A 576716-nucleotide genomic window follows, 5' to 3' on the forward strand; every position below is an offset into this window, starting at 1 on the left:
CAAGACAAAGGAACAAGACCACCTGTGTAAAATAATACAGAAAACATCCCACAACTCCAATAAGCAGCTTTCAAACCCCTGCCTAGGAAGAAAACAAGATTTGTCCCCAGGGAAAACTCACTTGATTTGACTTGCAGGTGTGGAATGGTCCAATGAAGCCCCTTTCATTAAATCATGGCAGCTCCATTTGAAAGGATAGCATCAGTTTCAGGGTGGATAATAAGATGGTAATCTATGAACAGGTCTCAGTGCACCTGCCCATTTCTTTGCTGTCCATCTTCAGACAGATTTGATAGGAAAGAGAAAAATCTGGGTTTCCCCCCCAAGCAATATCCAGAGTATCTTTCTGTGTCATTGAAGAAGGTTGCCAGGCCACATAATAAGGCCAAAATTGCATTTGTATGCTAGTGAAGCCATTTTGAAGGATGTTAACCCAGACCCTGCCATTTGGTTAGGGTCTGCTTCAAAGCAGTGCCTGCAATCGTCTTTCCCAACTTGCTTAATGCTAGTGAAAGTCTCACAAGCTGTTCCTCCTCAGCTAGCAGCAGCTCCAGGCTTTGGAAGGATGGAGGATGGAGAAGGAGTGAGCAGATACAGAAGCCAAGAAGCCTTCAGTTGATGCTGACGAAGTAGCCACCTTTATTGCATTAGTTAGGGAAGAAATCACCTGAAGAGAGATTGTGTTTCCGCGTGATGTATATGTATACATGTATTTTTAAGGGGTCAAAGCAGCATGTTAATCCTTATTACTCCCAAATTATCTATGACCATTCAGAGATTATGGTACTTTTCATATGATAAACTAGTACTCTTTAGGCTGGAATAATGACTCTTCTGTAAAACAATGAATAAGAAGGTAACAGGCAGCAGATAAGCACATAAGGAAATTAATTCAAACCAGAAGTTTAAAAAAATTACCCAAAGTAAGTTTTTACAGAACAAAATTAACTTGTGAAGCCCACTGATAACAAGGTGTTACAGAGGACAACAGATCAATCAAAAGGAAACAAAATAAGCCTGTAGAAAATAGACCAATCCTATCTATTAAGACTGAAGCAACCTTTGTCCCTGCAAGTACCTAAACATCAAAATACCAGAACTAAGGACAACCACTGGTGACAGATCAGCTGTCCATCCATCCATTTCACATACCATTTCCCTATGCTTGAGCAACCTCAAGACAATAAGCATTACAAGAAATAGGACATTAGGCAAATATGAGTCTCAGGAAGCCTTCTGTCAAGTTGGCCTTGGGTATAAAAATGCAGAAACAATGGCTGTTAAAATTAATTCATTCCAGATTATTCTATTCACATTTTATGTACAAAACCAAGCATTTGAATTATATGAATCACAACAGCCCATCCTGGGTTAAAAACCGAGGAAAAAGGACAAGTTAATCTATCCTGATTTTTCATTTGTTGTTTTTAGTTAAGGTATTTCAACTTGCTTCATTTGCAATGTCTTGTTAGGACAGAGCATTCAGCTTCTACTGATCAGCTTGAGCCCACTCAACATGAGACAAGGCAAAATAAAAAATAAAGTAACATTTCTGGTGCTGAAAGGCAGTATGGTGTAGTAAAAAAACATGTAGCATCACATGTCAACACCTTTATCATTAAGTTCTTTTTTTTTTAAGCCTACAATCTTTTTCTTACTTAAGAGACTACTGTAACATATACACCTCTGCAAGCGTTGAACTAGCACTGTCATCACGCTGTTATTTTTAAGCAAAGAAAAAAGTCACGTTTATTTTGTAGTAGCAATAGTTTCTTTTTTATTTTTAATATACTTTAGGAAACAATATACAAAGCTGAGCTTTGCCACCATCTTCAAACGGTGGGTTGCTCCAATTACACAAATTCAGCGTTTTGTGATGGTTAAGAACAGCAGTCAGCACCAGACTTAAACAGTTAGCTACAACACAAACATCCTTTGAAATGAAATGTCATAATATCAAGACAGGTAAACCAGGAGTCAACATATGACAACTGTTTGGGAGGTGTCTTAAATCATTCTTGTTGAATTTTATATTTCATTAAATATTTTATACACATTTTCCTGTTTACAAGTTTTAAACAAAACCTTCCTTGAGGAATTATTTAAGTACAAAAATGTTCAACAAGAACAGTTCTAATAAAGAATCCCCAAACAGACCAAATTTTAATGTGTGTTGACCAAAGGAAATGAAAACCAGTGTTTCTTTGTTTTAACATGTTTATTACAACAGATACAATTCACATCTGACTAGCTTTTTTTTTTCCTCTTTCCCCTCCCACAACCATGTTAACATGTTCATTGGGCTATTTCCTTATATTTGAGCAAGTAATGTACTTTCAGCACACATGCCCAGCAGTACTATAAGTCCATTCTTACAGGGTGCAAATGGAAATATGTTTCAATAATTTATACAAACAAGTGGGTTATGCTCAATCACTGCAATTTTAAGCTACTGTACACAGGAATGAAAAGATTATAGAAAAAGTGCCATAGCAACAGTGCCTTAAGAGAAAATCAGAAGCATTAAAAAACTGATAAAATCAGATTTAGGATTTCACGGGGAAATGGAACACAGAAAATGAAAAACATTTCTCTGTAAAACAGAAATGGAGAAGCACTGCTCTCGATTCGGTGCAAGTGTGGAAACAGTTGTTTCACGATATTTTGTACATTACCCAAGTTGTTGCAGCCTTAGACACAGATCGCCTGGCGCTTGCATTGAATTTTAGGAAATGCAAAATTTCTGAATGATAAATTAACTAAAAAAAACCCCAAACAAACAAAACAAAAAAAAAAGAAAAAAAAAAGAAAAAAAGAAAAGAAAAGAAAAAAAAAAAGGAAAGCTAATTTTGCAGACAGGTTTACATGTAAAAGGCTAGGTATTTAGCCACCTCAGCATTGATTAGTTTTGGATGTCTAAGCTCTGATACACATGGCTTCCCATGGCTTCACTCTACAAAACATATTTACAACGTGAAGAATACATCTACAAGAAATCTACATTTCAAGGGTTTTACAAATCATCCTTGTATCTTTCCCCTGAATTTGACTCCCTCCTGTCCCCTTCCCCATGTCAACTTTTTTCTGCCCAGCTCAACGGTCCAAAGTCTACACAAATGCAGCTCAAAAGTGTTAAGACTGGACAACAGTTTAATAGTTCCTGTACTCAAAATCATGTGCAATTGTTCACAACTTTTCACACCATGAAGGAATTCTGATTCTTTAGCTTTTCAAGTTCTTTAATTTGTTGCCTCAAAAATAGTATCCTACAAGAAAACAGAAATAGATCAGTATAAACATTTTCATTTCATTATACACAGATATTAAGTATCTACATACATAGTTCTATAATTTCAGGATAGATACCATGCTCCTTAGTTCTATTAATCAATTTCAGATATTTTTAAATTACCAGATCTGTTCAATCACCTACAAGCACTGTATGCAGATGCAGAGACCTGCTGTGCTTGATATCTTAGTTCAGAAAATTAAGTTGCTATATTTCATCATGACTGATATGCAGTTATGTTTAAGCCTGCTCTTCATTTGATTTAACTCCCCCAAAAAGCAGGACACTGCAAGAATATACTGAGCAACTGAATATTCTGAAGTATGGTATTGTGCCTATGTCATGCAGTTTTCCAGACTGTACAAGAACCCAAGGCACTCATAAATATTTTCTAAAGAAGCAAGTTTTATTTCAGGTGCAACACTTTTTATTTTCCCTAGTATTTGTCTCTGTGGGTAGTGGTAGTCTCTAGCTATGGTAAGCTCAAATCTCAAAATACCTAATCATTAAAAGGCACCTAAGAAAAGAAGTTGTAACTACACCTGGCTTAGAAATTCCCTTATGCATTTTTCCTCCTTCTACTGACATAAACAATTATTGTGATTAATGAATGTTTGGTTTACATAACTATTTCCCATAATTTTTAATGAATCTTGCCAAACATCTTTTCATGATGCTGAAGTGTAATGCAGGCATGTGGAATTAAGAAAATATTCAAGAAAAGTTGAAGTTTCATATAAGTAATCTGTGACATCTGAAGCAACTTCAGCTGATGCAGAAAAAGCATCTACTATCAGCTTTGATAACCCCATCCTTTGCAAAAGCCTCCCCCCACCAACTTGTTACTTATGCCATATATTCCACATATTTGGGATTGCAGTAAAAATAAAAGAAACATGTTATAGACTCAAATTCATAATATCCACTGATATCCATTACCCACTGATAGCTTAAGAATATGCAGTATACAAGAAGCAAGGTGCTATTTAGTGACCTGAACAATGATATTTGACAAGTTATTTCAGCTCAAATATGCACCCAGAGCCAAAAATGAAACCTTAGGAAATAAAACCTGTAGGAAACCAAGCAGTTCATTAAATACACTACAGAAATTTTAATCTATATAATAAAGATATGAATAGACTTTCAGAAATAATGGATATTTGTCGTTCTTTATTAGAAAAGATTTGCAAATATATTATAACTTGCTTTTGACTAAAGGATTGTTTTACTAACTGCCAAAAAGCAAGAACTTCTAGGATAAAGACAGCTATTTAAACAGCATGCATCACTACTAAAGCAGCTTAAAAGAGTAATTCATATTCACTGTATTCAAACTGTAGTGTGACTTAATAGGTGGAATAACATCATTCAAAAAGGAAACAATATGAAAGTAGATTTAGGATCATAGCTACTAGTGAAAAGTTTCAGCATATATTTTAAGTCTAAACGTTTCAACCTTGCACAACAGTCTTCAACATGTCTGTATTGCTCCAGTGATATAGAGAAGACCTGTTGTTAATGACTTCAGAAGCAGAAGTCTACTTCGCTATAGCTGTCTCCCTGAAGAACCCCAAGATCTTCTCAGATGCCTCCTAAGTAAAAACATTAATTCTCCCTTAGTTTGTGATACCCACCACACCCGTTCATACTTGCTTTGGCTTTAGGTCTACCAAATGCCTCGTACAAACTGTAGTCTTTAAGACGTATAAACTATGCAGGCATGCACCGATGTGATCTGTGCATCATGCACAAATATTTTACAAGGAGGAGTTATTCAGTTTTTCATAATGAACTAATGTATCTGGAAAGGTACTATTTACTATGCGAAAATACATACAGAAGATGTGTATCCGGTTCTATTCACTGAAAACTAAGAGGTATCTGTGTCAGAAACAAGTAAAATGTACCAAGAGAAGACAGCTTGCAAACCTGGCAAGTATTAGCATACTTACAAAGTCATAAGCAAATATAGCTCATGCAAAACAATGCCAGAATGGGAATCTAATACCACTCTGAAAGTTACCATTTTAAAAATAAACACACAGCACACACTTACCTTTGCTCACGCAAAGTTGCTTGAATTTCACATACTCGAACTAAAGACCTTAAATTCTTTAATTCAGTACAAATTTCTGACATATGGACGCTTCCCATGTTATGGGCTTCCTCACGTAATCTTGATGCCTGCAATGGTTACAAATAAAGGTTAGGATTTTGAATCATGCATTGGAAACAAGTGGCTGTAGCCAGAGAACTGCTGGATAAGCGTCTTGAAACAGCAAAGCACTCTAACTTCAAAAGGGAGTATTAGATCAGAAGTATATTAAATTCTCTACAAAAGCCCATTTAGAATCAGAAATGAACAAAACTGGCTGCCAAGAAAATGTCTAACCCAGGCCCATGCTACAGCAGGGGTAGTTTGGATTTTCCTGATCCTAGCAAACATTTACCCAACCATCTTGAAAGACAGTACATGACAGAGCTCCAAGCTTCCAGAGTAACTTGTTCAGGTATTTAAGTCTCCATCCACTATTTCAACAGCAGATTTAAATTTCCCATCTAAATTAAGCCTTAGTGACAAAACCCCCAACTGAATGCTATCTTGTTTCCAGCTACCTTATACAGGAAAAAATCCACAACTTTGCAGCCCTCTTCAGGTGTTCTCTTCCATTATTTTAATATCCCCACTTAGTCAGGTGGAGACAAGCAGAAATATAAGTTTGGAAGGTATGACCTATCAAAAACTTGTGCTTTTCTTAAAAGTCTTGTCACTGAACTGGGTAAACGATTCCACAGAACTTCTCAACAGCACCAAAGGGACTAGTATAATTACTCTGAGGTCCTGTGTATCACACTGCAATAAGGAAAGTGTGTTTCTTGCAAGTGGCACACAGAAAGAAAAAAAACAAGCCAAAACAAAAACATACAATCATAGGATCAAACTGTTTCAAATAAAGCTTTCCCTGCAGTCTTACTGTTTAGCAATGTTATTCTCTGCTGTACTAGGTCTGGCTGGAATGGAGTTAATTTTCTTCCTAGCAGTCCATGTGGTGAAATGTTTTGGATTTGTGACCAAAACAGTGTTGATAACACACCAATATTTTAGCTATTTCTGAGCAGTGCTTACACAACATCAGGATTTCTCCCTTTCTCTCTCTGCCTCTCCCCCAGTAAACAGGTTGTGGATAGACAAAAGGCAGGGAAGGAACAAGCCTGGGACAGCTGACCTCAACTGACCAAAAAATATTCCCTACCATAAAATAGCATTCTCAGCAGTAAAACTGGGGGGCAGTTTTCCAGCGGTTGCCACTGCTCAGGGACTGGCTGGAGGTAAGCAGACTACTCTTGCATCACTCCCCACCTCACCCTTTACTTATTAAGCTGCCTTTTACTCTACCCATGAGTTTTCTTACTTTTGCCCTTGCAATTCTCTCCCCCATCCTACTGGAGGGACAGTGAGCAAACAGCTACTTCGCAGCCTGCTGGGGTTAATCCACAACACCTGCTGAAGTACAGGTACACTCGATCTTTCCTCCCCCAAAATAACAGTATTTAGTCCAGGTTTTCATCAATTCTGGCATTTGTCCAGCTCAAAGAAGCATGTTGTGTTCTAATTCCCTACATTAAAAGTTTCCTTTCGTGGAGTGTACCGACATCCAGGAATACCTTGGTCTCCAGTAGGCCATCATTTTGCGTTTCCTCCCTGCACACCTCTACCTACAATTCTGTTTCTCACATTCCTTAGTTATGTTGATTCTTTTTTAATTAATCACATTACTGGATTATTTTCCAGTTTTCCATATTAAGTGCTAAGATTGAAAGATAACTGCTAGTGGCTCAAGAATTGTTTTAGCTACTAAGTTCTGCACAGCACGTTTCAAGTCTGACTGCTTCTACATATACCCGTCCCAAATCACCTTACTTACTTATTTTTCAGTTTACTTTTATGCTCTAATTCCAATTAGGAATCTAGTTAGAAAACTGGAGAAACCACAGCACTGCACAGTTCAGTCTCTTTGCTTTCATCTAGCTTACCTTTTTCACTATGTATTGCTCTTACAGTTTCATTCACTTTTTCTTTTATAGCAAGTATCTGATCTGACTTAAGTCCCTCAACTGTTAGTATTCAAAACTATCAACAACACTGTCAAGTGAAATCATGTGAAAGAGCAGACAGGACAATACAGCATGTAACACTTGGCACAAAAGTGAAAGTATCCAACTGAGTACACAACTACCTAGCGTTAGCTGGTTTTTAGAAAAATCTCTTTATTACTGATAGCGGGACAAAAATATAAGCTATCAACTGTAAAAAACTGTATTTTTTGCATTAAAATATATGCCAATTCAGTACACAGTGAAAAATAACACTATCAAAACTATGGATCACAGCCATTGAGAGAAGCGGCTGTGCTGCACCATTTCCTTAAATGCACATTCCACAGCAATAGCTCAGTCATCTGCCCCAGTACAGGTGGTAATGTCTTAAAATTGGGTTTAAAAATCATTGAAAAGAAACAAAACAAGTACCCTAGTGTCCAAATACAGTATCAGTCTAGACTACGCTTCTAAGAGTCATCTTGCAGTTACTACCCAAAAGCCTCCAGTGTAGGCTTGAACCAGCATGCAACCACTCTTCAAAAGACCAAAGTAAACTGGGCTAGGTAAGATTAATATCCCACACTGACTGTGTCAGACAGGGCTGCCTCTGAAAGGACTTGAACTAGACTCAATAACCAATACGGTTCCTTTGAGTAATACATTCCAAGCAGCTGACATGCATCCAGTTTCCCTGTATTACCACAACAGGATAGGTTTCATGCAGTGAAGTCATAAAATATGCATGGCACCTCTACTGGATTTCCCATTATGTAAAAATAGCCCAAATTCAGTCTCAGCCCTCTACATCATCTTAAAAACTGGGTACAACAAACAAGGCAGAGCTCCTTTTTCACTGCGTAGAACTAAAAACTCAGTGACTCACACTGTGGGGTAGTCTCAAAGAGTTTAACTCTGTCACCTAACCGTAACATTTTCCACATAACAGAAATATCATTATTATAAAAAAATCTGTTGAAATATATGTCCTTTGTAAATTTAAAGAGAACTATGGCAGTAAGAAATAGTTACAAGGACTGCTATTCATCTGAGAGAATTTCAAAAGCTCTGGTATTTTAGGCAAGACTAAAAATACTCAACTGCTAAATGGAAATCACATGTAATACCTGCAGGTCTGGCCTAATCTCTCTTCCCCTCTCCTCTTTTCTGGCTAAGGCCAAGCATCAGGGGCGTTTTGAATACCTGTAATTCCTAGAAAAAGCAACCTCCCTAAGAAAACCGGATTTTTAAGCTACACATTTTGTACTGTCACAGGGAACAAAGCACAAGTGCACCCACCTGCTTTTCTGCATGGTCTGCAGGCCAGCCTTGAACATGCTTTATAAGGTTTTCATTGAAGTGTGCTGCTAGCGTAGGTGTTAATGAACAAGTGGGTCGTACAGATGTATTCTGCGGTGCAGGTGCTGAATTTGATGCACTGGTGCTAGAGGTATGATTTGGACCTGGTGATGGGCTTCTCTGAGTACTAGAAGAATTAAAAAAAAAAAAAGTGAGCATTAAAAATACATATGTAAACCTATAAACACTTAAAATTCATTGCTTCCAGCCACAAAAACACATACAGCATTTAAACCACAAGTAAGTATTTCTGGTAGCCCAAACCTGTGTTAGTCTTCCACAAACAACCTACCTGCATGGGAAGTGTTTGAGTGCTACAATACAACAGGGGCTGTTTGCTTGTACAGGGGTTGCCTTCTTAAGAATCCCATCTCTTTGTATGACTCACTAATCTACAAGAACTCTCGTACTCCTAATTTGCAAATACTCATCCTCCAACTTACACTTGGATGGTAAACTCTCTTGGTGAAGTATGGGTTTTTTGTTTCACTTTATCACTTCTCTCAATAAAGCTATGATGTACAACTGAACAGCTAGCATTAAGCCAAATAAGCTACAGAAGTTCCCCCAAAATATGCAAAAAATCACTGATACTTAATTTTACTTTCCCTGTGTCCAGAAACCCACATATCAGGGCCAGCAGTAACATCACATTTTCACACTGCATGCACCCAACCACATCCGACACAACTGTCAGAGCTGTAGCTGCACAATTCTGCTACATGTCAAGAATTCATAGCTGTTCTCAAACTTCTATACTATCAGCAATAGAAAACTCCACAGTTAACTTTCCCCAGCATCAAAAGAGCTATTTGGTGTATCACTGTCTTCAAAGGATAAGAATGTGGGGGTTTCTCTCCTCCTTGTAAACACTGCCATCTAGATGATATGATCTTCTAGGAAACTGGAACTGCACTGGGAGGAATATATAACCCATAGTGGGGAAGCTTAGAAACTGATGTTTCAGCACATGACCTTTGCTGCTTTTCCATCCCTTGCAAATCAGGGCCTCTACGCTCCTACTTCCTTTTTTCAGCACTTGTCCAATCACACCCCCTTCCCCCCCCCCTCCCCCCGAAAGGGGCTCTATTTTTCTAACTCGCTAAGAAGGGGTAGAAGCAGCACTGATTATCCATGTGAACAAAGACAGGTCAGGATGAAAATTATGCCCTCCCCTCTCCACCCATGTAAGGGAAGACAAAGGAAGCAATAATCTTGAACAGGAGACAAGAACATCACTAGTATCCTGTGATGGTACCTCACAGTTAGGATGCTCTTTGACACTACATAGACTGAGAAATAGTAATATTACCTAAGTATGTAGCATTTACTTGTAAGATTATGTTTACAATCACTCTTCCACTGGGAGCAGCTTTTTAACACAGGCCATAATTTCAGTCTATTTCTTAGAACTTTCTTACTACTTGCTTACAAGTGATACAAAGTAATACGAACTAAAAACAAATTTGAGAGGAATCTTAATTCAGCACCTAACCTACCCCCTTGAGGACTGAAAACATCCTAGCATAATGCAACTATCTTTATAGTCCAATGCCGAGCCATTTATCCTCATCACTCACAGCTACAAAATATTACAGCAGGTTTCAAAACAAACAGCCAACAAATTAGGTACAGCACACTGCTCTGCAGCAAAGACTTTAATCCCATTCCTTTCAGTATCCCTAAACTTGTTTAAAGCCTTATAATATTTAAAAAAAATACACAATTTTTTTAGCAGGCAGCTTTATTAGAGCTGTATACATAATTTTCCCTTGATTTCAGGCAGAACTTTCAAAAGGAATATATGATGTAATGAGGAGTAGGGAAGGAAAGCATTCTTTGGTTTTTGGTTTTGTGCTCCAAGTTCTCTTTGTTAATTGGCCCAACTACTTCAAAACCACTTACAAGAGCAAACACTTCACTGTAAAAACGTTTCGCTGATTAAGAAAAAAAAGGCATTTAGATTTTGTCAATATGCTAGAAGGTAGGCTGCTTTCCTAAGGACCTGAACGGACACACAGAAGCCAAGTTCAAGAAAGGCAAACAGCACAGGCTGAGCAGGTAGAAAGCAGCTTTGCACAAAAGGACCTGAAGATCCTGGCAGACGAGTTAATGCAAGTCAGCAATGTATCCCCATGGCAAAGCAGGCCAAGCACATGCTGGGCTGTACTAGCAAGAGTGTGGTTGAAGAAAACACTTTCTCTCTTCCCTTCAGAGCTTGAGATCCACAGTACCTGAAGCACTGTGCAGTGGGGAGCCCAAAACCATACTAGAATTAAACTGCTACACCAGTGGAATCCAGGAGAGGACCACACAGATAACTATCAGGCTGAAGAATATGCTGTATCAGGAGAAGCTAAAAGTTTATTCAGCCTGGATAAAAGAAGGCTGAGGGAAGGGCACTGAAGGATCTTCTTATTTTTTTAACAACCTATGGGGCAAGCAGACAGCCAGGTTATTTTCAGAGAAGCACAGTGACGGGACAACACGTAGAGACACCAGCTGCAACACAGGAAACTCTTAATTACATGGAAGGAAAAAAACATTTCAGCATAAGGGTAGCCAAACAGAAGAAGCTGCTCACAGATATTAAAAAAAAAAAGTCACCTGAACAATGCCCTTAGCAATTCAAACCTTGAGTCCTACTTTGAGTTGGGACTCGGACTAGATCACAACTAAGAGTCCCTTTCAACCTAAATTATTCTCTATGTATTCATGCAGGATCAGCATACTGATGGTGCAGAGAAAGCCTAAATTAATATTAACTAAGCAGAACTGAGGCATCACCTTCAATGTTTATTTACCCCTTAGCTCTAATAGGATCAAAGTTCCCCTATGACTTGCCTCCGCTCTCTTTATCAACCTGGCTTTTCAGACTCCACCAGTAAAAATCACTCTTAACACATCAGAAACATTTCAGGAAAATAAAATCTGTGGCTTTCATAAAAAAAAAAAAAAGGTTGTATCTTAATTATGAATAAAATGCACTGTCACAAAATATCCTAGCACCTCTGTGTCAGCAGCAGGGGGAGCTACGAATGCAGCAATGATAGGAACTATTCCTACGGGTTTTTTTAAATGGTTCAATAAAGCTGAACTGCTGGGTAAGTTAAAAATTGACTATGCCACAGGCCTCAAAAACTTCCAGAGAGGCAAACACCATCTGTACAAGAGTATGAGAGCAGGATGGCTCTGAAATACACTACTACAAACTACAAAATCTTACAGCCTACAAAAAACACCCACACACCTCCTCCCTCCAGAAGTTTAGCATTTTCTAAGGTAGAGGAAAAAATATCCCCAGTCTTTTCTGGAAATAAAGAGAACTATCAACCTGATGAAAGTATTAATTATGGAAGCACTCATTTAATTCAATTTTAAAGCAGCCATAACACATTGCATGTCTTTGCAATCATCTCTTACAAAAAGACTTACTGTATTGCCTACGCTGTATTCATTTCCTAATTCACATGACCAAAATGTTTACAACTTTAAAGTTTATCAATAGCTATTGATATATTTCTTAGACAATGCTTCCTCCCAAACAAGTTAAAGTTTATTTTAGCTCCATTCACTTAAAGTTTTTAATAACAGTAAAAGCAAAGGAAATCTAGTTGTGATTAACTCTGTATATAAGCTGTAGAAAAATGCAACTTTAATTCATAAAGCCTCTATTTGGACCCTCTGTCCATAGTTCAGGTTACCAAGTTGTTCATTTCTACAAAAAAGTAAAGGGAGTTAGCCCCAAGAGCAGTCCCTCATCCAACTGACTGCTTTCACCTACAAAGGAGTAACCTGTTTTCTATCAATTCAGAAATACCATCCAGACTCAGGAAATCTTTTGCAGATAAGTAAATCTACATCTGATCTGGCCCATTTTCATTCAACTCCACTACACTGAACAGACCAAAATACCAGTTGCACAGGTTATTCCAAACCACCTGTTTCCTCATCTTCTATTTTTTTTTCAAATAAGACACTTCCAAAAGAGAGAGAAATGCATGAACTAGTGATGCACAACATGCCACAGTTACAAACATGGAACTATTTGAAAGATACAGGATACTAAACAATATGGCCACAGTGTCTTTGATACTGGCCTTCACACTCTTTATTTGTGCACTACCTCTTCCTCAAATATGTGGTACCTGCATGACCCCTCTACTTCAGCAGTATAGATGCTGGGACAAACGCAGCTTCCCTTCTCCAGCAAAATGCTGATGCCATGGGGAGCAATGGCTTGCAAGAGGGCCAGTGGATCCCTAAGGCAACTCAATGTGGATAATGGTTATGACAGAGTAGGAAGCCCTGTAACCTGAAGTGAGGGTTGAGTATGGATCAGCAAGTCAAATGTCCACCAGCATCACTTCACACAGACTCCAGGCTATACCGAACATTTCCAAGAATCAGACTACCTTCCTTAGCAAGATTTCCTATGGGGAAAAGGTGATCAGTAAAGGACAAAAAGGTCTGTGACCGAGAGCTGTTCCCCAAAACCTCACTGTTCCTTATAAAAGTCTAATGCCCTTATTAGAAATGTTTACACGCTTCTGTTAAGCTGAACATCACAGTGTCTCCATGAACCCAGGACATGGAGTAAATCAGAGTTAAAGCATTTAATGCTTTATAAAATGCTTTTCATAACTGCATAGAAAGTAACAAAACCTCTAAACTCAGAAATCACAATACACTGAATCACTTGCAAAACTGACCAGAACAGCAGGCAGAAACAGGAATTCTGTTTTGATTCTGTGAACGGAACTTTAATGGTGGTCCTCCAACAGCAGATTAGCTCTGGCAGATACCACATTAGCTCTGTTAACAAAGGTACTTAGCTGCATCATCTAAATCATATGTTTAATAGGCCAAAGAACCCACAAATTGCAATGAATATAACACACACTGGATCCAGAGGAAAAAAGGAGTATTTCAATATACCTTGAGCGCTGAAGACTTCGTGGAGAAGCAGGCTCATGACCTGCCTGCTTGTCAGCTATTACCGGCTGCTGAGGTGCTACCTGTGAAGCTGGTCCTTGTTTAACACCTGGAGTAGCAACCTGGAAAGTTCAGAAATTCATTAGATTATCTCCACAATAAACACCAAGTGTAAGAGCCAAAGGAAAACACAGAAATCACAAGTTACAAGTCCAATGGGGCTTTTGCTATGAGGTCTTCTGTTGACAGAATTTTTATACTCTTCATACAGTGGTTGTTTTTTTTTAATACATCTCCTCTAGTTCACAGCTGTGATAGCTTTTCTTACAACAACAGAAAGAGTCCTTAACAGACATAACAGAAGCAAATTTAGATCCATCTGACTTGTCAAAATATTGCAAACTTACTAGGTAAAATAGTTAAATTCAACTTCATTTTTAACCATATCTTCCATGTAAGCACTAAGCTCATTTTCAACCTCAGAAGAACTGTCATTATCCAAAGAAAAATTTTCACTTAAAAAGTTTAAAGTTCCCTGCTTGAAAACATATTACATAATGCCAAGAGCAGAATCACTGAACCATAGAATAGTTAGGGTTGGAAAGGACCTTCAGATCATGTACTGCCAACCCCCCTGCCATGGGCAGGAACACCTCACACTAAACCATGTTGGGTCCTAACTGTATTCTAACATCTCTATCAGAAAAGGAGAAAAACCTAAAGCATACTTACCAGTTTGCTATTCTCCCTTTTCAACTGTTCTGCCAGTTCTGAACTAATGCATGACTAATAAAATAAAAAGTAGCCTTTTCACCAAGGGAAAAGGCACCAGTAGCTTTTTTTTTTCCTTTGGTAGGACACATTCACATTGAAGACACTGATTCACCAGCAGCAAGATATGGTCTTTTTAATGTGATTCTTGAACTACAATAGGATGAAAAGTGTGGAATACAATAGCGTCTAAATTACTGTAAGTGGAGTTCAAGAGATACTTTTTGCTCTCCATAATCTGCTTACCTCTGTCCCTTCTTAAGTACACACAAAAGAGGAAGCAGCTCCAATATTTATCCCTCACTCTGGAAAAATCAAGTGATTAATTTTAAGAAAGAGGGAGAGAAACAAAACGGGCTCTAGAGATCCATAAGGAGAACAACAATTATCAGGCACCCTGCCTGGCATTTGTTGACATAAAGCTGGTGTAGGTTACTAACCAGTGGCCATTTGAACCTCCAGAAATTCTCTCATTTTCAGAAAAAGACTCCTGTAAAACAAATCCCAACAGGCAAGCCAGACAGTATCCGCTAAAGCAAACTCAAGACACAACTTTGCTTATTTAAATATACAGAAAAATCTTGAACCTAAGAGGAAAAGCCACCTTTTAAAATCTTCCCCAAAAGCAAAAAAAGAAAAAAAAAGGCAAGAGAAAATAAAATAAGACCACTTACTGTGTTGAAATCTAAAGGATTATACAGTTGGGGGCAGGGCAAAATAGTAATTCATAAATTAATTTATGAAAAAAAAACCACAAAGCAAAAAAACCCACCCAAAGTATCTTTATGAAATGTATGACATGAACTTTTCTATTAAATGCCACAATTTTGCTCACCCTGTTAACAGACATAACTATGGAGGCTGTACAAACAGAAGAAACAATTTCAAAAGCAAAGTCCATCATAGATAACACATCCAAACTGGAAAACTAACTAGCCCCCTGGCTGGTAAAAATAAAACCAAACACAGATTATAAAGAAAAACTGGGATTTGCAAGATAAATGATCCACAAAACCTCTGAACTATTCCCTAATTTCCAAGTGTTTCAAAAAGGTTAAGCGAGTGTACAAAGAACCAAAAAATAGGAAGGGCAAAATAAAAATAATTCCACAAGCTATGTTCTCACCAAGTTTGACAGGTGTGCGTAACGTGCTTTACACGGTTACAGTGCAGAAATTCAGAACAGTTTCTAACCACACAACACAGGCACAGCTGAACAGCAAAATGTGAAGCCTAGGATCCTGAAGCCTGTGATACCTGAGCTGCCATGTGCACACAGCACACCTCTACACAGACATACCAGCTTCAGTTCAGAAACATTAGAGGCATGTTCATGCAACCCTAAGTAAGAGGTCCTGCTGTGCAAATGGTACTACACTGCTCCCAGAGTTAGCCCAGGTATCCGTGTATCTGGCACTGGGCTCTGCTTGCATGATGCCAGTTCAGCTTTGTCTACACCTGCTGCATAGAAGCACCATAAGTCAATGACCTTGTGCTCTGAGACCAATTGTGTTCTGGCACAGCACCACTTCTTGATTATGCATAATTTACCTCAGACTCTTAGAACTGGATAATATAGCCTGACTGACATATCCAAAGCAACACTAAACCAGGCATGCTCACATCCAAGCTAGCACCACCTGAATTCTCATCTCAATCGCATTTTACAGAATTGGATTATGTGAATACTGGACGTACCCAGAAAATAGAAAGCTTTTATGGTTATATTCTAGTGTAGTAAGAGTTAACTTCCTGACAGAGCGATAAGAATACAAAACTTGCCAGTACATGTAACAACGCACAATAGTTCCTCACGATTAATAGCATTCTGAAGCAAAGGCATTATAGTTTAGAATGAGTAACTCAGAAATTTACTACACTTAACACTTTGATTGCAAGCACACTGTAAGTGCTTCAAAAATGAACCAGATGTGCAATCTTACCCCACTGTGGTACAATCTTAAGGAAGGATGGATTAAAATACAGTAATTTCAGAAGGTGTCACAGTAAGCTCATCAAAATATAGATGTCACCACTTTCAGAAGAACTTCTATATAGGTATCAATAAAGCATACAATACCCTACTTTGAAAAGGCTGGAGGTGAAATCCTGCATGCCAAGTCACTAACTACAGGCGATCACAGAACCCTGCATGTAAGTGGAGATTCTCTTATCAGGCAGATCAAAAAAATAACCAATACGCTTTTTTGTTCATTTTTTAGGAGTGTCAGCATTGCTGCACTTACGACCTGCATTAAATTCAGATCAACTCTTTTCTAAGCCATATTTAGCCCTCAAGTTTTTTGCTTCGACTGAAAACCTGAGGGAAGATACATTCAATGACAGTCAGCCTACCAAGACAGACTGGCCCCACTTAAAGGCTTGGCTTGCCATCGCTTTCTCTTATGGCACAGCTTACTACCATGACACCTACTTCATAGGAATAACACCAGCCTTTATACTGGGTGAAAGGCAGTGCGTTCAAGTCTGTTTGCACACTTGTAGGAAGACATCTGTAGCAAGCTGATAAATACTAAAGCAGTTAAGTTTGTAAAACAAGGATAAATGTTTTTGCCATGATTGTAATGTAGTTGACAATCACAACTTTATTTTCAAAGCGGAAATAGATCTCTGGGCTGTAGAGACCAAAACAAATCAACTTCCAGTTACTAACAGTAAAAAACTTAGTAAGATTTCTCCCATCTTTGTTTCAAGTCTATTGATTCTACTCATCAACCTATTTGATAATTTCATTCCTTGTCACCTAGCTATGGGATGTGATTCAGGATGCGCTCCAAGGTCAGAAACAAAAGACAACTAGCAGGATTAATACACACATGAGGCTTTCACAGTTCACCATACTATTGCCAGTCACAACAAACTGATATCAGAGGTATCAAGCAGAAAATTTATAGAGAGATGCCTGAGCTAAGCAGAGAGGGGTGCTGGTATGCGTGTGTGGAGTGCAGAACAGGAACTTGAACGAAGAGACAGACAGGCTCTCATTGCATGCAAGCAGCAGACCTCTAGGAGAGGTCCAAATGGAACTCCCTAATGAATCTCTATTTTTCACAGCCAGAACAACACTGTAACTGCTAAATTTTTGTTTCTTACCTAAAAGGCACAGGAGTCTTATGCCTGGCAGCTCTACCCATCACAACAAAACTATCTTGAACATGAAAGGTTGCTTTCCACCAGAGGGTGCAAACCCATAGCTCTGCCTTCAGTCCTCTTTAGTAAGAAAATACTCCTTCCTAACAGGTCCTTGAACCCAGAATCTCTTACCACCCTTACTCTACAATATGAACCACAAGCCTTCAACTAAAAAGAAAACCTTTAAGGGGAAGACCATCTTGAGTGCCTCTAATTACATCTATTTTCCCCATCTGTGCACAGCAAAACAGAATCTCTGATCTGCTGGACAGACAAAATCAATCTGTCTCAGCTTCAACTCTATTTATTACTCAATTTCACCATTTATAGGATATGAAATACTGAGCTCAGATTCTACAGAAGACAGTCTACCTCTGAAGAGTGACCTGCTAGAGGGATCACCCCAAACACAAACACAAACACACATGAGTAAAAAAAAAAAAAAGACAACATTTTCTACTTTATGTTTTCTACTTCATCCTTAGGAAGAACCTTATGAGCTTATTTGTTAGTTTCAATTAATGTTTCCTTGTCACTGATCCCATTACGTAATTCTGAATGAATAGAGGTGAAGGGGCAGGAAGGGAAAGGGACATAATATTACTGAGCTTGTGAACACCTAGAACATTTCCAAAACAAATTTGAGACTACATCAAGTCAACTTCTCTAAGAATTTCTCTCCCATTCTAAAAACCTTTTATTGGCTAATGTCTAGGGTACTGCATCAGCTGTTGCCTTTGGAGTTTTTGTTTTCATTCAAGTATGTTAAAATATTGATCTTTTGGTAGTATTTCCAGACAGCATCTGAAGCAAGCACAGTATTTTTAAGAACAGATGAGTGAACTAAAATTGCATACTAGAACCGTATGGCAAAAATACAGCCTAGTAGTTGTTTCCAGTTGTTTCTGGTTATACTGGGAAAGATAGCATGCGTATTATATCATCCTATATATAACTGCCAGCACATGGATATATAGCAGCAATACTTATTACTTATAATGGTTTCTTACTACAGTATGATATGAAAGGAGCTTACCTTCTGCTGTGATGATACCGGTGGCGTAGTCATCAAAGGTTTAAGTGGAACAGTGTTAGTCTGAGGGGTGCTTATTCTTGGAGATACGTATGATCTTGGTGATGAGGCATCAGACGTTAAAGACATTGGAGACTGATTAGATGGCTGAGCTGCAAAGAAAAAAAGAAAGATTCTTTTTAATAAAGCCATATCCTATCTTAAATGTGAATTAGATTTTCTTTTGGTACTTTGGAGTATGCTGCATTACATAATACACAAACATATTCACCTTGAGACTGCTGGGGGGTGAACGATTGGAACTATCAAATGTTCATCAACAATCCTAACTTAAGAATTGTATTTTCCCCAAATGCTCCCCTTATAAAACTTGAGGGGAGGGAGGAAGAGAAAAAGCTATTATGAGATACTTTTTTTACACAGGAAAAGCCTGAATTAGTTTAATTTGTGATTCCTATTTTAGAGTGTTCAACCCAATTTAACCAAAAGAATGCATGAATAGTTTATCTAGAAACCTACTCCTCCATTCTAGTCACTACCAACAATCCCCTGCCCATGTTTTAATTACTGGTTAAAATGAGCATAATACTGCTTACCTACTCAATAGCATGACTGCATTTGTTGTTTTGGTTTAAGTTTCTAGCTTTATTATGTTACAAACTGGAATTTATTGAAGACACTTGAAGGAATAATCTTGCATGGAAGCTGAAAAATACTATTTACATAAGACTGCACAAAACTCCCCACCAGAGAGAATAAACTTTCTTTTACAAACTTATGGCCTCCCGCAAGAGTCACAGTTGCACAGTATTACAAGTAGGGTGTTGAACCAAGGAAAAGTTGTGGTTCATACTGGACATTAATTAAGGTCCAAAATAAGTTGAGAGGGTCTCACGCACATTTCACATTACTCACATAGTTAGGTAACATATAAAGAAAATCACAGAATCATAGAACAGCTAGGGTTGGAAAGGACCTTAAGATCATCTCGTTCCAACCCCCCTGGCATGGGCAGGGACACCTCACACTAAACCATATCACCCAAAGCCTCGTCCAAACTGGTCGTGAACACTGCCAGGAAAAATGCCAAAAGGCGAGACAGAGAAGCACAATTATGTAGTGGCACGTCAGATTCCTGCTCCCCAAGTAACAATTTCTTATCCTATCTTTGGAAAAAGAAGTCATTTGACATCTCCCACACCAGGTGGCCACAGATAACAGGGGACAGCTTTTCCAAGTTTCAGCTGTACTGGCCTTTAAAAAATGCAATGCAACAATTATACATAAGTGAAAAGAAGACTGAATACCTTGCGTAGACAGTTGTGCAGCTTGAGAAATTAGGGAAGTGATATTGAAAGCGGATGGTCCAGCAGTAAGAATTTTATGGAGTATAGACTGCAGAGAGGCTTGTGTCACAGCTGCTGTTAGAACTAAAAACAAACATTCTGTTTTACTGACAATTCTATAACATCACTTTAAACTGTTCAAACTGGCTAAATACACATTATGCCTCATTTTCTTCCCGATTTTGTTACAGCAATCCACAAGAGACCAAAAAGCCACCTGAACTATTTTTCAATTACTTGAATTTAACCCACAAATGCTTGGCATGTCTAACCAAGTCCTTTATTTAGTAGTTATATCTTTGAGACATACACTAAAAGAATTATTTTAGAAAAGAACTTTAACTGTTCAGCTTGACTTTATGGACCAATAGTAATTTTTGTAAACATGAACATTTGTGTAATTTGTTATTGCAGTAAGTAGAATGTGTGGAGTTTTTTATTTTAAACTGCAACGATAAATAAATTTTAAAAAGGAAAAAAAGCAGTAACACATTAACTCACTATAAGGGATGGGGGGGGGGGAATGACAGGGAAGAAGACTTCCTGTTCAAGGAAAAAGACCTTTCAAGTTCAAAATCCAGACACTAGGTGTTTCTTCTTAAAAAAGAAACAAACGCAAAAAAAACCCACCCAAACTCAAACTTATTTGTTCCGGGTTCAGCTGTCCCATCATTATCTGTCCATCTTGTTCTACCGCTACCCTCCTTCTCCTTTTCCCCCAGTAAAAAATCAGTAATTTTCAACCGTTTTAAAACTGCACTACACAGGAGGACCATCTTCCAGTACGAGCTGATGAGACCCAGTTTCTGAACTAATCTTCTCAAAAAGAAGATAAAGGCTCTGTGAGATACTTCCTGAACACACACTACCCAAGCACAAGTCTGAAAAAACTGACTCACCAGGCACAAACACAGAGTAACTCTGTATCACGTGCACAGCAAGGGCTTTTCTGCTGCCCAAGGTAAAGTCACTCTGCTCACATGGACCTGCCAGCCAGGCCCTCAAGCCATCAGAACAATACCAAACGCTCTTACTCAGAGACAGATGCAGCTGCTGTTCAGTTATGCCAATGATACTCTTACTTTTTTTACACCAACCTTGTGCACTACAGTTTTAAAAGGTTTGCCCTGCACAGGAAGAAACAATAACCTACTCACCTACTAGTACTGAATAAAGCCATAATATTTGCTGATTAAAAGGAAGACAAATAGCAGTTTTTCCTTGCAAATAATCATAACATACATAATAGTTAGATTTTACTACTTCGACTTTCATGGTTTACACTTTTAAGAAGTTAATAACTCTGGGCACTCCATGTAAATGTTTTGCTTCCTATTTAAATCTGTGATCAAAGAGTACACAAGTTCCAAGAAGCAAACATAAAAATCCCACGCCAGTTTCTTCATCAGTAACCCGCCACATCCAGACACATTTAGATAAAACTACATTCCAAATGCATCAGCTCTTGCCTGTTCTTGCAATGAAAGGCACTATAACTAGTTATAAACTTTCTTGCAAAAAACTAGGCCAATGTGACAAAAATCTAAGGGATACACCAATCACATACACAAAATCTAACTTGCTAGCAAACTTACTGATGTGCTACCTTTACTCAGAGAGGCTAAAATGTACTAAAGAAAAAAAGTTGATAGGCAACAAGATTTAAGAACCCCTAAAAATTTCAGCATTCGCACACAAGCATTATTAGAATAGCAGCATAAACTACAGGAGACAAAGAACACTGCATGGAACAAAAGAACAAAAAACTCTAACTAAATTTTGTGCAACAGATGAATGCTGATACAGCAATTAAGTTACCAGTCTCAGACTGCTCCCATACATCAGCACTTACGGCTTAATACCCTTAAATGTTACTGGGCTCATTTAAAAAGGTTTAACAGAACAAAAACCAGTGACAATCCCCAATTTATCTACGGATTCATTTTTCACTTTTCATTTAAAGTAAAGCTTGCATTTACTACAGTTTAGTATCCAGTAATACACTTGTGTATAAGGGCCAACATCAGCTTTAAAGATTCCTTACCTTCATTGATTTTGGATATATCTACGCTAGAATTATTAAGCTGCAATGTGGCTTGAAGAGCAGGCAGCAGCTGTCGAAGGAGATTTGGGTCCTGAAGTAACGGAGGAATTGGAGATTGCGGGACAGGTGAGACAGGAACTGTAGGAGCAGATGAAGCAGGCGCAGAAGTTGGATTCAGTCCAGAAGCAGAAGATGTAGAAGGAGTTGTGCAAGAATGGGATACAGACTTGTCCACAGATGCAGACTCTGAACAGAAGACAGACAGTAATTTTCATTTTCCCCAATATAAGCTGGCAACTTCTCACTAGTATAATATTCGTATTAAATTCAGAAGATCAAATACTTCACTATTATTACAAGGAAAAAAAAAAACCAAGCCCACATTAATATAACAAAAATCGAAGATATTCTGTACCTAGTGTAATTTACACTATTGAACCTAACATTTATTAGGAACACACACACAATTTTCCACTTTAAGATACTGGACTGAAAACTGCCAGTGTAAGAAATCGAATTCGCCCCCCCAAATTTAGAACAAATGTGGGACAAAAATTCTATAAACATAAACCAAGAGCTGTTAACATCCCCACAGCAGAGTGGAAAAACATCTAAAAATGTATCTGCCCATAATTAATTTCAAACCTGTCAGTTTCTCCTGAAGCAGCAAGACTTACATCATTTATTCATTAATTTTATTTTAGCAAATATCAAGACTTCTTATCTAAAGAAATGTTAAGTACTTAAATTCAATTATACCGTATGGCAATTTGTTCTAATTAATGAGTTATTTAATTAAATTTTACTTTCAGTTAACATAAAAGTTGCTCCTCCATTTCAGTACTGTGAGAAATTCCTGCACTGAAAAGTATTTCCACTTACTATAGGAGTACCATCAGTTACTTCAAACATCCTTCCTTCAAGAAGCCTGGACCACTGTGTTTCAATTTTAGCTTCTCCTTCTCTCCCCAACAAACCTTTCAGAGGCCTCTGCCCTGAATTCAGTGAACACTAAGAGCTCTACAGCACCAAACAGGTTGGATGAAGAGTGGAAAGATGGATACAGATCCAAGATCTTACCCTGGATACAAAAATCCAAATGAAAGCTAAAATAACTGGCTGGGAAAGTCTTTTTACTTTAAAGGCATATTTCACACCTTTTGAGTGGTGATAAGGTAAAAAGAGGGTAACTTAGTAAAGAAAAAATGAAAAGTTCTTGTTCTGTTTTACTATGTAAGAATAAAATGCTACAAAATTTCTAAAAGTTTGTTGTCTGAAAGTCTCAACAGCAATTTTTGAGACTAATTTGGAGAAGAACCCTAAAAAAATAAAATAAATTACTCAAGGAAGTATCAATATGTAAATCAAATGAGATTGGAAATCTCAGTGAAAAGAAAGGGGACTTCAGCTTTCATGCAGTTAAAATAGTAACAGCTCATAACAGGTCACAAATACTGGGTAAAAAAGCCTTTTCTAGTCATGTAGCTGAGAAATCTAAACCAAAGAAAAACAATGAAGAATTCAAATTTGACAGCTTGCAAGGATGCATCAGCCAGAACACACAAATATATTTTGATGCATCAGGTAAATTTCTAAAATGCAGTTTTATCTAGTTACAAGCTCCTTGGGACAAGCTATAAAGCAACTTGGTGGTCTGGCCAGAAGCCTTGAAAAGAACTTACGAAGGGACAAGAAATGGTCATCAGTAACATGTGACTAGAACAGATGATTAGGTATTAGCTCCCCCTTAAAAATGTCATTAGTAGTGGTCTTTGTTATAGAAGTATTACATACTGTGGGTTTTAAAGCAAACTTAACACAACTGCAACTCAAGACACATAAAGCAAAGAAGAATCTTATCATACCAAACATGGTAAGTTTAAACTTGGTCCGAATAAAGCCGAGGCATAGAAGAGCAAAGGAACTGGGCACAATGGAGCATGTTAGTACTTACATATACAAGTCGCCTAGCCTACAGTTTTGAGAATCTTAGCACAAAAAAAAAAAAAAAATTCCAAACAGAACCAAAGCCCCCTAATTTCAAAACAAACAAAGCAGAAAACAAAACCAAAACAAAACCAAAACCCAAGCAACTGCCAGCTTAAAAATGGTTAAAAACATATTTAATGCAGTTAGGATTGTCTTTGGAGTTAGACTGAGTTATCTTAAGTAGAGAAGCAACTTAACTACTGTATTATTAATCTACATAAGCAATACCTGATCTTCACACCACCATACCAAACAGCTGGAAGTATTTTTCACCCATGCTGCAGTTTTGAACAGAAAACGAACTTAATCAAACTCAAGCTAACAATGCAGTGAAGAGAAACCTTAAGACCAGTTCAGTTCTGGGTTTTTACTCATTTCTTGAATAAAAGAAATCAAAATATGTCATACAAAACCAGTGAATTCCAAGAGGTCTGTGAAACTACTTCAGCTTGGTTAAGTTTCCCTGCTATAAACATACAAACTGAATTATGTAACAAAACACAGTCCAGATTTCTTTTACACAATATGGAGACACTATTCTGCAGCTGTATTACTGCAGACAAAATCACAGAATCATAGAATAGTTAGGGTTGGGAAGGACCTTAAGATCATCTAGTTCCAACCCCCCTGCCATGGGCAGGCACACCTCACACTAAACCATGCAACCTGCCCTTGAACACTGCCAGGGATGGAGCATTCACAACTTCTTTGGGCAACCCATTTCAGTGCCTCACCACCCTCACAGGAAAGAATTTCTTCCTTATATCCAATCTAAACTTCCCCATCTAAGCTTTAACCCATTACTCCTTGTCCTATCGCTACAGTCCCTAATGAAGAGTCCCTCCCCAGCAGCCTTAGAGGCTCTCTTCAGATACTGGAAGGCTGCTATGAGGTCTCCATGCAGCCTCCTCCAGGCTGAACAGCCCCAACTTTCTCAGCTTGTCTTCATACGGGAGGTGCTCCAGTCCCCTCATCATTCTCGTGGCCCTCCTCTGGACTTGTTCCAACAGTTCCATGTCCTTTTGATGTTGAGGACACCAGAACTGCACACAATACCCCAGGTGAGGTCGCATGAGAGCAGAGGGGCAGGATCACCTCCTCCGACCTGCTGGTCACACTCCTTTTGATGCAGCCCAGGATACGGTTGCCTTTCTGGGCTGCGAGCGCACACTGAAGCCAGCTCATGTTCAGTTTCTCATCGACCAGCACCCCCAAGTCCTTCTCTGCAGGGCTGCTCTGAATCTCTTCTCTGCCCAACCTGTAGCTGTGCCTGGCATTGCTCTGACCCAGGTGCAGGACCTTGCACTTGGCATGGTTAAACTTCATGAGGTTGGCATCAGCCCACCTCACAAGCATGTCAAGGTCCCTCTGGATGCCATTCCTTCCCTCCAGCGTATCAACCGAACCACACAGCTTGGTGTCATCGGCAAACTTGCTGCAGGTGCACTCAATCCCACTGTCCATGTCACTGACAAAGATGTTGAACAAGACCAGTCCCAACACTGATCCCTGAGGGACACCACTCGTTACTGGTCTCCAGCTGGATACTGAGCCATTGAACACAACTCTTTGCGTGCGGCCATCCAGCCAGTTCTTTATCCACCGAGTGGTCCCTCTGTCAAACTGATGTCTCTCTAATTTAGAGACAAGGATGTCGTGTGGGACAGTGTTGAATGCTTTGCACAAGTCCAGGTAGATAACATCAACTGCTCTATCCCTGTCCATCAGTTCCCTAGCTCCATCACAGAAGGCCACCAAATTGGTCAGGCAGGATTTCCCCTTAGTGAAGCCATGTTTTGGCTGTAACCAAGCACCCTGTTGTTTTTCACGTGCCTTCCAGGAGAATCTGCTCTATTTTAAGTATGTGTTAAAATATACCACATTTTCTGTATGATCACCCAGATTAAACACCTAGAGAAAATTACGTGAAAAAAGAACAGTGTTTAATGCTAACATTTCAATCTTTTGAGATGGTTAACATTACAAAACCAACTGTCCAAATGTTGAACACATCTCTATGATCATGACTCTACTACCATCATGACCATCTGTACGCACATCGTATTTTAATTCTTATTTAACATCATAGAAGATACAGAGTACAATGAATGCTCAAGAGCACCACTGCACTTCACAAATTAAATTATTCATAGTAAAATAAAGGGTATAAACCTGTTTCTGACAAAAAAAAAAAGTAAAAAAATATTTGTGGAAATAAAAAAGTATTTCTTGTTTGTATTACGTAGCCTGAATGGGTATTTTCTTCTCTACATGGGAAACTTCTCTGTGATGAAAACAAACATGTTAAAAAACCAGAGACTACAAATTAGTTCTATATAATTACAACTTTCATTACACCTTAATTTAAAACACCCTATCTTACTCCATGGCTCCCAGACTGGACACTGGATTTCACAGAAATAAATCCAAGAAATACTGCCTATAAATCAAAGCTTCTAAATATTTACACATCCATTTTTTTGTATAATACAATTACAAATGTTTAAAACTGGTTTAATTTATGACCCTAGACAGAACTTGCAAGTTTCATCTTTAAAGTTAACACTAGTCAAAACTCAAGATGAATTGCTGTCTCTTAAAAATCCTCAGTTATCACTCACCAGGATGTAAGCATTTCCCCTGCTTTTTCAACAAACAGAAATAGAAACTTCTAATTCCCTTGTCTTCCCTAACTCTCCTTTTCTGATCTGCTTTGAGAGACTATTTCATTGTATGTTTTGCCACACAATTAAATTTACTTTTCAAAATTTAAATACTATTTCCTAGTTTCTAAAAACATTTACTAGGATATTAAAAAGCTGAGAATTATACAGTCCTGTACTTCTTAAACACCTTTGAAGCCTCAGCCATCATGAAACAGTCAAAATGAACACAGTATACTGAGAAAAGTTACATATATTTACAAATCTAAGTCCTTTAGCTTTATAACTCCGACACACTGGTCTGTACGCCTTTGCCAACACAAATTCATGTTCCTTAACAAGCTAGCTACAGTATTACTACAAAATAAAGCTTTGGATTACACAGCAGTCGTTCATAAACCTAATCTGAACCATTAATACATCAAGCATGGGTGATTTTTGAACCTACAACTGGAATCTTACAAAAAGAAAATGAAAATTACAGGGCAACTCTGCAGCCTCCTCACTGCCAACACCAGTTTCCATACAGATGTTATGCAAGTGACTCTTAAACCTCACATAAAATTTCAGTTATTATCATGAAAGTCCCACGGAAAGCTTTTGTAATAATTTTTAAAAATAATATTAAAAGCAAAAGCATAACAGCCCACTGCGATATTCTGAACTGCTGAAAACTTTGTTCATTAAAATTTATGTTTTAGTTTTTCCTCAAAAAAAAGATAATTGAAAATTTGCTATTTTTTAGACTATTTTTTGTGATTTTGAAAATTACTTTGCACCATAAGCTAAGCACACCGAAGTTTCAAATTCTGGAGTTTTTAAGAAAACTTCTAAAAAAATTCCGTTCACTTTGTTGTAACAATAAGCAAATACTGTATATTTCCTGACAAGCATGTAAACAAGCTACATATAAAGCTACAATATAGAACTAAACAAGTTTCTGGACTGCCAACTTTAATCATATGGGAAAAAAAAAAAATGAGCAAGAAAAAACCATCCAAAAAGTAATTAGATGGCAAACAAAACAACTAGACGTGGAGATTAATTTAATGAGGGGGTTTGGAACTGGATGATCTTAAGGTCCTTTCCAACCCTAGCCCATTCTCTGATTCTGTCAGTCTGTAACTATTAATTGGTTTCACATTAAAACAGAGCAGGAAAAAAACTTTTTATAATGAAAATAATTTTTGAAGACCACAATGATTAGGAAAGGGCTTTCTATTCATTACCTGCTCTGCTGGAGTATGACCTGCAATCACATCTTTCAGACAAAAAAGAAGTCCGAGTTATCAGTCAGTATTCTATGACCAGAACCTTTATGACAAAGACGTGTCTTCGCTGAAGGTTTTGCAAAGAGGTATCAGAACTGAAACAAACTGAAGGCTAGTGGTTGCCCCAGAAACATCATGTTAAGTCACAATAATAATGTTACATTCTGTATTTCCTAGCAGTGTGGAATTTTTAATTATAAGGCCAAGTAATCCTTTCAGAAAAAAAAACACAGATCATTTTCTGCAGTCGTGCCACAATGTTCTTCAATTACAACCTAGTAGAAGGCAGCAAACGCTTAGTTTCTCAGAGTTTGAGGCAGTATATTAAAGTGCTGCTGAATCTTCCCATCACCAGTCTCTGCCCCTTATGACAAGAACCTTTGCATCTAAGCTGGTCCACTAATGAACGTCATTCGGAGCAGCAATTCTCAGCCTAGAATGTTACAGTGAAAATGAAGTTATTCAGACTAGGTTTAATGCAGAGGGGTGAAAAAACAAGTTTTTTGACTGTTCAGCTTCTCTGTTTCAACAATGAGCTGTTGACACCAACACTCCTGCACCTCTTGTGCCTCAGTCACCCTGTTCTACCTGCTGGAGTCTTTTCCATACCTGTTCCTACTGCTCCCTTCTCACCCATGGTGTGCCGAATTATTTGGACATGTCAGCGTGACAGAGAAGGCAGGGAGAGGGGAAGAACAAAAAGAGGAAATGCATTTTTTGTGCACTAGCTTCCTTCACAGTCCTTCTGACAACTAAAATACTAGTACTCCCTATGCAATGAGTAGCTTCAAAATGCTGCTATATATACAGCCTGCTCTTATTTTTTCACATAGACGGACAGCTGAGTTAGAAAAGAAAAACCTTTGTTGGAATAATGACATGGAAATTACCCATTACTGTTGACTGGATTATTCTAAATTATCAGTGTGACCCTTTGAGTATTCCAACAGCTATTACTACTGATGGATTTTTTTATGCCATCTAAAACAAAACCAACACATTCAAAGTTCTTCAGAATCAACAATATATTACTCAATCACTTGGATTGTGAGCTTGAGCTGTATCTTTGCTAGCAAGTCATGCATGTGTACTCTCACTGGGTGCTCTCTGTGGGAGGAAAACTGCATTACAAAATTTTCAGAAATTCAATGCCTTATTGCCCCATAACCTTCAACTCTGCTAGCTATGCTGATTGAACAACCACTACCTACAACAGCTAACTGAACTGCCTTACTGTTAAGAATCTCAACACATTAATCTGTGCCTAAGTACCTTAAGTGTACAGTCACCAAGTAAATTCTCTGAGCAGTGACAATCAGATTTACCTTTTTTACATAGTTCAGTTCTGACCTACTATGGACCTTAAGCCAAACTAAAACAGATAAATATTTAAAAGCAGTGCATTTTGCAAACATATTTGGCCAAATGAAACTATGGCAACAACAGTAACTGGGCTCTCAAATATGCTAAATTTATCTATAATAAAGAAAAAAAAAATCCGTATTTTTCTCATTTGGATTACTCCAGTCTTAAACTAAATTTTCATTTTTTCTCTGCTGCCAAAATAAATGTAACAGCAATGCTGAGCAAATAAGTATGAAGTACTGGAAGAAACCTCTAACAGCATCACTAGCACTGGTTTTTCTAACCGCTGTATGACTTGAGTAATATACTTAAAATTGCAAAACTCTGCCAAAGAAGATGCAACTATACAAAGAACAATGTTAATAACTGACTGCAAAAGACTAGCAAGTGTTACAAGAAAACCATATGGGTGAGAAACAGATGACGAAGAAGCTCAGCTGTCACTGACCAACTGTGTCAGCATCGGGGTCACAACCCACCCAGAACTGCACCGGCCAGCTTGCTTTAGAATACTGGTGTACTAGCAAAAGAACTCCTGCCTGATGGGACTTGGGAGGAAATATGTGAGAAGTATCCTACAGACAGTTAGGACAATACAACATTTCTTTCAGTAACTGAATTTGAAATAGGAAAATGTGATGTGCCCTACAGATAAAGCAGCCAAAAGTAGAAAAAGCAACCCCACACTTTACCTGCATAAAGCACTCACAGGGAGCACAAACAGAAGCAGCAGATTCTGACTGGAACATTCAAACCAAAGAGTAGAGGTCAAATAGTTCCCCAGGAACTCTCCACTACTGCCAGCCATTGAGGGCAGAGGACTACTGCTAACAGCTGAGCTATAGTTCAGCCAGGGATTTTATTCAATCTCCTTGTGGGACTACAACATACTCCTGCAGCAAAAGAGATTGAGCTGAAAAAACTGTTGTTGTTTTTTGTGCTTTTTTTTTTGTTGGTTTGTAGTTCATAACTATTACTACATTAAAAAATACACGCTAACAACAGAATTATTAAAACAGTGGTAAATACATGCTGGCATTAAGGCTGCCAGCAATACATTGACAAAAAGCAAGAACTCATTTAGGCAAGGACTACTGCATGTATCAGTCATCTGCACCAAACTATAAGCAAAAACCACAGCTTTACATCTTTTCATAAAGTGAGAGGGATGTCACAGCTAGTGAACAGGAAAAAAAAAAAAGGCCGTTTGCTTTACTATGGAAAAAAAATCCCTTCTCAAACTATTTTCCAATTCTATAAAGATTCCTTTAGAAAACTGTTTGAACCAAATGTCCCACAATGTTTTTTTTTTCTTTTTCATTCTGTATTACAGCTGCAAACAAATACTTGAAAAACTGTGAGCCTATGGTACTACAGGTTCACAGTCACCTCTGGCGAATGAGTAACAGAAGCAAACTGAACCAGCCCAGTATACAGCACTGCTTGTTTCCCTCTTTCAAATTTAGATATGTAAAATGCTACAGAAATTTTACTGGTCGAATTTCTTTACAAAATAAAAAAAAGAAAGTCCAGCATTCACAAAAAAAGAAAGCCAACACAACTGAATATACTCTTTGAATGATCTCTATGATACAAGCTGCACTGGATTTTTCTGGTTCTCTGAGAGTCAAATTCAAGTGAAAACTCACATTTTCTGGAATATTTTAAGCCTAACATTCCCCTATTCTGAGTCTTCAATTACTTACTAGCTTCCTGTAATCTACCCTGTATGAAGCTCAATATCACATTTGCTCACAATGAAGCGGCATGAAACACATCAATGAAGTGTATCACAGGGAATCTATCCATTTAACCCATTTCTACATATGAATACAGAAATTAAGTGATTATTTAATATGGAACCATCCACAGTAACATGGATTCCAAAGTAAGATTTATAGCATCAAGACCACCCTGTGTTATCATTTTCACACAGGGTGTAAAAATGTGTTTATAACCCAAACATATGTTCTCAAATGAATGTCATATGTAAGAAATACTACAGCTCCCTACCAACATTTGCAGCAGTTGTCACAATGAAAAATTCCTTCACTTGCAATAAGATGCAGTTTGCTCAATTTAAGTGGACACAACTAGCAAACATATGTTGTAAAACAAGGAAAGAATATCCAGTTTGAAGTCTAATCACACACTAAACAAGAATCAAGTATGTAACAGAGTTGAGTAATACCAGTTTTCTTTTGAGTATATCTTGAAGATAGTAATGAAAATTGAGGATAAACAAAGGAGAGAACATCTGATGTGCATGTTTTGCACTGTTGTGTTTAAAAACTCCTCAAACTGCATCAAAAAGTAGAAGCTAAACAGAAGCAAGTGACTATGGTATTCAGTACAAGAACCATGCATCAATTAATACTTCTTGCCTTACTGTTCTGAACAGAAAAAGGCTTGCTGAAAGTCTTCTGTTTCTCTGTAGTTTATAGTCAACATTCATGTACAAGGCGATGTAAAATATGCACACAATCTCAAGAAAAACATACAAGGTTTCTTTACATGCACAATTTTCTTACATTTTAGTATTTGTCAATGTATAATATTGTTTGACTATTTTGGATGGCCATGTACACTTATCTCTGGGTAAAAGCTGAACTTCCTTAATAAAGAAAACTGGAAAGCAGAGAAACAAACACAGAGTATAAGACCAGTGTCAGACCAGCGTATTTTCTTGGTTTTAGCACTGTATTACTCTTCTGTAACTAGACAGACTTGCAAATCTCAACAGGTCAAGAATCCCACTTCCAAAAAAAACCCCAAGAACCCACAAAGAAAAAAAACCTAAAAAACAAACCCCAAAACCAAAACAGACAAGTTTATCAAGAATTACTTTCCCCCATTCCAAAGCCTCCATATCAGAATTCTCTTACACTCCAAGAACTCAGCTGTACTAAGATACCATACTACCACTAGTAACAGACATCTCCATTCTGACAACTGTCTTGAGCTCTTCTTCCCTAAAAATGAAGTAAATCCAACTAAAATATGGGCTTTTGAAGGGTCACAAACAATGCACATACAGTCCTGGTCTTCTCTTGATGACTAAATGTTTCTGGTATGTATTATGAAAGAACACAAACTTTCAGCAGCTTTAGAACTCAAGATCCAGTATGTTACAAGAAAAGTAGCTGTTACAAACGTGGAAAACTGTGCTGCTTTCTGGAAGAACTGCACTTGCATTTATTGAAAAGTCTGATAACCCTGACATTCTAAACAGTTCATAAAACATAATGGTCATGTGAAATGACTTTCACATGGTGCAACTACATCTATGTTAAGAACTCAAACGTCAAAGGTTCAAAACAACTTGAGGGAGGACAAAAACGAAAGTGTCCTACTAAAATGTCTCATAATTATAATTTGAAATTATAATTTGCTGAATAAGCCAGTAAAAAGCAAAGACTGCAGTGTTAATCTGAATACATGTAAGATACAGCAAATGTGGCTTAAGGGGAAATAAACACATCAAAACAATAACTGGCTCTAAGCACAAAAAATCAACAGGGAAAAAAATCTTTGAAGTTTAGAACTAACACATTTCGAATAAGCAATGCAAATGCAATGCATCATCTTAAATAACAGAAGGAATTTCATTATACATACCTTTTCTCTCTGTTTTCTGTGCAGGGATGGAAGATGTGGATGTAGGCAGTTTTGATAAAGTAGATGCTCCATTAGCATCAAAGGATTTCTTTGGCTGGTGATCAGATTGTAGAGAAAATGGACTAGGAGGAACAGTGCTTGGGGTAGCAGTTGGATGAACCACGGGTTTGATGGGATGCTGTACTGGAGTAGAACTACTGTGAGTCTCTGCTCTTGGCAGTCTGTAGTCTCTGTCATTGTGTCTGCTTGTTTGAGATAAAATATTCTGTGGCAGCATACTACTGGCGTCGCTGGAATGCTTGTCTTCCACTTTTGTCAGGATTCCCCAAGTAATGTTACAAAAAGAAAAAAAAGATTAAATTAGAAACTTGTCTAAGACTGCAGTGACTTTTATTAATATTACTGCACATCAACAACTAGAGCTGATTAAACTGCTTATGATTAAAAAAAGTCCCAAGTAGATCAGCATCAAAAAAGGCAAAACTGGATCCTACTTGCTGATGAAATGCATTTTCTGTGACCTTTCCTTGATTTAGAGTTCCGGTTAAACCACTGTGTTTTGATGGAAGGCTTTATAACCACTGTTACAGTCAAGTTAACTTTTGAAGTCTCCTAAAAAAACTAAATCAAAATCTATTACTTCCCTCTTACATTTAGCATGAAAAGATAATTTGTGCCATTTTTCTTTTGTTCACTGAAAATCCTAAATATTGAGTATAATTTAAGTTTCAAATTCTAGCCTTCAAAGAATTCCACTTCAAGTCACTTGAGCACTACTACAAAGAATTCCCTTTCAGCTGAATTAATTCAAGAAGACTATATATTAAATAAGTGACTCATCTGCATCTGTCACATGATTACAGACTTTAAAATACGCTACACAGGGAACATACCAAGCAAACACAGACTGATTCTTTTTATTGATCCTAGATTTTCACCTGTTACAAAACAAGCAGTTACTGCAATATGCATTTCTGCTTTCTGTAGCATGAAGTATGTTTAGCATATGCAGTACATTTCAGCATACAGAAAGACAGCCCTTTATAAGTCTCTGTCTTGTCAAGTTCCAAGCAAAGGTGAGGGATGGGGGGAGGGAAATATTAATACTTCGGCTTCTTTGCAAACATCCTAATAACTATGCTACAAATTCACCCAAACTACAGCAGCATACAGAAACAATCTCAGTACAAGTATTTCCCCAGAAAAGAAATTGACAAAGATTAAAGGTGGGTATGAGAAAAAAAATAAAAAAATCCAATAACAGAAATTCATAGTCTAGGCAAGGTTTTGTTAAGAGTATTGGCATGGTAAATATATGTTTTTAATAATGTACAAAAGCTTCTGAAAACCTTGGTATCATAGTCCATTAAATTAGTTTGTTATTTTCAGATGTGAAATCAAGGTTTTGGAAAAGACTTCCGCATCTCTATTTTTAAGTTCAGACTATGACACTGACAGGTCTCAGTGATCATGACAGTCCAACTATACCATAAACTGTGCAAGTTGTTTCACTACCTACCTATAAAGGTAACTAGATTAGACAGTAAAAGCTGCAAAAAAGAGGGCCACCACTAAAAGCATTAAGCAAGTGGTGTACTAGTGAAAGCTCAAAGATATGATAAAAAACAACATTTGCAAGAGCTGTCTGTGCTACCCACTTTGGCCTTTTTAGATAAAAGAAGTGATAAAAACAGCTAAAGAAAGGCCTTTTTTTTAAGTTTGGAAAAGGAAACAGTAATGGAAACAAGGAAGAATATATTACTGCAAAAAAAGACACATACTTCCACTGGCAAACCCACTGGCAGCTGTCGCCTGCATCACCTCTCTTCTGTAATCCCTATCTTTTGGAAAACTGTTAACTGACATTTTGCTTGCTTCTTTTTGTCTCTGCTCTCTGGAGAAAAGAAAGCACATGTTAAGAAAGAACTTACAACACTTTGCACAGGTGAAATTACATGAGATGAATTAAACTATCCTAAGAGCCTACACAGATGGATGTAGGCAAATTCCAGCAGCTGCTTCCTTCACCAGTGCTTGTTGAAGCCCCAGTATAACACTTCAGCTCAATAACAAAGAAACCCCCCTCACCAAAACAACAAGCAACCACCCACTCCACCAAAAAAATAAACCAACCATACTACCCCTCCCACTCTAGATCATCAAGGGATAAAATAGGTGCCAGAGGTTCTGATAAGGGTAGGAACACAGTAGACTTGGACCAAAATCTTTCATAGCAGTAATCTATTAGATAAGCTCAACTGCTCTTAAATGATCTTAAGAGTATTTGTTATTTATACAATGAAAACAGACACACACATATACCTTTCCAGCCACTCTTTTGGTTTTTCCCATTGTGAAACTTCTGTTCGGCAGTTATAGTAGTACTTTTTGCCTGAAGAGCTGATGTGTTCAGACCAATCATCCGCAGAATCATAAGCCTTTAAAATACAAAAGGTGTTGGATAAAAGACTACTGGAAAGTTTTAATATACAAATTTAAAAGCTTTCACTATTTTAAAAACTACATGGCATGCTCACATACACCCATATCACTGATTTCTATTTACAACATCTCTAAATGCCCACTTCATTTTGGTAGGTAAAGATGTGACCACTACCACTCCTGCTTCATTCTGCAAAATCATATTGTCTTCTCTAGATTTACCAGCAAAGTTCACGGAAAATATTTCTCTCTGTATCTACTTCACTTAAATAAACTAGTGTTTTAAAATTAAAGACAGCTACCTCAAAGCTCTAATGATTCTAAATTAGAATAGTTTTACACAACATAGAAAAACTGCAGCTTGGGTTTACAGAGCGTTTAAAATACAGATTGATCCTGGAAAACTTAAAGCTGGAAATGTACATGCTGCCTGTTTTAGACAAAATAATGGAAATATAGCATATACGAATGGTGCAACACAGGGATGAATACCAATCACAAATACTCACTGCATCAGAAGTTTTGCTTGGATTATTGCTGGGATTAGAAGAATGTGAATTTGAACTATGAAGAGCACTGTGGTTATGTGAATTTTCTTGTGGAGAGTAACTGGTCCCTAAAGGAAAAAAGAAACACCATTCACCATGTATGTTTCCAAAGAAATCAGCCACTGCATTCTAAGGAGATAGAAGGGGAAAGGATAGGGGAGTAGAAAAGGCAAGTTGCCCACAACATGGAACACAGCATAGTTCAGATGCAGAAGTATTTCAGGAGACCATATGCATATTTCCTTTTTTCACACAGCATAAAGCTCACTTTGCCTTTCTAGTTACAATAATGCAGTATGTCCCTCCACAAGTCTTACTTTCAAACCTCATCCTGCTACAAATCAACAGATAGCCTTTTTATTTGTTGATGGTTGGAGAAGTCCTACAGTATCAATTCAGAAATTAAGATTTTCTCCTCAAGTCAGAAAGTTTAAATAGGTTTATCAACAGCCTACAGAGTTAGACACACAAAATCAGGTTTTACATTCACTGAAGCAATGCTGTTTTCCTAACCCTTTTGACACTACCTGTAACTGGTTCTAGGTACCTATTTCTGTTTGTGCATGTAGATTAATTTTCCTGCACCTCAGTCTCTGCAACACAGATATCAACACCTGAATACCAAAAGCAGCATTTCCCAGGCCACCACCTGCTTCTGGCCTCCCTTAAAACTGCTTCTCAAGGTAACCCAGTTTTCCTCCTACATCATGACAATCCTTGAACAGAAAAGAACAGCTGGGAAATGAGAAGGGAAAATTCTCAGTACCTATTACATTTGTGCCTAAGCTCATCACCATGTACGCCTTAACAGTTTAATTACAATTAAGCAAGGCCATCCATTAAACCCTTTACAACCTCATTTTAAATTTCCTGCTTTTAAGACCTTTCATTCCTCAAAAATTTCTAAGCAAGTAAAAAGTCTTCTATTATTCTTCATATGATTTCCTCTTTCTAAGTTTTGAATAAATCACACCAAACTAAGAAAAATCATTTTTTTCATCATGGAAAAACCTAGATATTCCAAATACAACACTCTCTCTGCCTACTGAGAATTTTCTAAATACCATGGCATAGTACATTAGATACCATTAACTTCACATACCATAGAATGATCTAAATATGAAGTCAAAGTGCTTTGCAGATGGCAAAGACTGTATCTTATGGGCAACTACAACAAAGAACAGGATCTTTGATAATGGACTGATAGGTGGGAATGAATGAAGACATTTTGAATATATATATATTATTTTTTTTAATGTCTTCTGAGAGCCACATATGCAGAAGATGATTACTAAATGATACAGCATGGTGCAGAATGGAAGAGAGAACACAGAGCCTTCTGACTAGACAAGAGCTGGCAAAACTACCAGCTCAAACTTCTTCCTCCACACCTCTAACCCTGCAAGTTAGAAAAACAGTCCATCACAAAAGTGAAGAGATATACCATGACTGATCTGTCTGGTACCCTACAAAGGCTGAAGGCCGATTTGCACACACAGGAGTTACTGCAACCTGAACCATTAGTAGCTGTGAACCTCTTGCTACACTACTGTGGGTAAAGCCATGTCATTCTCTTTAAAGATCTGGGGAGGATGGGATCTAAAAGGGTCTTGTCCTCAAATACATCCTGCAAGACAATTAGTCCTACACCAAAAGTACCCTGGCATGCTCAGAGCCAGATGAAATGACCATGGGGGTAACTTAAGCTTGTCAAAAGCAATACTCACATCACATGCTTGTGATACAAATAAGTAACAACAAGATGACATGACTTTACATGTTATGTTAGTAAATTCCAGAATTTAGACTATGATACATATTTTAAAAAACCCACACATTTAGTTTCCCATAGTGTATGCAAGAAGTATATCATAACTACAGGCCTGTACTCCTCAATCAGACACATGAGTCTTGGTTGTTTGTCTTTATTTACTATACCCTCCCAAACTCTACTGAGATCATAAATTTTTTTTTCATGCATTCCTGCTTAATGAACACATATTAGCTCATTTCTCATTCTGTAAGGTAAAATCATCTCCCTTTTTAAAGGAAAAAACAAGATGAAAATCTACCAGATGACCTGTTCGAACAGTTTTGTTATTAGTCACTTCAAAACTTCACAACACCGATGTAGTCAATTTACTGCATACCCATACCATGGATGCAGTAAAATTATACTTTGTTAAGAGTACTCAAGACACAGTTGGGTTTTTTTAAATACCACGGTGGTCTAAATACACTGTCACAGTAAGTCTGCCACGCATTTTACAAGCATGAATAACAGCCAACACCACAAGCATTAAGTCAACAAAATTCTTTAAAGCAAATTCTATCCATACCATAAGCAAACCCCTCACTAAGCAGACTTTACCCCCCCCCCCCCCGCAGTCTAACAGCTCAGCAGCATCCCCCCACTATTTCACACTTCCCTGCCGTGCTGGTTCCCAGCCCCATCGCTGAGTCACAAAGCACCTCAGAGGAGTGAGTACAGAGTGGCTGCAGCAGTCACACCCACCTACAGCTGGCCCCAGTAGTAGAAACGCCTACTTATGCAGCAGCTTCTTCATAAGGAACACTGGGCCTCTCCACAAGGAGCTGCAGTCCTCCTTAGCAGAATTCCCAGGCTGCATGTTCATGGGCTTGACCTCAGTCAGGGATCCTGCCCTACCTGAGCTCGCCTCAGCTGCATAAAAACTGCTCACGGCTGCTCCAGCAATACCAATTGCCTTGGATTGCCAGGGTAAGCCATGTAGGCTTTCACAAGGGCCAACCAGAAATACATACCCAGTGGTGTCTAGGACAATTACACAGAGTAATTACAGGTGCAGGTTCACCCCCACACCTCCATTTTATGCATAATACCACTTTATGTTTGGATAAATATCCAAACTCTAAGGGAATGAGCATACAAAAGGACTGCCAAGCTGATGTCTGCTGTTGGGAAACTTCCAAGACTGAAGCAGATGATCCTCTGGAGAACAAGATTTTTAGCCACTTCATACAAGTTAAGTGCTTAAAGATCATATGCAAACATCAAAACCATATCACCAAATTAACCATACTAAAACCTTCAGTACAAGGTGGGACATACTTGCACAGCAGTCACCTAGGAATTCTGACAACCCAGCCAAGCAAGCACTGCCAGCTCAGGCTGTCAGGGGAAGTTGCTGGAGATCTTTAAAAGGCCACCAAGTTAAAATGGTATGCAGAGAGCAATCCACAAGTGAAGGTCTATTCTAAAAGGAGAGAGTTTCTCTTATTTGTAGGCTAGCTTTCACCATTAGCAATACCTAACCCTGAGTCATTTTAATGTGGCTGTGACTTGCTATCAGCTCTGTGTCTCCCAGCTGCATGTCTGGCAAAACAGATCATGAGAACAGGATCACTAAGATTAGTCCATATCCCAGAAAAAGGCCTGATAAGGTAGACAGCACACTACTGTCCCTTGAGGCACTTCTCAAGGTTTCCTTTCACAGTTAGACATTCCTTACTAGTCCCACTTTATTCAAGAAAGAGGGACAAAGACTTGTTTTAAAAATGCTTATTAGCATACCTTAAGACTTAGCAATTACAAATACACATCTTTGATGCACCACAGGGAAATTCATACTGTGTTATAAATCCTCCAACTCAGTTACAGAACTCCTCATGGAAATGTTTACTGCATCATCATTGTGCATGACTTTCCTCAGCTTAATCATTATTTTGGAAGCAGCTCTATCTGTATAGAGCTACCCCTAACTGGAAGGTGGCCAAGGAGGGCATTGACACTATGATTCTATAAAAATAGAGTGGTACAATCATGTAAGCAAGCCTTCACTAACACTATCTCTAGTGAGGAACACGTCATAGGACAAGGTTCAATTATCATGACTATCTTCAAGTCTTTCAAATGAAAATTTTATCTTCCTCACTAAAGAATGAAAACCAGCAGAAAGCACAAGAAGCATGAATCTGGGAACCAATTCAAAAAGAGGCTGTGACTTTATACCTACCACAGATTTGAGATTCTGCCACACCAAGACTCACTTCAATGTTTTTGTAAGTAGTTTCCAGATTCAAAGTCCTGAGTCCAAGACAGTTTGAACTGCAACAAGGGTTCAACACTACGCTGGACTTCGAAAACAAGATACAACACTGGGTGAAAGAAGAATATTCATTTTTCAACATAGTCAACTTTCTCTAGTAATCATCACATTTAATTAACCTCTCCATTAACACTTCAACTCTGTAAAATTAAGAAAATTTGAAATTCTGTTTTGGCTAAGGATCAGATTGACCTAATAAAGCAACTGTTTTCTCTCCCTTCTCCCCTGCTGTCTTTCAAGAACAAGCTGAAACTCTTTCCTTTCCAACACCTAAGCAAGTAACTACAGCATCCACGGGTACCCAGCTAAACCAGATCTCTTTGCTACTTGATTAGAAGGGTCAAATACATTCCACACCATCCTCCGGCATCCAAGTGTCTTAGCCTAAATAAAACTTTTTGGTGCATGACATTATACAATATTATAAATTCAAACTCAGATCTTCAAAAGGTAACTCTAAATCCAGATATATCTACAAAAGATCTACAACCCAGATTAGCAACCAGTAAACAACAAGAAAAAAGCTATTTTTCATCCTCTTCAAATATACACTTGAGAAACTAGACAGCAAATTCATATACTCCCACTTACACTCAAGATTCAAGCTAGACACAAACAGTAAAATTATAGTATTTGCCATATTAGTGTTACACCATACAATAGTTAACTTCAGACAGTCCAACACAGAACATTCATGTTTCCTTTTCAGTCATATACCTTATTAATATCCTCACTCTCCCTTAGTCCATAATAAAAAGTGTCAGCGCAGATAATACAAATGTGAGTTCACAAACGCTTACCAGCTGGACCAGAAGCACGAAAAGTGCTCCCTAACAGTAATGAGTGCTGCAGCTGGTACTTGAAGGCAGTCACCCCATTCAATCCCTCCAGAAAGATAAGGAATTTGGGAAGAGCTCTAGGAGAGTCATGTTTTCTGTGCCCAGAAACCATGTACACAAAAAGCAAGGAAGTCCATTCCACCTGTTTCAACTCCATACACACTTTTCTATGACTCCACATTCCACCTCTCAGCTAATATGCAACAAATTCAGTAAACCAGACAGTACTAGAACCTGAACTTTCTCAAAAGAACAAATACTGACCAACTGAGATACATTAATTATTTGTTGACAGAGCGTCCTGAGTTCAGCTGTAGCAGTTATTCTTCTTTGTAGCTTGTGCAGTGCTGTGTTTTTGACTTTAGCCTGAGAACAGCGCTGATAACACTGATGTTTCTTAGTTATTACTCAGTAATGCTTACCCTAATCAAGGACTTTTCAGTTTCATGCTCTACCAGTGAGAAGAGGCATCAGAAGCCAGGAGGAAGCAGAGGCAGGACACCTGATCCAAACTAGCCAAAGGGGTATTCCATACCACAGCACATCATGGCCAGTATATAAACCGAGAGGAGTTACCTGGAAGGCCCATATCGCTACTCAGGTCAGGCTGGGTACCAGTCAGCAGGTGGTGAGGAGTTGTATTCTCTCCCCTTGTTATTTCCCTTATCATTATTATTATTGGTGGTAGTAGTAGTAGTTTTGTATTGTACCTTAGTTACTGGACTGTTCGTATCTCAACCCGTGGGAGTTACATTCTTCCAATCCTCCTCCCACACCCCCTGGAGGTGGGGTGGGGGTGGAGAAGAAGGGGAGGAGTGAGCAAGCAGCTGCAGGGTTCCGAGTTACCAGTTGGCCTTAAAACACGACACGGAGGAAACAGCAAGATAGTTTTTGGTATTGAAATGTCATGGTGATAACTATTTAAGAGTTGTTTAAAGGGAAGATTACAGAAACTTAACCTAAGATAAGCCTAAATTGAAACCTCTAACATGTCTTCCAACTAACATCTTTGTTACTTCAGTGCAAATCTTTCGGCAGAACAATTTCTAAAGTTCTACATATGAGAGGAGAAAGAGTAACATAATCGGAAAACACAATACCCAATGTCTCAGCAGTAACTGACCAGCCTATCATGGCCATTTTTATTTGCCACACGTAAAAGTAATACGACAAAGCAGTTTTTCTTCAGTGCATTTTTATGTGGCCCGCTGTATTGAAATAAAAACTTGCAATTTTTCTAGCAGAGCAACGGCCTCAGAGAACACACCAACTGAGCAGTAACATTTTCCAGAAATTCATAACAAAGTTGAATACACAGTGTTATGCTAAAAAAAAAGAAAATCTAACCTCATCACTGTACTGCCCAACCACCCAATTACATATTCATTATGCCCCGCAAAATAAATGTTTTCTACCGGTTAACAAGTACCTCTATTGAGCAAAAAAGCCTCATTTCCTCCCCTGCTCTCCTATCATATTGTGTATCCAGGACAGCAAAGCTGATGCTGTTTTGTAATGTTTGATTCACAGCATAATTGGCTCAACATAAAGAAGTTTTCATCTTTATCTCGAAGTTATCATTCACACAAAATTTCATGGAAATTAGTCCAAAATGTTCGTATAAATAGACCAAGAGTTGTACATACATGGAGAAGGATAAACAACCATATAGAACTCTTCTTCTAAAGTCACAGTAAGAAAATGACACCTCAAGAAGGAAAAGACAGGAGCAGTAAACCAGTGAAAGTCAAGGACACATCATTTTATTAATTCAATACTCAAAGAATACCAAGGTACTATTAAAATGAAAACGATTAGCTTCAAATTTTATCTTACAAATTGCATAATGCAACAATATTTTGCTATTTTGCTGTCTTCTGCTTACATTTTTGAGATTTGCTCAATTTATTTAAAAAACTAAAGTTTAATTTTATGGCAAACAGTACAAACTGCTCTAGAAAGAAAACCAGTTATCTGCCCATCAAAAAGGAAAGCAAGAGGCAGTAATAAAATGGCTCAAATTAAATTCAAACTTCTGGGCTCTCAAAAGCCCAGCAGCTAACAGGCAGACAGTTTTCCCAGAGCTGTACATCAGCATGAATGGACATAACAGCTTGAGTTGTCCTCACTGGAAGAACAGATACAAACTTTTATTTGCCCAACCATCCCGTTTCTTTTTTTCTCCCTTCCCTGTTACAGCTGCAGCAAAATTGTCCCCATAATTCTTGGGCTGTCTTCAGCCCACATCCCAGTAGCTCTGAGAAATCACTTTTCAACTTATAAGGTTCACTGAACAACGTCTACTGAATCCACTGAGTTTCTGTAAGATCCAATGCTCAAATTTCCCAAGTCGTATCCTACAAAAAAGCCTAAAGGGATGAAATACGCACACTCTAGACAAATCCCTACCAACTTTCTTCTTCAAAGAAAATCCGTATATTGGCAAATTTCTTGATATCTCAACCATTAAAACAAAAATAAGCAAAAGACTGGACAAGTAATTTTACCATTACCCATAGAAATGTTTATTTCTGAAGATCAGTAAGCAATACCATTTGACAGAATTGGCCTGTTTCTCCTGAATTAAGGCAAGTTCCAACCAGCTTGTAAATATTTCTGGTAAGTCTCAAAGGTTACTGAAGTAGATACCTTTAATCAAATTGAAATCTGTAAGTTAAATTAAGGCGAAATTCAGAACTATAGGTAGAGAACAAATCCTTCAGGTTTACATTTACTATTTACTCCCTTTGGGTTCAGGTCGCCTAAATAAAAATAAATGCTAGCAACCTCCTCAACATTGCTTCACATCTCTATTGTACCTATATCATTTGAGATCAATTGATTTGAAAGAGCACCTTAAGCAATTTAACCCATGAAAAATAAGAAGTACCACCACGAACTTCAGCAACAGTCATATTCCTACCTCTCTAGATCATGGCCCAAGAAGATCTCTCAATGTGTTACCTAAAAAACTCACTGCTAAAGCATTTTCTTTTTAATCTTGCAATACTTAATGCATTGTCACATTTGTACCGAATGGGACACTCCTCTAAAAAGAAACTACAGGTAGCTGAGAAACAAACCAAACTATGCTTTCATTCTCAACTCTAGCTCAGAAAACATTAACATATTTAACACAGCATAACTTTTTAATTATGACAGACGAGAAGTGTTAAACTGACAGCCAGAATCCTTATCACAAACTAATAACCTTTATCACAAACTACTGATGTTTTAATTCCAGAATGGATCAGCACAGCATATGGGTAATAGAATAGACTAAATTTCCTCCCTTCCAAATCCTCCCCAGCAATACAGCATGAAACCAAATGAATAGCTCTCCCATGAACATAGAGTAATACAGAAGATTCAAGTTTGGCAAAGGAAGTCTAACAGCATTGCAGCTATGCACTAACCTATCTCAGGCAACAACACTCTACAATCCAGATAAACTCAGACTAAGCAGAAGATTGTCTGGCAGTTTCATGCCTCAGATTGGTCTAATACCTCCTCAAAAGATAACTTCACTACATAAATACAGCAAGAAAAGTGCGAACAGGATTTCAGGTTATGTCAGATAAAGAAACTGTTTGCTTTAATAGAAAACTGTGTGTGTAAAACTATATTCAGCGCACGTCGCAAAAAAGAAAAAACAAACCCAAAACACCTCATTTGTCAGATCCCCTGAATCACTATTTCTACGATCACTGATACACATTAAATGTCAGTAGATGGTTTCAATTTTACAAAGTTTTTTCCTCTCAAAATCCAAGAAAAACTAGAGAGCTCAAGACACTTCTAAACAATGTTATCTTTAAATTATTACCATTAGGCACATGTTCAAACGCTTTCTGAAAGCGAGGCTTACAGGTTACTAAAACTGAATAAACAAATCCCTTTACCTTAGCGGGGGAAAGTGTGCCAATTTTACTTTTCATTCAAGGAGCTTCCTAAAGAACATAAACCAAATACATTGGAAGACACACTGATGTTTAACAACATACACATCAGTGAGGTAAGACAGAAATTGCTTGAGTGCAGACATTTTCCAAAAACTGGGTATTCCAATGTTTTAAGATTGCAAGCAGCACAGTAATACTATAGAAGAGTGATAGACCATAAACTGGTCATCACTGACAGAAGTCTGTATAAAGTCAGAGGTCATGCAAAACAATTTCTGCTTACAAAGGACAAAACACAGTGGCCAGAACACAGCTCAGACTACTACTTTTTTTTCTATGCACAAACAGCACCAAATTAGTACTCCCATTCAGCAGCTCCAACCAATTAAGCAAGGTATGACAACTTAATCTCCCTGACAAAATCCTCTGAGCAAAAAATAAGATTAAAGAAGAACAAAGGCATGTTGTTCAGTAACTCTCAATTTTCATGTTTTGGGGGTAGTTTCTTGGGGACAAAGAACTTTCAGCTAAGGATTCTGTGAATACAGTATTACTTACAAATTAACTTCCAGTTTAAATTAAGGCAGATGAAGATGCAGCTTTTTCTGAACATAGGTAGGGCTATGCAGTGACAAACGCTTGCAACCTTAATCCAATCCTAGAAGTTTCCCTCATTTCAATTATCATTCAGAATCAACAACTCTACAAGCATGTTGTGTTGTAAGTTGCAGTAAAGCTGCAAAAAAGTTAGTCACAGACATGATTAATATACTTACATTCTTAATAAAAAGGCTGTAGCAGAATCAATACCTAACTATATTAAAAAACAGGCAAGAGCAAAAAAGACACTGTATCTCATTTCTTAAATGTATCTTAAAAATATTAACTGAAAACTAGTATCTCTCAAATTTGAAGATACATCAAATTCGACTACTAAGCATGTTCAATTCTAGTTTTGTTTTGTAAACTAGCACAAGAAACTCTTATTCATTCTCCAATTACATAATAACCATATCTAACAAGAACCAAACTCCACGTCAATATAAGATCACTGCTTAAATGCTACTAATATTTGCAAGTTGAAGAGAACTTTGCTTCTCTTCTAAGACTGTAACAATGACCACGAAATTTTTAGTAACCCATCACAAATGAGCAAGCTAAATTGAAAATATTTATTATTAGAAGCAGCAATTGCTCAATAAACTTTTACATGATAGCTTGTGAAATGATTAGGCTTAGACAAACTACTCCTTCAGTTCAGGACATACTATGACACATATATATTCATTACAGCATAGAGATGCAATAAATGTAAGGATTTTAATTTTATGCTTATTTACTCAACTGGGAATCATTTTTGAAAAGATGAGATGCTAATAGCATCCTGATAAAAAGTAGTGAAAGCCATTTATGCGACATAGTTCTTCATTAAAAAAATCAAACACTGGCCCAGGGTTAGCGCATGAGGGGGTGCAGCAAGTAAAGACTGAGCTACAGATTAATATATATATAGTGTTGTGGTTTTAATATGACTGATTCACAGCCTTAGTTTCAGGCTGGATGATTAGCCTGGCTTAATAAAGATACTGCGCAACAAAATTTTCAAGTATGTACAGCACAGTAGGTGACAATTCTTCCCCCTCCCCATTAAGTAATTTTCAAAAATATTCTTAAAATTCAACTGGTCTTTCCTGGAGTTTCCTTATTAGAGTAAACGATGGCTCTCCACAAAATCTAAGCTTATGTTTACAAACTGAAAATCTATTGCAGATTTGCCTGGTTGCCCAAGTGTCTCATTTTATTTCACTAGTTAAGTAAACACCCTCAAAAGAACTATACAGAGACTGCAATCATTAGCGTAGGCAATGTTTTGCCAGTAAGAGGTGAACTTTACTTGAATTTCAGGAGGATCATGTTATTTCTTCTATTAAATCAAGTAGAAATAGTGTTCTTTCAAAAGAAATGAGTGGTTTTGAAAATGAAGTCTTTGTTCACCTGTCAGTGGCAGCTGTCTAAATGAGCAAAATTCTCAAACTAGAAGAGATCTGAACTCCCACTGATGATAGTCAGGGGGACACCTGGCCTGAACATCATCCAGAACTTAATTACGTGAAATAAATACAACAGGAAAAAAATAGATAAAGCACACTACCTAATTTGTACAGAAGAGTTTATGCACAAACGTACATTACTTATATATGCTTTAATAAAGAAGTGTTCTTTGCTTTTTTCCCCCACACTTGGGAGTGAACAGGTATGTTTGAGTGAGCACCATTTCCTTTCCCCATTTTTGCTACTGACAGTTATGAATAATTTATAACTCTGTTACTCTAACAAGCTCAGAAACAAATCTATCTAGTAAAACACTTAGGAAGACTGTTGCTTTGGAGGATGTAAACCAGCATGATATTTAAGAGATCTAGGAAACCAAGGGAGAGGAAATAATCTATGTAACTGGGGTGGAGCTGTAAGTATTCCTTCTTAAAAATATTTTCAGAAAGCACGACATGCCTAAATATAGCAGATTTCTGTGATAATATGGTGAAATACAGAATGTTTCTCTTAAAAAAAAAAGCTTAAGAAAAATTAATCTTAGAGGGATACTGAAATTCTTACAGCAATAGATGTAACAGGAGGGCTTTTTGAAAAGTTTAACTACGTTGAGATCTTTTCCGTGAGCAAGTGTCAATACTAGCAATTTAATACAACAACCTAGTTTGAATCTAATGAAGTCTAATAGTAACATGATCATTACTACGGGTATTTTTTCAAATTATGTTTTCTTTTAACAAAAAGGCTGTTCTTCAGATTTCTTCGAATAAGCAGACAGATTAAAGAACACTGCTCTCAAAACCAAAATCTTCTCAAGTCCTTACGAAAAGTTAGAGTAAACCTGAAGCTCCCACTCCACTAGAACAGGTCAGAAATTATTCAAGTTTTTAGTCAAAAAGTGTATTTTAGCAAATCATTTTAAGTATTAGCTGACTGCATTTTTTTTTCTGCAGAAATTAATGCGCATTTTCACAGCTTATCTTTTCACAAGCTTTTTTCTGGTAGGCAGCTTCTCAAACAATACTGTACAGAGCAATGACAGTGCCAGTTTTGAAATACACTTCAATGCAAAAAAAGCAAGCGGTAGCAAATTCAACATGCATGGTATTTGGGATTAAGAAACATATACAAGCAGGACACATTTATTTTCTCCCTCTTAATTTATCAAAGCAATTCAACATCACTCCCCTTTCAGGACCCAATAGGAGGGAACTTCCATTCTAGTAGCTGAGCTCTATAAACATGTGAAAAGAGGCATGCCTCCAAGCTCTAGTCCTTCCCACAGAAACACAGCTGCATGTGGAATTTTAATCACCTGCCCATGAGGAGGCACAGATGAGCCATTTTCATTTACACTTTGAGTAGTTATGTCAACTCTCTGGAAGTAAGAAAATGGTAAGAAGGAATTTCATGTTAGCAAATAAACTGTACCCACAAAACAAAAAACACTAGCACAACTGCCAACCTGCACTAACTTGACAGTAGGAATTTCCTGAGCCACAAAATCATACTCCTTCAACCACTGCCTCCTAAAAACAGAGAAGGTATGAACTAATCAAACACTTGCAGCTAACATTTTCTAGCGAAATATATAAACACATGAAATAACGCGTCTTCATAACATACAGCATTTTCTGCATTTTTAAAAACATATCACAAATATTTTTAAAATGGCAAAATGCAATTTTACAAATTTTTTTAAATTCTTTTATATTTTCTCCCTACTAAGAAACTGTATTAGATCAGCCATGATCAGGCTTTACTATTATTATTACTGGTTTTGTTATTATTATTAAAAATATTAGAATTCCTGCAAAAAGGATCTATGACTTATTTCCATTCAATATTGGCTTATTTATGATTTAAACTGGTTTAATCTTTATATAAGCAGAAGTAACCTAGTTTATCCTGCTTCTTATCTCATTCTGTAACCACCTTGGTCTACAAGCTCAGATCTGTTTGTTACATTCATAGCCAAAGTTAAAGCCAAGGACAAGGAATCAGAAATATGGATAGCAAGAAACTGAATACTACCGTCAAGCCCTTGTCCTATGCCCAATTAGCCTCTCTGCTTCCTCAGTGGTCCTAACAATTTACAAGAAAAATATCCAGACAGGTCAGCAGACTTCATATGGAGGCAAGAGAAAAAAAAAATAAACAAAAGCTGACTACAGTTTCATTTGGTTAATTGTGTAGCTTGACTTCATTATCTTTTTGAAAGTGGTCCTGTCAAAAACCGTTGACTATTTAAAGGAAAGCTTTATTTTATATGTTACGAGTTCTTTATGCCTATAGCATGACTCTTCAACAAGTTCTGCAAGACAATTTGAGTGAAAACTTCTTTATCAGAATACAGAAGATTCTAAATGTTTTAAATCTTAGTATGCTTAAGCTAAAACCTTAACTGTAGTAAAAAAGAAGAAAAGATGTGGAAACAGAAATAACAGAATTTGATAAATTTAATGCAGCTTTTAAATGTAATCCCATGCTTTAGTGGGAGAAAAACCCCAAGGTCTATAGTTTCATCATTCTCTAAATTCACTTCACATTATCCTGTATAAGCATGATCTACAGACAACAAGTTTAAGGAGTACAGCATTTCTCTATCACAAAAAGACATACTTATCTACATAAGCTATCAGTTACTCTCCAACTTTCATATTCACAAATTTAACTTTGAAATCAAATGTATGCTGGGATGTAGGGGAAATGGGAGCAGGGAAGAGAAAGGCCTTATTAATCAGTCTAAAACAAGCATGTGAAACAAGCATGTCAGCCTTTCTGTAACAAGTTCTTCTGTCAAAGAAACCAAGAAATTTAAGACATTTACATTCTGCAAGTTCTGGAAATCTAAAGCAGCAAAGCAATTCCAGGATACTCAAGACAGATACTGTTTACCTAGATGAAGCTGTGGTCAACAAACTACAACCCAATCTGGTAAATTTACAGACCAATAGAAAACATCAAAAGGCTGCATTAAAGTGGAAGTGTGCAGTCATCTTTGAATACACTCTACATTCTAAGTCTGGTATAAGTTGTACTGAACTGCAGAAAAATTTTGAACAGTTGAGATGGTGAGAAATGTCAGAGATCAGATCACCTAGATTATATTCAATCCTAAAAAGTTTAAGGTAGCTACTCCTAAAAATAAAAGTAAGAACTGATAAAGCAAGCAAGACTTAGAATTGTACCAGTGCAGCAGGGCACCTGGGAATACTGAATTCTACTGCCAATAAATCATAGTGCCACCTGATCCTACAACAGCGACTGAAAATCCTACAATGCAATATGAAACATGCTCACACAGGTTTATCACAGGAGTACTAACAAAGTTAATTTTAACACCTTTCAGTCTGAAGTCCACTAATCTACAATATTTAAACTAGAAATACTAATATTACTGTTTTATCTGTCAGTGTGACCTCTGATCATCAAGTTCAACTTTCTGCATGAAACAAACCTTAGAAAGTTGTCTTTAGTCATCCAGTTTCAAAACCTCCACCCCTTCAAAAATCATCACAATAAGTCACTCCAATTCTTACCAACAACCTAAAACCATGCTAAATTTCTATTATCTGAATATTTAGATTAAGTGGATTTTGCACCTTTGCTACATTCAAGAACTTTTAAGTATGCCACTTGTTTTTCCTGTAATTATTAATCAAATAAACCCTTGCTGTTTTCTCTGTAACTATACCAAGAGCTCTTCAAATCTTTCTTAATGCACAAATTTCAGTTGAAGTCATTTTCTTGCATCTTCTCTGAACTTTGAGAAGTTGAGCTCTTGCAACTTTATGAACAGTGAGAATCAAGACAGAGACTCTACTACAGTAGCTGACACATTAGCACTAGGAGGCAAACAGTCCTATTTGATATTCCCCTGATCATATATCCTTTCTGGCTAACAGTGCTCTCAATATTTGTATGAATGCTTTTAACTGTGTATGAATTTCATGCTTGTTTTAAGAGCCACTGCTTTGCACAGTATCTACTTTCAGTAAAAGTAAAGTCTTGCACTCTTTCCTGTAACTTTTTACACAGTGGACTACTTTCACATGCCCTGTAAATGAATTAGCATTTTCACTTCTGTGTAACTTGGCTAGCTCTCTACTAGTGAACAGCTGTTATTATTTGCCATTCAGTCTCACATTACTCATGGTGTATGAATGATCCTACAATTTCTTCCGTGTAGACAAAAAATATTATTACTTAGGTCCGAGAGCAAACCTACACACATTCAAGCTCATTTGATGATCACAAGGGTTATACTTTGGGGATCTATCTGTTACCAGTTTTTGATCTATAGAACATACCGTGTAAGCAATGTTGTCTCAGTTAAAGATCTCAGAATATTTTATTCAGTGGCTAGGAATCACCTATTTCATGTCTATCCAAAATAGCAGGTCATAGAAGTTAGTCAACATGTATCAGAAAATGAATGGCAAAAGTTCAGACAGAAAAAAGATCTCCTGAATATTTCTGCCCCTCAGACACTGCTAATTCAGCTCTAGAAACTAACTGTTCATATTTCTGACAAACTTGCCCATGTCATGAAGCCCTATAATAGGGCATTATGTCTCTTTGGTTTCTTCGTTTTGTTTGGATATTAACACTCGGATATTAACATTTGGATATTAACATACCTCTGCTGTAGAAACAAAGTAAGTTGTATTTTAAAACTAGGGCAGAAAAAAATTATTTGACATTGACAGACTGCTCCTTTGCAACTCTTCTCATTACAGCAGTCATGCTAAGGAACAGAATTATTATCCCAAAGTGCCATGGGGCCTAACCAACAAAGGTCTTTAGGCCTCTTGTTTTCCATTCATTTCAAACAACTGCATGCTGCATACACAGAAACATTAGTCAAGGCCACAAAAGCTTACCGGACATCTCTTACCCCATCTGATAAAAACAGTGAATAATGGAGTCTCTTGTCAGTCACCTGCTCAAAAATGTACCTCCCCTTCCAGTAACTTGGAGGGCAGACTCTCCAAGTGGACAGTATTCTTGAGTACTGCTTCAGGATTCTACTTCTGATAAGTAGGCAAGTATGATCTGTGGCTTAAAACACACATCCCACTTCACAAGCTTGAAAGTTGGCAGAAAAATTGGATACTGCCAAGAGGTAAAAGGAAGGATTCAAAAGTGCGTATAGGAGAATTCCAGCCTATTTTACCATCTGGTTTTGTTTTGGGTTTCTTTTATTTTCTGCTGTTGAAGGTCTGAGAAAAAACTTCTGCAGCAGGAAAACAGGTGAATATCTGATTCAAGAGATGTCTGAATAATTTAGAAAGTGTTTAAAATCTACAGGATCAGCAATCTAATTCAGAAGCTTTCTCCAGAAAATTATGCAATTTTGTACCCTATATATTCATTACCATAGACTTTCCACTTATGACAGAAGAATGAATTTCAAAATACTGTTTCACAAAGCAACACTTCCAACAAAAATTTCAATAAATAAAAGTTTTAGCATATGATATATTTCTAAGATTACTCCCTGTGCCTACAACTGCAAGCAGAAAGCTGTCATTTCAGAACAGGGATAAAATCTGGTAAACCATAATTGCTCCAGTTAGTATTTTTTTAGTAGGCAAATGTACTGGAGGGACAGATTCATGTCAAAATCTAGACATCAACACACTGTATGATTAGGCTAGTGCTTTCCCATGGAAAACCACACTATTTTAACAAAAAAAAAAAAAAAAACAAAAAACCAAAACTGCACAAAATGTGTAAAGCAAGCAAAAGAAGCCCACAACTAAACAGCATTCTTTTACTATTAGCAAAATATTACTGAAATGAAGGAACGGCTAACAGACTTATATGCGTTTTCCAGGGTAGTTTTATTGTTAAAAACTGGGAAGTCTGTTAAAGGCCTTCAAGAAAGGAAACAATCTTCTAACACTGAAGTTACAGCAGGGAACACCTGAAGTCAAGTTTGAAAACAAAGTTCGGCTATCCCTTCAAAATTCAAGAGAAAACATTAAGAGGACAACAATCTTACTCACTGTAACGAAATGCTGCTCTCTTTTCAAGCATTATATTTAAGTCCAGAAAGGATTCATTTTTACACTACAACAAACTACTGACAAAGGATAAGCCTAGAAGCATCAGTGCTGACAACAGCCTTTCATTGCCAGTACAATTTCTTCTCTGTAATTGAGAGGTTTTTGCCTGGAAGTGCCTATGCACTTGCATAAAAACCTGACTTCATAAACAAATGTAGTTAACAGTGGAAGGTGGGTGCCATTAAATTACTATTTTCAACAGCAAAGTTATCACAGTGTCACCGCTCAGCCAAAACAGACAGAGCTTTCTTTTACAAGTTCTGCATAGTTTTAACAGTATTTGGCTTACACAATACTTTATATAGAATAAGTAGATACAGCAAGGAAACCAAATGTAAACTGTCAATAAACTGTATTTCTTTTCTTAGAAAGCAGCCATGTCCCAGACAGTATTAAGGAAGTACCTTTAATGAGGGACAATTAGAGAATAATCACAGTAAAAGAAGCTATGTAATTTACAAACTGCCGTCTTTACTATGGCCTAGCAGCAGGCAGCTCATCAGAAGAAAACAGATTTCATTGTTGCTTTTTGCTTCAGAAAAGCAACCCAAAAGTACAAATTTAATAGGCTGTATATTCCATTTCAGATGCTAGAAGCGTACGTTAAGAAAGTGTGACACTAAGTAAAAATCATTCCCTTATGACTTGCTTACATGCCAAAGACAAGCAAATTTAACAGATCTTTTATATATTGGCATTATTTTCCCACTTAAAAATCATAAAATAAGCTTACATAAAAATGTTTACCAGGTCTAGCTATTAGACTGACTTGAACCTACTACACTTACAATCCAAAAGCTAAGCTTTTGAGTTTTTTAAATACTTGAACAGATCAGCCTTAATAGGAAACCTCCAGAGGACCTATTTACAGATCTGTATTTTATATACTAAACCCCAAAACTACTAGGGGTTTAAATCCAGAAAAAAGCTTCTAAGACATAAATGCTAACGGAAGCAATTGTATTTATCTTGAACAAAACAAAAAAACACACACACCCCCCCCCCCAAACAAAACAAAACTAAATCACAACTAAATCCCACCTTCCTTAGAACAATCCACAGCCAACATTCAAGGAAGTCAGTCACCTCTTTTACACGTCAGTGTTGGGGGGATGGTGTTCAAAGCATGTTTCATGGACAGCCTACTATCACAGAGTTCTCTCATCCCAGCTTTGACCATACAGTTACAGTGAGGAAACTGTTTTCACAGTAATGAATAATTACTTTTACATCAACAGCAGTTAATATTAACTAAATATGTAAAATCTATTTCAGTGTCATCCTCGACCTTTCTTCCTCAACGCATTGCTATGCTTCATTACTCTCAGACTTCCCTCTTTCCACCTACCCTGCAATTTCCTCTTTCCAATGCCTGGTGCCCAGGCAGCTTCCGCTCTCTTGTACTTGCCCTCACATCCCATTTATTTCTGACCACTGGTCAATAATGATGCTAATTTAATCATCAGTAAGCCTCTTGTCCTCTACTGCCAGGATCACTGAGACAGGAAAGAAAAGCTAGCATTCTGTTTCCAGCTGTTTGTCGTCCTTTGCTAGGAGGACTGAACTCCGTCAAGAACCAGTGGAAACAAAGCAAGCCAACACTTCATGACACGACAGGAGGTCCCACCGCTACTCCAATAAAACTACGAACTCATGATTTAAAATATTCCATTCAGTCTTTAACAGCAGTAGGATTTTTAACCTTAGAACTGCAATACAGTCCATAACAGTGGCCACCGACAGTATTTTTGTCAATTAAAACAAGCAAAAAACGCAAAAGAAACATTCGCAAAAGTTAGTTATATTTTGAAATTTAAGTATCACAAGTTATAATCAAATTTCATTAAAGTAGCCTACATAGCACACAACCCAGAAAAAGATTCCATGGTACGTAAATTTATGTTCTCCATTTGTTATTTTAAACAATTCAGGGAGATTATGGCATGAAGCAAACATCTTTTCAAAGTCTCTTAAGCATAAATGTAGCAAAACACTCTGTATTTTCTTCACAGTAAGAAAAACTGAGTACACCTGGCTTAACTGATTAGTTTTGCACAAAGTTCTACTAACTTAGTTATTCCACTCCATACATTCAAGTATAAATAGCCTTTTCCTTTTTTTACCAAGAGTTGCATCTTGCAATTTTTACTCCTAAGTAATATATGTATCTCACTTAACAGCATTCCCAAAGGTACCCTACTTACCTGGCCTCTTTGGTTTTACTCCTGTATGCCAGTATCTCCCCTTTTATGCATGTAAAGAGACCTACAAGGAACATCTATGTGCTCAGTCTGCCCATCCTCTAGCATGAAAGCTCTCAAACCTTTGAACTTCCTTTTTTTCTTTAATGGAAACAGTTTTCCACATCTACCAAGGCTCTTCATAGTTCTATTCCCTATAAACAATGCTAACGTTAAGTCCCTATTTGTTACTGTTAAGGAACTTCACACTTGAGTTGGTCCCATAAGACCCCCTAATCTCTTCAAACTCCACACTTGCCTACAGCAGCTGACCTATAAACACAAGATGCACTGAGGGGGGTTAGCTGTTCATTATGTTTTAAACACTTGAATACAGAGACAACATCCTCATGTGCAAGGACCTGAAAGCAGGAACAAAGTTACTGCAGTTTTTTGATATGGTACTCTTTGCAAACCAGGGATGTGACAAAAACTTGCAAGTACTCTTCTGTGTTTAGTCCAAGGTAAACTTGGAAGTCTCTCTCCAGAGAAACAACTGTCTCTGTACGTAGTCTCTTTCCACAGAAACCATGCAGTAAGCAACTTTGAAAAATGCTTTGTTTGCACTGCATCAGTATGGAGGGCTTAGCCATAACACATGTTTTAAAACCTTAATTGAATTTCTTACCATGGACTACAGTTCTACAAACACAAAAGACTCTCCCATGTGTATTACAAAAAATAAGCTGCAACAACAAACACCTTTATACAGGCACCAAGGGTATTCAGAGGGGAAGGTTCTACAATTTTTTGAGTTATTAATTTTCAATCAATGTAATTATAGCTCTTACATTTTATAGATGTACACTTATATCTTTAAATTACATTTAGCCAGTCATCTTTACCCCAAAAAAGTGAGCCAGTCATGACTAAAGGAGTCCCAAGTATCAGCATGCTACACCAGTAATCTTCCTATTTCACTTCAGAGAAAAAAAATCACTAAGCGATATACAGAGGAGACTTTTTAAACATTGACTTGAAAAGGAGAGATTAGGTTAATTCAGCTTTGCATTCAGTAGTAATACTGCAGATTTTTGTTCAGTTTTGTTTTGTAAGGGATGAGAGAAAAAGAGATTGCTTGTTTAAGACTTTAATGCAGTTTGGTGAAATAAATACTTGAGATTTTTCAAGAAGTTTGCTTTGTTAGGTCTAGCTAGATCACAGGACAGCACTAGCACCTTTGCATTAGTTCCAAATCAAGCACCACTGATTTTAAACTAATGAAATGCACAACAATTACAAAAAAAAACCCAAAACAACCAAACCCAAATGCTAGCTCTTTAACTCTCTCAAAAGAGTATAAAAAGAAAACAAGACAGAAAATTACAGTAGTATCAACACCAATTAATAACTCTTCAGTCATATTAGGACTACAGTGAAAAACAATGGCGATTTTTTTTTTTTTTTTTCCACTGTATGTGTGTAGGCGCAAAACTAAGAGAACACTGTATCAATAACAGTACTGTGGTGTAAGTCAGTAGACAGAAAACACAGTATATTATGATGTCTTCTGCATACTAGCAATAAGGAAATGTCTACCAAACTCCGTATTTCTCCTATATTCTAACACCTACCTTCAATTGCCAGAAAGATTCAGTGAATCAAAGACAATGCAGATATCCTTCTCCTCATGGCTGCTTAGCTTTGGTTTACTACATAAAATACACAGGACTTGATGCAGCTTTAGTTGTTTTGAATATATGTTTTAAAAGCTGAAACTGGGGCCCAAACTAACCTTACCACCACCACACACACAAAATCACTTTCCATTAAAAATTGCAAATGTTCATCTTTCAAAAATTAGTAATCTTCCTCAGACTGTTGAAGACTGCTTCCTTCTCCCAGTCTATTAACATATGATGTGCAAAGGACCACTTTTGGATCAGAATAAATGAAATTTTCCACTGTGTTAACAGTCTGAGGAAGAAAGTACAGTGGCACAGTGCTCCTTTCACTTACAAACCACATAATTAATATTCCTTTATTGTAATTGTACATATCCATGCTTCAGGTCATTTCCCAACTATTGCATCCAGCTGGGCTCAGTGAGAACTTCAGAATGTCTTTCCTATCTTAAAAACGATTCCAGTACACAAATAAGCAAATACTCTCCCGATGTAGAGCCTCATTCTCCAGATGTTTTCATATATGCATAACTCCACTAAATGCAGCTCCACTGAAGCAGAAAAAAAATACTGACTGTAGCAAAACTAAGCAGAATTGCAAGAGTATATAGGACAAGTATCTTTGGACTTACGAACAGGAAATGACAGGACACCTCTGTGTCCTGAAAAGTAGCACAGAATAGCAGCCTACTAGCCTTGCACACACATTTAATTCTAAGATTACTATACTTTCAAGTATGATCAGATATCATAGCAAGGTTTGGGTTGAAAGGAACCTGTAATAACATCTAGTTCCAACCCCCTTGCCATGGGCAGGGACACTGTCCACTAGACCAGATCCAATCTGGCCCTGAACACTTCCAGGGATGGGGCACCCACAGCTTCCTTGGGCAACTTGTTCCAGGGTCACAGCCCATTACAAGTAAAAAACTTCTTTCTTCTATCTAATCTCAACTTACCCTCTGTCAGTTTAAAGCCATTACCCCTTGTCCTATCACTACATATAATGAAAATCAGTGTACCAATAAAAGATGCATGTTTTCATAGTCCACCTACACAATTATATGACATTAGCAGTGGTCTACAGAGCCTCTGTATTAATCCAAAGAAGGAAAAACAAACAGGAATTGTAAGAACACTTCAATCCCATAAATACATTTGCAGTTTGGAACTAGTATTTCCTAAACCATACTTACAGATATTTTAGCTATTATAACAAGTGAAAAACAGTGTAGCCATAAATGTATCTGTAGATTAAAGCTGTTAACTTTATAGAGAAGAAGCACTGATTTAAAGCTTTAAGCTCTCCCCTTGCACACTTAATTTTAAAATTCAATATGAAAACCAAATACAGTATTTATAAAATGGCAAACATGCTTCAAATTCAGTCAGTAACTGGAATTTTCTAAACTGCAACTGTTACCACTTTTTATTAGATGTAAAACCCCACACTTTCCTTTCTCTAGGAAGTGGGGATAGAAAATAACATCAATTAAAAAACACTGATGATATTACTACTCTATATAATATCCTGTAAAAACACAAGAGACTGCCTTGACTGCAAACACTCCTGCCAAGAAAGGCTCTAGTAAGTGCTACCTTTGATTACCGTCTTCTGATTGCCGAGTTCTACAAAACAACTAAATATGAAGAAACTATTTTTCATTTCTTATGAGGGTTAGTCTATAAAGCATGTAACTACACAGTATAACACCACAATATAGTTATTAAAAAAGGCTCTAAACCAGCCAATATTTATTGTTAGTGAAAAATACAGAATACTAATTCAGGTTATTAAATGTTGCAGTATGCCTAAATTCAGACATATCATTCAAAAAAATAAGAAGAGAGAAAAGTTTATTTAGTCTTTGTGGTTATAAGTGAAACTACTGTATCTGTAAAAATAAAAAAAAATAGGTATTACAATGCCTAATATTTCCAATAAAATCTGAACTTTGGCTGCACTGAGCCTTCCAAGAATGTTACAAGGCAGATACAGCAAAACACTCTCATCACCTAAGTGATAATGGCTAAATTTTATTATTTATGAGAAATCAGTAATTGGTTAAATAAAGGTTTATTAAAGATAACTCACCACCATCCCTCTCTCTAACTCTGTGAGTATGCACACTTTTTGCTTTACTGTGCCCTGTGTTGTCACCATATTTGTTTTCAGGGCTGTCAGAGCGCCGCAACATTTTATTTGGTGGCGAAGGGTCTGTGGTGTCTCGCATCTTGTCATGACGGTGATCACCACCACTGGGGTGACTCTTGGATGAGTATTTAAGAGCCTGTAACAGATCACAAGAGAATAGACATTTACATTAGATAAGAGGTTACAAAGCTGATGTTAAAATGTCATTTCTAAATCTTAGATCTTTCCAAAACCCTGTTTAAAGTTAACTTTCATTTTCTATTTAAAAAAATCAGCATTAGTTTTTTAGTAATTTTAATTACCTCCATTAAAGCAACAAGTTCTGTAATTAGAACTCAAACCATTTTTTCCCACTATTACATCCTACATAAACACTTGGCATTAAGAAAAAAGTTACTTCTCAGCTTTTCACTGCTGGACTACAGACTTTCAGAGTACATGGGCCACAGCACTTCTGCAGTTCTGGGAGAAGCACAAGTCCCTACCTGCTATCAAGAATACAAACAGAAAGCTGCACTGCATCAGTGAAAATTTTGAGTATGTTCTCTATACTGTAGTCAAGGCCATTCGGTTTAACTACTACCATGAACTTCAGTGACATTTTCTTCAGTCCTAGCAACCCTGTAGCAGATGTAACAGAAAAAAAAATAGAATTCTGGGGGCACACAACATGTAAAGTGACAATTCATTCTGAAGTATTTACCAAAATTACACGTTCTGCCTCACTTTAACTAGCTTGATTTTTGCAGTGTGAGTTTCTGAGAGGCAAGTGTTTACATTTGCACAAACCGTCACTGTCAGCTGCCTTGGACTGTCAGATTACACTTCACAGTAGTAGGAATAAAGCAAAATGTAATAAAACAGTTCAATTCTGTGCCCTGAGGAAAGCAATATCATAGTATACGGCATTCCTCACATTCACACTCTGAGACCTGCTGGATTTTTTTTCAGTAGACACAGCAGAGAAGTACAGTAGTCATCTCACAGGAACTGAGGTTATTGTCAGTAACTTAAGGATTTGACAGATTCTGAACATACCTAGCAGCTGGCAACTTCAGAAATTAAGCCTTACTAGCAACCCCAGTTATTCAGGATCTAAAACCATGCCCTGCTCAGGTTACAACGCACAGCAGCAGTTTTGGGGAGAAAAAAGGACTTGGGGAAGGGGGGTGGGGGAAGAACAAGATGCCTTTTGTTTTTGAAAGGAAAACACTCACCTCCCCCTGGGTCTCCACTCCACTGCAAGTGACCCCGGCTCGCTCTCCCGCCCCTCGTACCGTATCCTCTCCTACTCTTAGGCCCAAGCTCTACACCGGTCGCACTAGGCCTCTCCTCCTCGCCCCGGCGCCGCAGGCTTCAGAAAAGCGCCGGAGCCCCGTTCCCTCCGCGCGCTGCTGCCACCGCCCCCCGCTTTTGCTCCCCCCGGGCTCGAAACGGCGTCGAGGGACGGGACCGAGGCGTCTGTGGCACCGCGGCCTGCAGCGGCGGCCTAAGCCTCCGCTGGAGTAGCTCCCCCCCCCCCTTCTCCTCCCCTGCTCCTCCTCCTGGGCCTAGCGGCCGGCGCTTGAGGTACCTGGTAGGGCTGCGAGTCCCCCCTGCGGTCGTGACAGCTAAAGAGAAAGCGAGAGAAAGAGACGTTAGCGAACAACCGTTACCGGCCGCCGGGAAAGGGGGCCCAAACATGGCGGAGGGGAGGGGGGAGACCCCGCGGGGCCAGGGGCCAGAGAAGGAGGAAGAAGGGATTTACCCATCACTGAGTCTCTGCTGTTTCCTCGCATACATTACCATCAATGCCCGGCCTGTGTGTGTGAGTGTGAGGGGACCAGGAGGGGACGGCCGCGGCCGGGCCACAGGCGCCGAGGGGGGAGGAGGGGGACGCAGCGCTCCGCCTCGCCGCCGACCGGGGGCAGGGAAGGGGGAAGGGAGGGAGGGGGCGGCTCAGGCAGCTCGGCTGGGAGCAGCGCTCACGGGCCCATCTCCTCCGCGCACAACAAGAGGGGAGACGCCAGCAACTCGGCCCCGCGCGCGCTGAGACACTCCGGGAGCACGGACTCCAACGCCGCCGTCGTCTCCACCACCGGTGCCGCTGCTGCCGCCGCGGCTGCCTCCTCCCCCCGCTGCGCCCGCCGCCGCCGCCGCTGCTGCTCCTCCAACTACATCCGGGAAACTCGGGCGACGCCGCGCTCGGTTAACGTCGGCTCTTTTCGGCTCTTTCCGACACGCTCCGTCCCCTCTGTCCCCTTTGCTCTCGGGCGACTCTGCCTTCGGAAAACATCGGCTACCTCCGCCGAGCCCAACGCCCTTCAATCTCTCCGTTCGGCAAACATCGTCTCGTTCCGTAACTCTCCTCCCTCCCTCCTCCTCCCCCCGGGCGGCCCGCCTCGTCGTCCTCTCCCGAACACTACCTGTCTTCGGAAAACATCGGTTATTTCCGTAGAGATGTTTTCACGCTCCCGTCAGGGTGGCGCTCTATTCGGAAACGCTCGGGTATTTCCGTGACCCCTCACCCAGCGCCTCCGAGGCACTGCCGGTCGGAGCAGCCGTTGGCCGGGCGCGCCGGGCTGATTGGCTGAAGGAGCCCGGGGTCGCGCTGTCGGCAGGGCCGTGCCTCGCCGCCCGCCGCTTTCCCGCACGGGCTGGCCAAGAGGGAGGAGGGCTACGCTGGGCGAGCCAGCTTTCTCGGTGGGAGCCAGCAGGGCGGGAACGCCAGGCAGGTGGGGGCAATAGGGAGAATTGCGAGAGAAGCAGCGAGGGCGGGGAGAGCGGCGTCCGGGTGTGAGATAAGAACGTGGAACGTCTCCTCTTACCTACCTCATCCTCCCTTTCCGCCCAGGCGCTTGATGTATAGGCAGGAACCATTTTGTGTGCTGCTCGTCTTCTGCGAGGAAGCGCTTAGCGGTGAGGAGGTTGTAAAAATGTCCCTGGGGTGGTGGCCGGGCGGATCAGGCCCAGCCGCCAGGCCCCTGTGGCGCTGGCGCCGTCTTCTCCAGATCCGTGATGGCGGGGCCCCGTTCCCGGCCCTTGCGGAATCGACGTCGGGCTGCCGCAGCCCTCTGAGGGAGCGAGACGCCGGCGGTAGAGTGGTTCGGGCCCAGGCGCGGGAGGGAGCGGGGAAACGGTGGGTGAGGGGCGCTAAGGGCTGCCTCCGGTGAGCAGGCAGCTCGTACGTGCCTCGGGGCGCGGGAAACTGCCGTTTCGGTGCTCGTGAGGAGGCACCAGCGGCAGATCGGTGTGGTCCGGGTGGCCCCGGCTCTTTTGAGGCAAGCGGTGGCTGGCTCTCAGTGTGCGAGGAAGATCCCCTTCATCAGAGGTCGAGGGGATGGTGGTGGTGGCTGCTGAGGCGTCTTTGGGGAAAGGGTCGTTTAATTATCTCTGACTGAATCCTTGAAGTATGAGGTATCATTCTGTTCAGTATGGTATTAAGGTTTGACAAAACAGAAGTATTTTGATATTGCCGTTAAGGTATCATAGGAGAGACCAGCTTTCGGTAAAGGTGTAGATACCCCATTTTGTCTGGTCCCCTTCCTGGAAAAGGAAGACATACGTGGCATGTTAACCTCCATCTGTGATAGCGTAGCATTGTTCATGGTAACTGTCTTACAGAATTTTTCTTCTTTTTATTTGTTGTGTGGTTTTTGGTTTGGCTTTTTAGAGTGCAGAAAGCTGTTGCAGAGCGGGGACTTCGGGGAGCAGTGGAAGAGTTTTGGGAGGATGACTCAGCAGGGAGCTGTTCTTCAGGGTTACAATAATGAGCTAGTGAAATGCATTGAAGACTTGTGTATGCAAAAAGAAGAACTGAACAAGCAAATCCAGCAAGCAGAAGAGGAAAAAAATAGACTCCAGCATGAAATCCAGATCCTGAGTGAACAGCTGGAGTGTGTATGTGAAAACCTGGCCCAAAAAGTAGCTTCACGGAATGAGCTTGATGCAATTCTTGCTGAAACTGAAGCTGCTTACATGAAGATTTTGGATAGTTCTAGAACTTTACTCAATGTCCTGAAGAAAGAGGTGGGAAGCTTAAAGCATACACCAGAAGTGAAAACCAATGTAACATGAAACAGTCAAAAGTTTGGACTCCACAGTGCTAGAATTCTGCTAGGTGAGAAATGTGGTTAGCCACAGAACTTTACATCAACAGTATAAACAGAGAGGGATTTTTCTTCCAACCTTTCTGTATGTTTTGTTACTGTTTTTAAATGCGTTAGAAAATAGATGAAATAAAGTCGCCTTTTTGCTGTTAAAAAAGACCAATTATTTAAACACTACAAATCTTTAGTGCAAATAGGTAGTTGAGGCAGATGTGATACTATTGATTTTGAAATGTCAGTTTTGAGGCTGTTCTGAAGAAAAGGGAAAAGTACCATTTTTTTTTTATTGGTCATTTTTGGATGGCTGCCAGTGAATTCCCATTTGCTTGAAAACTGATGGGTGCAAGTAGATCAGGTACCTTCCTCTAGGGGTTTGGAGTTTGGTCTGATGCATGCATAAAGATAAGTTCTGTTTGCAATCATCTCTTAATTACCTGGATTAATGGAAGGGTAAGGTGAGAAAACATGATTAATGCAAGGTATGGAGGCTGAACATGTTAAGAGTGTATATGGTTCCTGCATCTTCTAAAGCTATGTTCAAAAGCCTTTAGAAAGGAGGCACACTGTAGTGAAAGACAGGGTTTGCGCTGTCATGCGGGAGACAGCAATGCAGGCAGCCACACCATGTAAACTCCAATTAACTAATCTACTTATGGGTAAGGAAAAGGCGACTGTCTTTAAATAGTGCCTATAAGTCCTGAAGAAAATGCTGGGGTTCAGTCAAAATAGTAAGAGACAAAACAACACCCAAGAAGATAATCTTCACTAAAAACAAATAGTAGAACTTATGGAAACCTGATTTTTAATGGCCTTTAGCTGTATACTGATCTGTCAAATGTACTAAGATTGTGGAGAATAGTGAATAACCTGGAATGGTGAGAAATAAAAATGAAATTATATTAGAAATAGTTTGCAGCTGTCAGACACTTACAGATGAGGTTAAAATAGAACCTAGTTTAGAGATCAGGGAGGAGCAACAGCATGGCAGAAATTTCAGTATAATCCTGTTTTCTATTTCTGGTAGTTACTAAACCTCTCTGTGTTTGTATGTATGTACATACATGTGTATTTTGTCCTGCTTATTCATGTTGCAGTCAAATCTTCATTCTATACCAAGGAACTAAACTGAAAGAAGTGCAATTAACCTCCTTCCTTGATAACTGTCTCTCAGGTGCAAGTACAAGGGGTATGTAGATATGAATAGTTTCAGTAATATCTTTTCACCAACAGTATGGAGCAAATTTTGTGTTCTTCCAGTTGCATGCTACATCAGGGATTAGTGTGAATGAGCTAATCAGCAATTTACTTGTATGGTGTTTCCGCTGGCTTTCCTTGAGTAATGCTGAGGTGATAAATAATCTCAGAAGTTCTGCTGTTGTTGTAGCACTACAGTATTCAGGACTACCTTGTCTATATTGAAATGAAACACAAAAATGTTGATATTTTTTAGTAGCAAAGAAGTGATTTATTGGACTGGATGTTTCTTGACATACTCTCTTCCCTTAGCCTGATAGTAGTAACTAATTTACATCGAAAAAGTAAAACTCAGGAAAAGGCATTAACTAAAGAGCAAGGACTTTTTTTTTAAGGAATTATGTATATATAAACTGCTGCTTCTTATTACCTGGAAGGGAACTTGAAAATGTCTATGTGGAAAAAAGATGTAGGAAGCTCATTTAGAAGACTCATTTATACAGAACAGCACAGTTAATGTCTTATTAGTCTCAGACAATAATTACAGGTTTGTTTGCCTTTAGAATATTTGTAGATTAGGAATAATGCCTCTTCTTGTTGGTTTAGGCTGTTAAAAGAGTTTTAAGAGAAGCCTTGTAAGTTTTTAAGGAAATCTACTTTGTGATCATTATTACATCGAAGTGTAGCTAGTACAATGTTAAAACTGAAATACTGAAGATGGATTGTTTTGGGTCTTTTTTTTTATGTTACAAAACTAAGGGAAAAAAATGTAACTGTTAGCTTTACACAAACCAGGGCCTTCCAACTTTCAAATAAAAAGTTGGAATGCTGTTAGAATTCCATTTAGTGATGCCCATTTGTAAAATTTCTGTTTAAATTGAGATCACAAGTGGAGAGCAATAATATCAAATGTCTGAGGTTTCCCTATTTGTAGAACTCTCAAGTGTGGCAGCTATTGTGCTGTAAGTGCACCTGCAGAGTTGTTACTCTTATCATTCTATTTTGTATTAACCTGGATGAACTTACTGTGTCTTTTTATTGAGGTGGTAAACCTTTTTCAGGTAGTATAAGTCTTGTCATAAATAGCTTTTCTTAAGCAGCTTCAGTTTGTTTAGAATAGAACACATGCAAAGTAAATTAATACACAATATTGTTAGAACAGAAATGATAATTTGCAGATTACAGCAGCTCCATAGGGCTAGCCTGCAAGGGAAAGTTTGCCTGAAATAAGTCGTATGATAAAGTATCATACTTACTCCCGACTTATTTTTTTATATTGATTTTATATGGCACTCTGTGTTAGATCAAGAAATTTATTTGGGTGCTTGAACTCTGGGAGCCTTAATGACAGAAGTTCAGGTTACCTAACTGTAGTGCCTGATCTAAAGTGCTGTGTTGGGTGTCTTGTAGCTTGTCTGGTATGTGAGGAGACAGTTCTTGAAACTCTGACCTGTGCTTGATTCTAAGCTCTAGTGAAATGTATCTAGAGCACTGGATTCAAATTCCTGAATTTGTATAGTGATGCCTCCACTTTGTTTCCAAATAACAACACATAACTGGAGGAGAGATGGTTATTACCAGCTTCTATAGCAATACTTGTTAATACGTACGTACCTAGCACATACAACTCTGGTGATCAACAGATTTTTCAAAACATCCAAGTGTTGACTCTTGCCAAATAAACTAAGTTTGTTATGTATGATAGTTTGGTGGTTACCAAAGAAACTGCTTATGGGTGGTATGCTGAAGTAATTTTCTGTATAGAGGTGATTATACAAACCACAAGGTGAAATCCCATGTATAAGCAGTTGCTCACAATCTGTAACTGTCTCTGCAGAGGCAGTTAGCGTTCAGTTCAGTACAGGTACCTCCCGCACGCAGTTTCTGCTAATCACCTTACCAGGAATGGAGGTGAGTGGACTAGGGTGGGACCTAATTTCTGGGGTGGAGACTAAAGAGAAGTATGGGTATGGCATCTTGGTTTGGGAAGACGAGCATTAAGGGATGTGAGCTATGGTTCCAGCTACCAAATAAATGAAATTTTAGAAATAACCTGAGGTTCACCTAAAGTGTGGACTTTTACCCCTCCTTTACATCCATTGACAAGTAAGCTACAGAGGCAACCTACATTTTGCTTCCTCTGTCTGCTTTTTTTTTGCTTCTTCCTGGCCACACAAGCTCGCATGCTCAGATGTGCTGTGGCTGGTTCCAGCCAGAGGGTGTGGAATCTGAGCCTCCTGTTTGCTAGGTAAGTGTAATGCCAGGTTCACACAGAATACATTACTAGTGTTTCTTATCCTGGTAGATCTCCTGTGAAGGGTAATTGGTGAATGACCTGGGCCTTACAAAGTATCTTAAGTTTTGTCAGTGTATTAGATGCACCCCATGTGAGATTTTAGAAGCCTTGAAGATTTTAGGCAGAAGGGCAGCAATTTGTTGGTAAATGCAAAAGATGTGTTTCCTTGGACTAGGAAGCCTTCAGACTAGGAACACCAGACATCTTCAAACAGCCAAAGAACTGTCCATTCAGACAATGAAGCAGGCTGTAATCTAAATACAGATGATTGGGTCTTGAATTGCAATTTCAGAATTGAGTATCAATTCCATCTAGCTCTTGTGGTATCACTGTGTCTCACTCCAAATGGATTAAGTGGATTAAGATAAATTGGAACAAGGTACTCTTAATTCTGCAACAAGAACATCCAGAGGATTGTTAGCAGGAGGATCCAATGTCTACAGTTAATTCATTGTGTAGAGTCCTGCACAAAAGACCAGTATCTATTACTCCTTGGATGATTTTGCTTGTTAAGAGAAATTGGAGTTAGTAGGTGTAGTTAGTGGCAGTTGGTAAAATTATCCTTAACTTGGAGATGCAGCCTGTGGCAATTGCTAAAATTACCTTTGAGTAGATCCTCAGCTTTTGGGGTTTTATGCAAGAAGTAAATAAAACAGTTCATCTAGGGTTTTTCCTCTTCCCCACCCCTTTTCCTTTTCAATAGTGAACAGAGAAGTATCAATAGATGCTTTAATATTGATTTGTTTGTGTAGGTTGTTATTTTAACAGATAGACAAGTTTTCCTAAAATCAGAGTGTTCATTTAGCTTTGTTTTTGATGGATGTATGTGTTTTTAATATAGATACTTTTATCATTTTATATTTTTTTTTCCTCTGGAGGAAGGACAGATTAGCTTTTGGGTTAGTTTGATTGCTTTGTCAGTGTCTGTTGTGTAACAGGGGAGATAGGGGGTGTGTCCGGCACAGTATCTGCTTCTCCAGCAACTGTTCAAAGACTTTTTTGAACTGGGAATATTTTGAGTTTTTTTTTGGTTTTTGCCCCTTAACTGCTTTATAAATATCTTTGATTTCAGTTGCCCCAGAGTGGTCCTTGACTGTTGTCTTCCTCAGTTGGTTTTCAGATGAAGTTTCATTCAATATCTAGCTGTGAAAGCTAGATGTGTGCAGGTCACAACTTGCTTGCATGTTAGCTGTAAATAAAACATGACGGAGAGGTTCAGACGTGCAGAAAACAGAGCTATATATTATTTGGTCACTCATAGCTTTATCTTACAAGATTTGTGTGAAAGTAGTTCAGTGTTGTAGTGTAATTTTACAGTAACATGATGTTAGAAGAAGTGGGGCTAATAAAACACTTGTAGTCTTTTCAAAAGTAGATTTGCAAGATCTGGTGGGGTAGAACAATTGGAATTTTATTATTTTGTCTATTTGTGCATGACCTGACTATCAATACGCTGCAGTAACCACTACGGTAAGTTAGTAAGTTTTAGTAAAACCTTGGATATCTTAGCAGTGGCATTAAAAATAACGTCAGATCTTTGCATTTTGATTGCAGCAAGCCTGTTCCTTGTTACATCATTGAAAGCTGGTAATATTTTAAAGTATACTTAATTTGAACATCGTAAATGGGAAAATATTACTCTTGGAATAGGGTTCATATGCATTGGTGGAAAATAGGCACGTATAGACACAGATCATGTTCAGGGAGAGGCTTTTGAGAAAAGTCATACTGCACTCTGGAGGTAGGATTGATCGTGGTTCCACTTCCTGTGATGAGAGCTTCAGTTTTGCTTGCACCTTACTTAAGGCATATGAAGTTATGTAGGATGACTTCTCTCTTTTCTTACCACCACTTGTGTTTTATAGAATATGGGTACTTGGCTCTGAGGGATTTATAGCAGTGCTGAGTTTTCTCATTATTTTTTTAGAGGTAGACGCACAGCTTCCTGCAGTGGCCAGCCTAATTCAAGGTGACAGGAGCGTTAGGAAGAGACTATAAAACAAAGTAAGAGCCTGAACAATTTTTAACACTTAAACATTTTTAAAAGTATGATATTGAATATACTGGTCATGGAGCATTTTAAAGTTAAATCTTCATAGGTGTTATTTTTTGAGTTTCATATGCATAGGTTCTCATGCTCCAGTGAGAGCTCTTGAGGTTTTTCCATTTATATGTGGTTTATTGAGAACACTTTAAAAAAATTATTTCCATCATAGTCCATGACAGATCTGTAACTTACCTTTTTTTTTTTAAGCCACTTCATATAGTTGATTTAGTTGAGCGTAGTAAAAAAAAAAAAAGTAAATGTTTTCAAATCTCCCTATTTGTGTTCAGAATCATATGAAATTATTATTTGTAGTAGTATTTTTGTTGTTACAGGGTTATTAACAAGTCAGTTCAGCTTAGAGACCCATTCTGATTGGGCTTGTCTTTATTCAAGGCAGAACTCTATATTCTGAAGCTTTAATTTTTTTAAAGCCTCTTTTTTTCTTGTACAGTAAAAACACTTTGAGTTGAAAATCAGCATGACAGACTCCTGTGATGAGTTTTTTCAATATAGTTAGTATTCAGGGCTGAATCATATTCTGTCAGGTGTTTGGAAGCAAAAACTAGCAATAATTCTTCATATGCTTATGCAGTTGTTCATTCAGTAACAAATCGTGCTAGAAATTTGTGCTGCTTGCTGTGTGTTTGCTTGCTTTATTTGCTTCATGAACCCAAGGTCTTTCCTCAACAACTGCTGCTAGCAAAAAGATAATCGGTATTTCATCCTTTGGGGTGTGGGGCAAAAGAGGAGCTGCTGTTCTAGTAGAGACTGCCCATCTGTGGTGAGAGAGGAGCATCTTTGTTAGCTGGGCTCATGGTAGTGTTGTGAGATTCAAACCAAGGGTTATAATGGTCATAGTTTACTGTTGCACTGAAGCAAGCTGAAAAGAAAACCCTCTCCATGGTGTCAGTCACGAGGAATGTGATAACCTGACTGGAACCAGGTTATTTTAAAGTGCAGGAGCTCAGGTACATCCATAAGCAGTGTAACTGCTGCAATGCTGGGCTCAGCAAGGGTTAATTTGCCTGGCCAAAAAGCAGTCAACCACGTGGACACACTTGTGAAATTTTGTGCACTCAGGAGTCACTGAACTTGCTAGAAAAGTGTAACCTGTTTCTGTTCTTGAAACTCAAGGTTCTTTTAGTGGCATGCAGCATTAGATATGACTCCAAGAAGGGTATTTATTTAAAATCCTGTTCCTTTTAGGGCTTTTCTGTGAAGCCTAGCTATTTTTGCTTCAGATTCATGTTGTTCAACTTCAGAAACCCGTGGCCAAGGGGAAAAAGAGAGAGGCCCAAGTTCCACTGAAGCCCTTAAGTGGTTTGTATTCACTGTGTAGTACACAAAGTTCCTGCTTAGATGCTGTCTTATCCTTTAGTCAAGTTGCAAGTCTTGTGGTGCCCGTTAGTAGTTTAAATGGTTTGCAACAAGTGTTGCTTGTTCAGTTTGGAATGTACTTTGTTTTTTGTTTTTTAATGAAGTATTTCATTGAGGCCTCCCATGGCACTCTGCCATACACAGTCATGTTGTACATCTGAATATATGGGTTTTCTTTGGGAATCTCAGAAAGAAACCTGTACTGCAACAGGTTAACTGAAACAAGATTTGGGCTTATGCCGTTTCTGGTTTTATTTTTAAAAGTGTTTTAAAATGCTGAATATATATATATATGTTATATAAACAAGCGCTTTCAATCAACAAATCACCATGTATCTGACAGAGAATGTTAGTATCTTCATCTCCCTTGATAAACAGTGACACTTGGTAGTGAACTGCCTCAGATGAGGGGCAGATCTAAGAATGGAGGCTTTGGTTTTTCAGTCTCAGCCGAATACTGTGACTTGGACTGCTTCCCAGGTATTCGTGTCCTGTTTGGTGTTTGATATAAATCAACTGGATTATGCTTCCTCAACCTGTGTGTTGGGTGAAGCAATAGATATAAATGACTAGTTGCATACTTTTTTGCTGTTGCTCACTTCACATCATATGCAGCATCAGGATAATATTTAAAACTGTTACTTAGCTCTCCATGGGTACACCTCTCATAACAATGTATTCCAGTTCCAGAGCAGCTACTATCACTTCCCAGACCTGCTCTCTCCAAGCCCCTACACACAGGTGTTTGGGAACTGACTGCAGGAGATGGGTCTGAGTAACACAAAGAACTTTTAATGATAGTTGCTAATTACCTTTCACAAGCCTAAAGTTGTTCAGATAGCTTGTCTTTACAGACCTGCTGTTTGGTCTGTAAAGCATATCAACATTTTAACAGACTTTTTATTCCTTTTATGCTAGTCTATGTAAGACCAACAGGTATTTATACCAACACCTTTTAAGGGTTTTTCTAGACATCAAGGCTCCTTGGTGTTTTAATACAGTAGAGGATCTGAACTCTATCTATAATGGCATACAGAATCATAGAATAGTTAAGTTTGGAAACAACCTTAATATCATCAAGCTCCAAACCCCTGCCATGGGCAGGGACACCACACACTAAACCATGTCACTGTGGGCAATTTAAGTAGGCTGATAATTAACAACTTCCATTAGGTTGTGCACCCTCTGCTTTTAGTAGCCCCCACAGGCTTGCTAGAGTGTAAAACCTCACTTGTTACCCCTATCCTACTCTTCCTGCTACCCAGCTTTTGTTTCCCCCGTTTCCTAGGTCACTGCTCACAGTGTTGTTAGTCACCCCAAGCTGCTGCTCTTGCGTGTGCTGGGTGAGAGATCCTTTCAGTATCTTCATATTGTCCAAACCTGTTCTTGCACACTTAGAAAAAAATGTTTGCAAAGTTAAACAGATTTCATTCAGTTTGATAGTGCCAGAAAAGTTATGGTTGGATGAGGTAAGAATATTGTATGGTAGAGAAACAGCAGACACATGATCTGAGAGGAGTTTCATCCTATGAAAACTCCACCTAAAAGCCTTGTAGCTTGAAGTGATGGATGGAATGTGATGTTCCTGATACACTGCAGAGATTAAAGAACAGAAGTGTATTATGTTTGTCAATGAGAATGTCCTTGTCTTTGCAAATGCTGACTTTGTTATAGTCTTCTGCGAATAAAGATGATCTATATGGGATGTTCTAATTTAATTAGTGTTAAGGCTGTGTGCAGAGTGACATGAGTTTCTTCCAGAAATGATTGCACTCTGATAAAAGACTATAACTCAAATAACTTCATTGGTGAAGCTGTTAGAGGTTGGCTGTGTAGTTCTTGAAAGCTCTGAATGCAACCTATATTGCAAAGTGATAAACGTGTCCTAAGATAGAGTGGAGTATGCTCACAGTAAGGCTACTTGTAAAAAGTTTTGTCAAGACATTGTATATATTCAGCAATTTTGTTTGTAATCCTGCTCTATTTTAAAAACCAATATATTCCACAGTAAGGTGTGCTAGAGAGAAACATTCCAGATGCCTTCGTCTGCAGAGAAAGGAGAGGCAATTAAAAGTCTGCATGCTGTGAAATCTCTGGGTACCAACAGTGTCTGCACAGACTTCTATAATGTTTTTAGCAGCAATTGGTTTTCCTGTTGTCTGAGGTGACTGAATGCAAACGTAGTTTTTGAAAGAGGACAGTAGCTCAGTTAGCTTCACCCCGGCTAAAATCCTGCTGGTTTGCGTAAAGGTTTCTGGTTTTATTTGCTGATAGCAAAGTCTTGGTGACCAGCTGGCTCCTCCAGACCAGACAAACTGTTTTCTTTTATTAGCACACATGGTTTCATCTCTGACAAAGATGACAAAGAAAGGGCAGACTTCTGATAATGTAGTGAAGGAACCTGGGGCAGAGCAGTGTCTGGTACTGACCTCCCTCCAAGAGGAGGAAAAGCACTAAGGGACAGAATTGCTGCCCTTGGTCTGAATTGAGCAGAGTTGCCAGTGAGAGGGCTTCTTTTCTTTTCTTTTTTTTTTCTTAAATTCACTCCCTCCTACATCATTACTGTGCAGAGTAGGGGAAGAACTTTTCGAAGGTATGAATAATAATAAATGGGATAATTTCCTCCAAGGAAAGCCAGATCTGTTGAAGGGGAAGGTGAAACAATGAAATGCTGAGTTTGCTTGTCATTGTGAAGCAATTATTCTTCCAGTAGTTACACTCCTGTGTGCAGTTTCTTGGTTGCAAGTCTTGCCTAAAACATGGGGTTTTTTTTTGGTGTTTTTTTGTTGTTGTCCCTCAGACCTGTCCAGTTTGTTGGTTTTGTGTGTTTTGGTTTTTTTTTTTGTTTGTTTGTTTTTTTTTCTTTTATTTGATCTTAATAAGGTAGTGCATATTGAAATTTGTCTGTAACTGTTTGTTAAAAGTCCTTTTTACTGCTTTACTATGCCATGTATTATTACACTGATGTAGCTAGAGCAAAGCTTGGTTCTCAGGCATTAAGATGAGCCTTTTGACTTAGATTACATTGGTATGTATTTTATAGCTTTAGGTGTTAGTGAAGTCAGCAATGACCATATGCAACAAGGTGTAATTTGATTTCTGTGAACTTAAATTAAAACTTTCCATGTCACCTTGCATGAACATTTTTAAGTAACTTCTGCATTTGGGTGTTTGGTGGGAAAGCATTGACAAATGTTTTAAAGATGCATCAAAAATAATTTGTTTGGCTACCAGTACATTTCCTGGATAATCTCATCCAGGAGAGATTTTAAGTGCAGTACCTGTTCAGAGCCTGGATGTTCAGGGCACAGCACAGCCTCCATTTCCCAAGCCAGTCATTCCCACCATGAGTGAGCCAGTTGGTTTTGCAAGGACCATGGGACAAGGGGCCATGTGGGTGCTTGGACAGCACAGGTGATTAAATGAATGCAGGTAAAGCATGCCTTACAGAAACACCCCAGGCAAGCTAGCGGTGAGGCAGTCAGAAGGACTTGGGAGTCTCTTCTCTGTTCTTTATTCTGCAGATGCATCTGCTGCCCAACCTGTTTGATGCCCTACCTCTGCTATATTGGGATTCTGTTAAACTGTGAAATTATGATTCAATTTGTGGCTAAAATAATCTCATTAGCATGAACAAAGCTCCTAAAACCAACCAGAGTAGCTGTGCAGTGTAACATGAATTTGAAGTGTTGAATTTCTACATCTGTAAGTTCTCATGCTAGTGCTATGTCCTGTACGGTAGCAAAGAAGGTAACAAAACTGATCTTAAAATTTTGCAATGAGTTTTGAGATAATTCTAAGAATTGAATTAAGTGCCCAAGAGGGTTTTACACCACAAGGCTTACTGAAAGTTAGAGGGTCTTGTTCTCTGCTTGCTAATGCTCTGGGCTTTAAGATTCAAAATTCTTGGTGCATTTTTCAGAGGCCTGGCTCCTGAAATCAAGGCATTTTCTTTCTTTGTTTCCCCCTTTTAATTTATGTTTCTGTTTCTTGTAAAGAAAATACAAAAAAGCTTTGAAATACAAAAGCTAGTAAACATGAAAGGCCCAAAAATGCAAATATGAACAATTCTAGATCTTTTCCATGACTTAACAACAGTCACACTTTGTGCTTGGCCTGATACATCTTTTTGAATGTTAAGATGCTGGTTACGTTTGAAGTCCTATAGAAAATTTCACCCCATGTTATACTTCAATCAAATGAGAGGCAGTTATGATGGCTTTAAGAAAGGCATTCTTGTAATCCATGGTTGTAGGTGCTGTAGCACACAACTTGTTTCCTTTACACAAATATTTAAATTAATCTTTTACTGTACTTGGCAACTTCACCCAGCTTTCTCCAGTCACAAAGTCTTACTCGCATGTGTCGGGAAGCTCCTTCCAAACCAGCCCAAACATGCTCTGCCAGTGTCATGGAGCAAAGTATGGTTTAGAGACTGAGCTATGGAGCTTTCAGGCCAGCAGAAGCTGGAAGCCCTGCGGGATGGCAAGGGAAGGGAAGGCTGCCGATTCCTGGGAGAGAGCACATCTGCTACATGGCCTCTCTTCTGCCAGAAGAAATATCAGCCTGGCATGATGCTACCCAGAACTGGGAATGTTAGAGGAACAAGCAATTTCAGGGCTGGAAGAGGGTCTAAGGGACCTCCTAACATCACAATATATTTAACTCATGGAGATGAGTACAAGAAAGGTAAATGGAAGATGATGGAAGAGAAGGGTTTTCTAATACTTAACAGAGCTTTCTTTGGAGTCTGAAAGGCCAAAAATATCACATCATCTAGCTGGAGACTTGACGATGGGATTTAGAAATGAAATAATTTATCAAACTGGTGCTAATGATAGAAGTAAGTACACTGTATAAAGGGCAGGTGGGAGATGATTTCAGTAAAACTGACACTGAAAAAGAGGGGCTAAGCTGCTGAGAGCATCCCAGATGAATTTTCCTGAGTGTCACAAGAACTGGCAAGTTGTCCAAGTTTTCAAGTGTTTTTTATTAAAAAAAAATAAATTTAGTATCTACCATGAATAATAATTTATTGCAATAGAAATAATTAAATCCTCAGCAAATGAAGATGAATTTTTATACCATTGCACAATTATTCTCAACAAATGATTTTAGTTTGGCCCAAACAGTATAAAGGAGGCTTTGTGTATATCATAATATGCAATCTAGACCTGAATGATTTGTTTCAGTCATCACAGAGGGGACAATAAGAGGGAACATGACAAAAATAAAACAGTGAGTAGGGCTGCACCTAAGTTTGACTTTCATATTTTTTATAATAAATCTCATGGTAGTTTGTGGTTTCCTTCAGCCACCCCCAATTCATGTAGTAAATAAGAATCTAATATTTCATAACAGAAAATCTTCTATTTTTCATGCTTACAAGAAGACTTTAATACAGACCAAGAAAAGGAACCAAAATACGTCTTTTAAGAGACAAATTTGTAAAGTTTTAACTTAAAAAACTAAAATCTGCCTTTTTACTTCTAAAAAAGTGCAAAAGCATAAATAATAAAGCTTGATCCTGCTATTAGAGCTCAGATCAGTGTTTATAGTGTGTTGGTTACTCAGATTGCAAAGCCTTGTATCCCATTGTTTTCTTTCCTTAGCAACTCTCTTAGAGCCTTGAAAACAACTTGCCTCTGCCCTCTATTTTGCTTGCTTTTTCCTTCAGCAGATGCTGATGAGCCCAGCGTCTGATTTTAGTTTTGATCTGGAATAACTCCAGGGGTGTGCACAAAGCCATCCTGCTGCTTCTCTCCTAACAGGGTGGTGGCAGGGAGGGGAGTCAGGACTATTGTTCTCCCTCCTTGTGTCCCTCCTGCAGCAGCAGCCAGCATTGTTCCTTTTTATTTACTTCCCCTTTCTGTAAAGCAGCAAGGCATGCAGCAGAGGGATGTGGCTCTCCTTGTTAGAATAATGAGCTGGATTTATGAGAGAAGGACACAGTGAAGGAGAGGTCTCCTTGTGCAGTGTTTGCTACTCAAGGTTGGGTCCCCAGCTAACTCTTCAACCTTCGCACCTCAGTGAAAATGTACAGACATACGCAATAAACACTTTTTCCCTTCATGTGGTGTACTTCACAAGTTGTACATTCCACGTTAATACTCAAAGTTTGATTCAAGTAATAAAGGAAAGGGGAAAATCTCACCTTGGACCCTTCCTTACCAGTAGCTAAGTGGAAATTTTGGCTTATAAAACACTCCTCGAGCAAGTTTGCTGTGTCACTGGAATAGTGAAATCCGGCACAGCTTTGTTCCACTCCTGCACTGTGGAAGTTCTGCATTACTTTTAGGAAAGGCTTATGAATGAGGAGTGAGGAAACTTTTTTCTTCCAGGGAAAATGTTATAAGTACCCTTCATTTATCTCATTTCCTTGGTATCTTCATGGCAAAACAGTGTGTGTACCTGGGGAGTTTCTGTTAAGGCCCATTTAAAATGCATGTAGACATATTTAAAAATACATTTAAGCTTTTAAAATGCCTTATACAAGCAAACGAAAGATCACTGTCAATTCTGCTAGTTGTGTTTCTGCCAGGCACCACAATCAAACACCAAACTTCCACAAGTTGCAGCTGCCTGCACTTTCCAGTGCAATGTTTGTGGTTGCCTTTGTACCCATCGCTGGTCTTTGCTAACAGGATGGCATTTGTAGTGCCTTGAATGCAGTTAAATCTTTCTTTAAATCACTCCCCAAATCTGTAAGTATTTTTTGTTTGGGAGCAGATTAGTTTCAAGAATTCGTATTTAGTACCCTTCCACATTGCAAACTTCATCAAAAGCCTCAATGAACCCAAGGAGCTCATGGTGTAACAAAGCCAGTGAAGTGAAAGCAATAAAAGAATGAAGTTACATATTACAAACTGACATGAAAATGGCCTATAACAAAATGCCTCATACCACCCACAGGAAAAAGCAAATCATCATCCAACGTTTTCTACCATTTTCACATTTTCTCAAATGCTCTCAACATACTCTCAGCTGGAACATTTGCCTCTGTCTTTTGCATACACAGAAAAGCAGTGCAGGACCCAGTTTCACCCACCCCATTCCCTCATTGCAAAGCCTCAGTGTATTTTTGGCTTAGCAGATTAGCAATTCTGACAGGCGCAAAGTTGATCCATGTGGAAATCTACCCTCCTTTTACAAAGTTGCATTCCAGAAACCGAGCAAGAACATTCCCCTTCATTTTGTAAGGTGGGAGAGAGGTGGGGAGGACAACCCATGAGCCCTAGCCGCTGTGCTTTGCAGCCAGAAGAAAAAATTTGGTGCTTATTGGTACCTGATTTCTCCATGTTCACCTGGAAACAGAAAGCTTCTAAAAACCTATCCAAACCACAGATTTATCCTTCATAACTCAGTGTTTCAATATGCAAATATACAACCTGCTTTTTTCGGCCTCCAGAGTGATCTCGCTGATGGACATGGGACATTCCCATGGGAATTGCTCAGTGCTAGTGCTGCTGTGTGCAAGGGTGATTCATGGGGAAGAGATTCAGCTGTAAAATGGAGAAATGGTTAAAACACTGTGCAGTGTGCCTCTCTCCTAAACGATCATACTATACTTGCTTTCCCTCTCCTCAAAATTGCTGCCTTGGGGAGGTAAAGAATTACCATTGCCATAAACCGTAATCAAGATCAGATGTGCAAAGAGAAAGGCCTTGCTCAGATATCAAAGGGGACTTAAACTGCCAAAACAGAGCAAGAGAGAGAAATCCTGAGGGAATCAGAGATGTAATTTATGACTGACCTTCATTTAACTGGGAAATGTGTGCTCTTGAATGGCAACACTCCCGTGAATCCGTGTTTGGTTTTGTTTCAGCTCATTGGGAATCTTTGCTGTAGTGGTATTGAGCTAAGGTCCCGAACAATGAGCCGGGGATGAGGAATCCCGTATGCATTCCAGAAACATTTTTTTGTACTAAACTCGTCTCAGCAGTGACAGTGCCTGGCTTTGTCATCCCCTCTGCCACAGCACTGCATTCCGGGGCTTGCTGCTTTGTGTTTGCATCATTGCTTGCCTAAACGACTCCACATTTTCGGCATTCCCATAACCCAGTTGTCTGGATCTGGGAGAAAAATGAGGTAACAACTTCAAGGGGATTTTTGCTGCCGCAGGAACAGTTGATATCTGGATGACCTCTCCGTTGTCTAAGGACCAAGCATTACGAGAAAAAACATACATACTAAATCTTTGCAGTCAAATACAAACCCACAGCATCGCGGTGTCTCAGCCTCCCATGTGCTGCCTCCCTTTTTATGTTTCACAGGGTAAATATTTGACTTGGGACCCTCCACATCAAAATAGTTTTAATTAAAATCTAGTTCCAAACTTACCTTTGTCATGGACCCAAAGTGCACACTGAACTTTGAGGAAATTCAGATCCAGGTTTTCATCTGTATTTCATGGCTCCATTCCAGCTATAGTTTAAAACAAAGATGCTTAGCTGCTGTCAGCTGAAGTAAAGTACTGTGTTGCCCTGGATTCCTGTCAGATACGCTGTATTAAAGCAAATTCTCTTTATCTCAGAGTTATGTTCTGAAATCTTTTTAAATTCCTATTGAACACTGATGAAAAAGTTTATTTTCTAAATTCCACTTTGCCTTTAACATGAACTGGAAGGAACGGCAGGTACAGTGAAAAGAGCAGATTGTCAGGGAAGCCTGTAGAGTTGCCCATTCTGAAGAAAACTCTCATCAAGACGGTAGCTATTAATAAAATACACTTCTTGTCTCATAACCAGAAACAGATAATCTGTCATAGAAGTCACAACTTCTTCACAGTTTCCCCTCTCAGCTTCCTCTCTGAACAGCTGTCAATATGTGTATGCATGTAACTTAAAAAAAGCCCCAACAAACACATAGGTTTGATGTGTGATGCAAACCAAACGGGTCTTTTAAATGGAGCTTTTCCAGGTAGAAAACCCTTTGGATTTAATTAGATGGGAGTGTTCAGGTTATTTTTCATCATTGCAACATGTTGTTTTGCAACACAAAATATGTCCATTTACAGTAAATACAGCAATGTCTGCAACAAATTAACTTAAGAGTTTTGGAAACACAGATGGTATTTCTTGCACTTTCCCAAAGGGCTACATTTGCTTGAGAGAAAGCAGAAACTTTAGCTATTCTGTTATTTTTAGGAGTTTCTTCATCCCCGTCGTTTCTACTCCACTAAGAAAGGTAAAATCTGATTTGCAGTTTATCAGCTATCAAGCAAGATTAAACAATATCTTTTGTCACTTCCAGTATGTTCGTGCTGCCTCCAGCATTTAATTTTGAAAACCAGTACATTTGTGAAAGAAGTTATGTACACCGAAAGGGAAGTCTCAGCATCCAACACCTTTTGTAGAGGAAAAAACAAGCATCCATGGTGTGACATAAGAGCTAACATCATAGCTACAGCTTGTCCCTAGAGCCCCATCATTCCTCTGGACTCCCTTCTCCGCGGAAGCCGCAGCGGCTTTCCGCCAGGAGGTGGCACGATGCTCCCAATCTCCCGATGCTCCGGATGCTCCCGCCGCCCTTTCCCGCTGCCTCCCGCCGGGGCTCCAGCGGCCGGGACTCAGCGCCGCCGCCGGCTGCTGCTCATGGTGGTCCCTAGCTTGCTTCCAAATAATGAGGCCCTCAGAGACCGGATTGTCACAAGCTGCAGGTCGTTCCTCTCTTGCACCTTTTCCCTTTCCTTTCTTTTCCCTCCTTTTTTTTTTTTTTGAGATTTCCCATTTAAAATAACTGAGACGGGTCTTACCCTCTGAAAGTGCTAAAGAGAGCATGAAAAATAGAGTGGGACCAGTCTTTTTTTTACACATTGAACACACATATAAATAAGCATGTGTAACATTTCACAGCAACCTATGCTTATGTTCATGATGTCTTAAACTTTTTTGGAGTTTCCACCCCTCCTTATGGTGCAATGCATTTGGTTCAGAACACTCCGGGGAGGGCAGAATTGCTGCGTTCTCTCAACAGAAGGGATGATTGAAGCATACAGCTTGCAGTAGGGCCTGCATTTGTCCTGCCTTTTCACAGGCATCTAAGTGAGAGGGCTAACTTAGAAGCCAGCTTGTCTTTGCTTCCCTCTAGAGTCGATGGATAGATCTGGCACCTCCAAAGAGTGATTCAGCGCACACAGCAATCAAAAACCCCATGCAGTTAACCACACACAGAGGGGAAAGAAAGAAAAATCCAGACTTTGGGGACAATAAAATACAACATTATTTTTTTTTTGTACAGCCATAATTGTGTGCTTAACTCAGCACTGTAAAGTAAAAATTATTACTTTTTCATTTATCATGTTAAAACACACACAGGATGGCTTAAAGATGTAACTTGGCCGTGACCACCCATTTGGAAGTGAGAGAAATATTCTTGTGACAGAAATACCATTGATTGACTGGTAAAACCTGCAAATGAACCCAGGGAGGAATTCAGAAACCTCCCATGCTACACATTCCAGCTGAAAGCAGATGAAGTTCTGTGCTCCTGAATTACACATTTCACTTAACAATGTTTATAATAAGCAATTGGTGACTTTGAGTCAAATACAAGGGCAGAGTGGCAGTCTGTGCAAACTGCTCCTGCCTGGCACATCAGTGGCACTTCCTCTGCAGATTCCTTTCTCTGGGATTCCTCTGGCCCTCTGGATTTGAAGTTTTCCTTGCTGCTCAGGGATCAGAGCAAACACATTTTAAATGTTCACATTTTACAACACAGTTCCTGTAGTACTGCATATGCCTTTAGGATCACTCATGGCAGCTCCACAAAATTGGTCCCCACTTCATGGGAGCTTTTACAAGTCCTGATGGATGCCCACCTGCATGTGCAGGCACCTGAAGTCTTTCCACCACCTGGTCCTTGCTGTGGCCACTTGCTGCTTCATTCCTCCAGCTCATTGATGATAGTCAGGCAGCAGGATTCAAATCAGGTTTTAAATCTACAGGCAGCCTGACTTGTGTATGTTGCTCACAGGACTCTTTTTCCCTGGGTCCATCATTTTTTTGCATTTAAGATTTTTTTATACTTGGTATTTCTCACACTGAACAAATAAAAGGAACAACTTGGCTAACTTAGCATTATGCTCAGCAACGCATTCTCTGGCTTCCTCAAGAAGCCGTGTGGCACCTACAAATTGTTATCGACACCAAGTTAGGGGATGCAATGCAGTGATCTGGGTGAATAGGAGAGAAAAGAACCTGTCAGCAGGGCTGGTCCAACAAACCAGCAGCATCTCCCAGTTCCATCCCTGATGTGGGAAGCCACACAGCACCGACTGTGAGAACGGCTGCAAGAACACAACCTACAGCTTCCCATCAGCAAGGACAGGGGCAGATCATCAGGAAATAAACACAGTGCTCATCATGTTCGGAGATACTAGCAAAGCCTACACTGCAGGTTTGGCTACAAGCACCACGGGGGGATCACACCAGAGAAGAGGAAATCATGGGCAAACGGCCACTGCACAGACCCTGTCAGTCTGGACTCACATGTGAGTCCAAGATGCCCAGAATATGCCAGACTTGCTGTGACTGTCCAGCACAGCCTCTCGCTAATGGGATGGTGAGTTCAGCCACTACACGTGCTCTCAAGGCTTGCTGAGGGTTTGTATGTTTGCCTTCTTGCAGGTTCAGGTTTGCCCTTCTTCCCACAGGCAGAACAGCTCTAGGGGGAAGGGGGGCTTCCAAGACGTTCTGGTGCACTGCTGATTCCTTAGTGCCACAGCCTGTTTGGAACATGCTCATGCAAAACTGAACACTGCTGTCCTTGGTGGAGATGTAAATTGGAAGACACCATTCTCTTGACAGAGACCTGTTCCTTCATATTTCATGTTTTCCACAGTAGCACATACAGACATAAATTTTCTTCCCAAGGTAACTGCCAAGCAGTCCTATGCCCTTGTCCTGTTGTCACAGACCTGTCCAGTTGTATCCCATGTGCATGAAACTCCCCCTTTACAGACTTCTGCAGCTATGCCACAAAATTCCACCTCTGCTCTATCTCTCTTGCAAAACTGGATGGATCTTCTGATGTGTTGATCAGCAACATGTGGTATGTCAAGTAACACAGAAAACTGCCCAGTAAGAAGGGAGTGTACTCCCCAGGTACCTTGCATACCTCCCAGCTGTTGCACAGAACTTTCTTGCCGTGGGACCAAATGCATCCCACATTGCCAAGACCTCATTTCTTGCAGTGTTAGATCTCACTTTGTCCCACCACAGAATAAATGTAAAGCACTGTTGGTGCAGATGTGAACCTTGAGGTGGGAAGTCTCTTGTCTGGTATTTCCCTTCTGGTTAAGATAAGCATGATAAGCATGTTGTATGCCACCCTAAGCAGTCACGAGAAAAGGGAAGCAGCACATGGGAAAAATGGCAACAGGAATTCAAAATGGAAGTGGTCAGTATTTGCTCATTACATTTGCAGAGCTTATTTTCTCTTTGCTCCCTGTGTCAGGAAAAACTATTACAGTAGCTAGGAAAGGGAAATATTTCTTTCTGTTTCTAAGCATGTGAAGCAGGCTCCCACTGGCAAAAGCTGCCCAACACATTTTGTCCAGTGGTGTGTAAAGCCTGCAACTGTGTATTGCACCAGGAGCACATAGTAGCTAAGTTCCATTTAGCTCCTGTTTTGTGTAAGCCCTTGTTTGTTTGGGGGGTTTCGTTTTGGCCTTTGTGTTTGTGGTTTGTTTTTTTTTAAGATAAATTGCACTAGTATTTCATTTCTGTTTTTACAAATGAGAAGTTTGGTGTTTTGAGGACGTGGCTGACTTCTAATGAAGAACCTTTTTATGTTAAATGTGACCATTAGGGAAATTACAAAGGCGAACAGAGAGAGGGGGCTCTCTCTACCAGTGGCAGGTATGGTGTCATGACCTGCACCTCACCAGGGGAGCAGGGAGCAAGGGGCTGAATACTTGCCAGAAATCAGCTTCAGTGACCTGCCAGGACTGCACGTATAGAACATATCTAGGGAAACCTGAGGGCACAGGGAATGCCAAATCAATTTTGTATTTCACACTAAAATTTGCCTTTAGCTCTTGCTTGCAAATGTTTTACAGCTACACGCCTGCAAGTCTCCACACTGTAAGAATCTCATCATATACCCTTATGAATACTTTTGCCTACTGACCATAAGATAAAATCTTCCCTATGTGAATCTTGGTATGCTTTGTCACAGCCCTAGAAAGGACAAAAATTGTCACAAATTCTCAACTGAAATTAATTTCCTGCTTGTCTGCAAAGATCAAGGACACAAAGGCATAAGAGCCCCATCTCCAGCATTCACCCAGGGAAGCTTCTGATGCCAGGACTCCCACGCAGAGGTGGAGCTAGTATGTTCACAATTACTTTCCATTCCCATAAGGTACATTCAAGTTTCTCCTTTTAGAGACAAGATGCAGCTCTGGGTCCTTCTTCCTAGAGACTTTCCAGGGGAAATGAATGTTTCCATCTGTTTCAGAAAAGTCTCTAAGTCTTGTGATGCTACCTGAAGCACTACCAAGTGGTCACACCTGACCAGGCATCCAGCCTTGAGCTTTCGCATGCAGTAGAGGATAACAGAGGAAAGTTGCAGAGAAAAGCCTTGTTATGGTTGAGGCAGAACTGCTCAGTTTTGTTTTGTGGTGGCAGAGAGGACTCTCAGGCTTGCTATCTGGAAAGCAGGACAATCTCGGAGGGAGAGGTCCAAGAAAAAGCTCCATATGCCTGAAGAAAACCCTGGGAGAATTTGAGATGCCTCAGCCCAAGAGAACAATCACAAAAAGCCCCAAACACACCAGGGAGAACCTTCTACTGCTTGCATAACAGCCTAGAGGTCAGGGTTCTTGCTCTGGAAATAAGAGCACTTTAATGCCCTTCTCAGCTGAAAAGAAATAAATCAGTGATTTCAATGCAAGTTAGTAGGCTACAGAACTGTGTGGAAAAGGAACAAAGTCCATCTCTCTTTTTGAAACTAGGTCAGTACAAGTCCAAGAGTGACATGACTAGAAGATGAAACATAGGGGAGCTAGAGTCTGTAGTCCTGAAGTTAGGCACTTAGCTGGGAGTGTAATCTCAAAGCAAAAGAGGCACAGGAACTAGTCCCATAAAAATATATAAGGTCTTTGGTGGCCAGAGTTCAGAACTCCCTGATATAACAGTTCATTTTTCACTGTCCCCATCCTGTTCACTGTGGGCTCTGCATCTGCAGTGCTGCAGCATGTGACATCTTTGCAGCCCATCATAACTCAGTGTCAAGAACAGTTAATCAAAATTTTCAGGTTACTAAAGCCAAGGCTGAGGACAGATGTAAAACAAGCAAATGGAGTTTCTAGGTCACGTTGGTCTTCATTTGCAACTCCCAAATCTGAAAAATAAAGGGCCTGAGAACTTATGTCCACGAAGACTGCAATTAAGGATGAAAAATGAAAATGGCTTGTTACAGGAAAAACACTTATAACCTCCTTCATGGATCACTGTTGCATATCCAGAGTTTGGATGGTGTATTTCTCGTAAAAAAACATACTTTCTCAATGAGAAATCCTCTCCCAACCTGTACCTTTGCAGCAGTAGCATTTTTGAGCTGCTCTGCTAGTTCTCGACCATGTGTTACTGATGAGTACAGAAAAGAGAAAAGGAGGCCATGATGAGCTTTCATCTTTTTTTAGTCCCTGCTTGACTTCATAAAGCTATTGCCCTGTCAGACCTTATCCTTCCCGAGAGCCTCAGGGCACTTCTGAAAGATTATACAGTCCTCTCTTTGAACTTGTGCAATCATCTATGCTTTATTTTCCTTTAAAAATGGCAAGTGGGAAATCAGTTGTCCTCCTGTTCCGATTTCCTCCTGCCTGTTGTTTCTGAGGGAGGAGGCCCCTTTTAAGAGAGATGCAAAGTGCTAGCTCCAGAACTCCCATTGCCTATAATGGAATGGAAGGGCTGAGATCCAGGCAACCCTTTGAACATGCAGGATGCTTCTCTGTAATGCAACATTCAGTACTCATACTGCGCAGAACACCAGGTCTGCTTTTCAAACACAGGCTTCTGAAGTATGAGATATTCAGGTAACGTAGTAGTAACACTGCCTGCCTGTTATTTGCTCTGAAATTCTCAATTGCAGTTAGCATGTGTCTTGAAAAATTCATTCTAGTTGAGTCTGCAGTGTCAGATAAGGGACATGTTGCTCTGACTGTGAGTCAGAGGCTCATTATCTGTGGCACTGCGCACAGACAATGAAAGTTGTATGTATGACAGCTCCCTTACTGACGTGCCAGGGTTATTGTACTGCGTGTAAAGTAACACGAAAGAAACTCTCCAGGTTCCTTTTTCTTGCAAGTTTTTTTTTTTAAGTAAAGACATGTTTGAACCAAGACATTCCTGCTTCTTGTAGCTGCCAGTTCCTGTGCACAAGATTCAATGTTTTTCTTGTACTTGCTATAAAATGCCTCATCAAAGCCTTCCGTGCTCTGTTATAGCTGTTTCATTATTTATTATGGTAAAAATATGAATTACTGAACTTCAGCCTTGGCAGATAAGTGAAATGGGAATGAACTTTCAGCTCTTTGGTTTCAGAAGGTAAATCTCTGGTGGAGCTTGCACACACGGTTGGAACAGTTCCCCACGTTTACACTGGCACAGCTCCACCGACTGCCGCCGCACTGCCCCGATTCACACTCCAGCAGCAGGGAGTTATAAACTGAGGGGCCTGAGATAGCTGTAACATTTTCATATTGCATGTCCAATTTTAAAACAGCAAATTTCCTTCCATAGGTGAAGGTAAAAAAAGGATTTTTCTCTTTTGGGTTATTAAGGGGGAGTTGACCAGAGAGAGAGGAGGGAGCTGCAAGCGATGCACTGAGGCTGACCCTGGAAGAAAGAGAGGTTAAATAACAGTATAAATACCCATTGGCTCTTGAACTAAGTCACACACACTGCTTCTCATATGGAATTCTTTTACATAATGCCCTGGCAAGAAGGAGCTCCTTTTTAACCTGGTTTCCCCAGGAAATGTAACGTGTACGTTCACACAATCTGCCTGTCACATCTCCTCCCAAGCCTTCCTCCTGCCACCTGCCATTTGTCCACTTACTGACATGTGACAGAGCAAGTTCAGAAGTGAAACCTGGTAGTTGTATACAGGAGAGATGACTGCTTGGCCTCCCCAATGGACAAAGACAACAGTGTCCGCTGGAGGGGGGGCTCTTGCCACTGGAGCTGCACAAGGGCAGGAGCCTCCACTCTGCTGGAGGAGACCCCAGGCACCCAGGGATGCCACAGGAAGGAACAACAGCACTGGGATGCAGGAAGGAGCTGGGAGGGGTAAGCGGGCCGTGGGAGAGAAATTCATAGGAAACCAGCCTCCGTGAGCTTCACCGCACATAGGAGTTGAGCCTGACACGAGGCAGGCGCTGAACTAAAGAAAGTCCTTTAAAGAAGCAGATGTGTTCTTTCCAAAGTATCTGCTAGTAAAATAAATTAAACCAGTTAAATTAAGTTAGCATCCAGCAGTACAGCTCAGCCTGATTTACCAGTCTGCTTAACAGCAGTAGGCAATGTAAAACTAGCATTTTCTAATTTAAGATGGTTGATTTTAGGGTCAATTGACATAGTGTATGCTGAACTCTGCTTTTAAAAAGCAGAGAATGTGAAGGTGTCTGCTTGCCTTTGGAAAAGGAAATAAATATTAACTTATCCACACAATGTGTAAGCAGATCTAGCCCTGTTGCAGGAAACTCATTAATCTCACATGGAAAATAAATAAACCAGGAGAGAAAAGGATGGGTGGGATTTTAACTTCCTCTATTTCCGCTAATCGTTATTTTATATGAACAAGTGCATGCCAAGGTTTTTAAGAGGAAAATTACTGCAAAGGACAAATAATTTTGTTGAGTCTTTTAAAAGCTTTTTGGTGGAGGGATAATTTAGGGTGGTGTTGGGGAAACTCACCTGTTAAATGCTGCCTGGTAATTCCCACTATTAGACCACATTTTCCATTGCTGATGCCACTGTCAGCCTTGAGACATCGGGACTCACATTTTCCATGGCAGGTGTCTGCCTAAGGCTGGATACATGTGATGCATGTGTGTGTCTATCAAGGACTGCCTCAGGCTAAGTGTGTATAATAATTTCAGCCAAAATGTTTTTGCTCTTCAGCAACTATAAGAAAAAATGTGCTGTTTCCCCTGTTTGCCTCACACTATAAAGAATGGCAGCCTCTTCTTTAGGCAGTCCCAAAGGCCCTGTACGTTGGAGGAAAAGCATGAAATTTGGCAGGAATGCTTTAACCACACTGGAAATCCACCTCAGCTCAGTTGAATTATGAACCTGAGCAAGACCAGTTTGGTCTTGATAGAGCTTCACAGCTTGGTGTTTCAAAGAGCCTGTGCTAGTGTAGGGCTGACCAAGGTTTTCTTCAGCTAGTTTCTCCTTTGCCCCTTTGGACCCTGCTCCTCATCTGGGGCAATCCAGAAGAAATGGTCACCCAAGGAAAGGACAGGCTGGATAGGGAGAGGTGAGAAAAGAGAAGAAACAAGAGCACTCTAGACAGAGACCATGGGACAAGGGAGAAAAGTTGAGACAAAAAGTCCACTGCACCCACAGTCAGTGACCACACCTGTGCCACAAGATAAGATACCAGCAGTTTTGTTTGCTGATGGGGAAATGTAGGTGGTCACTGACACAGCATTCAGAATTACACAGCTTTGAGAGTGGCAGAAAGTATAGTTCAAGCTCATTTTCAGCCATGGAAAGGTTGGAATTTCAAGTCATAGCCATATTTAAAAAAAATGAGCATTGGGAAATTGGCAGTCGGCCCTTATCTTCCATAAAAATATGACTCTACCTGAAAACAGCCATTGTTTCTTGCTCTTCCTTTACAGGTGGGAGATAGAGTTGATTAATGCCTCAAAAATTCAAATACTCACTGAAGTGCATTTATATGGCTTTAGATGTTGGCCTTTCCCACAGACGTCTGTGACCAGGATAACCAGCACTTTTACAGTCATCCATGTATTAGTCAATAACTTTCCAGCATTCTAGATCTGCTCTCACATCATTTGCAAAATCAGAAACGGAGGATAAACACAGTGCGCACTAAGTGACTACCAGTTCTCCCTTGGAGCCCAGCGGTTTATTCTCTGATCGCTAAAGCAGCTTATAGCAGAGTAATTTTCATGGTGATCACCAAGCATACCCTGCCAGAATGTGGCTCTTTCTTCAGATTAATCCATAATCTTTGGCAGTCTGGAATTATTAATAGTAGCGATTTCTAACAGCAAAATATTGCTATAACTATTCTTTCAGGTTTTATGACATCCATACCATTATGTCCTAAGGACCCCGAAAGCCACTTTTCACAATCCAGAGTTATATTTCTATACAGATGTAAAGCTTTAGAATATTTGTGAGAAACAGAGAACTTTAAATTTAAGGTAAAAATTACTGAGAATGGCAATTTATGATCATAGAATGGGTGCAGCACTAATTTGGACAAATGTGTTCCTGATAAGAATAGGGGCTGGAAAAGCAAATGAGAGGCAGTGTGAAAGAGACACAGCAATCAAATTAAAATAGCAAAAGCATATGACCACAGGATAGCTTTTTTGCAGTATATATTTAGGAGAGCAGGCATGGGGTAGCTGAATTGCTCATTTGGATGGCGAATACTTGCAATCCAAATCTCCATAAAATTCTGGCATCAGGATTCAAAGTTGGGAGGCAGGAAGGAACTTTCAGGGGTGCAGCTTGGGGAATGAACACTGGGACAGCACAAGACAAAAAAGGACGGCAAGCATGTCATATTTATTGGTCCGTTTCTGCTTTCATATTGGACAAAGAAATGGCCACAATACAACTCTGTACACCAAGGATGTGTAACTGTGATTCCCCCCATTTTCCACCCATGCAAAACTCTGATGGAAGCTTTTATGATGGTTTGGGTGCTGACAGACATTGCTCCTCAGAACAGATTCCCTGACATCTAATAACAGCTGAGCTTTTGTAGCTTTTTGGTGTGCGGCTGCCAATTTTGATTTCTTTATCAGCCACCCGCTTTCACAAAATTGAACTCACCTCTGAGTAAATTCAGACTTACCTTTGAGACCTGTATCAACCCTGACTGAAACTTGCTAACAAATCCAAGAATTATTTGGAACAGCCAGGTATCTAAGCCTTGATTCTTTAGAAACTAAATAAAAAAAAGAAAGAAACTGGAAAGGGAAAAAGAAAGAAACTAGACATTAGAAAATCTTACAATATTTTGTATGTACTGAGAAACTGAATTGGGTTAACCCAAGCACATCAAAGGGTAAAAGTCATTAGGATACCTTCAGAAGTCTGCAAAAGCCTCCTCCTCCACTCAGCTATTTCAAAAGCTTCAGCACAGGGGAGGTTCTGCAGCTGTGGAGTGCAGCTATTACACAGTCCTGTGCTCTGCAGTAATTTTCTGCATGCTGATGGGAATGGAACAGCAAGAGGTTTGAAGTCCAAAGTAATGCAACCAGTGAATCCTGGCTGCAATGGATCTTCCATCTGAAAATCCTATGTCTCAGCAGTTTGTAACTGGTTTTGACACCAATGGATCATTACTAAATTCTACTTTGATGAAAGCTACCTAACCAAAACACCACACTAACAGTCACTCTAAAGTCACATACTTAGATTTTGCAAAACTGTTTGCAAAAAGGACTCTTCTCCGTAATGCCTGAATGTACAAAATGAGCATGTAATATTATCTGGATGCAGTTTAAACTAACATATATGTATTTATTGTTCCAGCTATTTTGGGGTAGGGAAAGGAGTCGAAAAAAGTTACCTAGCGAGCTGGATATGACTACATTGGAATTAAGTTTTCTGTCTTTAATTTATAATTTAAACAATGAACTGAAATGAACTATAAGTTTTTGATCTCCGTCTTGAGGATCTCTGTGAACAGTATGTGATAATATACAGTGCTGAGACCACAACAGAGGAACTGGAACTTTTACTCAGGGGTGCATATCTCTTTGATTCAAGCATAAATGTTTCTTTATTTATTAAAAGTTGGCCTGGGGAAATAAAGAATTCTGGAGAAGAAATTATACATATTTCTGATCATGTTGTTATCTGTCTGAAGAAGAAACTACTATTCCCAAAACAAAATCAGGTAATTAAAAGTTATGCTTTGTGACTCCAGGATTTGAAAAGGAAAAATCACATGGCAACTAGTTAATGTCTACATGATTACTTTCATGTATTTTCTCAGGGTTAAAGTATTTATAGCCACAAACATATACATAACCACATAGCCACATATATATACAAAACCAAGAAAACAGCCTAAGGGAACACAAACAAAACCCCACCGCCCAGCACCTTAACTGCAGCATCTGCAAGCCAGCAATCATGGAATACTTGATGAAGTGCTTAAGGCTAGGAAGGCTGATAATGAGATTTCTTTTAAGTTCATAGTGCTGTACATTAAAGAGACACTGCCAACCTGATTCTGAAAGGAAAAACATTACATTGCACACACACGCTGTTTTTGTTTTTATAGAAGAGTCTTCATCAGCCTTTGCTGGTGTCTAGAAAAACAGGTTTAGTAAGCAGCATACTTGGTCCACAAGTTTTCCCTCAATATTTTTGCATTTTATTTGTCTTTCGTAACACTTCAGTTCTGATGCTGTGTCTGGTGAGTGCCCCAGAGAAGAGAGTGGTTCTGAGCTCCCACCCAGTCAGTGCAAAAAGCAGGAGCTCCCCAAGATAGTACCCTAAGCAGAATATACTAAAGGCCATCTGCACAGTGACAGTGACTGCTGCAAAGTACAGCATAAATAACCTGGAGCCAGATGATAGTTCCACCTCTCCTCTCCCTCTGGTCTGTTCAGTGATAGAAACCACCCCATTATTTGCTGCAAGATTAGATATGGTGTTTCCAGAATTACACATGAAATACCAACCTGAAGAAAAGTCTAGTTGACTTTCTTTATGTCTACCTTTAAATCCTTTTATATAAACCCAAATAATATTTTACTGGTGCAGAAGCCTTATACAGAGGGACTATAACCTTTCTTAAAAAACAGCATACGTGTAGTCTTAATGCTTATCCCAACATAGCTGCTTCCAGGAGCTTCTTTGCAAAACTGTCCTTCAGCCCTTTCTGTCAATCTTTCCTATTCTTAATGGGAGTGAAATGGTAATGCTGGCATATTCCAGCTGCCTGCATGGACTAGTCTGAATTAACTTGCCTGTTTTTAATATCTCCTGTAATTTTTTCTCAACACCCCCTGGGATGAGAAAGAACTTGAGCTGACAAACAGGTAGAGCATATACACAAATCTGTATTCAGGAAAAAAATACAGTCAAACAATATTAATGTTGCACAGTCAGTAATTAAAACTTGGCAAAGCTAATTTTGTAATTTTAGCTTTTAACATAGTTTTTACTTACAACATCACATATTTGTTTTTCAATCCTGATGTGGGTGATGAATCAGTTTCTGAACCAAAAGTGTCTGTTGTCTGCCAGACCCTTGTTCCCATTGCTGCTGAAACTGGAAAATGAACAGTGAATGACACAGGCGACTGCATGAAGAAACAGGACTGCTTCACAATTAAAACAGCAGAATGTTGTCCGGGAGGACTGGGGTCTGTTCTGCTTCTGCTAGAGAATTCCAGCAGAGGAGTTCTTATTGTGTTAGTCTTTAATTTCATACCCATCATTTTGGGTGGTGACTTGACAACCTAGAATTTGATTTGGAGACACACTCAAACAGCTGTAGCCCAGGAAGCAGGAACTGCTTTGAACATACAGAATGATACATAGCACTAGGTACTACCAGGAAAAAAAGAGATCTTAAGAATCACAAACGGAAATTAAGGGATACTTTTAATCTAGCTTAATATGCAGGTTTGACAATGTAATGCTGTAATTGCTACAGAAACTGGAAAAGAAGTGTTAAGCACTGTCTGTCCCTCTCCACATCTGTATGATGCTGAAGGGCTGCAGATGCCCGTGTCATGGCAAAAAGCTACTGAAGACAAAGGTGCTACTTCAACAGCATTTCCTGGCTCTCTCCTGAGCTGCAGACACCCATGCCTGGAGCTGGCAGGACAGGCACCATCCCTGGCATCCCCTGGTAGGGTCTCGTGAATGGTGTTTTGTCAGATTTCCTGCTGGAATGAAACATCAACACCACCACAATCGCCAAATATGTTAAAAAAGACTGTCAAAAGAATGAGAAAAGTGTTGCTGACTTCAGCTCACAGTAACCCCAGTACCATCTGACACACCAATCCACTGACAAAACCTTCAGTCATCCTTCCTCAAGGAGTATCAGTGGCAACTGAGCTGTTACTCTGCTAGTCATTTTCATCGCACTACAGGCCACAAACCCACCCCTGGACTTCAGAAGAGTGATTTCTACAACAATCTGTAATAGCCTTAGTGAAGGTTTGTGTCTAAAAAACACCATACATAAGAGATTCTTGAATGCTGATAGTACCTGGCTGACATGTCGTTGCAGAGAGAAATGAAGACTGGCGTCAGGTATGCCAAAGGCTGTGTGGCATACAACCTTCTGCACAAAGAAAACCTGGAGACAGCTGGAGTTTTTGTTAAACAAAATCCAGAGTAAGAGGATCAGCCTAGCTTTTGCACTCAGAGTCATGATCAGAGAAGGAAGGTCAGGAACTATTTCCAAAATAAACACAAGAGTCCATCCAAGAAAGCAGCACTAAGTATAATAATAATAATAATCTGCTACTTGTTTGATGAGTGCTGTGGCCTGTAACACATTTGGATTTCACCATTTAATCTTGTCATTATTATTATCATTGGTATATTAAAATCAGTAAAAGCCTTATCACTACCTGAGATAGTCAAAACGCATCTGCCTAATATCTGGCATCAGAATGCAGCCAACAGCCTGACCACCAAGTTGTGGCAAACAGAGAGCAAGTAAAAATCACACTAAAAGATCTAGAGGATCCACCCTGGAAAAGATGCACATGCAGCGGGTGACTTCAACTCACCATGCCGGTGACACAATGCCACTTCCAGGTACTCCCACTTCCAGCAACCCTTTCCCCCGTGGGTTCCCATGTACATCCTGCCAGAGCCGGTCGAGTGGGCACAGCTCGGTGTCCCTGGCAGTTTGACATCACCAAGGGGAGCTGCACCAGCCAGCCGGGAGAGTGAGTGCTACAAGCGTGAATCCTGTGTTCAGGCCTGACAGCTGCTCCTGTCCTGGGCTCCCTCTTGCCTTTTCAGAGTGTACAATTAGAGGCCTTTGATGGAAAGATTATATTTTGGCTGCTTTTTGTTTTGTTGCAACTGTTGCCTTATTTGTTTTATTCACCAACATTCACTAAAAAGAACCCCTCGTATTCAAACTCCCAGCTGAGCCTGCACTCCACGTCTCCTTGCCTAGGTAATCTGAACTCCCTCTGGACTTTTCTGCTTGGCTCTCTCCCATTTGAGACTGCTCCCTCATCCACTTGCCAGCACTAGCCACCTCTGCTGGTTTCTACTGCCAGTCTCTTTCCTGGAACTGCATTCTCAGTTCACCTTCCCTCTCCATCCCAGCTTCTCTATCAGTTTCTTTTGCTTGTGCCTCAGTTTCTTGGGCAGTTTGTCTCCTGCATCCTGTAGTCACCTCCATCATTCTTTTAGCCTACAACCCTAATATCCTTGTTCTGGATCCTTAGTCTCTGTCAGTAGTCATTTCCTTTGGTAGCTTCAAAACAGTATTCCTGACCTGCCAGTCCTGAATACCTGCCTTCTCTGCAAGTCCTGGTTTTCATCCCACATGCTCCTATTTCCAGTACAGCCTGCTGGTTCTCCACAGCAAGGCCTTAGACCTGGCTCTGAATCAGATAGCCTCTTCCTTCACATTGCCTAGATGCCAACAGAAAGGTCACTGAAAACACAGAAAAGTGTCCCTGCTCTCCCTTCGTTGCTTATCTCCGGCTCAGTGTGCAGCAGCAGGAAACAGCCATTATTCAGAAACTCTGTTTCCATCATGTCATCCCGGGCTGCAGCACATGCAGTGGCTTTGTATAGAGAGCACATGCCCAGGCTAGGAGCTGAGAGGGGCTGGAGTGCCTTAGTTGAACTGTGGGAATGATGCATGAACAACAGGACTGTAACTGTGAGAGGCATAAGCTTGCTCTGGGACAAGAGCTTGCTCTTAACCCTTAAGCAGTAGCAAGTGCTGAGATTTAAAATACCATAAAATTTGGCCAAATAAGAGTAGATTTTCTTGGGTGCAGTGAAAAGTACCTAACAAAAGCATTCCTTACTCAATTTCAAAGAAAACTTTCTCCATAAAAAGTTTGATTTTCTTTTTTCCTATTTAAAACCAACGTAGCTTTCCTACATTTAATTTCAGAAAATATTAAACACTTTGATATTTTCTCAGGTCAAGAAAAACATGATGCAGACCATCAGTATTGACTTCTCCAGTCTGAATCAGCGTAGCCTGGCACAAACAGCTGAAAGCTAGATCTTGTGTCAGAAATGTCAAAACCTGTGTAATAGGCTGTATGGGCTCTTTAAAAACTCAGCAGAGCTTCTCACCCTACCTTGTGCATGTGTTGGGAATCAGCTGAAGGGCTGATTCCCAGCAAGCAGATTTAAATAGGTTTCCAGCTTAGGGAGAGAAATGGATGTTTGTCTCTTAGAGGAGCTGTTCCCTCCCTCTCATCCCCCTCCCTTATATGTGCACGTACACTCACACAAAAAGAGCAAAATAGGAATAAAGGTACTCTCCAGGCAAAAAGACCATCCCTCTATACAGACAGAAGAGCACTTTTGGCAGACCTGAACGGCACTAGAGTTTAAGTGAGTTGAAAATAAAAGACTGATAATGAGATTTTGCTCTAGATCGGCTGGCTTGTGCTGGCAGGCAGCAAGCAGAGCCAGCCTGCTTACAATTTGCCCTAGATGAGCTAACCAAAAATAGAAACCAAGAATCACAGTGCCTTATCCATTCTAGAGAGGTAAAAATATTGACTTGGAAAGACCACCACTCAGGGACAAAATGACAGTTCTGAGTTGCATCACATGCCTTTCTCTCAGTCATGTTAAGAAGGTATTCATCTTTCAGTTGCAGAAAGAGCAGAGCTCCTAACTCAGCCTTCTGAAGAGCTGGCACATGAGGGGTCTATGGAAGGAAGAGTATGGCATTCACCAGCTCTGGTCAGACTTATGGTCCCTATTTTTCCTGATCTTGAGTGGCTCATAATCTTGTTGGGTCTAAATCACCTTTCACAGGTAGGCAGAGAGAAGGAGCCCTGGGAAGTGTGAGAAATAACTGCTTCACTCCAGAAGGAAGAACAGGTTTGCCAGTGGGTTTGTGCAGAAGACACTCATGATCCATTTCTTCTGGGTGCGAGCTTTGCTGCAGCCTGAGCTCAAAGCACCTCTGCTTGTACTCTGGAAGAAGTAAACCTGAGACTATCACACTACTTCCCACAAGGCATTTGCCTGTGCTTGAATCATCCAGAGACAATGACAGATGCTAAGGCACCTGGCACATATTAGGAAGCTGTAAACCTTGTGCTGTTGTGGCTGCCTGGTAAAGACTAAGTGCAACACAGCTGGGTGCAATCTTGATATTAAGGGTAAGCTTGACCATACCTTGCTAGGTGTAAGAGGAAGGTGTTGCTTTTGCTAAGTCCTGGAGGAAACTGTATATTATTTTCTGGAGTCTTTCTTGATATCTGGAGGAGTACATGGTTCTTAGTTTTTGTTCAGCAAACCAGGTAAACATTATTTTAACAATCTGATACAGAGTAAGTATGATTAATAATGACTGATAGCAGCTGGATTGATAATGAGTAATAAGCACTAATTTTTCAGCCTAGAAAGATGCCTCTCTACTACTCACTAAATGCACAAGTGCTAGAGTTTGGGTGTTAATGGCTCCTGCAACTTTGTTTAATTACAGAGACACCCACAGGGTTGGTAACTTTTGCCTGTTCTGAACTACCATCTCCCCAGTTCTGATATTCCCTAATTTGCAGCCACATACATAGCAACATTTGTGAACTGGGAGGGCAAAGTTAACTCCAAAGCAAATCTCTTTCCTTTGGAACAGACCGTGTGCCAAAGGCACTCAGTGTCAGCCACCCCATTTTCCTGTCAGCATAATATCACTGATTTATTAGAGAAATTTTAAACTCAGAATATGCCACAAATGTATGCCAGATTGTGAAAAAACATACACGTCTCCCTCTTCATTACTAGGTGCTGTGCTTTTGTGAGATTATAGATGTATATTTAGTGTTAATCTTGGTGTCGTGTCTGTACCTCAGCAGTTGGCTCTTTTCTAATGCATTTTGTAAAGGTTAAACTCTGTAGTGCAAACTGTACACGATAATTTATGATAATACTGGAGGGCAATCTGTTTTCCACTCTATAGCTGCACACTGCCCAAGGGGAAAGGAGCAGCGGGCTGTGCTTGTTGCCTTAGCTCTGGTTTGCACAGGTGTTCAGCACTCTGCCTTCTGGCTGCAAAAGGGGATTAGACAGGGTTTAGGGGAGAAAATGTAGGGAAATGAGAGCAGGCAATCAGATGGCAAATTAAAATGAAGCTATAGCTGCTTATTGAACCAAATTCTATTCTTCTTCAAACTTCTCCTGTCTGCCATTCAAAACCACATCTGAGACTGATGGATCTCATTCCCTAGCTTCTGACTTTGATCTCCCAGCATGAGAGTTCTCCTTAGTGTGTGAGTGGAAGACTAAGACACACATGCAGGATCACACTTACAAAACAGCACATTCTTGGCTTTCAGCCACATTCAAATTCGCTAATAGCACTAGTTTTCTGTAACTGCCAGGAGAGATAAAGCAAGCAGTGACATTTTAACTGTCTTGTGCTGCAAACAGTTCACGCTCCCAGAAGTTCAGCAGAATTCAGTGGAAGCCTAATTAGGGATGATACATCCTAAACTTCACTTTCATTATGTTTTTAATTCTTTCATAGTTCTTCCACAAATCCTGAAGTTGTTTTAAGAGAAACTTTAACATCAGCATTTAGCTCATGTGCAAGTTTCTTCAGAAGGATTGCAGACACCAGTTTTTTGTTCTTAGTTTCAACTGTAAGCGTATTTCTCCTCTCCAAACACTATTAACATATAATATTAATATTAAGTAGTATGAAGGATATGTCTGCTTTTGGTTCAGTGCAGTTTGATGGTAGTAGGTGCCTTGGTTAAGCAAATCCAAACCATTAAACAAGATTAAATAATATATCACTAGGTGTGCCCAGGATCAGGAGATGGCAGCAAAACCCTGAAGAGATGTTTGATTCTTCATGTCAGTAATAGAAATGTTTTAACTGCAAGCCAGAATTAATAAATCATTAACATGTGAGATTCTAGTAAGAAAAACAAGGGATTGTCTGACACTGATCATACAACAAGGAATTGTATGAAAAACGGTTGAATTACATGGACTGGAGAATTGACACCATTAAAACCTGAAACGGCATTCATAATTAATATAATTAACTTTCCAGAACAGGAACACTCCAAGTCAGAGAAGGCTCCAGCAGAACTTCTCAAGTTGGATGGAATAGTATCAATGGATGCATTGCAAGGTTCAGCAAATTGGACTGTAGCCTGATAATTAGACAAGTTTATATATAATGCTATATATATATATATATAATGCTATATATATATATATCAATGATATTGGATGCAGAATAGCTTATCAGATATGGTTTGGAAACATGATCATGAGGAAGACATCCAGGAAAGAATTCAAAGTAAAACAAAATTTGAAATGTCAATATAACGGGTAAATTGTTGTCAGGCGAATTGTTGTATTTCTGCTCAATGAACTTTATTCAGTTTCTGCTTCATAACTGAGAAATCGGTGGTATGAATGGCAGAAGGGATATCAGTGTGGTCTGCAGTAAGGAAAACTGAGACTGAGCAAGAAGAACAAGAGATATTTGGTGGACAAAATTGAGCTTTGTTATTTATCAAAGCTCTATGAATATTCAAAATAGCTTATGCGCAGCAAAACCAGCCATGGCAAGCTCAGTGAGCATGTAGGAGAATAAAAAGCTCAGACCTGAAGATGTCTGTCTACATCATGTATGTACCTTTATGATGGGGGGTTGGAAACAGATGATCTTGAAGGACTTTTCCAACCCAAACCAGTCTAAGATTCTGTGAGAGCTGGATCCTGAGGGGAAATGCTCATATACCAGAAAATCGTAAAGGTGGCTTCACAGAAAAATACCGAGAACTCTACAGACAGCAAAAGTTTACAAGTTGAAGGGAAAAAGCTGATGTATTTTTTAGATTTTTATAAATGTAATGAAAGAAGAGTTAAAATCACATGAAGTGCAGCTAAAAAAAATCAGAAGCTGCTAAGGGGACTCACAAGCAGATTGCTCATGAAGCTCAAAATATTGTAAGTCCTATTTCCTCAGGAAAATAACAACAAAATATGTTTAACATATTTTAATATTTATTCATGTTAATGTATTCAAGCTCCATGTGCCCTACATGAACATGACAGATTTCTACCGTATCAGTCAGAATTATGGAGTCTCCAGAGCTCTTCTTTGCTTTAACAAACTAGAATTCTATTACAGGTTGCATCTGTAATAGGAAGAACAGTCAAATACTGTGTACACATGAACGTGCATGTTCTTTCAATAAAATCATTTGCATAACTCATTTACTGTACCTAGATATATTTCAGAGTTTTGCTGAACAAGAAATTTCAGAGGGTTTTGCAATTATAATAGGAAAAAGTGAGAAAATAAAATAAATATGCTTTTAATAAATTAATCTGGTTTTACACATTTTCCAGTATCCTCAATTTGCAATGACTGAAACATTATATTTTCCAGTGTCCTCAGTCTGCAATGACTGAAACAGACTTTTTGCTGGTTCCAGTTCCATTCAGCCGGTCCTTCGTGCTAGCCACAAGCCTGTCTGCCAGAATTCTATAAAGATGAAACAGTAACACAAAAATCTAGCAAGCATTTACAATGCCTCTGGAAAATAAAAGATGCCTACAACTATTTATTTCACTTGCACCAACAATGCTGGAATTTGAGACAGAAAAAAATTGATAATATTGATTGTACTCTTATCAGACTAAAATCAAGGAAATAAAAAACTTCACTGGAGGCAGCTGTGTAAGTATTTTGGAACCCATTCAAATATATTAAAAAAAAAAATCCCTATTCGCTAGGAAATTTTCTAAATAAGTGTCTGGTAAACTCTTTTGTAAATGTAACGTGATCCAAGCTGCGTGCCAAAATCCGGAGAACACAGCTCAATGCTCTGAACAGAGTGGAAGACACCTGAGATTGCTCTGTTATTATGCAAGAATCTCAGGTATGCACAACAAAAGCAGCAGTGTCAGGAGGTGAAGCACACCAAAGCAGCTTCTGCACACGCACTGCAAAACATATTTAAACAGGAATTCTCAGATTGTCCCGTAGGGCTGGACACATTTTGAAGAGAAACTGGCTCAGTTGAACTTCCCATTAATGATCATGTAACATCTTTGTGCCAGATACAGCAATTGCCTGCATGGAAAAATAATTTTAGGAAAGTATTTAATATGTTTTAGCTGCCTTGTAACAACAACTTAGCAACCGAAGAGAGATGTGCCAACACCTTGTGATCAGCTAGATCTTTAGAGGCAACCAGGAAGATACTGTGCGTCCACAGTGCTCCACAGATGTGGTACCACCCGAGATGTCTTTCTACTGCTGCATTCCCCTGAAAGTGATATGGGATGCAGTTTTTGCAGATTTCCAACCATGTCAGCAAAGCAGAAGGCATTCTCTCAGCCATATCAGTCAAGTCTACAGTGTTTTGGGGACTAGTGTGTCTTATTTATTCCTGCCCTTTTCCACCAGAGAAACTCGTGGGAGAAAATTAAAGGGAGAAGGGCATTTAACCTGCCTAAATTTAAACCCATAGCCATCTTTTGCTAGTCTGTCTCTTAGATTTTCAGACTTGAGCTGATTTAATGATTTTGGGATGCTTAGCTCTTAACCAAAGTCATGCTGGAGAATGTCTTCTGGATATGGTTGTCTCCCTTGGGTTTAGAAAAAGCAGTGACCCGTGAAAGCTCTTCATTCTCTCCTTAGTTTCATCTCATTTGCTACCACGTGGGAGTGTTCAGTTTACAGGAGTTACTTCATTCTGGGTTTGTGGAGAATAAGCTCTTTTTCAAAACCAATGTAGGGCTCAACATACTCTTGCCAGACCCTACAATAGGAAAAATAAGGGTAATATGTGGATGGGTACAATGGCAATTCAATTTTCTGGCTGGAAGCCTTGTTTTGGAGTTTTGTTGCTTAGTGTCTGTCAGCACTTTCATCCTGAGGAATTTAAGTTTCTGCTACAACAGCCCAGACACAGATGAAAGTTTGCATATAAAGTATCAGAACTCAGAGCTGGTTTATTTTTATTAATTTTCCAAATGAGGTTAAGTCTTAAGATATGAAAAAGTCCTTGGGTGGTACTCAGCATAAAAAGAAGAAAATTATTGGCTTGGCGTTTGTTTAATCTTGTGAAAGATTTATTTAAAAGGAAAGTGAGATAAATACTTGAAATATGATCTCAAATGAAGCCCACAAAAATATGTATTCATCCAGAAACTGGGCTACATTTTGAGGTGTCTAGCACCTCTAGGCATTGTAATCACTCTACTGCCTTTGAGATAATTTATCCTAAAAAACCCCATATATGTTCAACCAGTTTCCTTTCAGGAATGCTTTAGCTGCTGATGGATCACAAAAGGAAGGATCACATCCCAAGTCTTTGAAGATATGGGTAAAAAGGAAGTAATTGTTAATGATTTGCTGATCTAAACCAAAATTATTGACAACATAATAAAACCATGTAATCCTGTAGTGTGCCAAAAACCCACAATTCTAAATTGAATAGGAACAAATGTCAGAGGTCAAACGAGATTAGCTGCATCATACACTACACAGCTACATATGCCTAGTAATAAATGACCTGCCCCAAGAAATGAGAGAAAAATTGCAAGAAACTGATAGTCCTTTAGAACTGCTTATGTGTCTCAATGAACTTTTGGCACTGTCAAACACTTCTCTTGAAATGTTACTTGAAGACGATGCAGAACATCCCCACAAAGTACGGGAAGATGAAAGCTGTCCAAAGCCACCTGTAAAGATGTATTTTGAGATTAGCCAACAACTGTATGAGTACAGCCTGGTATAGACGAGGGCTGCACTCTTGCAAGCTGACTGCCCTCTGCACTAAATGTTGGTTTCTGTGGACATTAGACAGCACTGCTGTTGCAAACATATGTATTTATAATACCAGTGTATTCCCCTTCTTGGAAAAGACTGGAAGAATCCTCGGCATGTTTCGTTATATGAAAAATAAACCTGTTAAGCATAGATTCACTGAATGAGTCAAGTCTCTTCATTTCACACCCAGGTAGGACTGCAGACTTCTGGGGAAGCCACCGCTGCGTTTGATAGCCCCCAAGCCCTGTTCATCTCTCAGCCCTACCTTACAGCGTTACTCGTCCTGCGCCCTCCTGAGCTCACCCTCTGCAGACTTCACAGATTCACTGTCTCGGTGTGTGGCTCCGGAGCTCCCCAAAGCCAAACCAAGGCCAAACCCAAACTCAGGGTCACACGTTTCGTGAAGGCCGCCGCTATTCCCCGGCCACTGCAGGGCAGCGCCGTATCTGTACCTGGGCCACATGCACCCCCCCCAACCCCGGACCCCATCCGCCCCCTCCCGCCGGTCCCCCCGTCACAGGGCGTCACGCGACCCCTGCGGGGCGGGCAGCCGCCTTCCCCCGCGGCCAATCAGTGTTCGCCTTTGCGCGGTCCTCCCTGCTCTAGCCAATAGACCGCGAGCTTTCCCGTCGCGTGTGTGTGTGTGTACGGGCATTGGGGTGTTGGTGTCGGGGTCGGGCCTGGCGAGCAGCCGTTGGGCTCCACGAGCCGCGGAGCTCCGCCCCGGTGGGAGGGGCCCGGTTGCGCCCGGCCCGGCCCGGCCCGGCCCAGCGCGGCAGCGGTGATGGGGAGAGCGGCTCGGCGGTTAGAGTGAGGTTGTGGCGTGCTCGTCGCCACCACCCGGGAGTCCTGGCCGCAGGTAGGAGCCGCAGTGCCGTGGGGTGGTGCCACGAGCGGGGGTCCCAGAGTTGGCGGGGGTGTACCACGTTCCCCCAGAGCCAGGGCGGGGGGCTCTGAGAGGTGCGATGGGGCTGCGCTGTGCCGGTGGGACCGCGCTGGCGGTGTGGAGGGAAGGGGGCTGGCTGGCGACTGAGGGGATGAGGCAGGTGGTGGGCTATGGGCGCTCGGCCCCAGGGTTGTGTGTGTGTGTGTGAGGAGGGTCTGTGCCCCCCGCGCGGGGCGCCGGTTTCAAGATGGCCCCCTCCCCCTGACCGCCCGCCGCCGCCCTCAGGGGGAGCCCCCTGGGCACGTGCGAGGCGCCGACGGGTGGGTACCGCCGGGCGGGGGCTGCCCTCGGGCTGAGGAGGCGGCGGCGGAACCGTGAGGGGGGTTTCGACCCTCGCCCGCGGGGGCAGGCCTGGAACGGAGACACCCCCCCGCTCAGCGGGCGCCGCGGTGACATCCACCTCGGTGCGGAGAGGTTGCGGGGAGAGGAGAGCTCGGTCACGGATGGTTCTCGGCTGTGCCTCGCTTTTAAACCCTGCCGGGCTGTCGGGAGGAGGTGAGCAGAGCTCTTTAATAGCGAGTAATGGATGTGACTGGAGCAGTCAATGACATCAGAGTACGCGGTCGGACTCGGGAGACCTGTAAACTTTAATTTATAGGTTATCAGTACCGTGAGGTGTTTCTATGAATTGGCTGAGAATAACTTAATTCATCTCTGAAAACAGCTTCCTACTGATATCGTTAATGCCTGCGTTGAGCAATAAACAGCACTATTAATTTGGCGAGTTGGAGGCGAGGAACGTAAATGATGATATTTTATGTAAGAGCTTGCAAGAGCAGTAGGTGCCTTTGCATGCTACTTCTGTGCTTTCACATCTGCATCCCGGGCTTTGCTTTATTTAATGCGCATTTATAACAAACCACCTTTCTGCATTTCCAGAGGTTTTTTCTGACTTGATTTCTCGAACAGCTTGGCACATCTTTGCCTTTTAGTTGCTCTAAATAGACTGGAATAACTTCAGGGGCAATAGTTTCCAGTGATTTTCAGAGTTCTTCCTTTTGAAGGAGGCTGTGTAGTCTGGACAGTGGTGATTAGCATCTTTAGACCTCATGATTATCTTCAGTATTTGAATTCAGCATTTGTTTTTTACAGTTAAGTTTTTTGGATGAGGTTTAGAGTTCTTATTTTAAGTTTACTTAGGTCAAGAGCCTCATTGTAACGAGGCATGTTTTTTCTGTCAAACCTGTCTTTTGTAGGTGTTCATTTTATAATATAGCAATTAAAATTTTGGTATAAGGTATTGTCATCATCCTTCAGGTCCCTCTTGCAGAGGAATGTTTACATCTTGGCTATATTTACAAAAAGATCTTTACAGCTAGCTTATTCACTTACTGAAAGTATTGTTTGCTCTACTTCATGTGGATGTTCAAATCTTTAATCTCACTTAGAATTAACATTCGAATTTTGCTAGATATCAGTGTTTGGATTGAATAAGGAGTTTTTTTCTTTATTCAGAATGGGTGATTGCATCTAGCTTCTAAAAGCTGTTTTAAAACGGCAGTTAATTTAGGTTTTGGGATTTAATCTCTTCGAGCACTGGGATGAATGAATGAAACTCATCAGTTTCAAGAGTGCCTGTTTGTTCATTGAAATGGAAAGGATTAAAGTGGTAACCGAAACAGTGAAAAGTTGATTTAAATTATGTCAGACTCAGAATAGCTTTGGGCCTTAAATGTGAATGTGTTTTTATGTGTACACTTAAGAGAAGACATAGGAAATCCCAGAGCTGCAGATTGCTGTCAACTGGCAAAGTGCATCAAGGAAAGACTGCGGTATGTTTACTCTGTTCTTGTTCTCTTCTTCAGGCACCTATTAGCAGTCCTTATGAGACATGGGATATTGTGTTAGATGGATCTGGGACCTGAGCTAGTACGGCATTTTTGTCTGTTTTAAAGTGTTTTCTGTGTAGTAGGATGCCGTTTTGAATTTAGATTTTAAGTTAGGCAGGAGACAGAGCTGCAAGTTACTAAGAGTATAGTATAAAAGTCAATACCAGGTATGGATAAAGCAGGCTGATGAATGTACAATTACTTTGGATGCTTATTTACATTTTTGTTAACATTCATAGGACATCCCAACTCCTGATAGGAAATGGTCACAAGTATGTTTTGTAAGTGGCAACTTCCCGTGCTTCCCCGAGTGCCCTGTTGGGAGTACTGTGCTTCTCACGAAAACGTTGTTGGAATCTGCTGCAACTCCCAAATGTTCTTATGATGTTGTAATGTTTTTTTTTTTCACTGAAACCCCAACCTTAGTTCTCCTTTTCTGTGCCAAATATCCCCTTTTTATGTGGCAAGTCCCTGGGCATCTGTGAGCCTTTCATTTATCTCTAGCGTATGAAAAGGAGCGAGGGGTTCTACATAAAATAGTTCAGTAGCATGTTCCTTCTAAACTGTTTCTTCTGTGTTAAGGTTTACTGTCGAACTTGCTATGATAATAAGTAAAAGCAGGGAGAAAATCCAGTCTTACTGCTTGCAGAGTGTCTGTTAGTTGTCTTCTAGAGTATATTTTGGAAAATTGTTGTGGTGAATTAGCAAGTTTCACTGTCTAGAGCTACGTGAATAATGTGTGGGAGTCACAAAAGCTTCCCACATAGTTGTGGTAATTCAGTTTAACCCCAACCTGTGGTGTATATACTCTTCCTTCAAGTGACCCCATCTCTTGAAAAGTTTTGATCCTGATTGCCCCTGTTTTCTTTTTCATTCAGGAAAAGAGACAGGTCTATTAACAAAGTTCATTTATACCTTTGAGCAGATCATGGGTGTTTATATCGCACAGTGATATCCAATACAGTGCTTTCCCCTGTAGTACGAAAGTGGAGACAAGGAGCAAGCACTTTACAGTGCAATACCCCTAGCATCCTGTGACAGTTCAGTTCACTAGCTCTGCCCCAGTTCATGCTGACTGCATGGCAGGATTGAGACAGAGAACAGCTCTGACTCCACATCTGCATATTTTACAGAACCATTTTGAGCTTTACCATGAGGTATTTGGTAAATTCTTTGACAACTGAGTTTTTGAAGACGGAGATAATTGATAGCAGTACATTGACATGGTCTTTATTTCAGCTAGCAGCCTTGCACTTAGAGGAAAACCAGCAGAAAACAAAACTAGTGCATGTCTGAAGATGCACAAAACTTTGGTGTTTTTGAATACCTATGCTTGTTATGCTTAGCTACCAAAGAAAACAACTTGAATTTTCCTCCCACTTTGGAAGGCTAACAGATTCCATGTGTTCTCAAGCAACAGCATTAAGCAGACTAGTTTCCAGGAGTTCACGTTTTGTCCTGAAAATGGTTTATTAACCTACATTATGAATCATGGGTAGAACCAACCTTATTCTCCCAGTTGTTAGCTCTGGAGAAAAGATGGGTTGCAAATAATGAAAGGGTTTAAGTATATTTAATCTCTTGGGATCACATCTTGTTACTGTGACCCATATCTTGGGTTTTGTCACTTTTCTATTCAGCCATGAAGGCTAATGTGATCTCACTATTGCTGTTCTTATGTTACATACGTGAAATAACAGATCAAGTTAAAATCCAGAGTAGCCCCTTGAAGTATCTAATATTTTAATAGAAGAAAACAAACAAAACCTAAATAACCCTAAAAACCCAGGGTTTCGCTAGTTTCAAAGAACAAAAATACAAGCTTACTTAGTTCTTAACCTGTGTGAAGTATAGCCAGTGATGTAAACAGCCTGCAACCAAAAGCTCCTGAAATGAATTCATTGTATACATCTTCAATGACACCAGTATTTAATCATTGAAGCAATCAATAAACTTGAACTACAAACTGTGCTATAGAACTATGAAACTGGAGATGTGAATGTAGTATTTTGCAGGTGCAGAAGAGAAGGTGACATACAAACATAGAAAGACTAGGCCATATTGATGTTTTCAACTGTGTTTTGGCTTTCTGTTGGGTGCTTGCCACGCATGTAACGGGGCTGCCGTGTTTCTATTCCCTGCATGCATTCTGTGGTCTGCTGCACCATTTGTGCTCCTGCAGTTTATTGTCAAGAGGAGACATGAGGTGTTTCCAGTTTATACAAGGAGCAGGCAATGCACAGTGCCAGGTGGAGTGTTGAAAGAGACATTTGCTGAGTGGAAATGCATACAGCTAGTAATGGTTTTATGGTTATTGCTGACTTTGCAAAGCAGAGTGATTAGCTACCATGAAGCAAAGAAATGAGAATCTTTACTACAAGCATGAAATCATAAGTGCTTAAAAGGTTTTTCAGAGTGGACCCATTAAGTACAATGGGAGAAAGCTTACACCTAATGCTTTGTACCAGAACTTGCATGTTGTTTGCATATAAAATGTGATTATATTTCTGTGAAGTCTTATGGATATTTCTACTTTAGATAAATGCTATCTGTAACCATTTTGAAATAATAATTTTGCTTAATTACTGCTTTAAGACCAATTTGTCTAGGACCAGCATGGAGGCAGAACCAAGTGTGTAACTTGAAATCCCCTCTCCCCCTGGCTTAAATCTCTTCTGACTTTTTTTTTTTTATTTATGCAGAGCTTCATAGCAGAGCAGTGGTTGGGAAGTTAACTACTTAAACCACACTCCTAACATTTAGAATATAAACATGAAAGTACATAATATTTCTGACGCTGACTAGCACTGGCAGCACGCTATTATTAGCCTTTCTTCTTGCAGGCTTCATAGATTCTCAGCTCCACAGTCTGAAAACTGCATCCTGCGTGCCTGTTGAAGTAAACGTGGTCATTCAGGTATGGTTTCCTTATGATTACTCTTTTGCCCACTGGACTAGGCTGTTGCTTTTTTTCAGCAGTCCCAAATAATGTGTGGGTTAGTATGAAAGACCAAAACCAATTTTTTATAACGTTTAGTATTGTTAAATGAAGCTGTGAAACACCCTTGTATTGCTATATGGTCTAATTATTCTTAATTGTGTGTTGCTTTATTGTCTTGTAAAGGCAGTCTCTGTTTTTTTGAGTCAGGAATGACTATTTTCTTATGCTATTTCATTATGTATGATGGTATAAGTTTTGAAAAAGAAAGTGGGTATTGGTAATACAGCCAACAGCTGATGATTGACTACAAAACACACTGCACTATTAGTTGTATAACAAGTTGAAGTTAAAAGTAAAGTAGAGTAAAACTGGTTCAGAACTAATAATTAAGTCTCAGAACTTGGAAATCTACACATCCATTTATGTAAAGAGCATAGGAAATCTTTATTACATTTGTAATATATTGTGTGGTGGACTGAGCTTGGCTCCAGCAAATGAAGTTGTTTCAAAAGGAGCAATGTCATTTCAGATATGAAGTGCAGAGCTGCTGTTGTGCACATAATGCGCTATGAATGCTGTCTTAAGAAACGGACTTGATGTTGCTGATTATAGAGTGGAATATAATGATTTCACACATTACATGTTGTCAAATCAGAAGCTTCAACTGGCAGATGGAGAGGGGTTTTTGTGTTAAACACCTTGCAAGTTCAGCTCATAGAAAGCCTTGCTGCTTTTTTTTTTTGTTTGTTTGTTTTTTTGTTTTTTTTTTTTTGTTTTTTATTTTGTTTAATCCACTGTCCAGAACAGTTGCAAAAAGAGAACTGATCTAAGGAAACAGTTTTAAATTTCTTTTCAGAGGTTTGACAGATACAGTAATGAAGGTTTTCAATAGCTTAATGGATTCTGGGATAGAGATTTTCAATGAATGGCTGTTCATGAGCAGTTAATTATCTCATTGCAATCTGGGTCATTGGGAAGATGTGAACACAGTTAACTTTTGTGTTAGTATTGCATTGTAAAAAGGGGAAAGTTGAAGCTGCATCATTTTTAGACTAGCAGTACTGGGGAAGTGACTAAAACCAACTTCTGAGGGAGCAGCTTGCTCCCTTGCTAAAGTCTAATGAGGATATGAAATCGCTATTCTCTAAGTCATATCTAAAAATCCTTGCTCCTCCCCTAATGCTCTTCCTCCCACCAGCCCCAGGCACAGTTACTGCTGCTCCCATCGGGACAAACAGCAGCTCTTTGTTAGCTTCCTTGCCCAGGGCACACCCTGTCCTAGCTTCCCTGTTGCTCCCTTTGCCATCTGTGGATCCTAGAGACCCTGAAAGCTGCCTGATCTCCGAGGTTAATTGATTCAGCCTGTTATCTCCAGTACATATGTGGGTAACCTGTAACTTCAGTCCTGCCAACTTAAGTTCTAACATTTAATTTTGTATGGGGAAAGGAACATCCAGTCTCTACCACAGAGCTGTTGTAGGTTTCTTATTAAGAGACTAGTTACTTCTCCAAAGATCCGATCTGTTCTTCAGCATCAAAATTATACATGCTAGAAATTTTGTCTTGGTATTAGGAAGACACTACAAGTACTATGAGCCAGCAAGTCATAAACTGCCCTGACAGAGCTGCAGTGTGCCACTCCTTGCTTCAGAAGCTTGTAGTGTGTTTGAAATACGATACAGTTACTTGGACCACCTTCCAGCTGCCGCAACCAATCTGAGCAAGGGTATCAAAATGGCAAACGAACCTCAGGGGATAAAACTGTGAATGGCATGCTTTGAGGTAAGTGCTGAGTGGTGCCTTTGGTTCCTCATCTGACTGCTGTAGAAGTCATGTGCCTGGGTCGCAAGACCTGGAGCAGGTCAGGTGAGACACCCTGGGTGCTTCTCAGGGAAGACTATCCAGCTTCAAGAAATCTTGATAGTTAAAGCGAGAGTGAAAATCATGTGCAGCAGCTGAGTATTAAGGCAAGATAGAAGTCATCCAGCAAAGATATTTTTGGAAGGAATGTAGAAAAGATGGATGTTGTCCTTTGTTTAGAACCAATGGCTACAGCTAGCAAATGTGGATGGTTGAATACTGTCATACTTTCCCTCTGTTCATTCCTCCTGTAAGATAACTACTAGTGGATGGTGGGCATGCTAACACCCAGACTGAAGGAGAAATTGCGACTGAAAATAGCAGATTTCAGGACTGCAAGAGTGGTGAAAAATATCTTCTTGGGCAGTTAGATTTGGAAAGTTCTGCTGCAAGTGCCACAAAGGGAAGGATTTGCAAGGCAGTGACTGGAGGAAATGGGGTCATAGGAACAGTTTGACAATTGGAAAAAAGTTGAACTTTATTGTGCCAGCTGTAAATGCCTTTTGTTTTCTAGAAGCTATGAAAAATGTTTTCTAACACTATGTGCTGTATGCAATATTAACTCCTGATTTCATGATAAATACGCGCTTATTACTTAAGATAATTAACATTCCTTCTAGTTAGGGCTTTTTATTGAACTTGTTTACAGTGATAAATGAAGACTGTTAAATACCTTAATTTCAAAAGGAAAAAAGGCTCGGGTAGGAGAGAAGGGTGTTAGAAACTGTTATAGAAATATGGCTAAAAGGAAGAATCTGTAGCTGCCATGGCTGTAGAGGAAGAGTTTAAATATTTAATGTACAGAAGCATGTTATAGCACAGTTGTAACACATTCTTACCCTCCTCTCCTACATACCTGATTTAGAATGTAATCTACAGACATGAATATGACAAATATTAGAATTCTGGAAAGAAACAGACCCACACCTTCCATGCAGCACAGGAGTCTTAGGTGGTATCTTTTAGGAAAGGTCTGCAAACTCAATAACCTTTTCTCACTGTAGGACCTGGCTGATTTGTTAATTATGTTTAGTAAATCATCGAATACCAAGGAAACTTCAGAAACTTTGCAAAATGCTATCTTTCATATTTGGAGAAGAGATGGGGAGTGGAGTGTGAGTGAACCAAATCATTACTGGTTGATTATCATCACCTTAAGTGAGAAAAGTAGATGCTGGTTGTTATGTTCTCTGTGTAACAGGAAAATGGGTAGTCTCAACCCATCAACGGAGTTAACTCTTTACCAGTGGTTCACTTCTGGCTCAGCAGACCAAAGACTGTATTAGTTGGTTTTGTTTGTTTGTTTGTTTTTTTCATTTTAATCAGAATCAAAGCATCCAGTAGGGAAGTAGGTTTTAGTTAAATACTGTTTTTACTGCTCTATGAATAGAGATAGACAGTAGCTGTAACAGAGTGCTTAATTCAGTAACTTTGTTGTGTAGGTGGACAAGGTAATCGATGACAGTTGAGTAAATGCTATTTCATTAGTGTCAAATTTCCATTTTACTCCCCAGACTTTCAGCTATTTAATGAGTTCTGAGTAGTGGTTTCCTCTTCACATGGGTGATAGCAATTAAATTTGCCAGAAAATGGGAGGCATTCTGGCTGTTTTATCCAAGGACTGAACCCACCTTTTTACATGCTGCTAACTTATATGAGGGAATTTTATGTCCCATCTTATTAAATCACTTATTCTGTCTTCTCCAGTGCTTTCATCTAGCTTGGATATAGCATTAATATTTAAATATCAGTTCAATAGACACATGCATTACTCATCAAAACACTGCAGTTTATTAAAGTAAACCTGCTGTCATTCCAAGTAAAAGTCTTGGGAACGACATGTAGTGCCAGCAGGTGCATTGTTCATTTTCACAGTCAAGTTGAGCTGGTGGTGATACTTCAGGAAGTAAAAACACTTTCTTGATTATATGAATTGAGTATCTTCAGATTCCTGAAAATAAAACATGGCCTGCGTATTAATATGGTCTGAGACCACCAGGCTGTAGGGGTAGCAAAGTGTTCATTTAAGTAATTGGCCCTTCTATGGCTGTTCACTGTGTTTGTATTAACTGTTTCTAGTGTGTCAGGGCACCTACGTGTGTTAATTGAGATGTCTTTTATTTGCCCACATTGTGAAGATCTAAATAATAAGTTATCCTTGGTTGTCCAAAAGCAAATCTCATCTTGTATTTGTGGTACTTAAGGCTAAATGTTTGTATAACTGCTAGTTACCAGCTCATAAGGTCCCTCATCATTAGGATAAAAATGAAGAGTGTGTGCTTCACCCGGTGCATGCAGAGGATGTGGTCAGAGCTGCTGCACTTTGCAGGATTCCAGCACTCTACTGAGGCTCCTGCCTCCCAGTCTGCAAGACCAGTGCCCTTACTGTGGAAGCCAGATGTCTTCATCCCTTTTCTTGCAGTGGGCTGCTGCTTTTTCACTGGCTGGTCAAATTCAAAGTTTTATTTTCCTTTTATTTAGGTGTACATTTGAGAGGACAGTAAGCAAAGGGCTAAACTTTCCTCTGGTGCCCTCCAGTTACTGGTGGCCTTAAAACTTATGTGTTAGCCATCCAACATGAATTAAAAACATACCATTACCCTTTTCTTCTTTCTAGCAGGGCTTTTCATTCCACCTTGCTGCTATTGCTGCTTTATATCTTCTGGGTAGTGGAAATTGTGTTCTCTTCCTCTGTATCTCTTTTACTGCCTCCAGTATAAATGGATTTCTCTGTAAGTCTTGGAACACTTTTTAGAGACCTTACATGTAATCTACTGTTCTGTATTAGTAATTGTAGGACCTTTTTTTCTCCAAAACTTGTTCTTGAGTACTCAAAAATGTTATCTCCCCACTTGAATGTCTGACTACACCAATGAGTTTTGATGTAGGCATATGTGACAGGACACATAGCTTGCTTCCCTGGTGGAGAACTAAGAATATGCCACAGCCCAATGGAAGGGCTCATGTCTGGTCATCTTTTATCAGATGTTGTGATGTTTTTTACTATGTTGTATTTTCTTTGCTGGATGTAGACTGCAATACGAAAGGTAATCCAAAACCCAGTGTTTACGTTATTGCAAAGCCACTTCCAGATTTAGCAAGTAGAAATTACATACACATGGGAACCTACGAATTTCTTCTTCTTTGTAATGTTTTGTTTTGGATTGTTTTGTTTTGTTTTTTTTTCCCTGGAGGTTGGATGTTTTTATGCATAAAGTAATATGCACATTTAATATATATAAAAATTATTTCATAGTGTATGTACTCAAGTGCAAGACAGCCCTCACTGATGGGAGATTGAATGTGTTTGTGGATGTGTCTACAGCTGTTACCAAGAGAAACATTTGAGTTGTAGGTAATTGTTGCAGCAAACCTCTCTCAGTAATGAGGTTTCCACCTCCTTTGGCAGTGAACCTTTCTTGTGCTAAGGAGAGAAAAAAGCAAAAAGAATAATGAGGTGAAGAAAGGAAAATGTCAGGTACTTGCTATTCTTTTAGTAGAGTCAGCACCTTTTAGGAAAAGTTCTTCCTGAACTTCTGTTGGAAGGGAATATAGTAAATATAGTAGTTCTGTACCCCTGGAAAAAGTAAAGCTAAAGGAAAAGCTCATCTGTTCTTCTGGATCCTATAGGAATCTTGTAACTAAGAGAGGGATCTTAACAACTGAACAGCTCTCATCTCCAAGTAAGAAACTGGTTCCAGCTTTAGTGTATGTATTAATGTCTCAGTATACCACTGTCTAGGTCAGTAAGTTGCATTGTCATGGGGCATAGCGTGTGTTCTGCTTTTTCTTTTCTTTATTAGACAATACTGAAAAGAGAATAGTATGGTCAGGCTGGCTTAGACTTCTTGTCATAGTTCCTGACTGGATGCTGAGACCTTGCTCCATGTAGCTCAACCAGGCTGTGTTCTGGCAGTCCAGATGAGGCCAATTTCTTTCTCTGTTGCTGGTATCTCATTATAGGGTTGCTAATTTGACATTTTGTCATGGGAGTCTTTGGCTTATGACTTGCCTTGTGATTGTACCAGCTGCCAGAATGTCCCATGTATTTCTAAAACATGGAACTAAATGAAAACGAAGCAAAAAAAAAAATCTAGTGAAACCTGTAAGCTTGTGTGACTTTATGAGCCTAACACTTGGCATAAGCAGCTACACTTGTGATCCAGACTGTGTACAGCAATTGCCCCCATTATATTTCCAGGACAGTATTTTAAAAAGTATTGTTTCAAAATAATATACTAAAAAAAAAACCAACAAACCCAGCCCTGTGCTACTTGGGACCAAGGATTCCTTTGCTGTCATTGCAGTGGCATAGCAAAATTATTCAGGCTGCTTGGAAACCAGCCAGGGGTGAGCGTAGGAGAGTAATTGGAATATCTAATAGGGAATTCTGTAAATTGTCTGTGGGTGCAGCTTGGAAGAAGTAGAAGACAGAAAGCAAGTGTATTTTGAGATGGGTGCAATTCTTAAGGTCTGCATGTTTTCTGATCACTCAAAGTCAGTTTTGTATAGACAACTTTTGTTTGCTTTGCAGTGTTTACAGTGTTTCTGAAGAATGCAATTTGCCTTTTTTAATGCTTATGTTAAAGACCATTTGTGATATACTTTCTAGCTTTATTCCAGTTTAAGTTTGTGCAAAAGTTAATTAAACTTCAAGCAGTTTGTGTGTTTACAATTTTGTAGTTAGAGGAATTAAAACCAGTTCAAGTAGACGTCATCCTATGGTTTAGTTACTTTTGTGTCAGACTGCTGAATGTCACAATTTGAATGTTAATGCATGTATTCTTGTGGTTTTGTAATTTGATATGTAATACTATAGCCAAATAATCTGTCTGTAAGCAGTTAAAATAACCAAAATTTATCTCTTTAGTATCCAATATATCCCTTTCTGTATGTGATGGGGAGAAAAGCAGGTAAAGGTGAGATGAGTAATCCCGCTTCCTGGTACTAGAGAGATCAGCTGGTGGATTATGAGGAGGCTGTTACATAGGCTGAGGAGCAGAAATCCATTTGTCACCTCCAGATGAAAAATGATCAAAGGCTGGAGGTGGGGTTGCAACAAGGGTTTGAAAGTGGTCATTTGAGCTTTGCATCTGTTGCTAAGGACCAACTTGCTGAGATTAGTAGGGTAGGTCAAGTAAAATCTGTCCTCTTGCACTTAGCAGGGCTAGCGGGAAGTATCTCCTTTCAGCATACTTTTTTTAAACTTGTCTGAATTATGCAGTCATATGTCTGGAATATGCTATAAATCAGATCTGCAGGCTCTCACAGAGAATAAAAGTGCATGCTATTTTGATGACAAGTTTAAAAAAGCATTGGTATTCTAGTATAAGCAGATGAGCTAAAATAGTAGGAAAGTATAGTATGATAGAAACTGACTGAAAATGGATTGTAATACTTTCTTGCAGCTACCATGCTCTGTGCTTTGCTAAGAGAATAAAGCTAAGAAAACGCAGGTTGAGATTAAGTTACATGAATTTTACTGCTCAGACACAGGTTTTATTCTTGTGCAGAACTTTTCTATGTGTTTAACATTGTTTTGTAAGGGTTAGGAAGAGGGGAAATCAACTGAAAAAAGGAAATGCCTTTGAATTCTAAATTTACAGTGAAGTTGTATGTTAATTGAGGAAAAATTATATGCAGTAGGTCTGCTGATGAGAATGTAAAAGCTGTTATACTTTCTTCAGCTGTGACAACGTGAGGATGTGTTGGAAAAGGGAATAACAGCTGCAAAGCAGCCTTTGTTTAGCAGTCTAGCTGTTGACAAAGATCAGTATCAACTTTTGTCTTTGACAGACTGTGTCTGGTCTATTTGTTTGAGAGCAGCCAAAGAACCTGTTCTCAAAATATGCTTTAAGTACTTATTTGAATAATTGTATTTTGGCTATTACAACTTAACCAGGTATTGGATAGGTAAAAAAAAAAATTCCTATAGTTTGCTCTGTCACACTGCCAGGTAATTTCCTTGAGTGGCCTGAGCTTGTGTTATGAGAAGTAGCAAATGGTTTTGTTTGGCTTGCCTTTGATGTACAATTCCTGATCAGAGTTCATACTTTCCCCTCTTTTACAGTTCACTCAGCTGTGGCATTTCCATATGAACCTTTAAAAGGGAACAGTAGAATGCTTGGTGTGATTAGGGACTTTGCATATAAGCAGGGGGAGTCTGTCAGCCAAAAATATTTTTCAGCTTGCCTTCAATTTCAGATACATTGCAATAGTAAAACAAAGATATAAAGATCCCCCCTAGCCAGGCCTGTACCTGTTAAACAGTCTCCTAGCCTGAAAGACTTGTAGGGGCAGGTAATAGTCTTTATTAGACAAGCTTGCATATTTTGGTATATATATCTTTAGATGTCAAGCAAGTTGAAGGGCTGGTGTGCCTGTCTGCTCTTTCAAACTGTAAAGCTTACTCTAATAGAACATGTTATTTCTGTGGGCTGATTGTGCCTAACCAATTGTCTTACACCATCATGGTTGCTGCAGTTTTTCTGGTTAATGATGATACATGGGTAAAAGTGGCAATTTGAACCTTTCAGTAGCAAAGCGGTTGACAGCCAGTTTTGAATCATCCTGCCAGAGCAGGATGTAGTAACGACTGTAGCAAATAAAAAGCCTGTTGAGCATGTTAGATGTAATACTGTTTCAGGTAAGATGATCTGCTACCTGTGTGCAGAATGCTAGGGGTGCAGATGATAGTATGCCTAGTTGTATGGAAGCCAAATAAGATGAGATCTTTCAGATTAAGGAGTGAATACAGTATCAGAGGTGTGCTTTCTGCAGGTCTTGCAGAGGGACAACATTTTTAGTATGATATTATGAGAAGTGAGGTTACGGATCTAAGATGTTTTGTGAAGAGATATTCTGTGAAGTTTATTCTTGGCAAAGTTTGTCCTGCTGTGATATTAATACCTGGTTTTGCTTTCTGTGGTATAATTCTTGAGTATTGCTTGACAGATGGTTGTATCTTAGCGTTGTATCAGAATGATGTTATTTGCTTGACAGTTATTGTTCTCTTAGGAATGCAGGATGGGAAAGGACCTCCCTATTCATCAAGTTTATTTTCATGCTCTTGCAGGCTTTATGTCATACAGTCATAGACATATGGAGTGCTGTCTTAAAAGCAGCTGGGCCTTTTCTCCTCACTGTAATGAAAAGCCTGCTCCAAAGCTAAATCGCCCTAAATATGAGGAAGCTGCTTTTAATGTTCAACCTAAGTTTATTCACCATCAGTTGGTAATAACCAGTTCTTGTGCCAAGATTGCTCTTTTAGTTTTATTATTATTATTTTAGTTATCTCTGTGTGTTTATGCACAGTCCTTGCTTTTCTGCTCAGCTTTACTTTTGCTAGGCTAAGACCAAGTCCTTGCAGTCCTTGCTGCCTTCAGATCTTTGGTTGAAAGGTAGAGCAAACTGGAGGTTTGGGTACTTGGAGACTTCTGCTTTCACACAGCAGGTTTTTCCAGTTCCCTGAGAAGGGTGTGTCTTATTCTTTGTACTACTGCTGATAAAAGAAGTGAATAGTAGCTTCCTTGTTATTGTAGTACACCAACAGAAACATGAAGATAGAAAACTTTGTGGTTTAAACGCTGAGCACTGTGCAAATTTGTTCAAAGAGTAGGGAGTTGCAGTATAGCCTCTAAGTCATGAATACAGGCAGTCCTATGAAAGTGGTGTTGAAAGGCAGGCAGGTGTTTGATTGCTTTAAGTGTGTGTGTTCCACTTTGTGTTCTTTTTGTTAGTTCCCCCCCGCCCCCAGGCTGTTAAGTGTTCACATCAGTATTTTGTGGCTGATCTGTGCACAGACAAATTCTTTGTGCATTTTTAATAAGATACTGCAAAAATCCGTGATCAAAGATAAGTCAGGCCTATTACAAGGAATAAAAAAAATTGAGTTATGTGTAAATATTTTTCTGACTAATATTGATAGATACTCTCTACTTCTAAGGCTCTTGATAAATCAAAGTACTCTTCAAAGGTGTATCCAGTTATTAATGAAATGTAAAAGGTGGGTACATTTTGCAGAATTTAACTACAAAATTAAAAAAAAAAAAGTTTGAAAAAGCTTCAGTGGGAAGACCAGACCTACTTTCTTCACAGTTAAAATCCTAAAGGCAGTTGTGTTGGGGAAAAAATAGAACAAACACTTGACACTGTTTAAAATGCAGTGAAAGGTTTTATATCCCAGGTTTAAGAAAGAACTTAAGCCTTCTAATGTTCAACAGCACAGCTCATGAAGACTAGGCTCCTGGCTAAGAAAGTATAGAGGCAGGCACTGAAGGACTGTATGCTGGTGAGGTTCTGTTTTCCTGGCTGGAATTCGAAATCCGTAATGTGGAGCGCAGGTGCAATGAAACTGGTCAGTAGGAAATCAGGGTGTACCTTAGACATTTATAGAACCCTGATATTAATCAGAAAATAAATTCCGTACCACTTTCTGCAGTTTTCTCTTATGAAGATGCTTTTTATACCTATCTTGCACATAGCAGACTAGCAGCTAATTAGCTTATTAGTCCTTGATTCAATATCCTTCTCAACCTGATGGATCTCAAGCCCACATTTTCCTCTTCTTACAAGAGTGTCATAACCCAGTCATTCATGTTTAGGTAAGTGACCTAACCACTAGGCTGCAGATTCAGACTTCTTGCCTGCTGTCTTACATCCATCAACAAAAGGGAATTTAAAGCTAATTTTAAACAAATAAAAGATAATTTCTGTGTGTACAGGCTATGCTGGGAGACCCAACTATGAATATACTTGCAAATCTCTTTTGTTCCTAAGTGATGCCATAACACTTGCGCAAAAAATACCTTCTCCAGATGAAGAAGGCAATATTACGGAAAATGGGAGATCTTAGAAGGGGATAGCCTAGTTGGTAAACTTTATTGGCTGTTAAACTTCCAAAGTATTAGAAAAAAAAAATAAACTTGCTGTGCATATTTCCATGTTGCTTGCTTCCTGTGTGATAGCCCTTAAAATTTGTCCTTCTTCCTGGGCCAAGTTATAAAAGAATGAAATTTAGCCAACTTTGGCTCTTTGCGAGTGAGTTACCTTAAAAGTGGAAAAAAATTGTGAAAGACTTTGTTGAATGAAGCAATGAAAATAATCATATTAACCGTTGCTTTTAGCTACAGGGTGCTGATCTGCAGGGTTTCTCAGTGTGGGCCTGTGGTTGCCTTAACACCTCAATGACTTCTTTAGATACAGAGTGCTATAATGTAGCAATAATGAAAAATATGTTGAATATTGGTATGATTGCACCCTTTTGGGATTGGCTGTAAAGCCCAAGGAAAATATGCATACATGGAGGACCACTGTGGGATTTGGTTTTGTGCCCTGTCTTGTCTGGAATATGAGGTAAGTGCAGACCATACATATAATCTGCAAGACATCTTACCTTAAAGTGGTTTAGTTTTCATAGCTGGCACAGTTCAGCACAAGGAGCACATGTGCAGTGTCTTAGATACTTCAGCACGTTAGCTTCTGCCAAATTTAACTCGTGTTTCCAAATATAATATTATGCTTATGTCCTATCCTCTCTTTGGCACTGAATTCAAACAGCACCTGTTAATGTTAAGAGTAAATGAAATTACTGTGATGTTGAGGATAAAGAGGTTTTGGTGAAAGAAAATTAGATATGAGACTTAGGTTTCCTGCCTAATTAAATATTTCAAGTGGAGGTATTCTACTTCAGTTTTATTTAGAAGTCAGAAAGCAATATTATAATGTTAGCACATGCCTTTTAGTAAAATCTTCTTTCATGAGCTGGTATTTACTGACATTCAGTTCAGATGCTTCTAACTAATAACCTGAAACACACTCAAACATCACTTTTTTTTGCTGGAAGATAAGTGTTTTTTTTCCAGAAGCTTGTAATTTCTCTGTATGTTGGCTGATTCTCATTTGTGTTTAAATCAGTTTTAACACAGTTGTGCAGCTTATTGGTATTCCTCTAGAGTTTGCCAGCTGAAGAATAGCAGCCATAACGATGAACATTAGGCTAAGGCTTATGTTACATAGCCAACAATCATTTGTTCTGGTGTGCTGCAGTAAAAAGGTAAAACAAAGATTTCTTGCTGCTTCAACCAGTGAACATTACTGAGTTTGCTGAGTTGAGTACTGCTTTTGGACAGCATTGGAACTACTAAAAGCAGTGAACATCTGTTCCGTGAATGCTACTGCTATAGGCAATGTAGGGTAATGGTATAGGTGCATAACTGGTTTTCTAACATCATAGCTGTCTTTTCAGAATATTGTTTCAAAATAATGTGTTTTCTTTAAGACTGAAAAATAGCTTGGGGGGTGGGAATCTGCTCTGGTGTCTAACTGAATTTCTCTGAAGAGTGGTAGATAAAGGACCGTCTAAGCACTGTTCTATTTCTAATGGGAAGAAAAAAGTGTGGGGCGAAGGAGATGACAGTACCCTTACTAGAATCTAGGCAAGGAGATTACTGGGGAAAGGAATCTTCTGTGTTGCTGCTCAAAATGTGTGGCGTGCAGCTCATTGGATGGGAAAGGAGGAGCTGATGGTTGTCAAGAGCTAAGAGACCCAAAGGGTAGTAAAGAAGTTGGGTGGTGTTTGCCTTGCACTGAGAAATGTGATTAACATGACAGGTCCTCTAACAGGTTGATTGTGGAGGATGTTGTCTGTGGAGAACTGAGATGATGGGGGAGAGCCAATTGTGTTACTTAAGAGATGAAGGTATTGAACTGTAAATAAGGATAATGAAAAACTCTTGAAAGTATCAGAATAGGAGTTAGAGAGCTGGTGATTTTAGTTGACAGAACATTTAGAAGTTCTTGTGAATGTGTATTGCTTTCATTGGAATCAGTGGAGTAGAAGAGATCCGTCTTTCCCAAATTTGTGATTATAGAGGTACCCTTCTTGCTTTCATTGAAAACTAGGCTTACTTCAATTTGATTTACTTCTGCATAGTTCAGATGTCAGTCCAAACTTAGAAGCTACAGAGGCATTCTGCCTAATAAATCATTGCTTGAAAGTAACAGCACTAATACTATTTTTTTAATTGAAATAGATCATTCTAGACAAGATTGTATTTTAAGATTGGTTTAATGGAAGGGCTTCCTTTTCCTATATTTTTTTTTTTCTAGTTGCTCACTTACTAGAGACAATAGCAGATGAAAGTATTGTATTAGTTGATATGTTGGGATACAGAAAAAGATGAGAAGGTAATGAGTTCTAGTTTGATTTGAGGGAAATAAAATCCCTTGTTTTTTACTAACCATATTGTAGAGTGCAGTAAGAAGCTAAAAAGATGATGATGATTATTTTGTGCACAAAATTAAGTTCAAGTTAGGCTGATTTATTTGTGCCTTGTTTTCCTGGGTCAACACTAACTTTCACATTTTTATATGTTTTCAATGCACATTGTGCAAGACTGGTTTTTCTACATTGCTGTCTTGCTTCAAATTAATATATATTGTCAACTTTAATAAAAAATGCTATTGATAAATGGCATTGGGAAGTTTTCAAGTAAATAACTGGAAACTCTTAACTTGTAATTGTAAAAAGCACATTACTTTCTTTCTTGAATAATACAATTCATACCATAATTTTATCAACATTTCTAAAATTCCTCTTAAATTCTTTCCTGATTTTCTGTGAATGATGCTATTATTCTGTGTCTCACTTGAGCTCATAAACAGGAAAATGTTTTCCAAATTCAGCATCATATCAAGGCTATATTTAAGTCTTAGTCATTTCAAATCCTGTAATAATAGCTATAAGATATATTCTTTCATACAGATTTAAACATTGAAAAGACTTTGGATTGCATAATCTCCTTTGTCAAATACTGCAATATTCTTCTCCTTGTAATACATAGCATCTAGTAATGCTTCTCTTTGCAGCACAATCTTGCTGCAAAGATTTTGCAAGGCTGTTACTTGTACCATGTAATTCTTGTTTCTTCTGCAGCATTCCTCTTTCTTACTGAGTTATATACAAGGTACCAGACTTCCCTTCAAAGTCCTTTCATTGTCTATCCTGCCTGTTACTAACTCACTAACAATATGCTGATGTGTAGGGATACACCTCTAGTCAGCCCTTAATGACTGCCTTAAATCTTCATATGAGTGTCTTGAAGCTTTCCCTCATACTGCTCTGAGGCATGTGTTCCTGAGATGTAAGTAAAATGAATGCATTTCTTTTGATAGTCCTTATTTTTTCTTTCACCCTTTCTACATGTCGAAAGACCTTGATGAAGGCAAGGCAGGTACTGTTCTTAAACCAGAAGGCAAGCTTGACTCCAGCTTAATGGCTTGTGTTCTGCAGTGGAGTGCTGAGGGAAGACCTCTACATCTTTCCAAAGCATCTGTGTTATATAGGGGTCCCAAAGTTGTCACATAGCTGGATGGTTGCTTTCTAAGCACTTGGAGATCACAGGTATTTGGATTACAAGTAATGTTGCACTGTTACTTTTAGGGTACGTACCTTAATTTCATAGTTAAAACACTTCTAGCTTTTCAAAGGTGAGCACGTTGTAGTTTGTTAGCCTGGAACAAGAAGTTTTTCGTACTTGCAGGATCTGAAGTCAGAGGCTGCAGTATTACAGATGCTAAGGGCTTAAGAATGTGAATGTTTTCTTATGTAAAATGTAATTACTTTAGCAATACAACTCCCAAATCTAAATTAAATTCCTCTTTTCAAACAGTCAAGTTCATCAGGTGTGAAGAAAATATGTGAGGCTATAATCCTACTAGAAGCTATATAAGGTCCAAGGAACATGAACAAAAGTCATGAGTTTTCCAATTTGTATTTTAGCAGTCATATAAACAATAATCTGGTTCTTCTTTTTATTATTTTTTATTTATGTAGGAATTGGTCACAAATTTAACATAGGTAAGTGTGTAGGACAGATGAAGGAAGATGCATCTAGAGAAAGGCAGATTAGTCATGTTTCTGTGCCTCTGCAAATAGATTTGCAAAGATGAGGTGTTTCCGTTCAAACCAAAGTTAAAATGGGTATAAGTGCATGTGCAGACTTTTGCATCATGATGTCTGTGTATTAATAGAATTCGGAGAAAAGAAGGCAAACTTAATTTGCTAATTCTAGTGAATAGTTGTATTCAGCTTCCCATTGAGTAATCACAGAAGGCATTTTTCATTTTAATGAGCATTCTGAATTCTTTCTCTCTTGTTTTTCTCTGTTTTCCATTAGATAGTTTCTGTCTTAAATGTGTTTCTTAGCACTTTCATCAATATTGTATTTATTTCTAGATCAATTAAGAAGTGATTCCAGTGTGTAATTTATAATGATTAGCTTAAGGAGGTGTTGAATTTGAAGGACTTTATTATGTGATGGAGAGTAGTGGTTTAATGTGTGAACTTGTTAACTCCTTCTTTCCTAGAAGGAAAATGAAATCTTCTCTAGCAAAAACATTTTACAGAAAGTATCAAATGGTAGCCCTAGGGTTTTAAGTTAGTTAGGTATTATGTGTGTCAAAACTTACTTTGTTTCAAAATAACAATTTCCTTGTTATTCCATGAATAAAAAGTACTCTGGGAAGATAGCTTTTTGTAATAAATCATCTTGGTTGTTGCATTCTAGAATGTTCACAAGCTGCAGGTGGGGATTTCTCATTTTCTTTGCCATGTTCAACAGACCTGCCAGGGAAAACAGACTTTCACATCTATGCTGAAATATAATATCAAAATATTATTATGTTTATTTCATAGCTGATGACTGATTATGACAACTTGTATGTTGTTCACATTATGGTTTTTCTGGCTGTGACTACTTTCATATGCAGTTTGAGTTACTGTTCTTGGCACAGCTACGCTTTCTCTCATCTTACTGTAAAAGATTGTTTCACTTTTATCTGGGATAAGCATAGAAAAATGTTGTGTATATGCATGTGTTAGGCTTTGCAAACATTGCTTTCTTTTAACATATATTGCTATGAAAGCAGCTTTTAAAATTGTACTATGAAGAAAAAGGCCCTGTGTTGAGGTTTGGATGGCAAGAAATAGCTTGGCTTAAAAATGTTAGACCAGGAAGGTAACTCTGCAGTAGGGTGGTGAAGCTGTGCGTTCATTCTTTTTCCCTAATCAAGAAAGACAAAAGACATGTAGCATTTTGTAATCAGAAGTAGAGCATGTGTCCCTGTTCCATCCCCCAGAACAAGTCATGTGATGTGATGATGGATGTTGAATTTTGTGACCCAGTTATTGTGTATGGGCCCTGACTCCTTATGTATTTGCTGAAATCCTGGGAAGTTCTGGAGCTTCTGTGGAGACACAAAGGAAACAGAAAAACCCACAGCCTGTTTGTAATATCCTGGGCAAAATTATTTCTTCCCAAAATTTTGTGAATGCTTGGACATTTGCTGCTTTTTGGGACTGGTGTAATTCTAAATCTCCTAGGATACTTAGCCACTGTAATGAAAAGAGGGAACATAAGAAATATGAAATGGCTTCCCCGTTAAAAGAGGAAAAAGAAGTAAAGAAACTAATTTTTTATTTGGAAAAAGAGGTTCTTGCAGGAAGATGTGAAAGATAATTACGAATAGTGGAAGGAAATTAATAGGAAATGATTTATTTGCTGTTTATGAGAATTTGCAGTACCAAGTACAATGCAGAAAAATGCTTTAAGCTTGGCATAACTTATAGCACTTATTTTCACAAGATACTGTAAAGAGTCGAAACAAAAAAATGAGCTCAACCAGGAACTTTACAAATATATTGGTATTGCCAGTGATAGTCCCGAGTCACTCTGAGTCAAATGAATGCTGTGCTGCTGGTTGCTGGGGGAAGAAGTAATATTTTTGGTGTGTTATCTTCAGAGTATATTAGATATTCCTTTCTGGCTTTTCTGAAGGTAGGGTTCTCTCTATATGGGGCTTGACTCTGGCTAAGTGTTGAAGGGCTTGGGGTTTTTTTTAGGTATTATTTTTGTCCCTTATATGAAGTTGGCTGGAGAGTGGCAAGGTGGTGTCAGGCTTTTGCTAGCGATGGAAGAATGTGGGTTAGTGGGCTTGGGTAATCTAACAGTTTTAGATTATCAGTGGCTTGCTTTCATGTTAAGGGCATAAAGCTAACTTTCAGGCTGTGTATGTGTTATTTACAGGTAGATGAGAAAGCAGCAAAACTAAAAGTAGTGGCATTGCAGATGCATTCTGGATTAATAGAAGCCTAACATAAGTGACTAAAAATAGTTCTAAACATCTATAATTTTATATTAAACTAGAAATTGGGTACTTCCCAGGTGTTTACTTCTCTTACCCTCCTTTTCCATATAGTGTCACATAGAAGTAGTATAAGAATGATTAAGAGAAAACATTTCCACAGTTGACATGGAATGGACGAGTCTGCTATCCCTTGGTTTCAGTTTGTCCTGGTAGGACTGAAGAGGCAGCTGTAGTGTGCAAGGTGATGACAAGGTTTTGCTCAGATCTTCCTACTGTACACACCCTGTTCTGGGAATTGGGACAGTGCTCAGGAAAGACTGGTAATGGTTGTTTCATTAGTTGTGGTTCAGACTTGATGGTGGCTAATGGGTGCTGCCTAAACAGACAGTGTGAGTGTCTTAAACTCTCTAAAATAATACTTTGTTAAAAGAAATTTTAATTCTACATGTCAATTACACCCCCGATTGTGAAAAATTAACTTGTCCCAAACGACAGCTGAGTCGCTTTATACAACCAAATATAACTACATAGAGGAAAACATTTAGAAATTGTAAAGAAGGCTGATGGGATGATTGCCCTTTTTAAGATCTCAGCAGAATATTTTGTGATGCTTCTGTCAACTGTTAAAGCAAAGCTTATGTCATTACCTGAATTAGGTGAAATACAGGAGATTGGGACAGCTGTTTCTAGGGTACTAAGGAAAATTGTAGCCCTCAAGATACTGGAATATGCCTGTGTGTTAAAGACTTATTGAGCCAAGGAGTATTTTAATGCCTGTAATAGCAGCGAGAGGAGAGACTCCTGTTGAATAATTAATATTTGGATCTATTATATAAGGATGACTGTTCAGCCTGTAAAATGAGTATTTGGTTTTGAGGGTACTTCAGATTGTCCTACAATAAAGCCATCATATTGTTACTGAGTAGCCTGTCCTCAGTATAATATAGGCATCTTTTTTTGCAGCTGCATTCTGAACTTCCTGATTCTGCAGAAAGGTTGCCTTAGAGAGGGGGGGCACCTGGTTCGTAACAAATCAACTACTAGTACTGGATTCAGTTCTGCTTTAATTCTGCTGTAATTTCAAAATGAAATAAAATTGCAGCGGAGCGTATGAATGTGGCTGAAGTTGGCAGCAAAAAGGCACACAGTGATTCTATTCACGTCAGGTATATTCTGATAACTGGAAAATACTATATTTAATTTCTTTTCTGGGGCAAGGTAGCAAGATATTAGTCCTTATTTACCATGACTTTAGAGAATTATTTTAAATGGTGCTTTAGGGAAGATGTAACACGCAACCCAGTTATTTTGGGTATTGTCTATCAGTGCATTTGGGATTTGTAGACTTCTCTGTCCCATGTTTATATAAGTAGTCTGATCCTGTCTTTAAGTTGTAAACTGATCTCTCTACTCTCTACTTATGAAACTGGAAGTAATACCTTTTTTTTTCTTTCACTGTTAAGCTTGAAAATATTTTCAGAAGTGGATAATTTCACTCCTCTCAGGCTGACAAGTTTCTTACTTAACATCAGGAATTTACTGGGAATCAAAATATTTTCATATGCCTCTTTAAAGTGAGGAGTGAGCAAGTATCTTTTCCTTCCTTTTTAGAGAACTTGGGTTTCTGCTGTCTGATATCAAAATATGGAAATTCTAGGTTGAGTGGAAACTTGAAGCAGGTCATGATTTTGTCTCTTCATTACACTCTGATAATTTAAAAATTTATTTCTTGTTTAGATCATGTGAACTTGCTGAACACAATAAGCCATTTTGAGTCCTTAAAAGGTTCATGGTAGGGTATTCCAAAAGCACTTATAACCAGGGTACTACTTAGTCTTACGACTTCGAAGTTTCTGTTGTGAATTCCCATCCTGTGATGGGAATTGGGACTGCAGCAGGATTCGTGGGGGAGGTTCTGCTTCTGTGTTCATTACATGGTTCCATCTGGTGAATTAAAAAGCTTTTGAAATAATAGTATTAGAGCTCTGAAATACATGCAGTTTCTCAACATCTTCCTGTGTGGTGTTTCCTTCGATGTGTAAATCCAGTGTTGCTCCCTCAGGTCATCATTAACTTGTTTGTGTACTTGGATTAACTAACTTGGCATCCTTCCAGTGCCTTACTGCAGATTAATAAAACAGCAAGTTTCACCTTGTTTTTCTTGGTCCTTTCATAACTTTACATGTGACTTTCTTTTTGCTGATTGCCGATGACTTGTTTTTTCTGATCTGGTCTTTTAAAAAAAAGACATACAGTTTCTTGAAAGTGGGGAGCATGTTGTGTACTGACAACTAAGACAGTACCTTCATGGCACATAAACAAATCTGCTTCTAGAGCTTCCTATCCCTGTGGTGGTAGGCTGATTTGTGAATTCTCTGCTGGAAGGGGGGGGGGGGAGGATCTGCAAAATAAAAAGTCGGCATTGTTTTCCTTCAGTTTGTTGAGGTTCTGCTTTCTAGTGCAAGGAGAGCTGTGGAGACTGAGGGGTTTACACAAAACAAGGCTTGAAATATCTCTGTATTGTTTAGCAGCAGGTTACAGAAATTCTGCCTTCTTATGTTTCAGATTAACTGTATTTCACTCTTTCCACTAAGCTAGTTTTGCATCCATGGCCTGCCAAATATCAGTGAGCTTAGAAGGTCTTTGAGGTTATACAGCTGAGCTGGTGGTGCTGGTTTTCCTGCAATCCAAGCGTAGTGCCCTCTTGCTGTGGTCTGTTTGGTGGTGGCAAATACCTGCTGCCAGTTACTGTAAGCTGTAGTGGCAAAGATTTGTGCAATGTTTCAGAAAGCTCTGGTCTATTCAACTAATGAACCATGTAGGTGTTGATGATGATTAGTCAGGATAATGTATGTAGGTTTTGTATGAAGACTGTGGAAAACTATTTCTTCACACCCAAATTCAAAGGAATATCACTAAAATTGTTGTCAGGTGTGCTAAAATTCAGCAGTTTTAAGATTTGCCCTTACAGCTTAATTTCTTTCTTTTAGTCTTAAATGTTTTGATGCGCCTATATGATGCAATGTACTCTTTGAACAGATGCCTCCATCTAAGTTATTGTTGAAGTTGTATGATTTATAGCTGTTCTAAAGGTTGTGGGAAAAGGAAGATCCAGGTGTTAAGGCAGCAGATAACTGGAATGGAGAATTAGATCACATTCTGCTTCTGCAGCTGAGTTGTAAGTTTAATCGCATTTTAATTGTTTCTAGGTAATGTAAAACTTTTCAAGAGATGCTGCTAAAGACTTGAGTCTTAGGAAGCTGGCTTGCAAAAGTCCTCTCTGCTCAGCAGAGCTTCAAGTTAGTCATAACTATGCTGTTCCACGTATAGGGCTTTATAAAAATGCCCATAAATACCAGAGCATCTCAAAAGGGCAGTACAGATTAATCAGTACCCATGACCTAAGCCCATCTGTGCCTTCTCTTTGAATTTGGGATTTAAGTACAGTGTTCTCTTGAATATTTTGAAAATGTGTGGAAAATGTAAAACAACAGTATACTGCAAAGCATTTATTTAACTTAAATTGTTTTCTAATAACCAGATTTAACAAAAAATTATGTAAAAATATGGAAATTTGTTTTGAAGTAAATCCTAATTTTATTTCCCTGGAATGTTTTAGCTTGTTCTGAAGACATTCATTCCTGCTAGTTAACACCACTAACAAGACTATACAACGTACTTCTGTACATTTTTATTTAAGCAGATCAGTAGTGTAACATTAATTTTCTTTTTTTCTTTACTGCTAAAAATAATGTGAAACTGTTAATAGGAAAAATACTATATTAAAAATGTTTCCACCAATTACCCAGTAAGTAATTGCTAAATTGAAAATATAATGAATGTAATCAATAATTTTATATATAAATTATAATTCAGGTATGCATTCCTATGGGAACACTTGGCAAGTATATATGTAAACATGTTCATTACAAAAAGTGAAACATTCATCTCCCTGGTATTTTAGAGGAATGTATCTAATTTATTATTTTTTGAGAAAGTAGAGTAAGCAAATCTTTCTGTCATGCTCACTTTTTCATTTGTATATAGGAAAATGAAAACAAGCATTCCTATATTCAAGTTCCTATTTGGTCACTTAGATTTTAGGATAGTTATTGAACTGGTTCAGTAACTTAAAATAAATGAAATATTCTGTGCATATGTAAAAAGGCTGTTAGTAATCCAGTGTAATACTCCAGAAAAATCTGTCCATTGGAGCATACTTAATTTTGTTAGACTTTGAAATTTAGACTGTATGAATACTTTCATAGATTTTTTTTTTTTTTTGTCAGTTTGGGCTATGGCTAGGAACTTGTAATATCAAGTGTCTCTTTGAAATGCCCTTATTTTTAGGTTATTTTTTTTTAAGTGAGAATTAACTTTTATAATGTTTTGATATTTTGTGGTATATCGAGCAAGTGCTGTGGAAATGCAGAAGAAAGAAAAGATCATCTTGTATTCAGTGCAGTGTTTGGAGGGATTGTAGCAAATAAGGCAAATATGTCAGATGGTAAGGAGGAATTGAATACTTAGCATGATTTGTTCTGTACAAAAAGTGAGATGGGGTACAGTTTGGAGAGTGGAAAGGGAGGAAGAGTGATTATTTAAGACTGCAGAAAAAATGGGCTTAGATATGGGGTAATTCCAGTCCTAGCAGTGAACATAGAATCATAGAACCATAGCTAGGCTGGAAAAGACCTTTAAGATCATCAAGTCCAACTGTTCCTTAGCCCTGCCAAGGCCACCACTAAATCATGTCACTGAGGGCCTCATCTATACAGTTTGTAAACACTTTCAGAGGCAGCAACTCCACCACTGCCCTGGGCAAAAGAAGGTTGTTTCAAGATAAACTTGCTAGATTTTTATAGGAAGAGCAACCTGCCACTTCCAAGCTAGCTTTTATGGTGAGACTATTGGACATTGAAGGTGTCTTTAGCAAAGTCGCCTTGTGACTTGATAGCAAATTCACTTGTCATACGTGTTCGCACTGTGTTTTCAGGTCTTCCTTTAGCTCTAAGTGAGGGCCAGGACAGTTGGGTTCCTCCCTCCGACCCCCCATTAGCTTCATACTCTTCTCCTTTGCCCACATAAAGACTTCATTTTGCAGATTGCTTTAAACCCACAGGCAATGGTGGGTTTATTTGGTGTTGAAAAATAAGACAAACACAATTAAACATACATAGCTGCTTATCACAGGCAGATCTTGCTTATCTTGGTACAGTGAAGAGTGTGAGGTATCCTCACCAGCCTCTGGAGTCTTACTAAGCCACTTCGAAGAAGCAGCATGGTGGCTGCTTTCTGGTGTTGATGGGTACCAGAGGTGGTGCTCACTTCTGGCATTCAGCTTCAGGAATCAAGCTGACCAGCTGTTACTGGCAGGTTGTTCAACTGCTTGGGTCCCCAAAAAAAAAAGGAGAATGGTGGCTACCTCAAACTCAATCTGCCTCCTTCACTCAGTGTTGAACGGCATGTTTTGGTAATTGTAATGGTTATGAAGAACTTACTGAGTGACTAAGTCAGTATGTTTTATTCTTTTATTCAGAGTTAAATTTACAACTTGAGGCTTTATTTCTACAGGCACTTTTTGTTCTCCCTTCCTCTTTAAGTTCCCCTTTGTGCAGCAGTGGTATATATTTCAAATACTTGTGCATTTTCATATTGGTAACTATTGCACAAGAACCCATGATATTACTAACACTTTTCATCTTTGGTATAGTGTAGATTTTATGGTTTCTGTACTTAAAATGATAGTGTTATTGCAGGGGGTTTAGAGAGTTAGATATTCTGCGAGCCCTGCTGTTGCCTATGACTGTGGGGAGGTTAGAGGCTGGGCCATGCCCAGTGTGCCTGTTTTATATTATTCAAACATATCAGTACAAAGGAGTGAGTTTGTTTTTAAATCACCTATCAACACTCTGGTTTTGCATTGCTTTCCAAGGTAGAGCTCCTAGTTTGATTTTTTTTTTTTCTTTTTTTCAGTAAGTTTGTAGTTTGTGAAGGGGTTTTGCGTGTGACCACGAGGGAGAAGATTACAACTCTTGTTCATCCTCTTTTGTGTCAACATGTATGATATATATTCAACACAGAAACACACTCTGATCTTCAAAATGCACTATTATTTACATGTACTTACCTGTACATATATTGTGTGATTAACCCTTGGTGTTTGTTTTTTTGTTTTTAATCTAGTTGTTCTAATTTCTGTTTGTTTTTGTGTACAGTCCCTGCTTGAAATATTTGTGATGTGGCACTTAAAAGGTGTAGTGCTTTAGTAAGCTGGCATTGAAGCTACAAGCTGAGAAATTGAATCTCTCTTATTCCTGCTTGTTTTGACACTAGAAAACAGTGTGAAAAGAGTTTTCGTTCTTCCTTTATCTGCCACCTTACTTTTCCAGCTAGGGGCAATGTAATTGTAACAGAGACTTCGATGACCAGAAGAGGAGCTGATGGCCTTGGAGTAACCACATACTTAAAACTGAGTTGTTTCAAAAGAAAATGTTTTTTTGGGTTTGTGTTTTTTTTTTTTTTTGGGGGTGGTGTGGGGGTGGTGTGTGTGTGTGTGTGTATGTTTGGTTTTTGGTGGGTTTTTTGGTTTGTGGGGTTTTTTTTTTTTTTTTTTTTTTTTTTACCCTATGCTTGACACTTAAATGAAGAGAAACTTCCTTATGAAAATGTGAATCTCTGAAGTTTTGGGAAGAAGGTTAACCAGTAAAAGTCCTACATAAACATTTTATCTGACCAGCACTAATCAAACTTGTTAGTCCATTTGTCTAACAGCAAAGAGTACGGGGTGTGTGTTGCCATTGTATTCTCTGTATTCGGTTCTTTTTTCCATTTGGCTGTTGGATGCAAGAATTTAGAGTGTGCTGACTAGAGTGCTTATGTGCTTTTGTACTTCCATTTCCTTGCCACTCCCTTGCTGATGATGGCTATATTACTTTCAGTTGAAAGGTGGTATTTTGTTTTGTTTCAAACTGATGGGCTACATAATGATGAAATATTTTCTGGTATCCACTCAATAACTTTTAGGGAATTAACTTCTAGGCCCTAATGTTTGTTTAAACTAGTTTATAATGTTATGCGTAATAATTACAATATTTGTGAAAATGAAGTTACAAGTCAATACCCTCTTATTATGCTTTAATTGTACTTCCATACCTGAAATGAGGTATGACAGCGATATTTTGGCAAATAACATGACATGAAAAACAGAATTATACTCTAATATTTTCCACAGATCTGCAGCCTCCTGATGAGTGAGAGTATTTATGAAATTTAGACTACATAATTATATTTCTGTACTGTAAAAGCTGACAGTAATGTGAAATTTGGCAGCAAATATAACTGCTGGTTTTGCCTTTCTTTTTATCTTTATGGCTTTTCTTGCTCTCCTCCTTCACCACCCTCATTGAAGGTCATAGCAGATGCAATGGGAAAAATCTGATCATCATTTTTTTTTTCTTTATCATGAGGCCAAGTTTCCAGATTTTGAAGAACAGACTATTGCAGTTACACTGACTTCGTCATTGATGAGTAGATCCTGCTGTATATCAATTCTGATTTTAAGCACAGACCATTAGTTCAAGAATATTATGATCATCAAATTAGAAGTTACATAGACCAGATGGCTAATTGGTTGGTGGAATATGATGATGCTAAATTTTGTATTTCTGATTAAGATGAGAGTTGTGTGGGAATGCTAATACAGTCATTAGTAAGGAGCGGAAGAAATTTTGTTTGGAAGAAATCCAAACTGTTGTCACTTTTACCATGGGGGAAAATGAAACCACACATCAAGGTCCAAAGCAGTGGCCTGGGAACCTGGAAGGCTTGTGTCTTGATCAAAATAACATTTTGGACATCTTTCGTCTTAAAATTGGCTTCAAAATGACTGCTACTGCTGAATCCAGGACGACAATCTAGTGAGAAGCTTTCACAGATGAACTTCTTTCAATGGCAAAAGTTTCCTTGGACATTCTTTTCTAGACTGTTACTTTAGATAAAAGTAAGGACTAGCTTAGTCTTGTATAGTTTTACTGAAAGAAAAACACAAGTTACCTCCAGGATGAAGGCACATTAGTTAAATTGTAACCCAGGCAATTTGCTATCTGTGTACTTTTAAGAGAAGTGACTTAAAAAAATCTCTGTAGCAAGATCTTTTAAATATCCAGTCCATTTATTCCATGGATTTTCCCCTCAACCTAGAAAGTGTAACTGGTGTCACAGTTATGATTTTGTTATAAGAAATGTGCTCTGATGAAGCATGTTATGAAAAATCATGATTTGTCCCCTATAACCTTTTTGTGGTCTGCTCTTATTTTGGATCAATGTTGCCTTTGTAGTAAGGAATCAGACCACAAAATCTGTGAAATACCTGTTATTTATCTCCATTAGAAAAGCAGAAAAATAAGTTCTTTATTAGTAACTATTATGGATTGAGATGTTTTAAAAAACATGTTCATAAAAGATTGAGATGCAACTGCAGTAATATTCTGGCAATAAATTGCAAATCTTTGTTTTAATTGGCACTTTTCCGTTTTTTAAACTTTCTTAAAATTGTCAGAATCCAGTTTGTCATTCTTGTAATTCTAAATAGGATGTGTGTTCAACTAGAACTTCAAGAAACACAGGAAAAGCGTAGGAAATCCAGTGGGTTTTTGAACATTGTGTCACTGTTTACAGGTCATGTAATTAAACAACAGCTTGCAGCCAATTACTTCAGTTGTATGTTTACATAATGTGAAAATGATCATTTTTACAAGGAGGTGAAATAAAGCTAATTTTAACTATGGGTTTGGGTGGTTCTTTTTTTTAATCTATATCACTCATGTATAATTTATAGCATTATATATCTTAAAGTTTCATATTAGATTCTTTCTGTATATTTGCTATTTAAGCAACCAGATGCAGACTTGTGTGTGGCATGAGAGCAGCTTTGTTCTTGCCAAAGGCAAGGTAAAATCGCTGTTGGTTTACTGGAAAAGTGCAGGAGCTCCCTCTTCTGGCTTAGAGAGCTTCAAATGGAAAGTTTATGTGAAAGTTCTCAGTTCGCCTTTTGCCTTTTACAAAAACCTTATTTTGAATACTTACCCGCAGAAGTGTATTTCTTCTATCTTGGCAGTCATTGTAAAATCCTGGTTTGGCTCTCAGCTGTCTATCTGGATTCTGCTTCGAGTGCAGTATTTATTTCTTGCTCTGTACTATGGTAGGCAGCAGATGTCCTCTCTGTCAGTGTGGTGTTGCTGTTATGGTCACCACAGTGATGGTTAATGTAGGTCTAATTTGCAGTTCCAGTAGGATCTCTTCACTGAAGTCCCACCTGAGCCTTTCACAACTGTTAATAGTGGTGTGAGTCCTTGATGGTCACTTGGTACAAAGTCCTGTAAATCATCATGCAATCAGGAAGGAGGAGAAGTGGGTCTTTTAAGAACATTGAAAGGGCTTTACAGTTGATGCAGATACTGTGACCTGTTTTTTCCCCGTCCTTCCATCTAGGGAGTGGTGGGAGAGAGGAGGCCTTCTTGCTGTTTGCATTTATTTAATCATTTTTCTTTCATAGCCTTTTCAGTGTTACTGCAAATTTCCAGAGAAATGTTGCAGTTCTATAGATATTTAAATTTGGTAGGGCAGTACCTGACTCTTCCATGCAACATTAGTCCCAAATGTAATAACTTTCCTGGAACAGGTGGCACTGGAGACAGATCTCTTACCTTAGCTGTTTTAAAAAAAAAAAATATCCCAACAAACAAACAAAAACAACCAGCCCAAAACCAAACCAAACTCCAACAAACAACACCAAACCAGAACAGTGAACTTCCTAATTCTGAGAGTTCAGGATGATATTCAACTGACATCTGTCAGTACCTTTAAATTATCTGTCAAAATACAAGCCAAAGAGTGCCACATGAGCAGTAGCCACTGTTCAGCTCCTTATCTCACTATCTCAAGGATACTAATGCAAGGAACAAATCAATAAGTACTTCAAGAGACCAGTTACTTGGTGACTGTAATTTTTGTATAATAGATGTGGTTCCTCAAGGAACCACTTAGCTAAATTCAGCTACCTGCCATCCCTCTGTTTTCTGGCTTCCCAGGTATTTTTAGCTTTTCAGTTGAGAAGGAAGATTAAACTGTTTCTGGTTACACCTTTGCCATAGGAGTGTAAGGGAGTATATGAAGTGTACAGGAATGGTGCACATTCCCATCTTAACTTCTTCAGTTGTTATTAGGGAATCTCCAATGACACCATCTCAAAGAAACATTTTTACTGTAGAATATTTTGCCTTCATCAAAACTTCTGTATTCACAATATTTTTATTTTTCAAAGCATCAGAACTTAGTTTTTAATTCTTTCTACGCTTCTACATAGGTAGGCTTGCTGGAGCAAGTATGCTGACTGATTTGTATCGCATCACCTTTGTCATTACATAGTGAACTGCAAGGTATGTAAGCTAGAGAGACCACTGTGAGTAACAAAAAATGTCAAAAGTTCACTATCAGCAGTAGCTCAGCTCTGATTTATGTAGTTTTAGACAACACAAGAAAAAATACTTTGGTATTCGTAGCAAATGCCAAAATAGAATCAATGCAGTATTGTTCACCTAGTTAAAATTGCAAAATCCAGGAAATGCAAACATTAAGTTTCCAACAGCAACATTAACTTGGACTCTTTGCATATCCTGTGTTTTCTTGGTATACATTAAGACATAAAGTGATGTATTAAGCTGTGAGCTGAACAAGAAAAACAGAAAAAATTCTTCATGTAGGTAACAGTGCCAAGCTAAGTTCTGTTGCCATTTGTGTTTATTGACCTTATATCATTTTAAATAATTTTCTTCATAAAGATTGAATATTTTTTTTTTCCAAATGATACGAAATCTGAGAGCTTGTCTTCACTGCAGTGTGAACTTGACATACAGTTTACCCCTTGCCTTGAATCTGACTCTTCTTCATCCGTTATCAGTATCTCAGATTTAAACTTGAAGATATGACTTGAATCTCAGAGACTTGCATTCTGCAGTGGGAATGTAACTTAAGCTATATGGGTTGGCAAGGCAGAACTTGCATTAAATTTTAATTGGTCTATTTTCTGCTAATTAAATTTGTGTGTAACTAAAATGTGCAGAGTGACTGTACTCATGGAGTAAATCAGGCTTAAACTGCTGCAGTGAAGATGAAGTCTAACTGTATCCCTTTTGAATTATAATGTATAGGTTTGGAAACTACATATATGATTAGTTCCAAATTTATTTTTTTTTTGCATTGATAATATGTAATTCAGAACACAGGAAAATTTTGCTCTGAGGGTGGCTCTAGCCTGGAGATGGTACAGAGCTATAAGCGGAAAAATCTCCCCATCTGATCTATCTGCCACTGCTTGTATGTGTTATACAGTTAAGGTTTCTTGCCTGTATGAACTAGTCTAATTCATCTTCTAGAAGAAGGGGAAGAGCGTTAAAGGAGATGTTTGGAGAATAGTATAGCAAGGACTTGCCTGTCAATAATAGATTTGGAAAGTAAATCTAGGTTGGAAAGCAATGGTGTGAAAAATTTGGGCTGTGGTGGTGGTGGGCAAGAATAGAAAGGACAACAGGAAACAGTGAAAACTGTAAGGGAGATAAAAGCAAAGTGCCAGGAGGTGGGGATATTTGTAAAGAGAGAGGTAAAAGTTAATTTTGTTAGTGAAGGATCATAAATTCATGTAAGAGTAGGGAAGGGCTAAGATGGGTATAGTTGTGAAGCAAGGAAGTGTAAGTGCACGATGGAATTGGGTCAGTGAGGTCTGAGAAAGGAGAGCTTCATTTCTAGAAAGAGGGAAATGGAGCAAATTAAGAAAATAAAAATAAAACTGGAGGGAAGTGTGTCCTGGGTGACAAATAACACAGTGGGCTCGATGCAATGGTGCTCCCAAAGCTCGCTGAGGAGGGAAGGGTGTGAAGCAGGAGGAGAGCACAGTGATGGCATTTGGGAGTCAGATGGAATTTGAGAATTCAAGGATGAAGATTGGCTACAGGGAGCTTCCAGGGAGGAACAGAAGACTGCAAGGAGTGTCTGGTGTGCCTTGTGCACCAGCCGTGCAGGGGCTCTGGAAAGTGTCATTGCCTGGCTATTCAGCTTCACATTTGTTTTCTGCTACAAGGTTAGCATCCCAGAGAAATTTGGCTTGCAAAACTTGTAAACGTCTAGAAATCAAACACATACACTTCCTCTAACTCTCTGTCCATGTGCTGGGCCTTGTTTTTACTGTGTACATGTACACGTAAGGAAGTATTTTGTTACTTATGCTCAAGATGTAACTAATAAATTACCACTTACTAAATCAAAACTTTTTTCCAGAATTGAGCTAAAGGCATGTACTTTTCAGATTGCTCATATTAAATTTTACAACTTCACATTAAAGAAAGCAGTCTGAAAGTAATTAAAATGAAAATCATTGTAGTGAGGGTTTTTTTTTTTGGTAAAAACATATGTTAAGACAGTGGGGTTTACTCTGCTTTTGCACTCAGAAAAAAAAGAATATGTATTGTTTAATTATTCATTCATCTGGTCTCTTTATCCATTTTCTCCTCCATCAAAAAAATAATTCCATGTTTTGACAGAAGTGGATTATGGAAAGTTATGCTGAACAAAGGAGAAGAAGGTTAGTTAATCTGAAAGAGAAGGGGTGGTCAAAACTTCTGAAATAGAATATGGAAAATTGTAAAATATCTGCACCTTACTTGGCTCTAGAGGTGTACAAAATTGTGAGTTTGAAAAATAACATTCTAACATTATAAGGGATATTTCTGACTTTGAAATAATAGTATTGAAATACTTATATATTCCTGAGGATAATTTTTGGATGTGGCTGTTTAACAGACCTCAGAATTGGTGCATGCATGATTTTTTGAGACACAGGACTATGAAGTAAGTTACGCTGTTGACAGAAATACTTGGTTAAGCTATTTAGATAAATCAAATATTTACTCTTTTATTAAGCATGGACTTAATCCTGGTTTTATTTCTACTAGAGATTTTCCATTGGCTTTTGTAGATGTGGGATCAAGCCGCATTATAATATTATTGAAATACGGACTATATTTCTAAAACTGAAATTTGCAGAGCCCTTTGGTGCAGTGTGTGTGTAATTGTCTCTTAGGGAGTGCTGAGGTTATCTAATGACTCATTGCAGCAGGATTTGCTGAACTTTCTCATTTATAGAAAATGTTACAGTTGTCAATTTTTTTTCAGCGTTTTGGGGGGGCAGTAAGGTTTATCATTTGCTGTAGTTAGATTTTTTTCAAACAGACTGTCAAGAAACCATGCCAAAACAAAACTGTTTGTGCAAGTAATTAATGGAGAGGCTGTGGTACCTGCTGACAGGTATTTTCCAAGAAAAGGAATGGTTTGCAGCTAGGGGAAAAGTGTTAAAAGTGTGCCCAAACCCGTAACTCAAACCAAAAGAGCAACCTTTGATCTCAGACATAGTTTAGGTCACATTTTAATGAATAGTTTTATTAAACTAGTTTATTAAACTGATGTTATTCTGTCAGTTGTTAGGTTTTATTTGCAGAAAATTGGATCCATCTAAGGGTATCTGACATCGACTACAGTGATGCTGTTTTAAATTAAACTGGTAGGTTTAGTGTATGTATTTTAAGGAATGTTTTCAGGCATTTAAAGGAATGTGCTGAATTCCAACACTGACACTTGAAATCCGAGTCTGGACAGAGCTCTCTGATAGGGATTTTTGTGTTAAAGACAGGGAAGATGCAGGTTGCAGTCTTGCCGCTGTTGCAATATCGCCTCTTACTGAATGTATTTCACTTCTGGGATGGCTGTATTTTAAGGCAGCAGGGATCTGTCTAAAACTTTTAATGTACAGTAGGTTATAATTTATAAATTAATAACTATATTGCCTGTAAGATATTTTGTAATTTAATATATATTTTATTTCTATTCTTGTTCTACATTAGATTGACTTGTTGAAGGAATGTATGTAGCAAGGGTTTAGATAAAGGTGGTAGGATAAACAGGTTTTGTGTTTTGGTCCCCATCTGTGTGAAGAAATATCATGGGGGAAGACTGCCTATAAGAAGAAAATTAGGATATCAACTTCAGTGTTGCTACTGGAGTGCCTAGGTAAGTGAGATTTTTCCAACTGACACAAGATTAAGCCCTTCAAGGAGCCTTTCTGTTGCTGAAGTGAAGGAAGCAAATCATGCTGTGCTCTTTTCCCTCTCCTGTATGTCTTCTGAGCCCTTTGAACAAATTCAGCCAAACATAATGAAAGAGGAAAGACCTCAATACATGAGTTTCTGATATGTTTTTAGAAGTGGATGGTCAGGTAGTGACTGGAGTTTTGCGTCTTCTGTTACTGATCCAGGGAGGGAAAGGTATAGTGGGAGCTCACCCTTGGAAGAGAATAAAATTTTAAAGGCGCAAACATGTATCCTAGATACGTAGCTAGAAAGGCCACTGGAAATCAGCCTTGCTTTGTTCTGGTGTTGGTCAAATTACTCACTATAGTGATACCTGGAAATTTTTACTCTTGGAAATAACCACCTTGGACTAATAGGGTTTCATTTCTAATGTCTTAATGTTTTTCAGCATGTGACTTCTTCAGTACTCTAATAGTAGTTGTACGTTTTAGCATTTAGATAATACTCTTTTTTTTCTACATCTGCAAAAAAAATCCAGTAAGTAGAAACCAAAGAGATCTCTTTTCTGATGCATTTGGGCTGCACAATTAAATTTAAGCTATGGAACTGCAAGATATGAGTTCAGGTTTGGTATGGGTTTTCCAAACTGTGTATTTGTTAAAGACATCCCCACAAGTATATTAGAAGTTAAGCAGTTAATACATCCTCAGTGGATGCTTAGGAGTGTCTAAATTCTTGTTATTCTCACAGCCTTTTAACATAGTAGAGTTTTTTCTAACATCCTTGTGGTGTAAGCTAAAAAAAAATGAAGAACATTGATAGAAGAACATTATGCAGAAGCCTAAAATTCTTCTAATGGTTTAAGACTGGTGTGATGGCAAGGCCAGGAGGAAGTTAGTGAAGGCAGCTCTTGGCCTTTTCAGTTTGGGACAGTCCATGTTCTCTGTGTTGGTGTATTGGTTAATAATATTTGGTAGTTGCCATAGATATTCCTGGTTTGTTTATTGGACTGTATACCCAGAGTTTGTTGCCACTCTTAATTTCCATTATACCCACAGCTGGGTGAGTCACAGGGGTAGCTTCTTGCTCTCAGTGCCTTTGAAGTCTCATCGTGTTTGTGCACTGTGTGCTCTATGCAGTAATTCCAGTTCAAGATTTTTTTAAAAGTTCCTGTTGACAACATGCACGTACCGCCTGTAGGGGCAACTGACCAGCTTTGGAAACCCGTCAGGAGTTGCAGGCAGGTTCCAGTAGCCTGTCGGAGACCCTGTGATTGAGGAGGTGGAAGCTTCCTGAGAAGAGTTTAATGATTCAGTAGATCTCATTACATTATAATTTCCAAGAGTAGACCACCATTTTCAATTCTGATTTTGTCTACCATAACAGATTTACTTCTCCCAGTCTAGAAAACCTCCTCTGGCAATTTCCTGTGCTGACTAGCTTTTGGAGACTTGTATACCTGCCACTAGTCATTCAATTACTTGAGGCCCCATGACAAATACAAGACCGAATGGCTGTCAAATTTCCTGTCTCCACATGAAATCTCTATCTGGTAGTTCAAATACCATTTGCAGGCATGCTGGTTTAGTTCTGGAAGTCAAGGTTATAGTCTCCATAACTGTAGCATCCTTTAGAAAAACAGTTTGAGTTTTGCTTGTATCAAACAACCCACTTTTATGTTGTGTCCCCTCCCCCCCCCCAATGTAGTAACATTGCTAGGTTCATAAGTCTTCTATTTTTCTTTGTTTTAAATCAGTCAAAAGTCTTCAGCCTGCTTTTTAAATGTGAACAAAATCAATTTGTTTTCATTAAAGAGTGAAAAACATTAAGTGACTTGTGAAATAACTTCAGAAATAAATACTATGCAGTTTATTAAGGTTTGGAGGGGGAGTCGAAGGTAGACTGAAGACTTCATGTATGCTGTCTCCAAATGGACGATTCTTGCCGTAAAGACAAATTTGATTGTCTCCCTACCTCATCTTTTGTAGAGAAATGAACTAAAATAAAATGTGTGCATGACTAATGGAGTCCCTTCCATCCAAAAGCAATAGAGGATGCTAGAAAGAAGCTATTAGAGCTAAAATGGCATGGGAGGCTGTTCATCTTGGCACTCTTCAACTGTCCCCCACCCTCTTGTTTTATCTGACTTCCCTGTCCATTGTTACCAGTCCCGCTGTATTGACAGCATGAGTGATGGGGAGCAAGATTTATCCCCTCGTCTCTTGGTAAGTGGCCTCTCTTATCTGTGGAGTATGCAGAAGAACAGTTCCCTTGGAAAGCTGCAGTTCTGGGATTTTGCCGTTTTGGAAGTTGTTCCCAGGAGGTGTCTGCTCTACTCCTGCCTATTTATAACGGGGGATCTGGCACCCCGGCAGGTTATGTCACCTTAATGAACCTGGCAGTGAAGCCAGATGGGACTGTGTCCGGCTTGGCCAACGGGCTTGTGTAGCGTGCGGGGGTTGCCGATAGGTAGGGAGACGTTTCGGTTCCTTCTGCTGGCATCTGTAATTAATATCAGACGTGACCGAAGTGCGCTCGTACCTGAGGAGAGGCTCCTTTTCAGAGCTTGCGGGAGCCGCGAAGGGGTGTGGGCGGCCCACTCCTCGTGAGGCGAGGCAGGCCCGGTCTCGGTGCCGCGCGGCCGCTAGGGGTCAGACGGGAGCCGCTCCTGTGGCAGCGCGCTAGGCCGTCCCGCGTCCTTCCCTCTTTCCACGGCGTGGGTGCCAGCAGAATCCGATACAGTGCGATATATAGAAGTAAGGTACGACTGGAATAATGAAATTTCAAAAATAAGCCCCTTTTAAAGGCTGGTTGTAACAGTCCTGTTGGGTATTGTAAATGCCTCAGGTGCACTTGATACTGCTGTTACGTTCCTGGCGCTTGCTTCTGATTTTTATGGAAAGATGGATTGAACTTCAATTTAAGAATATTCGGTAATCCCTCTCAGGACATACTGTAACAGCTGGTATTTCTGTGTTGCAGCAAATCGATTCCATACAGCAGTCAGCAATGCCTATGGCTAGGCTCCGGCAAAAACTTCCAAAGCATTTTAAATGGAGCGAGCCAAAGAAAATAGCATCATCACTGCAAAAATGTAGCTTAATTTGCAAGTTAGAAAAAATAAAATAAAATAAAAAAATCCCCATTCCATTCCAGCAAAATATTAAGTATTTTACTGGTAAAGGATTTCATCAGGTCATTTATTTTTCATTAATATATATTTAGGATCTGTGGGGAATAACTTTATGCCGTATAGAAGTTTCTTAAATAATAAGGAGCCTGAATTTTTTAAAATACTGAATGATTTACCATGAAATGAAGAAAAATAAAGAAATCAGGTTTAAATGCATGACATGTATGTAGATCAACAAGACTTTTCACATTTCACAGTGAACTTTTTTAAGAAGCCTGCATTTCTGATTAATAATAATGCACTTATGATGAGAATGTGGTGTGTGTTTAGCTTTACTTATTTATTTGAAATAGATGAAAATACTTTAAACTGCATATAAACCAGAGATGTCCCATTAATGGTAAATCATTTTGGTGTAACTGGTTTCTTACACATGTGAAAACTAAAAGTGCCTCCATCCTTCATATGGCTGTGCTCACGCTGGGAACTGAGTGAGCTTGAATCATGATTTCTCCTTCATGGCGCTTGTATGCGTTAGAAAGAAAACAAGCAGAATTAATGCAAAGTGAATATGTTTCTTCTTAATTGGTACAGTGTGTCCTTGGCTAGGATATCTTTTTCTCCCCCCCTCTTAACCCCCTTTCTTTTAAGCTGCACACAACTGACTTTGCATATAGATGTTTTACAACTTTGTCATCATAGGATGAGTTTTTGCTCTGAAATACTTCTGTCTCTCCATTTTAAAGTTAAGGGGCTTTGTGCTGGTTTGATGAATGTCAAAAGAGGTTTTTGGAACCTGGTGCTTTTTTTTAGTGAAATCTTACTTTTATTTTTTCCTTCACCACAAAGTTTTATTACTAAAAAAACCCCAACCCTAAAGCAATCTTAATAGGTAGGTTTTTAAGTTTTATTTATCTTTCCATCATAAAAGAAGTTATCCAGGGTCATAACTTCTTCTGTATTTGCCTTCTTAACTAAAGAAAAAAAACCAAACCAAACAAACCCCACAAAAATCAGTGTCACTGGAGTTTAAAAGCTGACACACAAAGTTTTTTTCTGGTAAATGCTTAGAGGAGGAAAAAAACCCCAACAAACAAACAAACAAAAACATAACAAAAACCCCCCAAAATCAACCACCACCCAAAAAGCCCTTTAAAAAGTTGCCAGACTATTTAAACTATAGGCTTATGCCTAGGTATGAGTTAACAGCTAGCTTGTATCTAATAATTGATTTAAAATTTAATAAACAAAATCTCATGGGTGGCCCTTAATATGTTGCAATACTCTAAACAATGTGGGGATTTTTTAATTTTTTTTTTTGTGAAAACCAGAATTTTGAACAGGATACAGTGTTTACAGCACCTGTATATTACTCTTCAACAAGACTGCTGCCAAGTCCAAATGTGTCCAAAATAACGCTTTTGCAGCCAAGATGACTTAAAAAGTCATCTGATTGATACGAATGTGGTTTTTTCTTTTTATAAGAATCCTCAACAAAAACCAAACCAGCATCACTATCATCAAAATGCTCTTCTGTTTGTTTATTTTCTTATGCAGAACTATGCTGCTTGCTTTCTTCAAGGATCCTTTTTGGTTACTGAAATCTGGAGAAAACCCTTGTTTTCTGATAGCTTCTACTTCCCCCTTTCCCTTTCTTCTCCCCGCAGACATGTAAGCCCCTGCCGTGCTATTAGTGAGCATTTCCAGTCTTCACTCTGATTTTCTTTTTAACAAGTTTGGGTTCCAGTTTCATATTTAACATACTTGAATTTAAATATGTTCACTTATATTTGAAATAGTTTTTTACTTTTGTTACATTTGCTCTGAATTATCCTAAAAAAAACCCCAAAACCACAGTTAAAAGAAAGACCCAAAATTTAGTATCAGCAGCCCTATGCAATTATTAAAAAATAGGTCTTATAAAAATAGTGACTTCGTAGTAAGGAGTCACAGAAAAATTCCTTACATGGTCTGCATGATAATGGCTCCATCATGAATCAGATTGCTGTTTACCTTAGAGAAGCGTTTGCCCTGGTCCTGCTTTTTACAACTTCAGTTGAAATTTAGATTATATTTCCAGATTAAATAAAAACTATAAGAATTGCATTTTAGATCCTGAAATGAACTGAAAACAACTGAAAGGAGGTTAAGTGGAAACACTGAATAAATTACCATTCTAGTAAGCATTTTTTTTTTCCTGGGGTAAGTAGTAGGGAAATTTGAGTGACTTAAATTATTCACTGTTTTAACAAAATAACCCTTGACTTTATTTCAAAAATACCTGACACACTAAAAAAGCATAGTTTACTTGAGAGAAATGTGTTATTTTTACAGCAGAATGGGATTATAGGCTAGACGGAAGAAAACAAAACTTTTTTCACCCTGGGGGAAAAAATCTTAACAGTCTTAAATAAATGCAAAGTACTTCGTTTTGAGAGCCTTAAATCAAAAGCTCATTTTGTGATAATGATTGGATTTGGTTAGCTGCAGTAATTTACAGTTTAACAATGTTCTTAAGTGTAAAATTCTGTTTCTGTTCTCTAGGAGAAATTGGGAGATAATATAAATCTTCATAGGCAACTTGGCTGCAAGCAGTTAAACTGAAATTAACTTCTGTCTTCTGGCTACGGAGTGCTACTCTGACGGTCCTGCGTGAAACTGCAGACTAAATCATGCCAGCGTTATCAGCTGGATCTGGAAGTGACACAGGTACGCAAGCCAAGGAGGACTGCATGTTTCCTCCAGATCTTGTTTGTTAAGTCTATGGTCTTTTTTTCAAGAAATCATCAAGTAAGATAATTAATTACGGTTTCAACAGATGTTTTATTTAAGACTTTAAACATAACTTTTTCTCCCTGAAGTTAATTTAGATATATGAAATAACATGGATAAAATAAATTAATTTTTAAAAGTCCCACCACTACCTGCTTTCCCTTCATCCCTAACCCCCATGTCCCCTGTCCGTCTGTCCCCCCCCCCCCCCCCCCCCCCCCCAAAAAAAAAACAAACCACAACCAACCAAAAAACAACAAACTCCAAGCAGATAGATACATAGGGATCTGAAGAATTTGGATTCACCTCTGAGCATGGTTCCTACAATGTTAACTTGAAAAAGGAGGTGGAAAAAAAGGATGATATCATACATGCCTTAATATTTGCAGCAGTCTAGACTATCCCCTCTGTGACTTACAGTTATCAGTGGAGTTATTTCTGAATACAGACTGTTTAGTTTTGACACTTCTTTAACAAATTAGGAGAAGAAAAATACTGTCTCAAGTCCTCTTCTTTCCCTTGCCTTCCACATCAGATTCCAGTTTCTGACTGCAGGCAGTGGGATTGCAGATATGTAGCTTTCCATAGCTTTCACCTTGTTCGTCACAATATTAAGCTATATTCAAAGGTTAAATCTCATCTTGCTCTTGCTTGTACATTCTCTCTGCCAATATTTTTGTCCGTGTTTTAGGAAAAACTAGTGTTAGTATTTTTGCTTGAGGGTGTTTGGTAAATAGGTGATCCAGCTGGGGTTACAATACGAATATCTCTGCTTTCAACCATGTGCTTATTATGCTAGATCACATAGTTTTTTGCACTAGAAATTACGGCAGTATTTTAAAATGAACAGGGAGACCTTGAGTCAGGAATCCAAAAAATACATATATAAGGAACTGCATTGGATTCTTACTTTAAATAGACTGTACAGTGCAATAATTTTTTTCCACGCCTCCAATCCATGTCAGATTTCTTTGATGAAAAGATTAATCTTTGGAGCTGGGTGTGTGTGTGTTTGTTTATTTATTGCCATGGGGAGGGAGGGTTGTGTTTGGTTTTATTTGCTTTTTTTGAATCCTGTATTAAAAGGATTTGACTATCATCTTGCCAAAATCTACTTCTACATATCTTCCTTTTCTCCCCTTGCCCCCATGGAAATAAGGGAAGTTGAAGCTGTTTAGTATGCAAAAGCTGAATTTTGAAAATCTGTAAGGGTCTATTGTGGTCTGATTTTTCCATTCTTTATCTTTTTCTTTATCACACAAGCCTTTGTGTCCTTCCAAAACCTGCCTTCTTTTTTTTTTTAATTTTTTCAATAATTATTACTTGGCCAAATGCTTTCTGACATTTTAGAAGTTTCAAGAACATGATGAGATGAACAGCAGTGGGATGTGTGATGGCTGGTGCCTGTTGCTGACAGTTTTACTTGTTTTATTGTTAAAGAATGTTAGCATGTCCAAAAGTGATAGTCATGGGCGTAATACTCTCTGAATAAAGAAAGAAAAGGACTCCAAAATGTGAAAAACAGATTCCTAGTTTTAAACCTGTGTGTTAAAATGTCTAAAAACGTGTTTTGCTGTGCTATTGAATGCATATGATGCTTGAAATACACTTTCAGTAGTTACGGTGTGTGATAGAGCTGATTCTCCCAGGAAATCAATAGTAAAATATGATACGCATCATTGATACCATCTGTTAAATAATGCTGCTTGTTAAATCCAGTTTGTTTACTGATGCAAGTTGCAAATTGCTTCTTTAAATAAGAATTTACATTTGGAGGGAAAAGGGGATTATTTATTTTCTTTCACTTTCTTTATCATTTTTCCTCAAGTGGATGATAAGTTTTTAGGTATTTTTTGAGTGATTACATCAAACTGTGCTTTTTGTCCTGCTCATAATACAGGTGGTTTCTAATTGAGAGCCCTATTTTCCTGCCATTGCTCTTACTTTTAGGTTAAAAAAAGAGATACACAAAAAATTGTGGATTTTCTTACCTGTGTTGTTCCTTGGTGCATAGACTGGTTTTCCTCTCGCCTTGCCTGCGTAAGCTGGTGTTGTGACATGTAGTGAGTTGAAACTGCTCTAGTGCATGAGAGGACTACCTGGGACATTGTGGAGTTAGCAAGTCACTTGCTGGGGACCTAACAAAAATGCACCTTTAGGGAAGGGATGCAACTTCATTTAGCCTGTCTAAGGCTGTACTGTTAACACATTCAAACAAAACCCCCATTTAGCTTGTTTTCTGTCATATGCTGGTGAAGAAAAAGTAAGCCTGGATTTAAGAATGAGTGAAAAAATTCATTGAGGGCAACCTGTGGAAATGCATTATCTGTGAATATCAGAAAGTTGCCAAGACATGGACTGTTGGAAACTTGGACGCTAGTATGGAAATATTATATTTCTTTATTATTATTTTTTTTAGTATAGTCTTAGGCATCAGACCACTGTCAGAAGCACAGTAGTGTTCATGATGGGCCATGTGTGATCAGACTGAATGTTGATCTACTCATGTTAATTTTATGTTGCTTTTACTTTGTCAGCAGACTTTATTTGTGATGTTGCCGTGTCCTTTCAGCTTCTTCCTTCATATACGTGCTTTTGTTATACCATATTTTAACCTGTATAGTCTTCTGTACAGAGACCATACCTCTTACACCTATTTTGAGAGGCATTAGTAAGAGTTTAGGAGAAACATTTTAAACAAAATATTGAAAATATGACTAGTTTTGATTTGTCTAGTTTATTTAGATTCATCAAGTGACTTTGTCGCTTTAATGTTGTACTTTACCAGTCTGACCTGACTTCGTAACTTAAGACAGAAGAGAAGAGCTTATGTGTGTGCATATGCTGTATTCCACACTCCATTAGCTGTATAGAAACCCTAATTTTGTATAATGTAAATTTTTTTTTTTTTTTTAAACATGTGCATGGTCCTGCTCCTCCCTGAAGGTTTATAGTCCTGTCAGTGTCAGGTCAAAGTTATCTTAAAGCAGCTGTCTCAAAAGGAAGGCTGAGCTCCTGCCTGAGGCTGCTTTTGAAGCTTTAAATATTTTTTTGTGTTGTAAAAGTCTGAAGTCTGTGTGTAAGCCCACCAAATAGAGTTTGAAGACTGAGAAAGACTATTTGCACTTTTGCAGGTAAAGAAAGTCTGCAAGATCTGGCATTTATGAGTCTGATACATTTAGGAAGATTTACATCTGCAGTCTTGGCTTTGTAGTAATTGATGGCAGCTTCATTGCTAACTTTGGTGAAACCAAGATGACATCATTATGCTTTAAGTGTTGTTTTAGTGTGAAAAACATCATAAAATTGTTACGGATTGCTTTCCTCTCATCCCTATATCGAGCTTGCTCAGCTGACAAGCTTAAAAATGCTTTTTGCTTGTCCTTAAAAACTAGTGCATGAATGTGCAAAGCAGACTTTGTGATTTTTGATTCGTATATTGTCAGCAGGAAAGTCACATTTATGGGCCAAATTTGGCCACCAAGTAAAACTGTCTGAAATTGCTTAAATTTAATGAAAGTCAGAAGCAGGTCTTGAATTTGAATATTGTAAAGAAATAATCTGCAGGGCTTACTTAGTTTCTTCTTGAGTACATATAGGAGCTAATGCTGTGCCAGATAGTGTAGTTTTTTCAGTATTACAAGCCTGTAAAAGTAAATGCATGTTAGTTTTTTAAATTAAAAAAACCCAACACATTTGTTACTAACCAAATTGTAACTTCAGAAGGCCTTTATAGTATTTCTAGGTTTGGGGTTTTCTTCTTGATTCTCTAATAATACAAAATAAAGTTATGAAGTTTGTTCTGAATGGTGGCTATTTTTCTGAACTTTATTTTTAGTAGCATACGCTGTGATTCTTTAAGAATCATCTTGACTTCTGAAGCTACATGTTGTCGATGTGTGTGTATTGAATGCTGGTAGAAATACTTTGATAGAATATGATGTCAATATGATAGCCATGTAGTCTATATAGATTACTTCCCAGTGAAGTGAGACCACTGCAAGCAATGCAAAGTTCAAAGACGATTTTGCAATCATCTGAACGCCAAAGGATGCTATCTTGCTTTTATTGTTTTCATGTCGATGTCTTTCCTTTATTTACAGCTAATGAGTGCATTTTCAATCAGCTTGCTGGTTTTGACATAATCTTTTGCTAAGAATGTTTGATAATGCAAAGAGTGAAAAGGTGGAGGAGAAAAACAAACAGTAATAACATGAAGAAAAAGTTGAGCAGTTGGTTGAGCTGAGAAAGGGACATCACAAACATCTGTAGGGGAATAAGGGCAAATTAGGCTGAAGTGGCTAAAGGTTTTAGCCTTTTAAACCAGTTTTCAGAATAAGGAGGGAGATGGAAATCAGGGACTTCTATTTTTACAGCCTGTTTAAAAAAATGTAGTAACATAAAGTGATGGCCAAAGATCTGTGTTCATTGTTACGAGATGAAGAGAAAGGGAATTTAGGAGAGTGATGAAGGAAAGATTTCTGGGAGTAGCTCTTCCATTGGAGGCTGCCAGAGCAAAGGCTTGCAGGGCGATTGACTCCTGCTCCAGACTGCCTTTGCTTCCCCGCTGACATGCTGCAGTGGAAACAGAGCAGGGGGAAAGCCTTTGCTTGCCTGCTTCATACCGATGCTTACTGCTTAGGCATAGGTGTGCTGCCGCAAATGTAGCATGTAAATGCCTGTGGGTGCATCATGATTGCAAGGCTGCGTAAATTTCTCACCCTGTTGAAATGCACAGCTATGGCTAAATTTTTGTGAAAACTGAAACACTAGCTGGGGCAAAATTTACACTGAATTTATAAATGAAGCCAGTATTTTACCGTGCATTCTTGAATTTTCCCTGTCTCCAGCTGCCAGAGGCATTAAATGGCTTTTAGGCTAATGCTAATATGAAAGATTTGGGAAAGTATGAGGCATATGACTAGCTTTAATTGCTATCAGATTTAATATTTTAAAATATAACTTGCTGGTATTGGAAAGGGTATACATTTTGGTATCAACATATTTATGATGACTGTTGGAAAGTTTGTTCAGAGTAGAATGAAATTTCTCTAAACTGTTCTGTTTTGGGTTAATATTTTATATTATGCTAGACTGATTCAGCAGTATGGAATCAAAAAATGTGTGCAATTATATTTACTGATGGTAAACTCTTTAAAAATGGTTACAGTTCTTGGACACAAATTTAAATTCAAATGGTCTGGCAGCTGCAACAATGTTTAAGTTTTTGGTTTTGTTTTTTTTTTGTTTTTTTTTTAGTAAGCAATGTGTAGTTTTGTGGTAAATTTGAAAGTATGACAGCCTATACTGTTTCTAACCAGAGACTTAAATCTATAGCTATGTTTGTTAGACCAAAAGCTGTAATTACACAAATGGCTGACATCCTAGTGATGGCAGATGTCCTTTGCCGAGAGCAGACTTCCATGCTGTACTGCTCAAGTGTAGCTGTGCCAGTGGCCAGGCTAGCTAGTGTATGTGTTGTGTGCATTTGCTGTCAGATAGAAGGTTCTGTGGCTTCTCAGCCCAACATCCCATCAAGTATTGGCTGATTTAACAGAACTCAAAGCTGTTAATTTGAATGAAATTTAGTACTACTAAGAAGCAGTGAGAAGATTCACTACTAGCTCTTAGTTGCTTGTTGTGGAACATGGGGGTTCAAATATCATTTTGCTTTAAAAAAAAAACAAAACCAAAAATAAAACCTAAACCACCAAAACACAAAAAACCCCCAACCAAACAAAAAAAACCACTTCAATGCAGCATATTAACCTTAAGGATAAACTATGAAATAGTTAAATTTTCTAAACTTTCACAATAAGGTGATGATGTACTTGATTCTGAATTTCCGTATATTCCTATATACCTCTGTAGATTTGTATATTACGTGTATGTGTCTGTGTACATATATGACTGATTGATGTATTGACATAACTTGTTTGTTTTGAATGTTAAACTTTAAACTCGGTCACACAGTGAATCACAGCATTGAAATAATATACTGGCGTGTTTGGGGGCATCAGTACTGCCTAGGATGTGGAGGACTTTTTCTTCTACTGTCAAGACACAGTATGGAAGGCTGATGTATATGTTAATCAAATGGTGTTTACAATAGTTTTAGGGACAGCCGTGTTGAAAGTAGACTTCTGTTATAAGTCTTTATTCAGTCTTTTAATGAGATACTGCGTCCTCTTTTTGCAGATGTAAAATGCCACCTGTAGTATTTCCTGCCACCCCTCCCCCACTGCCAGGTCTCTTAACCTTGCAGACTGTAGTTAACTAAAGAGTTAAACATGGTAAGCGTGCCCAGTGACATCCTAGTGCTGGAATGAGTTCTTTCCTGACTGCCTGCCAGGTACTTCCTATCCCTCCTCTGGTGTTGATGAAGATCTAGGTAGAAATACTGAAGACTCGCCAAGCTGATGTCTATGCAAAATACCAGTCAATTAGTCAAGGTTATTCAAGGTGTCGTAATATGTAGGCTTCGTTGGAGGAGCTAAGAGGTTTTTTGGGATGGGGAGGAAAGAGAGAATATCAGATCTTTGTGTGAGTTTTCTACAAGTGGGTTATTAATTTGTGCTTGATAGGTCACCTTAAATCAGTTCTATGTAAGTGTTATTCTTGCAGATAATAGGAGAGCTTTTGAATACTCATGAAAGTACATTTTATGAGCTTTTAAAGTATCCTTGTTGACACAGTGTCTGATAGCTACATTTTTAGGGGTTCAATTTTGAAGCAGCTTTGAGCCGTACAAGCAAGAACTCTGCAGCAACAGTCTTGCCCTATGTGAATGCAAATAGGAATCAACTGTTTAACTTGCATAAGAATGTAACGGTATGTGGTGTACTAAATCTGAAACACGTATGTTGAGACAAATCCTAAAAGGCCAATAAGTGTTTCAAACAACTGTGGATTCTTCAGCTCCGGGAGCCAAGTTCCAAAACTAAAGACTTTTCCATTTTGAAGGAAATAATATTTTTGGAAGTGGTGTGTTTAAATGATTGCTCACTTTCAACATTTTCTGTCATAACATTGTTTTAAGGTGGGTTAATAAATTACTGTAGCTTGGAGGAATAAAAATTAGGTACAACTTTTTACTTAAAAGACCGTTGCCCTTGGTGAGTATGTAATCTTGTTCTTTGAGGACACTTACAGTAAAAATCTTGTTTTCATTAGGAAAAAAAAAAAGAAAGTTGACATTTCTGTTGCTGTGCCATCTGTGAGGATTTCAGCGTTTTCCTTTTTTTAGGAACTGGCAAGTAAATGAAAGCAAATTTTTTTGTTTTCAAAGATGCTGATCACTTGCATGCCATGACTATCTTGTTACTCAGTATTCTGTACCTTTGAAAATTAGATTAATCTTCTGTTTAAACACTAAGCTGCAAAATTAAGAAAAGGTACATATTGGAATGAGTTATCACTCTTGTTCTGCAAAGAAAAATTATTAGTCTTTAGCATTTTGCAGTGTCAGGAAGCCCATATATTTGATGGAATTACTTAAGAGAACATAAAAAAACTATTTGTAGCACATAAAATTGAGCACATAGTGGTCTTTTTACAACTGGAGTCTGATAGGATGGTGCAGTATGGCTATCCTAATACATATGTGTCCTGCATATTTTTTTCATTTGAGCCTGTGCATAAATACTGATCTGAAACTTCAGAATGAAATGATTTTCAGTATTTGATGTTAGCGACTGATTTTATTATGCAGCAGCAAGGAGCAGCAAGGATGTCAGGAGTGTTTCTACTGCAAGGCTCTTTGGTTTTGTGTAAGGCAAGTATTGTCTGAGCCTTTATAGAACTGTAAAGTACAGTTCAAATGTGAAAAAATGTCAGCTTGTTATAAATGGCAGCAAATGGTGCTGATTATTTTACCTCTGACAAAGTGGAAAATTTAAAGGTTGGTGTGTCACATTTTATTAATACAATAAAATTTTACAGTGTTGTTCTGGGCTTAGGTATATGTTCTTTAGTGTTTATTATCCCTTAGTTCCTGTAAAAATTTTTGATTTGAAGTCTGGCATCATGGTTCAGAATGCTAATTCAGGAAATTAATTAACATATGAAAGTAAATGCACATCCATTTGTCTCCATTTCTTTCCTTACACTAACCAAAACAAAACCGGTGTTTTCTTATAATATGCAAGAGTGATGGAACGCAGAGAGCATATTTTTTTATCATTTAGCACTAGTTTATAGCTTCCACAGACTTGTCCTAATAATGAAGCTATGAAGGATATGACAAGAATGGTGATATTAAATTTCTCTAGACTAACAGTAAATTTTTCCATTCTGATGTCAAGAATGTAGAGCATCTGGAATCTGCAGTGTGAGTGGTTCAGTATGGGAACCCTTTCATCAATTGCTTAGCTATTTATTCTCCTCCTAGGAACAAGCAGTCTTCTACAGAATATAGCAGTACAAAGGAAACAGTTTTCTAGAACTGGGAAAATTCTTTATGTCCTGTTGTTTCTGATTTAACAGCTTTCCATTGCTGCTTAGTCTTAAGTCTTATTGCATGTGCAAATTTAGTATATGCTCTGTTCAGATTGATTAAAACTAAATTATATTAATTAAGCTTTGGAAAAGCTGAAGACACAATGTAAACAGGAACTTAAGTGCGTTAACAGATTGAAATTTATCTAATACCTTTTCAAGCAAGAACCATGCTGAATTTTCAAACATAGCTGGATTTTTCCCTTGAAATTATTTCTTTAGTCCAAACTGGCAGAATGCTACAAGCCTTATTCTGAAGCCATTTTATCTTAGTCTTGCAACAAGTCCAAAATGTTCAGAGTAGTTCCTCTATGCAGGATGAACTGTTATAAATTTTAGTGTTAGATTATGTACGTGCATTTAGATTATCTGTATGTGTATGGTTTCTGTGGACTATTTCTGTAGGCAAGCTTATCTAGTCATTGGTTTTTAATTCTCTGTGTCACTGAATTAAATTTTATGAAAAGTGTATTGCATGTCCAGTGTTAATTTATTTATTCTTGAATCAGGTAATCAAATTTAGTAGGCTATATAAGCATCTTCGAACAACTCCACTTTCCACTCTTACAAGAGAGTTATAGGATTCCTATGTGCAACGCTTGTCTTTTATTAGTATTTCCATGCCATAGGCTTTTACTTAGTTCACATAAATATTAGATGCTGCACTTAGTTTATGAAAATTAATATAAACAGCACACTAGTATCTAAAACTGGGAGCTCCCTTATTTATCTGGAATTGATCCCTGTTACTGCAATTGTATTATGTGACCTTGTTTAATCTAGAAAGGGACCTTTTTTTTCCTCTTTTTTCAGTGATTTGTGAATGTCCAGGGATGGTTAAGTTGTGACCTGCTTTTGTTTTGGTTTGTTTAATTCCCCAAGTTGCAGGACTGATAGGACTTACTTCCCTTCTTGTAACTGCAAAGTAGTGTTACATGTCGATGTTTAAACTCATCGTTTTGTTTTACCTTTTTTTTTTTGTTGTTGTTGTTGTTTGCATTTTTTTTTTCTATTTAATGTATGCTCAAGCCTTCTGGGACCTTTTAAAAACTGCTTTGCTTTTAAAAATTGAAGTAAATGTGTTTTTCTTGTGTAAGTCACGTTTACTTTATGGAATTTTGGCACCTGAAGTATTTTGGTACTAGAGAGTCCCAGTGGGCATGTGATTCCTTTTATATTTGAAAGCTGGTTAAATTTAGGCAAACTAGGGGAAAAAGAAAAAAAAAGAATTACAAAGAAGTTAGTAGAATAGAGCAGTGTATAAAAAAAAAAAAAGGCAAAAAAAAAGTTTACAAGACTCCTTACAGTGTTGCCAACATCAGGCTTTAAAAATAGCAAGATTTTTTTTTTTTGGCTGTTCATTATTTTTTTTTTTTGATTTTGAACACAAATCCTAGATACTTTTTAAAAAGCTTTTTTTTTTTTCTCTGTGTGTGCTTATTTAAATTGTGGTCATCTCTCAAAAAATGTGTGTAAAATGCTTTTTTTTTAATAGGAAGTCCATGCATGTCATACGACTCAAGGATGTGAGATGTTGAGAGAAACATCAAGCCGAGACCAGGAGCACAGTTGAGGCCTGGCAGCCACGTGCTTACAACAGTAGCATTCAGCTCTGAGCGGCTGAGATACGTCTCATTCTATGACTTACACAAGAAACATGTGTTTTTAATTTCCAGAACAGTTCATCTGGATATGGGGGCTATAGCCATGAATTTCTTGAAAGTTAATGTTTGGTTTTAGAAGTGATCAAAAGTATCAAAAGTATTCAATATAAGATGACTTCAGTCATTGTAATTCCTACTGAAAAGATTGGAAGTACTGAAAACAGTAAGAAACTTGCATTTCTTTCAGTGGCCTTTGGCTCTACCTTGGCAGAGCCACCTGAGATGTTAGTTAGATGTCTTGCAGGAGGTTTGAGGTTGAGCTGAAGCTATCAAGTTCAGATTACCTCTGTTGCCACATGGCAGCATCTCTGTACAGTGACAGCTTACAGGGGTGCAGAGGCTTGAGCTACCACCCTTCAAGTGTTGGAAAGATAGATGTGACAACTTATCAAAGCTGGTAAATTAAATTAGGCCAAAGTATAATTGCCAATGTAATAGTTTCAACTTCATTACAAGTTTTTACAGTAACTTGACAAGTTATTTTGTCCCTGTCCATATCACAGAAGCACTTTCTTTTAAATCCCGTTTGCCAGTAAAGTCATATGCCAGCCACAATTTTCCATTTCTTCATGCTGGAATGAATAACAGCACCATGCTTTATGTAATTGAGACACAAATAAAATGTGATTGATATTGTAGGTCTGTGTGCGTAGAAGCGCCACATCCTTGTTTTCTTCCTATATAAAGATCTGAATGCCCCTCTGAAAATTTTTGATTCTGTGGTAGTGGGCACCACAAAAGAAACAAGGGAAAAATGAGACTCTGTCTGTAAAGGTAAACCTTTAGAGGGGCTAGCACTTTCTGCTGCTATTACCTTCTGTTTGGAAGGAGACTACAGCTGATTTGGATGATCTGGAATTCTACAAATTTAATTTTAGACATATTCTAGATCTTTGTCTTCTGTTCTCCCCACCTAAGTACCCAAAGTTACCCGAAGTCCTCCTTCTGCCTGATTTTCATTTGGCTCATTGATTGAGGGTTTTTTATTCCTGGCTACGTAGTACTTGGTTTCAACAGGAGTCTTAAGAACAGGAGTTGTAAGAGCAGCGTACTTCATGGCGTAGCCCTCGGGTTCTGCTTCTGCAAAGGGTGGGATTCTTATTTCCTTCTGGCTGAAAGCTGTAAACACTGGATTGTAGAACTGAAGCAGGGCAGAACTAGAAACATAGCTATGATATTGGATAAAATCAGTCAGCACTCGTCTGATTTTGGCTTCTTCCCCAAGAGAGTTGTACGGATTGGGTGCATTGCTGTCAAAGCTGGAGTAGCACATGAGGGATGTTCTCCCATTTCCCTAGCAGGGGCAATTTAGGGCTAATGAATAATTGAAGGTGATGGACAATGAATGGGGCAAAAATTGTGCTGAATGAAACCTTAATGTGAGTAAGCACCTGCAGGGTCAGTTGGTCCTGGAGTGCTGGCAGGTGGGATTTTTCTGCGCATAAAACCTAAGCCTTATTAGAGGCAGTTTCAGTCTCACAGTGTGTCACTGCTGTAATTAGCTAATCCAAAAGAAAACATGAAGTTTCATTTTATTCTCACTGGGAATTTAATTATCAAAGCTTTGAGGAGCAAATTACAATGATAGAATAGTTTTGTGGTTGATCATATGCAAAATTTAGGCAGATCTGATGGATCAAGGAAAAGAAAGCTTACTCTGTCATACATCTTGTATTTGAAGGGAGTGGCTGAAGCTAATATTTTCTTTCTTTGGAATGGCACACATGGATTGTTCCTAAGCAGTTATGCCACAGTGTAAGCTTACATTGAACTTTATATTCTATTTTCTAACAAGCTGCAGGTTATTCTGAGGTGAATGTATTTGCAGCAACAAAAGTGTCCATGTCCGGAAATACAAGGCTGTGTGTAAAGATACTTTGTTTTTAAGTTTTCTAAAGGCAAATGTATTTGAAGCATAAATTGTGTGATAAAAATATTTTTGCTAAGTGCTGACATCCTAATAGCCCAGGAAGCTGGAGCCAGCAGTCCCCTTCTGTTCTCTGGGTGTCGTCTCAATCACTGACTGTGTCTCACTAGGCAAGGCTCAGTGTTCTTTTCTGTCCATGCAAAATTGCAGTGGTTTGACTTGTATCCTCTTTTTGCAGTATTCCTGAAGCATAAACAAGAGCAGATTTAAATAAAAGCAAGATTCTAAGAGAAATGAATGTCAGCCACCAAAAACGCTTGGACCACAAAAGGAATGTATCTGGAAGGAACCTTTTTTTCCAGAATATTTTACTGAGAGGCAGTAAAAAGACAAAAATGTTAAATAATTGGATCCCAAAGGTGTTGCGTGTAATTTTGAAAGGGATATGTAGTGCCTGGAAAGGTTGTGAGATTACGCTTACTAATAAATATTCTGAATCATAAGTTTTAGGGAGATAATAGGCATAATAATGTTAGGTAACCTGTAACTTACAACAGTGTTCTTTACAAGTAGAATATCTTGTAAATCTGTCCTTGTGATGAACAGCAGCACTTGCTCAGACTAAAAATAATAACAGGACCGTGTATCTTGGATCCCAAGAGACTATTGGTGTTTTTGTAGACAGCAGACTGGAGAAAAAGGCATTTTGTCCTTTTTACCCCAAGTAATCCCACTGGAAAATTAAACATGTGCTATGAATTGATATCAGCTCATGCCAGGTTGCCTCCCTAAAGAGGGCTGATGCAAACACTGTTGCTCCATTTCTTGGACAGCAGTTTGATGGCCGGTGTGCATGATGGATATTTTATGCTGTACGCTACTGTGGAACAGTGTGCTACTGTCTGCCCCTTGGAGACTGCTGGTGAGGTGTGCCACAAATAACTGGGAACAGCAGCTCCTTTAACCCTACGGAGAATCTCAAATATCTGCAAATTAAAAATGCTACTGAAATATTTCTCTGTGTGTGTGTCTGAGAAAACTATGTTGGGTTTTGGTTTTTAAGGTTTAGTCCTGCAAAACAAAGTAGTTCCTTTTGTCTTGCTGTGGATTCCTACTGAACAAGGGATAAAAAAAATATTAAGCAATATATTAGCAAGAAATATTTAGAGAAACCATGAACTTTTTTTAATGGACCACCCTATCCAGTTTCTGTTCTTTTAAGGAAGTTTTTCCTATTCATGACTCATTTCACTCTTTGGCTAACATCAAGGGAAATGGAATAACGATTAAGCAAAGGAATGTATGTTTTTTTCTGGTTTTGTCCTTTTTTGCAAAACTTTTATGAATTTTCTGCATAACCTTGTGTAAATATGTATGGATGTAGAAGCCTGACAACTGTGACAAGGTAAAAAGTACACTACTAATACTTGCTTCATAGTATTTTTTTTTTTAATGTTCCTTTTGGTTCTACACGTTAATGTTATGCTGGATACTCCAGGCTCCCTATTCAGTTAAAATGACATGCTCCAGGCAGCCAATTACACAGAACTGTTAAGTGAAATTAATGAGATCACCCCTAGATTACACTTTGTGTTTTATTTTCATTTTATAGGTCTGTACGAGCTGCTGGCTGCATTGCCAGCCCAGCTGCAGCCACATGTGGACAGCCAGGAAGACCTGACCTTCCTCTGGGATATGTTTGGTGAAAAAAGCCTTCATTCACTGGTGAAGGTAAACCACATTTAAGTCAGATTCTCTTTGAGAAGAGCATATGGAAAAATGTTTTGAGCGCCATCTAGTAAACCAGTGATCAAACTGCTGCTCAATGAAAACAAAACAGCCTTGTTTTAACTCTGTTCTGTCAGGGGTGGAAGTTGTTAAATAAGATTCTACCAAAAATACATAGATGATTTCATTTAAGAGTGATGTTTTGGCAGTGTGATGCTAATGCAGCAAACATATGTTGTTTGCCTTGTTTAGAAAAAAAGCATACGAAATAGTAACAGGAAATCTGAGACTTCTTTATGGTCAACATTCAAGACCTGGAGTTTAGCTTAAATAAATAAATGTTCACAGCAAAAATTAGAAGGAATATATTTTCTGAGGTCAAGTATGGCAACAGTTCAGTAGCCACATTAATTTAAAATAATTTCCTTTAACAAAGTCAACTGAAATTCTAGTAAGCTGTTTCTTTTATTGGCTTGCCTCCCTTTAAATTGTGTTTTGCACATAAATATGTTGGACTTAAGTACAACCTAAAATAAGTTTGGAAGAATACTTGAGTAAAGTGTCCTGCTAGGAAAATGATCAGCAACAAAAAATCAAAGCATGCCATAGGAGTACGCAGAGCTACCCTGAAAATGTTAAAATTGCTTATAGCAGAAAAATGGGGCCAGTCAGCTGGTTAGAAATGTTCCAGTCCTACCAAATGGTAAGTATGTCTTCAGTCTCCAGTATGGAGCTACATCAGCTGGAAGGAAATTCTGAGGTCTCAAATGAATCAGTAGGTGGTAGTAACCCGTGCCTTGAATATACTGAGATTTGCAGATAATTGAGCAGAATTTGTTACCCTTGTCAGTCACTGATCTAGAGGAAGCCTGAAATTGGGATCGTTTCCGTGTAGGTTTGAAAGAGTCATCTTTCTCCATTTCTTTCAGTTATCTTGTTCTGGGAAAAAAATGTAATAATGTTGGCCACAATTATTTTTGAAATAGCTGAGAATTTGCATGTAAAAGTAAATGCAAATACACTCTGGTAGTTGATACACAAAAGCAACAAATAGAGGAACAGTACTTGGCAGTACTTGCTTGCCTACAGAATTTCATCAAAGTTTCTGAAATGTGGTGATTCCCAGATTTACTGCTTTGCTGCAGCTGTCTGTTCAGGTGGCTCAGAGGATCACTGCAAGGGGAATACCAGTTCTCTTTCTAATATGGGCTGAACAGTGGTGTGCATCTAAGCAAAATGTTAGGTCAGTTGCTAAATTAGTTTTCTTTCTGCATTGGGAATTGAAGAAGGCTGGCTAGAAAATGAGTGCGGATCTGTGAAACACTAACATTTCAACATCTGCTGAAATTTTCTATTGAGACAAAGCCTAAATCTTTTCAAACTCCTTCACTTGCTTTCTTTTGCCCTTTCCTCCAAAAGGTAATAAAGATAGCACAACAGTTACTGCTTTACTCACCTTGAGTACTCTCAGTTTGGAAAAGTTGGCTCTCCTACTGGCTCTCATAGTTGCATGCCCTAGTTACCATGTTGCTTGTTATTGCAGGGTGGATGGTCTTTCTGATTTTAACAAAAAAGCATTCATGAGAAAGCTTTCTTGAGGCAGATTGAATGATTTGGGGAATAGTGAATGTTCACTTTATTGCAGTTACAAGAAGACATTGAAGTATTCTAGCAATCTTTATTATTTATCTTCTGCGGTTTAGGTCCAAGCATTAAATGTCTGTGTAACTGACCCTGCGAACGGTTCTTTTAATGTAAGTCTCACAATATGTTAGAGTAGACTTCATTCTGAAAGCTGTATCTTTAGTGTTCGCTAGTTGCACTTCTTTAATGCACCGTATTCAAAAAGACAGTGCTTTAAAATTATACTGAAATCAAGAGCATCTGCTCTGACCCAGTGTATATCACAGGCTGTCAAGCCTCACCTTTTGATTTCTGTGGAGTTGAGGTGTAGAAAGTAGGGGGTGAAGAGTTTACAAAAGGTTATCTAGTTCATGTCCCTCCCCCAAGATGGGTGTAACTTTATCTGAAACTAATGGTATTTATTTGACCTTTAACACATTTTTATGAGGATTATGCAGTATCCTATCAAGTTTCAGAGAAGGCAGTCCATAGGCTTTTTCAAAGAGAGCTGTAAGAGCAGAAGAATGAACCCCATCTGCCATAGTCTTTCCCTGTTACAAGGCTTCAGAAGTGCCAAATCTTCCTTTCTGGGTTCTGGTGTCTTATTTGAAAGACTCTTTTTTCCTAGCAATGACTTCTTAAAGTCAACTGTACTTGCAAAGACAACAAATGTTTTTAATTCCTGAGGCAGAGAATGATGACAGATATTTTGTAATTAAAAAAAAAAAAAGAAAGGCATTAGCTTAGAGCCAAGGATGTTGCGATCCTGGTATGTGTCGGTTTTGGAAGCAAACGAGCATGTGTCTACTACTAATTAGGCAGCAAATCTTTATTTAAGATAGACACACTGCTTAATAAAAATTTCTATGCTAATCTTCTTACTTTCCTGTTAAATAATTTCAGGTATTAGAAACGAGCTGTTTTCCTAAGGGGTAAAATGCTCCAAATTGCTTGAAAGGTTGAAATACAAAATGAGCTTTCTACTTTTGTACAGATACTCTGTTTTATGGATAATTAAGTTTCATAATGTTTTTTGTATGGTTGCATACTATGGCATATGGTTTGCTATTCTGACTCTCACAGTATTGAAAAGAAACAGAAAAAGAAAGGAAAAAAAAGCCCTGAACCTTCAAACCTTGTCTTGAAGTTCTCTTCATTCAGTATTGTTGGACAGAAATCGCTTTGTGAACTTGGATCAGCCTGAGCTGTTCTAAGAAGTCAGCAATGGAAAAGTTGTATTAGATCATCTGGTCCATTCCCCTGCAAATACTGGATTGTTCCCTGCAGTACATTCCTATTGTAGTAAGTAAAACCAGCAAAAACTGATGCAACTGTTCTTGCTGTCCCTTTTCTCAGTAAAGGGATCTGTTGATGAGATTTTAGTTTGCAAAGTATAGAGGAGAGGGAACCCACAACCCTTGCTGACAAGTTTGGAAGAGAAAACTGGCTCTGGATAAGTGAATGTTTAAAATATGTCTCTCATTCCCTCAATTTGTTACTTCCTTGTCTTAGTACATGGCTCTCCTAAGTTCTACCAGAAATCTTCAGCCATTTCATTACTTTTTATGTAGCAGAGATCTCAGTAGTTCTGTAGAGATTTATAGAAAAGAAACATGAAGAGGTCATCCTTCAGAGTAATTATGAGTAGTAACATAGCTAAAACCTGCAGTAGTACACATGTGCTCTGTTTGGATTTCTTTTCTAAGAGGAACAGAAGGGATAAATAAAGATCTGTTCTAATTACTCTTCTAGCTTATTTTTAGAGGAGCTGCAAGAATTTCCATGTGCATTTGCTTGCTGTTAGTGCACCAGACATGTTTTACTTGTTTTTGTCTGTTTAGCTCCAGGATGAAACTTCTACTTCCACTGGCTTAAACATTTCCGGTTGTGGATGTAATGCTCAAGAGTTGAGTAAGCTGATCTGCTGGGCTGCTATGGAAGTGTTTCTTAACCAATTGCAGTTTAGTGATTGGTCTTGGCCAGCTCAGAGCATGCACAGTTCTTCAGCCAGTACTGTACTTTGCATTATGAAAAGAAACCACAGAAAGTGGTGTTGCTGTCCCTCTTGCTAGGGAGGAGTTTGTACATCCAAAAAGCTGTATGTGGGACTGGAAAAGAAAATAACTACTACAAAAATAAGGAATATTTGGTGAATCTGCTCTGATTTTATAACAGTTGCCTACTATCTTGATGGCTGGCCCTTCAACACCTAAATTTGTGCTAATTTTCTGTTAGTATTACTGGGATGTGACTTAACTTGAAGCTCTGAGAAATTATTTTGTATGTGCTAATGTTTGTAGCCATCAAAATGGACAAACATTTCCAAAAATGTAATAGCTGAATGTATCTTGGTGTAATTTCTTTGGCATGTAAATTGAATCATATGATTACATAGCCCAGATTTTACGATCATTGTGGTACAAAAGTATTGGGAATTTCTGGTGTGAAGACTCAGTTTTTTCAATATGTAAATGCTCTCATATATGAATATTAAATATGAACATATAGATTCATATATGAATAATCTTAATCATATGAATATATAATATGTAATATTTATATTAATATGAAAATTGCTTTCAGTCTACTGTGGTTCCTTTGTTGGGAATGAGAAAAGTGAAGATAGCATTTACAAAAATGAGCTGACCAGGGCAAATCAAAAAGGATTGATTAGACCCTTGTTTATAGTGATAAAATCAATGATCTGCAGATGATGTGCTAAATCTTCAATGTGGACTGGTAAAAGCCTAGTTCATAGGCAAGTTTATATATGCATACAGTTTTTACCCAGAACTTTACACACAAAACTCCATGTTAATCTGTAAAATCAACAGCTTTGCATCTACAGTACAGAATCAGAGAATCTCTGTAAGGTTTCATGCCTTGTTTTATGTTAGAGGACAGACTAACTCACAACTGTCCAACTCTTCACCTGAGAAGAGCTATACAGGTTCTTTTGGTGCTTATGGAGGGGTCGTATGGTGCAGGTTCTCCTACCCTGTGATGTGTCAGAAAATCTGCAGCCAGCATCCAGATGCATGCTACACAGATCGTGTGTGTTCATTCACAGTGAATGCTCCTGCCTGGACATGAGCTCAAGCATCCATGTGTTTTGATTTTTCTTCCCAAGGGAATGCAGAGGAAACGGATTTCAGATTCTATGAGTTGTTTTGATGAGGTGTGTGTGACAACTGATTGTTCTGAACTCAATGTTCTGATGGGGATGATGCATGGACTGAGGGAATGATACCTGTGTCAAAGGACTGGGAGTGTGATGGTGGCTGAGGATGATGTATTACGTAATGTAAGACCTGAGCGTGACACAAATGACATAGAATGAAGGTTGAAGATTGTACTGAGCTGGCGTTTGGTTTTCTTCCTGGCAGCCTGGTAATGTAAATGTTGACTGATTCCACACTTCAAGTTTGAAACTGATGTTGAAATATTGGAAAGTTACTTACTTTGTCATTACTTTGTTCTTTTTGTATACTTTCTCTACAACTAATATTTATACCATCTTCATAATTTATTTTTGGAGCTATCTTGGCTGTGGGTCACAAGAACTCTTTTTGCTGTTAATGATTCTGTTATATAGAAGATGGAGAGCGAGGGTGTAGTTGTGAGGGGATTTTGGTGAATAGTATGTTTGCACCTGTTAAGAGAATGGCAAGAGTGATTTCTGATTTCAGGGCAGACAAAAGCAGCCACCTCAGAAGGAGCTCAGAGGAGCTATGTTACCAAAGAACAGCAAGCCTTGAAATAGGGCTTTGGTAGGCATTGGTGGCATCTAACCATTGTATCTAATGGAATGAGTGGGCTATGGTTTTAGGGGAAAGCATTGGAGAGCTGGAGATAATATTTAGGCCACCTTGGAGTGGGTGGAATTATTGAAATTGAAAGCTTATACACTAAAATAGTGCTTTGGTACTTGAAGTCCTTAAGGTTCTTTACTGCTGAGTTCTCAGCCGTATTTGTTTTAAAAATGCTGTGCCTCCCTGGTAAAGGGAATAGGCTGCAGTTCTGTAAATTCATGTGGAACTCTGAAGTGCTGTTTGCTTTGGAGATGGGAAAAAATGAAGGAAAAGGCTGTGTGAGTAAGCATTTACCACCTGGCCATCTGGATGAGGAGGTGTGAGTGTGGTGGTTGGCAGCCAGTAGCAATTCATGGCCAATGAAAAATAATTGTTCTTCATGCTCTAGAAGAGAATCAAGCAGGGTTGCTTCTTAAGTTATAGTTTACATCTTTCAGTCAGAGTAAGCATGCAAGAATAGAGCAATCACTCTTGTAATGCAGACTGTCCAAACAATTCACAGATGTGGTCCGTTGTGCCGGTTTGAAAACTTCTATGGAATCTGGCAAGGAGAGAAGGAATTAACTATAATTAATTCATTAATATTGATGTACTAGATAATAGGTGGCAGATACTGGTCATTCTTTAAATCCAGATCATCTCAGATCAAGGAAATCTTAATTTTTGTAAGGATGTCTTTGTTGAGTGAATGTTACTTGTTCAAAAAGGCATCATCCAGTCTTGCCTCAAGTCCTGCTGCTAAAACGTGATACACAAATTTTTCAACCCTACAGACCTATCTAGAAGTAAGGTAGACATGGACAGTATTAACTGCAAAGAAATATGAAAGCTGCATGGAAGAAATGTCTTTTTCTCATTGTCTGGAGAGGAAGCTTGGTCTCCAGTTAATTTTTGAGGCTTCCTCTTGGGGGTTGTATGTACAGAATATATATAGAGGAGTATTAGAATTTCAGTGCTCTTCTCTTCCAAAGTATTTGTAGGTAATGATCTAATTCATAAACTGAAATATAAACTTGCAACATGCTTTCTGCTTACCTAAAGATGAAAATTGTTGGAAAAACAATACTCTGAAAGCAAGCTTCTAGCTAATTTAAAGTAGTTTGCCTTCATATTTAGAGTAATTACCACTGAAGCAATGAGTCGTTTTGCTTCCATCAAAATTACTGCATTCAAAAAAAGTGTAATGCAAGGTGTTATTCCTTATGAAATGCCACATAAATTTAAAGTGTTTCTTTTGAAGCCAAAGTGATTTTTTTTTGAGACTTGCTCAATAGCCAGCAACTGAAATCTGCAAGTAAAGAGATCACTCTTAGCTTGAGGCAGTCAGCTGCCTTTAAACTTAATTTCCATGGGAACAGTGATCAGATTAATCAAAATAAGGTAATTGAAGTTTTATAGAAAATAGCACATGATCTTTATTCAGGCTGATATTGTTTCCATGGAAACATTAGGGAAAAGGTAGCTTGCAGCCAGGCATTTGAGCAAATGATTGCTCCTTTTGTTGAGATTAAGGGTGATCTGGTTGATGTGTGTGTTGATCCCTTTAACTTGTTTGTGCTCTTATTGAATAAAAATGTAGTACATCAGGTAATAACTGGGGAAAAAAAGGGAAAAAAAAAAAATAGATTCCTATTTGAAATCATAGCTAAACCCCCCAACTTTCTACATACAACATGTAACAGGTTTACTGTTTCTTTGAATAAAGGCAAAGTTGTTTTGCCATGTGTGTTCACGAATACATACCTATGCTTATTTGTGCCTTTAATAAAGTGAAAAAGTGCACCTCCAGTTTATTGAAGAAGTTGTCAGGCATAGGTTTGGATGGTGTAACTTTGTGGGAAAGTGCATGTCAAGTTAGTATCAAATGAATGGGTTAGTGCAGTTGTGGTGAAATGTGGATTCTATGTGATGTTTCAACTAAAAGTATTTGTTGTAACTGTGGCTAGTAGATAGTTTACTAGGAAGCAGACAGCTGGTAAATGTAAATAATCATTTTGTCCTGAAGGCTATTGAATGGATTCTTATGTGAAAAATAGTTTAAAAAAATTATTATATCTTTATTTTGTACTTCTGTTACAAGTTTAACTTTGTCAGTAGTTTGGACATTTGGACTCTCTAGCATCATGGAGTTCTTACATCAAAGTCGCTAATGTGTTTAGTAATAGGCACTTGTGACTTTTCATCTAGGTTTTTATAAGGAAGTCCTGTTCCTGTCATCAATTCCTCCTTTAAACCCATTTTATTAAAAATAAGAAAACAATTCAAAGACTAGTTTCCAAAGTATCTATTAAATTGTCTTCTTGACAGTTTAGTCTCATAAAAGCTGAAGAAGTTGGGTTGATATCACAAACCTCTAAGAAGTATTGTGTACCAACCAACGATTGAAATGAAAAATAAAGCAGATGAGCTTATTAAGTCAGAGGTGTAAAGTGTTGTTCTATGACTATTACTCAAAACTTGTGAATAAATCAGTGCTTTGGAATGTGAAAAAAACTTTGGTTTAGGTTAAAATCCAGACAGAGGCATTTTTTTTTTGTATCAGGGGTAATTGATTTAAAGTTTCTGCTGGGAAACCTCCAAAAAGTAGCAGAAACACAGCCAAAATGTACTGGACATGAAGTAAATCGATCCTTCTAAGACAAATAGTTTGTAATTTCATTGTTACTGAGAGGGCAGTGTATGAGCTTAGTGGCAGAACTGGTATAGCAGTTTGAAGAGAAGAAATCTATGCTCATAACCATTTTTTTCTTGTCTTACAAAGCTCATACAGTATTTATTTAGCCAAAGTGGTACGTTTTTTGTCTGCGGTACAGAGGCCAAACAAAGGTCTCATAAGCTGCTCAGTAACAGTAGTCTGATAAATCCAAGACATGCAAGGATAATGTAATTTTAAACTGTTTTTCTACAGTATTCTTTTCCCTTGGACCAGAAGTTCTGTGGCAGAACATGTGAGGGAGTGTTTTAAACAAATTTTTGTTTGTTTGTTTTGTTACTGTCTTGGACTATTTTTCTTTAAAGATCAGAAAGTTGTAACTACCCAAACAAGCGGTGCAAAACCATGGTGAGAGTTAATAAAGATAGGATGTGATAGTTATAAAATCTTTCTGAAGCATAGAAATTGATGCAATAAGACTTAATAAAGACCTTAAAAATAAGATTTTTAGGCAAAAAAAAAAAGGCTGCCTGCTTCCTACCACCAGTTTTTGTTATTGCTTATGTTAACTTTCCTTCTCGTTTTGGAAATCCTGGTTGTATCCATTCCATAGCTAATCCTCCTGAAATTAATTTGTAGTGTTTAGTAATATGTGTAATATGACACACATGCTCACTATATTTCCTCCTTTGTATGAAATACAGGCTTACCCTCACAGTTTTTACTCATCTTTTCTTTTTCTGTTCCCCATTGCTTCCCTTTCTTCTGTGCTGTCTTTAGCACTTCTGGTTTTAAAATTCTTTCAGTTATCTCTATTTTAACACTTTTTTTTTTTTTCCTTTTTAAAGCATGGAATGAAGAGAGTAGCATAGTATTCTACATGTGCACTCTTCCTTTTGGCTTACGGATAGCACTGTTTGTATAGCAGTGCTCTCTTAGTCACAGCTGTTTCTTGTGTATCTGCGTAGAATTCAGCACTGGCTTCAGAGGTGTAGGGATGTCAGTGGAAGTTCACTTCAAGAATAAATTACACTGAGATGTAGCATGTAAGCGCTTAATATACCAATGCTATCCATGGTTACATGCAGAGCAATCAATAAGGTGCTGAAGAAATAAGATTTAAAAACATCCGAAGCATAAGGCTTACTCATCTGTACAGATCATAGAATCAGGAAATGGTTTGAGTTGGAAGGGACCTTAAAGATCACCTGGTTTCCAGCCCCTGTGCCCCAGGCAGGGACACCTTCCACTGACCAGGTTGCTTCAGGCCCCGTCCAACCTGGCCTTGAACACTTCCAGGGATGGGACATTTAGAGCTTCTCTAGGCAACCTGTGCAGTGTCTCACCACCCTCACACCAAGAATTTCTTCCTAATGTCTAATCTAAATCTACCCTCTTTCAGTTTAAAAGTATTTCCCCATGTCCTATCACTACACACCTTTGTAAAAAGCCCTTCTCCAGGTTTCTTATAGGCCTCATTTAGGTACTGGAGGACTGTTAAAATGTCTTTCCCCACCAAGGATGGGTAATTTACAATGGGCAATTGCTCTTGACTATACCTTCAATGCAATAGCAAAACTTAAATGTTTAGATTCACTTTGACAGTGCGTCTTCAGCATGGTGACAAAGTCCATTTCTGTGCTACAGAGAGAAGGGTTTCATGCCTCTTTGCTCTGAACCAGCTGAACCACTCTAAGGTACCACTGATGTAAAAATCTTTCCTGTTCATTTAGTTCATTTAGTGACAGTTCTAAAAACATTGAATTGTCTAAAGTTAGAGCTGTCTTGAGTTAGTTTTTAAAAAAACACTGGTGCCTCAGTGGGCCAGAGTTGCACATGTGTATGTGTATTTTGCAGCTGTCTTCCCCATCCCCTCCATTTTAATGAGACTCAAGTTTTTCCCAGAGCATGTTTCCTCATCTATGTTTGCAGGCTGGTTCTATTTCTCATTTGCTAAGTAAGGATTGGATTAATTCCTTATTTTAGGGACATTGAGATAGTAAGTGTATAAAGATGAAATATTTGTATGTCATGTTAACATGACCATATAAATTCCTAGGGAAAGCATTACTCTCACCTAGTTGGCATGTATTTGTGAAGTTACTCTGTTTCATTACATGCAAACTAGATGAGATACTTAACCTTTTATACTCCGAAGGTGCTGGAGTTTGAGGCTACTGTAAGAGTTGCCAAGTATAACTGACTCCAGGACCCTGATCTTGGCTGCAGAAGCCCAGTCTGGCATACTGAGGGATGGATTTGGCCACTGCTGTTCCTATTTGCGAGTCTAACCAGTAGTGAGGCTGATCACCTATGCCACTAGCCCAGCTGGCCAGAAAGGCTACCGCAGGCAGAGCAGTGTCTTTAGCCATGTAAGCACCAGTGGTGCTCATGTAAACAAAAAATCAGACAGCCTGGTCCCATTTATCCTCTGCAGCTGATCAGGGCTGACGTTCACCACTGAAAACACACGCACCTTCACTTTCTAGATTTCTAAGCAGAACCACTTTTACAGATTACTCCAAGACTTGTACAGGCTCTAAGTCCAAATTAAATAGCCATGCCAGGACCCTGTGCCATTTACTCGGCCACTGGTTAAGACCTTGAGGCCTTCTGGATACGGGTCTCCTCTTACTTGCTGGCAACTCCAGCTTAAAGATTGCCAGCAAAGTGCACACATGATTAAATTCATTAGGAAAATAGAAACACACTGGTCAGCAAGGATATACTTTTGCTTCAGAAGTAAGTAGGCACTTTGTACTCTCCCCTTCAATTTTAGGTTGTTTTCCCTCTTCTGCCCTGCTGCCTTTCTCCCTCACCTTTCCTAGACCTCTGAAATTGTTGCTCCCAAGAGGAGATTTTGAACCTTGGAGCCACTGACTCTTCTGGCCCAGCTGCTCAGATACAGTGTGACCCTTCATGAGGAACCTGGTATTTACTGAGTAGTGGGGAAGTGGGAGGGAGGGCAAACAGTCTTATTTTGTTGGAAAGTGAGTCTGTATTGTTTCCCTATCTCTAACGTGTTGACTTTTACTAGAAATCACAACCTGTAGAAGTTAAATGCCAGCAATGTCAATTACTCACAAACACCACTGCCTTGATTATTTTGACATTCACAAGTTTAAAAAAAAAACCCCAAACCTGCCACTTATAAGTGCTGAGGATTATGTCAGGGGTAGCTTCAGTACTGCTTTATATTTAGTATGGATATCATCTTAATAAAATCTTCAATTTTAATGTGCTTTACAGATTGGATTTCACAGACGAGAGCAGTTTTTGTTGAGATTGTGATTAAATAAGCCAGTAATGACACCACAGATATATATGGCTTTAATCAGGATCAAACCATAAATCAGGGTGCAGTTCTGAATTTTCAAGTCTCAAACATTCTAGGAAAAAAGTAACCCATGATTGTAATTGTGTTAATCAGGATCTGAAATACTAAGCTGGTATGTTGAAGTCCGGTATGTCATTAAAGGCAAGCTACAAATCATACTATAGCACTTGCCAAGCAATATAATATTTGTATCTTGAAACATCCACTTTCTATCAATTTCTAACTAATTCTAACTAATAATCTGACTGAGTTTTAGTATTGTCTTTTCCAGAAGGGAAGGCAGTATTTTCCTCTCGCATACCAGGTAACCACTGAGTAAGACCTATGGCTTGATCACATTTTGTGTCCTGCTTCTGCTCTGTCTCTCTATTTTCTGAGTATGTATACTGATCTTTAAGCTTATTAGAACTGGATTATTTTCTGTTTATTTTTCTACTGCTAAATGAAATTTTAATGTATGAGAACTTTAATTCCCTTTGTGTTATGTGTATTTCTTCTCCTTTTATTATTAATACTTCCATAACCATTCTGTCATGGCTTCTCTGTGGGAGTATTGTGCTGGTTTTTGGTTATTTTGGCTTTTCCACTGATTTTCTGAACCTTTAAGAATGTAGGTACGAGTGACCTGTCATACACTGAGGTGGATCATCTGAAGATGGATACAGTTAGAGAGTACTTCAGTATATTTCTGTTGAGCTGAATTCGACTGAATTAAACTGGATCAATTTGTAATTTCTTGTTCTGTCAAGTGAAAATTAGTATTTTTGCTTGATGTAAAAGGAAATGTGTTACCTTTTGGTTTTGTTCATGTTATCTATCGTCTATCTATAAAAATGTAGAAAAACACAACTGGTTAATGATACTTCTTCCTAATATTATTTGAGTTTTTTGTGGTTTCATATTTAAATGCAGTGTAAATGAGGATAAATGTAGTTTAGATATTAGGGAGAAACTCTTCACTGTGAGGATGGTGGAACGCTGGCACAGGTTGCCCAGAGGAGCTGTGGCTCCCCCATCCCTGGCAGTGTTCAGGGACAGGTTGGATGGGGCTTGGAGCAACCTGGTCTAGTGGAGGGTGTCCCTGCCCGTGGTAGAAGGGCTGGAACTAGGTAATCTTTAAGGTCCCTTTCAACCCTAACCATTGTATGATTCCATGCTAGCTAATGCTTTGGTCACATCCTACTACTTTAAAAAAGGGGGCTGGGGGGAAGTTTCTTGTTGGAAACTCATAAAATCTCTTGGCATCCCAGTAGTAGATATTTTTGTATCTCTTGTCTATTTTCATAGATCATTACTTCTTGAAGAATAAAATTGCTAAAGTTATCTCTGTATTCCTTTTTATAATAGTAGGAGTACCAATATAGCTCTTTTATCTTTGATACTGTTGTCTTGTTTGTCATTGGGCAATTTTTGCTGTTTTCTAGCAGCTCTCCAAAATTTAAAGATATGTCATGGCTGTAATTTTGCACATCTGTGCAAATACATTTGTGTTACCTCTTCCAATATAAAACCAAATGAGTATATTTGCTTTGATTTGAAGCTTCCTGTAAAAAGGGTTTGCATGTTTGGATGATTTAATGCAAAAGCCTCAAGTGCAATGGTCTGAAATGTTATGGGGAAATGGCAGTAAATCTCTCCTAAATTGCTGCAACATTTTTCCAATATTTTGTCATTATTTTTCATACTCCTCTTTATCCTACAACACACATTCCACTTCAGTGTTGGTGTTTTTCTGTCCTCTGCAGGGAAGGTTGAGAATTATCTGTATCGATTAACACTATTGTAATTATCTGGTTGTACTTATTTAGGAAATTTTATTCCTAGCGCATCTTTCTATCCTCTTAAATAAAAGATACTGTCTTAATCTTATTTTTAAATTAAAATTCTTAGTTTGTTTATATTAATTTATTATAATCCCTTTGTCTTATTTCCATTTATTTTAAATTGCAGCCTGGCACCTGACTGTACTGTGGTGGGCCTCAGCATCTTCTGCTCTAATGTTCTTCTGAAGTACTTGGTGCAAGTCTTCCACTGCTGGTTTTTATCAATCTTAGGTTTTCCCTCATATCTACATATTTTCTCCACATTTTTCTATTTTCCTTAATTTTCACCTCTTTTACTGTTATTCCTAGAAACAAAAATAAAACTAACCTTATGCCAAGTGTAGTAGGGAAGATCATCCTTTACTAACCACCATAAGATGCTTTTTAATTTTGCTATCTGTTTTTTAGATTTCACAACTTTATATTATTATGTTAGCTTTCGTTCTGGAATTTCACCAGAGATGTGCCTGTCCCTCTTTTTCCAAGTTCCACTTGATTTGCTGTGATCTGTTTGGAAACTTTGCTGTCAGTCACCTTTTTAGAAGCAGGGAAAGACTTGAATACAAAGCATGCCCTTGTAGGCATTCTTTCATGACCGTGGCTTCACTAAAAAGCATTTAAGGAAATGCTAAATCTCACACTTGTGACTTGTCCTACCAATGTTAAACACTTTCTTAGTTTTACTGATTGTTTTCTGTTTTGTTTTGTTATGCTTTGTTTTTTAACCTCGACTGTAAGTAGGCAGTGGGAGAAGGCTGTTTTTAACTCACTTGTCTGTTTGCAAAGGCTGGTGGAGATTTTGCTTTGCCTGTTGCTTTTAAGCACCCACATGTGCTGCTGCTTTTTATTTCTGAGTCTTTCTTGTGCAGGGTTGATACAGGGGGAGTCTGCTACTGTTAGCTTTTGCATTTGAAATTCTTCAGCATTATTTCTTTGCAGGGACTGCAGTCCCTATGCTTTTTAATGTAAAACTGACTAAAAATAAATTTCTAGTTTACATATTTGAGTATGGCTGATTCTTAGGATCTGTTTTTAGTGTTGGAAAAAATTCAGAAGTATGTAATTTGTCGTTTTATTAGCATTTTGGATTGTGATCTAGTGTGTGTAGCATGTTGATCAGGTTGTGCCTACAGTGGAATTCTGCTCTGGTGGTGGATGCCTTAAATGAAAGGGGTCTTTTTCATTGTTTGCGTGCTTCAGAATAGCTTCTTTTAAAGAGTGGCAGATTTTTCTTGAGGTGTGTGATAGGCAAACAGAAAAGTGAAAATAGAAAATAGTAATGAGATTGTAATTGTGTTTTACATGTGTATGAATGCCTAAAAGGTGGGGTATTTTCTTCCTACCAATAAATTTTCATATATGTGCATACAGCTTTTAGTGTCATTATTATTTGAAATGTAAGTTTTAGTGGAAGAACATGATGTTATGAATTAAAATGAGAGGGTTTGTTTGGTTTTGGTTTTGGTTTTTGCATCTGAATTTTATTAATTAATTGAACTGTGCAGTATCATGTTGCATAGGACATAGAAAAACCTGAACAGTGAGCTACAAGTTGTCCTCATATCGCATAAATTGTACTGACCCCACTAGATGGTGCTAATTGATAAATGTATGTCTGTGTGTGTGCGTTTATATATATAAAAAAGTATTTAATGTTAATTGAAATCATAGGTGGCCCTGTCTGTGATTAAATTTTGTGGTTTGAACGGGTTAATTCTGTATCATTGAGCTGTACAGAAGTGATCTCATCAATATTACTAGGAACTTGGGGAACCTGAATTGAATTGGATTAGGACTAAGTTGCATTGAGTAGAGGCTGTAAGGATGATGTTTCCTGTATGCCCTAAGCAGAACTAAACCGAACACTTCATGATTTACATTTAGCAGGCTCTGCCTGAATAGCAAAAGTGAAAAAGCACAAGACTATGCCAAGGTTTCCCAGTCTGTTTGCGACAAATTCTATTTTTTTGTCTACTTTCTTTAATTAATTTTTAATTGACATTTCTGAAAAGTCTTAGTTATGTGGGGTTTGGTGAAAAGATAAATCTGTCTGACAACTCTAGAAGAGCAGTTTAGCCTTTGTGTTAGAAACCTGCTTACTTGGTGAGCAGGGTTAAGAAAGTTCCTTCCTGTGGATTTATATCAGAACAGTGAAAATTGGTCTGGAAATAAGGTTCATTACAATGATGTAAAAATAAAGACCTTGATTCAGATTTGTGACACGTGTTTAAAAACAGTGGTATCAGGAAAAATGAAGATTACAAAGCATATTCTTAATGAGTAAAGGATACTTCTGGGCAAATGAGAACCTTTTAATGTTTATATATTTTTTTTTGTGGTTTTTGAAGGAACAGACAAGGTATTTATTGAGTGAAATATTAAATCTAAGCACATATTTGTTTTGTTTCTAGCATCCAAATGAAATCTTGAACTTAGCTTTCAAGAAAGTCTATCAGAAATGAATTGTAGACTACCTGCTTTTACTGTGCAGTTTTCCTTTACCTTCCTAGCAGATTTCCAGAGACAGCTTTCACCTCTCAGTTCTGTCTCACTGTAAAGCTCCTTCTTCAGCTGTATTTATTTGACAAAGCACAACCTTAAAGTTGTTCATTTGTCCTGATAGCTTCTTTATTTGTAAAAGTGTTCTTGTAATTAATAGTTGGGTTTTTTTCCTTTAGTGCTATCTCATTACTCTTATCAAGTTACCTTTTCAGTCCTCTAATTCAGACTCTGGGGATAATTTAAAATGAATGGGTATTAGTACTGGCACAGAAAATATTGTAAATTTATGTCTGAATTCACTTTATGGCTCTTCCATTGCTAATCAACATACCAGCATAAAGCAGTGGGAAATAGTGGAATATTGGGAGGTTTTATTTATTTGCTGAATTAGATAATAAAATTTAGTCGCAAGTCATGAAATGTACAGGATTACAGTTTTCCTAGTTGTGTCTCAGCAATAAGATGTCAGTTGTTGCTGGTATATTTTGTGCTTAGGATTTCAAACAGTGATAGCTTCCAAAACCCAGTCAGTCAGCTGTTGGCATGATCTTTGCTCTTTATGTTGTAGCTGTATCCAGTCTGTTTCTTTCCTTTTCCAGTTCATGTTTAGTAGTATAGTTACTTTTCTCTTTCAGATATTTTTTTCTTTGGAATATGCAAATCTGATTTTCAAGAGCAAGAATGAGGATGTTTTTCTGTAATAGAGAAAGCTGTTTTTTCTAAGAAAAAGTCCTCCTCTCAAATTCATAAAGATCTTTAAAGTACCACACCCCAAATGGAGAAACACTTTTGCTGTGTAAAACAGTGACATTATACATGTGCTGTTTAAAAAAGCTTTGTCATAAAGCTAAAGAAATGTTTACATTTCTTAAAATCTGAGCAATACCAAGACTTGAAGAATTTTTTAATTTCTGATGTTTTAGATAAATTCTCTGGATCATTTGTTACTCATAATAACAATTCAAATTAGTTAAGCTTATATTTTGCAGTTCTGTTGCATTACTTACAGACTCAGGTGATACCTAAAACGGATGTATCAACAGAGTATTTAAGTGAAAAAAAATTGGCAGATTTCCTTACAGAAAGAAGAACTAGTCTATTGTTGGAATGTGGTATATTTTTTGTCTTGATTAATCTAAGTTTATTAGTGCCTTGAATTAAATAAGTTTTTCCTGAAGTGTTTTTTTTTTTTTTAGAATCATTGTAAAACCATCAGCTGTTTGATAGCTGCAGTAAGGATTATTTCCGTCTGTGTTTAATTACAACTGTGCAACTTTACTGAATACTCTCTCTCAAAACTCAAGGGCTTCAGGGGGAGTTACAATTCCTTTACTGCTTTCATCAAGTATTCTTTAAGTAAAAGCAAATTTTTAAAGTAAGTTAGATATATTTCCTAATATAATTGTCATGTAAACAAATAGTGCAGTTGGTTATAAGTATCTCACTATCAATAGCTGGAATATCCCAAGATTTAGGCTTACAATATTTTTTTTTCTAATTAAAAGTCATTTTAGTAGTATTGGCTTGAAAACTAAGCACATTCTGTGTCCGTGTTAAGTCCTTGTCTTCCTCTTAGTGATGAAGAAACTGATGTTTAGGTCCTTTGGTAATGTGCTTTGAAATTCTAGATAAAAAGTGGTGTCATAATCCTGAGAATTGTTACGATTTTAAATTGCAGTCATTATGTATCGACTTCAACAGTTTTCTTATATGCATGATCTATTTGCTATGTCTCCAATACTGCATAGAAGAATTTCCCGACAGTTGTGTCAGGACCTTTAATGAAAGATTTGGTGTATTGTGCTGTGAGTGGTGAATCCTTATCATTATTGTAATGAAAGGAAGAGAGAGAAATAAAGATATTTATGCATGCCCACTTCAAATTCCGTGTTTCAGAATGCTTCATTGCAAAAAGTATACATATTACTGTAATAATACTGGTCATGGGTGGGCAAAGATTGCCAGAGTGGTAGGGTATGGACAGGAAGGTGAAGAGCCAGCCACAAGTTGGAAAAAGCAGTTTGTAACCTGGAGTCCTGAGGTCTGTATTGCTCTTCTGAAAAATTTCCCTCAGACTTTTACTGAATTTAAGATGTTTTTATATAAGTCAGTGTGTGCTTTTGGAGAAAAGAATTGCTATACTTTTATTTTAGCAAATTCAGACTGGTACAGTTCAGACTGGTACTTCATAGCTTTACTGCTCAGATTTTGTCTTACTTGAAAATGTAAGGGTTATGCACTAAAATTGTAGGGATCTTTCAGCATCCATGAACTTCAGTTTGAAGAGTACTTGTTTCAAAGGAGAAAAGGTTTGATGTTGTTCTGTTCCTGCTGTTCAAGGACTACATGTCCTTAGCTGACACAAGAGAGTGTCTTTATTCAAATTTGGAATTGTTCTGATGCTTCTTCCTTTGGAAATGGGGTTAGAAGTACAGAAAAACAATTTTGAAAATACTGTATACAGTAGTCATGTAGGCTGTTCGGCTCTGAAGGATCAGGGAAGTTTATTTTGGAGTAAATGCAACTTGTTTGGCTTTGGTCTGAACTTCCTCTGTCTACCTAGGGACCCTCTTCCCATAAGCAAAGTCATCAAAACCTTTTCTTGTTACTGCCAAAAAAAAAAAAGTATATTTGAATGAAGTCTATGAAATCTCATATAATAGCAGCTTTATTTTATTGTATAAGGAACAATGAATTCAAAGTGAAAAGTGTTTCTTACAGAAAAACAAACATTTTAAGAAACTCTGCAAGGAATAACTGGGTTTTTAGCCAGTCTTTAATCTGTTTTGCTTAACATTGCAGAAATAAAATAGCTAATGCATTAGTCTTATTACCATATGCTTTCATATTCATTCAGGCCAGATTTTTCTTATTCTTGAGTCCTTTTGCCTTTTTTATTTTATTTTTTGTGATACAGGCTTTTAAAAATTATGGAAGAAAAAGGGCAGCATTTCACAAGATAAGTTATAATGGGGTTAAAATCACCAATAACCATGTTTAGAGTACTCTGTAAACGGAAATGATTAAGGAAATTAACATTTCATGTATTTGCTATTTTAATCTCTAACCTTCTAGTAGTTTCAGGGTCCTACTTGAAAAATAATTACCAATTGTATGAAAACTAGATGGCATGCTGTGGGTTACTGGTAGTTAAGGAAAAAGGGTGTGATCATAGGTAGATTGTAAGTAAGGCCACTAATGAAGCAGACTGCAGGAGTTCCCAAAGGGAGCAGTTAGACTGATGAGAGCACTGCAAAAACTGGGGAAAGATTGAGAATGTTTGGGTTCAGCTTAAAAATGTCTAGAGAAATACCTGAGTTTTTGTGTTGAAGAGGCCATCACAAAGACAAAGTGAGTGATTGTTCCCCAAGATCGGATGAGAAGTGAGCTGTTGGTGCTGTTGTAGGATCTCAGAAGGGACTCAGAGGCAGGTCAGAAGGTACTCCTTGCAGGTGCTAGACAAAACTGTTGGTCTGTTGAGGAACGGTTTGATTCTGTGTGGCAGGGATGCCTGACTTCTGGCGTGTTGGGGTGCCCTGCCTTATTCTTTGCGGAGTATTAGGCTCTGCTTACATCCCTGAGGTGCTGCTTAAATTGTTGGTAGAATACCAAGAGCAAGCTATTCATGAGCAAGCCTAACCTGGAGCATTTTGAATCATTAGAAATCTCTAGAATTTACCTCTTGTGACTTGGCTATGAGCAGAAGAGGTTGGAGGGGGTGTTGGCATTGTGTATATGGCCTCTGTCATTTTCAGTTCAGTTTCTATATGTGCAGACAGGTTGTGTTCATCAAGTTCAGGATACATCTGTTCCTTTCCTTCTGATGAAAGTGTTGGGTCGTGCTCAGCTACCCCAAGAAGGTATACAGCACCCAAATTAATTTAAATAGGTGGCACACTATTTTCAAGGTGTACTTACCAGGTCTTGGTTTTAACCACATGTTGAGCAAGGAAATGTTACTTTTCCATATTACAGTAGAGAATGGATGGACTGTCATTCAGGAAGGTGGTAGGAAATTAGTCGCTCCCCACATTATAGCAGGCTCAAACTTTAGAACTTTTGCTTTAAAATTACGTGTTTGGACTAAATGTTACTGTTGAGCTGCTGTACCACTAATCCCACACTTAACTGAACTCACACCTTTCTTATCTGTTTTTGTGCTCTCAAAATGGCTAATAAAACCAGTCCTCTCTCTCAGGTGTTTTTTTTTGCTGCATTTAAATCTTTCTGACAGGTGAGCAACTGCTTGCTTACAGTGTGCTCTCCAGATTAAGAAAACTGATTCTCTGGTACTATAGCTGTAGCTCTGAAATGTTCCAAATTAATTTAATTTTTTATATTTAATGGCTCTCTCCTTTTGAGTTAAGGAGGAAGGCATGGCGTATGAGCATAATGGAGGCATTCACTAATTTTCTTTTATATGTTTTGGTGACACTAGCATGAAGAGGTGAAATTCTGAAATTAGAAACAAGATGTAGATCTAAGACATAGATCTGCAGGCATACCCCACTGTTCATGAAGTATGTGTTTGTTAAAAGTGTCAATACCTAAGCATTTAACAGATAATGAAGTACTTTTTCCATTGAAAAAGGAATGTGATGGGAAGGTGCAATTTCTGTAAACTGTGTACTTAGCACAGAGAAGCAAGAGCAGGATCACCAGCCTCATCAGTTGCTCACTTAATGTCTGTCTTGGTTTTCTCAATACCAGAAGAGTGGAAGAGATGTGTTTTTCATTTTACAGTAAAAATCAAGGGATGGGTCCTTATAGGCCTGAGAATTTGATTAGATCTAGTTAAGACAAAATCACATCTGCCAATGCCCTTGTGACATTGTCAGGCAAGTCTCAGAACTGCTTCATATATGAGACTGCCACAAATAAACCTCTCAGTGCAGGTGTTCTTCCTGTCTCTTCCTGAACCATTACATTTTCTCTGTCATGATAATCTTCCTCATATGCCTCCTTCTCATCAAGGTTGATCAAGGGTGAAGGACAGAAAAATAAATTAATAAGGCACAATGTTAAATGATTGAGGAGGAAACTCTGAAACCACAGATTTAAAAAAAAATCTGTGGATAATAGGATTTTACTGTACAATTTACTGCAATATGCACAGCCATTTTTTCTATTTTGCAATTTCTGCCTAGACAATAAAACTAGTAATTTGGCTGGAATGACTAGCAACTCACATGATCTGAATTTTTAGCAAGCCTCCTTTTGTCCTTAACAAAATCAGTACTTTATTTGATTTTGCTAGGTGAGAAAAGCTGCCTTCTTTCCCCATGAGGTTGCTTGTTTTAATTTCTAGCATGCTGTGCTTCTTTTATTGGCTTTAACAGTCTTAATTCATGATTTTTGCCATCACTGATAACTGAGCACTTCTGCCGTAACAACTCTGGCACACATAGAAGTACTCCATAACCAAGTTCTTGCTGAATCAAAGTTTAAGCAGCAAGTGCTTGTTGAGAGTGTAGGTTGTGGCCTCTCCAGGCATTGCTGCTGATTTGCATTGCTAACACTTAATTTAAAATAATTCCACTCCAATAAGTTTGTAAATCTGTAGATAACACACCATTATATAATTTTTACAAAATGTAACCTTGACAAGGAAAATGTGCTTAAATATAATCTAATCTAGCTCTATTACCACATTTTGAAACTTAGAAAAATTACTGTTATTGTGCATATAGTTTGAAAATGTATTTCTGAAATTGCAATGCAATTAGAAATGTTTGGAGTTCTGTTTTGAAAATAGGGGATTCTGAATGTTGGGTAACGGACACTTTTTAAGTGTCATTCAGCACAATCATGGACTCTTAGCAACCTTGTCTTTAAGGATTGAATAGATGCTAGCGTAGATTTAGATTGGGCATGAGGAAGAAAATATTTACAGTGAGGGCAATGAGACGCAGAAACGGGTTGCCCAGAGAAGCTGTGGCTGTCCCATCCCTGGAAGTGTTCAAGCCAGGTTGAACAGAGTTTTGAGCAAGCTGGTCTGGTGGAAGGTGTCCCTGACCATGGCAAGGGTGTTGAACTAGAGGATCTTTAAAGACTATGGTTCCATGCTTGGAGCCTGGTTTGTATGCTTTAAACACAACTGCAAAGGTTTTTGTAATTGCAGAGCACTTTGGTCTTGATATACATGTTTGTTTGTTGGCTTTTTCAAATAATGGACTTGAAGTATACATATGACCTGGAAAACGGAGTGTTCACAATTTCTTTTGTTTCATGTGCTCTGCTGTAGCACAAAAATGAACTCAGTAGAAATCACATTCATTTCTTGCAACTTTAGGACCTTGATAATAACGGGTTCACTGTAGAGTTGACATGACTGGGTTTAATCTTCGATGGATAAAATGTTTTAAGCTGACAGAAGTTAAAAATCCCATCAAGCTCACTCTTAGGCCTCATTTCATTTCTGTGAATGAGTTCCTTACTTTAAAGGAGTACTAAAGGAACTAGTTACCAAGTTTAATCAGGGCTAGAAACATCTCCTTTTCCAAAGGGTATTAAGGTCTCCAGTTGTAACCCTTCTTCTCTCTTCTCTGAAGAAAGCACCCTTTAGCAGCAGATGAGATAAAGTTAAAGCTAAGAAGTTTGCATTTTGAGGTTTCCGTCAAAGAATCTAGATGCCTTTTGGGTTGTTCCCTTGGTTTAGCTGCTTGCAGGGAGTGGAAGCAAGTGATGTAAAAGCAGTCACACACCACCAGCTGACTGATGCCCATCCAGTCCCCAAGCAGTAGTAGCTGCTTTGAGAAAACATGATGCCATATGGTATGAGAGATCTCTTTGGCCAGTTTTGGACAGCTGTCCCAACTGTGTCCTCTCCCAGACTCGTGGCCATCCCCAGGCTACTCACTGCGGGGGGCAGGGGGGCAGAGTAAGAGCAGAGACAGCCTTGATGTTGTGTAATCACTGCTCAGCAATAGCTAAAACATTGCTGTGTTACCAACGCTGTTTTGGTCACAGATCTATAATACAGCACAGTACAGGCTGCTATGAAAAAAATTAACTTCCACCCAGCCATGCCCATTACAAGAGACAGTCTGCAAGTTTTCTGATTTTTCAAAGTAATTTTATGCTATAGTGATTATAGTGATAAAGAAGCTTATGATTCTTTTATCTTTTTTCAAGACCAGGTTGGATGAGGCCTTGGGTGATATGACTTAGCATAAGGTGTCCCTGCCCACGGCACGGGGGTTGGAACTAGATGATCTTAAGGTCCTTTCCAACCCTAACTATTCTATGATTCTATCACAGTGAAAGTTGTTAGTTCTTAAGGTTATTTATTGTTGTTCTGAATGAGTTCTGGCTACTGACTGTCAACTATTTAGGCAGAAGTAACAATGAGAAACTGAACATGAGCCGGCTTCAGTGTGTGCTCGCAGCCCAGAAAGGCAACTGTATCCTGGGCCGCATCAAAAAGAGCGTGACCAGCAGGTCGAAGGAGGTGATCCTGCCCCTCTACGCTGCTCTGCTGTGAGACCTCACTTGGAGTATTGTGTGCAGTTCTGGTGTCCTCAACATAAAAAGGACATGGAACTGTTGGAACAAGTCCAGAGGAGGCCCATGAGGATGATCAGGGGACTGGAGCACCTCCTGTATGAAGACAGGCTGAGAAAGGTAAGGCCGTTCAGCCTGGAGAAGAGAAGGCTGCATGGAGACCTCATAGCAGCCTTCCAGTATCTGAAAGGGGCCTCTAAGGATGCTGGGGAGGGACTCTTCATTAGGGACTGTAGTGATAGGGCAAGGGGTAACGGGTTAAAACTTAAGCAGGGGAAGTTTAGATTGGATGTGAGGAGGAAGTTCTTTACTGTGAGGGTGGTGAGGCACTGGAATGGGTTGCCCAAGTGTTCTGGGTTCAGCAGTGTCCTGGGTTCAGCAGTAGCAGTCATTTTTCCCCTTCTTGGTAGCTGGTGCAGTGCAGTGTTTTGACTTTCAGCTCGGGAACAGAGCTGATAACAAGCGATGTTTTGGTTTGGCCAAGGACTTTGTGAGCCTCATGCTCTGCCAGGGAGGAGGGGGAGCCAGGAGGAAGCAGAGACAGGACACCTGACCCAAGTTAGCCAAGGAGGTATTCCATACCACAGCACGTCATGCCCAGGATGTAACTGGGAGTTAGCCGGAAGGGCTGGGAGACTGCAGGGTTGGAGGAGGTATCGGTCAGAGCTTGGTCGGGCTGGGGGGGCGAGTTATTGGTCGGCTGGTGGTGAGATGATGTATTCTCTTCCCTTGTTATTTCCTTTATCATTATTATCATTGGTGGTAGCAGTAGTGATTTGTGTTATACCTTAGTTACTAAACTGTTCTTATCTCAACCCGTGGGAGTTGCATTCTTTTCGATTCTCCTCTCCGTCCCTCCGAGAGCAGGGGGAGGGCAAGAAAGGGGGGGAAGTGAGTGAACGAGTTGCCTGACTGGGTTTAAACCACGACAAGCAGTAGCAGTCATTTTTTCTCCTTCTTAGTAGCTGGTGCAGTGCTGTGTTTTTGACTTTCGACCTGGGAACAGCGCTGATAGCACCAATGTTTTTAGTTGCTGCTCAGTAATACTTACTCTGACCAAGGACTTTCTGAGTTTCATGCTCTGCTAGGGAGGAGGGGAAGCCGAGAGGAAGCAGAGACAGGACACCTGACCCAAACTATCCAAAGAGGTATTCCATACCACAGCATGTCATGCCCAGGGTGTAGAACTGGGGGCAGTTACCCAGAAGGGCTAGATCACTGCTGGGGTGGGGCTGGGTATCGGTTGGCGGGAGGCGAGTGGTTGTATTCTCTTCCCTTGTTATTTCCCTTATCATTATTATTATTGCTGGTAGCAGCAGTGGTTTGTGTTATACCTTAGTTACTGGACTGCTCTTAACCCATGAGAGTAACATTCTTCCAATTCTTCTCCGCATCCCTCCCGGAGCAGGGGGCGGAAGGGGGTGGGGAGCAAGTGACCAGTGTGGCTGACTGGGCTTAAACCACGACACCAAGGAAGCTGTGAATGCTCCATCCCTGGTTGTGTTCAGGGCCAGGTTGGACAGAGCCTTGGGTGACATAGTTTAGTGTGAGGTGTTCCTGCCCATGGCAGGGGGGTTGGAACTAGGTGCTCTTAAGGTCCTTTCCGACCCTAACTATTCTGTGATTCTGTTCTAAGTATTTCTATGCTATTTCTATTCTAGCCGGTATTTGAATTCTTATGAAGTAATACTTCAGCTCTTTGGAACAAGGGCTTGAAAGAAAATTGCTCATCTGTTGCAATAAAACTCTTTTGCTGTGGAAAATTGGGCCAGAATCAAGGTATCCAAATATTTGGTTTTATGTCTTCAGAGGCTTGTCTAATACTTGTAACATTCTGTACTGTGCAATCAATTTATATTTGAGGCAATTAATATTAGTATGTGGAATGAAATTCTCTTTGCAAACTTTGAGTAGTTAGCTATGATTTGTGCATTTTTATTTTGTCTTTTCTAAAACGCGTAAGGCTAAATTCTTAGCAATGTTCTATGCCTCTAACTGTAATACAAGTAAATTGGCCTGAATAGAACGTAATTTAAAAGCTCTACATGTTCTAAGAAAGTAATTTTTCAAGATGGCACATTGGGTATTTGAAATGAGTTGTCATTCGATTTGCTGCTCAGCTTTCCTACACCTCATGTGTTCATTGCGCCGTATTACTGCAGAGTTGTTAATATGTTTAAGATCATTAGTATGCCAAAGAGGCAATGATAAATGCTATAAGAAGGTTTGGGAACAAATCAGTAGTTTTGCATTCAGTGCATATTTTTGTGCTGTGTAAATAGGCTTACAGACACCCACTGTAATTGAAGAAAAAAAATTAGCAGTTTTTTCTGGTTCCTTTCATCTGACACAGTAGGGTTCTGAGAGGAGAAAAGGAAGGAATTAAACAATCTTATAATTAAAATTCTACATCAAGCAAAATATGCACACTCTTTCAGCACAGGATGGTATGCAGTTATAGTTGAATGTTTTTATCATTGTTTCATTGTAGCCCATCATTTATGTTTTCCTTCTAAGTGCTTTGTTTTTCCTGCACTCAAAGTTGTTGGTCAGTTTAGACAGTGACTCTTCCTATCTAGAGTTAAGGAAGTCCTATTAGTGATCAAATGAAAACCCTAATCCTCATCTTGAAATGTCACTGTGTAAATGTTAGGACTGTTCATAAATGTGTCCTTTGAGTACTTTGGAATGATTTTGATTGCTCCAGTTATTACAGAAGCAGGACAGAAATTGCAGATGAAAAAAAAACTAGCACTTAACTGTCTCACCAGTTTCTCTTTTGCTTTCTTTCACCATTATCTTTACCTGTTGACATTTCTTAATATAAACGTGGTCATTTTTGTAGTAACGTCTCCATTGTTTGTGGTGTGACTAATGGAGTTAAAGACTCTTGCAAACAGTACATGAGCCTGAACCTTTGGTGGACAGTTAGCACCTTCTCTGTGTAAGAGAGTTTTTCATTATGTATTCATGCAAGTGAGTAAACCAATAAATAAAGAAGCTGCATGGTTTTTCTCAGTGCTTTGTTTCAGACATTCTTGTTGATCTGTTATAAAGAATATAATGAAGAGAGCAGTCAGTAAAAATGTTCTGTCTACTGTTATGGACTTTGCGCAACAATATACTCAATGCCTGTCTTCTAGACATGTCTTGGTGCTTTGTGTGTGTGTTGTTATTGGCATCCTAGTTCTTATCAGGAGTGTACTTTTTTAAAGCAATTTCCCAATTTCTCAACTTATACTGCTTTGGTTTGCATCAGCAAGCATCAGCAGACAGTACCTGAGATGGATTCCTTTCTGGTGAAACTAAACAAGGAGATAAGCCACTAATGGGGATTCAGTAGCCCCAGAAATAATATATGGCATGTTGATTAGGTCCTCAATGCCAGTTCTTCTGTTGCATTACACAAAGATGGTGTTACATCTTTTCATGCATACACGATAGCTGAATTTTGTGCATGCATGTATCTTATCTCCATAGTGAGGTACCTCATCCAATAAAGTCATAAACAAGCGAGGGAATGTTTATGTAACTAACAGGAGGATATAAGCCTTTGATGTTTCTCAAAAGCTGGTTCACTGTTCTAGAATTACCGTCTGCCTTAAAATGATGGTCAGTACAATATTCTCGCAAGATCCTCTTCAGTGCATACCGTCTTGATGGTGTCATTGCCATAAAAAAAATCTTTTATCCAGAGGTGTTGACATGTCCGAGTAGTTTGTGACACCCCTGCATAGTTGGCAGAGTATTTCACAGATGTGTGTGATGCTTCTAGCGTTTCATGTGCTAGTATGGCTCACTAATGTTGATGCAATGGATTTTTCTCTTATGCTTGTGTATTATATGCTTGCATCCACTTATTCTTTACCAATGCCAGTTGCTCTGTCAAAAAGACTAAGTTGGTCTCCTATTAACTTTTTGGCACCCTATTCTTTAGTTACTGTTGATTATTAATTAAAGCTTCATTTTGATTTGGGTCCTTTCTGCATTTTGCTACCTCTCGTTTTCTTCACCACCAGTGCTTTTTGCATAGGCTTTTCAAACAAGGCCTGGTCTCTTAATCTTGCACTTGACTACTGCAGCATAATATGTCTTCACAGTCATGATTGTTTGGTTTGCTTTCTATGCTAGTTCCTCTTAAAATTTAGATTGATCAATCCATGTAACAAGTAAAATAATCTGGAAGAAAGAAGGTAAACTTTCTTTCAACTGATTGTGTACATAAAATTTAGATGTAGTGCTTGCTCAAATAATGGAGGTGTGTAGTCATTAAGTACATACTCAGAGCATGTTCATATGAATATAAGCATATGGGCAGTAAGATAGTTCCAGGTGACTTAAATGTTTTGATTGTCAGTAATCTTTTGTTAGAAAGTAGAAAAAAAAAGTGGAAGCAAGGAAGCTGGAAAAATCCTTTTCTTTTTTTCTTTCTTCAACCCCCCTCCCCCGGAAAGGAGGGGAAAAAAGGACAGAAAGACAAAGCTGATGCGATACAGAGAAGCAGGGATAGTAGTGGAGAAGTTTGTAAAAACTGAAAGACAGGAGTCTTATTGTTCTTTTTAGATCTCAAAATTATGTCTAATAACTAGGGTTCCATATCTGTTTTGGAAATTTGTTTTGCTTTGATGTACAGAACATTTGAAACTTCATTAATTCTAGCAGTTTTCTGCATCTTTAGTGTAGCTCAGTGTCGTTGATAGGAAACTATTTTTCCAAAGCAGTTGCAGGAAACTACTTTCTGTTTGCCAAAGCTTTCAGTATCTCCTTTAAAACCATTCTGTTCTTATGCATGAAGCTGTAGGAACATCAAGCAGTTAAGGACTGTATTTTTTCAGCTTCAGAAAAAGGAGATAACATGTCTGATACACTGCATTTCTTGGGTGGCATCATGTTATGATGAAAATACCCCATTTTGGAGCACTGTTTTAAACTGTCCAGAAACTTTGTAAGTGAACTTTCTAAAAAATACCTGTTAAATCTTGGATTTTAATACTGATAGGAGGTATCTTATCTGAAGCCAGGTATGTAGTTTGTAGGTGTGTAGTATTGTTCTGTAGAGCCTTTCACAAAAATTCTGCTTTCACAACTGTACCAGAGCCCACTAAATAATAATAAAACTACTGTTGTATTAAGGGGATTCCTTCCCAGAAGGAGCTGGGGAATTAGAAACTGATGGTGATATTCTGTGTACATGCTTATGCCCATCCTGTGTTGTTTTCAGCCGTATGATATTGGAATTGTACCTGGAAATTAAGAAATCCAAAAGGAGAAATTAGGCTTATTTTGTAGAATTCTTTGCTTAAGATTTCTGGTTTTCTGACTCAGAAAACTCCCTGTGGGTTCTTAAAGAATCCAGGCTGGGGATGCTGCAGAAAATATATTAGTGCCATACTTCCTTAGCGAAAGCTTAATTCAGTCTCTGGGAAAATCCAGAAACAATTTCCCTTGCCTACAAATGTGCCAAAAATTGTATAAATTTGCAAATGATTATTTTTCCCTCTTGGGGCATATCTTCACAGTAGGTTGTCAGTTTTTGGAGAACCTTGTATGTCTTCCCAAAGTACCCTTATAGTGAAAAGAATAGGTAGTCATAAAAAAATAATAAAAACCCAAAACCCCAGCAACTTAGTCATCTGTTCAGCAGAACAGTTTTATATGTTTTATTTACAATACATAACTCTTGCTTTTACAGACTTGGTCTCATCTGTGAAGAGGTTTTTCTGGGTTCAAGCCTTACACTTGAATGTCAGAACTTAAAACAGATGTACTATATTTTTATTTTTTAAGCATGATACAGTCCTAGATTCCCCATACATTCCACACGTTTCTGTTAGAGAGAAGGCAATACTATTAAAATTACCTGACACAGAATATAAGTAAAGCCACAGAATATAAGATAAATTTGCCTCTTGTATTAAATAGAATTCTTTAGAATGAAGCTCAAACAAATGGTTGCAAATAGGAAATGTTTCATCCTGAGTAAGTAAATGTTCTCTCTTCTGCTACTTTGAATCCACTCTCATACTTCTCTCAGTGTTTCAGGATGGTTTTAATTTCTGTTACAGTTTAATTTCATTGAGGAAGATTTTTAAAGGAGCAAAGTACTTGCACCACCTCATCCTGTTTTCATCTGTGCATTTGCCAAGCTCACTGTGTTCCTTTTCATCAATGTGGTCACTTAATCTATATATTTAAATATCGAATTCTACTTAGAATTGAAATTTGGAAATATAATGCTAGTTGTGCATATATTAGCATGATTTTTAAAATTTCAGATTCGGTAAAATAATTAGCTGAAAGACCACATGAAGGGTAGCCGTCAAAACATTGGGCTGTGTGCACAGTAGCTTTTCTAGAGGTGGTTGTCATAAATGCAGTCATTTGTCACCCTGAAGTCTGAGAAATTCAGAGGGCACCAGATAAGTTTGTAAGTGTGCTCTGTCATCCTTGAAAGGCAACAGAAACAACCTAGTCCCCAGTGACTAGGGAAAGGTAAGTGCTGTACCTGTCTACAAAAAAGGCCAAAATACAATGTGGGGAGCTAGAGGCCAGTCAGCCTTACTGTGATTTGTGAGGAAAATTACAGACCAAAACATCTTGGAACACATTTTTAGAGATGTGGAGAGAAGCTGCCTGAAAAGGCATTTTTTTTGTTTCAGTGAAATTTTTGCTTTGTCAGTTGAATCGCACCAAATCTCCTGTCTTAGTGCATTCAGGAAGCTATTGCACTGAAGCACTGCATCCATTGTGCATGTACAATTTTATATATATATATTTTTTTTTTTTTCAAAGATAGGTTATGCAAGAATGTCTCAATGTTTGCTTGGTTTTGGTCTTTTAATTTGACTGCAGGTTGTCCAGGCTAAAAACAGCTTCCTCAGCAGTGACACTTCTAATTCTGTAAGAAGCAGAAGATAACATAGACAACTGCTTTTAACCTCAGAGTTGATGGAAGCTCAGCCTGGATAAAATCAAGATGCTGACTAAAGCAATCAAACCTGAAGGTTTTCAGACTTTTGATTTATTATGCCTTTTAGTTATGCAAGTTCACAGTCTTTAATAAATCACAAATTTCTGCTAAATTCAGGGAGCTGCAGCTCCTTGCTTTATTTAGTTTCTATGCTTTATGAGTTAGACATATGAAGTTGTCCAGTCACTTACACTTTTGGTGACATCCAGTATGGATTAGTCTTACTTTGCTCAGTAAACATTGTCTACATAAGCTGTGTAAAGTTCAGACATGTTCTGGAGATAATAGTGCCCTGCATTTAGTTTCCAGATGAGGTACAAAACTTGCTGTTCGGAATACATGATTTTACAGCTTAGCAATTGAGTGACTGTGTTGTGTTCATGCTTCATCTTGATGTTTCAGAACTTTGGTATTCTTTAACTAATGATCTATAGAAATAATCTTACTAAGATAACAGAAATGATGAAGGAATTGATGAAGACTTAGGTCTTGCTATTCCACATTGCATTAACAGAGTATTACTCTGTTTTTACTTCAGAGAACCTATAGTCTAAATGAGTAAAACCATACATGGACTTAGAAAGCGTAAGGAAGTATGACAAAAGACAGGAAAAATGGCAAGCACAAATTTCACTGACATGGCTTTATCTTGTGGTGGGTGTAGTTGTTAGGAGTCCAGTTTAAATTCAAAGGAAATTTGGGGAGAAGGCTAAGGGAATCCTGGGCAGTGAGAGGAGTGAGTTCTGCCAGGAGTAAATATAAGTGGACAAAAGCAAGTGTGGAAGAAAGGGGAAGGCTGGAGGGATCAGCCAGTGAAAAACAGTGATGATCTAGTCAACTACAAACATTTTCAGTATGCAAAGACCACTGGTCTGTTTGCTCTTAAAGCTAGCCTAGCTGCCTGTCCTGTTTCTCCCACAGCAGCAAGCTGGGGAGATTTAGGGTACCATTGGGGTTCCTGCCCCCAAGGACATATGTCACTCCCCAGCCAAATTCTGCACTCTGCAGCCTCTGCCAGACCCAGTTTTCCCTTCCTTGCCAAGTACAGAAGTCCCTGATTTAGCTCCTTCTGCAACTCCTCCAACCATCTGGAGTCCATGCCTCCTTCAGAGCAGTGGAACTGAAATGAAAATAGAAGAATGGGGTGTGTTTGCATCAGTTCAGACTACTGTTGTCTTCTTTTCTTATATTTTAATTAATATTTGTACATCTGCATGCCTTTAGGAAAATAGCATAAATAAAATTGAGTGTTTAATATAGTACTTTGTGCCATTCTGAAGTAACATTTAAGAAACTTGTTAGAAGCTGTAAAATATTTTGGCTCTTTAAAGCTTTCACACTAGAAGAATCTAAATTTTGAAGTGCATAACTTGTGGAGGAGGGAAGAGGGTGGGTATTTACATGGTAGTGTATCCTTTTCCCTTTTGAAAGACCAAAAACACACTGCATTTTAAATGTTGATAACTCCGTATTAAAAACTTTAAATGCTCCTCAATGACTTCAAGTTGCTGAAGGACTGCCTTTTTCTTTCAGATGTGTTAGAATTCTATATTAGCACTGGTTTGCCCTTATTTCTGAATTATTTTAATGATGGCAGCCATGCCACCAAGCTGTCTGTCAAGATGTGGGTGGCGGACTATTATTTCACTTCATAAATCATAATTTACAGGGTTTTTTTATATCCATCTTGGGGATAAACACTTTATGCTTTGTGTTTTCAGCAGCAATATAAAATGTAATTGATACTTGGAGCAATATGTTAGAAACATGGACAGAGAAAGCCAGGAGAGAAAAATCACAAATGTTTAGTTTTTCTGTGGGCTGGTCTACATACTGAGCATTTTTTCCATCTGATTTCATATTCTTAGCACTTCAACAGAGGATGATGATGAATTACATTTACATGCTGCCTGTAGGTTACTATAAGGATGTTTCTTTAGTTACAGACACTCAACAGATCACTTAGCTCGACAGGGTCATTTTCTACCATTTCTGGTGTTGCTAAATAAACTTATCACTTTGTGCTATTGTCTTCCAGATTCATGAAAAACTGCATTATTATGAAAAACAGAACCCGGTGCCCGTACTCCATGGTGCAGCAGCCTTGGCAGATGATGTAAGTGTCCCCTGCTGAGATCACTGGTGCCAAGCCTCCCAAAAAACTGTCTGCAAGCAGAACTCCTCATAGTGCAAACATACGAATGTTATCCTCTGAGCTGAAATCATAAGAAGCTGCAAATGTTTCCAAAGGGGCTGTCATCGCTGGGCTTGTTGCTGATACTACTTTGATTTTCATTCACTTGCCTGTTATAAAAACATTGCATCTAGATAGCCTCTTGTTCTGCTTTAGTAACTACGTAATAAAAATTACAGGTTAGAACTCTACAGGGAGGGGGAAAGCTGTCAACTATTAGTGTTTTGAGAAAGTCACAGACAAGAGGAATGTTTTGGAAAAATAGAGACAAATGAGATAGCAGCACTGCTGACAGAACATGAAAAATGACAGATAATACTACAGAAATGAAGCATATGAAATGCCTAGGAAGGAGGCTTGTTAAAAAATAGAAAACTATTTAAGAAAAGGTACAGGAGTGATTTATTGATATTGGAGCTTTCCAAATTACCTTCATAACCAAAGAATAAATTGTTGAAGTGGTCAGCATTGATGGAGTAGTTAATTTCCTGTTACAATAATTTTTATTTTAAAGAAAAAAAATCTAACCTGCCATTTCTTGCTATTTGGTTAATTCTAGGATTCAGATGAATTGTGCACACACCTGTATAAACTATGACTGAACCTGAGGTAGACCAGGATAGAGAAATGTTTAATAAACTGTGGTTTAGGTGAAATCCAGAAATCTTTGTTATATTTGATGACCTCAGGTTGCTTTTTTGAAAAGGCAGTATGTATTAAGATCTGTTTCCAATATGCTATGTTTGAAACTTCACGTACTTTATAGGTGTTTAAAAAATCTTAACTATCTTTTTATATTTTTTTTTATTTTTGATCTTTTTAATTTTACAAATGTTTAAATGTGGTGAATCAAGAATGGTAACTTTTTAACAAAAAACTAAATTAAACATATTTGAAGTCTGTTGAAAATAGGATATAATGTATTTTAGTTATGTTTCACTAGGAGGAGAGCTATATCCTGTAACATACCAAATATAAGAATACATTAGCTTTGCCATCAGGTATATATTAGTAATATTTTCTTAACCTTCAAATAACTGAATAATGTTGATAGGAATTTTGAAAATTAGAAAGCTGGTTGAAATTCTCTTCATTGAGTTCTTGGTGACATTAATAGTCCTTGTTAACATTTGTGTTCTGGATCTCTGGGCTAAAATTTTTAATAAGAATCATTTCTTATTTGTGGATGCAAAATATAGTACTTGGCATTTTCAGAAATGCTAAGTAATGTCCTTATTTTTTCAGCCCCATTTACAACGTATACTTTTAGAAATGCCCAAATTAAAGTACTGTCACTACTCAGTTGAGAGAGATCAGGGGTTTTAATGATATGAATGTATTATTATGCATATATTTTTATATATATTTTGTTTTTAAAAGTTGCATAGATATGTATGTTGGGACATTGAGTGTCTCTAGACATTTGCCTACTTTTTCAGCACAGCTTCTTTTTAAAGGTGCTCTTGCTGCTTCTTCATTTTTGCTTATTTGTAGGCAAGCAGCTGGCTTTATGAGCACCAGCCCATAGAATGAGGATGTCCTTTGGCAGCTGAAGTCAAGCCAGCATGCTGCAGGATTCTCTGTGTTTCAGTAATCAGCAGACTTTGAGGAAGCTAACTTATGTGTAGTGGGTTTTGTAACTCGAAAGTCCATGAAGCTCTAGGATTAAAGTGCTGTTCAAGTTTTGTCACATTTCTGACTAGTTTTCAGTTTCAGGGATTTAAGAGCATGTTGATGGTATAAAGCACACTTCTGGTTCAGTAGGCTTTAAGTTAATGTTTTCTCTTCCTACTGATAATAACTGTTCTTTAGTTAAAGAAGGAAACATTAGCAAATGAATATTTCCTGTTTCATTTAAAATCCAAATTTGAGGTGCTGCTAACATAACCAAAACCTGTTTATGGAATTTGTTTTTATTCTTGTATTATTTTTTAAGCAATTTTAGAGGTAACAATTATGGTGAGGCTTCTTTTCTTATTTTCATATTCCTATCTGCCATACTTCTCTGTTCTTGCCCCCAGTGACTTTCAAGCCGAATTTCCCATCAAAGATTCTATTTGCTCCTTTTTTTAGAGCAGCAATGTCTGACTCTTGATTCCGTGCACATGATCTAAACATTGCAGGGAATATAGGTATATATGGCAAATAAGGCTTCTAGATTATTAGACTGTTCTATCCAAAGAAGTTTTAGGACTTTCTCCAGAAACTTTAAACCCCCAGGCCTTGGTGCTCCTCATCTTGTTGGGCTCTCTCTGTATGTGCCCCTCTCCCTTGCTTTGACTTCCTCTCTCTGTCATGGCAGCTCTTCATAAAAAAATCAGTGAAATGTTATGGTTCCCTCAACAGAGAATCATAGATGTTCGCAGGCCACTTTTCCTGCAATCTTTGGCATAGGAGGGGATCAGCATGCTATCGGTATGCCCAAAGTATGCTGTATAGCTTGTGCTTCTGGTAGCTGTCACAAACCTAGGCACTTCAACAATAACACAATAAACAAAGATACAGTCCAAAACTCCTAGATGCACAACATGCTGCTCTTTCGATACCTATTTGCTAACCTGGAAACATGGCTTTGTCATCCTCCTATTCCATCAATGGAGCATTACATGTGCCTTTCAGACTACAGCAATTCTTGGAAAAGCCTTATAAAACATTTTTTTTTATTATTTTATCCCTGAAAAAATACTTAAAATTATGAGATTAAAAAGTTAAAGAAATAACAAAATATTGTTTGTTTCTTACTGCTCTAAACCTTAAGTACCTGTATTTACATTTGCAGCACCAAAGCAAACGCCAGTGATGCTGAAGTTAATAGATGTTTGTGTACAGTTCATCTGGGAGAGAAATGCTGAAGCAGCCATTTTTACTTAGTGATTGCTAGTTTTTTGTCAATGAAATACAAATTAATAGATTTTATTCTCTAGCGATGAGGAGTACAGGCTAAAAAATGAAAAGAGAACAAAGGGGAACATGTGTCATATACCTGCTGTCATTCCTGTCATGGCTTCTTTTCAGCTTTGCAGAGCTTTTTCATAGAGCATGCAGACTAGTTTGCAGTCAGATTATCTCAATACTTGGCTTTGTGTGCGTAAAATATTTCATTCTGACCTTTCCTACAGAGATTGTTTTCTGTATTAAGACTAAATACTGTTAAGATTAGCATTGATGTATTGGATGGCTGTTTTTAGCTGTGAGTTATAGTTAGAAGGCTATGGGACTGTAGGTGATGAATTTTTGTTTTGGTCTGTTACCCCTGTACTAATTTGGAGGTTAAAAAAACTTACTTCTAGATTTGTCTATTATATATAATTATGCAAAGTATACTTATATCCATTTATCTTGAAAATTTATACAAAATGAAAGCACAAATTTGAAAGTAGCCTAGATGAATAAAATTACTTGCTGCAAGTAGCCAACTTTCTTTGAGACGTTTTTATGGTACTGATTTAATGCAAAGAAAATGATTATCTGAAATAACTTTTTGGATTATAATCATGTAGCTTCAGAATTTTAAACTGAAGTTCAGTGTTGTGAAATATGTTTTAGCTTTTCCTTCTTCTGGAAAAATAGTTTGAGTTTGAAATCCTGCAGTAAAATATGCCTCTTGAGTCCAAATTAGTTGAGAATGTCATGATAAGAAAAACTCAAGAAAGGAGCCAAATAGCCATGGGATTAAATGTTAGACTGCTGCTCTATTGTTCACCAAGCCACAATTCTGTAGCATAACCAAACATAAATTAATGATCTTGTTGTTAGGACATAGTTTGTGCATTTTAGGGGCTTGAATTGTTGATGACCTGTTATAAACTGTATTATGATTAACTCGTTTCACGTTTAACAAGCTCCTTCCAGTGTATGTGTAAACATAATAAAAAGTTCAGATTGCTCGCACTGTAGGGGCACTTTGCTTTCTTATCCCAGTCCTAAACAGCACAGCTACTGTGGGTTTTTGGAAGCAGTGTGGATTTCACCACCTCATTCGAAACTGTTTTTTATAGACAGCGTCAAAGTTTGATCCAGTCATTTTTACAAGCAGTCCTTTGTCTGCACGCAAAGGACCATTCACTTAAATGAAGTGCTGGGATTTGCCCCCATCACTATAAATCACAATGTGATCTGGCTGCACCCTTGCCAGAAATGATTACTTGTGTTAAACTGAACCAAAAGGCCTGGCTTAAATCTGGTCCACTGAGAGCCAGAAAAAGAAGTGTGGTTACTGGTGGTGTTTTTCTTCATGTTGGCTTCTATGTGAACACACTGGAAAGTAATAACCTTGAATAAGATAGATTCTGGATTGTCACTGATGCATTGGGTAAAACAGTGCTTTACTAATGGTTTTTGTGTCTATTCCATCTCCCACCCAGCTGGCTGAGGAGCTGCAGAGCAAGCCACCGAGCAGTGACATCAGAGAACTGTTGAAACTCCTATCAAAACCCAATCTCAAGGTGAGGACATGTTGCGTGTGCAGAGTGCTCTCATCATGGGTGTGAGCATCTGCTTCTGTGGGCTGCGCAGAGGATTGTCTTGCTTTAACAGATATGTGTGCTTTTAAGAAGGGACACGATGTTAATCGGAAATACATTGAATGTTGCCTGTAAATTATTATGCTGTTACTTTATGTTAATTTATGAAAGAAATTATGAAAGAAATTCAGTGGAAAGCCATCACTTATTTACAATGGATGTTCTAAAAAGTAGATACTTGATATTTGTCTTTTGCTAACTTTTTTTTTGCATCTGCTTCATAAATTTATTATAAATGTGCTTTTACTAAAAGATTTTCAGTCATACCATTGATTTAATTGCACCATGCATAAGTAGAGCAACCTGATACTTTGGACAAAATTCCTGATGGATATTATTTTTTTTTAAAATCTAATTTTGAGAACTTTCTTGAAAACTCTTGGGCTTCTCTGCAGTACTTTCAGGGAACTTCATACCTTTTATCTGACAGTAGACTATAGAACCTTTGAATTGCTGAGGTTTGGAAGCTTGTCTAACCAACTTGCTGCTCGAACCAGGGTCAACACTGACTTTAGAGCAGGTTGCTCAGGGCTTTTTCCCACTAGATCTTGAAAATGCCTGGGAACAGACATTCCACAAACACTCTGTGCAGCCTCTTCAGATTCCTAATTATCCTCCTAGTGAAAATGCTTCCATATATCCAGTCAGAACCTCCCTTGTGTATCATTTTTAATGAACACTGTCACTTTTTTTTTTCCCACTCTAAAGAGAAGTAAGACCTTGGTGCTCTAGATGCATATCACAATGGTAATTATATGCGGCAGTTGGTAAGTTTAGAGGAAAACTGTGAAGTGAAAAGTAGCTCTTTTTTAAGACAGCTGCTTCCCTATATTCCCTGTAAATCACTGATCCCAAAACCCGAGACAGTATGGTATTTGCAGAGTGCTACAAAAAAAGATCAATTATACCTGCTTTTTAAAGATTTTTGCACAGTTGGTTATGCCATAGTTTGCAAAGTGACAAGCTGTTTTTCTCTGAAGGCATGAGTAATGTCAGTGGTGTATTACAAGAGTAACTGTTGGTGCATCAAATTGCAAAGATCCTAAGCTTCGCTGTAGGTATTGCATGAGTTGAAGGTCCATGTGTATTTCATACTCCTGAAGCTTTAGTGGACTGAGCCTGAAGACAGTTGCCCCAACTGCATCTCGCCCTCTCCTTGCTTTCTGTCTCTCGTTCATTCATCCCCTTGCTGCCTTGCTCCATTTCCCTCCATCAGTGACTTTCTCATTCAGTCACTCTTCCTGTCTGTTTCTTGTAAGCAGTTAAATGCAATGTGATAATCTTAGTGGGATTCAGGGAAAAGTGCCTTACCCTTAGCGTGGTTAATGTAATTGAACGACTGCAACAGCTTGGCAAATGTCTTTCTTGGTTGCTGAGCAAGATGGCTAGCTGCAGGCTACCAAGCCCTTTGCATGGCCTGAGTGCCTAATCCTGCACAAAGCACATGTTTCCCTGCTCTGCATAGCTTACAGGTGTTGTGTGCATTAGGGGAAAGAACTGGCAGCATGTGTGATATTTTTGCCTATCCATTGCCTTCTTCACCTGCTATCTCATGGCAAACATGCCTGGGAGAGATACTAAATTACCACAGCTTCCTCCTCCATCAGGTTGACCAGGTATTTGTACTGCAGAGGCTGTTTAGTTGAGATTCTTCTGCTGATTTCCCTGCTCTCTCTTGGGCAGAAAAGGAAGGAGGTTGCTGGAACTCAGTATTTCCAGTTCCTCTGCAGAGAAGCCCTAGAGTCTGTTCAGCTATATCTGAGCTTATTCTGGACATTGCATAAGATTTTCAAGCCTTTCATTATGATGTTGATAGCTGGAGAGTGTTTCTTTGTTTCTTTTCTTCTTTATTCCTTGGGTAAAATGATGTCTAGAGCAACTCTTTATGACACATCTGAAATTATTTGGATAACTGATCTGTCTTTTCCAATGATGTTGCATAGGCTTTATCTAAAAATTTGTATATTGCTTAATTTGGGATTGACTTAAACTGGCTGTATGCTATTCTGTGGGGGAAAGTTATCCCTCCTGATTGGCTTCTAACTGCACCACTAGCTGGAGCTGACAGGAGAGCTTCCTTACAGCTCTGCTCTAACGCTCATGGCGTGGTGAAGGATGGTTAGGATTAGTTCACTGCACTACATCACTTTTTCCACAAGTGGGGTGGTGTAGAGGGAATGGTCTAGCAAGGTGATTATAACTTTGCAGATTTGGTTAACATGCCAAAAAAGGCTGGGAAAAGTTTCCAGCAACTGATTAAATTAATATTTCTATATTTTCACTTTGTGTTATAAAATTCTTTTGTTGAATATATATCTGGGTGTTTGCATCTGATGACTAAACTTTTGACAGGTTTGTGTTATTTGTGGGTTTTGTCTATACAGAAGTATTTTAAAGAAAAAAATGATTTCTCTGAGGCAGTTACATTTATCAGACCTGAGATTTCCAAATTTCCTAAAAATATTTCCAAGGTTTTGTCAGATGCATTTTCTTTTGGGGGAAAAAAAAAAAATGAAAAAAAAAATTGAGCATTTCTAGTCTTTTAAAAACTGGATACAATATCCAGTTACACTGAGTGGTTTGGGTTTGGTTGTTTTGTTTTTTTTTTTCCCCTTGTCTAAAATGTGGAATTCTTTACCATAATTAAATGAGCTAATAATGGTTATAGTTTATCTTTTCTGATTAAAACAGAACTCTGGAAGTAGAACAGAGCACGTAGCTCTGGGAAATCAAGTGGATTTGTTTATCTCTATGTGAGAATTGCATTTCCTTTTGGATTTAAAATATGATTGCAGAGTCCCATGGCTGCAGGCCAGCCACATCTGTTGTTCTTAATTTTCAATGTTGAATAAAAACTTACAGTTTACATTATGTAAACCTGCTATACCTTGGTAAAGGTATCAACAAATAGGACAGTATTCCTGTGCCTTAGAACACAAATCCAGTTGAATGCAGTATTTGATTTTTAACCGGACCTGAAATGAGCTCTTTAAAATGCACCTTGTTATCTCTTATTCAGAAAGCATAAATACAGCAGTGTCTATCTTAAGCTCTTTTCCGTCATAACCGCACGTGTGCGATCAAATGTTTGCAGTCACGTGAGGAAGATAACTGTTAATAAATGCTTACACTTCCAGGGGATAAGTATGCAAGTTTAAAAGCTCTGCTGAGGTGGTGGTTCAAAAATAGCGTGAGAATTTAACATGTCAAACTTAGAATGATGGTACATAACCAGAACTAGATGTACCTAAACTTATATTGCTGTGTTTGTGTTTCTTAAAGCTGTGAGTTGTATGAGGATTTTATTTGGTTTGTATTATTAAGTTGCAATAAAATACATACCTTAAAGATATAAAACATAAAAGATACATAAATTCATGGTGGGGCTAGGCCAGCCTGTGGCCAGTGCTGTTTGTTCTAGTCTTAATGGTGTTTGGACCTGTATGAGGGCATGCTTGTGTGATTTGAAATGGTGGTAGAGGAGGCTTGGATCCACCTGCCTAGCTCTCTGTAAGCGTATTTTAAATTTCTGAAAGTGAAATCTCATACTTCTGCTGCTGTCAGTGCTTCCTGAGTATTGTAGTAGCAGCACTCACCTACAGGTTCTGTGTCGCGGTGGGGCAGGCCTGTCTGCCCCCCGTCCAGCTTAGGTCTCACAAGGCGGACAGCAGCTTGGCGCACCTGCACAGAATTTGTTGTACAAACCCTGCCTGGTGGCCTGTCTTCTGACAGATGTTGAGATTTTTTGTTAATCCTTTCCATTTGTTCAACAAAGGAGCTGGTGCTGTGAATTAATTGTGTATTAGATATTATGTGTAATGCTACCATCATCTCCATTATAAGTGACAGGCAATGTGGAATGTCTGTTATAACTTCACATGAGCAAGGAATAGAGGGAGGACTGTGTTGCTGCTTGGAATGTTTTATTCTGTATAATTCAGGCTAATTGGCTGTATTTGAAGGTGGGGTAATTCCTGGCCTGTGTGGGAGTAAGTACTGCACCCACTCCTGAGTTTTTCCTCAATTGCTGTAATGACTTTGTAAGACTTTTATAATTCTTAAGGTGTAACCATGGATTAGATTATTTTTAACCATATTTCAAGTATAATTTGCTAATTTTATGAAGGAAACATTTAGAAGATGGTTTGTGTTTTCAAGATCTTGGCTTTACATTCCAGTTATACATTTTTTACAGGTTTACAATTACATTGTAATTACAATTTACAGATTTACATTAAAGTTATATGACTTTATGTTTGAGTGAAAAAAGAATTAAGAACCTATGTAATACAGTGTTTTTCATGTGTAAAAGAAAGGAAGAAATGTTCCTTAGCTTCCTTGTCTAGTGACAACGTTAAAGTTACTTAATGTATGTTGTAAATACACAACATATGAAGTTTGATATAACACTAAGCTTCTCTTTTACAGAAGGCTTAATTGGTTTTAATTATTTTGTTTTTCTGTGACGTGCTGAGCAGAATATATAGTAGGGATATACATGAGGAAATTTTTGTTTTTCTGGTTTAAAGAGAAAACACCCGTGTATGTGCTTTTGTAAAAAAAAAATAAAATAGCATAAAGAAATAAGTGTTCTCAGCTTTAATAGTTTATGGTTTGAAGAAATTTCGGAAACTTACGTGACAGCAAACTGAACGCATGTGAAGAGGGGAGTTGTACCAAACTTTGGAACTAATCATAACAATTTTAAAGATTATGATCAGGTAGCCACCACTGCAATTACGAGAGATGTCTTTATAGAACAATTTGGCATTTTTAATGAATCTGGAAGAATTGCTATTGTTTGAGAGCAGTATCCTCTTCCTTTAATTAGCTACGTTCTCTAGAGACAAAATACTTTTTGTTTTACAATTGTATAAATTGAAATACATAATTGGAAATGAAGATTTATGATGTTAACACAAAATATATCTAAAAGGGAATTTAATTTTGAATTTCTAATGCACATGTCACAATCAAGTTAGCAAAATAGTCTTACGTGTCAGTGAGGATGCAAATGGGAAGAAGGGGCACTAGAGCTCTGGGAGTCACAGGGTAGAACCCCAGTGACACACACTAAGGAGATGTAGTAAATATGACAGATGATCAAACTAAGAATGAAAGACTTTAAAGCTTCCAAATTATCTTCCACTGTAACTAAAAAGCTTTCTTGAATAGTAGGTCTCAGTTCCTTTTCTAACAAGCTGATAAAAGCTGTATTCTTTTTAGGACAGTGCCATAGCACAAGCTCATAATTGTTTATTTTCAAAATTATTTGAAATTTGAAAAACTGAAACAGTTGCCTATAGGAGTTAACATTTTGTTGATGTGGCTGTAACAAAAAAGTCTACAAGAAGAGTCTTTCAGTCTGTTGGACACTGTTATCCCAATTGTACTAACTTTGAGATAGGCTTGGGATATATTATCATAATCTAACTAGCTCTTAACTTTGTGTTTATAACGCAGTTACATTCCAGATCCTTACATATTGAAATGAACAATTTACCATTTGAATTTAAGCCATATTAGGGTAAATATAGTGTGTTATAAATTAATATAAAATATGACCTTTGTGATCATTGCTGTAATGGCCAGAAAAATAATTATTTTAAAAGGTTATGCCACTGTGCTGGTACTGGTCTGAAGGGTGTTTTTATTTCTTATGACCCAGAGGAAATTAAGCTTTTTTTTTTGTAACCTCCTAAGAATGCCATGGTAGTTCTGTCTGTTTCAGTGGGGTTTATCTTCTGGTTTTGTGTGCTGAAAGGTTTGCCAGCTGCAAGTCTGAAACGTAAACCAGGTTCTGAAACAAGGACACAAGGCAGGACTGTGAACATCTTCAGTGCATCATGCAAGAATGTAATCACTTTGGACACTATACCTGTAGCCTTACAGGGAACAAGTGATGGATGTACTTGAAGTATTTTTCTTGGTTTCCTTTTCATTACTGTAGAATGAATAGAATTTTGAAAGCAATTTTAAGGTAACTTGCAGAGTGAAGGGAAAACCACTCTCAGATGACTGGAAATGTTTTCAGATTAGTTTATCCACGGACAACTTCAGTGTGCTGTTCAGAGAAAATAAGGATTCTTTAAGTTGTTTTCATTTTTTTAAAAGCTGCTTTCAAATGGCAAAGATGCATACACCAGAAAATTGTAAATAGGATTTATGCTTGCTGTTTTATCTGCAGATTATTTGAGGTGTACCTGACTTTCAGTTTCACAAAGCATAAACAATTTGCATTTGTAAAGATTTTCATCCAATGGATACCTCCCTGGCTTTCCTTAAGAATAGGACTATAAATTAAAGAAAACTAAAACTTCAGATAATGAACCCAGGGCATTTTGCTTTTCATATGTTTCCTCTATTTGTTTTGTTTTTTTTTTAAATATAAATAATATTTATATATTAAATATAAATAATGCTTCCTTTTCCATTGTTCTGTTCTGTCCTGTTCTGTTTTTCTTGTATTTACTGGAACGTAAATACTGAGGCTCACTAGATTTGCACATCAGAGTGTTCTGATCAAAGTGCTACTTGTTCTGTACAAAAAAAACCCAAAACCAAACATTTTAAGCCTTTATCAGCAGAGCCTTGTAAAGCTGCATTACAGTCACTGGCAAAATTTGACACAATTTATTCTGCAGGAAGCGCCAGGCATTTTTTTTCAAGAACATTAACATACAAAGCTTTCAGAGAAAATACTGAGCTACAATGATATAAAAGAAAACCTGGTTTTGCTTTGAAAACTTCATGAAGCATTTCTTATAACATATAATTAAAAAAAATCTTAATCTAAACTTTGTCATCTTTCCAACATTTCCTTTGTAATTAGACTTGCTGAGGATTTTCCATCAGGGTTTTTTGCAGAAATATGCAGTTTCTGCAAAGTCAACATTTTCCACTGGAAATTGTTGGGATTTGCCTACTATTGTTCAGGTTTTGCATCTGGAGAACCCAAATACGAATTTCAGGTTGGTTGACATCTGAGATACATTTGGGCTGTTACTGTATCCCAGACACTTGGAGGACCTTTTGGCTCTGTCCCCTTAGAGACCTGTCTTCCCGAATGCACCAATGCTTTCTATTTTGCTCATGTCCCTGAGCGACTATTCTCCTCCTCTATGAAATATTCATGAGCACACATGGTAACACAAACTACAGTATCTGTTGAGGAAGCATAATTTACAATCATTTATAACCATTTACTCATCAGTGGACTTTGAGGTTTGCTGGTAGGACTGATTACAGGAGTTGTGCTCCTAAATTAAGAGATTTTTACCATACAAACCAGTTTATTAATATGGTGAGCTGGAGTACATTGTACTTCATATGTCAACTGAAAAGCTGCCTACCTAATCCTCATTTGCAAAATCAGATGTCATTAATTTCTGAATCTGCAAGAGCCTGCTTGATTTTTTGGATCGTGGACTGTGAAATATCAGCAGTGAGAGAGAAATATTTATTTTCTCCCTGAGTAATACATGCAAATGACTAAAAAATAGTCAAGGACCACAGCACTGATGGTTTGATAACACTGGTTGATGGATAGCCCATAGATGTACTGAGAACACCAGCCATGAAGCTGGGGAAGACAAGGCTGTGCTGGGGAGACTTGTGTTGGCAAGCGGATCAGATCCTTCTGCCCAGTGTTTCCTGCCTTTAAACTATTTGCCTTTAAACTATTTGCCACTTTGGGAAGCCATCCATCACGCATTTTGGCAACCTTGTTAGAGGAAAAATAGATTTTATTCTCAACTTTTTTCAGCTTTAGACTTTGACTTCCTATTTCCATTTCTGCTTGCACCCATAATTCAAAGGAGTTTTTTATAGAAAACTTTTTTTGGGTGGGGAGTGCTGGGAGAATATGTTACTGTCTTTATTTTTGGAGTGTTCATGTTGCTGGAATGGAGTAAGTAAAACAGAAATGTAATAGCAAAATAGACCTTTTAAAAACAGCAAGAAAAACCTCGATTTTTCACGTCTGACAGGCAGGAAAAATCAGAAAGCAGTTGTGGCTCACTCCTAAACGTGGCAGGAGCTGACAGAGCTTACATAGAACTATGTAATATATTGTAACCGTAGATATAAAGTTATATAAAGGAGATGAAAGAATACTGCATGAATATATTTAAGCAACAGCCATCATGTTACTCTGGAAATACTCTCAGTCCGATTCATGTGATAACTCAGCCAGTGTCCAATGGGCAGCTTGTCTGTCAATCTTCTTAGACATATGGATACGAGAGTGCTTGCTGGGAGCCAACATATAATAAACAAAGTGATAGATATAATAAACAAAAGTGGAGCCAGGCAGGTTGGCAGCAGAAAATAAAAATTGGAAAAGTAAATCAAAGAAATTCTTTGGTTACATATACAGACTTTCCCACATGAAGGAGCCAGCTCTAACCCGTTTAAGAATGTTGAGTTGCATACACGTAACTGTAGCATTTACAAACAGTGCCTAAAAGTCGGCAACATTACAGAAGCTGGTAATTTAGGAGGAGGAAAAAATCAGTATGGATAAAATTACATCCCATTCAAGTATTAATTCTATTCAGCTAGGAAAAATGGAGAAACTGCACAATACGAAGCAAATAGTCCCCCTTTTTTTTTAGTTGTCACCTTTTCATGCTGCTTTTTCCTTCAGTGTTGCTTTTCCTTTCCTGGACCATATTCTACTTGAACTTTCTTCACTTTTTCAGCAGTCTCCTCCCTTCTAGTTCGCTGATGAATCCAGATTCTTTTAACTTCATTGATCAGTGGATGTTTTTCTTTTCTTTTTAAGACTTTAGACAGCATGCTGTTGTCAAAGGCCGGGTCGTTTGTAAAAGACACTTTTTCAGCGAGGGCAACTGCAACCTCAGCTTTTATTTTCCTTTAGTTTATATTTTTCATACGATTCCTTTGGGAGGGAGGGTGTCTTCATGTGTTTTTCAACCAAGAAAAGATGTATTCTACTGCTGTAGACACTTAATATTGTCAGGATGCTGCCACTTCTTCAAAACGAGTTGATCAAGGATTGCCAAGATACTGGAAGAGTGCTTGTGTCTCAGCATTTTCCACTCTGAAAACCATGTATTTGTGCTCTTGGAAGTTACTTGAATAGGGCTTAAAGCTTCAAGAGCACTTTAGCTACATGAATCACATTGTGAATATAAAACAGATTTTGCTCAGATTTGTCACTATTGATTTAAAATCGGAGCTTATTCTGCTGTTATCCACAACTGAGGAAAAACATAGGCCTGTCATCTGGAAGAATATTAACACCTTTACCAGATGACGCAGGCGGGCTGCATGTTTCTGTGAACACTGAGAACAGCTTGACTTCGGAAGCATCTCTAGGGGCTGCAAACAATGAGCCAGAGGAAGTGGGAGTCTGAAGATGCAGAAAGTTCACTTCTCTCTGGCTGTTGCTGTCTGGCTACCAGCTGCAGGTAAACCCATCATTTCAGACTGGTGAATCTGAAATCAAGAAACTGCATATTCAGGCAAGGTAATTACCCTTTTGTGAAAGGACATTCATATAGTCATGAATAAAGTCCACTACTGTAAAGAAGAAAAAGTAATATATACTGAATATTGATCCAACTGAGATGTTGCTATGCTGGGAACATTAATATAGGGTAGATATTAAGAACACAAAACCACATATGTACAGTATGTTTTAAATATTTAGAATCACTTTTGTAATCCCAACAGCATCAAAGTCAAATTGGAAGAGAAGAGGATTTAGTTGCCAGTTTGACAAGCTTGGGGTAGAGGGCAACTCTGGTTTAAGTACAGATGGGACAGTTTGAAGCATGGAATGTCTTTTTCTCTTTTGTACATACATAACTTCTGTCTTCTCACGTAATATATCACTTTCAGGGATTTTGTAGAGAATATATAGAAAAAATACAATATTTGAAGGATTCTTTGAGAATTAATTGATTTCTCTAACATTATGTACTGCATGTGTTTCAGTTGGGATTTTTGTTCAGAACAGAAAACTTCAGATTTCTGTAGGAAAGTCATTAGATTATTGTGCCACCAGAACAAATAATATTGCTTTTCTGCCTGATAAGTGGTTGCTGTAGCTTGTGTGCTCACTCACTCCCTACTGCCAAAAAAACAGTTCAGTTCAGTGGTAGCCCAGCTACCCTTTGGTTGCTTGAGCAGCACTGTTGAGTTACTCCTGCCTGTAGCTCTGTTGCTTGCTTCTGCTTCTAGATTATGCTTTATGCTTTAGCCAAGCTGGAGAATTCAGCTCATGTTGTTCTTTTCTGTCAGTTGAGATGCTCATTCTTGCCTGCCTTCTTGTTATCTTGTTAACCCTTATCTTGCATCAGAATTACAGTAGCACGTATTCCTTTTGCAGGCAGCATTGCTGGTTAAGAGATTGCCATGCACTGCCCTTTTCTGATGGCTGTTTTACCACCTGTTTGCTGGAGAGTGGAATTAGTGGGATGGCATTCACCCATCAGTACATCAATATAAAATCTAGTCTATGTACTCAAGATATTAGGTTTAAAGACTGATTTTCTTGTAGAAGAAAGGTTGTTCCTTCCCCCACTCTTACCTAAATTGTTACCCTTCAGTGGGTTCAGTCTCCTCCCAACTCTTTCAGCTTTCCTTCTTTGATATCTGTTGATTGATGACTTCACTGGTTTGACTTTAACTTTCTGTAAGTTACTTGTAAATCAGTCCTTCCAGTCTTGAATAATTTTGCCTACCAACATTTTCATCTTGTCTTTTTTATATTTCTTCTGTAATCTTACCCCAAAGGAAAACGTAATATGGCTAGACCTCTCTGGAGGATGAGCTCTACCAGGCAATTTCAGAGGCATGTTGCTGTGGTTGCTGTTGAAGGTTCTTTTCTCCTCCAGTGTAACTTCTCTGTGCCAGCCTCAGTGGAAGTTACTGTCTCCATAGCAAAGCAAAGAAGTGGGAGAAAATGTTCCTGTCTCACCTGACAGAGTTCAAGCTGAACAGCCAGAGAAGGTAGCTGGTGCTAATGATCCAGGCTGTAACTGGGACAGCAAAGTCATGGACCATTTTGTTCCATTTGCTGACTCTGCTGCCGGGGCAGAAATGTACATGATAGGCAAGGTAGCCAGCAGCTGGTTTGACAGCGTCGCAGTTTGCTCCAGCTGTAGGCTTTCGTAAAAGTTAGTTCCATTCCTTACAAATTTTGTCGATAATCTTGACTGTGAATTATTTAATTTTCCGTGCCTGTTTTTTTTTAAGTAACATAGGGAAAAAGTCTCCTTTTTTTTTTTGTCAATTCTGTCCCTCTTCTTTATTTCACTTACTGTTTTCTAAAATGTTTTTCTAGACTAGTAAATATAAAATATTTTTGACAAGTAAACCTTAAGTTGAGATATATATATATATATATATTTAATAATGGAATTAAAAAACATATGGAGTTGTATTCATGAATTAGGGTCTACTTGTAATCTTACAGGTCTCAAAATATAAACAGAAGAAGAAACAATATAAAATTTATCGTTGTTTTAGAGGATCAAAAATGTAGTCAGTGTAGGTAAATGATACGCATTTTTCAAAATATAGAACTGTTTTTATTAATAACATTCTCAATTTAAATAAACATTTAAAGTTTTGGAACACTTTAAGAAAAAGAACTTTGAATGTTTCCACTGTCAGATTTTTCTTTGTGTAAGTTGATAGTGTAAAATTCCAATTTATAAACTGTGAAATGATCAGTGATAGCTTTAATATGAAAAATATAGGACTAGTTATTAGACATTTCAGAGGCCTGATGAAAGTTCATTTCCAGCTAGATCATGTCTAAGAATTTAGCTGAACATCAATATTTACATTTAGGTAGTGCAGGAGTTTGAATCATACCTTCTTTCAAGTTCTAAATATGGACCATGTTTACATTAGTGAATCATAAGCAAAGAACATAGGCATAGAAGCTGAAATAAAATCTTTTTCTCCAGAGGTGCTTAAATATACATGACCCAAATCTTGGATCATCCATGCATAGTCCTGAAGAGCTGTGCATTTGAAAACAAAACCAAAACAAAACAAAAAAATCATCTGCACTTCTTGCAGTGCCTTGTGGTAGGTAAAACTTAGTATCATGGAAGTGAATAAGCTGATCACTTACGTACAAAAAGAGAACATTACTAGCTTTACATTGCCTTGTGCATTTACTGCACAATTATGCTGAATACATCTTGTTTATCATAGGATCCAAGTTTTATTTCTTGGCACTTGCAATTTGTTTGCTTTTAAAAAGTCCCAACCTCTTCTATGAAAGTCTAGTCTGAGACATAGTTTTTCGGACTAAGCATAAATTATATTAACTGCATGGTACAAAGAAGCTGCTGAAGAAATGTCCTTTTACTCTGTGAATATGGATATTCATGCGTTCAAAACATAGGGAAGTTTTCTTGAGGACAGACTCTAATCGCTCCTATTTGAACATATCAAGTGAAATCAAAATGGCTTTATAAGGTGGGTTTTTTGCACATTAATTATTGCCCAATGTCTATGCTGCTGACTATTTCAAGAGTGACTACAGTGGACAGAGTAGGGTGTTAAAAGAAGCAATGATGGAAGACAAGCAAGAAGGAAATTGTGGCATGTTCAGTGTACAGCATAAACAAGTTTGTGATGACAGAAGCTCTTCTGGAAGCTACACTGAGAAAAGACAATTTCTGGCATTCATAATCATCTAAAATATGCATCTTTGCACTGAAATAAAGTAGTACAACAGGGGAAAATATCTTATTTGAAAAATGTAGTACTTTGTGATTTAGTATGTGTTTTGGGAGGAGGAGGGAAGAGGTTGCAGTTGTGAGTGAAGAAAAGCGTCATAAATAAGACATTGATTGGCACTGGTTTATAATACTTAGGCTGTTCGGGAGCCTGGTCTGGCAGTCAGAGCAGTGAAGTATCTTGTTAACACTGGTGGCATAATTAAGTGTAGCAGTGGACAGAATCTGTTTTACAAGTTTCATTGTCCAGGGTAGTTTTTTTTGAACATGTTTTAAGTTGCTGCGTTTTACTCTGGAAGTGGTGCATTATATAATATTCATCTGTTTATCTGCCTGATTTTTTTTTTTTAAACTGCAATATAGAACCTCAGTAAATTGAACCAGTTCATGAATGTGCCTTAGCTTTATGTGGAAAAACGTAATTGAAGAAGACGAGTATTAGAAGTCTTAACTGTAAGTCGCCTGAAGTAAAAGCAAACACTACTTTTGTTTTAGTATATATTTGATATTTCACATCCATCTTAGAGGACTGGATGTGATTGCATGGCTTTTATGTATGTAATGCTTCATAATACACATTTCTAGGAGGAACCATAATTGCTAGCCTGAGGTTTTTAGCTCAGATGTAAAATAAAACTAATCTTTGGTGAGAGGGAGCTGGTGTTTTCTAATGGTAATAGTACAAGTGCATAACTCTGTCTAGGGAAGAATAGCAGAAATAATTAGTATGTTGAAATGATTTTATCAGTATCTATCAATATGCGTAGAAATTAGTAGAGTAATACAAATTCGCATGAAACAGGCATCATTGTCTCCTGTGTTTATTTTGTTGAAAACCCAAGTTCAAATTTAAACTTCAGAATTTCAAGATTACCATATGCTTTCTGCCTTCAGCTTTTGAAATGATAGATTGTGGCTTTGCCTGGAAATTGTTTTCTGTCGTTACAGTCTCCTCCATTCAGGAAAAAAATCTTGGAATAGCATAATGGAAGTGTCATGCTTCACTAAAACATTTGCATTATCCTCAAGAACTTACATTTTCTGGTCATTTGTGTACTCACTCAAATATTACCTGCCTTTTATTAAGTTGAAAGTAAACTGCCATCAGAGAAATGTAGCCGTTTTCTGGTCCTTATCAAGGAGTTTCTTCTTAATCATCATTGTAATTGTTACAATAGACTCGTTATTACAGTCATGGAAATGATATATTCTGTGTCATCCATGTCAACAATGTTGATGTGTTCTGCTTTATCCTAAGCATCTCAACATTTTGAAACTGCTTTATTGTCAGAAAGGTTATCAATTTGTAATTTACTTCTGCTATTCAGACTACAAATTTTGTTATAATGAGTCTTTGAGAAAAAATACCAGGCCAAAATATAAAATATTCAAGGATTTAGGAGAAACTACTTGGAAACAGAAGCATCTGAAGCAGTAGACAGAATTCTATGTATGGCTGTTGCTGTTATTCCTGCTACAATGCATAGTTTACACTACAAAATAAAAGCATTACTTAAACATTTTTTTACCAGTTTAAAAGGTATTATAAGTAATGAAGGCTTTTCAAAACAGAGAAGAACTTCGACTCTGTATCTAGAAGCAGCTATGAATTTTAGATTATAGCTGAGATTTTAATTTTTTTTTTTTTTTTAGAGCCCTAGGGGAATCATCTTTCTTAACTCCCTTTGACTTTGAAGATTTTTATTCGTTCACCAAGTACATAAATGATTTTATTTTTAAGACTGAACCTTTTGTCAGGTTTTGTTAGACTTTTCTTTGAAAAATCTGTTGTTTGAGCTTTGCATGAACTGGAGACGCAACAGAGAAAGAAGGGAGGCAAGACATGCGACACATGGTTGATAAGGACCTGCCTAAACCAAATCATTGCAGCATTATGTTCCTCAATCTCAATCATGAATTCCACAATAAATTAAAAATTCTTAAAATAATTTGGAGCGTATATGAAAGGGATCCAGTATCCATGTTAGCTTCCAGAGCTCCTGTGAAGGGAATGGCTGGGCAACAGCTTGCTATCATGCATCTCATGAACAGAAGTGCTGGAAGATGCTTATTTTGCTTATTTGTTTCATAAGACCGCTTACCATATTGCAGAAAATTTTTATGTAGGACATAAAGAATGATGTTCTTACTTTAGGAGACAGGTTTTTTTCCTGTTAGTAATAATTGTAATCTCAAGCTAATGTGCAAAAAGCACTAGCTGGTTTTGTGTGTTTGAATGCAGTGTTCTGTATCCACAATTTACTAGATGCATACACTGTGTATATGAAAACATACTTTATGGAGTTGTTTCCTCAATTTGACATGTGTTAAAATCATATATAAGAATTATTGTCTATCTACGTGCATCATGCTAGTGGAGTCTATAAATAATATCCTCTGCTTTGTTTTTCATAAACTTTTCAGATGTCAAATAATATACTGTTAATGTTTCTAGGCATTGCTCTCTGTACATGATACTGTTGCTCAGAAGAACTATGATCCTGTCTTGCCCCCCATGCCTGATGATATTGATGAGGAAGAAGATTCAGTTAAAATAATCAGGCTGGTCAAAAACAGGGAACCATTGGTAAGCAATCCTGTCTTTTGTTTTGAGGTTTTGTGTTTGTGCACTGGGTGAGGAGTGTTCAGATAATAAACGGGAATAGGTGACATTAACTTGAAATGTGGACAGACAGACATTACGTGTGTTTGTTCGTAACATTCAATAATACACTTGTGAATTCCATTTGCAGTCTTTATTAGTAAAGCACATGAAATGAATAATAAGGGTTTGTTCATTCATGTTTGAGCATTGTATATGTGGGCCAGACTGCACATTTATATCACTAATGTATTCATCTTTTATCTTGAATTCAAATCATGAACTTGTTTTAAAATGAGAGAATGAATCCCCAAAGAAATCTTGACCTATGTTGTGAACTGTGCCTGTTACCATTCATGTAAAAAAATGTGACCTTCCAGTACACTGAAAAGAAAGCATAAAAACATATTTTAAAACACTTGAATTGAAATCTGGGCAAATTTAAGATGTCTGTTGTTGTACTTTGGATTATGAATACTAGAAAGTTAATATCTTCATGGGGATATCTGGAAAAATGAAAGGACTAAGCCTAGGTTGTGTTACAAGAATATTAAAATACTTCACTGATTTGGTTATTTTTATTTGCTGTAGAGTGGAAGTCATCTTGCATAAAATTTAACTATATTCTTTTTCTCCTGCAAACCAGTAAGAGCTTTGGTTTATATTATACTTTGTATTTGTTTTAACAGATAGCAATCCTGAAAAAATACCTGCAAAGTTACTTTGAGAAAGCTGTGATTTTGTACTTGAGATGACTGTGGGAGGGCGATTCCTCTGTTAGACATACAGGATTGTTTGTCCCACAGTCGATAACTTACTATCACTTTTATTCTTGATGTATTTCTGGCATCAGTAAACAAGAAATAAGTTTTGGTATTAGCTGACTGTAGGTGCCCATGGGCATAATTAAAAGTTTGACCATATGGAAAGTTTTTACTTTAACATATTAAACCTTTTTCTTTTCCTTTTTTTTTTTTTTTCTTTTTTTCCCCAAAAATATTTAAATCACAGCTTTAAGCTTTCTTCTTTTTCATCAAAGAAATTCTTTGAGGAAGAAAGCAAACTTGCTTTAAGATACTCGGAAAGAGTATTAATTCTGAAAGGTGTGAAAAAATTAGAACATGTAGCATGAAATGAGTTCTAACTGAGCAGCTTATTTTTAGTGTTAATGAAAAGACCCTTGATTTTTCTTGCATTTGTCAGGAAAATTTTCATAAAAATCTTAATTTACATAGTTTCATGTTTCAAACATTATTTGCTACTAAGATTTTTGTGAGTTAAATACTGTAAATTACAAAATGTATAAATAGCAACTTTGGAAACAAAACTGAGGGAAATCTTACATGAGATACATAAAGTTTTTCAGATTTTAAGCCCTTTTAAAGAGGCAGTTAGGGTTGCCTAAGCCAAAGATTATCCTTGGATTGTTCCTCAAATTCCACTTGTAGCCATTTACTCCAGTGGTATACTGAACACTTCCAGATACCAGGGTGTCTGTTGTGGTTTAATCCCTGCATCTCTGCCCCACACAGCTGATTGCTTACTCATTTTCCCCTGTGGGATGGGGGGGGGGGGGGGGGATCAGAAAGATGAAAGTGAGAACACTTGTGGGTTGAGATAAAGACAGTTTAATAGGTAAAACAAAAGCTGCATGTGCAAGCAAAGGAATCCATTCACCACTTCCCATGAGCAGGCCATTTCCAGGAAAGCAGGGCTCTATCATGCATAATGTTTACTGGGGAAGACAAGCGCCATCACTCCAAGCATCCCCCGCACTTCCTTCTTCCCTCAGCTTTGCATGCTGACCATGATAACATTATGGTATGGGATATTTCTTGGGTCAGTTGGGGTCATCTGTCCTGCTGTGTCCCTCACAGCCTCCTGTGCACCCCCAGCCACTTGCTGGTGCGAAGGCATTGACCCTATGTAACTGCTGCTCAGTAATAGCTAAATCATCCCTGTGTTATCAACATGGCATTCAGCACAAATCCAAAACATAGCCCTGTATCAGCCACCATGAAGAAAATTAACTCTGTCCCAGCCAAACCGAGCACCATCTCTTAGAAGGTACATCCACACTTAGCACAGCTCTTGTGCTAAGGAGGTAACAGAGAGGGTTTTATTTAGACCTTTCTTTTACTAGACAGGATGGCAGCCATGGAAAACAAAAAATGTGAGAGAACTCAGTTCTGTGGTTTAAAGACTGCTTAGTTTATTTACCAAGGCAAAACCAACCTTATAATGGAACCTGTAATAGACCTATTCTAGGAAGAGGCAAAGGGCGGGAGCTAATTGCAGCCTACAACTAATTGAGAGTGGGGAGCTCACAAGGATAGTAGAGTCAAACTCTTCTCAACAATGGAAGATGCCAAAACACAAGGCAGTGGCCACAAGTTGCAGCCCTGGGAAGTTTAGACTGGAAATTAACAGCAGTATTTCATTAGTGTGCAAGTGTCATCCTCCTCTTCCATAACCCACCCATAATCCATTTTAACATTATTAATGTTAACATCAAATATGAATTTCTTTGCTGCAGCTTTATAGTGACTTATTATGACACCATCACCACTGTACATAACAAATCTATTATTTTTTTTTTGACTTCCCTAGATTTTTTTTGTCCCTTAGGTAAGGGTGAGAATAAACATGGAAAGTAATCTAGGTAAGGTATTACCAAAATATGGCACGGCAGAATAAATAAAGACAGGTTTATACTACGTATATTAGATCTACTGCATTTATGCTTCCTCAAGTTAGTTTACTAAAGAAAATATATGCCATATGTTTACTAAACTATTTAAAATTTTGTATCTTTTTAGTGTCTTTTCCTTCGGAGCTCGTTCTAAACTCTTGGCTATTCTTAGTACAGATCAAAGAGTCTCTGCTTGTTTGGTTTATCTATTCACTGTTCTCCTGTCAAAAAATCTGACTTCCACCTGCATCATTATATCAGGATTCTTGCTGCTAAGCTTGAGATTGAGGCACCTTACAGTATTTCTACTGGGATAGAGATTGTTTGGATTCTTGACTTGAAGATACAGAGCTCTTAGAACTTTTCTTTCACCTCAAATAGATTATCATTCTCTATTTGTACACAAACAGTAGAGGTTGTTTTTCTGCAAAGTAGTAAGCTATTTGCATCAGTTGCATGCTCTGGGCTTTCTTGAATTGGGTATCTCTTTTGGATGACTTTCAACAATAGTCTCTGTGAAGCAAATGAGGCACTCTCTTAACTTCTTTGGAATATATCTAGTGACCATTTTTATATAAAACTACACCACATTTACTCTTGTACTTGTTCATGCTTTTCCGCAAGTTAAGCTTGAATTCCCAGCAGTAATCATCTGAAAAGAGAGGAAAACACATGGTTTGTGGGAGGGCCTTCTGTTTGCCAGTTTTCATCAGTTCAGAAGTCAGTGCTGAACTTTCATCCAGTTTTTTGGAAGAGGTGATTAAACGTTTTGCTAATCCTTTTACAGTTGTTTTCTTTGTTTGTTTTTGTTTTTCCTAAATGGTCTATTAGTAAATGCCGTTCTAGCAGTGTATTGCTCAAGCCAGGTGAAATTGTGTTAGGAAGTTTATCTGAATGAAGTAATTCAGAATATCTCTGAACCTTACATAAAGAGAAACATCTCTTTTCAGAGACTGTTCAAAATTCATCTGGCTGTAATTTGGCCTTTTATCAGATAGCTTGGAGGGTTTTTACTTTCGCTTACCTCTTCAGGGCTTTTTCAGCCCTGTCCGTGGGTAGGACTCCTGACATCCAAGATGTACAGCCACACTCCCAGGAGTTCAGTTCTTGGCCTCTCACTACTTCCAGCTCCCAGATGATATTCCAGGTTTGTTACAGCTGTCATGCAGTTATTCTGATTAGGATGCTTCTTCATGTTAAAATGGTTGCTTTTTCATCACATAGATTCATTCCACATAAATCTAGTGATTTGAAAACTCATCTCTATGCTGTGTCTATAGTCAACAGAAAAATAGGCAGATCTAGAGAATAAACCATGCTATCTGTTTAAGAAGCCTACCCTAATAGAAGGATTATTCATTCCCTGGAGTTGCCTAATTTACTTCTTTTTTTTTCATTAACTATAGGAGAAGCCTAGACACCTGGCTTGCGCTAGATACCTGATTTCCATAGCTGAACTTGGGAGAAATGAGTGATGGTGTTTTAAAAGCATCATCTGCATGGTTGGTTTGTGCAGATTCTACAGCTCTGCCTTGCCTCTCACTCTGAGTCCCCTTAGTTTGGTTCTTACCAGTGAATGAACCCAACTGTTTTATAGGAGGGATTAATTTGAGTGTAGGGGTAGCTTTAGTGCGTATAGTCTACATGTAAATGGCATCAACTTTTAAATTACTCTTCACTATAAGTGAAGTAAGTATAGTTACTTACCTTAAGTTTACTTTAAGATGGTAAATGTATTTGCATTTTCAATAGAGCATGAAATTAGGCTTATTGAAGTACTTATTTCCATTCAACATCTGCATGTGCTTTTATTTAACAGAAAGGTATGCAAAAACCTATTTGCAAAAAAACATGTTAACTGATGTTGTCAACCCTTTTTTTAGTAATTTATTTTACAGGACAGTCTTTCTTTAAATATAAAGGTTTATAGATTCTGGAACCAGCAGATAAATGGATGAAGTAATGAAGCTTATGTCTGTGAAACCCTGAGTGATGCTCACCAATCAGTATTACTACATGAAAAATGGAAAAAAACAAACACCACCTCTAACAAATAAACAAAGGGAAAAAAAAACAAACAAAAACCCCAACAACAAAAAATCCCCAAACCAACAACCCAAACCCCATTGCAAGAGCCTTGCTGAAGGAGCTTATATTATTTTTAGTGCTTTTGCATGGTATACCTTTAAACATATTCTTGGTCTGATCACCATATGGTTCCCAAACTCCTTATTTTTCCCTTTAAAATTATTTTAAACTGAGCTATGCTATTACATCTGTGTATGTCTCATTTAGGGTAACTTACATTTTGGCTCTCAACACTGAAAATATTTTCCAGCTCTCAAAGTCCAGTCTAACCTTCTTCCATTTTTAAAGCTCTAAATGAGGAGCTGCACTGCACATGTAACTGAAAGTACTGGAGCTGAACATCTCATAAGGAGAAATTCTTGCCAGATTATATATACCTCATAGTTTAAGCAGGGCTGGCAGCAGTACAAGAGAAGCTGCTTTTTCAGAAAATCAACTCTTCAGGTTTTCAAAAAAAAAACAACCCACTTGTGTTTGATGATTTCTTCTTGAGTGTTCTAAATTAGGAGGGAAGAGGAATTTAAGGAACCCTCTTTTTTTCATTGTGTCCTATAGGTGCAACAAAAATACACAAACACAAATATTGCTTTTCATGGGCCTGCGCATTTACGTGCAGTTTGCCATGGAAGAGTTACTGACAATGATCTAACTTGGGTTAAAGAATTTCCCTGTAAATTCAAACCTGATTTTGTGCCTTGCTTTTAAATTCCAATTGACCCATTGTCTTTACTGGGACATCCTTCAAATTGGCTAATCTGTGCTAGGAAAATTCATTTTGTGCCAGTTGTGATAGTCACAAAGAGCATGAGGTGGCTGTTCCACTTGGACAACAGCTGTATTGTTACTTCCATATGCTGCCTGTTTCAATTCTGTGATCTTGAATTGCACACAATGTTTTTTTTTGTCTAAAAGCAAGGTGTAGTGACATGAAGTACCCATTAACAGACATCGTCGCTGGGCTGAAGTTAGCTGGGTGGAAAGCTCGGTCATCGCTTGCTTTTTGCAGTTGGTGGCATTTAATAGCATTGACTTCCAGGTAGAAGGCATAAAGCCCTTCTGTTCAAGGCTATTTCCCCCTGATTAATTAGGAGAGCCTCTGTTCTATATGGACAATGTAGTGGAAATGTCCTGTATTTCTATTTAGCTCTAGCATCCTAATGCTGCTTTTTTAATTTTTGATGAATATATTCAGAAAAAAAGACACTTTGTACTTTCAACCAGATGTAATAAACTTCAAGTTAATAGCTGTTGCTGCAAGGTCAGAACTTAATACTGAGATATAGGCTAGAGGGGTTAATGCTTTGTTTAATATATTCCTAATGGTATGCAATTCTTTTTGCACAGAAGTCTAATCACGAGTTTTTAAAGTGAGATTAGCTGTAGCTAAATCTTTATCTTTTTGAAACTCTCAACTCATTTAAAACTGTAATACAAGCAAATGCTTACTGTTATAATTATGCTATAAATAATACATAAGAATAAGGCTAGCAAATTGCAGAATTACTTTGCTTATGGATAGAATTTCAAACTTAGAAATTTAAGATGTATAGTAAAATGCACAAACACCACATATCAATTTTGCTGGAGAGTGCTGGCTACTGTTAAAAGTTTCATCCAAAGAGAATATTGTGTGGTGACTTTTAAATTTTTGCATTTATTTGCAAGAAATGCAGCTTGCATATAATTCCCTTTTTTTGTCTTGTACTTTCTGTCTTAGAGGTAGAAGGAAAGGGGAAGAAGTTTATTTACAGTCAGTAAAATTGTTAACTAGTGAAGTGTCACTCCTGTTATTCGTTGATAGATACTTCAGCTTTTTATGTTCGTGAAACACTTAACAAATAAAGTTGTGATAACCACGATGCTAATGTTTAATCTAAACAAATACAAGAAGGTAGCTGTAAAAGCAGTTTAACTATACAAGGAACTTTGTAAAGTACTGATACACCTTACTTCAAGCACAACATTTCGCTAATGGAAGGAAATTCTAACCAGTGATGGCAGAGTGCACGTAGCGCTGTCCTGTACTCAGAGGTAAAGTACTACTGTTCATTCACTAATCACAAATACGGAAATGTTCAGAAAATTGACTTAGCTGCCAGAATCCTAAACATCTCTGTTGAATTGCAAAATTAGAGCTTTCACAGATAACCTAATGGCATTTACATGGCAAAGTAATCTTGTGCAGGTAAAAAGCACTTGGGCAGGGGATGCTATTTTTTATGTTGTTATTTAAAAGTACTGGATATAACCTTTTTTTAGGTGACTATACAGTAAGACTTATCAAGCTCAAGTCACCTTCATTAGTCTGTGGATTCTGTCTTCCAGAGCAGGGCCAGCATTTCCCCCCTCCCTGCTTCCTGGCTGCCTGAATAGGATTGGCATCACAGCATAGGCAGTGGATTTGTGACTCCACGTCCTTTTCCCATCTCACTTGTCACTGCTGCTGCCTGCGTCTTCCCCATCACTTTGTGCCTCTTTTCAGCGCATCCTCACTGTTCTAGTTACAAAGGCATTTTCCTCATCCAGACAGCTATTAGCTGGAAATTTAATGATATGATGTCATTTTACCTAAATGCTTTGCGCTGTGTTTGTGTAACATATGAAAACAAGTCATGACTAACTCAGGAAATGTTCCCCTCCTCTGCATGTCTGTCCTGTGGCTGTTCCAGGTGAGCCACAACATACAGGGACAATTCTCATGTTCATGTTTATTGGTAACACTGTAAAGCAAAATGATGATCAGTGGGTGCGTAAGCAGTTCTAAGCATAAAATGTAATAACTACAAACGTATAAACTTTTTTGTGCCCATAATATGTAACATGAACTTTTTTATCATAGGAACAGCAATTTATCAATTTTCAGCAGTAGTTTAGTACAGTTTTAGCATCATGTAAACTACACTGCAGTTAATGTTAAGTTGAAAAGTAAACTTTTTCTGTTCTTTTTCCTTTTTTAAAAAAGCTGTGTACATACAGAATGCAGGAGGCCAGGCTGGATGGGGCAACCTGGTCTACTGGAAGATGTCCCTGCCCATGGCAGGGGGCTGGAATTAGATGAGCTTTAAGGTCCCTTCCAGCCCAAACCATTTTGTGATTCTATAAGCCACTCCTGAATGGAAAAAAGGTCACATTATAAAAGGATGGTAATAGAGCAACGTATTTTATATATTCTTTTCATAGGCAAGTATAATTTCTGGCTTATTCACATATCAATGTAATGTCAACTTTTTGCAGTTTTACATATCAAATGTCTTTTAGTGTAGTGAATGAAAATTATAGTGAGATTAACCAAATAACTTTGTTGTTGTTTGTTTGTTTGTTTTTTACCCAAGGGAGCTACTATTAAAAGGGATGAACAGACTGGTGCAATTGTGGTGGCCAGGATAATGCGTGGGGGAGCTGCAGACAGAAGTGGTAAGGTGTTGCTGCTTGGCACTAGCTATTCATGTTCTAGAAACTGAACAAGATGAACTAAAATGGCATATGTTATAGAAATTAAATGCTATCACAAACGAAAATACCTGGGGTCTGGACAGTTTTCCAAAGTGATATTTGAATACTGGTGAAAGGATTCTAAATTTTTTTCCCCAATTCAGTTGCAACGAGTTATCTTTCAGTTAGCAGATACAGGGGTATTTTTAAGTATATCATGGTTTGTTTCCACATGAACACATCCACTTAGAAATTATGGTACATTCCAAGATTACTACTTGCTGGTGGATGAACTCAGGATGGTTGCATTACTTTCTATTTGGGCATCCCTTTAGAGTTTTAGCTGGTAATTCTCAAAATACCAGCACATCCTTGACTGCCATTGTTTAGTTTGGGATACTCAGAGTCTGCAAGAACTCAAGCAAGTAGTCCTGGATTATACTATAAAGTCGTCTTTTCACTGAAGAGACTCTAGGACAGCTGTGTTTCACATTTAGATGGGGTAATGGAGTAAGTCTAGATGTATATATTGCTAAATTAGCAAGCATTTGTGCCGCACATTAGCACTCACAGCCTCAGTGATCATTGTGGTACTTGCAGCTGTTTAGCAGTGAGAAAGTAGTATGAGTAGAAAAAGAATTGGCACAGACATTTTTCAAACATCTGCATAAAAGCTTGGAAAAGTCATAGAGAACTAATTTCAAGAGGAAGGAAGGGAGGTGAGTAAACCAACCATCTCAAACCTGTGAGGACAGTAGCTGTTGTTGTGCTCACCAGACATTCCTGTTTTTAAATCAGAGCTTAAAGCAGATGAACAAGGGAGAAAAAAGCTGGATGTTAATGGCATTTTTTGTGTAACACATGGCTACACTTTACCAGCTCCTCTTTGTCTTCTGTAGGTCTTATTCACGTTGGTGATGAATTGAGGGAAGTCAATGGGATTCCTGTGGATGATAAAAGACCTGAAGAAATAATACACATTTTGGTAAATACCAGAAGTTTTAAAATTAATATAGGGGAATGAAGAACAAGTAATTACACTTGTTATTTCTGGTGTATTTCTTAGAAAAAAGTATATTCTACAATAATGCCTTTCCTTTCAGTGCCATTGTTTACAAACCTCTATTTCCTTTCTCTTAAAGAATTGCTTTCTGCACATTACATATATATGCAATTACAGATTACTTGTAAAGAGTTAATGATGATAATATGGCTATAAATGTGTTGCAGAATGTTGCAGACCTCGGTGTATAATCTACAGTTTTTAAGGCTCACCATGATCTGTTGAATTAAAACTATTTTAAATTTATTCATTAATAAAGCGTTAACTCCATGTGAAAATTAATTCATAATACATATACTTAATAGACTGTATAACTGTTGTATTAAGATTATATTTTACATAGATTTGCAGTATGTAGCCATATATATGATTATGTTTGCACTCTTCTGAACTACGCAGTCTCTAAAGCCAACCTAATTACTCACGGAACACTATTGCAAATTAAGTAATTTAGACTTTTTCAGAAATACTTAAATATTTTACTAAGAAACCAATGAGGGTCATGACAGCTCCTTATATTCGTGGTGTAGGAATTTCTAGATACATAAATGCCTTGCTGTCCAGCTGAATTGAGTGGCTGTCTCACAGTTTTGGTTCATTAACCAAGCTGATTAATTTCAAGTTTTAGTCTGCTGATATTCATACTTGTTTTATGGTTTTGTATTCCCTATAGAAACATATTTCCCTGCAAAAATTAATATTTAAAAATCTCTAGAAACACAATAGCACTAGGAAAAGGTGTGAACAATTTCCCCATTTACCTCCTTGAGGTACAATATAAACATCAAACGCTAGTTTGAGCTTGTTTCAAAAGTAACAGAATTATTGATTCCAGTCCTACGGCTGGTGAAATAAGAACTTGGCTGCTGCTTGTCAAACAGTGAGCTCTTGGATCGCAGACATGCCGGCAGAAGTATGTCTCGCTTGGTAGTGGACGGGCCTGTTTCCATTTTGCTTAAATTGTTGGCTGTCTGTTGCACTCTGCTAGTTTTTATGAAACTTGTCGGCTGCATGCAATAGTAGCAGAGGCTCCAGCTGATTAGCGCTTCCTTCAATAGCAAAATGTCACTGAGGCAGTGGGAATATATTGTGGTTAATAAGTAAAATGCAGCCAGACACATTTTAAGTGGGATATAGGGAAAGATGAATGGATGAGGTGGTTGATGATGGCTAACTTGTTTTAAGATTTATAGCGGAGGGTTTTTTTTCCATTTAGTACACGTAATCTATTCAAATATGTTTTTCTTTTCTGTTTCTTAAAGTTGCCAAAAGAATAAATCCCCCCCAATAGCTCTGTATGATAAATATGTCACAAGCCTGTTTGATTGTTTTTTTTTTTTTCTTTTTTTTTAAAAATGAAATGTTAGTTGGATTTTTCCAGGGATGTCCAAACTGTGCCAGGATTCCAGCAGTTCCTTCTAATATGCATACATTTTAGCTGTACATTTGCTTCCGCTTTCAGTGCAGAAGTGGGACCTCTGAAACACGCAGGTTTTTACAGTCCATCTCTGCCCATCACTGAAGTAAATAAAATGGAGCATTTGAAGAAAATATTTTCATCTTTGCAATGCAAAATTTGGTATGGTGAAGCTGTCAGACTCCACAGATCTTGCTTGGGAGAGGATAGATTCATTGATTTGAGTATTTTTAAATTAATTTGCATTTATTTTCCTTTTAAGAGTTCTTTGAAATGTACAGCTTTATTCTCAGTGTATTTTCTTTTCAAACATTCACCAGGCTCAGTCTCAAGGAGCAATTACATTTAAAATCATACCTAGTGTGAAGGAAGAAGTGCCAGTGAAGGAAGGCAAGGTAGGCGAGACTATTTCCGAAACTATTGCAGTAACTGTTCTGCTGAGGATATATATTGTTTGCTTGGATACCAGAACCAAGAATGTGATTTATTCCTCCAGATTTAATTTTCCTAATGTGACAATGTATAGCACACTGTACACTTCAGTATTCATGTGCTGGATTTACAAGTGGGTGTAACATGGTTCTTAAGCCCTAACTCTACAGCTGTAAAGTCAACATAGATAATCTTCTGTCATCTTAGAGGACCATGCTTGCTTCCAAGTACTCCTTCCATCATAAACTTGGTAGAAGACACTTGATAACACCTTGGTTCAAAAGTATCTTCTCTTCTGTTCCCCATATGGGCACACAACTCACCCTTATGGATCCGTTTGCCTCAGATCATGGAGCCTTTACTACACTGGGGTTGTGGTTACAGAAGCAATGAATTTAAAATTCACATATGAACTTCTATGTTTGATGTCCATCAGGATGTTTCACAGCAGTTAATGTTTATTGCTTCAAATTATTTAATTCAGTGGTTTTGAACAGCATAAGTAAAGTTGGATTACATTTAATATTTTGATTCTAAAGATAAAACACTGTTTGTTTCAGATGTTTATTAGAGCTCTGTTTGACTATGATCCTAATGAGGATAAAGCAATTCCTTGTAAAGAAGCTGGACTTGCTTTCAGAAAAGGAGATATCCTTCAGATCATGAGCCAGGATGATGCAACCTGGTGGCAGGCCAAACACGAAGGCGATGCCAATCCCAGAGCAGGCTTGATCCCTTCAAAGCATTTCCAGGAGAGGTGAGCTACTGAGAAGCATAGTTTCATTATTTTTTTGTAGTAAGAGAAGACAATTCTTTGCCGAGTTGTTAAGTTAGCGTAGTTGTCATATGTAATACTCATAGATTACATGGTATGATCAACCTGCATTTGCAACAAGACAGCTGAACTTGGAAACCTGTTGCTGAAATACTTTGGATTTCCTTATTTGTCTGGCTAGAATTAATAATGACAAAACCTGATAGGATAATGCTGATCCAGATTGAAAGAAAAAACATATGGAAAATAGCACATCAGTATCTGTATTCACAGTGATGCACTGTGCAGGAATAGGAACTGAAGCAGGTTTTGGAAAGCTTACAAAAATTTGAGGCTGAGGATTAAGTTTTTTTTAGATTGTCAATAGATTGCATTGATTTAAGTTAATTTCTTATAAAATCTCCTGCATATTTTGCAATAGTCTCATGATGTTAAGTGTTTATTAATCCCAAACTTGCTGTGAAAACCGAGGAGTTTGTGTCTTTCCCTTACTACCTCCCATTTCATAGGAGATTTGCAGTAAGAAGACCAGAAGTGCAGATTCAGCCACTGAAAATTTCCAACAGAAAGTCATGTAAGTCTGCTAACCTGGAATAGAAATCATACTCTAGATCTCTAACCTTATAAAATAGCAGTTTGTTTCAGCCCTCTGACTACAGGATGCATTTCTCCTGGGCACAATAGTTTCTTGAATACATGTATCAGTAGGAAAGTAAATATAAGAGCTGAAATTAAAAGCAGCTAACAATTTATCCCAACCCTCCAACTTAGTTTTAGAACCACTGAGCTCAATTAGTGTTTTGATATATAATATTTCAAAGGTTGAAGAGTGTTCTTTCCCTGTTGAAATAGTATAGAATTGGCTCAACAGATTTTATAATTTGGACTGCATCAATACAGTGAAATTTATATTGAGAGTGAGATAAAAGTTTGGATACTCTCCCCTTCTCTCCCCTGTATAGTTGGTGATTTTTTGCATCCTATGAAGTAGCACAGATTTTTGAAAGTCAGGACATTCTGTTCTTTGACAGGCTTTCACAGAACCAGTTTTTATTGTTTTTTAAACAAATTCAGTCTTAACAGTCTCTGCTTTTAAATAATATAGTTGCACAATGGAAGAAAAGCTCTAAGAAAGCGCAATACATTGAAACAAATATTTTCTTTCCACTGGAATTTACATCAACATCTGTTTTAAGTATCATTGCATATTTTACTTGACCTGTTATTTCTTTCAGTTGTACAGACTCATAACAAAGTGAGTACAATGTAAGAAACTATCACGCTTCAGTATGTTCTAAACTTAAATACAAACATGTTTGTGAGTTCAACTAGAAATATTCAGAAAGTGATCTAAAATTTCCAGCCATTTTTCATTCCTTAACGTTAAAACAAGAAGTGTGGATACTATGGCGAACAGTGGATGCTGGCACACTAAGTGCAAAACTAAATGCTTTTAACTTTAGAACTTCTCACCAATGTTTCTATTGCAATTTTCCTAACTCCTTGCTATGGCTTTTGTGTTCTGAAGTTCTTCAGTTACTGTTAGTTTTCTAATAATTTGCATTTCACTATTTGATTGTGTGCCCTAATGCTATTGTTAACTCCAAAGCCCTCGATAAGCTTTATAATTACAGTAACGGGCTATGTGATTGCACTATAGCTTTTCTAATTTACATAGGTCTTAGAAACAAAGAGGAGCTTCTACAGCTTGTAGTAAATCTGTTGTTTTTCTAGGTTCTAGGTCAAGTTGCTCTGCCCCAGTTTTGGAAAAGTGTCTGATCCCAGGGTATAGCTATTTCTCTCTGTCCACTGTTCTTGAATCTGGATAATACCCTCAACAAGAGCCTTCAATTAAGGTGGCACTGATGCTTTTGAAGAGGTAAATCAGCTGCTGCAGCAACACTGCATGATTCCTTTTCTAATAGATTGCATCTTTTTAGTGACCTTCAGGTGAAAGGTTTTACAAGATGCATCTCACCCTTCCAAATAGACAGCCTGGACTTGATTGGGAATTGCCAAAATTGCAATCCAAAGAAGACCCACAGTATGTCTGCTATTGTTGTCTCTGCTGTTTCCACTAACTTTGCCTTAATTGGCTTAAACAAGGGGGAAGAGTTCCTCTCTTCCTCCACTTTCCTTTAGAACATGACAGGTCAGGCAGCAGGCCTGTTATCCTTCTTTCAGACTTCGCAAGGCCCAGCTAAATATCATCTGGAAGGCAGTGGTGCCTCTTGATGGAGGAGAGACTGCAGACTAATGGAGGCTTGTAATTTTTTCTCTTCAACATTTCTTAGGATAATCTGCTGCTATATTTGCCAGATTTCCATGGGAAGAGGGGAAGTGCTGTTCTGAGTAGAGGTCCATCCCATTTTTCAAAGACAAAATGTTTTTAGTGCTGGGAGGGAATTCAGATCCTTCATGGAGGAGGCATTTTAAGGACGGGAATTCAGATGTAGAAAAACTGCTGTGACTAGGATGGTGCTCGAGTTGCTCTCAGGAAAACCTTCCACTTGCTTGGCTTTTCCAGAAGATTCCATGTAAGCTGGGGAACTGCACACCCTTGTGATCTTTCTCAGGTTAGGCAGCTTTTTCATGTTACCAAGCATGTCAGGAAAGCTGTGGAATGGAAGGCCCTGTCTGTATTTGTTCACAGCAATCACCTTGCCAGAACTGGAGGATGCTGGAAAATCTCGTATTGCTCAGCTGAGCAAAAAACATACTGCCAGCATCGGAAACATGTAAGGAAGGTGACAGAGAACAGAAATTTGGGAAGAACTTCTAGGTCTGATTTTTTTTTTTTTTTTTTTTTTTTTTTTTGTGTAGCCCTTTTCTGTATTGTGGGGTATGGCCCACTGATTATTGTCCTCTAAAATTTTATTATTTAACAAGTGTCCATGTAAGGAGGTGGGAAATTGGTAATGTTTTATTTCATCTGATTCCTTTTTAATCCTGTATACTGGCCTTCAGCTTGATATAGGATTCTCCAATGTTTAGAAGGGTAATTGCAAGGGGAAACTGATGTTCTGCACATCTTCACGAACTACCTGTATATTGAGAGGTTGCTTGCTGTCACAGTTGATCCCATCCAATCTTATCACCTGAATTTCCTCAGCAGTTTGGAGGGAAAGGGCAATTTGCCAGATGATATTCTTATAGTTTCCCAAAGATGAAAACCTGTTGACTTCAGCAGAGCTGCTAATAAAAGTCCCTTTCCTGGGGGGACTCAGGACTAAGAGTTGCACTAGGAAGCTTTCTTGGTAAGTAGCTCTGGGTGTCAGCCTGCTCTGCTCAGTTGAGTCATTTCACATATCCCACGTTTTGTAGTGAGGAGGAAACCTGGGTACATGCCTTTGTTTTTAATAGGGAGAATCAAGGAGAAATAGTCTATTTTCTTAGATATCCAGAAAATCTGAGTCAGCTCTGGGTTCTTAAGTGGGCTTTCAGGGTGGTAGTGTCATTCTACTTGAAAGTTAATCTAAAAATCAGTTAAAATCATATAACATATGAAAAGTATTCTGCAACTTCTTTTTCCTCTCTTCTCAAGCCAGTTCTGGAACTGTGAAGGACTGGTGTAGTCATCTAGAGAAGAGCTCTCTGAAATATAGTCAGTAACTGTATTATAGAAATATTATCATCCATCTGTGATTTGCTTTGATAATTAAGTATGTTTCAAAACCTACATAGAGCTAGATTGGATTACTTTGGGGAAGCTATTTCCTATTTTGAATTTTTTAGTCTTTTCAGCAGAGCAATGCATGTTATTTAATGTTGTTAATCTGTACATATACCTCTGTATCATAAATTTGGAAGTAAAGTGGGATTTTTTGGTGGCGCTTGTATGCGCATCCATATCAAGGAAAGAGAGTGGAGGTTACTTTCCACAGAACTTTTTTAGCAAGAATTATTTGCATTGAAAAAAAAAAAAACCAAAACAGCCAGAAACCTAAACCAATCAGTTTATAATAGAAATGTCAATTTCTTAGTTTCAGTTTAATAGCCAAGTCAACTGTTTCATTACGTCTCTGTGTGAAGTTCAAGTAAATAGCTTAGCTTTGTGGAAGATACACGTGCACTGCTCTCCCTGCAGTTAGCCATTTTCTTGAAAGGCAAAATAGAATCATTCTCACATTGCACCAGTCAAAGTGAAAAACCTTTAGTATGTCATGTGTATACTGGAGGAGGAGGCAAACCAGTGTACACTCCTTCCTGAAAGGTAAGTGAAAACACATTTTCATTTGCAAACGGAGGAGGCACGTAGTTGGTTTCTGGGAGTAAGGTTAAAGGAAATTGGTAGTATAGGTGTAGCCTATGGTGACAAGAGATGGTTTTACATTGAGAGGAAGACACAGAGAAAGTAGGAATAAAAAAAAGGGAAAAACAGGGAAGTGAAATTTTGTATTGAGGGTGAAGAAAAGAAGAAAGTATTGCAACCAGGGCAATGGAAGAGTAGACAGACAAAAGCTGTCCATCAGCCCCATTAGGCAAAATCCCACAAAGAAATTACTAGATTAATGCAATTAACAGTAATAAACAGGAGCATTACTATAGTTTAGTTGTTTCTTGATTCATTTTAAATCAAACACTAATGTATTTGCGTTCACATTCACCATTTAAAAAATTTAACGACTACTAATAGGAACTCTTGACTTCTTTTTGTTTGCTCTTATTGGCAGAAAACCTCGATAAATTCAACATTAATATATGATAAGTTTTAAAAGCATGAGATAAGTGGTAGTTAGATGTTCTGACCCGCTGGTAAGATTGATAGTGTTACTTCCCAGGCTCTGGATTAGTGTAGAACTGATAGAGGGATAACAATCCTCTCAAACATTTTCAACATTTTTCTCAGTAAGTAATAGGGCTTTTTGGCAAATAGCAGCATTCTGGATTAATACTATGGGAAATTATAATGGGGGAAAAATGCTAAGAAAAAGCAGTATAGAAAAGAAAATAGGAAAATGGAATAAAAGTTAAGGAACAGAGATGCACCCTCTGTGTGCTGGGATGGTGAATGTGCAGTATACCTGCACCTGGGGTGAGAGGGAGCTCTTTGGAATGCAGAGGGAGGTACAGTACAGGTGTTTCTGGCTGCATGCAATAGGCTTTGGTATGTCTGAGCATGTGAGCCACTGCTGAATGCCAGCTCTGCAGAAACTTGCTCACCTGGTATTCCTTAATAATACTTAACAGCATTCCTGGCTGTAGGTCACTTTAGCTTGGGCACAACTTTGTAGCCATAGTTGGCTCTGTGAGTTCTCCTGTCACTGCATCCTGGCTAACTACAAGAGACATGACACTCAGTACAGGGAAGAATTTATTTGTTCAATAGCTTCCAGTCTGTTAACTTGAATACAGAGACTGCTCATGTTCTGACTGTAGGAGTCATTGCCAACAAACATGATCATTCTTGCATTTGTAGCTTACTTTAATTTGTAAATAAAACAGCGATCACCTGTTTTTTTTGAGGGGAAAAAAAATATTTCTTTGAATAACAATCAAATGACTTACTGCTCTGTGGATGTTATAAACTACAATAATCAGCCAAGACATTATATTCCTTCAGCATAATTTTGCTTTCACAGTGATTACTGTGTTTATTCTTATGTTATATATGTGTTGCCTCTGGTATGAAAATTACTGGTAACTTTATATTTTATACTAGCGTAGTCTGTAACTTCTGCTAACTTGTGCCGTGCATGCATATGTGTATGTGTATATCCATACCCAGTGTGTATAGTTATTTATAAATATGTATATGTATGGAGCATATATGACAGAGCTGTTAGGAAATGTCTTTTCCATGAAAATACATTTGTTCTGTATATTTAATGCTAAATGTAAATACTTACTGTGGCAAAGCTATCATCATATAGTTTTTCTAGGGCTTAAAAGCCATTTTACTTTCAATTTTGATTTACCATATGTGATTGGCATTGCATGAGCAAGTGGAAATATTTAACTGTAGCCAAATGGTGTTCATTCAAACAAGATGTAACCCAGTCTATCCATAGACGAGTGTCTTGTGAATTGAAGATTGTGTTCTGCCAACAAAAGAATTTAAACAGGTTAAAAGAATGAATGCTTTGACCAAACATTTAGGGTAAATGTATAGGACATTTTTTACTTGTTAGAATTACTGCACAATCATAACTTTGCCTTTCTTCTCAGTATTTTTCTGTGTTCATATTTGAAAGTTGATTGCCCACCTGTAGGTAGTTATGAGTAAAACCAAAAAGTAAACCAGACCTGTAGAGTAAAATTAGTACATTAGCATCTTTGTTCAGAAGTCTTCTCTCCTTACAAATATTAACTTCCTGCTACCACAGAGAAATTAAGGAAACCTGAAGTTGGATGACATGTGAGTCAAGGTCATGAGACAGAAGTGGAAGCGGATCTCATAAACTCTTGCTCTTTCCTTCACCGCAAGACTATCTTCATCTTCCAAGTTATCTTGGTAGCGATGCTGTTATCTGATGATAAGAGGATTAAATTAGATCACCTTAAATTTCCTATAGCATGAACATGTGTCGTTCAATCTACAAAAATCTATAGGATAAAAACCTGCAAAACAGTATAAACGTCGATTCCAATGTGGGGCTGTTCACCACTAAAGTATCAGGAGTGTTGAATATATCCACTGTAATGCAGGTCATTGTATGTCACGATTTCTTGCTTACTAGAGCAAAATAGAATTTAAGGGATAATGTAACATGCTTGTGATAAGAAGCTAGAACAGAGCTGCTGGATCTGATTTTAGACTGAGAAACATTTAAGTATGATTCCTTGATGGAAATTTTGTTGAAAAAAGCCAGCAAAAGCTTAACATTTTAATCTGGTGCTGGACTGTTCCAAAGAGTTGAGGAAGTTCCTGGAGTGGCACTAGTTTTGAGCTTCTTAACTAATATAATTTAGGTGGGGCCCCCAAAACTATATCTTAATATATTTCAGTTAAAATGCATACAGAAATACAGTGTATGTGATACTGTTTTGTTGTTGTCGTTTAGCATATTTGCTACACTGAAATCTTTCTAAAATGAATAAAAACACCTTCCTAACCTTCCTTTATGCTTGTGTTTCCTGTTTCTTTTTTTCCCACTTATGTCTTGGTTGTGCTTTTTCTTTCATAAACCTGTACCATGGCTATTTTCTTTGTAACTTTCTCTCCCTTTTTGCAACACTCCATTTAATTGATGGTATTTCTTCTTTTCTCAGTGTTTTATTTGCTCCTTGTTGCCTTATGTTGGTTTGGGGTATTTTTGTTTTCCCATCAAATTTCCTTTTCTTTAGTCTCTGTCCTCTTCTAGTCTCTTATTTGTTCCTTCCAGATAAACAGCTCTATTTCCTTTCTCACCCCAATTTAGTGAAACTGTGTTGGCTTGAGATCTATCCCAATTTTCTGTGTCTCTAAATTTTGGAATTCAAGCATGTATCTAGGTGCATCTGCTGCATATATACAACTACTTCAGACACATAGACCTGTATTAGTGGTGAACCACAGTACAAAGTTTCCTGGCAAATAACCTGTGGCTTTACCAGTGACAGGCCTGGTATAATTCCTGGTAGAATTCAGATTGGGAGCTACATGTTGATGACTTTCATAGCTGCATTAAGTTATGAAGACCCACTAATTTCTTAATTCTTTTCATTATAGACTGCTACCTTCATCCTTAGGAGTAGCCTGACGGAAGATTTTTAACAAAATACAAAAAGTTCAGAACTCCTTCACTTTATCTGTGTTAAACCTCAGCTTTTAGAAATTTTGGCTTGTGCTCTCTGAGATCAGCTTACTCACTTGGAATCCTGACGCCTTTGATTTGTGGAAGACCATTCCTTTTCCTAGCACGGGTAGCCCAGGAGCCTGCGTTCCCCTCAGATGTTCTCAGTCCTCCTACTGTAGCTTCACCGTCTCCCATGCTTGTGGGTCTTCTCTGAAGTCTGCAGTGATCAGGGCAGAGTTAGTCTATAGCTGTGTGTACACACAGACCTCTTTTTCCCCTGGTCCATTTTGTCCTGTCTGGTTTGTTTGTACACACAGACCTCTTTTTCTCCTGGTCCTTTCATGTTTATAAAGGAGGACTTGTCTTGTTTCCAGTGATAAAATACAAACAGAATACTTTAAAATGCATAGTCACTAGCTAAGTCAAAGAACTTTGTTGAATTTGAGATATTTTGATGTGAATTGAGCATTAGTGACTTCTTTTCGGGAGGCACATTGCAGCTTCTTGATAGTGATAGAAATGAAAATACAGAATAACTTGTCATACATATCAGGAAATGTAAGAGGTCTCTCAGCACAGAGAAGGAGAAAGAAATAGTACCTGGAAGCCAGCCTGCCATCCGAGGTCCAGCCTGAGGGCATCTATCATTTCAAGAACTGGAAGCTTTTAAGATCGGGAGAAGAAAAGGGATCCAACACTTTCAGTCTCAACTCACAAAACTGTTGGCACTTTTAAGGCACCAGATGCGTTCAACCAAGCAGGGCTCACCTTAAAGGACTTTCCAGCTTACTAAAACCATGTGGTCACGTTGAGTGTAGACATAAACTTTAAATAAGATTCAGAGATGTCTTCCAAATTAATATTTTAAAACGTAAGTCCTCAAGAAAAAGATACCAAGAAATGATTCTGTATTTCTGACTCTGGCAGAAAAGACTCTTGTATCTGCTACGTGCCATGAACTGGGAAAAGCTCTTCCATGTAGTGAGATAGGCAAGAGACTTTTGACCTAGCCTTTGTTTGATACATCAATTAAAGATTGTAAAATATCTCTTGAATTATTTCTTTGCATTCCAAGGAAAGATATGCATCATGAAAGCCCCTTGAAATATTTATGTTTCAGGCATATTTATTCAGATTCCAAAGGAAATTTGAATGAGATATAGATTGTAAAAATCCCTGTATAAATCTAGACGTTAGTATGTATCTTTCTGATCAAAAATTCATTACATGTATCGTGCTTTTCTTTAAAAGCCCAAAGATGATTGTAAAAATATATGTTTTCCAGTATCAAGGAGGCAGACATTTCTTGACTTACTATAGGTAAACAGAAAATTTGGAGTAGGTCTATTAGATCAGGAAAGTGCGAGAGAAAAAAATGCCAAGAACTAGAGAGGTTCAAAAAAATACAAAAAACCCTCTCCAAAACCCAGCTTCAAGGGCAGTAGCAGCTGTTACTTTAAGTGCAGAAAAATACTGAGATTGTGTTCACAGTAGAAATTCTAGGTTAAGACTGATTAAATGGAATTGACAAACTTTGCATTAATTCCAGAGAGTTCTTCCATGAAGACTGAGTAAGATCAATGCTATTAAATAAATAGAGGGAGAATCTCATATAGGAAATTAAAAATGCACATAACATTTCAATGTCTTTTTAGGTCTTTTCTAACTCAGTGTAGTTTTAAGCATGTAAGTTAAACTCAGTGCTGGTATGTTGGTGTATGCCTCAATGTAATAGGTGCTATCAAGAGGATTTTAGAGTAGCATACATAGCTACATTTTTTCCTATTTATGGAGCATTAAACAATATTACTTTGTTTTTTTGGCTGTTCTAAGATGAGGAAGCGGTTGAGTGTGGTAGGTGCATTTTTCTTTTTCAATTTAACTTTTCTTTCTTAAGTTATGTTTTCACTCCATTTAATGATTTCCTTTCCTATTTTTCCTTTGTGCTTCTCAGAGGAAATTGAAGGTACATGTACAAAAGTTTCCCTGCATAGCCCAATAATTTTATTTAGAGAACATGTGTTTAGAATTAAATTGCATATAGCCCAACGTTTCTAAGAGATGTTATACTTACAATGCTTTTATATTGCCACCAAATACATTGAATCATCTTTTGAAGCAGATAAAAACACCAGAATATTCCTAGTTGCTTCATGTAAAAATCAGTAATTTGAACTATTGTTTTAAACTGCTTTCTCTCTTTTGAACTTCTGGAAGATATGTATAGGAAAGTAGTATCATAAAATAATATTAGCAAGACTTGGGTGGGCTGGGATGGAAAGAGATGGTTTCAACTTAATTACACAGCCACGAGAGGTCTTGCATTTCTAATTACTACTGAAGAATATACTTCTCTGAGATGGTAGAAAGTTCATCTGTGTAGTATCATCTTTACTGTTTTTCCCTCTGCGTGTAGCCGGGTACTGTTATGCTTGCAGCATATGTTAAAGTAATAGCAGCTGATCTCTTGTATTTTTTTATTTTTTTTTAAGAACGTTAAGAGGCCTTTGTTTATAAAGGCATTAGAAATTGTAGCTCATATTTTTGATCAAAGGGCCTCTGGCATGTAAAAATATACACTATAGTTATTTTATATCAAATGAGAGGATGTGTTTTTGATCAAAACCCTTTCTGTCTAATCCAGTGAGCCAAAACCTAAAGCTAAAGTCTGATAATGTATAATTTACAAAAAAGCTTGATTTACATCAAATATGTTTTGCTTTCTTTTAAGTGGCATCATACCTTGTATTAACTGATAAAGTGTGAATAATACAGTGCTAGAATTCTTTTTAGAATGTTTGCTGTCATCACAGTCTTTGCTTGAAAAGGTAAAAAGATCAGTGTGCATGCTGCAAAATTCCAGAATATCTCCAGCTAAAATATAAAACAATAAACATTGTTTTATGTTTCTAAGAAAATGGCTTATTGAAGGCTTTTAATGCTATGCTTTGTACAGTTGTCATTTTGTAAGCAATTTCTTCTGTATTTTTTGCTGGGCTTCTAACTATTCTGCTTTATTTCTTGGCTCTTATTCTGTATGCTTTTACCCTTCGTCCAGAAGATGCTGAATATGCGGGTCACAACAGTGGATCCTATCTAGGTGAGCAATTGGTTACCAAAGACAATTTCTTCCTTTCTTTCAGCTTCTTTTCCCTGGAACTGCTACTTTGCTTTTGGGGGTAATCTGCATACAAATGTCCTTACTCTGCATGAGAAAAGCATGAATATTAAGTTTTCAAAAATGGCTCATTGGATTTGACATAAAGGATTTATGTATTGTATGCCTTTATCTGGTTATACATAAGCTGCTGAAATACTGGTTTGATTTTTAAATCAAAATTTAAAAAAAATATAAATTTGGGAAAAATACTTTTCGAGTACATTAAGTTAGTAGTGTCCTTAATGAAACAAAAAGGTTATTGTATCGTGAAACATTTGACTAAGTCTTTAACAGACATGCTTTCCAGGTTTTATCCAAGTTTTGCCTACACTTTCTTTCTTTGTACGTATCTAACAATATTGGGAGAATTCAGTGAGAGTACAGAGCAGATTTACAGGCACCAGTTCTTTTTCCACATTAGAAAATAAAGCAGGTTGTAACAACTGAATAGCTTAAATTTAGCTTTAAAGCTAGTCCGAGTTCAATGTATCATTGCGCGGAACGGGGAAGAGGAGGGGAAGGAGTCCTTTGGCTTCAGCCTTAAGATTCCAAATTTCAAACAAAAGCCACATTTTAAAAAGGTGAATGTTCCATGATATGTTTCAGCTTTTTAATTTGTGCCATTTTAAAAGCTATGTAAAATTATTTTAGTTGAAACTGTCCAGAATTCCTGCCAGCTGAAGGCTGGCTGGAGCGAATTTTGTGGCAACCAGCCCTTTTCCCAAGGCTTTCATCCTCCTACTACAAGAGGAATGGGAAGAAACTTGTCAAAGTGCTTTAGTACATCCAAGCCAGTGTGCTCACTGAAACAGTCGAGACCAGTATGGTAAATGAGAGATGGTTTTCATATTGCAGTATACTGTTTTTAAACGCAGTATAGCAGCTACATCAGGAACACAAACTGTATACTGAAAGAACTTCGACCTCTTTCGAAAACCTTATTGTGGAATAATTTCACCACATGTTTGTGGAACTAGTGGCCATCTGATCATGCTGAAAATAAACTTCTTACCTTTGTTAGTTAACCAACTAAATTAATGTTCAGTTGTGAGTGTGCTGAGAAACTGGATTATGCTTGGAAAATGATGCTTTGGATGTGATTCCTTATCAAATCATCTCCTTGAAACAGAAGAGACACTCCCCCCCCTTCTTTTCTTGCTGTCTGTAAATACAGAGTGCATGAATTTTTAAGGTGAGACTATCATGGTTTTGCCATAAAAGTGGCAAAACAGAATCAGAGAATTACAGAATGGTTTGGGTTGGAAGGGACTTTAAAAGATCACCTAGCTCCAACCCCCTGCCATGGAGAGGGATACCTTCCACTAGACCAGGTTGCTCAAAGCCCCATCCAACCTGGCCTTGAACACTTCATTTGAACCCACCTTTTCTTGGTGTTGTAGCCCTTTCAGTGAAACATTTATAAATATATAAAGGGGGAGTGTCACGAGGATGGAGCCAGGCTCTACTCAGTGGCAAACAATGATAGGACAAAGGGTAATGGGTGCAAACTGGAACACAAGAGGTTCCATTTAAACTTGAGAAGAAACTTCTTCTCAGTGAGGGTGACGGAACACTGGAACAGGCTGCCCAGGGAGGTTGTGAAGTCTCCTTCCCTGGAGACATTCAAAACCCGCCTGGACACATTCCTGTGTAACCTTATCTAGGTGTTCCTGCTCCGGCAGGGGGATTGGACTAGATGATCTTTTGAGGTCCCTTCCAATCTCTAGCATACTGTGTGTATTTTGTTGTGCAGTTACCAAAAAGGCTCAGTTGTCCTGGAAGGATATGTCTTGAGGAAGAAGCAACTGTTGTCCCATATTCAACCCTCCTGACCCCCCAAAAAATCAGAATGGGGTGTAGTTTACTTAGGCGACTTTCCAAAATTTGTTGGAGAACTGATGTACAGTTCAGGCCATGGTTTATGTCCTGAGAGGTTCCAGTTGGGTGCTGCCATCAGTCCAGAGATGGTACCTTCAGCCTTCTCATGCAGGGTCTGTGCTGTTGGAAGCAAGGTGTTGGAGAGGAGAGACAGCAGACAGAACAACAGGAAGAAAAAGACTTGTCTAAGGTTAGGACCAGTTTTGGGGTAAGGACACAAGTATATCGTATATTCACCTTCTTTTGCAATATGGTAACAGGACACAGTGATTTGTAATTCAGACTCTCATTCACTACTTGTTTCACAAACCATGAGGAGCCCAATCCTATTAGACACATTGTTTTTCTCCTAAATTATTTTGCAGTTGTATTTTCCAAAGGAGCAAACTGCTATGGAATAACTTCCTGTGCTAGACAAATGCCACTGCCTAAAGTGTACTAATTTGAACAAAACTTGTTGACCAGCTGTGGGGAGGACACAAAGCTCTTACCTATGTGCTATGCAAGGTATAAAACCTGGATAGTCTGTAAGGTAAAGGAGTCCTGGGGAAAGACACTTAATAAATCCTCTGTTAGGTACATGGGAGCCAGTACCACTGGTACAAGTATGTATTCCTTCAGTCTCAAAGATACACCTCTTCCCTGCTTGTTGCTTTTTGGGAGAGTGGTAAAATAAATATGTCTGATTTTTGAAAACAGCTTGTTCTGAATGTCCACCTACGTTTTACAGTAGAGTTTTTTGAAGTAAATTCTGAACATCTCAATTCTTCTGAATATGCCTGTTCTTGAAAGATAGTAGACATTTATGGTACCCCTTGATTACTAAGTAACTAAGAATTTCTAGGCAAGTCTCTTCATTATTATAAATTCTTGATCAAACATACTACACTGAAAACAAAACCTAAAACATTGTCACTGCAGGGCTTACATCACATCAACAAGTTCAGAGTGTTTTAATGACGCCTGAATAACTATATGTTGTAACCTGTTGCAAGAGCAAGGTGGCCTGAATTAGCTTAGCTGCTGTTGAAAGAGTTAACATATGGACAGTTAGAATGAGGTAAGTTGAAGTATGTTAAATTATTTGTATGCTTAAATTCTAGAAACAGTTTCCAAAGTATACACCGATCATTTCGTAAAACAAAAAGGAACTACTTGCTGATTTTGATAGTATGTAATCAAGTCAAATGAACTACAACAATTCTAATATCAATTAATGAATTTTCAGTTCATTTTATTGCTTGGTATCGGTTGTATACTTGTTGGTATTTCAGTCCAGTGACTCAGGATATTCTGTGAACATCTGACCCTTTCTGAAAGGATATGTACTTTGGGCACACATGAAGTGGTCATGAAGAGCAACAGAAGAGGCAGCTTTCAGAAAGCAGAATGTCCATACCATTTGGAGTCAGATCTTTTATGTCCAAGGTTATGCTGCTGTTAATTTGAACGCCGCCTTCTAAAGTGACTCAGACAAATTTAATGGTTTTTCAACAAATTCTAATATTTAAGTCACAGTATAGTGTTGTATGCTTCTGCAGTAATTTCCTGAGGAGTTGCTGGGGAGAACATTGAGGTTTGTCTTTGCCAAGCTTAAATTCTAGTTACATTACTTGAACCTTTATGAACATACAGTAAATACAGATGAATATAATCTGTTTACTATTCTCAATTTTGTCTTAAAAATCCAGACATAATCTATATTTTTATTAACCCTGTCTAAATGTGCAAGCTGGGAATCAGTCCAGAAGCAGGCAGAGCTCTGCTCTGTGTTTGTGCAGTTCCTGTGTAACAATAAAAATACTTAGTATACAAGCCAGTATAAAAAAATCCCAATATTTGGGGGAAGAAAAAAAAAAATCCAGAAATATCTAGTAAAAATACTGTGTTCATACAAACCTAGATAATGACCATGGTACCAAACTTACTTTTGCCAGTAATACGAATACAAAAATTATTTGTAAATGCAGTTACAATTAGCCGGCATTTGTTCATTCTAAATTATGTAAGATTAGACTGCAGTGAAGAATATCCATAATTTAAACACATACTTAAGCACTTGTTTTAATGAATGGAAATGAACAAAAGCATGTGTTAAGTACTTTATAGCATTCTGAAGCCTTAGTGGTGAATTTATGAAGCATAGGTGAATTTAAATTATGTTTCCTGTTAGTATAATTTCTCTCATTTTGCGAAATTAACTTTATACTTTCATGAATGTATTTGGATTTGAATTCACACAACGTAGTTGCAATCTTTTGTTCACTTCTCCTTTAGAATGATATGATTAAATTAGCAGAGCTAATGTAAGTTATATCAGCATCCTTTTTTAAAGTATTTTAAGGAAGTCAGTTCATGCACTGCCTGTTCCCAGTCTGGACATCTTTTGTGAGGTCCAACTGGATTTCTCTATGTAAATATAAGGGTAGTGTTCTGAAATCATGAAATACATATTGCTAGTGGTTAAAAAGAATAATCACACTTTCCTGCTAGTTTTGGGTTTGGTTTGGGGGTTGGGTTTGTTTTTTTTTTAATTATTTTTCTCAGAGATGTAAGTAGTTTTTCTTGGGTTGTTGTTGGACCTTAATCAAGTTTATTAGTAGTGGCTTTTGATTTTTCATTTCATGTTGAGGTTTGGAGACATCAGTAGTTTGAGAACATTTGTTCTTCATATTTTATTCCCAGAGGCTGTTCTTATTTCACCAAATCTGTTACATTCCACCGTTAGTTTATGGGTTTGCATGTTCACTGAGCTTCTAGTCATGTTGCTGAAAACAGTGAGCTGGTGCAAGCTTCTCAATGTTCAAAATTTTATGTTGCTTTAGTGACAGAATTTTCCCCTTTTATTTTATAGTCTGCATACTTGGCAACTAAGGTTAATCTCTGCTGATATCTATATTCCACATACAGTGTAGCCTGCAGCTCCTTTCATATTCATCAAGGTTTATATTATAAAATGTTCTGGGCAAGCAATGCTTTTTTTCCCTTTGTTCTTTATAGGAATTTACTTTTAAGCTTAATCATGTTATATGACTTTATTTTCCTATTGCATATCAGTATTGGTTTTGGTTTTCCTTAGTGACTTTCACTATATTTTTAATAATAGAATCATAGAATAGTTAGGGTTGGAAAGGACCTTAAGATCATCTAGTTCCAACCCCCTGCCGTGGGCAGGGACACCTTACGCTAAATCATATCACCCAAGGCCTCGTCCAGCCTGGTCTTGAACACTGCCAGGGATGGAGCATTCACAGCCTCCCTGGGCAACCCATTCCAGTGCCTCACCACCCTTACAGTAAAGAACGTCCTCCTTACATCCAATCTAAACTTCCCCTGTGTAAGTTTTAACCCGTTACCCCTTGTCCTATCACTACAGTCTCTAATGAAGTGTCCCTCCCCAGCATCCCTATAGGCCCCTTTCAAATACTGGAAGGCTGCTATGAGGTCTCCACGCAGCCTTCTCCAGGCTGAACAGCCCCAGCTTTCTCAGCCTGTCTTCATATGGGAGGTGCTCCAGTCCCCTGATCATCCTCGTGGCCCTTCTCTGGACTTGTTCCAACAGTTCCATGTCCTTTTTATGTTGAGGACACCAGAACTGCACACAACACTCCAGGTGAGGTCTCGCAAGAGCAGAGTAGAGGGGCAGGATCACCTCCTTTGACCTGCTGGTCACGCTCCTTTTGATGCAGCCCAGGATACGGTTGCCTTTCTGGGCTGCAAGCGCACCCTGCCGGCCCATTTTCATTTTCTCATCAACCAACACCTCCAAGTCCTTCTCCACAGGGCTGCTCTGAATCTCTTCTCTGCCCAACCTGTAGCTGTGCTGGGGATTGCTCTGACCCAGGTGTAGGACCTTGCACTTGTCATGGTTAAACTTCATGAGGTTGGCATCAGCCCACCTCACAAGCGTGTCAAGGTCCCTCTGGATGCCATTCCTTCTCTCCAGCGTATCAACCGAACCACTCAGCTTGGTGTCATCGGCAAACTTGCTGAGGGTGCCCTCAATCCCACTGTCCATGGCACCGACAAAGATGTTGAACCAGACCGGTCCCAACACTGATCCCTGAGGGACACCACTCGTTACTGGTCTCCAGCCGGACATTGAGCCATTGACCACAACTCTTTGCGTGCGGCCATCCAGCCAGTTCTTCATCCACTGAGTGGTCCATCCATCAAACTGATGTCTCTCCAATTTAGAGACAAGGTTGTCGAATGCTTTACACAAGTCTAGGTAGATGACATCAACTGCTCTACCCCTGTCCATCAGTTCCGTAGCCCCATCATAGAAGGCCACCAAATTGGTCAGGCAGGATTTCCCCTTAGTGAAGCCATGCTGGCTGTCACCAAGCACCTTCTTGTTTTTTTATGTGCCTTAGCATGCCTTCCAGGAGAACCTGCTCCAAGATTTTGCCAGGCACAGAGGTGAGACTGACTGCTCTGTAGTTCCCTGGGTCATCCATTTTCTCCTTCTTGAAAATGGGGGTTATATTTTCCCTTTTTCTAGTCATCGGGAACTTCACCTGACTGCCATGATTTCTCAAATATGATGGACAGTGACTTAGCAACTTCATTTGCCAGCTCCTTCAGGACCCATGGATGGATTTCATCAGGTCCCATGGACTTGTGCACGTTCAGATTTTTAAGATGGTCTCGAACCAGTTCCTCTCCTGCAGTGGGCCCAAGGTCTTCATTCTCACAGTCCCTGCATCTGCCTTCCAAGACTTGGGTGGTTTGGTCAGAGCCTTTGCCAGTGAAGACCGAGGCAAAGAAGTCATTCAGAACCTCAGCCTTCTCCAAATCCTGTGTAGCCAGTTTGGAGAAGGCTGAGGTTCTGAATAACTTCTTCGCTCAATAGTTAATTTACGTATATGAAGTTTGGTTTTCATCTTTCCTGAACTTTAAAATGCCAGCATTAGCAGAATACTTTTTGCTTGTACATGAATGTTTTTATTGCTTGCAAGCACAATGTTGTTTCAGTTCAGTTTAATCCTTTTGTAGTTATGGATGCCCAACATACAGTGCAGTAGTAAATGCAGAGTTCATTAGTAAATATTTATTAATGGTTCTTGATAGCTTGTGAAGATCACAATAAAACTAAGCCACATATATGAGGATATAGAATGGCAGATGTGAGAAAGAATTATGTTTCCACGAGCATGGTAACAATATCATAAAAATGTTGGTCTCATCATTCCTCTCTGAACTGTGTATTTTCCTTGGTTTGAAAGCTGCATAAAGCAAGTTTTCTTGGGTTTCTGTGTAGGGGCTTTGAGGAACAGTTAAAACAACTTTCAAATTGACAATAGTCTTAATGTGGCAAAGCAACCAGCATATCACTTTTTTAATATTCAGTAATTTTACAGAGCACCTTCACCAGCACACTGCAGAGAAATAGCTACAGTGGAAATCATCTTTGTTATCTCTGCCTCCCATGTTTGTTCTTTTTAATTAATATAATAGCTATTCCATAACATCTAAGTCTTAGTTGAACTTGTTGTTGAACCTTCTTAATATACAGGACATTGTTGCTATTTTCATTTACTAGTGAGTTTCAGTCACAGAAATATCAAGTGTTTTAATCAAGGAAACCTAGGTTAGCAGTGGAACCATATCACCTGAAACTGTGATGCTTCGTATGCACCCTGTAAAAGTGACAACGGATGAATCCTTGCAGCCTGAAGACAGCACTGAAAGATGGGAAAAAAAAACAAAAAGGAAAAATATCTGGGATTTTGAGTTGGTTGGGTTTTGGTTTTTTTAAAGTCTTTTAAGAGAAGAAGGAATGAAAATTCTTAAATAAACCACCACCTGGTAGTTTGGTAATGAAATCTGAAAGAAGTGGATGGAGAAAAGCAGAACAAGTTACAAGTGTGCTTACCAAAACCTAACAGCAGAGATTGAATTGGTATGAAGACTTTGCAGAAAAATATTTTTCCTAAAGATTCTGCAGCTTGACATTCAAGCTGAGGTTAAGAAGCTGTTGATAATGGCACCCTGAGACAGCTACTTGGGCACAGAGCTCTTGGAATTTAAAAGGTCCATACCAAATGGGAACAGACAAAATTGGTTTAACTTCATGTGATCACTGCTCTTACTCTTTACCTTTTCCAGATATGTAGATTATGGGTTTTGTGACTAAACTCTTTATTCTGTAAACTGCTTAGGAGCAAATGTGAAGAATTATTCTTTCTCTTCCTTTTATTCTTTTGTTATTATTCTATAAAATGATTATACAGGGAAACAAATGAACAAACCCAACATCAGAACCATTTTCAGCTTGCTTTTCAGGCAGCTTATATTTTTTCTTTCTAAATCCTGGAGCCTTTTAGATGAGGCCTCAGAAAAGTTGTAGCTCACTTCATGTCTATATTACTAATGTTAGTTTTAACCTTTCTTTATGTAACTGCCTATACAGTTAGGTATAATTATGTGGGAAAAAAACAGCCTCTTCTCATGACAGACTTCACCCTAAGGCAGACAAGACCTCCTAGATCTTGGGTGTGTAAGTGCAGTAGGGCTTTTCTGACTACAGTCACTTCAGTGGTAGCATTCTTCTTTAAATAATAAAACATGACTTGGTTTATTTCATTTTGGTTTCATATCTTCTGTTTTGGTCCCTTTTCTATCCCAGTCCATGTCCTCAGTCTAGACAAAACTGTAGCTCTCCAAAATGTCATCAGCCTTTTCTGTGGATGCTAACTCTTCACCTTTTGCATCAATTTTCATTTTACTTACTCATATTTTAAGTATGAATAGGTTGATGTCACTATTCTCAAAGAAATTTTTCTTCCTTTTTTTGTGCATATGCATGTGTTGTAGATTCCCATAGGTATAGGGATTCATGTCAATAAACAATTTGGTTAACATCTTCTGAGATCCATGTTCTGTAATGATTTATGCCAAGAGAAGCTCTGTGTTTGCAAAATGCTAAGCCTGTAACTAAGCCTTGTAGGATTTTTCTTCAGATCTTCTGAACGCTTGCAGAACTGAGTCTTGAATATATAGCCATATACTAACTTTGCAGAAAAAATTGTAATATGATTACTTCTCAAACACCTAAGCATAAATGCTGTTACAAGTTTATGAAAGCGTGTTGCTGAAAAGCCTGGGGTCACCAAAAGTTTACACACGTTAACTGTCCTACGAAATGTTCTGGGGGAAGGGGAAAGGTGTTGGGATCTTTTCAGTATTTAAATTGTAGTTTGTGTTTTACTTTATTACCCCCAAATAATCACATCAGCTTTGCAATCCTTCTCTCCAGCACTTCCTGTAGTTCCTTTGTAGAACAAAAGTGGTGGCGTAGAGATACCTGTAAATTGTAATATAATACAATGTAAAGGATTTATTTAAAAACCGGAAGGTAATAATTAACAAAGGAGTAAATTAGTCTTTGACATATACTGGAGAAGGGTGGGGGGTTTTGTGCTCTTCTGTTTGAAAATAAATATGATCATCTCCTTTGAGAGGGCTTAAAAGTTATGCGAAATGTCCAGTCTTCTAGATGGGCACTGTAGATGTCACACTCTTGATGCAACTGTAAATTTAGTAGGAATATTAACTTTTAATTGCATGCTAACATATCTGAAATACGGGTACCATATTGTATAAGATGTTTCATAGTGTTTTGGAATTTAACTAACAGTGTTTGGTTTTACTTTTAAACATCTTCAGGAAAGGCTTTGTGCACTTCTTTATACTATCAGCATGGAGCTAAGCACAAAAAAATTGTTCAAAGGTTAATTCTCATTAACCCTTTCAACTACCAGGTGTGTTTCTATCGTATGTTGTACTTGATGTCTGTGTGCAATGGTGTTTTAATAGAAAAGCACTAAGTGTGATATGAGAGTCCAGATTGCATGAACTTCCTTGTGTGTATACACACCAATGTGTAAGATACTCAAGTTATCTAAATATGTTAACAACTTACTGTAATGATATTTTGCAGCTTGTTGCAACTTATGATTTTATTGGTAATCTTAATTTTGCAGTTCAAATAGTCACCTGGTACAGTTTAAACTGCAGCAAAATATTGTTCTAATGACCTGGCTTATTAAACATATAATACATTTTTTTATTCCGTGCACCAATCCTCCAGTGTTTGGAAGAGACTGTTTTCAAGTGTTTTGAGAAGACTTACTTTCTCACTTTGAAAAAATCCTGTTCTTATTGCAGCTGGCTTTAGAAGAAGCTTTCGCCTTAGCAGAAAAGATAAAAAAACAAACAAATCTATGTATGAGTGCAAGAAGAGTGATCAGTATGATACAGCAGACATCCCAACATATGAAGAAGTTGCAAAATATAGACGACAACCTAATGACAAATACAGGCTTGTAGTTTTGGTTGGTAAGTTGTTTTTCTTCATTTTTGAGCTGATAAAACATAGGACTGCTGATTAGTACAATGGTTACCACAAAACTATTTAAATTGGAAGGGATCTTAAGCATCTCCTGGTCTAGCCTCTCATTCAGCAGGATTAACACTGAACTCAAAGTAGCTGATGACAACTTTGGGAACCTGGCTTCCTCCTGTGTCTTCTCTTGTCTTGCCATCTCACACCTCAGTAAAGAAGTGGCCTCCATCCTCTCAACAGGAGTCACAAGGGTTCCCCTGAAAACTTCTCCAAGCTAGACAAGCCCTATTCCTTCAGCCTTTCCTAACAGATCATGTGCTTCAGCTACAAGTGCTCTTGGAGGCCCTCCACTGGCTTTGCTCCAGTTTATCAACATCTTTGCTGTAATGCAAGGCTGATCATGGACAGAGTATTCCTCTCGGGATCTAACAAATGATGATTAAAAAGGAAGAATAATTTCCCTCTAGCTACAGGCTCTTGCTGATACAGCTCCGTTTTCTGTTAGCCTTAATTGCTACCAGCAATCACTGTGGACTACTCCTTAGCTCACTGCCCATCTGAACCGCCAAGTTCTTTTCATCTAGGCTGCTCCCCAGCCAGTCAGTCAGTCCACAGCATGTACTGCTGTGGGGCTTAGTCTATCCCAGATGCAGGACTTTGTATTTGTCCTTATCAAGTTTCACAAAGTTCTGCCAGCCCATGCCTGTAGCATATCGAGATCCCTCTGAATGGAAGCCCTTGAGCAAGTCACTTGCATCACCTGTTTTGGCGTCTGCAAACTTGACAAGGGCCCGTTCTGTGTCTTCCTCCAGGTTATTGATTAAGATACAAAACAGAGTATGTCCCAGGGTAGATACCTGATGAATTCCACTTGTAATGAGTCACCTAGTAGAGTACAGACTAATAACCCATTCCCTTTGAATATGGTCATCCATCCAGTTTTTCTACCTATCTAGTAGTCAACCTCTCTAGACAGGGTGTCCCAGCTTGCATATAAGGATGCTTTAGAAGGTCATGTTTAAAGGATCGTTAAACCAAAGGGGGAGATACTAAAATATAGCTACTACAGTTACTAGTCTGAACCTGACAGTCAAGCTGTGCTAAAAAGGATTAGGTCAGCGTTCTGCTCTTAGAGATTGATCAGTACATTTAAAAAGAACAGAATAAATACCTGTAGTCAGCAAAGAATATATATATATAGTGGAGAGAAACAAAGCCATTTACCGTGTTAGAATACGCAGACAAATGAAGAGAAAGGTGGATGAGAGGTAGACTTCTGTAGGCCAAGAGCGGGTGCAAGCACAGCTGCAGAAGGCTCAAGAAGTCATCCTTAGTCAGCTTTCTGTCAGTGCCATGGCTTCCCCACAGCATTTATTATCTAATCAAAATGCATTGCTTCAGTCTCCTAAAAAAAGTGAAAGTACATTATCTTGAATCTTTCAGAGGTAACCATTAAAGTAACAATGAGAACTGTTTCATTGCTTATTGTTTCTTTTGCAGTAGCACGTAAGCTGAGGCTTCATTAGTAAAGTTTCCTTCATTCTGAAAGCAGCGATGCAGAGAAATATGACCCTCTACCAGGCACTGTTACGAATTATTGAGTAGCTGTGTTTTTATATTGCCCATATCCAAGGGAATGTTAAATTTAGTTTTTAATAAATAGTTTTGTCACTCTCTAGCACTAAAATTCAGCCACCTACTAGTGTGATCACTGTGAGATTGTGGGCTATATACAACAAGTAATAACACGGTTGAGTTGATTTTACAGTTACATCAACAGAGTGCAGTGCAAAAGTGTGATAAGTAGACATTTTATAACAAATTGCATATGTCTGATCTAAAGCATACCTAGAGATTTCATTTGATTTTTGTTGTAATAAGTCAAAAGAAGAAAGTGTGCTTTTTCAGTGACAAAAGCAATTCAGAAATTTATTGCAGACTTTGGTAATTCTAATGTTTTTCTCTGGATATTAGGAGCAGCTTAAGTCTGGCCAATACCATAAAAATGTCTTGGGCAAAATGTGGAAAAACTAGCAGAGCTAAGCAATACAGGTAGAGTAGAAGTGAACACATTTAAAAAGCTTTTTTGTGTGCCAGTAGCAGCATTCAATATAATCTGTCAAATATAATTTGGATATTAATACCAGGAAACAAAGGGATGGATAATTAATTCATAGGTGTAATTGGGGGCACTAAATACCTGTTCTGTTTTGCTAGGCCTAAATGTATAATTTACTGCTGGAAGGTGTTTCAGGTTTTGTTTTGCCCTTTTGTAGGAGGAAGGGGTTTGACGACTTTGAAACGGAACTTTCTTTTGGCTTCATTTTAAATCGGTCTAGTTCAATTTACAGAAAGCAAATTGCACAGAGTAATTTTTAGCACCCTGCAGTGTGATGTACACTAGTCTCAAATTCTGCTAGATGTATTAGTTTATCACAGTTTTACCGTGTCTGCAAATGTAGGTTCATTAATAAAGTCATGCTTATCCTTGGGGCTAAAATAACAGATCGTGTGAAGCAGTAATGATACAGATGCTTCTGTCATGTTTTTAGTTTTTATAAATGTGATAAGTCTGCTAAAACCAAAATGATCTAATGTCATGTCACCAGTTATTTTTTGGTAACTTAACTGTTCCCAGACTGCAGACAAATCCTTGAAGTCTTACTTCACAAATATTGCCTACACCACTGTTAAGCATGATACCTGGCAGCCCTATTGCACAAAGGCAGAATATTTTACCATGAAACCTATTATTTAGACAACAGAATTTTCATTTACATTAATGGGGGATAAGTCCTGCTCACAAATGATTCTGCTTCAGTAATTGTGAGGGCCAAACTAGCACAGATTTTACTTCCAAAGAGTCCGAATGGATGTGCCACATACTATAACTTTACAGTATAGTTTCAGCTATGCTGTGTAAAGTCAGAGCTATCTGAAGGATAAAGCAAGGTCAGCAGTAACAAACCATAGGTATCTTTTCCCCAGAATGCATGCAGCTGTCTGCTGTCTGTGAATTAGACTGTCAGTACTCCCTGCAAAGGTGTTATCACTAAGAAGAAAAGGAATCTGTGTCTGGAAAAGTTCTCTATTGTTATACTGCTTACATTAAAAAAAAATCCATCACTTCTGGTTTTATCATGAAGGAGCTATGTGAGGGCCAGGTCTGTCTTAGAGCAGGGGAGAATGAAACAAAAGTGGCTTCTAACTCTCCGTGTTTCCTGACTTGCCTTTAAACGCGTGTTCCATAGTGACTTATGGAGACTTAATAGATCTATAGCAATAGTGCAGGAAAGTGGCCTCCTATGGCCATACTACTTCAGGTAAACTATATGGATAATGAAGAAAGAGACCTACAGTGGCCATCTTTGTTAAACCTTCCGGGTTGAAGGCATGGGTGGGTTAGCATGGCTCAGGAGTGAACGTATAGGATGTGACACATTGCCTAGCCTTGCGCAAGAGAACATGAACATAAACTCACTGATCCTGCTTCAGTGAATGACAAATCTCAGAACTACACTCCCACTACTAGTTATAGTTTACTGTAACTCAAAAGAAATGAGGTTCTACTTTTCTCCATTGAGCTACAGTCGAACATGCATGTGCAGTGATTGCATTATAGTGATCAGTTGTACTAGTAATTGAGATGCAGAGCCTCTGTCAAGGCATGCTTTCTACATGGTCTTTATGATCCCAGCAGGGATGTTATCACCTAATTCCCAAAATCTTTTCTGGAAGACTGGTAGACTTCTAGGAGCTCAGTATGTGTGTATGAGTGAAGAATGGCTGGTTGTGTTAAATCCTCCGAGACCTGAACTTACATCAAATAGCTTTTTCAGTTTCCTTCAGACATATCTGAATGGTACAAAATGTAATGCGAGTTTTAATGATGGGTGGTTTAGTTCTGCAAATGTCCCTCAATAAAGGAAGGCAGGCCCTACAGTCCTTTTGTGCAGGATTTGACTGTTACTTAGCTTACATGGCTCAACATGCAACAGCAAGCAACATAAATATTCCTTGAAAAAAATAAACAAAATATCTCTAAAGCTACCACCCTAACACTAAATATTGCTGCCTGGGGTGATTTATAGTAAACCAAAACTATGCTACAGTCATGGATCCCTCATGTCTGGCATTTTACTATAGGAATCTGGATTGTCCTTTTCAATCCTGATGGTTTATTTTCTTCTTGAGTTCAAATTGCAGTAAGATTCACAATTATTAAAAACTGGCATCTTTCTCTGCTGCATCAAAATGAATATTCAGAGTAGAAGGATATATTACACTTGGGAGATGTAGTATAAAGATCAGCATAATGGATGGTGTTGCTACTTAGGAATCAGCCTTCAGCATCCATATGCCACGGTTAGAACTGAAGAAGAAGACAGCACTGCAAAAGAATTTGCACCTTTCAGTAGTTAAATTTAAAGAGGATTTTAAAACAGCAATCTGGAATCGGAGACACAGTAGTTGTGAGGTTGTGGTCTGGAAACAGATTTGATGTAAGTTTCCAAAGCATCTGTCACAGGAAGCAAAGCCTGGATTCTTTATATATAAATAGAGCTAAAAGCATATTGTTGATTTGACAGCATATAGACTGAGGAAATAATATTTGTGTAGATTTGATAGGAAACACTTTTTGCTTGAAAGACATACAGTGATTTTTAAAATTATAATTGCACTTGTTTCATTCCACCTTGCTAGGAAATCTTTAGAATTTTAATTATTTTTCCTATAAGAATCCATATTTGCCTTAAGTAGCTAAATTATTAAAAAAAGATTTTTTTTTTTTTTTAAATAAGAACAGAAGTGATGCCATTATCTACATAACACATTACTTTCCTCGGCAGACATGCACCAGTAGAGGCTGCTGTACACCATATTAAATAAACATTTATACATACTGATAGATTAATTTACAGGCAGGTCAGAGATGAAACTTGAAATGTAGTTGTGTGTTTAACTTAGGTAAACATATAAAAACTATAAATGCAGAAACTCTCAGATTTTACAGAGAGACCATAGTCTGGGAGTAGCAGCAAAGTAGCAAGCATTTGCTTTTCATCATTGTGTGTTTCCAGCTTCAGACAGGGCAGATGGATAGTAATTTTTACAAATAGGCACCTGAAGGTGCTGAAGCATCAGTCTTTGCTTTTGGACTCTCACTAGTAATTAACCAGTACATCACCGCTTCATTACAATGTTTATTAAGTTTTTTATTTCTAATGTTTAAAATGTCTCTGTTAAGAAGCACTCAATGTGTAAATGTGCCACTTTTACTAGAAGAGCAAGAATTTTCCTTAAAACCACATGTATTATCCTTTTATTGTTTGGGATGTGCTTCCAGTGACTCACTCTCCTCTGCATTCTGTTCTTGACCTGGCTGTGCAGAAATGAAGTGACTGCACTGTCAGAGACACATGAGCATGAAGAGCTGAGCTATCTTCACACACACATCATGGCTCCTCCACAGAAGGGGCCACGCAGGCTGGAACCCTGCATGAAGGGCTCCTGGGGGCAGGCAGCATTTGCCCGTGGAGCCTTTGAGACCTCACAGGACAGAGTACTCTCCTTAAACCTAAAGCACAACAGGCAAATGGCTAAGGATTAGGAATGGCCTAAAAGCCAGAAGGAGCATCTGGTCAGTAGCTTCTAGGACAGCAGTACTCAAATGGAGGTGGAGGAGATGGGTCAAAAATATTCCGTGCAGTCTTTGTTTCTTCCTGCCATCCTCTTTCCAAGAGTGGTCTCTCTTTGGCAGCTGTGTGAGGAAGGAAACATTTGCTTTGGACCAGTTCAGACAGCAGGCAGGAGACAAGCATATTTAAAACAAAATCAACAACAAAAAAAGAAACCCAAACATCCCAAATGGGTTGTGACCTGGGGAGTGTTGTCCCTTCCTTTCTCCCCCTGTGCGATGCCACCCTCACACAGTCAAAAGGTGAATGGTTGTCAAAAGGTGAATGGTTGTCAAAAAGAGAGTTACAGCCGGATAGTATTCCTTCCTGCATCCAGGTCTGGAAGGTGCTCCCAGGCCTATGGGGAGAAGGTGGGAGCATTGTCTTCAGGGGAGTCTGGTGCAGACAGGGGATGCAGCAGCTGGAGGGAAGCGATTAAAAGGCTGTGCTGACACACGGGGTGCAGAGGCTTTAGGGGGACTCTGTGTGTGCCAGCTGGGGTCCTCTAGTCTGCGAGTTGGGGATATTCTGGCAAAGTGAACAGCGCAACCAGCTTTTGTGCTGGAAGGCTGCAGGTTAGGGTGCCGGGGTCTCTAGTAGTGCTGAGGATGGAGATGGGTGCACACTGAAGGTAGTTGCTGTAGAAAAGAAAGTTAGCTTTGCTGTCAACTTTTCAGATTTTTCCTCAGTAATAGAGTCTGAGCAGAGAAACTGCCAGATACATCACCTGAAATTTGTCAGTGCAGAGGCTTGAACCATGGGCGTTTCCAAATGACTGATTAAAAGCCAGTATATGTAACAGCTATATGCTACATAGTCTTAGCCGAGAGAGTATATATACCTGACTATGAGAGAGAGCTGGCTGCTGGGAAACAGCACGATTTCTCTCTTTCAGGTCCTGTAGGGGTTGGGCTGAATGAACTTAAACGGAAATTGCTGATCAGCGACACCCAGCATTACGGGGTAACAGTGCCACGTAAGTAAAAATACACTTCTATTCTCCTAATGCGAAACTCGCATTTTTATCCTTTATCACTGCATTACCTTAAGGCACTTTCAAATTTGGGTCTCTAAATGCATGCCTGGCATCCAGATCACTTTTCTAATTTTTAAAAGTGCTGCTGCAGTTGTATTTTAAATAGCATTGATTAAACTGATAGGACATTTTGGCTCAGAGGCATTGCAGGAGACCTTTAGTACAAGTTTAACGTGATTGATGTCAGCGAGGTTTAGTAAATGAAACTCGGCTGAAGAACACCCTGGATTTGGCTGTAAAAAAGTGAAATGTACTCTGTTACCAGTGCTTGCTTTCAGCAAAATGGCCTTTGTATATTAGACAGGTTGAAAATGAAGACTGATGCTAAACAGTTTGATCCTGTGAATAAATTCATTAAATCCCTTTGATTAGCTTTAGGAAAGTTGATTTGGGGGTTTATTTTTCCTCTTACCCCTTACCTAAGTAGCATGATTTTTATAATATTGAATAACATCGTGCTATATTAACTTCTGTAGCACTTTACTGGGTTTTCTTTAATGTGGAGGACTTGACAGTTCCAGACTTCTGTTCCTTGGATTGCTTTCTACTTCTACTTGTGCTTCCTATACGGGATCTTTGAAAAATACAGGTCCAACATTCTGAATTTGGGAGATACTGTCACAGGTTTTTTTTAAGTATAGATTTTCTATACAGTGTATATATATGAATGAATTTGAATATATATTGTATATATATGAATGAAAAATGAATACATTTGGGTTTTGGAAGTCATTTCTTTTGCACATATTTGCTTCAGCTGGGTATTGAAAACAACAACAAAAAAAAGCCAGATGTTCCCAAATATTTAACACATTGGAATATATGCAGTTATTTGCCCAGAATTATTTCTCAATAAAAGTGCCAGAATTCATCAAGCTGCCTTTCTCTTTTCTCTTCCAAATTTGTGGTTATAGTTTAAAACAAACACATAAAGAAATCCCTCTCCCTGAAATGCAGTAAGTCAGGACTTGCGGGGAGAACTGGAGTTTTTGTCTTGGAAATGCTCCTCTTTGTGTCAGCCTAAGGAGAACTTGATATCAAATGGCTTTTCAAACTGTTACTGCAAGCAAGTTGTGGATGTTCATATGCAAGGAAGAATACATGACACTGTAACGTTCAACCTATATTAAATAGGACTTTTGAATGGGTTTGTTAACTGTAAGCAGCAGCCCCACAGATAAGTTTCATTTATAAGCAAACTCTTTATGCCTGGTACTTCAGGGAAAGTGAGAAGTGCAAATACCACAAAGCTATTGAAAGAAAAAGGCATTTGATTTTGACACCAGAAAAAGAAAAGCACTAAACCATAAAATTCACCCCCATTTTTTTACTATCATGTTTCACATACCACAGCTACAAGTGTTGTTAATGAACGTAATATTTTATAAATCAGCTTGGTGAGCTTTGGTTCCCTTTATGGTCTCGTATGCTAATGCACTTAACAAGTGGCAAGGCTGGAGTAATTGTTATAGACTGCTGCTCCCTTTATTATTCAGCTGTCCTCATTTTATTGGATTTTTCCACTAGTTAATAAAAATGATAATCAGATGCTTGTCCAGTAGGATTTTTCCTGCTTTTCCTGCATGCTTTTAAAACTGAATCGTGTCATGTGCTTATGTGCTGCCTACCAGATGCAGAGCAGCTTCAGGCCCATCAAAAGTGAGGGAACTGCTACACTTACTATTGCACAAGGGTTGTGTGCTTTTCAGTGTTTCCTGAACTGGTTTGCATTATATTGTTTTGTGCGTCTTTCCTTTATTTTTCCTTCATTTACTCGAACTGCAGACACTACCCGTCCAAGGAGAAGCCAAGAAAGTGACGGTGTTGAATACACTTTCATTTCCAAGCACTTGTTTGAGACAGACGTACAGAATAACAAGTATGTCAACAAGATTTAAAGTAGAACTGTAGTAAAAACAATGGCTTTAATATAAAATAGGGCTGTTTGTATTTTTAGATAAGAAAGCAAAGTCAGTATAAGTTGCAGTGCTTTGAAGATGTGTTAAAATCACATTTTGATATATAAGCAGCTAGCAAAAACAAAGAGCAAAAAAAAGCAGTATGTGAAAACACAACTGTTTCTAAGCTTCTAAGTAGTTTCAGTACTTAAGCTCCTAAAGAGAAGACACTGAAACTGTAGGTGTTAAGGATGGGTGAACACTCTTAATAGAGCATCATCTGTCGTAGCAGTAAGGCAGTGCAGCCCGGCATGGGAGGGAGGGCCTGGAAGGGCTGCAAACGTGCCTGAGTCAATGTTTGTGTAGTTCTGCTCTCTTTCAGGCCAGGCACTTCCTCTCCTTTTGAGTTTAGAGATCTACAATGAAGCCCCTGCCTGTAAAGCCTCCAGAAATTAAACTAAGATGAAGACACTGGTAGCATCGTGCTCTCCAGCAGCCTGTAAAAAAACTGTAGCTTGAAATTCTGCCCCAGTGTTTCAGAGGGCGAAAGTGTATTAGACACAAAGCTGTGGGTTTTATTGAAACTTCAAACTGCGCTTTGCTTTTTTGGCAAATAGCGCTTCTACTTTTATAGCACATAACCAGCCGCCTTGGTTCCATTAGCACCATTGTCACTCCTCCTCCTCTTCTGAGACAGAGAATTTGGATATTCTGTAGTGTGCAATGAAATTTCAGTAGTTTCTATTGTTTAGCTTATCCACTGTTTTATTGCATTGCATTAGTTCAGAAAAAGAGGTGATGGAAAACATTAGTGGGCTGTTGGACTACAGTACTTTTTTCTCTTGAACTGTAATACAAGCAGGTGTTACTGATTTGAAAGTGGGAAAGTAGAAGATTTCTTAAAATTGACATGCTGAAGTACTTGACAGCATTTCCTTTATAAAACACAGTAAAACACTCATGTAAAGTAAAATATTTTTGCTCCTGAATTAGATCTTATAAAGCAAACTGATAATTTCTGTCTTTTTTTCTGGAGAAAATGGAAATGATTCCAGTTGTTTTCACCTTCTGCCACAGGTTTATCGAGTATGGCGAGTATAAGAACAACTACTACGGCACAAGTTTAGACTCTGTTCGATCAGTTCTAGCTAAAAACAAAGTTTGTTTGTTGGATGTGCAGCCTCATGTAAGTAAGGACATCTTTTGGAATCTTGTAGTTCCCCATATTGCATATTGGGATTCCAGGAAAAATATTGTTTCTAAAAAGGAATATTTTATTCCGTGCTGAATGACTGTTGAGTGGGTTGGCTGGGTACCTTTATCACAGCAAGGCTCTCTGAAAGGAGGGGAAGGAAACTTCAATACATATTGGCAAGTATTCAGCTTGGTAATTAAGTGAATTGAAAGCTTGAGGCATAATACCAAAGATTTAATTTCAAAATGCTCCTGTATTTCCCTTCCTCTTTCTGCTGTTTGGGTTAGAGGTTTTCTCTCAAACTTCAGTTGTCAGAATGACTTTGAGCTATCACCCAGGCCAGCAGCTCTCTTTCAGACGTTTAACCAGACCATTCATGCCAAGGGTTTCCACACAGGGTGGACATGAGTCAAGGAACGCACTAAATGTGATGTTGGCTGGATAATTGCTAAGAACATTCCTCTCTAAAGCATTTGTTCTTGCGTTGACCCCGTCTTTCAACCCCGCTGAACAGCTCCACTGGGAATTTTTATGCTACTAATAACCACAGTGCTTCCAGGAGCTGGACTAGTTTGTGTAAACCCAGCCAAAGTATTTCTTCTCCAAGGGTGGCCAGCCCATGACTTCTGAACCCCGGCAGTTTAGACACAGGGCTGTGCCCTAGGAGCAAGGCAGGGGGCTGCGCTGAAGGAGGAGCACCTGGGGAACCCAGACCTTGTGCAAGGAGAGGAGGGAGCTGGGCAGGGGCTCTTGCTCTGCAAGATCCTTGCCTGTCCAGGGTGGGCCTGTTTTCCAGCAAAGCACTTAATTTTCTCGGGGACCCAGGCTTGTGAACTATTCTGGGATCCCATTATTCAACATAGCGTTTTCCTAAGGGACTTGGCAGTGTGAACAGGACAGAAAGCTTCTGGCCAGCCCTACTTCACACTAAGCTGCTGGCTATCCCTGCTTCACTCTGTGCTGTAGACCTATCTCTAGTTCCATATGTAGCATAACTTGACTTGCTTAGGAAGAACAAATAGCATGGGGTTGTGTGGTGGACGCACAGTACTGAAGAGAAAAATCATTGACCTGTTGTGACCGAGTGTCACAGACGCCTTCTTCCACTACTTTTCATGGGTACAGAGGTATTATTCCTGCTGTGTTGAACTTTTCCTCCTCTCCTGAACACCCTGCTGCTCCCATCCATCCTCCCACTGGCAGTGGCACTGTTGTGGACAGCCCAGTCTCTGCTGGGCTGATGGGATTTACCAGCAGCCCGTGTGGAAATCAAGAGACACGGTCACCTTTGGAGAAAGGGTTTTCTTACCATCCCTATGAAAATTCTCCTCACGTTAATCAATGCCTATCAGCAGAACAGGATGGCAGTAAATGAAAAATAGCCTTCTAGCAGTGCTTTATGGGTTTATTTTGGTTATTGGAGTGTTTCTTTTGTTACGGTAAAATCCATTGTGCAAAATAAACTAATTAATTAAAAATCTTCCCTCTTCCCAGACTGTGAAACACTTACGGACATATGAATTTAAACCATTTGTTATATTTATAAAGCCTCCATCACTTGACCGTTTGAGAGAAACCAGAAAAAATGCCAAGATTATTTCAAGTAAAGATGATAAGGGAACTGCAAAACCCTTTACAGTAAGTCATTCAGACGTGGTAAAACGTGCAGACTTGTTCAGAGTTTTGTTGTAATGGTTTGCCTTGAAAATAAAGGTCATCAGTGGATCTCATCAACAGTACTTGTCGGGGCTTGCATGTAGTTTCTTGTTTCCCAACTTCTCACACGTCACAGATTTACTGTGATGTTTTTATTGTTTGTGGTATTTACATTTCCGTGGTCCTCTGATTTTATGTCATTGAAGAAGCCCCAGAATGCAAGTATATGTTTATAAGAAATATCACTGTGGATTTCCTTTCAGAAATTTGCATCTGGACTTAGATGTTTCTATTCAAGTGTAAGCATTTCCTTGTTTTATTTTATTGGGTCTAAATTTAGAGGAAAGCTCAAATATAAAGCAACAATTAAAAAAAGTAATGCTACTTTAATAAAAAAAGTATTTGTGGATAAGATAAAACATTTTTAAAATGTTATAAGGAAATGAACAATGTAAGAAAGGAGAACAATCTAAGCAAGTAACAAATGCTGCTTTTTGACAATAGTCAGATTACCCAACAGTAACTTAATTACTTCCTTGAAATACAATGAAAACTTGTTTCAGTTGAAGTTAAAGTAAAGCTGATCATCATTAGACTTTATCTGCATTTATTTTATCATTTTCCCTTGTTCAGATGTTATTTAGGATTTTTTAGATTTTGTTTCAGAGTCACAGATGTAGTCACCTTCTGTATTTGTGTGGAACAGGCATTTGAAACAGTTTGGAGATTTTGTGCTAGAAGAATTATGTTCTATAGCATGTAAAATGTAAGAGGAGTTCATTCTGAAGAATAACCTTCAGGATATTGCTTAGTTAGAGTGGGATTAATCTCTCAGTGTTATGTAAATAATTAAATTCCTAAAATTTGTTCCTTCCCCAAACATGAAGAGGAATCCACTGAGCCATGTCAAACCAGGCGTATACAGCTTCTACCAAGCTGTTAGCAGAATAAAGGCTGTGCTGTAATATATTGCATGCTAATAGCAAGCTGAGACTCAAGCAGTGAAGCTTTAAATGTATCACCAAAGTAAACAGCTAGAAATCTTTTCCACTGGTACTGGTAACAGAAATTGTCTCTGTAATTACCTTGCAGTGACAATTGTGTCACTGTAAGGGGAGAGCTGAGAGAGTTGCCTATTGAGCAAAGTCTGTTTGTGAGAATGCTCTCTGAGATCACTTGTAATGGTAATTTCTATAATTATTTTACTAAAAGTACAGTTTCCATCTCTTGATGAGATGAGAAGTAAGCAGTGAGCTTTGAGTTTACCACAGAAGGAGTTACGTGGTGTTGCTGCGGACTGACGATGCCTTGCACTGGTCTTACTAGGAAGAAGATTTTCATGAAATGATCAAATCTGCCCACGTGATGGAGAGCCAGTATGGGCACCTTTTCGATAAGGTGATCGTCAATGACGACCTCGCTACAGCTTACAGCGAGCTTAAAACAACATTTGACAGGTTGGAGACTGAGACCTTCTGGGTTCCTGTCAGCTGGCTACATTCGTAAGAACGTTTCGAGTAGATAAATACCTGCTGTTGTCGTAGCAGCTAAGTACAGGCTGTGGTTAGGCATTACTCCATGGCCGTTTTCTTGGTAGGATGGTTTTCTAACTCTACCTGCACAGCAGGTACACTCTTTATCCACTTGGAACTGGTCTTGTTTTCCTGTGTCTTCAGTCCTCCTGCCCACAATTTTCGGGGCAGAACAATCAGATTAAGCTGAAGTCTCACTGTGCTCTATAAAGTGAGCTAACACTAGTGTAACAAAACTGCCAAACACCTCTTTATCATCATCTGTGTATTTCCAAGGTAAGTTTTTTTTAATGGAGAGTTTGCAAAGATACTAGTGAATACTGGAGAGCAGCACTTTGATGGTTTTAAGCATAAATGCTCCCATAAAGAGCACTTGGAAGTTATTATCCCTTAAGTGCTTGAGAGAACTGAAATAGTGACCAACATTTTTATGAGGAAGACATCATAGTTTTAATTGCATATCAAGATAAGTGGTTTACTTTTCTAGATGTGAATCTTGTCTTACATGTACAGAATGATTTTAGTATTCCTTTGCACTTACACAGTCATGGAAAGAAAGATGTATTTGGTGGCTTAATTGTGAAATACTCTGCTGTGAGCATGCATGGATTGAAAATACGTTCACGCATGCTTTGTAGCACAACAAAGGAAACTCATTGCAATATTTATTTAAATAAGGAAAAATAGGAGTCACTATGTATATAACTTCAGAGTCTTTGGGATTAATCTTCTGTAAAATCAGTGGCAAAACAATATGCATAGCAAGAAAGTAAAGATTATCTTTCTTTTTTTTCCCCTTTAAATTGATTTCAAATATTTTTGGCATCCTTTAGAACAATCTTCCTGTCAGAAATTTTCAAACAATTAGTGAGGAAACCTTGGAAATCTGGGAATTAGTCGCAAGAGATTAATTCTTTTTGTTGTTTAATATCTAGTGCTACTTTTTAGTAGTATAACAGATATTTTGTCTCCACTCAAATAAATTAATGCTGTAGACTTCACTGTAAAAAATACCCTTGTCACTGGTCAGGCACAGTTGGAAACCTCATTTTACAATTTAATGTGGCAATGTAAGCAAATGTATATTAGATGATGTATTTTTAACACAGATAATTTGGTATTTTTCTTTATTTACTACTGATATGCAGGAAACGAGTACACCTCTAAAGACCCAAGTTACACCTGTGTGTTCTGTTGTGAATATGTCTTGTAAGTACAGAATGTGTATAGGAACTTGCTGACTTCTGTTCATCCCATCTGTGGCATTCAAACAGGAAACCGTCATTTCATGTTAATCTGTAAAGAGAATATAGCTGTCTTGTTTAAAGAATAAAGAATTTAGTGAAACTATATATATTTATGAAAGGGTTGAAAAGGGATGTTAAGTTTTTAAATTTCTTGTCAATGTGATCATTTATTAAAGAGAATTATTAAGTCCATAATTTGAAACACTGTCTCTGTAAATGGAGCTCAACATTCCATGTAAATATTTTATTTCAGTTCATACGCTGATATAGCCATCAGATTTTGCAGTTTTATTCTAAATGTGTATTTAATGTGGGGGTCATCGCATTAGGCTCAGAGTTGTGTGAAACAAATGAAATGCAAGCAACAACAGCAAAATTCCTAGGAGTCTGGAAATGTTTATGCAAGAGTTACAGATGTACTGAATCCCAGCACGGATACACGCTCTGCTTCAACAGCTATAATGTAACTTTTGTCAAATTTCACCATTTTCCTGGTGGACTTAAACTTTTTTTGTAGCATAAATAGCATTTTGATGATTAAATTAATTGCATGGAGATTATGCAAGTTGAGAAAACTTTTTCTATTTTTTTTATTATTACTGAAAATCAAACCGTTTTTCAGGGGATCTGGAATTCAGCCAGTCTGTTTGCCTGCAAGATGCCGAGTGCCTTCGCCACCTCTTGCAACACAAACTGAGAGGGCACTCAGCATGTCTCAGGATCTGACCATTTCCAACAAGAGAGGCTTTAGTCCTTATTGAAACGCTCTTAATGCTGCTTCCAACCTGGGCTGTCTCAGAACATTAGCCTATGATAATGATCACATGAAAGACCTGCTTTTCTCTTTAAGAAATAGATGCTAGAATAATCTGCAAACTGCCTGGTAGAGACAGATCTGGCTGTCCTGCAGGCTGTTTTTCTTGTCCTTTTGAAATTAAATATAATTCCCATTCCTGGGTCAGTGTGGTCTAAGAGGACTCAGCCAGGTTGGATGGGGCTTTGAGCAACCTGGTCTAGTGGAAGGTGTCGTTGCCCATAGCAGGGGGTTTGTAACTGGATAATCTTTAAGGTCCCTTCCAGTCTAAACGATGCTGTGGTTCTGTGACCTACACAGGTTTGCTGTGCTGGGCAGCAGTAAGCAGCATGGTGCTTTGCTGCGTTCACAGGGACACTCACCCTCTGATCCTCAGCACAGTCCTGGCAGGGGTTTCCTAGACGGATGGCTGCCTTCCTCATCTTCAAGCCAGGAGCTAAATTCCCAACACCTGCAAAAGAAAGGGAATCACAAAAACATAAACCCAACCAACCGAGTAAAATGTGCACAGGGACTTCAACGAGTGAGAAATAATTTTAATTAAATTACTAGATGGCTCTTGAAAATCAACATTATTGCAGTATTAGCTTAAAAATAAATAATTATCAAAGCTACTGCTTTCCATGAGGCAGGCAAAGGTGGGACCAGCCGAGGCACAAAAAATGTCTTAGCCCAACAGTTTCAAAAGGACAGGAGCCTGCTTATCGTGATGGATGCTGAGCCCATGTGCTGAACTGTTCTGGGATACCAAGAGGGGGCGGGATTGTTCCTTTGACTCCTAAGAATTTGGGAATGAAGACAACTAAACATGTTTCCAATATTCCACATATTCAAGTTGTGCTGTGTGGGTTTTTAGAGAACTGTATGTTTTGACAGTCAAGTCCAGATGTTTTTATTGTTTTAGCTGTTTGTCATAGTCCAACAAATGGTAGCATTTTTTAATATTGTACCAAGCTCTATACTTGAATTTGCCACCAGGTTCTTGGTTGATGTCTTACCTGAAATCTGATCTTACCTTCTTATGCAAAACAATAAATTATTGTTTTATCACTGAAGGTGTTTTTTCTTTATTGTAAATTGCACCATAACGTACAGGCATAATGACTTGAAAAGGTGAAATGCCCAAGTAGTAAGTTATTTCATAGGTTTATTAACAGTTGTGCTCCGATTATCTTTAAATGGGAAAATAAAGCAACCTGAAACAGGGACTAAAATACTTAAGTTTTACTTTTCATTGCCATATTCTCCTTCAGAAAGGATGTTTACCCTTTCCTGCAGCCCACCCCAAAATAAACCATTTTCTTTCCGAGACAGCTTAAGTCAGTGGGTCAGTGCTTAGAGTGCTATCCAAGTTACCGACTCGGAGTGCTTCATTGGACACGTATGCTCCTAGGCCACTGCATGTCCCACAGGAGGTTGTGTTCATTTGTAAGACTCAGTGAAAGTAATGCTTAAACTAAGTCACTTTTTGCAGTGTTTTATGTCTTTTCTAGAAAAAAGAAAAAGGCCTAACACATACTAGGATTAGAGAGGAGACTTTTAAGCCCTCTCTGTTTTGTTTCAGTGCAGTATTCTGCATTTCCCACATGTACTTAGGTCTGGTTTCTACTGTGCGTGGAGAATTTTTCCTCAGTAAAGCTCATATTTACTTTTTGTTAGATTGTTTCAAAGGATGAATAGCTTCTTCAGAGATTTAAAGTTATAATCTAAATCTATTTTTTTATTGCAGTACCTACAGTCATTTCCCCACAGGATTAAGAGTTTTCTGTGCATCAGCGCTTAAAATCATTTGTATTTGCAATTTGCCCAAGAACCTTTTGCTCTCAAAGTCATTAAGTATTTATCATCTATTAGCATGATTAATGTATGATACGAAGCATTCAACAGGAAAATGTCTGAACACTAAATTGAAGGAGGACAGTGAATGTAGTTCTTGTTTTAAGAATTCTGGTGCTAGATAATGGTTAAAGATTTCAGCAGGAACATGCACAAAAACATTTGGAAACAGTTAAAGTCTGGTCTTAAATTTTGTCTTATGTTAAATGACAGTACAAATGAGAGAATTTGGACTTCTAGACAGCTGGAGATTTTTTCCCTCTTGGTATCTGTGTCTGAAATACAAGTTGGATATTTGGAAGACTGTATGGAATGATTTTACATCTCTATAATAAAATGCTATGGTATTTTGTGTAGCTGACATCCAACATTTTAACAAAGAGGGTAAATCCTTACGATTACTGAGACTTTGTTTTGCTTCTATTTCAGTTGTACACGTATGTCTGTTCAAAAGATTTTTAAAGACTTAATGCACAGAGCTGCCAGCTACAGATTTCAGTGTATGAATGGAGGGAAACATCTTCAAGATTTCTAAAAGGGTTCAAATGGCACCAAAAAAAAATGTTTGAAAGCTTCTTGATAAGAAATAAAGAGAGAAAAGTAGGTCACAATGTCTTTTGTAATTAGATCTGTTTCTTTTCAATAGCCATATTAATAGTCACGACTTGAATACACTAAAAAATGAAGGCATGCTGTAATTTTCCTCAAGTGAAATTTAGATTCTGTAGGATTATACACAGGCTCATGGAAGCTTAGTTTTAAGGGATTTGGTACATGTTCTAAAGGTCTGTGGGTATGGCAGAGAAGGACTGAGAATGTTACAAATGCTAGTGCTACCCTAGAAATGCATCTTTGTTTTTGTAAGTCACTGAACAAGGAGGTTGGCAAGTTGGCTGTGAATGTTCTGTGGTTTCTGTTCCCTCCTTGGTAAATATAAATAAGAGCCAGTAAATCTTTATTGGTTAGCAAAGCCAAAATCGTTGGCATTATGGAGAGCTGAAATGTAGTACCCAGAAGGAGTACTCCACATCCTGGTGATGTTGGCAGAGCTCTTGCTTTACTTTCTTCTGCTTTTGTTAGCGCAGTGATCACAGCTTTAACATGAACTTAACAAACTCTATTTAATCACTGGCAATCTCATTCTGGCTTTGTCTCTTGGCTCTCATAGAGCTTTAGTTTAGTAATCTCAATCATACAAAGGGTAGAAAGGGATAATGACTTGTCTTGGAAAATAGACACTAAAAATCTGATAAAAGGACATTTTTTACCTCCTTCCCAACAGATTCTTGAGGTGATGTGTTTCTGGAAAAGAGGTGAAGAGCTAGCTCTTGATCAAGATGGAGAATCACGTGAACAGTGTTTTGTCCCATGAAAACAGAACTGCTCTGAGAGATCCCTGTGGTATGAAAGACCAGGAGCAATTTTAAATTTCATGCCACCAGTGTTGGCTTCAGGGGCTCTTGTTTAAGAAAATGGCATCTGGGAGCAGTTCCTCTTGTTTTCTGTGGGACCTTGGACACCTTGTGGTGTGTCCCCTCCCTTTCCTAGATTTAAGCAACGATTCCTTGAAATCCTCTGGTCTTCCAAGTGGTGGGAGTAGTCATGTTTCATGAGCAAGGTGCACATTTATGATGGAGCAACTGCAGAGATGGAAGCATGTGTTGAGACCACTCCATAATGCATGCAGGCCCTTTCACATTGTATTCTCTGAGATCTTTGCATACCCATGTATGGGTTATGCTTCCCCATAAAACCTACTTCGATGCAGCTTCTGGAGCCATACTCCCAAGTACAGACTGGCCTATGTTAGGCACCTTATGAACACGGAACAAAGATGTAGTCCCAGATTCAAAGAAGCTCATGAAAAAGTCAGAGATATCACAGAGCAGTGCAGACCAGCAAGAAGGTGTAAACAGATCCAGTGAGCACAACTCCTGTTACCAACTGGCACCGGAGGCTGTGCTGGCACAGTAGGGTAGTTACGTCTGGCATTCAGCATATCACAAGAGGATGAAATGCTTCAGGGGCTTGCTGGCCAGGCTTCAGCCCTTGCTGGGTCCAGGCACAGCTGAGGGGTAGCAAGAGGTTGGTCCTAGGAGCACTGAGGCCAGTTTGACTGCAGGAAGGAATTTAGCTGTGTCTATATGAGCTGTGCTTTGCCTCTCTGTCAGAGCAAGAACAACAGGCCTTGGCCCATTTTAGTGACTGGTGCAGATGGAGGCAGCATGTTTAATGTTCCATTTGCAGTTCTGGCTACTATTGATAGTAAGGCAAAAAAGGAGTCTGGTTGGTTTTTCTGTTGTTGAAAACTGACCTAAAAGCTTTGTTATTATTGGTGCTATCTGGATAGTATGAAAAAGCAGCTTTGGTTATTGGCCCTGCTAGGGTATTATTCCAGATGTTTTTCTTTACACAGCTGTTAAGCAGGAAGTAGAACCAAAACCAAAGATTGATTTGAACCATTGTTTTGTCAAAAACCAGAACTGAATCTGAATTATTGTCTTCTCTTGACTTCATTGAATTCAAATCATCATTGCCCCCAGCTGGATCCAGCCCCAGCTCAAACCAAACTGAACAAAGCACAGGCTCTGACCGCACTTTTGAATAGGTGAGACTTTGAAGGCTGAGTCTGCATCTTGTTACGGCTGCAGCTGATGTTACCTTTCTGCCAATAGCAACTTTGTTTTATTGTGCATGTGTGCATATGCATATATGTTTATGTATTTACCAAGTGTTGCGGTGTATACCCTTTTAATGAAAAAAGCAGGCTTATAAAACCAACGTTTACTGCTTAATTGGAAGCTTAATGACAGACTGTAGAAGTCTGCTGATACAATAACAAAGTTTTAGCAAATAGATGTGTGGTTCAGGGCTGGCAGGACTCTCGCAGATCACAGGAATCTTAGAATTTTACATCTCAAATACACGGTTTAGCCTCTATTTTGTGAAAGTCAGAAGAGCTTGATTGAATGCAGACGGCAAGCTTGTTCACTGCAAACCTAGTTAAACATGAAGTCTTGCTGGGATTAGCTTAATTGTTCCCTAAATGAAAAGGCTGCTTTGTACATAGGCTTAAATTTTATGCTTGCCAGATAAAGCAATGTGAACCTGTCAGGAGACACAGGAACTTGTCTGTGTAGGAGTATCACTGGGCCAACTGTCTTGCCTTTTATGCGATACTGTGGTGTAAAACACCACTCCACCGGTTTCATTTTACAGAAAATAGTCTCTGTGGTGGTATCCTGTGGGAACTGAAGTATCAAATTCTATTTTCCCTTCAAAAGTCCAACTACGCATGTACCCCGCTTCTGAAACTACACTCTCCATGACTGCAGCCAGCCGCATGGGCTCGAGGGATGCTGTGGCATGGCAAGGGAGCTGCAGGGAAGCTGTTCCAAGCAAAGCAGGAGGTGCCACTCCTTTGCCATGGTAGAGACTGCCATAGGTAACACCACAGTATTTGAAGTGAGAAATGCTATTTCTGATGAGGTTATACAGCAACTTTGTAGAAAAGGAAGCTTTATTATTCCATTTTTAATTTTCAGAAGTTTATGTGACACTTCTGATTATCAAACATTGATGGCAAATTCTTCTAGTTTTCTTTTGGCATCCCTGCTGCCAGCTTGAAAGCAAGAGTTGCTGTGATTAAAGCCTTTATTCTTTATATAACTGTAATTGTAAAAGATGTGGAGTTCCTATCTTCCAAAGCCTCCAGACCAAGCAAATAAAGACAGAATTTATGCAGCTGTTCTCAAGGGACCTGTTCTGTTTAATCTTGTTTCCTTTCTTCCTAACCAGTCTTCTCAAAAAGCCTCTCCATGTCAGGGACCAGTGTGGAGCAAAAAGGAGAGGCTGGCCAGGAACTGCTGGAAGGGAGAAGCTGGGGCACTGCCGGCCTCTGAACAACTGGGAAGTCTGCGAGCCCAGCGCAAAAGTGAGCAACCTATGGGTGAAAACAGCATGGGAGAATGATTTAAGCAGCAAGGTGTCATTTATTCCCTCTTAACTATGAGAAGGAGCAGTCTCTGTCCCTGTGCCCTTCATTGTAAGCATTCAGTAGGGAGCGGCTGAGTTACCCTCCATGGCAGGCAAAGCACTCCCAACATGCAGTTCTTAGCTCCATTGTGGCAGACGTGCATGGTTTCTCTTCACAGTGTCATGGTCTGAACATAGGTCTTGACTTCATGGTCTCCACAAGTCATTTTCTGAAAAGTGGCATCAAATCCTGCCCACTCTTAGAGACTGTTCAAGTCCATCAAGTCCGGAAACAGGTTGAAGTGTTTGTGAATCACTGATGAGGGGGTGCATTCTTAATCCTGAGTCTTCTTCATGTTCACCTACTTTGTACCAGAGGGATGGTGGTGGCTGTTACTAACTTTGCTACCACTGGCAAAATGTGATGCATTTATGCACTTGGTGTTCCTGTCCTTGAGAGTGTACTGGTGTTACTTACCTTGAGAAGTACCTTCAGTGAGCCACTTCTGCTCAGATTTTCTTCAGGAACTCCTGGGTTGGTCCCAGCTACAGTAACTTGTCTGTCACAAAGTCTAAGTGGAAAACCTAAGAGGCCAGACTCTAAATCTGAGGGTCTGTTGCAGGGAGGCAATGCTACTGCTCTGCTCCCTGCACAGCTCCACTTATGGCAGTGATTACTTGGCTTGGCCTCACTAGCATCATGTAAAATCCTTATGGATCCTCATGGTTCCAGTGTTCAGGATTGATGATTCTTCCTTCTCTTTTAGCGTCTTGTGAATAACTTCAAAGTTTTTTCATGCTAATGCAACTCCCTCTCTTCCTGGTAAATCGCCTCATTTTTTGCTGTTGGAAAGTGCTTAGTCTGGATTGCTTTACTATTAGTACCTAGTGGCTGCTGCTGCTTTCTGTATTATGTGTATGGGACAAGTATGAAATAGCAGCAGATAGCTTGACACCACTTTAACCCCTAAATGAGTGATAGTAGGAACTCCTCCTAGAGCTAGCCTCAAATGACTTTCATCTGTACCACTTAAACAGCATACGATTGTTCATGCCATTAAGCAGCGTGGCGCAGATAAGATGCCAGTGTATAAAAATGCGGTGCTAATGAAGTTAGAAAAGTTTCATTTCTATTTTAACAATGTCAGAGTTCTACCTCTTGTCTTTCTGTGCCTGGGAAATTAGGAATGCCTTTGCTCTGAAGACCTTGTAATCTAATGCCAGGTATTGCTGACTTTTACTGTTGAGCTTTAGTGCCTTGTTTCATGTGTGGTCCCTTTGACTTCAATCACGATAGGGTTGCCAGCTCTTACCCTGGAACTAAGCTGATGACTTCTCTGGGATCAGGGTCTGGCTTTGAAATAAGATGCAATCAGCAGAGATGATAAATACTTCAGCGAGTAATCAAACATGTAAGAGCTCTCTGGCTATTTTCTTTGGATTAGTATCTGGGAGTGAATTTCAATGCAAATTCACCTAAGTTGTGTCAAGCTACTGTGGTAGTAAATATGTGCTGCTGATAAATCTATTGACTCTTTGTCTAAATTATTCAATGCAAATTGTAGGATTGTGTTAGACTGGCCTGCCCTTTGCTGCTTAGCTGTTCACCCAGGGTTTCATTTCTTTTATACCTGCAATGTCTCCCTGATAAGCTTCTCACACACTTCTAAGTAATTTCCCAAGCACTCTCAAAATGGAGGCAGCAATTAATCTCTGTCACGTCAGGCAATTATTACTGAAATCTCTAACAGTGTTTCAGAATAATTAACCTTAATTAACCTTAAGCCTTAAAAGGTTTTCTACTGTTGATCAGCATGCCTGTAAGCTGCCAGTCACACATCTGTAAACTTGGAGCTGTCGAGCAGTTAGTAAACCCATATAAAGAGAGCTCCGTCTGCTTTACTGATTTCGGCTCGAGCAAAGGCTAAGCACTATATATTTCTACTTGTAAACTGCATATCTTGTTTTTTTCACTATTATATTTCTGTGTAATACTTTCCAAACTATTTTATTGTACCCTACAGTTAAAAAGCCACCTGGATATTCCTTTTCTAGTCTTTTCTTTTGAAACTATCTCTAAGCCTTTTTGCATGTTTTTGTAATGTTCAAGGCAGACTCAGACAACAGAGGTTTTCAGAAGACTTGTGCAGCTGGTAGCTTTTTGATGATTTCATTTCACAATTCTTTCGGAATAAATGTGGGTGCAAAGAGAACAATGAGTAAAATGTCGGTTGTGCTAAATATAAGTGATCTGTTTTAGAAAAATATTAACACTTTTGTCGGTTCAATTACACCTTTGCATCACTCTACTATAGCAGAGTAAAAAGAGTCTAACAGATGTACAGTAAGTACACGAATGGGGTGAACCAAGGGAATGTCATAAATCCTTTATACTAGAACATTCTGTGAGAATGAGAATACATCCAGGTGTTCTTTGAACCTCGTGAGGTGATTAAAGTGAGCAGTAGAAACTGAACTAACAGTACCGAAATACAGGAAGATACATGCAGGTGACTGGGATTTACACAGCTCATTTATAGGAATGGTAGGAGTGCCATGCATGGGAAATGGGGGAGATGAATACTCACAACTTTCTCCAAGTGGGAAAACTGGTTGGGGGGAATCTCTCAAATATCTGCTTCCAGAGGAAGTAAAATTTTATTTATTTATAATTAAAACATTCACTGCTCTGCTGAAAGAAAAATGAGACACATGATGAGTTGAAAGAGCACAGCCAGTTATGAGCAGCATCTAGGGTCTTCATGAAACAGTGAAATACTGAGTGCTAGAAAAGGATAATCAGTTTTATGCATTTTTAAATTAATACAAAATGCTACTCTCCCACTTCTGCTGTACAGCCTGGGTTTTAGAATGTCAAGAAAGTATTTGACATTTACAAGAGACTGCAGGCACTAATACAAATCATTTTTATCCCTTTATCCATTTTAACCACCAGGCTGAGTGAATTGTTGGCTCTGTGCAATTAGTTTCTGTACTTCTTGACAATATAACCACAGATTATCCTGAATTCTATTAATAATGCAAGGTGGAAGCTCTGTTCTTCAAGTCTGTTATTTTACTTCTAGAAAAACATCTAATTTCTTACAAACCTGATATAAATAGGCCAGCTGACAAGTATCCCAGAAGAAGAGAGTATGCTCGGAACAGTGAGATTTGAACTGACGTATTTTTGGCAAAAAAAAAAAAAGTTATACAGGCTGTATTTGTCTGAAAGTTTAAAAATAGGAGCCTTTGTCACATATGGCAGGAGAGACCAGGTTGAGTCATGATTGATGTCACTTGAAAGAACACTTTAAGCTTAGAAAATGACATCAGAATCATCAGAATTTAGGGAGATTTAGAGCGGTCCCCAAAGCCAGGGTGCTGGGGATTCTGGAAGATGCTTTGTGGATGATACACAGCACATTGCCAGACATCATCTGAGTGGAAGCCAGGAGCTACGGTACTTTGAGATTACATTTCTAAATGATGGGTATAATTTGTTTTAATAACATTCATTTTTAGTTAAATGCATGTTTCGGACTGTTTTCAGTTTTTTAGATTCAGTGCAAGCCCCCGTTTCAGGCTGGAAGTGCAGTCTGTCACTGCCTGACCTCTCTCCCCTTGCTCACTTACACGACAAGTTTCCAAGAGCAGTCAGGAGTGCTTTCTGTATTACCACAAGTCTGCAAATACAGCAGGGTCTCTTTCCATTTACCCTTCTCCAGTTTTAGTGCTTGATTCCTGCTGACTTTACTACTGAGCATTTATAAGTCAGACTGTAGCAGTACATATGTATGTTAGAAGTATTTCTTTTAGCTCCCAGGCTAAAACTAAACTTTTGTCTGTCTGCTACCACTAGTGTTAAAATGGAAGTAACAAAACAGAAGAGGTGCTTGGATTTCGCTTTATTAAAGATAACCAATAAATTGTGCGGAGTCTAGGTCACAGAGGGACTGTGCAGAGCTTTTGCTGTGCAGAGCAGCAAACCTCTTTGGAACAGTTTCTTATATTTCTCCTTTGATTTTCCACGTACAGCGAGTCTTGTTCCTTAGGTAATTCTGGTGTCAAAATGAATATATTTAATGTAAGCACACAATGCTACTTTTGATCCAGTTATATGTGGTTTGCTTTTAAGTAGCTTTTTAAGTGTAAACAGAAAGTAAACCACAAATCACATTTCTAAGAAGTAGATTTGTGCTTCCGGCAGTTAGCAGCAGCATCTTTTGTGGCTAAAATCATAGATATTAGTGAAAAATTGAGTTGTGAGGTTGCTCAGCTGCATACCTTTACCAATACTTTCTGTATAATTAGTTTTCATATTAAAATGAATTCAGTCTAGGAAAAGAAAAAGTTCATCACACAAGCAGCTCCACGAGTAAGGCATGCTTGTTAGATAATAGTTGCTGTTATCTGCCATTTAGATTTGCACATTGTGCTCGTTCCTGTTGTGTTTGAAGAGCCAAGTGGTGGATGAATTATTCTTGGTATTCCTGATTTTCAGTTCAAGCCAATAAACACCTGTGTGCGACTGGCCTGCTGGAGCCATTCCACAAAACATCTGGGCATGCTCCAGCCCTGGGGCTACTGGCGTTCAAAACAGTCCTCCCTGATCCTGCCACTTATTGCTGCTACAATCTGGGGCCTGACTAAGCGTAGGAATTGGATCAGGAATCCTGTCACTCCTGAGCACCCAGCTCTCTTGGTGGCAGAAGAGGCAGATAAAGGGACAAGGACTCTGGTGGATTATATGAGTGGTGAGGGAGAGGGAACTGCATGTGATTCCTTTGAGAGCAGAGAGAGTTTTCTGTGGGTCTTCTGTGTTATGTAGTGCATAGAACAGACCTACGCTGGAGGATGAATCATTGTGTAGTAAAAGCGAGCGTGCTCTGTGGAGTCTGTACTTTCTTTGTTGTAGCCGTTGGAAGTACGTAGTGAATGAAGCAGACAACTCTAGAGAAGAGAACATGTTTTCATGATTAAGGCATGAGTGCAGCCCTGGGGAACTGAATTGTATCCCTGCTTCTGCCCCAGATTTTCTGTGTGATACTAGTCACTTTGCACATGTGGTTGTTAATTGTGTTTTTCTTGGTGCTGGGTACGGTGGAGGGTAATTTGTAGAAGTGCTGAGCACTTGCAACTGCAAGCTGTAGGCAGCGGGATCTGTGCTGTGACTGTAAGCACTGCTGTGCAATGAATACTGAGAAATCAGGCACCATGCATCTCAATGAGGCAGTTAAGAAAAGCGGAGGCAGGAATTAAAGATAAATCTTCATGAGCTCAATTTACATGGCTGGAGAACAGCTTGAACGGGACTGTCCTTCTTAAACTTGTCCTTCCTCGTACCTAAAATAAGAACAGCAAACTGCTAGCTAAATACAAATGCAGCATTTGTGAACAACTGCTGAGTTTAAGATACTTGCACTAAACTGAGAATTAGTAAAATGACTATTTAGCACTTATCTGTCGTTCATCTGTCTTGCCTTTTTTTTATCGTTCAAAATGGAGATACTATTGTATCACTAGGCAAAGGCACTGAAGAACCCCATAATAAATCAATATTGTGAGTACATGTAAGTTTTTACTGACCAGATTCAAAGCAATCATTAGGGATTCAGTAGCCTCTGTGTATTTTCTCATAGTCTTAACATAGGAAACATAGGCTTAGCAGTACAGCAAAATGGTAACAGTTTAAAAATACTACACTGTTCTGTTGGTAAAAGTTAAAAAAGACACTTCAGACAAACTTTATGGGAAGGTACTTTTTGGAGTGAAGAGTTACTTTTCTGCTAACTCTCAGAATAAAACATGATGGTTTGTGTAATGTGTATCTTATAAATCACAAATTTCATTAAAAATAAATACATAGCTATCCTTGTATCAAGATGGGCAAAGAAAAAATAATTAGCTTTCATATGAGAAATGGAACAATGAGAACAGGAAAGCACATAATTTCACAGATTTCTGTAATATAAATAGCTTTGTCAGTTTAAATATACTTTGTCACTCCTTGATGCTGTAATCCAATGCCAAGAGAATTATGATTTCCTTTTTAGAAGTGCTATTTAGCATGTTTAGCATATTTTATTAGAAAACTCTTCTATTCCTCTATCAGTTAATCACAGCTTTATAAAACATTACATTTGGAAGTATCTGTTTCATGTGACTAGAAGAGGTATGCTCCTGAGGTGTTAGTTACGTAGGTGACTAGAAAATTACAGGATTTTTTTTACTTTAGTAATCACAAACACATACTAAAATGGAAAACCAATTGTTCTCTAAATTTTGTTTATTTGAGATGTAGCCTATGTTTTTCTTGGAACACAGAGCTATACGCTCAGGATGCACACAAGGCACCAAAAGTGAAATTCAGGCAATCCAAATCCACAAAGCAATTCAGAAAACCTCTGCTTTATTGACTATTAAATCTGAGTTCACTTGGCTTCGTTGCTATAGTCCTGTCTCCTAAGTGCCAAAGCTCAGGTTTCTATGAGTACACCAAACTCGGAACTTCTAGCTACAGCTTCTTTTAACCCCACTAAAAGACAACTCTGCGCTCAGTTCCCTAAATGGTTCATTTCAATCCAGGCACTCTGAGCACACCTACCACTTACTGACACCACTGGCTGCTTTCAGGAGGGAACTCGCTCATGTGGTGGGCTCTTGGCTACTTGATGATTGCCCATGAATGTCTGGAGTTGTCTAGTGAAGTGGTGAGTTACAAAGGACTTGGGTTCCTGCATGCTTCAGTGTCACTGCCTTACTGTTTTAAGCTTCAGCCTCTTTTACAGAAGACAATCGTCTCCTCAGGCAGGGACTGTGGCTCCATGAAATGTCCTAGGAAAGCACCTTAGAGCCCTGCACCCACATGGGCACCCCTGGGCTCCTAAGAGGACTGGTGAGGATAAGAAACACCCCTGTGCTCATCATTCCTGTTTGGCAGACTAAAGAGCTGAGCACAGCACAGCTGGATGTACATCATGGTGTGCTCAAATAATCAGAAAGCAGTAAAATGTTTTGGGGTTAATTTGAACATGGTTTGCTCTCTGTCTCAAGTGCAGCATATGTAATTATCACCAAAAGTGGAGACGAAAAAATCACCAGATAATCCTTTAATGTTACCAGTGTGGCAGATAACACCACGTGTTTTTAACTACAGTACCCTACTTCTACATAGAATAAAGTTAAGCTGTATTTAATTGTCAAGTCTTTAATTGTCAAGTCTCAATGCAGTGAGATTGCAAACACTCCCCACTGAAGATTCTACTCAACCCTTCACCATGTGGAGTATTTAATTCCAGTTTTGCTTACTTTAAACTGAATGGAATTTTTGTACCAAATTAGGACAGTTAAGTCCTTCCACGCAGAAAACTACTGAGCTCACTAGATATTTTTCTGTCATGGCGCCAAACCATACAGCAATCATGCTGAGGATATGGATGGAAGAAAGGTTGCTCTGCACAGTAATTCCATATAGGAATCACTATTGATTACAGCAAGGATACTTTATGGGTGGTGGTAAATTATGAGGTTTCTCTTGTAAGTGAGAACATTGATTTACATGAGTAATGCAAAGCCTCACACGTAAGCTGAACTCAAACTTTAACTGTCAGCCATAACACATCTATTTATACCACAGATCTGTGCTTAACCACTTATATTTAATTATAATCAGTTGCGGTGCCTCCATTTTCTGTGTTTACTCAGACAATCACATTTCTGAGGTCAAATGCAATGACAGTTACACTGTAGTTATTTGAAGACATTCTCAGTTGCACACTTTGCATGTATCTGAGGACAGAATTTCTGGAGAAGAAAGGATGGGTACAATTCGTCAATCCTTCCTTACATGAATAAAATTTCACACACATCAATTTTAGTCAGGGCATGTCTGTGCTGCACAACACAGTGCTGTGGAGAGACAGCCAAAGCAGCTCAGAAGGAGCCAGCCTGGGTAACTGGAAGCAGTTTAACCACATTGCTTAATGCTGCACACTGTCTAATTTACCCTGGTTTTTAGCAAAGTAAATTAGCTTTGGCAAAGCGTTGCACAAACAGGCTAGCCTGCTTCCAGCCCATGAGCCAGCTTTGGCACCAATTTCTACATCGTACTTACTGTGCAGTATAGTGTATCTAGAAGGAGAGGCAAAGGACTGCTTGCATAAAAACTTGCAGATTCTGATCCCTGAATCTTATTCTGCACTTACTCATTTTAACGTCGCAAAACTTCTATTAACTCTTAAATGTCACTGCCTCAAATTTAGTGGTGTTACTGAGCCAAATATCAAAAGAATAAAATACCATTATATCTGAATCACTAAAGCATCTCATTTTGAGCTTAGCATGCTTAAATATGCTTATGTATGTTTATTTGACAGCAGTAGCAAACTGCTAATTAATAGTAGATTTCTTCAGAATCTTAAATTTAATTGCTTCCAATCTCTGGCATACAAAGACAGCACAAATCACAAACATTGAAAAACCTGAAACCTGAGCAGAACAATGTCACTAATGTAACTAAACAATGTTTTAGAATGTCAGAGGTACTAGATTTCTTGAAAGAGTCTGGTAAAAATTATGTTTAACTGTCTGCTGCCTCACTGTATTGTTGATGTTGACTGAATTTTTCCTCCCATGCAAATCGATGACAAATATGTTTATGACAATGGAATAGACAGTAAAGTCTTGCCATGTATGATTTTCCAGCAGGGGCAGAATTCCCTTCTATCTCTTGAGAAATTATTTTGAACTACCTAGTAAGACTAATCAGCGACCTTTTAAATACCAAAGCTACAGGTACTAACTTGATATTCCAGGAAGGATTGCATTCAAACTATTCAGTGTTATTCTTCCCAAATCTAAACAAAGCACATGGGCATGTGTTTTGAAACAATGGACTGCTTCATCCCCCAAATTTTACATTATGAGTTGAAGGCTTACTGGAAATCCACAGCTCTCATAACAAACTGAAATATTTGTTTATGAATAAATTGGATGCAAAAAGAATAGACAGATAGTTTTAATCTCCATCTCTGCTTGAGCTAAAAAATAAATGAAGTTGTAACAGCTAGATGCAACTCTTTCCACAATAAAATAACTAACTACCAAAATGTGGGAGAGCTTCAGATCCTGTAGAACAGCCTTAGTGATTCTAAATCTTAACTAAAATGCTTATTTTATACAGTTATTACCAGAGGAAGAAATGGAAAAAATCAGAGGAAAAATGTACCCATATGGAGGACTATAATATCCATGGCACAGATCTTGAGAATAATACCAGAAAATTGGCTGAATTAACTGTATCAGAATGTACACTATGCAAGAAGACATGTATATGTAACACGTGTTTCTGCTTCTCTCACTAAAAATTATTTTGATAAAAAGGCAATATTCTGCCTCCATTCGAATTTCTACTGTAAAACAATTTGGAATTGAACTATAATCCCTATTCTCATCCATGCAGGACCTACTTTTCATCCAAGTTGAGTGAAAATGTCAGGATCATCAAATATATTATATGGATTTAAAGGAGAGTTGCTTTTTTTATTTTGTTGTGTTTTATAGCTTGTTCCTTGTACTGTTTGTACAATCACTAAGAAACAAAAAGTTAGATAAATAAATTATTTTTCTGCCAGGCACTGGATTAATGCTCAACCTTGCAACATCCAACTCTTGCTTCGTATTGATTTTACAGCCAGTTGCTGCTCAGACCCTGTAGTGATTTGGCTTTATTCTGATCTTCGCTCCTCTCACAATTTCACATTTTCCCATATAATATTACCGTACCACCATAAATGATAGAAGCAGTCTCTTCAAAACCAGTGATTCCTCCAAGGTGCTTGAATTCCTGCCTTAAAATGACCTACAGAGAAGAGAAAATGCCCTGACGTCAGTCTTGGCTCTCTTTCTGATTATATAACTTTTTTGGGGGGGAAACACTTGGATATTTTTTTTTTATGTTACTTTTCATAAAAACTGTGCAGTAATTAACCGGATTTGCTATTGGTGATTGCTCAAGTAGTGAAATGGGTCTAATACAGTAATAACTGGAAGGCTGAATGCCTGAAAGAGATTTTAAATTCTCTTTAACTATGTAGTGTCTTTTGCATGTTTGTATTAGTACCTAGTGTGAGAATCGGTCTTCATGAAACAGCAAAACTCTCTTTCCCAATTAGTATTGAAATGTTACACTCCAAAATACTTTCCACCAATACCTCTCATTTTTCCTCTAGAAAAAGAAAGGCATAAATGGAGACTACTTATGTCATTCTATTTCTAATTTTAAAACAATCTCCCTTTCACACTCCCACCCCAAAACAAACAGCCTGATCCTTTCTCTTTTTCCCCTTGAAAAAAAAGGCAATTTTTAGAAACCTCTAAGAAAGCAAAAGCATTTGGTCTTGTCAGTAACATTCACTTGAGAAGGGTTTATGTTTGAAAGCTAAAAACACTGCTTTCAATCACAGTACAAGACACACTGTCTGCAGTATTACTTTTAATATCAAGTTATTTCAAATGTCTAGCACCAGAGGGTAAACATATGAAAAATAAGTATAGCTGGCACTTTTTATTCCTACATTTAAAAATAATCCTCAATTTATTTTATTTTTACTAGCCAGACTGTCAAATTCTTTTCTAAATTGCAAAGGTGACTTGTGGTTCTGGAAAACCCAAATGTAGAGTATGTGCTCTGATTTGCAGGGTTACCACTTTGTCCATTCCACTTGGCACACACTATTTTGGATAAATATTCTGTTGGTTTTGTTGTCTCTTAATTGAATTTCTACTACTTTGAAGAAAAATATCAGTATTGAAGTTCCATTAACTTTTTAATATAAATTAGAATGCCTGATTTACACTGAAGCTCTAAAAGGCTTTTGTAGCTTTCTGATGGCTGTAGAGAACCTGTATTAACTTTGTAATTATAATCCACCCATAAAACTAATTCAAGTAACTAATGAGCAAGTTTTAAAAGACATCATGTAGCTTCTATGAATACCAAATTGCTGTACTATTAAGGTCAGAATACTTAACCAGTTCTACAAAAAGCATTTTATATAAACACCAAAATGCACAGATATTCTTTCTCCATGGGAAAATATAAGCAAAATATAAATTACTTATGCAAGGAAGAATCAATCAGAAAAATAAAGACAATCAGCCATTAATTTTTTCTGTGTGTAAGAGGTTGTGCCAGTACATGAACAAATCAAGGTACCTGATGGAGTCAATACTTTGGTCACTCATACTGTAAAACCCAGCATTTTAAAACAATACAAAATTTATTTGTGTATTTAAATAACTCTACTCCCGAATATCTTTCTCTGAAACTTTCTCTTTCAAAGTTACTACATATACGTATTTTAATCACAGAAATTTCAGACAAAACATACATGAAGAGGGAATTGAGGTTGCAGATAATGGCAGAAGAATAATGTAGGAATTAAAAAGGAATTGCAAAGGAAAATCCTAAAATGTAATTATTCCCTACTCAAGTATCACAAACCCAGGAAAAATGGAAAAAAAAAAAGACAGCGCACCATGTTAAGCCCCTTATAACCTGACCTTTATCTTGTTCTGATGCAAAGATGTGCTGATACAAAGAAACTTGTGAATGAATTTACTACATCTTTCAAAGTCAGAGTCTTTTAACCTTGTACTCCAAATATTATTAGGACATAGTCACAGTGTTCTGGTTATTACACCACACTGATCATTTCTTTCAAATTATACTCAGAAATATTCAGCAGACCTGGGCAGGAGTAAATAGAAATGAACAAAAGGGAATAAGCAACCATCTATGAATAGAGTGAAGCATCATCTAGAAACAGTTCATACGATGAAATATTATACTCTTTACTGATAAAATCTTATCAAATCATATTCAGTCTTGGACTGTAAACCATGATTCCCATCTGGAAGCCATTTCTAAAAAAGAACAGCAGAATCTCTGTTATTGTCATTGTTCAGAAATAACTATCCAGATATTGTTAATCTATAACTTATTAACCAAAATATTGTCCTGCTTTATTTTCCTTGAAGATTTTTGAAGTAACTGTCTCTTTGCCAGACATCCACGCAGACACTGGATAATTCTTTATTACTTACACTGAGTCCCATTTGGAAAACGGTCTTTTCTAGTTTTTAATTTTTAGGGCCAAGACAGTGTATTGCACAATGTCTAACCTTTAAAAGTCCTCACTTAAGATCATTTGGCATTTTTTGAAACTCATAATTGTGCAGAAAACAAGAGGTAAGTAGCAGATCACAGCACAGAAATCAGAGACTCAGTGAAAAATGAGTAGCCATTTGATTTCAAAGGATTACGTTTTGAACACTATTTTCCATAAAATCATGCTTAAACAAAAGATATCAACAGATTCATCATGCCCTCTCCCTCTTTTTTGCATTCTCAGGTAGGTTACCTCTTGAGTTGAAACTTTCCCTTTCTATAAACCGCAACCCCCTAAGTGAAAAAAAACCCTAAACACAAAACAACAAAATGACAATGGACTACAAGAATTTAAGATGCATAAAAACGTTCACTAGCAACTCTAGGCACCTAAACAGTGCATTTGTACTGACACAAAATGGAAGAAAGCCAGCACAACTGGATTTTTTATTTCTCTAACTAAGCCCTTTTCACCAAATCAGTTGGACTTCTGTTTGTGAATGCCAAAATATGTAAATTTTGCAACAAAAGCAAGCTTATGAACAATAAAAGGAAATCAACAAATACTATGTTTTCTCCTGATTTTCAACTTGTCTGACAAACTGTCCACAAAAAGCTATGGCTATTTAGGAGAAGGAATAGCTGGTATTATTCACCTTGAATGGCTTTTTTATGTAAGCCTCTAAAACTGTTTTTTTTTTAAACTTGTATTACTGTTTTACTTTAACAGTAATCATCTACACCCTTGTCTACAATAATGTGAGGAAAAATATACAAGAAGAATTGCTTACACATTCTGGCTGCAGCTTTGAGATTATAAAAAAGATTTCCAATTGCCCTTCTCTCCGTGTTAGCATATTCCCCATTTCTTTGTGCCAGTAACAAATGATCTCATCTTCGACTATGCTCAGGCAAACATTTTACTTACTGTTTTATAAAATGTCTTTTACATTAAAAAAATAGTGAAAATAACTTACAGTAAAAAGTCACTAGTATATAAATGTACTATTACTAATTTATAGAATTAGCCAAACATGATGCAAATGCCATCTTTGGGTGCTCTCAGTTCCCGAGTAAGCTGCTTTTGAGAATACATTATGACTTTATTGCCTGGAAGTTTTTGCACCCTTATTTTGAGTCACCAAGAGAACACTTTCATAATTCTTTAAGTGAATACTTTATGTAACACTTCAGCGGTCAGACAAAATTTTCTAAGGTACCCATTTATAGTCTTGTGCCAGGAGGTATTAATAGCATTGATCTATCAAATCTCGTAAAAGCAAAAGGTGGTACTAAATATCCTTCGGTCTGGCTCAGAAAGGGAGTTCCAAAGAGCTTATTTCTTAGTGACATCTGATGCAAGAAAGCATGACTTCTTGTCATCCAGCACAAGCTTGAATGTAACGGGGGGAATGACCCAGGGCTTACCTACCAATGCAGTAACTGCAGTGCTGACTTGCTATAGTCAATGCATGTCTGAAAACATGCAGACTATAGAGCACACAGACTGTGAGCAGACTGCAGGAAGAGAAATTGTTCATATCACATAAGGGAATGAATAAAGAGTTTAGCACTGAAGAATGCAGTTCACGGAATACAGTGAGGTGCAGAGCAAGCATGGCAGAGTACTTGTGTGTGAACAGGCACCATTTGGAAGTCCCTGCACCCACAAACTGTACCCTAGACTCCCTAACCGTCTCATCTGACTTGAAGGTCAGGGAAAGAGTTCATGAACAGAAAAAGTAATGAGATCTGATTTCTTCTAAAATTATGTGCTTTGTCCCTTAATCTTCTGCTGTCCAACTTCTCCATAAAACACCCACTGAGTAAGGCTGAGGTTACTCAAGTTCTAAGTAGCCAGCATAGTTTGAACATAACCCCTGGCTGGCTGGTTGCTACAGAGCATGACCTGCAGTTTATATGCCTGTCTTTACCTTAGCTAAGGCATTAATTTTGCTTTCCCATCAATTCAACAACCTCAGGTCTTATGACACTTGTAGGAGCTTAATTATTTCCAAGACTACAACCATCTGTGAAATATGGTTCAAATTTGCTATCGGGTTCAACAGTTACATTGGAAAAATGAAGAGGACGGGGACCAAAAGAAGGAGACTGCTAGAAGTATTCTTTTTCTTTAGAAATGGAATTTGATTTTATAAGGATAAGTGCAATACTATATAGTTAAATCCTACAGAAAGCTACAAACTCATCAGGTAAAAATAAAATGGATTAAAAATTGGTTGTATTATTCAATTGCAAGGTGACAACAATCCCTAACAGGGTTTGAAAAACAAATGCAATCCTAGAATATAGTAGTTGAGGAACTTCCAGAAGAGATTAAGACTGTTAATGCCATTGTAATGAGTCCTGGTGAAGTGGCCTTCGAAAGTGTCATATCTATTTAAGAAAAACAAGCTCAGCCTGGAATATAGAAAATAAGTGATATTAAGATGGTAACAGAAATTAAGAACTTGCAGGCTGGGACTAGAGGAACTGAACTTGTTTAACCTAGCAAAGTGAAGTCTAAAAGAAAAATACTCTAACTCAGAATCTGGGTGTGAAATCTAAGGTGGAAAAGTAGCTGCTGAAAATAAAGGACCAGTGTTGATAAAAGAACACACAGACACAAAATAGTCATGCAAATTGAGGTTAGAAATTAAATCAGATGATTTCTGGTCCTCAAAAGAGTTACACCAGTCTTCCTCTGAGTAAAGGTTTCTCAGTCTTCTGCTGGCCTAAAAACTCAGTATTTGCCTGCCACAAAGAAGGAACAAGAAAAGCACCTCCAATCTCTAGATCATCCATAGGCCTTTAGCTTCTAATACCAGATCCCAGCAGCATTCCTTGCTGCTGGCTTGCAGGATGTGTTCTGCTGTTTAATTTTTTGAATTATCTGTCCCCACTGGAAGTTCCACTGGTAACTAAGCCTAAAGTAGTTAGCAAAGCTCCTTTTATGGCCAGTGGAGATGCATACTCTTTGAGGGCAAATCATTCCATTTATCTTTGCCACCAAAATATCTTTCCTTTTTGCTGTTCAGTGGAACAGAGTGATCTCATTCAGGAATTCTATTTCTTACTCCACCGACTTCTTGCTTAAAATACTCAGCTCTGTGTGAAAACTCACTGTCTTCACTCCGCACCACCCATGGTGGGGATACTTTTACTCCCTTTCACATTTTGCTGTTTGCACCTTCTGCCCATCAAATTCCATTTTTTAATAGTCATTATTTCAGTAAAAAAAAAGGAGATTTAATCCTTTCTGAAAATGCATTCATACATAGTATTCCATAAAGAAAAGTAATGGCATTAAGTCTTTACTCAGACTTTTTACTAAAAATGCTCTTTCATTTTCACCTAATCAAATGATTCATTTTCTATCTTCTCAAAGTTATGCAGTGATGCAGTCAAACAAAAAAAGCCAATGCTATTCTTAAGTCATTATTTTGCAGACTGCGTGTATTTATCTGTAGTTACTGCTTGAAAGTTTCAGCAAGTAAAATGTATATGGACAATCATCGCCATGAAAAAAACGTATTAATCCCACACTGTTATTCTCTGAGATGCATCCTACATATGTTCCATGACCTTCCTCATTATTAGAGGTTTCTTACCCAGCTGAGTTCTCAGTTGGTAAAATAAACCATGGCTATGTTAACTCTATGGAATTGGAACAGCTGGGTACTTCCTTTGGACTATCCTTGAAAGGATTATTTTCCTATGCCTTCAGAAGGACACATATACTGGAAAGCTGAACATAGTTTCCTAACACTATTCAGCTAGTGTGCAACAGATAGCCATTCCTTCCCAGGTCAAATCTCAGTATGTTCTTTATTATCTGATAGGTATTTTGGTGGACCCATATAACTGAACAGTATTCACAGGTGGGAAAGGAAAACAGGGAATATACTTCTTATAGGACCAGTGGCATAGAAGAGGAGACAGGCAGGTGGAAGTACAGTAGCAATGTTATAGCTCAAAAATTTATCCAGAGTGATGGCTCATTCACATCATGGATCAACAATAGGTTTGGGGAAATAGTATTAATTTCCATTCTGCATTTGGGCTGCTTTATTTTCATATTTATAGTTTTGTGTTGTCCTCAGTATGTGAATGGACTCTATTCATTGGCACTGCCCATACATATTTCCTTAATTTCTTTCAAGAACACTAATTTTACATTACTTTTTTTAACAAAAAGCCTTTTAAGCAAAATGTGTCACACTGCCTCAAGAACTAAAAGCAGTCAATGTTACCCTTACTAATTAAAGCTGTTTTCTTCTAACAGCTGAAAGCTAGTGAAAGGTTTAAGCTGTATTGGCTAACATTCAAGCTAAAAAGTATTCGGTGGTCTTCCTTTAAACTCTAGTGTAGAGTAACTCTAATCATTACATTGTTTAATTTCACACCAAAAGCACGGACTGTTTTATCACTTTAAGTCCTCGTACCTGCTAGTGAGAAGCGTCCTGCCCTCTCAGACTCAGCTTCACTAGCCACAACCCTGAGTCCTGCTCTCAAACCTTTCTGCCCAGGACTACTTCACCCTTTGTGGGCCCCCAGCCGCCTTTCTCAGGTCACAAATGGCTTTAAACCACAGTGCAAGCTTTATCAAGGCGTCCATACCTGCGCACCACCGGAGTTTGAGGGGCACTGTAGACAGCAGTTGCAGCAGCAACTATCCGTCGCACCCATCCACCTGCTCTCCGGGGTTCGGAACACCTTCATCCTGTCCCTCAGGGCCACGGCAGGCACACCGGTCTGCATGCCGAGGGAGAGAGCACACAGCCCGGGGCACTGGCCCTTCCCCACCTCCGGGCTCGTCTGTGTTTACGCGGTAACGGCTGCCGCCGGGGCCCGTCCCCATAGCAACGCCTCCGGCCTCGGCCGCGGCCCTAGCGGCGATGGCGGGCTTCGGCGCGGCTCACCCGAAGCAAGGTATGGGGGATAGCGGTGAGGGGCGGCCATCCGCGGGGCTCCTTGCGTCCCCGGGGCACCCGCACACGGCCGTCGGGCCCCAGGATCCCTCCCGCCTCCTCCTGAGGTCTGTAGAGGGTAGGCACCATGCCGGGTGCCTTGGACTCTCCTCGGGGTGAAGCTTCCCCGTTGCACTTTGGTGGCTCTCGGCCTCTCCAGGCTTGGAGGGCAGGTCTGACACCCCCCGTTTTCCTGCGTTTAAGGAAGGTGCCTGGGGAGGGTCACTGTTGGGGTTGTATGTGTCTGTCCACCTGCACATTTTAACAGTGTATCAACTTCACAAGGAGAGCCCAAATGCCTTTTGTTACAGCCACAACAGAGGCCTGCTGCTGTCGGCTCCCTGAGTTTCTAATAGCACCAGAAATTAATTAACATGGAAAACCCCTGTGTTTTCACCTGATTTCCCAATTTCTTTAAATTTTGTGAGTTGTCTTCTTCAGTTCTCCTTTCCCCATTTCAAGGATTTAAACAAGTTAAAAGAAACCGGCTGCCCAGTGAAGTGGTGGGGTAACCATCCCTGGAGGGAGTTAAAAGAAGTGTAGATGTGGTGCATAGGGACGTGGTTTAGTTGTGAACTTGGCAGTGTTGGGTTAACAGTTGGACTCAATGATCTTACAAGGCTTTTCCAACTTCAGTAACTATGATTCTATGTTTATTTCAAATTATAGCAGCCACAGCATATTGCATTTGTCATTTGAGAGCTCAGGTTGGTATTTTTCTGACTGTTTCTTTGCAAAGGTATTTGATACTTTGATGCTAGTTGACTGACACCATGGGGGCGGCATTGGCCAGTGCAGCTCAGTGGACTGCTGCTGGTTCTGGAGTTGGCACACTCGAAATCACCCCTTTGAACGAATCTCTTTTAAATCAAATTATAAAGTTTGTGGAGGACTTCAGCACTAGATATCCTCAGGAAGCAGCATTTGTCTTCAAAGAGCCCCTTGAGTGGAAAACACAATTGCATTGTTCAGCATTTGTAAACGGTTATGAGATCAGGTGAGTCTGAATTGCAGTGTATTTTGAAATTGTGAAGGTGAGTTACCAAGCCAACTGTGCTTTAGTGTATTTGGGAGGCTAAAATGGGTGGGGATTTAATGATATGTATTAAAAATTTGAGTTAAAATTTGCTGCTTCCCCCCCCCCAAGAGTTTAAGACTCTTCTATCTCGGATGTGGTACAAACCCATTTAGTTAGTGATGTTTACAGCTTACACTCTCTATTCCTTTTATAAAAAGCATATAACAGTGACTAACCCTGAGATTTGTGTTAGTGTTAGGAGTGGCTCCTGTGTGGTGGGTTGACGCTGACTGTATGCCAAGTGCCCACCAAAGCCACTCTGTCGCTCCCCCTCCTCAACTGGATGGGGGAGAAAAATATGACAGATAGCCCATGACTGAGATAAGGACAGGGAGATCACTCACCTATTACTGTCATGGGCAAACTAGACTTGACTCACAGTAATTAATTTAATTTATTGTCAATCAAAAGTAGGATAATGAGAAATAAATGCAAATCTAAAAACACCTTCCCTGCAGCTCCTCCCTTTTTCCCAAGTACAACTTCACTCCTGATTTTCTCTGCCTCCTCACCCTTAAGCAGCGCAGGGGGATGGGAATGAGGATTGCTGTCTATTCATTGCACATTGTCTCTGATGTTCCTTCCTCCTCACCCTCTTCCTCTGCTCCAGCATGGAGTCTCGCCCACAGGAGACTGTGCTCCATGAACTTCTCCAACAGGTCCTTCCTATGGGCTGCAGGTCTTCATGAACTGCTCCATTGTGAGTCCCTTCCAAGTGTGCAGCCCTTCAGGAGCAGTCTGCTCCAGCATGGGTCCCCTGCAGGGTCAGAAGTCCTGCCAGGATGGGATCTTCTCTCCACCATGTCATTGGTCCTGCCACTGCTCCAGTACAGGCTCTCCATGGGATCCCAGCCTCCCTCAGGGACATCCACCTGCAGATTTGCAGTGAAAAAATTGGTTTACCTTGGGAGTTTTCTAAAATACAGTTTAAAGAAATTGCATATGCTTTATCATGTGAAGCTTGTCCTCTAAAATTTGTGGTTAAAGGCCTTATTCTAAAAGGATATAATTCAATTTTTCTAGTGAAGCAACTGCTCAGTCTGAAGCCAAAGCTAAAGATGGCCAGTCATTGCTGCTTCTCACGGAATCAACTCTCAGAGTTCGTAGTTTCGACCAGCTGTCCTGTGTGCTACAAATTGCAATGGAAAAAAAGTTAAAGGAAGTACAGGCATGCCTTGAAGGTTTCCTTTCTTCTTTTGTTTTCTTAATATTTTCTTTCTTTTAAAAAGTATGTCTTCTTCAGTTCATGTTTATGTGCAGAAAGGCATACCTTCATTCTAAGTATATGGAAGGTGGCTAAAAGGGCTGATAAAGAACTTAATGCTTCTTTTATTTTCACATAAATCACTAACAGAAATCTGGAATAAAGCTAAAACTGTTGAATATCATCTACAAATTAACACATACTGAGTAATACCCTAGCTATTGCAGCAGGCAGTAAGTTTAAATTTCTGAAAAAGAATGTCTTATTGGAGGCTAATAGCAGTTTTTCAGATATTTGTAGTTTAATCTTCTTTCAAAATGTTACATCCTTAAAAAACAGGAAAAAAAATATCTTACACAATTAAGATATTCTCACCTGCACAAGCTTCACAGTGAGCACTTCTAGGTCCTTCTTACAGTGGCTTTTAAAATAGAGGATCGAGTACTTCTCGAGTGTTATACTCAAGTCCAGGTATTCCAGTGTGTCAGATTTTCAAACTGACAAGAAGACCCTTGATATCCTAAACGGGATATCCTCCTCTTGTAGCTAGAAGAGATTAGTAATATTATTTAGGAATTGGAAAATTAGAAAAAAATTGAGAAATTCCAAAATTGGGAATTTGGTAATTGGAAATTATATCTGCAATGCTAAAATATAAATGCTCATACTGGATCAAACATCAGATCAATCTAATAATCTAGGGTCCTGTCACTGACAGTGATCAAACATGAATAATAAGGAAGAATAATATGGACAGGGTATCATGCAGATGCATTCATAGATGCATGGGACTTCATTTGCTGAACACAGCAAAATGATTTTTTTAAACCCATTGATATGCAGTTATGTCACTGTTTACCAAAAAGAACAGCTGACATAGCTGTGAGGAAGTAATGGGGCCATTAGGAATGCTCTTGGAAAACTTTGAAGATGTTCTTTAACACTAAATCATATTTACAAAATTATAAGTTTTCAGTGACTTAAATCCATTGATTTCCTGTTTTTTTTTGTGATCAGCCAGGCATATTTTTGGGGAAGGTGGCTGTTGATAAAGGAAAGTATGTAATATTCACCTCTTGGTTGCATGTGTCTTAATCTTGTGAGAAAGATAAAAAGTATTTGTTTTGCCTAACAGTTTTAAACATAGTATCACATTATATGATTATGGTTCATGTTTTCAGCTAACAGAGATCCTATAGTGCAAATTCTTGGCCCTGAATATGGGACTGTTAAAGGAGAAGATAAGTCCATCTTGCATTTACTTGAGAAAGTGAAAAAAGGTGGTGACCCTGAAACAGAGGTGAAAATGAAAATCTTTCTTCTGCTTCATCAGTTGGATTTGCAACTGCTTAATAGTTCTTTGAAACAAATTTCACAGTAAGTGCATTTCAATTGGAAGCTAAGCATGTCAGCCAGTGCATTTTTTGTTTTTATTGTTAAATTAGATTGGTTTCAACCCACAGTGTGTGCTTTTGGTGTGACATAAAGAAAGTGATTGAAATAACTTTCACTGTTCACTAAGTTATTGAAAAAATAGTCTTTTTTTTTTTTTTCTCATGTTGATCTTGCTGTAGGTGTGGCTGTGCAAGTGTGTGCCTGTGAGTGTGGTTTGTTCGTTGCATGTGTTTTGAATTTTGGTAACAAATTGAACTCATTTGTGCAAACAACAAAGTTAGTTAAATTAAATGTTTTCAAGGAAATATATTTCTTCATGGAAATATATTAAGTATTGCATTGAGCCTGTTTCAAAACTACAAGGACTTTATGTTAGCTATGGAACTAAAATTTTACTACACTAACGTAAAATGAAGAAAAACAATCGAAGATGACCCATTTCCAGCTTTTGTTGCTACTATTAAGACTTGGTGTAAAAGAAAAAAATCATGTGATATTCTCTTTTTATTTCTCTGAGTACATCCTTTTCATGAATACATTTTAACCCATTTTCTATTAATTGCAGAGACGTAAGACTAAATCCAGCTGCTGTAAATAATGAAGTGAGTCTTCTCAAGAATTTCTCTGGGGAAGGAGAAAATACAGTACTGGAATCACTGGAGTATACCTCAGGTCCAGATCTGATCATATCTCATGCTTATATATAATCTCGTTAAAGTACTTATCATATGATTCTGTGATAATTGACTTCTGTGTGAAATTTGCTAAATTAATTTCAGTAATAAATTTTAAGTGTTTAAAGTGTTTATTTCTATTTTAAAGTTATACGGTAAAATAGAAAGTATTTTCAGATATGGAATGCTGTTCTTAAGCCTTTAAGTACAGAAATAATCTCCATTTATGAGTATCTTCTGTGGAAATAGAGGAAGTGAACTGAGTCTCTGATCCTGTGCTAAGCACAGTTCCAATTCTGAGTTGAATCAGGCCACAGGTCTAAGAGCTTTGCATGATTAATTCCTAACAGTATGAATTCTTGAGAGTAATGTATTGTTTGGGTATATATGTTATATTAGTCATCAAGAATAACTATAAAAAATACTTTAAAACTGGATAAAAACACTAATGCTAATTGGTTACAGATTACGTGTTCTCTAATGGATGCCGAGCTCCTCCCTGGAGACAAGTGCATGGAGAAATTTGTTACTTAGTCATCAACCCACATGACACTGATCCTTTGTGTATCACTTGCAGCACAGCAGGAGTGTTTTTAAATGGAGTAAGTAATAATAAATGATACCATGGAGTAATGAATGTTTTTACGTGCTAAAATCAAGAATCAGTCAGTTTAGGGTAGTAGTATTGAGATTGTAGTATTGAGACCTGCAGAGCTAGTTTATTGGTACAGAAGAAGACACAGTAACAAATGTATGCTTGTTTTCCCACATATTTGGAGGGCTTTTTATGGTAAATATATATAGGATGGTATTCTGAACTCTTTGCTAGCACTGTTTGCTTAGTCTTTAAACATGTCCTTCACACTACTGTTATTTAAAGGTACTGTGTGACTAGATGCCTCTCTAATGCCTCATTGCTCTTGATCTGAGGTGTAATACGATTGTGTGTGGCTAACATAGCTTGCTTTTCTCTTTCTATGAATGTTAAGCTGTTCTTTCAGTGGAAGCTTTCTGGAAATTATTTAACTCTTCTACTTTTAATTGCGGTTATCTCTTTCATTACAGATTGGTTTTATTTAGACATGATAGTCCCCTATGTGTGTTAAGTGGTGAACAAAACTTTTATATACATTTTGAAGAGGTACTGATGTCCTTCAGTAATTTCCTAAGAGTTAAAAATCCAGGGAAATTTTGATTTAGCATGTTTTTAATGGATTATGCTCATAAAGCTTAGGCTAGTCAGGTTACATTATCTCCTGATCCTTTTAGACATCTGCTGTATTGCACTAGAAGCTCGTATTTACTTGGTTATTTACCATAAGCCATAAATTCTTTCCAGTGAAACTACATGCAGCACAATTAACTGATTGTAATTACTTGCAGAATTCTATGTAAGATCTTGATTATTTGTTGGGATCCATGGGGATGGTCCATGTATTTTTACAAAGCATTACTGAAGTTGAATAGACTCTGAGCATGAGAGTTCTATACCTAATGCATTGTAGTATGACCTCTGTGCTCTTTTAACGCTATTTTATGATGCGGATTAAATTACCTGGATAAGGCAATGCTATTAATAATTTCAAATTTATTCTTTTTTTTTTTTCAAGGGTCAGATAGGTGGTGAAGATCGCATTGACTATGAAAGAAAAAGTGATATATATAAAGATATTGTCACATTTTTAAGGGAGAGATCACCTAAATTTGTAGAAAATATGGCTAAACAGGTATGTGCTTACTGATACTGTGAGTATATTCTACATACATTGTATAATGGTAAGAATTACATTAAAAACCTTGCTGAACCTTTCTTTACCAAAGACAAGTCTCTGATTAAATGAAGAATTCTAAAAACGGCATTTGTTATTTTTCTTTGGGTATGTTTCAGTTTCTACTAAATATGTTCCTTTCGTAAATAGCAAATAATATACTATTGCACATATTGTTCTATCATATCTTATTATGAGTTTTGATCCAACATGTGAGGTCAGCTTCTAATTCTGCCTAAAAAGTACTACTTGTCTTCTAGTGTTACTCTTCATGAGGCACTGGAAATGTTAAAGCAGGAAAATATGATATCCTTTCAGAAAAGGTCAACTTCTTATGACAGTATTTTTCCATGATCAAAACCACTTACATTTTTATCTTCATTCTTTGTAACCCAAATATAAATAATAGCCCAACATTTTTACGAGAACTGCCTGATTTAAATATCAGAGCTGAGAGTTAAGCTTGTAGCTTATGCTCTGTGTTGCTTCATCCAATGCAAGATGCAAGTATTTTAGTTTTATTTAGAGCTCTATATTAACTACAATCACACAGTGCCACTTCAGTTTTACACGTTTGATCATTCCTGATAAAATTTTTTTCAGATTTCTAGTGTGGTTATAAGGTTAATAACATGGTGGCAAAATTCATTACAGGCTAAAATCGGTAAAATGTTTTGTTGTGGTTATTTATATGCAATTTTAATTATTGGAAAAAGGAGGTAATTAACATGGGAATTTTCTTATCCTGTACTTTTAGTTTTCTGGGATGTAGGGCTGATATTTATATTTTTTGAGAAATAAATACTTGACCAAAGAGAGCATTTCAACTTGTTCATATAAATATGGTAGCTTATATTAACAGTAATGGAACTAACTTTGTAAATTGTTCTGTCTGCAATAAATGCCAAAATATGTTTTATTTATCCCATAGGCAAGTATTTTTTTTTTAATGTTGTATATACACATTGGTTTATGTTTCATAAATGTGACAATATATGAATGGTTTTAGGTATAATGATTTGTTTAATGTATTTTTGATGTGATTTGACTTCATTTGATGGTCTTCAAAGGTAAAATACAGTAATATTTTAATAATGTTTAACAGTTCTAAATGTTAGTATAAATTAATGTTAATATCAATAATAGAGATAATATACCATTCTTTACTGTTTTTTTGCTCTTATAAGGATATTGTAGATATTCAGAAAATAACTCTTATTCTATTAAATAAGAGTAAGTAGAATTTATTCCATTTTCCTTCAGTTGTCATATAAATCACTTAGTGCTCTCTGACTGTGTAAATAAGTTTATGCTGAAGAGTACAAATTATACTATTTTAATGATCTAGGAATATCATATCATACTATTTTGCTGAAGAGCTGGTTTAGTATATTCTGCATGCTAAACCTAGAATTTAAACAAGTTAATACTACAGAGATCCAGAACATTTGTATTTGAGGGAAAATTTCTACTCTAGAACTCTGAAAAGCAGCGAAAAGCTGTATTTCCAAGGTTGCCTGCCTGAAATAAATTATAGCTGGAAATAGTTTTGATTTATTTTCTGAGGAGAGCTTCAAAATCTCATTGCATACAAATATGTTGCAAAACAAATTAACTTTTATAGTATCTTCTTTGCCTTGTTTAAGATAACATTAGGAATTGGTGTGTTGGCATATACTGCTGTAGGAAACATACTTTCTAGCATGTGTTTAGCTGGTCAAGCTACAGCATCAATTCCCCTTTGATTTGTCTTATTTATTGTATGTTAAATTGTCCTATCTAGTGTACGCTTTCTGAATGAGTTGTTTTATGATGAGACAGTTGAGTCAGCAAGTGTTGAACAGCCAGTTCATGTCAGGGGCTAGTTGAAAACTGACTATACTGTGACGGCCTCCTTAAAACTGACTTGATTCAGATGGAGAAAGGAATGTCTTCACCTATCTGGTAGTGACAGCTGCAATAATAATAATAATAATAAGTAATGGTTGTATGCTGTCTTTCCTGTAAAAATTGAATATGTTCCAGTAGAGAATAAGAGTTCACAAGAGTCCTCTCTGTTCTGGATACTTTTGATCAGCCATGGTTCAACACAGACAGTTGAAGGACTGGTAGGTGCCACTCAGCTCCATTCTTGTACTTGATTTGTTCATCAATGTTTTGTCCTAAGAGACAGAAGATGTAAAAAACTGAAATGGAATGTGTTTATATAAATTCTAAGCTATATCAAATTAAGTTACTTGGACCTGAAGTCTAGCAAAGTTTATCATAGCCTATTTTCACATTTTTGTTATTTTTTCTTTTTTATGTGGGAATTTTTTGTAAAAACTTCATGCAGGGAAATAGTTTTAATATGAGTGATCCACTGAAAGCAGAATGACTGACTTTTCAGTTCTAGATCTTAAAACCAATTTAGAATTAGTTTCTATAGAAGTGCTTGTGTCACCAAATATTTAACGTATCAGAATTCAAACAACACCCAATACTCAAGTATGTTCAGGAAGTTCTGAATTTCTTGAGCTCATTTATTTTGAAAGCTTTATTTTGCACATGGCAACAGCTACTTTCCAGATTAATGTTTCATTGTTTTAAAGGCAATCTGATTTTATGCTTGTAGTCTAATTCCACATTTAATGCATAAAAATTTTTAAGCACAGCATCCTGGAATTGTGCTTAGAACTTATTGTTTTAACATGCGTTATTCACATAGCAATATGACTGACAAACCTTGTCTCCTTTTGTTAGGAATACAGGTTTTTTAAGGAACCAACATATAAGAAGAATTTCCAGCGTATGGGAGTAGTTGAGGCTAAGGTCTCTGGCCGGTCCCAGAGCCTTCATGGTATTACAGAAAATAAAGTAGGTGAGAAAGTAAAAAGTTCTGCGTCAAGGAGATCCATTGAAAAGAAGAAATTAGAACCATCTATGAACTGGAAGAATGCTGGGCTTTCTGTTCTCAGCAGATAAGTAGTTATCTTTATATATAAATTTTCCTATAGTTCTCTCTAAACTGCTAATGATTGGACTGCATGGTATAGGTTTGCATTTTTATGTTAAGAGTAATAAAACAAAATTTACTACATGTTAATTTCTAAGAAGAACGTACAGACTACTAAAGAGATTTCACAGTTTTCTTCTGTTATGCAACAACTTTGATGATGTTATGTCATTTCCACAGCAAAGTAGGGAAATATCTTGCAGCCATCTGCCATACTGATCCTCCAGGACTCTGATACTATTATATTTTTGGTGTAAAATGCCCTTTAAAATGAGACAGAGTAGACAGTCTAATCTAAACCACACTTTCTGAGAGAAGCAACAGAGATCCAGGATGGAAAATCACGATGACTCTTACTTATGCTGCAATTTTTAATGATTTAATATTGTATGAGCCAGTTTTCTAGCTCTGCTTAGCAGCAAACTTTACTAATGAGATTACCTCAAAGTTTGGACACACAGAAGTAGAGCATACTTATATTGGATATTGTTGGATTTGTCTTCTGAAATCAGAACTCTGTTCTGATGTCATGTTTCCTGATAATGTATTAATTGAGGAAGAAGAATACCCGAAGAAAGTCTACATCCTAAAAAAAAAAAAAAAAAGTATCTTCTCAAGTCTGCCAATTTGACATGTTGCAAGAAATATTTTAAGAGATTTTGGATGTGACCTACAGTCATCAGTTAAAAAATGTGGTTTTCCTGGGCAAGGGCTTATCTTTTTCCACAGCCATTGTTATAGTCTAGATGTAGTAAAATTAGCTGTAATCATGAGTAGTATTCTGTTTTATTGTTGTGACTGTGATAGTATGACCAGCCCAGGCTTGAAAGGACATTCTGTTTTCACAACGCTGGAAATCAGAGACAAAAAAGCACGGGCGATTGTGTCCAGCTAGGTCTAGGAGTCTATGTGAGGAAAGCAAGATATATTGTATTCCACATTATAAAAGGTATGGAACAGCTGAGCATGTGGAAGAACTAGGCAGACTAGAATTCTTCTGCCTGGAAACAAGATGACTGGGTGGACAATAAGACAGATAGAGAAAATCATGACTGGAGACAGTGAATAGGGAGCAAATAGTCACTGTCCGTTCTAATACACGGGTAAGGGGCATCAAATGAAAAGAGCCAGTGAGACCAGTTCCAAATGAAGGGAAAGAGTTCTTCATATGACACATGGCTAAGCTGTCACATTCTTTGCTATGGGATGGTAGAAGCCGTTTGTTTATGTGAGTTCAAAAAGCAGTCAGCCACGTTCATGGAAGACAAATTCATCCAAAACTGATACACAATCAGGAGTGCCCTGAATCACAATTTTCTGAAGAATACGCTGGAAAAAAGAATTTCCATGTTCTTCCATTGTTCACCTGCTCTTACCTAGATAGCTTTTACTGGTCATGGTTGGTGGTGGTATCCTAGGATAAATGGACCTGTGGTCTGTACGAATATATTTATTCTTTGTTCTTGTATCACATACAGGTCAGCATAATATGTTTTTTCTAATATTCCACTATTAAATTATTTAGTTAAGACACAGCACTCTTTATTTTTAATGGACTTTATTGTGTAGGTTCATAAGCTCATACGTACTGACATGTGTCCCACTACAGCTTTTTAGTTCTATGTATATATATATAAATTTTTTTTTTTATAAAAAGAAACATATTACTGACAAAGCTGAAAGAAAAGATGCTGAAGAAGCAAGAAGGAGGAGTAGAACTGTGTATGCGAAAATCAAAAAGAAAGGCCATGACATTTCTTCTGAATCTGCTAAAATACAACCAGCTTCAAAACGGTATTGGTTACTTATTCTTCTTTCTTCAATTTTTTAATTTATTTTCAGTATTTACAGTAATTATCACCATACTTAATATTTGGTAATGTCAGTTATATTTTTCTAGTTCTTTTACTAGGCAGTGCTGTCATACCTGTTTAAAATGGGCTTGTTCATGTTACTTTATAGCTATTTAAAATGGGTAATGCTGTTTTTTTATTTTTAGTAAAACATCAGCCAGGCTTGATGATGTTAGTGAAAGTTCCTCAGAGACTGAGGAAGATGAGGAACAGCCTGTACGTCATCATGAAGGAGGCACAGATTTGCCATCAGAATACTGGGGAATTCAGAAACTTGCAAAATATTTAAAGGTAAGCAAGAAGCATTGATAAATTTTATAAACAGCTACTCTTTACCTACTACATCTGAGGCCACCAGACCAGCTCCTCATCATTTCCACCTTCCATGTATATTAGAACAGCCCTGCTACATAGTATGTTCAAACCCTGGAACTGTGGACTTTACTGTCATGCACCCATTTCTCCTGCATATTTTTTAATCTGCTGGTTTTGGCTTACATAGACCCTTAGATTAAACCATCTGTTCAGTGTACAATATAAAACTTAAGATGGTATAATCTTTTTATTAATTATTGGGTTTCTGTTTTGCTTTTTGTGTTGAAACTTTCCAAGGTATTTCTTTATGTGGATAATAACTTTCAAGAGTTTTTATTAAAACTGAGTATGTGCCTAAAGTCTTTCATCAGCTATGATTAATGCATGACTGAAGTAATTCTAACATGGTCTTATGTCTGGATAGATGCTGTTAGTGGACAAGAAAATGTATGATAAACAGGCATTCTCTAAAGAAAAAAAGAAGGTTTTTTTACACAGATGTTGAAAATCTTTTGGAACCTATAAATATAGATGTTTGGAATTCTGTGTATGTCTGAAACACTTTAAAAAAACCCCAACAATCCTCTACTATTCTGGAAAAGTCTAAAACTAATTATATTTTTCCCTCAGGAGAAATTCCTTCTCAAGTTTGTACTGGAATTTATGTGCTGTAAGTTACTAATAAAAGCACTGGTTTATTTGTTTTTTTGAGTAAAGCTATAGAGTACACACATCCGACTGATAAAATGATGATGCTGGCATTTGGTACAGCAGAAATACTTATGAGGAATAAGCAAAGTCTTTGGCTCCTTGTAGAAGAGTAACAGTCTTTTAACAGTTTTCAGTGCATTTGCACCACTTGTTCTCAGTTCATGTTTGTGGAACCTATGCTACTGGTTGTAGCCAAAGAGATACAGAAATACTAGGGTAATACAAGTCTCTACAATTCTTTATGCTTTATCTTTTCTAGATTGGACCTCTATATTCATGTCATTTTGTCTATGCTAAAATAGCCCTTTGCAAGTGTAATCTTGTGCAGCATTCAGAATGTAACTTGGTCAGCTACCCCCTAATGAGCACTCAATATATACATTTTGCATGATGCAGTAGTTAGGTATGTAACTATATATTTGCATGTAGTTACAGTTCAAGGTGTTTTCAAATCTGTAAGTCTACTAATAGCTTGTTCTGTCTGTCTTATGGACCACCTCTTTCTGGGAGCTCAGAGAAATAACCATGATACTTTTTAGTAAACACTCAAGGTCTTCCTGGAGAGGATACTTCAAACCCATTACTGTTGGTGAACTCCCAGAAATCTCTTCATTAGGCCATTTCTGCACCACCTTCTTTACCAACAAGGGTCATCTCTCCTGGTTACATATTTCTCAAATTCCATTTCCTCTCTAGATTCTTCGTATAATCATGTTTGGATTTTAATATGGGATATGATTCAGTACTGAAACATATCTAGACTTGCATGAAACTATTCTGAATGAGGGGTGAGAATGGCAAATAGGAAAAAGTATTTTTCACGCTCCTCTGCTTTAGAAATCAGTGTATTTTATTACAGCTGTCAACAAGCAAAATTACTTAATGGCTTGGAACTAGAAAAAGAAAGGGGAGCATTTTTATCAAATTGTGAGTACCTGCTAAGAAGTGTTTATAATACAAAATTTCCATAGTATGAAAAAGTTTTGTTATGAAAATTCAAATGTATACTTGTTTATGTATTTATGCACACCTGAGTCTTCCAATAGTTCTTTAGATTAGAAATAAATTAAATGAAATACTTGAAGTTATACTTAAAATAGTTCTCTGTTGATTCTTAGCTACGTAAAGCAAGAAATCCCTAGTGTCAGATAAAGCTGAAAAGAGATGCCTCAGTGCCATACCACAGACAGTGGTTGAAATGTTTTATTGATGGAGTGCTACTTTAACTTGCACATGGAATTCATTTTAATTCGAGTATAAATACTGCACTTCTGGCCAGACTTAGGAGATTTTTTGGCATTCTTGTTGTTCATATGGGCAATTGTTCATGACACATGCAATATAAGAGAAAATACATTTATGACTGCGATATTTAATTTATCTACATGTGTATTTATATAGAAGCACAAATTTCAAGGGGTTTTGTCTCTTCAATGGTTGTACACATTGTTCACACATCTTAAAAAAATTAATAAAATGCATTAAATAATAGATGCTTGAAATACAGAAAATCTAATAATTTGTAGATGCAACCATTTTTTGAATGTCTGCTAAGGTAAATGTGCATTACAGTTCAGCTATAAAAGACCGATTTGCAAACATAAAACTTCCATAAATGCTGAAAGATACCTAGTTTTTATACCAGTGTTTGATTGTCTCTCAAACTTAAAGAGACGGTTTCTTCCTGTATAAAGCAAACTTGCTAGATCCTGTGAATTGTGCCTGTAGGCTATGTATTTGTATAATTCTTCATGGAGAGAAAATTCCAGTGCAGAGGAAATTCCCTTCTGACTTTTTGCCCTTCTACATTCCCTCTCCTTTCCGGGAAAGATCAGCCATGTTGGAATTGCTCCACTGGGAAACAGCTGCTTTTGTGGTCTGGCTCTTTCTCCTACTTTCAAACTTCCCAGGGCTCAGAAACAGAAGACAAGAGCATGTGTGCTCTTGCCATGTCTCCCCGTTAACTTAAGAATGGGCAGTGAAGACTGATCAGTGGGGTTGGTGATGGTGTTGTGTTAAGCATCTTTCGGGCCTAGAGTAGACAAAACTGGAACGAAGTGTTCGCTTGATGTTTGTAACAGTGAGATTTACTCAGGAGAGCCTGCTTCAGATTTCTAATTTATTAAAGTAGTGCTTCTGAAGTATTAGGTTTTTAGAGGGAGGACTACGTTTTACATGGGGATAGGGTGAAGAGGCCACATTTTACAATGATCTGTTTTACAAGAAATGGGGAACATCACGTAGAATGCTGGATCTTCTTTGTGGCAGAGCTGAGGCTGTGTGCTGAAAAAAAAAAAAGAAAAGATTTCCTGCCCAGAGGTGGGCACAATGATTTGTGCTGCTGCTGTTGAGGTCTGATTGTTGCCAGTTTTAAGATAAAGTTGAGACATTGAAAGGTGAAGTGGGGCTGGTGACTGCTCCAGGAATAACTCCAATCTCCAGAATAAATCTTTAATCCCTTAAACCCTTGTGCTGCTTGGTTTTGGTTCCCTGTAAGGGGATGATTTATGTGTACACGTATGCAGGGGTGAGCTCTGGATAGAGTTCTGCAGGACTATGTTAGTTACAAAATTCTTCTTTCAGTTTCTTACTTGGAAAGTCATTCTACTTTTGGCTGTATTTTAGGGGTACAGTAGAGTAGTGAAACCTCACACATCAAGTAAAGTATCCACTCATTTCCTATCTGTTTTGAGTTACTCCGGTTCAACCAACCTCATTCCCAGAACAGCATTGTGTTCCTTTTCTACTTTGGAATCATAGGTGGACAAATGTTCTGTCTCTCCCCAGCTGTTTGCATCTTGTGCTAGCTCCAGGAGGTGGGGAAAGGCTATGTACTGAACAGGAGTTAGGGAGAATGTGCCCTGAATACCAGCTCCTAGGTGCCTATGTGCCCTGGCAGTGCATAGCAGGGGATTACTGGGTGTTTGTCACATGTCTCAGTGAAATCTCATTCACTGGACAAGGAAAAGGTTGAGAGAACTGCAGGATACACTGGGTGTATTCAGGTCAGCTCCACAGCTGCATTTTGGCAGGATCTTTGGAAGGCTCATGCATTCAACTAACATTTCTGTAGCTGGCAGGAGGCCCCTCTGTATTGGGCTTACATTACATAAAGATGGCAAACAGACCACTGAGGCAGAAATGTACAGAATTTTCTGTACAAAGATCCTTCCAGTCTTTGCCTCTTCCCTTTCCTTTCTCTCCAACTTCCTCTAAAAGTCCTCACTTATTTCTAGGCAACTGGGTCACGGAAATGGAAGTTTTATGAGATCAAAGCTATGGGTCTAGTTCTTACAGTGCATGTGTCTCATTGAGTATTGGCTGTGCGAGAACTACTGCCATCGCTTCTGCTTCCCCTTCACACTGTTCAGTGTGAACAGAGCTAAGCCAGGAGGACATAGTGTAGCTGTTGCACTACAGACAGAATTTATTTCCTCTTCTCAGGAAGCTCAAATTTTTCAGTTAGGGAAATGCAGCTTTATACTGGCTTGCAGGAAGGAACAGTGAATCCTCAGCTGAGCTCTTTGTACATAGAGGGCACTAGCATTCTTGGAACAGGCTAGAAATGCAGAAAATCAAGTAGACAGTGAAATGATTCAGGGACTCTCTGCCAGGTGCTAAGATGCAGAATCTCAAATGTATTTCATGTATTTCATGTATTGTTGATAAACAGTGTAAGATAGTTTTATTCTCCAGGAAAAGATGGGGAGACACCTGGGAATTGGAATTGAAGAGCTAGGGGTAAACCGGGGTGCAGGGAATCCATGTATGTGTGAAGGTTAGAAATATGGACAAGGAAGGTCCAAACTATTGCAGAAACAGGGAGCCTATTTCAGAACATTTGAGGACCAAATCTTAAATGGCAGTTGCTTGTGTGTGTGGAGTTCTTTTGCATTCTGTGTGGAAGGTTTACGATATGACATTTTCTACTTGGAGGGTAGGTCAGTCAACAACTGCTTGCATGTTTCCCTACTATGCATTAATATAAAGTCAGTCACAGTTTATCTCCAAGATGAGACTTGTCATATCTGAGGTCTAAGGATTTAGTTATCTGGAAAACATATCTTCCTCATAAAATTTTGTGATAGAAAATGTCCAGGCATTCAAAATAGATATTTTTTTTTGTGCAGATTAAAATTGTGTAGCACTCTCAGCCCTCCTGTGGTTTAACATGTGGTGTATACAGCAATTCTTTTATAGCAAACAATTATAAGTTTATGGCACTTGCAAAAGCATTGATGTGGTTTGTAGATTTTTCTCAATTTTTGTATGAATTTTTGTATTTTTTAACTGCATAACGGAAAAGAATAGCTTTATTAAATTATAATGGTAATGGAAATGTTCCACATTATTAAGATTACGCTAGTACTCAGAAAAATTTAAATCATCTTCATAAAGTATGCATGCATTAAGAAATTGACTGTATTTTGGGATTAGCAGAAAAGTAATTCAGTTTTATTCTGAAACACAGAACCTCAAAAGAGACATTAACATATTAGCCTAAGGAATAAAATGAGTCTTCAAGTACTAATTAAAGTGAAACTACACAAGAAGTAATTTTAAATTTAGTAAGACAAGAAAAAATAGTATTAATGTTACAGCGTACCCACTAAAGTACCAATTGTTTGTTTTACACATTGTAATACTGCTCAAAAGTCTTATTGTAGTCACAGAAAAAGCCTAAAATCTCTGATGTTTATGGATATGTCTGAAGAACAAAATGCAAAGACAACTGCAAATACAAATCGTGAGGAACTAACTCTCTTATTTCTTGGCTGTGCTTCTATTTCCCCAGAAATTTACTGGTGGGTAGAACTTCACAATTATAATTGGATACATAGATGATTAAAATAAAAGTTATGAATTTGGTCTGATAGGAATTTAGGAATTATTTTGTGTACAGAATTATAAAAAAAAGCCCTATATGTAATCTTAAAATCTGGCTCTAGATATGGAATAGATGGAAATACTAGAATCTAATAGCAGAAGTAAAAGTGTCTAATCTGTGTAGAAAATATATTGTACATTATATTTTTTTCCACAATCTAGATAATAAGAGTTAACTGTTTTTCCTTTATGATATCGCATTAGTAAGACTTGCATGACATATTATATTAGCCATCAAATACAAAACAAACATACATAAATGTGTATAAAATAAATCATAGAATCATAGAATAGTTAGGGTTGGAAAGGACCTTAAGATCATCCAGTTCCAACCACTCTGCCATGGGCAGGGACACCTCCCACTAAACCATGCCACCCAAGGCTCTGTCCAACCTGGCCTTGAACATCACCAGAGATGGAGCATTCACAGCTTCCCTGGGCAACCCATGCCAGTGTCTCACCACCCTTACAGTAAGATGCTGGTAAAATGCTGTTTTTTAAGTAATGAGATGAGCTTCACATTGGATATCAGACTGCACGAATCACTCATAAGTAACATTCTATGCCATTGGCAGGTGGACCTGAGTTGATCTGTTGTACAGTGGCCGAGGCTGCCCTTGCTTGCTCTTGATACATAGAGCAAACCTGTTCCTAGGGCTGAAAATTCCAAACTCTTAAATACACTCAATTTACCTATGGGTATATCTTTGTCTCCTTGTCTCTAAATTGGAGAGACATCAATTTGATAGATGGACCACTTGTTCTATAAAGAACTGGCTGGCTGGACGCATGCAAAGAGTTGTGGTCAGTGGCTCAATGTCCAGCTGGAGACCGGTAACAAGTGGTGTCCTCAGGGATCGGTGTTGGAACTGGTCTTGTTCAGCATCTTTCTCACTGACATGGACGGTGGGATTGCGTGCACCCTCAGCAAGTCTGCTAATGACACTAAGCTGTGTGGTTTGGTTGATACGCTGGAGGGAAGGAATGCCATCCAGAGGGACCTCGACACGCTTGTGAGGTGGGCTGATGCCAGCCTTATGAAGTTTAACCTTGCCAAGTGCACGGTCCTACACCTGGGTCAGAGCAATGCCAGGCACAGCTACAGGTTGGGCAGAGAAGAGATTCAGAGCATCTCTGCAGAGAAGGACTTGGGGGTGTTGGTCGATGAGAAACTGAACATGAGCCGGCTTCAGTGTGTGTTCGCAGCCCAGAAAGGCAGCCGTATCCTGGGCTGCATCAAGAGGAAGCATGACCAGCAGGTCAAAGGATGTGATCCTGCCCCTCTACTCTGCCCTCGTGAGACCTCACTTGGAGTCTGTGTACAGTTCTGGCATCCTCAACATAAGAAGGACATGGAACTGTTGGAACCAGTCCAGAGAAGGGCCATGAGGGTGATCAGGGGACTGGAGCACCTCCTGTATGAAATTAGGCTGAGGAAGTTGGGGCTGTTCAGCCTGGAGAAGAGAAGGCTGCATGGAGACCTCCTAGCAGCCTTCCAGTATCTGAAGGGTGCTGGGGAAGGACTCTTCATTGGGGACTGTCTTGATAGGACAAGGGGTAATGGGTTCAAATTTAAACAGGGGAAGTTTAGATTAGATATAAGGAAGAAGTTCTTTCCTGTGAAGATGGTGAGGCACTGGGATGGGTTGCCCAAGGAAGTTGTGAATGCTCCATCCCTGGCAATTTTCAAGGCCAGGTTGGACAGAGCCTTGGGTGACATGGTTTAGTGCAAGGTGTGCCTGCCCATGGCAGGGGGGTTGGAACTGGATGATCTTAAGGTCCCTTTCAACCCTAACTATTCTATGATTCTATGATTTTCATATATAAAATAATTTTGACACTGTATAATGGATGTTTTCAGGACTGACCAACTTTGTGGATAATTTACCTGATATTATTACTAGACTGATCTTTTCACTTATCAAAGTATGTGGTGGGTTAATTTGAGGGAGGTTATTTAACTGAACTGAGCGATCAAGATGAAAAATGAATTCTGCTGTAGTTTGGCTAAGTGGCAGACTGTTATTTTTCAGAGAATACCAAATGTATGAGACATAAACATGTACCACCTGCTAGTGTTTCTAGGCACATGTCTGGCTAACCTGTCAGCCTTGGCAAATCTGTCAGCCTCCATATCATTCTTTTCTTCACTATTCATGAACATCTCTTGTTCCCACCTTCCAGTATTAGCCAAGGTTTTTGTTTGCTTTTTAAATTTTGGTAAAGAATGTGGTTCTGAAAAAAAAAAGGGGGGGTGGAATAAAAATGTGGGAAAACTGCATTTTATAGTTATGTATTTTTTAACAACCTAGCCAGTGCTGATAATGAAAAAGAAATCTTTTGATGATAAACTTACTAGGTAAGAAATATTGGCAAATAGTAGAGTATCAAATTATTATTATAACTGGCAACTCTGAAGCACTTGCGTAGCTCTCACCTCAAAATACTGTACCAACAATCATTCCTCGTCATAAGAGACATATAAAATTTGTAACAACCAGTTGAGTTTTGACCATTAGCACCAACTCTGATGAAGTTCTGTGTAGTGGAAGTTTAATTAATCTTCTGAGGGTGACACATTCGTTAGAGTTTCATAGCTGATGAGAAGAAAGACCAGACAGAAATAAAGAAAAAACAAACAAAAGTGTAGAAATTAACAAAAACCAATAAAAAAGATACAGTATATAAAAAATTAAGGGCTAAGGAAAAGAATGTAAAACAATTGATGTTTAATTTCTCTCTTTCTACAGGATTGTATTCTATTGTAAAAGCAGGTAATTAAATTAATACTAAATTAATGAGCTACTGTTTCACCACTGTAGCTACTGTACCTCTAAAATAATTGTAAACTCCCCCAGCTGTTTCAATCTGGTTTAAGGCTTTATAATCCTGAAGCAGATAACCAAATTGCTGGCTTTCCTAAAGAATTATAACGTGGTTGTGTCTGAAAGCTATCGAGAGTTTTAAGAAGTGATAACAGCATTTTTCATTGGCTTTAAATGTTCCACATTGGACCTAGGATCGATTAATCACGACTTACTATACATGCAGTTACTTCAGAAGCATGCCTGTGCTTCAACCATGTCTTCATCTGTATTGTTTTTCCTATGCTCTCACTAAGCTCAGTTTTTAAGTTTGTTTTATTTTTCCAGAGAGTATCTGCCTCCTAGTTTTTCATAAACTATCAGTATCATTTTGTTTTTCTTGCAAAATCTTTTTTGCGTGGTTTCAAATGACACTGTCTTTTGTGTCTGCTCAGTGCTTACTAAGCATCTGCAGCATGCTAGCTCTCCAGTAGTCTAGGCACAGGTCCTTCTTAGTCCAATGTCATTAAATTTTCTCCGCTGGTTTCCCAAATGAGCTGGATCACAGAATCACAGAATCCTTAGAGTTGGAAGGGACCTCAAAAGATCATCTAGTCCAACCCTCCTGCAAGAGCAGGGTAACCTAGAGTACATCATACAGGAACTTGTCCAGGTGGGCCTTGAATATCTCCAACGTAGGAGACTCCACAACCCCCCTGGGCAACCTGTTCCAGTGATCTGTCACTCTCGCAGTAAAGAAATTTTACCTAATGTTCACATGGAACCTCCTATGCTCCAGTTTACACCCATTGCCCCTTGTCCTATCACTGGACATCACTGAAAAAACCCTAGCTCCATCATCCTGACACTCACCCTTTACATATTTGTAAACATTGATGAGGTCACCCCTCAGTCTCTTCCAAGCTAAAGAGTCCCAGCTCCCTCAGCCTCTCCTCATAAGAGAGATGTTCCATTCCCTTAATCATCTTTGTAGCTCTGCGCTGGACTCTTTCAAGCAATTCCCTGTCCTTCTTGAACTGTGGGGCCCAGAACTGGACACAATATTCCACATGCGGCCTCACCAAGGCAGAGTAGAGGGGGAGGAGAACCTCTCTTGACCTACTAACCACAGCCTTTCTAATGCACCCTAGGATGCCATTGGCCTTCTTGGCCACAAGGGCACATTGTTGGCTCATGGTCATCCTCCTATCCACCAGGACCCCCAGGTCCCTTTCCCCTTCACTACTGTCCAGCAGGTCAGCCCCCAACCTGTACTGGTACATGGGGTTGTTCTTCCCCAGATGCAAGACTCTACACTTGCCCTTGTTGAATTTCATCAAGTTCCTCTCCGCCCAACTCTCCAGCCTGTCCAGGTCTCGCTGAATGGCGAGACAGCCCTCTGGTGTGTCAGCCACTCCTCCCAGTTTAGTATCATCAGCAAACTTGCTGAGGGTACATTCAGTTCCCTCATCCAGGTCGTTGATAAAAATATTAAACAGCACTGGTCCCAGCACCGACCCCTGAGGGACTCCACTAGTCACAGACCTCCAGCTAGATTCTGCCCCACTGACCATAACTCTCTGCCTTCTTCCTTCCAACCAGTTCTTGATCCACCTCACTACCTGATCATCAAGCCCACACTTCCTTAGCTTATCTATGAGGATGCTGTGGGAGACAGTATCAAATGCCTTACTGAAATCAAGGAAAACGACATCTACTTCTCTACCATCATCCGCCTAGTTACTTGCTCATAGAAGGCTATAAGGTTGGTCAAACATGACTTCCCCTTGGTAAAGCCATGTTGGCTGCTCTTAATGACCCCCTCATCCTTGATATGCCTAGAGATGGTGTCAAGAATAAGTTGTTCCATCACCTTTCCAGGGATGGAGGTAAGGCTGACTGGTCTATAATTACCCAGGTCCTCCTTCTTGCCCTTCTTCTAGACCGGCGTGACATTTGCCATCCTCCAATCCTCAGGCACCTCACCTGTTTCCCACGACTTACCAAAGATGATGGAGAGTGGCTCAGCAATGACCTCCGCCAGCTCCCTCAGCACCCGCGGGTGTATTCCATCCGAACCCATCGATTTATAGGTGTCCAGATTACTTAACTGATCCCTAACCAAATCCTCATCTACCAAAGCAAACTCCTCCTTTATCCTGACTCCTTCCGGGGCTATAGGAATCTGGGTCCTGCGGGGAGAGTCTGCAGGAGTAAAGACAGAGGCAAAGAAGGCATTCAACACGTCTGCCTTCTTTATATCCTCTGTCTCCAGGGCACCCACCTCATTCAGCAGTGGGCCTATACTGCTTGTGTTAGTTTTATTTGCTGTGTATTTGAAGAAGCCCTTTCTATTGTCCTTGACCCGACTTGCCAGATTAAGTTCCAAAATAGATCCAAAATAGATCCAAATAGATCCATAAAGATAAAATAGCTGTAATAACATTAAGGCTTTTGAGCCTTTTTGCTAGGCAAAATCAAAATTGCTAGGCAAATCAAAACAGGTCTGACACTGTCACAGGAGGTCAGTAGTACATCTGTGTTATGGGTGGCATATATCATATCTCAAAGTCTGCTGTCAGGATTTACAAGTATCAATGTTAAATTAAAAAACAGTAATGCTGCTTGTGTTGGTTTCTGGTTTTTGGTTGGGTTTTTTTGTTTGTTTTTTGGGTTGGGTTTTTGGGGAGTCTTTTTGGTTTTTTTTTTGGTTTTGTTTTGTTTTTAATGCTAGAACCTTTTCTTTTTCTTATTCAATCATAATTTCCTACTAATCTCTGCATGTTCTGTCTAAAACTAGGTATGCTTTATTTTCCACAGATGAAGTGGTCAAAGGCAGGGAGAAGGCTATGGCCTTGTTCTAGTGCCAAGACATAAAAGTCAATACCTAGATTGGAATTCTTCTCACCTACTTCTAAACGTAAACAAAGTAGGTGTTTCTAGCTGAGCTGGGCACTCAAGGCTACCTTTATGATCAGTGGAAAAAGTAGGCACTTTAAGTATGTGATTCATCTGATATTTTAAGCATCTATTCAGAATGAGATGGATCATGTTTTTAAGTTCATTGTTGACTTAATCTCAATTAACAGGAACGTAGGATGGCTATAGGTGACTCGGTCTTAATCATCAGAATGTAGGATGGCTGTAGATGAGTGAATTTAGACAGATGACTCCCATCCCCACACTTCTGAGCATTTCAAATCATCAGTGAATGTCATGTGAAATAGTCTTTTGAAGGCCTACTCTTATTCCAGCTTCTTTATGTATTTGGACACAGGGCTTTGCATGCTTTCTGGCCTTTTTCCCTTGGAGTGCTTTATAAAGATCAGCCTATTTGGTAACAGCCTTAAAAACTAATTGGCAGTTAATAGGAGAATTAATTGATGGGCATCTGCTACGTATCTGTGATCTAACTTTGCCTGACCAACTTTGTGACTGCTTGAGTTTTGTTTACATAGATGATGTGCATGTGATCTGGATCCTACAGTTTTATCTTGCTTCTAGTTCCTCAGCAGGGTTTCAGTTAGACCAGACCTACTGGCTTTTTTCTTTCGCCATTTCACCATAATCTGTACTGTATCTTGAGCTCTTCAGGGAGTGGGCTGCAAAGTATCCTCACATTGTCACATGTTTAGGACAGTTCTATAGACACTGTGTTGGTGAACAAAGAGAGAAGCTATCTGGATTCTGGAGAAAACCTGGACTAAATAAATGTCTCTAAGGAATTTGCAAGAATTAGCTGACCAAAAAACAGCAACATGTGGAAATTTTGTGACATCTGACCAAGACTGATGTCTGAGCAATCAGAAAAGCAAAGTAAAAAATCTAATAATTTCTACACAGATGCAAAGGACCTTATCTGCCTTCTAGTCACTAAAATATACATACATCCTTTCTTTGAGAAATCATATGATCTAAGTTACTCACTGTTCTGAGAAACAGCATTTTGTTGTCTTTACCCAAGATTCACTTTTAAATTTGTATCTTGGCCTTTGAGTTACTTTGGTCTTTATTAGCCCAACTAGCTGTTCTCAGCTATCTGGCACATAAATACATCTGAGAACTTGTTTCTTCTTGCAACACAAATTTAGCCATAGTTAGCAGTTTTCCTGAAGGAGCACCTTTTGTTCACTTGGTATTTTTCAGCTGGTTGGCATCTTTTAGGAGGGAGATTGCAGAGGCAGCATAAAGAGTATCCTTATAGGCTGAGAGGGAATAGGTTATTTGTGCACATTGCAATCTTTATAGTTTTCTCTCTAAATTTAATTAGGATCAAAAAAAGTGTGGTCCATTTTTTTTACAACATTGTCCAGAGGTAACTGGCGAAAAAATACACTCCTAAACTGAAAATTTCACAAATGAGAAGATTAACTTGAAGTGTTGAGATATTATATATTACCTTGGCCGGGTTTTCTGTGTTTTTTGGGTCAGCAATTCACTTCTCTACAAGTTTGAGGTTTGAGAAGTTACTGGGAAAAACATTCTACTATTCCTAGTCCAATGAAGTAAAAGTTAATATGTTTGCACATGAGCTACATGGACTTTTACCTCCTCAATAGTAGAATCCAATTGCTATGAATCAGAAAAAGAAATCTAATGGGATAGATACATGTCTTGTGAGAGTTTTCAAGAGGGAATCAGCAGTTGCCTAACAAAACCTTCTGGTTCACTTAGAAAATAATAGACTTATTCTTTTGTTTGGAAACTCATTTCTTTTCAATTTCATAAAATATGGTGACAATTTAAACTCACTATGTCTTGGTTATAACATATATGTTGCTTCTGCCACTGTGAAGGGTCAGGGTCATGGTATTAATCTGCGACTAAAGCTGTGCAGCTTCTGTGCAGTGAGCATTCTGGATTTTGTGATTTTGTGATGCCTGTGATTTTCCACTGGCTTTACTTACATTAATCTGTATGGTTTACATACTGCCAGGCTGTAGCCAAAGAACGCCAGAAGATTCAGGAAATGGGGCAGGGAATTATTCCATAACTCAGTTATACTTGTCCATAACTCATCTCTTAACAACTTGCAGCTTGTATGTTTTATAAACTAGAATGAAAAATTGGAACTAGTATTTAAACCAAAACAAAACTCAGAGTTTTTAGAGGTTCACTAGCATAGAAAAACTGCCTTGCTGAAGCATATTGTACATATTATAGAGCAGTACTCAGTCTTTCATTAAGCTTTATCAGAATTTGTTTAAATTTTAAGGTATTTTCCATCAGAAAATTACAAAATTGTCTGATTTGAGGGAGTCAAGTTCAACAGAAAATCTGAAAGTCACAAAGCTGTAAATGAAGAATTCTGTTTCACATTTTACTACTTGCTTTAGCTTTCTTGTTTTATAAAAATGCCAATATTTTAATAATATTTTGGGCTGGGGTTCCACTTACTGTTTTTGTTCTAGTAGTTTTTTCATTCCACTGATGAATATTAATGAAATAATTTCTGGTATAACAATAAAGGTTTCTGTAATTGGACCTACTTTCTTTTTGATATCACATAAAACTATTTTGTTCAGTATTTTCTAAAAATACATTGTCTTGGTATGTTCAGTCTTAATTTTGTCAAGTATATTGTATTTTCTATTCAGATTATATATATGCATAATCAGAAGTAGGGTATTATTATACATAAGAATGACAAAATGCCCATGAATAGCAGTTTCCATTCCTGTTATTCAGTCGTAGTCTTGCTATCACAGACATGCACATTAAGGCATCTATCTAGGACTTAGCACAGTAAATAAAATTAACTTTTAATAAGGTAAAAAAATTTTAGCCATAGCTCTAAACAGATGAAAAAATAATCCTTGATATTGCCATGCAAAGTAAAACAACATTTCATTTTCGCGTTGCATTCAGTCATAGTCAGTCTAAATCCAAATACAAATTAAATAATTTAAAAAACTCCAAGTAGGTACAGTATTTATAGAGATGTTTGTGAGCCAAAAGGTGTATAATTTGCATTTTATGTAGTTTTGGTTTCTCTCAAGAAACTGAAATGCACTATAACTTTACTGTGATGTTTGTATTTTTTAATGCATGTATCTGTATTTTACTACAGATTGGGCAACACATTTGGAATCATCTTCTTTATAGTCCTGTTAGTACTTTTATTGCTTGTGCTTCAATAATGCTTTTAGGTTTCAGCTGAAAGTTGGAAACAAAGATACTGGGAAAAGGCATCTAGCCAGTAGCAGGCAGGAATTTTGTCAAACGCTCCAGGACCACTAGTGTCTTGAATCCAGGTATGGTGCCTTTCTCATAAAGCCGTCCTTTCTCTAGCATCAGTTGTGACAATTCTAAATTCTGATACAGGTCTCTGCTCTAGGAAGATCAGTCCAAGTAGTATAATTATGCTACATATCACATCAGAGGGTTCAAGCAAAAGGAAAGAGGAAATGTGTGCTGTAAAGAGATCTGTACCAGGATAGATATTGCATATGTCTCTTGTACAGTCTCAGCTATCTGAAAAGCTAATGTTTCTGCCTGGTGGCAGTTCATCTGCAAAAACTTCAATAGTGTTTACCCTTTCCTGAGATGACTCTAGAGGAAATTTTGTATCTTTCTTTCCTAGCCTACTGAATTGAAATCATAGTTTCAAAATTTAAAGTTTTGAGTTTACTAGGAAGGGTTATAATTTGAATGGGACATGTGATATTGAAATCTTAAGCCTGTGTATTTTGTTATCTATCTTCTGTATCTGTGATCATACATACCAGAGATCAATCCTCTTTTTTTTTTAAAGAAGAGAAGGAAATATTTGGTAAGTTTAATATTTCCAAAATTTCATGGTAATAAAAATCCGTGAATATATCTAATAGAAAACAGGGCTAAAACCAGAATGCAGGAGGTCATTTAGCCCACCTGCTTGCCTCCAAAGCAGCATCAATTCTTTGTGTGTCTTCTGGACAAATATTTCTGTAACTTTCCTATGGTGGAGATTTCATAACTGCTGTAAGCCATTATTCCAAAATGAAAATATTCTTACCATTAAAAAAGTTTATCTAATATCTAGAATAAATCAGCCCTCATGCCATTCAATCCCATTATTTTTTTGTTTTACCTACAATGGACGTGGAAGACAGATTATTGTTTTTGTAGCTGTTCCTTAAACCACCACCTTGTTCTCATCTCTAGAGTAAACAACACCAGTTCTGTTTTTCTGCTTAGATCATACTTTTGAGATATTTTGCTGTCCCCTTCTGATCTTCATCAAATTGATCACTATCTTTTCTGAGGCATGATACCTAGAACAAGCATGAGTACTTAAGCTGTTGTTTTATTAGTGCCAAAACAAAAACGGATGATTTCGTCTATCTTACAGGTTACAAATATTGTTATAAGTCTCTCTGTGAAGTTTGGTTTTTTGTCTGACAGCACTGTGGTGTTGATAGGCAATATCTATGTTGTGTTCCATTGTTAACACCAGAGTTTTCTCTGAAGTTCTGCAAACTAATCACGATCTTTGGCATCAGCCAGTTCTCTCACTACCATAAAGCAGATTCTGTTAAGGTCAGCTGATATGAAACAATCTTAAGTTTTCTAAGTATTTACTGAATAGTTATGTCTTTAGCAGAAGCAGAGTGTTTACTACATCTTCATTGACATTAATGGTACATTATTAGAACACAGTAAAGACTAATGCATTAAAAAAAGACCCATTAATGTTTTTAGCTTTCTTGGTTTCATTTGTTGAACACTTGCTATTGACTAGGTTTTTTTCTTCTTGATTATTATGAATGTATCAATGAAATTATGATTTTAACCTGTGTGTCCCTTGGTAGTTTTATTTTGGTTTGTGCTCTTATATGCTTATGTTATTCTTTTATTTTCATTCTTAGTTATTTGATGTTGTCTTCATTCTCTGTTTCTTGAGTTTCAGCCAACTGAAGGGTTCATGATTTTACCTAATTAATCTCTTTCTATACTTTCTGGTTTTCATCCTCAATGAGATTTTTGCTTTTGTACTCATTATATAATTTTTAAAAGGCACTAATGCCTCTTCTGAGCTTCCTCTTTGCTTCTTTCCAATTACATCATGCCTTCTGGTTTTCTGAGTTTACCAAACAACAATGGATGAATTTCTGGCCTCCTACTAGCTTTAATTTAATTGCTATTTTATCACTGCCATCTAAAAACATTGGTTTAGGTGTGAAACATCTTGGGCTACCAACCTTCAAACTTTCCTGACTTTCATTGGGAATCAGTATGATTTCAGCTGCTTTAGGAGGTAATGGCCACAAAATAAGTGCAAAGGTACTTTTTGCCATTTTTTTTCACTATAAAATTCACTTAACAAACTTACAGGGAAAAAAGTTAAATGCTTAAGAATATTAGAATATGTCCCTGTAGCTAATTTCCATGTTTTCCTCCCATTGGAACCCTTGTGGCTTGAGAAGCCCTAGTATGACCTTAAATACTATTTTTAACAAATATTGTCACCAGTAACTAAATGGGTACCTCTTTTCTACCACTGCTGTTGTTGAGGAGCCACCATAACTTTAGATTATAGAATTGTAGAATGGTTTGGCTTGGAGGAGACCTTTGAAGATTATCTAGGTCCAAATGCCCTGCCACGGACCAGGACATCTTCCACTAGGTCATTGGGCAATGTGTGTTAGGTGTGCTGTATTTGAACGTGTTTCTGCCAAAAGGTCACAGGAGCAGTATCCAGCATTCCCTAAGATCACAATGAAGAATTTCTGAAGGCACAAGAATTTTTAAATGGAGAAAGATAGGACACTAAGAAAGCCAGGGAAAAGGTGCCTGGATGCAGCCGAAAGTTTGTACATCTTCCATCTTGCTGTACATTCAGAATGGACTAACTGATGCATGAAGTCATGTTGGGAGCAATATTGCCAAATATAGATGTTTCTAGTATAGTGGTGGCTAAATCAGTGAGGTCGGACTCACAGATATCAAATGCATATACGATCTTACCATAGTCTAAAGCAGCTGCCTTTGTATACATACATTAAAAGTTTTAACTAGATTAATCTGTTCATTATTGTTATTAGAAAAGTGTTAAACACCTAAAAAGTGAATGAAATGCAGGCTTTGCTACATGTTCTTTATAGTTTTGTAATTGCCAGTGGTGAGCTCTAGTATCGGGAGAGACATTACAAGTACATTTGCACAGAAGATGTTTTACTGATAACATAGCATTGATATGGTTTATTTTAATTTAATTTGTGGATATATATGTTAAACCACTGTATGGGAAGAGGGGCACATTTTAAACTAAGTCTGTGTTTAATTTCAAGCCTTAAAATTGATTGTTGATCTGCCAGTAGAGTTTATTTTGCATCCAACATATCAGATTTCAAATGGTGTAACGACATGATGCAGATTTTATGTCAACTTAATGGAGAGGTAACTATTTCCATGCATGTTAAAACCTATGCTGTAAGTACTGCAAGACTTACTGTAATGATAGCTTCAAGAAACAAAAAATAATTGTTGAAACCATCAGTAATATTTCTTATTTTGTAGAACTGATGCTTCAGCACATATGAAAAATATTTTATTGTGGTTTTACTTTAAAAACACTTAAAGTGGTGCATGCATTTTGAAAGCTGAAAAAATAAAATGCATTTATGTATTTTATATGAAGTTCTATTTCTTGTTGAATAGAAGAGAATTTAAAGTGATTTATTTTTTAAAAATCTGGTCCATATTAGGTGTCATATGCGAACCATTATACATGTAAAATAAGTGAATTATGAATTACTATGTTATGTATAAATGTAGATTCACTGTAGGAGAAACGACCCTCAAAAGAAGAGATGTTGCTTGTCAGATTAGTGATATACTTCTTACATTTATGTCAAATAATAAAAAGGCAAGTTTTCCCTTTAAGCACCTATTGCAAAATTTTTATAATACAAAGCAAAGTAAATCTCAAAGTCTATACTATATGAAAAGACCACAAATGTCATAAAAGAACAGCTGTTAGTCCTTTGAGCTACAGAATATTCTGTGTAGTGTTGTAATCATATCTTATAGATTATTTTTTTATAGACTTGAGCTTGATGTGTGTGGATAAGCTAGTTTCTCTAGGGAGACAATGTTACAATATTATATTCCTAGGACATGTTTTCAAAATACGTTCTTAAAGCAAGACACGTTTCATTTTCTTCTGAAGTCAAGATGATAATGAAGATCAAAAAAAAGATAACATAAAAAAATCGTAAGAATCTTCCTTTAGGACACTATATGTTGCAGATGTTAAAAAAATTACTCTTATAAAAACAGTTTTCTGTGGGGAAATTTTATGGAAATCTATTGTTACAAGAAGTGTAAGTAAAAATTATCTATGAAGTGCCATCCTCATACACTTTATTGATTTATCAGAAGTGTTCCAACTGATGTAAGTTACTGAACTTTATGAAGTATTTTTCTCACATTCTTTTTGGCTGTATTTTCTCACAATTCTCTGCTACATTTATGGTATCAGTTGAAGAGCATGTCAAATTTAAAGCCTTTTTTTACTGTATTTGTCCTACTGTTTCTGTTTAAATTTAAGAAATATGCTGCAAAATTCTGCTTTTGTTAGAGCTTCTTGTTTCATATTAGCAAATATTATTCATTTTTTTAATATTCTGTATTTCAGTATGCTGTGTACAATTCAGCAAAATACTTTCCTCTGGAAAGGATTGTCTCAAAGTTTTTTACAGTTTCAGAACTGTAATTTGAAAGAGATGGGCTTAGGATGGGAGCCAAAGCTTCCCTGGAATTCCAGAGGCATGTGGGAGGTGGATATTGTAGTTTGATTTACTAGGTGCTCGAAGTTGTAACTTCCACATTAGCACCAGTTGGCATTGCTCATGCACTCCAGCTTCTGTTGTAGCTACATGGTAGCACAGCCCTTTTAATTTCTGTGCAGCTGGGTTCATCCCCAATTTGATTAATAGGAAATCTATACTACAGCTTCAAAAGGATCCATTGTTATCATGTGGTTTAACTTTCTGCATACCATAGGGTGTATTCTTTGATCTTTTTCTTGCTTTTAGTCTAGTAGCTCTGACTGAAATAGAGCTCATCTTTTAGAAAAACTTCCAGTCTTGACTGAAAAATTTCCACTGCTGGAAATCTTATCACTCTATGTAATTTATTCCAAAGAATAATTAAGCACACAATAGAAAGCTAGCTCTTTACTACTCATCTAAATTTTAGTACCTTTAACTTCACATCAGCAAACATCTGTGCTAGACTGTAGAGCTCTCTGTGATCACGTGCCTATCCTCATGGATTTATTTATTCATTATGAATAAATCATACCTTAATTTCTTTTTAATAATCTAAACAGTGCTTCTCATATTTGTCTTAATGCAACAATTTTCCAGGCTAAAAATAAGTTTTATTTCTCTTTTCTGAATAATCTCCATATTTTCACTTTCCTTCTAGAATGGTATAAAGGAATTTTCTACACAGAATTTCAGTAGTAGTTGCACAAGTGCCTAAAAAGAGATAATACCTGTGTTCCTATCCAGTACTTTGAATTATACATCCCAAAATTCATCTTTTAATCAAGTGTTACATTGTAATTTCAAGTTCATATTCAGCATCCTAAGTCTTTTTATATGCTCTGGTTTCCAGGATAGAACTTCTACATTGAGCTATATCCTGTTTTCATTATTTCTAAGTGTATGACCTTTAAATTAGACATAAAAGAAACTGTATTGGGCGCATCAAAAGATAACGTATCCCAGTAACCTGACTGCAGCAGGAAGTGTGACAGAGTGATCAGGATGGAAGTCTTCTGTGGTTAAAGCTCATCTTTTGCACTCCAGATTACCTGCCTTCTGATTTCCACAAATGTGGGAGACTTGACTGCGTAACTTACAGTAGTGTGAAACACTGTTCATATTCTACCAAGGCAGAAGAAACCCAGGACCCTAAATGAATGCTCAGGGTGAAGTAAGAACACACAACTTTCTGCTACTTTCTAATTACTTTCTAATACTCTCCAAGCTGCCACTTGTTCTTAGCTCAGGGAGTTGAAAACTGAATGAGATACCTAAGTTTTTACTGACCGTCGGTGAAAACTTTTAACTTTCATGCAGAATCCTTTTGCAACTAGTTCTACTAGTCTGTTACCTCATTTAAAGAACCAAGTCCTTTTTCATATTTTCAACCTCAATCCTACTATACCTCATTATTAAAAGATATTATATCTGTATTTAAAGAGACATTGGACAGTCAATCCCTGCCTGTCATGCTCAGTGCCATCCCTGACACTGTAGACCTCTGTCATACCCTTTTAGGCATCTGTCTTCTAGACTGAAAATATTTGGATTATCTTTTCTGCTCTTTGAAAGTTTTCCAGTGCTATAGTAACCTTACTGAAACTGGGGCTGCAGAACTACATGAACTTTTTAAGGTATATGTGAACCCCCAATTTCTTCTGTCATATACTGACATTATCTGTTCACTATTTTTTTCCTAATATTCCATATTGGTTTTATTTCCGTCTACCCTAACTTCAGGATATCATTTCTAATTTTTAATGGACAGCTGAAAAAGTATGATTTCATCTATGGAGTTAAGATAATTTTTTCTGATGTGCATCATTTCTCATGTGCTGTTTTATTGCCCTCTTAGGGGGGCAAGTTCTTCAGCAGTTTGTCACAGCTGGGCCTGAATCATAATATCAATAAGCTTGATCACATAACCAGTCTTTCAGGGTGTTTATAAGTGTGTTGAATTGTGTAACTTCAACATAGATCCATGGAACTCCACTAACTTGTATCCCTTTATTGAACTGAGTTTTTGCTCCTATCCTCAGTTTCTAACTCTTTAGTCATTCTTTTCAATCCATGCAATGACTTTTCCTCTTATAACATTGTGGCTTATTCTCCTTAAAAGCTATCAGGGAGGAGCTTTGTAAAAATCCTTATGGAGTTCAGTTAGGCGTATCAACTAGCTTGGTAAATTTTGAAAGGATCTGATAACAGATCCATGGTGACTCTCATATTGTTTCAAGAATATCATATTTAGACAGATGTCTGCTAATTCTTTATTACAATCTACCAATTTGTCCAGCACAGATATTTGCTAAAAGGCCTTGGATAACCCTTGAACTGTTTTCAAAGTTGACATCACATTTTTTGTTTCCCAGGACATTGGCAACAGGGCAATTTGAAGTGAAAGGGTAAATGCCACTTTTACTGAATCAACTATTTTACCATTTCCTTTAAAACTCAGTTGAATACTGTCTAATAATGGCAGTTTGTTACTCTTCACAATGTCAGAGTTTTTTAATAAAAATTTCCTACAGTGGCTTCAGTTTCAGAAAAATCCTCTGACATGTCCACAATAGAAGATACACATTGGAATCACTTTGGTTTCTTCCAGAGTGAATACCAATGCAAAGAATGCAAGTAGCTTCTCTAAAATGTCTGTATATTCATTGTGTGTTCTTTTGCTATCTGCAAGACACTCTTAGAAAACTCACAATACTTGACTGCCTAATTTACTAGACTGTTCACAGCAAGCCGTATTAGTTATTTGTCACACCGTGCTATTCTTTCTCCAATCTTTGTGCCATTTCCAGACATAATCATAGAATCATAGAATAGTTTCGGTTGGAAGGTACCCGAAGTATCATCTAGTTCCAACTCCCAGCCATGGGCAGGGATAACTTCCACTAGACAAGGTTGCTCAAAGCCCCATCCTCCTGGCTGTGAGCGCTTCCACATATGGCGCAGCCACAGCTTCTCTGGGCAACCTGTGCCAGTGTCTCACCACACTTTCAGTGAAGAACTTTTCCCTAATATCTAGCCTAAATCTCCCCTCTGTCATCTTAAAGCCAGTAATTCTATTTCCTATCAAGTCTGTGTTACTTAACACCATAGAACTGAAATGCTCTAACATGTTTCTTATTTAGTAGTAGTTTAACTAGTACTGTTGAATAGACTATGTTTTATATTAAATGTGTTTTACTCATTTGTTTATTTGTTTATTTTAGGGAGGTAATCCAACAGCTACTGTGATTGCGCTGTGTTCGATGAAAGATTTCAATCTGGCTCAAGAAACTTGTCAGATGGCCATCAGAGACATTGGATGTCTTGAAGTGTTAATTAATTTGCTTGATACGGAAGAAATTAAATGTCAGGTAAGTAGCTTTGTCAAATAGAGCAATGGATATGTCTTTTCTCTTAGAATATTTTTTCAATTTCCAAAGTTATATAGTATAAAGAAAATGGATTTCTTATTTCTGTATTTTCTTGATTTAAAGGATTAAAAAAGAAAATCTGTTTCTTTAACTTTCAGTTTCTTTCTTCTGATTCAATTTCACAGATAAAATATTTTAGATAGCCCATAATTTTAAATAACTTTTCTGTTTGTGTATACTTAAATAATGTTTAACTTGTTATTTTCCATTATTTAGATCGGTTCATTAAAAATCCTGAAGGAAATTAGTCAAAATACCCTGATCAGACATGCAATTGCAGATCTTGGGGGCTTAGAGATTATGGTGAAAATATTGGACTCTCCGGATAGAGAACTAAAATGTCTGGCAGCTGAAACAATTGCTAATGTTGCTAGATTTAAGCGAGCACAAAGGACAGTTAGGCAGCATGGAGGAATCAAGAGACTGGTAAGCAGACATTAAAATTTATACCCTTTTCATATGCACTTTTTTGTTCAAAAAAATGTGTGGTGTTGTATACATGATTCTTGTGGTAGTCTTTACCAGAATTAAAAAGCAGTATAATATCAAACTTTCCTGTAGATAATTAAAAAATTGGGTTTTTTAGGTTGGGCTGTTGGATTGTGATGCAGTGGGATCAACCAGTCTAATACCATACCAAGCAAAAGATAGTGAAATGGCACGTTGTGGAGCTTTGGCACTCTGGAGCTGCAGCAAAACCACCAAAAACAAAGCAGCAATCCATAAAGCTGGTGGCATTCCATTATTAGCTAGATGGCTCAAATGTTCACATGCAAACATCTTAACTCCAGTAGTGGGGACGCTACAAGAATGTGCCTCAACGGTAAGTAAACACATGGAGCTGCGTTATTTCTAAACATTAAAACAGTTGGCTACTAAAAGGAAGCATGCTTTTGACTTAAACCAGGGCAATTACCCATCTGGAAGTTGATGCTTTGTGTGACCAAAGTGCTTTGAGAAAGTCACAGCTTGTAATGAAGTAAAGACAACAACTTTTTTTTATTTAAAAGGCTGGGAGTTCTTTGTGAAAGAAAACATAAGGAAATGAAATCCTTAACCAGCTTTATTTTTCTGCTGCTTTTTTTTTGTTTTGTTTTGGGGTTGTTTTTTTTTTGTTTGTTTGGGTTTTTTTTTTGTCATACTTGACAAGTTTGGCAACTTAAGATGCTATATTCTGGTTAATCAGTACATTTGAATTCTGCAAAGCTAACCTGCAGGTGTGGCCAAAAAGATCCAATGCAGTGCAGGACAGTATGGTTTTCAATGGCCTTGTGAATTGGGTAAGATGACGTCTGACCAATTGCAAAAAGAAGAAAGCAATATATGTGATTTTTTTACAGATTGCCTTGGCAGGTTTCACAGGTCTGAGTATATTCAGTTTTTAAATTTGAATGCAAGTAGTTTGTACCATTGCCACATAAGATGAGTGGTTATTTTTCTTTTTCTGGACTCTTACTTGACATTAAGGTAAAAATTATACATAAGTTCTCTTGATGAATTTTAAACATGGAAGGCATGACTTTTCAAAAGATTTTACATTTTAAAACACTTCGTATTTTCAAAATTAGCTTCCTGAAACTGCACAGGTTTATGCATGCTCCATGAGACAGCAACCTGATAGATTTTAGTTTCAGTAAGTCTGTATTGAGAAGGAGAAGTTTTTGAGATTTCTTATTTGGCTGAATTTGGAAATAACACTAAATGGATCTCTTTCTTACACAAATGTTTTCCCTCTCTTAAATAATGGTCCCCTGTTACAATGCCTGTGGTTTAAAATTTGGAAGAAAAGGTCATGAAAAAAATTAATTCTCAGAACAGTTTTCTAACCTTGTTCTAGTAATACACCTGTTGAAGGGAGTGGGTATTTCATGATCCCATTTTGAAGCATCTTTTTCTTCCTTGGCTGTGAGCAGGGAGTCTGGACACCTTTCAGAATATACTGAATTCTGTTTAAGCCAGGTGGGTACAAAATCAGCATTGCAGCGCCTGGTTATAAATGTGATTTGAGCACTGCAGAGAATTTATGTATTTGATTAACTTAGAGAATAGAATAGTTATTTTCAAAGCAATGCAGATGACTTGTGCTGAAAATATAGTCCAAGGCTTCTCAATATCAAAGCCTAGAATTGTAGCACTGTATTATTACTGTGACTAGTATTATTAACTGTTAATATTCAGGATTTAAAGATGCAGTTTACCTTTTTAGCCAACTTACAGACTTGCAATTAAGACAGAAGGAATGATTGAGTACCTTGTGAAAAATCTGAGTAGTGAACATGTGGAGCTTCAGATGCATTGTGCAAGTGCCATATTTAAGGTAATTTTGTTGTTATAATCAGTAGATCAGTTCCACGATTAGCCCTTTGTTTTCATGTGGTTGTCCATTTTAATATTTCTGGTTTTACTATTTCTCTAATGTGTTTATAAAAATGTTGATGGTCTTTGGATAATTCATGAGAATATTTTAGCTGCATGTTTAATATTGTAATTAAATTCCTAATTGCTCTTCTTGTGTACAAGCCCTAAATTGCACAGGTAGCAATGGAGAGAGGTAGGGCATACAGTGCAAAGAGCTGCTTTATTTTTTTAATGGATTTTTTGCTCACAAGGGGGACAATGTGACAGTATAAGGACTGCTGCATATATAGGAACAGTTGCTGTCAAATTCTCTTGGTCAGTTGTTAGCATATTCAGATACTTTAATATAATATTTATGTTTTCTTCTGTATTAGCTTTTACTAGTTGCAACATAATACACCTAGCTTTTGAAGAAATAATTTTAACATTTCACATTGTATATATATTTCTTGTACAGTGTGCAGAAGATAAAGAAACACGTGACCTGGTTAGACAGCATGGAGGTCTACAGCCACTGTCTGTTCTGCTTGCTAACTCTGAAAACAAACAACTTTTAGCAGCTGTGACAGGAGCAATCTGGAAATGTGCAATCAGTGAAGAAAATGTGGCAAAGTAAGAATTTAATTTTACATTATTATGTTTTGATTTTATGGGCCTCTGTAGTTTTCAAAATTGTTATGTCATGACTCTTCAAAAACATACTTTAAAATATGTTAGGCTTTCAGCTCTGGTTTCATAGTGCCACCTGACCTCATCAGAGTACTGTGGAGATAGACAGCATTAAGTTCCTAGCATCTTAAGAGTCAATGGGGACAATTGGTGCCTCAGTTAAGATATAGGACACTGAGTCAGGAGGAGTACTAGCACATACTAAATGTTTAATACATAGATGTATCTCATATCCCCACTCTCTCTGTAGTTTACAAACCAGGACTGCTGCTGCATGGTAGAGAGAGTAGCTAGCACACTTAGAGTTCACGTTTTATGTCAATAGAGATAGAGCAAATTATCCCATTCTAGGGTAGATATCTAATACACATTAGGTTCATCTACTTTAGAAATATATACTGTAATCTAAGATAATTAGCCCAGACACCTCTCTCCTTGACTACAGAAGGTCTCAGAAAAGTATCTCAACCTGTACACCCAACTTGCAAATGAGTGGAATTAACTGATGAGAGTCTATTGTAGGTACCTACAACCTCTCAGCATCAGGGTCCTGAGTGATTATCTGAGAATGTGACAGCAGGAGTTATCACCCTCTGCCTTTCATGGAACCACTTAATGATTGAGAGTTCTCAGTCTTCTCATCTAAAATTGATGTATCATATTCATTCACCATACTTAAAAAATAAAAGCGACCAACCTGCTTCACTGGAATATATGCTAGGTTTCCTGCTGAAGTTATGCTGCTTTGTACAGACGGATGTAAGATTCATAGGCTGGAGTGCATATCAGTAAAAGGTAACCTCTCTCTGCAGCCCTAATTTTAGTGTACTGCGCTGGACTAGCATATATGATAGATTACTGATGGATAAAAATCACAAAAATTCTAGTAATAAAGGTTTATAGTCTGGCTTTTTCCTGTTCCAAATGAGTTCCCAAGCTGTTGGTATACAAAGCCATGGTCTTTACATACTCTGCTGCTTTTTGCATTCTTGATTGCACAGTAACCTGTTTTTCAGAATGATATATTCTTTTCTGTGGGCTTTGGGTACCTGCACGGAGACATCCCGGTTCTGGATCAGTAAGTGATGAGGTAGACTGAATGGCTCCCTCTGTACTAGTAAAATAAATTGGGTCAAACCTTTCAGGGTTAAGGCACTACGTTATGTTTCTCCATGCTGTTTAACTTTTTATGACAGTCCCTTACACAGTTTGGCCGGTGCCAGCAAGTGCTCCTCCAGACAGTGCCCAGACACTTCTTGGGAACAGTGCAGGCAACAGCTTGTTTCCATTAGGCAGAATGGGTGAGGCCACCCTGAATTGTGAGGGTAAGAGATTTTAGACATATGGATGTTCTGTTGTGCTTATTCTCCTCAGGGCTAGAGAATGAACCCCTGCCTTTTTTATTTATTATACTAATAAATAGCTGTAGCAAATAATTCTGCCAAATTCAAACAGATTTTTGCTGGGCTTCTCATACATCTTTGGCAAGTACTTGAAGCTCCACAAAGGTTACTACCCAGGCATAGCTCCAGGCTTGAGCATGTATCATGTAGTGCTGAGTCTGAAGCAGTAAACTCTACCCAAACTCAGGATGGGAGGGCACTGCAGGACAGGGACAGAGGATAATATGAGAACACATAAGTAGATTTAGAGGGATGAGCTTGAGTCTGGCATGAAGCTAGAACTATCAAACCCTGCTGGTTCATGCATGTATCTTCAAACTACTCTACGGTATTTCCTATACCTGAAGTACATTGTTGAGATGTTCCAACTCATCAGTGAGCTGGTACAGGTGCCTTGGACTAGCTAGCTCAGATTCTGCTTTGCTTGCAAGCGGCCGTACTGCTTCTGGACACAAGATGGCCCGAGCCAACAGCTCTGTCAGAGCATAGCCTGCCCATTGCAGAGCCAGCTCATACCATTCCCTCTGTGAAGCAGCGGATGTGTAACACAGATAAAGTAGCCAGAGAAAATCAGAGTATTTTTTTTTAATTGTTTTAAATTGTTTTTTTTTTTGCTACTCTTTTTTCATGCTGTTGATGTTTTCTTTTGAAAAAAAGAGATATTTCCAAGTTATAGCAAACAGAAAAATTTCTCTCTAAGGATGGACTTGGTTGATAAAAAATGACAGTTCCTTATTCCTCAGTTACTCTAATAGTTATACTGATAAACCAGATTGGAAAGATTAACTTTTATTGAAGCAGTTCTAGTCCTGCCATCAAAATATAAAAAATATTGTATCTTCTGTATGAAAGAAAAGACACATGTATAACTGGTTGTTGGGGCTGTTCAGCCAGGAGAAGCGAAGGCTGCGTGGTGATCTCATAACAGCCTTCCAATATCTGAAGGGCACCTACAGTCCCCCCCAGGGAGGAACTCTTCATCAGGGACTGTAGCAGTAGGACAAGAGGTAATGGCTTCAAAGTAGAACAGGGGAAGTTCAGGTTAGATATAAGGAAAACGTTCTTTACTGTGAGGGTGGTGAGGCACTGGAACAGGTTGCCCAAGGAGGTGGTAAATGCTTCATCCCTGGCAGTGCTCAAAGCCAGGCTGGACAGAACCTTGGGCAACATGGTTTAGTGCGAGGTGTTCCTGCCCATAGGAGGGGCATTTGGACTAAATGATCTTAAGATCCTTTCCAGCCCTAACTATTCTGTGATTTGACGCTCCAGGGCAGCCATGGTTGCAGCGATCATGAGGTGGTCGAATTCCTGATCCTCAAGACAGTGAGAAGAGCGTGCAGCAAGCTCACTGCCCTGGACTTCAAAAGAGCAGACTTTGGTCTCTTCAGGAACCTGCTTAGTAAGGTTCCATGGGATATAGCCCTAGAGGGCAGGGGGGCCCAAGACTCTTGGTTGATATTCAAGGATCGCCTGCTACAAACTCAGGAGTGTTGCATCCCAGTTAGAAGGAAGTGCAGCAGGAGGGCCAGGAGACCTCCACAGATGGATAAGGAGCTGCTGAGGAAAATTCAAAGGAAAAAAGGAGGCTTATAGAAGGTGGAAGCAAGGACAGGCAGCCTGGGAAGAATACAGGAATATTGTCCAGGAAGCTAGGGACCAGGTTAGGAAAGCTAAGGCCCAGTTAGAATTAAGTTTGGCAACGGATGTAAAAGACAAGAGGAAGGGCTTCTATGAGTACATAGCAAATAAAAGACAGACTAGGGACAATGTAGGCCTCCTCCGGAAGCTATCAGGAGAGCTGGCTACCCTGGATTTTGAGAAGGCTGAGGTTCTGAATGACTTCTTTGCCTTGGTCTTCACTGGCAAATGCTCTGACCACACAACCCAAGTCTTGGAAGGCGGATGCAGGAACTGTGAGAATGGGAGACCCTAGGCCCACTGTAGCAGAGGATCTGGTTCAAGACCTTCTTAAGAACCTGAACACACACAAGTCCATGGGTCCAGATGAAATCCATCCGCAGGTCCTGAAGAAGCTGGCGAATGAATTTGCTAAGCCACTGTCCATCATATTTGAGAAATCATGGCAGTCAGGTGAAGTTCCTGATGACTGGAAAAAGGGAAATAAAACCCCCATTTTCAAGAAGGAGAAAATGGAAGACCCAGGGAACTACAGAGCAGTCAGTCTCACCTCTGTGCCTGGCAAAATCTTGGAGCAGATTCTCCTGGAAGGCATGCTAAGGCATATGAAAAACATCAAGGTGTTTGGTGACAGCCAGCATGGCTTCACTAAGGGGAAATCCTGCCTGACCAATTTGGTGGCCTTCTAAGATGAGGCTACAGAACTGATGGGCAGGGGTAGAGCAGTTGATGTCATCTACCTGGACTTGTGCAAAGCATTCGACACTGTCCCACATGACATCCTTGTCTCCAAATTGGAGAGACATCAATTTGATGGATGGACCACTCGGTGGATAAAGAACTGGCTGGATGGCCGCACGCAAAGTGTTGTGTTCAATGGCTCAATGTCCAGCTGGAGACCAGTAACAAGTGGTGTCCCTCAGGGATCAGTGTTGGGACCGGTCTTGTTCAACATCTTTGTCAGTGACATGGACAGTGGCATTGAATGCGCCCTCAGCAAGTTTGCCGATGACACCAAGCTGTGTGGTTCGGTTGTTATGCTGGAGGGAAGGAATGCCATCCAGAGGGACCTTGACACACTTGTGAGGTGGGCTGATGCCAACCTCATGAAGTTTAACCATGCCAAGTGCAAGGTCCTACACCTGGGTCAGAGCAATCCCAGGCACAGCTACGGGTTGGGCAGAGAAGAGATTCAGAGCATCTCCACAGAGAAGGACTTGGGGGTGTCGGTTGATGAGAAACTGAATATGAGCCGGCTTCAGTGTGCGCTCACAGCCCAGAAAGGCAACTGTCTCCTGGGCTGCATCAAGAGGAGTGTGACCAGCAGGTCGAAAGAGGTGTACACAAGAAACTGGGAGGGGACAGAGCCAGGACAGCTGACTTCAACTGACCAAAGAGTTATCTCTTACTACATAAGGCTGGGGGAATAAGAAGGAAGGGTGGAAGGGTGGTTTTTCAGAGTGATGGTGTTCGTCTTCCCAAGGAACTTGTGATGGAGCCCTGTTTTCCTGGAGATGGCTGATCACCTGTCTGTGATAGAAGTAGTGAATTAATTCCTTATTTTGATTTTGTGCACAGCTTTTGCTTTATCTATTGCTTTATCTCAACCCATAAGTTTCCTCTGTTTTACCCTTCTGATTTTCTTCCCCATCCCACTGTGGGGAGGTGTGAGCAAGCAGCTGTATGGTGCTTAGTTGCCAGCAGGGGTTAAACCATGATAATGTCACACTTTCAAGAACTGAAATAGTTTATCTGCATTGTGATTTCTTCAACAAGCTAATTTACATACAGAAATTAAACATTGTACTTCAATTATAATGGAGTACAATGTAAACTATATTATAAAATTAAACTTGTAACAGTAACATACTGAAAATACCAACTTTGGTTTTATTGCTGTTTTTTAGGTTTCGGGAATATAAAGTCATCGAAGCTTTGGTAGGACTGCTTACTGATCAGCCTGAAGAAGTTCTTGTAAATATTGTTGGAGCACTGGGAGAATGTTGCCAGGAGACAGTAAATCGAAGTACTATCCGTAGATGTGAGGGAATACCACGTCTAGTGAAGTTACTTACTGGAACCAATCAGGCACTACTTGTGAATGTCGCCAAAACAGTGGGAGCTTGTGCAGCAGAACCTGAAAGTATGATGTAAGCTTTTCATATTCATAGTATTCTGAATTTTGAAGGGGAAAAAAAAAAAAAGTTATTCTGGCACAAATATAATCATCCTAATCTGATTTAAAATCCGATTTTAAAGGACTTTACTTTTTGTTTTCCACAGGGATGTGTGGGTTAGTTACATTCTACTGTAAAATATGCTATATGTTTAATAATAATAATAATAAAGGAAGTATGTAGAATGCAAAGCTTTTGCATTTTGTGGAAAATCAGATAAACCTTTAGTAAACTGATTTGTCTTAAAGTTAAAATTCAAAGTCACAGAGCACCATTTTAAAGTGCTATATAATAGATACCTGTTTTGCCTTCTCCTTTTACATCTGTTCTCACATCATAAATAATAGCCTAAATTAGAGAAAGTAATTCTAAAAGGAAGTGTGCACATTTGCTGTCATGAAAAATACTTCTAAAAATTTTGGAGTATTATTTGTATTTTATCTGTTTCTCCCCTTTCAATCATTCCTTTTATGAACTCAGACTTTGTACTCTTTCCACCCCTCTTATTGCTGTGCAAAACCAAAGAAAAAGACACACTTTTTACTGAGAGGGTCAGTGCTTTCTTTCATTTTTTGATGTAGATTTGTGCAAATTAAAAAGATCCTTGAGTTTTATAGTTAAGTGTTTCAGATAAATGCTGAGGTTGGCATTTACTGTGCTTACTGTTCCCTTACAGGGATATTTTCTTCAAGATTCTCAGCATATTTCTCTCCCTGTACATCAGGAAGGTCAGAAAGAGAGTTTTATTAAGCTCCTCCTGTTCTGATTTGCATAATTCACTTGATATTCATATAGCAGCGCAGGGAATTCCTTTCCTGAATAAGGCTTTTGTTTTCATGCTTTGGCTGTCACCCAGTGGCAAAAGGCTAGATGGTACACAACTGTAAACATGGGTTGTGTGAACAGTTATCCATGTAGCGTAACAGTATAAATAAATGAAATCACTTTCAAGACATACCTTACTAAAAATCAGCCTTTGGAGTATTATATTAACCTCACAGAATTAGTGTTGTGAACCAACTGAGAAATTTGAATGCCAATAAATACAAATTTATATTTATCAAGCCTCAGAGATACTCCAATACTCAGGACTGTCACTTGTAGCATCCGGTATGGATACCTTCATACTGGAATGTGGTCAGTATAAGCACAAAAAATAAAACATGTTGCTAAAATTGTGATAGGACAAAGTCCATCTTGTTTTTAAGAAAGAAACAGTACAGGTTGTTTGAATCAAAATTTTACAGAGTTTACAAAGAGTGGACAAAGGAATCAAATGTCAGATTTGGTTCATCTGAAAAAGTTCTCTATTGAAGGTTCTCAACTTTTAAAATGTTTTTAAAAATATTTTAAAACATTGACAAGTTAACAAGATCTTGGATCAAGAGTAGAATATACTTTATTACTATAGAGAAACTGTTATATAAAAATTATTATTGTTAGCAAGACTGTGACATGTACCTGAGGGAATGGTTGGACTTGATGGTCTTAAAGGTCATTTCCAACCTGATTGATTCTATGATTATGATTCTGTTGTGCTGGTTAGACTTGTCGTACTAGAAGAGATAATGCTGCTGTCTTTTCCCATGGCATGATTCATCCAGGTGTGTATAAGTTTGATACCAATCCAGCAAGGTATTTAAAAGCAATACTTAATTAAAACATTTGACACCAGGGCATTGACACCAGACACTTTTCACATATTTAATGATTGCTTGGTTGAGAGCTCTGCCTCTCAGAGTTAAGAGCACCTCCCCCCCCCCAAAAAAAAAAAAAGGGGTCATCCATTCCTCTCCCTTCGCCTCCTCTCAGATCAGTACAACGGAAATTGAAATTGTAGCTCCTCATCCAAACTACTCTCCTTTTTGGGAAGTCAGTGACCAAAGACAGGAAGATACATAGGCTGTTTTATGGAATTTACAGAATTTGGGACTAAAACAATAAGTAGACTTGTTAAAAGCTACTGCAGAGTTCATTCTCATTCTGTAAACATTTTCTGAAGTTCTTAAGCAAAAGGATAGATCTTAACAAGGATGTGGTGATGTGCCAAGATTGTCTTCTAGAAAGAAGCAATGCCAGGCCACTTGTAGCCTTGAAGTATATACATGATACTTAATGATGAGTGATGAGAACTTCCCATTGCAGGTTGGTACTTTGCTGTTTCTGGTGTTCCTGGTTCATCTGGCTGGATCCCTATTACATTACTTATTTCATAATTACTTATTCCTCCGAATGGCTTCAAGGTTTCTAGATAAGCTGTTCTCTACTGTTAGCTTCTCTCCTGACAAACTTGGCTGGTGGGTCTTGAGGCTTGTTTTCTTTGTCATCTGTTACAGACAAGAACTGTTTAAAGAGTTATTTTTTTAAATTAGCACTACAGAAATTCTGAAAGCTATGATGATTTTTCTGGATTCTGCTATCATTGACTTTCATATGTAGCAGAAACACAGCACAAAGCAGGAAAATTTAAAGAGAGTATCAAGCCCTCATAAGGATTGAGAGTTTTCAGATATATTCTTACATTTTATTAGCTGTGTGTTTAACAAAGTTGGGCTTACAGACTAAATATTCAGCTGAGCAGTCTTCTGTTTTGAATGTGGTTATGCTTGCAGCAGTAGATATGCGGAAACCAGACAGACCGAGACTGGTGCTCATGTAATTTCTGTGAATGATTTGAGGGTATGTAAGGAAGATGATGGGATTAAGATAAGAAATAGCATAATAATATGGATAATAAAAAAAAAAAAGAGAAGCATTCTATGAAGCAGTGCAGTTAACTTCTGAGAGAAATACTGTACGTTTAGCATATGTTCTATGGAAAAAGCCTGCACTGACAAAGAGGGATGAGTAGATCAGCAAAGGTGGATCTACAGCTTCTGTGTCTATGTATTTTGTCTCTGCCATGTTTACTAGTTGACACTTTAACTTCTACAGCTACTGAGTGGAAGCTACAATAATGTTACTTTTCTGCCCCAAACCTTTACTTTAGGGCAACTTCAAGCCATTAAGTGATTCTTATTGACTCTATTGATCTATGTAAATTAAAGAACAGCATCCAGCTTCTCTCACAGCAAAAACTAAGTTGACTTATTTTACAAAAAGCATAACTATGTGACTGAACTTCCTCACTGTTATGTGGACAGCATGAAGCTGTTCTGCATACTCAAGTCTGCTGCACAGCTAATGGCAGGGATGCTGCTGCATACATCTTTTATGTGCATTTGTCTTTTTGAGGAACTTTTTACATTACTCATTTTCTCTTACTAAGAGAACTCGTGCTTATTCTTTAACTGCCACTAGATTACCGTTTGCTGTTTTAATTGGAAAATCCGTAGACTTCATCTCTAGCATTCAAAATTAAGGGCTTAGAATCTTAAAAACTAAAATGTACAATTATTTTAGCCAAACAGATGGAGTTTGAGCCATTGGTATATAATACTATTTATCACATCAGTCCACAGTGATTAGTGAAAGTTTTGAGAAACATGCTAAAGTGTTGTTTCGAAAAAGACAAGATTACATTCTGCCAGAATTAAACCCTATAATCTTACAGTGAGCGCAATACAGTCAGTATAACTTTGTTTATTTACATTTGTATTTGTGGTCTAAATTGTCAGGCAATTAAACTGAAGTTCTCAAAAGTTCTGGCAAATAACATTGTAACAGAGAAAGATGATAGATATGACAAACAGATGGCTAGGCTGTGTGTATGTATGTATGTTTAAGAAATTCATGTTAAAGTTTCTACTGGAAATGTTCAATATTAAGTTTGAATTTGAGAGATCAGTACTATTTCAGATTAACAGCATTGCTAGTTTCAGATATATATAAAAAGATGAAGTACATTTCTATAATTGTGACCCATGTCTTATGCAGAGATCTCATGATATTCAGTGGTGTCATGATATCAAGGTTCTTAAATGAAATTAAGTAAAAAGTCTATTAAACAACTGTTGATTGTAAACAACCAGCAAAAGTTCTTAAAAAAATATCTTGTTAAATTATCTGCACTGGTCAAGTAGCAAATACTAATTCCCTGTAACCTAGACATTACAGAACTCTCTAAATGGGTTTTATTGTGTTAATATTATTTGTCTATAAGACATATTCTATGTACACCTTACATCAGCTGTTCTGTGAGAATACCAGGAAGATGGTTTGTATATACCTTTTTTTTTGTATATACCTTTTTTTTTGTATATACCATGTTTAGCACCTTCCAGTTACCTTTTTGTAGAAGTGATGTCAGCTGCATACCCCTTCACCTGTGCTCTAATATCTGACCAGCACAGGAGGACATGATAGAAGCACCCTTTCACTCCAGCTATTTCTAACTGCCAATACAACTAATCCTGGTTATTTTGAAGGAGCAGAATAATCTACACCTTCTTCTAAATATATCAGTGATCAAATAAGAGCAGTCTATGACAAGGCACAGAGCTTTGGATCTGAAGAGGCCAGCTGGCCATCTTGGTCCAGGTCTACTGGGAGATGCCTCTGTTCTGTTAATGTATAGAGCCACAAGAATTCAGGATCTGCCCTCTTGCTTCTTAACTCTGAGTGTTTATGTGTTGTTGTGTTACTTATAGTGAAACACCAGACAGCAATTACATATAATAGTCTTCATTTCTACTTTAGGTGACCTTCATGCCTCTTAGGATTTTGCCTACTAATAGTGTTCTGTACATTAGATACATTCCATGCATACAGTTCAGCTATTCTATAAAGCATTTAAATATTTAAACTTTGTAAAATATTGACATTTTTACTATCAACTAAATACCACATTATTTCAGCTTATGTGAGATTCCTTTCAGCTTCCAAAGAAAATGCTCCATATCTTTATTAAAAGACCTGTCCTTTAACAGTCGTGGTTACTTAATGCAGATATAATTGTAGTTTAATTTTATCATCATAATGTCAAAAAACTATCATAAAATATATCATTACATGAATGTAAGCACAGAGTGATTAATGTACTAGCCATGGATCAATACAGAACTGAATGCCAACGATAGTAAATTTTAAGACATGTTTGCATGTATTTAACATGGTAAGTAGCTTATTACAGCATCCTGCTAATAATGGTATAATAAATCTGGGGAAGATACAAAAGCCATATACAAAAGCAAATCAGAATATTGTTTAGCATTATGCCATCAGAGCTGAAATTTGCAAGATATGCAGGTATATTTCCCCATCTCTTCCTTTTTTTTGTTTATTTCTAAAGACATGAAAATGTGTATTTTTGTTCACTTTAAAAAGGACTTTTCGCATAGAAAAGAAACTAATGTCTAAGCTCTTTTATAGAGGAAACATTTTTCAGGGCCATTTATTTTAGTGTTCCCTTTGCTTTTATAGCAGATATGCTCATTTAACACCCGTTTTCTTCATTCGCTACATTTTGTAGTGAAACCATAGAAAAATTGAATTCTTCAGCAGTGCTTTCTTAACTGGCAAATATATGCTCTCAGCAAGATAAAAATAAAGAGGTTTGTGCTTGTATGGCAACTGCACAACAATATGAGAATATAAGAACATAGTTCTTTTCATGCAGAGTTCTTTTCATTTGCGTTAATCTAGTGTAACTGAGAGAAAGCAGTAATCAGCGATGAACAATGTAATTTGGAGATTTGTTTGTTTAGTCCATGCTGGTTTTGAGTTTGATTTTATATATGTTGAGTGGTTAGAGAACTACACTTTCAGATATTCTGTTCTGTTGGGTCTAGAACAACTGGTCTTTCTGGTCTACAAGCAAAAGGCAGAACCATAAAGTAAACCTTTAAAAGCTGAAGAGAAAACAAGAAATCTGAAAAGAAAATGAAAGTAAACTTTAAATTTAAAAGGAAGCTTTTGAAAAAAAAATAGAAAGGAATGATATATCAACTTAGAGTTTGTTTAAGTATGGTGGAAAAATCTGAGCTCAGTGTTTGGCTTCTATCTCTTGATTTTTATATACTGGTTGGAGCTGGGTCATTTATATTTAGCCTCTCTTGGGAGGAAGTACCTCATGTTGGTAAATGGTCAGTGCTCTGCTTGACTAGGAGAAAGATTCATGGGTTATTTTTTAATTAATTCCAATATAGGAAAAAAATTCCTTGTGCTTTCTGAAAGGACAGGGAAGTGATGTTAAAATTGCTCAAAAGTGTTCGAGGTTTGGAGGGGTTGAAAAGCTTGTTTTGAAGTTTTATTTACATCACCATTACTATCTGAACATATATATATGTAATTGCGTAGTTTGTGATCATGCTATTGTATCTTGTTGCATTAAGACTTCTGAATCTGTCATTTGAATGATGTTTTCCTTGCAGCTGATTTGGAACTGAGTAAAATAAAATAAGCTGTATTAAAATTAGCAGATCTTAAAAAACTTGTCTCATCTTAACCAGTTTTGTGCAAAGGGACTCTTCATTGGGGACTGTAGTGATAGGACAAGGGGTAACGGGTTCAAACTTAAACAGAGGAAGTTTAGATTGGATATAAGAAGGAAATTCTTTCCTGTGAGGGTGGTGAGGCACTGGAATGGGTTGCCCAGGGAGGTTGTGAATGCTCCATCCCTGGCAGTGTTCAAGACCAGGTTGGAAGGAGCCTTGGGTGACATGGTTAAGCACGAGGTGTCCCTGCCCATGCAGGGGGGTTGGAACTAGATAATCTTAAGGTCCTTTCCAACCCTAACTGTTCTATGATTCTATGATTCTATTTTGAAAACATTTTTAACCGGTTTATAGCAAAATGTTATGAATAAAATCCTGGGTGATTTTAGTCAGAGTTCATGTCTGCAATTACTATTTTTGCTTCAAATGATGATAGAATAACATACAAAGCTGATTTTAGTATTGGTTAAAAAATTTCCTGGCAAACCTATATATACTGAACGCAAATGAGATGTTTTATCTGATGATTTTAAGCACAATCTGTATTTAGATGTATCTTGTATTTACAATTAAATATGTAATTTTTTACTCTGTACAATTGGATTTTTAATTTGAGGTTAGCCATTGAAGGTGTACTTGCTTTCCTTTATCTTCAGCTCATCTGCTTTGGTTTTAACATATCTTTTTGAAAAAAAGACATGTTTGTAAAGGCTATTAAGTGTTGTTTGACCTTCCTTTCCATGTAAGGACCATCCTTTCCACTGGACCCTAATGTGAAGTTAAGATCCCGAAGCCTGATTGATATATAAATATAACACAGATGGTCTAGAGATGATTCTGATGATAATTCATTTTTCAGCTAGTCGCAAAGATACTTTGATTACAGTGTGTTTAAATAATTATGACATAGTATTCAGTGTTAGTCTTGCTGGTAAGGAGCACACGGGGAAACAAGTTACACGTTATTCATGCCCAACAAAGGATGCACTGTGGTGTGACCATTTTAATTTCTAGTGCTAGATTAGAAACATAGTATTTTAAAGTATGTCATAGAGTAAGGTAAATACATTAGGCATAGACTGAATAAAAAGTTAAATACATAGTTTTTGGGCATAAATATTTGTTTTGGAAAGTATTTGTTACTATATGAAAGAAGCCAGTATGCTTAAATTCAGATTTAACTTTGCATGCCAATCGTTAAAAAGTCACACGCTTGTTTTCATGTTTATATGAGTCCTGGTTATAATATAGTTTATCTTCTGTAAGAATTTTGAATGACAGTACTGAGAAAAAAGTAAATAACATTAATGAGATTTAGTTAGAAAACATATTCTGTCTTTGCATCATTTGTTCACACCCATTGGCTATAGTAAGCAATGTTTACTGAATATGTTGGTGGCAATTAGCTGGTTACACAACACAAGCACTTACATAAGGTAAAACAGTATGTTAAATAAAATCATACCAATACTTCTTAAAGCAGTATTCCAAGCAAGCATATTTTAAAATTTAACATTGTCTACTCCATAAGTAATTATCTCTCAAATATCTCTCCTTTTTTTTTTTTCGTCTGTTTTTACAATAGAATAATTGACCATCTAGACGGAGTTCGTTTGTTATGGTCATTGTTGAAAAATCCTAATCCAGATATTCAAGCAAGTGCAGCCTGGGCTATTTGTCCTTGCATTGATAATGCTAAGGTAAGAAAGTATTTAAAGGAATAGTTTTGTTATATATATCCCATATATAACTTTTGTATTTGGATGATTTACAGCAGGACTTTGCTGTTTGCTTTTTACACTCTCTTCATTTCATTCTGATAACTGCTTACTAAAATGATGTATACACGTCTCAAAAGTGAATAGTCCTCCATCTAGCTCTCATTATAGCATTCTGGTTTGCCTTCACAGTGCTTACTGTATTTGCAAAATATATTTTGATAACCAGGACCTAAACTGTTCCCAGATAAAGCATGCTGAAAATCTGATAATGCTGAAAACAGATTTTTTTCTCACTCACAGGCTATGAATAACAGAGATAGTTGTGGTTGTTCTTCACTATGAGGTACTTCAGCTATGTTCTCAAGAGACCATCATTTGATTTCAGAGTGTATTTCAGACTTGGTGCCAATGTAATCCTTAGATTTTCTGCTCAGACTGCCAACAAAAAGTGCCAGTTGTGAATAGTGGTTGTTATGCAGGTCAGTTGTACACAGAAGACTGAGCTATTAATTTGTTTCATGTCAGTTTCTAAATAGAGATAAAATGGCAAGTATAATCTGTAAGTCATCTGCAGTGTATTCTTACCACTGACTGACCTATGGTAAAAATAAATGGGGAAGGTTTTGTTTCCCATTAGGAGTTTCTTAGAATACTAAGTAGTCTGTTATCCATAATCCCAGTACAGTAATATCTTCCATTTCTAATTTACCTCCATATTTAATGCAACTTTTGCATCTTCTCTCTACTGTACCACAAATATGTATTCTTCTATATGTCATTTGAGATCCTGACTATGTAAAGAATGGAAATTCCTTCAAAGTGCTAGATATTGTTTGCAGGCAGTGTTTCCTATTTGAAACTGAACACTGTAAGGTTGCTTTTAATTTATATAGATGGATGGTTGTAGATATATGGGTGAAAGTATTGTAAGAACATTTGGTCTTGATTTTTATAACTTAAGCATTTTCTGTTTCTTCACAGTGATTTTTAAAATGCAGCTTCCTTGCCATGCTTCAGAAATGCTGGTTATCTTCCCCACACACACATTTTTTTTAATATACACTGTAGTATAATAATTTTTTTTTTTGTTACCAAATGGGGTGTATACATTTCTGCTCAGTCAAGATATGACTATACCTTCATCTCTCTTGAACAATAATCCGATGTAACTGAATGTTAAAATATTACTTGATCTCAGTACTGAGGTAATACTTACTATGTGTAAGACTCTGCAACCTGTAGTGCCAGAGTAGAACTGCACATTTCTAGAGCTTCCACTAAAAGCTCAATCAAGGGCAGCTACTGAAATTATAGACTACATGGATTTTTGTCTTGGGTTTTACTTTTTATTCCCTGGGGGTATTTGATGAGTGTAAGCTATGTACATCCTTAGTGTAACTATCCTCTTGGCTGCCTGCCCTAATGCTAATCTGTGACCCCACAAAGAGTTCTTTGTGTGAGACGAAGGCAAAGTGGTACACTGAAGCAAACCTACCAATAATACCCTCTCTTCTGTCACTGAATGGAAAGAAACATGTATAAAGCAGTGATTATAGTCACACTGTGGAAGTGCAGTAACTATTTCTATTTGAACAAAATTTTGATTTTTTTTATTCAAAGTTAATAATATTCAAGAACTTATGCGATCTTCCAAGAAGCACAGTTTGGTTTATGCAGTGCTTGATTCAAAAGCAATAAGTTTATGACTTTAAAAGGTTTATGTGCATTCTGGCTTTTCCAAGCCTGTACTTGGGAAAGTAAACCATGTTTCAAATAGCTGTGATCTTGGAATCTGAATTTGCTTTCATTTTGTGTTCTTTTGTGGAAGTTGTAGTGGTTCTCTTTTGTAATGTGGAGGTTCATTGATATAATAGAACTTGTTAGTAGTATCAGAAACAAATTTTTCCTACAATATATTACAGCATCCATTTTCTGCAGACATTTTCTGCACTTACGAATACTTAAGTCTAACATAAAGGTTAATTTCTATAATATTTATAAAATCTTAGAAGACAATTGATCACAATGATAGGGCTGTTGTCATAGTATGTATGTGATTCTCTATCAAGCATTTACATAATCTGTTTCAGATTAGAAAGTCTACCATTTCTGTTTTACCGTTTGAAGGGTAAGAGTCACAAAAGTCCAAGACTTGAATTCTCAAGATGTTTAGGTGCTCCCTGGTTGTGAGCTTTTGAGTCTAACTAGTCTGCCTGCTGTTAGATAAGAAGTTAAATTTGAAAAGGGAACAGAATCCAATTTCCAATAACCCTAGACTATATATGTCAAGAGTTACAGTATGGTAGCTGGTTCAAAGTACTTCCCATAGCATAGAATCGTATCAATACGGTATAGGTAAAGAACATTTTTTGTTACAGCAGTACGATACAGGTTAGTGATATTTGGTCCATGACAGATCTGAGACTTTTTTAACAGAGGCCTGGGAACAGTTGAGGGATGTTGCCTGGGAAGCTAGGGACCAAGTTAGGAAAGCTAAGGCCCAGTTAGAATTAAAATTGGCTAGGGATATTAAGGATAACAGGAAGGGATTATACAGGTACATAGCAAATAAACAGCAGACTAGGGAGAATGTAGGCCCCCTCAGGAGCCTCTCAGGAGAACTGGCTACACAGGATTTGGAGAAGGCTGAGGTTCTGAATGACTTCTTTGCCTCGGTCTTCACTGGCAAAGGCGCTGACCACACCAACCAAGTCTTGGAAGGCAGAAGCAGGGACTGTGAGAATGAAGACCTTGGGCCCACTGTAGGAGAGGATCTGGTTCAAGACCATCTTAAGAACCTGAACGTGCACGAGTCCATGGGTCCGGATGAAATCCATCCACGGGTCCTGAAGGAGCTGGCGAATGAAGTTGCTAAGCCACCGTCCATCATCTTTGAGAAATCATGGCAGTCAGGTGAAGTTCCCAACAACTGGAAAAAGGGAAATACAGCCCCCATTTTCAAGAAGGGGAAAATGGCTGACCCGGGTAATTACAGAGCAGTCAGTCTCACCTCTGTGCCTGGCAAAATCTTGGAGCAGATTCTCCTGGAAGGCGTGCTAAGGCACATGAAAAACGACAAGGTGCTTGGTGACAGCCAAAATATGGCTTCACTAAGGGGAAATCCTGCCTGACCAATTTGGTGGCCTTCTATGATGGGGCTACAGAACTGATGGGCAGGGGTAGAGGAGTTTGAAGTCATCTACCTGGCCTTGTGCAAAGCGTTCGACACTGTCCCGCACGACATCCTTGTCTCTAAATTGGAGAGACATCAGTTTGATGGATGGACCACTCAGTGGATAAAGAACTGGCTGGATGGCCGCATGCAAAGAGTTGTGTTCAATGGCTCAATGTCCAGCTGGAGACCAGTAACGAGTGGTGTCCCTCAGGGATCGGTGTTGGGACTGGTCTTGTTCAACATCCTCGTCGCTGACATGGACAGTGGGATTGAGTGCGCCGTCAGCAAGTTTGCCGATGACACCAAGCTGTGTGGTTCGGTTGATACCCTGGAGGGAAGGAATGCCATCCAGAGGGACCTTGACACGCTTGTGAGGTGGGCTGATGCCAGCCTCATGGAGTTTAACCATGCCAAGTGCAAGGTCCTACACCTGGGTCAGAGCAATGCCAGGCACAGCTACAGGTTGGGCAGAGAAGAGATTCAGAGCAGCCCTGCGGAGAAAGACTTGGGGGTGTCGGTTGATGAGAAACTGAATATGAGCCGGCTTCAGTGTGCGCTCACAGCCCAGAAAGGCAGCTGTCTCCTGGGCTGCATCAAGAGGAGTGTGACCAGCAGGTCGAAAGAGGTGATGCTGCCCCTCTATTCTGCTCTTGCGAGACCTCACTTGGAGTACTGTGTGCAGTTCTGGTGTCCTGAGCCTAAGAAGGACATGGAACTGTTGGAACCAGTCCAGAGAAGGGCCACGAGGATGATCAGGGGACCGGAGCACCTCCCACATGAAGAGAGGCTGAGAAAGCTAGGGCTGTTCAGCCTGGAGAAGAGAAGGCTGTGTGGAGACCTCATAGCAGCCTTCCAGTATCTGAAGGAGGGGCTATAGGGATGCTGGGGATGGACTCTTCATTAGGGACTGTATTGATAGGACAAGGGGTAATGGGTTCAAACTTTAACAGGGGAAGTTTAGACTGGATGTAAGGAAGAAATTCTTTCCTGTGAGGGTGGTGAGGCACTGGAATGGGTTGCCCAGAGAAGTTGTGAATGCTCCATCCCTGGCAGTTTTCAAGACCAGGTTGGAAGGAACCTTGGGTGACCTGGTTAAGCGTGAGGTGTCCCTGCCCATGCAGGGGAGTTGGAACTAGATGATCTTACGGTCCTTTCCAACCCTAACTATTCTAAGATTCTATATGCATAACATAGCAGAGCTTTCTGTTGCATTCTGTTCAGTTCCATTCCACTCTCTTCTGTTCTTGTCCATTCCATTTTATTGCCTCCCCTTCCCTGCACTCACAAGTTGTACAATGAGGAGATCCTCATTTACCTGAAATGCCAAGGGAATTTCGGCTCCAAAACCACTTTCAAAGACACAACTCAGAACGGTTACGGGTAGAAAGAGTATTTGATTTATTTCTAAATCAAGTGATTTGATTTAGTTTAGCTTAGTTAATTTTAGTCTGGCTTAGCTTAGACCCTTCAGTTTAGCTGGAAAAACCCTCCCTTGCAGCCTGAGAAAGGAAAGTCAGGGCAGGAGCGGTGCCGTGGTGGTGCGAGAGCAGTGCAAGAAAGAACCCAGCCAGAAAGGGCCAGGGAAGAGCTGACGAGGGCTGGTGCTCAGTACTCCAGAGGACAGCAGCGAGTCCCGGGGCCACGCTGGGGCCACCCTGGGAGTGCAGAAGGCTGCCTCCCCCCGGATGCGGGGCACGAGGGCCACCTGCGTGGAGCACGAGCAGCTGCCTTTGGGACACCATGACCCAAAGGAGCCCCGTGAAGGGGCTGTGCTCGGCTGCAGAGGAAGGCAAAAAACCCCAGGGACGCTTGCTAGTCCAGCCTGGGGGGAAAAAAGCACTTCTCTCCCCCAGCTGCAGGACACGAGGGGCCGCCTTCGTGGAGCATGAGCACCGGGCGATAACACAGCCAGAATGGACCGAGGAGCCCTGACAAGGGGTCATGCTCAGTGCTCAGAGGAAGGCAAAAAACCCCCGGGGACCGGTGCCAATCTGCCCCGGGGGAAAATTCCTTCCTGACCCCAGTGCTGGCGGTCGGCTACTCCCTGAGCACGTGAGCAAGACCTGCTCCCGCTCCACACGCTGGTTACGCCTCTAAGGGGACACTGGCACTGCTTTTTCTGCTTCCACGTGAAGTCATCTCAGGGGCTTCCAACAACAGCAAAATGCCATTGGCCTGATGAATCCTCGGAGCACGAATCCTTCCTGTGCTTGGCAGTGGGAGCTCCAGAGCACTGGGGGAGGGCACTGAGCCGCCTGTGCATCCTTTTTCTTCTGGCTACTGCCACTCTCTCCCCAGGAGGTGAGGACGGCGAGCTCCCTGACAACCAAAGCAGGATCCCTCAATGATGCTTTGAGCGTGGCCCCTCCAGAAGCTGGAACCGCAGCACAGAACCTCCTGCAGCTTCGCAGCTTCAAGTGTTCCCTCCCTTAGTCCCCCCTCACCTAATTCCCTGGTGCCCAGCAGATGAGGACGGTGAGCTCCCCAGTGACTGGAAGCAGGATTTCCATCCATCCATCCATCCATAGATCCGATGAGCTTTGAGTGTGGCCCCTCCAGGAGCTGGAACCGCAGCACAGAACCTCCTGCAGCTTCGCAGCTTCAAGTGTTCCCTCCCTTAGTCCCCCCCTCACCTAATTCCCTGGTACCCAGCAGATGAGGATGGCAAGCTCCCCAGTGACTGAGGCAGGATTTCCATCCATCCATCCATAGATCCGATGAGCTTTGAGCGTGGCCCCTCCAAGAGCTGGAACCACAGCACAGAACCTCCTGCAGCTTCGTGCAGCTTCAAGGGTTGCCCCCATCAACCCCCTTCCCCCTGCCAGGAATTCCCCCGGTGCCCCAAGGACTGCCTCTCGGATGCCCTCCGCCTGCCAGCTCTGTCCTGGTGGCAGCGCCGGGCACTCTGGCAGTGGGGCAGGGGAGGGCGCTGGACTCATACTGCCCCGGAGCATTGTGATGCTGCGTGGCCGGGTGCCGGCACTATGACACGGGGGTGACGGGGCCCCTGCAGCCCTGCCCACCGCAGCCCTGCTGCTGCTGCTGCCCCTTCACCCAGCATCCCTTGGGGAAAGGCCTTTGTCCTGCTGGCCCTGAGGCATTGCCTGTGCCCAGGAGGCCCAGGGGATGTCCCTGCCCATGGTGGCCACACACTGGGCATCGCCGCGGGGTGTCCCTCTAAATAAATCTGTATGATCATACTGTATCCGTAAAGGCTTTTATACCATGTACAGTCATGGGAGTGTGGCAGTCCCAAAGAAGAAAGGAAAGGGGTTTGGGTTCCATCTGCATGAACTTGGCAAAAACGTAGAGAGCATGCAGCATTTCCTCACCATTCCTTATCAATACACCGATTGGCATTTGCTACTACACTGCCTATGGTGAGGTCTTCTTGGAAAGGAGAATTCAAGAAATCTCTTCCACATTTGTTACACAGAGTAACGTTTGTAGCAGAGGGTGTTTAGATGTTTTGCTTGTGTTTGTTAACATTCATGTGTCTAGTTTGGGGGTTTACCTCTTGTACTACTACTTGAATGCAACACCTCACTGACTGCTGCCTAATTCCACGTTCTCGAAAGCTCAACAAAGTGTTTTGATCCCAGTTCGGTTTAAACCATCTGGGCCAAGCAGGTTTTCCCTGCAACACTCATGAAACACAAATGAGTGACTCAGTTCTGTAGGATAGTATTAAAACCCTCGGGGAAGTATCGTGTAAGAAGAACATGGAACTAGGAGAGGATCTGGTTCGAGACCATCTTAAGAACCTGAACATGCACAAGTCCATGGAACCTGATGAAATCCACCCGCGGGTCCTGAAGGAGCTGGCGAATGAAGTTGCTAAGTCACTGGCCATCATATTTGAGAAATCATGGCAGTCAGGTGAAGTTCCCAACAACTGGAAAAAGGGAAATATAACCTCCATTTTCAAGAAGGGGAAAATGGATGACCCAGGGAACTACAGAGCAGTCAGTCTCACCTCTGTGCCTGGCAAAATCTTGGAGCAGATTCTCCTGGAAGGCATGCTAAGGCACATGAAGAACAGCAAGGTGCTTGGTGACAGCCAGCATGGCTTCACTAAGGGGAAATCCTGCCTGACCAATTTGGTGGCCTTCTATGATGGGGCTACAGAACTGATGGACAGGGGTAGAGCAGTTGATATCATCTACCTGGACTTGTGCAAAGCGTTTGACACTGTCCCACATGACATCCTTGTCTCTAAATTGGAGAGACATCAGTTTGATGGATGGACCACTCAGTGGATAAAGAACTGGCTGGATGGCCGCACGCAAAGAGTTGTGTTCAATGGCTCAATGTCTGGCTGGAGACCAGTAACGAGTGGTGTCCCTCAGGGATCGGTGTTGGGACCGGTCTTGTTCAACATCTTTGTCAGTGACATGGACAGTGGGATTGAGTGCGCCGTCAGCAAGTTTGCCGATGACACCAAGCTGTGTGGTTCGGTTGATACCCTGGAGGGAAGGAATGCCATCCAGAGCGACCTTGACACGCTTGTGAGGTGGACTGATGCCAGCCTCATGGAGTTTAACCATGCCAAGTGCAAGGTCCTACACCTGGGTCAGAGCAATGCCAGGCACAGCTACAGGTTGGGCAGAGAAGAGATTCAGAGCATCTCTGCAGAGAAGGACTTGGGGGTGTTGGTCGATGAGAAACTGAACATGAGCTGGCTCCAGTGTGCGCTCACAGCCCAGGAAGGCAGCTGTCTCCTGGGCTGCATCAAAAGGAGCGTGACCAGCAGGTCGAAGGAGGTGATCCTGCCCCTCTATTCTGCTCTTGTGAGACCTCACTTGGAGTACTGTGTGCAGTTCTGGTGTCCTGAGCCTAAGAAGGACATGGAACTGTTGGAACCAGTCCAGAGAAGGGCCACGAGGATGATCAGGGGACTGGAGCACCTCCCATATGAAGAGAGGCTGAGAAAGTTGGGGCTGTTCAGCCTGGAGAAGGCTGTATGGAGACCTCATAGCAGCCTTCCAGTATCTGAAGGAGGCCTATAGGGATGCTGGGGATGGACTCTTCATTAGGGACTGTATTGATAGGACAAGGGGTAATGGGTTCAAACTTTAACAGGGGAAGTTTAGATTGGATGTAAGGAAGACATTCTTTCCTGTGAGGGTGGTGAGGCATTGGAATGGGTTGCCCAGAGAAGTTGTGAATGCTCCATCCCTGGCAGTTTTCAAGACCAGGTTGGAAGGAACCTTGGGTGGCATGGTTAAGTGTGAGGTGTCCCTGCCCATGGTAGGGGAGTTGGAACTTGATGATCTTAAGGTCCTTTCCAACCGTAACTATTCTATGATTCTATAAACTGTACACTGTAGTACGTAAACTGTTACAGCTCTGACAGCCATAATATTGGTTTGGTATCAGTCACCACTTCTATATGCCAGGATTATTTTTAACTGGTTTTAAACTTAAGAATTTAGTTAGAGTGAAGACTTTATGGGTGGGCTGACAGTAATATAACTTGAGTGGTACTCAACTCTCCTAGGATAATTTGCACAGCACCTGTAAGTGCTACTCATGAGTTGTAGGCAAATTTCTCATTATTTTGGATAAATTAGTTCATACATTTCTTTAAAATATAAAACTTAAATAGACAAGGATGTCATTTATTCAGAGAGATTATCTTAATAGGAGCAGTTTCTTATTAATTAGTTCCTTACTTCCAAAAGTAAGTTCCTTACTTCCAAAAGGAAAAGTTACTACTGCAGGCACATGGTAATGACAAAGTGTAAGTGCACTGTCCAAGAAACACAAATGATTATGAAAAATGGCTAAGAAAAGTCTACTCAAGTCTGTTGATGTTGGAACAGCAGTATTTGGTTATGATGCTTCTTTGAAAAACAGTATTTATAATGTTCTCGCAATGTACTTCAGCCCAAACAGAAAAATGTACAGAAACTCTACAAAGATGTTATTTGGGCTATTATAAAATTCATCCAAAGGCATAGTGCCAATACGAGGAGTACTGCCAACTTGAGTTTGTATGAAAATACCTATTTCCTCACAGAGTAACCTTTAAATAGAATGTCTCGAAATAAATTGAAGAAAAAGGAAAAAGGAAAAGTAAAAGAGAAAAAGGAGAAAAAGAGAAAGAAACAGAAAAAGTTGTAAGGGTTATTTTCCATCCCCATATTTATTAGTTTTGGGTGCAAACATTAGGTTAGGAATGGTAATGTCAGGTGTCATATTTTTTTCTGTCTTTTGTTGGTGCTTGTGTATCAGCTTTCAACTTCCAGAGTTTCAGTTTTAGCTTTTATTATAGCTATAACTGTGAAGGCTCTCTTAAAGAACTTCCGGAAGCCAGTTACATATAAAGTCTATCAAAATAATTTAACAATCTGAGACTGGGGATTTGTAAGAAGGGAAAGAGAAAGTTACTCTCTTTTCTTAAAAAGTACTTGTAAAACGACATCTCACGCTTTTCCGACCAAGCATGAGTCTCCCTCCACCTTCCAAATTACTGCATCCCTTTCAGCTCTGCAGTGGAATTTCATGGGTGTGATGAAGGATGATCAGCTATTTAAAACTGTCCTTATATTTCCTGCATGTGGGGAAAAACAATGTCCATGATGACACAAAATAAAAAAAAAAAGCCCAGAATCAAAACTAAAGTAGATTTAAGAGGGAAGTGTCATGAGATGGGTATGTGTGGAGGTCAAGTAGCCTTCATTACTGCAGAAGTATTATATACTGAGGAAGTGATTTCTACTGGAGCCAGCAATCTGGAGTTAACCTATGGGTGGAAAATATGCTGCTGATGACCCATGCTTATTTAGGATTCTTACACAGGTTTTGCTTGTTACGGAAATTTTAACATATCCATATGTATAAAACCACAGAGAATATTTCTCTACTAAAAATAACAAAGAGATATAGTTGAACTTGGAAATTCTTCTGATATTTAACAAATAGTAAAATTATTTGCTGTTTTATATAAATTGTTTTGTTTACGCATTTTGCTAATTTAAAACTGTAGTGTACAAGGATCAGTCATGCCCATAATGCACACACTGTTGTTCATTTGTTTTATATTTTAAAAATTTTACTTAAATAGTACCAATACATTTTTGTTTATGTACCATTCTTTGGTTAAGCCTATAATGTCAAAATTCCCTACTTGAATACGTACAGCATTTTCCAGTTTCTTTGTTTTCCTTGCTATGCTTCTTGCACTTCTATACAGAAACCTTGGCACCTCAAACTCAGTGCTCTTACTACTCTCTTTCTATTTTCCTATTTGTTTTCTCTAGACATTAGCATTTTTAACATCAGTCAGACCTACTTCCCTATATTTGGTCTAATTTTTATGCAGTTGTTAATCCCTGATATCTGGATGTAGACTTTCCAAATGGTTAAGCATTTGTTATGAACTAAACTTCAAAAGAGTACTATAAGAGATGGAAAAAAGGCCCCTCCGGCCTTCCAGAGCCCCAGAGTCCTTGGAGATTTAGGAAGCCCGGGAAGCCGGACCTGGCTTCATGACTCAATTGCTGGCTGCCTTTCTTGCCAGCATACATGCAAAACCAGCCTATCCAATGATTCTCGACACAGCCTGCCTAGTTTCATGAACCAACTATCAGGAGTTGTTTGGGCCTCCTGTAGACACATTACCCTGGAGATCCTGAATGGACTGACATAAATTGCCCTGAGGTGCTTAGTGTCTACAAATATAGGAGTCCAGTTCCTGTAAAATGCATAACCTGAAAGCTGAGAAGCAAAGGGAAACTAAAAACGTAACCCATATCTTTGTCATTGGGGAGCCTCAGGTCTTAAGTTCCATACAAAGCAGCTGCCTGAGAGCTTGGAGACCATAAGAAGCCAAAAAGCTTAGGAGCTCCTGGAGACCTGGCTTTCCAGCTGTTTGGCAGCCCATCAGGCAAGAAGTCAGTGATTCTGTGAAAACCAGAAGCCAAGCAGCCTGGCAGGCTACTCACCAGCCATCTGGCTGACAAGAGAAAAGATGAAGAGACACGTTGGTAATTTAGCCTGCCTTTCTGCCTGGTTTCTGTCAAAACTTTTCAAGAAGTCGTTGTATTCTTATGGAAGGTTTTGGTTCCATTCCATTAGCATTTTCTGATGGAATACTGTTCCACTGGAAAATATTTGACCAGCTTTCCTTGCAGTTAGTTTATAATAGCTACACATGCTGGTCAACAGCTTGTCATGTAGCTTCTGTACTTTTAAATTATACTCGCTAATTGGATTTTAAACACCTGTAAAAAGTTTAAACCCCCTCCTCCTCCCATTTTTTCTTTTTCATCTTTTCTTTGTTTTTCTTTCTTCTCCATCTCACTTTTTCCCTATCTTTACCCTCTCACTTGCCACATGGGACTTCCATAGATTTTAAGGCAAGAAAAGAGCACAGAAATCGTTGTGTCTCATTTGCTGCATAACATAAACCAGAAAATTTGAAGCAATCATTTTATCTAGCACAGAAGCTTTTGATTGAACTATAACATATTTTATACTTCATGCTTGTTCAGATTCTGAGTGGTCTGTAATGGTAAGTGGTATATTATGATATGATTGCTTTCTTATATACCACTCAAATTTATGGAACAATGCCAGAGTTACAAGGGCACAAAGAATAATTGTTATAACAGTTTATTAGTTTGTACTGCCACTGCAGTGATTGTTTACCTAGCCTGTCCTCAGAACATTCCAGTATTGCTGTCTTGCATCTCTACAATATTAAGCTACATACGTGTCCTCTCCTAGTGACCGGCTTTACTGGAGACACTGTGATGTTCAGTTTGAGGGTGTAAACAGAAGCAGGTCAGAAGTTTTTGAGTCTATAATGTTGGCTGTCCTACACTTGATTCTAATCTTTGGCAGATGTCTGACCTACAATTCATTTTAATCTATGGTTAAAACAAAGATGTAGTGTACCAGCTTCACTCTCTAGTAATTACGGATGGTAGTGTATAAATCTGTCTGAATTACAGTACCAAAAATAAAAATACACTTGGCAACCAGCTAAACCTGTCTAATAAGGGCATTAGACCTTTTTATATGGAGCAGTGAGGTTTTAGGGAGTGGCTCTCAGTCATGTACCCTTTTGTCCTTTACTGATCACCTTTTCCCCATAGGAAACCTTGCTAAGGAAGATCATCTCATTCTTGGAAATGTTCACTATGACCTGGAATCTGTGTAAACTGATGTTGGTGGGCATTTGGCCTGCTGATCTATACCCCACCCTCACTTTGGGTTATAGGACTTCCTATTCTGGCAGAGACACTACCCACCTTGAGTTCCCCTAGGAATCCACTGGACCTTTGCAAACTATTGCAAAGGGCCTTTGCAAACTTTAACAGGGGAAGTTCAGGATAGATATAAAGGAGAAGTTCTTTACTGGTAGGGTGGTGAGGCACTGGAATAGACTCCCCAAAGAAGTGGTAAGTGCTCCATCCCTGGCAGTCTTCAAGGCCAGGCTGGATGGAGTCTTGGATGACAGGGTCTAATGTGTGGTGTCCCTGCGCATGTCAGGGGGTTTGGAACTAAATGATCTTAAGGTCCGTTCCAACCCTAACTATTCTATTATTCTATATTAGAGGTGACTATCTCATAAACATATTAATAATTATAAGAAGAGTATTAGGCACTTATTTGGATTCAGTTCAATGCAAAACCGATGGAAACAAAGCCTAGCTTTTCCAGTAAATCAATGTTATCTGTTTCTCATGCTTCCATTATTAAAATGCTTTTCAAAATAATCTGATGCAAATCATGACATTGTTTCTATGGTGGCCTCAAAGGACTTTGATAGTAGTAGTTTCACTGCTTCTGTGAAAAAACTTTAGATTTTGGCATTTACTCAGGACTGAACTTCAATGACAGTTGAGAGGAGGGGAAGGAAATGTAGGTGTAGGCCACCAGACTGGAAAGCAAGGAAGACAATAGACAAAAGGACTATTAGAAGTTGCATGAGTGAGTATGTGGACTTCTTTTTTCCCCCACCATCTTTTTAGAGAACATGCATTGCATGCTTTCTTAGGCTGTACACTTGGCTAATGGACTTTGCTTTTGTTTCTTGAAACTATGAATAACAATATACTTGCCAAGTATTTAACTATGTGGTGATCAAATCCTGAAGACCTAGGAGTAAGGAACTGTGTTCTTCTGGTCTACGGAGTAGCACTGGAGCCATGTTAAAGCTACTCTGCTTTCCCACTCTGGCTTTAGCTGCTTCAGTGAGGTGAAGAGGACAGGAAAATCCATGTTGCTTGTCTGCTGTTGTTTTCCCAACACATTGTGTTTTCCCAACACATTTTATTTTCCCAACACAGAAAAAAATTTGTGAGATGTAGTGAGTTAGTCTCATCTTACAAGATGTTTCTTCATCTGTTCTGCTGCAATGGAGGCCTCCACAGCTGTATAGACAGGAATAAAATTAGCCTTTAAATATAAATCACAACTCAACAACTGTTGTTTAAACAACTGTTGAGTTGTTTAATAAGAAAAATTAATAGAAACTTCATTGTATAAATTGTGTGTTTCCTTTTTAATTGAACAACTATAATACAGAAATTTATCTGTTGCATTTCTTCATTTTGAATTTTAAATTTCAGAGTGCTTTAGGGTGCTAAGTGCCTCAGTTGGGAATAGAGAATGGAAATGGACAGCTTCCTTCATTGAAGAAAACATGGTTTAAAGATGACCCTTGATAACTAAAATTTATTTGCACAGCTATACCATCACTTTTTTTAGGCAAAAGCAATTCAATTTGACAAATTAGCTTTGACACGTTAAGCTTTTTAAGACGTTCTAAGAGTGAAATACTACTTGTTTTTAGTGGAGAAACTTTCATCTTTACAAGTGGAGTATTTTAAAAAACAAACACAAAGTCTTTTTGTAGTACAGTGTTTGGCTTTAAGTCTTTCATATAAAGAAACCAGTATTCACTTTGGAAAAAAATAAGAAAGGAATTTAGTTACAAAAGAATTCAGTAATTCTTTTACAAGAACTGTATGTCTCAAGTTTGAAGAATTTTATTTACTTAATGAAAATAACCACCAAAAAAAAAAAAAATAATGGCAAGAGAACTCAAAAATCCTGAATGTTTTCCTTGTATAAATACTGTGAAGATCAAATGTTTTTTCCAAATCTGTCTTTCTGCAATTATTGTAATGTTTTCTGCTCCCAATTAAGGAAAATGTGTGAAGCTTGTCTATTTTACGGTATTTCTACTCTTGGCAGAAGCTAATGTAGAAATAAGTGAAAAGGAAAATTAACTGAATTTTTTAACTGTAGCAGTCATGCAGTGATTGTAGCAGGATGAGGCTGTTGTTAGCACAACAGGTAACTGTTGCCCTAAGAATTCATGCTAATTTTTTTTTTTAAACTGCTTGAGATTGCAAACTGCTCCCCTTTAATGCAATTTTTAAATAAACAGCATTTATTGTACTTTCTGAGGATAAAAACTTGCTGTCCTCTAGTTAGAAGACACAGTCATATGAAGTCACGAAAAATCCTGTTATCTCTTCCTGTCTTCTTCAGCCACTTAAAATGTAGTTAAACAAGTTGTATTTTTTCATATGTGACGCCTCAGGTTAAATATTACATTAAAAGTTGTAAAAATGATGAAGATTAAAATGAACATATTTCCTGTTAATGCGGTAAAATGCTCTTGCTCCCCCCTCCCCCCCCCCCCCGTTTTTAGAAACGTTTTTATTGCTTCTCTAAATGTTTGTGTTTGGCTTCTTATTTTGTTTATCTCAGGAAATACCATTGTTAAAACAGAAGTATTCAGCCTATCATTGACACATGCACTCAGATATGTACAATAACATTATCTGTTTTATTGCTTATTAGTGATTTTATCAACATTTTTATCTATGAAGGGTGTTTCTTAGGCTTTATTCTTAACATACCATTTTTTTTTCCTGCCTAACTAAAGCTGATTAGCCTTGTTAGGACAAGTAAGAAGTAAGGTTTTGTCACAACAGATACAGGGAGAAAAGAAATTACCTAAATTCACTAAATGTATTTTCTTTTTCTTTCAAGTTGTTGTTTGTATAGCTATATATGAAGATGTACTCTAAGATTTTCAAAATACTGAAGTTTGTTGAATAACTTCATATGTAACGTGTAGCCAGTATCAGGTTGGAAATGGAACACTTTCGCCTTCAATTGCAATAGCAAAATCATGTTATTACCTAATAGCAAACAACCCAGACTTTGAAACAATGCCATTTACATATCTGCAGTGAGGTTTAAGGACTACAGGTAAATATGAATGCTTAACACACACTAATAGCCTGAAATGCCAAACTCTTTGTGTTTAGAACACAACTTACTACTGCATTTAGGACACAACAATTAATTTAGAAGGTGGAATTTAAAGATTGTATTTTTTCATGTGTGAAACAAAGAAGTAAAAAAATATTTCCAAAGACAAGTTTTATATGATTTTCTTCTCTTATGTTACAAAAATAAGCATACATGAAAATGTCTGAGAGTTTCTGGGAACTAAAATCACAGAAAGTACTTTAGGTTTTATAGTATGAACAGCTATATGATCATTAATAAAAGAATACGCAAAGAACATAGATCCAGAAGAATTAAATCCAGACCTCTGCAATTACAGGCAGAACTTCATATAATTTCTTCTTTAAACAGCTTTAAAGTATGACAATTTACATAATAATAAATACACATCTTCCAGTAAAAAAAAAAGAAAAACAAACCAAACCACCCAAAATCCCCCCCAACCGCCCCCCCAAAAAGTGAGTATGTGGTTTTGCTAAATGATGCCAGAAAGATTGCATTTGTTGTTTAAATTTCTTTGGGGAAAAAAAAAAATTGTACATAACATCATGGATTTTAAAGCTGTCATTTCAGTCCAACTTTCTTTTCATTGTTCTTCAAATTTCTTGCTTCTTTGTTTTTCTCTTTGTCTTAAACAGACCGCCAGACTACACCCACAGTCACATTTGGGAAACTTTCCTGACATGTGGTTTCTGCAGTTTCCCTCTGCTTTTCATCACTGTTTGAAGGTTCTGTCCTTGTGTTTAGCTGTTTTCACAGATGATTATTGACACTCTTTTCTTTTACTTACTGCTGAATTGTTTATATATTATTCCATCAGTTTAATTGGACTGTACTCCTTTATAAAATATGGAAAATATAAGCTTGTCAGGAAAGAAGTATAACAAGTAGGGATATAAACACCTGGAAAGAAAATATGCAAGGTAGGAAAATATAAAATGTACATACTAGTTCGTGAAGATGGGATACAGATTATTCTATCTCTTCATGAAACATCTTTCAAGAGCATGAATAATACACAGATATCTGAACCATGCAGAAACGCAGAATCATTTTAATATATAGCAGGGCCCCTTTCAGCTCATAAAAGTTTACCTGTTGAACAGAAGCCTTTCTCATTTGTTGAGGTGTTATTTAGACACAAGGTAATGAACACGTCTGTAGTAAGTTTTAAGGAATTGAGTTAAATGTAAAATACCTTATTTTTTTTCCTTCTCCTGTATCTAGTCATGTAACCCTCTATCCCTCTAATATGTATAGGTAAGAAATTTCTGTGTAGCAATCTTTTCTGAAACCCGTTATCCACCACTTTTGGTCAAATTTTACTATTTCAAGACAGACATGAAAACTGATTCTGAGAAATAATTGTTTTTATTCAAGTGATTGTAGATACATTTACATTGTGGTATGCATGCGCTAACAATGACAGATAAACATTTATGCTAGCGTATTCGTGGGAAACACTGTAAGCCCACCTCCCTTTACATGTAGTTCACCTGGTAGTAGATGTAGCAGAGCATTGCCTTTCCTTCTCTGTTTCTCTCAGCTGCTTTTCTGAGTCACAAACCTGTATTGTCCTTCTGCATAACCATTTAGATTTCTAGAAGGACCTCTGTTATATGTTCATTCTGGGTTTTATAGGACTTCAGCATGAAGTTTGCTCTTGGGTACTACTATTTTTCCACATGGTTCAGCTTCTGGTTTTGACCCTCACACTATATGGCTTTAACCTCTCCCTTCCAATCTCAAGAATTGCACTGCCTGTGGTGGAAAATATTTTGTTCTTGATGGGCCTACCCACTGCTTGTCCCTTCTGTGAGAAAGAAACATCAAGCTAAGAGCTCTGTATAGCATTTAGACCCAGAACTAAAAAAGATGAACTGCATCATCTTCTGGAATTTTTGTTTACCAAGTCCATGAACAATCTGATGGATTTGCTCAGCAAAGCTAACACAATACAGTTGGACACTACTCAGTTCATAAATCAGCCCCCCAAAAGAAATAAATATGATCAAAACCATTCTTGGTTTCAGGGTCACTCCCTAGCCCTAGGAAAGTTCATACTATCCAACTCTGCACTTTCATGAAGTCCTAAGAACTTTCAGTCCAAAAGAATTTCAGGAGAGTGTCTGGCAGTTTTTATTGAAAATTTTCCTATTGACCTGTTGAAGGAAGCAGATGAAACTAAGTCCACTTCAGACCTTCCTTTCCATCTCTGCACATTTACCATCACTGATATGCACAGGCTAAAGTTCCTTTTACAAAGTTAGTGTTAGCCATTTGGCCAGTCAGTTTTACTTTCTTTCCAGTGTAATAAGAGTTTAACACCAGGCCATCCAATGCCATCTGCAGATGTGTCACCACGGTGACACCAAGAATCTCCTCTCACCTATTCTCTATTCCTGTTTTCAATACCCTTTTGAAGGGTATGATTTGGGCTCCACTGTCGTACTTCTAGTAAATAGTTCCATAAAATTTAGGTGACCATCAAAAAACACCTGAAGTTCTTGCCCACAGTGGTTTCTGACTCGTATCTATTTTGTAATCAGTAGTCCATGTGCTTTTCTTAAGTCTTGTGTTTTTACAGAAAACCCTAAGTTAGCCATAATTAAGTCATTTGCTAGTTTCTATATTCATTGGACAAAGTACTTCAAGAGAACCATTCATCTTTCCAGATCCATGTCTGAAAGGTTGAAAATATAGCAAAAAATGCCGGGCTGGATTATAGATTGTATAAGGAAGTCCTGATAAAACACAAATACCTATGCTTAGTATAGAGATCCACTCAACTAAAGCAACTGATAGGCCCATTCAAGTAGAAATAGTGATTTTTCCAGATGACATTGAAATACTTCATATCTTCAGGTTAGGCACTTGAAGTTTCATAGAATCATAGAATAGTTAGGGTTGGAAAGGACCTTAAGATCATCTAGTTCCAACACCCTGCCATGGACAGGGATGCCTCACCCTAGACCATGTCGCCCAAGCCTCTGTCCAACCTGGCCTTGAACACTGCCAGGCATGGAACATTGAAAACTCTTTGGTAAGTGACTATGTAACATAATCAGTTAAGAATTTGTGCTTAAATAAAACTTAAGAGTTATGCCCCACATACTTGTAAGGGTACATGAAGTACTGTATGCTGTATGTCACTTTATCAGGTACTGCCAGTTCCCCTTTGCTTGGGGCAATAAAATGGATTGCATACCTGTTAATTCAGTCTCACACTGCCAAAACTGCTGTTTTTCTGTTTTACCCGTTGACACATAAACATGTGCTTGATAATTTGAGTTCAATAATAAACACAAGACTGTGAGACCAGCCAGTGATCTGTCAGAACAAAGATTCACTAACACAGTAGTGTTTCTCATACTAGTCTATAAGGAAGTAGTCTTATACTAAGTCTAAGGAAAGGTAGAACAGGGCAAACCTGTAACTATGGTTTCCTCACCAGGATGCTCTTCTACCTTGAAGAAATCTGTGACTCAGGAACTTGCCAAATCAGAGAGAATACTTTTATACTGAATAACTGATACTGGATTTTTTTTTTTCCCTATGAATCTGTCTAGTTAATTTTGTTAATTTAATAATGTGTGAACTTCTAACAGCCACTGCAATCCAGCTCCAAGGACTTCAATATCTCAATTATGCTTTGTTTGAAAATAACTCTGTTTTGTTCTGAACATGCCACCAGCTGATTTCATCTCATGCTCCGAGTTCTTATCCTAGAAGAGAGATCCTTGTGTGTCCTTTCCATTCTACTCAAGATTCCATACACCTCTGTCATACCTCTTCTCGTTTATCTTTTATTACCTTAAATGTCTTAGTTGGTTAGTCATTCCTTCTGCAGAGCAGTTCCCTATCTTTGTTTATTCTCGTTGTCTCTAAGCCTTGTCTAATTTTGCTATAACTTTTTCAGGATAGAAAAGGTGGACCACATCTGCATTCTGTATTCAAGATCAGGAGTTTGTGTTCCTTAGTCACATTTTACATTGATTGTTCATTCTCTGAGGTGCACCATGGTTCTCCCACAGTCGTCACGACTTCTGCAACCTTCCCTCTTAAATATTCCTAAATACTCATAGGCACATAGGCACTGATACCAGAAAATAATATTACCACTCATTTGTTTTAGCTGTCAGACTTAATATAGGAAATAGAAGGCACTATGAGAGCCTAAACAGGGGTGTCTGTTGCTGCTTTAGATGTCCTAAGGTATGTGTGGCACCCGTCAGGCCAATGTAGTACAGCGGATAAGGGTGATTTGCACCATTGTGGAGTGACAGCTTGAGGCCATAAAGAATACCTTGCTTAAACATGACACTTGTGGTAACTAAAGTCACACTAGATAATCTTTATTTAGGCATTGAATTCCTGCCTAGCTGGTGGTGTTTAAGACAGTCTAACTCTTCTATGTCAACTAAAAGAGCTGTATTCTGAATTAATCATATTTCTTTGTGAACAAAGCACAGCAATAGCTGCAGTTGTGAATATATCATGCCAGTCTCTTTTTTAACGTTTGCATGTATGTACAGATTCAATATTTAAAAATAATTTCTCTTTTCATTCTCATTAAGGATGCAGGGGAAATGGTTCGATCTTTTGTTAGTGGCTTGGAACTGGTAGTCAATTTGCTAAAATCAAAGAATAAAGAAGTTTTAGCAAGTGTATGTGGAGCCATTACAAATATAGCTAAAGATGAAGAAAATTTAGCTGTGTTAACTGATCATGGAGTTGTCCCTCTGTTGTCAAAACTAGCAAACACAGTAAGTAACATCTAAACATATTATACTAAGTATATGAACTTCTTATGACAGACTGCATTATACCCAACTAAATGTTATGACAAAAGCTGAAGATTCTGTATCAGCTGCAAGGAAGAGCTGTATGTAGCTGATGTACTTTAGTCATGAAAACACTCTGTGGCTGGTACTGAAACTGCTTTGGAAGATGAGCTTGATTTTAATAGCCCTTGTTGCTTAGTACTGCTTTTCAGAGATGCAGCTGCTGTATGGAAAAAGCACAAAGGATCAAGAGAGCAATAAATCTGAACCATGCAAAGAGTCTCAGTGATGGGTCTGTATGTTAAATTTTAATGCTGATCTTACCTAATTTCCAGTCAGTCTAAAAGCACCTTTGAAATAATACAAAAATTCACAGCACTTCCTTTAGAGAGAATAGCAAGGGACTACTAGCTCCATGCCTTACAGCTTTCACCAGTTTTTAATTCTATTGCATAGGATGCCTTGAAGATGTTTGACAATACAATTCTGGTTTTCTAAGAAATTCTTGTTATATTATGTTGTCTTTAATGTATTAATTTTTTTTACCTTCCTCAGAACAATGACAAATTAAGATGTCACTTAGCAGAGGCCATTTCCAACTGTTGCATGTGGGGGAGAAATAGAGTTGCCTTTGGAGAGTCCAATGCTGTAGCTCCTTTAGTACGTTACCTGAGGTCAAATGATCCATCAGTTCACAGAGCTACAGCTCAGGCTTTATATCAGCTTTCAGAGGACCCCAACAACTGTATCACCATGCATGAAAATGGAGTGGTGAAGGTGAGGTGGAATTTTTTTCTTATTTGGAATTCACATAATCAAAGGGTCTTGGTATGGTCAAGAGAAGAGATCTTTCATTTGCAATATTTCTTGAATACGGCTATGTCCTTCACATTTGCTGAACTTCATTCTAAAAATGTTTGGTCGAGTAATGAATTAGGGAACCATATTTTAGTGCTAAAGATACTATAGTTAGGTGATTGTTGGGAATGGAAATATAATGTGGACATTCACCTCTATAGTGCATGACTCTGACCCAATCAGTAATGACATCAGTCACATCAGCATTTTGTTATTCCCAAGTGACTTGTGCAAAAGAAGTTGTGTTATCTGAATGGATATTTTCCTATTATGGCAGAAAGTCACTTAGGAACAGAGAGTAACTGGGTCTGGGGACAAAGTAAGATAGAATAATACAAAGGCTTAGTTTACCAGCAGTTGTTTAAATGAATTCTGCAGGTACTTATAAAAATTCTTATTTTAGTGGTTAGTTATGAGCATTTTCTGCAAAGACCTTACTTCAGAAAGAATTTTTCTCTCAGAAAGATTTGTTTAGTGAAGTTTTATCTCCCTAGTTAAAGTCAGAAGAATTATTCCTTTGGCAGAGGAGAGATAAGGATTATGGCCTTAGAGGTGGAGATCATAGCAGTTCTTAATTTTCATAAATTTCCTGGAAAATTCACCATCATATGGACTTTTCATTTTACTTTGTGTTCAGGTAAACATATTGAAAGTAAGAGTTGACTTACGATGTAGTGTTGTTAATGTTGAATTTATGCCTGCAGTAATGATAGTGCACTTTATTGTGAGGAGTTTCAATTCTGGCACATTGATAACATGCACAAAAAGTCTGATGATTCAGGGAAACATTCACTCTGCATGGATGACACAGTTTCTAAGAGCTTGAACAGCTCATCAGAGACTTTCTCAAAGCATCATACTTTCTGACCATTCACTGAGCAATATGTATATACATGTTTCTGTCCAGGAAACCAGGAATAAAAACATAGAAAGTAATTTCAGCCAGATTCTCGTATTTCACATTTTGCCACTGCTGCAAACAATATTTGCTAATCACAAAACAACAGGTATATGCACACAGTTGTGAGAGAAAAAGCGTTCCAATTTTTTACATAGTTGTATCTGCACCGAAAATACGTTCAGTTTTCTCAACCAAGTGTATGTGACAAAAAGGTTGGGAAATAACTGGTGTATATCAGTTGCCATGTGAAATTCTGAGTAGATAAACACGGTGATTTTGGAGGAAGTTTAGAAACACGGTTTTATAAAGTTTTTCATTTATGTTGAGTTCCACACTCAATATTCTTATGACTGGGAATGAAACAGTGGTTATGATCTGTGACAGGTGGATCAATGCTTTCTTTCTACCAAACACCAGAAAACATTTCCTCTTTCTGATGTAAAAATTCATGGCTGTGCTGGAAAAGAGATTTGTATTTTCAGAGACCCTGTAACGACATGTGGGACACTAAAAAGCAGGAGAAATTTTTAGATATCAGACTAAGGAACAGGCTTTGACCTGAATTCAAAATTGGAGATAGCTGTCCACAGACTAAGGGAGAAAAGAAATCCAGTGGGGACTGGCAGTTTATAGCCAAGATAAGTAGCAGTACCAGGCAATGTTCTTCACATTTGGAGTCTGTCACAATTAGAGGGAAGAAAAAAAGGGAAAAGTCACAGACAACTGGAAGCACCCAGCCATTGCCAGGTTCTTCATAGAAACATCAGAAATTCTCTCTTAAAATGTTGCTGTTGAAAAGCAACAAAGTTGTCCAGCTATAGCTGACTGCTGCTGAAGCCTTGGAGCAATCAAGCTTGTTCGTGAAAAATCTCCAGCTGTCCAATAAAGAGCACAGGATTTTTTATAGGGATGATCTTTTGAGACGAATTGCGGAAAGACTGTTCTGCAAGGGACACACAGATGAGGAAGTACAACTACTTTAGTAGTGAAAAAAATTAGTCTAAACATGTTTTAAAGGAAGAATTGAAGTCATCTGAGGATCCTGAAGGAATATTTAAATAATTGTCCTAGAGACCATGTCATTGTGTCAAACTAATACCAATCACTAATACCAGTGATTCTCTGTGTTATATTTTTTCTTGGTTATATTGGCAAGCTATAAATTGGGATATGCTTCTGAAGTGAGTGAGGATAGTGGTGTGCATAGGCGTTTATGAAATTGCTCATACTATAGCTTCTGAAAGGCTTCAGATATTTGAAAAGATTCAAAATTCATACAAGTGAAAAGCATGAAACTGATTATCCCTGGTCATTTTTTCTTTGCAAATGAAGAAAAGATTAAAGGTAATCTATTGTGGAAGTTAATTCCTGTTGTTGTGGAAGTTCATTTCTAATTTCTAAGTAATATTAAGGATTTGGGTTTGTGGAATATCGTTATTATTTTTGTGTGAAGAAGGCCTGAGAAGTTTGAATGGCCTCATCACCTACAGAGTTTAGGCAAGTCTTTTATTATGAAGCTAATGAGACCTCAGACGAGAATATTAAGTAATGAAAAAAAGAAGAACAAGGGAAAATAAGCACCCACAGTCAGCCTGTGGAAGAACAAAATTCATCAAAGTCATAGTTGATCTTAACTTTAAATGTTTACATGTGGACATGCCAATCTGCAATAGTCACTCAAATTCTTAGTAACAGTCAAGGAAGAGGAATAGGTTCTTCACTGTGTTTCATCTTTTCTAATTTTGACATTTATGCAAAGGTAATGCACCTCAGCCTCTACTGACAGTATTTTCTGATCTCCTTTGGTTATCATGGAAGTGCAGGTTCAAAGTTCAGATCTGCACAACTACATTGTAGGTATCTATGTTTAATAGGGTGAATTCCATCCCAAGGCAGTGGAGAATGTGTTTAAATGAATATACAGTCCAGTTCATTATTAGATAGAAATTACAGAATTCTGAATAATAGTGCAATAAGAAAGAGCTTTTAAAAACATAATTTATTCTTTCTCGAGAAAAATACAGGTGAGATGCATCTATATGCTATGATGGTGATGAAGCACTATCTGCCCAGCAGTAACTAAAGCACACTTTGAGCATAATCTAATGGAGCCAGATGTTTTAAATTAGTGAATCTAACTAACTTTGAATCCAGGGATTCCAGAAAAGATCTTTGGAGTATTAAGGATGTATTCCTTTCATCTAACTTTGGCCACTTTTAGGTATGGAGTTTAAAGTAGTCTACAACACCTTCTGTAGTTAATGGAAAGAGAAAAAGGATCTGCAGACTTGTCCTAGATGAAGATAGATGCCCAAGATATCTGGAAGAAACAGACTTATGAAAGTGCCTAGTTTTCTCCACTGAGTTGAGAAAGGACCTGGGTGACTATCTCAGACTAAACAGCTAGCTTTCAGACAGCTGAATTTAAATTAATATCCTTCTGAATGTTGATTTTCAACAAGCTTGCTGTACAGCGGAAGTTGTAGGCCTGTGGAAGAAAGGTAATGCACCAATATTTAAAAAGCCTAAATAAGATTTAGTCAGGTACACTGGACATTATTCTTGTGATAAATAACCGTAGGTACATACATTCTAATACTAGAAGGGGTCATTTTAATGATCTAGTCTGACTAGCCTTGCTCATACAAACCAGACATTGCTTCAATTTATTTCTGTTTGGAATAGAGTATATCTTTTAGAAAAACACTGACTCTTTACTTAAAAAATTCCAGCGATGGAAAATCCAATAGAGCCATCATAACTTGTTCCAGTAGTTAAATACCTTCCCCATAAAAACATTTGCACCTTATTTGTAGCCTAAGGTTTGTCTAGCTTTATCGTATGCAATTACATGTATGATATTGTTACCAGCTTGGTAAACTGGAAAGCTCTATATTGCTGCTACTCTTATACACATTCTTATTGAGTAAGATCAAATACTTGTCACATTGTAATCTTTTTAATTAGCTAAGTAAGTGTAATCTCTGATAGAAATCTTTTAAATTCTTTAATTATATTTGTATGTCAGTTCCGATTTTTATTTTTGAACTTCCCTTTTGGACTGAATTTTAACATACTTCAGAACAGAATTTGGTATTCCAGTAATATCTGTATGAATACTTAAAACAGGTAAAATAACTTCCCTGTTTCTGTACAAGCTCTGTTTGAACATCAGAGATTTTCATGATTCTGTTTGGCCACAGTATTGCCCTCAAAGTTTGTATTAGGCCAGCTCTCTACTTTGACTTCCATGTCTTTTTGGAAACTGTTCCCCAGCTTAAACGTTCACATGCTATAACGTTAGCCTAGGAGTTAGAATTAGGTAATATTGTTAACGTAAATCACCAGTGAATTTAGACCTTGTGATATAAGTTGAATTTTTTTTTTTTTGGCAGGAGACAAATACACTTTATAAATGTCAGATGAGTTTGCTTTCATTTTTGTAAGAATAATTCATGATTTAAAAGCAGCAACAAAATTTATTTAAGCATTTCATTGTTTTAGAGAGGAAAATTTTAAGAAACCAACTCATTGACTCTTTTTGTACTGCCTTTAAAACTAAATATTGCTTCTCCACAATGGAGGTTGAACAGAGGTAAGATTCATTACACACAGACACTCCTTCAAAACAAATTTTTTTCACTGGCTGAGAAAGTGGTAAATACTTTTGAATTATGTAGACACAAATGGATTAAGGCCTGCAAAAAGAATATCAGTGTCTTTGATTGCAAACAATGAAACTAAAAAACGCTTTTTCTGCTTGCCAATGAAATGATATATTTGCAAGTACCTTTTCAGATAACTATTCTAAAGCATTTATGAAATCTCAGTATCTCATGTGAAGATTTCTTGATGTTCTGACTTAAAATTTGTGCTCAGATTCTGGACTAATTGAATAATAAGAAGTAAAGGTATTATTTTTTCTATTTATTCATTTATTTTTGTGTAATGTGATGATACATAAAGCCATTGATCACAGATAGGTAGCTCGCTTTGCTGGGACAGATGTATACTTATAGAGGAAGAACACTCCAGAAAACTTTAAATTAAATGTAGCATGCAACAAGGCAGAGGTGAATAAACATGAATAGAGTGGTAGAGTAAAAAAATAAATAGCTCAAGCAAACCAAGATACAATTACTGTTAATTCATAGCTACAACTCAATTATAGTAAGTAAAACATAAACACCAAACATTGACTGTAAGTTTACTGTGGAAACCAAGGACCACTGGATAGTACCAGTCACCCAGACTTTAAGGCTTTTATACCATATGGGACCATAACTGGTGCTGTTGGCAGTTTTTTGCGTGTGTATGTCTGGTGAAGATTACACAAAGTCAGAGTAAATAGCCTCTGTCGAGCTCCGCATTGTTCTGAGCTGCTTTTAGTATCTAAACAAGTTGTTTAAAGACAGTATTGCTGTGGTGCGCTCTGAACAAGTCCATTTTCTCACGTTTTTATTCCATTATACATTCAGAATTATTTTGGGGCATGAGGAAGCATTAACTTAATGATTACAGGAGATACATGGAATGCAGAAGATCAGATTTTCCATTCACTTTCTGACTTTTCTAATATTGAAAGCGTCTATCCTACCTACCAGTGCATAAAATTGATCTTTAGCCTTACTCTGCGGTCTGCTTTATTGAATTATTTGCACAACATTGAAGAGCTCCATTTTCTTAATGTTATGAAATATTAATAGATGTCTTCTAGAATATCAATTGTTGCTTATAGGAACTTCTCTGGGGATGCTAATCCATCAGATTTTGTTCCTGTCTTCTCATCAGACTGTAGTGTCAAGAGATGCATGAGGTTTTTTTTCAGTCTGTATTTTGCTTGGGTTTTTTTTTTCGGGTTGGGGGGAGGGACAGTGAAGGCTATAATGATTTTCTGAACTCTATGGTAAATTCATAATAGGTGTCCATGTTTTTTTGAGCTCTTTTCTTAGTGGTAGAAAGGTTAATCACATGAAGGCTGTTCCATTCCTCCTAATCTAAGATATAAAACCAGTAGGTTTAACCATGATTTATGAAAGTTATTGTGAAATGTAGATTTAACCTTGGTGAGTTCTTTTATACTTTATTATAATGAATGTATTAAAAATATATGCTGTGTATTTTATTGTGCAGAGCTTACAGAATATTGGTCATTGTTTGTTAAAGTCATAAAAAGAAGTCTTGGCTAACCGTTTTAGGTGAAAAGACTTTCATAAGACCATATTTTTGAAATAAATAGATATGAGCTACAAAACATGGATGACAGTTGCTAGTTTTTTTCTACTAAACACATTCTAAAAAACCTTTTTGGCACAAACCGTATATATATGTATTTTAGAATATAAAATGCAGAAGTATTGGCCTACTCTTTAGGAGTATTTGGCTGAGGTTGGTTGTTTTTTGTGGGAGGCCTTTGGTGAGAACAATGAATGCAGAATATAGAGTTTTACACTATGAAGTAAGGTTTAAGATAAGATCTTTATAAATTGATCCAAAGTATTTTGTATAATGTCTCTACAATAATATTATCAGGTACATTGGTATGTATTTGCATATTTACTTTTTCATATTTGTATTTTAAGTTTTGAAGAACTCACTTGTTAGCTGCCATGGTTGCCTCTATTCAGGTCCCACAGTTCAGGCTGTAGGTACAGCATTTGGCACATGCTCCAAGCTGATGCCTGTTGGTTTTTGTAAATTAGTTGTTACAGTTCTTGGATGTCAAGAAAGAGGGCACTAGGTGGCAAGATTTCTTCATGCCTGTTGTCTACAGGAAGTATGCCCTGTCCCTTCACCCACAAATATATTGATCACATCATACTTTAAAATTCCAGATATAAAATGTTCCATGAACTCAGTCCAATACTGGCATATTTTGTTTGATGTCCGAAGGATTCATGAAAAGTGACAATGTTACACCACTGCAATTTCTATTGTGTTAGCAACTGGCAGGTGTGAACATTTTCCTTAGAGTTTCAGCTCCAGAAGGTAGAAACCGGTAAGCCTTTACCTTCATAATAAGCAACATTTTACTATTCATAAAGTAGGCATACATACATGTAAAACATGTTGCTTTTGCACTGTTGCCAAAGGTAATGAAGTTTGGATTCACTGTAGATTAAGCCTCAGACTTTAAATTGTTTTTCAAAATTTCACATTACTAAAGTTTATGATACGTAGCAAGTGTTCTGTTAAAATCTGGCTGATCCTGGATGGGAAAAAACAGCAGCCTAACGGAGATCAGCTTATCTTTGCCCAAATACTCTGCTTCAGAAGACCTCTCATTTAGTAACGTTTGGATAACAAACCTAGAGGCTGGCATAAAGCTCCTCTTGGCACATTTTAAACATCTTTTAGTCTTATAAAAAGAAGCTTGTCCCACTAAGCTGTAGGTTTGTTGGAGCTGCTTAACAGTAGCTGTGGCCTGCAGCTCTCTCAATGATAAATGAGCGGCTTCAAATAAGTGCAATTGCAGCCAACTGTACAGAAGGAATCATTAAAAAAAAAAAAAATTTTACACAGACATTTTTGAAGCTTAGAAATGCACAAACAAAGTGTGTTTAACAGAAATATATGCTGCTCCTTTTAATGGAAAAGATTGCTACTGGCTAAGTCTGCCAGCTTCAGTAGGTGTGCCAAAAAGCCAAGGAATCTGGCAGAGTCCATAGATAGCAGTTCCATCTTTCATCTATATTTCTTTTCTGTATTTATCTTGCTTTAGAAAATGCAGAGAATGTCTTTTCCTTCCTACTTGGCACTATTTCCAAACCACAGAAACACTCAATTGTTTAGCTCCCTGCACCAGTCTTATCCTTGTGACTATGTGAAATGCTTCTTTCTAATTTGGCAATAATAAGAAAGCAGAATGTTAAAATATTGTTATCTTTATGGAATGTATTTTAGCTAAATTGTCAGATATTAAAATTAGTTTTCTTAATTGAGAGATATTTGGCTTAATGCACAAGGGCAGAATGCCAGGTAATTATTTTTGGCATGCAGCTGATCAAAAATAGGTTCCATCTATGGAAGGAGCTACTCAAAGCAGCTGAACATGAGAAATATCAAGAACAGTATGCATATATATATATGCATACATACACATGCATATGTATACAGATGTGTAAATAGAGGCTGAATTGTCACTCAGAAGTCCTTAATGTACTGAATTATGTATTCATTGTTGCCATCTATAGAAACTTTTTTTTCCTTCTTCCTGTAGAATTAATCACCAGTGCAAATTGGCTTCAAGCCCTAGTCATTGTAATCTCTTTTATGTTTCCATTTCAAAGAGCACTCTGCGGTGTCTTTTAAGTAATATGGCCTTTTAAGTAATATTGCACATCTTATTGCTGTCACTTTCAAGGTAAAGATGCTAAGGAAAAGTCCATTTGCAATGTGTACATTATGGGATGAGTTCTAGAATTAATGTTCCTGGTCAGTGTTCTGTACTTTGGCATAAAGTCTAAAGACCTGACAAGGCTGCCAGGCAGCATGAGGCTGGTGAGTATTCTGTCCTGAATTTGCTCTTTTTATCTCTGCACATTATATCTGTGCAATGTGCATAAATCCAACAGTTATTAGACTAGATTAGCTCCATTGCAGAATTCCAAAGAGAGGCACTTGCTGGACTCCAGAGGCATTGTAGTCTAAAGGATTGTGTATGTATCTAAAGAAGGTGTGTCATACTTTTGTACTGGAATTCCTGGACATTCACTGTACAGAGAATATTTTATTAGTCTTTTGCTTCTCAAAGTATTTTGTCTTTTCATCATTTGTATAGTGTGCTCGTGAGCAATAATCCTATTGCTATTTGGAAGTGTGGAATTGACCATGCTTGGATTTTAAAGGAGCACTCAAGCACATTTCACCAAAATCTTTTAAACTGCTTTGCTGTAAGTAGGTGAAGTCCTAAGAAGGATAAATAACTGATTTAAAATGAGGAATCACAGTGTAGGAATTAGGATCAAGTTTTGCAGCTAATTTGCCATTAAGTATTCCATAAATGATAATATGAAGGGTAGTGAATGGTGAGGTTGCAAACTTTGCTGATGATAAAGCTCTTCATGGTAGTAGGGACGATAGCCAATTGCAAACTACAATTCATGATGCTGACCCATAGAGGTCAAATCTCCTGTGCAAGTACATCATAACTCAATGCAAAGATTTTACCTTTTGTGAAAAAAACTGGATTTACTACACTGTGCATGTGCAGCAGATGCAAGGGGACTGCCAGTAACTATCTGTTAGAACTGTAAAGATGTCTATGTGTTTGGGTGAGGCAATAAACTCGTCACAAATAATTTGGATAGAAAAATGTAACACAACTAGGGACACCCTGAATCCCTGACTTTGATCTTGGGTTTCCTACTGATCAATCTTTCTGCTCTTTTTATCATAGTCCAGAAATTCGCATAAAAGTTGCAGCTGAATGTAGGATTTACTTACCTTTATATTTGTGTTGACTTCCTGGGGAGCTGGGGGGAAAACTGGTACTCTAATTCTTTAGCATCACAAATATGTATAAGGGACCTGTATTTTGAGAAAACACTCTTTGACAAACGCCAACATTCTGCACAAAGGAAAGGATGTTAAGTTCTTTAATTGCATCATGACTCAAGCATGTGTTGCACTGTTTTCCTGAAAAAGTAGCCTCTTTGACTTGGGAACCGATGAAAAAGAGCATACATTCCCTGTGTAGGAGCAGTGCTTTATCTTACACCAGCTTCCACGTATTATAATTAGGTGGTAGTGTTATAATTAGGTGGCGTAGTCACCCAAGAATGTCCATTGTGAAAAATATTTTGAGTAGCTAGTTAACCAACCTTTCCAACTATTTCATCCTACCTGATATACAAAGTAACCTCCCTGTTATTCATGTTTATTATTTAATATTCCATGTTTTGAGTATTAATCATGGTTCTTTTTACCTTTTGCAGTGGTAGCATTCAGCTAGAAGGCCCACATGATATTTTTGTTTCTATATTAAAGCAAAACTGCATGTGTTTAGGAAATTGATTTTCACATCTTCCCCCGCACACTTTAACCAGTTTCAGAGCTTTTATACATGTGCTACAACCTCCACTTGCCCAAGCACAGCTATAACCTTGTTTTTATAAAGCTAAAAAAGCACCGCAAACGAATAAGCCAAAAACATTCCCAAAACTTGAAGCTTGGAATTGAAGTTGAGCAATTGCTCAATAAAAAAGGTGAGGAACAGACTTTAATCAGAGGAAATTTGTAAATTTAACTTCTATTAGTTAATAAGGAAGCAGATGAAGGCCTCCAGTATTTCCTGCCTGGCATACACAAGTCAGGCAGGCAGGTAATATTACTACTTGCTTGTAGGCTACACAATGTCTTTAGGAATCTCTGATGTCACAAAGCTCCCAAAATCCAGCAGCCACTCGGGCAGGCTGTGGCCAGAGTGAGTCCTTGAGTGGTTATATGGACATGTTTTGCTTATTAAAAAAAAAAAAAAAAATTAAAAAATCTAACTCCTCTACACAGAACTCCATGCAAATCACAGATGCTTTGGATGAATATGACCTGAATGGAGTACTAGTTCAAGCCACTCCTCATGTTTTAATCACCAAAACCAAAACCATTTCTCAGTCACAGTTAAGTGTATGTGGTAATGTTTTTCCACAACACAGACTTTAGAAAAGCACATAAATTTCTGTTACTAGTAAATATACTTTATGACCCTTGTATCAGACTCTGTTCATAAAGAAATGCTCAAATGACTCAGATATTTGGGTCGATTATAGGAAGTTGACTCATCAGTATAAAATAATTTCTGATGTTTTTCTCTATTGGGAAAAAACCAAGCAGTTTGACAGTCTTGAAAAGTAACTTCCACTCCATGTCCATTGTTGCTTTCCCCTCTTTCTGATATCACATATTTAATTCTGTGATATCATACATTTAAATCTAAGCAAATAACAAATATGAATTAATGTGTGGGTTATACACAGATCTTTGCCCATGAACAGCCCCTGCTTATTTCTTGCTTCATCACATTCAGATATTCATATTTGTATGAATAAAGCTGAGCTGTGTTCATACTGTCTATACATTTATTTATACTATGTTCTAATTGAACATTTTCTAGTACATTTACTAGTCTAAAAACAGACTATAAGGTGAACAATACCACTCACTCATCTTTCAGTTTATGTAAATATATGCGCTGTTGCCACCCACAAATCTGAAACCATGAGATTATAGATCAGTCTTCTTGCACGCCACAAAAACCACCAAACCAACAACCAGCTTTAAAATACCCTGACTTCTTATTTGAAATAAATGCTAGTGTATAGATCTACAGTGAGAACATCCTGCTTCTATCTGTAGACTATGATATGTAATGTTTACTAGCAAAAGCACCCCACTGGTTTTGCTTATTAATGATCATACATAGGCAGAAAGACAGACATTTGGACCATTGGACCTAAAGATGTATTAACTTTAAAGATCAAAATCAGCACTTGGAATTGAATGCAGAAGAGAATTTGAAGTCAGTTCACACATACCAGTAGATCTAACATACTTTTAACATACAACTACAGTCAGATTTTGTACCCTGTTCTAGGGGTGAGATGCAACTTGAGGTGAACATTGCAAAATTTGTCACTGGTCTGGGAATCATGGTGTCTCTTTGCTGCAGTTCAGTGTTCTCTTCAAAGACAGACTACTTATAGTGCATTTCAGGAATATCAGACAAACCGGAGAAAAAAACATACTGTTTTCATGGTATTGCTGAGACATCAAGCAGAACCCTTCAGTATGTGAATGGACAGCTTAAACCTCCTTGTTTTCCTCTGACGTGCTGCTGATAGTTTGTTTGCAACTGCCCCTTCTTAACTTTTGTATGATCTTCATATGACTGTAAGAGATAGACAAAATGATAGTATTCATATTGATAGTAATGTTAACAAATTTGGAAAAACAATACAGAATTAGCAATTCTTTCTCAATTTCCCGCAGTACCTCTCAGTAAAAAAATGAAAGGCAAGGTAAAAGCCATGTCTCTGTAAAATGGAAATAAAGCAAAGTGTGAAAAAGGAGATAGAACTACGAAGAAGAAAGATTGAACAGGCTAGCAGCAATATAAGGGAAGGATAGTCCCCGACATGTTATTGGGTCAAAACAAATTGTGAAAGTAAAGGAACATACATGACACATTTACTGCTTTGAATGTCCACTATGCAGTAAGGAAGCAGGCTCCTATTTTAATCCAAATAAAATTAATTTACAGTGAATTGAAAAAATCTTTTTACAAATGTCATTCCATTGACATTACAAAAAAAAAGTTCTTTATTCTCTCTATCCCACCAAACCCCTTTTATATGTTAATCTTCTTTTGAAAACTACAATGAAATAAAAATAAAATAGAGAAAGTGGTTCAAATAAAAATATCCTGTAATACCCGGGTCTTCATCACTTCTGGATTATCAGATCTGCCTATTGCTCTTTGTGGGATGAATTTGATATCCCATAAGACTTTTTGCACATCGGAATGTTCATGATGGTTGGATTCTTTCTTAATATCACACCGAACATCTTACAGCTGAATGTAGGTTTGAACTTTAAGGACTCCAACTGGTTCCATATAACTGTTCCTTTTAAAGATTAGAAATACTTTTGATTACAAGTTTCATTTAGCTACATTATCTTTGTATGGTATTTTATATTTAGTTAGATTTACATCTGAAAATGTTATAAATATTCCCTAAAGTCCTATAAGTAATGCATTGAGATGGGTTAACCTTTAAACTTACTGTATTTTAAAGTGGCCTGCAAGTTTACATTTTTTATACTATTTTATATTTAACCATTTCGAATTCTGTTAACTTTCTCCTTGTCATTCAGAGTTCTTTGTCCATTTATTATGTCTTTGCATCGAAGGGGCATATTTTAAACTTCAAATCTATCATGGCATAAAATCAGTTTATTTCACCAAAGCTGCGTAAAGAAATAGTAAACATCTCATGGTAAGGTACCACTAATCACATGTTCAGAATATTTCACTGTATCTATGAAGCCCTACTCTTGTTTCCCAGCATTTTGTGGGATTCAGCTTATCAACAGCTTACCAACAGCTGTTTCATCACATAGGAAAAAGTAACAACTTGCTGAGAGCAAGTCACTTGTCTTGCAGTAGGTGAGATGGTTTAATATCTGGAAGTGTGCCACAAACTGCAGACAAGTTTCTTCTTGTCCTAATGTGTCCTGCACCTGTTTGCAGGAAGAGCACAGGTTTGCCTGCCCCTATGCTCTTCCACTGGTTTTCTGAGGGAGGAAGGGAAGGATCAGAAATGGCTCCTGGCTAGCCTTCTCATCACCACCATAATCAGGTGTACCTTAGCATAAGCTTCATCCTTTGTACCTCCTCATGCCCCAAGCTGTGCTTGAGTGGCTCCAAAAGTCATCATCCTTTTTCCATGGCTGCCAGAATGGAGATGTGTTTCATGGGAGAGAGAAGAAGAAAGACAGAAATAAGAGAGGAAAGGAAAAGAAGCCAGGTTCAATCTTCATGGGATCTCCCCCACCCCAGACAGCAAGATTCAGCTCCCACCTCTTTACACGCAGAGCGAGTGAATAGGCTACACCAGGGGTTTCTCTGACTTCGTTCCCAGAGAGGAGAGACCTTATGCAAGAGGGAATCAGAACAGTGAGTGAGTGGCCACTCAGACTTAACAGTGAGAGGCCCTGCCCATCTTTTGCCTTTACTGGATTTTCTTAGTACTGGATTTTATATGTCTGATAGGTCAGAGTGTTCCCTGACAAACAGGGAAAAACTTTATATCTAAAATCTATTCTCTTTGTGCCACCTGAGAAAATTAACAGAAGATGCCCAGAACTTAGATGAGCACCTTCTTAGGAGGCTGTTGTGTGGTACATGTTGCCTTACCCTTTCACTCAGCTGAAAGAGGAAATCAGGAAACTGACCTGAATTTTACTTGAGAAACAGTGACTTAGCTTAACCTTCATTATGCTTTTATTGTGGAGTGTGTTTTATTCTTTATAATTTAATTTTATGAGAATAGGAATATGTGTAACATAGCACTCAAACTAGGTGCTTTAAGATTTTCCAGTATGCAGTATGGTGTTGAAAGTTAGAAAATGCTGGCTGGATCTAGACTGATACTTTCTTGGATAAGCTTCTACCATATGCTTTTATTTAAAGTATTTTTTTCTTTTAGGTTAGATTTATAAAAAGCATGTGAAAAATGTCTTTTTTGGAAAAGAAGTGTTGCGCAATTAGAAAATCACAGTGTTAGGAAGTTAGCATCCTTTAGGAAATGTTGCATGTAAAAGAAGTCAGATACTAAAGCTAAATTTAAAAAAAAAATGGCAAGTCCTACCACCAACTGGAAATGCTGTGTCAATCTACAAGATGTTGTATTGAAGTAAATGCCTTTATTTCCAGGAATTTTAAGCTCTATGTGAACTCTGACTAGCTTCCCAGTATGGACATAAATCTTGTCAAAAGACTTTGTCCATATTTCCTTCTGATTAGAAAAAATCAAATAAAATTTGTTTTATAGGACACAAGACCTAAGGAAGCCATAAATAAAGGCATTAAATATTTTTTATAGTTATTCTTTATTCATTATTTGCTTTCATGTTCACAGAACTCGGGAGTATTGACTAGGCTGATGCTTTATCTGTTTTGTATGAGCAAGGGAATCCCTTTCCAGCAGGATTGCTTAACACTTTCCACTGTTTTGGAAAACTTGTTGAAGACAAATCACATGACTAACCTTTTATTTAAAGATTAATATGTGCAAAACTCTATTCTTTCTGAAAACATCACTTCCTATGTTTCCTGCTTCCCGCCTCTGAGTCTGGAAGCTGCAATGACTCTGTCTAAAAGAAAATGGGTACTTACAAATTATTGTAATTAGTACATGAAGCATCTCTACCACCTGAGATTTCGTCAGAGTAAGTGTTTGTTGGTTGTCTACATTTTTTCTGCTTTCAAATCCCCTTGCACTACTTTTTTTGTAGAAGCAAAAAGATCTAGAAAAACATCTTGGTAGAAAAGAAAATTCCTAGCCCATTTTTATTACTCTTCTTACTCATCCAGGGATCCACACCATTTTGAAATTACACTTTTACAAGTTCTTATGTTGATGTTTGTGTTATCTTCTTTGAAATAACATTTTCCATTGGTTATTTTGTGATGGTAAGGGTACTATGTGGAAGGAAGCTGTTCTTCCAGACAGTGGGAGATGGCATCATTCATGATACATGACTATGCAAGAAAATATTACAGCTTATCTCCTTACCTTTTACTGCTGTCCTGAGAAACCAAAGGCTTTCTGATTTTGTTACACCTTTGGCATGCCAGAGATTGTAAAACCCAACAGTAAGAGTTTGCAAATAGTCTCTTCAGAGCAGCAATTCCTCCTTCCAGTCTGGGGCACTACAGACTGGTCAGCATCTGGGTAAATCAGGGGGGGAGTCCCCTTGGAACACATTTCTGGACACAAGAAGGAGATGATTTGAAGCAGTAACTGGTCGCCCTTCATGTGTCTAAGTTTGTAGATGAGAGGAGAGCAGTGGATGTCATCTACCTTGGTTTTAGCAAGGTTTTCAAAACTGTTTCCCACATCATACTTTGACCCAAGTTACAATGTTGTATAGTCTAGATGTGTGAACAATCAAATGGGTTAAAACTGTTCGGATGATCCAGCTGAGAATGAAGTAGTTAATGGATTGTATTCTACCTGGATGCTGGTGTCAAGGAAAGTTGCTGAAGGGCTCTGGGAAGTCAAGGAGGCTGAAGGGCAAGGAGGTCAGTCATTAAAAAGATGGAGCTAAGCTTTTCACAGTGATGCATGGGAAGAGGATGAGAGACAATAGGTATAAACTGTAATAATAGTAACTGTGTGCAGGGAAAACCTTTTTCTCTGTGAGGACAGTCAAACACTGCAATAGGTTGCCCAAAGACATTGTGCCATCTCCATCCTTGGAGGTTTTCAAGGTGAGGCTGAATAAAACTCTGAGCAACCTGGTCTAACCTTATAGCTGATTCTGCTTTGCGCATGACATTGGACTAGAGACCTCCTGAGACCTCTTCCCTTCTGAATTATTCTATGATTGTGCAATCCTAATATAGTATCACAGTTCTGTGCTATTTTAAAGCTGGGATAGTAATAGCAAAATCTTAATTGTTCTGAATATTTAAATGATTTGGCTGTGTATTTGCTTTTGGAACCCAGAAAAGCTACATATGCTCTGTACGTTCTCCAAACAGCTTGTATTTGTGCTTATTTGCTGGTGTGACGTGCTAACTGTGCAAAAAATTTTGGACTCTTGCCTTAGAATATAGATACCTGCCAACAGAAAATGAAGGCTACAGAGTGCTGCAAATGCTTTCTCTGTCTATGGAAAATGCCTCATATGTGCCAGAAAGAAGCATTTGTACCACATGCTTTTTACTGCTTCTCACATCTGTTAACATTTACATGTGTCAGAAAACAATACCTGAACAGTAAAAGGAAGGGATACATGAAGTTCAAGGGCATTGCATCAAGAAAAAAGGACATGTTATATTGTACTGGCACATTGAAATAAAGAAGAAAGATTTCTGGACTTGTCAGATATTTCTAATATGTAGGTATAGGCTGTGTATACTATCTATGAATACATTTCCATACCTGAATTGTATGACCCAAATTGCCAGTAAATTGAACTGAACCCATGAAAGGGTCAAGGAGTGGCAGTCAGGAAGTGAAAGAATTGTATCTTTCTTGTTATATACAAAAAGAATAAAATTTTATTTCATTTAAGGCAGGATTTATATAGAAATCTTCAAAGTTAGGTTCCTAAATATGGAATTACTCACTTATATTGAAATATTTTGCATTCTTGATAGTCTTCTCTTCAGCTGTCTTTTTGTTAGCACAAAAGGAGTAGGTTAACTGACAAATGTTGCTGTATATCCTCAGTCCTTAGAGGCAGCTACTGTATTGGACTGTGTTTCCAAGAAAATTTCTTTGAAGTCATATTGTGCATATTGTGCAAATCCTGAGACACAGTGTAGTAGAGGATTTTGTATGATGTGGCAGTTCTTACAGATGTTACCTCTGGCAAGCAATTTAGAAGAAAAACAAATTAGAGAGCAACTGATCCTTGATCTCCTGAACTTAAAAGGAGAACAATCAGTATTTGATACCTTTCTAAAAACTGCTGTTTGCATTGGTTGCATTAGTACCTCTATGTCTTCAAGCATCTATTTGGTTATTTTGATCCAGTGTCATGTATGCTCTTTTTTTGATATTTAACCCTGATTTTCCAAAATACACCTGCAACAAAAACCACAGACCCTCCCCTAGAGGCATTGTCATTGCTTAATGTTGAGCTCTGTACACAAAGTGACAAAAAAATGCCTACTTTCCTAAGTCTTCTGAGGCTAGAAAGAAGTGGTGGATGAAAGAAGAAATGAATAACTTTAAATTAAGTCTTACCTAACATGTAGTCATTATTAAGTCAAAGGTCTATCTTTGGGTTTTGCTGTATTTCTGATAGATAATGTATCTTCAAACCATTATTTCTGTGATGAACTTCCACTCTTATGCATTGATAACAGGTCCTATCCTGAAATTATTATGAAAGTTTGACTTTCACACTCAGTACACTGAAAAAGCCTTGCATTAGGTCTGTGAAGATGCAGTGAATATCGCATAAGACATAGTTTCTTTGCCCCCAAATTTGAAACCTATGGCTTTACCAAAACCACTGTATGAACAGTATGTGCATACATATTTTAGGTTTTGAGTCAGGGATGTGAAGTATCTCTACCAGTTTTATTCTGTAAGTCATACAAGAAAGTTGTGAGGCACCCAAAGAAGCACTTCATAGTCTAAGCTGATGAGAAATCAGCTGGTGGGAAATAGCAAGGAAGAAAGATCATCATCCAGCAGTATTTCTTAAGGAAAAAAAAAAAAGGAGAAGTTAAACATCTAATAAGACCTGCATTCTGACCTTTGTGCTTTGTAGAGCAGTTTTATCACTAGACAGAGATGTGCTCCTTGGTCTTACTTCCAGTTGAGGTCAGTGAAAGCCTTGCTTCCACTGACTTCTCTGGTTGCTGACCCTGGTCCAGCTTTTGCATGCAAATAAAGAACATAAAGCTTTCTCATATAATTTCTTCTCATATTGTTCTAACTCTGACATATCCTTTCAGGAGTGTTCATCCTTTCAGAGTTCTTATCTAGATACTCCTACATAGACACAAAATCATGGAATCGTAGAATCATAGAACAGTTTGGGTTGTAAGGGACCTATAAATGTCATCTAGTCCAACCCTCCCACAGTGAGCAGGGACACCTTCAACTATATGAGGTTGCTGAGAACCACATACCAGATTACAGTAATGGAAATTATAGGAGGAAGAATTGCTAGAAAAATTTATAGTTGATGCTTAATTTACATAATACTCCTCTGACATATTTCAGGCCTATCACATGCAATCTTAAAAGTTGCATGTAGGGGTCAGAAGGTGAAAGGTGACTGGCAAGATGCTTGTTTTGTACACTTGGCTAATGCAAATACTTCCTCAAGTATAAAATGCTTTAATCTCTCTAAGCAAATGCCATATGTGTGCAGCTGTGGCCCCTGCCTCACGATTGCTGGAAGGTTAGAAAAAGGTAGCATATGAATTTGGTGTCTGCATTCAATTTATGCTTTTATATTTAGCAGTTCATAATTTTGTGTAATATTTTAGCTGTATGAAAAATATGCACCAGGGTTGAGTGATAACAGATTTCTCTGTGGTTTGACTCAACATTGTTTGGGTATACACAGAATCTGAAGTATTGCAGACTGAAAATATAGGTTTTAATTAGAGCTGTCTGAACTTCAAAATACCTGAACACACATTAAGCTTGGCAGATTTTCAGAGATCCAAGGGTTGCGTGGAGCTGATTTAAGCTAAGCAAGAGTCTTTTGTTTTCCAGCATATATTGCATTTGCCGTTGCATCATTGACTTACAACACACTGAATAAGTGAGATCCAAAAACATTATTAATGGTTTTCTGGTATGTAAAAATGTTTTATCATCAGGGCCTGTCTTATGTCATACTTGTGTCGAGCAGTACCTTATTCCAAGGGAATTTCCACTGAAAAAAAATGAATTACTTCCAGAGTAAAGGACTAGACCACATGTCTGAAAAGCTGAATCAACTCCAAAAGTTTGGAGCCTTTCTTGAGCTTTTGCTTTTTACTTTTATGTGCAAATGTGTAGGACTGATATACCCAGATCTGTATCCTTCCAAGCACTTGGATGTGAGTGGTTTTCTGTGACAATAAAAAAACCTACTGCAGTCAACGTGACACGAGGGTCCATTCACATGGATCCAGTTTCATGATCAAGGCCAAAAAGAAAAAACAAACCCATGGCTTTATTTATTAAAACTCTTGAGCATGTACAAATATACTTGTATTCCTTGGGGGGAATCCCATGATTTCAAATAAAGCAAATGCAATTTCTACGTACAAGAAAAAAGCCAAGTCACAACCAATAGACAGGCATGATGCAATAAACAGAAAAGCAGACATGAAAATATCAATTGACAGGTATAAGTAGGATAAGATATAAAGCATTGTGCACTATGTGTACATTGATACATGTATGTTTACAAAAGTGTACATATATAAGTATATATACGTATATCATAGTGATGTTAATATGAATTTTAATATTTTATTATGTGTGGGGGTAAATTCATGCCATTGTTCTAGATACGATTTGAATATTATTTAGATAGTAGCACACCTATTAGTTTTTCTTATGCTGTGTCTCTTTCGTATTTTTGCTAGCTCCTACTGCCTATGGTAGGCTCTACAGATGAAACTCTGCAGGAGGCAGCAGCTGGTTGCATAGCAAACATTCGCAGATTGGCTCTAGCAGCAGAAAAAGCAAAGTATGGATGATGCTCTAGCAACTTTTACCAACACACTCATTTTACAATATGGCTACATTTAAATGGATGGTTACTCCCTCTAGCATCTGTATTTCACAGCAAAGGTCATTTATATGTGGATAATTTAATAACAAGAATAAATTTGTGGAAAATGATGTTTGTTCTCACACTGCTTTGTTTGTCACACCTAGCTTATATAAAACATGCCCAGTTTTGTGTGGTTGATAGTATTACATCTTTCAAAAGACTATTGGTTAAGATATGGCAAAGGCTTTTCTACAATTAATACTCTTGTATTTGAAATTCATTGTAGATATAAATGGTTTTGTGTATCTGTGACATTACAATAAATTTTCCTTCACTGTGTGTGTGGTTGTGCAGTGATTTATGAATGCCTTCAACAATTCCCTTCATGCTAAACTTGTCCAATCATCCTGTCATTATGTTTTTGCCTTGCAATTCACAGGAGAGGACAAAATGCAGATACATCAATCTCACATCTGGTGAGATTGTTATATAAGGACTGCAAACAGCTGTAGCAGTAGACATCACTCCAAATTTCCTGCTTCTACCAACATCAAACAAAATGGTGCTTAATTTTATAAGTAGCTGGTGAAATGTGTTTCAATTAACATGCGTTTAACTCAAATTAAAATCTACCAGCTGTAAATAAAATGTAGGGTATTACGTTTACATTTCCACATTACCTTTTGGGGGGGTTTTAATTTTTAAACTGAGGACAACATTGTATTGATGCAGTTTTACTTTATTTTTCTGCATAAAATTATGTTCAGAATTAGAGTTGCTTTCAAAAAAACACATGAACAACTACTGATATTATAGATTACAGACCCACTGTATGGACCATGCTCAACAACTAATACTAAGGCATTTACTTGAGAGCAGTAATGTCTCTTTCCAACCCAAACCACGCTCTGATTCTATGATTTAAAATTTCCTTTAAGAAAACTGCAATTCTGAAAAAGGAGGATTGCAATGGGCCCTTAGGGAAGGTGTAGAGAGTATGTGAAAGGAAGCCAGCTGCAGACAGGTGCTGACTCTGGAGATCAAAATATTAATCCAAGTAGTAATTTTTAATCAATGTAAATACCAACATAATTGTGGAGTTGTCACAAGTTCCACCAGCAGCCAGTGACCAAGCAAATGCTATTTTAGGTATTCTTCAACTCTGCCCCACAGGGCTGGTATGCTATTTTGAATAAATATATCCATATTATTATGCTGATGTCACAGCTGTAGTAGTATCATATGCTTCATCACGGTACCCAAAAATACTTCTAAAATAAATGCTAATTGCCAAATTCATTTGGAAGAGGAGAGGCTTGATTTTATTTTTTCTTTTCTGTTGGAAAGCTGTAGATACAGTTTATCCCATGAATAATGTGTAAAATGTGGCTTATTTTTCAAACTGTTGAGGGGAAAAAACCTCCCTGACAATAATTGTTGTCCTTAACGTAACCTCTCAAGGCACTCTTGACCATTAAGTTTGGATTTCAACTGGAAGTTGAAAGTAAAGTTTGGAAGTTCTAAAGTAAACTCAATTTTATGATACAGGTGTCAGGGCATTAAATGTCATGTTCCGGACAATGAAATGGCCTCAGCTTGCCACTGTCACTCACACTGGTAGCCCTTATGTCTTGGAGCAGTTCATCTGAAGCCTTTATTTTAAGACCTCAGACAGTTAATCCCAGACTTAAGATAACTTATTTGTGCTATTTTCTTTTCCTTTACTGTGCTTGCAGTTTTCAGAATCTGTACAAGGAGACAAAATGTTGAAATCTATACAGATCCCCACACAGGCGAAGTGTAAGTATTTAAAAAAATACAGCTTTGTTTGGCCAAAACTGGTGGATGTTGTGCAATTAATATAAAGAGATTTAGTTGTTGAGCAAATGAATGTGATCCTTGGCCTCTGTGAGCGGTGCAGTACAGCGTGTACATTTGAAAAGCTTCCACTCTCTCTGTAGAGCTGTGTGGAGTTTCACAGCACTGCAGCCCTCTCAAAAGGGATCCTCACAAAGCTGGGCCCCACTTGCTGCTCACACACCCCTGCTGGCAGTGCCAGCCTATTCAAGCCCTGGCACCAGCCTCAGCCGCCTGGACCCAGCATTCCCACCATGTATAACCAGGCACCAGCCAGCTCCTGCTCCCCAGCTCCTGTGCCTGGAAGGGAAATGCCTTCACTCCTGTCTCTTTCCACCAGCTGCTACTTGTCCACATAAACCTGTAACCTCTTAGGAAGTACGACCATACCGTACCGAGCTCAATATTATATTCAGTGCAGAGCAAACTGATGTACAAATTCAATGTAGAGTTCTATTTCAGCTGCAGAAATGAAGTGACTTAAAAAGCTGGGTCAGCCTCAGTCCTGTTTATTTGCCAGCATCTGCTCAGCCTGCGATTCCTTTATTTTCACAATCTTGTAATATGGGGTAAGGAGTTTATTTACATTGATGTTACCATCAGCAGGGAGTACCCATCACTTTTCACAATTTCAGGAGCCAGTTTCCAGCTCCACACAGAGCACTGTGCTCCAGCTGTTGGCCATAAAGCCAGGCCTGCTCCTCACTGGCTTCTCATTTTCAGCTTTATTCCACATTTTCATTAAAATGTCAGAAAGCGTAGAGCCCAAGTAAGAAAAGTTGTCACAAGAAAGTGTTGTTTTGAGTATGGAAATACTATAGTTGATGAGGAAAAAAAAGCAAGAATAGAAATCTTTCACCTTGATGCAATTATTTCTGGAACCTTAGAGGCCCACTACATCTTTCAGTCTATGCGTCTGTCAGCAGCAAGATAGCTTTTCTTCCACCATACCATGACTTTATGATTTATTGCTTGGTGACAGTTAACCATTATCAATAATTTAATTGTCCCAGGATGCTGAAACTACACATTTGAATCTGGGATTTATGTTCATTTCCTCTTAATGTTCATGCTTATGACATGTGCATGTGCTCTGACACACGATATTGTCTCCAAGTTGTCAGGGAAATATAAACTTCCCAGCCTGGGTGCGATGGAGCTGTGATATATTAGGGGTTTTGTTACTCTGCTCCATCACTGAAGCTTTCCTTTGGCGAGTAAATGAGGTTGAGATTCACAGGGCTGCCTTGAGATTTGACTCCGTAATTTGCTTTAGGCTAACTGATTGCTTCGTGTGAAAGCGCAGTACCTCTTTCATTCCACGGCTCCTGAAATGAGTCGAATGAGCTGCTGACACCAGGGTCAGATGTAAATTGTCCCAGGAGACTGAACTAGATAATATGTTAGTTTAAGAATTTCATCTCATAATAAATTAAATGGTTGTTCCTTGCACATTTCCACCAGCATAATCTTTATTTTACATGTGACAGCAGGATGGAAACATGTAATGTGTTTCTTCAGCAGTGGTACAGCAGTGGTACTCCAGTTTCCATGCAGGCTGTTTGCATAGTTTATTTCCAGAGTCAGAAGCTGACTGCTCCCCAACTGTAAATTGTGGTCTATTTCTTCTTTAGGTACTTAAGCACTGCCACACACTGCTCAGGATCCAGAACAACAGCAGGAAGCAATGCTGCATTGCCCACTTCTCAGTTCAGACAGCCTTCTGTTGTTTGGTGACCTGACACAGGCCAGCACCCACATTTCTGTAGCCATGGCCATCACAGCAGGAATTGGTAAAATTCATTCCATTTCTGAAAGGATTAATTTTACTAATTACTATTCCCTCCCTTGTTTAAACAGAGATGTTCTTCAATACTCGGTATCTTGCTGCTTTGGCTTTGAAGGCAACCAGAACTCATCCACTCTAATGAATATTTTCCTTGAATGCAATTTTACATTGTAAGGTGTGCTTTTTACCCTCTTGCCTAGTTATCAGTTCAGTAATGCTCACAACTTGCTGAGGACAGCAACAAGATGGCCTGTGTTTATCTTCTCAACTTGTTTCTGCGTTATCTACCAGACACCTTTCAGTTGGCAAGTTCTTCTCTCTTTTCCAGTTGTTGTCATTGGCAAGTTATGTGTTTTATCCTAGTCTACATGGAGAATGGTACCCTTCAGCTGCTTGATCTTGCTTTAAGACTGTAATCAATTCTATTTTGAACACAAATGCTTGGGTTTGTTTTGGGTTTGGTGTTTTTTCTGAAAGGCTCATAAACCCACATAAGGAAGCTTTGACTTTGTCTGCTAGGTAATATGTTGTGGTCTAATCCTATCACTTTTTGCAGTTCTCCAGGTGCACAAAACCATCTTCACTGATTTCATGTGTTTTCTTCCTTCATGGATGTGGTGACAACACAATAGTTGGCCGGTAAAAACCTTTGCTTATTGTCTTTTTGAGTGTGTATTGGAGGAAGACCAGAAGAATTCCATTAAACTAATGCTGAACCATGAAACAGCAGGTCATAAACCAGCAGTTTTTAGCCAACTCACCATCACACCCGCGTCCTGAGTGCCTTGAAAGCTCCTCCATTCTTCATTAGATGAGAATCTGCCTAGAAGCTTTTGGGAGACAAAAGTGTTCATTACAGTCTTGGTGGTAAGGTTTTGCCCAGCCATGCTGTGACACATCCCACTTCTCCAAGGGGCTTGGTGAATGCAGGAGGGCAACGCAGAGCACCTGTGGTCCAATGGGTGCATCTGGCAGCAGAATTTTGCTCCAGTGACCGAGCCTTGAACCACGTCTCCTAATACCCAGATTAAATAGCTAGGGATTTGTGTACTGCTTCTGAAATAGAAGAAAAAGGCTTTAATAAAAAGTGTAATTAAAAAGTTACAGATGCTGATAAAATTAAAAACACATGATATGGAATTGAAATGATTTAGTGTTGAAAAATGTCGGTCGATTCAGTAGTAGTTAAATTTCCAAATGACTTGTCTTGAACAAGCAAATAGTTTGAAGGTTTTGGCTATGTGTCTTTCTTTAAAAATATTGGAGCCCAGATCATGTTGCTGGTTCCCTCCACCACAGACTGGTAAAGGCTGCACTATAAAATTAGTGCAGTAAACCACTCGTCTTTCCAGTTGCCGCATTCTCTTCTCCAGCTGACAGCCTTTCAGGGCCTCCTTGGCTCTTCAGCAGAAAGCACCAAGTGCAGGTCTGTTGCTCTAATGAAAACATAACAACAACGTCTGGGAAGCCATAGAATGATGCAATAACTGTGCTGCTCTGCTTCCTTTAATGTGATGAAGCTTGCATATTTGCCTGGCCCCAGTGTTTTACTCCTGCCAGTATTGTACTGTAAAGAGACTTGGCAGAACACGTTCAAAGGCTGTTCGTGGTTTTTCACTCGGCATTAAACCTTCCAGTGACGGAAGGGTGGGGGAACACATATTGGGGCAAACAGACATTCAAAAAGTGAAAGAAAAAGAGGAGAAGGGGGCTGGTGGTGATGGTCAGCAGTTTATAAAACCTTGGTTATGGGACTGGCATTGCTTTGCACCAAGCTGAGACCCACTGGAGCACAATACCATGTAAACCAGTGGCTGCTTTCCAGAGGACAATCAACCCAAAGGAAAACCAGCTCTTGATGTTCTGAGAAAAGAGATCAGTGTTGTTTCAGTCTGATAACCAAAGTCGCACTGTCTTTGATAACTGTACTCAGTCACAATGGGTGCAATAGTGCAGAGGCTCTAAGATTGCCACGTTTTGTGCTGTGTTTGCCCAGTATATGCAAAATTCCTGACTCCAGAGCTGCCAGTCTTGCTCTGCAAACCTTCATTGAACTCACTTACGGATGACTTTTGATTACAGCATTTGGAAAGCAGACTGCCTGGTCCTTACCCCTGTGTGAGGTTAGGCAGGAAAATACTCAAAGTGGAGCTAGAGGAACTCTTGAAGAGAAAAATTCCATGTGCACTTGCAGATGAGGGGCAAAATCTGTTCAGAAGCAAAAGTTATGGTCAGACTGATGCCTCCTTCCAGCCCATTCCACAACTGTCTGTGGTGGGGTGTCATGTAAAAGGAAAAATATTTGGAGAAGCGGACATCTGTGGGCCAGCCTTGGTATGGTTCCCAGAATGTAATGACTAGGTGAATGTTTTTCAGTGCAGCAACTAAGGAATAGAGGTGACTGCCAAGCACTGGATCTGATGTGGCGTGAAGAGGTACAAACCAAAGAGGGGTGATTTATCTGGAGAAACTGAGGCCTAATTATTTTCAAACTGAGCATTAACAAAACAACAACAAAACCAAAGCAGAACTCTTCTCAGTCCCCTCACGATGCTTTCAGATTTTCATGTATATTTAAGACTCTTCCATTGCTTGAACATGTTCATTTTCACCAGTCTTAGGGCTCTACAAGCACCAGTGTACACTCATTATAGTCAACATTTCTAAATCCACAGTTACTGATATCTTTGTTATGATTTTAGTTCCACTGGCAATTACTAGTATCTAATTGCCACCTAATCTCTTCTGAACTTTGTAGGAATGTGTAATAGAAACCACTTTAACTTTTACTAGAGCTGAATTTGCATCATGTGTCTCCTCTCCTATATGACTGCCACATCCACACCCGCCATCCCAAAGAGCTGAAATATATTTTAGCTTTAAAAGGAAAATATGCTGTACTCTACCATGTACATTCTTGCTCTGGAAGATGGGAAAAACAGGCTCAAGTGTCCCACAGCACCCTCGAACACTCTGCAAGTCTCAGAGAGTTTCCATCAGAGAAAGTCAATGTGAGAGAGGACCCTTATGGCCTGGGAAGAGCTATTTTATATCATGGACAACCATTACAACTAGGACAAAAGACAACTGTGAAGCTGGGGCCTCAGAAAGCGCTGGCCAAAATGCTCGATTTCAGAAGCAGCTTTAGGGATGTGAAGCATCTCTTTGCAACCTCAAGTGTTTATGTCCCTGAGAGGGCTGAGATCGAGCACAGAGCTTCTCCATGGGGTTTCCCAGTGCCACCCATCCCACCGGAGATGTTAGCATCCTGCAGCAGTGGGCAGGGGCCTGGTAAGCAGCCTGGGCTCAGAGCTTCTACCATGCATCTGGCAGGGTGTGCACTGGATGCAAAGAGGCAAATGTTTTCATAGCAAATCTTAGTGGCAGTTTATAAAAGTTGACCCAGCCAAAGAAAACCCTGGAAAACCCCACAGAATGAAACAATGAAACTGTCTAAGAATTTAATCCAATGAGAAAGTTAGTAATCGTCAGAAGTCCACAAGATTTACATTTCTAAAATGAAACAGGCCAACAAAGCAACAGATTGTGCTTCTATAGTCAAGTAGTAGCATTTTTACAAAGTAATAAGAATGTGGAGGGAATTCAGTTCCAGGTACACCTTTAAGTTTTTAATTTATATGGTTTGTGGAAAATTAAGTGAAGTCTCACTTTGCTGGGGCAGGTAACATTTTGCGTTGACCAGTAGCATGTGAGGTTTGGGTAGACACATCTTGGCTAACTGCAAAAGAAATGATGGGTGAGTGAGAGCCAAAGGATGCAGTGGGCTGCCCCTGGAGAGCTCCTTACAGCTGAGGATGTGGTGCAAACCCAGCCTGCTGTGACCAGGAACAGCTCCCTTGGGCGACTATGGGCAATAAATAACAGCATGATAATCCAAACATGGATTGTAGGATATCACTCCTGCCCAGAGAAAAAGTAAGGGGAGGGATGGGGGAGTCACAGTGATTCCCACATATGCAGCTGATGTACAGGTACCCAGTGGGATCCAGTCCTGGGGGCATCAAGCAGCATGACTCTGCTTATGCACTCTTGTTTCTCACCTTGCTCTTTGCTGCAGGTCCCACACAAGTGCATCTGCATCCTCAGCTGCAAGGAGAGATGCTGGGCAGTCACATTGCTGTATGGAAGGAAGCAAGGTGGAAGGAGAGGTTTATTAAGGAAAAACTTAATTAAGAAACAAAGAAAGATGATTTCATTTCTTAGTTTGATAAACATAGATGTTGGGATGCTGCATGGTGGAATGGCAACCTAAGCTGCCAGGATGCAAAGCCAACCCCTTTTTTGGGGAAATCATTCCAGCCGTCATGAGTCATGAAACAGTGCTGCTTCTACTCAGGAAAAGGATGTGTGCCCTACACACCCTATGCTGCTACCCTCATGCTGATCCCCTTTCTGTAAAGACTCAAAAGTTCTGGTGCTCTGCTATGAGAAGGCAGCTCCACAAAGTCTTACAGAATTTTTTCTTGCTTATGATCTGTGAGTCAAATATCCTCCTTGTGTCACGCCATCCACTGAATTTCATGTGGATGTATCTCAGGAGGGGATCCCTCCAGCCTGTCCAGACCCCTCTGCAGTGAGACCTTGAGTTTGCCAGTCCTGACTATCAGCAGAGCCATGGGGGAAGCAAGAGGACTTGAAGAATGAAAATGAGCATTCAGCTGCACAGGCTGTCTTGCCTCCAGCTCAGGCTATTTCCTTCTGTCTCAGTCTGATAACTGTGCAGTCTCCCCAAACCTTCTCAGATGGCTGCTGTCCTGCAGACCCCAACAGAAGCAGTGTGAAAGAAAGCTTATGAAAGGCTTGATATCTCTTCGAGCAGTCTCAGTCTCTGGTAGATTAGCAATACAAACAAATGAAGGCTTCTTGGAACTAGCCAGAGAATTTTGGCAACCCCATGTGTTTGTGACTGCTACCTTCAATGGAGACGATTGACACAACTGTGTCCTTTCCAGGCATTTGGAGCATTTCTGTATTATCAGCCACCTGGTCCAGGGCTGCAGAGTCCATCCAAGGGAGGAGGGACGAGGGCCACTTGAAGCAGCCCCATGGGTATGAACCTTAAAAAGCTGGATCATTTGTGTAAGCAATTATATTCCTTGGCTGGTTTGTAAATGTTCATTGCAAACTAGTGCTGCTGCCAAACAGAATTACCTTAACCGGGACCTTATGGCTGAATCCATGGAGAGTCTCCCATATAAACACAGGCATGAATTGAAGTCCTTTTTCTTTGGAGAGACTCTCTGAGTAGGCCCAGGCACCTCAGTCACAGGCTTTTACGGGACACTGGCTGTGAGAGCGTTGAAATAGGTCTCACAGTTGAGCTCTCTGAACTACAGGAGGCCCAGCAGCTATTGAGGGTGTCTTCCTCAAGGGCTTCTCCACTAAAATCATCAGTGTGTCACTTGCACACTGCAAAAGGCCATCTGTTCCACCCCAGATATCTGCATCCCAGCCAGTGGAGGCAGGTATTACAGACCACTGTATGAGGACCAACAGATGTTGAGAAGAAGGTTGATTTTCAACGCCAGAGATTTGTAGCCAGGTGTCATTGTCTGGAGAAAGGTGAAGAGAAAAACTCTCTGCTAGGATTTGGCTGCTCTTGAAGTCCCCTCTTGATCTGAAATCCTGTGATTCATAACCCCAGGCCAGGATCCACCAACCCTGAACTAGATCCTGTAAATGGCCTGGCAGCTCATGGCTCTGGTTTAGCCGTCTGGAGTAAGACACTAATACCTCAGCTGTCCTCAGTGAGGGTCTCAGCAGCACAGTAGAGGTCTCCCCTGTACAAGTAGTCGTGGTTTGGCCCAGCTCTACCCAGTATCTGATGAGGTGACAGCTTTGCTAAGAAGACCAGGCCAACCACCTGGTGGATATGTGCTGATCTGAGGTTAGCCATTAGTGAACAGACCGGTTGAGGAGATCTGGGCTTCCACTGCTGCCCTGGGCAGTCCAAGGTTCTGTTCACTTTCCGTCCCATTGGAGGCTCTAGCTTATGGGCAAGGTGCCTGGCTTTTCATCAGGAAAAGCCTGCCACTGGCAGTGAGTACCCCTGCAGATGCTGCATGAGCAACTTGCTCACCACATCCACATGTTTCGTTCTTTACTGAACTGGTGAAGAGGAAACACAGGCAAGCAAGGAATGACCTGGTCTATTAAAACAAGCTGGGATTTGACTTGCTTCAGCCTGATGGAGAAGTTAAAGTCCAATAGGGCCTAGATGACCTCTGCTGCACTCTAGGAATCATAGAATACCCATTTGGAAGGGACCTCAAGGATCATCTGGTCCAACCTTTCTAGACAAAGCATGACCTAAACTAGATGTCCCAGAAGAATATTAAAAGTGTCCAGTATTATGCAATCCACCACTTTCCTGGGGAGATTATTCCAGTGTCTGATTATTCTCAGTGTGAAAAATTTTCCTCTTGTGTTCAGTTTGAATGTGCCCAGGAGAAACTTGTACCCATTACCCCTCATCTTTTCCACGTGAAGCACCCATGTTCAGACATCCGGAAAGCCTCACTCCACAGAGGGGTCCATAAGTCTGGCTGATGCCACCATGACTCTGATGCAGGTGGAGACCCTGTCTGGGCAGAGCGCATGTTTAGACTATTGGTCTGCAAAGAAGCAGGAGCACTTCACAGCTGTAAGTACCACCACGGGCACTGCCAGGATGGGGCAGGCACAGCACCACAATCTGCCCTGGCCTCACCAAGGCTGTCTGCCCAGGGCACATCCCACACCAGAGTTACACATGGGAGCAGGCTGCGACCATGCTTTGTGCTTGTGCTTCTTCCCTGTATTTACCCTGGCAGCTGAAGCAGGTAACTGTGGAAACACTGCGAGGTGACCAGCCCCTGAATTTGTTGACAGCTTTGAAGGAAACAATATAACTGTGCAAACCTGAAACTGATTTTGTCCTTATGCCCTGGAGCATGTCCCCACTAATGCCAGCTGCAGTCCTGCCCGGACATCTGAGGGCAGCTTCTGCCCCTATCCAGCAAACACTTACTGGATGCTTAATATTACACAAAGAAGGAATGCTTGCAAAGCCAATGGGATAGCCAGTGGAATAGCCAACATTTATGCATACAATCAAACGCGCAATTTGGATCTGAGCACTTTGTCATATTCTTGGCCTATGTTTAAAAGGGAAAAAAAAAAAAAGATGAAACCCCACAAATCACATTCAAGCTCACAAACAGAATGATTTATTAAGAAAAAACACTGACGGGTTTTTGAAATACTGAAAGGGTTGAAATAGTCTGAATAGAATAAAAATTGACACGAATTTTTACCACAATGCAAAAGGAACTTGAACTATTCTAATAAGAGTTTACTTTAATGTTCGTGCATGTCCTCACATCCTGCTTTTGGCAATAGCCAGAAAAGAACTACCGAAATACTGTGAGAAAAGCTGTTCTCATGTTATTTCTGGCCCTGCTGTAATGCATGAAATCAGGACATCTCATGAGAGAGACTGATATTCAAGATTTCAGTCTATTTTTCAGACAAAAAGGTCTCAATATATATCTCTAAATTTCTGGGTTTAGTCATGGCTAGATCTCAAAGCAACAAGAAAAGTATTCCTGAAGTCGCAAGTGAAATAGTCACAATACAGAAGAAAATATAATACTTATATTCAAATAACTTGGAGGAAAAAAATCCCTGCAAAGCCAGTATTCACTTAACATGCTGAGGTGGATGTCTCCTCATTCTCAGAATAACCCTTAATGCAACTGAGGAATCTCTGAAGCTTATTCATAGGGTGGATGGGGGCTATGATTAAACCTAAAGTGTTTGAAGACACCAGCGAGTGTCACAGGACCGTTACCGTGTATGTGTGTGGCTCTAATCTGTCTAAAAATCACTTCTGATAAACACCTTCAGGATCCAAAGAAACGAGGGCTCTATGAACTATATGGATTCTGGTGCCCCTGCCAACTCCGAATAAATACACTGTGTGTGTAGCCAAGGTCTTAGAGAATTATTTCCTGAAAACTACTTACTTTAGAACCAGAAGGAATTAATGAAGATGTGCCAGCTATTTCCTTTGCTGGCTTGCATGCCTCAGCCTCACCAATAATAAATAGTAACGGTTTGTACATGAGTTATGCTGCTTCACCTCATGTTTTGCACCTTGGAGAGAGAACCAATCCATTCTCTACACAACCAAGAAAGCACAGAGTGTGAGTTTGTTGCCTCTCCTTGGGTATTGACATTTGAGGCTGGCATTAGCTATCAAAGTCAAACTGCATTTTGAGTCTTTGGCTCTAGCTTCTGCTAAAATAGCATTTGTGTATTTTAAAACTATTTACAGAGGCTTAACTTCAGATCTCTTAAAAAGGAGATAATGCAGCTATCACCACTGGTTAAACAGATTAATATGATTGGGTGACTTTTTAGTCTGTCGGAATAAACATATTTACTATTACTGGAAAACTTTAAGAAAACTTCTAAATCACAAGAGATTTATAAATTATCAATTGTGTAAGAGCTGGAGCAACCAGGAAGATGTTGTTATGTGACTGCACGCAGTAAGGAAGGAGATTTTGAAACTCAGGCCATAGACATTCATGGCAAGTCATCTTTAGAAATATCTTTCCATAACCTTATTTTATCCTCAGATTTTCTCAGGCTTCCTTCGAAGGAAACCAGCTCACTACTGGGTGACTCCTGAGCAGAGCCAGAGAGGGGGACACTGTGTGCCGGAGGGAGCTCATCCCAAGCAGCTCTGGGTGCTGACCCTCCGGATCGACCCTTTTATAGAAACTGGCAGTAACTTTGGGGTTTTCTTCAAGACACAAAATCGCCTCAATTACATCCATGTTGCTGAGGCAGCATGCCCCAGCTCCGCCTGTCCTCTCTGGGACCCAACAGCTACTGGTGGAGCCTCTAGACGAAACCGAAATCATCGAAACCCTGACTCAACCGCACAAGGTTTTATGCTGTGAAAGCAGCCAAGAGGCTGAGGATCTTTCAGAGGGTTTTTTATGCAAAAACTGGAGGGCCATCAAACTGAAGCATGTTATGACTACTTCTCCCTGTTTAAAATCCTAAAAGTCAGCCTGAATCTTGTATCCTCTCTGTCTTGCCTCCGGAAAACGCCTCAGATTTGGGGTTGAAAGTGAATACACTCTGGGCTGACGCTCTGGGAGCTGCTACCCTGCTCAGAGCTTTGTCAGTACAAAGGAAAGAGGAAACGTTTCTGCTGGTATTATTAACATGTCAGTAGCACTGATAGATTCCAACTGAGATCAAGCCCCGTTGTATTAGCTGTGTGCCAAAAGCAGAGTGGGAAGCAGAGAAAGGGGAGGAAGCGTTATTATTCCCATGTTACAGCTGCAGAAGCGAGGCACGGGGATTGTGAAATCCTCGAGGTCACACAAAACCGCATGTGGCTCGAGTGGGGAATGGAGCCAGCACCCCGCAGTTGCCCCTTCCATCCCCTCAGCCCATGCACATCTCCCCACCTTCCCGGGTTGGTTCAGGTTTTTGGGTATTTGGGAATGCTCCAGAGCTCGGGCTGGTGAAGTAATTCCCAGGAGACTGGCCCCAGGCAGATGCCACATGAATTGCAGTGTCCCTGTGCATTACTGCACCACCTTCACTTGCACATATGTGTGAGATAGTTATTTAAAGTCATGGGTTGACCTCTATGTCTGTAACACTGAAGAATATTTGTGGTAAAAATATCTGACATTATGCTTTCCAGGGAAGCTAGATGGGAAAACAGGAATAAATAGTAGGGAATTCAATAACACAGAGTGCAGTGTTTATTTTGCACAGGTGGCTGAAGAAAAATTAGAATTATAATTATTATTGTTATCAACTGTTAAACATTTATCCTTAACATTTCAAAGCAGTGATTTCTGCAATGCAACCTGCAATCATTAATGTTAAATCCAAACAAATCCACATTCATTCTTCAAATGCAGAGCAGACATCAGCCATGTGAGATACTACATTAAATGGAACTGAATCATTTCCTGGCCAGTAAAGGCACTGAAGATGTGAATTTCCTCAGAGAATATTAAATAAAGAGTTTAAAACTCAGTTAAAAAAAAACATGGTTATGAAAGGAATAAAATATATGTAACAGCATATTTACTGATTTTTATTATATTGATACATTATACATAATTAAGAAAATCAGCCTCTTTTGGGATATTTCAGCTCCTGTTTGTACAGAAGCAAAGGCTCATGTACATATTCAAGGCTTGAGTCTCTGGCTCTTTATTCCTTAGGATTAAGTGAAAATGAGAAGCAGAGGAGGGATGGTGCAGACTGCAGCAGCCCACAGAGGTTGACTCTATGGAGGGCAGAGAACTGAAGAAGCCAGGTGGGCCATAAAAGCCATGAGTGGGGTCTCCTGTGGGGCACACACACATCCCACTAAGGTCCTAAGAGGAAGAAATGGAGAATGATAAACACATGTGAATGAAGCTTAATGAGGAAGATGCCTGATGTTGAGCTACCAACCCTGTCCCAGACAGAACTGCGGAGCTTCTTCTTCTATTCACTTTTCCCCCTAATTAACACTTAATTACAGACCACTGTCATTCCCAGAAAAAGCATCTGACCCCTTTCTTGGAGCCTTTTTGTCCTTGTGGCTGGTCACAAAGTCCCGACAGAGCTCGAGTTAAAGAGCACTGGGAAAACATAGCTCCTGCAAGCACCATGGCCACTGCATGCAGCAGCTCAAGCACAGCAGTGGCCCTATGGAAGGTGCTTTGTTTTACATGGCCCAGGGGATGGAAATCTAAAAAAAATGCAATGAAAAACGGAGGTGGAACAAAGCGGAGTGAAAAAATAAAGCTCCTGAGAACCATCCAGAAGCTTGATTTTCTGACCCTTTAGGGAGGCGGGGAGAGGGTTCACATGGAATTAGAAAGAACTGAGATCTAGTCCTTGGCTGGAGTTATGTTTTTGTTTATTAATTCTTAGGACAAAACACATCAAGAAGATGCAGAACAGAACCGGATCCTCCACCCTCCCAGATGAAGCAACATCTATGGGTTGGGATATTTTTTAGGTCTGTGGCTTGTCTGGGGGTTTTGCTGCCACTAACCCCAGTGCCTTATATCCAGTTTGAGGGCTTCACCAGGCAGGCTGCCCCACAGGGCCCCCTGTCTTAGCAGAAACAGGGCAGCACTGCCTGCTGATGCTCCTGAAGAGGCACCTGCTCCCTGGTGCAGTTCTTGTTTTCAGCTTTCTCATCAGGAGAAGTCTGGTACACCAGAAAGCAGTGGATGGACCAGACAGCAGCCTGCAGACAGCAGACCAGCTCCCTTAATGAACACTCTTCCCAAATTTAAATGGTAAAGAAATATAGGAGTTATGCTGTCTTACACTGGAGCTCGAGTCTATAATATTGTCTCAGTCTAGTCTTACTGGACCTGGAAGTGAAACCAGGGTTTTGTTAATGGTCCTGTCTGCCAGGCTTCAGGATGTCCTCTTGACAACCTCAGCATTTCACCTTACTGTTGTTGCCTCCTTGCTTCCCACAGTCCCTGCAGTTTGACAGTATTTATTGCCTGCCGAACACCACCAGCAAAGCTGCCTTAGGGATGGTCACACGTGATGATGTGTTTGCTCCTTGCACACATGTTTTCATTTCAGCACACCCCCCAAAACAAATATCCATAAAGAAGAGAAATAAGGATGACACATTTCACCTTTCAGGTGCTCCTTCACTGCTGTTGAGAAACCTTCCAAAGCTCATTTCCACAACACTTTGCATTCAAAAAGGCCTGTAATTAGGTGGCAACTCTCTCTGCTTTCTAGTAGACCAACATAATTATCTCCCCTCTTAGATGTTATATGCCCAGTATGATGACACCACTGCTCCTAAGGATGGAGGACTGAGCCCTCCTTACTATAAGATGAGCAATTCTAGGCAATGGGTCCTGTGAAGTGTTCAAGTGGAGCAGTTCTTGCTTCCTTAGGATTATATTTAACACCATGTTACAAGATTTAACTTCACTCCTATTTCATTTCACCCCGGTGCTTTGGGGGCTTGAGTGCTCTGAGCAGGAAGAGCCCTTGCTAAGGCTGCAGCTTTACTGGCTCTGGCTGCCCGCATAAGCAGAGCAAACCCGTTTAGGCACCATTTCAGTGAATTCGGTTAAGCAGGTTCATCTTTGTCTATGTGTACCTCAGGACTTTGTTCAGTGCAGACCAGGCTGCTGCCATGGGTGGCAACAGGGCTCTGCAGCTGCTCTCCCTTGCGAGTGTGGCTATTTCGCAGTGCAGATATCACCTCATTTTGTGTAATCCTAAACAATTTCTCACCTACCCGACTTCTCAGCCCCTTCAAGGTACATGCTGCAGCTATTCAGCCACCCAGCATGCCACAGCGCAAAGTGTACCAGGGACGTGAGGAAATTCTTTGAATTTCAAACATATATGTTTACTGTGGAGGAATCTGCAGCTGGAGGGGGGAGCTGTGAGAATAGAAATGTTTGCAAAAGTGTTTAAAAAATAACCAGAGCATGAAGCAAGGGACAAAAGCAACGTTTTGCTGTGAGTGCAAACCAGGAACAAGGACTGCATTTAGATGTGACTCTACCAAAACTGGATTTGGATTGCCCCTTGCTCCTGAACGGGGAAGGAAGAGCAGGGATAGCAGCACCCCAGCCTGCCCCATCAGTGCCAGCCAGGCCCTGAGGGGCAGCTTCCCACTGCCAGCATCTGGGCTGGGGCTGCAGCCGCCCCACTGCCTGGAGCATGGCTGTCACTGGGGAGCTCCATCGCTCGCAGCCTCAGGAGGAAAACTCTCTCTCAGCCTGACAACAAGGTTGATATTTTCCTGGCTCCTCCACTGAGACAGATTAGGCCCATGAGCACCACTTTTAGGCTCTTTCTGCACGATATCCCTTGGAAAGGTGCCTTCCTGCTACTTTCTGGCATGCCAGCCTGGCCTACCAGCTGCCTGAGGCTGGACACGCAAGCATGGCCTGGGAGAGGGGTATTGCAGAGACTGGCAAGAAGCTTCTTGCGGCTACAGCTCGGCAGGTGCCCAAAGCCTCCCTACACTCCAGTCGCCTGGCCCATGGGATGCATGGGAGCCCCCGGTGTTCCCATCACTTGGTGTTGCACCATCCTCAGGGGAGCCGGCTGCGGGCCATGGTATGCTGCCAGCAGCTATTGACTTATTTTTCCGTGCATGGCTGGGTAAGTAACCTTAATTAAAAACATGAAGCCCACAGTTTGTATCACATTTGCGATGTTAAACAAGCTCTGGAAATAGAAACCCTGTTTTCATTTAAGCTTTTCAACTGTGATCTAAGTAATAAAATATGGAGGGGGCGGGCGCGTGTGAGATTTACATGTGATGATTTGGGAGATCTCGCTGCTTTAGAGGCTTGTAAGGCACCGCGGTGCCAACTGCTCCTGCCGCTGCCTCACCGCGCTTGGCAGCGCCTGCCCCACGCAGACACTTGTTTTTTTCCAGAGCCGCTTTCCAAATGCTGATTTCGGCTCTTGTTGCTGTGATTTATTCTGGGTGCGGGTGTGGGATCTGCCAGGCCCTCAGCAACCTGCTGCCCTGGCTGCCCATACCCTGCCTGGCACTGGGCAGGCGGGCGGGCAGGCAACATGCACCTCCACTGCTCCTACGGATCACAGGTGTCCTTGAGGACAGTCAGGCACCCTGCAAGCGCAGGCACTGATCCCACAAACCCATGGCCAAGCGGCACCATGATCAGAAGACACACGGGAGGGCTACCTTCGCTTTCCTGATTCCTCCTGGGCCATCACACAGGGAATGGACATCCATCTCACCGTGGCAGGCAGGCACGAGGGGATGCTCTTCCAAAGGCACCTGCTCTGCACCCTGCCAGTGCATGGTCTGACCCTGCTCCAGTGGCTGCCTCAGCCTGCAGGGTCCCCAGAGACTCAATCTGTGCCTCCCACTGGGAGCTGCAAGCCAGAGCCTGTGCCTGCCCTGCCAGAGGGGCTCACCCCTGCTGTGCCAGAAGGGCTGATAGCAGGGAATGGGAACACAACAGGGCAAATGCTTGTCTGAAGGCTGCAAATGCTTGAGATCACCTTCATGTTTTGCTGGAGTGAGCAGGAGCCCTGAGGAGCTTGTTTTTTGGTCGAGGCTTCCTCAGCCTTTTTTTGCTGTAATAACAGTAACAGTATTTCCAAGGTCATAAACAGTTCAGTTGGGCATGGAAATGGCTGGGTATTTTGCAGCAAGCTCCTAATATGTTTGCACATTAGCACAGAGGCATTCATCCTACTGTGTCCCCCTGTGTCCCCCTTCACCCTCAAGCTATTTCTGAATTCTCTGGGCAGGGCATGCACTGAGGAGGAGCCTTGAAAAGGGCTTTGCCCAAAAGCCCGTGAAAGCGTGGGAGGCACAGGCTGTGCAGAAACCATCTCTATTTACACTCATTTCTATCCTTTGTTTTTTCGGCCGGGGACTGGTGACAAGTTGCTTGTGGATTTCTTTTTCCCGTCCTGGGGACAGAGGGGTTTGTCCCTTAATGATGGGACATCCTCAGCACATTCTTCCCCAGCCTCCCTCTGGGTTCTCTTCTGGAACCAGAGAAATAAGAATCGGGTCGGTAACGCACGACTCCAGGGTACCCATCTTCCTGGGAACCCGTTTCCCAGCGCCTGTGGCTGTGTGATGTCGCAGAGAGCGGCCGTGACGGAGGGGTACAGGCAGAGGAGTAGGTCACAGAAAGTACCCCAAGGCGGGTCAGAGACCGAGCGGCAGAGCCCTGGAGGGGGCAGGCGGCTGCAGGCGGAGGTGACCGGGACAGGGGCTGTAGCAAGCAGGTGCCTGCCAGCGCCGCGGCTCCAGGGCGGGGAGGACGGCAGCCTCCAGCCAGCTTGGCCCCGCCGCTCCAGAGCCGAGGGCCGCGCAGAACCGCGTACCCCTCCGCGGTGGCCTCTCTGGTGTGGAAGCACGGGAGGAAATGAGGCCAAGGTGATGGAGAGGGGAAGAGATAAAGCCGGTAGCGGCTGTGCAGACTCAGGTCCTTCGGGGTCAAGGGGTCCCCCAGCCTGGGGACCAGGACGGGGACAGGGATCCCACGGGGAAGCGAGGTGCCATGGGGGGCTGCTCGCAGGGGAGCCCGCGCCGCGCACGTCCGCCCGCCGGCGGGCTCAGACGGCTGCGCCCCGCTCACCCGCGGCGGTCAAATAACGTCTGAATTACATCCTTGTAAATATTGACTGTGGCCATCTTCTTCATTTCTGCGCACAGTAACCGCAGTGTCAAGCCCGGCGGAGCCGGGGCCGGGCTGCTGCGCCTCAGGGCAGCAAGGGGCCAGGGGACCCGGGGCACATCCATGGGATCGGGCCGGAGGCGCACGCAGAGCTCGCAGGCGACCGAGCATCGCGTCTCCGCGGGAGCGCGCCGACCGCGCCAGGGATGCTGAAGGGAATGGGGCTGTCTCCCGGCTTGGACTGCGGTCTAATTTATAACCTTGTAAGGGGGGAACGCACACACACACAAGAGAAGACGGAAGAGGGTGGGGGGGGAGATGTTTCCTGGTTCGCTTCCATTAAACACCAGCGTTAATGAGCGGTGCAGGGCTGCGGCTGCCCACACTGCTGTTGCCGAGCCGGGAGTGCCCCGCGCCCACCCCGCGTCCCCGACGGGGTTCTCTCCCGCTGGCAGCATGACCCCAGGCGGTGTCCTCAGCCACCTTTCCCGGGGGACTCCCCTTGCACACCGGGGATGTCCAGCCGCTCACTGATGTCCACTCGGCTCCCCTCGCCGCTCTCCTGCCTCCCCTCCACGCACCGCCCCCCGACGCCGCGCTGGGCTCTGGGGTACCCTTATCGGCCGTGCCACCCTCCCCGGGGGATGGGGAGCGGCGACCCCGGCAGCGTGAGTGGCTGGGCGGCTTTGCGCATTTGGTGGTCGTTAAAAACAACTTGTTTCCCTCCCCCCTTGGGGAGGGGGAAGGGGAAAACCATTCCGGGGGAGGGGAGGGGAAGGGAAGGGGGGGAGGGGGGGGGAGAGAAAGGAAAGAAAGAGAGAGCAGGGGAGAGAGAAACACCAAACCCTACGGAAAACCCGCGCTCCGAACTATTGCGACACGGAGCGAGGAGCGCGACGGAGGCTGGCGGTGAGGTGCGAGCGACAGCGGAGCGGGCCGGGCCGCGGGAGCGGACCGGGGCTGGGAAGGAGGGGAGGGGGGGGGGGGCGTGGGAGCGGGCCGGGCAGTGGGAGGGGCGGGCTGCCCCCCCCCCGTGGGTGGGCAGGCGGCGCCCGGTGCCTCCGCGCTGCCCCCCCGCCGGTCTCCCCGAGCGGGTCTCGGCGGTTCGGCGCGGCTGCCCGGTGACCGCTGCCGCCTCCCCGCAGCGCAGAGCGAGCTACCGCACCTTGGAGCCGGCGGCCAGCCCGACGGCGGCCCCCAGCCCCCCACCATGAACACCATCGTCTTCAGCAAGCTCAGCGGCCAGGTGCTGTTCGAGGAGGACGCCAAGGAGCGGGAACGGAGCGGCCGGCCTTACGTGGGGGTTGTGGAGGGGCCGCACCACGCCGAGGTGCTGCTCCCCGACAGCCCGTCCATCAAGGAGAGCCTCAGCCTGCGCAACCGGCGGACGGGGTATGACGAGCGCTCGCCGCCGCGCACCGGCTCCGCGGGGCGGCCCTGTGTGTGCCGCTGCCGGCACTCCCGGCCGCCCCGGAGCCGGTTTTGCGGTTGCGAGATGGGTTTCTAGATGGGTTCTCTCCACGTCTGCGGGTCCGTTCTCCCTGGGACTCTCATTCCACAGCTCTATGGTGGGAAATTCCGACAGTAGGTGATGCGGAGGCATCCGTTTGGGCTGGAATGTGCCAGACAGAGCGCTTCTGTCCTGCGGTGTTTGACCTTCCTTTCTCTGCCTCTACACAAAAACAAACCGGGGAAACCGGGGCTTGTCCAGTATGATCGGGCGCTTTATGTAATTAAATTCCCCAAAATACGTGCGCAAGGCGGAACGTTGAGACCCGGTGGCTGGGAAGGCCGCGGGGCCGGGGCAGCCAGTTCGCGGTCGGGGCCGAGGCGGGCAGGCGCTGCGCGGCTCTCGGCACTTTCTCCGCCGTCCCGCGGGTTTGCAGCGCGCTGAGCGAACGGACGGGAGGGAGCTGCGTTGTCGGTGCGTTCCCCGAGGTGGGATTTAAAACGGACTAGCGCCATGCCAGTCAAGGGCTGGGCAGGGTGATATTAGGATCGGTTTTGCTAAAGAGGCAGCTGAGGTTGAGCCGCCTGCTGCTCATTTTTTGTGTGCTGGAACAGGTGAAATGGGTGGTGAGCAGAGGACGTGTTAGTTCCGGTGCCTTGTAAGCCCTAACTCGAACGGCTAAACTGGCGAGCTCGGACAGGACATTTCGGGTCAGCTTTATAAACTAGACTAAGGAGGATAGTCAGGAGGCACAAACCCCGAGGAGCTGCTTTTACTGCCGAATTTCCACCTTAATGATTGCATCAGCTCCTACTTCTAACGGCGGTGCTCGTTGATAGAACTAGCAGGTTATGTTGCCGATCGCAGCTAACCTGGGTTGCCGAGGGAGCCCTGGACGAGGCAGCGACAGCGGCTGGGCTCGTTACGGCACGGCACGGCATAGCTCGGCTGGGCTCCGTACAGCACCGCCCGGCATGACCCGGCACAGCTTGGCTCGGCTGGGCTTGCTTCAGCCCGGCTCGGCTCGGCTCGGCACGGCGCCGTAGCGCCCCCTGCCGCCGCCGCCGGTAGCTGCCGCCTCCCGGAGCCTCCGCGCCGCTCCGCGCAGCGCTGTCCGCCGCGCGAGCTGCCGGCTCCAGCCCTGCTCTGGGTTTTCCCGCTGATTCCCCGGGCTTGTTCCCTCGCTTTTATTTTCGAGCTGCCTTTTTTTTTTTTTAACAAAAGGAAACCTTTTCCTTTTTAAAAATGTATTTATTTATTTTTAACGGTACCCGAGTTTTGTCCCCCCTACTTTAACCTTTTCCCCCGTCAGGTTTCGGGCTTTGCGGGCCGCCTCGCCTCGCTTCCGGCAGAGCTGGGAACGGCACGGCGGCTGCTCCGGAGCGCTCTTTGCCGCCGGCTGCAGGCAGGGGAGCAGTCCGGGAGGTGCTCGATGCCGAGAGCAAAAACATTCAGGCGGGGTTCGGCCTCGGTTGGCTCCGGGGCAGCCCGCACCGCAGCCCTATTCTCTCGGGGGTACGGGACCGGGGCCGTGCGGGGCGGGCCCTACTCTCCCTGGAAAGCACCTCTGTAAACACACCGCCCGCCCGCCCGCCTTCAGATGCCGGGCATAGTAAGCATCGGAACACTCAAACCCTGCAGCGGCGGAGGACCCCTTAGAAGTCCCCGCAGCGGAGCCGTCCGAGCCCGCAGCAGCATCGCGGCCAGCGCCGGCCCAGTCCCTCCCCTCTGGGTCCGCTCTCCCAGACCCTCACGGGGCTTCAGGGGGAGACGCTGCCATCGCCGTCTCCTGAGCGAGGGATGCGGCGTTGGAAGACCCGAACACCCCGCGGCGACCGGGCTCTGCTGCCCCGGACAGGGTGCACCCGCGGGCGGGGATGGATGCGGGCAGGGCGCGCTCTGGGGCTGCGACACTCTCCGAGTAGGGTCCCCTTCCGAGGAGGGGGGGCCGGGCAGGTGCCCGCTGCCCCGGCCCTCAGCGCTCCTTCTCCGCGGCAGGGCGCGGCAGAGCGGCGGGAAGGTGCGGCACAAGCGGCAGGCGCTGCAGGACATGGCGCGGCCGCTCAAGCAGTGGCTCTACAAGCACCGCGACAACCCCTACCCCACCAAGACCGAGAAGATCCTTCTAGCACTCGGCTCCCAGATGACCCTGGTGCAGGTAAGGGAACCCTCTGCCCCCACCTCCGGCGACTGCTCCGGGGCATGTCATGGATGGGGGAGGGACAGGGACAAGGGACAGCAGCATCCCAAGCCCCTCTGTGACCTGAACAAGAGGCAGCAGGGGTATCAGGGGACACATCAGTGTGGCCAGCAAGATCCTGTGCGCATCTGTCCCTCTGCCCTCCCCAAGGCTTCCGTGGCAGCAGGACTGTATCCCCCAAACAGGAATCCCCACATCTGTGCTATCCTGTCCGAGGAGGTGCTAAAGATAGTCCGCAAAAGGTGTGTGCTTTCCCTCCTAGGAAAAGGTCTTCGTCCTTTAATCGCATTCATAAATGCAGTGGAAATATGTTTGCGTAGTCTTCAAAAATCTTCAGGTAAAGAAAAGAGTAATGGGAGGTTTCCGCACAGAACAGGAGTTGCTGAGGAAGCTGTTGGGAGCTACTCTTTTCCCTTTTGAAAACGGCCAAGAATAGGAACAGTTATGTTGTTCTGAGAATAATCGTCACCTGTTGCACAGCTGTTAGTATTCCCATGCAAACTGTGTGCAGTGGTGCAGCATGCGCTTCACAGTCTTACAGGAATTGTCATCATAGCGTAATTAGATGTGGGGAATAATTGTTTTGCTCTCAGGTAAAGCTCCACTGGAATGACTGGCAGTTGGGTTGCAGCAAGAGGCATAAAACTGGCTGCAAATGTTCATAAATCTCACTTCTTTGTTCTCGTTGCCATCTGGCTCTCTGCTGAAGTAGGTGGTTAAATGCTCTCAGTTGCTGAGTGATGCTATCTCAGGTCTGGATGCTGCAAAGATTTATACATTGTGAGTAATCTAATTTCCTTGCTGCAGGCTACTGCTAGGTGCATAAAATGAAACACATGTGTTTGCAGGATTGGGTCCTCAGCACTCTGACTAACACATTATGTGTCACTTTGCAAAGGACATGGAGAGAACGAATAAAATACTAGAAAAAGAAGGTGGTAATTCAGCATTATTAGTTTGAGTGCTCCTTGAAAAAAAGCCGGTGCTATGCACTTTCATCCTAGTAACAGCAAAATAGGAAACTTCTACACTTTAGTACCTCACTGTGAGACTGTTGCACTAGAAAAAACACTATAGCTTTGACAAAAATAATATTAATGTCTCAGAAAATGCCAGTTATAACTGGAAGATACAGTTAAAACAACTTCTCTTGCTTTCAAAAAATACACATGAAAGGTTTGCTCAGACTTTTAAAAATACGATTACATAAACACTATTCATTCAATGCCGCATTCAATAGGAGTACTTTATTGGACTGTGGCTTTTAGAACATTCTCGTATTTTTTACAGACTTAAAACATACACTCAGAATACATATTGGGAGACTTTCACACTAATGACATTTGGGGAGTTGTGGCAGCTTTGGTAAATCATGATGGGAATGTGAGATATGCTGTGTTAGCCTCTATAAAAGCATCAAGTGAGCCATGGCCACTGCTCCAGAGAGTTTTATGATCTGTGTAAGGTGTAGAATAAAATTAAAAGGAATCACAGAGGGCTACATTTAGGTGTGTTAGAGCTCCCTGACTCTAGTGGATTTACGCTGAAACTGAATTCAGTAGCCTTATTTCTACAAACTTTAATATCTGAAAGAGCTGTGCAAACCAGCACATCTATCTTCATTTACAGAAGCACACCATCTAAAAGAAACCCCAGATGTTTCTCCTGTCATTTGGGTGCAATGCTCTTTTAATGCAGAAATACAATAGTATATGTACAAGAGGTAAATACGTATGTCTGGCACCAGAAGTAATTCCTGAGCCTGGAAGAACAAAACAACACACACCCCATATCTACTTTTCAGATGACCAGAAAGAACAAGACTGTAATCCAGATCAAAATTCTTGTTTTCTGAGAGTGAGAGAGCAAGCGCCAGGCTGTGATCTCAGTCACACTGGGCGCATCTGAAATAGCTTCCCTGAAGGCTGAGCTGTTTCAGCAAAGCGGTATTACCGAAAGCAGGCTTGGGTCTGGCCTTCGGTATCTGTTGGAAAGATTTGCTTCTGCCCCAGGAGGACCGCTTTGCAAAAGCATCATCCACGGTCTCCTGTGATTGCTTTTCTAATCTAGCAACACCAGACATCACTGGCAAACCAGGAGCTGGTGTATGATGTTTTCTCCAGGTTTCATGCCTTTACGTTCCCTGACGCGTCTCCTGTTTCCTACTCTTCTTCCATTGTTCAGTGATGTCCTGTGGTGTTTGCTCTTGGTTGGGAATGCATGCTTGCCCCCACATCTTTCAAATCCTGTGGAGGCTGTTGTCTCTAACAGCTGTTACCTCTTCCCAGCATCCCTCATGTGCTCACACCTTGTCATTGGAAGCCCTAGGGAAGGCAGAAGGTACTGTTGAAAATCCCCTTTGGGTTTCTGCCAAAGTGCCATTTAGGGAATTCATAGTTGGGGTTTTTTGGTTTTCACCTGACTGCTGACTTTAGAAAAAGTCTTCAGCAGCTGCCTGGAAGATGATGTTGGTCGTGAGTGGTATTGTTGTACCTCTTCTCCACATGCTTTTCTTTCCTCTAATGAAACTTATTCCAGTATGCAGCATCTATCCAAAGGAGCTTTTGCAGGACTGTAGCGTAGATAAAACCAATCCTTCTGTGAGACAAAGAGTTCAACATCCAGCCTTGTTTTCTGCTGTTACTATTAGGACAGTATCTGCATGAAAGTAAGCTTTCACAGCTTACTTTCATTAGCTTTGTTATCACCCAGTTTATTCCATCTCACAAATACTTTGGCTTATCTTCCTGTTCCTGCGAGCAGGAGGGCTGTTCCTGTTGCATGTCCATCTGCACTGCAGAAGGAAAGTCAAACTCTTTCAAGGAGGTAGGATTTCACAGGAATCATAAATCATCTTGTTTCTTAATAATATGTAGCAGCGAAACCTGGGGCAAATTTTGGGCTGACTTATTCCTGAGCAGGCCAACGACGTCTTCAGGAGTCCTCAAAGCAAATGTTATTGCAGCTTTTAGTCTAACAGTCCAAAGTTTTCTACTTCCCCAACTGCCAAAGCAGGAAACCAAAAAAGCAATATAGTTTGAAAAGGCATTTTATGTTTTACTGCAATTAGATTCTAATTCAGAATCCAATAATTTGTCCTATTAATATGCTATTAATATGCTACATTTTCATTTGTATTACTACCACAGTGCTTGATTTATTTTATTTTAAATTTTGGTTCAGATGTTCTAGTAAAATAAAAAAGAAAGATGGCTGTATATTCCTTCCAGGAAGAAATATGAATGGCCTTATTGTTGAAGAGAAGCTTTTTGCAATACTAGGATTGATATATTGGTCATGTGCTGCTATGGATTTAATAGTATTCAGATTCATAAAGGCATATCTGGATTACCAGAGGAGGAAAATCACTTGATTTCTGTTCCCTTTCTGAAACTTTGGCCACTCTTAAGCAGTGAATCAGAACAAATTACAATAAAACTAAAGAGTCTCTTCTGAAGTAAAATCAGACGGCCAATATTTCATTATGCCAATATAAGTACCTGATGGTCTTTGGAAATGACTGAGTTGCTATAAAATACAAATGCTGGAAATCACATTCATTATCATTCTCCTTGGGTTTTGTCTGTTTACTTTTTGAAGAACTACACGATCGTTACTTTACAAGAATAGTGAGTTTCATCGTGCCTTTTTTTTCAAGATACTTAGTTCTTTGTGAGGTTTCTGAGACACGGATTTTCCCACTGGCTTTTATGTAAGTCATTGTTTTCGTTTTCTTTTATTATTCTCAGAGTTCATGGTAGTGTAACTTGGGACCATGGTAAAGGATGGATGGCTTTTGGCAGCTTTGATTTTTTCTTCTTGTAATACTTAAGTAAGTGTGGTCCAAACAGGCACTTGTAGTGAGTAGGACCTACAGCAGCAGGCAGACAACTTTTGAAAGACCATGTGATGCACAAGGTAGCTTTTGGGATGCTTAAAATTAGTGACAAAACTGGCCTTGGCTTTAAAGGAGCCAAGAGCAGCCTGTAATAAGTGTTTCTGGAGTGAGTTTGCTGCTTTTTGCTTTAGCAGAAAGCTTCTCTTGTAAATGTTGGCCTCAGATGCTTTCAAAATCATAGAATCATAGAATTGTTTAGGTTGGAAAAGACATTAAAGATCATAAAGTCCAAATGTTAACCTAGCCAAGTCCATCACTAAACCATGTCCGTAAGCACCACTTCTACCATCTTTTAAGTACCTCCAGGGATGGTGACTCCACCACTTCACTGAGCAGCCTGTTCCAATGCTTCACAACCCTTTTGGTGAAGAAATTTTTCCTAATATCCAGTCTAAACCTCCCCTGGCACAACTTGAGGCCATTTCCTCTTGTCCTATCACTTGTTACTTGAGAGAAGAGACCAACAGCCACCTCACTACAACCTCCTTTCAGGTAGCTGTAGAGAGCAATAAGGTCTCCTTTTCTCCAGGATAAATGTCCCCATTTCCCTTAGCTGCTCTTCATAAGACTGCTCTCTAGCCACTTCATCAGCTTCATTGCTCTCCTTTGGACACACTCCAGCACCTCAATGTCTCTCTTGTAGTGAGGTGCCCAGAACTGAACACAGTATTTGAGGTGCAGCCTCACCTGTGCTGAGTATAGGGTAACAATCTCTTCCCTAGCCCTGCTGGCTACACTATTTCTTATAAAGGCCAGGATGCTCTTGGCCTTCTTGGCCACCTGAGCACAAGCTGGCTCATGTTCAGCCGGCTGTTAACCAACACCCCCAGGTCCTTTTCCTCTGAGCAGTTTTACAGCCACTTTTCCATAAGCCTGTTGGCATTGCACGGGGTTGTTGTGACCCAAGGGCAGGACCCAGCACTTATTAAACCTTGCACCATTGTCCTCAGCCCATCAATCCAGCCTGTCCATATCCCTCTGCAGAGCCTTTTTATAGTCCAGCAGATCAACGGTCCCACCCAACTTGGTGGGACAACATCTGCAAACTTACTGAAGGTTCACTCGATCTCATCATCCAGATAATTTATAAAGGTATTAAGCAGAACTTGCCCCAATACCGAGCTGAGCCATGGGGAACCACTTGTGACCAGCTGCCAACGGGATTTAACTCCATTCATCACCAGTCTTTGGGCTTGGCTGTCCAGCCATCTGGCATACCCAGAGAAGAATACGCCTGTCCGAGCGATGAGCAGCCAGTTTTAGCGAGGAGGATGCTGTGGGAAACAGTGTCAAAAGCTTTATTAAAGACTAGGTAGACATCATGGAAGCGGATCATATTAGTCAAGCAGGACCTGCCTTTCATGCTGGGCCTGAGCACCTGTATGTTCTGTGTGATGGCACTTAAGATGATCTGTTCCATAAAGAGCATGAGAACAAGGTACAATATATTTGTCTCATTAGGAAATAATGATCAAATACTACTATTTCCTCCTCTCATAGCAGAAGACTTAAAATATGATTCATCTTTTCATATTGATATGCAGAAAGCAAAGCATTGGCATGGGAAGAATGAGCCCAAAATAAACCAAGAGTACCATACAAAAATCACTCCTGCTAAATTTAATTGCTTTTATGTATGAGTCACACTAATACTACCCATCTTTCTTTTCTGTACATGGCACTTCACTGATGAAATATTTCAGTATGTAATGAAATGGAGCATAATGAAATTTTTCTCGTGAGAGGTTGGAAAGCTGTCAGCTTTGTAAGATGCTGCAGTAACTGCTGTAACATTCAGTGAGACTGTGGATTGATCCATCTCTATCATTACATACTTGATTTCAGAGTTACACTAAATCATGCAGCAGCCAGGTGACTGCCAGCTGAACAGTCTGGAGTGAGTTTGTTAACAGCTTTAGAAAGTGGATGAATTCCAGTCCACCCTTTCTCATTTATTATAATGATTGCTGTGTCAATGTGATGAATATAAACTCGTAGCCTTGGAAGAGAATGAAAATTACTTACTCTTCTCTGTGAGATACAGTTTTGGTCTTCTAACCCGTTGCAGTAAACTACATGGTGTGTAAACTTAGGTGTTTGACACCCGAACACTGATACAGGGCTCACTGTTATTTTTGGTGAAACCCTGTTGCATGCAAACATTAAGTAAAATCACGGTGACAGGCTAAAGGTGCCATTGCTCATTTCTGGGTGAGAGTTTGAACTGAAATTCCATTTTCCCTTTAAGCAGATAGTGTTTATTTTTCTCATAATCACCCTAGAAGAGATTATTGATACAGCATAATCAGCCAAATGCTTCTGTGCAGTTTATACAACCTGAGCTACAATAGACAGATGACAAAACTAGGGCCAAAATCCAGCACTGAGGTCTACAGTTTGGCTTTCTAGTAGGTGGGGTAGCATGTATTGATAAATTATGTGTTAACTTGCTTTGCAGGTTAGCATAAATTAAATGGTATGATCATTCCCAGGTCAGAATATGACTGCAGTGATCTCCAGCTTCCTCTATGTGAACTTTCACAACACAAAGATGTGAGTGGGACTATAGACTCCCAACATTCTTTACATTCTCCTTTGCAAGTAATGCTACTCCACCTCTGTCTTGCAGAGGTCATGTCAAAATACCCTTATTCTTGCAAGGAGTAAATATCATTTTAAGACCTGATTTATCATTAAACAAATATTGTTAGAGTGTAGGTAGCTTGCCTCTGCTCTCTCTTGTAGTAAGGTTATGCTAAGGTCACCCTGTCAGTATCAAGTATTTCCTATTTTATGTATTTTTAAGTTACAGTAGAATCAAGGCCAGCATTTTCTTAGGTATGCTTTCATGTTAAGTCGCTGGAAGTACATGCATCCCACTTGGTGGTTTAATTAGCACTGCTGGCTCAGATGACTATACTTGCTCTTTTGCTGCTATGGTGCCTGAAACACTGTGAAATCTTGTGTTTGAGCCTTTGTGGTGACCCTGTATGCTAGAAGGATACCAACATGCATCCCTTTTGTAATGTCAAACTCTTAAAAAGCACTGTGCAGCTGAGAAGGAATACAAGCCAGTCTCTTGTTTAGTAATCCCCTTGTGAAGAATATGAATCCTCAGTGGTTTTTAGGGCTTCCACAACAGAAAGAGTTCACAAAAACTGCTGTGCTGTAGAGCAAATGGTTGATTTCTGCAGTGACTGCAAGTACATTGGTACATTGTATTCTGTGTAAGACTTTCCTGATACCCACTCTCTGTCATACTTGGAGTACTGATAAAACATGAGGGAGAATTTGGGCTTTTATGTAACCAAATTCAGAATGTTTCTTTTTTTCTCTTCAACAGCTTTATTATAGCCTACATAAATGTCAAAGGCAGATTACCGAACATTACCTATTAATTTGAATTTAGGATATTAGCAGTATATCAAAGGTTCATATTAAAAGTTCAGGCCAGTATCTTTAAGACAAAACAAACAAAAAGATTAATATAAAAGGAGGATTTGGGAACACCTTAATTAAAACTTTGTTCATAATGAGGGTTTGCTAACACTTGAGAAGGGTGGGAAGCCTGAAACTGCCTTTCTGTCTGAGGCTCCTGTTCTGCTCTGGGATAGTATTCATGGACTTTTGTTCATGTTTCCCTTGCTTGCAGTTTTCTTACATAAACCTCACGAAAACCCTATGAGTTAGATTTGTTTATTTGCATCATTTTCAAGGGAAACTAATACATTGATTTGTGTGCAGGTATCCAACTGGTTTGCCAATGCAAGACGTCGGCTGAAGAATACTGTCAGGCAACCAGACCTTAGCTGGGCTTTACGAATAAAACTGTACAACAAGTATGTTCAAGGAAATGCTGAACGACTCAGCGTGAGCAGCGATGACTCATGCTCTGAAGGTTTGTTGATGCTCTTCTTATCAGTTTTAGGCCGAATAAAATGTACTTAGAAGGTATCAGGTACCTTACGTTAGCTCTGATTCCTCACAAAACATGCTCTGTGCTGTATTTGGGGCCCAGACACTCCGCACCCTTTCAAAGTGGGATTGTGTAGGTTAACTGGCGGGACAGTCTGGTTGGGTGTTATAGCATCATTACTAGAAAAATAGTCATTAGTTCATTAGATTCTACAAGCCTATTTCTTTAATCTGCATTAAAGAAAAAAAATTGATTACTCTTGTTGGTTTAAGGAAATGAGAAATCTCTTGACTGTTACTTTCCTTGATGTAAGGACTGTGGCAATATCACACCATTAACAAGATAATCTGATTAACAAGAGAATCTGATTAACTTCAGTGAGGTTTATTGTACGGTAAACTGAATATTATTGTTATTTATTTTATGTATTTTGCCATCAGTTTATTTCCTTAAAAGGTACACTGAAATTCTCTCTTTTATCCAAGTGAACAGATGTAGGATTTTTTTAAGTAACACCCTGTGTTTTTTAATAGAACTTTTCTATTAATTACATCTGTGGGTACTTTTTTTGGTTGGATGGAGATGGAGACACATTGACAGGAACAAATGCTGTAGAACATTGTCAGAAATCTGTATGTGAATTTTTAGAAGAGTATGTTTCAATTACCTTCGTTCCAGTTTCATTTTGAATAATACTGTAGTATTCAGGAGAACCAATTTTCAAGTTAGAACTCAGCTTATTCACACAGATTTTTAAATGCTTATCAGTGATGTAGGTCACTTCTCATTTTTTTCCACCTGCCTTGTATTACTCATGAACAAATTAGACAGAGGCTGTTTTTTAAGTTAATTAATTTGGAATAGCTGGAACATCTGAGAACCTTGGGAACTGCTGTGAGCAATGTGTGAGCAGAAGAAAATGAAAATAATTTTCTAAAGCTGAAGGCTGAAGTTGCTATATTTATAACATTTTAAAACATGTAGAGGGAGCTTCTTTTAAAATATTAGGTATTTGATGTGTTCTGCATCTTTGTCCTTTTGTTTTCAGATGGGGAAAATCCTCCAAGAAACCATATGAATGAAGGGGGATATAACAAACCAGTTCATCACACTGTGATTAAAACTGAAAATTCAGTAATAAAAACAGGAGTGAGACCAGAAACAAGTGCCAATGAGGATTATGTGTCACCCCCCAAATACAAAAGCAGCTTATTGAATCGTTACCTAAATGACTCGTTGAGACACGTCATGGCTACTAATGCAGCTATGATGGAAAAAACAAGGCAAAGGAATCACTCTGGTTCATTTAGTTCCAATGAATTTGAGGAAGAATTGGTGTCTCCATCATCATCAGAGACAGAAGGCAATTTTGTCTACCGGACAGGTAAGGGATTCTTTCTGCATCATTTCTAATACAGCCAGCTTTGGTGAATGGTGTCACTTGAAATGAGTGTCACCTGATCATGCCTTTTATGAGAGTGGATGACTCTTATCCATCCTTTCACGTGAGAGTGGATAACTCCTGTCCACACTTTCATTCACTGGAGAAGCTCTACCTGCAGTATTGTAGTTAAATGCTTTTACTGACTGCTAATGAAGCTGGAGCTATGGGGCCGATTTTTTAAATGACACTTAAAAGCTGGTTTTGGGAGCTTTAAGACAAGCCTAAAAAAGGAGAAAACTCCTAAAATAAGGGAGGACTAGGGCCCGATTAGAGCACTCACTAGGACTAGGGGAGGACTGGTACCCCAGCTGGGAGGAAAAGAAGGGCTTTGAAATTTCAAGGTGGCTGTTCGTGGAACTTACATGAGCCATATGCCTCCCATGCATGAACACTTTCCCTTGTTGTGCAGCATCTTTTCTGTCCTTTTCACAGTGTTTCATCCAGTGCATGGCCCTTTAGTGCTCATGAATCTCTTACAAATACATAGATTAGTTTAGAGCAATTTCTATATCATTGTCCAGAGATAGTGCACTGAGCTAAGGGGCCACAGACTTGACCATTAAATATCTTGGCTCAGTGTTCTTTTGAAGAGTTACACATCATTTATTATTTTAATCTTATCAATAAAAATATAAAATATCATGCACTTTGTTACCAGTCAGAGGAAGGCACATGGGACTGCCTGCTTCATGCCAGTAAATTGCTGTAAATCAGGGTGAGATCAGGACTTGCTCAGTCCCTGTGGGGCAGGGAGTCCTGGAAAGCTCCTCTTGTGAAACTTGCCCTGTATTCCTGTGGGGCATAAGGCAAAGGCTGTCTGTCCTCTTATCTTTCTAAAAAATGAGGTTTTGCATCCCAAGTTCTGGAGGTCTCTGCCAGCACCTCAGGGTTTACAGCCATCGCAGCAGCACTTTGTGTTGTCCAAGGGACTTTCTCATGGGGGTTATTCTCCCAGGGACCACCCTGTGGGCAGCTTTGCTTTTGGGATGGATGAATATTGATTAAAAGCACTGCAGGGCTTCACACTGAAGTTCATACAGATTAAGATGATGTTGGTTCCCCTTGGCTTCTCTGGCAGGCAGGTTCAGGTGACACTCGCTTTTAAAACCTCTGAAGTTTGCAGTCTTTGCCCTCTCTTTTCTGGCACGTTTCATGTGTTTATTTGCTCCTATAGAGGGGCCACAAGGACTTCAGGAGGCTGAATGTGCTGGTGAGCATAGGGGGACATTAATGTGTGCAGCTTGTCAGAGGATAACCGAGGTGGCAGAGTGGGGGCCCTTAGGAGAAATGAGATCTCTTGGGGAGCAAGAATAGTGCAAGCATGATAAGTAAGTTTCAAAAATTAACTCTGCTCATTCAGCTTTATTTTCCAATATACCAAATGCATTTGGACCACATTATGGGCATATTGTCTGCCAAGTTTTATTTTTAAGTGAAAAGTTACTCAAGAACAGATGCAGCAGCTCAGATATGGAAACTTCTGGTTTTCTGTACTTTTCTGTGCTATAACTTAAAAATGGACACGATGACTTCTTTAAAATTGTAATAAATTTGCAACTGGATTAAGTTATTCTTGCCAAGTTTCAAGCTGTACTGAAAAACATGGTCTTTAATGGGAATGCTGAGACAGGCACACTGTAACTGTGCGAGTTCACAAAAACTGGTACATTTGTCCTTAAGGTTCATAACTGACATTCCTGGAGCTCCTCTTGAGATTTTATGTAAGTCAGTTCCTTGATATCTTTGTTAATGTTTTGAAGTGCTATGGCCTTTGATGTGAACACACCAGCAGCTCTCAGGATACAGTTTTATTCTTTCTACACTTCCAAAGCAGGCAATCAGTAACCTGTTGATAGAAAGAAAAAGATCATTTGCACATACTTTGTTATTTGGTATATCCTTCTTATATATGTGCGTGCATTCAGGAAATAATGGGTACAAATAGGCTTTTTCCAGCTGCAAAATTACAGTATTAATTAATGATTTTCTAATGATAATTATGCAGAAACTGAGCCCTTCATGAGCAAAGGAGGTATTGTAAAGTTACCGTTCATTCATAAAATCTGTTTACAAATAGATTAAATTATCCAAATAATTCTTAGATATGAAGAGATAAATAAGGATGTTTTATTTTTTAATGTCTTTTCTCTGTGATTTGAATACCTGCGATGGCAGTTTTAAGTGCAGTCATGTAGCAGAACTGTATCTGTGTTCTCAAAGAGAGCGGTAATCCATTTTGGTTAAGCAAAATAACAGGGTATGGCTGACTGTACCACTCATACCTTCCTGAAAGCAGCAAGCGTATTTGTGAGGTACCGCCACTTACAAGGAGGTCCCCACTGAAATTTTTTGTTAAGCAAAGCAGCTGATTTTTAACACAAAGGGGTTGAAGCAGAATTGTGAAGTCCCTCCTGGATGTTTTAAAGACAATTTGAGTGGTATTTAAAAAAAAAACACAGAGGGGAAGGTGATTGACATTTTATTTTTGAGACATGTTTGGCAAGGTTGCTGTACTCCTAAGAGCAGGCGGCCATTGGCATTGAAGCAAATTCCTTATTGTGCTTTCACTGGAAAAGAAACTTTTCATAGTAGATTGTGAGTAGAAAGCTTACTCACTGCATCTGGTTCATGTTACGGGCCAGACCCTGAGTTCAGGTACATCAGTGTGTCTGGAGTGACTTTGCTCACCCAGTGCCTAGGGTCAGGGTGGCTACGACCGCCTCAACAGCCTGTGCCAAATTAACAGGGTACAAGTGCAGTGTCCAATGACGAAACCGAGAAATTACAGTTTAAAGTTTATAAGGAAAACAGGCTCTACAGTTTCCCATTGCGGTTATTAACATGCTTATAAACACAGGACCATATGCTACTCTAGCTTCTTGCAACTGGGAAATCACAGTTAAAGATCAAGGACAGGCTATATAACTGACTGTCAGGAGAGCAGCCTCGCTTTATACCTCTGCACAATTGCGAGTTCATGGAAAGCAGCTTTAGTGCTGGGGTGGGAGCAGCAAATCCTGAGCTGGAGGCCTCACAGGTGCAGTGTCCATACTGCCGCTGCTCCCAGCCACTCCATACCACTCTGGCTGCATGTCCTGGGGAGCTGGGGAGCTGCAGCGGGACGTGGCGCAGGCAGCAGGGAGAATGGAGCATCTGGGAAAGAGTGCAACTGTACTTGGATATGTCACATATGTGAGCGTTTCTGTCGTAAACTGATACACTTATGTATATAACGTGACATACGTGAATGTGCTCACTTAAGTCAGAAAATTTCAGTTTGGATTAATCATAGTGAAGGTATAATGTATAAATATATATAATTGGTCAAATATGTGTCTTAAACTGACCGCTGAAAGGCTTGGTTCAGTGTTTGCGTTTAGTTAAAAATCCATGTTGGAGAACAAGTTTTCATTAACTCCTTGGCATGCTGTCATTCACAGCAGGTTCTCTGTGTGACAGGAATAACCAAAACCAGACTTGCCTATCTGTATTTGCTGTACAAATGCATGCAGGAACAACACTCTGACTGCAACAAGCGCCCCAGAAATCTATAAAGAAAAGATCTAATGATGTTTATAGTGAGGCTGGACATAAATCTAAAGCGGCAGAAGCAGTCTTTGGTTTATGGATCGCTAAGATGCTGACTTTTCCTGTAATCACACTGCAGTGCTCTGCGGGTACCTGATCGTCAGACACCTGTGGGAACAAAATGTTCTGTATCGTTACAGCACAAGGAAATGAAAAATCCCAGCTTTCTGGGGTATCGCTGTCTGGTGAGCTGTGCTTGGTGAATGAAAGCAAAAATTAAAATGAGAAAAAGAGAGATGAAATGGCAGGACAGGGAGTTTTCTAACTTTTTTTCTGCAGGCAGATTTTCATTGATTTCACTTTGTATGTTATTTAGCACAGTAGAAAAGCCAGAACAAATAAAAATGGTGAGGAAACTAAAGACTTGCAGGCCTGGAAAGGAGGGTGGATTTTAAATAAACTCATGAATGGTTGATTTTTGAACATGTTTGATCTCTATTTTTAGATGTTTATACTCAGGAGTGTGCTCCGTTTCTGATGTTTTCATTACTACTGCCTTTTTCTTTCCTCTCGCCTTCCTTTCTTACTTTCATTTGGATCTTGCAAAGTTTGTGATTTATTAAGCATGATCCTGGGTCATTTATCGCAGCACACTGAGCACCTCTGATGAGACCCTCAGCACACTCCAGGATCAGGCCCACATTCATAAAGAGCGCTTAAATGTAAGGCTATAGCCATGCACATAACTGCTACAGAGAGGCACACGCAAGCTGCAGAACAGTGCTGTGATTTTGTGTGGTCCTTGCCAACTTTTCCTCACAATTTAACATTTTTAGAAATTAACATGTAATTTAAAAATGAGCTATAAAATTTAAAAGCATAATATGAACACAATGGAACCTGTTTTTAGAGACAACTCAAGGGACCCGCAAAAACCACTAGTACCAGGGACTTTTGTAAGTTTGATCTAAACCGTATTGGAGACCTTGGGGATACTTTAAAGTAAATGGTAACCTGGGAGAGCTGAAGGAGGTCCTTGTTGCAAATCCTAATGTCATCCAGAAGTGAAATGGAAAAGGGGAATGTCAAGTACCGTATTAAATGCACACAGCAGCATAACTGCAATTTGAAGGTTACACGGTTAAGATCCTATTTCTGCAGGAATTTTATTATTACATGACCTGATTCGTCAACACTGAAATAGCATGGAATTGAGAACTGAGGAGAGGACTGCGTGTAATTTGCTGTTCTGTTGTTTTTTCTGAAGAAAGATTAAAAGGAAATGGCTTTACTACAGGGACAATGTCAGGTTTAATATACCAGATGTGACAACCCAAACATGAGAATTCTAAAGATCCTGCCTGTTCCCTGCTAGTTAAATTGTTTTTTCACTTTTTGTATTTCTTACAGTTTGAACAGCAAAAATCAAATAAGATGTTTTGTAATTCTTTTTAGTCTTTTGGTTTCTTCGTATTTGAGCTGCAGGGAGAATGGGTCAGGATTATTTCCACATGACCCTGGAAAACAGTGCTTCATCAAAACTGAGTAGTTTCTTTGTGGAAAGGTAGGAGTCTCAGCCCCTCTCAGGTAGGGGAGCAGGCAGTGGTGGCTGGGCTGGGAGCATCGATGGTGCTGGGGACAGAGCACCCACGCAAACGCCTGGGCACCCCAGGCTTGCAGGCAGGCAGGGGAGAGCTTTGCCTGGAGCCAGTCCTATAGGGAGGAGAAACAGAGCGCCTGGCAGCAATGGCTTTTCTGAGCCATTTCTCTCCACTCCCTGCTTTTAATGGTCAGTTTTGTGGGAAAAGAGAGTACTTGTTTGCTCACAGGTGCTGGGTGCAAACACTGCATCCTTGTTTTATCTGTTTGTTTACAGATGCAAATGACTATGAATGCTTTGGGCTTCTTTTTTTTTTTTTTTGGAGTTTAGGCTATGTGCAAGTCAGATGTGCTTCTAATAACCGCATGTTCATGGGCATAATTCAGGTATAATTGCTGTGGAGACCTCCTGTGGCAGAGGGGGTGCGCCTCTGCTGGTTTTGCTTCTGTTGATGTCATGGCCAATTTTCCATGTCCTTCAGTAAAAAATAGCTCAAGCCAGTTGTTTGGCTGCAGAGGATTTTCTTCAAGTCAGTTTGCCTCAGGACTCCTGACAGCTTTATCATCGCAGAGAATAAGATGTTCTTACATGAATGATTTGAAATGGAAAAGATGACAGCATCTGACCAGAAAATCAGAGGGATCAAAAAAAATCAGGGGATAAGCCATGTTTCCATGGCCGCAGGTTGCTGCTGCCTGTGCCGGTACAGCAGCTCGCCTCTGTTTCTCTGAGATCATTAAAAATTCCCCAATGCAAGTATTCGCAGCAGCAGCCAAAAAAGCAGCAGACCCCTGCGCTTGCCCAAGATCTCTCCCAGACACAGCAGGAAAAATGTATGGTGCTGTCACTGATGGCTAACAATGATATATTTTAATACTCCTCTCTATAGTTAGCCAGTGCTCCGGGCCTCAGTAAGCGCTGTTCCCCGGTAAGCCTTGGACTGCATTCATTTAGTGAAGGTGTGTGTTAAAAAAGAAATAATTATCCCCATTTTCCCATTGTTCCAAACTTCTTCAGAATTATACTTTGTCTTAAAACCTGGGGCCAACCCAAATCTGAATGTTTCAGGAAATTATGTGCATGGAAAAGCACATGATCATAAATCAGACTGTTTTGCAGTTTTAGCTGCAGACTACATGGCTAGTAATGAATATAATAAGGAAATTAGTAAGAAAATTAGCAGTTAATTTAAGGAGTGTTTAAAAAGTGTGTGAAACTACAGCTTGGGAAAACTGATTTAGTGAAATGGATGTGATTCCTTCTTCCCTTCCACTGCCTGAGTAGGATGTTCCTGGATTTCTGGGCTGATCTCTTGCAGCAGAAATGTCAGGCTTCAATCCTACCTTACAGTGCATCAGCTGCTGTGGCTTTTGCACTGATTCAGGGGATCCTCAACCTTGCAAAACTACAGCCACTGCTACTCTAAGCAGTTGCATGTGTTGCAAAAGGAAGCACTACTTGAATGAGGAAGGCAAAGGGGGTTTGAGGGAGAGATAACCAGACAAGAGAACGGGAAAATGGACCAGTTTGAGCAGAGGAGCAGAAAGGTCTCAGTGCTGCAGTCCTGGTACAGCAGCCAGAGATGGAGTGGTGCAGCATCAGTCAGGAGAGTGCGTTTGCGTCCTGTGGGTCATCCACATAGTCTGGCCTCCCTGTGCTTCATGGACGTGTGTGCAGAACAACCCTGCCACTGCAGCTTTCCCCCATATGCTTCTGGGACACAAAGGAGGGTATGTCTGCTCTCTCCTCTACTCAGGAAACCCAGCAGCAAAATACATTTACCAGCTGTCTGTGACAAAGAGGGGATGTAGGCCAACGAGCATGAAAAATACGGCACAATTTTAAACATGAAAGAGAAAAAAAGAGGAACAAAATATGAGTGTTTGCAAAGCCATAAACACAGAGATGTGTGCTGTCACCCCATCAGGTATGGCTTTGAAATCACACAACTTTATATATCACTGATTAGAAAGCGTTTCTGAGGGCAAAGCCATGGTTGGGGGCAGATCACCCTGGTGCTAGGTTGCAAGAAAGACTTGGACAGGCTCTGATACCAGAATGTGCCCATTCTGCTTCATGTGGGTCTCCAGCTGACTCTCTGTGGCACCTATATGAAGAAAAGAGATTGCAGGGATAAAACCCTTGCTTTTTGCTCAGTGAATTGCATACGAAATCTGTTATCTTCTTCACGAGTAACTGCTGTCTTTGGTGACGCTTACCTATATGCACTCATCTATATGCAGTGAAGCAAAGTGTGACCAGGAGGGGATGAGGTGCAGGGAAGACAGGCACAGGTGGGACAGGGTAGTAGCAGGAGGAGGACGAGGGCTGGACTTCTCACATTCCGGGGCAGTGAATATAAAGGAATGGTGAGCCCATAAAAGTTTCACTTCTTTCTGGAAAATATGTCTGAATTGAAACTTTATACCTGGCGTGGGGTTCCTGCATGTCCCAACCTCCCTTCTGCTGCTGGGGAGAAAGAACACCACTTTGGGTGATGTCCTGGTAGATCCTGCTTGTAGCATGGACTGTCCTCCGTGCAGTGTTACAGTGCTGCTGTTCATGTTAGTGTAGTTAAGGCTGTATCTGTGTTTCCATTAGAACCCTTTTAATCCGTAAATTTATGACCCAGCTGTAAAAATTCAATCCAGACTGAAACTTGGCATGGGCAGTGTTCGTTCTCCCATCTGTGGAAGGGATTTAAGCAGGTACATCCCAGTAATAACCATCTGAGCTAGGCTTGTCAGTTTGGAGCATGACTGTTGAATAAAACCGTGAGCTTCTCAGTAGTCCTGGAGTTTGAAATAGGTTATGCCCATGGTGAGACTGGTGAATTTCAGCTTGTTTGTATTCAGTCAAATAGCTGTAAATAAAGAAAATGTTTTGGGTTTTTCTGTGTTTGCTTACATGCACAAGCACATGCATTTTCCTTACCGTGGCAGTGTTTTGATGTGGGTGGCAAATGCATGACACTCTGCAGGGTCTGTCTCCGAAGCAGGGTTTGATCACTCCCAGGTAGGGTAAGAAATTGTATTCACTCAGGTGTGAACAGTAGAATCCATCTAGAGATTGTAATAGAAAAAAAAAAAAAAAAAGGAAATAAAAAAGACCAGTTTGTTTTCTTTTGAATGGGATTTTTGACTGGATTCTTCTTAAAGTATCTTCCAAAACACTTCAGTATTAAACAGCAAAATTAGTTTTATTTGCCATCACTTCCTCCCATTTTAATTTCCTTTTCTAAGAAGCCACATGCTGAATGTGCCTGACCAGATAGATGAGCAATCTTACCTGATCCAGCAAATCCTATTTCCCTTTGCAGGTTTGTGGTTTTTGAAAGTCATTCTGTAATTTAAAAAACCTCCTTTATGTGTTTAACTGACATTTTTTAGGTCATTTGTCCATAATGTGAATACCAGAAACGTAACGATTAAAGCAGTTTAGCAAGACCAGACTTCTGATCTTCCGTGTGTATTCACAGAGAAGCTTTCAGGAGGGTTTTGGCACAATCAGAGAAGTGGATTAAAGGAATGTCTACCGGGACTAATGTCAGGCTGCTTATGAGCTTATACCCAGTATCAAGAAAATGTGGGGAAACTATAGGTGTTGTTTGTGTAGAAGGTTTTTGCCATCTTGATGGAGGTAGGAGAACACCTGTTTCAGTAAAACATCCCTCATCTTCATTTGCAAAGTTCAATTTCTAATTGTCCAAAACCAGAAGAGCAGGGTTGGATTCAGTTTTATTTAATCCAATTCACTCCAGACTTGAAAGTTTGGGTATGAGATGAAAGGGGTAGATGTGGAAATTATCAGTGATGACTAACGATGCGTTGAGGTCTTTTATGCTTTATGGTGTTAAATTGGCATCAGATAGCTACTTTAGATCTGTTAAAAGGGAAATATGTCTTAATAGTCAAAGCATGCAGAAGGCTTGCATAATATGTGAGTTTTATGTGAGCTACAAAACCAGAAAGGAACAGGAGTTTAGAGTGGGAAAGTAAGTTGGAGAAGTAAACTGCATTGTAGAAAATCTGGAAAAAGTAAAAACAATTCAAACAGAAAGAGATCAGATAAACAGCTAGAGCTGGAACAGCTGAGAAGAAGCGCACAAAAATAGGTAAAGCGAAATTCCAATGAGCCATGAAATGTGTTTTCCTTAGTTTTCACAGTGGCCTTGAAACCTGATGTTGGAGACTATCTCTGTTCTTTCACTGATGGCCAGGAGTTGAGGTTATGATGACCAGATCGTTTGGTATGGCACTGACATTTCAAGTTAAAAGGGATTGCCAAGATTCTCAGTTATGACACTAAAATATACCGCTATTTCTAGGGCCAATTTTCAGTCACTCCCTCATGCCTCCACATTGATTTAGGCAACAGATGCATGAAAAGCAAAGCAACATTCAAAATAATCCCTTAGCTGAAGCTGGGGGAAGGCTGGCTAGTGGGCTGTAGCCAAAATTCCTTAAATGTTACAATGTTTTACATTTCTAAATGTAAAAACTTTCTTTCCAATGTGAGGTACCAGCCAAATGTCTTAGTTACCGTATCTCAGAGTAAAAACTGGAATATGGCCTGTGGTCATTTGTGGGTATTGACAGATTTACACTGTCGAAGATCAAGTTAAATGTTGTCGGTTTCTCCATCTCCCCTTTACTTTGTTCAGGCTTTTTTTTTTTTTTCTTTTATTCTCAGTTACTATTTGTCAACTCAAATCCAGTTTGCTGGAAAAAAAGAAGGCTCTTCACGACCTGGCTCTTCAGGAGCGAATTGCCTCAAATTCTTTCTGCTAGCCAAGGTATTTTGTAATGCATTGCAAAACAGCAGCAGGATTGCTCCTTGCACTAGATGTACTTTGTGGGCTAGACACTGTGGGTAGTTTAATGAGATCTTGGTGTGCTGGAGAATTTGTCTCAGCTATTGACTTCAGGGAGACTTTCGTCCCAGGCCCCTGCTCTTCTAAATGCTTTACCCACCCCAAGGAGCAGGGTCTGGCTTCGCCCTTCTGTGGGCTAAGCCATGGGGAGCCTGGACCAGCAGCTGCTCAGGGAGCATGTCCTGGAGCTGGTGTGCAAATTAAACAGTCTGCTTCTGAATATTTATTACAGCTTTGCACAGGAGGGGTGGTGGATTGCCCATTACATGCACACACTAAAATTCATTGTCCTACTTTTCTCCCTCTCGTATTATCTAGCTGGTGCAGTTGGGTTACTGCATTGCTAATTCATTTACCCAGGATTGTCTTCAAACAGGAGCTTCCTCCAAAAGTCAGTGGCCTTTGTCCCTATATCAGGGAAAGCTCTGGGTAGCTCTGTTTGCACAGCAGCAAAAGCGGTGTCAGTAGGAGCCCAGTGAAGCCTGTGGAGCTAATGCCAGCTGGGGGAGCATGGGTTCTGGATGAAGCCTGGGACTCTTCGCTGTCTGCGATGTCAGATATGCAACTGTTGCAGGGTATCTAATTGCTGAATCTAAGTAGTACTGGATGTTTAGGGACACCTTTTGAAGTGGGGAGAACCCAAAAAATCTGACCAGCTCCAAATACTGCTTTGGTGTTTGTAAACCATGCAGTTTTTCATACGCGCACACACACATTTTCCTCAGTGCTCTATTATGGTGATGATATCTGTGGAATTCAAACCTGCTGCCTTGCTGTTTTGCTGTGCTTACTCCTTCAGGTCAGAGCTGTGCAGTAGTTCACCATGGTGGTGGACTTTGCAAAGATAGAGGAAAAGAGGCTCCTAAATGTATTATTCACAAATTAGGAGATTTCTCCCTTTCAAATCCTTCACTGAGGTGCTTGCTCAGCAAAGCCCAAAATCCTTTTCACAAGGGTCAGCAGAGAAGATGAGGCTGACCTGCAGGTATTGATCCCAGTGATCTTTTGCTCTATGCAAAGGCCTTTCTTTGCTGACTAAACCAAAGTAAATAAATACTTGTTTAAACATGTTAAATGAATAAAAATGGCAGGCATCTTTAAAAGCCTTTTAGTACTGTCTCCCAGCATTTCTGCTGCTGTTTTCATTCCTCATCTAATGAGACTGTGAGTGATAATAATTTCTCCTGGCTACAAGTGCACATAAGCATTAATTTGTGTTTGTTGTAAGGTCATAAATATTTCTCAGTCCTGCATACCTCATTCATCTCTCAGATTCCCATTGCCTATTCTCTGCCCTCTTATTTCAAAGAGGGCTAATAATTACATGTGATATCCACCTCAAAGTGCCTTTAGCTCTGCCTGATAAAGAATGGACAGGCAGTCAGATACATTTCAAAACCAAGCCTTTGGAAATGCATTGTGTTGGACAAATCAAAAATCTAGTGTGCCAAAATCTGGTCTGGTTTTTGAGTGCTTTGGCCCAAAACACTGTACATGGTTTGACACACAGTGTTCATATGTTTGCAAAGCTCTCCAAACTGCATTTGGTGAACTCCAGCTGCTTTCAGTGGGATCTTTGCTCATAGATCAAAGACTGTGACCCTCGGAGAATGTAAGTGCTCATATTTGGGAACTGATCTTCCTTCATTCCTTGCACAAAATAGGAATAATAAAGGCTGGATTCGGCGCCACAGTTCTGCTGCACTTGCGGGGCTTTGAGGAGTTCTGTCATCTCTCTGTGGGTATTGTGGCTGCTTGGAGACACCCGTTCTCGGTCCAGATTAGCGGCAACACCCAGCCCAGTTTGAGCCCACTAAAACCCCCTCCTGCCTCATGGCCGTGTCCTCTTTCCATCCTATTCCTACAGCCTCCAGGCAGCAGGTCCATGCTCCCCACAGGACCAGAAGTCCTTTAACAGGGTGTGTGGAACATGGCTCTGCCGGGACAATCCCCGCATGAGCCACCAGTGTTTTTGCACCCATGCTGATGGACAGCCTGTGCCCCACCACGCAGCACCTCTAGCTTACAAAAAAACATCCAGCAGCCCGAGGTGGGAAGGGAAGTCTCAGCAAAAATCCAGGTCTGGATGAGCTGGGTGAAGGGCAGAAGAGGAGGGTTGGAGCAAGGGGTTTGAAGGGTGTCCTGGGGAAGGGTGGGCTTGTAGTGCCTCTTGGTGTGCGAGGGATGTGAGTGCCACAGGTTATCTGGTAACAGGGCTCACCTTCATCCTTGGTGAGCTCCACTCCATCCGAGGATTTTGGTCCCTTGTCCCCTGCGTATCTTTACAGCTGGATTATGGGTTTAGGAAAGCCAAATGCCCTGAGATCACAGATACAGGGTAACTATTTATAGAGGAGAGGAGGAGGGAGAAAATCAACAAATTCCTGTGATATATTGTATGTCATCTGTACGTGACACTCTGAGACCTTCAAAAGCTTAAACCTAAAAGACCTAAAAGTAAATTAGTTAGTAAAAATATACCTTAGTTATAATAAAATGATAATAGTGGAACTTGGCAACAGAGCAGCTAATAAATACTACACTTTTGAAATGTGCCTGAGATCCAAGTACATACTCTTTTACTGTGTAGTGAAAGCATGTGGCAGGACATGCTAGACCAAGATTTTCTTTTTGTCTTTCCAGTGGAAAACTGAAGTTCTTTGTTTAAGTGAAGCCCACTGGGAATTTTTCTTAAGTAAAACAAGGAGCTAAAGAATTCCATTCCCTTTTGCCAACTTTTTTCCTCCTTCAAGCCAAATTATCGATTAATGGAGCATTAAATATCAATTGCTGTCTCGTTATGTTCATACCCTTTTTTATTTAGGCTCCTTCAATACTTTCTCGTTGGTGCTTCAAATACAGCTGGATTAAAAGATGAGATTCTTTACTGGGAAAGTAATACCCCTTCTAAATCTTTTTGGCCTTATAAAAATAAAGGTCAAAGTTATTAAATTTGCATGCTTAACCCTATTTTGATTTTTTAAAGGAAAAAAATATCTGTATTCTTTTAAGATCTTCTTCCTGAGCTTCATTCTTTGCCTTCCTCATTAGCTGTCTCCATTTCGGTACCTTATCGTTTTGCCAGCAGAGCAGCCAAGTGAATGCTTGACCATATTTTTGTCTGGCTCTAGTGAAACCATGATCTGACAATAGAATACTTTTCTCTGGGTTTTCCTTCTTCCCCCAGGGAACCATACTTCAAGGGCAACCTGCTTGTCCAGCATATGAACATGTGGAAAATCCACTGCTATGCACTAATCATTTTCAGATGGGCAATTGTTGCTGAAAATCATCCTGAGAGCAGCAGCTTCTCCGTTGTAGCACCTAACCACTTTGGGATCACATTGCTCGTAGCCGATCTGGAATAAACCCTTCGCATTTATGTCTTGGGTGGTGACATTTGCTGCATCACACATATGTAGTAACAAAATTCTTTTTTTTTCCCATTGAAATGTGCATCAAAATCTGACACTATAGCTTGAAAGTATAAATGTAGGAAAAAGTTGAGCTATGCCAAAGATCCATGACAGCAAGGCAGAAGCACCCTAAATATTGTCCACAAATTAGTTGCTTTCAAAATTTAGTTCTAAATATTTACAAGGAGACTTGTCACATGCTGGGAGAGAGAAGAACGAGTTTTAAATTTTAAATCATTTCTATTACCGTTCTTCTCAGGATATGAATTCTATTAAACAACTTTCACTTTTCATCTGTAATTAAAGCCAAAGTTTTCTTTTAATTTTAAAAGCTTGTCCTTGGACTAAAATAACATGGAACATTTTTAAACATTGATCCAAGCTGCTGTAGATACATTTTATTTAAACCACAGAGCCTGCAATTGGATTCCTCACTTTGCCAGATCAGCTACGAACTGTAAGTGTGGCAGTAATGACTGTGGAGTCCTGGATGCTGCACTACCAGCGAGGAGGGTTGTTTTTCTGGAGTTGTTCCTCCCTTTGGGCCTTATTCATGAATGACTTAATCTCTGTGTATGATCAAATGTCATGCAAGTTACTGTGCACAGAAAAATCAAGGAATGTGTCTCTTCCCCGCGTTCCTTACATGGAATTGCTGTGCCTGCCCGGCAAGCAGTTGGAAAGCGGTAAGGGTGGGAAGCGAGCAGCAGCAAAAACACACACAAAAACCACCAGAAGCAATATAAAAAGAGTGAGACAAAGAAAACAGAGAAAATTTTGAAAGATTGGGTGTACAAGTTGGATTGGGCCATGCATAGAGAGCTCTAGGTTGCGCAGGCAGCACCAGCTGGAGCAGGGAGCCAGGCTTCCGTCTGGGAGGAGTTACAGGGGCAATACATTCACCATGAAAAACAAAAGTGTTCCCCAGTATTTTCTCTGGAGTGTTGGCCATAAAGATTATTTCTGGTGCATGTTTCTATTAGTTTGCTTCATCTTGGAAAGCAAACATTTACTGTTTTGATGGGCAGATCTCAAGAAGTTCAGGGAATCAGTGCTGCTTAGGCTTTTTATCCTCTTGACCCAATTGCTTGTGTGGTATAATTCTGCCCTTTTGCAGGATGTTAAACCACTTCACTTGAAGCCAAGACAGAGATTTTCATTAGTTGTGATATTAATTGCATGAGGCATGCTGTACGGGATCTTTTCTTGGTGTTTTCTTAGCGATCCAGCAGAACAGAGGGCTGTCTATTTATACAGGCCTCTGCCTTCGGTTTTAAAGTTCCAACAAAGTTTTCACTTGTGTTAGGTGCCATTCTTACTTAAAAGTGAAGAAAAGACTTATATGACCCAAGTTGTTTTTCTCATTACCAACACCCTGCGGCCACTGCATGAAATTCTGTCTGTCTCTCCATGCCGTGGTGTGGGGGATGGATTGCTATAGCAGGACTCCCACACCAAACGGTGACTGGCGACAAATGGGGAATAACTTGACTCAGGCGCTGAACTTCTCCAGCTGTCAGTGGGAGCTACACTTGTTTGTCCGGACAGTGACTGGAATAGTCATTTAGCTCTTTTTGAAACACTTTCCATCCCTCTAGTACTGACAATGGACTTAAAAGATGGACCTCAGGTAGGTTATGGCTGGAGTATCATTTTAGCTCTAGGAGGCAAAAGACAGAAGAAAGGACAAGGAGTGAAGGGAGAAAGGGAAACTCTCAGCCAGGAAGCAAACACAGGTGGGGAAATGAAGAACAGAGACTTTTGCAAGGTTGTAAAGAAAGGAGAGTGCTGGGAGAGGACAGGGAAAGGGGGATGTAGAATTGAGGACAACAAAAAAAGAAGAGGAAAAGGGACAGCAATGGAGGAGAAGGAATAGGAAAGAAAAGAGGTGAAAGAGATGAAGGTAAGAAGAGAAAATGCTGGGGAAGCAGATATGATGGAAATACTGGTAGAGACCTGGAGTGTAATGAGGAAGGGCTGCAGAATAAATTAGAGGAGCATAGGAGATACTAGTGTTTTTCACAGTCCAAAATTTAAAGTTGGACATTTTCCTTTTCAAAATGTTTGAGAAACGAGGGCAGATAAGGAGTCAAGATATGGACAGTCTTCTTGGAAAGCACCTTTGAGTCTAATGACTGTGTCTTGGCATTTTTTTCCATGTTACACAGGCTAGGAGCAAATACACTTCCAGAAAAGGGTATGACCTTGCTTAGAATACAAAGCAAATTAATCCAAACTGTTGCTCACAACCCAGGTAAAAAAAGCCAGAACTTAGTCTGGGACTGGGGAATACTGTTAATTTTGGTGGCAGTGGTGGTAGTCATGGGGGGGTCTGTTTGCATGAGGTGTGTGGTTACTAATTTCCCTCTTTCTTGGTTCATCCACAATCTCTGATTAAACTCGACATAAAAGCACAGAAGATTTTTCAATCTTTGGCTTAATCAGATCCAGCACAGACTTTGGTGAATCCCACCAAGATCTGTTTTGAGAACTGGAACTAGTTTGCAGGCTACTGTAAGACAGTTTGGCCAAGTGTGGAGGACTCTGACACCCAGTGTTCTTGAAAGTTTAAACTTCTGCCTCTGCTCCTTTCTGTACATTTTTCAGATCAAATACTTGGTTTAATTTTTTTTAAAGTCATCATCTCTAAGTTGTAGGCAGAAAATCTTTTTAACCTGTTGCATAGTTGGCTGAGGGCAATGTCTCTGTGCTTCTCTAAGTGTTGTTCAGTAGCATAGAGAGAGCATCACCCGGGATGGACCAACAGTTTGATCCTGCGTGGCAAATCATGCATTCCTGTGTAGTCCGTGATATATATGAGCTTGAAATATGTCATGCCAGATCAAATTATACATATAATTTGCAAGTTGAACAAAAGGTTTTGTTTCTTTTCCCCCCATCATCTTTTAAAGAAACAGAATTTATCTGAATTAAAAACATGATTGGTGATGACGAGTGGGTGGTTCTGTTTACCCTGCCACATTATATAGTACCACTTTTACTCCTTGTTTGGATAGCAGTCACAAGACCCAGATATCAAGCTGTGAAAGTATTTTTCTTGCAGCAGCCTTTCTTTTTTTGGCAGGCAGTGGCTTTGGAGATGCCTTGCGTTTTGTCATGTGATTGGACTGCTGATGAGGTTTCTGTGCTGCCTCATTTTCCTGGATTCCATCTGAATTAACTCTTCTCTGGGTTTGCCATCGTTAGCACACTTCTGAATGACTGGGCTTTGCATCATAGCGTAATAAGCTCCTAATACTTAGTCTCTGTAAGGAAACAGCCCGTAAAGAAGGAATTTGCTGCATTTGTTCCACGTGACAGAAATCTGTTTTCTGTACCTCCAGCTGTCCACATCAAAACCACATTCCTTCTTCACAGTAATATTTCTTCCTGAAACAAAGGAAAATAAGGGAAAATGACTAGTATATAATAGTTCCATCTAAAAGCATTCAGTTTAGTCTTGTAAACACATAAACTGGTTCTTTGTAAACAAATGTCTGAATTTTCTTTAAACTGAAAATTTAGATGTCAAAGATAGAGAAGCTGGATATGTCAAACACATATGGTTTCTATTGCATCAGAGGCTTTCTTAATTTTGGTATTCTAATTGAAAAGACATTTTTGAAAGCATGCTAACTTTACAGAAACTAATCTGTCTGTCTCTGGCGGGTCTAGGTTTTATTCTTCCATCTATCACCACACTCTGGAAACATTTTCCACTTTAAATGTACAGCAGTAACAATATCCCTCATGGACTTTGAATTGCCCTCAGTACTCTCAGTGCTTGATGTGGAAGTGTGGTTTGGGGTAGTTGATGTTGGAGGAACCGACAGAGGCTTAAAGAGGAGAGAATTAGGAAGAGGCGTCAGGGAAGGAATGGGAATAGGGACTGTAATTTATTCATAAGGTTTTGCCTTATTCCTGGATAATTTATAGCACAAAATGCCTTAGGCTAAGTAATATCTTTACTGGACAAAATTTCTAACCACATCAGAGAAATACCGCATGTCTGCTTTAAAATATAAGCTATCTTATAAATGTCATGAAACAACTACGTGCCTTGGATAAAGCAAAATTTCAATTTGGCATCCAATACATATTCACTTTTCCTCCTACAAATAATAGGCAAAAAACCTGTTAACTTTACCTCTGAATTAGGTACACAACATTTGTATCTCAGATATGGCTGTTAGGTTTTCTGCTAGTGTGGGCTTTAACTGCAGGTGCATGTTCTGCAGGGAGCTGAGCAGTCTATGTGTGCTTGCAGGTTGCGATGGGGTGGGATGTCTTGTGGAGCTCAGTTAGAACCTGCTCTCCAGCAGCACCCTGAGCTCTTTGCAGTGCCGGTGCTGGGCTCTGACATGCTGCAGTGAGTGCACTGAGTGTGCACTATCTTTGGTCTGAATTCTCTATAAATCCACCTTTCCCAAGCATACAGAATATTTAAAATAAATTACCTTTTTTTTAATCCACTAACATGTAGGATATAAAGTCCACAAAGGTCATAGAGGTAAATTTATTTATTAAATGGAAATACTTGGGCCCGAAAAACATTATGAATCATTTTGGTGTTTTAAGTTCAGGATGCAGAGTAAATTATTCCAAAAATAACGGTAGCCAAGTGTCATTCCCTCCAAACGTTTGTGTAATATCTATTTATCTGTGGGCAGATGACTGCTATGTATAATCAGAGGCAGACTTTTGTCAAATTGAGACTAAGTAAACACAGCTGAACGCAAGCAGTTGGACTACAACTTTTTTGAGTTTTGCCAGTGCTGTATGACCTTGAAAATGAGTGTTTCTTCAGAACAATCTGCTTTCAATATGGAAGAATTTGTAGTGTTTCAAATTAGCAAGTGTTGATTGGAAATTTGTTCTCTTGAGTTTTTAGGTAGGGTTGTTTTTTTTTTCCCAAATAAATGAAAAGTGTGTATTTGCCTGAAGGAGGGCATCCTTTCCACTGCTTAGGATTTAGGAATGTTTTGTAAAGGAACATTTCTTGCATGTGTTTATGAGAGCAACAACAACCGGGAAAAGCTGTAAATTCATCTGAAGTTTCATTATATAATCAGAGAACATTTCCTACTCTTTCCTTGAAATATAAATGCCTCTTTTTTTTGTTTTTTTTTTTTTTGTTTGTTTTAATGTGCAAGTAAGCATAGCATTTAGGCAATTTTTATACCACGACATGTCTAGATACTGTTTTCATCATCCTTGAAAAATTAGTGCTCCATTTGTAAGTTGTATCCGTTTTTCTAAAACTTAGACTCCTATTGAGCATTTTTTGCCAATCCTATTTTTCTCTGAGGCACAGAAAGAAATGAGTCTGATTTCATTGACAAACAGGAGTACAATTTCAACCATAGTTTTAGTATGTGAATTTTCTGCTTTTACATTACCAATCATTTGAACAGAAAACATTTTGCTCTCTTGATGTTAAAGGCCACAGCATTTGGAGTCTTGAGGAGGCTTTGGACAGAAGTCAAAAAGGAGTCTTGCTCAAAAATTTGTCTTTCAGTGATTATGGCAAGTGAGTTTCATCCAGTGCCAATATCTCTGTTTCAAGGCACTTCTTTTGAAGGGATATTTTTTTCATTTTAACTGCTGTATACGAACCAGCTTACTCACCAAATTCAGGGGTAGGACACGTGCAGCGTTGTGGCCAAGGGAAACTTTCCCGAAGTCCTTGTGTTTCATATCCACAAGTCATACTTCCCAATCTGCCTTTATTTGGGAGGGCAGCAATTACTATTTTCAAACGAATTCTCACGGCAACACCAGTTTAATGCCAGCAGCCAAGCATACACAGCACCTTGTATTTGATGGGTTGCTAAAGCATGGTTTTGACTTTGCAAGCTAGGTTACCATACCAGCAGGTAGTCTTCCATGTTTTTTTGAAAGAACCACAGCAGAAGTCTCTTCTTCAGTTTTCCTGTTGTAATTGTAATAGCAAAAGAAAAATAAGGGTGCAGTTGGAAATGGGGAGGGGATGGAAGAGGAAGAACATGATAGACAAGAAGTCAACATGACTGAAAAGTTATTTTAATTGAGAATTGCAAATAGTGGATATGCCTATACATTCCTATGTGTTTCTGTATTTTGTTCTCTATATTGAAAGGCAGATTTCAGAAACAAAGCAGGAGACACTGCTCCCAGGCCTGGCTGAGCAGTGTGGCTTCTTAACATTAAGCAAAATCATCTGGAAATGGCCTTTATGGCAGGGGTTTTAAGACACTTTGTTGTTTCCTCTGGGCAGCTCCTCCTTGGGGTCTAAGGCTACAAACACTTAGAGTGTAGGCATCCTGGTTCTTATTCTGGGTTTCCTGCTTCACCACAAAGGCTAATGGGACTTGTAAAAATACAAACAGAATGGACCAGGTGTCAACTAAGCCTACAAAGTGGTTCTGTGGGTGTTCAGTGGGTGTGAGGCAAGTACTGCTTGCAAAACTTAGGGCCATTAGGCAGAACTTCCCTTGAGTTATAACAGCGTGCAGCAGCCAGCTGTGTTTGAGATGTGAGAGGAAGGGAAGAACCTACCTGTGGATGGGTGCTCTAGGTGGTCAGCAGCCTTCAGGGTACGTTGAGGATGTACCTCATTGAGGTACATAGAATCATAGAAGAGTTAGGGTTGGAAAGGACCTTAAGATCACCAAGTTCCAACCCCCCCCTGCCATGAGCAGGGATGCCTCACGCTAAACCATGTCACCCAAGGCTTTGTCCAAGCTGGCCTTGAACACTGCCAGGAGTGGAGCATTCACAACTTCCTTGGGCAGCCCATTCAAGTGCCTCACCACTCTCACAATAAAGAACTTCTTCATTGTATCTAAGCTGAATTTCCCCTGTTTAAGTTTAAACCCATTACGCTTTGTCTTATTGCTACAGTCCCTGATGAATGTACCCCAGGATGCTCCTACCTGAAATGGTAGCTGCCTAGGAAATGCTATCAGGAGAGTATTTTAAAAAGATATGCTTAACCTCAAGTGATAGTTGGGGTTGATGTTGTGTACCAGCACTAGCAGAGTCCTGCTTGCAGGCTGGGTGACCCACTCTCTCAGCAGTGCTCTGAGGGGCTGGTTTTGCTGACACCTTGTTAGTTTGTTTGTCTGAAGTAAAGCAGTTAGTGGCAGCCAGCTAGGTAGGTTGTGTGAGTGCTTTCTGTGTCCTGATGAATTTGTACCCTCAAATATGACAGTTGCTGGTGGTGCACAGTCCATTTGCCTGCTGTTTCAGAAGCAGGTGTCCACACATGGAATTTGCCTCATTTCCAGGTCTCCATAATCTTTGCAAACTGTAATGTACAGGCTATTGTTTTGCAGGAAAGCTTAGGCTCACAGGCAAAAGTTAAAAGTAAAATACTCATGCAAAATGAAAGAAAAAGCTTTTATCATTTTAAAAGTGAAAACAGAAGAACCACTAATAATAGCCACAAGTTAATTAGAGAACATGCAACGTTTTGGTTCACAGAGTTTAAAGTTTTTGTGTTGTAGCTGCTTTACTTGTGTGGCTGCTCAGAGTCCTCTCATCCTCTGTTCAAAAGCTCAAAGACTAGTGTTTGACCGTGTTGGAGGGATCAAAGGATCTCAGTTTTTTTTCACCATAGTTGTTCCCTGTAAAATATGAAGGTTACTTATGTCTATAACCATGTCACCCTGTCTCACTGCTTTTCCCTCTACAAATGGCAATTCAGGGTCTTAATTCTTAAAAGGGAGGTGAGGATGCAAGGCTATGTATACAAACACATGATTGCTGCAAATGCTGCTTACCCTTCCGAATTCATCTAAGCAGGTCAGGGAAGACACATAAGCATATGACAGAAGTGTGAGTTACTCTGAGATTGATTGCTCCATGAGCAAAAGGTCCGCTGTGATTTCCAACTGCATTTGTATGAGGAATTCCATTCTGCGAATGCAGATATTTTCCATATTTTTGTGCATATATATGTAGCCCAGTTTCTCCTGATTGCAAACAGTGTAGGGTGAAGAGTTATTTTGATGTAGAGTAACAGGAGAGAAGACTGGCTATTTATACATGCCAGTGAAGTTTCTGAGTTGTTTTTGATCTACAGATCTTTCAAATTAGTCAAAATTCATATTTGTTTGAGTATGTCAGTTGATTTAACCATAAATACGATACAACTTTACCATAAACATGTATGTGTGTTTTAAGTCTGATATAGCAAGCTGTTGCAGAAGTCCCTAATAGAAACCTCCTGACTTCCAGGAAAACATGTATGAGCTAATGTAAACCAAATATGTAGTAAATATGACATTATTGCCTTCTGCACCTGATTATATACTTTGAAGCAACCTGTCTCTGCACCAACCTGACATTTTTAAGCAGTATTCACCCTATATGGAGGAAAAAATATTGTGAGGGGCTGCTCTGATCTTGGGGGCTGATAGCCAGCAATTCAATTAGGTTTTAGAGGAGTCTATTGGCATTACCTGCTGTTAGATCATGTCCATTATTACAACTTGGGCCACATTGGTCAAGGTAATCAGTGCTTTTTTTGGGAGAAATACGTTTAGTAATTCTACATAATACATTTTTTTCCTTGGTAATAATACATTGTGCTTCAGTAATTTGTCATTTTATTAGTACAAAGGCATGGATTACTTTTTGAACACTCGTTATTTAAAAGATATGTGTTATTATCATCACAATTATTATTACCACTATTTTGGTGTAGCTGCTATTTAGGTATAGTTTCCAGAGGCTAGTGTGGCTTTTTCAGGTGAGAGCTGTTTGAAATGATCTCAGAGAATTGGCATCTTCACTCAGAGAAAAAGCCTGGGCACGTTGCCCGTGGTTCAGATACTCTCTATTTAAAAGCAAATCTGTTTGGCTTGGAATATTGTGGCTTAGAGTCCTCTATAGCTCAGCAATTGCATCTTTGCAAACTGCTCTTCCTGGGATGAATGGCAAGGGGTTTGAATACGCCTCATTGTTATGCAGCGTGTCCTACAGTCAAAGGAGCCAAATGGCACAGTAATAATCTCTGCAGCCTCATGGAGTGAGTTTTACAGAGGCCCCAAAATTCATGCGATTGTGCAAGCAGTATATCAAGGTCAGGATGGGCTATGAAGCCCTGTCTCTCCACAGCAATCTTTGCTACAGTATAGGTCTGTTAATGTGGTGTAGCATTGCTGTCTTGGCTCAGGCGGTGTGCTATGCCACGTGGGTACACGATGCCCTGCTACGTGGTGCACATTTGCTCAAGAGTGCCTCAACATCTGAGGCCCTAAGTGCTGAGAAGTCTGAATTTGGTCCCATGTTATTATCAGTTGACGATGCTTCCCTGCTGGTTTCTTCAAAATCACTGTCTCCAAAAGCAGCAGTGTGTGTTGAATAACAAACCCCTTCACATTCAGACTCTTCAGGTTTGGGAATGGAGCCAACATTCTTGAAGAATGATTTAGTGGCCAATAAACATCTGCAAAGTCTGTAAGACTGTCAGAAGCAGTAACACTGAAAGTAAAGATCGTATCAGTAGCAATTCCCCTGTCCTGACAAGGCATTCAGTGCAAATATTTGTTCCGTCATCCTTACTCTCATTCCCGTTATCGCAGTTAGTTCCACATGTTTTGCCAAAAGAGCAATTCCATCTTCTTCCACAAAGCTGTTCTCATCCAAGGCCTTTGCAATGTTAAATACCAGCCTGCTATTGTTTCAGGACTTCCTGCACATGCCCCTTTGGAGTGCAGGAGCATCATCTGTCTTACGCAGAATCTGCTGTGAAGGGCTTTTTCAACTTTCAATTAGTGAGCTTCTGCAGTGTTAAGGTTTTGCTGCTCCTTAAGGATTCAAGCTCAGTCTGGCTAATTTATTACACTGCACCAATCTCCACAATAGCCAGGGTAGTCTTTGAGCTCTTCTAATCACAGTTCTCCTGCAGAGCCATTGAAACTGCACTGAGCTAGGACTCAAACCACTTCAACTACAAGATGAAGAAGGAGGCATTTCTGCTTCTTCAGAACCCCTTGGCAAATAAGTACATCTTCCTCAGTAATTCTAGGCATGTAATTCTTCTGCTCCAGGAGCCTTCCCCCTTTTCCCTGGTTTGCTGTGCTGCCTCTCAGGCAGTCAGTGTGTTTTCAGGAGAACTGAAAACACAGCCCTTCTTGAGATACCTTCCAGTTTACTAGAATCTCTGAGGGCTTGTTCAGAAGGTGGCTGGGAATATTTAGGTTTGGGAAGAAAATAACAACAGTACAAGTTGTGGTGAGCAGGGTCATGAAGACTAAAATAGTTTCACAAGGGAAGCAAAGGGAGCAGAGCTAAAAACTTGACTCAAAAAAGTGCAGTCAAACACTAAAATATTTATTGTGCAATTGGAAGTGAGAATAATCCACAGGCGGCTATTCCCCCTGTGGCTCATTATTTCTGCTGGTTATACTGCATATGGTCAGGAAGGTGTGTGACTACAGCTTTCTGTGTAGGTTCCTGTGATAAAGAGGTTCCCACCATATTTCTAGCTGGATTAGGAAAGAGATTCTTTTCTGACATACATGAGCTGGGCCAGTTTGAAAGAAGCCTCAAAAACCAACTCATATCCTTGCAGCTTGTTGGCCTTTCTCTACCAGCAAAGCACTGAGGTGAACATAACTGAGCATCTCTGAGGACAGAATGATTAATTTTATGATGTCCTGTTCAGTGTGATTTCATATGTTCCATCTAGTCCTTTGCAAACTTTAATAAAGTTGCTTTCATCCCTTCCAACCCAAACTGTTCTATGATTCTATAGGATGTCTGTAGGATTTCACAAATGGGGAACTGAGGCACCAAACAGTTACATTTGAAGTCACTTTAGATACCTAAGACCTTGTGGATGCTCATGATTTTGTGGCTCTTTACACATTCAAAGCACATGTCTTGTTGACTTCATTTGTGAGTGCTCAGCCCTGCTGAAGATGAGAGCTCAGGCTCTTGATTCAGACTCCAGAGACTGGGGAATGTACCATGGCATCTGTGAAAAGGTCAGTTAAAACAGCTTGCAGAGCCACACAAAAATGTTTTCCACAAGCAGAGACTGTCAATCACTAACACGATTTACTTGGCATTGTTACATCCACCTATCTTTTATCTTCTTGCAGTTCTGTCCTGCAATAGCCTTGGAGCTGCTGTCCCGTGGCACTGAGGTTGTGGTGGGAAAGGTCTTATGTACTGCTCCAGGTTCAGCCCCAGAGCAGGTCTGTCCTGCGCGTTGAGTGTGGCAGTGACCACAGAAAACACCACATGTGATTGTGTTACTGTATCTCATGGTACACTTAGTGAGAAGGCAGACTGCTTAGGCATTCCCATTTTTATGCATACATAATATATAAGCATATACAGAGATATGTATATGAATATATATGTATCTCCGTATAGATATAATATTTTAAATTTCACATGTAACCCCTTGATTTGGAGGGTTTACATTTGTAGGGGATCTGTAGGGGATCTGTTGTGCAACAGTTGTCTGGGTTTACCATGAAGCTCTTTTACATCTTACAGCCATTTTTATGGCTGTTTGACTGTTGGAGCCCTGTATGTGTTTATGCACTTCCTTACAGGCTGTTTGAATTTTTATGATTGTGATTGCACAGAACGCAGTCAGCTTGGGACATAACTTAGGTACCTGAGATTTAGTATTTGAACGTAAGTATTGTGCACATACCAGTGCCCCATGCAGTGGATGGAAGTAGCTATGTTTGAAAAGGTCATACGTGTCAGTCTTCTCCTTATCTTACAGGCAAGGGAAGGAAACAGTGAATTTTCTGTCTCTGACAGACTTGCCCATTCTTTACTCCAGGCTGCTGGCTAAACACACCCTGGAAATCAGTTCTGGCATTCACTTAGAAGTTCCTTCACTTGCCTGAAAATACAGCACCTTGTAATTTAAAGTGCCTTTGTGCAGCATGTGCCATGTCTGAGCTCTTGGCTTTCAGGGGCTCGAGAGGAGCTGGCTCCTGTGAGCAGGGCCACAGGAATGGGGGGCACATTTCTCCGAATTCTGCAGGAGGCTTCTGAAAATACCCTGTGTGCACACATTCATATCCTAACGTTACACCGCATGCGTAGGGTCTGCTCCCAAACCCACAGCCAACTAGCATAACAAAATCAGATTTTACTGCTGTAGTGTCAGCCTAGGGCTGAAATATGGCTTTGAAACCCTCCCTTTTACCCTGCTTTTCTAATGAAAAACAATCGGGCTGGAGTGTAATAGTGCTTACCCTGGCTGCATTTGACTTTAGCTTTTTACTTTTAAAGCCTTATTTTAGTCTTTAAGAGCTCCAATTAAACATTTTAGATCCAGAGTGAAAGCCTGGACATGCCTGCCTGCACAACAGTGAGATTCCTGGGTGGGAAAAGGATATTTTTATAGTAAAAATAAATGAACACAGTGGTATGTTTTCTCCTTCATATCCCTTACTCTTCATTTTCTTAGTGAAACTCCATTTGCCATTTTCTAATTTTTTTGTTTAGCATCCCCTATGCTCTTTCCTTTATTTCTTCCTTTTTTTTATTTCCTCTTATCCTTTCTCCTCTTTTCTTTATTTTTCCCTTCCCTTTCCATGCTCCCTAACTAGATTTTCAGTGTTAACCCATAATGGTTTGCCATAAGGAGGACAGCTACGTCATTCTTCCAATAGGCACAGCACATGCTATAAATCCCTTTCTAAATAACACCCAAAAAAAAGAAGCCTAGGTCAGATATTTGCCCATTATGGAATGCATGTGGGAGACTATCACCAAAGAATCTGACAATGTTACACTATTAATTACATGCCAACTCAATGAAGAAAGACTTGATTTCAGTTAGCTTTGCAGCAAACTTGAAAAGAAAATAATACCATATAACCGTCAGTTCATTAACAGCTCACCTCCAACACTACAGTCTGGACTCCCATTATAAGCTCTACTAATGATCTGGCTAAGAAAACAAATCTCACAGTGTCCTGCAACTCACCAAGGAGAACACACTGTCACTGGTCATGGGAAATTTAGAGCTAGCCATGACAGCCTGAACAATGAAGTGATTTACACCAGGTTTGTATATAGTTTGCTAACTCATAAATTCTTACATGCAGGTGCATAGCCCAAGACTGTAAGACTATTTGGACCATGTCTACTATTATGTGGGGCTTTCAGCTCACTTCTTAATGCAAATATTAATATAGATTTGCAAATTTAATTCTCTTCTACGGTTTATAAAATACAGCTATCGCAGTCTCTCTGGGCATGTACAGTCATTTTATAAAAGTCACATGTATTAAAATGTAGCTAGATGCCTACTCCCACTTCAGCAGGCTCCACGCTGCATAGGGAAAATAAGTCTTCAGGTTCCCAGGTATTCCAGAAAAAGCCTTGAGTGGTACCAGCCCCTCACAGTTAAAGCTTATATCTGGTGTTTTGGTGCAAGAAGAGAATATCAAAGAAATATTCCCCTGAAAAGGCTTGCTCTGAAATGTGGTGGCAGAGGGACATTTCCAACACTGGCAAGACCCAATGTATGGGTCTTAATAGAAGAGGTCAGACCAAGGCTAAAGCTGTTCCTGGGAAAAATAAAACAACACTGTGAGAACAGGGAAAAATATTCACTATAGCTGTCACTGTGAACATAAATCGTCATTAGACAGCTTGTTCATCTGAAAGGATGTAACAGCTGATGACAGGTCAGTTGTTACACTTGGTGTCACTGTGAAGCCAAAGGAGTGAGGTAACAGGGCTATGGGAGTGCTTCATTACAAGCTGCTCCATAACCTCCTCCTAGAAGAAAGAGAGTGCAGTGGTAAATGAAAACTTTGCTGAAAAGGAGTTTTCCCTAGAGCCTGGGCCCAGAGCTCGTTCCTGTGAGTTTCTGAGAGCTCTCCTCCTCCCACCCAACAAAAGGACATGGTAATAAATCTTTGTCAGTAGAAATCCGGTACCCTGCAGAGATCGGACCAGCTGTGATGGGTATCACGCGCACTCCCGGGTCACACTGCCTCGCCGTGTCTGCAGCTGCAGGTCATCTGAAACTCCAGTGGGGACTTCTGTCCCTCAAACAAAGGGCTCTGCTGCAGGAGCACTGCCAGCCCCAGCTGGGTGTTCTCACACAAACCTGCCCAGAACAGGACCTGCTCTGGGCAGGAATGGCTTCACAAAGGACAACACTGAGCAGGTCGCATGTGGAGGTGGCCTGGGGTCTGCAGGAGGTCAGCCACCAGCATGAGTTTGGGGAACGTTTCTGTATGAGACTGTGGTTTGGAGTCTCTTCCAACGTGAGCTTTCCTGTCTTGCACTTATCACCCTTAGTAGGTCTTATGTTCCTGAGGAAACCTAGGAGGATGGTGCAAAAACAAAGGGTTTTTAAGAGTTTCTGTGCTGGACTGGATGAGTCCTGTCTCTGTGTGTAGAAAGCCTTTGGTAGTGGGGTCACTGGCTGAGCAGTATCCACATTCAGAAACTTGTTTGTCTGTTCACATCAGGCTCAAAATAGGAGCCTTGCAAGTGTAAGCATTTGAAGGCCAGCTCCTGCTTCCTCCAATTCAAGCTAGAGGAGCTGAAGTTTGCTCCTTTGGGTTTTTTCAAAAGATGCTGCAGTCTTTGCACCAAGATTAAATGACGTTTCTTATAAGACCATGAACTCTGCTCTGGTGCTTTGGGCCATAGTTTCCTCTCCCTTGCACTGCTGAGCAGACTGGGCTAAGCCACCTTCCCTCCTCACATGTGGGTGAGCATTAGTGATTTTTGATTTTACTTTGGGATCCTTAGGGAGAAAAGGAGCTGTGTGAATGCAGAAGAGTTCTGGAATATTAGCTCCAGTTAACCCAGTTTTGTTCTTGGAGAACCAGAGACCTGAAAGTTGTATGTGCCCTGAAACTGTGGTTTGGAAAATACCAGAGTCAAGGTGTGTGTGTGTGACCTACAGAAATACCTCATCTCACCACTAATTTACTCACACATGTAAACTTCATTTGTCATTCAGCTGCCCCAAATTATTTCCTGTTCCTCCCTCTTTTTCCTCTTCTTGCTTGTTTTGAAAATGCTGGTCAACACATGTTAAGCCAGAGTCTCCAAAACCAGCAAAAGAAAGTTCAGGAGAGGCAGCAAGAGAAACAGCTGAATAACATTGCCAATTTAAAAATGAAGATAAGTTACGCAGGACCTTTTATCGAACCAACAGATATTTTATAGTGTTCACCATTTAGGGCCAGCAGTTCTTTTTTCCCCTTCGTTTTAAGCTAGAATAGAAGGTGTGTAATTCATCAGGAATCTGTACATGTTCAAGTGCCTTTAAGAAATATTATGGTGATTTGTGGGGCTGATCTACTTTGTCTTGACTGCCATGTCCGTTTTTTCCCTGCTACATAATGTTCTGTACCCTTCCCTCTCTGTCGCATTCCCTCATTCACACGTTCTTTCCCCTGTTGGTTTCAAGCCATCTTTGCTTTGTCAGTGTTACCTGATAACACAAAGCAGAGTTTTAAGCCAGTTGTTGCAGTTCAGCTCGAGCTGTCTGTAACACTGTGGGGGGAGCAACGTGGATGCTTCTTGGTCCTACGTAAGTGGTTGGTCTTTCCTTTGCTGTTCCCAGCAGGGCCCTTAGGTGAAGTCAGTTCATCACCACACACATGATATTCTTAGTTCAGAATTCTTAGATCCAAAGAATAAAATGTAACCGTAATTAACATTATTTATCACACCCCTGAAGTTATCCAACTATATAAAAGTTACTAGTCTGGACTCGGCAAACGCTAAAGGTCTGAATTGTTCTGAAATATTTGAATGTGCCACAAACACCACGTAGCCAGGGAGCCTTTGTGTGTTGTAAACTGGAGAAGGCATATGTGCTATAGCATTTATGCTGTGGCTTTCTTACCTAATACTGGATGCAGTGTGTAAAAGGGCACTGTATGTATACTTAGATGTGTATCTTCTTGTGAATTACTTGTATATTAGTTTGACAACAGTCAGGTGTAATGGCAATTTACTAGACATACATGATGCAATTGTCCAATTTAAGGATGATTGCCTGCAAGAACCCTGGGGTTTATTTTCTTTGTGTGGGCCTTTCTGACAGTGGCAGAACAAAAGAAAACATTTAAAATATAAGAAATCTTGGAAAATTCTGCTCTTAAATGCTTTTGAAATGGTCAGAGTGTTGCTTAGGTATGTTGTCTTTGGACTTCTGAAACTCATTTCCATCGCTGTTAATACAGGATTGCAAGCTACCTTGCAAGAGAGCTGTCAGGATCAGCCACTGACTGTTTATGAAGGAATTCTGTGGTAAAAAAAAAAAAGAAAAATTATCATATATATTATTAATAATTACGTGAGTCCTGACAAATCCCATACTGTATCACAAAGCTGATATTGTCCAGTGACTACACTCTTGGCACTGCATGCTACAGTAAACTGTATACCGAAAACTCATACTGATGGAAAGGTATACAGGATTCCATTGGTAAGTGATTTATAGTGACTTCCTATTATAAACAAGAGGGAACAAATATCCCGCCTTGCTGATTTCTTTGGACGGCTGCTGAGAGCAGAATGAGACATTCCTGGCCAGGCAAAAGCTGATTCCCTGGATGCTTGCGACTGGGAGCAGAATGAAGCACCAGAAAGTGAGATATAAATGACAATCCCTAATTATAAATGATTAAGTTTCTATCTTCATGGCGCTTAAAACTTTGCAGTTGTAAGGCAAACAATCACTGGTTTACGTGATTTCAAACCTAGTAGCTAAAAGATGCTTCTGATGTTTAATATTAAATAGACTTCCTGTATGAAGTGTATGCTGAAAGCCTACCAACATCCTTTAACAAGAAGCACATCGCTTCCTGAGACAGAGCAAACCAGCTTCAGCATCAGCTTCTTCTTGGGTTTCAAGTAATAAATATGCTACTGAGCACAACTGTAGTTTGTTTCAGATAGTTGTGTGTGCTGGCCAGTGGTATGCTATTAATAAACTTCACTGTACATCCTATCAAATAACAAGTTCTGCGATGGTCAAGAAACCAAACACTTTCCATATTGAGAATGTTGGGTTTCGGTTTACTCATGAAACAGTCCAGTCTTGCCAAAATGTTTCTTTTACAGTTGAAGTATACTTTGCAATTGTTGTACAGATATACCAAAAGCTTTAACTATCCAAAGCTTTAATTAGTAGTTGGGAGTAGAACGGGTATCACAGTATCACAGTATCACAGTATGCTAGAGATTGGAAGGGACCTCAAAAGATCATCTAGTCCAATCCCCCTGCCGGAGCAGGAACACCTAGATAATGTTACACAGGAATGTGTCCAGGCGGGTTTTGAATGTCTCCAGGGAAGGAGACTCATAGGGTAGAACAGGTAGATCACAAAAAAAGAAAAAGCAAATTGTCAGACAAGATTTACCTTTTTTTTTTTTTAATTTGATAAAATCTTGTCATCTGTGGTCCCTCTCTGGTCAGTGAAGAGCCAGAAACAGCCAGACTGCACTTCTACCAGGCTGAGCTAATGCCCAAAGGAGAGACACTGTCCTACCCTCAGCCAGCTAACAGCGTAGCCACATGGATGATAATGCTGCCCAAAGCGAAACAGTGGGAGGGGAGCCTCTTCTAAGAAGGGCTTTGTGGTCTGGTTTTGCAGCAGCACTCAGGAACATTAGGGTGTGGTGTTAGGTGTGTTGAGAACACTTGGAGGACATCTCCATTGTTTGTGAATGGAGTCTGGACAGCTAGCCTGGATAAAGATACATGACTTGGATGGTAGATTTATGGCAATTGAGGTGAACCCTACCCTTCTTTTGGAGTTGGATCTATTTGGTTTGACTGGCAAGATGTCAAGGAGAGCATGAGGAATGGTCTTTGTCTCTCAATGTGGTCATCCCCATCCAAAAAAAAAAATGCTGGTAACACTTATTTCCGTAGCTAAGGGCTGTTCAGACATACATGGGCTGCTTGAATGCTGTGGTAGTGCAAACTGGGATATGCTGTCAGAGGTTTGGTGTAGCAGAAAAGGTTTTTTGGCAAGAAAATGGGAGCCTGTGCTTTGAAATGATGGATTTTCAGACTTCGTTGTACTAACTTGCTTTTACAGCACTTATTAGCAAGAGCTTTGCAAATTATCAATGATGGTTTTACTGTAACCCAGTTTCGAGTTTCTTTGACATAAATTATTTGTCTGGAAAAACATAAAATCTGAATGGAGTAGAAAAAAAGACTTGTAATTCAGGAAAAATCTTCAGCAAAGTTAAAGAATGGGCAGCTTTCTGCTCTTGGATTTTATTTTTTAGCTTTGCTACTGCTTTTATATACCCTGGGCAAGGCGCTTTCTTTTAGAGCTGGCTAAACACCAGTAAAAAATATTTGCAAATACTCCTTCAAATAAATGCTGGAATTGGAATGTGTGTCACCATTCACACCTACTTTCCTCAGAAGTTTGTACAAGCAATTTTTTTGTTCGTAGGAAATATTTTCCAACAGCAAAAGAAACTGACAGATGCTTGAGAGAGGTATATTTATATCCAGGTTTGCTCTGGCAACGACATTCATTATTACTTGCCATTTCCATTTCTATACCTACTGACCTATTCAGTCTTCAAGCTTCTCTTTAAAATTGCCTCTATTAAAAAAAAAAAAAAAAAAGGAGGCAGAGCTGAAAAGTTATTTGTAGCCAAGTACAGCATGAAGAAGGAGATACTTGGTGGCATTCGGTACCTCTCTCTGGGTCAAATGTTTCTTTTTCCTGTGGTTCCCTCTCCTATGCATATGTTGAACTTCCCCCTCTTGAGTACCATCAAGCACTGATCTGGGAAAGCCTAAGAGATACTTATTTAAGATGCACTCTTTTGGAACAAAACGCAAACCTTGGTTGCTTGTGGACATTTATTTATAAAGCTGTTTTGCTTTAGGAAGCCTGCTAAATCAAATAGCTTGGCAAGCATCTAACCTAAGAAATAGCAGCTGGTCTCCCTGCATTTCTTTGATGGGGCTGATATTCAGTGGTCACCTCCAAGTGCTGGGCTGTGTGTCTGGGCTGAGCTGTTCAACATCAGTTGGCTGTATGAGAAAATGGGCTTCTGGCCAGTGGTGGGCAAAGTTGCTCCTAAGTGGAGAACTACCGAGGGTTGCAATGTACTTTGAGATCTCTTCCACAGGAAGCTCTGTTTAAAGATAATATCAACTTTTAATTTATCATCTGATAGAAATCTGGCAATGAGGTGCTGCTCATAAGAGCTGCATTACTTATGAGAATTTATATTGCATTTAGGGGCTTTTGGGGTTCTGTAGCCACTTAGTGCTCATGCCACTTCTGTTTCTTTTGTTTAACTCATTCTCCATAGGTATTGCAGTTAGGCATCGGCTTCTTGCTCCTTTATAGTGAGTTTCTGTGTCAGGATAGCAAGTCCACTGAATAAAGCTTATACATTTCAACCTGGTAAATATTTCTGGCTTCTCTGCAACGTGAGGACTTAATGAATGAACAAATGTGACTCTTGATGGGAAGGTGTAGCTCATGCCTGTGATGCAGTTTCATCCTTGAAGACTGCTAACCAAGTATGCTTGTTACTTGTGCTCTTCTCAGCCTGCTTCTGTGGCTGAGTCGCAGCCTGGGCGAAGGGTGCATTAGAAACCACACACATCATGTGTAGATGGGTGAAAGTGCTATTTTTAGTGCTTACAAGAAGGCATTCACTGAGGGGCAATGAAGCTGATTTTTATTTTTAGTTTTGCAATTCCTCACGTCGTTGTGATTTATGTTTTGAAAAACTAGCTCTATCACCCTTCAAAATGTAGGTAAACCTCCAAAACCAACTTTATTGTTACTATTGGTGAGATAGCCTTTTCCTGCACACAGGTTGGTGTGGGATGCACTGGGCAGGGCTTGGCACCAGTACTGCCATCACAGTTCTGCTGAGCCTCAGTGAGGCTCTGCCTCACCAAAGCCTATTTCTGTAAGGTCATGTCTCAGGAACCTCCCCACAGCATTTCTTTTGACATGTGCCCTGCTCCAAGTTCAGTGCAAATTTCTCCAGGCAGACAATTGCATGAAGCTGGCCCTTTATATGTGATAAAGATTTTATTTGGAAATCTGCTATCAATTTTGGAATTAATCTTGGGTTATTTGTCCATATGCCTATTCCATGACCTTGCTTGTTTTAGAAACTATTAAAAGAAAATAGACATCTTCTTTTTTTCCTGTTTTCAGAAACCCTGGAGAATGGACCAAATAAGTGTGAAAGGTGAGTAAAGACTTCACAGTTTTCCAAAATTACTGTTGTTATCATTACACTTTTCCTGACATCACATAGCTTTGTAAGCTGTATGTGTAAATATTTGTTACTGCTTGAATCTAGCGCAGCTAACAGAAAAGGAACCAGCAAAGATGAAACATACTGGAAGGAGATCAACGCAGCTATGGCCCTAACGAATCTTGCCCAGGGGAAGGATAAACTGCAGGGAACTACCAGCTGCATCATTCAGAAATCATCACATATATCAGAAGTAAAGACTGTTAAAGTGCCATTAGTTCAGCAGTTTTAAGAGATGGGTCCTGTTTTCTTTTTCCTGTCAAATGGACATTTTTCTTGCAGGATCGGTTTTTCAGCAAAATCAGATTCATGGCTATGAGGCAAATGTGGAAAATAGGTCCCCTTTAACAGTATGGTCAGTTGAAAAAAATAATGTTCCTTCTGACTCAGACGTTTTCATTGTATTAAATGAAATGTTCAATTGCTTCTATAAAAGGCATGTAAATTATAAAAAACTGTTTTTATCAAAACATTAACTTATTTTATGTTAATCAAAGTGCGCATAAGATGTTTGCATTGCTATTACAGTAAGTGCCTTGCTTTCAAAAAAATAAGCTATAACGTGGGCATAGTATAACAGTATTATGCCTCAAAATGACAATGCCATAATGCTTAAACTTTGTATATTATTCCAAGTGGGCTTAAGCAGCCTAGGGCTAAAATCATTACTGCTGGAGGCCCTGGAGAGTTGTGCTTATTTGACTTCTACAAATTGACAAGTCTTAATGGAGTTGTTACATCATTTTCTCTCTCTTTGTTTTAATCAACAGTGTTATAAAAATTGTACAGTATGTTTTGTCAGAGTGACAATGAGGTTGTTATGCATGTTTCTTACCTGTATATGCAGTATATTAAAATACCAAAATCATTCCTTTGAAAAGTGCAATACTCTAGAATACACAAATTTAGGAGATAATTGTTCAGATTATTTTGAACTTATACATATGCTCCCAGCTGTGTTGCTCATGAAAGATTTCTAGTTGAGAAGGTTCTAACTAGGCTAACTGCAAAGTCAAGTTGAATTTCTATGATTTTAAAGCTTTGCTAGTGACTTACTGAAGTTTTGATAGAAGTACAATTGATTTCTGCTTGTATGAAACTAAATCTATAGTGCCATTTATTACTTGCAGTGGAGCTCAAAAAAGTTTCCATGGTGAAACTTACTACTTTAACGTGGTTTAAACATTTTTATTTTGTATGTACTGCATAAATGAGGACAGTTGATTGACAGTTTGCGTTTCAGTGAGAAAAAGCTATAATATAAACTATCAAAGCCCAAACTAGAAACACAAATGGGAAGTGAAACATTGAAAAATCTCAGCATTTGAGGTGGGAGGGTTTTAAGTAGATACTAAACCATGTATTAAATGTCATGTCTCTAAACTTGACTGCTGTTGAGTATAATAATGAGCATAAAAACCAGGTTTATTTTTAAATTTTATTGGGAGGTGTACGAGTTATTCTTAAGTCATATAACAATAGTCTAATGAGGTTTACAGTGCTTGAATAAACAGTGGCAAAGCCAAACCCAATTCATACTGAATCAGTCACAGAAAACTGGAAAAGAGCTGATTGTTGCTGGGATTTGGATTTTTTTCCTGTGGGTATCCTGTCAGGTTTTTTTCCTACTTACCCCTTTCCTTGTTTCTCTTTTTGGTGAGCCATCAATGAACAAGACATGACTTTAGTCCTGCTCCCACTGAGTGTAATGGCAGAACTCCCACTTCAGTGGAAGCGAGACTGTGCTAATGATGAAACTAACTTGCAAGTAGAGGCTGTTTCAGTTGCACTAAAATAGTCAAGATACATTGCAAATATCAGCCTTGGTGTGATTCTTAGGAAACTTCTTAATGTAACATAACATGTTGTTGGGTTTGTTTAGTGTACAATGAAAATGATTTGATATGAAAATATTTTGTACATATATATTTTTACTTTGTTTTCTAAATTGCTGATTTGCATTGACTTAAAGTGCCAAGCAAGAAATGTATGTCATGACTGTATGAACAGTTGAAGTACATGTTTTACTGACTTGCATCATTATATGTCTAAGATTCCATGACATTAATTTTTGATACTTTACTGGATTTTGACATAATAATGTGAGTTTATAACTAATAGCAGAGAGCTAATACTTCACTTTTGTTCATACTATTATAAGTTATTCTGGTATTAAATATTTTGTGACAATAAATTGATGGTTTTGACAAACTTTTCTGTTTGAAGTATTCGCAGTGTTTTTGTCTGTATAAATGACAACAAAACTTGTCATGTAAAAAAGGTACTTTTGAGAACTTCTCTGGAGTAAAGCTGGAGAAGACAAGCCATTGTATAAACAACTTGTTCATGGTTCTTTTTTTAAATGATCAAAGCACAAAGAATAATCTGTAAAACACATCAAGTGGGGTTTAAATTTAAGAAATACTTGGCATAATTTCTTGTTACCATTTCCTTTAATTTATTTTTTTCTACTGCTGCTTTAGAGTTTTCTGAAAACACAAATTCTAATGAATTACGTGTGTGTCTTTTTTTTAATAACAAAAATCACGATCAGTGCTGAGCCAACAGCTAATGAAGACTCAATAATTATTTATGATATTGGAAAAACAAACATTATTACTATTGCTCTTCTTTGTTTCAACATATGTAACCATTTTAGTAGAATAAATAACTGCAAACAACATCTTGTTGGTTTGAATTAAATATTCATTTATCTGTCCTTAGTCATTTGTGTTTCTGGTTTCCTGATGTTGTCAGGGTTTCTCTGTACTGAGAGACAAGGATGGGATAGGGTTAGGGTTAGGGTTAGTCCTGGTTCAGTTATATGAAGCAGCTTAGCACATCCCTGATACACAGAGGAAACCGTAGCTAATCATTCTACTGAGTCACTGGAGAAGGTACATGAGCTGGGAAAGACTTCGGTCATGTAGGAATCTTTTATGAGTACAGGGATCTTTTATGAGTACAGGCTATGTTTGTGTATAGTACCCTGTATAGATACTCTCTGGCTGTGAAGCCTTGGTGGGGAATGAGATGCAGTCAGCCCATCCAGAAGGTCAGCGCTCATTGTAATGACAGCCCAGCGCAACTGGGCTCCTAACTTGCGTACCTCAGCAAAGTTCTTCCAGTTACATGGGAAGAGTGAAAGTTTTGGTGAGCACTTGGCACTTTCAGGTTTTATTTACTGCTAATCTGTGATACATGTATACCCCTGCAACATATGCAGCCATCCAACATGTCAGTGGATTTGAGTATTCAGTTGATAATGCAAGTTCCTGATGAAATATACAACCTGATTTTTGCTGCTGGGAATGCATAGAAACACCCATATCCTAATGATGCTGAGCTTCTCAGCATCTACGTTGTACCCAAGTCTGACAAGAAGAAACCAACTCATTCTGCTTCCAAGAACTCTTAACATCATTTGCAAGAGCTGAGCATTCCCAGCCTGTTACAAACCACTGAGAGTTAAGGGGACCTTCAATTTTTCCAGCTTGCTCAGGAGTTAGAATATACACTGGGATCAGGACTACAGTCTCCTCTTCCAGCATTGTACAATGGCTACAGCCTCTGAGCTATAGTTCTCTTTGTGGCCTCATGCTCTCAGTTGGTGGCCTGATATATAAATACGTACCCCAGGTGAAGCAGTTCCAACAGGAGGACTGAAAGCAAAGTCTCAGGAAAACATATAGGCCATCTTTGAGGACATTTGCTAACTTGGCGACCTAAGTTTTAACTAGGACTTTGGCAAAGAATGACAAGTAGACTTGGATGCCCCCATGCAAGTAGATGAAATAACCACTGCACTGTGGCTTAGAAGGAGAAGATGGGGAAGGGAAGTTCATAGCACCTCTGTACTGTGCAAGGAAGAATAGATTTAGCTTAGGCTAGGGGAAAGGCTGTGGGCTTAAACCTGTTTCTTCATTATAGCTTTGCTCAGCTAATTTTTCATTATGTGCCCTAGCTTTGATGAATGATGTTTTTACTTAACTGTCCATATCAGTGGAGATCCACAACACCAAATGTGAGATGCTATTGCAGGAAGCAGCCTTGACTATAAAAATTAGTGGGATCTCTGCTAATCACAAGCTTTCTGAACTCTCCATGCTCTTAATGCCCAGAAAGCCCTTCTTTGTACCCCCTACAACATCCCCAGCAGTGGGAGAGACTGTAGCAATTGTTCTGCAATAGTCAAAAGGGAGCCCCCACTGGGGAAAGGAGTTTGTGGCTGCCCTGGGAAATGCTTTGGAGTACCAGGGAACTGCCTTCCACAGTGGGCAAATACTGGCTTAAGGAATCACCTAGGGCTAGTCAGGGCTATCAGGTATCATGCCAGTGGGGCACAGCATGCCCTGCCTCCCAAGAGACTGCCAAGCAGTGAGGCTGTAACCACTGAGCTCAGACCCTCCTCCAGGAATCCTTCCAGACACTTGCAGGCTCAGTAATGCCTCTGTTTCTTTTGGTCTGGAGGAAGCACTGGGCCATATTTCCCTGCATGGCTTCCAAGGGCCATGCAGGCTGTTGGGTGTATCTGCTGATAAATCTCTTGTGTGGGATGGGAGATGAGAGTAAGTGCAACTAGTCAACCAGCCTTCCAAAGCTGCACAAAACCCCTATAAATTGAGCTCCACCAGGTCTGTACAAGTCTTAGTCATAATTTCTGCATTCAAAAGAGCACTGAGGACCTCAGAGCAGCCCTGGCGCAGCTGGGATCCTGGTACTGCCAGGAGAGAAAAGCAGTTACAGCAGCAAAGCTTGTCACTGCTCCTTGGGCTGTGTACCGCCTTAGGTGCCCACTTTGCTATGTGGCAAAGGGAAGGGAACAGGTGTCTTCTATCATGGCTTTCTCACACATACCAATGCTTTTTTTGCTGTGAAATCTCATGTTCTGCTATGAATACTTCAACTCAAGTTGTGCTTCTACTCAGCCCTTAGTGTGACTACACTTTTTTAAACCCTGGCCTGTTACTTGAAGGAAAATAGTCTGGGCTTGGCACAGACTGAGGACACCAGACCCTCCAGTACTTCACAAGCAGCTCTAAATTGCAGTGGGCACCAATTTGGTGGTCACAGTGACAGCTTCAAGAATGACAGACCCCTGTTGTATTCCTGTGTTGCTATGAACAATCTGTGAGACTCTTGGAGAATCAGAAAGAACCGCAAAGGGGCCCAGGCTCCTAGCCTAACAGATCCAAGCATTTCTGAAGGTCCGAGGGAGAAGGCATGTCTTCAGGGCGAAGTGCAGGCAGTTGCATGCCTGCTCTGAGCTCACTGGACAGAAACATAGCCTAGTTCAGAAACTGGGTAACCAAGTTTGGAACCAAGCTCTAGCTCCTACCTAAAGGTTCCCAGGAGAGCATGGACTGGACTCGGCACAGTGCCAATGTCTGTGCAGCTTCTGGACCATGGCCTGTTCTATGCCTTCATTTGTCCACCACAATGTCCTCAAATTCCTCTGTGTTTTGGTGCACATTTCAAAGAGAATAACAGAACTGCTCGGCATTGCTGAGCTGTTGTGTGTAGAAGCATGCTGATATTTGAGAGCTGCTCTGGTAAAATACCTACCCAGCCTAGGAAAATGAAGCATGATGGAAAGGGCTAAATTGCCTGAGAGCACTGCTTTCACACACTGCAAGGGAGGCTACAGGGATCCAGCCTGGATGGAAGTTCATGTTGTATGAGCTGGTTTGCCAGTGTCTGGGTGTGCTCAATCTCCATCATCAGCAGAATCGAGACGCAAACTCATGGCTTTCATAGTGCTGGGTGGCTGAGCCAGTGTTTAGTTTTGGGCCCCATCTTGCAACTCCTCTTGTTTAACAAGAAGGAAGGAGGTTAGCTAAAATACAAGTACCTTGTGAGAAAAGAAAAAAAAAAAAAAAGAAGTGGAAAAGAGACATGAATGCCTAATGCAACAGAAAAAAAAAACCAACCCAAACCTCCTTAATGTTGGTGTTATGTCAGCTTGGGTTATTGGCAGTGGAAGTGGTTATTGGCAGCGGAAGTTAGACCTGGCTGGAGGCTAATATAACTTGTGCACCTGACTTTTTAAAAGGAGCTGAGGTCTGGTTTCTTTATGGATGAGCTGTTTTTCATCCGTAGTGTTGGTCCCTTCTTCATATTTCCTAAACCTTCTTTTCAGCCTGTTTTGGACTTGATTCTCTTTCTATCTTCTCACCTGAAAAGTCTCCTGTTCTGTGCAGACAGCAATGGGATCCTTCCCACCAAAGTTCATTCTTCTGGCTTTGCAGTTTCTGGGGGCATATAGTGAAAGACGTATGATTCAACAAGGTGGCGTTCAGTGACAAAGTCTGGTATCTCCCTTCTCCTAGCCTAGGGCCAGTGAACATATGAAGTCTCAGGAGTGTGCAACAGGGGCTCTTCAACCAACAAACTTTGCCATCTATCACTTCACTCCTAAGTACTACTGCTTTTGGCTATCTTAACTCCCCAAAGGACTGTCAATTTAACCGTAACTACGTAAGAACTGCCAAGTCTCATTTTATGAGCTGCTGTTGAGAGTTTAGCTATTTAAGGCTGATTTTAAACAATTTTTATTGGTACTTCGTGGCATGTGTCTGATTTACAGTGCTGTAAATAACCACAAATTAGGGACATTTCTTTCTTTATGGTAAAGGCACATTATCTTGAGCATAAGAAAGATAGTTGTTGGTGAAGAACTGGAGTGCAGGCCCTTTTCTGCCACCTGCTTCCTGTGTAAGCTTAGGCAAGCCTCATAGAATCATAGAATAGGTAGGGTTGGAAAGGACCTTAAGATCATCAGGTTCTAAGCCCCCTGCCATGGGCAGGGACACCTCCCACTAAACCATGTCACCCAAGGCTCTGTCTGACCTGGCGTTGAACACCGCCAGGGATGGAGCATTCACAACTTCTCTGGGCAAGCCATTCCAGTGCCTCACCACCCTCACAGTAAAGAACTTCTTCCTTATAGCCAATCTAAACTTCCCCTGTTTAAGTTTTAACCTGTTAGCCCTTGTCCTATCACTTCACAGTCCCTAATGAAGAGTCCCTCCCTAGCATCCCTATAAGCCCCCCTTCAGATACTGGAAGGCTGCTATGAGGTCTCCATGCAGCCTTCTCTTCTCCAGGCTGAACAGCCCCAACTTTCTCAGCCTGTCCTCATAAGGGAGGTGTTTGGTTCATGCATAAAAACTGGCTTTATCCCCTGGGGATGATTTAAGCATCAGGGAATGTACAATGAGGATCTCATCTACAAGACATCCCTCACTGCTTACTCACCCTGATGCTATAAGGCTGTGAAGGTAGGAGAGAGCAGTACTGTTTTGTAAGTAGTACTCTCAGTTTGATGCACTTAAGCATCTATAGATATCTGATGGTAAGTGCAATTTAAAATTGCATCTCAGGTGTATGTCCCAGAGCAGGTATCACCATCTGCAGCACTTCCATCTCTTCACTGACTGCAGCAGGAAAACAAGCTTCCAACTGAGACTGGATTTCCAAACCTGGCACAGACAAAGTAAGGGAAAACAAACCAAACTCTCAAGAAACAAGACATTAGGTCCTGCACAATGAAGAGACCTTATGGACTCAGGCCACCACTACCTACCTTCCTCTGCAACATCAGGTGAGGAGCACACTGAAGCACCTGGAAAACCTCATCCTCGGAAGGGTGAAATGTGTCTTTCCAACTTAAAAAATACTCACTTGCAGTCCAGGGACTTGTGGATGTATAAGTTCAGGTGTAAGATCAGATGTTTCACTCAGGACCATCCTGAGTATCCTTGGGGATACTCAGCAGAGCAGTCTGATCTTCCTCATAGTAACTGCTATGAGGATGAGAATCTTCATTTCAAAGGGGTTTAAGCTCTTTTTTCATGCCCTTTCAAAAATTGCCAGCCAGATCTGAAAACTGTGGCATTTGTTCATCAGAGTCGGAAGAAATCCAGAAGTCATGCTGCAAAAGGTGACCCTGCCCTGTGCTGTCCTGGTGGGATAGGACAGCAGACCCATAGACATCAAGGTGGGAGCTTCAGTGCCTTCACAGCACTGCACATATGGGTTCTTCTTCAATGGTAAATTTCCCATTCACATTTGCTGTCTTCACATGCACAGAAAAAGGAAGCCAGTCTTCTGTTCAGAGGGAGGAGAGAGGGTGTATAATGAAATACATGGCTAAACACTTTGGGCAGCAGTTAAAATGTGAATCTAACTTTGGGGATCTTGTGAAATGGCCACAAAATATCTTCCAAGTATTCAACGGCAGCCAATGTAGTAGTGAAAAGCGGTCAGCCACATTTCAGCTAGATCGTTGCAAATTAAATGCCAGGTCAGCAAAATCAAAACATTTTGTGGAGCAAGAAAACTGTCTTTAATTTCCTTGGATTTCTTTTAATGAAATGGATTTCTTCTTTAATGAAGAAGTCTAGTCTCCCAGATTATTTTTTTTGTCTTGAAATATAAAATAATTATAATAAGAAAGGTTGAATTCAAAGCCAAAATAGAAATCATTGACACTTATCAAAATATTGAGGTTACCAAATATTTTTACTGATTTTACAAAATCTTTTGGCTATTCATATTCATTTGTTTATACATTTACACTTTGCAACCCAGTTTAAAATGAGAAAGTTTTAACATCTCAAAAATTTCCTCAGGATGGAAAAATACATCCTCCAGAGTTGCATGGAAGAATTTTTAATGCTCAGTGTTTTGAGAATAAGACCACTTTTGCTTGGATATAAACTGTGTCTCAGTACTTCATTTTTTGAGTATGATTTTTTTATGCTGAATCATTTCAACAAGCAGAATACTGCTTTTTTTGTAGGTCACCTTTGTATCACTGTCCTGTTGCCTTCAAAAAAAAATAGTGTTTAAGGGAAACTTAAGTGAGACTTTTGCTGCTGTCTGGGATGATGAAAAGAATTTGCGTTCAGCCAGAAAATGAAGAACAAAAGTGTAGCATTTGCTGGTATTCCTCATCCTTGGACAGCAGACATCTGCTGTGGTAATAGAAGAACCTATGTGATGTTAGTTCATGCCTGTTGATCACAAACAATAGAGGAAGCAAGAAAAAGCAGGAGTATCAGTATCAGACTGAAGGTGTCATCCCCATTGCTTAAAAAGGGACTGCAACAGCAATAATAAATGCCTTTCTCAGTGAGCAGTGTAATGGCAACCAGAAAATTCAAGTGGTCCAAGATTTGCTGCAACACTTTGATGGAAGTGAAACCACATGAGAAAAAAAATGTGACAAACACCCAAACAGCCAACAATACTTCCCCATGCTTCAAGATGTAGAGCAAAGTAAAACTTAGTAATTTCCAGTCCCTTAAAACCCCTGACTACACTCCTGAAGCTGACATCTGCTGAGGAAGGTGCCTGTGGGTAGGCAATGGAAAGGTCTTGAGAGCAGCATGCCCAGGCTGGCATAACCCCATCAGGCCGTGCCCAGTGCCAAATTGGAGGAGACCGGCTGAAAAGTCTGGTGCTTTTGTCACTTTGAAGTGTGCAAAGTGTTATACAGTTACATTTACCCACCCTCTCTCACCTTTTAAATAAAAGCTTTCATTTATGGTCTTAGTTCCTAGAAAACCACATTTCTGTTAATGCTATCTCAAACAAGGCTACTTGCAATAAAATTGTTTACTATGAAAACAACTGCATATGCATCTGTATGTAATGCAGTTGATATCAAATATCTAAGAAGCATCAATCAGATTCCCTTTCAGAAACAAAAATACAAGAAGTTTGCAGTCTTTGCAATTTCCTAATGGGCAGCTAAGGTGGGAACTCTATACCCAATTTATAACATGAAATACTCCCTGTATGTGTTTCACAAGGACATGTACCAGCATGAGAGTGGGATTTGGTGGAACCTGGATTTACAACTGGAAATTAAATACAGGCATGTGGAAACATTATTATGTAAACTAATACTTAGCTACTTCGTGCTGCATTCCCTCAGCAGCAACAAAATGGCAGCATGGAAACCAAATGCAAAGTGTAATTTTTTAAACCTGGTCTATGAGAAAGAAAAGAAAAACAGTCCCATGTAGAACCAGGAGGACTCGTTACTTTTTCATCTGTGAAGTCTTAAATGTCACACCCCCTAGGCTGAATTCTCCTTTCATCAAAACCAATGGAGCTTTGATATTGGTTTCCACTTGAGCATGAGAGATCCCAGAAACTCTGTTTTTTGCCTCATACTGAGAATCCTGGCAACATACTTCCATGTCTTGTTTTCAGTAGTTTCTATTGGTAGCTCCCATTGCTCAGTTAGGAAATACATTTCAGAGAAGCTGCAGCTCAGAGGCACACTGAGCAGCAAGCCCATAGGTGCTGGTGGTTCAGCATCATTGTAGTCTGAGGTGCTGCTTCACCAACCCAGACCCAGGAGGGCAGATCACAGGCAAAGCACTGTAAGACACAGCCAAGTCCCATTCATCTATGTTTCACCCACTTCTCCAGTCCCTGCAGATCAACCAGGAAACCAGCAGAACCAGCATCTGAGGCTCACCTACACCCAAGGTCCTGCTCACACCTTCTTTGTAATAGCAGGGCAGTAAGAGACAGAGTTGCTTTTCATCCCACAGGGCATGAGCAGCAGCATGATATCTGACTGTTGGTACTGCACAGGGGTCCCCAGTGCTCCTCCAAAGCATGAGCCACTCATCCACGTAAGGGACAAATTGGGAGGTCCAGACGGTTGGCTGACATCTCAGAGAACTGCAGACACAGTCAAGCTGCAAATAAGCACATAGAAGACAGGAAGGTATGAAAAGTAACAGTCAGCATGAACTTCTAAAAGAATCACATGAACAAATTTGATTTCCTTCTGTGAAGGTAATGTAAATTGTGTATATGGAAGATTCACAGATCAGATAGCTGCTGGGAGTCTAGTTAGGCTTTTGGCAATGTCTTGCATGACATTCTCATAAAGAAGCAGAGGAAACATCTGATAATTACCATCAAGATAATTACCATCAAGACTGTATAAAACAAGCAAAAGCTGCAACTTAGAGAAGTTATCAGGGACTCATTATCAAAGTGGAAATATGCATCAAGGACTTCCACAGAGGTCTGTCTTTGGCTGCTTGTGTTCAGTATTTTCAACAATAGCTTGGCTAAAGTTAAAAAGGAGAGGTTCCCCAGCTGTGCAGTATGTACTATTAGTTTTATACAACCAGTTCTTAGAGAGCATATAGTTCAGAAAAGGCCTCTGGCTGCTGTTGCCAGGGCATGTTCCCTCTGTCGCTGCTGCTGTTCATGGTGGTCTTAGGCAGAAAAAAAAGTGGAGCTGTTGCAATGCAGGATCTTGTTACTTTTCTTGTTGTCGACATGGTGCTCATCATCAACCAGAGGGCAGGGCTGGAATTCAAAATTACCTTGATACATTGGAGAAATGGCCTGAAAAATAACAGAATTAATCAACTGTATTGCAAGGACCTATGAACAAAAGCGATGAACTGCACAGAGCATTGGGGGGTAGACAGGAATTCTGCAGACGATGACAGCTGATTACAAAGTAAAGATGATCAAAACCATCCTGCTATTGTAAAAAAAGAAACGACACATTGAGTTATATATTTAGCTGTTGGACTATATGACACATATAGTGAATGTCTTCTGCTCTACTGAGCTCTGATGGGGCTGCACTTACAAGAGATAGGGACTAACTGGAGGCACCCACAACTATCAGATTAGGAGCAAACATGATCTGGAAGGAAAATCTGATTGATGTGTGGCTGCTAAATGTAAAGAAGATAATAATCTTCAGGTATATATGGCCAGCAGAGAAGAAGGAAATAGTTTTTTGTACCATACTACAGTTGAGTAATAATGGGGTTTAATTGCAGCAAAGGAGATGGTAGGTGAGTTCCTGGACAGAACGTACCAACAGAAGAAGGAGGATCAGATGGGAAAGCACTGGAATATATTGCCTCTGTGGGTGGTGGAATTTCCATTACTGAAGACTTTTTAAGAACAAGTTAGAGACATATTAATCAGGAATTAAATAGGTGTAATTGATCCTACTTTTGGCCCCTCAAGGTCGCCTCCCCACCCTTATTTTCCATTTCAGCAGTCTGCCTTATAAACATGGCATGGAGGTCTGTTGCTCAATAGATGGTTAAGAGTGAATAGCAGCTGGTTTATTCCGCTGTTTTGGGGAGGAGTGTTTACATTCCAGGCGTAAGAGTGGAGGGGAAGGACAGCCGAATTCTGATCCCACCAGTCAGCCAGCAGAGGAGACCGGGCAGCCATCCATCGGAGGCTGTTTTACTTTCCCAGCCTTTCAGAGCCTAACACAAAGGACAAAGGTGGCTCCCAGATGGAAGACAACAGACATGAAAAACATGAAAGCTGACAGAGAGGGACATACTTTTAACATGAAAGTTAAAATTGCCAGAAGAAGAAAGCAAGGAAATTTCCAGTTAGGTGCAGTGGAATGACTCCTGAAGGATCTGTAAGTGCTTTTGGCCTTCATAGAAAATACTTGCGCAGAAACCCTCCAGAAGTTATGTTTGTTTTGAGCAGAACCTGGAGTTCCTGCACTGAGCTTTCTGAAGGCTGCATTGCAGGATTAGCCTATATTCCCTCTACTCAATGTCACAGGAGACTGAACATTTTTACTGTGTTCTGGAGCCTGACACAGGCAGACAGACCACAAAGAAAAACACGAGAACAGATCCTATAAGCTGCTTCAAATAACACTTGTTCCAGAGCATATGTTGAATGCTGAGAAATTCTAGTTTCACAAAAGATGCCAACAGGGGAAGAAATTATTTCACAGTTTGCCTCAAGCTTCAAAAGGCTTGCTGAACATGTTAACCAACACCCTTTTTGTCAGGGCGGTTTGCGGTCGATGCCGCTAACTAAGAGGGAAACAAATGCCTGTAGTCCGAGTGGGGATTCGCACTCTGCGCCACAAAGACAAGGAAATTGCTGCTGGAGAATCCCCAGAGCTGTTCCGTGAGAGCATTCAGGCCAGCAGGATGTATAAGAAAAACAGGAATGTTCTTTATGTGACAAGATGGATCATTCAGAAAGAAGGCTCTGCTGGGGATGAAGAGACTTGGTATATTGACTCAAAGGGACACTTCCAATATGTTTCTGGGTACAAGCAGCTCACTTCAGAAAGAAACTGGTGGATAGGGAAATGGAAAGGCACGAGTAGGAGGCAAAGCAAAGTCAAGTTATCTACAAAGATGGAGTCTAAGCCAGAAATAGAAAGAGGGAAAGTAAATCAGAATTTAAGAGTCTTGCATACATTCATTACGATAAGACTTTTTTTTTTGCAAACACCAGCAGTTCCATTAACCAAACAGATGCACAATCATTTTTGATACAGGAGACAAGAATTTTATTACCATTGTAACAGATCCAGTGGCTATAGCAAATTCAATCCCCTTTCTTTGCCAGCTACATGATTCACAAGGTGTTCGCTGCAAAGACTGACAACCCAACTGTTTGTATGTGCTGAGTGAGCTGTTCTTGATGCAAAGGACTCACATAAGTGGTCAGAAATATTCAGGAGGATAATGAAACCTGAAACAGATCCAAGTGCAGCATGATAGAAATAGGCTTTGGCTCTCAAGGTAGGAAAGAGGAGTATCGCAGATACTGCTAATGGGAGCTGGTTATTAAACGAAACTACCGATCACTGGAGGATGGAAACCAGCCAAATGTCCTAGATCTGAAAGATCTGACCAATATGGGACATTACCTGTTAGCAACAGAATACAGATTCCTCTTTCTAGCTCCACCTGGCGCCAGGGATTAAAGGGACCCTGACTGTGACTTGCCAATGTTTCAGTGAGACTGCAAGTCTGGTTCTTTATTTAGGCCAGCATCATTTTCCTGTATTGAGATTCTGCTCCTTTAACAAGAGTTGCAAAAACCTACTTGTGAAAACATACTTGCGGAAATGGCAGAAACGTCTCATGAGAACCTTTCAGGAGCAATGCATAATAGTGATACTGTTGTCTATCTTTTGGCACCAGCTGTTTATCAAATGGCTTTTGAGAGGTATGCCTAGAGAGTGTAGTATTAACTCCATAGTCAGAATGAAAGAGTGTGAAACATCAAAAATCTGTAAGTGATCTTTTGAGAAATTACAATCTGGTCATATGTAATTACAAGGGTTTTCTCTATTTTTTGAAATCTCTGGACCACCTATTGTTCAAATTACCAGCAAAAGCAAAACAGCAGTGGATGTTACAGTTCCTGACAATCATTATTATCAGTTATTATTTAATTACTTTCTTTGAACTACCAAATTAAAATGCCAATCTGATTCCTCAGAGAATTACAGCTTGGAATTAGCTCTGCCTTTTAGGCCAAAGGAAAATGTAAAGCCCTAAAACCATCACAATACATTTGTCTACAACTTTTCTTCCTCCCAGTCCTGCACTTCCCAGTACAACTTCACCACCTTGTAGATGAAGCTTTCCCAGGGATGAGTTGACTTTCATAGACTCTGGCTCAATAGGACACAGGACTAAATGATGACTTCTTTGTGATAGCATTTACTATTAAAGAAGAACACGCCACTAAATAAGAATAATCCCACGAGGCTCAAGCACATTTGGATCTTGATTTACCAAGGCACTTGGCTGTGCCATATGTTTCCATTGAGTGGAATTTGTATTTTATGGTGGGGGGAACAACACACTTCAAAGGCGCAAAACTGTGAACAAACAGATAAGAAGATTCATTATTTCGAGTGCTGCTATGTATGTGTGTAGACAAAAAGATGGTGCTTTTGAGATAACACTGGAGCTGCACAGAGGGCCTGAAAACATAAAACCAGCAGTGAACAGAGCCTTGAAACACGAATCCAAACCCACAACCAGCATTCACAATCCAGCCGAGTGAGGCTTTTTATTTACATTTTCATGCCATTGAGTGCAACAATTCATTTACTCCCTATACATAAATACATAAACACATGACACTAAGTAATATTGTGCTGATCTGAAATGCTCCCCAGGCCTCACACCCTCCCCACTGGCAGTCCCCCCACCAGCCAGCTCTTTTCTGCTCTGCAGCTGCACAGCCCTGGGGTACGTAACTGAGAAATCTCTGCTTGAGAGAAGGGAGAAAGCTTCATGAATCACCAGACAACACTTCTCAGGTGGGAAAAGCACATTCTTTGTTCTTCCATGTGGAATTAGAAAAATATGTGTAGAAGCAAAGCCCTGAAAGCCCCAGGAGAGCAATTGCTCTCTTTCTCTTTCTTTTTTGGTTTTGTTGAGCTTGTGAGTTTTGGGGTGGTTTAATTAAAGGTCTTAAAATTCTTTAACACTAACATTCAAATGCTTCATATTTTTCCCCCAGACTCGCAGGGTTTCAGTCCTCCTCCTCTCTCTCTTGTGTCACTTCTACTCTGCAATAAAACAATTGAATCACACGTTGGTACATAAATATTGGCAGATTTTTAGGTTTGCTGTTTTTTTCACTCAGCCTATTGGGCAAACAGCCTAGAAAGGCTAAGTTATTTGCCAGAGTTTGAATTTCTGGCAAACAGTGTAGATCCAGTACAAATCTCAAATCATATTTCAGGAATGCCGTGCTTCTACTGCACCTTTCCAACTCTTCCCTCTGTGCACTAATGACTATTATGGAGAAATGTGTTCCAGAAATGTGAAAATCAATGTAGTGGGAAATGTACCAAAACCACCTTTCCACTTATACAATCTCAGTTGTCCAAGAAACACAATTAATTAGTGTTATTGAGCTGTTTAGCTCCCCAATAAAAGCTTTTTGAGTGATTATATGAAGAACCATTGATACTGGAGACTTCATACTGAAGTAATTAATGGAAGTTGATTATATTCTGACAAGTTAAACACAGGTTTGTTTGATATTACACACACATGGAAAACACATGCGCTATTGAGCTCGGTACCTAGGAGTTTAGATTAATGGTGTTGATGAATTATGTGGAGATTATATACTTTGCAGACACATAATGGACCTGATTTTGAAAAGCAGGCTCTCATTTTGCTCCTGCAATTTTGAGGGTGTGAATAATTGCAGGTGATTTTCTAGCAGCTAGACATCTCACTGCCTGTTGAATTCCTTCGGGCAGAGGTCATGCCTGGTTTTGTGCAAGGCTCCAGGAGAGCACGTGCAGGCAGTGGAAAACAAACCTACCCTGGCGCTGCACACTTGGACCACAGTGACCAGCAAGGACAACTGGTTTCATGCACAGCTCTGTCAGCTGGGCTGGGGCTTCCAAGAAATATAATCTCTTTCTAAGTTCAGGTGCATGTGGTGAACTTGAGGCTCAACCCCAAGAGGGTAAGGAGGAAGCTGCCACTAAGCTTTCCCCTGCTACCAGGCAGAGGCTGGTGACAGATCTGACAGTCCTGAGACCAGCTGCTGAAGCAGCCTCTGTGGGACATTACTCAGGTTCAGCCTAATATCTGAGCCTTCCACTTGTCATCTTTCTCTTGAGGGTCTGTCTAAAGGCAACTGAATGTTACTGGGATGAGGACAGAGGTAGTAATCGATGTCAGAGTTTAAGGGATGCAGGAGGTAGCTGAGAGGTAGAAGGCCAGGTTCAAATAAGTGGCTTGATTTAGGCAGGGAATGGACTCAGATTTTGGTCTTAGCTGCACTAATCTGCCACAAAGAGCAGCCCGCACAGAATCATAAAGCCCCGATTAGGGGTGCCACGGCAGGCATTACAGGGCATTTACTGCTTAGAGAACCATCTGGGCATGCTCCCTCTGGATTTTCCAAGGAACATACCAAGGAGCTGGGATTGCAGATACCTCAAACCCAGGCTATGAAGGAGGATGACTGCAAGCTGCAGATAGCATCCTGGCTTTTGCAGCATTCCTGGGACTGGCTTCCAGGCCCATAAGCCAGCCCATAGCTGCATGAGCATCTCCACCTGAGAACAGATCCTTCTGAGCCCTGTGGGCATGATTCAGTTCAAGACAACAAACCTAGGAGTAAAAATGTAGGTTTCCATGTGAACCAGGCACTTAAACTCCCACTGACATGATGAAAATCTCATTGAAACTGCCAGTGGAGCCTGCAGAGGAATTTTGTTCTCTCTAATTTCCTTGCTACATCTTTCCTTGCCTACACCTCCTCTGTATCTCAGACACCTGTGGACACCTACTATCAGAAGCCCCTGTTTAGGTGTCAAACACCAAGTGAAACCCTGCCCTTAGAGATGGGTAACAGCTACAGATCAGGATGCGGCTGTTACCAGCACCACCGATCATAGCCACAAGCTGGCTTCTCTGCTCAGCCCTCTCCTGTCTCTTGAACAGGGCATGTGCTGTGGCAGCAAATTGCCAGCACTGCCCAGCTTGAACTGACCAGGAGAAGCAGCCCTCTGAGGACTACTGGCTGCAGAAGCAAGGGATAATATTAATAACCAGGGCAGGGCAGGAAGGAGCAGACAGCCTTCCTCCTGAGACTGGTGCATCTTCCTCACAGTTTTGGTGTGTTCAGGGTTAGAAAGTGTTTTCAGCTCAGCCATTTCAGGTCACCTGGGCTGAGATATGAGTTAAGAATGTGCATCACACTCCGTATTCAGTGGCTGTACCCAGAAACTTTCTTTAGGCTATAGCTTGAGGTACACTACATAGAGAGAGAAGGGAAAAGACAGGCAGACCTGTTCTGGCTTGGATCTTAAAGGCATGTAAGAAACAAATACAAGGCACCAGCATGTATCTGTGGAGGTACAGTAAATGGAAAGTTAAAGAGGACCACAAAGATCTCTTCTGCACTTGCAGTCTCTGAATCCAGTACTTGGTTTTCTTTCTGTGCATCATTAAATGTTGACCACTGCCATGGTTTATAAACAAATATAGAGCGTGCATCAACCATTACCAAAATGAGATTACAGAGGAGGCTGTGGCCCACTGCTGGTCAGGCTCCTGGTCCATCTGAGACAGTTTATGTTGACATGTATCCCAGGCAATAGGACGAGCTGTGTGGCTGGCACCCCACCACTAGTGACTGTCCAGACTTCATTGAAGATTTCAGCACTCTCTCCACCTTGCCTGATCCTGGGGAGTCCCAGGGTAGGGGGGCAGTGGTGTAGGCAGGGCACAGAAGGGCAGCAAGGAGTGGAAGGGTGTCAGTGAGAGGTGTCCATTGACAATGCCTGGAGAGGTTGAAAGGCCTTGTGGTATGTGGTACCCTATGGATGCCCTGCACAGTACAGATGTAATGAAGGAACTGAAAGGGACATGGCCAAGGGCAGGCTGCTCCAGCTTTGTCCCTCTACCTGGAAGTAGAAGACCTAACACAACAGCATCAGTGTGAGTGCTGGACCAGTTTATTTGGCTGCATAAATACTTAACCCTTTCCTAAGAATGCTGCTGCTTTGATTGCTCACCTAGCTGCAGCCCTACAAGGAAGACAGAATTAGGGCCTAATTCTGAAATTATCTGCTTCATCTAGTAAAGAGCAGTCATTGTTGGGAAAGGGCTTTTAAGTCTTCCCCCATGCTGGCTGTCTGCTGGAGGCAGTGGATAATCCCAGAAGCAAGCCCCAAATCTTGCTGTGCTGGTAGACAGGAAGCAGGTCTTTCCAAAGAAGGGGAAAGACCTGGTTTCAGCTGCTGCTTCTTAATTAGCTGCTGCAGGTGGAGAGCTCTGCAAGACCCTCATATTGCTTTTATAACTATCACATCTTTACGTGGCTGAACTGGTTTTTTCCACTGCAACTTGGCCATTTTTGGAAGAGAAATATTTTGGGTCACATTATCAATTTTCCCCCCATGGAAAGCTTATAAAAATTAATCTATAAGCAAATTGATGGAGGAAAAAAAGTTAGCAGAAATGTTTTCAAATGGACAACCTTCAAAGGATTTGAACTCATTCCATTTGTATTACAAAGCCAGAGCTTTGGTCCAGCCACTCTTTGGTTCCCTACCTCTCTTCCCCACCCATGCTGTTTTGCATCACACTTGAACAGGTCCCTGGTGAGTACTTTTTTTCCTAATGATTGAATTTAGCATTGGCAGAAGTACCTTAATAGGCTGTTCTTGAGGTTGAAGACTTCATTTGCTGTCCAGAGCAGGAGTAAGAAGCCACTGAGATGCCTTTCTGATGGCAATGTGCTAATCCATCTTGACAGGCAGAGAAAGGCATTCCTTCCCCCGACCTGCACATTACTGTGACTTTCAGTTGATGGTCCCAAGATTGTTTTTAGCTAGGGCAGTGGTTTGTCTGCAGACATCTGTCTAACTGGACTAGACTAAGGCCACCATGAAGACACCTGACTTTGTAGTAATCTTGTGCCATTTCAATTAGCGCTAAAGCAAATTTAACACTACCTGAAAATTAGGGCTAATTAACACTAAAAGCAAATTAGGGCTAAATGGCTGTTAATAACCTGCAAAAACACAACCCTGCCTTTTCTTTAAGGTGATTTGCCCATTTCACAGCCAGGGAGTGCTGAGATTGTTCTCATATGAGTCAAGGAGGACTGTAAGAGCCACTACCCCTTTGGGATAAAAACAAGAAACAAAAGCCTTCAAGATGCTTTGTGGAACCAGAAAGAACAAAGCAGCCTCCACGCAGAGACATGCGTTCCTGCAGAAATAGTATGAAGAAATTACCTCTACTTACAGGTGTCTCGTATCTCACTGGTTACTGTTTTTGTGTGTTTATGGAAAGAAGGCGTAGCAGATCAGAGATCTCAAGGACACAGCCTAAACAAACCTAGCTATGCCAAACATTGGGATTATGGTTCCAAGAACAGAGGCAGGATGGGAGAGGAGAGATTTTCCTAAACTGATTTAAGACAATTGTAACATGAAAAAAAGGGGTTCTAATTCCTCCTGTGTCTGGGGAAACTGCACATTGCAAATTCCTTGTAGACAGAGGATAATAGTAAAGAAGCCTGACCCTATCATCACCTTCATCTCCTAATCAACATAGCCCACAGCACTCTGAATTTTGGCAAGCAATCTGGAGTGCAAAACATTACTGTGCATGTCAGAAGAAAGGCTCCAGGACAAGAAACTGAGGACCTGCAGGTACACAGGCTCAAGGAAGATAGGGTAATAGAGATGCCACCAAAATCAACCATGGTGGAAACAAATCTGAAAGGCAAGGGGGAAGAAAGGATCTGCAGCTGCATCCTGCAGGCAACCAAAGTCATGTTCTACTTCCATCCCTGCTCCGTTTCACCCTCCACGGCTCTCCTGCCTCCTCCTCCCCTGTGCTCCTCTCCTCAACTCCTCTTGACTCTATGGTGCCAAGTGGTAGCAGGACAGAGCTATCCCATGTCAGCCATGTATCTGTCAATGTTATCTGCATTGCCAGTGTGGTGCTGGGAAAGGGCTGGGACAAGCCTTAGCACCTTTGAACCCATTCAAGACCTACCCCTGTCCACCAGCAAAAAGATCTCCTTTGACCTACAGCCAGCAGTATGAGGTATCATTAGAGGAGAAAGCATGAAATAAAGAAGGATGAAGCATTCAGAAGTGTCTTGATAATGGAGAGATGACTTGCAGGTGGAAACAAAACTGCTTTTGGAGTAACAGCTACAGAGTGTCTAGCCAGACTGGGAAGCCCCATAGCTGAAAGCAGAGACCTGTCTGGTCTGAGTGAGGAGGATTTCCACAGAGTCAGGGACACTCAAAGGTGTCTTGACAACCCAAGACCCGCTAATAGAAACGGTCAGCAGCAAGGAATGACAGCTCTCAGAAACTGTGTTGAGAAAGGGGCAGAGGTCAGAGCAGACCTCACTCAACCACCTGGCTGCACAACTGGGTTAGCCAAAAGACCTCAGTAAAACCATTTTCTACTTCATTTAAAACCCTCAGAGGCCAATCAGGGAGAGGAGAGATTGTCCAGTTCAAATAATGCAAACCTTGGTTTCTTTGAGGGAAAACTCCCTGACAGGCTTCTTGGCTCTGCTCAGCGTCTCACCCAAGTGAGTGCCTAGGAAGAATAGGAGAGCTTTCCAACAGCCAGCCCGCCAGCTCTGTTCGTGCTACAGAGCAGCCCATGACACACAACCAAGCATTCCAAGTTTGGAGGAGCTGTTGAGATGTGGCACGCAGGCAGCCATCAGGCAGAAAGAGCCAGATCAGAGAACGAGCAACAAGGGGAAAGCTGAATCCTCTGGCCTGGCTGAGGACCAGGCGAGACCTGTTCTTGGCATAATCCGGTGCAAACAAGGACTCCCAGGATAAATGGGCAGTGGAACAATTTATACACATTCAGCTGGACTTCAACCTGCAGGGCCAGATCAGCAAAAGGAAATCAGGCACCCCAAGGGCTTGGGGAATTTGCCCCACCGTTTGAGTTTTTCCTTTCAGCAGCCAACCAAGAAAAGAAGCAGCTGCTAGCAAGAAGGATGGACATTAATTGCCATGAGCCCCATAAGCACAGATATGTCAAATGGAAAAGGTGACTCTAGTCTGGTCTGTGGCATTTTTGAACAATTAGAAAAAGTGATAAATTTGGTTTGTAAAACAAGAGAAGTTGGCAATAATGCAAAACCTAAAGAAAGCAGTTAAGTGCTGGTATAGTGAAAAAGGTTGCTATAAAATGTCAGCTTGTTATAATAGGAGGTTGGGCCGGAGCAAAACATCACAAGAGTCTAGTAAAAAGCCTCTTTCCCAGTGTAAGAGTTACAAGGACACCACATTATGTCACTGCAGACCAGAGGTACACAAACGAGGCCCCATTTTTTGTTTAGATCCTCGCAGTTCGGCAACCAAAGGAGACTGGCTATGAATGATCTGCTGGTATCTGTAAAATGCATGGAAAAAGTGGATGCTGCCTTACGGATAACCATTAATAGAGCAGACATGCTAAAACCAGTTAGGAGTAGACTGTCCAAAAGTGAACCAACTAATTGGTCTCAAATGGAGACAGTGACAGGGAAATGTACATTCGTCCAACAGTTGGGAAAGTTGGGTTTGCAAATTGGACATCTGGAGTTTGAGCTAGATTTGTGGATAGCCAAGATAGTAGATGAGCTAATAAACAGTTTGGATTTCATTATGCCTAATAGCTGAGTAAGTGCCAGGAAACCATGTCTTACAGCCCCTGTCTGTGAAAATCCTTTACAAGTATGTGGCACAGGTGAGCAAAATGATTTATAGACAACTGTTTTGCAGAGAACAGGGAATGGCACTGCTATAAGTGACATGCCATGGGAGCTTTCTCGTGAAAGAAATTACTTCCCAGAGGTTGAAACCTGTTTTGAGACCTAAGATCTCAAAGGGGTTTTAGTTGCTCAAGTGTTAGTGTATTGGAAGCAGGAATCTGTTCCCTCTTGTGTGCCGGTAATTTCTGTCAAGAAGCAAATAAAAAGGGGGGAAAAGAGAATGAGGGCCAGAAAGCACGATGAAGTAAACAGATGTAGTAAATATACAGAAGAAAACTACAAGGGAAGAAGAATGGAGATAAATGCAGGCATCTTGGTATTTGGTACTAAGGATGGCTTGCAGACCTTTGCTGCTGAGGTTCCTGGACTTGGTCTATCCCTCTTTGTCAAAGCAGCACAGGACCAAAATACAGGAAGGTGGCCATGGAGCAGTCACTTCCTTCTTTAATTGAAGCCAAGTGCAGGAGATATTGTGGGAAGCTGGGAATTTCAGGAAGGCAAGGCTGAGCTTTCACATCACCTTTGGGCTTCACTGGTTGTTCAGAGGAAGAAGGGTAGCCCCATGTCCCGTCCATACCTGCAAGGATCACAGCAACCTAATTTTCCACTCCAGGTCAGACAAACAACTGTGGACCTCAGTGGAAAGATCTACTTCATGGTGGCAGAATGAAGCCCTCAGTGGCCACTGAGTATAGCTGCTTACCCCCTGCCACAGGGCAAGGGGTTATACCTCAAGCACATCCCTGAGAGGCACAGTCAAACTGCTTTTAAGCATCTCCACATGACCCTAATGCATCCCCTAATGCATCCGTCTGGTTCTTGTCCCAGCTCCTATGACTCCCTAGTGGGGCAGTACCGCTGCACACATCAAAAGCCACGGCCCCTACCTATTTGGTTTACAGATGGTCTGAGACAAGCTTAAGTCTGCCAGGATGCAATAAAGCTCCAAATAAAGAGAGTATTTCCTAATAAAAAAAGAGTTTGCTTTGGGCTAATAGGGAGTGAAGGAAGAATTTCTGCTGACAAGATGACAGTGGAGCTGTCCAGAAACAGCTGCTCCTCCTGGGTGTGCAGGATCAGGGAGGACTTCATTTCCTAACAAGAGGCTTACTTCTAAGTTTGCAGATACTGCACAACACCAGCTAGGCTGGGTGAGCTTGTGGCAGATAACCGTTTCAATGGTCACTAGAACACAGTTTTAGCATTTGTGGAGTTACAAAGACTCTTGTAAGCATTCCCACTTTGCTTTTCTGGATTTTAAAATACCTTTCATACCGGAAACAGATGCTAACAGATATTGAACTTCTAGTTTAGAGACATTATTGCTACAGCAACATACAGGATTTGAAAGTTTCCCAGTTACAACAAAAGTTTCAGGTCTCTGACATGATTTATTGTATTACAATAAATCATAAGCATACCTTGGGGTCAAAATTTTATTTATACATCTTCATGACTGTTTGGATAGAATAAATTCATTGTGGAATAGAAAATTGATAAAAGGGCATTGTATAATTCTATAATAATGTATTATTTAACAATAGCTACTTAAAATATGATTACAATAGAAACCATTTTTCTTTTTGTCAAGAACGTACTCTTTAGACTACCACCACTGTAGACTCATAGAATCATAGAATAGTTAGGGTTGGAAAGGACCTTAAGATCATCTAGCTCCAATCCCCCTGCCGTGGGCAGGGACAGCTCCCAATAAACCATGTCACCCAAGGCTCTATCCAACCTGGCCTTAAACACTGCCAGGGATGGAGCATTTACAACTACCCTGGGCAACCTTATGTCATTGGCAAGAAAGGAGCAAAGGTGCTTTTATGTATTAAAAGTACCTGCTGCCTTCCAACTGGAAGGAGTTAAGTCTTTTTGTGGAACTCAATTTCAACAGCCACTGTATGAAACATGGGCATCACTACACATACTTATATGGAAAGATGAGCCTCTTTTGGTTTTATTTTGTGAAACTTGGGTGCCTGAAGTAGGGACAGAATGTGGCAGAAGAGTAAGAAATAACATGTCTTGACCCAGCAAGCTTGGTGAAAAGCTAAATAAAAAAAAAATGTATTTATTGGCCAAGCACCCTGCAAAAGGGACAAGGAACTCTGAGCAGAATGTGACCCCTTGCTATCCAATTCCTCCTGTGTTAGGGGAAAAACTTCGGATTATCACTATGAATAAAGAGGCTGGCCTCAAAACCTCATTATTTTGTGAGCATTTTCTCTCCCTAACAGAACCTACCTGAAGCATTATGAGTTGTGACCAGTTAGGTGAAAAAGGCAATACTAGTTTTGTCTTAATCTTTTTAGGATTATCATTAACATACATGAACTTTGCATGTAAGTTTTCAGCAGACTTATTTATAACACTGCCTTTAAAAGACCCTCTTCACCTACATTAACTCAGTGATAGATTCCCTCAAACCAATTAGTCTACATTATAAAATCAACTGGTTGCTGATAGAACAACTACTCACTTTTTTTCCCATCAAAAAGAACTGTCAAACTATGTTTTCTGTAGCGCTGAGGCAAGGCAGGAACCTGTCCTTTTCCAAAGTGAGGTGACATGCACCTGTCTGCTAGCAGTAGCTGTGTTATCTAGAAATTCTTTCAAGCCACTGAAATTCTTTCAATAAACTTTTAGCTATATTTTATTTGCAGTTTCACCTCCCTCCCACTGTAACAAAATACCAAATGTCGGAGTTGCTTTAAAAAGAATCAAATATATAGTTATGCATTACTATCGCAGGTCTGAGAACTATGGTTGTGTGATATGAGATGTGGCAAGCTCATACTAAAACAAAAGGACTCGCCCTTGATGGCATATTCCTTACTGTCCCCTACTGAGTAATTGCATCACTTGCCCTCTATGGATTCTTTATGCTTCAAGAGATGCAATTTCTGGCCAGAGCAGCTTCAATACAGTGTAAGCTTCCGTGGATGTGTAATCATTTACACCTGTGCAAAGTAGATGTAAACTCACTTTGCACTCACTTTACATAGGTGCAAATGACTGCACAAGGTGGGAAGCAGTAGAGAATCAAGACCATAATGACTGCAAAGTGCTTAAGCAGGGTATGATGGAGACATGGGATACAGTGATGAGGAGGCAAGCAGCAGCATTTTGGGAGTCTATTCTGCCTCATTGTGCAAGCAGTGTCTATTATTAGCAGTGGAAGTCATGCGTGTGTGCCCAGAGGATAATAAATCAGTGGCTGTGTGAATGCAGCAAGCCTGCCTGCTCCAGCTCTGCTGGCACCGCTGTACAGGTCAGGCTGCAGCAGGAAACTTGTGCTGCCACCGGGGCTGGAAGATGGCTGTGTGGTGGTGAGATCAGTTTACATGGAGAATTAGGCTAAACCTAGGGGCTCTGGCTTCATTTAGGGCATGTTTCTTGTTGTGAGTCAAATGGGTTATCCAAAAACCTGGCTCAATAACTGTTGATGTAGTACAGGTGCTCCCAGCCCTTTTTGTTATATTGCCCAAGACCACAAGATCTTTCAAAGGAAACTTTACTTCTTATGAGCTGTTGGAAAGGACAGAGTAGGTAGATCTAAAATTAATCTGTCCCTTTGTCAGAGCTCTTTGACCAAGGGCAGTAATTATCACCATGGGATAACTGCAGGAGGCTGGAAGAGAAGGGAGAGAAATTTTTTCATGCTGACTTTTTTAGCCTGAAGATTAGGGTTTATATAACAACTTTGCTTGGTAGTCTGAAAAAGACCTTCTGAAATGTATTCCTCTTAGTCTTACACCTGCCAGCTTTCTTCACTCTTCTTTCCCTAGCCTACTAATAGCGATGGTAAATGCATCCAGAGAAATATGGTTGCTATAAAGTACTGAAGTTTCTGTGTCGCGTGACATGAAATTACTGAATCTGAAATAAAGTATGTGTGTCGTTTTTCCAAGGGACTTTTAAAATGTGCCTCTGGATATATGTGAAAATGTAAAATACTGCTCACAAAAAATTAAAGCAGAAAGCATACGCTTCATGAAGGAAAACTGCTTCACTTGTTATAGCTATCTTTTCAAGGCAAAGCAGTGGCACCCTGTGCGTGGCAGGCTGGAAATCTACGTGTCCCCACTGATTTTGCTGTTTGTAGTACCTGGTGTGGGAGAGGGCTGGCCATCAGTGTGTAAGTGTTTTCTTATGGCCACAAAGTTCTGCAGAGCTGGCACTGAAGTCAAGCTCAACATTCATTCACATCCCATGGCAGTGAGGCTAAATCTGATTCACAAGCAAGATGGTGACAGCTAGGACAAGGAATCATTTTTAGTTGTAAAACAGGCAATTTTGAGCACGTGATTGTGGCAAATAATCCAAACAGTTTCTTATTTAATGAAAGCACTTACCAATGACAGCATCAAAGATGTGGTATCAAGGGAGAGTGGGTGAAGCCTGGTACTGACCTGTTGCGGGCCCCCGTGGGCTAGGAAAACCAGACTTTAGAAAGGGAGGACTGTCTCAATACTTGCATTAACAATAGAGTGAAAGAAGTCTTTATTTTCAGTAACAGGCTTTGTGCAAAGAACTTTTACCCTCTATTCCTGTTTTCCTAGCAAGGTATGAAAGGTTTATTTACCCCACATCAGGTACCCCTAGTAGCTTACTCTGTAAGGGGCTAATGGGCTTTTATGTGTCTTTGCAGCATGAGCTACAATTAACAGAAAGAACGTGTTCTCTGTAGGTAGAGCAGGAGTATAAGGGCTGTCCTGGGACCTCCTTCCCCCCAGTGAGAACAGTGACAGGCACTGCTGCCTGAACTGGCTTTTCCAGTGGAGAAGGACAAAAAGCCAAGTGCGAGTCGTCCCCGTCCCCTCCCATCCCGGTACATAGCTCCTTGAGCCTGCCAACAGGTTCCCTCCATGTCAGCTCTCCATGAGCATTCCAAAGTCACAGATACGCTGCGATGGCAAGAGGACAAAGAAGCAGGCTCAGCTTCCCCATAACTGATCCACTGGGCTATGGGATGTGGCTGGTACCTGCAAAGCCACCACTCAAGGGTAAAGCAGGTGCTCAGAGGGGAGCTGCAAACAGCTGAAGTTCCTTCAGCCACTCTTCTTCCCTCATCTACTTTGCCTCCAGTCTCAGGTATAGCATACCTCAAAGTTGCCACAAGCATGTGGTTCTCTGTAGTATAGGAACAACTGTGAAACTTCTGCATCTGATTGTGCTGAAATGTATGGAGGCATCTGAGATAGGATGTGGGCTACTTCACCATAGTTGACACTCGTGTAGGTTCCCTCCATCATCTTCTTAGTGGCAGCTGGTATCTGATACCTGCTGTAGTGTCTTACTAATTGTGGTCAGTGGTGTGTAAACTCTTCAGCTTCTGTGGAGGACAGTGAAATACTGCCACTACAGCTGTGGTGGATTCTTTATTACTTTATGTTTTTAAAGTCTAAACCAAACAAACAAATTAAATAACTAAGTCTAAAACAGATTATCTGGAAAACAGCCCCCTATTAAGAGTTGACCCTCATAGTGCCTACATCCCCACTTCAGACCCCACTTTTTTTCTTGGCACCCCAAAGAACATATGTTTGGAACCATTTTAGTCAAGCAGTCCTACCTCATAGTCAAAACTTCTTGAGACACCGGGCTGAGGTTTTTCTCTGTCTAAGACCCCAGAGGATTCAGTTTGCTCTCAAAGCATACACATGTACATACCAGACCATGCTTTATTAGTAAATCATCCTTAAAATATGTCCAGTGATATATCTCTGACATTCCTACTTATCCCAGTCATTAGAGTATTATTCTGGGGACCAGAGGGCCTGATTTCAGTGCTGTCCTTGTCAGGAATGGATTAGACAGTCTCCTGCAAGCATGCAGGGCTATTTAGAAGCACTGTGTGGTCACCTTGATGGGAGGATTGCTCTGCTCCTTTTGCTGAAAGGGAGCAACTCTTGTGAGAGGAAGGTAGGGATGAGGGTCTGGGAGAGATGAAGAAAGGAAATGGGAGCAGGAGACACGGAGCAGCCCTGGGAGGAGGAGTGTTGGGGCCTGTCCCTGGCAGCTCCTTGCAAGGGGAGGGTGGGAAGCCTATGTGCCCTTGTCCCAACAAAGTACCCCAGCAATTGCCAGCAGCCTGCTCTTTCACACAGTATCACAGTATCACAGTATGCTAGAGATTGGAAGGGACCTCGAAAGATCATCTAGTCCAATCCCCCTGCCGGAGCAGGAACACCTAGATAAGGTTACACAGGAATGTGTGCAGGCGGGTTTTGAATGTCTCCAGGGAAGGAGACTCCACAACCTCCCTGGGCAGCCTGTTCCAGTGTTCCGTCACCCTCACTGAGAAGAAGTTTCTTCTCAAGTTTAAGTGGAACCTCTTGTGTTCCCGTTTGCACCCATTACCCCTTGTCCTATCATTGTTTGCCACTGAGTAGAGCCTGGCTCCATCCTCGTGACACTCCCCCTTTATATATTTATAGACACTTATAAGGTCACCCCTCAGTCTCCTCTTCTCCAAACTATAGAGACCCAGCTCCCTCAGTCTTTCCTCATAAGGGAGATGCTCCACTCCCTTAATCATCTTTGTTGCCCTTCGCTGGACTCTCTCCAGCAGCTCCCTGTCCTTCCTGAACTGAGGGGCCCAGAACTGGACACAATATTCCAGATGGGGTCTCGCCAGGGCAGAGTAGAGGGGAAGGAGGACCTCTCTCGACCTACTAACCACCCCCCTTCTAATACACCCCAGGATGCCATTGGCCTTCTTAGCCACAAGGGCACAGTGTTGGCTCATGGTCATCCTGTCGTTCACTAGGACCCCCAGGTCCCTCTCCCCTACACTGCTCTCTAACAGGTCGTTTCCCAACCTATACTGGAACCTGGGGTTGTTCCTGCCCAGATGCAGGACTCCACACTTTCCCTTGTTATATTTCATCAAGTTACTCCCTGCCCAACTCTCCAGCCTGTCCAGGTCTCACTGGATGGCAGCACAGCCTTCTGGCGTGTCAGCCACTCCTCCCAGCTTAGTGTCATCAGCAAACTTGCTGATAGTACACTCAATTCCCTCATTTCAATCGTTGATGAATATATTAAATAATACTGGTCCCAGTACTGACCCTTGGGACAACAAGTGGCGCAGAGAGGATGTGTCAGCTGCAGCACCCTATGCTGTTTCTCATGTCTGGGCTATCTGACAGCCCCTTCTGAGCTTCACACACCAGGGGGAAGCTACTTACTGTAATTGCCTTCTGCAGTGTAATGTCATTATTTACTTTATCATTCATGCACTTGTGTACTTTCCTCACATTTTAACTATGGAAGCAGAACAAATTGAGCATGTTAACCCTCCTTCCCTCCCTCCTGTCATTCAGTTTGCTTCTACAAGGGTTCTTCCCTATTCATGAAGGCTGCTATCCTGTGTTAACAGATCAGCTTTCAAGTGTTTCCATTTACATCTTTTCTTTCCAGTTATGGACTTAGCAATCTATAGGGGAAGCCTATAGTAGCCAGCATGCCCTTGCAGCACTGTATAGCAGAGAGTATTGCTTCTATGACTAACTCCTGCATAAGAACAGACCCGCTTAGTCTGGAGTCATCAACTCTGATTACACCCAGCGCACAAAAGCTATCACGTTTGCTGTCTATGCCTGTAAAAATCATGGGGTGCCTGTCTAAGAGTTTGTATTGCTCTGTCATGCCTCCTACTCTCCTTCACTCTGCTCTGGAGAGTCACCAAACCATTCTATGATTCTATGATACTGTGAACAAGCAACCTTTTCTTTCTCTGTGTGTTCCTTGTGTCTATGTGCCAATGCCACGTTTTCAGAGTGCAACTTCTGAAATGCCTTTGTACGCCTGAGCAGGTCCATTGAAGACCATTAAACTCTAATGTGTCTGTCAGCCAAAAAGACACCTCTTTTTCACCAGTCTCTTCATCTTAAAAGATGTTGTCACAAACAAGTGCATACAGGTATGTGTGGGTACAAAGGCAAGTACGCAGCCTGAGACAAAACCGTACATCTGGTACTCAGCTTGAGTGCCCCACCATCTACTTGCACTTGCACTGCCTGGTTCTGGTCCTGTCTGCTATTCAGGCAGGTATGAAAATGCTGCTCTGTACTTTTTTAACCGAAACCACTGCTGAAGTCCAGCAATCAGTGACACCAAGTGGCGGGCGAGGATAATTACAAATGTGTATTTTCTGAGGGTCTTGTTAGCTTGTGGAAACCCAAGCTAAGATGAAGGCTTGCTTTTGAACCCTACAAAAGGAGGACAAGTCCGTCAAAACACATCATTGCTTTGGTTAGTCGGGAGAGAGCAGGCATCTGAGAACTGGTATTGAGAAGCATCTCTAAGCTCCTTGCATGAAGGATTCTGAGTCCAGCTGTGCTGCCGTATAGCTGGGGAGTAGACTCAGATGGCAAATCAAGTTCTGCCTTTCAGAAACTGCTGTGGACCAGACCTGAAGTTTCCTACCCCAAGCAGTTTGGATTGGGATAAAATTAAGACTTAAGCAACAGTGACCCCTCTATGTTGGTCTAATATAAACACTGCGCTGCAGGATAAGCCCTTCACACACACACCCCAGTAAGGTTCAAGTATCAGTTAAACCCTCTGATGGGTGATCCTGCCTGAAGAAAACAACATCAAAGTTCCAGGTTTGGCTTAATTCCATTCAGCACAGATAATTAACAATTTCTTTATGGTTGGAGGGGGGGTAAGAGGGCATCATGTGCCTTTTTTATCACAGTGCAAATGCTACTTGTTCCTAAATGCTTGTATAGTCTCACCTTTCTTCTGCGTGAAACTGTATGGACTATGGTGCATATGCTGAGAAAGTTACCTAGGGTTTGTTTTTTTTTCTTTCTATGCGGTCACTCTCTACAGTGTCTGACTGCATTTAGGGAATGCTTAGGAATAATTGTAATGAAAAAAGTCAGATCCCCAGAGAAAGCATGGAGATAAAATCTCTAGATGGCACAGCCTTTCCTAATAACTACAGGAAATGTCACTTTATCGATGAAAGCATGATTAGGAAACTGAAGCTGTTTTCAGGATATTGATGGTATTTCCCCCCACCTTTTGGGGAGCAGGAGGATAAAATCAAAAGAAAAAAGTCATCCACCTTCAATTTTTATTTCTGAAATTCTTTCAAGGATATTGGAGCAGAGGATGAATGTTGAAAGCATGAAACGCTTCCAGAGCAGCAAACTTTAATGGCTGCTGACACCGCCATAATTTAAACCTTGGGCCTTTGTAAACAGTTTGTACAAAATGCCCTGTAAGCAATCTGAGCTTGCTGCAAGGGCTCCAGCACTTTCTGAATGCAAGACTTCATCTGCCTCTTTCCCTTTAGCCTCCATTCCTTTCTGTATTGTTTCTACCCCTTCTGATACACCTTGCAGAGAGATTAGTCCTCCAGCTTTTTTGGCAGTCACCATGGACCCCTTTGCACTGATGTGTATTACAGCAGTATCTCTCAAAGCTTTGTCCATAAACACCACCCCATCACAGGGCATTACCTGTGTAAGAGATCCTCTCTGCTGCAAAGGGTTCAGAGGTGAGGGATGTATCCAACAAAAAGGGGACCCACAGCTCATGTTAAGGTCTGGCTGGGACTTTGAGCCCCTTTCACTCAGGTGTCCTCTACGTGAGATGCTGCCCTTAGCAACATAGAAAGCTGGTAGGGGAGAAGCAGCAGTACACCTTAAATTGGCAGGTTTAGATGTAATCAAATGGAGGAACTTCACTTCCTTGCCTTGAGTTTCATAGATTTTGTTTTGTGCCTGCTGACTATGTGGGTAGGGATAGTTTTCCATTTCACACTGTATGGAGAGCCAAACAGAAAAGCATGGCTGAAGAAGTGGGAGAAAGGAGTGATGGCCCTTTCCCTACAGTGCACAAGACCCCCTCCCTGAATCATTAGGCTGACAGTACTGGGATCCGAGCAAGGGCTCTCATCTTCTCTTGCTCTGCCCCACTGACAGTGAGACCCATTTCATGTTCATGGAGAGCTTTAGGAGAAAATGATGATGGATCGGGACGTGCTCAAGAAGCTGAAAGATCTGAGCTTTCTCCCAGGTTACACACAGCATCAGTAATGAAGGATTTCTCTGCCCATAAAGGGGGAGAAAGCCAGAATCTCTTTTCTGATACTGAAATAAAGCAGCCCCCTTTTAGACCAGTCAGGAAAGTAATTGTTCATTCCTCAGGTCGAGCGGCACACATGCAATCTCTTTGTTAAGTAGCTTTCTAAATTTTTGCTCCTTGGCTCTTGCAGTCGCAGCCTGTGTGACTGCCAGCCCTGAATGCTGGCCAGGAAAACCCACTCCCAACCCAGAAGGGGCTAAAGCAGCTCACAGAACTTGCAACACAGACACAGCTCTAAATGGGCTGCTGGTTACAGCCACTGGAGGGAAAAGTGGGGGGAAAGTTCATGCTTCTCAAAAACAGCTTCTAAAATTGAGTGCAGGTCCTCTGGTTATAGAGCATGCAGAAACCTTAATTACAAGAGAAGATCAATGGGTAGAAGAGGAAGAGAAGCCTTAGTGGCTACCTCTGGTAAAGGTAGAGGAGAGATGAGTGAGATGGAGAATGCTTTTTCTTACAAAATAACTATCAGTCACAATGTCAGCCTGCTTTAGGTAAACATGCCCAGCAGTGAGGAAGAACAGGGTACCTAGTTCAAATAAAAGGGAATTAAATTTGTGGCAAGCTAAAACCAAAGTCAAATCTCTCTGCAATATTGAAATAACTTTGCCTTGAACACCAGTCTTCAGAGCGGAGGGACCGGAGTGTGCCGTGGTGGAGATTGGGTAATAGATGTCTTGTATCTTGCACCTGTCCCTCTTCTACATGGTCAGCTCTGCGAGGTGGTAGTCTGTTTCTAGGATATGGAAGTGTTGTTTAGGTAATCAGAATCTGGTTCCGACCTAAGTTACAGCTTGCAAAGTCACCATCTGTCTGTAGTTTTGACCTAAACCACCACCATGCCAGCAAAGTAACATTTTATACTAGTTTATACAAGTTTCATGGACTTAGGCTGAGAAGAAATGAAGAGTAAGAAGTACTTCTCACATATCATCATCAGTGTTTTGAGAGTCCTGGACTGGAGGCAGGCAAACAGCATTGCTCAATTCATTTCCCCTAGAAAATGAGCATGCTTTCACATTCCTGGACAGCAAATGACAGGAGGCATTGGCTCATACGGAGCTAGTCTGTAATTTTACCACGACTGGCTGAAGAACTTGGAAATAAGAAGTGTTTTTCCGCATGGGCCCTGCTGAAACATGACCCTGGAAGCTTGTCCAGCCAACAGCCGTGATTCACACCTTTCTTTCTGTACCTTTGTTTCTTTGTCATTCCAAGGATGGGTCTTATCTGCCTGCTTGATTGCTTCAAGGCTGGAAAAGAACTTGGCTGGGTTGAGGGTATCTGCCTCCAAATCATAATATCGAGTTAAGAAACAGGCAACCTTTGATGGTTGTGCTTGCTTGCAAGGGTGTTCTTGGTTTTGTGTGCTGAGCATCTCAGGCCAGTGGCTAAAGTACCAGGCTTCTAGGCATCACATTCAGGACAAGCAGAAGGGGCCAGAGATAATTTCTCTGCATGGTTCATCTTCCTAACATAAAATATGACCGGATCCTACTTTCTGTGACCACAAAAACTCCTGTTCAGACTCCCAGCCTCTATTACTTTGGGGAGATGTAAAATCGGAATGAAAAGATGGTTATTTCACATTTCACGTAGGATCAGAAAAAGTGAGCCTGCAAAATCCCTGATGCAGAACACCAGTTTTGAGGCTGTTAAACTACTCTAGGGATTACATGCACTTAAGACCCTGTTCTTTCTCAAATGAAGGCTTTTGAAGTTTTTGCCTCCTACTGTGCAAGAGAAGAGCTGCTTGCTGTGTATTGACTTGTGAACGGATCCATGGGCAGACACTCAGCCTGCATCTTAGCAGTTGGATTTTAATCTTTACTCTGGTTAATCCTTACACAAAGCAGAGCAGCTCTAACGACAGATGATAAACATGACAGTGAGCGAACCCCTGCACTTTGGCAGCTGAGTCCTTGTTTGGGATTCACCATGCAGAAGAGCAACTTGAACTATCCTCCTCCATGCATTAAACGAGTATTATGCTCTTCTGAAATACAGCTGTCTCTGTCTGACCAGAAATTTTGTCACGGCTCTGAGAAGATAGCCCATGCAGTCAGTATTTTCTTCTTGCTTTGTCCTGATGCTGCTGGTCCAGATGCGCAGTGTTAGCACGTCAGGACTCAGTAGCGGAGAACATTCCATTCCTGCTGTCCTCGTCAGGACCACAAAACTGGAATGATAATTAAAAAAAATTGTTTTGGCTCAGACCTCAAGTTTCAATGGTGCTTGAATTTTCAGCAAACCAGGAACCCTGCCCCTGACTGAATGGGTTATCCTGTTTCCCTGTGTTTTTTTACAAGCACCACTGATTCTCTCACAGATTCATGCTCCCTTAACAACACAGGATGGTACATCTCCTGTACCAGCCTCCAGAGCAGAAGCCACAGGGGTTGTATGGGGAGGGGAAGAGGCATTTTACATCCCTATGTTTAACTCAGAGCAGGGTTTCCAACCAAAGCAAGTCTGCACAGTGTTCCCCAGCCACATGCAGTAGAATCAGTGGGGATAGAGCACTTCCAGGGTGTGTGTTGTCCCCCTGGTATTTGACATATATCATTTCATATCTATTGGAGGAGGGAAAATAAGTTGGATTTGCCATTCCCAGACTCTTGGGTTGTTTGATGGGACAAACCAGCTCAGCAGCTGGCACACCTCTGATGTCCTCAGTTCCCTCTGGATTAAATGTACCTTGGAAAGGTAAAAAAATTATCTCATCACTTCCAAAATTTTCACTTCATGTTGCTAATTCTTTTGGGTTAACAAAAACTGCTGTGGTGCTCTCTCTGACCTCTGTCTTTTTTTTCTTCTTGGCAAACAAATGAGGTGGGGGGGGGGAATCCCTCAGCCTACTATTTATGACTCTACACACAAGGCTGGGGTAAGATTTGGAGGACAAGCAGTGAGAAAGACCATCTGCAATGACACATATTAATGGAGAGTGTGCATACAAGTGACTGAAGGAAGGTTTTCTTTTTTTGTTATTTTCCTTCTGACCCTGCTCAGTGTGCTACATTAAACTATGCTTGGGAGGAGGGAAAGAAAGCAAAAGGATCCTCTCTCTAAGGTTTAGAGTTGGGAGGCAGCTTGGGAGTTCTGCAGTCATGAGCTCCATGGGGTGACTAGGGAGCATTCAGGAGGTGGCTTTGCACGCTCAGCTTCTTCAGCACACTAACCTGTGTCCACTGGCTAGTCTTCATGAAGCATTTAATTCTGTAGTTTCAGAGCTGTTGAAAAAGCAAAGGGAAGATTTATAACAACATTTGCTAACTCTAGGCCAACTGGTTTGGCACAGAAAAGAACTATGTTTTTCAGAACAGCTTTTCAACATTCCACTGTTAGCTAAAATGTATGAAAATTACAGTTTTGAAATGACCAGATGTTTTTGCCGAGAAAGAAATAGATGACCTAAAAGGGGAAGATGAGGCCTGAACTCGGGCTTCTATGCTACAACTGTCAACTTTTCAGCTAATGGATGACCTACTACCATCTAAAACTACTAAATTCATGTGATTAATGCTGCTAAATTGCAGCCACAGTATATTTATAATTTTCGCCGTCAGCTTGATACCATTTGTGCAGCATCACTATAAAAGGTGAAGGAGAGAAAAGGCAATTAATCTGGTGTCCTTGTGCAGAACATTATGGCATAGCTCCCCTCAAAGCAGAAGCTTTCAAGTGAAATAAACTAGTGGCTTCATCTGTTTCATTTCCAGCTCTATTTTTTTAAACCAAGAGCAGCAGATCCTTTCCATGTTGTCTGCTTTTCTAGACAGAGAATGAGACAAGAAAACTTTCTTGCTTTCAGCTTCAAATTATTCACTACAACATGACCATCCAGAACTTTATTCACGCGACTTATCAGAGCATGGGGATCTTATTTTTGGCCACCCATAACAATCTAATCGAACTGGCCTGTGTTAAAAATCTGTGCTGGATTGATGGGATGCTTCAGATGCTTTTATTTTTGCTCGGCTGAGCAGTTACCAGTTAAATGAGATTAAGAACAAACAGAAGGACTCTTGACAGAGATGTGATGGTGTTGGATTGTAATCCTCCTCCTCTACTTTATAGCCATTGTTTAAGACTGAAGAAAAATCAAGTAATAGAAAAGCTCTCCTCCTTCAAAGAAGACATCTGTTAAGATGGGGGGGGGCAGGGATTAAATGAAGATGGTGGAGGAATTATTGAAACTATAATTACTGCTGTGCAATGTCATTCTCCAGTAAAAAAGAGCCAGTTCCTTTGCAAGGCCCAGCTGACTGCCTCCATGCCAAGTTACCAAGGGTTCTTGTGTTGCGAACATTACACTATTGGTGAGAGCATGAGCACCCTAGATGTCTCTTACCATCCCCCAAGAGGTCCTGATCCCACAAGGCACAGCTCACCCTGCTCCAGGCAATGGCAGGAGAAGCCAGGAGCAGTCAGCACTGTGAGGATCAAGCCCATAGAGCTGCTGCTTCTGCTCCTGAAAAAGTGTCATCAGCTGGCTCTGCCCTTCTTCTAAGAGAGCTGACAAAAAAAAGGCTATTTAAAAATCTGTTTAAAATAATGTATTATCTGCTTTAGGGTTTGCTAAGCTCATTATAGAAGTGGAATGAAATTCGACAGCACATTTCACGTTTTTCTTGGGTTTTTTTGACCTTTTCCAACCTAATAGAGAATGAATGATCCCACTGGTGATCTGAGAGGGTCGAGGTGTAGGAATCACAACAGCCTCAGCACCATAGCAATACTGTGACTACCAGTTTGGCTACTTCATCGTGCAGGCCGATCCAAGGAGGGATTAAGAGGATTTTGTTTTCCATTTTTTAAGCTGAATGGGCTGGGATGAAAGCCTTTTACTGCATTTCTGAACAAGTCAGGATATTTAGAAAAGCAGTAACAATGGGCTGTGCCAGAGCTGGACTTCGAGCAATACAAAATCATTTACCATATACATATATATATATGTATATACACACATATAATCATTTACCGTCACTGGCCATGTGAAACCACCCAACTTTCCCCTCCTTGATCCTTTAGTGGTCACTGATGACCTCCCTCCCATCTTTCTCTGTTCCTTACAGTCTTCTGCAGGGAGCCACTCAGCCGCTGTCTGGCAAGTAGTGGGAAAAACACAGCCCTGGAACATCTGATTGCCAGGATGTGTTAAAGTCTGAGGGGTGTGTGATGGCTCAGATCAACTACGAATCAAACATAAGCCGCAGCTTAAATTTAAGTTGACCTTCACCTTCTGACAGGTTTGAAAATGATTGATTGCCTTTCATTTTTCTCCTCCCTCCCCCGCCTTTCCCTACAGATTCATAATTAAGGGCAGAAGCAAAGGGAACAACTAATTGTTATCATCAGTTTGTATTTCCAGACTAAGAAACTTCAGTCCAGGGAAATGTTGTCCAAATGTTATGCTAAACTGACCCGTGGCCAGGAATTTTCAACACCGCGCTCGTTGGTAACCTACATGCATCAAATCATCCACATTTTTCCCTTTTATCACCTACCACTTGTGACTGAAGACTGTTCAGCTCTTGACAAAAACTTCTGCTGAAAGACAGTATTTGCCTTTTCCACTAGCAAAGGGAGTGCAGGTGAGGAGGGAGTAAGCCTCTTGTTTAATGACTGATATCTCTTTTTGGATTACTGACTTGCAGTATCTGCCACCGCAGCCAGCTGCAGACTGTTGACAGTTTTGCAAGCACAAGACCTCAGTACCTCAAAGGTATTAGCTTTTGTGACCCTCTGAAGGCTACTGACACCTTATTTAGAGAACTTCACCTATGTACGTGCTGTTTGATATGTACTTGTTCTATGCAATTAAAGCAATGTAACTACAAAGCTCTCAATTGGGCAGTTTTACAGAACTGAGTAACAAGGCTGTACAAATGACTGGCAATGCTGAGCATACTTTTGGCTAAGCAGGTGCTCAGTTTGGCAGATTGAAAAGGGAAAATGAACCCCTTGATTTGGATCAAGCAAAACAGTGTCCAATTCATGATTAAACATGAACTGCAACTCCTCCACAGGCATATGTGGAAAAGAAAAGGTTCATTAGCTGGCTCCCAGAAGGGAAGAGAAGGAGGGTTTGTCTTTTTTCCTCCCTTCTCCTGTCGGTAGCCATCACAAGTCATCTCAGCTGGCTTATATTTTGAAAGACTCAACTTCAAATCTTGCCTGTCTGATTTGGAGGTCTCACAGGGTCACCCCAGCTTTTAGCTTCTCTCACAAGGAATACCTGACATCTATACCAAGCAGTTATTTTACATAGTGTACCTTTAGGTCATCTTGCAACAGGCTGTTTCTCCTGCCTGTGGCCCACCCTGGGAACCACTCCAGTCCTAGCACATGCGGACACAGGCCAACAAGCTGAAGCAGTGTTTCTGCTTTAGGCACTAGCAGCAACAACATGGGCCAATAAATCTATCCTTCACAGAGGCAAAATAGTCCAGAGAAGTCTGTACAAAATCTTATCTCAAAGTAGGTCACCACTAGGTTGATGATCAGATGTATTGAAGACCATTTTTGTGCTTAATTGTGTTCATCAGAAATATACCAGATTGAACAAATTGAAAGTTTTTATTAATATGTAGATAGGTAAGGTATCACAAAGACAATATATGCTGCCAGAAATCGCATGTAATAATTTGGAAGCACGTTCCACCTCTGAATGAAGCATGCCTATTAGTATTCACACACGTAACAGTGTCTGAGTTTATAATTAAAGATCATAAATCATTATGTAGCCAAAGTAATAAAGTACATGCAAGCTACTAACCTAGAGACATTCCTAATTGACAGGTATAGTTTACAAATTTACTTTGAAAACTGGTTATCCGTAAATAGCAGAAATTTCTTCTACTGGCTGAGATCAAGCATAGAGCTGAATCCCATATGTGTATTTGTGTGTGTATCGACACATGCAAACATTTATACATGCATGTGTACATATCTATAAATCCTAAGACCACCCAAGATACTTTTTGCTGCTGACATTTTCTAAAGCTAATTTAGATTTTCCTCTAAATGTGAAATTTCCTCCATCATGATGTGATGAATAATAAACAAAGCACTTTAAATCATTACCAGAATAATCCATTACCATTCAATGTTTTGAATACTCTCCATAGTTTTAAAGAAACATTTAGTATATTATGACTGAAACATTTAAATTCAGCCTATGGTTCAGTACATCTGGAAGCCAACGTTTAGTAATTCTGATAACATACAAATGAATTACAAACAAATACTTAGTGTAGTCAGATTACTCTGTGTGAATGAGATTATAATTATAAAAACATATATATATAGTTAGAAGACTATATACAAATAAATCTCAATAAATTGTGTCAAAATCTAAATCTTTTTCATGCATTCTTTGGAACAACCCATGTAAACTTCAGCTGTGAGCTTGATCTCAGCCCATAGAAGAGATTTGTTGATACTCTAGAGTAGCCAGTTTTTCACAGTTCTCATTTCCAGGCTTCTGCAAAGTAATAAATTGCACCTGACAATTACTACTCATTTGATGTATTTCAAAATTACTTTTTTCAGAAGTCCAATTAAGCTTGTGAAGTGATAACAATGGTACCTTGTCATTGATACCAATTCAGATTACAGCTTTCATTGGGGTATTTCTATTTGGGTGTTTTGGGGACCACTGTTTTTAAATTTTATGCATGATAAGTAAAATCAACAAGATGCACAGCTGTCTGTGATTCCCCTGAAGACAGAAAAGCTTTCTTCACCAGCCAGTGGAAAGTCCAAGACATTTCTGGGAAGATGGTGTAAAGTTAATTATAACCTTAGAAGTAATTCCATAACATTAAGTGGTTCTGTGAAACATAAAATAATTATGCCTATTCTCAATATTGATTTTAACCCTTTAGAATATTTTTAAGTACCTATATGTATTTGCTGGTTTCAGTTTCCCTTGTTTTGCATTCAAAGTCCTTGGCTGAGCTTTTGAGGAGAAAAATTCATTCCCATCACTAACTGTGTTCTTTTTTTCAAACCAAAGGACTAAATCCCCATCCCTCTCAAATCACTGAAGGTTCAACTTCTAAGCCAGAATCTTGCAAGCAGTGTGTTTGCTGTTAATCACTTCCTCTTGGGTGTCTGTTGTTTTGGTTTTGGTTGTAGGCAGTGGGACAGTCATAAATCAGACCTTGCCTGGTGCTGTCCAAGGTAACAGCATCCTCCCATCACTCGGCTGCACCCAAGGCTGTTCCACGACACGGCATGGCTGTGCGCTACACTGCCAACACAACCAGGAAGAGGGTTACTTCATCAGCAACACCTTCCCATGTTTTTAAAACTTTGGCATCAAAGTCATGACCGGAACCTACTCCTCAGTTCTAAAGGCAAGGTGACACGCACAGGTAAAAGCACCGCCTTTTGAACCTCTGTGAATCTCACCAGACTCCCTCAGAATAACCCAAACCAAACAAAGGTTAATATCTGTGTTTGAAAAAACTATGCAATTTTGGCCATTGCCTGATCTCAGTCAGTTAAAATGCATTCTACACTGGTTTTAAGTTTCTTTAGACTGCCCGGAAACACACCTCTCTGCTGTCCCAGTAAATCTGGCAGGTTTGAGAGCAGAGTTAAAATTACAGGGACACAAAAGTTGCATTTTTAACAGAGACTGCATGCAGCTCCAGAGATCTAGTTGGCAGGAGGGAGAAAAAGAGATCTGTGTCTATGCTCACATACACCTTCACTGTTTCAGGCAATGTATAATAATTTCCCTTGTGAATAGCTATAAAGTTATTGTAGCATTAAAGATGGATAGACCTACAGTAATGGTATTTCCTGACATTTCCAAATGTTAAAAGGTCAACAAAAACCGAACGCATGGAAACAACCTTTTTTTATGACATTCTACAGAATGAATTAAATACACATTTCCTATTTTTTCTCCCTTCTCCTGTCATTCAATGTAAAAATCTAAACTATGACATCAAAACAGCATGAAACCAGTAAAAGCTTTAATTAAAGAAGAATTCAATGAAAGCAATCTATTCTGTTTCTGTCAGATCCACTTTTTCTTCACTTACTGAGGAATTAAGTCCAAGTAGTAACCACTGACACAACCATGAATCTGTCCAGAGAAAGTCTTCCTTAGAAGGGAGCTTCTAGTAGCAAGACTCACTCATTCCCAATCAGTAGGTAGATCAGGTGTCCCCCAAGGCAGTAATGTTTACTGCCTTTGCTTTGCAGGCTGTGCAAGAGTACAGTTCCCAGTGAAGCACTGCCTTATACATACCAACAAGCCCATCAACAATAAATATCCAACTGCTTTTTGAAACCCAACCAGGATCTAGCTGCTCTTAACATCAGCCTTAATCTGTATAGGTCACCCAATAATAGACAGCTCAGTGCTGGGATGCTCAGTGAGCAATTTCACTGCCTGCTTATCTAGACCAAGAGAGAAATGCAGCTATTTTTGCAGCATGGATCTGAGACTCCAGCTCTGCACAGTGGCTGCCCTCTCTTAATGGCTTTTTCTATTGCCAGACAGCATGGGTTATGTATTCAGTGTCTTAAGCTGTAAATACTACTTCATGTAAAATTCTTGACGGGCACAGTGATGATCTGCCAGAGAAAAACTGCGCTATAGCAACAAAGTTGTGACTTATAAGACCTGATACTGTGGCCCTCAGTCATCTGGCAGGCTGGAACAAGGAAAACAATTAACATGATAGATTCAATGAAGGTCTGTCAATAAAGTTTGAAACAGACTGCTAGAAGTCTGTTGGCTTCCCACAAAAAAACATGACACTTCAAAGTTGCCTTAAGCTGGGTGAAGAACAATACCCTTCTGCTTGATGAGGTTGAAGGACTTTGAACAGAAGACATCCACTGCATCTGCAAGAGAAGTGGAGATACATAGCGGCTAGAAAGACTGAAGGACTGACCTGGTGTTACACCTGGAGACTCTGCTGTTCAGAAGTATACAGACATAATGTGAGCTTGTATAGAACAGCAAGAAAGGGTGAGGAAGAACATATATTTATGAAAGCTCCTCAGCTTGGGCCATTGACACCACTACTGCTTGGGTCCACTAAAGTTCAGGGTAGAAGAGCCAGCCTTTCCCTGGGTCAAACACAGATGCCACTTAGGATTTTTATAGACCCATACAGAGAAACCTACCCCCATTACTTCTTTATTGCTTTGGAATTCCATCACCAACACTTTAATACCCTGTTCTTGTTGTCCCTATCCCAAGGGGGACCTTAATTCACCTGAAAATGATGACAATAGACAGGAAAACAAATCAGGAAGGCTTGCATTAAGTGCAGGTACTGAGAGCCATGGATGCAGCCACTAACAGAATTCAGAGTTGTGATTTGTGGCGAGAACAGTGAGACAAGGCCCCAGCACTATCAGTCCCGTGTTGCAATGACATCTGACAATAACAGCCACACAGAGGGATGTGATTGCCTGACAGAAACTAAGAGGCAATAGCAAACCAAACCTCCAGTCAGAAAATCACTGCTATGAGAGCACTAACAAGTAGGCCCAAGGAAGGAAGTAGTTCTGCCAAAGTCAGTGAATGAGAGACTCTTCGAGATGTCTTCTGCTGCTGGTTCCTGAAAAAGCCTCCTGTGTTTCTCTGCATTTAAAGAAATAAATGCTCCTCACTCCATCTCTAATTTCCTTCTTCTGCAGAGAACAACTTGGCAGAGCCTGAGTCAAAAGGGAGGCTGGTGAAGCTGCTCTGATAAAGAAGGAGAAGAGCGGTTTTGGTAAGAGGCTTGCCAGACTTGTCAAGGATGATTTAAACTAGATGTGCTGGGGGAGGGGGGAATCATTCCATCCCAACACACCCAGTCAGTTGCCAGCATGTATAATAAATGCTTAAAGCAATGTAGAGATATTCCAGTCACTCCAGCCAATGAGCCGGCTTCAGGTGGAGCTCGGCTCAGATGTCTCTATACAAACGCCCATAGCATGGGAAACAAGAGGAATTAGAGATGTGTGCATGTCTATGGGGGTATGATACAGTAGGTATTTCAGAAACATGGTGGGATGGCTTCTATGACTGGAGTGTTGGAATGGAAGGTTACAGGCTCTTTAGAAAAGTCAGGCCTGGCAGGCGGGGAGGGGGAGTTGCCCTTTATGTTAGGGATAGGCTGGAGAGTATGGAACTCTGTCTGGGGACAGGTGAGCAGTCCACAGAGAGTTTGTGGGTCAGGGTTAAAGGGAAAACAACGATGGGAGACATTACTGTGGGGATCTGTTACAGACCGCCTGACCAAGGAGAAACTGCGGATGAAGCACTCCATAGACAGATAGGAAAAGCCTCACGCTCGCAGGCCCTTGTCCTCATGGGGGACTTCAACCACCCTGATATTGGCTGGAGCGGTGGTACGGCCTGGCACAAGCAATCCAGGGGTTTCCTTGGTTGTGTGGAAGGCAACCTCCTTCTGCAACTAATAGAGGAGCCGACAAGGAGAGGTGCCATGCTTGACCTCGTGCTAACCAACAGGGAAGGGCTCGTTGGAAATGTGACGCTCCAGGGCAGCCTTGGATGCAGCGATCATGAGATGCTCGAATTTGAGATCCTCAGGACAGTGAGAAGAGTGTGCAGCAAGCTCACTGCCCTGGACTTCAAGAGAGCAGACTTTGGCCTCTTCAGGAACCTGCTTAGTAAGGTTCCATGGGATATAGCCCTAGAGGGCAGGGGGGCCCAAGACTCTTGGTTGATATTCAAGGATCACCAGCTACAAGCTCAGGAATGTTGCATCCCAACCAGAAGGAAGTGCAGCAGGAGGGCCAGGAGACCTCCTTGGATGGATAAGGAGCTGCTGAGGAAAGTTCAAAGGAAAAAAGAGGCTTATAAAAGGTGGAAGAAAGGACAGGCAGCCTGGGAAGAATACAGGGATGTTGTCTGGGAAGCTAGGGACAAGGTTAGGAAAGCTATGGTGAAGTAAGAAATAAATTTGGCAAGGGATGTTAAGCATAACAGGAAGGGATTCTATAGGCATATAGCGAATAAAAAACAGACTAGGAACAAAGTAGGCCCCTCTGGAAGCTATCAGGAGAACTGGCTACCCAAGATTTGGAGAAGGCTGAGGTTCTGAATGATATCTTTCCTTTTGCCTTCACTGGCAAAGGCTCTGACTGCGCAACCCAAGTCTGGGAAGGCAGATGCAGGGACTGCGAGAATGAAGACCTTAGACCCACTGTACAAGAGGATCTGCTTTGAGCGTGGCCCCTCCAGAAGCTGGAACCACAGCACAGAACCTCCTGCAGCTTTGCAGCTTCAAGTGTTCCCTCCCTCAGTCCCCCCTCCTCATCTAATTCCCTGGTGCCCAGCAGATGAAGACAGCAAGCTCCCCAGTGACTGAGGCAGGATTTCCATCCATCCATCCATCCATCCATCCATCCATCCATCCATCCATCCATCCATCCATCCATCCATCCATCCACCCGATGAGCTTTGAGTGTGGCCCCTCCAGGAGCTGGAACCACAGCACAGAACCTCCTGCAGCTTCACAGCTTCAAGTGTTCCCTCCCTTAGTCCCCCCCTCACCTAATTCCCTGGTGCCCAGCAGATGAGGACGGCGAGCTCCCCAGTGACTGAGGCAGGATTTCCATCCATCCATCCATCCATAGATCTGATGAGCTTTGAGCGTGGCCCCTCCAGGAGCTGGAACCGCAGCACAGAACCTCCGGCAGCTTTGTGCAGCTTCAAGGGTTGCCCCCATCAACCCCCTTCCCCCTGCCAGGAATTCCCCCGGTGCCCCAAGGACTGCCTCTCGGATGCCCTCCGCCTGCCAGCTCTGTCCTGGTGGCAGCGCCGGGCACTCTGGCAGTGGGGCAGGGGAGGGCGCTGGACTCATACTGCCCCGGAGCATTGTGATGCTGCGTGGCCGGGTGCCGGCACTATGACACGGGGGTGACGGGGCCCCTGCAGCCCTGCCCACCGCAGCCCTGCTGCTGCCGCTGCCCCTTCATCCAGCATCCCTTGGGGAAAGGCCTTTGTGCTGCTGGCCCTGAGGCAGCGCCTGTGCCCAGGAGGCCCAGGGGATGTCCCTGCCCATGGTGGCCACACACTGGGCATCGCCACGGGGTGTCCCTCTAAATAAATCTGTATGTTCATACTGTATCCGTAAAGGCTTTTATACCACGTACAGTCACTGGAGTGTGGCGATCCCAAAGGAGAAAGGAAAGGGGTTTGGGTTCCATCTGCATGAACTTGGCAGAAACGTAGAGAGCATGCAGCATTTCCTCACCATTCCTTATCAATACACCAATTGGCATTTGCTACTACACTGCCTATGGTGAGGTCTTCTTGGAAAGGAGAATTCAAGAAATCTCTTCTGCGTTTGTTACACAGGGCAACGTTTGTAGCAGAGGGTGTTTAGATATTTGCTTGTGTTTGTTAACATTCATGTGTCTAGTTTGGGGGTTTACCTCTTGTACTACTACTTGAATGCAACACCTCACTGACTGCTGCCTAATTCCACGTTCTCGAAAGCTCAACAAAGTGTTTTGATCCCAGTTCGGTTTAAACCGTCTGGGCTGAGCAGGTTTTCCCTGCAACACTCATGAAACACAAGTGACTCAGGTCTGTAGGATAGTATTAAAACCCTCGGGGAAGTATCATGTAAGAAGAACATGGAGCTAGGAGAGGATCTGGTTTGAGACCATCTTAAGAACCTGAACATGCACAAGTCCATGGGACCTGATGAAATCCATCCATGGGTCCTGAAGAAGCTGGCGAATGAAGTTGCTAAGCCACTGTCCATCTTATTTGAAAAACCATGGCAGTCAGGTGAAGTTCCCAATGACTAGAAAAAGGGAAAATATAACCCCCATTTTCAAGAAGGGGAAAATGGATGACTCGGGGACCTACAGAGCAGTCAGTCTCACCTCTGCGCCTGGCAAAATCTTGGAGCAGATTCTCCTGGAAGGCATGCTAAGGCACATGAAGTACAACAAGGTGGTTGGTGACAGCCAGTATGGCTTCACTATGGGGAAATCCTGCCTGACGAATCTGGTGGCCTCCTAAGATGGGGCTATGGAACTGACGGACAGGGGTAGAGCAGCTGATGTCATCTACCTGGACTTGTGCAAAGCATTCTACACTGTCCCACATGACATCCTTGTCTCTAAATTGGAGAGACATCAGTTTGATGGATGGACCACTCGGTGGATAAAGAACTGTGTAGTTCGGTTGATATGCTGGAGGGAAGGAATGCCATCCAGAGGGACCTTGACATGCTTGTAAGGTGGGCTGATGCCAACCACATGAAGTTTAACCATGACAAGTGCAAGGTCCTACACCTGGGTTGGAGCAATCCCAGGCGCAGCTACGGGTTGGGCAGAGAAGAGATTCAGAGCAGCCCTGTGGAGAAGGACTTGGGGCTGCTGGTTGATGAGAAACTGAACATGAGCCGGCTTCAGTGTGCGCTCACAGCCCAGGAGGGCAACCGTATCCTGGGCTGCATCAAAAGAAGCGTGACCAGCAGGTCGAAGGAGGTGATCCTGCCCCTCTACTCTGCTCTCGTGAGACCTCACTTGGAGTGTTGTGTGCAGTTCTGGCGTCCTCAACATAAAAAGGACATGGAACTGTTGGAAAAAGTCCAGAGGAGGGCCACGAGGATGATGAGGGGACTGGAGCACCTCCCGTATGAAGACAGGCTGAGAAAGCTGGGGCTGTCCAGCCTGGAGAAGGCTGCGGGGAGACCTCATAGCAGCCTTCCAGTGTCTGAAAGGGGCCTCTAAGATGCTGGGGAGGGACTCTTCATTAGGGACTGTAGTGATAGGACAAGGGGTAACGGGTTAAAACTTCAACAGGGGAAGTTTAGATTGGATGCAAGGAGGAAGTTCTTTACTGCAAGGGTGGTGAGGCACTGGAATGGGTTGCCCAAGGAAGCTGTGAATGCTCCATCCCTGGCAGTGTTCAAAGGCAGGTTGGAAGGAGCCTTGGGTGACATGGTTAAGCGAGTGGTGTCCCTGCCCATGTTGGGGGGGTTTGGACCTGGATGATCTTAAGGTCCTTTCCAACCCTAAGTATTCTATGATTCTATGATTGCCAAAATGGTACTAATGTCTCTGTGCTGTCTAAAGTGTGTCCCCCTCAGGCTGTGCAACCCCACCAGTAAGTTATGTTCCCAGTTAGCATAGCAATCACCAACCATGTCTGGAAAATAACCTATTTGAAACTAGAATTTTATTTTGATGTCATGTTTTGTATGGGAGGGCAATAACTTGTTTTTGGCTCTCTACTTTTATCATTACTGCTGCTTCTCTTTTCCCACATCTGAAATAGGGCCTGCAAACTGTTCTCCTAAACATAAGTTATTTGCCACTTGGCAAATAACTTTGGCACTTCTTGTTCTCCTAGACATTCAAAAAGTGATCTTTAACCTTTTTCCATACACAGAAAATACATAAAACCAATGCAGTGGCTGCATTGTACAGTGTTACCTCTGTCGCCCTCTCTGCCCTGGGGTAACTTTTTCCTTCAGAGGAAAAATTATCTTTGCAAACATTTGGAATAAGGCACTCTTATTACTTAGACCACAGGTTTCAGCTGCACTGTAGCACACACCTGATCTGTGTGTGGAGGATTACGCTTCCCCACCTTTTACCAGACACATAGGCTCACACACATTATGGAAAAAAGCAAGACTATGACAATATAACAGCGCAGAGCATAACTGCTAGTTAGATCTCCAAACACACCCAATATTCCCCAGTTCAGAGGAAGACACATAAGGCTCTGAGGACAGATTAGGGTCAACTACAGGAAGTTCCATCCCAAACGTTCTTTCCAGGACCTGGACCCAGAATGAACGCGGTGGAAAAAGCCTTCCTAATTAGTCAAACTCTTTCTTTCACTAAATAAAACAAACATTTTTCTAACCTGTATTGTTTCTGGCTCTGCTCACAGCTCAGCCCCTTACTGCAGCTTACTTCAAAATTCCTTGCTGGGTGTTTGGTAGAGTATGATCTATAGCGTGACCTTGCAATGCAGTGCACCTCTGTCATTCTGTATAATGCACTGTAAAGCATAGCTTTCATTGGAAATGAAACTGCATAAACACTCTAATATGAAGTAAAACATTTTGCATTACAAATGCAGACTCAGGTTGGGAGAAATTACTTACTAGAGAGCCAAGTATCAGCCTGCGATGTGTCTATATTATTTTGTTCCTTTTAAAACATAGCCATTGTCTAATAATCATTTCAGTTTTGTAGTCTCTCATTAAGAGGAAGATTTGTTTGCATACTATAGAGAGCTGAAAGGGATTAAACTCTTCTCTGGGGCTCTCATCAGCGTGAGCTCCAGCCCTCTGCTCCACCACAGTGACTATGAACAGTCACTGGTTGCATGGAGTAAGGAAAAAGCATGGTGAATCCAGTTTTGCAAAGCCAATCAAAGATGAGATGGGCTTTAGTTATTTAAGTGGAATCTCTTTGTCTCTACCATAGCAGCCTTTTTTTACTTTTCTTACTTATGAAGAAAGCTTAAGCTGCCAGCTTGTTGAAAAACAACGTAGCTAATGCATGCACCCTAACACATGCTTTAATGTTGTCCTTCTTCAGTCCATTATTAGTTGAATCATCACCATCTCTTCAGAATTAAAGGCTGACTGCCTGCCTCCTGTCCTCTTAAAATGCATATGGGCAAAATTCATAGGCATCAGCCTTGAATGCCACATGGCATGAGAGGTGATAGTAACAATTATCAGTCTGGAAGGAGGCATCACAGTCAGGCTACCCACAGTTAGCTAATATTATTCCAAGGTGTCAGTTTGAGAGAGGATAAACCTGTCCTGGTCATCAGCTATGTAAAATGCTTGGATCATTAGGCTAGCTCTGGCAGTATCGTGCTGGTTGGGTTGGTTTTTCAGTAATATACTCACAGCCACTCAGTCAAATACTTGTGCCAGAACTTTCACCCACAGAAAACACTGCTCCTCCCTTCTGAGCACTTCAGTGCTTTGCTTAACAGTTGCAGCATCACAGCTGACACCCCTCAGAGAGCCAGCACCAGGATCTCAACCTGCTTTTTGCAGCAAACCTGCCCCAGGGAGGTTGTTTGCTCCAGAAAATATACCCCAAAACAAAAGTAAGAGGGATCATAATGAAAAACACAGAGCCACAGGATAGCAAGTACAGCTGCTTTTTCCCTCCTCCATTACTTCGAGGCTATCCCTGCAATATGGATTTCATCAATGGCTCAGAGACAACGCTGCAGAATTACAAGTTCCATATGTTATTGGAAAAGCCACCCCATGACTTTTTTATCGCTTTTTTTTTTAATCATTTTTAAAACCAACTTTAAAAAAATGATTATTCAGTGCATTCTAACACTGCCAGCAATAGCAGTGAGTATATGCATACACACATAACAAACAGCAACCACTTTCTGTGCAAATTTCCCCAAAACAGAAAAGGGCAAAAGTATGATACGTAAGCTGTGTTTCAGCAGCAGAATACAGCTCTTGAACTTGCTCAGCTGAAAGGTCTCTGGATCAGGGTCAGTCACTTCGTCTGTGGTTACACGCAGATGATGGAGCCCCAGTACTCTATCCATAGTTTTCTACTAAATCACACATACAATTATTTCACGGTGCCATCATATTTGGAAGTCAGCTACCATAACAATGGAACGTAATGCTGTCAGACAGCCTGATGTTAGCCAACCATTCAAGCACAACCTTTTAACTCAGAAAAAAGGTATGGATTTCACCTTAAAGAAAGTTTTGAACCTGTCCAATTATCAAAGTTCCAATAAAGCAATTACATGAAACCAGAGTGGAAACAAGACACCACAGTTCCGAAACAAGCTATGAGATATTAATTAGCACTTGAGGCTGCAGTACAGCTGGCCTCAACATCAACCTTGCAGCCCAAGTAACAGCTGCACCCATCACAGCTAAGGCTGGTGGTGGTTACAGAGGTGGGTCTTCAGTGTGGCACCAATGCCAGGCTCAACTTCTCCCTTTGATCATACAGCTTTAACTGTCACTATGCCCCACTGCACACCCAGAGCTCCAGGACACTCAGATCTCCACAATTCAAATAGGTGTTTTTTTCACATCTCACAAAGCAAAATAATTTTACAAAATCTGAGTTTGCTAATCATGAACAAAACTGCCTGGTGTGCAGCAGGATACCATGTTCTCAGTCAGGCACAGTCTGCCTCAGCCCAGCTGCCTTCAACCTCACTGAGGGTACCCAGCTTCTCCTATTAAGTGTGCAGGAAAGAAGAACAGGATTGTCTGTAACTACAGGTCCCTAAAGAGTTCTTCATAAAGCAGCACTATTGGACACCTCACCTGAAATGGAGAGCAATAGGAAGCGTTTCAGATAATGTGTTGCACTGCTGCAGTCCAGGACAGAATTATATCCCGTTTCACCTGTTGAGACAGGAGAGGACCTTCCTGGTAAATGCAGGCTGTCCAATCTATCCTATTGCATGCAGAAAGCTACAAGAGTCAGCTGAGAGGCCTCTGCTCTAGAGTGCATTTATATATAAATACTCAAGACTCTCTCTGTATATATGCCATAACAGGTTTCCTTGGTCATTTGTGATGAGCTGTCCTCAGTTGTTCAGGTACTGCCTGTTAAAGAAAACACTGACTATTTAAAGTCTGATTAGGTCTTCTCACACACCACTGATGTAAGAGTATTAAACTTATCCCTTCAGTCTTGTCTTGTGTATCCTTTGCCAGATGATTTTTTTAGTTGTTTTTTTGTGTGTGTGCACAAATCCCAAGGTATATGTGTAGATTGGGATTCCTGTCCCATGCCAATCTGGGCACATGTTTCGTTTACATGCTCATTAAAAAATGTGAGTCTTGTCATTTCAATTTGTTACAGTAATTTGGCTCTAATGCAGAACTGGTGACAGGGTTTTGAATGGTTATTTTTCCTCTCTGTGGACAAACTGCTATACTGGAGCAGTTACATTCCTACTTAATGGCATGAAGCCACTTAAAAGAGTTAACCTTCTCTATGCAAATGTTAACAATTTTCTGGTAATACTGCTCTACTTAAAATAAAATAGAAAATCAACTGCTGCTGTTACAGGCACTCTGAACCATGGCACAATGGCAGAGAGTGCTCTTCAGCTCACATCTATGCCACAAAAACACTGGGCATAAGCTCTGAAACAATTGGATTGCTCTGCATGTGTTTACGTGTAAAACAAGCTTACTGTTAGCTCCACATAATTCTCTCACGGCATTTCCCGTTCTTTTCCCTCTGCATTGCAGAGAACAACACAAGAATTCAGTACTATGCACCATGGTTAAAAGAACAGCAGCAGCGGCAGTCTTGGAGACAGGTAGACAGCCCTGAGGCCAAAGCAGAGGCCCAAAGCATACCAGAGGGTAAGAAATGTGCTGGCAACTGGGTGCCATGTCTGGAAGATGTATAACTTCATCTTGCAGATGCTGAGCTGAGTGGCCAGAGCAGTTGTCTTCAATTATGGTGAGAGCCAAAGGGTGGAGAGAAACAAAGAGGGTAACGAGAACTAGATGCTGTTCTGCCAGCTCCTGAAAGATTATATGTTTATTCATTTAGTTAGTTACCAGTACACTAAGTGTTTTCAAGAGAAATCTAGACTTTGTATATGTCTGCATGCAATACAAGCGCACAAACTAATCTGCATCCAAGATGGTAGTTAACTACAGTGAATGGCAACAATACTGATGTTTACTATTTATAACACCCTTCTGGTCAAATGCCAGGAATCTGGCTTATGTACTGAGGCATGCTGAATTTCCCAAAACTTATCATCGTAACTTGAAGATTATTAGCTGCAGAGCACCCAAGTATGTGTTTTGTAGCACACCCTGTCCTTGTCCTAAATGCTCATATTCCTGTTCTAAATGTCACTCATCAGGAGAGAGGACATCTGGGAAGGGGAGTTTTAGGGTCAGAAATAACACAATTTATGGCAGAAAGATCATAATTCTTCTCAGCAGACATTGGCACCTCTTCAGGAAATATTGATTAGATGGTGAAAAGCTTAGCTTTCTTCTTTGTGGAACAATTTGCTGTAGCTGGGCTCTTCACTCTGAAATATATTATACATGAAGCAAATGACAGGCAGAGAGCCTTGACTCAGATGAGAATTAACTCACCCATTGTCCCTGTCATGTCCTTCTTTCAGTGTTGCCTCAAGCCATGCAAAATGTCCCCTTGAGGCACAGGCAACGAAGCTGCAAATAAAAAATTAGACTGGTTTTTGGCTTTGGCCCTGCTAGTCTCTGTATCCAATGCCATTCACAGCTCCCCATTCAGCATTGCCTTAAGTTTAAGTGTAACTTACTCCCAAGACTGTGTCTTTCCCTGTCAGTGATCTGTCACAGGACATCACCCCTCCCTTCCTCCTGTCCATCATCTAGTTTGGGTCTGAGCCACCTGTACAGAGATGCTCTGCCACCACCTTTCTTGGTGCAGCATTACCAGAAGCCCACCTGCTGCTCTAGGTGTAGTCAGGAGTTAGACTAAAACCAAGCTGTATCAGCCCATGATTTGTCTTACCATGCAAGGGCAACTTACACTGATGACACCCATGCATCTTGTGATTAACTTTACTGTATCAGGTCTGGTTTAAGTTGTAGATGTTAATAGTTGACACTGCCCTTACACTCTAAGCCACCTTGAAAACTCTGGGTGGCATTAAGTAACAATGTAAGTATGTGCAATAAAACAAATGCATTGTATATAATAGTAGGATAACATTCTTTAAATGGCTGGAATCCCAAATAAAGCGTGAATAAGGAGCAGCATAACACCTTTGGAGAGAACAAATCTGAACCAGACAGACTATGAGTTCTTGGCTTTTCAGCATGTAAAAAAAAAAAAAAAAAAAAAAAATCAGTAAATTAATTTGTCATAACTTATAACAGGCATGGAATGTTTTTCTCTTTTCCTGACTAAAAGAATAAATAGAGAAATTCATGGTGTCATATGCAAATGGAGACACTACCAGTTCAAAACAGAGGGAATGCATCTTAAGGCCTGGCTCTCTGAAATGTTAACACTTCTAAGTATTAAAACAAAAATAAATAAAAAAGGACTGGCATGATTAATTTTGCTATCAGTTCCAGCAAAACATGGACATAATAAATTAGAGAAAGGAGAACTCTATCAAGCTTATATCTGGTCATCTATGAAATGCTGTAAGCAGCAGCACTGTAAACTGTGCCTGTAAGATCACACTCTTCGGGTGGATTGAAGGTCTTTTGTTCATAAGGTCTAAGCCTTCAAAGTTTTGAAACATGCTGTTCTAGAGTCCACAGCTGTTTGAATCAATGGTTTGTGAAAATAATTCACCAGCACACACAATGGTTAAAAGACTGTGGCATATAACAGAGAATACAGACTTGCATTTGTCATACTCTTGGTGCTGAGGACTCTGGGGGTTTAATGCAAATTGTTTACCAAGGAGAACATTAGCAGGAAAGGAAAGAGGCTGCATAGATTAAAGTTTTTCTTCCAGATCAATGAATGCCTTACCTTTGAAGGTTACTGCTATCACCAAATTGTTCACAAGTGAAGGGCTACGTTATAAAAATGACACCTTTGGAGTTCAAGAGGTACTAAAAAAGCAACAGGCAAAATCCTAGCCAGAAAGATATTTTGTCTTTGTAGATAGAACTTGGTAAACCAAGTTTCACGTTTTCCTCAACCATCTTCTACCCCTGATGGAATACACAGATCATAAAAACCACAACAGATTGTTCAAAAGGCAGCTGTCAAAGATACTCACTTTTCTGCAAACATAAATACAGACTGTCATTTGACAAATGATCACAATGCCTTTATGCTTTTACGGTTAATTTTTCTAACTCTAACCATGATGAAAACTTTGAACAACCAATACATAATTTATACCTGCTTCGTGTAAGGGTGATTTGCTAGAACTGTAATTGTTAACTAGAAACAGTATTTATTTCTCCCTCTAGCTCTATCCTATCTTATTTACAATCTGATAATCTGGTTTAGAATAGTTAGTTTATAGATTTATAAGAGTCACATGCAGTCAAACAAAGAACACACCCTTTCAAATACCTATTTGAAGTATTGTACCAAAATAACAAGTTATGTTTATTTACCTAAAGTCTCACACATGCCAAGTATCAAGAGTCATTTGAAACTTAAAGAAAGATCCATAATAAAGTTCTGAACAAGAAAAATAAAGGCTATGAACATACGCTTACAACCACGCTATAATTATCAACAAGGCTTTCTTTATGAAACTCTTGTTTCTCTTAGTTGCTGCTTTAGTTAAATCCACACAGGACTACAGAAAGGGAAACATCTCAGTTCCTGTATAAAATACAATCTTTTCCCTCTATGGCAAGAGGAAAATCATGATGCATAAGAATTCTTTAATATATTTACTTTTAGAGCTTATTGACTTCTACTGGTATTTTACCATGTAGAAATAACATTTAGTACCAAAACTGAATCCTTTTTAACTTAAAAACCCACTCATTCAACTACATTTTTGAATGAGTCATATTAATTTAAGCAGCATGGAGCTAGCTGGGCAGAGAGAGCTAGGTCAACCAGCTACATTTTAAAGCTTTTCTTCCTTAAAAAAAAAACAAAATAAAAATCAAGCCTAAAAACATCTACGATAAATCAGGATTCAGTGACTGAAAGGTGGAGCAAACATCCCTCTGGGATAATAAATCAAGTTAGTACTTGAATTTGTATCATCTTAGAACATCTTTCAAATTTATTTATTAGGTAGCTGAATGATTTTATCTTATCCATGTGTAGCCATCTAGTTCTGCCTGTATCAAGCTGTTCCAGATTGTATCTCTCGGAGCAGTAGCCTGTACCCTGTTGGAAGGAGGCTATCACTGACGAATATGGTTTTGATTTTGGAAAAGTGAGCTGTCTGTCTTTATCATGGATTAAGGTATCATTCGAAGGTACACAGTACGCTCAGCTCGGAGTGGGCCAAAGTAGTCTCCATTCCTGCCAGCCCTCCAGCCAGGCTCTCCATCTGGTTCTCATAATGATCCCCAGCTACATTTCATCTCATAAACCGAAGAGACGATGCTAGATTAAAAGCAGGCCCGGCAGCAATGGGTTTCAGAAGTCAGGCAGGTATTCTAATTATGTAACACATGTAGTCATTTCTGGTACATAAATTGGCTTCTTACCGGTACGTATTTTATTGGTACTGTTTTCTACAAGAGCAGGCACTTTAGAGTAAATGTCATCAGCCTGTACCAAGGCAACAGCGTAAGGAAAACTTCTGTGGCTCGTCTCTTTAGTCCATTTTTAACTACCTTTCAACTAAAAACTAGCAGCAATAAGTAAATAGCAACCTGCTTAAACTCTTGCAGCCATAAGGATGTCATTCCTCTGCACAAGAGGTACTGCAAGAGGACTCACATTTTCAACACCACAACCTCCACTTTGCAACAAAATTCACCCTGGGTGCATATCCTCACACAAAGGCCCCTGGAGTTCAGTGGGATTCAGGTGCAGCAGTCTTCCTAACTGGCAGATCCTATTGCAGCACTGGGGACAACTGTACCAAAACCCCTGATTTACAGATGCTTTCTGACTATTTCAAGAGCAGCATACAAAACCATATAGCAAGCATTACATTTGTTCAGTGATAATCCTTCTGAGTATTGGTTGAAGTTAGTTCCATTGTTTTAGAAATAAAAGTGATTTATTTAGGCCCATATTCAGGAAAGCATTCAAGTTTAATTTTAAATAAAATAAACTAGAAGTAAAATAGTCTAAAGTACACTGAAATATCTGGCCTGGAAACTTTCTGAACTCTTTTTAGTAGGTTTCTGACATAGTGAAAAGAGAGCAGAATTAATGAACACCCTAATGCAAGGAATCACGTGGCTTCTCCAGTAAATAAAAGGTAAACAGCCTCTACGAGTTGAAAACTGACAATTTTAAGACAGAACCCCTACAAAATCAAAACCAGGTCAGTTTCCTAAAAGTGCTGCGAGCCAGAGGTTAGTTGTTTGTCAACCCTAATGAAACAAGCGTCAATCCTTTATGTGTCCAGCAGATAATTGGGCTTATCAAGCAAAATGCCGAATTTCTGTGGATTTTGCTGTAATGCAAGCCAATACCAAGTGGTAACATCATGTCAGGATCTTGCCACAGGAACAGTTATATTTGTACCAAGTGCCAGCTCTGGCATATAATACTGCAGGCCAACCTATTCAAAAGCTAATGCTTAGCTCCACGGCATCTTTTTTCTCCCAGCCCATGAATACCCAGTGACCTAGCAAGCTGTTTGTTTTGATACACAGCAGACTTGAAAACTCCCCAGGTTACCTCCACCTAGTAGGGAGAATTTAGCAGATTTATTGGATTCCTCACTCTTCCTTCCACCAGTGTGTCAATAAACAGAATACCTTCATGCTTGGTATGAATCTCATATTTCTCCTGAACTGTCCTGGAATCCTGAGCTTCCACCTGTCCAACAGGAAAGGAGCATTTCACAGAATTTACTGTTTAATGGAATTCACTCTGCAGGATGCCTTTTCTTCCTCTTATGCCACAGGAACTTAAGACTGTTGAATAAGTTCAGTAGGAGACAGCATTATACAACCTCTGTGTGCATTGTAGCCCTATATTTAAGAACACATCTAGTTACGATTTATTTCCACAGCCTGTTTTCTTTTTCAGCAGCCTGTGCAAATTCTTTCAGGATGACATTAAATCATTCAGCTGCACCCATTGTGTTGGATTCAATATTGAGTGGACCAGAGAACATATAGGCTGAATGCCACTCTGTCTCTTAGGAATTACATGCTTGCTAGAAGTAAATTATGGTGTATTATAGTACAAAAACATTGCCATAAGTTATTTGTGGCTAAACACCAGAACAAAGTAATGATGTGGCAACATCTGATACGCAATTGACTTAAAGCCATTTGCTCCAAAGAATTAGTTACTAACCAAAATTATTGCCATTAACTTGTTCTGTAACAAAACTTTGCACAAACTAAAACAAAAGCACTTTATGTGGCCATGGAAAGCCCCATCCTTAGGCTAACACTCAGCTACATGTTGGGCCATGACTCCCAGCCTCACCAGCTCCACCTAAACTGTGTAAGCCAGGAACTTTGTTTTGAACTAGGTCCTCTCCATCCAGGCTCTAGGTCTGTGCTCATCTGTTCCTGTGCTCAGTGCCACAAGCCAGCTTTGCACATTCAGTGTGAGTCTCTGGATGCTATCACAATACAAATAATTTGAGTTGAAAAGTCTTCATTCTGAAAGCGAAAGAAAGTAGACTCTTGGAAAGAATGTGAACCTTTCTAGAATAAATAGAACATTTTAAATATTATTCAAATAACTTCCTTTCATCTCTCTTATTATTTCTTTAAAGTTAATTGGAAAGAAAAGAAGTCACCAGGACACACATTCCAGGAGTCTCCCTGGTATAAATTGGGCAGCACACACAGTGAAAACCAGTAACAATGAAATGACCCCTTAAAATATTGCATTTTCTGCCAAGCATAACTTCTTCAAAGAGTTTAAACTTCACCACTAGCCAAAATTTGAGAGCTGAAAGTCCTTTTCCTAGTTCAAGTTGGGGCAAGATTCAGAGCAAGGAAAAGGGGCTAAAGCCACCCATCTCAGCTGATGTTTCAGTAGAAAAGCAGGTTCAATAGTTAAGAAAGAGATGCTCTCAGGCTCTAAACCCCTAAGCTCTCCTCCAGGATTAAAACTATCAGACTCCTGTCATTAGTAATTTGGGTGCATCTCTTTCCCAGCACACCTGTGGAAACCACTCATACTTGCACTTTCTGGCCCATTCACTTCCAGACAAGATCCAGCCTTGGGGTCTTCCACAAGCCAGCTTCTCAATTAGGGAAGAGCAACGTCTGGACCGCTCGTGACAAACCCCATTTGGGCTGTGCTGTAACAGTCCATCAACACACAGAAATCAGATTCACGGAAGTTGAATAGTGTAATTTAAAAACAAATGGGAGGCAAATACCACAAGTTCTTATTCTTTCCACTCTTCAAGTTTACAGCTTTGTTACTGTGACTCCTGTGCACTTGATAGATTGGATACTAATGGGCCACAGGAAACAAAAACCAGATGACTAACATTAGCCAGTAAGTGTAAGCACCAGCGAAAGCCAAAAATAGGCTGCTCATAGCTCCTCCCATGTTTTCCAGCTATTCAGAATAAGAACAAACACTGACAAAATTATTCGTAATTCGCATTTAAATTGAATCTTCTATTAGAGGGTATCACAGCAGTTTGTGGCTGTTAAATACTCGGAACTAACAGGGTGTCTGACACTCATCTGCAGAGAAGAATGCCTCAAAAAACTGGAAACAGTCAAACTGCATAAACATACTGCACACACCACTGTGGGTGTCACTGAAAATACGGAAAACATTTAGAAGGGAAGGTGAAAATAGCTGAAATACAAAATTCTTTATGTTGTAAGACTTCAGAAAATAGGTCCTCTCAAACTCTTTGTCTTCCACTGCTTTCTGTTAGGAGAAAAATAAAATCCCCTATCTCCACAATCCCCCTCTCCAAAAGAAAATGAATGTTTGATTCCACTGAAATAGTTCAGTGTCATTAAACAGATCTCTATTGTTTTGAGGAGAGAAAATCCCAATTGCTTTTCTGTCTCTTCTGCTCTCAGAACTCAAGTTGCTTTGGGCAGTTATTAACAAAATAACCATGCAAAATGAAACACTTAAAATCCAAAAGAGGTCAAGCAAACCTGTCACTCTCCCTGCATCCTGCACACTCAAACCCTGCAAATGCAAAAGTGTCATTTGCTATTAACAACTCCCTTGCAGAGTTTGCCTTTTAGCATCTGTGCCTATATTTATTAAAAACAAAATCAAGTCACCAATGTATCAGACAACAGAATATGGCCTAGTACAGTTCCTAACTGACCTATACTGGGGCAATTATAAGAGATGTGTACCAAGCAAATAGAGGGAAAACCTATGAAATCTGAATGGCTGATCAGTATGGCTTCTAGCAGATACTCCTTCACCTCAGTCTTCCAGTCCAGTTCACAGAATAAGCTGCTGCCATCTTATGGAAGAGACCTCGAAAAACACTTGATCCAAAACCAATTCTGCTCTTCCTCCCTTGCTGCATTTCTGTGTCTCTTGGTTTGTTTACTCTGGCATTAATAACTCACTCCCCACCCCCAACAGCTTCCTTACTTTGCAAAGATCTGCCTATTGAGTTATCCTTTGTGGAAATTACTTTCTCACCTATGACTTTACAGTCATTTTCAGAGCACCCATGTAGTCAGAGTAGCATACTGGGAAAGGGAACAAAGCAGCCAGGATGTTAATCCTGACACTGCCTCAGACAGAGGTTTCTTGTACAACACAACAAAAGCCATCTGGAGCCATTCAGCCACTACAGGATGAAGTAATCATTTTTGCCCAATTTTAAGGCAGTCACTCTGTGTGCTCCATCTCTGGCCTTCTCTACATGGCCAGCTTAAATCAGTTAAGCTAAAGGTGTGATTTTTAACATGCTTACTAAGATAAATGAAAAAATGTCATGTTAATCCTGAAGCCAGCATGTACAGAAGGGATCAATTTCTCCACCTGTAAAGCACAAAGAGCTGCATTTGCAGAATGTCAGGGAGCTTTGCTGAGAGATTTTACTTGTGATCTGAAAGGAAAATCACTGTGCTGATGGGAGGCATGAACCAGAGAGCAGAACTATACCAGGAACTGAAAGGATGGCTAAAGGCTTTTATAGCCTCCAGAGCTGCATGTAACTGCACTAAACAGGTTGTGTGAGGGACAAAAGGCAACAGAAAATGAGTCAAGAGCATTATTCTTTAAATGAGATTGGACAGAAAGTAGAATTGCTGGCAGAATTAAATATTTTTAAACACCATTTATTGGAAATGGGTCTCAGCTGGAAAATCTGGTTTTCTTCTTTGGGGAAAACACAAAGTGAGCAGCAAGGAAAATGACAGCTTTTAGGACTTGGATACATCATGTTCAGATGGATAAGCTGAAGAAAAAGCCCACACCACTTTTTATCTGTAAGCCCCATGCTCAATCGATTAAACTGACATAGCTCACAAGGTAAATATCATCCACTACTGCAGGCACAACACTGCAGGCACTCCATTTTCACCGAAAAGTGTAAAAATTCTAAGAGACTTCTATTAAGAGACAAAAAGAAAAAACAAACCAAGACAAAACTCAACCAACCAAACTTTAACAGACTGCTGAAGATGACAAATCTATAGAGACATGAGGATCATTTGAAATTTGATCATTTGGATTATTGAAAGAGCACATATCCAGCACATTCTCTCTACATCATTCTTTCTGAAAGCAAAACTGTAACTGAAGCCTGCTCTAATCCAGAAGAAGCATAACTGAGTCCTCTCTCTTACTCAAAGCCATAGAGCTAGAGCAACAGTGCTGGCCTTGGGTAAACAGACTAATGGCCCCTGAATGAGGCTATAATCCCTATTTCTCCAAGTTTCCAGTGCACCTAAATGAAGCTTATATAGAGTATTTCAGAGAAGCTACAACCACTGAACTGGGTGGAAAGAACTGATTGGTTCAAGGACACTAGGGGGGCACTTGGGCATGCTAGTTCAGCCTCCAGGTTTCTGTCTCCTCGTGGGATTTTACACAAATAATTTGTGCCCAGATACTCAAAGGAGTTTGCCACCTAAAAGCTTCTGCAGAAATCAAGAACCATTTGCAGTTATTCCACAAGCCTATCTCAAAGCACTGCAGAAGGCCAACGGTTGAGAGAGCTCATGTGCTGTGATAATAGATGGCTGCAGGTGCCCAACACAAATATACTATTTTCTTTCTCCCATATCAGCTTGGAAAGTCTCATTTAGAAGCATTTCCTAGTCATGCCTGAAAATCTAGTAACAACATTCACATTGGTCTTTAAACAAAAATTCCAGCACATACGTGGCCCCTTATTAAGTGAGAGATATAAAATTTCAGCAAGGAAAGAGATTGTGGTTTCAAGGGTCCACTTGGTCTCCAATCAGAGCATAAAAGAAAGTGGTTTTGTTTTTTTTTTAATGTATATATAAGATATGAAAAACACATCGCCTTTTGCCTTTTTTTCTTTACTTTTTCACTTTCCTAACAGGCTTCTATGAACAGCTTCATTTAAAATGGCCTTTCTATAGCACCCGGTGTTTTCTTTGGCAAATTTGGAGAGCTGGGTTTTGTGATAAAAGAAAAATGCATCAGAAGACCAAAACTGGATTAGAAGATTTGACAGGACTTCATAAAAATCAGTTGTGCACAGGAAAAAGGGGATTTTTCAATAGGTCATTTTAAAGAAAAAAGCTCTGGAGGAAAGAGTTCTGCTTGGTGGCAAACTCATCTAACCCTTGCAAAGCCTACAGGAGAATCTGCAAGGGAGGCAGAGACTACAGAGCACAAGAACACACACAAACTCTCACATCTTAAAGTTATTTTACACATGATTAGATATCATTTTTTCATACAATGCACACATGTACTTCATCAATGGCAGAGTTCTAAGGAGGGACCTTTATGCCAATCTGTCTTGCACACAGTTTGGGGCTGGTGGAGACAGAAAGGAGCAGATTCTGTCTTGGACCTTCACTGGCCTACTTTTTCCTCACGTATGCTTCCCCCTTTGCTCTCTTGCTTCCCCATGTCAGTTAAGTTATGCTGTAAAAGTATCTAGGAATCAAGGGGGATAAAGAGTGCATCCTGCTTGCAAGGATGGATGCAGAAGACTTTGCCTGCATGATAGGTGTTGGTCAGAATGCAGAGCACTTCTTTTCCAGCCCCTTTGCTATCACTGATAGCTCTGATAACATAGAATGGACTTCAGTCTCATCTGTGGGAGAAGACAGCACTCTCCATCATGGTACACATTTCTAGCACATAATTTGAGACATGAAACATTCAGAGGGTACATAACACCTTGCTAACAGATAGCAACTGCTTTATTTAAATAGTTCCCCTATTAGAGATACTAAATCCTTCTTGCAATGCAGACAGCGAGTGTTTGCAAGTAATTACAAAATATCATGGTGTTCTTTAGCATAAGCTACCCGTAAACTATGCTGCTGTCTCAGTGCCATGTAATTCCTTCCCTTCCCATTTTCAGCCATCCCTGTAAGACTGAACATCCCTAAAATATTTCCAGTCTAATCTCCTTTTATTACTAAATTAACATTAGACCTAGAACTTTCCACTAAATATAAGGAAACCACACTGATCTCAATCACTTGCATGTGGTTGCTAACAGATTAATAACAGCCACTCCAAAAGATTTCAGCCTCACAATGCTACCAGGACTAAACACGGCAGGAGCCATCGAGCACAGGCCTTGGTCAAGACAGACGCATAAGCAGAGAGCAAACAGGAAAACACAAATTTAAGTAACTGAACTGAAACAATTCTCAATTATATGATTTATTTATAATAGGAAAAAAAACCAACCCCAACCCCAAACACCATCTGCTAGATAAATTAGGGGCTCTTCAGCATTTGTTTTCCCTTAACATGTTTTCATACATTTCCAAGTCTGCTGACTTGGTTCCTGCGCACTGCTGATCTCAGGCCAATCACCCCCAAGGATTTGCCTCAGCTCAGGAGTAGCTGGTAACAATACCACAGCTTTTTAGGGTTCACCAAGGAGACAAAACTCCAAGTAGACATTCTGAAACATGTGGCCTACCACAGGGCCATTAAACTAAAAACTCAGGGGGTTGTGAACAAAAAAGGCCTCAGAGGTGTTTTCTTATGTACAGAGTAGAGGGACACAGAGCAGTTAAGCTGCTTTCCTCAGAGCCACACTGAGAACTAAATGCATTACTCTGTTTAAGTTTTTTTATATGGTTCATTTCCACAGACACTGATGCATTAAAAAAAGAGGTACAGGCCCAGAGAGAGATTACATTACTAGTTCTGTACTGTATTACCCAAAAGGAAAAAAAATGAAAAGACATTGCTTTACAACAAGCAGCTTTCCTATCCTGCAGGAAATGCAACTGCTTGTTTTACATGTCATAAATGAAACAACTGTCAGCTCGATTCCACTGGCCACGTCAGCATCACCTGGCAAACACAGGTTTCAGCAGAAGCCCCAGCTAAGGGAACGCACTCTCATCACAGCAAAGGAAATAAGGGTTAAACAGAAGGATAAGATTTCCATTATCAAGGTTCCAAAAACAGTGAAAGAGGTTGTCTGCTGAGCAATAAAATCTTCATTGTTGGGTTTCTTGAAAGAATATTTTATATACATGAATGGTTTGAGTGTACTTGATCCTTTCTCAGGGTAGAGAGAAAGACTACTGTGGTGTCTTAAAGTCCTTTTAGTCTGAGAAAACAGAGCAGGAGTCTGCAAACAAAGGGTACATTCAGACTTCAAGCTAGTATGATAAAAAGTTCCAATATGTATACAGTCTGACTTTTCTGGAGGGCATGGCAAATGCATGTAAATGCTTTTATTGCTTCTATTATTATGAAAAACACTGCAAATAATTTCCACTAAGCTCAGAAGCTACTTGTATTTTTGAAAGGAAGCACATCATTGCAGACCTTTGGGTATCACTGCTACCTATCTGGAACTTACAGGCAAAACTTCATTCCACTTCTTTTTGATTGCTCCAGCCTCACAGTTTGCCTCTCCTCTTGGCAAGACCAGAAGATGTCTTTTTCTTGTTGTTTAAAGGAGAAGAGAAGCAGGAAGGATATTCCCAGGGTTAAACTCACCTGCTGGCTCAATCCATTGTATTTCATCATGCTTGCCTGTGAAACAAGAGTTTTCTTTCTTCCATTTGCCAGCTAGCACACAACCCTAAGAGAAACAAATAGCGTGGTAGGAAGGTGTCCATCTCTCCGTCCATCCCCCCCCCTCCCTTGGAGGGAGGTCAGACAGTCAAACTTCACAGCCAGAGAAGGCCCATTTCAGGTCCATTCCCAAACACAGTCCCTGTGGCACCAAACCAGAGAAACCCCAGGAAGCAGCCTGCTTTCTGAAGAGGTACAGCTATTGAGCTCTGTGCTGTTTCAGCCACACTGCCACCAGTACCTGAACTACCACCCATGTCTGTGCCATGTTAACAGTCCAATGATGCTTTTCACATTCTTACTCCTTTGCCATCTTTCTAGCTGCACTGCTGCATAGGTAGAGGGAGGCACTGGCATTCAGACCTGACACAAAAAGGCATTGTTATATCCTCTGGTTCACACTGAGAAACAGAGAGATGCTGTGATAATAGCATTATTACAGCCATTTCATGTACCTGAAAAAGGAGCTCTGTGCCTTAACACTTGTCTCTTCCAACTAGACCTGCTAATTTAGTAAGTTTTTCCTCTCCTACGAGCTTTGACTCAAACACTGTAAGTTACAGAAAAGCCTCTACAAATACTGCCTGTGGTCTTGAAAACCAACAATTTGTAAATTCAAGCATTATTGCCAAATCTTAAATACCGTCAGTGCTCCAACAGATTATGTTGGAAACTGTCTGAGAGACCATTATTAACACTTCACTAAAACCCGTGAGGTCCTGCACTGAGTACATTTGGCTTTGCAACTTTCTGGACTCCTTCTTATGTTCCTATGGCTACATTTAAGCTCTGCCAGCTGTGAGGATATTTTAGCTCCCAGGCCCATATACAGCCCAGCTACCCTCCAATTCCAGCTCAGGATGAAGCCTGGATCTGTACCTTTGCCTCATGCCAGGGATCCTGGCAGGACAACAGCAGGGTGTGCAGGCCAAGCAGCATCCCCTTTAGCTCGAGGGGAGCAGCTGGTGGACTAAGATCCCAGTGCACACTGTGGGACATACCCACACCACTGCTTTGAGGCACATGATGTAGACTTAATTACAGTATTGCTTAAAACACCAAAGGAAGGGAAAGGTAGGTGCTCTCTGTCAAACTCTATACTTGGAGAGGCTATCCGTTGCTGCTGCCTCTCATAATAAGCTTTTCTGCACTTACCAGTTTCTGTCCCTCCAAAAGAAAACTCCTTCTAACAATTTCCCACTGAAGCATCCTCCTATGCTTACACAGCTCAGTTACAACAGCGCTTTGCCAGCAACACTGATAGCAGCACCACAAAAAGCAACCATGCAGAGATTCAGCTTCTTTAAAAAAAAATAAAAAATTAAACCATTTAAAAGCCAACATTTTGCTGTATTTTCTTTACCAAATGAACAACAAAAAAGGCAAAGATACTAAAACACAGCTCCCTTCTGTCAGGAAACTAGAGATAAAACAGGTACAGATTCATTAGGTGAACAGAACTCTGCTCCTGTCACGCTTCTCAGCCTTCCGTATCTTTTGGTTTCCATCAATACACAAGGGCATACAGAATGAAAGGCTCCATCTTTTCCTGGCTGGCGAATGTCAGTGAAAGACATATATGCCCACTATAAACTGAAGTTATCAGTGCTTTCTTTGAGGTAGAACACTTGAGAAACCTGAAATAAAAATGCAACTTTTACCATGAACTCTTTGCTGTTTATTAACACCCACCCAAGAGCCATCTTATCCCACCTCCAGATGCAGTGAGAACACTGCAGTCAGCATCTCAGATGTTTACCCATGCTCTGAAGTGCACCCGTTTCACTGTAATTGCATTAACATTGATAGCCACACAGGTTTTCAGACTTATAACCATGCCTCCAAGCACAAAAAGCATGTGGGCATTGTAGTGCCTTTCTGCAGCTTAGGGAAAGATACAGGAACTAGAGAAACTAGCTATAGCACTAGATAAGAGTGCGGTTAACCCACCTCTGAAGTACTAGCAGATGCCCTAGCACGACATGACCCCAAGCCCTCCTCTTCTGAGGGAGGTAAGTGGTAAGGAATAGCTAGCTCTTCAAATGGAAAGAATTTCAGCTTTCACACCCCATCTATTCCAATACTCTGACATGGTAACACATCAGGTGTGCCAGCAGCACTGGTCTGTCACTGCCCAACACATCGAACCACCAGAAGCAGGTACCAAACACAATCAGGGATACAGAGCCTTTGAAGAAAAATCATACACACCAGTCTCTGTGGCGCAATCGGTTAGCGCGTTCGGCTGTTAACCGAAAGGTTGGTGGTTCGAGCCCACCCGGGGACGGGCTCCCTTTTGAGGCCTGATTAGAACCTCATGAAGCCCAACAACGGGAAGTGCCAAGTCCTGCCCTGGAGAGGAACAACCCCAGGCATCAGCAGATGCTGGAGGCCACCCCATTGAAAAGCAGCTTGGCACAAAAGGACCTGGGAATTCTGCTCGACATCAACAAGGCAGCAAAGAGTCTCTTGGGCTGCACTAGGAGAAGCATTGCCAGCAGGTTGAGGTAAGTGATCCTCCCTCTCTCCTCAGCACTGGTGAGGCCACACCTGGAGTGCTGTGTCCAATTCTGTCCAGTACAAGAGAGACATGAACATACAGGGGTCCCAAAAAAAGGCCACAGGGACAATTAAGGTATAAGAGCATCTCTTCTATGAGGAAAGACTGAGGAAGCTGGGACTTGTTAAACCTCAATGAGATTAGGTTCAGGAGGGATCTTGTCAATCTATATAAATACCTGAAGGGAGGGAACAAATGGCAGAGCCAGGCTCTATTCAGCAGTGCTCAGTGACAGGACAAGAAGCAACAGGCACAAACTGAAACACAAGGGATTCTATCTGAACATCAGGAAACCTTTTTCACCAAGAGGGTGACCAAGCACTGGTGTAAGCTGTTCAGAGAGGTTGCGGAATCTCCCTCCTTGAAGATACTAAAAAGCCATCTGAAGGCAGTCCTGGGCAGCATCCTCCAGGTGTCCCTGCTTGAGCAGAAGGGTTGGACCAGATGACCTCCAGAGCCCACTTCCAACTTGAACTGTTCTACATTCAGCATACTGTCCAGGGAGAAATCCAAATCAAATTACAGACAGATGTGATCTCTGACCTCTGGCACCCAGAATACCCAGTCAATCTAGAGCTTCAGCTTTGACTTCACACCAACCTCAGGCACTGTCAGTATATAAAGCCCAGCTCTTGTTTCCATAGGCATCCTTCCTTCTGTTCTTCTGGATGACATCTGTCTACAGACTTTTTGTGTCATGCCTACCCTGAATTAAAATAATCCACTTTTTGAAAGTTCAGAGATGATTCATAATCTTTAACCAATATAAAATATTTATACATTATGTTCAATATTATTGTTTGATATTATAATACAACATATTTTGTGTATATGATGAATTATACATTATTAAAACTGCCATCACACTTTGGGCAGCTGTTACTGCTCTTCCCTGAGACTCAGTTTATGTGTTTGCTCCTAATCCTAAATTGTAATGAGAAGCTGCAGAGACCTAGCTGTGTTGAAGAAAATCTTGACAGCCACCCTCCTCAGATCCAAAAGTCCACCCTGACAAGCATTAAGAACTGGGAACCATGCACTTCTGTCAAAAGGACTGAACCAGACTTGCTCCCAGAACCAAGTAAATCCAGAGTTGATGATACATAGAAAAACACTAGAAAAGTTTTCTTCTGATCATGACTTGACACTTCTATTTTTAAGGTTTCTTCTGAGGTTTCAGTTTTTTAAGCTTCCAAAATAAAGTACTAGAACCCAAGAGCTCTAGAACTTCAGGAATTTTGTTATCGCTGTACGTAAAATGCGCATAGATCCTACAGAAACCAGTAATGTGAAGAAAAAAATCTTCAGTTAATCATCACAACCATTTTAACTCAAACAGAAAAGACCAGACATTACTCAGGCACAAGGACAAACCTTCTTACTCTTGCATTAAAATCAGCCATAGAATGTAAGCAGGCAGTAGTCTGGAAACATGCCTTCACAGTTCTTTGCCTGTACAACCCTTCATCAATTTTTAATGTAGGTGCCACAGGTACTCAAGAGCAAGGTATGCGGAAACCTCACCAAACCAGGAACAGTTTTAATGGAGAGCTTCTCTTCTTTTTTCCCCAAGAGCTAATGCTGTTGGACAGAGACCAGGAAAAACACCTTGTGCTTTGCTCTTGAAGACTCAACTACTTCTGAAATCCATGCAATGATATGTCTGGCAACATGAAAAAGCCCTGGCCATACTGATGCTCCTTCTGCATACCTTCATGAAGGACAGCAAGACACTGGAAACTAGCAAAGGAGCTTTGAAAAAGAGAGCACATAGAGGCTGGATGCAGCACACAAACATTTAAATAGCAGTAAATTGTGCTGATCACAACACAAGCTGCACAAGTTCTGCAAGTGTTTGAAAAAATGCATCCAGATCACCCTCAAAATATGGACTTATTATACTAAACTACAGGGCAAGATTAGAAGGATTACTGTCATTCACTATATATTGGGTTACTGGCAAACAAGGAAACTAACAAAATGAAGCCTACAGAGCGGTTACCACTGTGGTATGTGATGGCAGCAAGAACACTGTTTCCTGAAGTTCTGCCAAGGCTGATGAGACAGTCCTTGGTATTGTTTGGGGACTTATTGAACTCACATTTTCATTTGGTTAAGACTTACTTTGAGCCAGCTGTTGATGTCATTACTGCAGCAGGAGAACAGGAAAGGTGATGCTGTAGTTTGGATAAAATCCCCAACAGCAATAATAAAAAGTGCATCTTGAAATCTCCACCAGAAGCCTGTCCCACCTCCCTTCTTAAAATACTGGAAGAAGAAATCTGAGACAAAACCATAACAACACTTTATAGTATTCTCAAGTTTAAGTTCCAAGAAAATACAACTGCTGTGCCATATTCCTCCAGGCCAGCATGAAGACTGCCCAAACCCTTTGCCAGCCACAAGTAAACTGCTAGTTAGTATTTTTAATATTGACTACAGAGTAAAAGAACTGGAAACAACTTCAGTTTTAAACTATTTTTCATGATCACTTAAGATTTCTCAGTTACCTCATTCCGGTTTAGTATCTTCTTATAAAGCTATCTACCATAGAAATGGACACATTCTTGTTGCCTGATGAAGAGCAAACATCTTCATCTGTGTATCTGTCTCCATTATCTTTCAGCTACCCACTGGGGTAGTATGAAGGATCACTTGTGCAAACTTCTCCGACCACAAAACTCAATATTCTACACAGATGTAGGCTTCTATCAGCATGAAGCATAGGTTAGGATACAGCTTGCAACAGTTTCCGATATGCCTGCATTACAGCTACAACAGTGAAAGTCCACTTGGAGATAACAGTGATACAATTCTGACCAGCAGAGGGGAAAACCAACGTGGGAAGTAACTGAAGCCAAATTCACTGTAACTGATACTGGAAGCGCCAGAACCCATCCCTCCAGTACACAGCTTCTGGACAGAGCAATGAGGAAAGGACGTGAGGCACTAGGAAAAGCTATTCCTCAGGGACATAAATGAGCATGCTTGAAAGACAGAGATAGAAAAGCTAGTTGCAAGTCAAATAGAAAACACCTGTTTTGTTTTTTTTACAGGAGCTGCCCCACTCCTCTCAGTCTCACTAAATGTACTGTTTCTGAATACTCCTCTCCCCAGAAAAATTTTGCATGGAAAGAAGGAGCAAATTATTTGCTTCTTCTGCAGAACAATACTTGCTATTCAAAGGACCTTGCAGTGTTGTCAGATCTGGCAGAGGCAGAATGAAAGATGAATTCAGGTCCTGTGACAAAACGATCTTTTGTGAAAACCTGAAAATTAAGTCTCTTCTCAACATACAGATGCACCCTGACTAGGGGAAAAAAAGGTATGGAAGTAAATTACAGGCAGCATCTGTAATTCATGGCCTATTGTAGCATTATGATACTTGCCCGCTATTACTGAAAACATATTTAAATAATTTAGTTAGAGTTTTAATGATCCTGGAAGTCACCTCTACTGCCAGCCTATAAAAACCAGAATCCTCTGATCTCAGATTTGCTCAATCCAAATATTCTGCATGAAACAGCAATACAAATCTAGTATTTTAATGTAATATGTATGAATATTTAATATTAATTCCATTTACATATTTAAATTATCCTACTACATTAACACTGCTATAGATACAATATTTGGTAAAAACAACTAGTAAGGTTAAATGTTCAAATTTTGGTATTGTTTCCTAGCAAGTGTAAAACAATAGAAAACAGTTTCCATGTGAGGAATAAAGTCTACTTTAACAGAAGCAGCCAAGACCAGCTGCAAAATACAGACCATGTGTGCTGACATTTACACAAAACCTTGCAGTAATAAAAGGTTGTGTCACTCACTGTATTTACAAGGAACTGCCCAATAGTTCAGCTACTGATTGCACTATCGGAATTGTTAAAGAAACAAACAAACAAAAACCCCACCCAAAACACAGCCACACACAACACCACAGCATCCTTGTCATGTCCTTCAGAAATCAAATAATTTGTCCTTAAGAAGTGGCCTTGTTTAAATTGCATGTGCTAGAAAATATAAAACTACAACAGGATGAGGTTAGAAAAGTTGAATATTGTGGAAAAAATTTATTAGTCTATACAAGTCTTCTGAAACAAACCATTGGCTTTGATACAGTAAATTCAAGTGAATACTCATTGCAATAGTGTTTTCCCATACAGAAATCAGGAAGTCCTATAGCTTCCCATTTATAATGTCTGTGATAGGAAGTTTTATTTCTGAACGAGTAGCTGCACAAAGCAGACATGTGATAGAGATCTTCACAGCCACAGTGAGCTACAGTTTGAGATAAAGTTATATTACAAACACTTAGGAAAATTAGGCATCTGTACTGAAGTGTGGCAAACTGATTCACAATGAAAGAACAAAGGTGTCACTCAGACCCCTTGCCAATAATGAAGACTTTCTATAGCAAGTCTAGAGCAGACTGCATCATAAAAACCTAGAGTGCAAGAGTACCACAAATTTAGTATATAAATATCACAGGATTAAAACTCCAGTTAAGCTATCAACTGAAGTAATAATTAAAAAGAAAAAACGGTGTCTGCCAGCTTGCAAAGGAAGCTTCCAAAGCATCTCTTCAGGAAGGTGCTGATACCAACTACAGCCTGTGCCAATTTGTATTTTAGACAGCTCTGCTGAAAGACAGAAAATGATCAGATTTGTCTAAGTACTGTATATTCTTGCTGGGTTTAATACCATTAAAAAAAAAAAAAAGCATTTAATAGAAGAGATGAAATGTAACATTTATAGCTCACACTGTTTAAGATCTGTGCACACTATATAGTTCTATAGTTTCAAGAGCATTTAAAAATAAGACGAAGCGCAGATAATGCAGTAATGCTTGTTAAGATTTGTTTAGAATAGTTACACAATGAATGTATACAGTCATAAAATTTGTAGTGCATTTGTTCTTGCACATTATGCTACTTATAAAAACCTGAAGATTGCAATTTGGGCATGCTTACCATAACATTTTCAAACTGGGAAAGCTGCAGAACATTGTTCCTAGAAGTGTTCACTGCCATGATACAAAACAAGTATGTGCAAACTGCAAGGTCCCTAAAAACAGCATTTAATGAGTTTATGTACAGAAAGATGTCACTATCTGTTTAAATACGCAAAGAATAAGCTTCCCAAAGTTTATAACATAGAACAATATCCACCACATGCTCCTCCTCCTCCATATCCTTCTTCCTTGCTTGATAATTTTACACCTCTGTTTTGGCTCTCACTCTCCCACAGTCCAGGAGTCTGAATGATTTTTTCAACAAGCTCTTCAAAGGCACACTGTACACCATCACATGTTTTTGCACTTGCCTCTAGAGAAGGGATGCAAGAAGTCAAGTGTTAGCATAACCTGCAGTAACTCATTTAGTGTTTCTCCTTCAGTTAAGTCTCAACCAACAACCTAGATTTAGGACTTCTACAATACATTCTATGACAAAATAACAGTGCCAAAATTAACAGGTATGAAGATTTCTGTCGCCACATAAGGCAGCACACCTCAGACTCTTGAATGTCACTATAATATATGGCGACAGCTATAGCTGAGCCTTATTTTCTGTGGAAAACACTTCAGCAAAAAGAAAGGAGGGTTCTACTAACTTACAATGTCGGATAAACCTGGTTGCTGTGTACTGAGTTCTGTGTATTAGTCAGAACTGCTGTACCACCACACCATAAGCAGCAAGAATCCATACTGTAAGATTCTGGGTCAGCCTCCATGATACAACCCACCTGACAAAAACCAATAAGGGATCTCATTTTTTCCGCAGTTTGCGGAATTCTGTGTAATTTCACTTTGGCTAAGACAAAAAAATTTGCTTGAAGAGTATATTATGAGGACAACAGATACCACCTGAAACTGTTCAGTCCCTTTAGGGCTTGCCTTCTTGTCCTACAGAGCCATGCAGATACTTAGCATACATAGCATACAGATATATATACTTATAGTTTAATTTTCATGTTTCTATTCATCTTCCATGCACTTAACAGCTTGTGTCTTAACTCTGAACTTCTATTTCCACATACGACATATGCAGCAAAAAAGAAACTCAGCAAGGTACTAGACAAAGACAGTCCTTAGTCAGAGATGAGGAACGTAACTCTCACTACAGGACATGTCAATGTACTGCTTTGCTACCAGAGTCATCCTATAAAGCAAGCCCTGCTGATCTTTAAATGAAGCATGTAATAAACTTACGCATGAGAATCACTTCACATACTTTATCATCATGAGGCTTTGCCTACAAAACCCATCTCATTTTGCAGTAAGATGAGACCAACATATTTGCTCCAGTCATGATTACATCATTATTCAATCCCACCCACCATTTATAAGTTATGTATTATATTCCCAACTATTTTTACATCCCAGCTCTAATACAGTTTTCTGTCAAGTACCAGCTCTTTTGCTACACCAAAAGCTGGCCACTGGTAACAGGCTTCCCTCTCTCATTTAGCTTATGATCAATTTAGCAAGTTGGCTGGAAACAGAAATCAGACAAAACTCCAACCCTAAACCAGGTTTTGTCAGACCACAGTAGTCTGTTTCTGCCCTTAGTCCTTATGAATTTCAGCATAATCATCCCCAGTTAGAACAGGTATCTGGACATATTTGGAGACAATTAAAAAAATGGCGGGGAATGCCTGTTATCTTTGTACCTACTGCAGCTGAGAAGTATCGTTAGTTTGATTGTATGTATAAAGACTATCAGTCCCACAGAGTGGTACTTCTCATTACGTAACAAAAATCAAGTAAGATCCCTGCAGGTATCTATAACATACCTATGAACAACATGGAATGTTTTCTTGCAAATTTGAGACCTTCATTTCTGTCAACTTCACGGTTTTCCTATAAGACATAGCATTAATATGCATTATTAACAAAATACGCCAACAGAATACTTATTGCAGTTGAATTTGGTTTACCTTATCAATCTTGTTTCCAACTAGCATTTTCACTATGTCATTCCTTGTGCAGTATGTTTCCAGTTCATTTAACCAGTTATCCAGCTTCACAAAAGTATCTCTTCTTGTGACATCATAAACTGAAAAATATTAGCAATATTATTCCCATACTATTTTTTCAAGAAATACAGCTTATATTACAAAAGTAACACAAAACATGGCTTTTTTAATTAGAAAACTGAAGGAGTACTCAGGATTCCAACTCATGTATTAAAGCAAGAACTGGAAAAAAGACTGAACATCCACCAGCTGAGATTACCAATGATACTAATGCAGAGTGACTCTAAAATTCAGTCATCTACTGTTCGTGGATCAATTTATCTTGAAACATTCTAGCTTACAGGCCAGACACTATGATTCTCCAACAGTTGCAGACTCCAGAAGTAGGATACTTACTTACATCACTACAGAGAAGATATGTAAAGAGTACAGCATGTCCTTCTGCACCTGAGTTAGTGATAATCAAGACCTGTTTAACACCACTCCTGCAGCTACTGATTTGACTAAAACTGTAAACTGATCACTGGTATTTATAAGGGTTTGGTGAACTACTGATTTTTCAGCATTTTAGTGTTTCAAACTATTTAGCATGTGTGTGGGATACAAGTAATAATCTGCTAGGAGCAGAAAGGGCTCACAAAAGAAAGCAGACTTCGTTAAACCTAAAATCAACTACTCGGCAACTACCCAAGAGCTACTATCTCATGCTATGAAAGTATTTTATCCTTCAGTCTCACATCCTGTGTGCAGAGAGGCATAAATGGTTGGTTTCAGTTAAATCTATAGCTTTGCACAAACAACCTTATTTTTAGGAAGTTGTTAGTCAGGAGAAGATTATTAAATAAAACAAGAAAACAAACAGAAAGAGCAGAACTTTCTAGCTCCCAATCAGTGTTTGCTTACTTTTACAGCTTTCAAGAATAAGTGGCAGGATCAGTGCCAGCAACTAGGTGACTTGACAAAACATGCCTTGACAGTATTTTCCTACACCAGGAAATTACCACAACTCAGACCTGGGAAACAGTACATACAAACCAAAACCTAACAGGAAGTCTCACAAGAGAGGTTATTCAAAGTTAAACAATTTAACTGGACACAGTATCTTACCAAGAATCTCTCAAGTCAGACACAACTTAAAAGAAAAAAAAAAAAAAAAAAAAGAGAAAAAAAAACAAAACAGACTTACTTCCCTGCCCTTACTTCAGCTATCTCCTCATTTCTAGCAGTGGAAAAGTTATTTAATAGATTTCCATGTATGAAAGAAAAAAGACACTTCACTATGAAGCTGCAATTACGGGTTTTGGCCTGGTTTTCTCCCACATAGATTGATGCTTTTTATGCTAGTCTTTTTTAAGTGATACTGACTGTCACTCCTATCAGTATGGAGACACAAACAGCTGAAAATCCCAGCCAAACTCCACAGTGTTTATACTAATTTCATTAGGAAAAAGGAACAGGGAGAAGAAAAAAAAAGTTGCGTACACACTCATACAGAAAAAATATACTGAGAAGTTTTTTTTTCTTCTTTTTCCCTGACTCTGGGCTTAGTAAGCACAGGCAAAGACCAAAGATCATAAAGAAAAGTCACAGCAGCATAGGGACAGCTCTAAGCTATACCTTCAAACAGCAGTATCTTTTAATCTCGTGCAAAAATCAGTGGTTCTCAGGCCAATGAGACTGACTACATCAACAAGACAGCAGGCATCAAAATAAAGATCTAATATATCAGTTGCTCAACACTGATACAATGATTTTCAGCATCAATTAAGATATTATAGAAAGCTTTACAGGTTTGTATAACTCCAATGTATGAAAACCCCACAAATTTATTCAAAACAGCATAAAAAGCTATACTTACCTAGGATAACACCTTGTGCACCTCTATAGTAACTAGGTGTTAATGTTCGGAACCGCTCCTGACCTGCAGTGTCCTAAAAAGCCATTCAGAACAATCAATTATTCACAACTTGAGCAGAATCCAGTTTCTCTCTCAGGTATTCTGCTTTTAATGAGCATACGAACTAAGGTCCAAAGTATATTCCACTAGCAGATTAACTGAGTTTATACCCTCCCTTGCTGTTTTACTACATGTTAACTTTGAAATTTTATGTTGTCTGTCCTGGGAAACACTTTTAAACTGTTAGCTGTAGGTAAGTAAGTGGACTATGTAGCAATAAGATAGCCAGTTCTGCAGAAGCATTTATTCTGCAGCTAGCACACCAGCAAGAAAGAAGCACAGGTGCAGTGCTAAGATTTTGCAACAAGCATCAAAACCCATGGCAAGAAAACCAGTTCCCTCACTTCAATCACCCTGGTCCAATTGTATTTGATTCTGTGCCAGGGTAAACACATTTAACATGCTATGACAGAGCAGAAGCAAAAGAAATAAGTCAAAGGCTTTTCTTGGTTGTTAAGGGAAGTTGAATTTACATCCCCAAAGTGTTAACAGGTCTGAAGAAAAAAATACCCAAGTATTAGAATACTGTTTTCTTATTAGAGATTAAGTTACAGTGCACACTCGTTGCAGACTTTATGCACAGATTTAAATAACTTCACCAGTAACCCCAGGTTAGAAGCAACACAGGAATTACTGTGGATTCAAAAAGGTTCCCTGCCAAAGAACCTGAATAACTGAACTGGACTTCAAGTCAATCAGTCAATCCCACATATCTCAAAATGGGTTTGTGTCACCATTCAGCTTTAAAAGCTTCTATTTTCCAGTTTACTGCAGAATCGTTTCTTCATATTCACCAATATGAAAGAAGAGAAACCCCAAGTTAGGCCTTTGTAACATTTTTCCATCCAACGATCACTCATCACTCTGCTATAGGTCTAGTTTTCCTCCTACCTATGTATTTTTCTGTCAACTTGCTGCAGTTATTTTCCTGGTCAAACCCATTTATTTTACTGATGATTACTACTGTCACATCAAGACATAAGTCCTGTTTGTTAGTCAAGATATGAAACACCTTCAAAGCACCAGCAGCATGGCAATATGTATTTCACATTCCACTACTACTTCCCAAGAAATAACATCTTGCTTATCTTGGACATCTTGCTTATGAGAAACATGGTTTTATTCTTGCCTGCTACAAGTCACAACTAGGTCTGCATATTTAAAAGGTGCTTCAAGTCACACAGGTGTGGAGGTTGGTTTGCAGAACGGAGAATGTTTAAAAAAAAGACTTGGAAGTACTCTTCTTTCTTCACTTGCCATGAATTTAGAAGTTCCACTTTTAACAGGAGTACATGCTAAAAACCCTGAAAGCTAAGATTACAAACACTGCCTCTCCCTCCTTCAGATGCACCTGCTACAAGAAAGACTGATGTCAAGCCTATAAAAACCCTTGTACGAAGGCTATGATGTTTTAGGCTAAAATCATTTTGAGGTAAAATTTGAGCATAAACTGAGCATGCAACAGTAATGCTTAACCTATTAATACACTACTGAATTTTGCCTAAGACATTTAGGTTAAGAAGTGCACCCTTTTAAAACCTGTTAAGTATAGACAAGAATGATGCATACAGGGAAGTCTCAGCTTAGTGAGGGCTAAGAGTTTGGAAGCTAAGCAATAAATTACTCATTTTAAAGGAAATCTAGGAATGGCCACATACACTGTGTTAAAGTCTGATTCAGTACCATTTCATTTCTCCTTTTCCCTACTCCTATCACAACCAGACTTGGAATGAGTGCTGCAGAAGCAGCTCAAAAGCAACAGAAGTGCCCAATTAAACAGTTGTTCCACAGTTAATTCCACCTTCTGAAGCATTCATTATTAACCTCTCACTCCTCCAAATCATCTTCATGTTAAATAGGAAAGTATTCTATACAAACCACATTACACAAGCCATCACTATTCCTAAGGCAAAGCAATAAATTAAGAACTTAGGAGACACGTACCCATATTGCCAGTTTAGCTTTGTTTCCATCAACAGAAATAGTTTTCACCTTGAAGTCCACACCTAGAGAAGAAAATATATTTCAGTTCTTCAAATATACTACAGCTATTTTTGAAAGAGAAGGTAAAGAAAAGAAAAAACAAACTGAGAACAAGTTGTGCTTTGACAGGAGCAGGAAGAGTTAAGTTTCATTGGCTATTTATGAAAATTGCTCCTAAACTCACTGTTCTGCTGCAAACAGGATTTTGCAAAAGCCTAAGGGCCTTTTCAGCCATTGACTCAAAATGCAGTAAGTACTTATGGAAGTAAGGCAAATACTACATTTCCTGTATTAAAGCACATATTCCATGACAAATATTCAAGTTTATAATTCAAACAGGTTAACTTATATTTTGTCACAAACAAAAGAAAGACTAGGAATAATGTGGGGGCCTACTAGGATGCTGGAGAAGGACTCTTCATCAAGGACTGTAGCAAATGGACAAGGGGCAAAACGTTGTGATCTGAACAAGTGAGATTCAGGTTAGATATAAGAAGTTCTTCACTGTGAGGGTGATGAGGCACTGGAACATGTTGCCCAAAAAGCGGTAAATGCTCCATCCCTGGCAGCGTTCAAGGCCAGGTTGGACAGAGCCTTGGACGACATGTTGTAGTGCAAGGCGTCCCTGCCCACAGCAGGGGGGCTAGAACTATCTGGTATTATGGTCCTTTACAACCCAAACCATTCTGTGATTCTATGAACTTTCTATTTGTTACTCATACATGTTTTCTCCTTGAGTATATCCATCACCTTGAGGAACAACATACTTTCAAAATAAAGAAGGAACCTGCATTCAGGTAACTATACACTCTGTTTCCTATCTTAAACAACCTGATCAAGGCCCATCAAGGTAATCATGCAGAGGTAAACCATATAAAGACACACTCATCTACTCTATGACTCTATCCTGTGAGAAGTAACGTTATATGACAATAATTCCTCTAATAAAGATGTCAAATAAGCTTTGAATGAGTTGAACACAGAGTGTATCTCTTACAGAGATTCCAGCAATACCAGGAACTCCCCAGTCCCATGCTCCATGACCAAGAATTAAATAACAAAACAAAAAATGTCAAGCCAAGGTGTGTAAAATGTTATGTAATGACTGCAAATCTGAAGGATATAGCAACACACATCAGTTTGAAAGGCTGAGGACAGCTATGATCCATTTTACTGTAATTTAATCCTTAGGTTACCAATAACAAATAACCCGAAGTATGTTTCAATTATTTCAGAGCGACTCACTCCTCAAGAGGCAGCAGCCCTGAAAGGAACTAGCAGTGTGGAAAGTTGATACACTTGAAAGCTGTTCACGTAAAGGTAACAGCAATCTTTTTGCACTTTGACTTACAATGGTAGCCATCTGCTACAAGAATTTTTGTTTAACTAATCTTATACAAAACATTTAAGCAGGGCATCATGATCAGCAAACTGTGCTTATAGTTCCAAGGCCATGCAGATTACAAACAAGCGCAAACAGCTGCCAAAATATGTTCAACTTTGCGACAGAGGGTATACAGGATGCTTAAGGAAACGCACATTGCAAGCAGGTTTACAGCTCACTGCAACTGAGATTTAAAAGTTTTTTTTTTTTCCTCTTTATTTCAAGGAAAACTCTACCAAGCTGCATTAACTTTTACAGTAACTGAACAGAACAGGGATTAATTCCTAGTCCCTAACCTAGTTTATCTCTTCTTTCACTGTAATTGCGTATTTCTTTCCATAAACTGTAAAAATAGCCATTGCTCAGCCAGGATGTTCAACAGCTCAGAGTGCATTCTTTTATCAATTAGTCTGACATTAAAACCTGTAGCTGCAGATATTACAAGTCTATCAGATACTTAACGCAACAAATGAAAGGTATGTCATAGTACTTTCAAGAAGGAAAACTTTCTTCCTTAGGACAAATGACTAAAGGGTATTTTGAAGCCACAGTATCCTTCTCATTCAGTAAACAGATTCACTATCTTGTGCCTGAACAGTTAACAGAACGTACATATACACCTTTAGTTAGCCTTGCTGCTGGCTTAAAATGAACAGATGCTTTAAATTCTGCATAAGCAATGCAAGTAAATCAAGAATTTGAAGTAGTGAATAAATCCCATGTGTGACAGACTTACTATTGAAAAGCAGAAGTATTAAAACTACCTAAGAGCACATCAAAGTATATTCTCTGAAATAATCAAGAGATGGCAAACATAATTCTAGCAAAGCAAGGAGTTCAACACATATAAAAGTAAGTTTAAAAAAAAACAAAACAAAAGCTTTCTAATAACTACATTTTTTATTACTGATCTGCCACAAAAAAGTAGAAAAAATGCAGACTAAGGAAATCCTGTTTAATTGAATAAACAGGGCACTTATGTTCCCTAAATACTTCAATGAAACACAGACATATTTGTGTGGCATGTCAGTTCTGAGCTTTCAAGAGTGATGTTTCTACCCTTGACAACAGAAAGCAGACAGTGCTCTCCACCATGCCTTGAAGGAAGCCAGAAGCAAGACAGCTCTACAATACTGTACTCCTGTGTGTTGACACCTACAGGACCTGGCACTACACGCTAACCTACTATGGACTTACAATCTGCAAGGAATAGCTCTGTTGCCTGCATGCTGCTCTCAAATTTAGCTCAATGTGCCATGCTGTATTTACAGGAAGTATAAGATGAGCTAGAGTGTATTGCTTGTGAGGCAGGTAACTGACAAGTTGGTCAGCTTAAAGTTGGAGGACTCCAAGTGCAAGGAAGGCTAAAAAGTTCTGAGAAGTCAGATCTGTGCAAAACATCACTCATGAAATAGGAACTTCACTGAACGCTTATCTAGAATCTCTCATAAAAACAGCAGGCAAGCAAAGACAAGCATAAGCAGAAAGAACAGAAAATACTAGGGTATATATAGTCTAATAAGATCCATGTGATGAAACCCAGCAAACATGCCAGAGAATGCAAGGAGGACAGGTGATCCTACCACAGGCAGAGTAGGATCTGCCAGTAGCAAACCTTGAGCTGTTGCTATGTAACAGCCAACACTTAGCTACCACACATTGCTGCTGTGCATTTTTGACAAATCCCAAAGAATTACTTCAGGGAGTAATTCCTTAATTTCTCAAACAGTGCACCGATGCCAGTTTTTGTAAAGAGTATTCTGTTGTATGAACAGCAGAATGAAAAACCCAATAAAAATGCCCACACTGACACCAAATTAGTCTATTGGTATTCAAAACATGACACAAGCTAAAGTAGCTATTCTGCACTGACTTCCTGGCCCATATGGTTGACATACCAAGAAAGTGACGTGATTTGAAGCATATATTGCGTCAAAACTACTTAGATTAGAACACAAGATTGCCATCTTCAACACCTGGTCTGCTCCACTCCCGTTTCCTTCCATGCTATCTTCCCTCATGAACTGAGGTAAGGCTACTTGCACAAGTACAATTTTATGAACAGTGAAATGAACAAAAATAGGCCTCTCCCCTTGGCTGCTCAGTGCTTTATGTGAAATAGTACTCCTGTATCTTACTAACATTAACCAAAATTATATCAATTTATTGACTTCTTGAGCAATCAGACACAGCTGGCTTTGTTTGCCAACAGCTGAACACAAAAAAAAATTTATACAAGTCCTGAGCCAGAAGTCTTCCTACAGAGGTAGTGAAAAATGCAACTGAAATGCATTGTGTGTAAAAGTCTTCTCTATTTTTGATTACTTCAGTTAATTTGGCACAGAGCTGCAACACTTCTTTAAGTTTCATTCTGCTTCATTGGACAGCCACCTATATAGTATATCCTGCATTCTGGGTCACAACTCCAGCACAACTGACTTCACTGTTGGTAGGTATCATACTAACACAGCAAGGATATCACTGCTTTTTTCCCCAGCAGCTCATAGATTCTTGGCTCTCTTCCCTTCTTCAAGGCTGAGAAGTTACTAAGGGGTTAAGCAGGAGAGAAAAAGCTACATTGTAATTTCCTCCCTATAAAGGAGAAGCAGAAGCCACACAGAGCCTAGTACAGTCTAGTATTGCCAGGATTTGGAAGACCTAACATCCCGTTCAAAGGGGAGTCTTCAGTCTTCTCAAGATAGCTACCAAGTGTCATATTACATTGAACACAAGTTCTGGGCAGCAATATTGCTGTTCAAACAACTTGAGAGTTATCTTGCACAAGAAAAAAAAAAAAGAAAAATCAGTAGGTGATGTAGCAGTAGCTCTTACATTTCTATTTTAGCCTGAAACACAGGCAACCAGGAAACTGCAAGTTGTTCCATCAGAGCTCATACCTATCACTTCCGTTTTCATGGTGAAAGGTAACACCTCTGTTTTCCCAGCCAAGGATACATTTTTGCATAAAGAGGAGAAATACAGGCCAATACAGTTAGAGCTCTAACCAATAAGAGCTGGATGCTGGAACTGCATCAACATCATGTTTTCGCTATGAGGAACCAGACATGTCTGAACTTCACTACCAGTCAGGGAAGTCTGAACAAGCTACAGTTTTGTCTTGAAGGAGGCATAAATTTTTCTAATGTAGCATCAGCACAATACTTACCAATGGTTGCTGCAAGTTCCGGGTCAAATGTATCATCTGTGAATCGCAGCAGAAGGCTGACAAGAGGGGAAGAAAAATAAGAGTTGCTATTACTGCAGAATAGCCATAGCTTGCCCAAAGTTTGTAAATTACAAGTCTGAAAGCAACAACAGGATCATACGACTAAATAAAAACACAATTCATTTTTCCATAATTTCTCTCCTACAACAGCCAAAGAAGGGAACATGAAAAAAACACAGTAGACATGCTCTGCTAGAATAGCACAGGCCTCTTCTATGCCTAGAATCATAGAATAGTTAGGGTTGAAAAGGACCTTAAGATCATCTAGTTTCAATCCCCCCTGCCATGGGCAGGGACACTTCACACTAAATCATGCCACCCGAGGCCTCATCCAACCTGGCGCGAACACTGCCAGGGATGGAGCATTCACAACTTCCTTGGGCAACCCATTCCAGTGCCTCACCACCCTTACAGTACAGAAGGTCCTCCTTACATCCAATCTAAACTTCCCCTGTTGAAGTTTTAACCCGTTACCCCTTGTCCTATCACTACAGTCCCTAATGAAGAGTCCCTCCCCAGCATCTTATAGGCCCCCTTCAGATACTGGAAGGCTGCTATGAGGTCTCCACACAGCCTTCTTTTCTCCAGGCTGAACAGCCCCAGCTTCCTCAGCCTGTCTTAGTACGGGAGGTGCTCCAGTCCCCTCATCATCCTCATGGCCCTTCTCTGGACTTGTTCCAACAGTTCCATGTCCTTTTTATGTTGAGGACACCAGAACTGTACACAATACTCCAAGTGAGGTCTCACAAGACCAGAGTAGAGGGGCAGGATCACCTCCTCTGACCTGCTGGTCACGCTCCTTTCGATGCAGCCCAGTATACAGTTGGCTTTCTGGGCTGCAAGTGCACAGTGAAACCAGCTCATGTTCAGTTTCTCATCGACCAACACCCCCAAGTCCTTCTCCACAGGGCTGCTCTGAATCTCTTCTCTGCCCAACCTGTAGCTCTGCCTGGGATTGCTTCAACCCAGGTGTAGATCCTTGCACTTGGCATGGTTAAACTTCATAAGGTTGGCATCAGCCCACCTCACAAGCATGTCAAGGTCCCTCTGGATGGCATTCCTTCCCTCCAGTGTATCAACCAAATCACATAGCTTGGTGTCACTGACAAACTTGCTGAGGGCACACTCAATCCCACTGTCCCTGTCACCAACAAAAAGGTTGAAGAAAATCCAGTCTATAACCCATATGGCTCTTTGAAAAGAAAGCACCAAGTTGTAAAATCAGTTGCCTGAACATTCACATGGTCTGCTTCTCCAAGCATTTTACTTCTATCTTATCCTATTTTGGTTGTCCCAGAATTCAATACAAGAGATTTTCTTTTCTTTGAAGTTTCATATTGCCTCACCCAGCATCTCTAAGTTTGAGAGAAAAGTCAGCTTCTCACCCCAGAAATAACTCTTTGACCTTGACACACAGCAGAACAGTAAGACATCTCACCACTGTCTTACCATTTTTTATCTGTTTATAAGGACTGTCACACAAACATTTCCCCCTATCCTTATGGATACCTTTGCTGCCGGAAGAGCAGCAGCTACAAATAAGACTCATCAGGACATCACACTGGAGCAGTACGGTCCCTCAAAGAAGTGCCCTTAAAGCCACTGTACCTGTGCCAAATGTAATTATTTTGGCAAGAGACAAAGATTCAGCATATGGTTCTTAAAATCAGCAGCCTTATGCCTCTGTGGCAAGTGTATATTACCATGTGGCAGGCAGCTGTTTGCTATGACTGACAGCTTCCATTCATTTCCACACCAGACAAACAAAACAAAGCCCTATTTATTTTTTGGTGTGTCCTTGTCCCCCCATTTTTCCCCTCCTCTCTTCTTTCTGCATGCGAATCTAGCTGCCAAGTCCTTTTTAGCATTTGGACACAGTCCTGCATTGACAGAAAAGCAACTACTGAAATTCTTTTACTTCAATAAGGCTGGGTGACAACTCCAAAGATAACCACAGACCAACCTTTTTTTCCCTACTGCAGAACCCCTAAATCACATGGTAGCTTTATTTATCAAATAATAATTAAAACTTTTAAAAGATAATAATCAAATCAGTTTTTACTGGTACCTTCAAACAGTTGTATCAGGACGCTATTTAAGAGCAGCTATTTTTAGTTGCAACCAAGACTAGTTTCACTCAAAATAGACAAAATATGGAACCCCCATTTTGCCACCAGAATAAACACATCAGTTTACAAGTCCTGAGTTCTAAATCCAACCAACTTCTTTCCCCACCTTTCTTTCATATGCAGATATCCTCTTCCACAAAGTACAGCACATTCACAGGGACCAGGTTTAAGGCAGCATTTGGTTCAGCCAGGACTCCAGCCACTTACTGTAACTTTGCTAATACAAGCTTAATATCTGACTTTTTCTAAAGTAACAGGCAAGCGACACAAATTCAGGAATACTTCAGAAGAAAGTTTCTGTACCTGAACAACAGTAGTGTTATTGTTTCATAGCAATTTATTTTCTCTACATAAAGTCTCTTTTAACAACTTTACTGACATAAAGAAATAACCACATCAGTAGGTATACAAAGCCATTGTCCATACTATCTGTCTGAGGATAAAAATTTTTCCATATGGAAAAAAAAAATTTCCACTTATAAAAGATGACCTCAACTAAAAGAAATTTGCTCATGTCTGTCACCAGAGGCCTACTGTACTAGATTACCAACTCAGTAGGCAATGCAAAGGAGTGGCTCACAGATTTTTAACAGATACATTTGGAGGTTTTTGTTTGGTTTGGGCGGGGTTTTTCTTTGTTATGATTGCTGTTGTTTTCTGTTTAAATAGCAATTTATATGTTATTAAGGGTCATAGTAGAAATTTAATCACTGCCATAAAAATCACCAAATTCAACATGACTAGCATAGTACATTCTCAGATGCCATTTATATCCCACTTCCTTTAGTAAGAACTAAGACACTAACATAAAAAAGTTAAAGAAAAAAAATAGAAGGCACAAAAGGTAACTTAGACCAAAGCCATGAGAAGGGCAGGGCATGGAAAGGGCGGGGAGGAAATCAACCTCAAAGTTCTCGAGAAACAGTATAACTAGCAGAAGAATCAGTGGCAGAACTATTTCACTGCTTATTTTAGACGCCCCTGTGGCCCTTCTGCACCCAGTGCGGGGTCACTTGTGACGCTACATTTATATATTATGTACAGGACCAACCCCAAAGGGACAGACACCAGTGCCGCCCTCCCCTCTCGGGGCCGGCGGCCGGGGGAGGGCTGCGGAAGGGGCTGACAGCCCTGGGCGGGGACAGCCTCTCGCCTGAGGAGGACTGGCTAAGAATGGGCGAGGGATCCCAGCCGCAGGGCCTACACCTCCTCAGGGTAGGCCGCGGCCAGGCCGGGTGGCCACGGAGGCAGAGGTGGCGTCGTCCAACACGGCACCACAGGAGGCTAGGCCGGGCCCGGCCGGTGCCCCGCGTCATGGCAGGAGAGGCTGGGGGAGGCGTGCGCCCCCTCACCTGGATTTGCCGACGCCGCTCTCGCCAATGATGAGGATCTTCAGGGTAGTCAGCACGTCCTCGTCCATCCCGTCAGCGCGCCCGGTCCGCTCCGGCCTGACTCAACCCCGACCGACGCTCCCTGCGCAGGCTACAGCAGCACGGCCTGCGCCTGCGCAGCCTGCCACCCCTGCCCGAGCGCCCGTTCGCTGCCTGGCCTGCGCATGCGCCTCAAGTGTGCCAGCGGCGGGGGAGAGGCAGAAAAACATCGCCGCCCCGGCGGAGGGTGCATGCGCGGGGAGCTGGAGCCGAGCCGAGCCGAGCCGAGCCGAGCCGAGCCGAGCCGAGCCGAGCCGAGCCGAGCCGAGCCGAGCCGAGCCGAGCCGAGCGCCCGGTGTTTGTTTACCGCGGGTTGGGAAGAGGGGTGCTGCCTCTCCGTGAGGTGGAAGCCCTGCTCCTGCCCAGCGACCCCGGGGTGTGGGGCGAGGGGACTGCCCATGGGTGTTCAGTGTCTGTTGTTGTCAGGAATCAGGGTCGTTGGAGGAAAGAAATCGGATAAAATTGCAGGGAAGGAGAAGACTGGCAGCACAGTGGTAGCTGGGCAGCTCCCTGTGCCGGAGCAGAGCAAGCAGCCGCCTCTCGAGGAGACAGCTAGTCAGAAGCCCACCACCAAAAAAACCTAAGGGTCGTTTGATCAGTACCTCCTCCTATGTCCCTCAGAGTAAATGGCACTACATACTTTTCTGTCAGCAGAATCTGCCACCCTCCATTAAAAGCCCTAAATGCTCTTCTAAATTTGTTTCAGATGTTTGCCTCTTTATAACTAATGTGGCTAACATGCTGTCACGCTTGAAACCTACCTCAGGCCATGTGTAAGCCAGTGCAACTCTTAATCAAATGCATGTCTGATGTGGGTCTGAAATGCTCCTCGGCCTATGCTACAGTAGTTGGGCCAGCTGTTCACGTCCAAAGATGAACTCCATAGTATACGAAATGGCCTTAGGTTCTTGTGCACTCACACCGAATGAAAGAGATGAAGCCATGTCACAGTGCACAAGGCAGGTGTGCCCGCAGGTTTTGTCAGCGTGCTGGCTGCAGAAGGAACAGTTCTTCTAGCAGAAGCCTGAGTTTGCTGGGCAGTTGCCTTCAATCGAATTACAGGGTCAACAGAGTAACTGTTGTTTTGTGTCTGTGGTAAACACTCTGGTGCCTGGCTCCTTCCCCTTGCAGAATGTGATCTCCTGCCTCTTCTACCCCAGAAAACCAACTCCCAGGATAAGTGCAATAACAATAATTATCCTATTAAATTACAGAGGCATATTCTGTAATTAAACATGTGCAACTGCCTGGCTGTGTTTATGCCAGGACTGTGCCTGTTTATTAGTAATTATCAGAGTTTTATTGAAGGTGTGACTTAGTTTTCGTGGTTTGGATTGTGTTTTGCTGCCATACAAGAAAGCAGTATGTTGATACTCTAGTTTTTGCTGAAGCATATTGTAACTGTGGGGTTTTAGTGTGAAACAGGATAGGAATTAGAATTTGGAGAGTAGACCCAAACAGCAAAGTATTCTACTAAGGATGCTGAATCCCAGAAAGTGTTTGTATTCTGGGACTTGATTTCCCACCCCCCCACCCCCACCCCCCCAGTGTAACCATAGAATCAAGCTATTCAATATGGATATTAGTCCTGATTCTATACCTTACTCAGAATGAAAGGTTGGCCAGGATGGTATTCAGATTCTTGACCTTAATGATAAGCAGACACCAAAAAGCAGTCAAAGTGTGCCCTAACAGCTTATGCTATGGATGTGATGCTTTAGACCTTCCTAAGCATACCCTCTGAGAGTAGGTGTTTCTCCGTGTTGTCCTCCTTCACATAGTTCTCTCAGTCTGAGATTGGATCTGTGTGCTGCAGTCAATTGCCTGTGTATCTATTTTAAGTCTGAAAAGCCGGGCCATGTTGTACATTTTTCATCCCTATTATAGGAGGCAGTGGTAGTAGATGATAAAGTAACCCAAACCTAGATCCTTCAAAATAAGAGCATTATTTATTCACTGAAAGATGTGCAATAATCAGGGCAGAATCATAGAATCATAGAATGGGCTGGGTGGGAAGGAACCTTTTAAAGATCAGCTAGTTCCAGCGTCATTGCTACAGGCAGGGACACCTTCCATTAGACCAGGTTGCTCAAAGCCCCATCCAGCCTGGCCTTGCATCACTAGCCTGGCCTTGATCACTATCAATTCTTTGTAGTTTATTGAAGATGAGCCACATCTTGTTTACAAGAATCCTAATTTTACCTCCATATTGCCTTTTTCATCCCAAATGCGCTTGTTTTCCTGTTTAGCTTTTGTAGGGTTTCTTCAGTGAAGCCATCTCCAAATTGGGAGAGACTTGTTGGGAGACTAGTCTGCTGTAATTCTTGGGTGTCTGCCTGTTTTCTTGCGTGCTTTTCACTACTCATCAGGAGTCCTCACTCATGACAGCCTAATCCCTTTCTTTAATAAAGCAGGAGGTTCATTTTGTTGTTTTTTTTTAATTTTTATCATTTACTATCCCAGTGATCCCAGCCTCAGATGTGGGAGGGTCAAGCCATAACAGCTTGGTTAACCTCCTTGATAATTAGTCTTCCTAGAAGAATACTTGGAGGTCTTTTGACTGCATCTTTTTATGCTATGCTGTTTCCTCTTGATTTCTTCTCAGTGATCTCTGGATTTCTGGCAGAATGCCATCAAGCAGATCAATTTGTCTGCATATACATTTGTAAATAATAATGCATATACTTTCCTTATTGTTCATACACTGCTAAGGGAAGCAGTCTGATGGTAGGAAACTAGCATTACTTGTTCCAAGGCAGCTTGTCAGCATGTATGGAGTAGTATATATGTAAAGAGAATAAATTTGCACTTCAGGGTTACCTCTCATGTTTTTACAGTCTTGCATGGATGCTGCCTCATTCCTGGGCTCAGGGAAGTAAAAAAATGTCAGCTCCATCTCAGCTGGCACTAAATGTATGTGATCAATGTTTCTGAGGTTTTGATTACTTCACAGAAGTAAGAAAGAATAGAAAACATGTTAACAGTGATACTTCCTGTATTCTCAGCATCAAAATTCCCTGTCTGCTGTGTTACGGACTTGGCTATATCTTTGACCATGAAAACAGGTCATTGGGACTGAGTAACCGATTACCTTTCTCAGATGGTGGGGAATTGTTTACAGTCCCTTCCTTAGAGTTGGGATCTACAATTAAACAGCCATTGCACTTCATATGTCCTCAGGGGACCCTAGACCAGTTGCATAGCACAGTGCCCTTAGGGCACCACTGAGAGCAGGTAAAGGCTAGAAGGACCTCCAACCAGTTTGTTTCTGCTGAACTAGCTGCAGTGTGACCTTAGCAACAGAGAGAAGTGTGTCAGTAATGAGTCAGTAATGTAATGTGAGAGATATAAACAACAAAGGGTTCCCTAGTCTCATGCTGTGTCTGAAAGACAGCTGGGAGCCTTTGGTAAGTTCACTTGAACCATCTACCACAGCTTGAATATGGGGATAATGGTATTTGCTATAGAAGACTACAGAACCAGCAAGGGTGATATGCTAAGGGAGCTAAGAGTATGTTTTCCCTATGAGCACTGCCTGTGTTAGTATGAAATTCATGGTGGGAGACTGGCTATACAAGTGCATGGCTGTCCTCCTCTCTCCCCCTTCATGAATGCTATCACTAGTCAAAAGAGGCCTTGAAATGTATAGGTTCTGTTTAGGTTGTTTAGGTACACAAAAGTCTCAGGAGCATGCATGTCTCCAGGTGTCAAAGTCCTTAATTCACTGGTACTTTGAAAGATTTTCTTAGTTATGTCAACAATGCGCAATGCCCAGCAGAAGATGAGAAGCTCTGCCACTTCAGAGAGGTTGACAGCAACATATAGGTCTCATGTTGAAATGACTAATCCTGCTCTCCCATTTCCAGATTGTGAGGCTGACCCACGAGTTGTCATGGCAGTGAGTCAGGAGTTATGATTCACGGTGAAACAGGTATGATTGCTCAGCTCACCGGTCCCTCCTAGTAGAAATGACACACATATACATGCTTATTCTTTTTTTTCTTCTTCATACAGGAATTTCCAAACTTGTAAAAGTTATTATCTGCATATATGTTAGATTCAGGGAGGTTCCTTTTCTGTGTGACATCCTTAAACATAGTCAGCACATCCATAGGATTTCACGTTCAGCAAATGATAGCAAGGAGTGAAAGTGCAGCAGCAGTCCCAGAACTCTAGGCAAGATTTCTCTGGAGAGCACTCTGCAATCTAAATGATCCTGCTGTGGCTGGCCACTCCTTTTCTAAAGAATACAGCCTATATTTATGAAGCAGTTACACTCTGAGAAATTAAGATACGTTGCTTATAGTCAACACAGTTGTAAAAAGTGAATTACATACAGCATTGAGGTTGTAACAGACAGGAATCAGCTACTTGGGAAGAACAAGAAAAATAGTGGTTTCGACACTCAAAAAGCTAGGGTCAAATATGAAAGTGATATACTAGAACTTGTCAGAGAAAACCAACATAAGAAGGACATGGACCTGTTAGAGTGAGTCCAGAGAAGGGTCACAGACATGATCAGAGGGCTGGATCACCTCTCCTGTGAAGACAGGCTGAGAGAGCTGGACTTGTTAAGCCTGGAGAGGAAGATCCAGGGAGGCCTTACAGCAGCCTTCCAGTGCCTAAAGGGGGCCTATAAGAAATCTGGAGAGGGACTTTTTACAAGGGCACACAGGGACAGGACAAGGGGGAATGGCTTTAACCTAACAGAGGGGAGATTTAGATTAAATATTAGGAAGAAGTTCTTCACTGTGGGGGTGGTGAGACACTGGAACAGGTTGCCCAGAGAAGCTCTGTCTGCACCATCCCTGGCAGTGTTCAAGGCCAGCGATGGGGCTTGGAGCAACCTGGTCTAGTGGGAGGTGTCCCTGCCCATGGCAGGGGGATTGGAACTAGGTGGCCTTTAAGGTCCTTTCCAACCTAAACCATTATCTCATTCTGTGATTCTGTGATTCTATGTATTTGGAAGATCATTACCCAAGTCTTGCATAAAAATCATGAGTAGATTCCTGATTTTGTGCTAGAATAATTTGCTTACTGAAAATAATGCAAAAAGCTTAGTTGAATGCTTTGAAATGTTACTTTACAAGATGCAAGGTGGAACACTCAAGGGACAGCACATCTTCTCTGCTGGAAAATGGAGAAAAAGGCTAGCCACCTCCTATTTACACTGAACTTTGTCCAGATAAATTGATTAATCATTTAATCACAACTAATGCAAGCAGTAATCTTAAAAATGACAGCTTATCCTTCTGCATCATGTCATGAACCTTTAAGCCAAGCACAGCTTTTAAGACTGGATGACCCAAATATTCTTAAATGTCTCTAAAGCAGCCATTGAAAGATGTAAACAATAATGATAAAGAACTAGATTCCTGTTTAGGGTTGTTAGATTCCTACAAAACATTAATTAAATTCAAGTGAGAAAACAGCTTTTTTATATTTAAAGTACATATAGTGTCTACTGCACATCAACAATGAAAAGGATGACACAAGAGTTTTCAAAGGGTGCATTAAGAACAACAAAGATCGGATGTTAAAGCTTTTCCACAGCTTCTCTTCATATGCCCTTCATGAGCATACTGAATACTGGGTGCTGCGAATTGTTCCTTTTTCATGACTAGTATAATTGTATCTCGTGAAGCACAATATAGTATATATTTACCATTGAGATCAGAAGACAGAAAAAAAAAAATCATGGAGTATTTGACAGACCAGGTTGATCTGAAGTGTTTCCTCTCAGTCTTAATGAAATAAAAAGCAGTAATACATTTCCAAAGCTTACTATTTCCATATTGATTCCTCAGTTTCCTGAAGGCCACCTTTGGATTTCGTTTGGACTCCCTGTGTTGGTGGGAGAGCTAAAGATACGTTTCGTGAATATGGTAAACTTGATAAAAGACACACAGTAAATGTGCATCTGTCTGCAGTACCTTTCTGCTTTAGCAAAATCTGTGTATCTCACAAACAAGAGAACGTGGGTTCCTTCTCAGAAAGCAGCTGTTCTGAAAGAACTCTTCCCATTTTCGAAGAGGGTGTACTTCAAATGATTATTTTTTTTTGGGGGGGGGGCGGGGAATCTGGAATAACTTTGCATTTAATAAACAACATACTCATTTCTCCTTCTCCAGCTGCTTACAATATTTCACGTGGTTTTTGTTAAGGGGGGGGAGGGGAGGAATAACCCCTTCTCTACTGTGAGACATCTTATCAGTAATCCCCTCTGAAGGGATAACATACCTCATGTAGCATTATGTCGCATGTTCCTGCAGGATTAGCTGTTAGAATGGGATAGAGTGGATTAAGTAATCACTGCCATCAGCATCTTGCCCTTTGCAGAACTTTGTGTGGAGCAATCCTGATAAATCAGAGGATCTGGTGGGCAAAGGACAGACACAACATCAAGGCAGGGATTGCGAAGTAAGCTGGACAAGCTGTATTAAATCTGTAACAGTCAATGGAAGAAATGTTACACAAAGATGTAAATCCAAATGCAGCAAAACAAGAGCTACTATGGTAACCAGTTTTATCAAGTCAGAGCAAAGTCCATCTGTCATCCATGACAGAAGCTTTGCCTAGGCCACAGCATATGAACAGGACAAGCATGTAATGATACTTGCCCCGAATGTTACTGCAGACTTCAGCAGCTTGTGGCCCAGGACTTTGTGAGCCTGTAGTGATAGTGTCTTCATATACAGTAGCTGTATTTCTCTTAAATAATAGCAGTATTTCTCTTCACAGAAGAGAATTTTTCATCCATGTATTCTGAACATAGTCTTCTGTGGCTGAGTTGAGCAGGTTAACTACATATATATTCTTATTTTTGTTCTATACTTTCCCCCTGCTGCCTTAATTTGAATTCCCTTCTCAAATTAGGTGTGACCATGAATAACTGTCTATTTGCTTACTCTATGATTGCTTACTTATGTGATGTCTTACTTACCTGGTTTTGTAGATCTCCGTCATATCCTTCCATAGTTTTAACTTTTTCAGCAGAGAAATCATGATCTAGTGGATCTCATATGGAAGCTGTTACAGTTTTAATTATAGTATTATCACTTTGCTGTACGGCTGCTTTCCTGTTATATCCTTTTTCAAATGAGAAGACTAGAACTAGACAAAGCACACAAAAAATTAGTGCCTCTAGGGCTGAGAATGGAATGTTTACTGTTTTATTCTATGAGTGTTTTCTAATATTTTCTAACAGTTTATGTGTTTTATTGGTCAACAGCCCTGAGCAGATGTTTTCATAGACTTATGTATCACAATTATTTCTGGTTCCTTTACGTATTTATTCCTGTCCTTTTACTCCTACATAGTTACATTCTGAGTGTTCCTGCCATCAAGGACAATATCAATAGTCGCTCTTCCTCTTGTGCTATGTGTTTAGTGAAGAATTTATTTTTGGAATCCAAGCCTTCATTCCTAGCACTATGTCTAGACATGGTATTTTATCTAACTTACCTTGGAAGTAACAGAGGGTTTCATTATTAGTTGAGTTTCCTGTCCTCTCAGCCTCTCTGAGAGACTCACCATGTCCGAGAGGCTCATCATGTTGTTGTCCCTGTGATCGCCTTGGTCAGGTGGTCTGTTGTATGCTCCCAATTCTACATTGTTGTTGTTTGCATGTTAGATAATCAGTTTCCAATAAAGGAAAAGCCTTAATACTAAGTTATAATAACCATGTGGCTCAAAGGTTTCCCCAACACACAAGCTGGCTGATAAAATAGGAACATATAAACCTATGAAAGAAGCTATGTAGCAGTTCCCTTATAGTAGTGTGAATGTGGCAAAGGGAGGAAGTGGAAATGGGCATTTGGCACAAGATGGGCCATCTCTCTCTGGCAATACCTCCAGTAAATGGAGTACCTTCAAAGTGTTAACTCACGAACAGTAAGAAGAAGCACAGCGCAAAGAAAGTGGTGTCCTCCTCTCCTTCAAAAGCACATCTTATTTCATCCACTGACACACTCGGCAAAGGACCTTTGTTTCTGTGTCCAACAGAAGGCTTATGCCAAGGTTAGTGTAACTATGCTGTCTTTGTTCAACTTTCTCTTAAGCACGTTCCTCATTAGGTGGCCATGGCAGCATAATAACAAACACTGGGCATCATTAGATCTTCCCTAATAAAATCTGCAGCTCATCAGGGTTCTGGAAGGATTTTCAGTAGTGTGGTTGAGTAACTTTTGCACTTTCATCACATTTCTCTTGCACTTAGAATATGCTACTATTATGAAACTTTTTATCGAAGCATGCTAATAATCTGTTGCAACTCCCTTTTAAGAAGAGGTGTAGATAGTACTTCTTGCGATCAAATCTATAATAAAAAAATACAATGATTTTATAATATATTTCTATAATCCCTTTTCCCTGAGAGTTATCTCTAAGCTTTGTAGGAGGCTCTTTAACAATTGCAGAAGTGCAGCTCTTTGAGGTAGAAGGCAGAAACTGTGTAACACATCATCCTGGAAGACCAGTTTAGAAGAGAAAGCAAGGCAAAATACAATCTCTGTTTGAAACTGAAGCCAAAATGTAGATGAACAAAGTCAAAATGTAGTCATGTTAATACTACCCTTATATTGCTGAAAAAATTGCAATGGAAATCTACAGCTCATGTTCACAATCTTTTTCCTTCTCATTTGATAGAACACAGTGCCAGTAAATGAGCAAGTCTCATTAATACCAAGGTGAGGTACTGATTTCCTATTATTTCTGTATTTCCACTGCACTAATGCCTGGAGACTTTCATTAGAATGGGCCCAACTGTATTCGTTTCTGCAAAATCACAGGACTTCTGAAGTTGTTGAAAGAGAAACCTAGCCCTGCTTATGCAGGCAAGAATTTTCCTGGTAACATACTGAGTTTTTCTTGGTGGTATCTGTCTCCAAACAGTGATCAGGCTTTATGTCCTGGATGGCAACATTAAGTATAATCTGCTGTCATCTCCTCATGACAACATATAAGCCAAAACACTTGCAAACAAACCAAAATATTTTCTTCTGGATCAGGAGTTTGAATTAGATGACTGAATTTTCCTGGCATGAGAGGATTATTCCTTGTCTTTCACCTAATCCTCCTCTGTTATGCAATATATATAGTTACACACAGTTTTTTGTTTCCCATGGGTATGAAAAGATTACTTTTCCACTGGGTTTCCTGCATCACTGTAATACTTCCCCTTGATTCTCCGGTTTCGTCTGCTCAACTCTGTGTTTATAGTGCGTCCGGTAACCTGAATGAAGTTACAGTTTTCAGATCTGTCATTTAGTCTTTGGATATACTACTAGAGGCCCCAAGGTCTTGTATTCAACCTTTAAGATCTTTAGTTCCATTATCCGCCATCCATTGTGTCAAAGTAGTTTTTCCCACAAGCGTTTCAATTACGAATTGATGCTTAGTATTTCTAAGAACTTTAAAACCTTTGGTTTCCATTGAGCTTTTCATCTCAGGTCCTAGAAGCACATTGAGCTTTGGAAGCGCTTTTGTAGATCTTGTATTTATTTAATCCTTTGATCTTAGGTATCCTTTGCATTCACAGTTGTTTTAAAAAGATAATATAGGTTTAAATCATCTCCATTACATTTTGTGCTGGTGAGGCACAGTATGTTCACTCGTGTAAGTAGCAGGAAATTCTGAAGTCCTGTGATATGAGTCATTTCCTGTTTTCTGTGACCTTTTAATAATACATGCACCTTCCTCAAACAAAATATCTTTTCAGTGCACAATACCTGTGTCTCTGTCTTGACTAATATCTGGCAACTAGCATAAATACTTATTGCTATTGCATTTCAACAAACATGGTATTTGTCTTTTCCATTGGTAGACAGGGTTCCGTGTTTCTGAGGGCTTTTGAGTTTGTTTGGCTGTTGTTTTTCCTGTGAATTTCAGGTCCATAGTATTATTCAGTTATTAGTAGACAGTGCAGTGGTGCTTCTTCATCTTCATTACTGGATATAAAGAGTTACAGTCACTTCACATTTATTTCAGCTCCTGTCAAGATCAGTGAAATTAATCTTTTCTTGACTGAACTGTCAGCACGACAAAGTTTAAGTTTTTTACTTGCAGATCATTTCTGAGTTATACAGTCTGCTTCAATATGTTCACATGCAACTGTAGTTTGTGAAATTAGATAAATTCTTCATATGGTATTAAGAAATTACTAGATCTTTTCCATAGGGGGAAAAGACCTCTTGATGTTAAATTGTCTTCCAGGAACCTAGCAGCTTTTTATGGAACTTTTTAATCATAAGCTTTTGTTACTTTGAATCTATACATGTCATAAATACCTGAATACACACTCTGAGCATGAGAGGGTGTAAACTGGCAGCAGTCCAGTACCAGACCTCATGTTTTCATTCACTACCCGCTTATGCAGGGCTTTGTCCTGCTCCTGAGGAACTACTAATAAATCTCCCAGTGATTTTTGTATAAGCAGAACTAAGTTGTAATGGTTTCCTCTCATATATCAGGCACTCTGTTTCCTTCACACTCTGCAGTGCTTCCTTGCATGTAATTCCAGTTGTTTCAGCCTGCTGTTGTTTCTGTCTCTTTACTTTTTTTTCTTTCTGATTTGGTCTCAAGTGTGGTTTCTTGTTGCTTAGTGTTTTAAGACTCACTGAACAAAGAACTGCAAGCATATATTTTCAGTGAGATTTTGTTCATGTAATCTGATTCAATGTCTTATGTTGAACTTAGAATACGCAATGCTATGCATAAAGTGATATTTTTATATAATGTCTTGCTATTCAGGATGTGTTCATGGACTTGTATAGGCAGAGTGGCCCATAGGTTTTCTTTATTTTCAAAAATAGCTGGAGACTAATTTATTAATGATAACCAACAGTCAGCATCTTGAGCTATTTGAGATTCTCTAGTATTTCCCTATACTTCTCTATGAAGGATGATGTAATTTATCAGCAAATGTCATCTTCTTAGTACAAAGAAACATGAATGTGGGAAAGAAATAGGGTAGAGCTTAAAGAAGTCTTGGCAGAATTTGTCTGGCTGGGGGAATCTTGGAAAGGAGGAGAGCTGTGGCCTGAGTTCAGGATGCAAGGATGATGTGGAGAAGAATTTGTGGAGGGGAGATAAAACAGAGAAGGCAAGTCAGGAAAACAGAAGAGGCTTTTCAACCAGATAGAAAGATGAGAAACTCCCCCTGCCTTGAAATCTAAGCAGCAACCTCATTTCTAGCCAAATAAGCAAGCACAGATGCTATAGCAGTATGTTTTCTTAAATACAAGTGCAAGTCAACAGCGCATGAAATTATTCATTATTTTACCCTTTCTGTTTAAATAAACAATCTTTGCCAGAGTTTGGCTACAGCATGTTTCATGAGATACAACTTCTCAGGCAAACAATATCTGTAACAATCTGGCTGAGTATACACAGTCAAGGCCCTATTACATAGTGGCTAGGTCACACCATGGGCATTTGGTGGCCAGGGTTCAGTTTGGAGGCAGTTGGTTGGATGACCTATAAAAATGACATTATGTTATTATTACCTTCCTTTCTGTAAATTTGTAACAAGAAAATCAAGTACTTTACAGAACATTTCTAGTGATGGAAAGCATCATGAAAGAGCTAGACATTGCTATAAAGCCATACTGTGAGGCAGAAATAGTGTGAAACTTTAGCTCCATATGCTGGATTGTGTTTCACAGGCACTTCAAAAGCAATGAAAATTGATACTAGAAAATTTCATTTTGCCCTTTAGACACCAGGGCACATTGCCCTGTCAGAGCACATTGGCAGATGACTACTAGCTGACGCGTGAAAGGCACTTCCCATGTTACAGACATAAGTAATACTGGCTACTTCTTCATAGCTTCCTTTTATTATAAAGTTGCATTGTCTTTAAGATCATATTCTAGTCAAACTCAATCAGATCCTACCTCTTCCTAAATACAAGCTGAAGGCATGATCCTGCTGGGCTGCCCATAACATCTGAGGAGCAACAGAGATTGTCAATGGTCTCTATGCTTTGGGAGGAGGCAGTGCAGGGGCATGCTCTGCCAGACGTTATTACTGCTAGAGAGAGCAGAGCAGCCCAGATATACAAGCCATTCCCTCACTAATTCCATGGAGTTGCAGTAGATTAGCTGCACAAACTAATGTAGCCCTGTGACTGTACTAGCAACACTAACATTTTTTTTCCCCATATCTCCTATGGAAAGGCCCGTCCATCAGGATGAGTAATCAGGCTGAGTGCAGGTTCTAGGATTTACCCTTCAAGAGACAAAATTGGAGGAGTTTTTCTTCCTCACATAAAAATGTGCTGAATTAAGATGTGTAGCTATTAATAAAAATATCCTATCAATTCAATTCAAGTAGCATAAACAATACAATCCTCATCCTGCTGGGTAATTCAGATATTCATGTGTCACAAAAGGAGCAGGTAGGCTCCACCTAGATGTTACAGGGAACTAAAGGCTTTAAAGGGTTATAGACTCAAGCAAAAACTAAAGCATAATTTCATTATTAACTTTTACAAGAGATTGGATAGGTCTAGAGCAAAAGTTGAGATGATAACCATCTATATTTTAGGAAACAAGCCACAATATTATTCTCTTCTCAAAATGAAGGTCTCCTTCCTAATCCATTATTCCTCAACAGTACTTTTCCAGGAGAGAAATGTACTTGCCAATACAACAGACGAGTTGCACAATTCAAGTGCTACAACATGAAGAGTTTGTACAGCTCCTACAATCTTGTTTTGACTACAGCTAAGGGGTGGATTTACTAGCTGCCCTAACAGTCTTAATATATCCTCCATAGCACAGGCTCCCAGGGTGCACTCCACAGGCTGCAGAAGCCTCTCTGAGACCATACTGCTGCCGAAGCAAGGATTTCTATTGTTTTTCCCACTCACAGCTACATTCTCCCACTGCTGCCTGATCATATGCAGTGGGAAAGCTTCAAGTACTGGTGGAAAAGAAACCTTCCAGATGGAAGGTTTCTGTCAGATCAGCAAGTCAGTCTCACTCCCCCATGGCTGCAGTGTATGGGCTGAGCTGGTGCAAATGAAGTGGCAGGAGCACATGACCAAAGGGGTGAGGTGTACCCCCACTAACAGTGGCAGCACAGTCCTAGGTCCACTTGAGCCAGTCCTGCAGTCCTCAGTCAGTATGAATTTGGATGATTTTAGGTTATAAAGACAACAAGAAATTGGTAAGCTCTACATATATAGAAAAACACCTTCATTTCCACAACAGTCTACTAGTAGAGTAGCTTGCAGTTCTGCAATTCAGTTATGTAAATGAAGCAGTAAAAAGGATGTTTTATCTCTACCAATTTTATTCCATTTTTTCTTCCCAGCTTTATTTCTGGGAAAATTTTCACAAATATTTATACAAGCTAATAATTCTATCTTGATTCATAAATAGAATCCGTAAGTCAGAATCTCTGTGTTGTGACAAAGAGATAACCACCTGCTTGAGATAATGCTATTTTAGATTCTGCAGACAAGTGTTTAGAACAACCTCTTTTAATGGAAGAGATTAATTCAATCATGCAAAGCTAATTTCAGCCTAGGAATTCCACCCACCAAAACTATGGAAACAGGATACTAAATTGCAAACATTACATCATCAAAATTATATCGCCTAATAATACCCTTGTGTACATGAAACAGGAACCAGCAGCTTTGGGCAGTGGATGACATCTGTAGACATCACATACACCACTGGGCTCATGGCAATATCCTGGGAGTTCATAACAAGCAGATCATATATTTCCACAGGTGATACAATCTTCCATTGTTTTAAATTACTTTGGGGGTATATACAACTGCAAACTTGTTGTCTAGTTTAATTTTTCTTGATTGGTGATGTGGAGACTGATGTGATCCAAGTAAAACCAGGATTATTTAAGGAAAGAAAGAAAAGGTTTTACAAAAATTGTTCAACGACTGATAAAATCAATGACTTGCTAAGACCACAGACACTTCTCAGCACTGTGTAGTAGATCATTGACTGTTGTTTTACTAACAGATGCCAGAAGAAAAATTTCACATTGACTATAAATGTTTCAAGTTTAACAGGCATCCAGAATTCAGAAACTTTGAACTATTAAACCTCCGTCAAGGATCACAGATTATATTCTGCTATAGCAGAACTCCAAAAGTATTAAAAATATAGAAATCACCCAGACATTTTGAACTCTCAAGGAATAAATTGAGGAGTGAATAACAAGTAAAATAAAAATTGTCATCTTCTGGTAGTGTGATGTTTTATTTATTGTTTCTACAGCTTTTGGACTTTGCACTTTCCTTCTAAAGCTGGTTCAACATGCATATTGATCATGCCACAGAATACATCTTTGATCAGCCTGGATATATTATAATTGTGGGTGTCTGAATGACTGACAGAAAAGTACATTGCCTGAGATGAGCCATGGTCTGTATATAAATTCTATAATAACTCTTCAATAAGTAAGCAATCAGGGGCTGGATGGACCTCTTTCCATAGCTCCTCTAGTTTCATTGCAGATGAAATACAAAACATGTCAATAAAAATTCATGGGCTTTTCCTCCTAGTTCTGTAAAGTCTATGCTACTTCTTTTTTATCAGAAGTATTATAATGTGGCTTTTTCTACCCTACCCTTTAAAAGTGTGAGTGCCTAGTCCTAGCTTAGTAAACCTTTCACTGTATAAACAGTATCATCTTTACTTTCTTTTCCTCTGCCCTATATCTTTGCACATCTGAAATCCGGCTGCTTGGCACATCACCTTCCATCACAGCAAGCAGTATGTATATATGTGTTGGTGTAGAAACCTGACCACGTACTGTCTGTGTACTCATTGTTCAGTCTGGTGAAAACCAGAATATGATAGGATCATAAATTGTTTCCTATGATCTAAACTGATCTGTCTAAAGTCTGCTCTTCAGGATTGTTTTATAATTGCTGTCTGGAAGCTTCTTTCCTGGTTGTTTCCTCCTCAGCCCTGGCATGAGCCCCATCTCTTGACAAGTGTCCTCCCAGCAGAGAAACACTGAAGAGTCTTTCACCTTTTGCTCTCAACTTCATGCTGAGCACAGGAGGTTGGAGGAGGCTGCTGAGGAGCAATAGGAGCCCTTTCTTCACCCCAGTTGTGTCCTGCCGTGCAGTGCTCCCACTGGCTCTCATCCAGGAAAAATCAGTGGCTGTGCTGTGCATCATGACACACTGGTGCAAATACTGAAATGCAGCTAAGTGAGTCTAGTCTTGCATAATTTAGCTCATGTTCTGTCCTTTTTGTCTGCAAATCAAGCTAGAATCCTGCAGACTCAGCATACTCATAGCATGAGCATAGATAACCTCTGAACTCAGCTGCCAGGACCCATGCCTGCTTTTACACTGGCAGAAACCTAGAGTCATTTTACTGAAGCTAGGGCTACTAAACAGCAGCTGAAGCAGCTACTGGGGCAGCCACAGGGCCTGTCTGCTTATGTGTGGAGGTTACAGTTATCTGCACTGCACTGGGGCTTACCAGACAACCAGTAATACTGGAGTCCAGATGACTAACTGTCCCCTACTGCAATCTCAGCCTGTATTTCCATAGGTCAAAATTTTTCTCTATTAAGCATTCAACCCTGTGGGCAAAAATTCCAAAAGCTCTTTATGCATGTGCTGGGCCCCGTGCCTTATGGAAATTCATGGTGCATTATGCAATTACTATCAGAAACCATCCAGAATCAACAGGAATGACAGGTGAAACTCACAATTTTCCTTGTTTTATTGCTCTCTTATGATCTGTCCTTACTTTCATGATTAGCACTGCTATTGATCTCTTACTAGCTAGCATAGAGAAAACACCATTGGAGCTGGCAGTTTCTAGTGATATATTTGACAGTCTGCCAGTCTGCCAGAAGTTTTGCAATAGAGCAAACCTACTAGGTTTTGGATTTGTAGTGGGCTTTTGTTTTCAGTGGTACTAGCCCATACGCCATCAGTGGTGGTAACAATAGGCAAATAGTAATGATAATACTAGGCAAGAGCACATTGACTAGACACTAGTGTGGGAACCATTTTTATGTCACGTACATTTCCCGCAGTACAGCTTTTGAGGTCCTCAGCTGGTAGCAAAGGGCTCTGCCTCTGAGCTGGTAGCAGCAGTATTGCTGCTTGCAGAACTCCCTGATGACAGTGAAGCTGTGGAACTCAGCAACAGTGGGCACAGAGCTCACCTCTGCAGCACCCACTGGGTGAGTCCCCCTCACTGCTCAAGTGAATCTGTTTACCAGCTGAAACTTTGCTAGGTTCTTCTTCCTACAGTAAGGAGCTCACCAGCTTGAGGTGTGTGCACTAACTTTCACCTCAGTGTTTCCTTCCTGCCACTCAAAAAGGCATAAGCCCTTTTGTAGGATTTGAAATTTGAAGGTGTGTTCCCAGAAGTCTCTTGTTCTCCAAACTTCATAATCTGGGTGGGAAGGAGCTGCTCACAGCACCTACACTGTGCAGGCTGCAAAGCAAGTGCCATGAATGCAGGAAGCTGCTCTGAGAACGTATTTTTGGCAAGTCTGTCTCCTCATGATTTCTGAGACCTAACTCAGTATCTCCCATTTCTTTCCTACATTCACTTGGGCCACAGAGAAGGTCTTTGCTGGTTCAGCTGTGAGATCAGGATGAGGCTTTTACATTCAGTTCCCTGTCCTTCATCGAGAAGCAGGACACTAGACTAGCTATTAAGCAAGCAAGCAAGGTAGCTAGCTGAAATTATGTCTTATTATCACAATCCTCACTATATTTTCAGTATTGGGTAATATTACTGAAGGTGGCCCACTGAAGAGAAATATGTGAGCCATTTTGTGCCATCCAAGGCAAACTGAGGAGGAGAGACACATGGCTGGATGATTGAGAACTTTTGCTTTCTTAGAGCAGTCATGTCTTAAACAGCTCTTTCCCCCAAAATCACTCCTAATCCACCTCCCCTGCTACATTTTGGTGATAAGAGTTTGTTATGGCTGACAGCTGACAGAAAAAAATGTGGAAAGGAAAAGTCAGACAGCATTTTCACAACACTGTTTTTGGAATAATACCTCCCTTATAGACTTTCGGCATTGAAAAGGCTATTTAGTGGCCCAAATCTATCAAAAAAAAAAAAAAAGCAACATCCAGCTAGCACCCAAAAAAAAGTTTTAGCCCTAACCACCAGTCATATAATATTTACCATCATAAATCATCAGCATACCTTTTAGGAGCTTATATAAATAGAAAAGTCCAGCAGCTTCATAGAAACCCTTTTACCACAGTAACAGGAAATTGTTAATAGATGTGTGCTCCAGGAGGGTCTAAAGACCATCTGCTCCACTATGTGATATGACAACAGTACTTAGAAGAGGACCCTTCCACATCAGCTTGGCCAGGTGAGGGGTTAGTGTGGATTTCTTTTCCTCCTGCCCTAGGCTTTGCATCAAAGACGTTTGGTACAGAGTGAGGTCCTGCTGTTATCAGTCAGTCCCAGTGCCCCTGATAGCTTTGAAAGCTTGTTGATGTGAGCTTTAAAATGTGGCATGAGGGTGACTGCAAATTGTCCAGCCTGTTCCAATACAAACAGGTGTCTTCAAAGCAGACAGAGGTCTGGTTTTGTCCTTGACTTTCTCAGGGAGGCAGAGCCTTCTTCATGTGGCATGGATTTGTGTACCAGGTGTGACATTCCTTAGCTTTTCCTTTCATGACTTCAGTGGTCTGTCACAAAGGCATCCCAAACATCTGCTTTTTTTCCAGAAGGCATGATGTGCCAGGCCTCTGCATTGCTCTTAGTAGAGATAAGTGGCATGGCAGTCCTTTATAGTGTTTACTGAAAGGTTAGAGCATGCTCTAATATGACCCTAAGAGCGTGCCACTACAAACAGACAGATCTGTGCACCAGCATTTAAGTAGGGAGCTGTCATCTGGTCAGCCTCACCTCAGCACAGTATTGGGCACGAAGGGTGAAAACATTGGGCAGTCCTTGTGCAATACTGGCAGAGCAAAGCAGCAGCTGGAAATGCATCTCCAGAGCCAGGAAAGTTGCAATGGCCTTAATGTGCTTTGAAAGAGCAACATTAAACACCTACTGCCTTGCCAGCTCATGGCATCGTAGTACTGCAGGGCCATTTCAACACAGCAAAACTGAGCTGAGCAAGCTCTCTGCCACCCACATAGGAGAGCTGAGAAGGTAGGCTTTTGAGGTGTGCCCTGTGGGAGTTGTAAAGAAATGCACCTGTGAAACAGATCTGCTGAGGATCAACCTTATTTTTTTGACGTAGTAACAATTTACGTGATTTTTTATATTGTAGCAGACACTAATCAAGCCCTAACTCTCACACCTTACTGCGGACTTTGTAATCAGCCTGTAGAGATACTCAGCTTTCTACCCTTGGTTTTCCTCAGGCAACATATGAAATTACAACATAGAGAATGTCACTGATAAAATCTAAGCCATGATCAACTTCAGGCATACTATGTAAATGTTTGTAGATAGAAATAAATTAATCTGCAGCAGTAAAACACTGGTTTGTACTGCTTAATTTATTTTATTTTTAATAGGAATAAAAGCAGGATTGATACAAGGAGGAAAATTACATTAATTTCTGAGGAAATATCATAAAAGTTATATCTGGCTTTCCTGGGCATTTTGTTTTTTAAAGACTTGAGCATTTTTCTCCTTTAAGTAGATGTTGATATTGAACCACAAAAGACCAAGGGATCAAGCCCTTATTGCTTGGTGAATCGAATCTACAGGAAGATTTTTACTCCCATTGAATATAGTTAGTTTGCTTTTCATAGAAGCTACTTTTGTATCTCCTTTTAGGGTTTGTTTGTGGAGGGTTTTTTTCAGTGTTTCAGCTCCCCTATAAACCAACTTTATTTGCCCAGTATCACTGATATTCTGCTAGTTCTGCAGCTGCAGGCCAATTTATTTCAGGAATAGGAGGACACTGCACAATTCTATTTTGGATGCAAAAGTATGCAGAAAAGGTCTAAACCAAAATAAACCTTTGTGAATTTTAGTGTCTGGTCATAGCTCCTATAGGTATCATAAATTTTTGATCTTGCAAGAAACAGCTGGTGCAAAAACCTCTGAACTATGTTAGAAGGGTAAAATACTTGATGCAGCCTCACTCTTAGAAAAGTGTGAAAACTGTCCTGAAATTGTATGCAATTTTAAGATATTTGTTGTTTTCCAACTGTGAATTGTATGTAAGATGCAATAAATGTTTTTCCAGTCTCTGATGGAATCTGAATTTTGTCTGTAACAATTGAACAGATGCCTTTCATGATATCTACAGAAGGAGAAAAATTCTATTTTCTGACATTGTAAGACAATATTCACAAGCCTTTGGGATAATAGGAAGAGATTAGTTTCAAGGAGGATCTTTTAAATCCTAGAAGTTCAGACAGCCTTGAAGTAGAAAGGTCTAGGCACCAGAGCAGAATTCACCCTGTCAGTACAGTCAGTCCAGTGCCATAAAAGCTCCTATTACTTTCCTAGGACTTTAAAAGATGAGTAACACAAATACAGGCATCTACACCATAGATGTTAAATCAAGTGCACCCCCACTGCACTCACTGCTTGGGCAAGCACAGCCAAGGACAGCCGCATGGTGTGCACTGCGCTGAGCCATCAGCCATGCCAGCGATTCCCAAACGAAGGTTGAGAGCTAGACTGGGGCTGCAGCAGCCATTGAGTGGAGGAGTCACAAGCCTGACAGAAATAATGAGGTTGTTCATGCTGGTATTTTGTGATTTTGAACCTGACAGATGTGGACCTGCATGTGGAAAATTTGAGTACTGAAATATTCACACAAAGCAGAGGGAGGCATTTGAAGGACCCAGGATACACTGTACATAAAAAAATGAAGCATAAATGGAAGAAAGAAAAGCCAAAGCTATTAAATTATGTTTTGTCTGTCCTTGATGTTGAAAATTGCTATTATTCAGCATAGTCCAGTCCATATTTGTTTTGTTTTAATGTCTGGAATACTTTGCATTTCACCCTAATAATCCACTCTGTTCTAAATGTTTATACAGCATGATTTACTACAATGTGGATGTGTAATTATAGTGATGATTAGACAAAACATCTTTGACAAGAAAGGAAAACAGTAGTTAATAATGTTTTCCATCTGTTTGGTAAAACCTCACTTAAAAAGAAAGAGCCTCTTAGCATACTGCAGGGTCCAAGGCAACACCTATGTGACTACATGACAGCAGTATAAATGCGTAATGAATTCATTCTGATCATTGCTCACACATTTTTGAAAGCACTACCATCTGTTTTATAGATAAATATTACAGTAATTAATGTCAGCACATGTTTATATTATATCATTTCCAGAGTCTTATTTTAGAGTTAAGTCCTTTTTCTTTTCAGGGAGAATAATGGCATATTTTAAGCTATTGGCAGGAAATGCAATGTTATTAGGATAAAATGAGTGAATTTCAGTAATGGCCCGGTTCTTTATTGGAAAACTTCAGAGCACTTAATGCTTCTGTTCTTCATTAAAGGCTAAATACTGGGTCAGTGCCTACTCATGGAAAGCCCAAAAGAAACTAAAGCATTGCTGAATGAGGTAAAACTATATCTGATAATATCATGAAATCTCTGAGCTCCTGAAATTGGTATTTTAAGTCCCTGTGGCAGCCTCCTGAGGACTGGGCATGGAGGGGCTTTTAATGCCTGGCATTGGCCACTCTGGCTTCAAATTAGCAAATGATCCAGGTTTAAATTAAATGCCCTGGTAGAGTCACATCTCTCCAGGGCTCTACCGTGTCTTGCTGCTTCTAAGGCCCTGGTATTGTTGGCTTTGTCACCAACAATACATTTGCCTCATGTGCATTACAAGAAAGCAAATATTTTCATAAGATTTTTGCTGCCTCCCCATCGAAAGCGCTAGGAAAAGTGTCCACAGGAGTGCAAGCCAAAAGAGTCTGATTCTCATCTAAGACTTCTGCTTACATGATGTGCCAGTCAAAGGCTTGGTGAAAAACCCACTGAAGTCAATTTAAAGACTTCTGTTGACTTCTTTGGGCTTCAAATGAGGATTTATCTCTACTTGCACTCCAAGAAAAATATATTCCAGATGCACAGAAATGTGGATGACAGTCCTGAAACATAACTGTTTTCACTGTGTCCATTATATCAGTAACTTTCTCTCCTTCCCAGTGAAATTGAGTCACAGCTGAACTTTGCTTGTTCCCTTGCCAATACTCCATGCACCTGTACCGGGACCTGCTATTTGAAAATCTTTGCCTTGTGACTGACTGGTGAAATTTGTTTCTGATCTGGTTTCAGCTACATCTCCTGATGCCTTTCTAGATTTCATGCTGCCAGATCCACCTTTCATATGAGCATTGATACAGTGCTTTAGCGTGGTTTATTAGTACCTTACATTTATTTGACTTTTATCTTTTTTACTTTTAATTTTTATTGTATTTTTTCTTTTTTAGCAAGAGCTGCAGCAGATGCTGCAGTTGCTGAATCTAGTTGAGCTTTAAGCATCTCTAGAGAGAATTAAATCTTCCAACACTACTCAGTACAAACTGAGCCGCCAATAGATTTTCCTGGATGTCTTCCACCATGGATTCCACTTAAGCAAGGTTCTTAAGTATCCATCTAAGTTTCCAACCAAGTAACTGCTGCTAAGACGTCCTGCAAAGAAAGCTGCCCCATGCTTATTTCCATTAGAAATAAAAAAATAACTGGGAAGGGCAAAAGAATTGGAGACTAAAAGGAGAATGAGAAATAAATAGAAGCCCCATCTACTTGCAGAATGAACCTGTTTACCCCTGTGTGTCAGTTAGCTGTAGCTAAAACTTCACTAATTCCTGGGTGCTTGGAAGAGCTTCCTGTAAGTCTATGTTTTTCTGGAGGACACAATGTCCAAATGCTCAATAAAATACGACTGAAATACACAGAACTCAATGCACTCAGTGGGAAAAGTGCCCACAAGGATCTCTCCTTAAAAAATCCAGAAAGCTGCCATAATTTTAAAAAAGGCCAAGAAAGCTGGCAGCAATTCGACAAAGGCCACTCACTAGGACAGTGCTTTCATCCCTCTCACATCCAGCTACTAGCTGAACGTAGCTGGAAACAGCTTCCTGTCCCACTCTCTCTCATTTCCATAGAGGTGATGGTGACTTTGGATAAATAAGCCCCAGGAAGCCTGGAAAGCCAGTGTAAAGTTCGGAGGAGCTTTGCTGTAGAGGTACAAAGAAGAAATTAAAATTAATCTGAAGATCAATTTATAGTCAAGACAGTGACACCATGGGACTGGATTCTGTGCAAAGACAAAACCACAAAATTCACACTCATATCTAGAACTGACCTATTTTCTACTCTGATAGAAGGGGAGGGAAAATGCCCAAGTTTCAGAAATTCATTTGTATCATTACTGCAAATGTCCTGCAAAGTTCTGCTCAAGATTTAAACTGTTGCCAGCCATGAGAGGCATTCAGCTCTGGAGTTACGAAGCAAGCATTCATGTACTCCTTCTGGCCTTCTACATCCCCTTCCTTCAGAGGATGACAAAGGATGAAGTATTAAATGTTATACAGTAGTCCCATGAGTTAGGGACTCCCACCCCAAGAGGGAGCGCAATAGCTGCTTAGCGATGAATGATTTTGAACACAAGCTTAGTTGGAAGCAGTGAAGGGTATCATATGCCACTGGCAGAGCTGAGGGATTTGGGAAGGTGGAAAGTAATGACATACGTGGCTCTTGGCCACATTACTGGTGTTGACACTACAAAAGTAGTTTAAGCTCTCTGATGACCACAAGCAGCAAGACACAAAATGGAGAGTTACTTAAAACTGAGCAGGACGTAAAGCAGAGTTTTATGTATTATCTGAAATAAGGTGAGTGCCTTCCTCAGAACAGAGCTTCTCAATATGGGCTTGGGATGCTTATTCAGTCTACTCTGATGGTAGAGCCCAATCTGTAAAATCACCATTTCCTAAGCTTGTCCTTTAGAGATTTTCCAGTCATGTAGTAACCTGGATTAATTCTGCCTATTCAATCGGCTACTTAGAGGCTGCATATAAAGTCCTTTGGTTACAAAGGAAGTATATTCCCTTGCATGCAAAATGTATTACAGTGATCAACTAAAACGTAATGGCCATGTTGTGCAAATGGAACAACTGCTATAACCTTTGGTGCTCCTATGTTACACACATAAAATGTAAAACAGGTAAGCTTTTGACTGTATGATTTTGAGTATCCCCAATACATGAAGAAAAGAGAAGAGAAAAAGAGACAAAACAGTGTTTGCACTCAAATTGCACAGAATAAAGTGTTATTTCTGTACATATTAGTCAGGAAAAGCAGAGTCAGGAGCAGAAAATCCAACATTACATTTACAGGTCCAAGAGATCTTCCAAAAGTTTAACCTGCCTGCCTCCATTTCAGCATTCAATTATTCTTTAATAAAAGAAAAAGCTGGGATTGGACTCCTAAGTCAATACCCCTGTTTAACAGAAAAGTCTTAACTATGAAAAACACCAAATTCAACCCAAAAGAGTTGTTTTCTTGTTATTTCATATCTCAAGTCAAAAAATGACAGGAGATTGATCCAGCAATTTCAAGGTTAGCATTACCAAGTCTTCCTATATCACAGCTGCTCTTTGTTATTTTCTGAATGGGGTATGACTGTGTGCTTGTTACTGGTGTATTTCTGTATAAATCTGTTGATTTAGTTTAACAGCACACCAGAAGAATAAGCAGAACATATGATAGTGGCTAAAGACTGCAAATCTACTAACACCATTCGCAGAGAAGGTACTCACTTGAATGTTTTACCCTTATGCCACTTATGCCGCTGCTGAGCTCACTAGAATAGGTTTTCTTGTGAGCACGTCTGACAGATCTTCAAATTGATGAACACTGCAAATTAAAAGGACATACACTGTAAGCAGTTGAGAGACTATTAAAAGCAATGCAGGAATGCAGAGCTGGAAGAGTGGGGCAGTTTGGAGTAGGGGAACAGCCCACAATATTTGGGGAATTAAAGTTTGCTTGAGATCAGGGTGGTGGTTGCACACATATGTGATATAAAACTCTGCTACTTAAAATCCTTTTCTGTTAGGTTTTATTAAGCTGCTATTGTTAATACAAAGCAATGTTTCAATTAAAGAAAACTGCCTCTGTTCCTCACAGGTCCTGCAGGACTGAGGGGAAGAAGAGGACTGAAACCAAAGGCACCCTAAGCCAAAAGTGAGAGAAGAGCAGAATCCCCTCCCCAGTGTATGGTCATCTGAGCCTAAGCTGCCTGATGGTTCACACTGTGTAGAATGTTGGCAGGGTGATCTGGAGCAAACCAGGAGGCTCTGCAGGCAGGCACAGAGTAGGGACTGTTCCAGTTTTAACCTGGCAGAAACTGAGTTCAGGTTTCTTGAACTCTTGAAATCTTAAATATACTTACCAAGGGGTGTCTAAAGAAACCAAGAAGACAATGGAGTTGCTTCTGATCTTATATACACATTGCACTTATTCCTCACAACGTATTGTATGTACCCTTCTAAATTCATGCTGTTCCTAGCTCAGCTGTCACACACCTGCTGTCTGCAGTAAAAGTAGATAAACTCACTCAATCTTATTACTCTCAAATTCTCTGATGCAAGAGGATATTCAGTCTTCAGCAAACCTTAGTATGCATGCAATATTTTAACTGGACCAAATGGCACATGCAACATCTATCTCACAACCTGTGCTTGTTTTATGATCCAAAGGACATGAAAGACACACACAAAAAAAAAGCCTTCTTCAGAGCAGGCACAGAGCAGGCATGTCCTGGAGTTTGGAACACGTGTTCATGGAGCCTGTGTTCTCAGAAGGATGGACAGTAAGTCATTTAAGCCATCAAGGGAAGCACTGAGCCAACTAAATCAGTCTGGATGGTAATACTCATATTAGCAAGCAGCCAAGAAACCATAGAAGATTGTGATTAAGCACTTGATGAGTAATTTTGCATCCTTCATTGTAAAAACAGACTTTTGAGATGGAGCTTTTGAAAACTTGGTTTTTCTGGTAAATTATTTTTAGACTGTACCCCCTACATTTTCATACATTTTCAGGCTGTTCCTGCATTAGTGTCCAAAAGATCTAGATTGCCAATATTAGTAGTTGATGTATTTTTTTCCTTTTATACATTTTCCACTTGCTTTCATAAGAGCGGGCTTGTATTCTTCTACTCAGATCCTTTTCTTCTGCTCAGAAGGCAAGATTTAAGACAAAAAGGCTTAGTGTATTTTCATTTTCTGCAAATCACTTCTCTCAAAACACTTGACTTTGACACGACTTTAAACTGCACAGAAGCGTTCAAGTAATTTGTAGGAATTATAATCAGAGATATACATGAGCTTCAAGAAGAAAACATACATTATAAACACGTAGTCTTGGTGCAATGGTGTTCTGAGAACCCAGAAATAGCACAGAGAGCTTTGTACCCTGTGAGTTATGCAAACACCATGTAACTGCTCTGACCTCAGACAAAAGCATACAATACCCTATTTAAAAAGTGACTAATATTATTTTAAACAAAACTACAGCTTTCAAACAGATTAAGAGTATTAACGCTATCATTTTTTAACTAACTGGTTGCTATGTTTGCTTTTCCATTATTTTTACAGGCCTTCTGCCAATAAATCAATAGAAATAAAAGAGAGGCACATTAGAAATCACACTACTATGCATCTATTTTGCCACTGTGTTGCAAATAGGTATAATCCATCATCTCCAATACTCCTTTCAATAGTATCCTTCATATTTCAAGTAATTTAATAGTCCAAGTGACAGTCTAATTCTTTCCTTTGATAGCCAAGATGTTTTCAGAAGTAAGGTTTTTTCCCCTCTGTAGCACTTTCTGGATTCTCTACTAAAATAATCTTTAGATGCAAAATGCCTTCCCCTTTTTTTGGCCAACTTGAGGAATGTTGGAAAGATCTGCAAAAGACATTTTCATTTTTCAAGTCTCTCCCAAAAAATCTTCACAATCTTCCTGTCGTTTCTATTCCTTTTCCAACCAATCTGATACTGGACCCTCATCAAATGCCCAAAAATATTTAGGTAAAATGTTTTGTCAACGTCAACCTCGAGACAGTAGATTGTGGACTGATTCTTCTCTTCCCTCCTGTCAGGATCCATTAATGGAAAAAGAGTATTTTTACTAGCAATGGGCTATGTATGGCTTATTTGATGGAGCTGGGTGCCATCATACTTAGTGGAATGATCTGGGCATACAACTGCGTGTTTGAGTACTGTCAGGATTTCTGTATGGCAAAATCCTCCTGCTAGTTTGTACAAATAACACAAACCCACTGCTTAGTATGAGGAAAACAAGCAGGGAAAAGCAAAAATAATTTAACAATGGAGTGTAATTTACCCACTCAGCAACACAGTTTGTGTCACCACTTCAGCTTTCTCCTAGATTATGTCTGTAGATTGACCTGCTTGAAGCCTTCTGAATGGGTCTGTGCCAAGGAGAAAAACTGGCCCTGAATCTATTGTTTGTAACTTCTTTTCATAGTGTTGGATGGTTTAAGCAAGTGTGTTTGTAATTGTGCTAACAATGATTGCTTTGAAATGTTATATGCAGCTAACATTCATGGTTCAACACTAATACCCAGGGGATGTATAATGCTAAATACTTGTCATTCTCTAAAGAAAAAGCAGACAAATTCAGGACAGTATGTGCTTCCCATCTGTGCCTTGAAGGGAAGTAGCTTTTCTCTATCAGTCATCAGCTTTCCTATGCCTGATAATCCATTTTGCTGTTCTTCACTTTGGTGTGGTGATGATTGCAGCAAGCAAAGGTTCAGTAGGAAAAGGAGAAACTCCCATTTGCTGCTGTGGAGCTTTATGTAGCTCGCCTTTATCTCTGTAGTGTTGCTGCCTAATGGGGATTTCACATGGCAGCTCTTTCTAAATACTGTACTGGAAAAATCCTAGGTATCCTATTTGTCAAGACCATTTCCTTTCTGCAGCTGTACAGCACTGGTGATCCAACTGCAGCAATTGATGGCGATATAGCAGCCCAGCATATTGTATTTATATAATATCTGTCAGTTCAAGAATCCAGACGCTTCTCACAAAGAGGCAGTGAAAGGAAAACACTGGGAATTGGTTTTGAAATTACATAAGTGGTCTGACAAAAACTTCACTGAATAAATAGCCCCTTTCAAGAAGGATGAGCTTTCAGTGCTTCTTGTATCAGACAGAGAGCAAAGCATTCAAGAGGGCAAGAAGTTCAGCAGCACCATGAATAAAAAGAAACAAACCCACTCATTTGAAAAGAAAAACAGGAATGGAAAATACAATTGGTTGCCATGTAGTATAGTATTGCTATAAAGACTGTCACTTTTTCACCTCTCACTTGTAAGCTAGCAGCTTTAGATTTAATCTTACATTTTCCATTTTGAATTCTTCACTCTCTGTAAAGAAGAAAAAGAAAAAAGAAATCTAAAACCCTTCCCTCAAAATAAAACTATGTTATAGGAACTCAGGGTGCTTGTAATTCCTCCACAGCTATTATAATATTCTTCCTAATATTTGTGTGCTATCATCCATTAACTCATGTCATCACTAGCCAGGCTATTAACTATTAAATTATAGTATGCTTTAAAATTCACTATAAATACGTGGTTTACATTAGCCAAACACCTTACACATCACCTGAGCAAGAGCTTCACAACAGGATCTGCACAAGGTTTTGTACCACCCTTGGCAAGCAAAAAGCTGCTGTGACCTTCTAACCAGTCATAGCATGGAGTTCCCCAGAGTCCAACCGTTTCCCAAAACCACCCTCAATATTGTAGGTGCCTCTGACACAACCCTTGAAACGGGCTCTTCAGCTTTCAGAGCTGCAGGTCTCCGGGGAGGCAGCGAAATGTGTTCTCCGCACCACCGACACTGTTTTCCTCCGCTCTGTCTGCACGCACCGCAGTGAACATCCCCCTCCGTGCTCTCGCTGCTCCCCAGCACCTCTCGGCCAGCGGTATTTGAGAGGAACCGGAGCTGTAAATTCAGAGGGATCAAATCAAAGCGCCGCAGAGGGCGCCGGAGCCGGGCGCTGCCGGCCCGGGTGACTGCTGGGGATCTGGTGCCACCTCCTGCGCCGCACGGATATTGCAGCGCTCCCTGCAGCTGCTCCAGGGTGCGCGCTGCGAGAGGCGGTGCGGCCTCCCCTGGCAGCTGGCACGGCTTCGGTGATGGTCATTAGAAATAGACCTCCGTCTTCTGAACGAACAGATGTCATTGTTAAAGGACAACGTACACAGGATAGAGCACAAGTCTCATGACCTTGGAATAGCTTTGGACTTCTTTGAAGGAGAGTGCAGGTGACAAAGACTTTGCCATGGGGCAGATGAATACTTCCCTGCCTCTTTTCTACCAGATACTTTAATGAGCAGATACCCCAATCTCAAAAAGTCTTGCATTTCTGTGTGCATTCACAATGGCAATTTATAAGGATTGGATTTGTAGGTACAAATCACTTACGTATTCATAATGTGTTCCAGGAGTGAACATGCAATGTAAATGCATGTGTAAACATACAGGATCACAGGACAGTTAGAGTTGGAATGGACCATAAAGATCATGTGACAAGTATGATGACTGGCCTGAGGAAGCTGGCCCCTCAGCCTTCTCCCTGTTTCCTTTGGAGCCCAGCAGAGAAAAGGTCTTCCTGGTAGATTATTAAATATTAGTTGATACATTTCTCCAGGATTTTTGCTCTCTTTAGGGAGGCATATGTATGGGACACCATGCTTTTTGACTTAGAGTTGGGTTGTCTTTGTTTCTGAGTAGAAGAATGAGCAGTCAAAGGGCTAAGAAATGACAGCCCACTGTGACCAGACGTAGCTAGCAGCAAAAGCACAACACCTGACTTGAGGTGTCCTTACAGGCACTTTGTAAGCATTACCAAATTTGACTTCTTCTATAATTATTTTCTGATGAACTGTGATGGCAAGAAGCCAGGCACTTCCATGACCTCTTTTCAGACTGTGAATTCTCCCTGACCTCAGGAAGCACTCGTGGCTTCGGGCCAAGTTCTGTGATGGGATTTGTGCCTCAAGTTAAATAAGCCATTTTCTATTTTAATCACAGGCCATGGCGAGCTGTTTATGGATTCTGTCATCCAACCGTACTGCTGCGGCTTAGGCCTTGAAGTGCTTCATTGCGACTGCTGACAAGAAATACATCACAAAATCCTCAGATGATCAGTTCACAGGAGCGTTTCCTCAGCACACACACTGGAACTGAACTGACTACATCTGGTCCGATTCACTCTTATAGCAACTCTGGAATAAAGCTATGTGAGGACGAAATCAAGAGGCTTGACTTAATTTGAGATTTTTCTTTTTTAAAAAGTAACTTTAATTAAGTCAAGATAGGAAATTCTTACTCCTGAGTGTTCACACATAAGCTCACACTGAAGCATGTGCAGCTGTGGAGGAAAACAGATTCAGTTACTCTTGGAAAATAGCGCATGGCAGTGTCAGAAGCACACTTATTGCAGCTGGGCTAAAAGTCCTCATGCATCTTGCTCTTATAGTGGAGGATCACGCTGTGGGGCTTCAGGCACCATGGCATGGCCTGGGAGGAGACATCTGAAGAGAGTGGAGCTGAGCTCTTTCTCCAGCTGCTGGGAGCATGGAGATGGGCTGGTCTCAGCATTCCCTGCCACACAGCTGAACCTCTCCATGTTGGTCCTGTGGGGCCACCAACTCACCGTTCAGCAGCCATAGAGGAGGTTTGCCCTGCCTCAGCCACTGCTTGGAGCTCCCGCAAGTTCCTGCTCCACATCAGCTGAGATGCCTTTGGGAAACATTTCCTGAGAGACACTGTCCTTCCAGTCAGCTGGATTATCTGAGAAATACTGCCTTAGTTGGCAGGAAAGCACATACATTTCATCAGTGTAGTGCAATCAGAATCTGTCAGCCTTTAGAGATTTGCTCTGTAAATAAATGACTCAGGCCCAAGGAATTAAGAGACGAAAAGCCAGAAGTCACTGTCCCAAAACATTTGTTCATCTCACTGTAAATCTCACAGAGTATTAAATGTTTCTGTGTGGGAGAGATGGATGTGCATGTATTTCTAATGTTACTCTTGCATCTTGACTACCACAATGCATGCAAGGCAACTCAACAGCAGTAAAAGATGAGCTGAAAGTTTTACATGGATGTCTCCTTGTCTCTTGCCCTTTGGTATGTAGAAGTACAGACACAGAGTGAGGCTGAATGATGCAAGGCATAAGGGCTTCTGTCAGTACAAACGTACATCTCTGAGTCAATTCTGACTTTGAGGCCCAAGCCATTTTGGCATGACTGAAAACATTACTCAAAGATTTACCACTGTGTTTGGAAAGCTGAGGGTTGTAAAGCTTTTTAGCAGCATTGGCACAATGCTTAATACAGTGGAGCCCTTAGCCATGATGCAGTCCTTAACAATATGGCAGGATTAGTACTGACAATAACAAGAAGCAGAAAGAATACACAGCCCAGAGGCTTATGTGCTGAAAATTTTAAGTAGCAAGTGATTACAAGCATTGCTTACAAAGTCGTTGCAAAGCCTGGAGGATGAGACAAAATGGATGTTCCCTCCCAGTGCCTGACCTGCAAGCAGCACCAGCCTGTAGGAGATAGTGTCATATTCGTTCCTTGTTTGAACTAATGCGGAAAGTCCTCTGATTTCCATTTAAGTTGGCTGTGGTTTAGGTTCTCTCCTTTAAAGCAGAAGTATGAAAGCCACTTACTGTATAGCTAAGGTCATGATGCATTCTGCTTTCTATCTGCAACAAGGACTTCCATCCTCACCATAAGCAATTTCCAGGTATTTCCATATTTGCCAGAAAGTAGGCTATCAAGCAGTTTTCCACACATATCTTCTGTTTTGCTTTTGTGGGCTGACTGCACGGAGCAGAACCAGTATTCTCTCTTTTTCTCATGTAATGCTAAAGGGAGTGTTGTTGCTCTGCTTTTCAGAGAAAAAGTGAGATTCTAAACATTTCCCTTTGCCGTAGAGGAAAAGAAGACACATCCTCTCCCCCCTCATTTGTTATTTGTTTTGTATCCACACTAACAGTGAAAAGAATTGGATTTCTGCTGCTTTTGCTCGTTGTGCAATAAGTGTATTTGCTACTTCTTTGAAACATCGGGATGAACATCTGGTTTTGGTGCTCGCCAGTCTGCCAAGTTAGGAAGCTTTGAATGTTTTGCCAAACCATTTACCCAGCCCTGAATTTATAACTAATATCAGGAAAATCACTGGGGGAAAATGTAAGCAACTGCGGACTGTGTAACAGCCAAGGTCAATTCCTACAGGATAATTTTTACCATATTAATTTTATCAATGTGGTTCACAGACAGCTGCCCCTGGTTCACAGCATTGTATTCATATCAATGAGCTGCTCTAAAAATATGCAGCCCAAATAGTTTTATAATGAATGTACATTAGTGAAATGACTTGGGGAAATAAAAACAGATTTTGGAACTGAGTCATCAGCAAGTGATAAATATGAAACAAAACAAGTTGCCTCAATGTTTTAAGAAACCAAGCATCAAAACTTCAAAAGAGCCACATAAATAACAAAACTATTCCATGAAAACAGAGAGAATCACAGCAAAGAGGGAAGTATCAAGAAGCAGTGCATAGAGTTTTCTTTACACTAAGTTTATTTAAGTGCTGAAGCAGGTTACTTCAGGGTGCTGTGGAACTGTCAACACTGGAATTCTTCAAGAATCACGCTAAACAGTGGCTTGCCAAAAAAGGTTTCAGGAAAGTACGTCCTGCTTTGCATTAGCTCTCAGGATCTTTCCTTTGATTTCCTTCAGTGTGGTAAACAAAAGGACTGATGCTGGAGCAAAGCTCACCTACCTCCCCACTCACTGCCCAGAGCTAGCTGTGCTTTTACTTTGAGGTTTTATAGCTGCTTCTCCAGTCAGCCCCTGTCAGCCTCCCATCTTCTTCTCACCTGCCTGGTCCTGACTTTCCGGATCCTAGCCAGCATTTTCGGTATTTACTTTCATCTAAGGACGGTTACCTCAGAGCTGAACCATCAGATAACGAGTGCTGCCAACGCTCCACAGACGTGTGAATTAAAAACCAACAAACGAAACGAAACCGCGGCAGGGAACCACGCACGCTCCTGCGGCGCTTCAGGCGCTGCCCGTCCCGCTGCCGGCCCCTCACGCTGCCGCTGCCGCTGCAGGAGCCGCGCGTAGGGCCGCTGCCTGCCAACGCACGCCCCCTGCTGGCCGCTGTATCGCCGCCGGGTGACCAGGGCGGGGTCACCCGTGCATGTGGCCCGGAGGGGCTCCTGCGACCGGGAAGCTGCAAGTTGTCCCCGGTGATTGCTTCATCGTGGACAGTGAGCTCCGCGGCATTAACGGGGAGGGAGGGAAGGGGAAGGGGAAGGGGAAGGGGAAGGGGACGGGGGGGAAGGGGAAGGGGAAGGGGAAGGGGAAGGGGAAGGGGAAGGGGAAGGGAAGGGAAAAACCAAGGCAGGGGAAGGGAAAAACGAAGGGAAGAGAAGGGAAAAACAAAGGGAAAAACGAAGGGAAGGGAAAAGGGAAAAGGGAAAAGGGAAAAGGGAAAAGGGAAAAGGGAAGGGAAGGGAAGGGAAGGGAAGGGAAAAATGAAGGGAGGGGAAGGGAAGGGATGTCATGGGAACAAAAAACAAGAGTGAAAGATAACAAGGAAAGCAGAAGGATGATAGGGACTTCTGGCCATGCAGCTGAAACATCTACCCACAGACCTTTCTAGGGAAGCAAGCTGGAAGATGGAGATGACTTTAACTTTGTTTAACACAGCACACAATACAAGCTGGTCTATTCATCTGCCTCTTTCCCCTCTCTGAGAAGACCTACTCTTCTATTGCATTTTGAACATTTCATTCTGTGGGCTTTATCCTTTTCAAAGGGAACTTAGCCCAATGATTTTGGACAGTTAATCAGCATGTTAAGGCTTCAGATGCAAAGCAGGTTTTACGAATTTGCCTTTCCTTGCAAGACAGTCCAGAACCATGCAGGAATTAAAGTCTTGCAGTGCCACAGAGAATATATGATTTCCAGGACTGCCAGAGTAATCTTCTTGAGGCTCCTGGGCAGTGTTTACTGAGGACAGTTCAGCAAAAAGTATTTCATCAGCTGCTGTCCAGGAGAGCAGCAGAAACCTAAGGGTGATCTCTCGGAGGAATGGGGAAATCCCCACAGGAGGAAGAAAAAATGTGCATGGTTGAGCACATTGTTTCTTTCATGTTCAGTTGGGAGAAACAAGACCTTTAGTTTCAAGTCCTCTGCCTATTTCTGTATGTGGACTTGACTTATTGGTAGCTGCCAAAGAAGTTCTTATGTCTCCCTTGACATGAAGGGAATCTGGAAACCTGGTTCAGACACCGATACCTGTGTTCTTAGTTGAATGAACCCATCAGGCCCAGGCAAAGATTACTCATGGGTGAGATCCAGATTCATGTCTGTGCAACAGGCCCAGGAAATTCCTGAATCACATTGAAGATAACTTTCTGGATATAGATACTAAGAGAGCCAACTAGGAAAGGTGTTGTCCTCGATCTAAATAGAAGTGGTCTCATGGGTGATGTGATGATTGGTGGCTGTTTTGGCCGCAGTCATAATAAAATGGTTGAGTTTAAAATCTTTGGTGATATGAGAAAAACTGTCAGCAGTGTTACTACCCTGGACTTTGTAAAAGCAGACTTTAGGCTCCTTAAGGAATTAGCTAGTACTGTCCCTTGGGAATCTGCTTTCAAAAGTATTCAAGTCCATAAATGCTGGTCACTTTTTAAAAGCCATCTTATAAGAATACAGAAGCAGGCAATTCCAGTGAGTTGGCAGTCAAGCAAACAGGGCAGAAGGCTGGTTGGCTGAACAGGGATCTCCTTCTGGAACTTGGCAGAAAAAGGAAGTGTATGAACTTTGCAAGTAAGGTCAGGCCACCCAGGAGATTCTGTTTGCCACTGCAGGGAGAAAATGAACACATAAGGCAAGAACAGGAAGAGCTGCTGGCTCTGGTCATGTTCTGGGCTACAGCAGCCCACCATGCACAAATGCCTTTCCCAGTCTGGCCTGTAGAAACCCTGAAAGCCTTGGACTTTTTAGGATCATAGAGTCATAGAAGAACTGTAGAATCATTAAGGTTGGATAAGACCTCTAAGATGAAATCCAATTGTTAAACCAGCACTGCCAAGTCCACCTCTAATCCATGTCCCTAAGCATCATATCTACATGTCTTTTAAATACCTCCAGAGATGGCGATTCCACCACTGCCCTGGGCACCCTGTCCCAGTGCTTGACAGCCCTTTCAGTGAAGAAATTTTTCCGAACTTCTGATCTAAACCTCCCCTGGCATAACTCGAGGCCACTTCTTGTTGTCCTATCACTTGTTACCTGGAGCAATAGACTGTTCCTAACCTCACTAGAACCCCCTTCTGGGTAGTTGTAGGGAGCAATAACATGTTCCCTAATTCTCCTTTCCTCCAGCCTACAAACCCCAAGTTCCCTCAGCTTGTGCTCTAGATCCTTCACCAGCTTCCTTGCTCTTCTCTGGACCCACTCCAGCACCTTCATGTCTTTCTTGTAGTGAGGGTTCCATAACAGAACTCTGTTCAAGGTGTGGCCTCACCAGTGGCCTTACCATAATCACTGTCCTAGTGCTGCTGGCTACGCTGTTTCTGATACAGGCCAAGACGTCCTTGGCCTTCTTGGCCACCTGAGCACAAGTTGGCTCATGTTCAGCCAGCTGTTGACCAATACCCCCAAGTCCTTTTCTTCTGGGCAGTTTTACAGCCACTCTTCCATAAGCCCATGGTGCTGCACGGGGTTGTTGTGACCCAAGTGTAGAACGTGACACTTAACCTTATTAAACCTCATATATTGGCATCAGCCCATCAATCCAGCCTGTCCAGATCCCTCTGGACAGAGAGCCTTCCTATCCTTCAGCAGATCAATAGTCCCACCCAGCTTAGTGTCATTCGCAAACTTACTGAGGGCACAATCAATCCCCTCGTCCAGATCATTGATAAAGGTGTTAACTAGAACTGGCCCAAATACTGAGCCATGGGAAACACCACTTGTAAGTGGAAGCCAACTGAATTTAGCTCCAGTTACCACCACTCTTTGGGGCTGGCCATCCAGCCATCTGTTTACCCAGTGAACAGTACAGCCGTACAAGCCCTGAGCAGCCAGTTTCTTCAGGAGGATGCAGTGTGAAATGGTGTCAAAGGCTTTTTTAGTTATTTGTGACCAAGCACTGAGTTAAGAAGGAACCTGCATAACTAAATACATTTCACCTGTGGAGTTTGTCTTTACCTCCTGCAACCCATTGTGCATTGCAGCTCCTGTGGAGAAGGGAGGAATACCTCAGGAGACTCAGAGGATGGGGTGGGGTTAGGGACACCCATGAAATGAAGACTTTGAGAGCTCAAAGGCTTTGAGAGAGCATGCTGCTGCAGTACCGCATGGACCTCTGTGGTCAGTGGAAACAAAGCACTGAGTCCAGCCCTGGTGACGAGGCAGGATGGGCAGAGGGCTTCCTACAGTAATTCACCCTTCATACCTTCATAGCAGGGATTTATCAGCATCCAGGAACCACTTGCATGAGGGGGGCACTGTTGCTGAGCTGAGAAATGGTTCTGGGACTGAGAGCTCCCCACTGAGAGGAATGAGGAAGATTGATGCCTCTAGAATAAAACCAAACCCCACTTCCTTGCCCTACCCTCCCACAGAAATGCCTCAAATGCCAGCAGAGATACAGCCCACACCTCATTGTACTGACTGGAAGAGACTCCCACTGCTAGCAGTTTTGTTCCTGAGGACAGCCCTGTGCCATGCCCGGCAGAGCTGTGTCCCTGCAGTTTTACAGTGCAGACTCTGGCACACAAATTTAATGCTTGACCTAACATGTCCTAGTTTGCTTCTTGTCAGCACTTGTTCATATTGCCATGTCCATCAAGTGTAGCTGCACTATTCTGTGAACACAGAAAAAAATGCAGGGGAAGATAAAATTTTCAAGAGACAGACGTAGGCAACACTACAATTACTGTCAGTAGTTGCCATTTTCAGGTTTCTGCTGTGTTCCGTAAAGCATCCCTAACTGATCAACAAATTTGATTTTAACGCTCGGATGTTGTGCTAGTTTTGGCTGGGATACAGTTAATTTTCTCCATAGCAGCTGGAGATGTACGGGATTTGTGCTTAAAACCATGTTGATAACACAGGGATGATTTAGCTATTGCTTATACAGGGTCAAGGTCTTTTCTGCTCCTCACACCACCCACCAGCAGGCAGGCTACGGGTGCACAAGAAGCACGACAGGGACACAGCCAGGACAGCTGATCCCAGCTGACCAAGGGTGAGGGAAGAATCACAGAATCACTGGAAGGGACCTCTGCAGATCATCCAGTCCAAACCCCATGCCAAGGCAGGGCCACCTAAAGCGGGTTACACAGGAACACGTCCAGGCAGGCTTTGAATGTCTCCAGAGGAGGAGATTCCACAACTGCTCTGGGCAACCTGTTCCAGGGCTCTGTCACCCTCAATGTAAAGAAGTTCTTCCTCATGTTGAGATGAAACTTCTTGTGATTTAGGCTATGGCTATCGCTCCTCCTCTTGCCACTGGGCACCAGTGAAAAGAGTCTGGCAGCATCTTCCTGGCACCCACCTTTGAGATACTTATATGCATCAATGAGATCCCCTCTCAGCCTTCTCCAGACTAAACAGGCCCAGCTCCCGCGATATTTCCTCGTGACAGAGATTCTCCAGACCCCTGGTTGACTTTTCTGTGCCTTCTGTTACCAGGACACAAATCTAATTCACCAGCGGCCCCACATTTTTACTTATCTTCTATTTGCTGCTGATACACTTCTAGAAGCCCTTCTTGTCCTTGGTGTTCTTTGCCAGACTCAATTCTAAGTGGGTCTTGGCCTTCCTTGTCATATCCCTGCATACCCTGACAATGTTCCTAAGGTCCTCCCACTTGGCCCCTTTTTGCACATCCCATAAATTCCCTTCTTGAGTTCAAGAATTTCTAGGAGCTCCCTGTTCATTCACACAGGTCTCCTGCCCCCTTTACCTGATTTCTTCATCATGAAGATACACTGGTCTTGAGCTTGGAGGAAGGGGTGCTTAATACTGACCAGCTCTCTTGGAATCCTTTCTCTTCTAGAACCCTACCCCATGGAATACCTCTACGTAGGTCTTTGAAGAGGCTGAAGTTAGCTCTCTGGAAATTCAGGGTTCTAGTTCTGCTTACTGTTATGCTTCCCCCACAGAGGATCCTGAGTTCCACCATCTCATGATCGCTACAGCCAAGGCTGCCCCCGACCATTGTATCTTCAACCAGTCCTTCCTGCTTGGAAGTACAAGGTCCAGCAACACCCCCATCCTCGGTGGCTCCTCCACCACTTGTATCACAAAGTTGTCTTCAGCGATCTGCAGGAACTTCCTGGGCTGCCTGTGCTGGGCCATGTTATCCCTCCAACAGACATCTGCGTGGCTCAAGTTCCCCAGGACAACCAGGGCCTGGGACTCTGAGGCCATTTCCAGCTCCCACGGAAGGCCTCATCAACCTGCTCCTCCTGGTCAGCTGGCCCATACTGAGCACCCACAACAGTGTCCCCCCTATTAGCATGTCCCTTAATTCTCACCCATAGACTATCAAGTCGTTCATCTGTCCCTGGGTAGAGCTCGATGCATTCCAGTTGCTCTCCACCACGAGAGAGCAGCTCCACCACTCACCTCCCTAACCTGTCCTTTCTAAGCATACATGGCCAGCCAAGACAGCATTCCAGTCATGTGAGCTGAATGACTCAGTAATTGCAGTGAGAACATGGCCCTGTGACCGCACTTAGATTTCCAGTTCATCCTGTTTATTTCCCATTCTGTGCACCTTTGTGTACAAGCACTTGAGAGAGGTAATTTCACAACCAGGTTCCCTAGGAAGTTTGTAAGAGGATTCACCATAACCATAAACACTCTCAGTGTGGTTAGCCCTTCATTCCTTGTATTGAGAGGTAGTCAAGGAACATCTTTCACTGCACTGGTTGGCAAGATCTATCCCCCAGGAGGAAGCAATGGCATATTGACACCCCAAATCCTTCAGTTTAAAGCCTGCTCACCAAATCGGCCAGCCTGTGCCTAAAGATTCTCTTGCCCCTTCTAGGCAGATGGAACCCATTCCTTCCTATCAGTCTACAATCATAAGCACAAACTATTACCATAGAAGCCAAAACCTTCTCAACAGCTCCAGCCATGAAGCAAGTCACTGATCTGCCCTATGTGTCTTCTTCTGGCTGTCCCCACTTCACTAACCAGTAGGATAGAGAAGATGATTTGGGCACCAGTGTTTTTCACCTGCCTCACCAGGGCTTTATCATCTTCATTGATCCTACCTATTTTTTGGCTTTCTGAGTCATCTGTACTCACGTCAAAAAGTAACATCAGGTTGTAGTCCATGCTCTTTACAAGTCGGGGAACCCTCTCAGCAACATCACAGATCCTGCCCCTGGTCAGCAGCAGAATCTTGTAACTCCCTATCAGGCCAGTGGACGGGCACGTCAGCGATTTGTCCATTATAATGGCTCAATGTTCCTTTTTATAGTAACCACCATGCACTGCTGGTGCAGGCTCTAATTGAGGGCTTTGCTTGTGGATATCTAAAGCCTTCAAAGCATCATACCTGTTATTGGTCTGGATGGTGGAGGGCGGGCATTGAGTTGGAGCCCTGTTTTTGTGGTTCCCTAGGGTTCAAGGTGACTCAGACTCAGAAGCATCCACTGTATCCCTTATTATCTTTGTGGCCATCCTCTGCATTTGGTCCAGAAGCACCAACCACACAGCTTGGTGTCATCGGCAAACTTGCTGAGGGCGCACTCAATCCCACTGTCCATGTCAGCGACAAAGACGTTGAGCAAGACCGGTCCCAACACCGATCCCTGAGGGACACCACTCGTTACTGGTCTCCAGCTGGACATTGAGCCATTGAACACAACTCTTTGCGTGCAGCCATCCAGCCAGTTCTTCATCCACCGAGTGGTCCATCCATCAAATTGATGTCTCTCCAATTTAGAGACAAGGATGTCATGCGGGACAGTGTCAAATGCTTTACACAAGTCCGGGTAGATGACATCAGCTGCTCTACCCCTGTCCATCAGTTCCCTAGCCCCATCTTAGAAGGCCACCAAGTTGGTCAGGCAGGATTTCCCCTTAGTGAAGCCATGCTGGCTGTCACCAAGCACCTTGTTGTTTTCCATGTGCCTTAGCATGCCTTCCAGGAGAACCTGCTCCAAGATTTTGCTAGGCACAGAGGTGAGACTGACTGCTCTGTAGTTCCCTGGGTCATCCATTTTCTCCTTCTTGAAAATGGGGGTTATATTTTCCCTTTTTCTAGTCCTTGGGAACTTCATCTGACTGCCATGATTTCTCAAAGATGACGGATGGTTGTTTAGCAACTTCATTCGCCAGCTCCTTCAGGACCTGCGGATGGATTTCATCAGGTCCCATGGACTTGTGCACGTTCAGGTTCTTAAGATGGTCTCGAACCAGATCCTCTCCTAGCTCCATGTTCTTCTTACACGATACTTCCCCGAGGGTTTTAATACTATCCTACAGACCTGAGTCACTTACTTGTGTTTCATGAGTGTTGCAGGGAAAACCTGCTCAGCCCAGACGGTTTAAACCAAACTAGGACCAAAACACTTTGTTGAGCTTTCGAGAACGTGGAATTAGGCAGCAGTCAGTGAGGTGTTGCATTCAAGTAGTAGTACAAGAGGTAAATGCCCAAACTAGACGCATGGATGTTAACAAACACAAGCAAATATCTAAACACCCTCTGCTACAAACGTTGCCCTGTGTAACAAATGTGGAAGAGATTTCTTGAATTCTCCTTTCCAAGAAGACCTCACCATAGGCAGTGTAGTAGCAAATGCCAATCGGTGTATTGATAAGGAATGGTGAGGAAATGCTGCATGCTCTCTACGTTTCTGCCAAGTTCATGCAGATGGAACCCAAACCCCTTTCCTTTCTCCTTTGGGATTGCCACACTCCCATGACTGTACGTGGTATAAAAGCCTTTACGGATACAGTGTGAACATACAGATTTATTTAGAGGGACACCCTGCGGCGATGCCCAGTGTGTGGCCACCATGGGCAGGGACATCCCCTGGGCCTCCTGGGCACAGGCACTGCCTCAGGGCCAGCAGGACAAAGGCCTTTCTCCAAGGGATGCTGGGTGAAGGGGCAGCAGCAGCAGCAGGGCTGCGGTGGGCAGGGCTGCAGGGGCCCCGTCACCCCCGTGTCATAGTGCCGGCACCCGGCCACGCAGCATCACAATGCTCCGGGGCAGTATGAGTCCAGCGCCCTCCCCTGCCCCACTGCCAGAGTGCCCGGCGCTGCCACCAGGACAGAGCTGGCAGCCGGAGGGCATCCGAGAGGCAGTCCTTGGGGCACCGGGGGAATTCCTGGCAGGGGAAAGGGGCTTGATGGGGGCAACCCTTGAAGCTGCACGAAGCTGCAGGAGGTTCTGTGCTGCGGTTCCAGCTCCTGGAGGGGCCACGCTCAAAGCTCATCGGATCTATGGATGGATGCATGGATGGAAATCCTGCCTCAGTCACTGGGGAGCTTGCCATCCTCATCTGCTGGGTACCAGGGAATTAGGTGAGGGGGGGAACGAGGGAGGGAACACTTGAAGCTGTGAAGCTGCAGGAGGTTCTGTGCTGCGGTTCCAGCTCCTGGAGGGGCCACACTCAAAGCTCATTGGATCTATGGATGGATGCATGGAAATCCTGCCTCAGTCATTGGGGAGCTCGCTGTTCTCGTCGCTGGGCACCAGGGAATTAGGTGAGGGGGGGCTGAGAGGGAACACTTGAAGCTGCAAAGCTGCAGAAGGTTCTGTGCTGTGGTTCCAGCTTCTGGAGGGGCCACGCTCAAAGCATCATCGAGGGATCCTGCTTTGGTTGTCAGGGAGCTCGCCGTCCTCACCTCCTGGAGAGAGAGTGGCAGTAGCCAGAAGAAAAAGGATGCACAGGCGGCTCAGTGGCCTCCCCCAGTGCTCTGGAGCTCCCACTGCCAAGCACAGGAAGGATTCGTGCTCCGAGGATTCATCAGGCCAATGGCATTTTGCTGTTGTTGGAAGCCCCTGAGATGACTTCAGGTGGAAGCAGAAAAAGCAGTGCCAGTGTCCCCTTGTCCCCTTAGAGGCGTAACCAGCGTGTGGAGCGGGAGCAGGTCTTGCTCACGTGCTCAGGGAGTAGCCGACTGCCAGCACTGGGGTCAGGAAGGAATTTTCCCCCGGGGCAGATTGGCACCGGTCCCCGGGGGTTTTTTGCCTTCCTCTGAGCACGGAGCATGACCCCTTGTCAGGGCTCCTCGGTCCATTCTGGCTGCGTTATCGCCCGGTGCTCATGCTCCGCGAAGGCGGCCCCTCGTGTCCTGCAGCTGGGGGAGGGAAGTGCTTTTTTCCCCCCAGGCTGGACTAGCAAGCGTCCCTGGGGTTTTTTGCCTTCCTCTGCAGCCGAGCACAGCCCCTTCACGGGGCTCCTTTGGGTCATGGTGTCCCAAAGGCAGCTGCTCGTGCTCCACGCAGGTGGCCCTCGTGCCCCGCATCCGGGGGGAGGCAGCCTTCTGCACTCCCAGGCTGGCCCCAGCGTGGCCCCGGGACTCGCTGCTGTCCTCTGGAGTACTGAGCACCAGCCCTCGTCAGCTCTTCCCTGGCCCTTTCTGGCTGGGTTCTTTCTTGCACTGCTCTCGCACCACCACGGCACCGCTCCTGCCCTGGCTTTCCTTTCTCAGGCTGCAAGGGAGGGTTTTTACAGCTAAACTGAAGGGTCTAAGCTAAACCAGACTAAAATTAACTAAGCTAAACTAAATCAAATCAAATCAAATCACTTTATTTAGAAATAAATCAAATACTCTTTCTACCCATAACCATTCTGAGTTGTGTCTTTGAAAGTGGTTTTGGTGCTGAAATTCCCTTGGCATTTCAGGTAAATGAGGATCTCCCCATTGTACAACTTGTGAGTGCAGGGAAGGGGAGGCAATAAAATGCAATGGAATAGAACAGAAGAGAGTGGAATGGAACTGAACAGAATGCAACAGAAAGCTCTGCTATGTTATGCATATAGAATCTTAGAATAGTTAGTGTTGGAAAGGACCTTAAGATCATCTGTCCCTGCATGGGCAGGGACACCTCTCGCTTAAACATGTCACCCAAGGTTCCTTCCAACCTGGTCTTGAACACTGCCAGGGATGGAGCATTCACAACCTCCCTGGGCAACCCACTCCAGTGTCTCACCACCCTTACAGTAAAGAACTTCCTCCTTACATCCAATCTAAACTTCCCCTGTTTAAGTTTTAACCTGTTACCCCTTTTCCTGTCACTACAGTCCCTAATGAAGAGTCCCTCCCCAGCATCCTTAGAGGCCCCCTTCAGATACTGGAAGGCTGCTATGAGGTCTCCACACAGCCTTCTCTTCTCCAGGCTGAACAGCCCCAACTTTCTCAGCCTGTCTTCATACGGGAGGTGCTCCAGTCCCCTGATCATCCTCGTGGCCCTTCTCTGGACTTGTTCCAACAGTTCCATGTCCTTTTTATGTTGAGGACACCAGAACTGCGCACAATGAGGAAAGACTGAGGGAGCTGGGTCTCTATAGTTTGGAGAAGAGGAGACTGAGGGGTGACCTTATTAGTGTCTATAAATATATAAAGGGGGAATGTCACGAGGATGGAGCCAGGCTCTACTCAGTGGCAAACAATGATAGGACAAGGGGTAATGGGTGCAAACTGGAACACAAGAGGTTCCACTTAAACTTGAGAAGGAACTTCTTCTCAGTGAGGGTGACGGAACACTGGAACAGGCTGCCCAGGGAGGTTGTGGAGTCTCCTTCCCTGGAGACTTTCAAAGCCCGCCTGGACACATTCCTGTGTAACATTATCTAGGTGTTCCTGCTCCGGCAGGGGGATTGGACTAGATGATCTTTTGAGGTCCCTTCCAATCTCTAGCATACTGTGATACTGTGATACTGTGATACTCCAAGTGAGGTCTCATGAGAGCAGAGTAGAGGGGCAGGATCACCACCTCTGACCTGCTGGTCACGCTCCTTTTGATGCAGCCCAGGATACGGTTGGCTTTCTGAGCTGTGAGCGCACACTGAAGCCGGCTCGTTCATTTTCTCATCCACCAACACCCCCAAGTCCTTCTCCACAGGGCTGCTCTGAATCTCTTCTCTGCCCAACCTGTAGCTGTGCCTGGGATTGCTCGACCCAGGTGTAGAACCTTGCACTTGGCATGGTTAAACTCCATGAGGTTGGCATCAGCCCACCTCACAAGCGTGTCGAAGTCCCTCTGGATGGCATTCCTTCCCTCCAGGGTATCAACCGAGCCACACAGCTTGGTGTCATCGGCAAACTTGCTGAGGGCGCACTCAATCCCACTGTCCATGTCAGCGACAAAGATGTTGAGCAAAACCAGTCCCAACACCGATCCCTGAGGGACACCACTCGTTACTGGTCTCCAGCTGGACATTGAGCCATTGACCACAGCTCTTTGTGTGCAGCCATCCAGCCAGTTCTTTATCCACTGAGTGGTCCATCCATCAAACTGATGTCTCTCCAATTTAGAGACAAGGATGTCATGCAGGACAGTGTTGAATGCTTTGCACAAGTCCAGGTAGATGACATCAGCTGCTCTACCCCTGTCCATCAGTTCCCTAGCCCCATCTTAGAAGGCCACCAAATTGGTCAGGCAGGATTTCCCCTTAGTGTAGCCATGTTTTGGCTGTCACCAAGCACCTTGTTGTTTTCCATGTGCCTTAGCATGCCTTCCAGGAGAACCTGCTCCAAGATTTTGCCAGGCACAGAGGTGAGACTGACTGCTCTGTAGTTCCCTGGGTCATCCGTTTTCTCCTTCTTGAAAATGGAGGTTATATTTTCCCTTTTTCCAGTCATCGGGAACTTCACCTGACTGCCATGATTTCTCAAAGATGATGGACGGTGGCTTAGCAACTTCATTCGCCAGCTCCTTCAGGACCCATGGATGGATTTCATCTGGACCCATGGACTTGTGCACGTTCAGGTTCTTAAGATGGTCTCGAACCAGATCCTCTCCTAGCTCCATGTTCTTCTTACACGATACTTCCCCGAGGGTTTTAATACTATCCTACAGACCTGAGTCACTTACTTGTGTTTCATGAGTGTTGCAGGGAAAACCTGCTCAGCCCAGACAGTTTAAACCGAACTGGGACCAAAACACTTTGTTGAGCTTTCAAGAACGTGTAATTAGGCAGCAGTCAGTGAGGTTTTGCGTTTAAGTAGTAGTACAAGAGGTAAACTGCCAGACGAGACACATGAATGTTAACAAACACAAGCAAATATCTAAACACCCTCTGCTACAAACGTTGCCCTGTGTAACAAATGTGGAAGAGATTTCTTGAATTCTCCTTTCCAAGAAGACCTCACCATAGGCAGTGTAGTAGCAAATGCCAATCCTACTTTCCATGTCACCGACAAAGATGCTGAACAAGACTCCGACCCCTGAGGGACACCACTCATTACGAGTCTCCATCTGGACATTGAGCCATTGACTGGAATACTGTGCATGTGTCCATCCAGACAATAAATGATCCTTTGGCAGCTCGAGTCAGTCCTCTGCAGCAGTGGAAATACCAAGGGAGGCCGCCAAGATTTTTGTGATCAGACAGGTATTATGGAAGAGCGACTAGGATGCTCTCATAAATGCTTCAGGTAATGAGCATAATATGCACAGATGGGCTGGCAACCATAATTATATCCCAAGTCAAACTGACTTGTGATGATCATTGTTAGTCGTCAAGGAGGAATAATTCTTCTTTCCCAGCTGGTGTGTATTACATACCGCTTAACCTCTCTTTTTCCAGGCAGTGTGTATTACATTCTGCTTAACCTCTCTTTGAGAGAAACTTATTTTTTCTCCTATTTCTGTGCTATTGCTTGCCTAAAGCCAACAGAACCTCAAGTTCTTTGCACATTGTTCAGTGACTTCTCCTGCAGAAGCAGCCATCACAGGCAGTGTTGAATCCACTTCTGTTGGTTTAATTTCAATATTTGCTTTTCCTCCATGGTTTCTAGTACTTGAGTCAAGATGTGGAACACAACTAGGACATTTAAAAGATGCAGACAAACATTTCTTCTGCTGAGTACTAAAATCAATTCATTCTGAAAAGCACAGTTCTACAGGCAAGTAACTCAGCAAGTCTGGAGAGAGCAATTGATTTCTTATGTTCAGCTGCTCAGCTGTGTTTTCTATTGTCAGTTTGAAGTATTCATTTCAAGTGTAGAAAGGAGAAATAATTCCAGTGGTCCTCTATAGGAGTAGCAGCCTGTATTTGAATAAGCCATTTGAGATCCTGTTTCTTCCAAACCTAGCCCAGCTCATCTTCATACTGTCCCAAACTCACCAGCTTCTTCTCATTTGCAAGGAGATGCTGAAAATAGGTTTCAATTCATAATCCTGACACACGGATATTTAAGGATCATGTCCAAAAGGCTTTTAAGAACCTTTAAGGATGGAGACTCCACCACTTCCCTGGGCAACCTGTACCACTGCTTGGTCACCCTCACAATGAAAAAGTGTTTCCTGATGTTCAGAGGGAACCTCATGTGCTTCAGTCTGTACCCGTTGCCTCTGGACAACACTTTAAAAAGCCTGGCTCCATCCTCTTTTCACCCTCCCTTCACGTACTTACAGGGGCTGATCACATCCGTCCTGAGACTTCTCTTGTCCAGCCTGAACAGACCCAGTTGCCTCAGCTTTTCCTCATTTATGAGGTTCTTCAGTCTCTTAATCATCCCAACAGCCTCAGATGTCTGAAGAGCTTTGCTGTAGCTCTCCAAAGAGCCTGCAAAATGCATGTCTTGTTTTGTTATTAATGCCACCATTTCTTATACCTGTCTATGAGATCACAGATGCAAGCACTAAGTAGCAGGATCAAGACTACCTTCCACCAGCAGCAAAGGAAGAGCCTGTTGAATAAGATGCGTCTCAATTTGTTGATAACACTAATTAAAACATTTAGATGGATCAATTTAGGATGCGGCATTTTTCATTTTTACTTCACAGTGATAAACAATGGTTTATGGTTATGGTGAATCCTCTTACACACTTTCTAGGGAACCTGGTTGTGAAATTGCCTCTCTCAAGTGCTTGTATACAAAGGTGCACAGAATGGGAAATAAACAGGATGAACTGGAAATCTAAGTGCGGTCACAGGGCCATGTTCTCACTGCAGTTATTGAGTCATTCAGCTCACATGACTGGAATGCTGTCTTGGCTGGCCATGTATGCTTAGAAAGGACAGGTTAGGGAGGTGAGCGGTGGAGTTGCTCTGTCATGGTGGAGAGCAACTGGAATGCATCGAGCTCTACCCAGGGACAGATGAACGACTTGATAGTCTATGGGTGAGAATTAAGGGACATGCTAATAAGGGGGACACTGTTATGGGTGTTTAGTATGGGCCAGCTGACCAGGAGGAGCAGGTTGATGAGGCCTTCCATGGGCAGCTGGAAATGGCCTCAGAGCCACAGGCCCTGGTTGTCCTGGGGAACCTGAACCATTCAGATGTCTGTTGGAGGGATAACATGGCCCAGCACAGGCAGCCCAGGAAGTTCCTGCAGATCGCTGAAGACAACTTTGTGATACAAGTGGTGGAGGAGCCACCGAGGATGGGGGTGTTGCTGGACCTTGTACTTCCAAGCAGGAAGGACTGGTTGAAGATACAATGGTCGGGGGCAGCCTTGGCTGTAGCGATCATGAGATGGTGGAACTCAGGATCCTCCGTGGGGGAAGCAAAATAGGTAAAAAGTTGGGTTAGGGATAGATTAGACAGACTTAGTGCCCATAAATCCATTGGCATTGATGGGTTGGATGCATCCGTGGGTGGTGAGGGAGCTGAGGGAGCTGGCAGAGGTTGCTCTGCCTCTCTCCATCATCTTTGAAATATCCAGGAGAGCAGGAGAGGCGTCTGATGACTGTAGGAAGGCCAGTGCTGCTCCCATCCTCGGAAAGGGAAAGGAGGACCCTGGAAACTACCGGCCAGTCAGCCTCACCTCCATTCCTGGAAAGGTGATGGAACAGGTCGTTCTGGAGGGCATCACCAAACATGTAGAAGAGAAGAAGGTGATTAGGAGTAATCAGCTTGGATTCGCCAAGGGCAAACATTGCTTGAGCTGTCTGATGGCCTTCTATGATGACATGGCAAGATGGGTGTTCAAGGGGAGAGCAGTGGATGTTTTCTACCTTGACTTAAGCAAGGCTTTTGATGCTGTCTCCCACAACATCCTTGTAGATAGGCTTAGGACATGTAGGTTGGATGAATGGACAGTGAAGTGGACAAAAACTGGCTGAATGGCAAAGTTCAGAGGGTCCTGATCAGCAGAGTAGAATCCAGTTGCAGGCTTGCAGTCAGTGGGTTTCCCCAGGGATTAGTACTGAGTCCAGTCTTACTCATGGTGCTTATCAGTGACCTGGACGAAGGGCTAGAGTGTGCCCTCACAAGTCTGCTGATGAACGGGAGCTGGGGCAGTGGCTGATACACCTGAAGGCTGTGCTGCCCTTCAGCAGGACCTCGATGGGCTGGAGAATTGGGCAGAGGGAAAGCTTCTGAGGCTCAAGAAGGGCAAGCATAGGGTCCTGCACTGGGGAGGAAGAAGCCCAAGCATCAGCACAGGCTGGGGCCTGACCTACGGGAGAGCAATTCACCTGAGAAGGGCCTGTCATTGTTGGTGGGTGACGAGTTGACCACGAGCCAGCAGTGTGCCCTTGTAGGCAAGGGGACCTATAGTGTCCTGGGGTGCATCAGGAGGAGTGTGTCAGCAGGTTGAGGGAGGTGATCCTCCCCTGTACTGGACCCTGGTAAGCCCACATAGAATCAGGGAATAGTTAGTGTTGGAAAGGACCTTTAGATCATCAAGTTCCAACCCCCCTGACATGGGCAGGGACACCTCACACTTAACCATGTCACCCAAGGCACCATCCAACCTGGCCTTGAACACTGCCAGGCATGGAGTGCTGTGTCCAGTGCTGGGCTCCTCAGTACACGAAAGACAAGAAGCTACTGGAGAGGGTACAGCGAAAGGCCACAGGGATGATCAGGGGTCTGGAGTATCTCTCTCATGAAGGGAGATGGCGGGAGCTGGGCCTGTTTAGTCTGGAGAAGAGATGACTGAGAGGGGATCTCGTTACTACATATCAGTATCTCAAAGGCAGGTGCCAGGAGGATGGTGGCAGACTTTGCAGTGGTGCCCAGCAACAGGACAAGGAGCAATGGCCATAAAAGAAAACACAAGAAGTTTCACCTCAACATGAGGAATAACTTGATGTTGAGAGTGGCAGAGCTGCCAAGGATGGGTTGTGGTGTCTCCTTCTCTGGAGACATCCAAAACCTGCCCAGACATGTTCCTGTGTAACCTGCTTTAGGTGGCCCTGCCTTGGCATGGGGGTTGGACTGGATGATTTGCAGAGGTCCCTTCCAACCTTAATGATTATGTGATTCTGTGTCTGAGGGAAGCTGTTATCAGAAGATTGCCTCTATCAACTGTATACCTACTTCTCTGAGTTATAATGTGAATGAACAACTGGATTGGAAAAGACCTTAACATCGCAAATTCCAACTGTTGGTCCAGGACTACCAAGTTCACCACTAAACTATGTCACTGAGTCTGGGGTTTGTCTGCCTGGTCTCAGGGCCAAGATAGCTCTGCTGGGGCCATGGAGAAAGGCTCCCATGGCCACAGCCAGCCTTGGTCTTGGGGAAATGCTTGTAAGCTTGAGGCTCCATCTCCCAGCCTCTGCCAGACCTAAGGCCACTGCTGTGCTGTGGTCCTGACATGCTGTGGCCCCTGGTTTGGGTGGAGGCCAACATGCATGTTACCAGGCATTACATGATCCAGGCAAAAGAAGAAACAGACACTGGGTTACTTGCAGGAAAATGAAATTGTTAGTTCAGCTTGTAAACTCCTTTTATGCAACAGGGGGATGTTTTGGTGAATTGCCTGGGGCAGAAAGCAGAAAGTGAGCACATTTCCCAAAGAAACATTAGGGCTCTTTGCCATTAATTCTGTATTTATGTCGCTGCTGTTTAGAACATATCTGACTAATTGCATTTATGGTTGTGCTCCGAGAAGGGGAGACAAATATTTTAGCAGTTTGGCTAAATGTTATATCACTTCAGGCTCTGACTGTAAAAATAAATAGTTTTCCAAGTACTGTGCCAGCATCATGATTAACTTATTACTGAGTATGCATCCTGCTAATGGGATCCTTTCTCTGATAACATGATTGAGAGTTTGGAGATTGAGAGCATAGAATCTTTAAAAGTACATCCCACGTAGTTAGCTCTATCTGAGATTAATTGCAAAGACCAAACAACACTGTCACTAAAAGCCTTCTGTTAAACACAGATACAGAGGGTTTTTTCACAAGTAATTTATCTAATTACAGTTCAGATTTTGAGCAGAACATCATTTTTCAGGAGGAAATGACAGCTACTGCTTTCTTCAAACAATCACTTTTCACAGAAGCTGATGAAGAAAAATACCCTTTTAAACTAATTCAGAGACATAAGCAAGAACTCCGAGGTCCTGCTTATGTGTTCCAATTACAATGTTTGATAGAACAGCACTGGAGACTTTGTCACTGCTCCCACAGCACTAAGGGTTGCTTCTATGTTTTTGCATTCCATTCTGTTGCTTGTGGGTAACTTTTCCTTCTCTTCCAGCTGGTTGCTGCTTTCCGGACAAGCATATCTCTGAGCTACTGTGTCATCTGTGTGGATTTCCCAGGCTATTTTACTGATCATATGTCCTAAGTATTTGTCAGACACAAAGAAAATAGTCAGTGCTCTGCCACTGCTGTCTTACCATGCATTAGAAACTGATGCTGTCCGTTTGCCAGAGCATCTTCCAAGATCAGATTTCTCACTATGTTCTGGGGGATGGCCATGGTCTTGTTTTTGTTCGTATATTTTGGTCTCTGGGACATTTATGGCAGATCCACAGAGTAGGCAAAAGCAAAACACACTAGAAGACATGAGCTCCTTCAGCAAAACCTCAGAATACAAGCACCAACAGCAGATTATGAAAATCCAGCTTTCACAGTGCTATCATAACAGTGATTAATTTGCCAAGAGAAAGCCAAAAACCTGACCAGACAAATAAAACATGTTTAGAGAAATACACAGTATAAAAACTTACCTTTAAAAATATAAACAGAATATTAAAAAATCTGGAAACTAGCAACTGACTGAAATAAATAATAATGTGCCTCTTTCTGTAGTGCCTTCAGGGTCTCTCTACAAAAGAGGCATTTCTGTGTCCCAGACAAAGCTCTGCCTTCCCAAAACCCGGCAGGCAGGAAAACCCACCTCCCACTGATCTTTTTGCAATGTCCAGTGTCAGCTGCCCAGGGGTCCCTAAGCCCTACTGGAACTTCTCCTCGCCACCTACCAACCCTGTGGAGCTAACCACTGGCTGCTCCATTCACGTTAGGCCTCTTGCAAGGACATCTGCCACTGTGTTTTCCCTGGGACATCCCATCCCGCGCCATGAGGTGCAGGACTTTGAGGTGGTCCAGAGCTGCTGCTGCTTCTCCTCTGCTCCCACACCAGCAATGAGCAGTCTGGCAAGCCCTAGCCAGCCTTTGGACAGGTGTGGGCAAGCCATCAGCAGACATCACGGCTCACCACTTGGGCTTCTGCACTGCAGAATATGTCTGCTCGCTTGAGGTGAACCTCTGGCTAATGAGTTTAGGCGGGGAGCAGGAGGGGAGTTTGAGAGCTCGGTTTGAACTCTTTCTTTTCTCAAACCATAGGCCAGCTGGGAAACAGGCTGCTTAGCAATGCCCTTCTTCTTAGATTTGCAGTCCCTCCTCCTGCCACTGTCCTAAGTAAGAAACCATAGCTGTCCTTGCTTTGAATTTTGACATGGGCAGTTTGTCCTGGGGTGTTGAGCCTCCTCACATCTTCTGTATCTCCTGTTTTGCCAGGAGTTGACATAGACGGCTTTAGCATGGCGCAGTTAATACATGTGTATCATCTCTATTTAAGTTAGCTCCAGTGCCTATGACACTGAAGAAGCCACTTTTGAGTTCAAATCATTTTGAAGCAGCAATGAAGCTCTACTGCACTGTCTCCTCAAAGGACATGTTCCTTTGGATCAGGCATTATGCTGCATTCTCAGCACTTCAGTGACCGTTGTGTATCTCATTACAGCAAGGAGAGCATGTTGAGCTTCCTGAAGTGCATGTGTAACTTTTGATTACACCTTCTTCTTTGCAGACTGAGGTGAGGTGACTGCAGGAGCACAGGGCTTTGCTCTCCTCGAGAGCACATGCCGCATTTCTGTGGACTTGCTGCCATGTTTTTGTTATTGTTTAGCACAGGTTGGTTCTTTGGAAATGATTTATGAGCCGTGCTTGTAGTCAGGCCTGATTTTTCAGAAGCTGGAAAAATACTTATTAAGATTTCATAGCAGAGCTATCATCTGTGATTTCTCAGTGACAAATGGGCCTACAGTGCTTGCTTTAACAGATGCTCTGAGATTGAAATGTCCCCCATAAGGCAAATGTAGTAAAAGGATAGATGTATATGTCATAGCTCCGCCTATGTATAGAGACATAGCAAACATAGAAGCTTAAGCAATGCAATACCTCAAATAGGTGATAGGTGATAAACCCACTCATGGCAGGAAAGGTGATATATTAGTAGTCAGTTACCTCCCTCCTCTCTCTTTTTTCCAGAAGATATTTTCTCAGCCTTTCCTCATAGGATTGATGCTCCAGTCCCTTAATGTTTCCTGGACTTTCCAGTATGCCGTGTCTCTCTTCTACTGAGGAGCCCAGAACTGAGCACAGCACTCCAGGTGTGGCCTCACCAATGCTGTGTAACATTCAGGTAAAAAGCTTGCTCTTTTGCAGGTGGGATGCATTAATTTCAGATTGTTCAGGATGACAGTGCAACATTTCCCATATTGCTGCCTCTGATGAGTTGGTCATATGATGTAGTACAGAAACAGTCATCTGAGGCAATGGAAGCTTCTGCTTCCTTCTGTTAGAGCATACAGTAGTAGGGACGTATATAGCATCGGCAGTTCACTCTGGTTACTTTCCTGGTTCACACATCATGCTTGTCAGTGCAATTCTTGTGACCAATGGCCATGTTTGACATAATGGCAACTATCCTTGACATCACACTTTCCGGAGTGTGTCCCTCAAGCCCTCAAATGACCAGAGACTGACGTCACAGAATCACAGAATCACAGAATGGTTTAGGTTGGAAAGGACCCTAAGATCATCTAGTTCCAACCCTCCCTGCAAACAGATCTCTTCTTCCTCATATGGACTACTACAATGTGAGTAAGTTGAATACGCCATACATGTGCTTTTTCTAATAATACTTGAAGTTAAATTTTTCATTTTAAAAATCAGAAAGCAAAGAAAGATCAAGTGGTTTACCCCAGAAATCAAGTGGTTTACCCCAGAAGTTTACCGTGAAGTGTTTTCCAAGCTCTGTATCATACAATGTATTTCTGTGAGAAGCAGCCCTGTTACATTACGGCTTTGACTTTGCCATCAGTGCTGCAAGGTTCTTGTGCTTTTGCACAGGGAACAGCACAGGCAACAAGCACAATAAATGTGCGCGTTTCTCTGCTTTGTGAGTTGCCTGGCTATTGGTTAAGTTGTGCTGCACCAGAACCACTCTGGACTTAAAAACCTCTCTGTGCCTTTCTACATATGCCTATGCGTATATTTATATACATATAGAGGTACTTGCTCCTTTCTTCATGCCATGCTTCCCTCCAAAATGTTTGGGCAAGGTCACAGGGATCTCTTCCCATAGAGAACCATAAACTTGGAATGATTCAGGTTGTAAGGGACATGTCATTTAGCAGCAGTTTGCTGTTTTAAGGTGGATTTTATAAAGCAAGTCAATAGAATTTATGACAATTACTATAACAATCTATGCAGACATACGCACACATACATACATGAAGACATATATGTCTATATGAAGAGGAATACCTGTGAAAAATTCCACACAAGTTGGTGAAGTATTCAAGTCCAATGTCTCTGCATTTCTTCACAGGTAGTAGTCAAATCTCTAGGAGTGGGGGACTTCAGCCCAGGGTCTGTCTTTTGGCAATAGTCCTCCAATTACAGCAAACTTGGGAGTTTGCAAACTCTGAGGGGCATCCCACTCAGAGGGACATGCTGGTCACAGCCTGCTGTGGTTGAGGAGAGTTCAGAGGGTCTCACTTAGGAACACTGTTTGCAGGATTGCAAGATAATTGGCTTTAGTCATCAGTAAATTTCCATCCTGGCCACAGCCTGAGTTGGAACTACTAGCAACTTTTCAAAACTGCAGTAACAATTGTACCATTCCACTTGGGCTATGATCAAAAGGAGTGTTCTAAGGCTGTCAGGGGATAAGTGATTATCCCCTCTCTTGCTCCCCCTCCTTAGTCATGGAACAGGAGTCTGAGGTATGATCAGTGCCTCCCTCCTTAACCATGCAAGAGTTCCTGGTGTGGT

General features: G+C 39.9%; 7 protein-coding genes, 4 long non-coding RNA genes and 1 other non-coding gene across 23 annotated transcripts; 7 read left to right on the top strand and 5 right to left on the bottom strand.

Annotated features, from left to right (window-relative positions):
• Positions 1-3132: 3132 nt before the first annotated feature.
• WAC (WW domain containing adaptor with coiled-coil) lies at positions 3133-61460 on the bottom strand. 4 transcript variants are annotated; one of them, XM_062633529.1, is made up of 14 exons: positions 61308-61460; positions 60476-60512; positions 58843-59038; positions 35889-35995; positions 35260-35375; positions 34719-34831; positions 32938-33246; positions 22032-22277; positions 19949-20071; positions 18645-18793; positions 13688-13806; positions 8690-8876; positions 5349-5476; positions 3133-3266 (listed from the first exon to the last, which is right to left on the bottom strand). In XM_062633529.1, exons 1-14 carry the CDS (start codon positions 61322-61324, stop codon positions 3197-3199), a joined length of 1917 nt encoding a protein of 638 aa, XP_062489513.1. In that variant the 5' UTR covers positions 61325-61460; the 3' UTR covers positions 3133-3196. The 4 variants fall into 4 exon arrangements, with proteins under 4 accessions (XP_062489513.1, XP_062489512.1, XP_062489514.1 ...); XM_062633528.1 differs by lacking the exon at positions 61308-61460 and adding an exon at positions 60650-61218; XM_062633530.1 differs by lacking the exons at positions 19949-20071; positions 61308-61460 and adding an exon at positions 60650-61218.
• Positions 61461-61498: 38 nt separating this feature from the next.
• On the top strand, positions 61499-63147 carry LOC134171400 (microtubule nucleation factor SSNA1-like). 4 transcript variants are annotated; one of them, XM_062633532.1, is made up of 3 exons: positions 61499-61616; positions 61736-61800; positions 62555-63147. In XM_062633532.1, exons 2-3 carry the CDS (start codon positions 61743-61745, stop codon positions 62956-62958), a joined length of 462 nt encoding a protein of 153 aa, XP_062489516.1. In that variant the 5' UTR covers positions 61499-61616; positions 61736-61742; the 3' UTR covers positions 62959-63147. The 4 variants fall into 4 exon arrangements, with proteins under 4 accessions (XP_062489516.1, XP_062489517.1, XP_062489518.1 ...); XM_062633533.1 differs by lacking the exon at positions 61736-61800 and having other exon boundaries at positions 61502-61616; XM_062633534.1 differs by lacking the exon at positions 61499-61616 and having other exon boundaries at positions 61675-61985.
• Positions 63148-91343: 28196 nt separating this feature from the next.
• On the bottom strand, positions 91344-101566 carry LOC134171401 (uncharacterized). Its single transcript, XR_009967619.1, has 2 exons — positions 101391-101566; positions 91344-92030 (listed from the first exon to the last, which is right to left on the bottom strand). It is a non-coding gene; the product is annotated as an uncharacterized LOC134171401 (long non-coding RNA).
• LOC134171403 (uncharacterized) lies at positions 92320-101275 on the top strand. Its single transcript, XR_009967620.1, has 2 exons — positions 92320-95651; positions 98735-101275. It is a non-coding gene; the product is annotated as an uncharacterized LOC134171403 (long non-coding RNA).
• A 161-nt stretch (positions 101567-101727) lies between the features above and the next one.
• LOC134171471 (proline-rich protein 2-like) lies at positions 101728-102990 on the bottom strand. Its single transcript, XM_062633722.1, has 2 exons — positions 102932-102990; positions 101728-102553 (listed from the first exon to the last, which is right to left on the bottom strand). Exons 1-2 carry the CDS (start codon positions 102988-102990, stop codon positions 101728-101730), a joined length of 885 nt encoding a protein of 294 aa, XP_062489706.1.
• MPP7 (MAGUK p55 scaffold protein 7) lies at positions 101912-259027 on the top strand. 2 transcript variants are annotated; one of them, XM_062633539.1, is made up of 19 exons: positions 101912-101984; positions 106744-106817; positions 143664-143828; positions 157531-157649; positions 189908-189985; positions 194428-194508; positions 209770-209901; positions 218029-218110; positions 219028-219113; positions 220929-221003; positions 221601-221797; positions 222325-222389; positions 232595-232633; positions 242744-242914; positions 249495-249575; positions 251421-251514; positions 252611-252719; positions 254223-254366; positions 255711-259027. In XM_062633539.1, exons 3-19 carry the CDS (start codon positions 143792-143794, stop codon positions 255888-255890), a joined length of 1770 nt encoding a protein of 589 aa, XP_062489523.1. In that variant the 5' UTR covers positions 101912-101984; positions 106744-106817; positions 143664-143791; the 3' UTR covers positions 255891-259027. The 2 variants fall into 2 exon arrangements, with proteins under 2 accessions (XP_062489523.1, XP_062489524.1); XM_062633540.1 differs by lacking the exon at positions 232595-232633.
• A 1890-nt stretch (positions 259028-260917) lies between these two features.
• LOC134171408 (uncharacterized) lies at positions 260918-280766 on the bottom strand. 3 transcript variants are annotated; one of them, XR_009967623.1, is made up of 5 exons: positions 280581-280766; positions 273575-273650; positions 273259-273380; positions 266377-266480; positions 260918-261209 (listed from the first exon to the last, which is right to left on the bottom strand). It is a non-coding gene; the product is annotated as an uncharacterized LOC134171408 (long non-coding RNA). The 3 variants fall into 3 exon arrangements; XR_009967624.1 differs by lacking the exon at positions 260918-261209 and adding an exon at positions 263629-263756; XR_009967622.1 differs by lacking the exon at positions 273575-273650 and having other exon boundaries at positions 260921-261209.
• Positions 280767-280775: 9 nt separating this feature from the next.
• Positions 280776-373356, top strand: ODAD2 (outer dynein arm docking complex subunit 2). Its single transcript, XM_062633541.1, is given in 20 exon segments — positions 280776-280892; positions 281670-281927; positions 283032-283189; positions 284394-284589; positions 285173-285279; positions 285747-285883; positions 286892-287008; positions 289793-290014; positions 291703-291839; positions 292045-292189; positions 314594-314740; positions 315017-315226; positions 315387-315623; positions 317007-317117; positions 317616-317770; positions 322776-323018; positions 331005-331119; positions 351175-351363; positions 351937-352158; positions 371973-373356. Coding segments are annotated over 19 exon segments (3186 nt in total). The 5' UTR covers positions 280776-280892; positions 281670-281703; the 3' UTR covers positions 372087-373356.
• An 18391-nt stretch (positions 373357-391747) lies between these two features.
• MKX (mohawk homeobox) lies at positions 391748-440228 on the top strand. 3 transcript variants are annotated; one of them, XM_062633544.1, is made up of 7 exons: positions 391748-391861; positions 392098-392344; positions 394401-394560; positions 402245-402398; positions 403465-403800; positions 437443-437476; positions 437591-440228. In XM_062633544.1, the coding sequence occupies exons 2-7, from the start codon at positions 392163-392165 to the stop codon at positions 437775-437777; spliced, it is 1053 nt and encodes a 350-aa protein (XP_062489528.1). In that variant the 5' UTR covers positions 391748-391861; positions 392098-392162; the 3' UTR covers positions 437778-440228. The 3 variants fall into 3 exon arrangements, with proteins under 3 accessions (XP_062489528.1, XP_062489530.1, XP_062489527.1); XM_062633546.1 differs by having other exon boundaries at positions 391782-391861; positions 392103-392344; XM_062633543.1 differs by lacking the exon at positions 391748-391861 and having other exon boundaries at positions 392014-392344; positions 437596-437730.
• Positions 440229-503754: 63526 nt separating this feature from the next.
• Positions 503755-503828, top strand: TRNAN-GUU (transfer RNA asparagine (anticodon GUU)). Its single transcript has one exon. It is a non-coding gene; the product is annotated as a tRNA-Asn (tRNA).
• A 4312-nt stretch (positions 503829-508140) lies between these two features.
• On the bottom strand, positions 508141-523288 carry RAB18 (RAB18, member RAS oncogene family). Its single transcript, XM_062633536.1, has 7 exons — positions 523111-523288; positions 519570-519625; positions 514981-515042; positions 512938-513010; positions 511041-511159; positions 510897-510963; positions 508141-509428 (listed from the first exon to the last, which is right to left on the bottom strand). The coding sequence occupies exons 1-7, from the start codon at positions 523176-523178 to the stop codon at positions 509250-509252; spliced, it is 624 nt and encodes a 207-aa protein (XP_062489520.1). The 5' UTR covers positions 523179-523288; the 3' UTR covers positions 508141-509249.
• A 2978-nt stretch (positions 523289-526266) lies between these two features.
• On the top strand, positions 526267-528619 carry LOC134171395 (uncharacterized). Its single transcript, XR_009967615.1, has 2 exons — positions 526267-527119; positions 528279-528619. It is a non-coding gene; the product is annotated as an uncharacterized LOC134171395 (long non-coding RNA).
• Positions 528620-576716: the final 48097 nt, after the last annotated feature.

Source organism: Pezoporus occidentalis, unplaced genomic scaffold (genome assembly GCF_034315485.1).
Source record: "Pezoporus occidentalis ecotype Australia unplaced genomic scaffold, CSIRO_AGI_Poc_V1 ctg40, whole genome shotgun sequence".
NCBI lineage: Eukaryota > Metazoa > Chordata > Aves > Psittaciformes > Psittacidae > Pezoporus > Pezoporus occidentalis.

What these genes read in the sequence shown, in the direction of transcription:
- WAC (XM_062633528.1), bottom strand. Translation starts at nt 60,690, where the DNA reads ATGGTAATGTATGCGAGGAAACAGCAGAGACTCAGTGATGG. An exon ending in CAGCAGAGACTCAGTGATGG is followed by an intron (nt 60,513 to 60,649) that starts GTAAATCCCTTC and finishes CTTTCTCTTTAG; the next exon opens with CTGTCACGACCGCAGGGGGG. An exon ending in CAGACCATGCAGAAAAGCAG is followed by an intron (nt 5,477 to 8,689) that starts GTGGGTGCACTT and finishes TAACCATTGCAG; the next exon opens with GCATCAAGATTACGTGAGGA.
- LOC134171400 (XM_062633532.1), top strand. Translation starts at nt 61,743, where the DNA reads ATGTATAGGCAGGAACCATTTTGTGTGCTGCTCGTCTTCTGCGAGGAA. An exon ending in CTGCGAGGAAGCGCTTAGCG is followed by an intron (nt 61,801 to 62,554) that starts GTGAGGAGGTTG and finishes TTGGCTTTTTAG; the next exon opens with AGTGCAGAAAGCTGTTGCAG.
- LOC134171471 (XM_062633722.1), bottom strand. Translation starts at nt 102,990, where the DNA reads ATGTGCCAAGCTGTTCGAGAAATCAAGTCAGAAAAAACCTCTGGAAAT. An exon ending in TCTGGAAATGCAGAAAGGTG is followed by an intron (nt 102,554 to 102,931) that starts GTTTGTTATAAA and finishes TCCTCCCGACAG; the next exon opens with CCCGGCAGGGTTTAAAAGCG.
- MPP7 (XM_062633539.1), top strand. Translation starts at nt 143,792, where the DNA reads ATGCCAGCGTTATCAGCTGGATCTGGAAGTGACACAG. An exon ending in GGGAGCTGCAGACAGAAGTG is followed by an intron (nt 218,111 to 219,027) that starts GTAAGGTGTTGC and finishes TGTCTTCTGTAG; the next exon opens with GTCTTATTCACGTTGGTGAT. An exon ending in CAACAGTGGATCCTATCTAG is followed by an intron (nt 232,634 to 242,743) that starts GTGAGCAATTGG and finishes TTCTTATTGCAG; the next exon opens with CTGGCTTTAGAAGAAGCTTT.
- MKX (XM_062633544.1), top strand. Translation starts at nt 392,163, where the DNA reads ATGAACACCATCGTCTTCAGCAAGCTCAGCGGCCAGGTGCTGTTCGAG. An exon ending in CCCAGATGACCCTGGTGCAG is followed by an intron (nt 394,561 to 402,244) that starts GTAAGGGAACCC and finishes ATTTGTGTGCAG; the next exon opens with GTATCCAACTGGTTTGCCAA. An exon ending in GGACCAAATAAGTGTGAAAG is followed by an intron (nt 437,477 to 437,590) that starts GTGAGTAAAGAC and finishes GCTTGAATCTAG; the next exon opens with CGCAGCTAACAGAAAAGGAA.
- RAB18 (XM_062633536.1), bottom strand. Translation starts at nt 523,178, where the DNA reads ATGGACGAGGACGTGCTGACTACCCTGAAGATCCTCATCATTGGCGAG. An exon ending in TGCACAAGGTGTTATCCTAG is followed by an intron (nt 511,160 to 512,937) that starts GTAAGTATAGCT and finishes AATATTTTTCAG; the next exon opens with TTTATGATGTCACAAGAAGA. An exon ending in TTGGAAACAAGATTGATAAG is followed by an intron (nt 510,964 to 511,040) that starts GTAAACCAAATT and finishes TATGTCTTATAG; the next exon opens with GAAAACCGTGAAGTTGACAG.